At 41.2% G+C, this 576,716-nt stretch overlaps 2 protein-coding genes across 2 annotated transcripts; one reads left to right on the forward strand and one right to left on the reverse strand.

Moving 5' to 3' along the window:
• Positions 1–15,798: 15,798 nt before the first annotated feature.
• Positions 15,799–32,735, forward strand: PPP1R17 (protein phosphatase 1 regulatory subunit 17). Its single transcript, XM_060019936.1, has 5 exons — positions 15,799–15,858; positions 21,066–21,172; positions 24,877–25,029; positions 26,337–26,489; positions 32,665–32,735. Exons 2-5 carry the CDS (start codon positions 21,091–21,093, stop codon positions 32,733–32,735), a joined length of 459 nt encoding a protein of 152 aa, XP_059875919.1. The 5' UTR covers positions 15,799–15,858; positions 21,066–21,090.
• Positions 32,736–64,942: 32,207 nt separating this feature from the next.
• On the reverse strand, positions 64,943–325,242 carry PDE1C (phosphodiesterase 1C). Its single transcript, XM_060019937.1, has 18 exons — positions 324,591–325,242; positions 306,149–306,175; positions 164,811–164,924; positions 162,821–163,003; positions 161,822–161,888; positions 156,786–156,902; positions 154,736–154,876; positions 144,481–144,581; positions 141,838–141,966; positions 134,339–134,440; positions 132,517–132,637; positions 123,465–123,546; positions 119,878–119,998; positions 117,631–117,806; positions 109,383–109,613; positions 102,510–102,587; positions 74,493–74,561; positions 64,943–65,208 (listed from the first exon to the last, which is right to left on the reverse strand). The coding sequence occupies exons 1-18, from the start codon at positions 324,689–324,691 to the stop codon at positions 65,195–65,197; spliced, it is 1,974 nt and encodes a 657-aa protein (XP_059875920.1). The 5' UTR covers positions 324,692–325,242; the 3' UTR covers positions 64,943–65,194.
• Positions 325,243–576,716: the final 251,474 nt, after the last annotated feature.

Consider the following 576,716-nt stretch of genomic DNA (forward strand, 5'->3'; position numbering starts at 1 on the left):
AAAACTATACAACTATTCTCACTTATGAACATCAATACAAAGATCTTAAACTATTAGCAAATAGAATTCAATGGCACAATGAAAAATAATATATACTAAGTGCCCCCCCAGGAATGTAACATTTGTTAAATATTAGAAAGGCTTTAAAATTAATTCAGCATACTAATAAAAATAAGGAGAAAGATTATATTTTTACCTCCATAGATGCAGAAGTGGTATTTGATAAAATTCAGAAGCCATCCTATATAAAAAACTAGATAATAAAAGAATTAATGGATACCTTCTTAATAACTCAACCCAATAGCCAGTATAGTACCCTACATACTGGAAAACTCCTAGACTTTCCCTCTAGTCAGGAGCAAGAATGCCCAGTGTCTCCTCAACTCTTAAGCATTGTTATCATATTGTATCAGCCAACGCTATTAATAAAGAGAAAACAGAGATACATGAAAGGAAAGAGGTAGAACTAGCTCTACTTATAGATGAGATAATTATATATATATATAGGAAATGCAAAGAATCATGAAAAAACTGCTAAAAACCACAAGAGTTTAATAAAATAGCAGATTATAAAATCAGTGTGTCAAAATCATAGCTCTCATCGTATAAACAAAAACTAGCTAGAAAACATAACGAAAGAAAAGGTCTCATTTACAATAGGAAAAATAAGATAATGTCACAAACCTAGGCACAAACTTAACAAGGAATATTCAAAAGCTGAGTGAGAAAAACTATAAGGCAGTCCTGAAGGACAAAAAAAATAAGCAGATTCGAAGGAAAGATAGCCAGAAAATCCCTGAAAAATAAAAACAATGAGAGAAGGGAATAGTCTTACCATATATTATAGCATATTATAAGTCCTCTATTATTAAATCAGTGTGGTATTAGTGCCTGAATAGACAGAACAGACCAATGGAACAGAATAGAAAGTGCAGAAATAGACCCAAAAGCAAATAGAAATTTGGAATATGATAAAAGTGACATCTCAAAATACAGAGTGAAGGGAAGGAGTGGACTTTTAAATAAGTGAAATAACTAGATAGTCATATGGAAAAAGATGAAATTGAATCTGTTTCTTTTAGGATATACCAGTTTCTAAATGAATCGGATGCTTAAATGTCAGAAAATGAAACCATAAAAATAGTAGAAAACATGGTCAAATTCCCCTGAAATGTGGCAGTGGAGGAATCTTTTCTATGATATAAATTCCAGACGCAATAGGGAAAAATGATATATTTGACTATATAACTTTAAAAAAGTTTCTGCATAGCAAAATTTGAAGGAAATTTTAAAATAAATAGCAAGCTTGGGAAAAGTATGTGTAACTTCTATCATAGACATAGAAATAACTCTAACATATAAGAGCTATTGAGAAAAGGATCAGATATATGAATGTTGTTCACAGAAAAGAAACGCAGTTGGCTCTTAACCATATGAAAGAATCTTCAACCTCACTTAAACGAAAGAAATTAGAAATATATTGAGATACCATTTTGGCAATATCTGTTAAGTTTGACAACTATTCTGTTATTGGCTATTAGAAAACAGTCTCTTAACACTACCAGTGTGAATATAAAAGTGCACAATGACATATGTTTTCTCCCTTTAATTTAATTATGCCACTTCTAGGAACCTCTTCCCAAATATGATGTAGGAATATTTATATCACTCCAAGAAAGTTCCCTTGTGCCTATTTTTAGTTAACTATCTAGCACAAGCAACTACTCTTCTGATTTCTTTCACATTAAATTATATTTTTCTGTTCTTGAATTTCATGTAAATATAATCATGCAATAATTATCTGGATTTTTTTTCACTCAACAAAATGTTTTGAGATTCATTTACATTGTTGGTGTTATAGTTGTTTATTCCTTTTCATTGTAGTATATAGCATTCCACTGTGTAAGGATGCCACAATTTTTTTCATCCATTTTCCTGTTGATGGACATTTGGGTTGTTTCTAGTTTGAAATTTTTTCTTCTGCTTGAAAATTCTTGTTTTAGTTTTGCTTTTAAGGTAAATATTTAGAAATGGAATTCTACAGTCAAAGGATAGATGAGTATTTAACTTAATAAGAAACTAACAAATATTCTTCAAGATGGATGTTTTATTTTCTACTCCCACCAATAGTATATGAGCATTCCATTGGCCCCCGCTCATTGCCATCTCTGTCATTCATCTTTTTTTTAATTTTAGCCATTCTAATATGTGTAGTGATATTTCATTGTTGAGTATGTACATTTTTATATACTCATTAGCCATTTGCCTACCTTTTTTGGTAAAGGTTCTACTCAAGTCCTTTGCCCAATTTATTGAGTTATTTGTCATTTTATTGATTTATAGAAGATCTTTTTATTATCTGGATATGAGTCCTTTGTCATAGGTAAATCTTGTGAATATATTTTCCAAGTTAGTGGTCTGCCTGTTCATTTTCTTGATGTTATCTTTTTTATATATAAATTTATTTATTTTGGGCTGCATTGGGTCTTTCTTGCTGTGTGCAGGCTTTCTCTAGTTGCGGCGAGCGGGGGCTACTCTTTGTTGCAGTGTGCAGTCTTCTCACTGAAGTGGCTTCTCTTGTTGCAGAGCATGGGCTCTAGGCATGTGGGCTTCAGTAGTTGTGGCACATGGGCTCAGTAGTTGTGGCTCACAGGCTCCAGAGCACAGGCTCAGTAGTTGTGGCGCATGGGCTTAGTTGCTCTGCAGCATGTGGGATCTTCCCGGACCAGGCATTGAACCTGTGTCCCCTGCATTGGCAGGCTGATTCTTAAGCACTGTGCCACCAGGGAAGTCCCATCTTGATGTTATCTTTTGATGAGCAAAAGATTTTACTTTGGATGAAGTATGGTTTATCAAATACCGATTTTATGGCTAATACTTTTTGGATCTTTTCTAGAAAATATTTCTCTGCCTCAAGTTTATGGAAGGAACTATTTTGCTTTCTTCTAGGATCTTTATTGATTAAGCATTTTTTGTTTAGGTCTATGATACATCATAAATTAATGCTTTTGTGTGGTGTGAGGTAGAGATCAATGTTTGCTTTTTTTCTGTGTAAATAGCCAGTTGTTCCAGCATTATTTGCTGAAAAGACTTCTTTCCCGATTGAATTGCTTTGGCAGCTTTGTCAAAAATCAACCAGTGATATAAGTGTAGGTCTCTCTGGTCTGTTTCATTGATCAGTTTATCTATCTCTACTATCTCTATACCAGTGGTCCTCAACCAAGGTGATTTTGCCCCACCCCTGAGGGGGTGTATTTGGCAATGGTTGGAGACATGTTTTGTTTGTTACAACTCCTAGAGGGGGCTGCTATTGGCATCTAGCGAATAGTTACCAGGGGTACTGCTTAACACTCTACAGTGTACAGGACAACCTTCACAACAAAGAATCATCTAGCTCAAAATATCAGTAGTGTGAAGGTGTGAAACCCCACTTTACGTCAATATAACTCTGCCTTGATTATGGTAGCTTTATAGTAAGTCTTGAAATCAGGTAGTGTAAGTCCTCCAACTTTGTTCTTCTTTTTCAAAATTGCTTTTGCTATTCAAATTTTGAAATTTTGAATGAGACTTGCCTTCAGGTAAATCTTTAAATAAATAGTGAAAATGGACTTCTTAACAATACTGTCATCCAATCCATGAACATGCTAGAACCATCCACTTATTTAGGACTTCCTTAATTTCTCTCAGCAATGTTTTGCAGATTTCAGGGTAGAAGTCTCGCACATATTTTGTTAAATTTACCTCAAATTATTTCACATTATTTGATTCTATGTAAATGGTATTTTTAATTTTATTTCCCAAATGTGCATTCCTATTACAGAAATATAACTCAGTTGTACTGGCCTTGTACCCTGTACCTTCTTTTGAACCATGAATGGATTTTTTTTTTTTTTTTTTTTTGCTGTGCGCGGGCCTCTCACTGTTGTGGCCTTTCCCGTTGCGGAGCACAGACTCCGGACGCGCAGGCTCAGCGGCCATGGCTCACGGGCCCAGCCACTATGCGGCATGTGGGATCCTCCCAGACTCGGGCACGAACCCGTGTCCCCTGCATCGGCAGGCGGACTCTCAACCACTGCGCCACCAGGGAAGCCCTCCTTGATTCTTACTTCTTGATTAACGGAAAATTTTGAAGTATGTCTTAACTATCAACTGCTTGAGGAGTTTCCAAACATTCTATTCTTTTATGTCTAATTTTATTCCACTGAGGCCAGAAAATATACTCTGTATTATTTCAGTCCTTAAAAATTGAGTGTGTGTGTGTGTGTGTGTGTGTGTGTGTGTGTGTGGTCCAGCATATGGTCTATATTGGTAACTTTCCATATGCCCTTGAAAACGTTGTGCTGTTGAGTTGAATGTTCTACAATATCAGTTAATTCAATTTGGTTGATACAGTTATTCAAATCTTCTATATTACTACTGATTGTTTTTCTACATGTACTATCAATTACGGAGAGGAATGTTAAAATCTTTAACTATAATGGTGGACTTCTCTATTTCTTCCTTTAGTTCTGTCAGTTATTGTTTTATTAAACTCTGTTATTATGTACCTATACACTAATGATTTATGCATTCTTGATTAATTGACCCTTTTGTTATTATGAAATGTCCCTCTTTATCTCTGGTAATGTTTCTTATCCTGAAGTCTACTTTGTCTGATATTAATATTGTAACTTGAGCCTTCTTAAACTATTTGCCTGATATATTTTTCCCATTTTCTTGCTTTTATCCTATTTGTGTCTTTATACTTAAAGTGTGTATCTTATAAAGAGTATACAGTTTGGCTTTTCTTTCTTATGCAATTGGACCATCTCTGTCTTTTAATTTTAATATTCATTCCATCACATTTACTGTAATCACAGATATTGTTTGTTTTACTTCCACAATCTTAATATTTTCTATGCCATATGTTCTTTGCTCCATTTTCCCTCAATTCCTGTCTTCTTTTGAATTAATCAAGTATTTCTTAGGATTCCGTCTCATCACCACTCTTGATTTATTAGACATACTAATGTGTTTTCTTTTTTAAGTTGTTGCTCTATGTATGGCTTATGGTATGCAACTTTAACATATTACAGTCTAGCTTCAAGTGATATTATGTCACTTTACATATAACTTAAGAACCTTTCAACAGTTTGCTTCCCTTTACCTCCCTTCCAACTTTTGTTGTCTTATATTGTCTATAATCTCCGCAATAAATTGTTAATATTTTCTTTGTTTTCAGCATCCAATTATCATTTAAAAATTAAGAAATGAGAAAAATAAAAGTATTTTATGTGTATTCACAGTTACCATTTCCACAGATCATATTTTCTTGCTTCTTTGCGTGTCTCAGAATGTTTTATTGTATGCAGACATGGGCAAAAGAATGGTAGAGACTGAGGTGAATAATATTTACCCCCAGAAAAGGGCACTTTGATTCTTCTGCCAGGCACTAGCATGAGAGACTGAATAAGTCTAATCTGAAGTTAAGCTGGGTTGGGGTTTTGTTATAGCTTTCATTAGATTCACTTCACCACTGGCTCCAAATATTTTCAGGGTGGGATAAGGACTTCCCCTTCAGCAGGGCTTGGACTCCATATATTAGGGATTTCAAGATCTCTTTAAGATTCACTCTCCAGCTGCTGTTTTCAGCACCATAGGGTATCTTTCTCTGCTTGACAGCCCTGCTTTCAGTTTTTTGATCATTGAGGTCTTCCCTTTGCTCTTTAGTCCCTCTTCTGTGCATTTCTGGGAGATCTTTCTCCATCCTGTTGCCCAGACGCTAGCCTTTGACCATCTCTAAAGTGTACTTAGTGATGGCCCAGAGTGCCTTGGAGTGATTTCCCTTGGCTTTCTTCTCTAATCCTTGCATTCAATGGGTTCCCACCCTGCATTCAGTGAAGACCTGAAATGCCTCAAGGGGATTCTCCTTTAGTTCTCCTGCCCTGCGCGCAGTTTTCAGTGAAATGCACCACTACGCTTAACTCGGAGAAGGCATTAAGAGTCTCGAGGAGGATATCTCTGCTTTCCTTCAGCCCTCCTGCTTTGCCCCAGCCTCAGCATACTCCCTAACTTCTTGCACTCAACGAAAACCCTTAGGAAAGTAATAGCAAGTAGGTGTAGATTCACTCTGGCCAGGGTTCTTGAGGATTTTAATCCATATTCCAGCTCATACCCAGCCATTAAGATTATTTTTTATCTTTATCTACAGTGAATTCTTTTTCTTCCTTTACCTCACCAGCTATAAAGGCAGCCATAAGCCTATTTTATCCTGGAAAAAATAGTCACTCTCTCTGACTTTTAGCTCATTTAGCTTTCTATGAATCCTCAACTCTCCGATTGGTTTTTTTTTAAAAACTCTGATTTTTGTGGTTTATCTTGCTTGTATAAGATATCTTGCTTATCTTGCTTAAGATCTTGTGAGGATCTTCCAATTTTCTGTATTCTAACTGGTAGCAGAAGTCTCTATATTCTAACTGGTAGCAGAAGTCTCTCCCCAGATTTGATTTTAATGAACATAGTTTTGAATGGTCATGGAGCTATTACCTCTTACTAGTTGTTCTCATACATGATTTTCCAAGTTCTACTGACCCTCCGAATAGAGATTTTGTCTAAGGTGATCCAGGAGGTTCTTATTGGACAAAATTAAATTTGATTTTATCATTTTGGGGGTTGGGAGAATTTAAAAAATGAAGCAAAGGACAATGGAAGAGGATGAGTATTTCTTAGGCGACAGCTCTGAGCCAAGGCACTGCATCAGATACTTTTATGGTATTATCGCTCTTAATACGTATCCGAACTGTATAAGACAAGTATTACTATCACCATTTATAGGTGGGAAAATGAGGTCTCAGAGATTAAATTGTCTGTGATCACCCAGAGTGTAACTAGACATGATACAGATTTAACCCCAGTTCTCTATGATTTCAAACCTTGTGCTTTCTTTTCCAGTATATTATATGCTTGAGACAAGAATGTTGGAGAACAGGGAGGAAATCATTTAGGCAGTCGTGGATGACCAGGTTGGAGAGGTAAGAAAAGATCAAATCAAGTGAGCCTTGATTCCAGGTATAGATGTTTAAAATTGACCTTAAAGGCACTTGGTATCATTTCAACTTCCTGGATTGTGATGGCAATGTAAGAAAAACTCTCTGGAAGCACTGGCAGAGACAAGGGCTGGTAGACTTAGCCTCCCCATAGTGTGTACCACCAATCCAAACACAAATGAATATACAATCTAGTAATAACCATGTGCTTGCTTTGCAAATGCAGCTTTGGGGCAGACCCTCTAACCTCCCCTTCCAACCAGAGTGCACCCCAGGGCTGCTCCTATGTAAGCATTCTAGAGCTGCCACTTCCAGGCCAGGGTGTACTAGACAGGAGGAGAAGCCAAAATTCTGCATGGAGGCCCTGCCAGAAACTGGGGAGCTGACCTTCTCACTGGCAAATGGCAAGAGAGTTTCCCTCTGGGCTTTATGCGTGTAGTAATATGAGGCATGTAATTTCCTTGAAATCAAGTGCAGAAGTTATAGCCGCTCTTTTAAACACATGCTGAGTTTAAAATTTGCTTTCACATATTCCTAAATTGTGTGTCATTTTTCATGCAGTTGAAACCAAAGAGGCAAAGTCCTAAAACTTTATAAGATTTTTTTCCATAGCATAAAAACCTTAGTCAACACTGTTTATGCTCATAGAAAGTTAATGAACTTACTTAATATTTTCGTAGCACGATTCAAATGTGACAACCCCTCATTTAACTACTTCTCTCTGAGCAACAAAAGCTTTAAACTGCATTGCATATACCTTAAAAGTCTGTGTGCCTTTTGGGAAAATATATGTGCTTGCTCCCTCTGTGTTTAGAAGCCCCCATAAACAATGTGTCGTGTCTGCCACTATTACCATCTGGTAGCTCACATCAATTCCCTCGCTGGTTTCCTCCAACAAGGCAGCCTTATATGAACGCTTACAGTAACATTTGATAGGCTTTGGTGACGCAGTGGGGGTTAGGCTCAGTTCCCTTATTGTGTTGCCTCTGGTGGAGATCTCTCAGAATCCAGGCAAGTCTCAGATTTGGAAAATTCTAATAGCTTAGCTAGAAGGCAGCATGCATGGGAAAGGGCAATGAATTCATTCTCCACAGGTGTATTCAAACTCGCATGCTGGAGAGGTAACCAGTGACCAGAGAGCATTTGGGTGTCCTTAATGACTTAGAGCTGCATTAGTCAGCATATTTTCAGCATGTTTCTCATCTTTAGGACACTTACTTAATAGGGCATCAGAGAAGCCATGATAGAATTAATATTGAAGCAAAGCTTTGGATTAGTAACCGAAGAAAAGCCACAAGGCTCCCTTGCTATTCTGCTGAGTGGTGATCACCATTTTATACAGTAGCCAGATGTCCAGCTTTGAGAGCACGTTACTCAAAAAGAATAAAGTCAGCTTGGCTTCCATGAGGGAGCAAAGGATGGGTCGGATCTGTCTGCTTCACTGATGCAAGAGAATAGAAGAGCATGAAGCCTGGGAAGACCACCAATGCAGAGACAACTGGGAAAGTGTCACATGCATCACAGAGCAAGATAAAGGGAAGAACATTGACTCTGGAGAAGATAGATTGTGGGTTCAAACCACTCCCTTGCTCTTTAGCAGCTATTCAACATTGACAAGTGATCTAGGTTTCTGAAAATCAAGTTTTAAACCTGTAACACAAAATAACATATACCTGATGGGTTATGATGAGAATTCACCAGAACATACTTAGACTGAAGTGGGAACTTAACAAAAGGTAGTTAGGTCAGGGTGACTATGGCTGTTTGGGTCAGAATGGTGCTCAAGGTCAGTCAGTGTGATTGGGACTCTCTGGGTCAAAAATGCACTTGAGGCCAGTGGGACTATGGCCCCTTTGGTGAGAATGATGCTCAAAGACCTCATGGCTCTAGATCTCTACTGGATAAGACAAACCATTATAGGCCAGGACCTGGAAACTAGATAGAAATGCATGTAGGTGGGGCAAGCCTTGGAATTGAATCAGCTGTAGGAAATGAGAGAAAATCAAGGTAGAGATGAAGGTGAGATAAAAGGTGAGGTATGTGTGGAAAACAAGGATGTATCACAGATCAAATATCCAGTCAAGAGCCGTAGGAAAGCTGCAATGTCAGGTCCTGACAGGCAAGTGGCGCATCCCCTGAGACATTCAGGCAGGTCAGCTGACATCACAAAGTAGGGACACCCATGCCGTTTAAAGCCAAGTCACCCACATTCCTGGGTAGATGTTATCATTGAGACCAAAATATCAGGAATAATCCAAAGTTTCATTTAAAATTTGACAGTTCTCGAAATGATATAACACTGTCCCTCCAGAAAGATCGTAATGTTTTGTTCTTTTTCAGAAGGGTAGGTAAATAGTTGCTGCAATCTTCCAACTTTCAAAATGTGACTGTCCTTGGCCATCTGCCCGTGGCATATTCCATGCAAAGGACTTTGACACTGTATGTTATTCACTATTGTATCTGCTGTACCTAACACATGTCAAAAGGAAGTCTCAAAGGAGATTTGAAAATACCTAGAATTAAACGAAAATGAAAATATAACACATCAAAATATGTGGAAAGCAGCTAAAGCAGTTCTGAGAGGGGAACGTATGTCATTAATGCTTACCTTAGAAATGAAGAGAGGTCTCAAATGAATAACCGAATTTCCTACCTCAAGAAACTAATAAAAGAAGGACAAAATAAATCCAAAGCAAGCAGAAGAAAGGAAATAATACAGATAAGAGCAGAAATCAAGGAAACTGAAAATAGGAAAACTGTAGAGCAAGATCAATGAAACAAAAAGCTGGTTGTTTGGGAAAAAAATCAGTAAAATTGATAAACCACTAGCAAGACTTACAAAAATAGAGAGAAGATACGAATCACCAATATCAAGAATGAAGTAAGAGATATTACTATGTATCCTGCAGCCACTTAAAAGATAATAAGGAAACAACTTTATGCTCATAACTCAATAACTTAGAAGAAATGGACCAATCCTTGAAAACCAGCAACTACCAAAATTTAACCCACAGGAAATAAGTCATCTGTGTAGACCTAGAACCAGTAAAGAAATTGAATGTGTAATTTGAAAGCTCTCAAAAGAAATGTCTATGCCCAGGTGATTTCAATGGAGAATCTCTATTAAATAAGACTCATGAAATTTAAAAATTTTCTTCTGTAAAACCCATGTGAAGAAGATGAAAAGGTAAGTTACATACTATGAGAATATCTTTTCAAACCACATATCCAACAAAAGACTAATATCTAGGATATATAAATAACTCTCAAAACTTAACAGTAAAAACTGGACAATCTAATTAGACAATGAGCAAAAGACATGGAGAGGCGCTTCACTGAAGAGGATATAAACATAGCAAACTAAGTACATGAAAAGATGTTCAACATCATTAGCCTTCAGCGAAATGCAAACTAAGACTTCAGTGAGATATCACTGCAAACCTGTTAGGACAGCTAAAATAAAAAATAGTGACAACATCAAATGCTGGTGAGGATGCAGAGAAACTAGGTCACTCACACGTTGCTAGCAGGAATGTAAGCTCATATAACCACTCTAGAAACTAGGTTGGTAATTTTTCATAAAATTAAACAACCCACTGCCTCGTTCCCGTGTATGTGTTCTCTTAGTTGTCACCATATTGAAACCTGTTTTGAGAGGTGATTGGAATTAAAGGTGTTGCATATTAAAAAATTAGACATTCAAATGCCATACAGAACAGCAATTGTACCCCTTGGCATTTATCCCAGAGAAATGAAAACTTATGCTCACACAAAAGCCTGTACATAAATGTACATAGCAGCTTTATTTGTAATAAATGACAACTGAAAGTAGCCCAAATATCTTTCAACAGGTGAATGGTTAGGCGAGCTGGGGTATATCTGTACCATAGAAAACTTCTTGGCAAGAAAAAAGAACATACAGGCAACAATCTCCAGAGAATTATGCTGAGTGGAAAAAGCCAATACCAAAGGTTACATGCTGCATGATCCCATTCACATAACATTCTGGAAATGACAAAATTATAGAAATGGAGAATAGATTAGTGACTGCCACACGGCCAGAGGTTATGATGGGGCAAAGAATACAGGAGTGGGAGGTGGGGAGCTGGCTGTGATTAAAAAAGAACAACATGGGGCTTCCCTGGTGATGCAGTGGTTGAGAGTTCCCCTGCTGATGCAGGGCACGCGGGTTCATGCCCCGGTCTGGGATGATCCCACATGCCGCGGAGCGGCTGGGCCCATGAGCCATGGCCACTGAGCCTCCTCGTCTGGAGCCTGTGCTCTGCAACGGGAGAGGCCACAACAGTGAGAGGCCCGCGTACCACAAAAAAAAAAAAAAAAAAAAGAACAACATGGGGGCTTCTCTGGTGGCACAGTGCTTAAGAATCCAACTGCCAATGCAGGGGACACTGGTTCAAGCCCTGGTCCAGGAAGATCTCACATGCCACAGAGCAACTAAGCTCGTGCGCCACAACTACTGAGCCTGCGCTCTAGAGTCCGCGAGCCACAACTACTGAGCCCACATGCCACAACTACTGAAGCCTGCAAGCCTAGAGCCCATGCTCTGCAACAAGAGAAGCCACCGCAATGAGAAGCCCGTGCACCACAACGAAGAGTAACCCCTGCTTGCTGCAACTAGAGAAAACCCGCGCACAGCAACAAAGACCCAACACAGCCATAAATAAATAAATAAATAAATAAACAAACAAATAAATAAGAGAACAACATGAGGGATCCTTCTGGTGGTGGAAATGTTCAGTACCTTGACAGTGATGGTAGATACACTAACCTACACAGGTGATAAAATTGTATGAAACAATACACACACACACACAGCAGGAGAAATCAGAATAAGATAGGTGAATTGTATGGATATCAATAACTGGTTGTGATATTGTGCTATAGTCTTAAAAAATGTCACCACTGGGGGAAATTGAGCACAATACAGAAAAGGTTCTATCTCACTATATTATTTCTTATAATTACATGTGAATCTACAATTATCTGAAGTGAATTAATATTACTTCCTATTTCCATAAGCACTTATTAAGTATTTGACAATTTCTGGAAGGTTAAATGTATTCTATATTTTTATTTCAATTAGATGTGAATAAATGATATCAGAATTTCTTATAGATAAAGTCAAACAGTCCTCTGTTATGAAGAGCTAAAATTGTTTTCAAAGCTTCCCAAAGCAAAACAGAGACACTTATTTACCAGAAGATATTGATCTGAAACCGTAATTCTCCTCTCTGAGTGTTGAAGCAAGTAACCAAAGTGATCCAGCAAGATGTCTGGGATAAGAACCAGCCTACAAATATTCAGTGCTCTCTCTCTCTCTCTCTCTCTCTCTTTCTTAATTGAAAAGCTGGGGCCCCATCACCCATCAACACAGAAACTGCCTTAGATTGATTTTGGAAGACAAATATTTCAAGTGCACATTTTATAGGTTACTGACTGAAATAAATTGTCTGAAAATGTCTATCACTGTGATCATTCTTATTCATAAAGATTGAATATTTGTGATTAAAATGAAAATACGTTCATTTAAAGCTAGTTACCATTAGGCATCCATCAGGAATGAAGCCGGAAGCCAATTCAGCCACTCATCAGAGGGCTCTTGGACCTACAAATCATGTCACATACACAATGGCTCCTTGCTCTTACACTGGGAACACTGTAGGCCAAGGGTCCATGACTTCAACACTGCACATATGTGGCTGTTACTTAGAACTCTCTGAGGTATAGGTTTACATTACCATCTGCCATCACAGTTGCTGTTTACATCTGTCTTAAAAGGGGGGTTGGGCATAATCAATTAAAGTGCGCATAGAAAGCCCTGGAAAAAACACCACCACAACAACCTGAACTTCGGAGAAGTACGTGTCTATCCAAAGGGGAAATAAAGAATTCATACTCTCTTCTGTCTTTGAAAATGTTCCCTTTGAACTTGGGAAATTGTGACGAAGAGTGTTTTAAAATTCCCAACACTGTTCAGCTTCTCTGAAGGGTCCCAGAAATAATCTCAACATTTTATGCTTTAAAGTTAATTTAATGATACATGAGACGATAAAAATTTTAAACTTTTGCTCTACAAAAGACTCTGCTAAAAGTTTGAAAAGACAAGCTATAGACTGGGAGAAAACATTTGCAAAAATGTATTTCTGGTAAAGAAGGATTAGTATCTAGAATATATAAAGAATTTTCAAAACTCGACAGTAAAAACAAAAAGCAAACAATCTAATTAGAAAACACATTTCACCAAAGAAACATACAGGTGGCAAACAAGCACATGGGAAGACGTTCAACACTGTTACTCAACAGGGGAATGCAAGCAAAACCATAATGAGATAATGCTACACACCTATGAGAATGACTTTAAAAAAATTAAACACCGAATGCTGACAAGTATGTGGAGAAACTGAATCACTCATAAATGGCTGGTGGAAATATGAAACGGTGTAGCCACTCTGGAAAACAGTTTGGCTGTTCCTTATAAAATTAAACTTGCAATTGCCATAGGAGCCAGGAATTTCACTCCTGGGCTTTATTCCAGATAAATGAACACTTACGTTCACACAAAAGCCTGTACATCGATTTTCATAACAGATTTATTTGTAATAGCCAAACACCAGGTACAATCCCGATGTCCTACAACAGACGAATGGTTAAACTTTGGTGCATACCGTGGAACGCTACTCAGTGATGAAAAGGAACAAAGTATTGATACATGAAAAAACTTGGATGAATCACCAGGAACAATGCCGAGTTAAAAACAAACAAACAAACAAAAATAAAACTCAAAAAGTTACGTACAGTTCCAGCTACATAACATTTTTGTAATGACAAAATTATAGAAATAGAGAGCAGGCTAGTGGTTGCTGTGGTTAAGGAGTGGGTAAGGGCAGGAAGAGTTGGGTAGGGGGGAGGGCTAACGTGAGGCAGGCTCGCGGTGACGGGACTGCTCTGTATCTTAACTGTATCCATACCAGTACACTGGTTGAGATATTTTACTATAGTTTTGCAAGATGGTAATACTGAAGGAATTACTTAAAGGCTACAGGTGATTTCTCTGTATTATTTTTTATAACTGCATGTGAGTCTACAGTTATACAAAAAAAATAAGGTTTAATTTTAAAAAAGAATTGAGAAGTCTAGGAAGAAAGCATATTCTTTCCACCTAAGTTTGGAGATGAAGATGCTGCTAACCTGTTGGCCAACAAGGCTGCTGGTAAGAGGATAAAGCAGGCAGTTTGGAACTGAGAGCCGCTTTTAGGGACTTTGCCTCAGCATGCAGGCGTTTCCCTTCCTAGCCAGGAGCATTACCATTTGGCAGCCTTCATCTCTGTCCTAGAGCTTCCAATAAGGACCAAGACAAGGTGGATCAAACAGGGAAGCCCACTCTCTACTGATACACTACCACGGCATTTGAAGAAATTCTAACCCTTGGGGTCAACCTCAGGATGAGCTTATTATATGAGTTCTTGCTCTATTACTGAGATGCTGGTAAATGTCAAGGAGGCATCGACCAACTCAATACTGGGAACTAACTGGTAGTTGAGGTCAATGAGGAGCTTCTGAGGACCTGCACAGCCTGCATCTTCAGGGAAGAAAGAAAACAACATGCATGGAAAGCGCTCAGACCTCTTCTGGGAGAACCCATTTCTTGGGCAGTATTGGTGGGTAGCCTCCTGATTACCCTCAGGGATCTCAAGTCCTTCCAGCCTATACTGATCCCTACCTGATCTCCCAGACTGACCTCCCTGCTCTTGATGCCCAAACCAGTGACTACAAACGTCTGTTCCTCCAATCAACACAGGACATTTCCTCCAGTGAGCAAACGGGAAACATGGACCCTTCCTCTCCATCTGACAGCATGTCACCTCCCGCACAACTTGTTTAAATACCCTTTGACACTAAGCCTTTCTTGGAGTGCATGTGGATTCCTAATACTAGAACATCTGGTTTAGTTCCTTTGAAGGAGCAAATTTTTCCTGCCCTCCATACCCCACCTATATGGTGAGGGCTGCATTCTTTGTTATGTTTTATTTCTTTCTAAAATGCTCCCACTGGTGAGCAGGACTGTAAAGTGGTTAAGGGCATGGACTCTAACATTCAATGCCCAGTTCCAACCCTGCCCTCACCATTTACTAGCAGTGAGAACTTGGGCCCCAAATGTCACATCAGTGGGATGGGCATGATGACAGCAGCTTATCCTGCAAAGCTGTTATGAGGGTTGAAGAGTTGATATGTGTAAAGAGGAGTGCCTGGCATGTGGGAAACCTTATGTAAATGTCAGCGATTGCTACTATTATTCGTCTTCTCATCAGCATACTACTCCAAGAGGCAACAGTGGTGAGTACTCTGAATTTAAATTCAAATGGATTTGAGGGTCAGAATTAGCTGTGGCACCTTTGGGGCAAGTCACTTAATCTCTCTGTGCCTAAACTTCCATATTTGCAAAGCCAGGCCAAAAAATTCCTACTGCATAAGGTTGTTATGGGGATTAAAGGACCTAGCTTGTTTGTCTGGACTACTCCAGCCTTGCACACCAGGCCCTCAAAGCACTACTCTGTGCATTGTTTTTGTAATGGACAATTATTACGGTAGGGAGCAGTGGCCGCGAGATGAGTCCTCTTTCCCTCTCCATCCCCCTTGCCCTGGCGCCTGAGAAACAGAGCATCCCCATGGCAACAGCGGCAGCTGGTCCCTTGATAAGAGGAGCTGAAGCCGGGCAGCAGCAGCCACTGCCACTGAGGAGCCGGCCCAGCTTCAGAGAGGAAACACTTCCTCCCCATCACTTGCCTTCTCATCTCAGCACCTGCACTGACTGGTAAGTGCTTCGGATTTTTACTCTGAGAACTTTTATGATGAGAAAAGCAAGCTTCCAATAAGTTACAGCTCTTTTGTGGTTGCTGGGACAAAGAAGGTTGCAGCTGGTGGTACAGGGGGCGTGGGAGACGGCGATGCTTTCTGGAGTGAGTCTAAGCCGGAATTAGATGCGGAGCTGGGAAAGTCACCACTTGCAAGTCATTTTTTTCCAAGGGAGGTGGACTCCTGAGTTCTGTAAGAACCAGAGTCCCCGCAAATTAAATTGCAAAGTTTCATAATGAACACAGGAATGTCTGCGTATTCGCACAGCAGTGTAGGGAGGCTTATCTTCCAAGGCTGAGGGGAGTGTCTTAATCAAAAAAATCCCCTCTCTGTCCTACTTCGAGGAAGAGTCATTCCTCGAGGAATACTGCAAATTTAGGCCTTCTAAATGAACAAACTTGATTTAAAAACGTGGTACTTTTAACCTGAATTCAGTCCTCAGGTTAAAAAAAGATTTGACAAAAGATGTGAATTTTTACATAAGCAGAGGCTACTTTAACCAGACACCACCTTGGGCTGTGGACATAACCTTCTAACTTTTTATTCCATCAAGTAAATCCAGGTCTGACTAATTTGGGGAAATTCTTTAGAATACCACGTGACTCGGCTAAGTGTCAGCTCGCTCCTGAGAATCAGCATTAGCATGTTCCCAAGGCCTGGAAGTGGGTGTCCTGCAGTTGGTTTGTACCTTGGATTGTTCTTCTCTCATCATTAGCTTCAGAAAAGGCCAGAGATGGGACAAGGAAATGGTTCCAGTGGTTCAATTTAGATGTACATGTTGTAATTCCAAGCAGAGGACTAAAAGAGCCAAGAAAACAACTGACATTCTTAAAATGGTAGCATGTGCTGGGATCTGGGCTGGGAGCTTGACACACATGGTACTGTTAATACTCTCAACAACCCTGGAGAAGAGCCACTATCGTGCCCATTTCACAGATGTGGAAACTAAGTTTCCAAGAGGACATATAACTTTCCCAAGTTCACCCAGCTAGAGAGTGGGACAAGCAAGCATTTGTTTCTACCTTATATCACCTCACAGCACCAAATGCTTACAGTCAGTGAGGAATTTTCTATGAATTAAACTACATATGCTAACACCCAACTGAGAAATCTACTCAGTGTTAAGAGAAAGGACCACATGCCCAGAGCAGCTTCTGACCTTAAAGTGAACTGACCAATCTTTTTTAGCTGCAGAAATAGCATTACTATCCTCCTGAAATAGGAACCAGCTCTGAGCTAGTGGAGACAGCCTCCCTCAAAGATGTCCTCGGCTTCAGCAGGCTGCTCTGGCCTTCCTGCCCTGCAACCTAGCCAGCTTCCTTCCCTGGCACCCAGGTCCCTGGACCTTTCCTCTCCTGTTCTCAAAAGAGAAAGAGACCTTTGTCATTAATAACCCCTGTGTGTTGTGACATCAGTTAATGTATCTCCTCTCTCAGTGGTATTTGTGTTTACAAATGTCTCTCTGAGAAAAGGAATGTAAGAATTACCAAGAGGAATTACGAGAGTTTAGCGTCAGGATCCTGAAAACCTCCTCAAACCCCTGATATGCCATCACCTGGTCTCTTGTACGTGCTACAACAAAACACCCACATTCTTTCAAACAACAATGAGAAAAGTAATACAGACCCACAGCTCTTTCTTCTCTAATGGAAAAATCTGAAAACCAAAAGTTTTTGTTGTTGTTAGGTTCAACATAAATGCATTTGGTAGCTAAACCTGACATGAAAGGTATGAATCATTTTGTAGGCTTTATTTATGTGGTTTAGTGTGAATATTCATATTTTTGCTACAGAAGTAATGCCTGTGATTGTGGAGCTTCCTGAGACTCTTCTGGAGGTGTTACATAATAAAAATATCCTGATTGCCACCATACATGTGGCCCCAGGCTTTTCAGGAGAGGTTGGGAGGGCCAATACTGACAGTCACAGTGGTGGTCCCAGCCGTCACTGTGTGAGTATTCAAATTCAGAGACCACACTGAACCAATAAACAGCAAGAGAATGCTAAAGGATCACAAATCTTTGACTAGAAAATAGTTTATAAAATACCCCCAAAGCATCTCTTCAGTCCCTAGCCCTTTGGTTGGAATCTGAAGACCCAGGGTACCAGGTGTTTAGGTACGAAAGCAAGAGCTGATTCTTCAGAAATTTCCCATATTACAGCGAGCTGCTGAGGGAGATGATGAAACACTCCCTGGGCAGCATGACAAAAGCAACATCCATATGCTGTGCTTGGGGTGGAGACTGAATTAAAGAGAGAAACGCATGGGCAGAGTCAGGAATACGAAGTAGAAATACTCCATTTCCTAGTTCAAGAATTAGACTAGCTCCTAACTTACAGTGGCTCAATTATCCTGAGCACCTCTTCTCACTGAGGGTAGAAATGCAGAGGGGGCAGGGAGACGGGGTCGTCTTATACTAAGATTCAACAGGCAGATAAAATGACGATCATTAATAAGGTGATGCTAAACTCCAAATACCTCTCTCCTCCGTGTACTCGTTCCTTTCTTTGTGTGAAGGTTTTTTTTTTTTTTTACAGCCAAGAATACTGTAGTGACATCATCCATAGTAAATGTAGCTTCTAATCCCATGGGCAAAATGCATCCCTGCCCAGCATGGAGTATTTTTGTAAAGTAAAATCCCAAATGTGAAAACCATCTCTCAGCCTCCTAGTAAACAGAGGCTTACCATCATTTTTTCCCTCACACTGATTTAAAATAGTGATGTGTCCCCCATAGACACTAGGTGCTACCTTGGGGAGGAGGCACGTGTCAGTTTTGTGACTGATCACCAGGTACCCTTACCTTGTCCGTGGACTTCTGACACTTGCACAGCTCGTCTCTCAAGGGCAGCCTCCTTTCTCTCAAGTCCAGTACTGTGAAAGCCAATTTGCTCGGATGGTGGCTTGTCTGTCCCATGGGTCAGCATCTAGATGAAAATGAAAGAGTCAATGTTTTTAGAATTGTTCAGTTCGTTAGCTGGTCTTCATTAGCCAGCTATCTAGTAAGGTATAGACAATGTCACATGACTGACATTTACTCAATACCTACAATGTGCAGAGCACATAGCTACTATTTAATCGTCATAGTAACTCTGGGATAGTTATTATTAAGTCTATTTTACAGACAAGAAAACTGAGGCTAAGAATGGGGGCAGGGAGGACAATATGTCCCCGGGTACCAGTCGGTGGGTGCACCAGGAAGATGCTCGCCTGGGCAAATTCTACCACAGCAGCAATAGACTGTAGGCAGAAAGAGCAAAAACGATTATATTGCACTTGGGCTCCATCTATCCTCACTACCTCATGACGATGTAGCCACTTCATCAAAGTCTTACTGCTTTTAGGTAAAGGGCTGAAATTTAACCTAGATCTATTTGACTTGAAAGCTCAGATTCAAATTAAATAAACCAGCTATTGAGCACATAGGAGCAGCCATATAATCCAAGTACAAAAAACAGCTTACATTAGGCTGGAGAGAAGGAGAGGGTACTCCTGCCAGAGAGGACCTAGAGCAGAAGGTAAGAGGCCTGAGTTCAAACGATGACTGACTCTAAATATGTAACTAATTGTAGGTCATGTTAAGCTCTTTGAGTCTCAGTCTCTTCTTCTAGAGAAGGAATATTTTAACTAGTTCCTGCATGGGGTGGTGTTCAGCACAAAGTCAATGACAGGGCCCATGACCTTCTGCCCAAAGAGATGAAAGACTGAGTAGGTACACAGCCATATCTGAATGACTCTGCCTCCAGACCCCAACACTGAGCCCACTCATCCTGAATGATGGTCCCATAGCTTTCCTCTTCACGCAAGCAGGTAGCGGCCGGCCACCCAAGTTAACAGCATACTTCCTATGGTTCCAGGGAGTTGGCAGTCTCTATACAAACACTAAAAGCAATGGTCTGAATTGATTTCTGCTGAAGTCACTCAGTGAAGTCAGTCTGCTCAGAATGACACTAAAAGCTGGCTCAAGTAATCCGTTAATGTCTCCATCTGCTACACAATGATCTCAGCTTGGAGGAGGAGAGGCCCTCTAGCCTTCCCAGAGAACATTGGCTTATTCCTCAGAAGACAACTGAGTTGAACTAATTCTGTGAGCTTGAAATGTTAACACAATTGGTCTGTGTGTTCCTCTGCATGCCAGTGTCCAAGAATCTCAAGAAAACACGACCAGTTGGGTCATTTTAATCTTACTGCTCTCCAACCATTCTTGCTACGGTAGGACACGAGTAATAAATTATCTAAAAGAAACAGAATATAGGCAGACTCTAATGAAGATTTCCTATAAATCTCAACTAATGCATTTCTCATTCAGACCTGACACATGTCCATTCTGAATTTCTACTCCTTCTGGACCATGGCTACAACTAATAGCTCTGAAAAATTCAATGGATTTGCGGTTTAGGAAAAATGGGCTATGAGGGGAGGAGGAAGAGGAAACAGATTTGCTATAACGTCAGAAATCTCTAGGGAGAAAATAATAAAGATCCATTTCAAGACCTAGATTTTTTCCTACCACGTCTCTACGACTGTTGTAATGTGGATAGGGAAGAAGTCTCCTTACTTCATAGTTATAAGCATGTAATGGTAGAAAACCAGAAGCCTGTTTCAATTTCGATTCAAAGGAGCCACTGTTTTAAGAGTCTTGGGTCTCTAGTGGGAGTCTTCAGAAATGGAGATGGATCCAAGCTTGGCTATTTAATAGATGTGTGACTAAATAACTTAATTAGATGTTCTGATCCTCAGTTTCCTCACCTGTGAAACAGGCATAATCTTACTTTGCAGAACTCAACAGAAAAAAATACAGGCAAGGTTTAATCAAGATTTTCTGTAACTCCCAGCTAACTCTTTTCTAATTCAGACTTTACAAGTGTTCATTCTTGAAACTCCCACAGTGCTTCTGAAAGACAGCAAATATTGAACATTTGATACGTGACAATTACTGATAATCTCTGTGTGTGTGTGTGTGTGTGTGTGTGTGATTCATTTATTTTGGCTTAAATCTTAAGTTTGGAGCTTCTAGTAGCTAAGTAGAAGAAGCAGACTTTAAAAATAGGATTGAATTGAGAACATAGTAGTAAGTGCTCAGTAGATATACTTAATTAACAAGTGAGTGAATAAACAAAAGAGGTACTAATGGACTTGTTTCTATACTTCGGTGGTGCTGGAGAAGGAATCCACACACGGGCCCTCCTTTGATGATGTCCACTGAGCAAATGCAGCCGCTGGAGCTCTCAGAAGACAGACTGGACAAGCTTGACCCTCGTTGCGGCCACTTAGGTAAATGCTCCAGTGCGAATGTCAAGGGTGAAAGTCAGAAAGGGGGCATCCCTGCCATTCAGTTTGCAAGCAAGTCAGAGGGAGGCCCCCTGAAACCTGATAGTTTGTGACTTTTGATGACAGCCAACACCAGATGGATGGGCAAATAGCCGTGGGTCTGTGGGGTCTGCCACGTAAATATTAGCTGAAGCACTGTAGAGAAGTTCATTAGAATTAAAAAAAGAGGGGAAAGGCATTGTCTTCTTTTTTGGGTCTGACAGAGTCCCAGGCAGAGCATTTTTGAGGCAATAAGTGGAATGTGACACTATAGCTTGTTTCCAGTCCTTCCCGGCACACTTACACCCCACGTGCAGCGCCAATAAAATATTTCAAATATCTCTCTTTGCCTATCAAGACAGAATTTTAAATAGCCTTTTTCTGCTTTATTGTCAATCTGTTTCCTTTCCAGAACTGACTTTTTGCATAACATTTGTAATGAAAATACCAGAAACATTTCTGCCTCTACCCATTTCTAAAAATGAGACACTCAGACTTTTGATGGGTGGGCCTTTTGCATATTCATAGCCTTTGTTTATGCCTCGCTTGGTTATGACTCCCCTTGCCTCTCCCCTCTCCCCATTTACCATCAAGATATTTTATAGTCAGGATTTCTCCAAACATGGGAGAAAAGGCAATTGAAGTAAAAGTCAAAATTGAAGGAAATGTCTTGCTCTTTGTACGGTGCCCTGAATCGCTTCTTGGGGTTGAACGGTGACGCATGGCTGGTCTATAGCCAGCCTGTACTTCCAGAGACCCCACAGCTGGGCAGCACTCGTTCTGAGCCACTTTAATTCATTCAACAAATGTCTATGGTATGGATAATATGGGGGGAAATGAACTGTGCTCTGTGGTAATATATTTTTAAAATTACATTTTCCGCCCGGCATTAAGATACATAGACTCAAGAGCCTGGGTTTAATCCTGATGCCATAACCTGACAGCAGTGGAATCTTCAGCCTTTTAAACCTCAGTCCCCTCATCTGCAAGTTAGGGATAACTGTACCTTTCCTCGTGGGGGTGGTGTGAGAACTAAATGAGATAATATATTCAAGATGGTGTGAATATTTAATGTCTGGTAGAACACAGGCACTGACGAATCAGAAAAGGTGTTGGTCCATCCCACACACTAAAATGAGGTGAAATCACCTAGCACATAAGTAGTACTCAATAAAGTCCCCTTCTCATCTCCTTTTTTTGCATGCATGTAAACATAAAATCATATAGTCCAATGCCTTACACATAGTACAATTTCAATCAATGCTTATTAAATTGAAATGATTGGATGAAATTATTAAAATCTCCCAGATAAAAGGAAATATTTATCACTATTAAATATGGCTGAAGAATGATGCTGTTTGATTTTTTGGTTATGTATTATGATCTTCTGATGAGGCAGGCATAATGATAGTTACTAAATAGTTCTGATAGTTGGTTCCTCACATGTATTGGGTTTTCTAAAACAAAGGATCATCCAGATATAATGTCCAATAGACCATAAGTAACTTGGAAGCAAGGTCCATTTCTTACTTTTCTTTTTAGTCCTAGCTCAATGCTGGCATATACAGTAGAGGTTTAATCAATGTTTGTTGAATAAATAAATGAATGAATGACACAGGTTATGTCTAGACCCACAAAAGTGAAGTGAAAAGGTCTGGCACATTTAATCCACAATATTTTTAAAAAAGTGACCTGAATATTTTCATAAACAAAAGAAAGAGAAAGAGAGGAAAAACAAAAGGGAGGAAGGAAAAAAGGAAGGAAGGAAGGAATGGAGGGAGGGAGGGATTAAAAAAATCCAATTACTCTCTGAATTTCCCCAACATCATTCATAGTTGTAAATCTAGCTGGACAGTATCCAGGCCATAGTGAGTTTCCAGAGAGACAAATAGCTTCCCTGCCTTGCACCTTCTTTGAATCCTAACGGGATAGCTCCTTATCCATAATCTGTTTGAGTTCATTCATTCAAGCATACATTCAACAAATATTTATTCATTGTCGCTAAGGAGATAAAATACAAGACACCTGTCATAAAAGAGGGCCAAGAAGATATGCATAAGTAATCATTAGATCACCCTTTAAAGGTGTTAACATGAGTAAAAATGCTGTGGATACTTAGAAACTGAGAAAGGACACCCAGGACTCGGGTTAATAAGAAAAGACAATGATGGGGTGGGAGTGGGAGGGTTTGACTTTCCTCTGAGCCTTGGGGAAAGTATTGGGGGTAAGCAATGGCTAGAGTGAACATTTTTTGAGGGTATGAAATATATCAAATGTATCAAATGCTTTACCATCCTTAACAAATTTAGTTCTCTCTCTCTCCCTTTCTCTCTCTTCTCTCTCTCTCTCTCTCTCACACACACACACATTTAATATTATCCTCACCTTAACATTTGAGAGAATATTAAAGTTCCTAGAAATTAAGCCCTCCCCCCCCAAAAAAGGGAAAAAAAAGAAATTATGGCCCAAGTTCTCAGAACTAACAAGAAACTGAGTCAGGATTTGAACTTAGATCAGTCTAACTCTACTTATTTATCCATTCAGCAAGCATTTATTGGTGGGAGAGGCAATTAAGAATAAAATTATCAAAAGGATATATAATCTTTAATCTCCAAGAAGACTCTATCTAGAGCAGGAGATAAATCATTATGGAATGAACAAATGCTAGAACAGTGACAGAGGAGCTCAAAGGACAGCAACGTAAACCAAAGCACAGAGGAGTAAAATGGAACAGAGAGAATACTTTAATGGGCAAGGGGTGATCGGATCGAATTAATTACATACAATGACATCTGATGGACATGATGTAGAATCGAGGCTTCAGAAGCTCTGGTGAGGTAATGCAGGGGACTGAGGAAAATAAAGAGATGAATAAGAAGACGCGAGGACCTGGGGTTAGGATGGGCAAATAGGAGAACTGCAAAGCCAGGGGGCAGGGTAAAGACCAATGCTGATATACACACTACTATATATAAAATAGATAATCAACAAGGACCTACTGTATAGCACAGGGAACTCTACTCACTACTCTGTAATAACCTATATGGGGAAAGAATCTGAAAAAGAATAGATATATGTATATGTATAACTGAATCACTTTGCTGGACACCTGAAACTAACACAACATTGTAAATCAACTATACTCCAATATAAAATAAAAATTTTTTAAAAAGACCAGTGCTGAAGTGTAAGTGTGAATCACTGGTGTGACTTGGCCAGTCATAGAAATGAAGGCAGTGAGGAACAGACTGAGAACCCAACTACAAGACCAAGGAGGGCATAAGGCGCCGTACCGGCCCTTGGGCTCTCCAAAGAGAATAAGGCTTGAGCAAAGGAAATTGGGAAGGAGCATTTGACACCTGTTCTCCCATCAGAAATGTAACTTAAACCCACTCTGTGCCTTGCTTAACTATATTTTAAAATTCCTCTTTGCCTTGATTATCCATCCCATTTAAGCTCTCTCCATTTGGAATTTTACAGAATTCTAGTTTTATTACATGATTTATGCATGTAAAGTCCGCTGTAGAAGAGGCCACAATAAATAAATACTTTTCTTTTTCAGACCAAACGACTTCTACTCCTATCATCAGGTATAATTGGAATCCAACCAGTCCATGACTGGACACTTATGTAATATTCTTTTTTTCTTTGCGTCTTGTCAAAATCAGATGACCTTTCAGACCAGTTTATTAAGGACTGTGAGCTCAAAAAGAAGCCAAGAAAAGGGAAAAACGTACAAGTCACCCTGAATGTTGAGTCAGACCAGAAAAAACCAAGGAGAAAAGATACACCGGCCCTGCACATCCCACCATTCATACCAGGTAACGGACGGTGAGGTCAGTTTGCACATCTGTAAAAGGGAACTGCTCGCCTCTAGATCACATTGGTCTTACAATTTTTTCCTTAAATATTTGGATGTTTTTAAATCATTGTTGCAATCTCTACATTTGTCTTAGTTACGATAAGGCCAGCCATTATAACATATATATATATATATATATACCATATATATATATGGTCCAAAATATTAGTGGATAACACAATACAGGTTTACTTTTCCCTCATCAGTGGAAGTTGGGGACGGGGGAGGCAGGCTGTGCTTCAAACAGTCCCGCAGGGACTTGAGTCAATGGACATCAACACTACACGGCTTCTAAAGTCACTGTAGGCATCCAGCAGGCCCAGGGCAGACAGAGTGGAGGACTGGCAAGCCTGCAAGTGGCACACACACTTCCTTCCGTCACAACCCTCACCCGACTGCAAGGGAGGCAGAGAAATGCAGCCCAGCTGTGTGCCCAGAAGAGCGAAACAGTCTGGTGAACAGCTAACGCGTCTCTATAACAACCCTGCATGTGGCATGTGACACTCTCTTGTTTCCAAACGTTTTGTTTTGTCTTATTTCCTTTACCCCTTCCCTCCAGGCCATTTATTTAATGTCCTCTCTATTCACAACCCACTCAGGGGAATACAAAACAAATAGAACACAGAGCATTCTGAAAAGGAACTTTCTTTCAGTTTTATAAGAAATAAGAGAAACACATAAACAGCTGAAATATACAGCAAGAAGTAACATCATAACGGAGGTCCTCAGATAAGGACCCTGGGAGCTCAGTGTGGGCAGTGAATTGTGGACAGTTTTATAGAGGAGGCTGTTTTTAGAGAGTTTTCTCCATTCTACAGATGGAGAAAACTTTCACGCATAGAAGAGAGGAGAGTAGGCAGGTAGGTGGAAGTAGAGGACTAATTAAGCCAATGAAGAGTGTAGCCCGTGGCTTACGGAACAGCAAAGGCCCCATCGCTCTAATGCGGGTGGACTTTGACAGCAGACAGACCTGGGCTCCATTCCTCAGGCACATGTCTTTGCCTCACTTTCCTCAGCGAGTGGACGGTGGTAGTAATATTAAATTGCTCAGGGTTTTGTGAGGCTAAAATGAAAGCAGACATGTAAAATCCTTTGCACAAATGATGTTCTCTAGTGTAGCCTCAATAAATACTAATTCTTATTTTAAAGAAACTGCTTTTATTAAGATGTTTGAAAAGATCTGCTGACTACCATCACCAGGTGTATGTGCAAATATAGATGCATGTATTTGACCCTGTTTCTCCCTCTGTTCCCCTAATTATGCAGGTGTGCTTTCAGAACATTTAATTAAAAGATACGATGTCCAAGAGAGACATCCAAAAGGCAAAATGAGTCCAGCTCTTCATAACACTGACCTGGAACAGAAAAAGCCACGGAGAAAAGACACACCTGCCCTGCACGTGTCCCCCTTTGCAGCAGGTAAAAGAGCTGGTGCACGACATTTTCAGGGGGTGATGGAAACAGGTCAACAGGCTTAACATCTGGACGTGCCAGAGGCACGGCCTTTGTCCTGGCCCAGCAATCTGTGTCTCAAAGAAGGGCCCAGGGGAGGAACAGCATTTACTGCTGCCTTTCAGGCTTACCTTCATTGGCCGCTCCCCTGGGGCTGACTTGGAGCTGGGTGATGATCAGAGCATAACTCATGCTTCAGCAGAACTGGTCGAATTCACTGAGCCAATGAACTAGAAATGTCAGTGGGTCCTTGAAAAGAGTTTAAATACCCTCCTCCCCAGTCTTCCAGGAATCTTGCATTCTATGGCTGACAGCTGAGTCTCCCAAGACACCTGGATATATTTACCAAATCCTCAAAAGAAGAGAAAGAGAGAGCGAAAGGGAGAGAAAGAGAGCTGCAGAAATAATGATAGCTCTCTTAATATGTGTCAAATCAAACCAAAAAATCTTGCTGAACTATGTGCACAACCCCACGTTACAGGGCAGGGCAGTCAGCGTGTGAGGTATAGCCTTGTCCCTGAGAATTTTATGTACAAGTTGGGGAGAAAGACATACACAATCACGGTTAGAGTATAAGACGGAGTGCGTGTTTGTTTTATATAGTAGTTGGGGGTGGGAGAATGGCAGAAGAGAAAATATGCTAATGTTTATTGAAACCCTACTTAACGTTAGCTCCTGAGTTTACATGTCTTGTGGATTTTCAAAAATCAACTGAATAACACAGTAACTATTATCTCCCTTTACAGATAAAGAAATTGAGAGAGAATTTAAGTAACTTAGCTACTCTAAAGTCTTCTGTTGATGAAACTGATGGATGGATGGCTGATTGGCTAATTGATGGTGGGATGATTAGAACGATTGATGAATGGGTCAAATTATGCTCACGTTCAAACACTGTTACATGACAGAGCTGGGGCTGCTGTCCAGGTCTGTCTCATCTGTGAGCAGTTTTTCATTGCACCATGCTATGGTTTGGACTGGTAGCATTTTAGCAATCCAGAAGGGACACTTGGGAGGAGATGAGATTTAGTCATTATTATAAAACTGTATTTTCCCATTATTGCATCTAATAACAAAATTGAAAGACGGCTCAGAACACATCATGGAAAGACAGTCAGGGAAGCAGACAGGGTTACTGACCTCTGAGAAGAGCCAGGCAAGGAGGAATGGAGCATGAGGAAGCACTTGTCTGGAGAAATGGACCAAGGACCAGTTGGGAGGGTCTGAACCTGCCTCGGCCATGTTTCTCATAGGTTACATGCATCCCTACCTATACTGATCCTTCAACCCATCACACATTTCCTCCAAGCTCTGCCTCTGTCCAAATTCTAGTCACCTTTTAAGACTCAGCCAGTTTAAAGTCTCTGCCAACAGACCCCTCCAAGGCCAAAATACATATTTTTTTATTCTGAATTAACTCTGTATTAGAGCTGGGCATGCAAGTACCAAGACTTTGCCCTCTCTTTTAGTATTATCCGTATTGTTTTTGTTGCTGTTGTTATAGTTGTTATTTAAATTGACTTACATCAAAGACTTTTTCAATGAAGTCATGAGAATTGGCCTGGGATTGCCCTGTGTTGCTGGTATTCACCTTGATATCTGGTCCAGTCCCTCCTCTATAGCCGTGCTCAATAAGTATCTGTTCATTAGATATTCCATTCGGCAATCATGATTTAGCAGTTTCAAGTTCTCCATTAGGAGACTGATTATTTTATGCTCATTCTTGTATTTGTTTTTACTGAAGTCCTTCTAGGGGAAGACTTAGTAGAGGAACAAAAATACTGACGGTCAGAGAGTTATCTTAGTACACAGCACTGAACATGGGCTTTGGAATCAGACAGGTGTAGGTTTGATCTCTGGTTCTGCTCCATTCTAGCTTTGTGACCTTGGGAAACAGACCATAAGAGCCTCCTTCATTTCATCCATCTCTGAAAGGAGAACCATAAAATCTGTCTCTCAAGGTTGTTAACACAATTAAATAAAGTATATAAAGCACCTGGCACAGTTCCTGGCTTGTTGAAAGTCCTCAATAAATGTTAGCTCACCTCTATCTCTTTTCAAACTTATATGCTTTTCTTTTTTTTAACATCTTTATTGGAGTATAATTGCTTTACAGTAGTGTATTAGTTTCTGCTTTATAACAAAGTGAATCAGCTATACATATACATATATCCCCATATCTCCTCCCTCTTGCATCTCGCTCCCACCCTCCCTATCCCACCCCTCTAGGTGGTCACAAAGCACCGAGCTGATCTCCCTGTGCTATGCGGCTGCTTCCCACTAGCTATCTATTTTACGCTTGGTAGTGTATATATGTCCATGCCACTCTCTCACTTTGTCCCAGCTTACCCTTCCCCCTCCCCGTGTCCTCAAGAACCTTATATTCTTTGAGATAAGTTAAATCATTTCTAAAGGTGAGAATTTTTCTAGTCACAAAGTTACCTCTCCATAGAACCCTGCTGATTCAAGGAACTTCCTAAACTGTTAAGCTCTATTTCTCTGGGAATGGAGGCTGCTTACGTCCCAATATCGACATCCTAAGAGTGCTGCTTCCCGGACAAATAAAAAATGTTTATCAAACAGTGCAAAGTACACAAGAGTTGGAGCAGTGGCCTGTATACATTATGGGATTCATTGAATCAGCAAATCTTTGGGTTGCAAGTATTTGCAATTATAGATAGTGTTCTATGATTCTAGCTTTCATTAGCATATTAGCTGAAGTACTTTATTTTTGAAGAGCCTTTTAGTATCTAAAGATTTGGCAGTAATCGAAATGCTAGTTAGGCTGATAAGAATGGAGCCTTCAGCAGAGGTTCAGAGAGACACACTGATTCTAATAAGGGTCTTGAGAGGAACTCACGGGAAAATGCTCTCTGGAGACAGCTCCTCTCATTAGCCCTTGGCAAGTGAAGGCTGGACAGGGATTCACTCTCTTCTTTAAATCTCTAGCTAGCTACCTTCATTCCCTGAGGTTAATGAGCTTCTCTGACAGCTACCAACCATCGGACAACTCCTCTGAGCAGTGAGGAGTCATCTCGGGCTTCCTTGCCAGCCCAAGCTTTGCTCTCAACGTGACCCACAGTTGCCAGGGCCAAGGAACTGCAGGGCAGGGAGAACTGGTTTGGGATTGGTCAGATCTGCGTAGCCAAGACCTGCTTAAGAGGAAGCGAAGTCTTCAGTTGAGGTCTGTGGCAAAAGGAACTGGAGAAAGTAATGAATAATGAGGCTGCAAGCATTGAAGAGAAACTTCCTGAAAAATTGGCCTATGAGCTGTGAACACTTGGAGATCAAAGCTCTATGTGGTACTTGTAGAAAGGAGCCTGATGTGTCCTTTGAAAGTGACACCTCTTCTGTCCTGCCAGGAATAGAGCACTCTCTCTGGTGTGGTTTACCAGGAGGGGTGGTGTCTTAGCTCTGGCTGCCTTAGATCTGCACACATCTGTAATGCAGGTGACTGGCTTTAGATGGTGCTCTGGTGGGGATCATGGCCTAAAACAGCTTGCTGCAAGGCTAATTGACCCTTTAGAGACCTTGGACTAACAGCTTTGGCCTTAAAAACACATCAAGCTCTAAGAAGCAACCAAGTGCCCTAAACTCTTCTACATAGAGAGGGAAAGGGAAAGAAGTGACATTTTTCTAAATCCCTACTACATTCCAAGTCCCGTGCTAGACGTTAGGATATCCTTTGAGAATCTCATATTTTGGTAAGGAGACGATGTCTTGTCCAATGATTCCTACAACGTGTCAAGTACTTTAACAGAGGTTCATGTAAGGTGTGATTGAAGCATAAAAGAATGTTGGGCTAAATCTATCTTGGCGGGATCACCCCCCGTGGGAGATACAAATTATGTTTCCTCCCGTTTTACAGACGAATAAACTGAGGCTCAGACAGGTTAAGTGACCTGCTCCAAGTTCAGTGGCCAATGAAGGGAAAGCTTTCTGGCTCTAGAGCACATTTCTCCAATAATACACCTCTGCTTATACAGGAAAATGTGAGGATCAAGACTGGGTTAAATCAGATAGACTAGCGTTTGTTAAATCTCATTCATCTTCGAATGACCAAAGGCAATGATATGAAGCGTCAAGGATAAGCACACGGTGACGACATAGAGATGCTGCTGATTTAAGCCTCATCCTAAGCAATGATATCCATGAAATCAGGATTTTGATAAACTACCATATATTTTTAAATTATAAGACATTAAAATGAATGCTTGATTATACTAATGCTTAATTATACTAATATAATAGTATACTATTATTATATATTATATATATATTATTATATATATTATATTATATACTATTATATAATAGTATAATAGTATACTAATATACTAGTTCACCTCCACTTGAAAGTATCTCCTGTGTCGCTGTGGAAACCTAGCCCACTTTGGGAAGGGCTGACCTTGATGATTTAACAGCCTCCTCCCTTCCCTGAAATCCCAGGATTTTTTTTTTTTTCTTGGCCCAGATACTTGTACAACTAGGTGTCAAGGATACTTAAAATAACCAGAAAGTTGACTAGGATCTGGGAATTTAAAGGCTCCTGTCCACATTGAATCCACCCAAATTTGGTGTAATGTGAAGAAATATCAAGGAAGGAAGGATGGTATGCTTGGGGGCTCAGCATAGCTAACTCTGTGTTCTTCGATCAAGATAGCCTTAATTCTAAATTAAAATCCAAACCTCTGTGCAACTGGTATAAGAGAAAATATCTCCCACTCTGCTTCATAAGTGATTTATGCAAAAGCCTTATTTTCAGCCAGACTCTTGAAATTGTTTTTCTCCTCCAATAAATATCAGCTAATTGGTAAAGAACCCATATGAACCAACGAGGGACTGAATCAAAGGAATGGTCATTAAGCTCAACACATAGTATTCGTCAATTTGCTACTGTTGAATGGACTCCCGCGTTGTAGAAAGGCCTCTTGGGGTGCACAGCTTTCCTCCCTCAAGTTTAGATCTTTATGAAATGCTTCATGAACAGAAAGGTCTCTGATTCTGAGAAGGGTGGGGAGTGATTCAAGGCAGAGGTGGGTAAACAAGGCTGACTGACTGGAGTGGGATGACAGAAACCATGGAGGACTGGCCCTGAATCACAGCTCCCTTTCCTTTTATTAAAACAACCGATTTCACAATTCACAGGATAAGCAGAACCGTCCAGACCTCCTTGGATAGTTTTTTCTGGGCTGATCAGTCCAGAAAATGGTGCTCAGGCTTCTGAATTCCACCAACTAGTAAACTTTTAAAAACAAGATATTGTGAGCCTAACATAGGGATAGCAACTTCGAATTTTTCCTAGTAAGGATACTGACAAAACAACCATCTAACACCCCTAAAATTTCATAGAAGAAAGGATATTTTAATCCCCAAGATAAGAAAAAGAATCATCTCAAAATAAAGGACAGAATTGTAGCCATATAGCTGTATGAAAAAAATTCACTGCATTTTCCTTATTTTCTCGTTTTGTTCTAAACCACATAAAATTTATCATCTACCAGCACTGACATTCAGCGTGTTCAGAGTCGCAGCTCAATATTTTCCCAGATGTTAGTAAAATATGTTTAGTTTGACTTCATGAGGCTTACCAGTTCTTTTCAAAGGGAAAATAAACTAGCAAATTGTGAAAGGAAAGGAAGAACTAAGTTGCTCACGGCTGTAGCACTGTGCTCAGAATTATTACATACTTCTCATTTAGTTGTCACAATAACCCTTTATATAAATATTAATGCCCTCATTTTACATACAAGAAAACTTAGGTCTGAAGGTGCTATCTGGCCCAACAGAGATTAAGTGAGTGGCAGACTGGGTCCAAAGCAGTTAGACTCCAAAATCCATATGCTTCCATCCTACTGCTGTAAGCTTAAATGTAGAATGTAGAGAAGGGGGTGAGAGTTGCCTCTGACACCTAGGTTGAGCATCTCTTATAACCATAACGGTGTTCTCACTGAGCCACAGCTCCTCTGGGAAGGCCAAATAAGGCCCCTCAGTTCCCTCTCTCTCTGTTGGCACCTTCATTAGCTTTGCAGACATTAAAACGTTTCTGCGTTGCCATGCTCCTGTGTACTGTCTATGCTGTAAGGTCGTCTAATATTTTAATTAGAGGCACTTAATTGCAGATCTGTGCTTTGTTTTGCAGGTGTGACACTGCTCAGGGACGAGAGACCCAAAGTGATCATGGAAGATGATGAAAAAGATGGTGACAAATAGCTATTTAAAGATATTTCCCCTAAGACCACCTGTAAATAGGTTAGATTGGTTCCCTATGGCAACCTAGAAAAAATAGACTTGTTTCTGCTCTCATTTTGTCATAGTCCGCCTTTAAGATCCAGACACATTTTCCCCAGGAGGCATACTATATCAGATTGCCAGTCACCTCTCCGTCTTCCTCTTCTTTTTTGAATCTGGTTTCTATTCCCACTTCTTGAATTTTCATTTTCTGATGCAGTGGAAAGGAAGCAGATCATCCTAACTTGGGAGATAACAGGGAAAGCTTTAGTGCTCAGCTTCTGGATCAATTCGTGGAGCAAAGAGCATGGATAACGTGGGGCTCCCTGTTGCCAGTTAGGGAAATGAGAATGTTTGGGTTCTAACTCACTGATTGCTTTGGACAACATGGTCTTTTATCTCTTTTATCCTTTCTTAAGAGTCCAAGTGTCTCTTGTGACATACCTAAGTAAGACCCTTGTAACTGATACCCTAAAAGCGAATATGTGAGCTGGGGGAGTCAACCCAACCAACCATGCCTGGACTGAAAACACCACAGGTAGAGGGTGCTGGTCTATCTGGGAAGCTTAGCAATATACCCTATTTATTTTTTAAAATGTTTCTTAACTATGTTGTCCTGAAATTTTGTGAGTTGTGTCACAAATGACCATTACTAATGATAGGTATAATACCGATGTTTGTGACGAATTTACTTTTTAAAAACTTAATTAAGATCAATGGAAGGCCATTCCTCTACTTTTAGCAATCTCGCTTATTTAGACCCCCATATGCTTTCATGGATGTGAGGGAAAGATGTGACATTAGCTAGTGAGCAGGAGTCTGTGTACGACCCTTGCCCCAGCCTGCCGTCTGTGAGTGCCATGAGAAGGTTTTGCACGAGGGCCTCATCTATCAGGTGATGGACATGGGGAAAAACGAAAGCTGTTGTTCAAAGGTATAAAGGTGGATATTCAAACAGATCCTGCCTAAGTGATAATTTGGAAGCTCTGTATACACCCTGACTCCAATAGTTTGTTAATCCCTTCTGTCTTTCTGTCCTTCTCACTAATGTGGAAAAGATACAGGACCCTGCTAGTAATAAAGATGCTTCTGGTAATAAGACGCATCGCTATGTCTGGGTTCATTTCTCCTAAAAATACCCTATTTTACACTTATAAATACCCTATATTACACTTATAAAGAGAAGAGGTTGCAAAAGAGACTCAAGGACTGTTTTGTTTGTTTTTGACCCACAGAGGTTTAAAAATGTTTGAATCAACATTAATATTTAATAATCTAGTCAGGAGAATTTACATAAAATCCTAGATTTCCAGATTCTCTTGAGAAACCATCTCAAGGTCTGGCAACCTGAGCCTGATTTAGAAGCGTGGCGACCATCAACGGGCACTGAGTACCAGATGCCCTTTTAGGAGAAATATGCATTCTCCAGCGCTCCATCTGCCCCCCCTGGCGTATTTCACCCACTGACTTCACCCTCCAGCCTTCACGTTGGAGTTTGGAACCTCTGTTGAAGACCCATACTTTGCGTCCCTAATGATCTCTCCCTCTTTGATCCCACTCCACTTTTCCTAGTGGTGGCCCCAATCACAGCTTTGGGAAGAGGGGAGAAGGATTGTGGCCAGGCTGCTGGTTGAAGCCTAAGTGGTGAAATTGGCCACCATAAAGTCTTTAAGAAGCCAAATGCAATTACACGTATGTGGAAAATAGGATTACCTCACCACCAAGGGATTCTTAGTAAGAAAACACAGATGAACTCTCATTCTATCAGCTTTGCCGTACAAGCATGGTGTACCTGCAGCCATGCCCACTGGTTGTTCTCAATAAACTCGCAGGTGCTCAGAAAAGCTCTCCTCATTTCTGATTCCTGGGGTGGGGTGGAGAGTAGACGGGCTGTTGAAGAGACAAAGGTCTCAGGTTCTTGCCCCAACTGTGCAACACTGAGCAAGTCCCTGGATTTCTCTGAGTCTGTTTCTTTATCTTGAAAATGAGGTTAGTAATCCCCACCTTGCCTTCACAGTCTGAGAATTAAATGAGATAATATAAAGCAAAGGGTGTAGTAAGCTTAAAAGCCTTGTTCGTCTGTAACAGGATTATTTTAAGACATTTTCAGAGTGAGGACTGTCCCTTTTCTATTGCCAAATCCCCATTGCCTGGGTATTAAATCAGTAGCAATTATGTGGAATTGAATCAGAGCCTCTGAAGAAATACTTCAAGTAGGGAGTCACTTGCATAGCCTTAACTGAAAGACCAGCCCTCCTCTTTCCAGGAAGATGGTCTTTGTAATTCTCCCAGCCTCAAAGAAGCACTCACAGAAATGGTGAGGGACAAAGCCAGTCAGAATATCTAACCAACGCTGGATGTCACTGGGCGATTTGGATTGAAGCCAAACCTCCCTCACCTCCCTTGATGCATGTAGCCCTTTTCTAGGCAGGTAAATTAGACATTTAATGATTAGGATTACATTCGGATTAAAGTAGTTTTCAATACATTGTGAATAACTTCCCTCCAACTAAATAATCATCATATTAAGAAACTAAAGAGCATTACATGGTAGTCCATTCAGAAAGAAGGCCCCAACTAAAGGCATCCCAACAGAACTGGCAAATCGGTTGGCCATCTGTTCATTCTGATGGCATCTACCCCAAGCCCAGGCTGCCTGAGAAGAGGAGGCGCTAGACATGAGACTCTTAGCTGCACGTAGCACTGGTGGCTTCATTTAAATCCAGATCCTCCTTAAAAGCTGCTGCCTGAGATCACACCGCCAGCTTCTAATGCTTAATTATCACCTGGAGAGGCCGGAGCCGGCGCTGGGAAAGGACTCAAGCAGCGTTTCCTTTTAAATGCAATTAAATGAATTGCAGGCCTCCCAAGCCTGTGTTGTCCACATTGTTTTCTTAAAACAAGGATAGACTTAGATGACATGTGGTTGTGAAAATAGGTTGATCGAGCACTTCCTTTTCCTAGTTACATGATGGATTGTGTAGACTCTCTGTCATCTTGTGTAAATGAGACTCCCTTGTCACTTGTAATTTCTAAGTGTGGAAGACTTACTCAGAAAACTCCCCAAGGCAGTGAATGAATGCAGAGAAAATAGATGGACTGAAAATCTCCTCCTCCTGGTCTCCTGGACACGGGATTGCCTTTGAACTGGCCTTAAGGTATCATCTTCACAGAAGTTCAGAACACAATAATGACCGTAATTCCTGACTCCCAAAAATCAGGGCAGGAGACTCTCCCCAGATAAGTGTATTTACAGGGAAAACAATGCAGTATTTGAAATGTGGTCTGCCCTGGAAAAATCCAAGATATCAGTTTATTTTTCTCAAGAAGAAAGGATAGGTATTTCCTAACCTACAGTAGCAGGTCCTTCCAACAACGTGGGACTCCTCGTCTTCAGGAGACTTGCTGAGAAGAAGCAGCAGAAAATGGAAGATAACTGAGCTCCTCTGAACCAACGTCACTCTTCCCATCTGGCGCCAGATGGGAATTTTGAGAGTTGCATAAAAACAGCGAACCACAGATCCTCACATCCTTACGATTATGTGTTAGTGCTCCAGAAAAACAATATTTATCCATCAAATCATGTATAATCTATATTTAAAATGTATTGTTTAATCACTACTTAAATTATGCCCTTCATGAAAAGAACAGCGTGCTCTCAGCCCTTGCATTTGTTCAATCCTTTTCCTCTATCGCCTCGTTTGATCCTCGAAAGCAATTGTAAGAAAACTAAATAGCCAAGGAAACTGACTTGGAGGAGAAGCCAGGATGGAAACTCAGGCCTCCGAACTCATGAGTGCTGTGATCCTGGCAGCTGGGTGTGGAGGAATGACCGCTGTGTACAACCTTCTGCAGCTCCTAGCTGCTGGGCACCCAGGGTAGTTCCTACCGGCTTGTCACGGGTCCTGGGATTGCCTTAGGGGGAAAGTGTCTGAAACATCCTCTGGTAGAGTCAAAGTTGTGCCCCTCCTGGGGTTATATAACTAGAGCCTTTATACCAAACTGACTCTCAGTTACCAGCACGGGGCCGCCAAACAGCAGCAGCGATACAGACAAAGTCAGGTTAAGAGACAGGAGTTTGAAAGGTGTGTGAAACCTGGAGACGGGGTGGGGAGGATGTGGGATTGGGGAGAGGTTGAGCCCAGTGGTAGATCCAGGTTCTGGAATCTTGAATATCTGGATGCTTTTCTTCTGCAATTTCTTTAGCAACTTACCAGAAATATTTTCTGACGGCTCCCTGAACACTCTGTGGTTCCCAGCTACTCCCAGAACTCAGGAGGGCACATGCTAGTGAGGGGCCCTGGAGTTTAAGCTTTATTAACTCCTTGATAAATCTGTCCCTAGCAGGCAAGAGACAGCTGTCTGCCCGTACTATGAGTCTCAGCAAGTCTGGCCACCTGTTTCCTTCACCCTTTTTTGCAGTGTTTCTCAAACAGTATATATTCACCACACGATTTCATTAACCAGATTTTTTAGCAGGATGATTGCTGGAATGAAAAGGTGAATATTAATAACATAAGAGTACCCGTTTCAGGAAATTCAAAAAAGAAGACTTCCCAGAGTTCTTGTAGGGTTGACGAGGTTGTCCTTCAATGCTGACTGACCGATACAGCTCTTTACTGCCCTGGTCAATGCTATTATAATTTATTGGTATTGAGTTCTCACTTGTCCCGGGAAACATAGCTCTTTCCTTGATCCTTCCATCCTTTCCCCAGCCGCACGTTACCTTCCCTCCCCATCCCACTGCATGACCACATGGCTCTGTGTTCCATCTGAAAGGCAGTAGCTGGAACAAGAATGAATCCCACACATTCATTGAAATGAGCCATCACACATAGGAAAGTTTGAGGCATACCAGCCAATACCCATTGCTCTAAGCCTTCTACCCAGAAAGAAAACAAGTACCATGGCCAATCCCGCTCCTCCCTAAGCCCCTTAATCCCATAGGAAAGCTTCTTGCTTCCATTACCCAGTGTTTGGGGGATCCTTTTGTTGAAGGGAAATCATACTGAAAAGGCTAGTATGTAGAACACATCGAATCTGAAGAACTGAGTGGGAGTACAGTAGGAAGCCCCATGGTCACCCCTTCCTTCCCTCTTCCTCCCATCACCTCCTTTGGCGGCCTTTAAGGAAACACTAGGACTTTGCCAGGCAGGGTCAGAAGCCCCATAACTAGATAATTAAGGAGACCAAGCATTCCTTCAGCTGCCTCCAGCATGAGAGGCCTCCGTTCACACTCAGCCCCAAGCTTCCCGTGTCCAGTGGGATGAGGGTTTTCATTGTGTGGGTAATGTATTAATTTTAATATGCACGTTTGCAAGCTCCGTCTTTGATATACCCTGTGCATTTCTGAATAGGACCAACATCCCTGGCGATTCCTCAGTCTGAGCAGAAGCCAAATCTGCAGTCGCTCTCCTACAGAGCAAAGCAAAAAGCCAGCAATAAGAAAACTAAATAGCAAATCAACAGGGTGTAGTTCTTGAACAAATGCACATTCATAATTTGTAATTGTGTAGTTATAAATCCCCTCCTAGGGCTTTGCTCTAATGACCCAAAACAGAAAGGAAGCCTTTATTTTTTTCTGCATTTGGGTATTTGGTGACAGAGCAATGTACATTTGCCAACAGTACAAATATTTATATATTTTTTAGTACTTATAAGCATTATTTCAGGTGTAGTGGAATTCCAGAGAATCAATACCTGATTTGACCAAACCCTGCCTCTGAAAAAAATTCCTATCCGTCTATGAGATATTAATCTTAGCGAGAAAAGAGTATTCTTGGTTTCTCCCAAGAGGTTTAAAGACACAGGCTCCATCACCAAATCCCCAGTAGAATACTTGTATGTGTATACGAGTGTACACATATAAGTCTCAACCCCAAATGTTCTTTCCAACCAAAGCCAAGCACACGATGGCTTGTCAAGAGGCAGAACATTCTGGGGTCCATTTCATTTCAATCTCAACCCTGATTGAGAGGAGTAGAGGAAGAAGTCAACAGAAAGAGAATTCTAGGGCAAAGATTATGTTTGTCATTCAGAGATGATAGGATCCCAACTACAGGGCTCATTTATTATGGTGCTGAAATTAGGAAACAACACCAAATTATTTGGAACGGCGCTGACCATAGAACTCCCTGTAATGATGGAAATGTTCTAGGTCTGTGCTGTCCAATATGGTGGGCACCTTGTGCCAACTGAGTACTTGAAATGTGGCTAATGAACTAGGGCACTCAATGTTTAATTTTACTTAATTTTGAAGAATTTAAACAGTCACATGTGGGTAGTGGCTACTGTATTGGGCAATGCAGGTTTGGAATGTTAACCTCTCTACTTCAGGAGGCTGTGGTTGGCAATAGAATCAACCATCCAAGCAGTCTGATGGAGGACATGGGGCCCAGGGCAGCCTGGAGCTGCCACCTGTCCTCCAGGAAAGAAAATAAGCCAGCACTTCTCTCTGGGGTAAAGACAATCAGATCTCCCAAGGCACAACCCACCAGCCCACAGGCCACCAGCCTGTTTCTCCCATTTGCTAATAAGGGTCATTCTAGGCCAACAAAATCCCCAAAGTATGAGAGATGCAGCATTTGTTTTATCCGGTTCTGTTTTTGACTGTCTTGTTTTGGAAGTTATTTCACAGTCCTTGTAGTCAATTTTCTGTTCTGAAGTTCTGGAATTTATGTTAATTCATTCATGTATGTGTTCTCTCATTCCTCAAGTGTTTATGGATCATCCACTGTCTTCTGAGCACTGAGGTTCAGAGATAAAATCAGACACAGTCCCAGGCTTCCCTGAGCTCACACCATCCTGGAGGGAGCCAGCAAATATCGATGACCCACTATGTTCAGTGCTGAACAAATGTCAGTCCAGGAGCCCGGAAGAGCTGTGGGGCAGGGGATGCTCAGTGCTGTCAGGCAGGTCTTAGGAGAATTCACAGAGGAGGTGAAATTTGGGCTTGCTTTGAAAAAGAATGGAAAGGAGGGAGTATTTCAGACCTAAGAACACCTGAATGAAAGCAAAGCAGGGTGGAAGCAAAAGAATCTATTCCACCTCCTGTGGGGGTAAATCTTTCTGCCTAGAACCTGAGTTTTGTACCTTGTGATCAGGTGGACTTGGTTTGCTTTCAGGCTTCACACCACTGACTTGGGACTTGACCTTAGACTTGCATCTTTACCTCCTTAGAGTCTTGCTTTCTCACTGGCAAAAACAAATGATACATGTAGATTTTGTTAGGTTTTTGTGAGGATTAAATGTAAAAACACTTGTGAAATGTTCTAGTCCTCATCCTGGCAAGAAGGAGGGACAACAGTTAATTTTCTGTCTTCATTCCACTGGACAGCTCATCTTCCATGTGGGCCTTTCTTGGAAACAGCTGCCCCGGCCCAGAGAACCACTTGACAGGCCTTGTCTGGGGTTACCTTGGGTTGAATGAATTCCATTTGTTTCTTCTCGAAGGATTTGCTCTGGCAGGAATGACAAATTTCATAAAAACTCAACTCCTGATACACTGCAAGTCTTCACAGGGTAGACACTTGGTGAGGAACCAGTGGGAGAAAAGAGTGTGATATGTTTTGCATTTTTGAAGATTTTCTCTGTTGCATGATACTTTTAAAATTGAACAATAGCAGTAAATTTAATCTCTGCAATACCTGTGGATTTTGAATCTAAAGCACCCAGTAGGTGACGCACCTGTTTCCACTGGGGAAGAATGGCTCACACCAAGGGTATTAGAGAAAGGGAGGGCGACCACCCAGATAATTCCCACCCAGATTGTTGACGAGAGGCCAGGTCCAAATCTTAAGTTCAGTCCAGTAAGGAAAACAGGATCTGGCAAGTGAAGGATGCCTGGGCTCAAAAAAGGATCTCGAAAGCTCTTCTCCCTATAATCCGGGATCCATATAGCTACGTAAGACACATTTTTCTGATTGAGCCACCTTTGGGATGCAAAAAATTTTAAACTGTCCTCAGGACAATTCTGTATAGAGAGCATGCAAACATAATTTGAGAACACAAATACACACTGAGAAGCATATGTGGTTCGACGAGGAGCTTTGGAGCCAGACCAGTGGGGTACCACTAACAGCTCAGGCGTTTGCTAGCTATGCCTCTGTGGCAAGTTACTGAACCTCTCTTAGCTTCGATGTCTTCGTCTGTAAAAACCGTTTGGTTATACCGCCTTTCCAGGTTGATGTGACAAGTAATTGAGATCATGCATTGAAAGCCTCTGGTTCCCTAGACATTAATTCAATCTTAGTTCACCTCTCTTTCCCATCACTTTCCTCTTGGTGTCTGAGACCTTGTTTACATCATTTAGGTGGTTCACCAACAGATACTGTGCTGCACAAAGTGCACCTTCAACACATACATGCACGCACACACACACACTGATGTCATCCTTTCAGCTCAATCAAAACAATTCAGGATCACTGATCTCCAATCTCAGTTCTGCTCCCTTCACTCTACTTCCTCCTCAGCCCCTTCACCGGGCAAAAAAGAATATGAAGGATGGACAAGAAAAGAAAATGACACTGCAGAGGGAAGAAGGAAGCAACAAGTAAAGGAGACCCAAAATCTCCTGGTAGGTCAGAAAATCTAATGACTAGATCAGAAAATGCAAGTAGATTAGGGAAAATAAGATGAGAAAATTACAGGGAGGCAGACCACGGAGGGCCTTGCAGGACATGCACAGGACGTGGACCTTCATCGTCCCATCAGCAGTCAGCCATGGAGTGGGCATTACAGGAATGGGTGACACTGTGGATTGTGTTTCGCTGCATGGGGGTTGGGGGTGGGTGTGGATTGGGAGTTTGTCCCTGAGGGAGGCAGGTAAGGGAATCAGGAACCATAGCTCAGCAAGCTGAGATCACGGAAACCTGCAGGACCCTAAGTATGGAAAGGGAGCCTGAGGATCAATGGGTGAGTGAGTTTAGCTCTTTTCGGAAGCTCCAGCCAATCACTGGCTAGAAATCACCTCCCAATACAACTAAACACAACATCATTTGGGGGGTGGGAGGGAGGGAATTATACTTTTTAATAAGTAGACAAAATATTGCTAGGAATACCTTTTTCACAATACTCCAGGCATGGGCCAACCTTCCAACACGTTAACCTCTTGCCACCAGGCTGATCTGACTCACGTTCTGGCCGAGGGAGAGGGAAGAGATGGGTAGGAGGACATTACTTTCCCTGAGTGACGATTTTGCATTGTTTATTTTCCCAGAGCTCCACCCCTCCTCTGGATCTGATAAAGCAGAGTTACTCAGAAAGGACTCGCCCCAGTGGAGGAGAAATTATTGATGAAAAGGGTACATCAACCCAAAGATTGATTGCCTTGCAGTGAACACACCTGTGCAGGTGTTTCCACACCCACCCAGATGTTCCCTTTCACTGTGTAGAGCCAGGAAGCCCAGACACGGGCTGTTGGAGGAGGGACTTTGGTGTTTCATTTTCCTAAGACATTTACCTGGGAAAGTTTCTCCATCCTGAGTCTCTACTCCCGCGTGGTTTTATTCACCTTATGGTGGTACCAGTTGAATTACAATAAGCAGCCGATTTTAGGCTGCTTTGGATGGACTCAGTCATTTTTTAGACACCAACTCTGAGGCTTGATTTTATGTGTCAACTCGGGTAGGCTAGCATAGTCAGTGGTTTTGTCAGGCACCAGTCTAGATATTGCTGTGAGGTAATTTTTAGATGTGATTAATTGAAATCAGTAGACTTTTGAGTAAAGCATTGGGCCTCATCTAGTAGTTGATGGCCTTGAGAACGAAGACAGAGATTTCCCAAAGAGCAAGAAATTTGGGCTCGAGACTGCAAAACAGAAACCCTGTCTGCGTTTCCAGGCTTCCAGCCTGCCCTACAGGTTTCAGACTTGCCAAACCCCACAACTGCATGAGCTAACTCCTCAAAACCTCTCTCTCTCTCTCTCTCTCTCTCTCTCTCTCTTGCTCTCTCTTTCTCATTGTGTGTGTGTGTGTTATTGGTCCTGTTTCTCTGAATAACTCTGATGAATATACCCACACACATAGAGTTCTTCATTCCCACAAAATGTGTTTGGTCTATTTTAGGTTTAATAGCTAATACGGCTAAAATCAATAATGATGAACTGTAAACCCAAGGGACACCTTTTGGATTAATTGGTGGGTGTTCTTGGATCTGATTCTCAAAAGAGAGGGTTAGTAGAACCCTGAGGTCTCAACAATTAGGGGACAGGAGGACGGCTTAGGTGGGTGGAAAAAGTGATTCATCTTGATACTGAGGTGAGATTGGAAGATGGTTCTATCGTTTTAGGGAGAAGTATCGGGTTCTGAGCTTGGAATTTCCATTTTTAAGGGAAAGCCATTCCATAGCTTGATTTGTCCCAAGGAAAGAATAAGAATGATTGGCATTCTGCTGGTGTCCATTTTCTTTTATTCCTTAGATGAAGATGAAAGGGTCTGTCTCAAAGGACACATAAATATTTATGAAATAAATTGACTTACGATGCCTCATTTGTCACCTCTCACAAGGATAGAGATTGAGTGCCTCTTTGTCTTCTCCTTTCGGCTCTTCTCTGATTACCTGGATCACATCTGAGCCCCATAATTCAAGTAGTGATGCTGGGCAGGGATCTCTACTCCTGGTTATGGTTTTTGGAAGTTGCTGTCGTTTGCTGGACATAGTGGACCGTTGTAGTCACCCCTCTGTGGCAGGGATGGTGAGAGGGGTGGGATCCCACTGTGGTGGGATGACAAGGATGCCTAACTCACCAAGCACACTCACTCGAGGCACCTTTTAAAATAGTCTTAATTACCCTATAGGCAGAGATGTTATGATTCAGATTAAACAGATAAAGAGACTGAGGTACAGGGAATCAAGTCACTTGCCTAAATCCTCACAGGTAGTAAGCAGGTGTTCTAGAACTGGAGTCCAGGCTTTTGCATTGAGGTCTCCTCAATTGCTATTTCTGTTCCTGCCCTTCTGGAATTCCATGGTACAAATGTCTCCCCTATGCATGTATCCTTTTAAAATTACTGCTAAAACACTGGCCACTAAAATGCTTCTATCGTACATAAAAATGTTTTGGATATTAAAGAATTGATAAAATCTCCCTCCACCCCACGCCACCCCGTAGCCCTGGAAACTGATGAAGATGTTTTCGAAAGGCATTTATCGCACAAGTCTTTTTTTTTTTTTAATAGAATATGCAACTTTTTTTTTTTGAAGATGTTGGGGATAGGAGTTTATTAATTAATTTATTTATTTTTGCTGTGTTGGGTCTTAGTTTCTGTGCGCGGGCTTTCTCTAGCTGTGGCAAGCGGGGGCCACTCTTCATCGCGGTGCTCAGGCCTCTCACTATCGCGGCCTCTCTTGTTGCGGAGCACGGGCTCCAGACGCGCAGGCTCAGTAGTTGTGGCTCACGGGCCTAGTTGCTCCGCGGCATGTGGGATCTTCCCAGACCAGGGCTCGAACCTGTGTCCCCTGCATTAGCAGGCAGATTCTCAACCACTGCGCCACCAGGGAAGCCCCCTATCGCACAAGTCTTTACTGAACAGCTACTATGAGGAAGGTGCTGTGGGATTTGATGCTGAATGAGACTCAGCCCCCACCCTCTAAGAGCTTAATCTTATGGGGGAGTTGAGACATGTGTACAGATCATTAGAATCACAGATATTATACCTGAATGTTAAAGGTCAGTTCACATGGTCCCCTCTCGAGTCAGAAAAGGGCCTCGAGACCTTGGCAACCTGCTGAAGTCCCAGAGTAATTTAGTGGAAGGGTCTCTTGGCTCCTAGTCTGCGTCTCCACACAGCTGTTCTCTAACACAAGCCAGAGTGCTTTAAAGCCACGGTTCCCAAACTGTGCACCGAGGAGCTCTGGGTGCCTCGGGATGTTTTAAGTTTCAGAGGGAAATCCAGCAGTACTTGATATCTGTGAGCCTCTGTGTGAAAGGTGAGTTCCAGGTAGTTCACAGTTTCAGTACGCACTGAATTTCTTTTGAGGATGTCATAGCTTTTGGAAGCTGGATTTTTGACAATTGCTGTCCTAAGTGGCAAGTATCATAAAAGATCCATATGGAACAGGAGAGGAGGGTGGTGGCGTCCAAGCTGATTCCAAGGTTTGAGAAACTGTGCAGGGGCGGGGTATGCATATATCCTACTGATCTCGGGTGGCCTCAGCCGGCAGAGGCTTGAAGCAGGATTTTGGTTCCCCAGCCAGAAATTGAAGTCAGGCTGTGGCCGTGAGAGCGCTGAATCCTAGCCCCCAGACCACCAGGGACCAGTGGCCAGTGACGAGGACCTAGCCCATCAACTGTGTAGAAATGAATTTCCACATAGAGACGGAAAGTAGTGAAACAAGGAAAGTGTTTATTAGGGGGAGAAAGTGTACAATGTGGATAGATGCACAGGCGGGCTCAGAGAGTCGCACCCTCGTGGTAGTTTGAATCACTTTTATGGCGCATTTCCTTAGGGTTTCCTTTGGCAAATCATCTTGCTTTGCCTGGTTCTGAGTCCATATTTGGTATATCTCAGGGTCCTCCCATGTGTACGTGTGTATCTCTTAGCCAAGATGGATTCTAGCAAAGAAGCCTATGGGTAGGTTGACATCTTCTACTATGCGGTGGTGCCTCCTCTCTTTTTGACCTTCAAGGAACCTTTCTGCATGTGTGTAGCTGGGAAGGTCTCCTGGACTTTGAGAATGAGGAATACGTGGTCTTCTATCTCTTATCTAGGCAGGGCACGGCTTCTCCCCCCTCCTGCTATTTTGTAGTTTCCGTCCACAGAGGACAAACTCCAGCTGCTCAGCCTGGGGCCCATCTAGCTCCAGCCTCACTACTAGCAAGTAATTGTGCTTATTCAAGAATAAAATCAAAACATTACAGTTTTCTTCAATTTACATATACATAATTGTTTAATGGCTACTAAGCTGTTAGAACATAATACTTAGTAAGTTGTTTGGAACTAACAACTTAAAAAACAGAATAGGAATTTCTTTTGAACCAAAGTCCTGAGCAAAAGCTGCTGAGACAATGAGAAAGTTTGGGAACGTCTGCAAATTAAAGTCTTGCTACTCAACGTGATACCAGCGCCTTTGGTAACCCCTAAGAGCTCATTAGAAGTGCAGAATCCCCTGCTGAAGCCAAAGCACAATTTCATTTTTTACAAGGGACACTGGTGATCCCTAATACTTGATTCACATTTGGAAAGCACTGCATTTTAGCATCATAAGGGCAGTAGAAGCAAACGGCCCACACCTGTCATCTCCTCATCAGACCACACAGAGAGCCTCCATTTGAGCAGTCAGAACTCAGATCCCGCCCCCCTGACGCTCACTAGCTATGGAGCTTGGGTAACATTGTGAACTTTGAGCCACAATTTCCTTACTTGCCAAGGGAGAATGATGGCTGATCCTGTCTCTTTGAGGTGATTAAATAAAGGTTAAGCGAGATAATGCTTACAAAGTAGAATGCCTGGCCCAGAGTAGAACAATAACTATGGTTTCTTTTTGCTTCCTGGGTCTGCAACTCTAGGACAGGTGACCGTCTTCTTTTTCTACACCTTTGAAAGGTCACAACTGCGGGAGGGAGACATCAAATTTCATATTCAGTCGTTGGATTGATGACCACACCTACTATGATAGCCAAGCAAACGTAAACACACCCTCTCTTTCCAGGTCTTGAACCAAGGAGTGCAGCCTGGAAATGTGTGTAGGTTTGCCTTAGGGATTTCCCTGTGTCCCTACAATATGGGGAAACACTGCAGACAGGCTAACAGGCAGAGAAGAATTTGCTTCGGGGATGGTGGTGCGTATGTGGTAAAGTACACATAACATAGCATCTACCATCTTAACCATGTTTAAGTGTACAGTTCAATGGCGCTAAATATATTCATATTGTATAACCATCTATCCCCGGAACCCTTTTCATCTTGTAAAACTGAAACTCTGTAACTAAACACTAAGTCCCCTCCCTCCAGCCCCTGGCAACCACCATTCTGCTTTCTGTCTCTATGGATTCAACTACTCCAAGTACTTCATAAAAGTGGAATCACACAGTATTTGTCTTTTGTGAATGGCTTATTTCACTCAGCATAATGCCCTCAAGCTTCATCCATGTTGTAGCATGTATCAGAATTCTCCTCCTTTTTAAGGCTGAATAATAAGTAGTCCATTGTATAATATACCACATTTTGTTTATCCATTCATCCATCTATAGACACTTCGGCTGTTTCCACATTTTAGCTATTGTGATTAGTGGTACTATGAACACGGTGTACAGATATCTCTTCCAGACCCTGCTTTTGATTATTTTAGGTATATACCCAGAAGTGGAATTGCTGGATAATATGGTAATTCTGTTTATAATTCTTTGAGGAACCGCCTTACTGTTTTTCACCACTTCACATTCCTACCAACAATGCACAAGGTGTGGGGTTTGTTTTTAAGTTCTTTTCCGAGCAGCATGAATGAATGACCTTGCCTGACAGACACATTCTCCCCTAAGACTGTGAGCTCCCAAAGCTGAGGGACACTGCCTCACTCCTACTGGACTCACTGCACACCTAGGGCAGTGCCTGGAAACTAGAAATATTCAATTAGTGTTGGCTGACGGTTGTCCCCAGCCAGCCTCCATTCTCCTCTAGCCTGAGGGTAGCTTTTCTTCCTGCACAGCATCGCCACCTGCTGGAAAAATTATCACATTGCAGTTTCCTGTCTATTGTTAGTGCCTTTAATACTCAGCAAACGTTGATTTGCAATATTCAGATTTTTGTGATCCTTTAGACAAGACTGAGGTTTATTTTTTGCTCTGTGAAGTTTTTTTTATCAGAGATAAAAATGTAATAGAGTTGGGCTTTCCTGGTGGCGCAGTGGTTGAGAGTCCGCCTGCCGATGCAGGGAACACGGGTTCGTGCCCTGGTCCGGGAAGATCCCACATGGCACGGAGAGGCTGGGCCCGTGAGCCATGGCCGCTGAGCCTGCGCGTCCGGAGCCTGTGCTCCGCAACGGGAGAGGCCATAACAGTGAGAGGCCCGCGTACTGCAAATAAAAAAAAAGAAAGAAAAAAGAAATGCATTTCCATCATAATTGTACATTAAAAGGTCAATAATTTGTTTACTAATATAATCATGTTGTTTTGCTCTATTTGTTCTAGTCCCAGTTTTATAAAATCCTTGTAATTAAGGTCAGTCTCTACTAGATTCTGTGATTAAATATCTTTTAGTCTCGGATTGTGTGGTGCTGTGACTTTTTATCTTTTGTTTTTTTTAGAAATTTTATTTATTTTATTTATTTATTTTTGGCTGCGTTGGGTCTTCGCTGCTACGTGCGGGCTTTCTCTAGTTGCAGTGAGTGGGAGCTGCTCTTCGTTGCAGTGCGCTGACTCCTCTTTGCGGTGGCTTCTCTTGTTGCGGAGCACAGGCTCTAGGTGTGCGGGTTTCAGTAGTTGTGGCTCGCGGGCTCTAGAGCACAGGCTCAGTAGTTGTGGCGCACGGGCTTAGTTGCTCCGTGGCATGTGGGATCTTCCTGGACCAGGGATCGAACCCGTGTCCCCTGCAATGGCAGGCGGATTCTTAACCACTGCACCACCAGGGAAGTCCCTATCTCTTGTTTTTATATTTCTTTATGTTTTATCTTTCCTGGGCATTAATTATGAGAAATTCGGAGAGTTTACATGAGGTGATAGTAACTAGATTAACTGGTTTTATCTTAATTTTACATCTCTTTTAAGTTTATAATATATATCTTACCTTATAAGTTATTTAGTTTTAGTTATTTTCAATATTGAAATTAACTTTAGTTATTTTCAATATTAGTTATTGAAACTTTAGTTATTTTCAATATTATTAGCTTCTTTATTCCTTTATTAATAAGGTCTCTCGAGTTCTTATTTTTCTCTAAATTGTATTCTACTCTGTTTTTAACTACTTCATATCTTATTCTTAATTAGTAGCTTCAAGTGTATCTTCAGTTATTTTCACCCATTTTCATCTTCTTTAAGATTCTTCTCACCAGGTGGCTGGTTTTATACCAGTTTACATTCTACCTGACTGTAACCAGAATTGTTTATCTTCCTTCTCGGAGGTCATGCATATATTCGCCTGGCATGTGGCTCATCATAGGGCCAAGGAGGAATGAGCTGAGCTAGGGATGACAGGAAACTTGTTAGGACCGGAATGGAAGGGATCTGGGGTGGGAAATGGCTGCAGGCGATATTGGAGAGATAGAGGGGCCAGATCATATACGCTCTGATTCTCTGCCTAAAGCATCCCCAGATTTAATAACACTTTCTGCCTTTTCTCTTTCTACTTACAGCTCAGGCACAGCCCTCATCATGTTGTTTGTTCATAAAGTTACCTCCCCACTGGATGAGAGCTCCTGGAGACCAAAGGTTGCATCTTAATCACTGTTGCATGTTCCCAGCACACAGCACAGTGAAGTGATTCAACCACCAGTGGTCAATAGAACAGTGAATGAATGGTACTCAAAGCCAGGAACGAGGCATAAGCAAAGAAAATGAAAATGGCGTAGCATGTATGTACCTTCATGGACAATAACACACGTCCTACACGTTCAACTAAGAAAACAAAGAACAGTCTTGTCACAGGACTTCTGTTTGCTCAAAAAATCCTGAGGCCCTGTTCTCTCCTGCTATTAATCGGTTCTGAACATAAACTAATAAGACAACACCTTCCTAAGGTCTTATTGGATGAGAGTACTCTAGACTCTACAGTTTCTGTTCTTTCAATAACTACAAGTTTCCTATGCATTGGGGCTTTAGGGTTACTACTGAATTGGATTCAAGACTCACTCCCCAGTCTCCTTTCACTGAAACACGGCATTGGTCCCCTCTGAGATCTTGGCTTTCCAGATTCTCAAAGCTTCATTTCACTGAATCCACCCAGACCACCAAAAGTAATGCAAAGTGCAGTTGGGGATAAGGGCAAGTAGCCTCTGAACATGTGGAAATTATGGGGTGTGGTCCTCTTGAAATGTCTAACTCAAATTGGAACCTTCTTCTGAGTTCCTGACCAGCAAATCAAAGGGCTAATTGTGTGTCTTACAAACTCTACACGTGTGGAGCAGAATAATTGGTTTCCATTCTGTCCCCAGTACCCTCCCTCTCCACCTGCTCCATCCTGCACCGCCCCCTGCCCCTGTGCTCTCCATGTCTGGACCCGCTGCCTTAATCTACCCTCACTCATGCACACACTCCTCCCTCAGCCCCCTCCAAGTTCTGCTGATTGTACTTTCCAAGTTCTTATCAACTCGACATCCCTCACTATTTCTAGTGCCACTCCTAATCAGCCTCGACTCCTCCCAACCTCTGTGGTCTCCTTGTTGGCTTCTTAGTTTTCTCTGTTTACCCCTTCTAATCCATTCTCCTTTGGGCAGCCATGATGATTTTTGTAAAAACACAAATTTTATCCCACTGGAAACTTGCTATATTTTTCTGGAACCTTCCCCTTACACTTAAAATCAAGTCCAGGATCCTCAATATACCTCTACAAGCGTTCCAGGATTTAGCCCTTGCTTGTCCAGAGAGGTTCACCTCACGCCAGCCTCCCAATTGGTCACAATGCTCCTATAATATGGGCCTTTTTTCAGATTGTGTATGCTTTTTGTTCATGGTCTTTCTCCTTGTTAGAATGTTCTTCTACCCACTTTTTAGTTTCTTAATTTCTACCCGTCCTTCAGATGCCTGAGAACTGCCCCCCTACAGCAATTAAGATAAAGGGAAGCAAACAGGAGCGTAAGAAAAAACAGTAGCTTGTAGTTTCAATGGTGTCAACAAACGGAAATCATAAGATCACATCAGCGCTGGATAATTGCCCAGAGAACGCAGTGTGCGCACACGCACGCACACACACACACACACACAAATTCTGTTTTTTTTTAAAAAAAACTAAAATGTAAGCATATTAATGGAATTTTAGGGAAGCAAGGTCTTTTACTTAGGAATAGGCTTCAGAGGTAGCAAGAGAAATAATAACAGTTACTCAAAGAAATATAAGTTTATTTTTCTCACACGACACTAAGTCTCAAGGAGTCAGTCTAGGAATGGTATAGCAGTTCGGTGATATAAGCAGAGTCATGGGCTCTTTCTAGCTTTCTGCTCCATTTACATTCAGTATGTTGGACTTTATTTCCATGCTCATCAACACCTCACAGACCCAAGATGGCTGCTGCACATCCAGGCGAAAGTCTCTATTCCAGGCAAGAAGGAGAACTGGAAAAGGCAGCTTATAGCTCATTAGCTGAAACTGTGTCACATGGCTGCCCCTACATGTAAGAAAACTGGGCAATTGAATGTTAAGTTTTACAGCTTCTCCAGGAGAGACAGGTGAAAAGGAAAGGGTTTAGAAATGGAGATTGTGTGAGCATATGAGCATGCTAGGGCTAGTAAAGTAATGGTACTGTAATTAAATGGTAATTAATTAATTAAATGGTGTTGATTAAATAGTTTATTTCCATATTTTAAATGTCACAGGTATTGTCTCTTACTTAGCATTCTGTCACTATTACATTTACCAGGACTTCTGCAATTTGTCTCCCAATATGTCCCCCGATTTTATTTTATTTTCTCCATAGATTAAGATTTCTTAGTGTGTTCATGTGTGTATTATTATTTTTTTTAAACAATAGGACTCTTCAAGGACCTGTGTTTGCTAGCAGAGTAAACCTGTTCAGAAATGGAGCAACACTGTTATGAGAATGAGAATGGTTTTCTCCACAGCCACCTGCCCTTTTACATTCCAAGATTCATCCAGCTAAAAACTATCATCATTAACAATAAAACTTCCTTTTATAAAAGGGAAAAAAAAAAAAAAAAGATCCCGGGGAACTCAGCAAACATTTCATGCCTCTAAGAGACACCAGGTGGCAGTGCAGCGTAAGAAGTGAGTGGATCTAGTTGTATCCATACCTTGATTCCATCAAATTGAATAAATAAATATAATTTTTAAGTGTGTGCCTTATCCAGATCCTTGTGCCACCAGTTCATCATGGTTTCAACCTCCTTTCCAGAAATGAGCTATGCATGATGCCCTTTGCGTGACACACATTTCATTTGGCTTATTAACATAAAAATTCTCTTCAGATGGGAGATTGTTTACTGGAAACACAACTGCGTTGTCTAATGCAACATCACCCAAGGCATTTTAGGAAATGATGAGTTCACACCTTGATATTTGTGTCCACAACTCTGGGTCATATGGGCCCTCCATGGGTAAATGTTTGTGGGGCAGAATGGCTTAGGCAAACTACCTACTTTTAAGGGTGAGGCTCTAAGGGCTAAAGCTATATTCTTTTCTCCTCTAGGAATTTTGAATCCAAAGATAAAACAGAGACACATATGAAGAGCAAAGTCGCTTTTTCTTTTTTTAAAGAAAAGTATAGTGGCACTTTCATCTTCAAACATATATTCCTTTTTCTGAATCCACTGAGATTTCAGACTAAGCTATACACCTTTGTCTGAAATGATATAAACTGAGTTGCTAACACGGATGTTTACCTATGGACTAGCTGCTATTATTACTCAACAAATTAACTTACTGGGTTTGTGGTGTAGGGAGGAGGAGGTTTTTTTTTAAAAAAAAAAAATCTTTCGCCTATACAATCAGGAAGCAAGCTGAAAAGGGTAAGTTAGCCTATTCATCTTGACAAGATATTCAGGATGGAACAGTGCCAAGCATAAGGGAACTCTAACTCTTTTCCTATGAATCCCAGAATTCTGCAGAAGATAAAGATGACTCACATACCAGAAAGTTCTTTAAAAGCATCACTTTATTTGCTATAAGAATATAATCTGGCCCGTCCATACAACCCATCATGCAAAAAATCATGGTAGGCATTTTACAAGCAATGCAGAATTTCAATACTTGTACATTTGCTCAATTAAAAGATTAGCAAAGGCTGAAGAGTAACAGCTTGGGATAAAAGAATACAGAAGGAGTCAACTTTCTTCCTCAGGATCATGGCTTCCAATACCAAGGAGCACAGTCAAGAAAGCACAGCTGGGCTTCCCTGGTGGCGCAGTGGTTGAGAGTCCGCCTGCCGATGCAGGGGACACAGGTTCGTGCCCCGGTCCGGGAAGATCCCACATGCCGCGGAGCGGCTGGGCCCGTGAGCCATGGCCACTGAGCCTGCGCGTCCGGAGCCTGCGCGTCCGGAGCCTGTGCTCCGCAATGGGAGAGGCCACAATAGTGAGAGGCCCGCGTAACGCAAAAAAATAAAAATAAAAATAAAGCACAGCTACAATCTCAATACCTAAGACTGAAGATACTGAGGGACAGGTGAGGACCATCATTTGTGGGTTGATCCACTGGAGGCCACCACCCCATGGACAGTCTCACTGTGTGGCCAAATGACTGTGCAGCAAGCACTAAGGCATCTGTATACAAACAGGTAGAAATTACCTGTCGAGTTAACCTAATTCAGGTGGATTAGACTCTACCAGCCTGCAGAAGGGTCCTCTTGCTCAGGCACTAAGCAGGGAGGTAAGAATTAATTGCTTCCTTAATGAAAAGTCAAGTGATTTTCCTTTCTGTATAGCAATTAAATTTCCCTGAACTACCGTTGTAAAGCACATTATAAATAAATTGCTCAATAGCCTGATGGGCACTGAACTCTGGTGCAGACTCAACTTGCAAAACTGTGGTTTATTGGAAATGAATGTGGAGAATAAGAAGAGAAAATGCTACGCGCTTTACAATCAGACCCCAAAGGCTGTGGCTCAGGGTACAGTCCCCTCTTTGAGGGGCATCCCAGAGAGTTTTCCCAGCAGTGGGGTGCTCACGGCTACCTCTGCTGTGTACCTATGGCTCTCCAGGCTCAGCCATAGCAAACAAAACCTATGTTATCCCTAATCTTCATCGCAAAAGGCAAGAGTGGGGATTATGAAGGCCATTTTCTAGTCAAGCAAACTGAGCCTTTTAAAGGTTATGCCATTTAGACTGAGGACCTGCAACTAGTTATAGACAGAACAGGCCCGGAGATCAGACCTGACAGACAACAAACCTGAAGTCTTCCATCGCACCAGACCATTTCTGAAGGGATCAAAAGCTATTTCTGACCTTGAGATTTTTCTTACCATTTCTGTGAATTTAGTCCCAAAGTAAAAACTTTAGGGAGAGATACAGAAAGGCTAAAAAATGCCACCATGAAGAGAGGTAAGTCATAGACCTCTATCCCGCCAACAGCTGTGAGAGCAATTGGGCTCCCAAAGGGACTCAGATATGTGGTCTGTTGGGAAGATGACCTGAAATTTAACTTACAGTCACCTCCAAACTTACGGAGAAAAATCTGCCAATACGGAATTCAAATTAGCTTCAGCATTTTATACTCTCTTGAACCAGGACCATAAGACTAAATGGACATTTCCTGGGTGAATCTCAAACCAGGAGTCCCTGAGGTACAGGCATCCCATTGACTTCTGGCATTGTCTACCGTGAGTGAAGAGGAAAGATGGGAGAAAAGCAGATCCAAAATCCATCTCCTGCAAACTCTCATGTTCTTAAAGGTACAGCAAGGCTATCAGGCATGAGGCATACAATGAGAACCGCAGACAACGGTCTTTATTTTTAACTTGGATCTGCTTTATGAAGCCTAAGTTCAAAAGTACATATGAATACAATTCATCAGTTCTCCTTTCCCTCTAAGATAGTTCCATTCAGAAGTACAACTTCTGGACTTCCGTGGTGGTGCACTGGTTGAGAGTCCGCCTGCTGATGCAGGGGATACGGGTTCGTGCCCCGGTCCGGGAAGATCCCACATGTTGTGAAGCAGCCGGGCCCGTGGGCCTTGGCCGCTAAGCCTGCGTGTCCGGAGCCTGTGCTCCGCAACGGGAGAGGCCACAACAGTGAGAGGCCCGCGTACCACAAAAAAAAAAAAGAAGTACAACTTTTGTTGGGAATGCAATGACTTTGAAAGTTCCATGTTTACTTGAATTGTAAATATTTGTATTAAAAATTGGAAAAGATGTTTTTAGAAGTGCATTTCTTAAATATAATGATTATTATTAAACCGATATTCTCATTGGGGCAAGTCAATTTCCAGGGATGAAAAAAGTGTCAATGGGAAGAATTTCATTTTTTTCTGAACGGGTAGCATCATTTTAACTTGGGTCCAGTTTAGACTTTGAAAGATCTATACCAATAAAAGCCGCATGAGACAACCCTCTTACGGGTTTGCTGCTAGAGGCTGCATGGACTTCCAAATCCTGTGACTGATGGCTCTATAACAGAACAGCAAAGGGGAAACTCACGTATAGGCTTCACCGTGCCTTGGTGGAGTCAACAATGATAGCACCAGCCCTGAAGGCTTCATTCTGGAGACATATCCCACTGTGGCTGGTTAGTGCCCAGAGGCAGATGGGTGGGCCTCTCCCTCACTCCCTCTTCCCCTTGATTTATTTTCTGTTCCAGTTATGTGAGATGTTCTGAATCTTTTTCATTTTGATCCTCTGATCCAGCATCTTGTACCTTGCAGGATCTCATCAGTTTTCTTTGGGACCGAAGGTGCGTAGGCGCTAGATGCATAAGCAGGGTGTTTAAAATGACGCAGAGGAGGCTTGGTGACTGCAGGCCATGCAGAGGAAGACAGACAACGGTTAGCCTCACCAACTACACAGTGCTCCTAAATCCTGGGGGTGACTTCCTGGCCTCCAGACCTGTTTGTTTTCTTTAAAACCAGGAAACAAACAGGGTTGAACTCTCACTAAAAATCTTATTGCAAATAGATGAATAAGCACATCATCACTTTGGTCATTCACTTAAAATAAATAAAGATAGGGCTTCCCTGGTGGCGCAGTGGTTGAGAGTCTGCCTGCCGATACAGGGGACGCGGGTTTGTGCCCTGGTCCGGGAAGATCCCACATGCTGTGGAGCGGCTGGGCCCGTGAGCCATGGCCGCTGAGCCTGTGCATCTGGAGCCTGTGCTCTGCAGCGGGAGAGGCCACAACAGTGAGAAGCCCGTGTACCGCAAAAAAAACCAAACAAAAATAAATAAAGACAAATGCCTAGGAAAAAAAAATTCCTACAGATAGACAATGATGACCCCAGAATACAAAGTTTCTTTGACAATGAATGGATGGGGTTAAGGAAGTGAGAGGGAGCAGTGACGTCACTTTGGGAAAAAAAAATAACAAAGCAAACACAGGTGAGCACAGCCATCTCATTAATCAGCACTTAGCACTGTATGTAAGCTTTTAGGGTTGCAAAGTGGCACACAATCCCGGAGTGCTAATAAGAAGCACATCATTGAGAAAATATTTGCAAAGCACATGTATAAAGGTCTTGTACCCAAAATATGGAAAAAACTCTTAAAATCCAACAAAAGGAAACAAACAACCCAATTTAAATATATGCAAAGATCTGAACAGACTCCTTGCCAAAGAAGATATACATATGGCCAAAAAGCATAGGCAAAGATGCTCAACAATTTTTGTCACTCGGGAACTGAAAATTAAAACAACAGTGATATATACTACACACCTATTAGGATGTAGTACTGCTGAATGAAAAAAAGCATATATACATCTAATCTTAATATTATAAAAACATATAACTGTGTGCATAGGAAAATCTGGGAGAACATACATTTAAACCATAGCCGTGATTATCTCTGAGTAGTATAAACATGGCAATTTAATTTCTTTTTAATTGTTTACACTTTCTATTTTTTCTATGATGATCAAGTTTTAGTGATGTAACTTTTTAAAAAGAAACATACTAGTAAAAATTTCTTCCATAGAATCAAGTATCGAAGCTATTCTACAAAACTATACATAATGGAAAGTCAGGAAAACTGAGTTTACTCTGCACTTTAGCCCGACACCTTTCAGAGCACTCACAGCTGAGTATACTTTTCGCAGCCTAGAGATCAATATTCATTCACCGACTTGTTAAAGCACTTAACTGTGTGTCCTACTGATACAACAATGAACAAAACAGGCAGAAACCTCTACCCTCATGGGGCTTCCATTCCAGTAACCCCCTCTGAAACTTGTGACTTGCTTACAGAAGAAAAAGTGTTCAATCATAATAAGTAATGCTATTACTACAAGCTCTACACTATCCACACCTACTTTGCCTTTGGAGTTAGGCTAACATGTAAGTTCAGATTTTCAGCAAATGGTCCTATAGTGCCAGAATAATGTATATGCAGATTTAAAAGAATATCTCAGAATGTTTAATTCTGTTTCTTGGGGTAAACAAGGGATTGCAGCACAAAACACTCTAGGAACAAATATAAAAACAGTCCCGTTACCCTGGAGAATGGAGTAGAAACAGGCGAGGGCTTCGAATTAAAAGCTGATGGTCCCCACACTTCTGGGCTAGCTGATTTACTGCTCTTTAAGTCACAGTCCCTCTCCATATTCATTCTATTTTCACTACTCAGCATGAACCCAGCCAAAGTATTATTGAATTTCCCACTTCTCAGCATGAAGAAACATTTACCGTTTGCTAGAATTCTGATCGTCAGAACGGAAGCTCTCCTTGCCACTGGAGTCGCTGCAAATAGAGTTGAATCCGCTGATAGAGATCGGCTCCCCACCGAGATTGTGGAAATACTTATATGCCTGCTGTCACCCTCACTCAAAATGTGGGAAAAAATAAAAATTCACGCAGTGCTGTTTGTACGCATTGACTGCCTTTCCCCTCTACAGGGGAACATGAAATGATGACAGGGCAAAACAGCGGCACCTGGGATGAGGGCACGGTTTTGAATTTAATGAGGACCTTTCTTCCGGGGTGGTGCTGTGGCCACTTAAGGACCCTTTCCTTTGTCTTTTGGCGATTCCTGAGATATTTCTGGAAGGAGATCTGGCACTTTCCCTTTCGATGACTGGGTACCTCCCACAGCTGAACCCAGGCAGTAGTGTTACAATCCTCTTCTGCTCCCTCAACCCAAGCCCCTCCCCGCCCCAAGCAGAGAAGAACCAAATTGGGAACAGAATCCCCTCCCCTTCATATGCTTATCAACAAGTTGGACCCTTTTCCTCTTGGAGACACGTTCACAAAGTCTGCTCTTGTCTCCTAGAGCAATTTACTTGGAGAAAACGATCTCATTGGCTAATGAAGATTTGACAAAGACACGTTTCTCTGCACAAAGCCTGAACTTGGGAAAGTCATTCTCTATATTACTTTCAAATGTGCTTAGGAAAAGACAAGTTCAAGACAAAAACTGACACATCATCATCCTTTATTATACAATTACAATGTTTGTTTTTCATAGACGTTAGCGCTCTTTTAGGAGTTTTAATCCTCATTTGTTTCAATCTTATCTTTTTCATAAACGCAATTTCTCCCAAAGGTGTCTCTGACTTTCGCCCTTTCGTCTGCCATCACCAACTTTTTATTCTCTCTCTCTGAGGCCACTTTGCTTGGTGGCGACTTTTTTTTCCCATAGGAAAATAATGCATAGACTTATTCTTCTTCAGAAAATAGGCTGCGATTTATTCATATATCAAATGTAACTGTGTTAAAGTTAAACTAGTATGTCCATGGCAGGACTTCTCAGAGACCTAAAGGATGGCGACATGTATCATGAAGCCCTAAGAACAGCCAACAGCATGTGTTTTTCTCATTTTGATTAGGCCAAGGCGCCCCCTTTATCAGGAGCATGTCACACTTTCGGAAGGACTGGTTTAATTCATTATCACTGTCGTTCTCATGTCATAACATGTTGTATCTTATTAATTCGGTGTGCCCTGTTGTTTGCACTGACAGCAGGCAGAAGGAATGGTCACTAGTGCTCGTCTAATCTACGTGCACCCTAATTCCCGTGCAGTAAACCATGATCTGCATTAGAACCCAAATCTGTGTCTTCAATCCCCCACGGCTTCAGTGTGATCTTGCAGGGCCACTGCACAGCAGCAGCAACTGGGAAATTTTCTGAATCTCTGCTGTAGAGGACTGCCTCCAAAGGCAGAAACTTGATTTACTCTTAGCTTCTGAATAAATTCTAATATTGGCATCTTTAAAAAAAAAAACAAAAGTGTTCTGCATGTGTTTTCTTCTTTTTCAAAGATAATGCCATAACATGACCTTTGGAAAAAACATTTCCACATGTAGATATTTTCTAACTGCATTTACACACGCACAACACATACACTAACAAGATAAAAAACAATCATTTATTGCCTCATAAATGTTGTTTTACATGAAGAACAAAATCCCACTGCCATACATTCCATTTCTAAAATAGTGTCTATTGATATCTGTCTGAAATTTGATGCAAAGTCCTTATAAAAATGCTCAAAAATCATCCATGAGCTTTGAATTGCAAGGGATTGATGTGTCAACATCCGTTCCACGAGGATAAAATGATACAAGAACTGAGCCTGTGATTTTCATTTCAGGATCCGTGATGGTAAAATAATGATAATATCTGACATACATCGTGTACTAGGCACAATGCTAAGAATTTAATGTGAACCAGCCTTTAATCTTCACTACAATTCAACAGGCAAGCACTGTTATCACCCCCGCTTTTTTTTTTTTTTTTTTTTTTGCGGTACGCGGGCCTCTCACTGTTGTGGCCTCTCCCGTTGCGGAGCACAGGCTGCGGACGCGCAGGCTCAGCGGCCATGGCTCACGGGCCCAGCCGCTCCACGGCCTGCGGGATCTTCCCGGACCGGGGCACGAACCCGTGTCCGCTGCATCGGCAGGCGGACTCTCAACCACTGTGCCACCAGGGAAGCCCCGATCACCCCCTTTCTGAGTGAGGAAACTGAGGCTTTTAAGTAACTTGCCAAAGTTTGAGTGAGGAAACTGAGCTTAAGTAACTTGCCAAAGTCTACACAGCCAGCATTGCAGGAAGTCTGGATTCTGGGTTCACATCCAAGTGGTCTAGCCTCAGACCTCACATATTTAAAATAACCCGGGACCAAAGTTCAGAGTACGTTTTAATAACTACCATAATAAGTTAAAATAGTAATTCATTTATACTATCAATAATTTGAGTATATATCTGTGATATATGGGATTCTTGAATACCATTGTTAGTAGCCATAATCATACTTCCCCCAAAGCAAAAGCAAATCATTCCTTCTTAATACAATTTGTGTGGTAATGGCTCAGGAAGGAATTGCATAAACATCGTGGCTAACAGGTCTCTTAAATAGCTGCTTTTGTCTCTTCCCTCACCTACGTGGGTTTGGGATGGAACAGGTGTTCCAGAGGTCTAAGCACCAGAGACAAGCAAACAAGTCAGGGGAGCCCCAGGGTCTTGGGTGAAATTTTTAACTTGGTGGTTCTCACCCCTCACTGCATATGAGAACCACGTGGGGAGCTTTTAAAACTCCTGGGTACCCCAGACCCATGAAAGCAGAATCTGTGTGGGGTTGGGCTGAGGCCTCAGGAGTTTCTAAAGCCCTTCAGATAATTCCACTGTGCAGGTGTTTGCAAACTACCGTTTCAGCCTCGCCAATCTTCCCCCTCCTTATCTTCACAAAGGGAACGACAGTGATAATATTTTGCACACACTGCAAGTGTTCTATAAATTGTAAAGAGCTAGCCAGGGCTCTTGCTGTAGTTTGATCACAACGAACTGCCTGGCTGGTGAGGAGTCCTTTATGCATCAATTAAAGTTACCTGTGGTCTTCAAAATTAGGCTTTTTTTTTTTTTTCTCTCCTACCCACATAGTTTATTCTTCCTGTTTGGTCTAACATGAAGACAAAAGCTCTGAGAAATGAAGAAACAAATGTTCTTTCTGTTGGAAAAAACAACTTTGATGCTATCACCTGAGGATTGTGAGGAAATCTGCAACACTCAGAGTCAGCGATCCTTCCTCAATATACTGAGCGCTTGGAAAAGCAACGAGTAAGACCAAAGAGGATGTTCCTGGTGTCTGACTAAGGCGTGAGAGCAAGAGTGGGTGCTTTGAAGTCGGAGAGACCTGGTTTTAAAGCCTCCTTCACCTCCCCCAGCTGTTTAGTCTTAGGCAAACACGCCCCCTCTCAAGTGTCACTTTTCCCCTCTGAATAACAATGTTACACACTTAACAGGGCTTCTTGGGAGGACTCAGCGAGATGGGGCATGTGAACCATGTGAACCACAGTGACTGGCATAAAGAAGGCCTTCAGTTAAGGGCAACTTTTATTATTATTGTAGTGACAGTGACCATGTCCGGGGGAACTGCTGGTGGGTAAGGGGAGCTCTGGAAAGACTCTGGGACAGGCACCACCATCCCTGGCAGCGCCGATCTTGGGCTGGTGGAAAGGGTGTTGCTCACTCCTTCTGCCCTTTTCAGAGAATCGGCCTGACATCAGTTTCGCCCTCTGGATTTGTCTTCTCTCTGGACTCTTTCTAGCTTCTTCCTGGGACAACTTCTCAGAGCATCTGGAATTCCAAACCCGACTTATACCTGTTTCTGACTGAGGCAGCCACACTAGCACATTTGGTATGAATTAACTGTGTTCTGAAGATAAGCTCGTGGGAAGACACGCAATCAGCCAAAAGACTCCTCTCACTAACATCAGCTCCACAGAGAGTGGAATCAAGACGGGTTCATCCCAGTCCCAAAGGAAGAAACACACCCTTTAAAATTAGCAGTTTGGCTGAATTGGTTTTCATAGCTGGTCTTTTCCTTAAAGGGCAAGTGGAAGATGTTAATTTGTCTCACCAGAACAGGAGACTTGGTCCTTGTTCAATATCTAGGCTTCCCAGCAAACAGTTTCAAAAATGAAAGTGAAGTGTAACAACTTTTTGTGAACCCGGGGCTTTGCTGTTTAAGGAGCCCAGTAGCATGGCCTGTCTTCTGTGCAGTTCAGTGTCTTTATATCCATTATCTCATTTGTAGTCGCCCCTCACCCATCCTTGGAAGGAAGTCAGATTCAGTTCTTTCTCTGTCCCCATATGACTGGGACACATAATTTCAGTTTCCCATAAAAAGAAAAAAACAGATAGTAACACTCACTGCAGAGGCCTGAGAATGACAAGAAAGCAACGTATTAGAAACAGCCAGCACAGCGCTGACACGTAGTAGGCGTTCACCCAGTATCAGTTTCCATCCCTCTCCTCAGAGGCAGATCCTACATTTCAGGAATTATCTGGAAGATTTGCAATTGCCAGGAAAACTCAGCAGCAGAATACTTTCCCAGCTAGGGAATTGCTTTGTCTCCTCAAGACATGAAAGCGTTACATGAAGGCCATGCTGATAGGTCTTCCTTCCTTTTGCAGAAATACAATCTAGCGACATGAACCCAGCCAGAAAATTACTCTTAAACCATGCACATTAGATGTAGTGCTGTCTAAGGTGAGGGTCTATTCTTAAACTCTTCAAGGTGTAGTTTATATTAAAACTAGAATACTTAAACCCAGCATCTACATTGGAAAAGACTCTGGTTCTCCAAGGACTCTTCCTCAAGAAAATGGGAATACTAACTAATCTACTGGTGCCGTATCTGAAGCTTACAGAGCAAAGAGCACAGGAGACAGGAAGCTTGCTGTCTGAGAAGCTATCCAGAAAAAGGCCAATTGACACTGCCTGAACCAAACCACTCCCTAGTGTGGAAAGATCACCTGACCAGCATTTCCACGTCCCCAGAGGAATACATGGCCACAGGGAAAAAAATAAACCACATAGTTTTATTGCCCTTCATCCAACCTGAAGCTGTTTGCTTCCACCTGCATTTCTCAACCCTGGATGCCCATCAGATCACCTGGAAAGCTTCAGATTTACTGCATTCCTAAGCCCCACCTCCAAGAGTCTTGAAAGTAATCTGTTATTTTAAGGTGAAGCCCAAGCAAGTATGTTTGTAACGCCCAGTGGTTCTAACTCGTAGCCAGGTTGAGAACCACTGGCTTAGGTGCCGAGTTTGTTTTGAGAATATGTCCCCTTAAGTTTCGAGGGATGCTTGGGGCAGCTGACAGGGTCTGGTCATTGCACACAGGAGTGGCCAACCCTTGGCCACATGCTAAGATCTGTGACAAGAATCAAATCCACGAAGGTCTACTTTTGGGAGAGGTGGTGTGGTATTGTGAGAGAAGCGTGGGTTTGGGGTGTCACAGAACTGGATTAAACTATTACCAGCTGTGAGATCCTAAGGAGATAATCTGTTTTGGGATTCAGGGTTTTGGGTTTGTTTTTGTTTTTTTCTGTAAAATGGGGAAAATGGTAACTTCTTTGCATGGTTGTTGTGAGGATTTTAAAGGGGCTATAACTGAGATAATGTAGGTATGGTACCTTGCAACCTCGCGGAGTGCCAGTATGTCGTAGGTGCTTGGTATGTGGCTACCATCATTACACAGCACAGGAGATGAAAGGTCATCACAAGGAGCCTTTTAATGGTGGCCTCCCTGGTGGATTTCTTATTATAGTATAGAAAAGTCATGTCATTCCCCGTACAAATGGATTTTACCACATGAAAGACCTCAGCACACAACGAAGAGATGAACTTAATGAATTTATTTGTGACTATTTGGCAGAGAACACACCACTGTGATTCACAAAAGGCTAATTATCCAAAATGGGCATTTGTGGGGAAAAATTACATATATATATATATATATATGTTTGTTTTTCCATTCAGCTACCTAAGGGAAACACTTTGCTGAAACCCAGTGCCATTTTAAGCAAAGCAGAATCATCTATCCCACATTCTAAACTATTTATACCATGTACAAATACTGAGCCTCATTCAATCACTTTGGGCTATTCCTTACCATGAGCTGGAACCCCCAGATGGGAAGGGTGGCTTAGATACCCAACCAGGATGGAAGGAGTTTCAGTCCCTGAACTCCAATCTTGACGTAATTAGGAAAATGACAAACAAATGACTTTTGATTCTTAAGACTCTTTGCATTTACTATGCTGAGCCATAATAATTCTTTGAGTCACCTTCATTGGAAGCCATTCTCGAACCACTGATTCCCTGGTCTTTGAGATACCTCTTCCTTATGCTTCACCCTACAGATCACTGATCCTGGCTATAAACTTCATTAGGACGGGACAGGGTGTTATACACATTTGCATCCCCAGAATTTAATCCCAGTACTGATAACAGTTGGTGCTGAAAAATATTTAATGAATGAGTAAACTACTCGGCATCATACTCAGTAACCTTCATAAATCTCTCATTTACTAAAGAAGAGGGGAATCACTTAGAATACACACCAGTTGACTAGAATCTACAAAACCTAATACTTCTCCTTTGCATCCACAATGCCTTGATACCTAGATTTGTTGCCTGTGTTTGCTCAAAGAAGAATGTCGGCAAGCTCCTTTCCTCTGAAGTTTCAAATTTGAGGCCTGAGCACTTTTGTTTTACACCAAAGCTATAACCTCAACTCAGGTCTTACTATCGTCTGGAGAGGCTGAGGCACAGTTCTCAAGTCTCTCTGACAAACAGCTGAAAGAGCAGGAGCAATTAGGTAAGGCTGGAAAATAAGCTCTTTTCTTATTCAAACAACTGCTAGCTATTAAATGCCCTGCGACCTTATGATTTAATGATTAATCGTTTAATTTAATAAAAATATTATTTTAATTAATAAAAAAGAATAAGAAAGCCCTCCCTCAAGGAGATGATCATCTTCAATCGAGTTCTTTGTTTTCATTTTGTTTCTCCTGGCAAGCACAAAGAACATGAGGCATGCTCTTTCAAAGGAGAAAAATATTTGGGAGATTACGCAAGCTAAGTCTTTTGTTCGATTTTTTTTCATCCGTGTGTGCCTTTGTCCACGTGTGCATCTGAAGATGGGGAGTGTAAGGCCAAATCAATAGCTCTGTCCTGTGCTCACACCAACTATGACCTCTGCCAGAAGAAGCCTGTAAAGTTAAATTTCTTTAGGGTTCTAGAGCTCTGAAGTGCTAAATCACGTATAACAAATGTGTTTTGCTCTGGTCCATAGTAAGGATGACAACTGGCATCCCTTAAACTGAACTCAAGATAGAAGGCAATTGCAGAGACCACTCGTGGGAATCTTTACTTAAAATTAAGACAATGCAGGATCCCTCCACACCCCACAGTTGTGCCTGAAATCGGTACCTGCATAATTGTACTCTACCCCAGGCAGAGTACAACTGTGAAAGAAAGGCTGTTCCAGTGTGGACTGTTTGACATCAGTCTTTACGCCTGACAATGAAACTCGAGCAAAGAGTACAGGATTGCCACCTGCTAACTTTGGGCAAGCTATTTATCTGAGTATGCCTCAGTTTCCTAATTTGTGAAATGGAGATAACAGTACCTTCCTTAGAGGGTTGTTGTGAAGATTAAATGAGATAATACGTGTGAAGAACCTAGCATTGTCCCTGATATTAGATAGATGTGCAATACATACCAAAGTATTTACTGTTAAAAACCTGTATTAGGAAGATCAGAAGTTACCATTTTTGAAGTTAATCACTCAGTAACTTACAATACACATAATATTTTGTTTTTGTAAAAGAAACATAAGCTTCCTAAAATGTCTTCAGACCTCAGGGCTGGTCAGTTCTCTTCTGAGGAATCCTCTGAATGGATGTTTTATCCGTAGTCCCCTAGAACAGGACACACAAAAAATGTCATTGCAAGCCAGCTGGCATCTCAACGCACCAACTCTTTCTACATCAGGCAACGGAGATTAGAAGCAGAGCTGCATCTATTGCCAACACTACCGTGCAAGCCAGAAGCTGCTCACACAGGAGCAATGAGCTATCTGCATCAGCGAATGACTACGGTACTGTACCTTTCCATCTAACGATCACTTCGGAAAAGTGATGTGACCGAGGCGCTGGGGGCATCTGCTCAGAAGCCACTGACTAGTCTCCAGCGTTAGCAATCATGATTGGAAGTGAAGCTCTGGGCCACTCCTCCAGCGAGAGCCAACATTGGCTCAGCTCTCCATCATTTACGGCCCGCCCATGAGCTTGACTGCGTTCACAAACCTCATGGGGCACACTTGAAGTTGGCACTAGAAAAAAATTGTCTGCAGGTGCTATTACTTTACCATCTAAGAGTCACTTTGCTATGGGCATGCAAGGAATCAAGGTGATGTCCTCAGAGCAGTTTCCTGGTGCTGGCGTGTCAGGAGACAGCTTTGATAATTTTGGAAACCACACAAGCAGTTCTTTAATGAAGTGGTCTCTGGTGGCTTCAGGACTGACACATGTGACAAACAAAACTGTCTCGGAAGACAGTCACAGATTTTTCACTAGGAAATTCTTTAATATATAATATTTGAGCAAACAGAAACTATAATTAATAATATAACAAATACCCAGGTACTCTCTCAATACAGTTTAAGCAGATCTTAACATTTTGCGTATTTGTTCAAAAATTTGTTTAAAGAGATTAAATACCAAGGTAGAATTTAAGTACCTAATATACCCTTCCCTTCCCCCCACAAAAAAACATCCAGAATTTGATGTTTATTATTCCTGTGCATATAGTCGTTCAATTATTGCATCTCTATGCAACCATAAAATATCTACTTTTATTTTTGCTTGTTTTTTAAAGATAATACAAATTGCGTTAGATGGTATAAATCTTATTGAAACTTGCTTTTCTTGCCCAACATTATGTTGAGCATTGTTTGCAACAGCAAAAAAAATGGAAAACCACCATCAACAGAAAAATGATTAAACATCCTGTAGCACATTTATATAATAGGATATTGTACAGATGTTAAAATGGATGATGCTTTTCAAAGAACTAGCTTTATATTTTGCATGGAATTTCTTCTGCCATACATTAGCAGACTTTCTGGGAGTTTTTCTTAAAAGTGTTTCTTTTAAAAGAAGGACAGGGCTGGATTTTGGTTTTTTTATCCAAATTTCTGTATTTTAAGAGCAGAGTTCGAACCATTTGCAATTATTCTTATTACTGATAGTTTTGGACTTGATTCTACTCTCTAATTTTATAATCATTCTTTATTCCTTGCTTCTTTTTTTTTCCTTTCTGCCTTATATCAAGTAGATACATTTTCTGTATTCCCTTTCTTTGTTGTTGTTCATTTGCTGACTTAGATGCTATAGGTTATATTTCTATTATTTTACTGATGATCCTTTGTGTTGCAAAAAAAGTTACAAAATTACAAAGCTCTGCCCGAAGACAGAATAGACCTTAGCATTCCTTAACTCCCTCTTAAATATCCCCTCTTCCATCTATAGCTTCTGTTTCCTATTTTAACGCAAAAAATATGGACATTATTTTTATGGTGACTAATTACTCACATTTACCAACATGCTTTATTTACTTGTGTGCTCACCATTAATTCCTGTCTCTCACACTTTGCTTTTGGGTTCACCTTTCTTCCTCTTGAGGTATGTCCCTTATACTTCTTTTAGTGAAGTCTGGAGTGCTAAATTATGTCATGGTAAACCTAAAATGTTTTTACTTTGCCTTCATTCATAACTAATAATTTAGCTATTTTAGCTATTATATAATGCTTTATTTTCCCTCAGCCTATGAAAGATATATCTTCATTGTCTTTTGGCATCTGCTGTTGCTAACGCAAATTTTGCTGTCAGTTGGTTGTCATTTTATTACAGGCAACCTGCTCGCAGCTCCCTTGAACATAACCAGCTTCTTATAGCATTTAATATTTTCTCACCCTTGACATAATTTGGAACAATCTCACACAATGCATTTCGGTATGTGTTTGGTATTACTTAGGTATGGCAAGTGAGGTGCATTTACTGTCTAGGAATTTGAGCCTTTAGAGCTGTTTATCTATCTTCCATGCTCTTTCATTTTTAAAATTGAGATATAATTCACATACCATATAATTCACCATTTGAAGTGTACAGTTCAGTGCTTTTTATTTTATTCACAAGGTTGTGCAATCATCACCAATTTTTTTTTTTTTTTTTTTTTGCGGTACGCGGGCCTCTCACTGTTGTGGCCTCTCGCGTTGTGGAGCACAGGCTCCGGACGCGCAGGCTCAGCGGCCATGGCTCACGGGCCTAGCTGCTCCGCGGCATGTGGGATCTTCCCGGACCGGGGCCGAACCCGTGTCCCCTGCATCGGCAGGCGGACTCTCAACCACTGCACCACCAGGGAAGCCCCATCACCAGTATTTAATTACAAAACATTTTCTTTTTTTTTTCTCACATCTTTATCGGAGTATAATTGCTTCACAATGTTGTGTCAGTTTCTGCTGTACAACAAAGTGAATCAGCTATATGTATACATATATCCCATATCCCCTCCCTCTTGAGCCTCCCTCCCCCCCCCCCCATACCATCCCTCTAGGTGGTCACAGAGCACTGATCTGATCTCCCTGTGCTATGCAGCAACTTCCCACTAGCCATCCATTTTACATTAGGTACTGTATATATGTCCATGCTACTCTCTCACTTCATCCCAGCTTTCCCTTCCACCCCTGTGTCCTCAAGTCCATCTCTATGTCTGTGTCTTTATTCCTGCCCTGCCACTAGGTTCATCAGTACAGCTTTTTTAGTTTCCATATATATGAGTTAGCATACAGTATTTGTTTTTCTCTTTCTGACTTACTTCACTCTGTATGACAGACTCTAGGTCCATCCACTTCACTACAAATAACTCAGTTTCGTTTCTTTTTATGGTTGAGTAATAGTCTATTTTATATATGTGCCACATCTTCTTTATCCATTCATCTGTTGATAGACACTTAGGTTGCTTCCATGTCCTGGCTGTTGTATATAGTGCTGCAATGAACAGTGTGGTACATGTATCTTTTTTTTTTTAAGTTGACCATTTTTTGATATAAATTTATTTTTTTTTATTTTTGGCTGTGTTGGGTCTTCGTTGCTGTGCACAGGCTTTCTCTAGTTGTGGTGAGTGGGCTACTCTTTGTTGCGGTGCACAGGCTTCTCATTGCGGTGGCTTCTCTTGTTGCAGAGCACAAGCTCTAGGCATGCGGGCTTCAGTGGTTGTGATGCGTGGACTCAGCAGTTGTGGCTCACAGGTTTAGTTGCTCCGCGGCATGTGGGATCTTCCTGGACTAGGGCTCGAACCCGTGTCCCCTGCATTGGCAGGTGGATTCTTAACCACTGCACCACCAGGGAAGTCCACATGTATCTTTTTGAATTATAGTTTTCTCAGGGTATATGCCCAGTAGTGGGATTGCTAGGTCATATGGTAGTTCTATTTTTAGTTTTTTAAGGAACCTCCATACTGTTCTCCATAGTGGGGTATCAAGTTACATTCCCACCAACAGTGCAAGAGGGTTCCCTTTTCTCCACGCCCTCTCCAGCATTTATTGTTTCTAGATTTTTTGATGATGGCCATTCTGACTGGTGTGAGGTGATACCTCATTGTGGTTTTGATTTGCATTTCTCTAATGATTAGTGATGTTGAACATCTTTTCATGTGTTTGTTGGCCATCTGTATGTCTACCTGGGAGAAATGTCTATTTAGGTCTTCTGCCCATTTTTGGACTGGGTTGTTTGTTTTTTTGATATTGTGCTGCATGAGCTGCTTGTATATTTTGGAGATTAATCCTTTGTTAGTTGCTTTGTTTGTAAATATTTTCTCCCATTCTGAGGGTTGTCTTTTTGTCTTATTTATGGTTTCCTTTGCTGTGGGAAAGCTTTTGAGTTTCCTTAGGTCCCATTTGTTTATTTTTGTTGTTATTTCCATTTCTCTACAAGGTGGGTCAAAAAGGATCTTGCTGTGATTTATGTCATAGAGTGTTCTGCCTATGTTTTCCTCTAAGAGTTTTATAGTGTCTGGCCTTACGTTTAGGTCTTTAATCCATTTTGAATTTATTTTTGTGTATGGTGTTAGGGAGTGTTCTAATTTCATTCTTTTACATGTAGCTGTCCAGTTTTCCCAGCACCACTTATTGAAGAGGCTGTCTTTTCTCCATTGGATATTCTTGCCTCCTTTGTCAAAGATAAGGTGACCATAGGTGTCACCTATATTTTGGGCCAGTACCATACTGTCTTGACTACTGTAGCTTTGTAGTATAGTCTGAAGTCAGGGAGCCTGATTCCTCCATCTCTGTTTTTCTTTCTCAAGATTGCTTTGGCTATTCAGGGTCTTTTGTGTTTCCATACAAATTATAAAAATTTTTGTTCTATTTCTGTGAAAAATGCCCTTGGTAATTTGATAGGGATTGCATTGAACCTGTAGATTGCTCTGGGTAGTATAGTCATTTTCACAATGTTGATTCTTCTAATCCAAGAACATGGTATATCTCTCCATCTGTATATGTCATCTTTGATTTCTTTCATCAATGTTTTATAGTTTTCTGCATACAGGTCTTTTGTCTCCTTAGGTAGGTTTATTCCTAGGTATTTTATTCTTTTTGTTGCAATGGTAAATGGGATTGTTTCCTTAATTTCTCTTTCTGATCTTCGTTGTTAGTGTATAGGAATGCAAGAGATTTCTGTGCATTAATTTTGTATCCTGCAACTTTACCAAATTCATTGATTAGTTCTAGTAGTTTTCTGGTGGCATCTTTAGGATTTTCTGTGTATAGTATCATGTCATCGGCAAACAGTGACAGTTTACAAAACATTTTCTTCACCAATAAAAAAAAATCCCATACCCATGAGAATTCACTCTCCATTCTTCTCCCTCCCCAGGCTCTAGTAACCACTAGTCTATGTTCTGTCTCTATATATTTGTTTATTCTGCATATTTCACATAAATGGAATCATACAATATGTGGCCATTTGTGTCTGGCTCCTTTCACTTGGCAAAATGTTTTCAAGGTTCTTTCATGTTGTAGACTGTATCAGTACTTTCTTCCTTTAGTACGGTCAAATAATAAGCTATTGTATGGATATACCACATTTTGTTTATATATTCATCAGTTGATGGGCATTTAGGTTGTCTCCAGTTTTTGGCTATTATGAGTAATCTTGCTATGAATATTTGTGGACAAGGTTTTGTGTGAACCTATGTTTTCAGTTCTCTTGAGAACATACCTAGGAGCAGAACTGCTGGGTGTTATGGTCACTCTATGATTAACATTTTAAGGAACTGCCAAACTGTTTTCCAAAGTAGTTGCACCATTTACATTCCCATCAGCAATGTATGGTGGTACTAATGTTTCCATATCATTGTCAACACTTGTTATTATCCATCTTTTTTATTCTTGCCTTTCTAGTGCATGTGAAGTGGTATCTCACTGTGGTTTTGATTTGCATTTCCCTAATGACTAATGATGTTGAGCATCTTTTCACGTTCCATTTGCCTATCTTCTTTGGAGAAATGTTTCTTCAAATCTTTTGCCCACTTTTTAATTGTCTTGTTTGTCTTTTTATTGTTGAGTTATAAGAATTCTTTACATATTCTGGATACTAAATCCTTATCAGATTTATGGTTTGCAAATATTTTCTTTCATTCCATGAATTTTCTTTTAGTTTTCTTGATAATGGAAATTTTTAATTTTGATGAAGTTGTATTATTAATTTTTCTTTGGCAGCTTGGGCTTTCAGTATTATATCTAAGAAACCATTGTCTAATTCAAGGTCATAAGGATGTTTTCTTCTAAGAGTTTTATGGTTCAAGCTCTTGCTTTTCTTTTTTTATATGGTTCCATCTGTACAATATGTTTGGTATAAAGTCCTAAGGACTATCTTCCAACATTAATTCTCTTTTCAGCTGTGTTCTACCTTGAGTTTATACGACCAACTTGTTTTTCTTTGTTTTTAAAAAATCCCAATGACTATATGTTTGTTTGCTTTTTTAAAATTATTATTAATTAATTTATTATTTATTTTTGGCTGCATTGGGTCTTTGTTGTGGTGCATGGGCTTCTCATTGCGGTGGCTTCTCTTGCTGTGGAGCACAGGCTCTAGGCGCACGGGCTTCAGTAGTTGTGGCTTGCATGCTTAGTTGCTCTGCAGCATGTGGGATCTTCCCGGACCAGGGCTCGAACCCATGTCCCCTGCATTGGCAGGCGAGTCCTTAACCACTGTGCCACCAGGGAAGCCCTGTTTGTTTGCTTTTTAACATTTCAGATTTTGGATTGCTTCTTTTGCATATCTCTGTTCTTGTTTGGCTTCAGCATAATTTTCCTTTATTGGTTTTAAAGGATTTTTATTCCTCCGTTTGGCTCTTTGAGTATCCTAAGACATATTTTAAGTTGCTTGACAGCCTGCACCAAGAGCCTGTGGTAGAGGCATGTGCACTGTGGGAGGTAACATGTGGCGTTCGTGAGGTCACAAGGAGAAACAGCGGGCTGGCTGTCATTATGAATGACGTGGAGGGCGTCTGCTAAACAAAGCATGGTTTATTATGTCAAGTGTTTTGAGAACGACCCACTCCACCTCCACAGGCTTTCAAGTGGTTGGAACTCAGATCCTGACACCCAATTTGGGACCACTTTAGACTGCAAAACTAAGGCCAAAGACAGGGTGGCTGAGACTCTGACTCAGAGGTCTTAGAATCCCAGCAGGCCAGCAATAGGTCCCTGGCATAGCAGGCGGGAACATGTTCGTGCAGATGTCCAGTATGTCAGAGGTCCCACCTGACCCAGGAATGTTATGACTTTACAAAGAAGAGCAAACACCATCACTACACACTGAAGTTGTTGGGTTTAGAAATGTTTTCCTCATGATGACTATAATCCTAAGAGCACAATAACCACAAACAGGGACAAGATGAAATGGGCTTCCAGAGACTACAGAGCAAGGTCTACTCAGTACTAAAAAAGTCAGTATAGTTGTATAGTTATAGTTGTATAGCTGTAAGTTAGTATAGTTGATACAAATCCAATTTCCAAGATGAGCCTTCTTCTGAGGACGGCTGCTTTCTACCTAGTCATAAATTAAATTGGATAATGCTCACTCACACACCAGGGCACCCGGCCTCATAAACATTTATGAGCACAAAATATGTGCTTGTCACCTCAGCAGGCACTGGGACAAAAAAGAATAAGACAGTCCCTACCCTTGAAAAAGCCACCGATCAATGGTTAAAGGACTTATAAGCAAATAATTATACGTCAGCATTAATTCTACCTAGATAGTTTGGAGAGACTGCAAAGAGAAATTAACCAGGGGAGAAAAGGGTAAAGACTGTTCTAGGCAGAGTGAGAGGCAAGTAAGTTCAGGGGCTACTCAGTGGACACTGAGTCCAGCTGTTGGACTGGGGTAGGGACACTGCATTAAGTTGAGGCCGAAAAGGCAGATGGACATAGATTATATTTCAGCTAATCTAAGATGCCACTGATTATAAAGTGAACTATTATTTCATGTACAACCAAGAAAAAAATGCTGTTAATTCAATTATAACACCCCATTGCTTGCAAAACATTCCTATTTCAGAGTAGCTACAACGCAAGTCACTGTCTCTCTTTGAATGGATGAAACATGGAAATTCCCCAAAGAAACAATGTAAAAGATAAATTAACATTAGAAAACATAGTCTTTTAAAGATAAACTAAATGCAAACAAAATATGAATATAATTTTTCTTATCAAATTAGTGAAGTATCAATGTTAGCAGTAGCAAGAGCAAAGAGAAAAGGCAAACTCATTGCTAAAAGTATAAAATAATACTACTTTTCTGGAAATCACTTTGACAATAATGGGTCAAGAACCTAAGTATGTACATACTCTTTGAGTCAGTAATTGTACCTACAGGAATCTGTCCTAAACCCATACTTACGGACTCAGAAGAAGACTTATGTACAAGAACGTAAAGTTATTAATGATAAAAAGGCAAGCTATATAAATGCCAGATTATTGATGAATACAGTCGGCCCCTTGTGTCTACAGATGTGGAACCTGCAGTGATGGAGGGTTAACTGTGGGTGACTGGAGTATCCATGGATTCTGGTATTTCTGGGTAGTCCTGAAACCAATTCCATGGATGCTGTATATAAATAAATTGTGGCATAATCATATGAAATGTTAGTCAATCGCTGAAATATTTTTAAAATATTTAATAATATGGGGGGAAGCTCATCATGTAATAGTAAATTTTAAAAGGGAGGAAACAAAACTCCATGTAGAGTATAATCTCAATCTAGGAAGAAAAAGGTATTTAAGAAACACTGGAAGGAGAGGTAATCTTGATTAGCTCTGAGTGGTAGCATTTTGGCAACATCTTTCCTTCTTTTAATTTGTATTATTTTTCGATTTTTCTACAATGTCCATATTTACCTGTTATAATCTCTCCTTCCCTCCAAATAAATGTGTTTTTCCAAGTTTTACTTGGAACCTAATTTGCATAGAGAATGTAAGCCTATGCATGGAGACAGTGACCAATAGGTACCTCTCATATTAAATAGTGATTACACAGGATTGTCATGAATGCTTAAAATTTTCTAGTAAAGGTTAGATAGGATCCAGTACAGATCGTCCGTGACCTCCTTATTTCTCAATAGTAGATACTCGCTATGAGCACCCTCTATGAGTCAGTACTATGTTAAATTGATGAGTATTGTTTCTGATTCTTATTATCATGCAGACAGATGAGAAAACAGAAGCTCCAAGAAGCTGAATAAGTGTAGTGAGCCTGCACAGTGTGAACATGGCAAAGCTGAGATTTGAACCCAAGTCTCTCTCTCTCACCAAAAATTCATTCTTCCCCCTGTGCCACCTGCCTCTCAAAGAAATACTTGCACAGCATGTCCCGATGAACCTTAAGGAAGATCAAGATTCTACTCTTTCCATCAGTGAGCAGGAGAGATTGTGAACCAACTATGAATATGTTATGTCCATTCTTGGGAGAACCTTACAAATGTGGATATCAGAGACAAAGCCCTCTGATAACATGGGGTCAACAGGATACACAAGGGGCCAGATTCCCCACTTATCAACTGCTAAACTCAACTCCTGAGAAACGGGTCCTCTCTGCTGTCTGTGATCAACTAAGATTATGAAGCAACGATATTTACCCACCTGGCAAGGTAAGGCGACTAGTGGAGCTAGTGCTTGGGGCTGGTGAGCCATGAGAATGCTTCTTTGTGCCTGTAAAGAGGAAAGAGAGGATGAGAAAGAATAGGATTGTGGACAGACTTTTCAGACCGGTAAATGCTCACGTGCAATGTTATCAAATGATCCAAAAGTTTGGGTCTGAAGACAACATTGAGAAGAAGGTTGGGTGAGGGTGTGGAAGCAAAGCAGGGCATAGTCCATGGTCCAGAAAAGCCAGGAGCACAGGCTTTACCTCTGTGCGTGTGATGGTTCTCGGTCTCCAGACTGGTCTGAGCAGGCAGGCGTGCACTTTAGGATCACCAGGGAAGCGTTCTAAATATGCGGTTACCTGAGCGCCACACCCAGAGATTCTGTGTTCATTGTACGGGGCTGGAGCTCTGGCATTTGGATTTTCAAAGCCCACCCCGGGTGATGCTAATGTGCAGCCAGAGTGGAGAACTGCTGCTGTGAAAGGGAAAGTTCTGGATTTAGAAGTGAGAAGTCAGGGGTTTGTCTCTGCTTTGTCCCTATAGCCTTTACTCCCTATTGGACCTCAAGCAACAAACTTGATTTCTCTGGAACCTCTGAAGAGCTGTGAAGATGAAGTCTTCATCTGCAAAACGAGGGAAATGACAACAACTACATCCAAGTGTTCTGGCGAGAAATAAAGGAAGCGAGGTGAATTGTTCTGCAAAAGAACATTTACACATATGTGTGTGTGTGTGTATGTTTGTATATATATAATATATGCCTATACACACATACACGTATATATTATTTTATACATCAATATATGTATACACATAAAATGCACATACACATATATACATATATATTTTATCTATAAATGCAAATATTATTTGTTTATTCATTCGTTTCTTTGTTTATTTGGCCATACAGAGTGGGGCAAAAGAGGCCTGAAGGCCAGAATCCAGCAACATGACAAACGCCTGGACTCTGAGCTGGCAGAAAAGCAGACAGAATTCTCAGGCAGAGGGTAGGCATGATTTAACGTCAAGTTATTTGTCACAAGTCCCCTGAACCTACGCAAACTTTTTGTAAAGTCTACTTTCCATGCAGAGGCCTGGCGTGAGTGGAGGTTGTGCTAGTCTGAGTGAACACAGTCATGGGTAAAGATAACAAGAGGACACACTGACTGATCTCGGCATCAGATGAAGCAGGAACTTGGGGTCCAGGTGAGGGATAAGCTTTCCCAACCCCGGAATACCTGGTGAGATGTGAAGATATACACTAGGGATGGTGTTTGAGACTGTTCCATTTTAGTCTTAAAGAACAGGGTACTACCCCTGACATTCTGTGTTACTGTTAATTATTATTATCATTATTATTAGCAGTGGAAGTACCGTTAATAGTGTTAGTCATAGTAGTAATAATAGTAAAAATAGAGAACACGAAATTAATCCAAACACCTCAGACCCACAAAAACTGTTAATTTGCACGAGGTGAGAGAAGTGATATCTGGCAGAACTTTTAGGTCTTCATTTTCCAGATCTTGTAGATGCCCTGAATGTAAGAGTTGGGTGATTTTTATAAATATGGCTTCCAGGGTCATTTGCTGACCCACTGAAGGGGAACCTCCAGGGAATGGAGCCACAAGTTTGCAGGTCAACACGTACCCCAGACGGGGTGCTCAGACACTAGAGGTAAAGAGATTTACCCAGGGCTTCCCTGGTGGCGCAGTGGCTGAGAGTCCGCCTGCCGATGCAGGGGACGCGGGTTCGTGCCCCGGTCCGGGAAGATCCCACATGCCGCGGAGCGGCTGGGCCCATGAGCCACGGCCGCTGAGCCTCCGTGTCCGGAGCCTGTGCTCCGCAACGGGAGAGGCCACAACGGTGAGCGGCCCACAAACCGCAAAAAAAAAAAAAAAAAGATTTACCCAAAGTGATAAGTGGGGTCCGGGCCAGGGCTGCCTCACTGCACAGCTCCAGGGGGTGCCACTCACACTGTATCCTACAGGAAGGATGGTGGACCTGAGTATGTACCAAGCCAGCCCCGATCAAGGGCACTACCAGGGTGCAGATCCATAGCCATTCCTGACCCACCAGAAAAAACCTGTGTCCCACTGGGTCCACCTCCACGGTGGGGAAGCCAATGATTCAAAGTGTTTATCCCTCCACTCACGGGACGTTTCACTTGTCTCACTGTCCCTTTCGGATAGGGTTTCTCTCGACAGATGCACACTGATACTTTGTCACATCGTTCTTTGCTGTCCTGTGCATGGTAGGATGTTTAGCAGCATCCCCGGCCTCTACCGCTAGGTGTCAGCAGCAAACCCCCTCCTCACCCCCCAACCAAGCCCCCCACCGTCGTGATAATCAAAAATGTCCTCCAGACACTGACAAATGTCCCCTAGGAACAAAATTGCCCTCCGTTAAGAACCACTGCTTTAGGAAGGAGGCAGAGTTTAGGGTTTTTTATTCAGAGGTGTGACTCACAATTTGGCCACTTGGTCATTAGCATCAGTCACTGTCACATGTCAGGCAGCTACCATGTTCTAGGCACCATATTAGTAACGGACAATTAAATGTACGTTAGTTATCTTTTCTGATACTAACTCTCTGATGATAGAATGATTCCTAATTTATGGAATTTGGAGACAAAGTGTAAGTAATTTTCACAAAGTTACTGAATGTTGGGGGGCAAAATTTAAGCCAAGATCCTTCAGAGTTTAAACCTAGAGAAACTTTTCCCAATGACTCTTGCTATTTCTTGACCAATCCGTTATCCAGGTTTCCTTCAGGTGCCATCTTCCTAGATTTGCCTACACATAAGAACTACCTGGGATTATTAACAAAAAGGAAAAAAACCCCAGATTCCCCAGCCCAGCCAAGCACCAGTGAGCCAGCATTTCTGGAGGGGCATGGACCTTTCACAAGTGTCCCAGGTGATTCTGATCTTCAGGGAGGCTTGGAAAACCTGATGTGATAGAAATTTCCTTCTTTAACTGCTGGAAAATAGGGCACTCTGCTTTCCACAGATACCCTCATGAAGCTGAGAGATCAAATGTAATGTGACCTAAATGAGCACTTAAAAAACTGCAAAGCACTGAATGACGACAAGCTTTTAATGGTGTTACCTGCAGAAATATTCACTATTGCCAGGTTATTTCATAGAAATGCTTGGCGCAATTAAAGTCACCTATCAAGGGACTTCCCTTGTAGCGCACTGCTTAAGAATCCACCTTCCAATGCAAGGGACACGGGTTCGATCTCTGGGCCGGGAAGATCCCATATGCCGTGCAGCAACTAAGCCCGTGCGCCACCACTACTGAGCCTGCGCTCTAGAGCCTGTGCTCTGCAACAAGAGAAGCCACCGCAATGAGAAGCCCGTGCACAGCAACGAAGAGTAGCCCCACTCACCGCAACTAAAGAAAAGCCCGCATGCAGCAATGAAGACCTAACGCAGCCAAAAATAAATAAAAATAAAATAAATAATTTTTTTTTTAATGACCTATCATGAGCTTCCCAAAGCCTGAAGCTTGATGGATTTTTCTTGGGGCAGCTTTTCATTCCCTTGGTGTCTCCTTTGCAGATAGTGAATGAGACAGAAAACTCTGGGGGCCGTGGGTCAGTGGAAAAGCAGAGCTGCAAGCCCTCTACCAATGTGGTTATTTTCTCTGTATGCTTGACGAAATGCCCAATATATCAGGAAAAGGGAGAAACCACGTGCGCCTCTCCTAATCGTGAGTCACAAACAGGTAGCAGGCAGAGACGCATAAAATAAACCTGTTGGCAATTTCTCCAGACCATCAGGTGGCTCCATGGACCACTGGGGGTGGTTAGGCTCTGAGTCAGCCTCCCATGGGCTCCCTGTTAAGTCAGATTGTGTCCCTGAAATCATCTTCCACTCCATAGCCACCAAATAACGTATCACTTTACTCAAAGTTCCGTTCGTGGGAATAATACTCAGCTTATCTAAGTTTCATTTTCTAAAACCCTTCACCCTCCCTTGCTCCCATTCCCAGGGAACACATCAGAAATTGAGCTGGAAGATCCATGTTCAGATCAGCTTTCAAACTGACCCCTACTGTTCCAGGCTGGTGGACACATAAACCTCACTCTGGGATTTATTATAGAAATCTACCTGGGATGCTGCTCTGTGAGTGACTCAGAATTCACTCTGTAAGTGCTTTTCAATCCTGGCTCCACATTCGGACAGTCTGGGGAGTTCTAAAGAAAATATGCTGATACCTGGGCCTCCCCCTAGACATGCCGTTTCACTGATCTGGGATGGGGCCCAGGTAAGCCTGTCTGCAGCCAGGAGTGAGAAGCAATGTACCCAGTGAATACCTGTGGAAGACATTTCTTTCAGCTGTAAGGGAAGTGTTCTTTCTTCTGAGGAACTGGCGTGCTTTATCCTCATGAATGATGTGAATCTTGTAAATGGTTTCTTTTCATTTTTATTTAGGTTTCCCGGAAACTCAGACCCAATTTATGATCTAATGCTGGGAACTGGGGAGGCCTATTCAGCCTGCATGACCGTACACTAAAGTTTGCCTTGTTTGACTCAATCTACACTAGCTTGACTTCCTGCCTCTGGTTTTATTCTGCAGCCTTCATTTTTTAAAAGCAAATTGGTCATATTTATGTGATTTTAGACTTCTGAAATATTTTGTAAATGAGGTAAGGAAAATAAAAACATGAATAAACAACTGCATCAGTGCTGACATTGTGCTAAGTTCCATTTTCCTCATCTATAAAAATTTAAAAACATCAATTTCAGGATGTCATTGTGAGGACAAAGTGAGAGAACTTAGCAAACTGAAGTGCGACAGAGTGTGTGTTATCAGTTTATATTCAAAAGAAAGGGGTGTGTGTGTGTGTGTGTGTGTGTGTGTGTGTGTGTACAGTAGCTAATATGTCATCTTTGGGAGAGAAGCACTTTAAGGTCACGCATTACATTGTCCTTGACCCAGAGCATGTGAATGTTCAAGGAGTAAACAACCCAATCAGTCAGCTCAGGGCAGAGATGTCAACACAGCAGCTTGTGTGACTGGAAGTATCTTTTGACAAACGAATAGCTTTCAGATATTTCAAATTAATGTCCTTGGTTGGTTCAGCTAAAGGGCAACAAATCCAATTCATCAGGAGTCTGGAGAAGAGGATGAAAGTGACAACCAAGGCTGCCTGCCTTGGGGCAAATACACACACCTAAGACTCAGGACGTGAGGGTAGCACTAAACCCAATGATCGGCAACTTGACCTCAATTAATTTCCCTCTGCAACGTAAGATTAGCACGGCCAGGCCCAAGCCTGCCGGAAAAGGTGATTTAAAAGCCCTTGAGACCTAGCGTCATCCTTAGTAACGGTCCAACAATAGCAATGTTGTTACAACACAAGCAGGTCCCAAGGCAGAAGTGGGTGCTGAAGGACTAAAGTAGGAAAAGTGTCTGTCAGTCTACTGTGCATTTTCACTCTTTCTTTTAGCCTATTGCAGTGTCTGCCTTTAGACACCCACAACATTTGATAACCGTTGCTGAGCACATCCACCAACATTTTCTCTGTGTTCCGTTTAGGGGGTGGCAGAGATCAACGAGCTAAATGAATCGTTATCTTTGCCCCTTTGCAGCCTTGACAAAAGGGCATCAAGAGAAGTCCACGTTCTGCTTAGGACTGTGGAATCTCTGAAAGTTTGGAGGGCTTCAAGCCCACCTCCTGTACTTTCCTAAGAGTTGTTTTCCAACAGTGTATAAGCTAGAGCAGCATAGGCAGAGTGTTTGATAACATTTCTCCTCCACAATACATGAATACCATGCTTTCTTTTGTGTGACCTGATCTCTATTCATCACAAAGAACAATGATCAAAAACATAAGAGCTATTCAGACATGCAACGTTATATGCTATTTAAATATGGCCGTTTAAATATCTGGATATGCCTCGGGATTGGGTATATGAATGAGGAGTCTGAAAAAAGATCCACGACCTTTGACCCAGTATTCTAAGAATTCTTCCAATGGAGATATTCAGAAATGCGACAAACCCTTATGTACAAAGAGTCCCGCTGCTGTTATTTACAACTTCAGAAAATAAAAGCATATAACTTAATTGTCCAACAGCAGACAGGCAGTTAAGTAAACTTCACTAGAGCCACAAAATGAAAAATTATGTTGCAATTGAAATTATATTAGTAAAGAGTTTTTTTTAAATGGGTAATGCTTACAATCCAATGTTATGAGAACAAACCATAATACAAAATTAAATATATTGTACTATATGGCCTCAACTGTGTAAAAACACATAGCAAAAGACCATTGGGAAGTAAAGAACTGACACTGAATGGGGTATTACAAGTGATTTTAATTTTATTATACTTCTCTATATTTTTCAACATAAGTTCTGTTTTTGGCTCTCAGGAAAAAAAAAAAGGAATTGAAAAAAAAGTGTTTCAATGCATGGCCGCTTGGGAGGAACATCCCAGGCTCTTTAGTCAGTAATAACCCAGTGGAGTTACTGCAGAGGAACAACATACAGAGGTGGTCCAGATAAGGGGGTGGTACTTGTGTAATATGCACCATCACCACTAGGGGTGCCTCTTAGTGGCTGGTTTGAAGGCTGGACGCCATTCACTATATTAAACCATGCATGTATGCTCACAAATAGGGGTAATGACTAGTCCCTCGTCAGACTCCCTATGTTTGTAGCTGGAGAGAAAGAAAATATTGCCAGGTAGCCCTTTCTACCTGAGGGAGAAGGAAAAGGAAAAAAATGTTTGGAATTCAAAAACTAGCATCGTACGGTACCCAGAAGAAAACTGAACATATGGAAGCCAGCCTAATTCCTGGAACACTGACATTTCTTATGCCTCCAAGGAGCTTCTGATAGCCCATCCACTCATCCCTCAAAAAAGATTATATGAGACGCGATACACTGTGTATATCTTCAGTGTGCAGGCAAAAGCACTTGGTACCTGGATATTGCTTGGCATTTGGAAGAGTACAAAAGAGACAGATGGCTGAGTGAGTCTGGACAGCCTCCTATCTGGGACAGAACATTGACAACAATGAAAAACATTAAAGTGAAGAAAAACAGCCTTTTCATTTTTCAAATTTCAACAGAGAGGTTAACTCATTGTTTTTATTTGGTAATCAGAAGAACATACAAGTACTTATTCATTACTAGATGCTGGCGGAAAATTATACATTGAGGGACTGTCTGCCTCATCTGTGCAAAAAAGATTTACAATAAACACATAATTTATTGAGAGCAGTTTAGCATATTCTGTTTTACATGAATCCCTATGATTTATTTTTGCATTTAGAGATGTGAGGCTATGGCATTTGAATAGTTTCTTTTAGTACAGACCAGCATCACAGGGAACAAAACACTTTTCTTAAAATGGATGGTCATTCTCTTGCAAATTGCAACCTGCATTTTATCTGCTAAAAACATATTTCACATCATGGAAGTACATTCTATCACTGCCATAAAATACAAAGTCCCTTTTATCATCTTCCCTTTTGGAAGAGCTTTCTCAGAACATATCTAGAAATACCTTCCTTATTCCTGAAAAGAACTATTTATTCGGCATGATTTGGATTGAGGTTTGGGGTTTTAATTCTGCTTGCCTCCCTCTTTTGAGTCCTGTTAAACATTCTTGATTTTAATCCAGACATCTCCCCGAAATCCAGCTGAACAGCAGCAAGATCTCAGGCTGAGGAGATGAGCTGAGTTGGTGGCCAGTGCCCTAGTAAGGAAAGGTCTAGAGGCCCACGGTGAGGGCTTAACATCCTAAGGAGAAAAACCCTGTACAAAAATTGTGCCGTAGACTGAGGAGAGATAATAAGAGCATTATGTTAGGCTCAAAGTGAGTCACCTTACTTTGGGTAATGGATATCCCATGAGGATTTCCTTTTTCCTGCTTCCTTTCCCCAAACTATTCCCTCCTCCCCATCTATTCATACCCCATCCCTGGCCCACAACCTTTCCTCATGCGGATCACACTGGAACAAGATAATTTTGTTCTTTCCATTATTTTGTGTTTCCATGTGCTAAAAAGATGCTGCAAGCAGAATGGCTTGCCTGGACAGAGGCAAAAGAAGGAATTTGCAAAAGGTATAAAAATGAGCGAAGAAAATAAGGAGAGAGAAAAAGTATGAAAAAGCGAGAGAATGCTGAGATTAGGTGGAGGGAGAAATCTGGCTGTACAGCGGGCACCAGAGTTGATAAAAACCTAACCGAGCTCTACAAATGAAAATAGCAAATATTTTAAAAAATTTTTTACAGCATATAAAATTTTATAAAAATATCATCAAAGCAAGAAAAAAGGAAAATTTATACAGTTCTATCTCTAGAATCAGTTACTGGACAATACTTATGGCTGTAGATTTTTACTATAAATCTATGCTTGTTGGTGTGCGACTATATTCTGTACCATCACACATATAGCCACTCAAAGACAAGGACACTAGTACACAAATACCTACCCCAAGACAGATCACCACAGAGAAGCAAAAACTGTACAAGGGTATGCCTCCAGGGCAATCTATTGAAAAGCCATTCCACAGCCATTGGGTTTTAATGGGCTTTATTTTAAATGAGTTCTCCTGCACTGTAACCTGACAGAGAAATGCTTCTGTTGTCCAAAAGCCAGTTTCCATGAAGATACATGGGTGAGGTTCAGCAAACATGACTGAAGCTGACAGCTTCCAAGATGGCAATGACTGGCCTACTACAGCAAGCATTAAGCCCCAGAAATGGTGAGATCTCCCCAATGGAGGCTAAGTGTGCCCTGAGTGAGGTGAAGGGCCCACACACCACCCCTTGGTTCAGTGGATGGCTATCTAGGCTGGGTTCAAGTTCATTTAGTGAAGCCAGCCATTGTCAGTGTCAATCCATTTCTGCTTGAGAACAGAAGCCAGAATAAATGTCAATTCATTTCAAATATGTCTGCCAATATTTTAAAGAAAAAAATGGATGAGGTGGAGGGGCATTAGTTAAAATAATCAGGACTTAATAATGTTGAAATTGATTTTCATGAACCTTTCAGTCCAGGCCTCCCACTGCACCCCACTCTTGTTCAATGTAAAAACAAGATATTCTTTTGATGAAACAATCGTTGTTTATTGCAGCTTTCCTGGAGGAGCATCCAGGCTTTTGCAAATGTCCAATGAAAACATCCAGAGGACTTCTTCCCATTTTCTAAACTTCCCTGGACCCAAATTCACTTATCAGATGAACCCTGCCTAATGTCCTACAGGCTGTTACCATTCTAATTCTGCCATCATCTCTGTGCCCACCAGTGTGTTTGATGAGAGGAAACCTTAACAACGGACATCTGGTCTTGGCAGATAATGTGTCTCTTGGTTCTCAGAGGGATATTTTATACAAATATTGTGCTGTTCATTACAATTTTTTCAAGTTCATTTTCTAAATGATAACGAGGCCTTTAATCATGGATCACTATCAATGAATTACAAATATTACTTTCCACTTATTCACAAAGAAGAGCCAATATAACATCATTATTGCAACGTTATTTCTTTAACATCCAACTCTGCTGTGGTTCAGTACTATACCGACCATAATGTTGGCAGAGCACTGATTCCCCAGGCTGCACATATAGATGCTTTTACTCGCTTCAAGAAAGTCTATTTTGGATTTTAAATGTTACAACTTGGATTATAAATCAATCCACTGGTAATCGTGTCATCATTCCTTTTGGAAGTGAATTTTCATATAAATCCTGTTTTGGTTTGTTTCTGTTTTTGTTTTTTCGTTTGTTTTTCTTAAACCCAAAAACCATAGAGAAGTTTTATTTTCATAAACTTGGCACTGCTAATTTCCCCCATACTACTTGCAATTTCCTGTCCCTTATAATAAGCTATCTGTGTCACTAGGGTATGTCTGCACATACTTAGAAGATAAGCCTTTAGCAATACACTTGACATACAGAAGACGTTGAGTGCGTTTTCAGGTAAACTTGAACTTTGCACTCACAGGTGGCTAGTGGAATTCAGCTGGACGGTTCTGCATGTGTTTCCTGAACGCTGACTGTATGCCAGGCCCTGTGGTGGGCCAGTGGTGCAAATCCTGTTGGGATGTGTGGGAATCTTGCAATAAGAATGAAGTTTATTTCCTAAAATCCCCTTTATGGGGGACATAATGCTACATACATAGGTTTTAATCTCAGAATCTTCTCTATCTCATTATGAGAAAAAGATTTTGTGCCTTTTTTCTTTTGTTTTCCTCCTTATTCCATGGGGAATGTTATGAAGTCATTTCTACCATGTAAGTCTCTGCTGAAAGGTTAAGAATAGAAGAAAACATATTACATATTCTTCCTATCTATCTAAAGACAATTGATCCATGACAGAAGTGACATTAGAAGACCAGCAACCTTACTCCTAAAATATGGATTACAATATTGGTCTCCATCTTTTTATTTGCTGTCTCACATCTTGTGATAATAATGCTCTTTACTTTCTATTTTTCATATTTACTAGAGGCATCACTTCAGGTGGAAAATATAATATAATGGCTTTAATTCTGCAAATGAAATGAACAGATGCACTAGATTGTTCTTTGGCTCTCAGATGTCTAGATATCATTTTATTGTTTAAGTATATCAGGTCCTAAATGGGATACTGTCAGATGTCTTCAATGCTTTTTAAAAGCTCCAGGAATGAAATGGACATAGGAAGAAAATCCATTTGAATTTAATGGGTTAGAAATGAGTCTCTTGCCTGCTGCCATAAACAACGAGGGCTCATAACCTAAGAAAGGTGGGCGTGAATAAAAGCTGGAACAAAGACCCGCCTATGGTTCGGTCATTATGGCAGCAAAACATACTGCATCAACAAAACTTGGCTGTAGAGCTAGTTGGTGACATGGGGGCCCAAACTCAAGGGCTAACTCCATTTGTCACTTTCTACTCAGGGACATGTAGAACTGGTGGTTTGTCAATGGTGGGAATATCCCTAGTACTTTCCCCACATAGCAGTTAATTCTTAACTCAGGTGTGTAAGCCTTTGCTTTTTAAGTGACATGGAACACAGAGTAAGGTGTCACAATCCGTGCAATGGAAGAATGTGTCTTCCACTTCACTGCTCAACTTGGAGGAAGCTGTTTCAAGAGAATGGAAAGACCACAGCAAGTGAGCTAGAGCTCTGGAAATACTGTTCTTCCAGTCAATACTGTTGTCTCACCAGCTCCAGTATCAATTTATAGCACAGTAATACATTGTTTTTTATTTAAAAAAATAGATAATTTTGCTTTTTTACTCAATGTCCCTTCAAAACACTTTCTAAGGATTTAAAAATAAGAGTTACATGATGCTTTTGTTTTTCCACGCTGAGAGTTCCAAGCAGAGTGCTATCCTGAATAAAATTCTCTGCCCACCTTTTTCCAGCTAAATTAATGACTTAAAGCAAATGTAAAACATTTCCATCTTTATTGGTGCTAGAAAAAACGGCTATATTCCTATTTCTTTTTCAAATATTGTTTAGTCTTGATTGAGTATAAAAGGGAAGCTGCACCTTTCTAGTTTGATTGGTTGCAAAGCTCTACATAGAAAAATACAGAATTGAAGTGAGGTCAAAAGTTCAGGTTCCAAGGTCAAGAACTGACATGCACTGGTTGTATTTCACTTCTATTTAAAACCACCTCAAAGAGCATAGTTTGCAAATCGATGGCCCATGCATTGAATGCAGTTAGTTCATAGGGATGTCTTCTTTGGCCAGCACTGTGTTTGTAAGTTTCTGAATTAGTCGCCAATATTAAAAAATTTGGAGGGGGTTTACATAAAATCTTAGGTATCTAGGACCCTCATTCCCACATAGCACTGATCCCGTAGCTGCCAGCCACTGCCCCCTTGGGGCAGTGCATGCCCTCCCCACTTCCCCCCTACTGCTCCTCACTGGCTCTCTGATACCCAGGCCCACAATGAATTACCATTTATCGCAATCATTCTGATATTACAGCTTGCTGTACTCATTTACTTGACCTGCTGAGCTCCTGTTTTGAATTTGTGACCACATGACTTACTGTGGTCACTGTTAGGAAAACAGGAGAAGCAACAGAAAAATCTGCTATTACCAAGCAAAATGGAAATCTGATCTAAGAACCCTGCTCAAATATCAGTACACGACTGTGCATTCCACACCACAGAGTTCTCCAGATCTTTCTGTTGGGGAATATTTCAGTGACACAAAAGGCCTGGTAGACGACATACCCAGTCTCCTTTCTGTCTGAAGAAATACCAACATGTTGCCTTAGTACTGAGAGGAGTTTTTAAATGTTTGCTTTTGTGTTTTCCACGTGGAAATTAAATCTGCAACGAGGAATACAGTTAAGCCTACCGTCCGGCTCTCTCTCTCTTCCTATTTGTATTCCTCTTCCATCACCAGCCTATTCATGTGATTTACCCTTAGGAAGGACTCAAAGATTCCTCTGTGAACCACAATTCCATTTTAAGAATCAGTTTCATTCAAATCACACCACTCAGATCCACAAAATTCCTTGACTTGCACTCCACTGGATCCCATTCTTGACTTGGTTTCAGGGGGTTGTACTTTTTGTCTCTTTCCCTGTGACATCCACTATTCTTATTTTTGATTCGTGCTATTAATCATCTCCTATCTGGCATTTCTAAAGGCTCATTAAAATGAAAAAAAAATTATTGGACATATCTTCCTGATACTAATTCCCTTAGCACTTCCCTGAATAGAAAGAAGAACAATTAGGTCAAACCATAAATATTCAAAAGAAGAGGACCAGCCAGTGGTAAAAAATTCAGTAACCGTTTAGTCATGGATGCTACTCAGTGAAAACACTGGGTTTCCCACCTGAACGATATGGTCACAAGCTGAAACATTCAGGTTTGTATTAATGAATGCACAGGTAAATTAAGCATCAAATAAAGAAGAGGAAAATCTCCTTTCTTATAAAACAGAAAGTATTTCATATTATATAAATGGGAAGAAAAGCATGGGAACAATTTCTAAGTCTGGAAGAAAACTGGAGAGAAAGAACGTTCCTGACTCAGGAAAGGAACAACCAGAGACTGAAATCATCATCTTAGCTGCGATGAAGGCCAGCTTGGCTGCATCCACCATCAGCAACCAGTGCAAAAATAACAACACATAAAGAAATACAGTGGCAAGTCCTGTGTGTGTGTGGCTTTCTCAGGCCTCTCTCGGCGTTTCCAGGATGTCCGTTCCCATCAGGCCAGACAGGTGCCTTGAAAGCCAGGGCATCAGCAAAGGATTCTGAGGAAGTCCCTTCATGTGTTGTTTCTGTTTGTGCAAAAATCGGAAGTTGTGTTGTTTGCTTGGGCTGGGGGGATTCCCCCAGAGTTCTAAGACCTCAAACCAGCTCCAAGAAAGTCATCTCCTGGGAGGAGATGGCATGAGAGAAGGCCAAGTGCAGGGGTGGGGCTTGTTTCTGAAAGTTGTACACCTTCCCCAGATACAGGTCTTTGTGGAAGGAGAAGAGAATGAAGAAGCTCAGCTAAAATGATGCAAGACATTGGCAGCCTCTCTTATTGTCTATGAGGTGTGTTTTACTCTTCTGAATCTGAAAAAAAGAAAAAGAAAAAGAAAAGTGTCAATGCTGCCTTTCCCCCCCCTTCTCAACCCTCCAGGTCTGAGAAGAAAATCTGAGGGACAAAAAAAAGAGGGATCAATTACACATTTCAATGCTAGTCACTGCTGTCTCCTTTGTAACACAATCCTTCTATTCATAAAGGGGAAATCTCAGTGGAGAATTTTAAACACTGGTTACATTGGAAGCCTTAATAGTTGCTTTAAACTAAAGCATCAAATATTTGGTTCATGCAGTATGGGTTTTACGACGTCTTATTTTGCAATCAGGATGACAGTGACTGCCAGATCTGATCTGGTCAATTTGCCTCTGGGGTCAGTGGGATTGGATTCATCTAATCCCAATCATTTCCATACCAAAGCAACGTTCCTCTATCAGGATTCATAGCTATCTGCAGGAAGATGTTCTGCCCCAGACTATAGACTCCTTGAAGGCAGGGAAAATATCTTATCTTTATAACTCTTTTTGCATGTAGTGCAATGCCTGACACACAGCATATGCTTAACAAATGCTTCCCCAAAAGATTCAAGGCAAGATGCGCCCCAGCTGAAATCACTGTGCGAATGGATAAGTCACCTGAAGTCTCTACGGGGCCTGGAGTGAGGTGGTGGAGGACCAAGATTGAAACAGGACTCATGAATGGAAATAAACCACCTTGGATTTTCTTTTCACCTGGCTTATTCGATAACATGTAACCTCAACAGACTTGGACAGGATTTTTAAAAAGCAAACAAACATAAATTATTATGATTACGGTTGCTTCCCCTAAGTGCTGTGTGCTCTCCAAGTCAGCATGCCTCAGAGTGAGAGAGGATTCCCTCCTACGCAAGGTTCCAGAGGGACAGGAGACTTTAAAAAGAATAACATCATCATCTCCAGAAATGTTAGGAGTCATTAGAGGACAAGGAAATTTTCCATTCAACTTTAAAGACTAACACTCTCCTAAATAAGACTTGGTCGAAATTAGGTACAAACCAGTTGGGAGACAGGAGAGCCCTTTCCGATCTATTGTAATTACGGTCAATTCTCAAATTTTCAGGGGCCACTGACCCAGACCTCCTGCGGTTCCTCTTTCTTCATTCTGGTCTTGTGAGTGTTTACTCTCCATTAGCACCTTCACCCATTTGGGAGAAATAACAGAAAAAAGAAAAACTTCTGGCCAATCACTTTACTCTGATTCTAGTAGGATCGGTGAGGGAAGTTGCCAGTTGCCTCATTGGAACTTGCCAGGGAGGGAGAGAGGTGAAACAAAAGCTGAAATCATGGATTAGAAATTTTCCATTGTTTCTGATTGTCTCTGTGTAGTTTGGGCCACAAGCGAATTGCAAGACAGGGCCTCTTAGTGCTCTGGCCCTGTCATTATCAATTTGGGGTCATAGGTAATGAGACTCCTTTTAGATGGTCATTATAGTATTAATCACCTTAAGAGATGTCCCCAGGCCCTCACATATAAAACCCAATATATTGTTATGATGATATAAGGTTAATCTTTCACTAAATGATAGATTGGTCGGAAGGAAGTGAGGACGGATAGCTGGAGATGGCTGACAAGGACCACTGTTACACCCAATGAGCTCCAATGTGCCAAGAAGGAAAGTGACGCACCTCCTGTGTCATACAGCCTGGGTTAGCAGAGGCCCGCTGTCCAGACTGTTGTGTCCCAGAGATGGAAGAGGTACATCCAGGGTGTGTGAATGGAACCCAAAGGCCCCTGAGAGGAGATCTTCCTCCCTTGCTAGTCATTGCTTATGGGTGACATGGTGGAGTGGCCGGCTATGGGTCTCCACCCGCCCCTCCTCGGCCTTCCGGTCAAGGGACAGAGGAAAGGAGTTGGTCAAGGAGTGGCAAAAAGGGGTAAATAAAGGCAGCCTGTATGTTTAAGCTGTGCCTGGGTTCACTGTCATTAAATACGACCAACATAAAAGAACAAGAGGCAGATACTCTGCAGCTGGGTCTGTGACCTGAGTGACTGTTCCCAGCCTTCCCAAACACATGCTTTCTCTAAAAAACTTCCTCTTAGGGCACTCACCCCTATGGTGGCTAGTAGCATATCTATCTGCAGGAAGATATTCTACCTCAGACCGTAGACTCCTTGAGGGCAGGGAAAATATCTTATTTATCTTGATAACTCCTCTTGAATGTAGTACAATACCTGACACACAGCACGTGCTCAACAAATCATTAGTTTTTCATTGAAAGGAAGTGAATTGAATAAGCATGAAGTGGATGGGACAGATAAAGGTGTAATGATGAATAGGAAGTCTCTCTCCAACCTTTTTCTAATCCTGACTTTCATAGTGTGACGTAAAAAGGAAATCATAATTACATTGATTTTACAATTTATTCAAAAGCAAATTATGATATGTCAAAAATGTATACTCCTTATGAAGAAAGAGCCCCACTGTGCATGGCTCTTTGTGGGACTAAGCTCCCAGAGAAAAGAGCACCTGCCACCCAGGTGGCTTTGACATGGTTTGTAAACCTCCTCACTCCACACTTCCTCTCCTCAACTTCAAATGGCATAGACTTGCTCTGCTGTGTTTTGGTTTTGTGTATATGTTTTCAATGTAAACTAAAATTGCATAAGCATTTAAAACAAAAATTGGGTAAGACTACGAAGTATATAAAAATGAGGATCTAAAAGCAAAATGTGAGAAGTCACTCTGTATTGATCCGATTTACGCGACTATTTTTGTTACAGCGGCTTTGAATTCCACTGATTGTAAGTCTATGTTGGCTTGGCCACAAAAAGTGGTTAAACTCCCTCATCTTTTTAAGAGTGACTGATGAACTGAAATGGAAACTATCTTCACCCAACTTGAGAAAATTCAAGAAAATATCTAAATAAGCGCCACCTCCTCACCCGCCCCTGGAAGAAAGACTTCTCACATCTCATAGAGGGGTAGCCATGGGGGCTCTGAAGCCTGAAGTGTGTGGTGTATGAATTCACAGAAATGTATTTACTCTAAGGGAATGAATAGCCAAGAATGTTCCAGCAACTTAATTTAGAAAATAGGAGATGGAGACTTACAACAATGTGGCCTTACTCCTCCCTTCTCAGGCTACTCCTGAAGGTAAGTGGAGATGCTACAGAAAACCATTCGGTTTAAAGATAGTTGTTTTAAAAAGAGGCTTAAAGTTCGAGTTTGATTTGACTCTAAAAATGTGTTTAGCAATCATAATGTTTATTACTAGATCACAAGCTGACCATCTGTGAGGCAGGCCTCATAGAATCTGGCACTGGGTTTTAAAAACATCTGTAAACACTTTTAATTTTTCATTGTCTTGGGTTTGATATTTTTACAGTCTGATTCAACTATCACCCAAGCTCAAAAGTAAGCTGACTTGGCTGAGCACAGAGCTGGGATTTAAATCAGATTTTCAAGTCCCAGAAACCCTTCCAGAGCTGCCTCTCTATGGAGTCAACTTTCGACGAAAACAACAAAGTGATACTGTAAGCAACAGAAAGAGTTGTAAAAGGCTAAAGAGGAAAAAAACAAAACAAAAAAAACCCAGGGAAGAATAAATGTGGTAAAACCAAACCCAATTTTAAATGTTGAGTAGTAGGATTTCTGTGGGGCTTATAAGCAGGTCTTGGTTTGGTTTTGTTTCTTAATAATGAGGAAATACTAAAAACAAAAAAACAAACATTGTCTGAGAGATAGCTGTTAAGATTTACCCAGGCATTGTTTTCACTCTTCTAGGTCATAAGTGCAAGACAGGTATTTTAAATGGTTACCACCAAATAGCCCAACATATGCATCCATGTTTTCTCCTTGCCCCAAATGACAGAGGATATGATTATATTAGGATTATTCTCTATTAATTTTACTGCATATAATACCGACGCTATAGCCCTGCTAAGATGGGTGGACTGTTGGATGGATGAATGGATGGATGATGGATGGATAGAATAAATAGATGATAGATAAATTTGCAGGAATATAACTTCCTGAAACCTTGCCTATGCCATCATTTCCTAAAATTTGCCCATTGGATCCAAATATAAAGAATAAGTACTGTACAAAGGGTAGTAGTTCTTAGGTTCAACCTTTGTGATTTTTCTTCATCTTTTCTTTTGATCCTTGGAATCTGTGCTATCACTGAGAATAATGATCCTCTTAACTTTTATTCTTTAACTTTGCTGGCTCCTCTCTTCCTTTATGTAGCATGGCTTTTCTTTCCAAACTTAAAATATGTGAATGTTTCCATTCTTCTGTCCTACATTGTCCAAAGGTATTTTACTGCCATTCCTCTCTGTATTAAGAACCTAGTACTTTTTTTTTTTTTTTTTTGCGGTACTTGGGCCTCTCACTGTTGTGGCCTCTCCCGTTGTGGAGCACAGGCTCCGGACGCGCAGGCTCAGCAGCCATGGCTCACGGGCCCAGCCGCTCCGCAGCATGTGGGATCTTCCCAGACCGGGGCACGAACCCGTGTCCCCTGCATCGGCAGGCAGACTCGCAACCACTGCGCCACCAGGGAAGCCCTGAATCTGCTATTTTTGAAGCTAACAAGAAACCAGAGATTAAGGAAGTCCTTCTGAGAAAGTTAAGTGAGGCTGGGATTTTAGGTCTGAAACATTCTGACTGCTCTTCGTGTTCTTCTCTATTTTATTAGTTCAGGAAAAACAATAAAAGATTCAAAATGAATGAAAGAAAAAACCAAACATTTATTCTCATGTTTCACTGCAGCTCCAGGGTATAGAATAAAAATGGCATATATTGTAGAGGGCTAATACTTATGAAATACAGATATCATCACGTGGAGATCAGGCTGTCCTTTGGTGGAAAAGGCTAAGAATAAACACAAAGAAGAAGCTTCAATACTTGCTTGACATTGCATTTTTAACAGCTCTCCTAGCTTGTGGGCGACTGAAAAAAAATGGCTTTAACAATGGAGACATCTCTAGCTCCTGGTTTTGGCACATATTTCAAAGGCGGCTGTTATTTTAAAGAATTTTTTTATAGTGTTAATAGAGTTTCTTCTGACAAGTGTATCGTTACTTGTGTTTCTCCAATCACTTGCAAAGAATCTGACAAAATACAATTTTTCTAGGGGGAGAACAGATAAATATTTCATGAATACTAAAAAGTTAATTTTAATCCTGAACATCAGTATTAAGAAAAAAAAGACAAATCACATTTCCCCAGTAGTTCAAAAATTGTAATCCTCTCTGTCAAACCAGGTTCCTTTAAAAATACAATGGGGGGCTTCCCTGGTGGCGCAGTGGATGAGAGTCCGCCTGCCGATTCAGGGGACACGGGTTCTTTCCCCGGTCCGGGAGGATTCCACGTGCCGCGGAGTGGCTGGGCCCGTGAGCCATGGCCACTGAGCCTGCGCGTCCGGAGCCTGTGCTCCACAACGGGAGAGGCCACAACAGTGAGAGGCCCGTATACCGCAAAAAAAAAAAAAAAAAAAAAATACAATGGTACATTAAGAGTGTAACGAAATGTCTAGAAGATAGAGTGAAACAATGAAAGCTTATACACCAATAATTGCAAGGGAAAAGCTGTTTAAAAATATTAATTTCGTCATTAACAAAGAGTACACAATATAGTTTTATGTGACATTTCTACTATGTAGTTATTTGGTAAGAGACTGGAATCTAAACAGCTATGTGAAAAGCATGAATTGACTTTAGAAGTTTTCTTTAGTAGAACACAATTTAATTATTTTAAACCCACCAATCTTACATTGTATTATATACATGTATATATACATAGATACACACACAATACATATATATATGTATATATATACACAATATACATACATACATATATATGTATATACACACACACAATTTCAGTTGCTGTTTGATACTACAAACATGAATTTCAATAACACAAAACCTACAGGAAGATAATAATTGTTGCATGTCACCTTGTTCCTTTATAATCCACCATGAGGCTATGTATTATATACCCTCCTTAAAAAGCGCAAGGATATTCACTGAACCTAAAACTATACTAAAAACACATTGGTTTGAAATGGATGAGCGTAACCAAAAGAGCTAACTGTTCTGATTCACTGTGACTCATCAATGCTAGAACCATGTGGATGTCAATGGCTTCTGTACCTCCGTGCTCTCAAGTGTATCATCCGCAGCAAAAAGGAACAAAGAGATTTTCTGAGTTCACCCCATTTGACCACTTCCAACCCACGTATAATGGATTGGTTAATAGTTTTCCCCAAAATCCATCCAAAAAAATTATATTGGGTTTCAGTATTGCTGCACTCACAACAACCCTTGTTGGGTCAACCTACAGCATGGCTTCAAAAATCAATTAGAAAATGGCACTGAAGTATATAAATCAAAAAATTTAAGCAACAAAACCTTTTAGAATCTAATTAGGGGATCTTATCTAGATGCATAAGAATAACAGGCATCTAAAAACAATATTGCAATTCTCTCATACATTTATCAACTTTTTGTTGTTTTCCTTTGACAGGGACATTGCAGTGGAGGGTTAAGACACTTGGGTTATCACACTACTTGAGAAAATAAGGCATAAAATATTTTTAAAAGCAAATATGTCATGCCTCTTTCTTGCTAAACCACAGCATGTACTCACTGTTGATGCTCCATGTGTTGATACATATAAATATGTTAAGTAAATGGGTCACAAGAGTTTCCATGGACAAATGGCTAAGGGAAATGGGATATTAATCAGAACATGTGTTGTTATGATGACTTATCTTAACTGGGACCCAGGGCACTCCAGATGTTTGGTCCCTGTACACTCATGAAAAATAACCCATAAGGATCCTAGATTCTCATGTGGAAGGCAATTCCTTCATTAAAGAAATAGACCTACTTTTGTCAATACATAGAAGGCTACAGTGAGATATCTTCCCAGAACTAAGAAATAATGTTATCCTCTGAGAAGGAAGCGAGTAAAAAATCCAAAGGACGGGATTAACTATTTGTAGAAACTACCTCAAGACAGTAGTGTTGACATCAGTGGCATAATCAATGGTGAAGTGTGTTGCAAATCAATCATTGCTAAAAACAGTTAAGCCCTACAGTCTTACAGGTTTAATTTTTAAAGTAAACTAGAAAGGACTCAAGGTTATTGTTATAGTGTAGCACCGTCTTGGGTATGAGAGAAAAGGGCAGGGTACCAGCTAGTATCCCCAGAACTGTTCACCATCTTTGGCCTATTTTACCCACCAGAGTTCATGATCTGGGCATAATTTTGGGAGGTATGCAAAGCTTATGATAATATGTTAGGAAAAGAAAATAAGAGAGAAAAAGTTTGAGGACTGTTGCCTTAAAAACAAAGAAGTTTCATCAAAATCAAGGTCCAGACATGCCATCAAGGATGACTGAAAATGAACAAGAATGAGAATCTACCCCAAGATATCAACATATCTGATACTGAATGTGAGATCCAAAAGGAGACTAGACGTAAAAGGGGTGCCATGGAGGGCCGCCTCTTGCACTGTCTGTATCTAGTGTACACAAGATGGTCCCTATTCACTCTTCTTGGCAGATCCATCCCAAGGGTAGAGACAGACATTTCAGGATATTCTACCTTGAAGTCACAATTCATCAACTAACTTCCCCTACATTATCAGCTTAGTAGGCAACTTTCTGATGTGATTTGACTTCCCCAGTAGGTTTTCCTTTGGGAGAAAGAAACCGCTGACTGGCCAGTAGATGTGAGCATTCCAGTGTACATGAAGGATATATTTCACAGTAAACTAGCAATCAAAACCACACATTGGTCACAAGTATTCATTTTAGTGTCAACAAGTCCTCTACAGCATAATCCACCCTTCATTTACTGTCAATGTGGAATTCCTTCAACTGACGATGTCAAAAATAAGAAGTCCATATACATGTGGATCTATTTCTAGACCCTCTATTCCACTCCACTGACCCATTTGTCTATCTCAATGCCAATACTATATTGCCTTGATTATTATAGCTTTATAAGTCTTGAAATCAGGCCTACCTGTTTAGTCCTCCAATTTTTTCCTTCTTTTCCCAAGTTGCTTTGTCTATTCTGAGTGATTTGCATTTCCATATACATTTTAAAACCAGCATGTCAGTTTCTACCCAAAAAGCCCGCTAGGATTTTAACTGGGATTGCATGGAATCTATAGATCAATTTAGAAAGAACTTAAATTTCAACTACCTCTGGAAAATTCCCAAATATTTGGAAACTAAGAATATATTTCTAAATAATCCTTAGATCAATGTAGACATTAAAATAAAATTAGAAAATATTTTGAAATGAATGTGAATAAAAATGCAACAAATCAGTTTGTGGCATGTTACTAAAATAGTATTTAGAGGGAAATATACAGCATTAAAGGCCTATATTAGAAAAGGAAAAATATCTCAAATCAATGACATTAACTTCCACTTTAAGAAACTAGAAAAATAAGGCAAACCAAACCCAAAAGCAAGCAGAAGAGAGGAAATAATACAGATCAGATCAGAATCAATGAAATAGAAACAGAAAAACAATGGAAAATATTAATGACAATGATTAATAAAATTTATTAACCTCTAGCCAGACTGGTCAGGAAAAAAAGAGAGAATACACAAATCACCAATATAAAAAATGATAAAGACAACATCACTATAAATTCTATAGCTATTAAAAAGAAAATAAAACAATGTGAACATCCTATGACAGTGTAATTCCATTGTGACCTGTGAACATTCTTTGTATGACTTGAATCATTTTACATTTATTGGGACTTGCTTTACATCCCAAAATGTAATCTATATTTATAAATGTCCTATGTGCACTTGAAAAGAATATGTATTCTCATACTGTGGGTGTTCTGGGAAGGCCAATTAAGTCAAGTTGGTTGATAATGTCATTCAAGTCTTCTTTTCCTCACTGATTTTATATATACTTAGCCTGTCGATGATTGAGAGAGGGATGTTAATGCTTCCAAATAGAATTGTGTATTAAAATTTTTTTACACTTCATTTCATGCATTTTGGTACATAAATGTAAAGGATTATTATATCCTCTTGATAAATAGACTTTATCATGAAATGAACCTCCTTTCTCCGGTGATAGTGTTTGCTATGAAATCTACTTTATCAGGTATTAATATAATCATGCAAGCTTTCTTTTGATTACTGTTAGCTTGGCACACCAATTTCCATCCTTTTATTTTTGAGTTTTTGTGTCTTTTAATATAAAGGCAGAATATACTTGGGTCTTACAATCTGAAAATTTCTGCCTCTTATTTGGGCTGTTTAGGCTATTTACATTTAATGTGATAACTGATATGCTTAGTGTTAAGTCTATATTCTTGCTATTTGTTTCCTATTTGTCTCATCTATTCTTTGTTCTCTTCTTATTCTTTTTCTACCTTTTTTGGATTAATTATTCTTATGATTCCATTTTATCTCTTTTGGCTTATTAGCTATATGTCATTATCTTGTTATTTTAGTAATTGCTTTAGAGTTTACAGTATATGCTCTTAATTTATCTCTATCTATTGGGTTGGCCAAAAACCTGAATGAACTTTTTGGCCAATCCAATACCTTCAATTGATATTATATCACTTCATGTACGATAGTAGAACTTTACAATAGCATATTTACATTTCTCCCCTTCTCACTTTTATGCTATTGCTGTCATACATTTTAGTTTTATATATGCTATAAACTCAGTAATATATTATTATTCTGTTCAAATAGTCAATTATTTAAATAGTCAAGATATTTAAATGATAAGAAAAAATATTGTATATTTATCCATCTAGTTACCATTTTTAGTGCTCCTCATTTCTTTGTGTGGATCCATATTTCCATCTGGCATATCCATCCTTCTGCTGTTCTTTAACATTTTTTGTAGTGTAGGTCTACCAGTAATGAATTCTTTCAGTTTTTAATATCTGAAAGATATTGCTGCTGGGTATAAAATTCTTGGTTGAATTTTTCCCCTTAGCACTTTAAAGATGTTGCTCCACTGTTTTCTCACTTGCATTGTATCTACTGTTATCCTTATCTTTGTTCATCTCTCCATATGTATCTTTTTTTTTTCTCTAGCTGTTTTTTAAATTTTTCTCTTCATTAATGGTTTGGAGTAATTTGATTATAATATGCTTTTGGTGTAATTTTCTTTATATTCCTTGTGCTTGTGTTTTATTGAGCTTCTTAAGTCTATGGACTTATAGTTTTCATCATTTGGCAAAATATTAGCCATCATTTCATCAAATATTCTTTCCTCCTTTCCCTCTTCTTTACTTTAGGGACTCCAATTACACATACATTAGGCTGTCTGAAGGTGTCTTACAACTCATTGATGCTCTTTACAATTTCTATTCTTGTTTTCTGTGCTTCATTTCAGATAGTTTCTATTGCTAATTCTCACTACTCTTTTCTTCCAAAATGTCTAATCATACCCAGTGTGTTTATCATTAATCCCATACAATATTATTTAGTTAATACCATCCAGTATATTTTTCATATCAGACACTGTAGTTTTCATCTCTAGACATTTGATCTTTTTTATATCTTTCATGTCTCTACTTAAACATATGGGCTACAGTTGTAAGAATTGTAAGAACTACTTTAATGCTCTTGTCTGCTAATTCTAACATCTGTTTCAGTTCTGGGTTGATTTCAATTGGTTGTTATTTTCCTCTTATTATTGGTAGTGTTTTCTTCCTTCTTTGCATGTCCAGTAAATTTTGATTGGATGTTAGATACTGTGAATTTTAGCTTGCTGGGAGTGTGTATACACACACACACACACACACACACACACGCATGCTTTATCCTGGGATGCAGTTACTTGGAAACACTTTGATCCTCTTATATCTTGATTTTAAGATTTGTTAGGTGAGCCTAAAGCAACATTTAGCCTACAACTAATTATTCCCCTGTTAAGGCAAGACAATTATGAGTATTCTACCCAATTCCCTTTAAATTCCAATTCCCTTTAAATTATGAGGTATTCTAGTCTGGCTAGTAGGAATAGGCACTTTTATTGCTCTGTGTGAAGTGTGAACATCAGGACTGTTCTTTCTAAACCTCTTGAATGGTTCTTTCCTGGTCTCAGGTGGTTTCCTCATTGAGAGTCAATTAGTACTCTGATGAATACTCTTCAGATTTCTAGAGTTCTATCTCTCTTCAGTTCTATCCTCTCTTGTGTTTTATCCCATTAATTATAGCTGCCTTGGTATCCTTGGATCCTTAGTCAACTCCTCAACACAAGGAATCCAACAGGTCTGCCTGGAAACCCTCTCAATGCAGTAAGCTGAGGCAATCGTTGGGCTTACTTCATTTGTTTCTTAGAGAGCACTGTCTTCATTTCTTGATGCCCAATATTTCTTGATGTCTTCATTTCTTGAAAAACCATTCTTCCACATATGTTGTCTTTTTTAAAAAACTGTTTCAGGTGGAAGGGTAAACCTAATTCTTGGTAGCGCTCTTTGCAGAAGCAGATGTATTTTGTATTGTATTTTGTCCACTCCACTCTCCACAACTGACTTACATTTCATGAACTGACATCTTTAACATCCCAATTCCCAGAACATTCAATAAAGGAAAAATTCCTGCTGAATTCCCTCCCTGGGACTTGGTAAATAACCTTGCAGGGCCTAATTATAGAGAATCATTTGAGAGACACAAACAGTGGCTATCTCTTATATCTCTGTTAATGCAGTCACATAAAGTTAAGGGCAAATTCATATTTCTGGGCAACTATAAAAATTATAGCTATGCTGTTTCAAACATGACTAAAAACACACTGAAAATAATTCATTCATGTGGCACCCCACAAGTCTCCCAATGACAGTGTAAAAACAGCCTCTGAGAGAATCTTGACTCAGAAACCTAGATCTTTTTATGTTAGTACATTTCTCCCTAAGAAACAAGGTATTTTCAAAGAGCATTCATTCTTTGAAGTCAGTTAGAAAATTAGTGCTGCAGGGTACTAAACAGTACTTTAGTAGTCTGACAGAGATAATGTACAACTGCAATGTGTTCATTTTGCCAGGATGTAATTTACCCTTTCAGCACATGTTCCTTCCTTCTGTGTGTGCCTCAGCTCATTGGAGTTTGGGAATAGCCAACTGTAGTCTAGTTTCCATTGAGTTTCTTTCTGAATGCATAGAATATTAAACTTCAAAACACAGTGGGTTTGATCACACTGGGCACCATATTATGCTTGGATACTCCCTTTCAAAAATTAGAGCTGGTTCCCAGGGGTTGGATTAAGGGTAGGAGCATTAAAAATAGTTAAACTGACTCCCTCTGGTCATCAGATGTAATAAGATCCGTTAAAAAGAAATGTTCAAAAAGTATCTGTTTGTTACTAGATAGTTTCTAAAAATCAATATATCTACTGATATGCATATCATTTAAAATTTTTTCTAAAGTAGAGAGTTTTAATGCAAAGGAGAAGGGGTATATGAAGCTGATCAAATTCTTTTCCACTTCATGCCACTAAGAAATAACTTTAGTCCTGATAGGATTTTGGGCTAAGATAACACAAGTAACTAAAGCCCAATGATCTAAGTCCTGATGACACCAAAGCAATGATAATGACTGATGTCGTGTTAGCCCATCAATGAAATTAAAATACAAAGTTTTTCATGCCCAGACTTACAAGTATATGGACACACCAGACTCAGTTTGAAACAGTGGAAGGTTGGAGTTATGGAGGGAAAAAGGATAGACATCAGAAAATGTCCCTTCTTTATTTACTGCATCCTGTTCACTGCCCTATGGGATCAAGAATCCTATTCATTAAATAATCAAGCTTTATGCTTATTTGTTCCATAGAACAAAATATCTATTTCATCACTTCATCCCACCAAAAAAAAAAAAACAACAAAAAACAGTTTAATTATTTAAAATACTGGTGATAATTCAGTTAAAAAAGACACAGGTAAAATAAAAGGGCATAATGAAGGTGATAAAATTTAACCTACAATGCTCACATGAATACATTACAACAGTTATTTATAGCACAATACAAACATACAACAAGATTCAAGACCCCATGTTAAAGATCTGGGAATTGGTTTATTCTGGGCTTTTATGCTGTAGGAATTCAGACGGGTCAGTCACTGGATATAGGATGGGTCAGGTGTCCAGGTGCTGGGTTTATAACTAACAGCATTCTCCTCTACTGTACATATTCTGGCTTGTGTTACCTTAACTTGGGTCTAATGATGTCTGGGACTTGAACAAACCTTACCCATAACAGAGTCTGGCTAAGAGACTGTCATTCTGAATCCTATTTTATCTCCATGTAATTCATGTCTTAGTCACAATTATTCAAGGAGGGTATGTATTAAGCAAGTGGTTTCTATTTGCATAAACAATTTGGTGAAAAAATTGGACATGAGTGTTCCCCAGATATTATGTGATAAGACACCTGGTGTGAGTTATTTGAATGATCTTCAAAGAAAGAACTGATTTCATGCATATGGGTAAAGAGAGCATATCACAATGGCTTAGAGATGAAAACTAAAGGCAATTCTCTCTTTTTAACAGATGTATGAGTTGTATTCAAATTTCTTCTTACTCCTCAACCTGATTACCCTGCATTTGTTCTTCTCTGACTAACCAAACTACTCAAAGAATAGCTTAGCATCTAATACAATGTCTGCAGGGAGGTATCGTTCAAAGAGTCTGAGACCCTAACAAAAACCACTTCCTAAAACTTTCATTTTTAGTTTAATATCACTTATATGTATGGGGGGATAACTAGGAATAAGCCCATGTTATAATTGAAACAGGAGGATTATATAAAAGGTGAGAGTATTTTTCTCAATCTGATGGTCCAAAGTTTGGAGGGCAATATAATTTGAACTTTCAGATTTTATAAAGAATGGAATGCTATTTATGCAAAGTAAAAGCAGTGCTCATGAAGCCCATCACAATGTAGGTTCATTCTAACTGGTCTGGGATTGTCATCCACAGCTTGCCTTTAAGATGTACTCTTGCTGACCAAACTGTATTCTACAGCTATGCACATTCTCCAGTATGTGGGCCTCCCAACATACTGATAACACTGAACAGATTTCTGTTTTTGTTCTTCCCCAAAATAATAACTCATTAAAGGTATAAAAAATTGAAAACTGAAAACATGGAACGTTTCCCATTTACACTGCATAATTCACAAAGGCTTATATTCCATTCCATTATAATCAGCAAGCCCAGAATCACCTTTTCATAAAGTTTAAAATGAAAAATGGCAAGTGGGAAAAGAAAGAGTATAGAACTCATTTGTGATGGAGAAAGTACGGTGGAAGGGAAAAGATACAACAATAATTTGTAAATTATTGAAAAGGGGATAATAGTACTCTTTAAATGCAGTGAATGTTTTTTTTTCAGGGTATAAGACTATATTAACAATTCCACACAATTGCAACTTTATGTGTAAATCTAACAAGCTTGCATTAAATTGCACAATTTATGGAAAAATATAATGGGAATTATGCTCTTACCATCTGTTTTCTTTGAATCATTTCTGACACTGGATTGATCCTTCTTGTCTGTCTTATTTTTATCATCTTTCAAGTCACCTGAAAGTAATAAACATGACAAACAGTACATGTGTAAAGCTAACGGGGAAGTTATAAATATCTTTAAACCTGTCAAGGTGAAAAAAGAAAAAAACCACATAATTTTAGTCGTGAGGGGTTACATGTCTGAGTGTAAATATCAGGAAACTGGATTAGGCCCTGGAAATTGGATTATGATCTGGAAATTAAGACTGAAAGTTCATGTTAAACAGGATTGTACTTAAGTCAATGGCGTTATTTTCCAAGGAAGGCAGTTCAGCTTTACTATTAGGCTGTGGAGTGAGGAAAAACCTGCGTTACTGTAAGTTATATCAATTAATAGCTACTATTTAACTTCTATGTGCTTTTCCTTATCTGCAAAATGGTGATAATAATACCTACTTTATAGGCATAATATAAGGATAAATGCATTTAAGGTACTGAATGTGCTATCTGGCACGTCACTCAATGACAGCTGTTATTCTAAAACTGAGCTGTAAATGGTACTTTAATTAATGAGCTTGTTGAAATGTAATATGTAAAAGTTAAAAAACACTATGCACACCAGTGTAGAGTGAACATGTGTCAAAAATTTATTTAATTCATTTATGAAGGAACCAGGAAGACAGTAAGGATGGTTCCAAGAGCATTTAAGGAAATGGATAGGGGCTTCCCTGGCGGCGCAGTGGTTGAGAGTCCACCTGCCGATGCAGGGGACGCGGGTTCGTGCCCCGGTCCGGGAAGATCCCACGTGCCGCGGAGCGGCTGGGCCCGTGAGCCATGGCCGCTGAGCCTGCACTTCTGGAGCCTGTGCTCCGCAACGGGAGAGGCCACAGCAGTGAGAGGCCCGCGTACCGCAAAAAAAAAAAAAAAAAAAAAAGGAAATGGATATTTCTAAGTATTTTAGAAATATATTAAAATAAGATTGCTAGGTTAGAGATGAAACTGGTTATGTCCTACAGGGCAATAAAACTATAACTGTTGGGGTTATCTCCTCTAGTAGTCAAAAATCTACACGTTAGTACATAACCTCACAGTACCTAGGCTTGAGCAAATAGTAAATGACAAAGTTAAACATAGTCATGTTCTTCTAAAACAAGGGGTCAGCAAATTATTGTCCGTGGGCCAATCTGGCTTGTTATCATTTTTGGAAATAAAGTTTTATTGGAACATAGCCACATCCATTCATTTATATAATGTCTGTAGTTGCTTTCCTGCTGCAACGGTAGAGTTGAATAGTTGCAACAGAGACATGCAAAGCCAGGAATATTTATTATCTGGGCCTACACAGAAAAAGTTTGCTGACCCCTGCCTAAGACAGTTAAATAATCCTTGGGCAGGTCTTTTTTGACAATATGCCAGTGTGACATTGAAAGGACATGGTATTTCTTCTCTCAGATTTCTTCTCAAGTTTCGGATATTTTTCTTACAAATCTTACTGATGGTGGCTTTCTTTTTAGCCTGCATAAAACCAAGAACAGATTACTACTAAATTACTGGCATTAATAAAGCAAAAAGACCCTAATAATTATTGCAGCCAGGAAGCGGGGAGCAGGGCCCAAGGCGGGAAGGGTACATTTATCTTTTCTGCTTTCTTTGTGCCAGGCAGCATGCTAAATGCTTTACATGCGTCATTTCATTAAATTCTCATAGCAACCCCATTATGAAGGTACTATTATTGAAAGTAGACAAATTCGTCAAAGATTCATTCACTAAGTGATCAATTTGCTGAATCACCAAATGATTGAGGATGTTTTCCAAGTTTGAGTTTTTCCTTGACTTCACTGCGGACACTCTGTCACACGCTGGTCGGGCCAGCTGTGTTGAGTGCAGTGGACTGCTCTCCTGAATGTGTTTCACACACTCTCAGGCTGCATCTCGGCCCCAAACTTTGCAAGAGTGTCTGCTGCTATAGCAAAACTGCTCCTGTTGGCTACTTTAGATCTGGTTTAAGCCCTTGATCTGACAAATGACCAACTGATCTTTCTACAAAGTGATTTTGCTTAAATATTAAATAGCCTTAAGCAAAAACCCACAGAATCATCTCTATCTTATGGCTCTGGAACCTAAAGCACAGATAAAGTAATTTACCATAACATACACAGATAGGTCTGATTCTAGAGGCCAAGCTCTCAAGTACTGTATTTTGCAACTTCCCTATGAAGCTTAAGTTCTAGATTTCAGACTTTCATTTACTGTTGCCATTTTTAAATGCCTTTGGCCTATAGATTTATATAGAAATGGTTACCCAAGGATAATTCAAGACCATTTTAGGTTACATTCTACAAAATAAGTAGTTTTAATGGAATTTGACAAACTTTAAGCTTGAGGGAAGGGGAGTCAACTCTGGCCACAGTGCCAGCAGGAGGAGTGTGAGTGAAGCACATGGTCATTGCACATTACCACCACCAATAGCCAAAACAGATGGATTCCTTTGGAAGCCCCATGGAACAGTTCAAGCACTGGCTTTTCCCTATTTTAAGGATGCCAGAAATGAACTCAAGGATGATCCTGAGTCTTGTAGTCAAACTAATTCCCTACAGAAAAATGGTCTTTCTTTCCTCAATGAGACTTCACACCTCTAATGCACAATACTTTAAGGTTTCAGGGTTGCCCTGGACTGGAGCTTTACCCACAGCTGCAGCAGGGCCAGGGTGTCTTCCAGAGGTCAGGAGGAGGCGTCTGATGTGCTGGATGCTAGCCAGCAGCCTGTGGAAGCCTGCCTTCTCCTCAGTCAGGGTTGGGGAGGCTAAAGGGGAAAGTACCTTGATGGAGACCAAAGCTTAGGGGTTCCCATGACTGCTGATAGGGGACCAAATGTCTAGAACCACAATTAGCCAATATCCTTCAGCTCCATCCTGGAAGTTATCTTGAGCGACCACAAAGAAGGGTGCCGGGAAAGTGATACATGTTTGTTTGATGATGTTCCTTGAACAGAATCCATTAGGTAATTTCCCATGGGTTGAATATGGACTAACGGCTGATGTGAGCTGTTATTCAATAAACAGGGGGAAACAAAAGAGCCTTTCTGTGCAGTTATAAATCATTTTAATTAGGCTGCTGCAACCAAGTCCCGAACCACCATTAGCCTTTATTATTATTGCTCAAAATTGATTTCTTTTCCCACCTCTCATTTAATGCTTAATTTTTAAGGGAAATGGTAGACTACTGCTTACTTTGGGAAATGAACGCAGTTGTGAGTCAATCCAGCCTAGCTGGAGGCTCAGGCTCCTGTTTTCTTTCAGGCACTCCCCTAACCATCTTCAAAATAAATTATTGCCACCTCTGCCCTCTCTGGGTATTTGTTTATACCTGTCTCGTAGAATGTATAACCTCCTTTGTGACCAGCATGTTTGTATTCATTGGTTTCTCTCCCTGACCAGACCAGGGGTTGGCAAACTATGGCCCATGAGCCAAACGTGGCCCCAATGCCTGGTCATATAAGTCCCACAACCTGAAAACAGTTTTTAATATTATTAAATGGTTGAGAAAAGAGAAGGATATTTAATGACATGTGAAAATTTAAATTTTCATAAATAAAGTTTTATTGCAACATAGCCATGCTCACTTGTTTACATGTTATCTGTGGCTGTTTTTGTACTAAAACAGGCGTGTTAAGTAGTTGCAACAGAAACTGTAGGGCTGCAAAGCATAAAATTTACTGTCTGGTCCTTTATAGAAAGAGTGTGCCAACCCCTGGAATAAACAGATTATAAGCTTCTTGTGGACAGTAGCTGGGTCTCAATATTCCTCCTACTTCCTACTCTCACCAACAGCACTGAACTGCGCAAATAAGGGCATGCTGGTTAAGGAATACAGAATTTGGACTCACATATTCCTATTTGACCTGAAATCTCTACTTAATGTTTGCTTGGCCTTAAGCAAGTGATTTAATCTTTCTGAGTCTCGGTTTCCTCATCTGCAAAATGGAAATGAGTCTATCTACCTCACACAGTTGCTAGGATTTTTAAATGATTTAGTGTATGTAAAATCCCATGTACGGTGTCCAGCACATATTAAACATTCCATAACTGTTACTGACATAATAATGGCTGTTTTTATTAAGAGGAAGACATTTTAAACCCACTTCCCTAACAGAAAAAAAAGTAGGGAAGAAACACATCTTGCCTTTCTCACCAGTCCTTACATATTCCCCCTCTGGGAAGGAGAGACTCATCTAGAAGGAAGAGTTGAGTATGCACAGCTCAGCTCAGCCACCCGTTTCTCCAGCCCCCAGCCCCCTCTGAGATGCGTTTTCCATGAGACACACACCTTTTCTGTTACTGCAGAAGCAGCCTGCTTAGGTGCAGAGTTGGGGGTGAGGGACGAGGCCTGATCCCACCTGCTCTGCCAGTGTCCCGTGGGCCATGCCCAGTTCAGGGCAGATGTGTGCAGAAGCCCATGTGTCAGCAGATCAAGTCTGTGTTTTCCAGTTCAGCTCCAGTTGCAGTGGAGCTAACATTGTGATCACTTTCTGATTCTGGTATCTCCCTCTCAGTTGGTTCCACCCTCAGTAGGGGAAAACAGGGGTGTTTTGCATTGCTCTCTCAAACTCCAACAGTTGTATTAGAAATTCTTATTGAATTGAACATATTTTCTGACCTATGATGCGCTTGAATACAAAGCAGACTAGTTACGAGCTGTCTCCAGAACCTGGCTGCTGAGAGGCTGGGCAAGTCGGATGATGGCCTTCCCTGCCTCCTGGGGTATTCGTGGGGCTTACCTGAAGGAATTTAGGCAAAGCTCTTGGAACACGACATGAGCTTTTTTTTTTTTTAAACACCTTTTCATTTTATTTATTTATTTATTTAATTTATCTATTTGGCTGCGTCGGGTCTTCGTTGCTGTGCGCGGGCTTTCTCTAGTTGCAGCGAGTGGGGGCTACTCTTCGTTGCAGTGCGCGGGCTTCTCACTGCGGTGGCTTCTCTTGTTGCGGAGCACGAGCTCCAGGCGCGAGGACTTCAGGATTTGTGGCACGTGGGCTCAGTAATTGTGCTTCACGGGCTCTAGAGTGTAGGCTCAGTAGTTGCGGCACACAGGACTAGTTGCTCCGCGGCATGTGGGATCTTCCGGGAGCAGGGATCAAACTCGTGTCCCCTGCATTGGCAGGCAGATTCTTAACCAGTGCGCCACCAGGGAAGTCCTAACATGAGCTCTTATCATTATTACATGTATTAAAACATTGTTTTCTGTTCTACATGTTATATATGTCAATTGCAAAAATAATTGGAGAGTGTCGTGCTAAGCACTTTCTACGTATTTCTCATTTACTTGGGCTGGGTAGCATAATAGCTAGACCATGGTTCAGAGGAGATCACCTGGACCTACCAGGCAGGTGAGAGAGTGAATATGTAAAGAGAGAATTTATTTATTTAGTTATCTATTTATTTATTTATTTTTATTCTTTTTAAAGGATGGTCTTTTATTTTTTATTTATTTTTTGGCTACACCACGTGGCTTGCCGGATCTTAGTTCCCCAACCAGGGATCGAACCCGGGCCCTCTGCAGTGGAAGTGCCAAGTCCTAAACACTGAACCACCAGGAAATTCCCAAGAGAGAATTTTAAACAGCATCTGGTGTATAATCAATAAATGCTAGTTGTTTTATTGTCATTGTTGCTTTTGCTACCATTATTATTATTGGAAGCTCACAAGTGGCCCAAGCTGTGAGCAGTTATTATTATGCACATTTTACAGAGACAATGGAAGGTTAAGTAACCTGGCCAAGGCCAGCAAGAAGTGAGAGGCACAGCTGTCACTTGAATCCAGGTCTGTCTGACTGCCAGATGACCATGCCACAACCTGGCACTTGAAAGCTCCAGTGACTCTGAACTTCCTGCTCTTCCATAACAAGGTAAGCAATTCCATGCCCCTATGCATTAGCTCATCGTATTCTCTCTGGCTGAGAAGTCCCTGTGTCCCCCCAAATTTTAGCATTTGAAACGCAGCTTAGACATCACCTCTTCTTGAAGCTTTCTTTGACATTTACTACATCTTGCAATCCCCAGACCCAACAAAGCTACTCTTTTCTGCACATGGCCCTTGGGTATTTTATCTGCCATACCACTACTGTTACTGGCTCAGAATTAACTCTGAAGGTGTCCATATCCCCTAGGAGATTGTGGACTTCTTGTGGCCTTTTCATTTCTAAATTCTCAGTGCCAAGAGCAGTGCTTGGCATGGAGTTGTTAACCAATAAATATTTGCTGCATTAAATATAAGAAATCATCAACTGTATGCACACGACAGTGACCAGCTCATCCTGGCTTGTCTGGAACTTTTCTGGTTTTACTACTGAAAGTCCTGAATCCCAGGAAACCGCTCATTCCCAGGCTAACTGGGATGACTGGTCATCCAAATGTATATACTTGTTCACCTACAGATATATAGACAATACTATGGAAATAGACCTTAGGCAGATGTGAGTGTCGGCCCTGCCAGGGGGATGGTACCTACAGAAGACTGCCTTTCTATTCATTCATTCTCGCGTTAAGCACTCAGGAATGTGCTGGGATTGCTAATAGGAATTTCCCCTGCTGGTAGGCAGGTGCTGGCCAGAGTCTCCAAAACGACCCAGCTGGAAAGGGCCCAAAAGATATAAACCTCCCCAGAGAGCATGGCCTAAGCAAGCTTCTGGCTGCTTTTGATGGGATCCTAAGAGAATCCACAGCCTAGGGAGGTATGATCAGCAGCAGCTGGATGGCCAGGGCAGCCCTGCTCTGTGACCTGTCCTCACAGGGGCAGTTCTTTGCCAGCGTCCATTCATCACATCATTAGCACCCTGAAAAGAGCCTTTCACCGGCGCAATCCTACTCACCATTCTGTTGCTTTTCTCCTGATGACTTCTCAGCTTTGGAATTTTTCGCACGAGGGCTGTCACTTTGGTTTGTTCCTGTTCCGTTGACTTGATTCTTAGCTTCCCCAGATGCCTTTTTCTCGGCTTTACCAGATGCACCTTCTTCAGTCTGGCTTTTGGCTTCCATTTCCTTTTGCTTCTCCTCTGCGGCCAGGCGAGCCTTTTCTTCTGCTTCCTTCTTGGCCTTCTCCTCTGCATCCAGAACAAACCAGGAAAGGTGGAGAAAATATAAAAAGAGGTCATGCCATTAGGAGAATTGCCTCTTTGAACAAAAGCAAGAGTTTGCATTGGGAATTAATGCATTAAAATGACCTACGGTGTTCACTGTGTGTTTGGGGTATAATTTTGGTTAATTCAAGTCAGATTGGTATGTATATTCAGGAAACCAACAAAATCTGTTCATGGTGATGTCATTTCTGAAAACAATGGGTTAGAAGAAGGGGATGGGGAGAAAGTAATAATAAGGATAATAATAATTAATAAACCGATACTGTAATTGGCATTATTAATATTAATATTACCATCAATAAGTTCTCTTGAGTGTGTCCTCTATGCCAGGTATTATACTAAGTGCTTTCCAAGGATTACCTCCTCTCATTCTCAACCTCGTACGGCAGCTACTAATATTGTAACCCTATTTTACAAACGTGGAATTGAGGCTCAAAGACATTACAAAGCTCTCCCACAGCCCAGTAAAAACTGAAGTTTCATGTAGATTTGCTTAGGAACTGGAGTTTAAACATAAAAACACTGATTACAAAACCAAAATACAGGGAAAATAACCACCACTAGAATAATACTGTTGCAGGCCACTGTCTGTGAATTTAAAAGTAGGAGGAGTGTAATTGGGCCTCACAAAAAACATGGCCTTCAAACTGTCCACAGGGTGAGAGGTGGCCTTTAGTTTGGCCAGGGATGCTGGTATGTGTCTTCCTCTTTAATGAGAGGATGTCAGCCTTATTTCCAATTTGGTTGACTGTGAAAGGGTCTGGCTCTGTGTTTAATCAAAAACACAGTGTAATTGCCTATGGTCAAGGATTCATGAAAAAATGGATACATTCATTCAACTAATATTTATTGAGCAGCTACAGTGTCAAGTACTGTTTTAGGCACTGGGAATACAGCAGCAAGCAAGAAGACTTATAGAGTAGAAAATACCATAATTAAGCAAACAAATCACTAGGATAATTTCAGATGGTGAAAGGAGTTTTACAAAAAAGTAATATGATGGAACGCGATGGGCATAAGGGAAGGAGGTGGCATTAGGTAAGGAGGTGAAGTAGGTGACATTTGACCAAATCTTGAATGACGAATTGCTGACCAGGCAATAATCAAGAAAAAAGAGCATTCCAGGCAGAGGAAATAAAAAGTGTAAGGCCGTAAGACTGGAATGAGCTTGGTATGTTCCAGGGACAATGAGTCAGCCAGTATGGCTAAAGCAAATTTAGTAAGGGGTTAGTGACAGATGATGTGGTCAAGTGACCAAGGACATGCAAGGTTGAGATCATGCAGAGCCTTGGAGGCAATGAAGTGGAGCTGGATTGTAGGAAGTAACCTACGGAGACCAACAGGAGGCACCTAACAGAAACCAATCCTCCCTTAAGGTCTACAGACTCACTGTCTAGCATTCACTTCACTCAAAAGCGCTTCCAACCTCCACTATGAAAAGCATTATTGCACTTTTTTCTCTAGATGTGTTACAAATGCCCCACACCTCATTACCAGGGGTCTTCTTTACTTCCCTTGGTTAGCCTTGGTCCTGAAAACAGATGGCTTTCATAGATGACAGGTGAAATGTTAATCTAATGGGCACCAGAGTGGTTATGCATGTGATCACGTTTCCCTTTGTTTCAGCTGCTAAAGAGCACAAAGCCCAGATTTGGTTCCAGGCTCACACGTTCGCCGGGCTTTATGGCGTTGTATTTTGTGCATGTCTATGACCTCTGGCTTCATTTCACTCTTCCTGCCCTTACGTTTGCCTGGCTCAGATGTCCTCCTTAATATTTTATGAAGTTTTCATTCATCCTTTCATCGATTCATCCAACCACCTATCCAAACCAATACCCTGGCCTCACCCCTGACAAATTAAATCAGACTCTGGAGGGAGAGAGGCAAAAATAGGATATTTTTAATGCTCTCCAGATGAGTCTAACATGCAATAAGGATTGATAAGCACTGATTTAAATTTTAAATGTTTGCCATTCAATATTTCATGATATTCTACTTCTCAACAGGATGTATTTATAATTTACAGTGAAGAGGTAAGGAAAAATTTCTTAACAAAACTGCATAATTATGTGCATATATAGTATAATATGTCTTCTGACTCCTACAGAAAGGTACAACTAAAGAGTAAAAGAATGCCCTTGCAGAAGATAGGGAGATGGCATTCTCAAGTAGGCTGCAGGCCCACAGAAGGCTCCCTAGAATGTTTGTCCAGACTTCCTCTTACCCTTCTGTAATGCCCCGAGGACAAAGGTCAAATGTCATCTCCATCACTGAATTCCCAGTGCTTGGTATAATGCCTGGCACCTAGCAGGTGCTCACGGAGTATTTGTTGACTAAATGAAATGTACACAGAGGGTGTGATTCACCCTATCTGCCAATGAACCTGACTCATATTCCATCATCAGCAATCCAGACCAGTATAAAATACAGGAACTATACACACCCTAAAGTCCTATCCTGAAAAAATAAGCCATTTGACTGTATTTGACTATAGGTAAGTAAAAAGATGACTGTACTTACTACACAGAGAGGGAAAGAGGGCCAAGGGGGAAGAGAATTCATTTATACTCAGATATCAGGTAAAATAATGTATAATCCTCTCACAGAATCCCCACTGAATCTACTGCAAACTTTCAACATTCAAAATATCCCCGTTAAAAGTAATTTTGATGAAAGCTGAAGGTATTAAATTCTGCTTTGCTACAAGAGTGCAACATATTATCTAAGCAAGAAAAAATCATTTGACAACTGAGTCAGACCAATTTTCTATGGAAAATCTAGCAAACCCCCCCCCAAAAACTGGGGGGTACATTTCAGAAACAAGTCTGTTTGGGCTCAACTACAGTTGACAGTAGGCAATTAATGTTTAAATTAGTGAATGGTAGCTCTTATGACATCATAATCAGATCCGACATGATTCCTTTCTCTGCAGCAGGCATGTTCCAATGGATGGCTCTGAAATGTTCTACAACTTCTCTACTCTACTCCTATCTCTTCTTTGTATCTCTGAAATATCTGATATTAGTGTGATCAGCCATCAGCATCCAGTGCTACTACTCAAAATGAGTGACAAAAACAAGCAAACACATAAATAAGAAAAGAGAAAATAAATTGACAGAAGGAACATCTGTTCCATTGTAATACAATCCTCTTATATTTTCAAGATGAAATATTAATATACATAAAATCTTTCCTACTATGAGACAAAGAAGGTGATAGAACAATTAATTTGTATATGGTAACAGTTCCAGAGATGACATATATACAAAGAATGAACTTTTCAGGTTTTAGATTTAACATCCATGGAACTCCTAGGCTCCTAGACTAGTAGAAAGCAAACATTGCAGTTCAATCTCATTTCCTTCTGCTTTCCATTTCACACCATCTGTAGTGATGTGATCATTATGAAAATGGCCAAAAGCAAGGAGCTAATAAAGACTTAAGGTAGAGCACAGCCCTCATGATCTATAAATTACATTCCTCCTGAGAGCTGGTTCTATCCCACACTGAATGTCTGTGCAGTCTTGGAGAAATGCATTGATTTCTTCATTTCATTTGCCTTTCTGAATAATGATACTATAGGCTCTTGGTTAAAAATGATACGGGGCTAAGTATTCCTTAATATAATTCTCTGAAATGCCTACCTAAACCACCTACAAACAGAGAGAGAAAGAAAGAAAAGGAGAGAAACTAACTTAATGAAGACAACCAAGCACTATGTGAATTCTGAGTAGTCAACTTTTGATTATATACAAGAACAACAGAAAGGTACTCCTAGCTAATTCAGGACTCAGAAGATGTTCCCATTGGACCTTTCTAAAAATTTTAGCAAAAGTGCTTCAGCTGGCAGAAAAATTCAATCAACATTAAAAACTCAGAATGAGGGAATTCCCTGGCAGTCCAGTGGTTAGGACTCTGCACTTTCACTGCCGAGGGAGCAGGTTCAATCTCTGGTTGGGGAGCTAAGACTCTGCAAGCCACGCAGCGTGGCCAAAAAAAAAAAAGGAAAAAAAAACTCGGAATGAGGAAAATATGTTATTGATGCACAGTAAAACCAGTACATCATAGTGTTAAATAAAAATAATTGTTAAGCTAGATACAAAACTTGATGCAAATATTTAAAATAATATTAAAGAATAAGTTAATTGTAAAATAGCAATCTACTTACAATCACCTAGGTTGAAAATCTTTTATTGTTTCAATAAAAACTGAGTGACAATGGAGGAAATTTTTAAAAACTCAATAAACTTCTCAGCACTTGCAAAGGAGTATCATTATATACTATTTCATATTTACCTTGATAGAGACATAATTCAATAAAAAATATGAAGATAATCTGTAGTAAAATAAAAATAGGATATATTTTAAAAAACCAAACAAAGTTAAAAGGTATAATATATGACAAACTAACTGGACAGAGGCAGGGCAGAAACTGCAAGACAGTATGTCAACTGAAGAGTTACTATTCTTAATATATAAAAAGTTATTATTAATCAGCAATAAAAATATAAACAGCCCAATGAGAAAAATAAAGGGGGAAAATATAGGGAAATGGCACTCTCACTACACTTCCACTGAAAGAGAACACGGTTTAAAAAAAAAACTTTCCTGAAAGAAATTTGATGATATACATCAAGAGCTTTAGAATTTTTCATCTACTTTGACAGAGGAATTCCATATCTAGAAATTTACCCTAAATAATCAGATGTAGGCTCAAAGACTGCTGAACTTGTATGTTCATAACCATGTTATATACAATAATGAAGAACTAGAAACCAAAATGCTCAGTAACAGAGAAATGGTTCAACTATGGTATTCCAAACAACGTAGCCATTTACATCATATTTTCTAAGAATATTCAGTATCAGAATAAAATCTTCAAAATAGAAATAGAGAAGGAAAATACTATATTACATACACTATAATCTCAACTTAAGGGGAAATTTTGACTTATAAATATGCATTGAAAATCGAATTAAAAAGAATTACATCAGAATTTCAACAGTTGTTATATTTGGCTGGAGAGGTTATGAGTGATTTTTATTTTCTTCTTTATATATTTTGTTTATATTTCAGCATGGTAACCTAAACACCTACTATTCTTACACCAGAAAAAAATGTTTAAAAAGTATTAAATCCTGAATGGAAACTGATGAATATTTATCAGACTTGCAAACTGTTATACCTACACATCTTTGTTTGGGAATAACGATTTTCAGCCCTAAGAGCTATAAAAAAATTACTGATTCAATTTTTCCTAACAACTATGCGTTCTGGCCTAGCTAGCTCTGTAAATCAGTTTGATTAATAAAACTAAAACTTTAGATCCAATTCCATTTCTGATCAATTTAATAACAACATATATTTAAGTGCCCCATGCAGGGCAGCCTTTGCTGAAATCAGGGTTTTCTGGTAAAAAAGAGTCATGAGCAAAACAGCCTGGAATAGTATAGCACAAACCAACCACCAATGGAAAAACAGATGCAAACTGAATTTCTTAATACCAGCCAACCAGCCAACGGCATTATTGGGAAGCTGAAAATGTTATAAAATATTAATTATAGGTGGGCATTTTGACCACCACCTTCTTAACTATGCATTCAAACTTCTAACTTTCTTTTCCAGTTTTTCAAAATAACAGCTACTACTTATCAGGCACTAACCATGTGCAGGCTCTGTTCTCAGTGCTTTACATATGTAATTTCTGTTCTTTTCATCAACTCTGCGATGTCTATTATCATCCCCCAAAGGGAATTTTTCTCAAAGGCTCTGTCTGAATTTGCCAAAGAGCACAGGGCAAGTAGGGATTCAACTCTCTCTTTTCCCAGCTTTTGCTCTGATACCCAAACTATCCTCCCACGAAATACATGTGTGCCTTTGTCTACCCCTTTTTCCTTGTTCTCCCTTTCCAAATTCATGGCTCAACCCCAGGCATCCTTCAAATCCAAGCTACAAGATGCCTTCTCAAGCACCCCGACCAAGGTTAGGGACAAGTTAGCTTAAGACTATCTCTATCAGCACACCTCACATATTTAAAAACTATTAGTGCTTATTTATCTGTTCTTTTTAAAGGGCCAATTTTCTCCTAGAAAAGAAACTGTCTAATGCTCCCCCAGGTGATTAGTTTCAGAGGGTAATTTTAGTAAGCCACACAATTGCAGACAAATTATTTTGAAGTACCACTTTCAACTGAGTGCTGTCAGGAACTGAATTTTCAAGTGTAACGAGTGTAATTGATTATAAGAGAGGGCTTCTTTGGGGCCTTCCCTGGTGGCGCAGTGGTTGGGAGTCCGCCTGCCGATGCAGGGGACACGGGTTCGTGCCCCCGTCCGGGAAGATCCCACGTGCCACGGAGTGGCTGGGCCCGTGAGCCACGGCCGCTGAGCCTTTGCGTCCGGAGCCTGTGCTACGCAACGGGAGAGGCCACAGCAGTGAGAGGCCCGCGTACCGCAAAAAAAACAAAACAAAACAAAAAAGACGAGTGCTTCTTTGAAATGATGCAGTAGCTACCACTGCTGCTTGCAGTGCCTGCCAACAGGGAGGATTTCAATGTTTAAAGCATCTGAATAGACTGTGAGAGGCCACACCTAAAATATGGAAGAGGCGTTGGCTCCCTCCAGAGCTCAGGATGCAACCTCTGTCCCCAAATGATAAGGGCCCAATTATGCCTTAAAAGAGTCATAAAGATAAACCCTTTGCCCCACCTGAACTGAACAGCCACTTGGACAGGACACAGTGCTGGCCTTTGAATAATTCCAGCAGTGAGGTCTTATCTCTTCCACACTAGAAGCAGCCCCCTGCCCCCAATGTTTGAGGACCAAGACTGCCAGAACGTGCTGTGCCTGTCTACTCCTACTCTTCTTCTCACTTGTGCAGACACTGGGTGGATACAAGTGTGGGATGCTGTGACCGGAGATAAAACTTTCCTTGCCTATAATGAGTGTCTGGGGCTCGGGGCCGGTAGGTGCTGGCGATGAGTGCAAAGCTTTAACTGAACTCCCATTCTTACTTTGAAAGAAACTCTGTACAAATGCCTCCCCACCCCACCCAGGAGACCGTGAGCTCTGAGGACAAGGATGTCTGTTATTCACCTCTGTGAATAACACAGAGTACAGAGCCTGGCATACGGTAGGCATTCAATAGATGTTGGCGAAACCTGACTGTTATTGAAGGCTCACCTCCACAAACCCCATTGAGATCAGTCTCCTTGCTGGGCTCTAGAGCCATCCACGCCTGTGCCCTCTCTGGAATCAGGCATCACAGCTTCCTAAGACTTACCTCAGGGATGTGTTCCTACCTAGACTATAGCATGAGCATGCAGTATGTACGAATCATGTAGCACATGCTCAATAAACACAAACATGCATATGAGAAAATGAATTTCAGAAAAACAGATTTCAGGGTTTTTTTGTTTGTTTGTTTCTAGTATCAAGAGTGATGACTTTTCTGTCTTCAAATTTCTGTTAACCTGCACATTACCTTCATCTTAGAAGGTTAGCCTGAGTAATGGCTGAAGGGAAATTGAGAACATGAAAGATAAAAATGCATGTAAGGCGATTAAAGCCCCTTCTATCCCAACATAATGGCCGAAGTGGCTACTGGCTAGGCTTCATTTAGATAAAAGAAGGAATAAAGGCCTCATAAATGTGCCGCATGACATGAAATAAGAATGACAAAATGGCCTAGCAGAAACCAAGAAATAGCAACACCCATTCTCTGTAGAATCTTCATTTCGAGAAGAGTCTGGTCATATAGCACAAAGGTCACGCTGTCGGGAAGCCTGGTGGTCAGCCTCATTCTCTCGTGCACTGAGTGTTCGATATAATGAAGATCAAAAGATGGTCGATCCTAACATTCAGCGATTTGAATTTATATCCTGAGTTTGTGCTTCATTTGCAACACCTATAAATCACGGGCGGCAGTGCCTTGCTTTGTAAGCGGGTCTGAGTGGTCTGGATAATATTCCCCAGCAGCACGTTACCTTTGGGCACCTTGGCCCTCCATCTCTCCCGATTGACGTGCACCACCTCAGTCCAAGTGGCTTTAAAACTCTTACAGTCAACAGGGATGACCGAATTGTTGATTGGGGCACTTCCTTCTGAGCCAGAGCTCTTGACACCTGATCGCTTTGCATCTGCCGAACTGATGTTGTTCAAACTGGAGGACAAAAAAAAACCATACGGAAGAATTGGGAGATTGGGATTGACATACATACACTAATATGTATAAAATAGATAACTAATAAGAACCTGCTGTATAAAAAAGTAAATAAAATAAAAAATTCAAAAAAACCCCACAACATACGGAAGAGGAGGGTTAGTGTTTGGAAAATGTGTGCCGATATAAACAAGCCTAAGAGAAGAGTGGTTAACACTCAGTTGACACTCAATTTCGCTGTGTGAAATTCCTGGGGCCTGAGCTTTGTAATTCCTATTTTCCATATTCAACAGCTGGGAAAGTCTCCATATTCAGCAGGAAAACAAAACCCCAAGATTTCAGCCTCATGACTACTGATGGTCCCCACAGTCCCCATAGTTCAGATGTTCTTTTTCCATATGACTAGGTTCCCCCACACAAGAATTCTCTGCCTTTGACTTTCGGAAATCAATGCATTTAAACTTGACTGCTACTTGGTTCCACAGTTCACCCACCTGCCTCCACACTGACCACTTTTCCAAGTTACCCAGTCACTTGGTCCTCTTTCTTTCCAGCTCTCCCTCCCCCTGAAGTCAAGATCCTCTGATCTCAGGATCCCCAAGGCCCGAGTAAGGTGATTTCCTTATGTTCCTGGGGAAGGTGGAGAGGCACAGACAGCATGGAGATTGTGGGAGATCGGTCATGCAGGAGACCTTTTTAAAGATGGTATCATTTTAAGCTTTGAACATAGGGAATACAGTAATATATATAATATTATAATATAGGAAGGACCATCCTTCTGGGAAACTTTAAAGTATCACACACTCCCAAGGAGCTACAGTAGTGACTGACACAAATGCAAATCCACTGAAAGACAACCAAGACTGACTAGATAAGTAGGGCAGGTCTCAGCCCAGCGCCGGCAGAGCTGTGGAGCTGTGGGACTCTGGCAGGGGGCTTCTGTCCTCCTTGTTAGCAGCCTTGACTGGGTCCCTCCATCTTAAGCATCCCTGGGGTCCCACTGTCCTAATATTCTTCTTGCCTTTCTTCCTCTTATTTACTCCTTCTCTTGCTCTTTTCTTCTTTTTCTTCATTACATTTCTCTCCTTTATGACAAAGCCCAAGGTTTTGCATGGACGAGGAGGAGGGGAGAGTTGTACTACTGGTAATACGACTAGTAAAGACCGAGCGTTAGCTTTATTGTAGCTGACACTTCCCCTGTGCTGGACCCTGTTATAAGGGCTTTACGGAGATTAAATAATTCATTTAATCCTCCCAGTAACCTATGAGTAGAATCCATGCTTTCTCAGATGGGGAAACTGAGGCAACTTGCCTGAGATGTGGCACAGCTAATAAGTAATGGAATCAGGATGTTTAAGCCAGGATTGTGCCTCCAGACGCTGTGCTATTTGACTACTAAACTACCCTCAATATAGTGAAGTTGTGGCAGAAGGTGATTTAAAATTTCAGTTTTTTTCTATTTTCTTCCTGAACCTAGAAATGAGAGTCAGTTTCACTTCTTGTGATAACTCTGATCAGTGGTACTTTCTTTTTGGAGTATGGGGAGCAAGGACCCTCTGGGCACAGCAGGTAAAGTGCAGTGACTGATGCTGTTGAGAGCAAAGCCGCCAAAAGAGAGAATGCGGGGTGGGGGGTTGGTACTGGGAACCTGCTGGTCATCACCTAGACCCTGGTCATCCCCTTACAGGCCAGCCTGGAGAGTACAGAGAGTACAACTTTGAGTCCTCCTTTTATCTTTTTTTTTTTTTTTGGTACGCGGGCCTCTCACTGTTGTGGCCTTTCTCGTTGCAGAGCACAGGCTCCAGACGCGCAGGCCCAGCGGCCATGGCTCACGGGCCAAGCCGCTCCGCGGTACGTGGGATCTTCCCGGACCGGGGCACGAACCCGCGTCCCCTGCATCGGCAGGCGGACTCTCAACCACTGCGCCACCAGAGAAGCCCCTCCTTTTATCTTTTATAAGGAGGAGGTAGGATGAACAAAATTATGAAGTACCACCCCCATCCCTTCCAGAAGAAGTCTATCCCCATGGACAGGCCACCCTGACCCCCAGCTTTCAAGATTCAGCACTGACCTTGAACGCCTCTGTCCTGTCCCACCAGTTTGAGAGGTTTCATCAATTAGTGGACTCAAGATCTTTTCTGTCATGTCCGTGAGCACAGTGAAGGTGGGTTCCACAATGAAATCAATGAAGCCTGAAGAGAAACAGCAAAACTTCAGAGGAACTGCATATTAACTTGGGCCTTTCCATATGTTCCCATGCCAACTGATGGGTTGTATCTTTCTTTTAAAATTCATCTTCATAGGAGTGCCAGATCAGATTAGGAGAGACTAGGTTGGTCTTAATCATTTAATATATTCCTTGCTTTGAATATCAGGAGTCAGTTCCATTTCTCCTACATAACCTTCCTATAACTTTTTAGGAGACAGTTCAATAAAATGCTTAAAAATGCAAGTTCAACATCTACTATGTAAAAAAACGATGTAATAGGTGCTGCATAAAAGACTAAGCTGTGTAACACAACCTGCCTGCCCTAGGAAGGTTATAGGAGGAATTAAATGAGCACAAAAATGGAAAGGGCTAAAGGAGAAGGCCAAATAAAGGCTCCTGAGAAGGTAAGGGAGGGAGGATATTTTCCCTTGCACCGAGAAGGCTGCAAACAGCATCATGGAGGTTGTGATGTTTGAGCTGAGCCCTTAAGGGTATTCATTCTAGATGCAGGGGGTGAAATAAGCAAAGTGACAAGGATAGGGAAAAGTGCAGGAAGTGTCTGGAGAATGACTGGGGCTTAGGGATTCTTTTGAAGTCAGAAAGGGAAAGCCTGGGGAGGCAGGTCATTATCAGCTCAGGAGGGAGGTTCTTACGTATCAGGCTAAAGGTTAGGATTTAGATAGGCACTAGGAGCCCCTTGAGATGTCTGGGCAGCATTGTAATAAGATTTTTTTCTGATGTTACTTGGGAGAGTTAATCTGGCAAGATGGATGGGAAGGGAGAGAGCCATAGGGGCTGAGGCTGGGAAACTCATTTTAGAAGCTGTTGCAATAGCTCAAAGGCAAGGTAAGGAAGGCAGGATCCAGTGCCATTTTAAGGTGAGAGTGTGGTGGAGGCACAGACACATGCACAGTGGGAGGCGGTCCTGCCTCTAGGTGCGATCTGTCAGAGACTTCCAACAGGAAGGCAGAGAGAACAGGGACAACGGGGGAGAATGTGACTGGGGAGGAAGACGGTGGGCTTGGTCTTAGATTTGCTGACTTGAGGTACCAGGCACCTATCCAGATGGAAGAGGGTCAGAAGAATTGGAAGAAACAGGGTTGGAAACTAGGAGAAGGGTCAGATCTGGAACTATACCTTTGAGAGATCGCCATGCTGAGGAGATAATTGATGCTGGGCTAGACTGACTGTCTCAACAGTTCAAAAATACCCCAGTGTTCTGTGACACATCAGGAGAAAATACAGGATCTGGAACTAAGGGTGATAACTCATTACACAGCCACATGAAACTAGAGACCAGTCAAAGGAAATACAGTGTTTGGAAACATACAAATGCTTATTTGGTTTTTACAGTGACCAAGGTGGAAGTGATACTGGCATTCAACGCCCAGCAGTGAAGGATGCTAAAAATCCTGTAACATAATTGGCAAGACAAGAATTGTCCCAAGCAAATACCAATAGTGTCCTGATAAAGAAACACTGATACCCAAATTTGAATTGCAGTTAATTGCAGTATAATTTTAAGCTGAAATTGAAGTGTTTGATGACAGTATTTTCACCTTTTTTTTTTTCTCACAAGTTAAATTCATTCAACATGTCCAAACCCAAACAAACTCATCAGCTTTCCCTCCAGTCCTTGTAAATAGGACATGGCTCAACCACTCAACCTAGATTGCTGCCTTTATCTTAGCCTTGCATCCAGCTGAATCCTTAATGTTTTATATGCTACCTCTCTCCTGTATTGCCTTAGTTCTGATACTCAACATCTCCTCCCTGTAACATTGCAGAAAGCACCAGCTGGAGCCCTTGCCTCTAGTCTTACTCAAAACCCTCCAATTAATCCTCCATACTACTGAGAGAGAAATCTTTCTAAAGCAGGGACTGGCAAACCTTTTCTGTAAAGGGCCAGATAGTAATATTTTAGGTTTTGTGGGCCACATACAAAACCTAAACCAAGGAGTTTGTCATACAACTGCTTAACTCTGCCACTGTAGTGCAAAAGCGGCCATAGACAATATGCAAATGAATGAGCTTAACTGTGTTGTAATAAATCTTTATTCACAAGACCAAGCAGTTGGACAGATTTGGCCCACAGGCTATAGTTTGCTGATTCTTACTCTAAAACATCAATTTATATATAGTTTTAACCTTACTTAAAATTCTTTAGCTGTGCCCTCATTTCCTACAGGAAAGTATAAGCACACGCTATTCCTAACCTGGACCTGATTTTCTCTCTAAACATGTCCCTCACCACATCCTACTCCCTACCTACTGCTCCAGCCAAATGGAACTATTTGTAATTAATTCCCTGACAATACTATACTGTTTTAAATTTCCTTGTTTAGTATATGCTGGTCCTTGTCTGCAATTTCCTTCCACCCACGCCTATCCACCTCTAACACATATCACCATTTGCCTAGACACTGCCTACTTATCTCCTAGGACTCAACTCAAACATTACCTTTAAACAAGTCTTTCTGGGTCTAATGTTCACACACTCTGTTCTGTATCTCATTGTACCATGTACAATCTCTACCTTAGCATTGTAACAATCTAATAGATTTTGTTTTCTCAATCTCTTGCCTACCACCCAATACTGGTTCAATGCCTTTGGGAGCAGACACCATGTATAATTTGTCTTTGTTTTTTTTATAACATCTGTTACAGTGCCTAGCAGTGTCCTACACCTAACAGGAACTCAATATATTAATATGAAAAAAATTAATAAGTCCCCAAAACACAAGTAGAAAAAAATCAATAAATCTTTGTTGAATTTATTTTTTGAATGATTTCAGACTCTTCCAAGGTGGAGATCACTGACGACATTTAATTTATGTTTGGCACTGGTACCCTCCCTCACACCTGAAGAATTCTGTAAAGCCCATATATTATGGTTATTAGCAGTGTAAAAGTTATCTTTACCAAAAAAAAAGTGCTAAATTTTATTTTTAAGGAAGGAAGGAAGGGAGGGAGGAGGGAGGGAGGGAGAGAGGAGGAAGGAAGGGAGGAAAGAGGAAGGGGAAGGAAACATTTTAAAAGAGCCATTCCTGGAAGTAGGGTCATCCAGGAAATGGTGCTGTCCTGGAAACAGGGCTAGAGGAAGCATCACTGAGGAAACTTCTGGTATTGCATGTAGAATGGAGAGACTGAAATAGCATGGCTTCCCACCACTAGTTCTTGTCATTGCCTTAGTGTTAAGGTCCCTTTTTCTCTTGGCAGGGAATGATGGAGACAGCAGAGTGTCACTGTCTAATCTTCCTGGGAACCAGCTACACTCCGGGAGAAGGATGGGGAGAGCTGCTCCATCAGCTCAACCAGCCAAAGCCATGAGCACAGCAAGCAGAATGGAGCCAGGTTCCCAGCTGAAGAACCACTGGGAGCATCTGTGCTTACTTCCAGACACTCCTTTCTGGTTTCTCGTTCCATCCAATGGATTGGCAAACACGTACCTACTTGTGACTGGGCAACCATGGTGGACTTTCGGTCACACAGAGGAGAAAAAGGTAGCCCCAGCTCGGCTTCTCTATCACCCTAGAAAAACAGGAGGTCAAAGTAAATTAACAACAACAGGCTGAGCTGCCCAGATTTTATTTCACAACTCCAGCTGCCACAAAGGCCACTGGTCTTTATTTTAATTATTCCCATTACATTATGTAATATGTCCTTTTGGGACCTGCTCCTCTGCATACAAGACACCCAGAGGCTGAAGCCCTCCGGGATCCAATCATTCCATCCAACTGCAAAGGGGCATGCTGCTGTATAGAAAGCCTCATCAGAAAGCAATAGGTCCCCCAAGGAAAACAAGAAAAGCAACGCGTCCTGTGGCCTAGAGCCAGCACAGCAGTCAGAATTCTTGTGTGCTCTCCAGTTGCCCTGTGCTGACCTGCCCTGTGCTGGCCTTTCTTGAGCCAGCAAGCCCCTCCCAGTTGTGGGGAGTGTCTAAGACACCAATGCTAATTGGACTGATTTGGACTCATTCTCCAAGTGCTACCTAAAGCCATAAACAGCTGGAATAAGTGCTTCTGGGGTCTTCACTGCAGGGCTCAGTGACGATGAAAAGTAGAATGAAAAAGAAGCAAAGTAAATAATTGTTTGTGTTTATCAAGTTAGACAATAATAAAACATGATTCTCTGGCCAATATGTTCTCAGTCTCACCAAAAAGCAAGACTATAATAAGCAAGTGCTATGGAAAGTCTAAATAGTGATGGAGATGATTTTTAAAAACCGTTCTGAACCAGAGCGCAATACTTCAGTCACACGCCCAGAGGAAAGGGAAAATGTGTCACCCTTCTGAGAGCCGCAAAGTTGTGCTGATTCAATTTAACAGAAAAGAATCTGCCCAGGTTAATGGCTACTGACTTGGGCTTGAATCTGGCCTTGCTCTCGCCACCTGTGTGATCATAGGAAGTTTATATTCCCTCTCCACATTTCTATTTTTTTTAAAGAAATTTATTTATTTATTTATTTGGCTGTGTTTGGGTCTTCGTTGCTGCACACAGGCTTTCTCTAGTTGGGGCGAGCGGGGGCTACTTTGATGCGGTGCGGTGCAGTGCGCGGGGTTCTCATTGCAGTGGCTTCTCTTGTTGTGGAGCACGGGCTCTAGGTGCACAGGCTCAGTAGTTGTGGCTCGCAGGCTCTGGAGTGCAGGCTCAGTAGTTGTGGTGCACGGGCTTTGTTGCTCCGCAGTATGTGGGATCTTCCCGGACCAGGGCTCAAACCCGTGTCCCCTGCATTGGCAGGTGGATTCTTAACCACTGCGCCACCAGGGAAGCCCCACACATTCAATTCAAATGTGGGATAATAATCCTTATGTCATCAAGTAACAATGAAGATTAAGTGACAAAATGTATATAAATGAATTAAAAGAACAATTATTGTTTCCCAGTAGATATTTCTACCATCTAAGTGAGGATCTGAGAAATTTTTAGTGAACTTGTTACATTTAATTGTTACACTCTGATTAGAATAAATGTGGCCAATGAACCTATAGTAAATAAAGAGTAATAACCTAATTCGACAATCAAAGTTCAAAAACTGAATGCTTTTTCTTTCTAAGGCATGTTACCAAAGAGAAAGGATGCTAGTTCACATGCACATTTAAGATCTATTGAAAAGAAGGAAAAGGAATGGGCGTCTGAGGAAGCTGAACAGTGGGGGTCACAATGGGCGCTGGGGACATCCAAGGGTCTCAGGAACAGTCCTGAAGTGGCTTAGTTCCTTCTGTACTCTTTCCTGTATGAACAGCCCATGGGACACAATCGTCCCTCTGTTTCTGAGTATGCCTTGCTGAGGGCTGCTCTATCTCTCAAGTGGCATGATGAAAATAACTTACTCCAAAGCTATTTCTACTTGGGCAGTATGACGAGAAGGAAGAGTATTTATAACATAAATTGTTGTTGTGTAGCTGGTTTAGTGGGCTAGCTCAGCTAACACAAATAAAACCCACTCTTATTCCTTATGAAGCAGGGATATAAGTTGTTTTGTTGGTGCATTTTAATGGGTGTGGCTTAGAAGAACACTAACCACTTGACTATTAAGATGTATGCATTAATTTGGATTTTATTACTGAAAAAGTACATGATATTAAGCAACTTCTTATCCCATGGACTTGTCCATACCCACATTCACACATCACTTACATCTTTTGGATTTAATTAACTATTACTACCAACTACTAAAAACCTATTTTAAGATAGTGGTCCCTGAATTCCCTCTGGAGGACAGATACATTTATAAATTGGAAAAAATATGTAGAAAGTAATACAGAAGAATGTACTTCTACAGGTGAATCCAGCTTGACTGATAAAATATTGTACAACTCTTTAACTACTGGCCCTTGTGGAATTATTCATACACCTTCCTCTTTGTCAAAGAGGTCAATATTTTCAAAAAAGGGGGAAAGTCTCAGTCAGCACAAAGGATTTTTTTAAAAGGAACTCATTTTTTTTTCTTCCAGGACAGTGCCAGAAAATAAATAACTATCATTCTTGTGGTAGGGGTTAAGATAACTGACTGATAAGGTCACAGAATCAATCTACAAAAGGAACACAAGGAATGTTAGTTGAACGAATGAAAAGATGAATTTGGTTAGAAACACTCAAGTTCCTTTGGTCACTTGGACATTTATCACAAGCAAGCTGGGAGAGCAATTAGGCAGTTAGTTGTTCACAAACCACCCCCCCCTCCATTTCCTGTCCACATGTAGCTAGACTACGATTCCCAGAATCTGTGCCAGTTCGTGCTAGATAATAAAACAGGAGGAGAGGGGATGTATTTCCACCACAGTTCTGGCCTATAAAATCACCTATGCCTATGTTTCTATGTCCTCCCTTCTTCTGCTTGCTTGATGTAGATAAGCACCATGGAAGCCATGTAGATGGTAGAGTCTGGATCTAAAATCACTGCTTATTGTAAACCATTTGCCAATCAAGAAACACTTGTCGGTACTTTACATGAGTGGGTGATAAAATTCCATTTTATGTGTACTGTTATACATGTGGGTGTTTGTTTGTTACAGCAGCTATCTGTAAGCAGCAAGCCAATTAAGAGAAACAAAGGTTCTTTCTGTATTGGAAGTTCACAGGGCAGACGGCATCTCTCAATGCAAGAGCTTCAAAAGACTGTTAGGTGATATCTCAAGCGAGTGTTTCCAGGTAGACTGAAGAAAAGGTATTTGATTGGGGAGGCAACAAAAGCATCAAGTTGAACAAAATGCAGCAATGTACATTCTTCTTTCCCAGAGGAAGAAGTTACAAATATGAGGTATGAGAAAATTATTATGATTTTGGGTTTAAGATAAGTATAGTAAAGACATCTTTGCCCTTCCCTCTCAGAAATTATCTTCTCAAAACAGGAGAATGACAAACAACAGAAACACAAATGAATATTAGGAGAAATCTGTAATCTCAAATCAAAACTACGTGAGGAACGGCTGCAAAATGCTGTGAATATCTGGGAGGGGTGAGGTAAGATGCCCAGATAAGAGGCCTATGGCTGCAGATCTCAGATAAAGCTTGAAGAATAGAGGTTTCCAAAGTTCACTCAGACAGGAAAAGTACCCCACATCCATTACATGGGAAAACCAGAGAGACAGTAAGCGCTGGTGTGAGGAGCTACTCTGCACCCTATTTAGCTCCAAGGAATAGTAGAGAAGAAAATGTTGACTGAGAAAACACACAAGCATGGCAAGAAAGTGGGTGGATGACAGAGACTGAACTGTGAGCCGTCCTACAACTGTTGCCTACTGTTTGACCAGGAAGAAGTAAAGGCTAACACACACACACACACACACACACACCCCATGTCATAGAAGCCTTATAATAAACCATGGAACTTAGAATATTGCTGTTCCAGTTTCTCCCTGGCACATATCTCTTGCAAATAGTTGGTCAAAAAATAATGCATTTCACTCAAAGATGGTAAATAATAATAAAATGAAGAAGAAGAAGAAGGAAGAAGGGAGGAGAATGAGAAGAGGGGGAGGAGAAAGGTGGGGTAGAAAGAGCAGGGGGAGAAAGAGGGGTAGGAGAAAAAGGGGGGATAGAAAGAGCGGGGGAGAAAGAGGGGGGAGAGAAAGAGGAGGCAGCACTATCACCAGTACCAGGAAAAAAAAACTTATGAAAAGTTACTTCACATGAAAAGAAAAAAAATAAATAAAGGAACAGAAAAATAAAAATAACAGATAGGGAACATTCACCAGAAAAAACAGTGCCACCAAGTGATGACCAAACATACTGCCATGATCCGAAAGAAACTCCTGAAATTATCAAGAACCAGGGCTTAGGGAACCAGGAGCTAGCAGAGCTCAGGGAAGCTATGGAAAAGAAAAACAGAACCATCATATAAATGAAGATTGTGTTGGAAGCCAAACAAAGGAGAGTTATTCTGGATAAAAACACAGTAAGGGACATGGAGTTCAGGACTGAACAAAATACCACTGATCAGAGAGTTAAAGAAGATTTAAAGGAAAATAACAGACATGGAAGAAAAACAAGAGAGGTCACATATGAATAACTGTTCTTCCTAAAGAAGGAAACAAAAACAAATGGAAAAGGAAATCATTAAAAATTTAATGAATGTAACTTGAATCTATACAGAAAAAGAGCACGCCAGGTCCCAAGAAAAGCTATTATAGAACACTCATTATTGAAATATATCCTAGTAATGTCACCGGGCTTCACAGGTAAAGAAATTATCCTTAGGGCACATAAGCAAAAAGACATATCACCTAGACGTGGAAATAATTCTAGCATGGCCTCCAACCTCCCCATAACAACATTCATAGGTGGAAGACATTTGAACAAAATCTAAAAAAGACCTCAGGGAAAGAAGGTTTGATTCAAAAAAATGTCTTACCTGGACAAACTGTGACCCAACTATAACAGCAGTAGAAAAACTTGCAAACACACAAAAATGTGGTTTTTAGCACTTCTAGAAGAAACCACTCAAGGAACAACTTTGACCAATGAATAGGTGAATGGATCAACCATGCCCGAAGTGGCAGCACTGAGTAGAGCCAGGACAAGAACAACTGGAGAATTATGCCTTTGCCAAATTTGTTTATTTTCCACTTTTCTGGGTCACACTGTTTTGGGTGTGTGTTTTGTAAACAGCATATAGTACATGAGACAGAATGCTCACTTAGAAAATATTAAGAATTTAGAAATAATATAGCCAACAAACAGTAACAAGGAATTAGTTATATTACGAAAGGAAAACGGGAAAGGTGTTGGGAATTATGAATAAGTGCTGTCCTTCTTACGCGTTAAAAATGGGGGTGCAAATATACCATTTAAACCTGATATATAAAGGAATAGAGCTCTATTTAAATAACAAAGGAACAGACTACAAGAATTAAGCAAGTTACAATGATGTGTTGGGGAAGCAGCAAGAGGACATATTGCAGGGAGGCAATAGATACTATCTAAATAAATAGAGGATGTAAAGTTTTCATTATCACGTTAGCCACTAGAACATAATATAAAACTTTCAAGTCATCAGAAGAAATAAAAACATAACAAAGCAGAAGGTACCACCAATATAGTGAAAGATTTAAAAAGAAGCCACAAAAACAGAAATCATAATATAAAATATGACAGCACCTAAGAGCAAAGATGCCTGTCATTTCAATAGATGTTAATATGGCTGGTTTCAAATAATAAAAGAATCTTAGATTGACTCATAGAAAAACCTCAATTATATACAGTGTTTAAAAGACACACCCAAATCAAAGCGTCTCTGAAAAGTTTAGTGTAGAAAGTTGTGCAAAGACAAGAGTCTCTTCTTAAAATGAGCCGAATTTGAATTCTAGGTAAAAGCATTAGATAAGACAAAGAAGCGGGCTTTATGATAAAGGTACAGTAAATTATGAAAATCTAACAGTTATGAATATCCAAGAACACAAATAACACAGAATCAACATGCATGAAGCAAAAACTATACCACATAGAAAATGAAAATAATAGAAACACCTGTCAGCCCATGATAGATCAAAATTTTTAAAATAATATATAAAATACCTAAATGACATAATTAATAAGGTGGATGTGCTTGGTGTTCTTTGCATTTTATACCCTGTAAGTAGAAAATAAACCTACTTTTCAAGAGCCATGAACATTCACAAAAATTGATTATAAAGTAGGTGTCAAATGAGTTTCACAGTAAGATCCAAACAATGAAAACAATCCTTTGATCAAATTTCAATAAGCCACAAATTAACTGCAAAAGTAGAAAGCAAAGGAAATTACCACTGGAAAATTACATAAACAAACATCTCCATCTGAAGCAACTTTTGGGCAAAAGAGAAATCAAAACCCAAATTACAGAATATTTAGAAAAGAAGGATTGTGAACACCTGCATATTAGAACCTACGAGATTCATGATAACACAAACTCCTAGCCTTATATTTTCTAATATCAAACAGGCAGAATGAAAATAGTTGAATTGAGCATCCAACTCAGGGAATTAGCAAAAGAACAAAATAAACTCAAGCAGAAGAAATGAATTAATAAAAATGAAAACAGTAACTGACATCATAACATAAAAAAGATTAGCTGAAGATTAGCAAATAATCAAATGATTAGCTAATTTCATACAGAAGAAAGGAAAAAGACACTGATATAGGAAATAAAAGCGGGGAAACAACCACAAACACAGAGGAAATTAAAAGAATTATAGGAGATGTTTGAAAAATATACAGCAATACTAAGGAAATGAATCTCAAAATGTATTCACCAAAGAGGCAAACTTATACTTCCTTAAAGTCAATATTTCATTGTAAAAGACTTGAGGCAGTGGCTTGGATTTTGTAAAAAATGGTTGTAAAACTGAAGATGTAACTTACTCTTTTAGCAAAGCATAGAAGGTCTGGTCTATCAGCACTGAGGCTATATGCCCTTATTCTGAAATATAACCCAATTTCTAAATGTAATTTTTTCAACGATTCTACAGTCCCATTGAGATTTCCCATTTGAACTGTCCAATTTAAAATCTATAGTTAAGAACTCAGGCAACATTTCTCCTACGTGGGTTACTTACCATGGCTTATGGCATCTGGGTTAAAACATTAAGTCAATAAAAATAATTTACTGAATCATAATTGCTAAAAAATAGTTCCAGTCCAGTGAGATAACATTCCATTCCCAATTGGCAAGAAATTCAATATGCTTATTTTCACATTGCCTCTGGTACATTTTCTTTCAATTCAAGCTTATGTTTGTGCAAACAAGCTTTCCTTTAATGGGAAAAAATGTTCACATATTTAAGTAATTTCTCATATTCACTCTCTCACAATTTAAAAAAGGAATCACTTCAATACCTCAAACTTATATGAGTTAGTGATGATTTACCTCTGGCTATAGATTAAATATTCCTAGTTATAGGGAGTATTATTACAAAAGCAATAATCAAAAAAAGCATATGATAAGGGAAGTGGAGATTTGGAGAAAATTCTTTCATTAATATTAGAAAAGTAACCTCTGGAAAAATGGCTCAAAATCAGCCCTCGATTAAGGATGATTTTGCAGTCATTCTTGTATATACAGCATGGCCACACGTGTACAGCTCTAGTTCCTCTCACGCCCTTCGGTTCCCCTTGAGAACTACTCTGTGAGGCCAAGCAATGACCATGTAAGGGAAACAGCCATATGCTGAATAAGGTACCTGCTGGCGTATTCATAGAACAGCTTAAGGGGGCACACGTGTGTGCACGTGTTGATGTGCACCCTTGGACAGAATGAAGGAAATGTAGAACATTTAATGTGGGAAGGACACTAAGGAAAAAATCTGGTTCAACCTTCCTTTAAATCCTCCCACCTTCCAAAAGACAAATCACAGATGAGACCACTGGGAACCAGAGGAGTGATTTCATTAGTTCCAGACCACAAACCCGTTGGAATAAAAATTCCAATAAAGGGCCTTCTGAACTTTGCCTAATATGCTGTTAACTCTAGTCCCACATTGTTACTGGATATTGTGTGCAGCTTCAGAAGGAAAAAAACAAACACAGAAATGCCTTCTATAATTTCTCCATTCAAACTAGAATCATAAGAATAAGAGTAATCGTAAGAGTAATTTGCTTCCAAAAATCTGAGTAACCAGTGAAAGAGTACATGTCTTGTCAGTTTAGAGGACAAAGTTGAGACTGGTGTTAATATGTAGTGTTTTATGGAATCTCAGAGGTCTCTGAATCCATACTGTAACCGCCCTCAGTAAATTAACAAGAATTAATGAATTAACTGTATTAATATGAATTAACTGTAATTCAGGTCCCATAATCTACATGTCATCTTGCCTTCAACCTCAGGACCTCACATCTCAAAGCAGATATTTAATGGCAGCTCTTCTTGAGATGAGCTTAGCACACATGTCTGGGTTTGAGAAGACAGCAGTCTTGGGCTATGCATTTATTTACCTTTTTATTTCTCTACTTCTATGCACCTTTTTTTAAAAAAAATTCAAAGCAATGTATCCTCATTAAAGACTCTCACTATTCTTGTAGAAAACACAACCCTGTGTCTTAGGATGTACTAAGTTTAAATATAATTGGAACAGTAGCTTCTAGTGATTTCTTGACCTCAAATTGCCCCACCCAGCTTTGGAACTTGACAACATGGGTTTGTCTGCTAGAAAGGAACAATCCAGCCAATTATAACAGAGAAGCGAGTTAAAGCGACTGCCATTTGGTCATTCACCACCTCAAAAAGTAAAAGCATTCATCAGCTGACATTTTGACAAAAGACTGCCACAAGGAAATGCTTTTTTTTTTTTTTTTTTTTTTGCATAGGATAGAAATACCATAACAGTCCGAGAATCAGAATTTAGGTGAGATTCAAATATCACATGACCAGAAGACCAAAAAAAAAAAGCTGTGAACCCTTCCTCCACAAAGAAGATGACTGTAATCACAATAGTCTTTATCACAATGTTGCTGAAATATAAAATTCAGGATATGTCCATGGATGACAGCAGTGGGGGCGTGGTTAGCAGAGCAACAAGGTACCTGTCTGAAGAACTCCTCCAGGAGTGACATCGTCCAGCGATGGTGGAGCTCCCAGGCTTTTGCTGGATGGCTAATGTCTGCCGTGTGCAACATCAGGGATAATGCTTTCGGCTTTTCAACTCTGTAAACCCAAGGATCCAAACACATGATGACCAACTTACAGAACCTCAATAAGAGTTTTTAACAAATCACCATTTTTTAAAATCCCTTCCAGAACACTCTTTGACATAAATCATAGCAAGATCTTTTTTGATCCACCTCCTTGAGTTATGGAAATAAAAACAAAAATAAACAAATGGGACCTAATGAAACTTAAAAGCTTTTGCACAGCAAAGGAAACAATAAACAAGACGAAAAGACAACTCTCAGAATGGGAGAAAATATTTGTGAATGAATCAATGGACAAAGGATTAATCTCCAAAATATATAAACAGCTCATGCAGCTCAATATTAAAACAACAAACAACCCAGTCCAAAAATGGGCAGAAGACCTAAATAGACATTTTTCCAAAGAAGACATACAGATGGCCAAGAGGCACATGAAAAGCTGCTCAACATCACTAATTGTTAGAGAAATGCAAATCAAAACTATAATGAGGTATCACCTCACATCAGTTAGAATGGGCATTATCAGAAAATCTACAAACAACAAATGCTGGAGAGGGTGTGGAGAAAAGGGAACCCTCTTGCACTGTTGGTGGGAATGTAAATTGATACAGCCACTATGGAGAACAGTATGGAGGTTCCTTAAAAAACTAAAAATAGAACTACCATACTGGGTATATATATCCCACTACTGGGCATATACCCAGAGAAAACCATAATTCAAAAAGACACATGCACCCCAATGTTCACTGCAGCACTATTTACAATAGCCAGGTCATGGAAGCAACCTCAATGCCCATCGACAGACGAATGGATAAAGAAGATGTGGCACATATATACCATGGAATATTACTCAGCCATAAAAAAGAATGAAATTGGGTCATTTGTAGAGACGTGGATGGATCTAGAGATTGTCATACAGAGTGAAATAAGTCAGAAAGAGAAAAACAAATATCATATATTAACGCATGTATGTGGAACCTAGAAAAATGGTACAGATGAGCCAGTTTGCAGGGCAGAAATAGAGACACAGATGTAGAGAACAAACGTATGGACACCAAAGGGGGGAAAGCCGCAGGTGGTGGTGGTGGTGGTGGGATGAACTGGGCGATTGGGATTGACATGTATACACTGATGTGTGTAAAATCAATGACTAATAAGAGCCTGCTGTATAAAAAGTAAATAAAATAAAATTCAAAATTAAAAAAAAAATAAAATAAAAACATAAAATCCCTTCCATTCTCCCATCTCAAACCCCACTGCAGCTGAACTAGGGGAAAACCATCAATTCATCCTACAACTGGGATTTTCATCAGCAAGGTCTCCATGTTTATTGAACTGGACACCTCAGAAACTGACTCAAAACCGTTTCTGGAATGACTGCCATCATTAAAAAGACAACAAGAATCCAAGAGTCACTCACTGACCTTTATTTGTTGCCTCTGCATTGAGTGGACCTTCCAAAATTTCGTTTCTGACGGAAATATTTTAAATTCTAATTGGGGCAAATTGTTACTGGGGCAAATTGTTATTTCAACCCTAATGAGAATATATCTTTGATAGGTACAATTCTCATGCTTTCTCCTCCAAGCATCATTATTTTATGAGATCACTCAATAAAGTCATATTGAAGGAGATAAAATTTAAAGGTACAGTGACATGGACAAAGACAAGGTCAAACACCTATGAAAACACATGATGTCACAGGCCCACTCACGCTTCTGGCTGCTGCAGAGCAGTCTTCATCGCTTTGATTTGCTGGAAATGACAGGACATATCCGTAGCCATCACCATCTCAATTACCAAGGTCCGAAACTCCCTTTCAGGGACACCCCATGGAGAAAAAAGGATAGAAGTGAAAAATGGAAAGAGAAATTAGTTTATTCTTTGCCATTTCTAACCAAAATTAGTTAATTGGTTGTGACATTTCAAATCTAACTTGAGTCTTTTAGGCGGACTTTTTTATGAGGAATAAAGGAAGCTTAAAGATTAAGGATATCATTTATTAGGAATATAATATGTGGAATGCATATATCATTTGGAAAATTAACTCACAGGAAAAATTCCAAAGAAACTGAAAGTGTAGTAAAGCATTCCTTTCTCTAAGAATTCAAGTTTTATGAAAAAATTAATTTGAAATTAATCCTAGGAGGGGGATTGATAATCCAAAGTACATGTTGGATATAGGTATTTCACTTTTTTTAATAGACTTTTTTAGAGCAGTTTTAGGTTTACAGAAAAACTGAGAAGATAGTATAAGAGAGCTCCCATATACGCTCTCCCCTACTGCAGTTTCCCTCAATATTAACCTCTTACATTAATGCGGTACATGTGTTACAAATGATAACCAATATCGATACCTTACATTCACTCCAGTCCATAGTTTACCTGAGGGTCCACTCTCATGTTGCACAGTTCTATGAGGTTTGGCAAATGCATACTCGCCTGTTCCCACCATTAACAGTATCAGACAGAATAGTTTCAACACCCTAAAATCCCCTGTGCTCCACCTATTCATTCCTCTTGCTCCTGAACCCCTGCCAAACACTGATCTTTTTATTCTCTCTAAGAACTTTATTAAAGTAGAATTCGCATAGAATAACTGCTTCCCTAAAAGTTGCACATTTCAATTCGTTTTAACAGTTGAGTAAAACTTTTGGAAGGACCACCACAGTCGTGGTTCTGAACATTTCCATCGCCCTCAAACCTCTTTGCAGCTCACCTCTTCCTCTACCCACAGGCCCCAGGCAACGTTCGATCTGCTTTATGTCTAGATAGTTTGCTTTATGTCTTTCTGGTTTTATTATATATGTGTGTGCGTATGTACTCATACATATATATAACTAGAAAATGCAAACTAGAGAGGCATAAAGCAGATATATATGTGCATGTGTATATACACATATATGTAGAGTACATAGGCACATGCACATATATATTAAACTAGACAGTAGGTATACACACTTATATGTATCTGCCTACGCACACACACACACACACACACACACATATAAAATACAACATGTACTCTTATTTTTCTAGCCTTCTTTACTCAGCATAATGATTTGCAATTCATCCACATAGTTGTTCATCAACAGTTCATTTGTTTTTACTACTGAATGGTATTCCATCATACGAGGACACCACAATTAATTTATCCATTTACCAGCTGATGGACATTTGGGTTATTCGATTCTAGTTTGGAGCCCTTATGAATAAAACTATGAGTGTTTATGTACTAGTCACTGTGTAGATACGTTTTCATTTCTTTTGAGTAAATACCTAGGAGTAGAATGGCTTGTTTATAAGATAGATGAGTGTTTAACTTTATTTAAAAAACTACCGAAATTTTTCAAAGTGGTTTGTATCACTTTATGTTTTGACAATCAGTGTATGAAAGTTCCAGATTTTCTATATCTCAGCCATTCTAAGGGATATGTAGTGGTATCTCAGTGTGTTTTTCATTTGTATTTCTTTGATGACTAATGATGTCAGGCACCTTTTCATGTACTTATAGGCCATTTGTATATCTTTATTTAGGGAAATGCCTCTTTCAGACCCTTCCCCCCCCTCTTTTTTTTAATTGAGCTATGATTGATTTACAATATTATATTCGTTTTAGGTGTAAAACATAAGGATTCAAAATTTTTATTCCATTTAAAGCTATTATAAAATATTGGCTATATTCCCTATGTTGTATAATATAGTCCTGTAGCTTATTTATTTTATACATAGTAGCTTGTACTTCTTAATCTCCTACCTCTATCATATAAGTGATATCATACAGTATTTGTCTTTCTCTGTCTGACTTATTTCACTACACATAAGACCCTCCAGGTCCATCCATGTTGTCGCAAATGGCAAGATTTCATTCTTTTTCATGTCTGAGTAGTATTATATACATATACCACATCTTCTTTATCCATTTGTCTGTTGATACACACTTACGTTGCTTCCATATTTTGGCTATTATAAATAATGTTGCTATGAACATTGGGAAGAATGTATCTTTTCTAATTAGTGTTTTCATTTTCTCTGGATATATACACAGGAGTGGAATTGCTGGGTCATATGGTAATTCTATTTTTAGTTTTTTGAGGAACCTCCATACAGCGTTCCACAGTGGCAGCGCCGATTCACCTTCCCACAAACAGTGTACAAGATTCCCTTTCTCCACACCCTCCCCAAGATTTGTTATTTGTGATCTTTTTGATGATAGCCATTCTGACAGGTGTGAGGTGATATCTCATTGTGGTTTTGACTTGCATCTCTGATGATTAGCGATGTTGAGCATCTTTCCATATGCTTGCTGGCCATCTGTATGTCTTCTTTGCAAAAATGTCTATTCACGGACCTTACCCTTTTTAAACTTGAGTTGTTTGTGTTCTTCTTATTGAGCGGTAGAAGTACACTATACATTCTGGATACAAATCATATGTAAGATATATGAGTTGTGAATAACTTCTACTTCCTACCTTGCTTTTTTTTTTTTAACAGTGTCTTTCAAAGAGCAAAAGTTTTAAATTTTAATATAATTTTTAAAAATTTCATTGGAGTATATTGATTTACAATGTTGTGTTAGTTTCAGGTGTACAGCAAAGTGATTCAGTTATACTTATTCATATATTCATTCTTTTTCAGATTCTTTACCCATATAGGTTACTGCAGAATATTGAGTAGAGTTCCCTGTGCTATACAGCAGGTCCTTGTTGGTTATCTATTTTATATATAATAGTGTCTGTATGTTAATCTAAATTTTAATACAATTTTTTTAATGCTTCATGCTTTTTGGGGTCCTATCTGAGAAACGTCCGACTACCCCAAGGACTTTGTTTTCCTCTGGAAGTCTTACCATTTTAATCTTTTATATTTGGTCTATGATCAATTTCAAGGTAAATTTTTAGTATGGCGTGAGGTAATACTCAAACTTTTTTTCATATTGATATCCATTTGTTCCAACACCACTTGTTGAAAAGCTTTTCCTTTCCCCATTGAATGCCTTGGATGGGGATATAGATATAGATATATAGATATATATCTATACATACACACACACACACACACACACACACACACACACACACACACACACAGAGACTAGCAGCAAACCATTGGAAAATAAATAAAATAAATATAAAACACTTAGTAGTAACTTTAAAAAGTAAGTGTAACTCCTGTTCACTGAAAACTACAGAACACTGCTGATTAAAGAGGACCTAAATAAATTAAGCGAAATACTGTCATCATGTAGCTCTTTAGCATTTCTTAAAATGCAGCTCTGTTGGTGACAAATTTCTGTAGTTTTCCATCATCTGAAAATAATGTTATGTCATCTTCACTTTTAAAGGATATTTTCATGGGACATAGCATTCTGTGTCAACTTTTTTGTTGTTGTGTCTTTTAACACTTTAAAGACATTATTCCATTGCCTTCTGGCCTCCATGGTTTCTGATGAACAGTCCAAAGTCAATCAAATTTTTCCCTTGAATGTAATGTGTCGTTTTTCTCTAATTTTATCTTTGACTCTTAGCAGTTTGACTATAATATGCATGCAGGTATGTTTTTCTTTGAATTTATCCTGTTTAAGTTTGCTGAGTTTCTTGAATCTATAAATTTATCTCACTCACCATGTTTGTAAAGTTTTCAGCCATTATTTCTTCAAACATTTTTTGTGTCTCATTCTCTCTCTCTCTCTCTCCTGTCTTTCTGAGACTGTAGTTGTCCCTATGTTTGACCACCTGAAAGTGTCCCATAGGTCCCTAAAACTGCTCATTTTTTAAAATCTTTTTTTTCTCCTACTTCTTCAATATGGATAATTTGGATTGATCTTTTCAAGCTCACTGAATTCTTTCTTCTGTCCTCTCCAACTTGCTACTAAGCCAATACAGTGAATTTTCAATATAGATATTTTACTTTTTCAGTTCTAAGATTTCTGTGTGCTCTTGCTTATATTGTCAGTTCACTGGTTAAATTTTACTGTATTTTATTTATTACAAGCATATTTTCCTTTACCTCACTGAGCATAAATATAATAACTGCTTTAAAAGTTCTTGTCTGATAATTCCAACAATAGTTCATCTTGGAGATTGCATCTGTTGATTGTCTTTCCCCTTGCAAACAAGTCACATTTTCCTGCTCTTTGTATTGTCATTGAGACTGTCACAGAATTTAAGTTTTCCCTTATTTGGCAATCTCTTTTATGGAGTTCTAATTCATTTGCTAGCAGCTCTGGTAGTTCTACACTGGTTTCTTTAGCCAGAAACATAGTGGAGGTTTTTGTATAAATATAGTTTTATACATCTAGTGTTGCCTTGACTGAGACTGCCTTCTGAGTAAAGACACAAAACGTCTCACTCACCTCATCCTGTCAGATTCTCCAAATTTTAACACATCTCCAAAATTTGTGTGATTTTGTTTACTCTCTACAGCTCTCATGTCATTGGATGTTGTGCTTATTTGTGTCTTTGTATTTTGTCCATAGTTTATAGCTTTATTTGCAGGAGAATTGCTTTATCAGTAGCTGATTTGGCCTGCCCAAAGTGGAATTCCATATTTTTCCACTTTGAAATGCAGTAATACCTGGTAATACATTCATTTATAAAGGTCCTAAAAGTCTAATGCACTTATGTATCCAAATAGAATCTATCAGATATTAAATTGCTTTCCTAGAAAGACATAGGATACTAAACATATGTTGTCTTTGGGTTGATGGGCTTAACTGAGAGCCCTTAATAATAAGTTAATATTTTATTTGTGAGATAATACCACTGTCTTAGAGCAATGTATCTCAACATTAATAAAATATGATAAAATAATAAAACAATATTTTAAAAACTGTCCTTAAATGAAAATATAATAGAACACTAAATCTATGTAACTTAAGCTACATCAACTACAATCTTTTCTTAACCTACAGAATCCTCAAAAACAGGAGTAGCAAAAAAGCATGGCACTATGGGCTATAATTATAAAGTTTCCACTGAATCAGAATGTTCCTGTACCTGAGATGTTCCGTGATTCTAAATCAATTACATTTCACTCTCTCTTTGAGATAGTAAAGATAGTGCTGAATAAAAAACACAAATATATAAGGCTAGTACATAAACAGAGTTCATTAAGCTATATTTTTCAAGTAACTAGTTTGACTTTTTTTATATTAAATTCACTTAAGTTTTGCTGGATCACTCAGTTTTACAACTTGCTTTGGTCAGAGGTAGTATTCAAATTATTCAAACTAGTACTTCACAAATACCCACCAATAAGAATGCAGAGCTAATGATACATAATTAGGATGGTTGCACTGGTGAATATCAGTGTATTCCAGTGTGAACTGATATACTCTGGTCTGTTGCAATGATTCTGGGTTTAGATATTGCCGAAACCAGCCTCGCTAACACAGTAGCAGACTGAACGAGGCTTATGATCATAGCAGAGTGGAAGCACAAGTCATCTAAGCTAAATTTTGACAAATGTATAGTTAAGCAGAAATAGAAAACCCTTAACAAAAATATAGATAACAGAGGTTGCATATCTATGCTTTCAAAATAGATTAAGAGGCAATTATGCCCATCCAGCCATAAATCCCATGTGCTCACAAATCCCACAGGCCAGCAATATTAGTGCATTACCTGAAAGCAATTTGACAAAGTTCAACAAGAGCCTTAAAACAACAAACATTCTTTGATCCATTAATTCTACACATAAAAATACATTAAAGAGATGTTCATTACAGGATTCTTTATAATAACCAAAACACATGAACACACCCATACTCACACACTCAAAAGTAATTATGGGACTTCCATAGATGGAGTATTATACAGCCATTTAATATCATATTTTAATTACCATGGGACAGTGGCCATGAGAACATACCACACAGACCACCAACTACAGGAATTTAATTGGCTATGGGCCTCAGCTACTATATTCTGAAAACTATTGCCATTTTTGCCCAAGGCCATGCTTCCCATGGGCTGCTCCAAGCCAATGACTGAGGGCATCCCTTCCTGGGAGACGTGGGACTCCTCTGATGGCCGACTTTGTCTCAAGAATTTCCTGACAGCCTTGCTGAACATTTTTTAGGATACACGGAGATCTAGGAAGCTTCTACCCAATTTTACCTCTCTCTCTCCTTCCTCTGGGATCAAAGGGATATATCTGAATATGTGTAAAGCTGTTCTCTGCCATATTCAAATCTTCTATTATACTTTTACAAACATTTAAATTGGATAGAGGGCTCCTTCTTCTACAAGATTTGCATTGATTAACTGAAATGCTCTGCATTTTTTAGATGCTGCTTAAATCTAACATTTTCCAACAAAATTCAAGTCAAATAGTCCTCTCTGTTTTAATGAACTAGAGTTGCATGGAAACTAATAGCCAACTCTTACTGAAAATCAGTTTCAGATTTGTTGTTCAGAATGGCTTATTTCTCTGAATCCTTGCATAATGGTACAGAGAAAATAAACAGCTGATCATTTAATTAAAATATAAGTATTATTTGCATCACAGTAGATTCAGAAGTTTTTAAGCATTTAAGTGATTTTGCCTACAAGCTTTGAAACACCTTCACCTATAGTACGGATCTGCAGGCTACAAGGATCTGTGTCACAAACTGTGCTAAGCATTTTCAATGGATTATATCATGTATTATTACCCTATATATCCTATATTATATCATGTATTATTACCCTAACCAAATTACAAGCTAAATGTTACCTATTTTCTAGAAATTAAATTTTAAAAAGGTGTAAAGGGGTTGAGTAACTTCCTAAATATCATACAGCTAGTAAATGATTGTGTTCCCATTCAAACTCAGGTCTGCCCAAATTCAAAGACACATAGTGCCACTTAGGCGACAGAATTAAGTGCCCATGATTATTTTAAAGCGTCAATTTCCTTAGCAAATTTTGAAAGATTTTTTTAAGAAGTCCAATCCAATATAAGGTGAAAAAAAAGTTAATTGATGAAATTTACGTTTAAGAAGGTAAGATAAAAAGAACACAAGTTTCCTAAGGTAACCAACAGCAATTATTCCCAAGGTGCCTACAATATATTTGAGTATCTGTGTCAAGCAAGAGAAGAGAGATAGAGAAAGAAAGAAACAGCAATAACAATTTCAAACAGAGTATTATTTCTTCAAAAGATGCATGCTCTATCCATCCTCATGGCTCCTTTCCTAGCCTCCTAATCTCTCTCTTAGCTCCTCCTTACCTCCAGTCATCCTTTGAGAGGTTAATCAAAATATTCATTTCCTCATCCTCCTGTAGAAGGCGATAGGCTGCACTTAAATGGTGATTTTCCAAAACAGACCTATCATTGTACAGAATCGCTGGGTCAGACCTGAGAGGAAAGCCAAGCAAAATAATTTAGGATGTTGAACAGCTGAGATTTTTCAGGTAACTCTCCTAAAGGTAGAATACATCATCTCTTTATCCTATTTTAGCAATTAACTTTGCCCCCATGCCATTTATATCGACCAAAAAGCTAACACCAACACTACAAATTATCAATAGATGTACGTAGAGTATTTTAATGTCAATATGTGGATGTTATTTCACATGTGATATCCAACTTGAGAACTCTCTAAAAACTATTCTGTAAGCAGATCTCAACTACCTGCAGTAGTAGCAAAGGTGATTATTTAAAAAATGTGGGTCATGTCAAACGTCCTTATATTTTCTGGAATGACTTTTAATTTTTATTTTATTCAATGAGGGAATGTGTTTATATTTGTTTTAGTTGTAATTCTCTGAACCCATACCACCTGGCAGGTACAGTTTTCAAGTTCTTCCGTTAGTGGCTTGACCTTAAAATTTTGCCATGCAGAAGCCATACATGGGAAATTGAGGAAGGGTTATATGACAATTGTTAGTCGCTTTCTCAAACAGCTGAATGACACCAAACATAGGGCAGTATACTATTTTAATATATTTAATTTAATGAAACCTTAGATTGTTAGAGCTTATTCACTTCTCATCAAGGAGGCTAAATCCCAGAGATATAAAGTGAGAGTTCACAGAGCCCCACAGTGGCTAAGTGGCAGCGTTGGGATGAAGGTAATGTCTTCTGACAGTTGAGCCGTTTCTCCCCAAGATAACTTCCACCTGTCATCGGCCAAACTTTGGGATATATTTAGCATACCTTTAAAGTGTTAGGCTTAACAGTCTGTCCATCAAAGGGCAAAGAACTAGGTCACAGATTTAGTTTCCTAAACAGGGATCTCACAGGCTGAGATGCTTTGGATAAAATTCAGTTTAAAGAAGGCGAATGTTTAAATTTCATTCCAAAGCAAGCTCAACTGAACCCTCTGGCATTTTTCCATTCCAATGGACGTAACACAAAACAAGCAAATCCTGAGGTGAAGGATCTAATCTTATATCCGCTGAGTAAGTAAGGCACCAACTGATGTGTATTTTGTGACATTAAGCTATTTTCCAACTCCTGTAATTAAGCCATTTTCCCCTGAGTTGTGACTACTTTTGACACTGGTCTCCAGCCAAGATCCATGTACAACTCTGTTCCAGCCACCTCTCTTCCTTCAGCAGGTGCTATTCACGGCTGTCTCTTCCTCAGAGCAAAGGTTCCACTGGCAGATATCCATTAAACAGAGATGCTCTGTGGAATCCCTGTATTCAAAGACCTTGCAACAGAACTACAGAAGGCTGCTTCACAGCAGCCAAAACTACTCTGTGAGGAAGGAGGAGGCAGAAGATGAAGCATGTGGCTTGGGTCCTTTCGTCCGCTTCCATTCTGCCGAAATCCCCTTCTGAGCAGAGATCAGACGATGTTGTCGATATCGTCTTCTTTCGTGTACCCCATAATTAAGTGCAGGCTTCCTTAAATAATGTATGGAATGACTTAACGAACACAGATCTATCTGGAGTGCGCACCTGCTTTTTTCAAGTGAAATCAGCAAGTATTTATTTAGCCTCTCAACCCTCCCCATTATATTCTTTCTCTGTGTCTCACCACCTTTTTCCAATTCTAGCTTCTTTTGATTCCTACCTCAAGACCCAATTAATCCTACTGTCAGAGTCTCTCCAGTTCCACATCATTGTCTTACGAGAAGCTAAGTTCTTAGACCCAGAGAAGGCAGATAAGGTTTCATCCTAAATGGAAATGACAGCTGACTGTACTGCTTGCCTGGAATTCTGTGCTGAGAGGAATACTAAGGATAAATCTGCAGTTTGTTAAGAAAAAAAATACCAAAATCAATTAGTGATGCCTGTTACAGTCAAGAGGTTCAGAGGCAGGCAACTGGACCTGTATTTAATACCCCCACAGAGGTTTGTGTCTACCTGTGAAGTTCCTTACGGAGGGTGCAAAGTGGCCTACATGAGACAACCTAGCTCCCCAAGCCCTGTGCGAGGGAGTAACATATGCACTGAACAGAGCAGAGATGAAATCAGGGAGGATGAGAAGAGCATCACCAGAATTCCAGAGGTAAGATGGTAAGATGGCTCTGCCATTGTTAATGTCAACAGACTCACTCCAATCCTTGCCCGTCCTCAGTGATTTAGTCTACACGGTATCTGCACCTTTATGGAAACTGTTCCACCTCCTATTAGAAATGGGTAGAGTATGCATAGTACGTACATACATAAATAGCTAGCATTAAACTAGAGAAGAAAAGGATATCCATATTTAATGTGAATAACATAGGAGAATTAGGAGCAAATGGCTTCTTTAAGTTTTGGTTGAAGCTGACTGGGCTAATCTCTTATTTATAATTTCAGTTTTTCAGAAACTCAAAATAGAGCCACCATGCAAAAGAAAGGTGACTGCACCCCTCTGACTTCAACACTCTATCCCTGCCCCCTCTCGCCTCTTCTCCAAAGGTTTCAACATCCTCACCGGGTCTGAATGTGGAAATTGTTGGTGGTTCCGGTGTGCTCATAGTCATGGATGGCAGCTGAGAAGATTATAGCAAAGATCTCCAGCTCTGTCAGCCAGTTCTGAAAGGGAGATTACAGAGCAATCAGATAATCTGTCTCCTTCTCAAAGTCTTCAGCTTGCTGACAACACACCCACATTGCTGCCTTTCCTCTCTGCAGCTGGCAAGCTATTGCCAAACACACATTTTCTGACAGACAGAAATGGTTTTTTTTCCTTCTGTAGGGAGACCGGAGGATGTGTGATTTGAAAACAGCATGCCCAGCATAGTTGAAAGAGCTAACTAGTAGTTTTTATTTTATTTTTTCAAAGAAGCAAAAAACAATGAACATGAAAACTTTAACAGCCCTCATTGCATCCTCTCCCAAATTCCAAATGAAGTTCCTGAGTAGACAGAGAAAAAAAAAGAATTTGCTTCAACACAATACCAAAAACTAAGAGTAACAGAAAACCTAATGCCTGTCCACTAGAAGGAGGATAGGTAGAGACAGATGGAAAGATAACATCTGGTCTTCTGCCTTGTGCAAGCTGATGTTTGAAGAGACCTGTCCCCATCCACATCACCAAAACTGGCTGTAGCTCAGCGGTCCTCAAATTGTGTTCCCTGGAACCGCAGTGTTAGTTATCACCTGGAAAGTTGCTAGAAATGCAAAACCCCACTCCAGTCCCACTGGATCAGAAACTGTGGGTTGCAGCACACAAATCTGTTTTACCAAGCCATCCAGATGATTCTGATACACGCTGGAGTTAGAGAACCACGGCTGTGTTTGAAGCTCCCTCAACCGACTTCCATTTCAGAGACTATGGATTCATTGATGCCTCCCCTCCCTTCTGTAAACCACACTGCTTGATGCCCACAGGATGGAGCCTCCACACTCTCACCTCACCCTTTGGTATCCCTGCTTACTTTTGTACTAGTTGAGTTAATGATTCCAAGTTTCAGTGTGGTTTATCCCAAACCCAATTTTAACAAATTGCAGTTATTATTATAATTATGTAATAAAATATAACCTAAACCAATAAAATGTGAATACAAAAAGTTATGTCCATAGAAGTTCAATGCTTTGCACAGTCACTAAAAGAACTGGTATCATAATAGGTGTGACAACTGGGAAACAGTAGAAAACAATTATAAAAATTTAGGGAGATTCTGCACTCAGTTTTCTTCATGAGAATCTTTAAGTTCCCATTTCCTTTTAAAGAAATGAAACTAGAAGTCTTAGACGGGAGCAGGGGTAATGCAAGACAAACATGGGTACCTAAATTGGAAGAATTCAGGAAGCAGCCTGGGTACTGAATTAAAGATTAGTGAATAAAATATATTTATTTGATTTAAGTTAACAAAATGATTTAAAAATGAACAGGTCAATTTTTAATAATTCTCACTTTAACTTTTTTCCTATTACTACTAATCTTCATCTTCATCTAAGAAACTTACTGAAATTATTACCTTCTTTGAAGATGGCTAAGGGAAAAATAAATAAACTACATACAACCTATGGAAAAAAGACTTCAGAGTTAAGGAAAGAATGAGCACAGAAATAACTCAGGAAGAAAACTACATTTAAATAAGTGATTTCCATTCTGAGAACGCCTCTGTGCCATTGCCTCAAAGTGGAGTGGCTACTGCAGATGGGAAGCCAGAACCCACTTCTGTCAGTTGATAGCTTGTTTCGGCAGCCAGTTGACTTTGGAGGATTTGTATTTCAAATTCTATAAACAAGTATTTCTGACCGTCTCTCACTAAAGGACAACCCAGACTACCTTGTTTTTCTTCTGGGTAATCAAGTGCTACAGTCAAAACTAAATGTTGGGGGAAGGGACCAATAGTGTCTAAAAGTTGTAGATGTCTTCCCACTCTAGGCAAGGAAGAGAGATAGGTGATTCCTGTCAGAGCTGCTGGGATTGAGAGTATTTGGCACTGTGCTTACTTAAGGGGAGAGAGATTTGTGTAATGCTATTGCCCAAGTCTTGGGATATGGATGGACCCAATGGCTGGATAACTCTGTCTAGCAGCCTGTGTTTTAGTCTTTCCTCACCTCTCACCTAACTGGGTAATCTGAAGCCCCTCCCCTCAATGAACTCTGACCTATAGCCTCTGAGAAAATAGCTCACAGGACTGGGCCCTCCCTAACCATCCATCTTACTTCTTATCTATGTAAATTTCTGTAATGGCTATCTTATGTAAGATACAATAAAAAAATTATTGTACATAGCTTCTATTAAGTGTTAAAATGTTATGAAAATGTAAAACAAAAACAAACAAAAAAGATTTCTAGCAGAATCTAGCATGAAATGTCAGGAAACGTTTTGGAATCCTTGATAATATGTCACAAAATACAAATTGATGTATTACTAGGAGCAGAAAGACACAAGGAGAAAACAGAATAAGATGAAAAAAGTCAACAGAATTAAATTAAAAAGAGATGGGTAAATAAGTGCAGATTGCAAGAAAACTGAAAAACTTTTCTGAAAGCGGCAAAGGGCATCATCCTCATCAGGGTTAACATTTATGGGAGCTCACTTTGTGTCGGCTTATTTATACATAGAAACTCATACAATATATACAACTCCATAAAGGTAGGTACTCTGTCATCCACATTTCATAGATGAGAAAACTGAGGCTGGGAGAGGTTCAGTAACTTACCCAAGGTCTCAGAGCTAGTCCTGAGACAAGCCACACCTTCTGACTCCAGAATTCTTACTTATAATTTTTAAGTCACGTTTCCTTTGGGTCATTGTTCATGTGTTTACTCAATTCTTCACAAAATTACATAGGTATGATTTTATATTACAAGTTTTCTTGATATTTTCCATTCATATGTACTTTTCTCATTTTGGCAATGTTTTGCTTTTCTTCCCCAACACCCTGTCCCCACCCATCTGCCCCAACTCCCTCTACCTACTCCCAAGTACCAATGTATCTCTTTTTCCAAGTTCATGCCAAGTTAATTTAACATGTTAAAATAAGATCATGAATGGGAGACAGTGTACCATCTAAATAAATCTGAATCACAGAGCATCAGCCCAGCCAGCAGAAAGTGTCTAAGTAACTACATAATCACAGTTCTCACAAACAGCACTGTAACTCCTGTCCTTATCCAAATATACTGACAAAATCCTATCTTAAGTGTAACTTACTTCTAACAAACCAAAACCAACAAATGATTAAATGAACATACAACAAACAATAAAACCATAATGAAGATTGGACTGAGCAAGAATGGAATTGGGCATTTTCAGAACGAACAATGAAGCAAGTCCCAGTGGCAAAAGCTGATTCATCACCAGTAAGGAAATGATTCCCTTTAGTGAAGCAGGAATGAGGGTTGATTAGGGCCCTATGATGACAGGCATTAAAAGCCAAAGAACACAAACCAGGTTCATTAGGCAGTGAAGTTTACATGCAAGAGAGTAATATGGTCAGCATGCCACTGAAAGGGAGAAAGAAGAGCAGAGAGCACAAAGGAAAGAAATAAGAGCTGAACTTTTGGACTGGAAAGTCCTTATAGAATGTACAGACGGTATGGAGGTAGAATCCTTACAGCTGAGCAGTTCACTGAATGCAGAGGGGCAGGAAGAGGTTGCAGTCAAAGAAAACAATGCATTCAAGATGACTGTGACATTCCTAGCCTAAGCGGAAAGAAAAAATGGTGGGTGGCATTAGATGGCAGGATTAATAGAAACAGAGAAAGTGGGAGAAGCTATTTTGAGGGAAATGGGATTTAATATTTTAATATAGCTCAGATTTCCTTGCCTTTTCCAAATTCATTATTACTATGAACCCCGAAGGTTTTATGACCATCCATAAAATGTCAGAAATCTAAGTCCTGTGAGAATTTTATTCAAGATTTATCAAACTGTGACAAGTACAAGTCACAGATCCTATCCAGAATTTCCCTACCTACAAAATATGAGTGTCACAACTAATTCAATGACAGGGATACCTTGACAACTGGTAAAGGCAGACTTTGCATTCTGCTGTGTATGACTCAGGAGAGCAAGCTGTGCATGTATGTGGGTTGTGGGGGGACACGTGGTGGGCAGTGAAAACCTGAAGGAAAAGACACGGATAATTCCCCATTGCTAGTGGAGACATTATTAGCAAGTTCTGACTTCGATGGGTAAATGATAGAGTTTCTTTAGTAATCTGTTTCCAACTCTTATTGGTTTTCTCTTGCTCTCTTAACAGATTACCATAAATGTAAGGCACACACTCCCATTTACTGGCACACGGTTCTCTAGGTCAGAAGCCAGCACCATGAGGCTGGATTTTCTGGTGAAGACCTCACAAGGCTGAAACCAAGGTGTTGGCAGGCTGTGTTCCTCCCGGAAGCTCTGTGGAAAATCCGCTTCCAGGTGCATTCAGGGTACTGGCAGAATTCATTTCCTTCTCATGCTTTCCACTTGGGTCCTCCATCTTCAAGCAACAGCTGATTGAGTCCTGCTCACCCTTCTTCTGTCACATCTCTTGACTTTTAAGGACTCATGTGATTATACTGGGCCCACCTGAAGAATCCAGCATAATCTCCCTAGTTTAAGGCCCTCTGATTAGCAAACTTCTGTATCTGCAGAATCCCTTTTGCCATCTAATGTAACCTATTCACAAGTGTGACATCAGAGGGCAAAGGTCATGGGGGCCAAAATTCTACTGACCACAACCTTTATAAAATTACTTAGCACCAAGATGCCATTTAGATAAATGGCCTTAGTGTTTCCCTTGTAAATACAATGATGTCATATATGATCAAAAGAATAAGATACACAGCTTCTCCCTTCTAAAAAAAAATAAGCAAAGGGAAAATTAACAGCACCTTGCCTGATAAAAGCAATGAAAGGGCCAGAGGACAGGTTTGGAGTCTGGAATCTTTTGACCTAACTCAAAAGCAGACTGGAGCTCAGAGTCTGATTCATATCTATTCAATCAACAACTCTTCAATCTAATTCTGTTCAAGGATTTTCTCTTAGACGTGAGCAAAATCATTATGAAAAGATTCAAGCGTCTCCTAGGCATCTTAGCTAAGCAATAATGAGTAATATAAACAGATTACAATGAGTAATACTGTTGATGTTGAAGCCCAGGCATCACTTTATCAATGGGATATTTTCATTCCCTACGTGTCTTACAGTTTATAAAGCTGAAATGATTTCGAGCATTTTCCCCCACTTGGTTTGTAATGAAAGGTTAGCATAACAATATGTTCTCCATTCATCAGAATGCTTCCTACTGTTTTCCTAAGCTTGCAATGAAAGAAGCTTGTTTTGAGCTGCGTTTCCAAGAGAGAGTGGGCGGGAAGTAGTTTCTATATTTAAGAATTATTCTGAATACGGCCTGAATTGATAATGAAAATTCAATGGCAAATGGCAAATGAGCTCATTTAAGAATAGTATGCAGTACATCATGATCATTGGCTGCTATGATATAACATCTATGTAATGATAACTTGCATTAGTATAAAGACTTGAGAGTTTTTCTAGGGGGTAAAAAGGCTGTGTATGATTCACCTTTATATCTCCATAGTACACTGTACACAGTAGGTGTTAACTAAAGATATGTCAAACAGATGATTTCAAAGTACATTTTCACATCCATTTTGATCCTCACCACAGTACTTTGAAGTACCACATGAGGATACTGAGGTGTAAGAATATAAGGGGTTCTTTTTTGCCACCAGCATTGCAGAAGCATGGCTAAATATTTAAATTTTTATATTTTGTATTTAAATATTAGACTGAAACCAAATCCTGGCTCTGCTACTGTATTAGTTTGCTAGAACTGCCATAACAAAATGACACAGACTAGGCAGCTTAAACAACAGAAATTTATTTTCTTAGGGTTCTGGAGGCTAGTAGTCCAAGATCAAGGTTTTAGGAGGGTTGGTTTGTGGTGACAGCTCACTTCTCAGCTTGCAGAGGGCCACCTTTTCTCTGTATCCTCACAAGGTCTTTCCTCAGTACACATGCATGTCTGTGTCCTAATCTCTTCTTCTTAGAAGGACACCAATCATATTGGTTTAGGGCCCACCCATATGACCTTATTTTACCTGAATTATCTCTTTAAAAGCTCTATCTCCAAATACAGTCACATTCTGAGGCACTGGAGACTAGGACTTCACCACATAAATTTGAGGGAGGGGGAACAAAATTCAGCCCATGCCAGAGACTTTACGATAGGAGAATCTTAACTCTGTCAATGTGTTTCCTCCTATTTTTCCACGGAATTTGTGCCATTTTCTTTTTGATTTATTTATATAATCTGGATCTTAATCCTTGCTCTCTATGTATTTTCTTCAAGTACTTACTTCATTATGGTGATTTTTTTAATTCTACAGAAGGTTTTAATTTCCATGTACTCAAAATAATCAATATTTTGTTATATAACTCATGTTTTGAGGCTTATTTAAGGATTTCATTTTTCAAGGCTATACACCTATCCTCATAATTTCTTCTAATATAATCAAATTTTTATGCTCACATCTTTAATTCATTTGTCTGATATTTGGTGAATGATTTCCAGTAGGACAAAACCAGTATGTTTTTTCCAAATGAACTGTCCCCCAAACATTTTTTGAACTGAGTAATTTTCCCTCTAATATTGTTTTCTATAGACGTGTCCTCACCTTCTCACCTGCGATTCTGTCCTTATACTCCAGTCCATGTTCCATCCCCACCAAACCACTGGGACTGGTCATGACAAGGGCACCAATGACTTCCATGTTACCAAAGGCAGTGGTCACTTCTCTGTCCTCATCCCACTAGACCTTTTAGCATGTTCCACGTAAGTCACAGTTGTTTTTGGAGCACTTTCTTTCCTTGGTGTCCACAACCCCACACTCTCTTGGGTTTTGTACAATGTTACTGGCCATACTTTTTTAGTTATTATTGTTGGTTCTAATTCTTTACCCTCATTTTAAACTTTAGAACTGCTCCAAGACTCACTTCAGAGCCCCTCTACTTTTCTATTTATGCCCTCTCTTTATATCACGTCATCTGGTCCCATGTTCTTAAATAATATTGATATGCCCCGAATGCTTAATCTCCATGTCCATCCCTGACCCTTCTCCAGAACTCTAGACTCCTTAGTTTTCTTCCTGCTTGACATCTCCACAATGATATCTAATAAGGATCTTAAACTCAACATGTCTGAATCAAAACTCTTGACTTCCCTTCCCCTAAAGCTTGCTTTGCTACCAGGTTCTCTCATCAACCCTGTTTATCAAACCCAAAATCTAAGATGTCCTCTTGATTCCTCTCCTTAGTGTTCCAAATCCTATTCACCACCCAATTCTTTTAACTCTACCTCAGAAACAGAACTTTTGGTCTCTATATCCCAGCAATGTCCTTCCTAGTCCAAAGTACCATTATCTCACCAGTATCTCTTCTAACAAGCCACCTCAAGATCCATTCTCCACAGTAATCCTTGTCTAGTCTTTATCAGATCATCTCATTCCATTGTCAAAACGCTTTAGTTGCCTCACACTGTACTTAGAATAACACTGGAACTCATTACCCAGGCCTACAAAGCTGACTTGGTCTGACTCCCGTTTTCTCCTCCAACTTTATTACTGCTCCTTGAATGTAGAAAAGCTGTTCTCTCACGAGGGACTTTTTTTTTTTTAAGTTGTGGTATAACTGACGTACAACATTACATTAGTTTCAGGTGTACAACACAGTGATTCAATATTTGTACATATTGCAAGATGATCACCATAGTAAGTCTCCACACCACACATAGTTATAGAATTTTTTTTCTTGTGATGAGAACTTTTAAGATCTACTCTCTACGCAACTTTCAAATCCACAATACAGTATTATTAACTATAGTCACTATACTGTACATTACATCCCCGTGGCTTGTCTATTTTATAAATGAAAGTGTATACATTTTGACTCCCTCTAGTCATGAGGGACGTTGTATTAATCCTGCACTAATTCTGCTGGCATACCTTCTTCAGTTCTTAGCATGGCTCAAGCCTAAAATCACAACTGTCTCAGATTAAACATTACTTCTGGAAAGATGCCTTTCCTGACTATCTAATAAAACTCCCAGTTTTCCCTATGCGGGTGCCCTATTTTAATACTCTGCAGAACACTAGTGATATTTTCTTGTTTACTTTTTCATTTGTCTTCTATCTGTAACCTCTCACTAGAATGCACGTTCTGTAAGAGCACCATTGTATCTTCATCCTGTAAAGAAGTACCTGGCACATAAAAAGTGTTCAATAAATATTTGGGTTCAGTTTTTAAAATTCTAATCTATTCCATTGATATGTCTATTTTTGCACAAATGCCACACTGTTTTTATTACTATAGCTTCAGCAGATATTTTAACATCTAGTAGAGTAAGAACTACCCCACCACACACATTGTCTTTTTCAAAATTGATTTTTCTAAGGTTGTTAAATATCTATTTTACATAAATTTTAGACTCAGCTTATCATGTTTCATGTTAAACCCTACTGGAATTTTTATTGGTATTGCTTTGAATCTATAAACATTAGTTTGAGGAAAATTGACTTCTATTTAATACTGAGGCTTTCCATTAAAAACATGGTGTATTTCTTCACTTATTTAAACATTATTTTTGTACCCTTAATTTAGTTTTACAGTCTCCTTTTCATTAATTTTGAAGTTCTTCATGGGTAATTTACAGGTTTTTTAATAACTGTTGGGAATGTATGTTTTTCTACTATACTTGTTAATTTCCAGTGTATAAGACAGCTATTTTATCCATATCTTATTGAGGCCTTTTATATGATCTAATAATTTATAGTTGGCTTTTTTTGTTGTTTTTTTAAAAGAGATGATCAAATTATTTTCATAGGCTGCTTCTTCAACTTTTGTAGATACCATATTGCACTGACTGAGATCTCCAGAAAAATGCTCACTAGCAATATTAATATCAGCATCCCTGTTTTGCTCCATGCTTTTATTGAACCACCATTAACTATGACGTTTGCTCTAAATTTTGGGCAAAAACTATCATATTAAACAGGTTTCCTATGTAGTGTTTCTAAAATTTAAAAAACAGCTCTTTAAGCAATATTTTTAAGAAATCAGCTTTACAATAAGGAAAAAACGAAAACTGCTGATAGGTTTGGGGGAAATCTTTAATAACAACAGTTCCTAACTGTTGAGCTTCCTTTATGAGACAGAGCACTTCACACTTTTGATACTTTATTCCTAACCATCACAGTACTTTTACAGACAGAATATTTTTCACTATTTTAGAAATGAGGAAATCCTGACTCAGAGATTCAAGCAATTTATCATAGGTCACAAAATCTAATAAGTAATTATGCAAGGATTTATATGCAACTATATCTAGCTCTAGAGCCCACACTCCTCCCACTTTATTCCATATTTAATATGAGATACTAGACCAAGCCTCTCAACACGCCCTAGCAGAAAGAGATAACAAATGTGTACTGGGTTTATGGGTTAATTAATAACCACACCCCCGAAAAATGTCTATCTCCATGTCAATTCAGAAGATTTCAAAGTAAAAAGTCACAGTCTCTATTTACTATAGAGACCCAGCTGTTTGTCACTAACAGTTATACATTTTAAATGAATGGCTTAAATTAAGGTAAAGAGGGCAAAGGCACAGATAACCAAGTTGAGTAGGTCGGTTAATGCAATGAATTACAGAACAGAGATTCAAAAATATCTAAAGAGCTAAAACGTTCAAAACAAGCATGAAAATTCCAAATGGTTAGAGGGAAAGACTAATCCTTAGGTTCAAAAAAATCAAATGCACATAAATGAGAATAAACAGAGTCCTTGTGGAAAAGATCTACTGGTTTAAACCAAAAGCTAACTGTGTACAGCATGGTTCCCAAGTATACTCAGTACGATTTCAATATGCATGGATATCATTGTAACTGACCATAGCAAGAGATTAATAGCACCACTCTCCATATCTGGAAATACATATTTAGTTACAGAAATTACATTTAGTTTGGCCATAGCCTAGTAAGGATACAAGGCACTACCAGATATTTCTTTCATCAAGTCCAAGATGGAGAAAAATTCAAAGTTAATAAGGAACCCCGAGACTTTCCACGATTGGTTAGATAATTATTGGGGAACAAGAAGTCCATGAAACAATGCACTTCTTGTGGGTTCAACCTCATCAGAATAGAAACAGCCTCCAATTCAAAATAAATCATTATCACATCTTTTGTGTAATCCAAGAGTTTCTATCTGTACTTACTGCTACTCCTGTCTTATAGAGGAGGTAATGCACAGTCTGTGTAACGTCGGCAGCGTGCATCAAATTGTGGTAAGGGTTTTTGTGCTTGCTGTATCCTACTTCCAGGGCCTCCACAAATGAGACAAGTGCAGAAATGGGGATCTGAAAGAGAGCGGCAAGGTTAATTAGCTAGTGATTTAGCAGCTTTGAGCCTCTTTCTGAAGGCGTAAGATATCATATGAGGACATTAGAACTTTTCTAAGTTAATAAAAGTCACTGAACAAAGTATTGGATAATTTGAAAATCTAACAGGACTTCCCTGGTCCACCCTGCAAATTGTTCTTTGTTCTCCAGTTCAGAGGCCCAGGGTAATGACACAGGATCATCTCAAGAACATTGAGGGCAAAAAGGTAGGTGCTCATTTATTTCTCAGGCAAAGGCTCAAGTCTTTATTTCCTGAGAAATAAATGAACACATACTATGCAGCATCTCATTTACTTGTGGGAAAACAGAAGTACACAAAGATCTTAAGCTATAAAATGATTGCAAACAAACACAAGCTGCTGCCTTCTGAAAACTGCACACTTTAGAAGGAGTGATGTGTACACTGGACAGGTGAGAAAAAAAACCCATAACACAAGTGATAGTCTGTTCTATAACAGAAACAAGCTGTGTTCTTGTGTTTATTACTTGGCAACTTATTATTGGTGCCTTGCAATTCGGAAAAATACTTCCAGTTATCCTAGCCGCTTTCTGTCTCAAATATGTATAACACACACCTTCGTTTCCTATTTGGCAGAAAGTGAGCAAGTGCAGAATGCCTATACAAAATAAGGAGACTCGGAAAACATTCATTGTATAGTTTCCTGGATCAATTCCTTGGTTTGGGGTAAATTATCAATTACAAGACTGGGGGAAAAGGAGAGAGTGTATGTTCCAGGAGACTAGAAATCACATTCATAAGAAAAAATGAGGAAAATACTACTAGAGTGCTTCATGAGAATCTATACTATGTTCTCCCTTGGGCACACTGTTCCATATTTACTATTTGTGGATTTTTAAAATTTAAATATAGCCTTTTAGATGTGAGAGATTAATTCGTTATCATTTTAAAAAATGAAGATCCAATGAACCTCGGTTCTTTGGGCTGTTCTTTGGAGATCTATGAGCCACTGAAATGCTACGTAAAGGTGTGTGCATGTGCACGGGAACTTTCTTCTGAGGTCTTGAGGACCCATCAGATCTTCAAACAGGTTTCTGATGCAAAAGAAATTAAGGACCATTGCCATAAAATGCTTATGGCTATGTAAGAAAGATATCCTGAAATGTGCAGTCCTTAGGAAAGTGATAAAGAATCATGCTGCCCAGAGAAATCAATATGTTATGCAGAAAAAGACCTGCATTTTATGGAGACTCGTCCACATGATGAGAGAAATGTAATTGGCGTGATATGACAGACGCCAGCAGATGAGGCTCAAGTTCCCTGGAGAGCCGGACGCCACCTCCAGAGTCTGTGGAATTAGAAGGCTGAGGAGGTGGAACACTGGAATCAATTCATGCTCTTTACTTAAAGGTGAAGAATTAATTTGAAGCATGAATGGCTGGGAAATACCAATGATCTGTCACAGATGATAACTGAGAATATCTGTGTGAATTTGAGCCAAGTGGCCGAAAGAGAAGTTTTTGGAGATAACAGACGTGCACTCTGTCTCCATTCCTGTCTCCTTGCTGGTGGTGGTCATTAGCACACGAAGTCTCGCTGAAATGAGATCTGTGGGCAGAGCTGGCAGGGGAGCTCTGCTGGTTCAGGCTTCCAGCCATACTTCTAGGACGACTGGGATCTAAATGGGCAGCTCCAGCCTCTCCCCTGCTGATGAGCCCACCAGACAAGGGAGTAATGAAAAGTTCCCACCACAGAGGAGTTCATGGCAGTGGCTGTCCAGATGATGCTTCCCAAGTCACCCCAGAGAGTTTTCAGTCTACATTAAAAGGGTCCTCTTGGTCTTAGCCCCCAAATCATGCAAGTATGGACAAATGTGTGCAGTTCTTTTTTTTTTAATTAGACACTGACCTTGAAACGGCTGATCAGATCATAGCGTGTGAGTAATTCATAGAAAATGAACTTCAGTGCATGATCCCCGCTCGCTTCATTGAGGGAAAAGACATCGAAGGACCACTTGTCCACATCCTACAGGAGAGGATGGAGAGAAATAATTCATTAGTTGGTAGCCACTTACACAGCTACTAATCTCCCTACTTTGGAGTTAGCCCACAGCACTCACCTGGGTATTCACAGCCTAAGACTCTAATACCCTTTCCACTCTCAAACTGTTTCCAATATGGCAGTCCTAAATAGCATTTACTGATAAAATATTCAATAGTTTTATTAGTAATAACAATAGCTATAAGTTATTGGGTACCTACCATTCTGATCAGTGATAAACATGTAATCTTTCCTGAAGACAACTCTAAGTGGTAGGTATGATCGGTCACATCTTACAGATGAGAAAACTGAGAAGTTACCTAATTTCCCTAAGACACATGGCAAGCAAGTGCTAAGGACAAAACATGAACACATGTTCAACTGATGCCTAAACTCAGGCTCTTTCCATTAACCTTCTACTATCTCTGCCGAATTCCAAAATTTTAATTGATTTCACAATAACCTAGGGTGTTCCCTACTCTAAACTTCTCCCAAGCCCCATGATACTATCTACTGACTTCCTCTTAGTCTACCATTGAGAATGCTAACCCACTTAAAAGTGTTCAGAAACATGCATATAGATCACAAGATAATGTGTCACCTCAACAATCCAAACTGCTGAGCTGAAACCGAGGAGAGAGCCCTCATTTCACGGGATGGAAAAACGCTACCACTTCCGGAGTCACTAATCTGGGAACTGAGCCCTCAAATCTGTAAGTCACTTTACTGAAAAAGTAAAACTAAGAGCTAAGCTGAACACACTCCTCACACACTGCTCCTGAAGTTCAAAGCCTTATTTGTCCATAAATAGCGACTCCAAAACACTGTCTGATGTGTCTTTGACTTATAACTAGCTACTTGTGGGAGTTATGAACAAAGATGTGTTTAAGCAATAGTCATTTGGTTTCTCAGTGTACCAAGAGTCTCCCTTTCAGTGGTTAAGAAAAGTGTGCTGCCGTGAGTGTGACAATAAGGACCCATATGAGACTACGTGTCAGATGGTCCCCTGGAAGAGACCTTGGCTCTCAGGAACTGCTGGATCCAGTGACTCCCACCTCAGCCCTCACTGCATTCCAACATCATCTATCCATCCCAATCCTGTCCCTCTCCAAATATCCCAACCACCAAGATCACCCCAAGACCATGAACAGTCTCTCTCATGGATGCCAGGGTATATAGGTGAAACCAAACATTTCCAAAAGGGTTTCAAATAGATTGTTTCAGTTCACACTTGGTGGTAACCTCACCTCAGCCTTCAATAATTTCTCCTCCATTATAATAACTAAAGAAATAGCTACAAGTATTAAGGACATTTTCTGTGCCAGGCACAGTGGGAAGTGTTGATAAACATTTGCAAACCCTCACAGCTCTAGAAACGGGTATCACTTTCACCAGTTTCACAGATGGCAACCTCAGAGAGATGAAGTGTCTAATGCCAACTGGTAGCAGAACCACGTAATAACCCCACTGACACCCCTTGGTGATACCATTACTGACAAATGACATTGTAAACTCAATGAATACATGCTGTGACCCAAGCCTCATGCCCTAAATACCCCAATAGGGCCTAGGCCATAGACAGTGGGGTCATTTAAGATTAATCCAAGACCTAAAGCTTCATCTTGGCTACTGTAATTGGCATTGTCATGACAGCCACTGTCTAGGCAATAGTCCTAAAGAAAAGTCCACTGACAACTCAGTAGACAGGAAAACCCTTTGTCATATCTGACAATTTTTAATCCTCTTCACTGGAATGAATGAAAAAGAGAAAAGCTCTCTAACACTGGAAATCAAGAGATTATCATAGTAAAAAGTCAAGATTTATCTGAATATTAAGTCTTAGAGAAACAGAAGGATGAGTAACTACAGACAATGAGATAGACATCCACTCCAGCCCCTCATTTTTGAGAAGGCCTAGCTGTGATTCTCAAATTTCAGTGTTCTTTAGGACCACCTGGGGTACTCAGAAAAAAATGCCGATAATCTGGTGGAGGGCTCTGCAGAATCCTGGCTTGTGGCCTGGAATCTGCATTTTAACAAGCACCTTAAACCATTCTTCCTTTCTTAGCAAATTTGGCCCAAGCACCATTCCTGTGGAAACACTGCATGAATTTCCTATTAGTCTAAAGTGAAGAAAGCCTGAACCTCCTCATTTCCTCTTTAAACCTGGAGTCTGTCCAGAGTGTCTCTTCCTGAGTCACACAACAGATGCCCTTCTAAAGAACAGCACAATTCTACATTTCCAATAACCCCACCTTAGAAGGTTAGAGATAAAACACCCCAAATTAGAAGTGAGTATTCATTGCATGGAAACAAATAAAAAAAACAAAACTGCAACATATTTAAAATTTAGGAATTGGTGGTGGTGAAGTATTCTCTTTACTTAAATGTTATTTTATGCCATGTTCTTACATTAATCACAAAGGCTAACATGACAGTAGCATGATGATTATTTTATTGACTTGTATTCTCTCAGGCTTTAGGGAAATTTTCTGTAATAGAAGAAAACGATAGTGATTCCATATAAATTGCTGGCACTGGAGTGAAAATAACCGTTTTCTAACAGGCACTACATAAAAAAAGAATCTACGTCATATCTCCAATTCACCTCCAATCCACTGAAAATAAAACTGGAGTCTAGGGATGCAGAAAAATATTACATTATAAAAAGGTCTTGAACTTCTGCAGTAAACAGAGCATACAACCAAGAGAAACGACAGCTTTAGCCTTCTGTACATATCAGCAATAGTGTGGAGAAGGATAGCAATTCAGAGAGTTAGTATTTACTTTTTGTCTGAATCATCAAGGTAACATTCCCCTCAGAAAGACAACATGTGTGCCTCTGAGAATTACTTTTCCCTAAGCATAAAACAACAATTCATGCACATCACAGGTTGTTCCAATTTCTTCAATTATTCTGCATAGAAAAGATGCTCCAATTTGGAAGAAATATTTTCATAAATTTCTTAGTACTGGTATAACCACCTGTATTTATGTTCATGATAAAGGAAGAAATTAAGGATAAAAGATGCTTTTAGGGCTTCCCTGGTGGCTCAGTGGTTGAGAGTCCACCTGCCGATGCAGGGGACACAGGTTCGTGCCCCGGTCCAGGAAGACCCCACATGCTGCGGAGCAGCTAGGCCCGTGAGCAATGGCCACTGAGCCTGCGCGTCTGGAGCCTGTGCTCCGCAACGGGAGAGGCCACAACAGTGAGAGGCCCGCGTACCGGAAAAAAAAAAAAAAAAAAAGATGCTTTTAATGTTCCCAAGATTTTCGTTGAATGTTTCCGGTTCAATTATGAAAATCAATGCAACTTCATAGTGGGTGTTATGAAACATCAAATCTCATGAAGTGATTTCACAGATTAAATGGGAAACATTGCTGTAAATTACACAATAATTTATTTGGCATTAGAGTGGGGGTTGAAGAAGAGGGAGAGAAAACGTGTCTTCTTGCTGTTTCCTTCCTGAGCATCCTACCTGTCCTAGATCAGGGGTCTCCAACCCCCAGCCTCTGACTGGTACCAGTCTGCGTCTTGTTAGGAACCAGGCCGCACAGCAGGAGTTGAGCAGCAGGAGAGTGAGCGAAGCTTCATCTGCCGCTCCCCGTCGCTCCCCATCGCTCGCATTACCACCCTCCCCACCCTACCGCCCGTCCGTGTAAAAATGTCTTCCATGAAACTGGTCCCTGGTGCCAAAAAGTTTGGGGACTGCTGTGCTAGATGACTTAAGAAGAAACATAAAATGGAGAACTGAGGATCTGAATATATAGGGTCTCCCAAATTCAGCTAGTGAATGTCTCTGAGTCAAGAGAAAGAAACTATGAAATATAAAAGCAAAATGACCCTCAATGGCCCTCTCTTGACATTAAATTGATCAAGAAGCACTCCCACCTCTGATTCTGTGAAAAGGGAATTTAAATTATCTTCTGAAAATTTCATCAGGAATACACTTTTCAGGTTTCAGAGAAAGACTAAAATAGCTTTAAGAAGAGTCGGAATGCTGAGATGCCCCTGAGCAAGTTGACACAACTCCCTGTGTAGGCACCAGGCAATGTCAACCAGTTCTGTGGTCCTGAACCTTAGCACGGCCCCTCCTTCAAATCCAGAAGTCAAATCAGCTTCAGCACAGCTGGGATATCCTTAGACCAATGGGTCTGAATGAACACACTTCTACAGGAATACATCTACTTGGGGGCTCTCAGAGATACTCTATACAATTCCAAGAGCTTGTCTGATTGGCAGTCATCTTGCAGTATTTAGCCCCTTTAAACTCAAGCATCTGTGTGACTTCCCATGGAACTTCTGGGCTCAGTGAGGGGCTTGGGAAAACAGTAGGATATGTGAAGAGGACAAGGGCTCTGGAGGACATACTTTCATACAGTAATATGTTACTGAGAGCTTAGCTTACTATGTGCCTGGAACTCTGGTATCAAACCTCAGTTCTGTCTCTGTGTCTTTTTTTTTTTTTAGTCTCACTGAGTCTTAGTTTCTTCATCTATAAAATGGATATAGAGCAGGTAAGCAGATAATGGTAGAATTATAATCACCAAAGATCCTCTTAATGTTGAATATTTATAACCAGTACAAATTTGATCTCCTACGGCCAAAGTCAGACTGAGTCTCATAACGCCAGATCGCTATACAGATCACTAAACCACTCCAAGAGAGCAGAAAGAAATGAAACCAGAGTTCAATTTTTTAAAAATTTGGCAGTACAAAGGCTGAAAAGATAGTGATACTGTTAGAACGAATAGCAAAAAGATAATGAAGGAAAAAAGTCAGGAATGACTAGGAAAACTGTAAATAGAATTGTAAACGAAAATTTCTTATTTTCTAACAAGAAATTTAACTGTACTTTTTATAAGGTACCTTGAACATTGTAAGACCTTTTCCTTGGTATTACCTTTAATGCTTCAATAACAGCTGGTGGGTAGCTCAGTCCAACCATGTTTGATGTTCGTCTATACATTCTGGCAAAGTCAGAAGGGAAAAATGCAATATTATGTCTTACAAAGAAGAATTAGCAGGCCACAGACTTATACCAGTATTGACAATTAACAAGAAGTCATGTCATCTGATGGACCCACGGAACCTAAAATTTCTTTTATAACCTTTTTCATAGTCATTCAAGTGGCCTATGAAATGAAATGAAAGCAATCCCAAACATGTACAGCATTGGAAATAAAAAAAATTAAGTCTATGTGCCCCAAATTGGAAATTAAATTATTAAAATGGGTCTCCTGTTCTGCTGGAAGTGAATCATAGTATAGCACGGACAGTATGTAGTGTAGTACTTCAACCTGAAAAAGAACTCCTATGGGCAACCTATTTCGAAGAGCTTGTTCTTTAGAACTGTCAAAAACTAGAGAGAACTTCGAGCTGACCATGGCATTTCTAAAATGTGTAATTGTGTGATAAGGGTTGTAGGAAGAATAAATCGATTTCTGGAATCCATTTCTGGGGAAGGGGGGCAATTTAATTTCAGAGAGCAAAGTGACTTACAAAATTGGAAAGTGTCATGGGGAACTCAAACACCTTGAATGAACTCCTCCCTGGCTCAATACCCTCAACAAAGCATCCCTGATCTGTTCCAAATGTAGACATCATCCACATGTGTCAAATGATGACGGACGAGACGTCCTTCTTTAAACATTAGAGACTCAACGCAAACTAAATCTTCTCTAGTTAACATTAACAAAAAGAATTCAAAGCAAAGGCAAAAGCTTGTCCTAACAATGCTGCAGAGATACGTTTTTGCCATCTCTCATTCAAGACTGTCTGTTTCCACCCAGAATTTTCAGCATTTATAAAGATACCAAAACTACATCAAAGCAAAGCCTTTGGTTGTTAGAAACTGGTGTCCCTTTTGCTGCTTTGGTCACTGAATGACAGCCATCTTTACCTCTCCACAAATATCCCAGCTTGCACTGCGTGGACGATGCTCTTGAACCGCGGCTTCTCCTCGCTCCTTCTGAGTATCATCCCCATCTGCCGTGTAAAGGTGGAGGCCAGCCAGTCTCGGACCTCAGAAGGCACCGCATCTGACTGAATGTCACTGAGCTCATCTTCCGTATCCAGGAGTCTCCTGAACCCAAGAAACAGAACCAGGACACAGATTAAATCTGAATTTAGAGCTCTCTGTTCAAAGCAGCTGTTCCTACTCTCCACCCCACCTGCATACACAGGTGCAAAGAAACCAAAATAAATTGGCCACAAAAAAATCCAGCACCTTTTAGACAAGGCTTGTGAAAGCCCACCCTTTGTTTGTTTCAGGCTGGACAAAGGAACAAAGGAATCAGAGAAAGTCAAAGATACTTTATCTCAGGCTTCGTAGGTCTGAGACACATTGCACTCAGGAGCACCCAGTATCTTTATTCTTAGATGGTTTGTGGAATTTGAATGGAATCTAAACCTTCCATTTTAAAATGCATTCACCAGGAGGTTTATTTCATAGATGGCCATGTGGCATTATTTTGTCTTAAAAATAATGGCACTTAAAAACTATAGACAACAATACTGTATTATAAACTTCACACTTGCTAAGAGCCTAGATCTTAATAGTTCCCATCACAAAAAATAATAATTAGGTGTTAGTTAACGCTACAGTAGTAATCATATCGTAATATATAAATATATCAAGTCAACACACTGTACACCTTAAACTTATACAGTGTTACATGTCAATTACATCTCAATAAAAATAAATTTTAAAAAAGAAAAAGAAAGATTTTGCAAAGTATTATCCAAATCACATCAACCCAGTCCTCTGAAGTAATGAACCCAAATAATATCAACTGCTATTCTCTCTAGTTTGTTAGGACATTACAGAAACTTAAATGTCTAAATTTAAGCAAAATTTCCAAAACAATGCAGTTCTTTATTTGAGCACAGTGATTTAAGTCATCTGTCAGGTGTGCTCAGCAGATTTTTCAAATGTGTTCATAGGTCAGGCTAGAACAGAAGTAGTAATAAATTACAATAAAACTTTGAATATTGTATTTTATACTTATACTAAGCACTACTAAAAATAAGCAGTAAAAACAGGTGTCAATGGAAAATTTTGTTTTGTTTTTTTTCTCTTTAGACCCATCAATTGAGAGGTAGGGGAGAAAAATGTAACATCTGGGAAAAAACTACGGTATCAAATTTCCTTAAATTAGGAACCAAGCATATCACCGAAAACCAAGCCACACGATTCTTAGATTACTGGGAAATCCTTTTGGATTGGAATTTGGCATAGCAAAGTAATACAACACAAATACTAACAGAGAAGCTTGTCTGAAGTAGAAAAAAGAAGAAAAGCCTTTCATGTTTACCATTTCCACATTTTTCTAAAGAAAAGCAATTTTGTTACTTTCAAATTCATTTTACAATAGTAACCGGAAGTGCTTTAGTATTTACGGATAATTCAAGTGGAGAGGGTCTGCTAAGTAAATCAATAACAAACCTAAGGATTAAGGGAGGAATACTGGGTGTTTAAGAGAACAAATGCTTCTCCATCCCTTCAGGAGCTTCCATTTACAGATAGATAACGTGAATTAAAACATGAACATAATTTTTAGGCTGAGATGAATAATATTCAATAATTCCAGTTGAACTTTACATTTGATTAAAAATCTGGTAAGGTTTTTTAAAATCACTTTTTTTCCTCTTACATTTTCTTACTTCACTGTCATAATGGGCATGTGAGAGGTAAGTTCTATTAGCTCCTTTTTATAAATGAGCATGTACAGAGGCTACGTGATATCCAGATCTACCCCATGTGTTTGTGAAAACTAAAGCTCCAAGACCAATCATTTGAATGCTACCTCCTACATGCCATGGTGGACATTTCAGAAAAGCCATATAACAGAAAATTTATATTACCACATCAACTTGTCATTTTAGCTTACCTGGTTTCATCAATGTATACGGATTCAAGCACTGTGGCTGCATATTCCAAATTCTTCTTAAGATCTACCACGGAAGCCTCCCCTCTTTCTAATTGTTTGACCAAAGACCGTAACCTGGGGGGAAAAGACATGATTCAATTAGAATAGAGGAAAAACAATTAGAGGAAACCAAAGATAATCCTACAATTAGAGGGACACAGTTTACAGCCATTAAATATTTTTATTTATCCTAATATATCTGAAAGGAAAATATAAATCTAATGATGGAACTGACCAGTATTTCTCAAAGAAGCAAGTTATAAAATAAATACACACATTTTTCCCACTCTAAATCAAGAACAAAAATATTCTCATCTACCAGGCACTGACAGCCCCCAACACTTTCTAACTACCTTTTATCTTGCTAAGAGTTTCCTAAATTATCAGTGATTTTGCTTCCCTTCTGATTTTCGTATTTTTTGGTCCTAACTGTATGTAGTAAAGCATGACCAGCAACAACATCACCAAACACTGCTTGAGATCCTGCTATGTTGCAGGTACTTCGTTCAGCTGTGACCATAGAGAATAGCAGTCCCATGGCCCACACATGTTCCAAGACAGATGAGGAGACTTAGACCACCAAAATAACCACAGAGGGCTCCATAAGGAATACATGAAGGCAAACTTTTACTGGACAGGAAGAATTCCTCTAGGAGCAGATAAATACCCTAGTTTTGTTTTTTGTTTTTTTTAAGGAGGATGGATGACAAACCAAGGTACTGAGGACAAGACCTTTCCCACTGCTAGTCAAGAGTTCCAGACAGTAAAAGAGAAACAATAAAACATGCTCTCCTCTGATGTATATGAACACTATCCCCACAGAGAAGGACTCAGTACATATGAGAGCAATAAAATGCCAACAGATTATCAAAGACCAGCAACTGGGAACACTGTAAATACCACAGAGATATGGAGATTGGACAACTCTTCAGGCTCTTTGACAGCCAGCAAAGAACAGAAACTTTGACGACAACCTTCGGTTTGAATTGTACATCACATAGTATTAGCTCTGCAATCCCAGGCAATAGCTGAATGTCAGCTATAAAATGAAGAAGGAACCACCAAATTTCCTAGGTTGATATAAAGATTCAATCAAATTGATATTGATGTAGTCACATCAACCATGTGACCTACGATTGGTAATTTTTTTCAGCTTTACTGAATATAATTGATATATAACATTGTGTCCTTATACAACATGATGATTTGATACACATATATGTTGCAAAATGACTACCACATAAGGCTAGTTAATACAGCCAAAACCTCATAAATTTAATTTCTTTTCCTGGTGAGAACATTTAGGATTTACTATTCTAGCAACTTTCGTATACAATACTTAAAACCAGTACTTGCTAACTATAACCACCAGGTTGTACATTAGATCCCCAGAATTCATTTATCTTACAACTGTAAGTCTGTACTCTGAACAACTTCCCCCATTTCCCCGTTGTTTTTTTAAAAGGCATTTGTTATCATTATTGTCATTGTTGTTATTCAGTGACCTTGGTCATCAGAGGTAACCAGAGAGAAACATGCTATCAGGATACTTAAGATTATTAGCAAGTCTCCATTTCCCAAGGGTGCTCCCACTTTCCTGACTTCAAAATATCCTCAGACTTGCATTTATAAGAGAGTACAGGTCAACATCTCTGCAAGGCATAAACTATTCCCCTCCAGATCTACATGAAAATGATCAACAATAAGGAAAGAGGAAAAACTCAGGATCACCCTTAAAAAGTAGGCAAGAGGGTCAGCCATACAAAATAAATTCCCAGGAATTTCAGTGATGTAAAATACAGAGGAAATTAGACTGAGGGTAGTGGCTACCTGACTTGTGAATCTCCAACATGCAAAAGAGAAATATGCAAAGGAAATCAGCAGAGGCCTCTGCAGGCTTGGAGGTGAGGGTTAGCCTGTGGATCCCATTAGCAGCACTAGGAAGTGTTCTGGTTTCAAAGGCAGTGCGAGACAGGGAGTTGGCATGGTAGGGTTTATCAAGTCCCTCACACACAGTGACAGCCAGCCTGCCAAACAATGGGGAGACTGCAGAAGCAAGCCCTGAGAGTTGTTCCAAATAAGAAACGGAAGCTCTTTAGCAAAACACATTCCTGGCTAAGTCTGCCTCCAATTCTGACTCTCACCTCCAGAAGCCCAACTACCCCCAGCCTGTTTTGACTCTCCACTGGCAAGGAAAAATGAGGGTAAGTTTAAACTTCCTAAAAATGTTCTCCCTTGATCTGGGGCTTAAAGATTCTACCAGGAATTGACATGAATCCCTAATAGGACCCATCTCAGCTCTCAAAACCTGAGAGGAGAAGACAAAACATAAAAAATGATGACGGAAACTACAAGACTAACAGAAGTAAGAACCAGATGATTCTATCTTCCTACAAAAGGAAAATAAGAAATAAACAAACAGAAGCAGCTTTAATCAAATAAGTTTTCCTAGACTGAAGAAAAACCTTTATAAGCAGATGAAAAGGGATCAAATAAAACCAGAAAAAGAAATCCAACATATGCAGTTGTAATTTTTTATCTCCAAGAATTTTAAAAAAAGGCGAAAACTGTTGAGAAAAAAATATATTACAAAGTAACAAAAATTCAAGCTGGCCATAGACTTCAACCATGCCAAATATCAAAAAGCAATTTAATAACAACACCAATTTTTGAAAATAATATGGTATAATTCAAGATATCTATATCTACCTATGTATACTAGGACTGCCATGTATATGTGAAGCCAACAAATACATTCTCAGTTGTGGACAAGCTCAAAATTTCATCATTAATATGCTTTTCCAGAAAATAAAAACAAAAACAAAAAAACTTTAAGGCCAACTGTGGGACAGTGATCTTTCAAGGAGGATAGATTCATGAATCTCCAATTAAAGTGACTCATGACCGGAGGAGCTTCAAGATGGCAGAAGAGTAAAAGGCGGAGATCACCTTCCTCCCCACAAATACATCAGAAATACATCTACATGTGGAACAGCTCCTACAGAACACCTACTGAACGCTGGCAGAAGACCTCAGACCTCCCAAAAGGCAAGAAACCCCCCACGTACCTGGGTAGGGTAAAAGAAAAAAGAATAAACAGAGACCAAAGAATAGGGACGGGACCTGCACCAGTGGGAGGGAGCCGAGAAGGAGGAAAGGTTTGCACACACTAGGAAGGCCCTTCGTGGGCGGAGACTGCGGGTGGCGGAGGGGGGAAGCTTCGGAGCCGCGCCGCAGAGGAGAGCTCAGCCACAGGGGTGCAGAGGGGAAAGCGGAGAGATTCCCACACAGAGGATCAGGGCCGACCAGCACTCACCAGCCTGAGAGGCTTGTCTACTCACCCGCCGGGGCGGGCGGGGCTGGGAGCTGAGCCTCGGGCTCCGGTCGGCAGGGAGAGGACTGGGGTTGGCTGTGTGAACATAGCCTGAAGGGGCTAGTGCGCCACGGCTGGCCGCTAGGGATTCCGGGGAAAAGTCTGGAGCTGCCAAAGAGGCAAGAGACTTTTTCTTCCCTCTTTGTTTCCTGGTGCGCGAGGAGAGAGGGATTAAGAGCACCACTTAAAGGAACTCCAGAGACGGGCGCAAGCCGCGGCTACCAGCGCGGACCCCAGAGACGGGCATGAGACGCTAAGGCTGCTCCTGCCGCCACCAAGAAGCCTGTGTGCGAGCACAGGTCACTCTCCGCACCTCCCTTCCGGGGAGCCTGTGCAGCCCGCCACTGCCAGGGTTCCGGGATCCAGGGACAACTTCCCCGGGAGACCGCACAGCGCGCCTTAGGCTGGTGCAAAGTCACGCCGGCCTCTGCCGTGCAGGCTCGCCTCGCATCCGTACCCCTCCCTTCCCCTGGCCTGAGTGAGCCAGAGCCCCCGAGTCAGCGGCTCCTTTAACCCCGTCCTGTCTGAGCGAAGAACAGACGCCCTCAGGCGACCTACACGCAGAAATAGGGCCAAATCCAAAGCTGAACCCCGGGAGCTGTGCGAACAAAGGAGAAAGGGAAATCTCTCCCAGCAGCCACAGAAGCAGCGGAATAAATCTCCACAGTCAACTTGATGTACCCTGCATGAGTGGAATACCTGAATAGACAACGAATCATCCCAAATTGAGGAGGTGGACTTTGGGAGCAACAATATATATATATATTTTTCCCTACTTCTCTTTTTGTGAGTGTGTATGTGTATGCTTCTGTGTGTGATTTTGTCTGTATAGCTTTGCTTTTACCATTTGTCCTAGGGTTCTGTCTGTCCATTTTTTCTTTGATTACTTAAAAAAATTTTTTTCTTAATAATTATTTTTTATTTTAATAACTTTATTTTACTTTATTTTATTTTACCTTCTTCTTTCCTTCCTTCCTTCCTTCCTCTTTCTCTCTCTCTCTCTTTCTTTCTTTCCTCTCTCCCTTTTATTCTGAGCCATGTGGAGGACACGTTCTTAGTGCTCCAGCCAGGCATCAGGGCTGTGGCACTGAGGTGGGAGAGCCAAGTTCAGGACACCGGTCCACAAGAGACCTCCCAGCTCCATGTAATATCAAACGGTGAAAATCTCCCAGAGATCTCCACCTCAAGGCCAAGACCCAGCTCCACTCAACGACCAGCAAGCTATAGTGCAGGACACCCTGTGCCAAACAACTAGCAAGACAGGAACACAACCCCATCCATGAGCACAGAGGCTGCATAAAATCATAATAAGGCCACAGACACCGAAAAAACACCACCAGATGTAGACCTGCCCACCAGAAAGACAAGACCCAGCCTCATCCACCAGAACACAGGCACTACTCCCCTCCACCAGGAAGCCTACACAACCCACTGAACCAACCTTAGCCACTGGGGACAGACACCCAAAAAAACAGAAACTACGAACCTGCAGCCTGCGAACATGAGACCCCAAACACAGTAAGTTAAGCAAAATGAGAAGACAGAGAAATACACAGCAGATGACGGAACAAGGCAAAAACCCAGCAGAGCTAACAAATGAAGAGGAAATAGCCTGCATACCTGAAAAAGAATTCAGAATAATGATGGTAAAGATATCCAAAATCTTGGAAATAGTATGGAGAAAATACAAAAAATGTTTAACAAGGACCTAGAAGAACTAAAGAGCAAACAAAAAGAGATGAACAACACAATAAATGAAATTAAAAATTCTCTAGAAGGGATCAATAGCAGAAAAACTGAGGTAGAAGAATGGATAAGTGACCTGGAAGATAAAATAGTGGAAATAACTACTGCAGAGCAGAATAAAGAAAAAAGAATGAAAAGAATTGAGGACAGCCTCAGAGACCTCTGGGACAACATCAAATACACCAACATTCGAATTATAGGGGTCCCAGAAGAAGAACAGAAAAAGAAAGGGACTGAGAAAATATTTGAAGAGATTGTAGTTGAAAACTTCCCTAATATGGGAAAGGAAATAGTTAATCAAGTCCAGGAAGCACAGAGAGTCCCATACAGGATAAAACCAAGGAGAAACACGCCAAGACACATATTAATCAAAATATCAAAAATTAAATACAAAGGAAAGAATTAAAAGCAGCAAAGGAAAAACAACAAATAATATACAAGGGAATCCACATAAGGTTAACAGCTGATCTTTCAGCAGAAACTCTGCAAGCAAGAAGGGAGTGGCAGGACATATTTAAAGTGATGAAAGAGAAAAACCTACAACCAAGAATACTCCACCCAGCAAGGGTCTCATTCACATTCGACAGAGAAATTAAAACCTTTACAGACAAGCAAAAGTTAAGAGAATTCAGCACCACCAAACCAGCTTTACAACAAATGCTAAAGGAACTTCTCTAAGCAGGAAACACGTGAGAAGGAAAAGACCTACAATAATAAACCCAAAACAATTAAGAAAATGGTAATAGGAACATACATATTGATAACCTTAAACATAAATGGATTAAATGCTCCAACCAAAAGACATAGACTGGTTGAATGGATACAAAAACAAGACCCATATATATGCTGTCTACAAGAGACCCACTTCAGACACAGGGACACATAGAGACTGAAACTGAGGGGATGGAATAAGATATTCCACGCAAATGGAAATCAAAAGAAAGCTGGAGTAGCAATTCTCATAACAGATAAAATAGACTTTGAAACAAAGATTATTATAAGAGACAAATAAGGACACTACATAATGATCAAGGGATCAATCCAAAAAGAAGATATAACAACTGTAAATATTTATGCACCCAACATAGGAGCACCTCAATACATAAGGCAAATACTAACAGCCATAAAAGGGGAAATCGACAGTAACACAGTCATAGTAGGGGACTGTAATGCCCCACTTTCACCAATGGACAGATCATCCAAAATGAAAATAAATAAGGAAACACAAGCTTTAAATGATACATTAAACAAGATGGACTTAATTGATATTTATAGGACATTCCATCCAAAAACAACAGAATACACATTCTTCTCAAGTGCTCATGGAACATTCTCCAGGATAGATCATATCTTGGGTCACAAATCAAGCCTTAGTAAATTTAAGAAAATTGAAATCGTATCAAGGATCTTTTCTGACCACAATGCTATGAGACTAGATATCAATTACAGAAAAAAATCTGTAAGAAATACAAACACATGGAGGCTAAACAACACACTACTTAATAACCAAGAGATCACTGAAGAAATCAAAGAGGAAATCAAAAAATACCTACAACAAATGACAATGAAAACACAATGACCCAAAACCTATGGAATGCAGCAAAAGCAGTTCTAAAAGGGAAGATTATAGCTATACAAGCCTACCTTAAGAAACAAGAAACATCTCAAATAAATAACCTAAACTTACACCTAAAGCAATTAGAGAAAGAAGAACAAAAAAACCCCAAAGTTAGCAGAAGGAAAGAAATCATAAAGATCAGATCAGAAATAAATGAAAAAGAAATGAAGAGAACAATAGCAAAGATCAATAAAACTAAAAGCTGGTTCTTTGAGAAGATAAACAAAATTGATAAACCATTAGCCAGACTTATCAAGAAAAAAAGGGAGAAGACTCAAATCAATAGAATTAGAAATGAAAAAGGAGAAGTAACAACTGACAGTGCAGAAATACAAAGGATCATGAGAGATTACTCCAAGGAACTCTACGCCAATAAAATGGACAACCTGGAAGAAATGGACAAATTCTTAGAAATGCACAACCTGGAAGAAATGGACAAATTCTTAGAAATGCACAACCTTCTGACACTGAACCAGGAAAAAATAGAAAATAGGAACAGACCAATCACAAGCACTGAAATTGAAACTGTGATTAAAAATCTTCCAACAAACAAAAGCCCAGGACCAGATGGCTTCACAGGCGAATTCTATCAAACATTTAGAGAAGAGCTAAAACCTATCCTTCTCAAACTCTTCCAAAATATACCAGAGGGAGGAACACTCCCATACTCATTCTACGAGGCCACCATCACCCTGAAACCAAAACCAGACAAAGATGTCACAAAGAAAGAAAACTACAGGCCAATATCACTGATGAACATAGATGCAAAAATCCTCAACAAAATACTAGCAAACAGAATCCAACAGCACATTAAAAGGATCATACACTATGATCAAGTGGGCTTTATCCCAGGAATGCAAGGATTCTTCAATATATGTAAATCAATCAACGTGATACACCATATTAACAAACTGAAGGAGAAAAAACATATGATCATCTCAATAGATGCAGAAAAAGCTTTTGATAAAATTCAACACCCATTTATGATAAAAACCCTCCAGAAAGTAGGCATAGAGTGAACTTTCCTCAACATAATAAAGGCCATTATGACAAACCCATAGCCAACATCGTCCTCAATGGTGAAAAACTGAAACCATTTCCACTAAGATCAGGAAAAAGACAAGGTTGCCCACTCTCACCACTATTATTCAACATAGTTTTGGAAGTTTTAGACACAGCAATCAGAGAAGAAAAGGAAATAAAAGGAATCCAAATCGGAAAAGAAGAAGTAAAGCTGTCACTGTTTGCAGATGACATGATAGTATACATAGAGAATCCTAAAGATGCTACCAGAAAACTACTAGAGCTAATCAATGAATTTGGTAAAGTAGCAGGATACAAAATTTATGCACAGAAATCTCTTGCACTCCTATACACTAATGATGAAAAATCTGAAAGTGAAATTAAGAAAACACTCCCATTTACCACTGCAACCAAAAGAATAAAATATCTAGGAATAAACCTACCTAAGGAGACAAAAGACCTGTATGCAGAAAATTATAAGACACTGATGAAAGACATTAAAGATGATACAAATAGATGGAGAGATATACCATGTTCTTGGATTTGAAGTATCAACATTGTGAAAATGCCTCTACTACCCAAAGCAATCTACAGATTCAATGCAATCCCTATCAAACTACCACTGGCATTTTTCATAGAACTAGAACAAAAAAGTTCACAATTTGTATGGAAAAACAAAAAGACCCCGAATAGCCAAAGCAATCTTGAGAATGAAAAATGGAGCTGGAGGAATCAGACTCCCTGACTTCAGACTATACTACAAGGCTACAGTAATCAACACAATATGGTACTGGCACAAAAACAGAAATATAGATCAATGGAACAGGATAGAAAGATCAGAGATAAACCCACACACCTATGGTCAACTAATCTATGGCAAAGAGGGAAGGATATACAATGGAGAAAAGACAGCCTCTTCAATAAGTGGTGCTGGGAAAACTGGACAGCTACATGTAGAAAAATGAAATTAGAACGCTCCTTAACACCATATACAAAAATAAACTCAAAATGTATTAAAGACCTAAATGTAAGGCCAGACGCTATCAAACTCTTAGAGGAAAACATAGGCAGAACACTCTATGACATAAATCACAGCAAGATCCTTTTTGCCCCACCTCCTAGAGAAATGGAAATAAAAACAAAAATAAACAAATGGGAGCTAATGAAACTTAAATCTTTTGCACAGCAAAGGAAACCATAAACAAGACGAAAAGACAACCATCAAAATGGGAGAAAATATTTGCAAATGAAACAACTGACAAAGGATTAATCGCCAAAATATACAAGCAACTCATGCAGCTCAATATCCAAAAAACAAACAACCCAATCCAAAAGTGGGCAGAAGACCTAAATAGACATTTCTCCAAAGAAGATATACAGATTGCCAACAAACACATGAAAGAATGCTCAACATCATTAATCATTAGAGAAATGCAAATCAAAAGTACAATGAGATATCATCTCACACCAGTCAGAATGGCCATCATCAAAAAATCTACAAACAATAAATACTGGAGAGGGTGTGGAGAAAAGGGAAGCCTCTTGCACTGTTGGTGGGAATGTAAATTGATACAGCCACTATGGAGAACAGTGTGGATTTTCCTTAAAAACTAAAAATAGAACTACCATACGACCCAGCAATCCCACTACTGGGCATATACCCTGAGAAAACCATAATTCAAAAAGAGTCATGTACCACAATGTTCATTGCAGCTCTATTTACAATAGCCAGGACATGGAAGCAACCTAAGTTTCCATCAACAGATGAATGGATAGAGAAGATGTGGCACATATATACAATGGAATGTTACTCAGCCATAAAAAGGAACGAAACTGAGTTATTTGTAGTGAGGTGGATGGACCTAGAGACTGTCAGACCGAGTGAAGTAAGTCAGAAAGAGAAAAACAAATACCGTATGTTAACACATATGTATGGAATCTAAAAAAAAAAAAAAGAAAGAAAAGGAAAAAAAGATCAGAAGAACCTAGGGGCAAGATGGAATAAAGATGCAGAACTACTAGAGAATGGACTTGAGGATACAGGGAGGGGGAAGGGTAATCTGGGACAAAGTGAGAGAGTGGCATGGACATATATACACTACCAAACGTAAAATAGATAGCTAGTGGGAAGCAGCCGCATAGCACAGGGAGATCAGCTCGGTGCTTTGTGACCACCTAGAGGGGTGGGATAGGGAGGGTGGGAGGGAGATGCAAGAGGGAAGAGATATGGGCACATATGTATATATTCACTCTGTTATAAAGCACAAACTAACACACCATTGTAAAGCAATTATACTCCAATAAAGATGTTAAAAATAAAATAAATAAATTGACTCATGATCAAGATTTAACAAAGCCAACCTTAACAACATGGAAAAGTAGCTTAAAAAGATTAAAGATGAGTGGTAGATGAAATATAATGCTAACTATACAAGGACAACTACACATGAAAATGGCTGATACATCTTCTTTTCCTAAGACAAGCTCCTATTCCTAGTGTAAATGCTTCCTATGTCACTTTTATGGACTAAAAACTAATTATAATCATTCAGAAAACAATTGAAATTATTAAGAACATTATATGGAATATCACTTTATAGCCATTACTATGAACAAGTCCCACTCCAGGGAAAGCACAATATTGGGGGAACTGAGTTGTGAAGAGCCTCATATTATTCTGCAATATGTCATCCAGGACCTTAGGCCAGAGCAGGAGTAGTGCACTCGGGGAAAGCATCATTTGGACTCCCACTCAGCAGTTCAGATCAGCAGCTGAAAATCATCTCCCCCGGAAAGTCCCAGACTTTATGCCATAATTAGCAGAAAATCAGCAGTGTGGGGCTTTCCCGAGATGTAGTCACCAGTAGTGCCTGACAGACATTAGGCACGGCCACATTTATTTATCCAGTGCAAAAGTCTGACCTAACAGAAAGCTATAAACAGAAGCAAACCCCTAGCCCAGTGGCTTCGACAAAGCCAGAGATGAAATGACACAGAATAAAGTACTTTCGGGATGCATAAGACATACTAGAAATTCACTTCTACTCCCGTCTCTCTAGTTAATGAGATGAGCAGAAGATCCACTAACACCCTGGCAGACATGAAGGTAGCCTAGGACAACACATCCACAGAGTTTATGGAAAACACCCAGCAACATTCACCTCTCTTTATTCAAGGACAACTGAACAGGAAAAAAATATATCTACAGAAAGATTCAGCAATAAAGAAAGTGGAGAATAGTCTTCAAAATGCAGAGGAAGGACTCACTTTTCAAAAGAAGATTCACTAAAGGAAACACAAGTAAATTTTAGGGAGCATCTGCTTTGTGTTCAATAAAATTCAGGAAAACAGATCTTTGAAACAAAGGTGAAAGCTGAAATCATAATGTAATAAAAGTGAACATATTGAGAGAGAAGAAATGAAAAAGAAACAAAACATGACAATAGAAAGACTATAGGAACGTTTTTTTAAAAAAGTGACCAACTTCTTATATACCCAGCTCCTATTTGGACTGGCACCTATCACAGGTATAAGCTACAGCTGTCCCTGTCCACACAGCTGCCAGCTTTCTGCTCTATGTAGCTGCCACACAAACCCTAGGAAATTCCAGATGTCCCTATTTTCAAACATTGTTGAGTTCTAGGGCATCACTCAGGTGGGTGCTGCTCCAATGGCCCCTCAGTCCCTCCTCTCCTCCAATCCTTTATCCTCCTTAGAACATCCTGCCTTTACCCTCACCCCTCTCTGCCACCTACCATCTACCTCTTGTAAAATTGCTGCTTTGTGGGCAGAAGACTTTCAAATTAGCCTTTCACCACCAACTAGTCTCAAAAACTGAAAAATGTCCTAAAGTTTTGGGAATAAGGAGGCACCCTTCCCTAGTACAGGTTTGCCCTGGATCTCAAGCCATCAGACTGCAGGTTTGCCCTAGATCTCAAACCATCTTAAGAAGGGTTGTATAAAAATAGCCAAGATCCTTCATACCCATACTACAAAGTATTTTTGTTAAATTTGAAGAAGATTAGCTAAGCAGGAAGGCTCAGATGCCTTCCTTTGTTTTCCTAGTAAAGATTGGATGTTTTTCTATGTGAATTCATTTACCTAAAAGGCCAATGTCCCCAAGGACAGGTCCCATAGTAAGTTGCAGTCTGTACATCTAGCTTTTTAATACTATTCAAAAGGATTTTTGGTCTGGGCACCTAAAGGAAGGGAGGGAGGGAGAAGGGAAACATATAATACAACAAAAATAATAATAGAGTTTCTCTTCTGAGTGAACGTTCATAGTTTCCAGCACTCCATCCATTTCTGTCACTGTGGTTGCCAGATAAGAGTTCCAGTATAGAAGCACAACACCATTTTAGGAATAGCTTACACTTTCAAACTCTGGCAGATGTCTTTCTCTGAAGAGAGTGTATAATTTCATTGTGGATGAGCCGTTGCATCTTTACACGAAACTTTCATTTCTCCACATAAACTCTTTGCTTTCTCTAGGCTTCTTTGCTACAAGGCATATGATAAAATGCTACATCACTTCGGTTCCTAGTGCCCTCAGGTCTGGAGCAAGTCCTGGATGGACGCTGAGGTGCTTGGAAACTATGTCATTATTTGGGATGTAGAAAAGTGTTGGAAGAGAGAAACTAAGTGAGGCAAGACCCACACACTGTATTTTGGAACTTGAAAAGTTGTTGGAGTGGAAGAGACAAAGTCTTCTTTTTTTCCCACAAAGATAATTTCTAGGACCAACGGGGTTGACTTTATTAGGAAGCAACCTTTGGACTCAACTTCTTAACTTAGGAAACTGCCCTACAATGGACTCGGCATTATTCCCTACCCAAGTGAGGTCCCAAAAACCCTTCAACACCATGCCTTGAGAGCCCATACATTTGCTGAGCTGGAATGAAATCAGAAAAGAACAAGCAAAAATAAACTGGAATAAAGAGTCATGAAACAAACTTTCTTATATCTGTCCATTCTGCCCAAGGTTATTCCTCCTGAGAATGAATAAGCAGCTCCTAAAATGCCAGTGTGGCCGCCAACAGCTGTTATCTCAGACAGGCTTTGTTAGTTTGAAAGAATGTCAAAGGGAACTGGATCCTTTACAGAACTTCCCGTACATGTCCCAATGAATCATGTGTCCTAAAAACTCATTTGAATAAAAAAAATCACCATCTCAGTTCATCACATCCGTGTATTTGTAAGGCAAAGGTGTCTCTGTGTATTTATACACACCTGTTTCCTCTGTCACTCCCATCCCTGCCACTTACCTAAATGCCATAGAAAGTAAATTGAAACAACTCCTCCAAATGGGATTTCAGGCTTACGTTTTAATGTCACCCAATGATGCCATCTGAATATTTTTCTGGAGATCTGTTTGTTTCTATAATTAACATTGTGGTACTTGAAACATGCCTTCAACATTGACTGAGTGCTCTCTGAATGCAGATACTGTGATAGGCTCCAGGAATACAAAGGGGGACAATGCAGTGCCTTCCCTCAATTATGGTTTTCAGGGTATATGCCCACTACTGGGCATATACCCTGAAAACCATAATTCAAAAAGAGTCATGTACCACAATGTTCACTGCAGCTCTATTTACAATAGCCAGGACATGGAATTAACCTAAGTTTCCATCAACAGATGAATGGATAAAGAAGATGTGGCACATATATACAATGGGATATTACTCAGCCATAATAAAAACGAAATTGAGTTATTTGTAGTGAGGTGGATGGACCTAGAGTTTGTCATACAGAGTGACGTAAGTCAGAAAGAGAAAAACAGATACCGTATGCTAACACAGATATATGGAATCTAAAAAAAAAAAAAAGGTCATGAAGAACCTAGGGGCAATACGGGAATAAAGACGCAGACCTACTAGAGAATGGACTTGAGAACACGGGTAGGGGGGAAGGGTAAGCTGGGACAAAGTGAGACAGTGCCATGGACATATATACACTACCAAATGTAAAATAGCTAGCTAGTGGGAAGCAGCCGCATAGCACAGAGAGATCAGCTAGTGCTTTGTGACCACCTAGCGGGGTGGGATAGGGAGGGTGGGAGGGAGATGCAAGAGGGAGGAGATATGGGGATATATGTATATGTATAGCTGATTCACTTTGTTATAAAGCAGAAACTAACACACCATTGTAAAGCAATTATACTCCAATAAAGATGTTTAAAAAAATGTCTATTGAAAAGGTTATGCCTTTTCTTGCAAAATTATGCTATGCAAGGATCTGTAAAATAACTTCCGTCTACACTTTAGAGCCAGGAAACATTTTGCCACGTCAACGGACAGTTGCAACCATATAACTTAATGTGTACAAATTTTTATCTTCTTTTAAAGCCTTTGTGGTTGATCACAGTGGACATTAAGTAAATTATGTTGGATGAATAATAAATGTGAAACCAAACATTTTACTCTAAGTACATTTTCTCTTGGGTGTAAATTGAATACAAAATGGATCAGTTTCTTTTTAAATCTTCTTATATTTGAAGTCATTATGTAACCATAACCTTCTTTAATGTTTATGTTAAATATTCTCAAGTCATTTCTTCACAAATACCACATTTAACAGCCTTAATCATCTCACTCATTCTTACACAAATCTTCTAGTTTCTTCAGGCTCTTTTCAAAGTGTTAGTATCAAGAGTTTCTAATTAGTTATTATCTCTCAAATGTCAACTTCTTTTAATAATTCCTAAGAGCATGTTAACTTTTTATATTACAGTATATAAGTTTTTACTCGGATGGCAATCAATCTGTGAATGCTGTCTTTGCCTTTGCTTTAAATCTATTAGCTGTACAGTGAAATGCACTTTCTTTTGGTTGGCCCTGATATAGGAAGATGTGTAGATCAGAAATCGCCATGCCCTTGGCCAAGTGTACTGTTGGGTCAACAGTATTTGTTGTTGTCAAGTCCATGGCAGGTGCCATATAGGCTATAGAGAGAAAAGATGCTAGAAGCTTCCAGTTGAGTGTTGGAGACAAGCGTTGACTCATGCACCAGTGAGTGAACAAGAGAAAGGATAGTCCAGCAGTCCAGCATGTGGTGTTCGGAGTATAAAGCCTTCTGATCCAAAGCCTAGCTTTTCCATTTACTAGTTGTATAACCCTGAACAAAGTTTTTCAAATTCCCAATATTTCCATTTCTTCTTTGGTAAAATAGGGATGGCAAGAGTATCTGTGTCATAGGTTAGGTGATAATTACATAAAATAACTTATGTAGAGAGTTTAGCACAGTGCTTTTAAACCCTTGGTAGCTGCTGTGTGTGTATACTTTGTGCTAGGTACTCTGCTAGGTATATAAATAACTATGCTGCAAGGCAGAATTTTAAAAGAATGAGAGAGGGCTAAACTGAAGAGCAAGAATAGATTTTGAGAGTGAGCCAACCACCTCCTAATAGATACGTCACGAATGTCATGAGTGTGTGTGTGTGTGTGTGTGTGTGTGTAGTCAAAAATAACCTCAGAGAGTGAGAAGTTCTGAGCCTACAGGTAAAAGCAAGATAAATATCTTTTTCCAAGGAAGTAAAGAGCAAGAAAAGTGGCATCCTAGTAATATTATATGGGAATCTAGCCTCATCTGCATTCCTGTGCACAATTCTTCCCTTCCCAAACCATACAGGCCTCCATAGATAGGGTTGACTGTGACTCACAACTCCTTCTATATAGAGATTAGCACCGAGAAAAGTTGGCAAGCATAAAAGGTATTTAATAAATTTGAACCTGTAAAACTTTATGGGAAGCAGGTGTTTGAGTCCCATTTTATGGAACACAAGCCTAATGAAAAGGGTTATATGAACTATTGTGAGGGTGTTCAGCCTGTGAATGACGATGGGAATGTAATCACATGTCCCACAAACTAGACTATGTTAAGCCTCCTGTCGTTAGAATAATGCCATTTATACATCTATTTATAATTTTATATTCCTCCCTTTCATTTCATTCTTCATTGAAAATTAATGTATTGCAACTCATTGGCAGGCAATTTATTTTAGGGTAAAAATTAATCTAATAAAAAACAATAAAAACTATGAATGTGAAAAAACATCCCAAAGATATAAGCAGATTTATTATACATAGCTGGAAAATATCTCTTATACAAAGGCATTCATAAAGTGAGTTAACGTCTCTGTGCACAAGTTCTTTGAAAATATACTTGACAGAGTCATTTACTACTTTCAATATCAGAAATCACCGGGGAACAGGTGAAAATTATTCCTACAAGTAAGAAGTATTTATATACAGCCAAATAACTAGAGCAAAATAAAACCTTATGAAAAAAATAGATGAGTGCAAGGGGAAAAGCGGGGTAGGGAAGAGAGAAAGATGTAAAACAATAATTTAAAGATGAAGTTAAAATGAAGCCAGTAACCACACAGTGATTTAATTACAGGACACCTATTGTATAATCTTGATGTCATTTGACAACTCTCAGTAGGTAAATCCCTAAGAAAGTGATATTCAGTTATTTCATAATATTGCTCTATAACCTAGAAATTTCTTTAGGATCTTTAAATTTAGTTCTTGAGGTAATGGACCTGACTTTCCATGCAAAGATTCAATACCGTTTTCTTTAACTGTTGCTTCTTGATGAAACAGTTCCTCTTTTATCATGTCATTAATCTCAATGCCAAGTTTTGAAGGTGATGCTAAGGTTCACTCTCTGTGTGGCAAGTGGAGGGCCAAAACGTCCCTGTGCAGTAAGAGTACGCAGGGATTCTCGTTCCAATGTGTTTCCACCACACTCTGAACATCCACCACTAATGGGCACATCACAGTGTGTTGCAATGGTCAGTTTGTATGACTTTGTCAGTCTCTGTGCCGTGCCAAGACATACAAAGACTGAAAGTCAGTTCCATGACCTGAAGAAGTAACTACTCTGACTTTGCCGGATAACCTCATTTAGTTCTCAAAACAAATCTATGAAGTAGCTAATATTATTATTCCTATTTCACAATGGAAAAAAAAGGTTTAGTTTAACTCTTCCGAGGTCATACCCCTAGAAAGTGATGGCATCTGACTCCAGAGCCTGTGTTTTAAATCATTATTCAACAAATAATATAGATTGGATGATTTAACAAATGACTAAACAAATGAATAAGACATACTAAAATAAACTAAACACCACGATCATATTCTTATTTAGCTTCTCGAGTTTGAGATAGAATATTCTTAAATTTTGATTTGTAAATTTCCCAAGTTAAAATTAGATCCCAAAGACCATGCCCAGTATTATGAACACTGCCATCCAATGAATGAACTGACGTGAAGAAGAGATATATTGGCAGCCAGAGACTATGTCCTCAAAATGCTGACACAACGAGTTATACATTTTAAAACTTAATTTATAAACTGACCAAACTGATGCAAAAAGGCATCTTCTTTTTTCATTTCATTGACTCTATCAATTAACTTACTCAAATAATGTAATAATGTCAAAGTACCATTAGAAAATTAATAGTGGATGGATATACTCTGGCTATTGCTTATTCATTTAAATATACAATTTAAAACAAATTTCTTTCAAACATTACCGTTTAGGTCTCTTTGATGTGTCAACTTGGCTAGGCTAGTCCCTAATTTTTCAATCAAACACTGATCTAGGTAGTTTGTAAATGTGATTAAAGTCTATAATCAGTTGACTTAATAAAGTAAATTACATTAGATAGTTTGAAAACCTTAAAAGCAGAACTGAGGCTTCCCAGAATAAAAATAAATTCTGCCTGTGGACACCAGCTTCAGCTGTGTCTGAGAGTTCCAGGCTGCCCTCCTTGTAGGTTTTGGACTTACCTAGCCAGCCCCCAGAACTGAGTAATCCTGTTCCTTGCAATAACTTTCTTAATATACATCTCCTACTGCCTCCATTTTCCTGTGATACAATTACTCTTTTGCACTCTTACATAGCAGAGTTGGAGTGATTATAGTTAATTTATCAGCTTTTACTCAAGAAGCAAACAGGGTTTGGAAGCAATTTAAAACTTAGCAACAGCAGGAGTTCCTATCACCATTTTAAAGCAAAATAAAATTTAAAAAAGAACAAGATACGGCTATGTGGATTTTTAAATAAAGACCCTGAACTCTTACTCATCTTTATAACTCCAGTGATGAACACATGGTAGGTGCTTAACAAATGTCCTATAAGTGAATAAACAACCAAATGAGTAACTGAGTGAATGAATGAGTTGATTCGGCTGGCAGTTCTCTTGTGCTAAATCTCTCTCAGATTCTTCACTGCAATATTTGGGGTAGAAAGGATGCAAAACTTTAGCACAGTTGCTTGAGAGCTTTTCATTCTTCAGAAGTCCCACGTGAATTTCCTATTTTAAGACAGTATTTTGCACCCACAAATTGTATAACTCTCTCACCCAGAATCCTAATGGAATAACCACTAAAATATAAAAACGTGGTTATCTTCACTGAGAAATAGGAAAACGAGCCAAAGACAGAAAACTTCTTAAAAATGTAACCTAAATTCTCTTAGATGGTTACTCAGATGTCAGTATCCAATTATAACTAGGTAAATAAATGGCTTCGGCCACCATGGCTATTTCTACACATTGGTTATCAGTGACTTAGTCAAATCATTGTCAGAGGAAAACACAGCTCCTTGGATATCTATCCTCTAGTACCATAAACATGCCACCAGACTCTCTAAATAAGGCTCCATGCCCTCTCATCTGAGGAATGACTGCAGCCACCCTTCCTATCACACCTGGGACCATCAACTGCCTGGACTCTCTAAGGCTTCAATATTTGGCTCTTTTATTTTGTTGCACTTGGAGCTGTTAACCAGGATCCAGAATATATGCTCCGTTATAGATAAAGTCCCGGGGCACTGGCTCTCCTAGGTTCATTAACACCAAACAGGGAACTGAGGGGGAAGAAGGAAAAGGAAACCTCCCTTCTTCATTCCCATTGCCCCTAAAACTCATATAGCACCGTGTGCGCCAAGAACTAAGAAAACACATCTATTTAATCTTTCCAAAAACCTATTAAACAGGTCATACCATATGTTATCAATTCTAAGACATTTATTTATTTTCACATTTATTATCTCTGAAGTAGAGAAGCATTGTACAATCCATAGAATATCATGACTTATGTGGCAATTCTTTTTGTGTGTGTGTGTGATTTTAAAACATCTTTATTGGAGTATAATTGCTTTACAACGGTGTGTTAGTTTCTGCTTTATAACAAAGTGAATCAGCTATACATATACATATATCCCCGTATCTCTTCCCTCTTGCATCTCCCTACCCTCCCACTCTCCCTATCCCACCCCTCTCGGTGGTCACAAAGCACCCAGCTGATCTCCCTGTTGGCACTGCTTTGTCTTCCATAAAATGAAGGTGTACCTTTATTTATTTTATATGAAATAGGGTCTTACCATCATCCCATTTTACAGATGAGGAAACTGAGGCACAGAGGCAGACTCTTTTCCCCAGTCACACAAATAGTAAGTGGCAAAGCCAGTACTTGAAACCAGGAAGTCTAGCTCTAGAGTAGGGTTTCTCAAAATTGGCCCCATTAACGTTGTAGGCTAGATAATTCTTTGTTATAGAGGGCTGCCTATACATTATCGGATGTTTAACAGTATCTCTGGCCTCTACCCACTAGATGACAGTAGCACCTGTCTCCAAGTGTCCCCTGAGGGACAAAAACTGCTTCTGATTAAAAATCACTGCTCTAGGGCTTCCCTGGTGGCGCAGCGGTTGAGAATCTGCCTGCTAATGCAGGGGACATGGGTTCGAGCCCTGGTCGGGGAGGATCCCACATGCCGCAGAGCAACTAGGCCCGTGAGCCATAACTACTGAGCCTGCGCGTCTGGAACCTGTGCTCCGCAACAAGAGAGGCCGCGATAGTGAGAGGCCCGCACACCGCGATGAAGAGTGGCCCCCGTTTGCCAGAACTAGAGAAAGCCCTCCCACAGAAACGAAGACCCAACACGGCAAAAATAAATTAATTAATTAATAAAAAACTCCTACCCCCAACATCTTCTTAAAAAAAAAAAATCACTGCTCTAGAGTATGCTTAATCCCTATGCAATATATATTCTTCCCTAAAAATGAAGACATGCCCAGGTTGACTTGCACTGCAGCCAGAAATAAGTTGGGTCCTCTGCAGAAATCAGGAACACCCCTTAGCTTAACATTTCCCCCTTAAGATGGTCCTTTTCCCTGATTTCTTCTTTTATTTTTACCCTTACTGTCCTCCCCCTTTTTAGCTTTGCACAATCCTCCAGGTAGATTTCTTTCCATGTTGCATTTCTGTTCACTTAGTTTCCACTTTCAGTTTGGAAGAGCCACTCTGGAAGCGCTGACAGCACTCGCTCCCCTGTCCCTCTACCTGCCTTTTGTGGGCACGAACCATCTTGGTGGCGCCGCCCCTGCTCCCTTGGTGCTGCCTCGTACCAGCTCTACCCCACACCCCAGAAGATGAGGAAACCAAGCAAAGGCTTTTCAAAAGTTGGTAGGATGATGAAACCCCGGCAAATAAATATGATTTGATCATAATATGATCTGCTGAGAGAACCCATCTTGTCTCAGGAGCCTGTAAGCTGAGAGGCACTACATGGGTGGCTGAGTGCATGGCTTCTAGAGCCTGGGTTTCAATCCCAGCTCCACCACTTAGAAACTGGGTGAGCTTGAGCTAATTGATCTTATTTGCCTCAGTTTACTCCTCTGTCAAAGGGGGAAATACAGCCCTTGTTTCATGCAGTTGTTGTGAAAAATAAGTGAGTAAAACACTTGGAAGAGTAAAGTGCCTGGCCCATGCAAACACCAGAGAATTATCTGTGATTATCAGTGACCCAACAATTGAGGTGCTAAAAACAGTTGAGGTGCACTTTCTGCTTAGCTTGACAGTCTGGTTTCCAATTTGTCAGCCTAATTTTTACTTATTTATTTATGGCTGTGTTGGGTTCATCGCTGCACGCGGTCTTTCTCTAGTTGCAGCGAGTAGGGGCTGCTCTTCGTTGCGGTGCGTGGGCTTCTCATTGTGGTGGCTTCTCTTGTTGCGGAGCACGGGCTCTAGGGTGTGGGCTTCAGAAGTTGTGGCTCGCGGGCTCTAGTGCGCAGGCTCAGTAGTTGTGACGCAGGGGTTTAGTTGCTCCGTGGCACGTGGGATCCTCCCGGGCCAGGGCTCGAACCCTTGTTCCCTGAATTGGCAGGCTGATTCTTAACCGCTGCGCCACCAGGGAAGCCCAATCAGCCTAATTTTTGAATAGAATACTCACATCAAAATGCTAAATCTAAAATCATATATTATGTAAAATATATTAAAAATATGTATTAAAAATACATATAAAATAATACATATAAAAATACATATTTTATTATACATATAAATGTATAATTTATATGTATATATTTTTATATGTATTTTTAATTTACATTTAAATACATATAAATAAATTTTTTAAAAAAATATATTAAAAATATATTAAATATATGTAAAATATATTACATATATTCAGAGAAGGATAACAGACTTTGGCTATCATTTGAGATTTAGTTTATACACATATATATACGAACTCATAAAATGCTAGTAATGGTAAAAATTACCAGTTTTCTATGAACCATCACTTCTGAATATCTGATATAATACACTATGGCATGTGCCTGTTATTATAATAGATATATATAGAGAGATATAAAACAATGAATTTAAATCATAAAGTGCCTTCTGAATCACAAAAATTAAATAATGGTTGGGATGTTTCAATATTAATATCTATATACGTTACAGAAACTTAATCCTTGAAAATAGAGAGTGGCCCCTATGGTATTTATGGTGCTAAAGTCTTCTGCCTGGTGGGTAACCCCAGAAACAGGACAATCTCAAGGCGCCGAGTAACCATATCACCTCTCAGCTGGCCCTCAGAGCCATCCACATTGACTACAGTATTTTATATGAGCTGTCTTAACTAAGGAAGCAAACCTCATCCTGCGAGCTCATCTCCAAAGAAGGTAGCACCTGCCGCTAATCTCCCTAACACCACTCCTGCGTCAGCTTCCCTGACGCACCCTGGAACTTCCTCCCACCCATGAGGTGTGTAGCCAGCTTCCCTCTAAAATAGTAAATAATAAATCCCTTTCACCTCCTACGAGCCAGATGTGCTCATGTCACGGAAAACTTTCACAACCATCTATGCACACTTTTATTATGCTCCTTTTACAGATGGGAAAACTGAAGCTAAGAAAAGAGAAATAACTTTCCCTCAAATCGACTAAGTAATACAAGTGAAAACTCTCGTGCCTGTATCTCAATCCAGCCACTGAGATTCCTTCTTCTTTTAAAGATAAAGGCCTGGGGCTTCCCTGGTGGCGCAGTGGTTGGGAGTCTGCCTGCCGATGCAGGGGACACGGGTTCGTGCCCCAGTCTGGGAGGATCCCACGTGCCGCGGAGCGGCTGGGCCCGTGGGCCATGGCCGCTGAGCCTGCGCGTCCGGAGCCTGCGCGTCCGGAGCCTGTGCTCCGCAACGGGAGAGGCCACGACAGTGAGAGGCCCGCGTACCGCTAAAAAAAAAAAAAAAAAAAAAAGATAAAGCCCTGTTATCTATGCCGCCTGAGGAAGCAAATTGGTTTCACTCCTTTGTTCTCCTCCACCACTCCATGTCCTTCTACCCAAGGTGCCACAGGAGCTTTTATCTTCTCCGCTTTCCCTGTGAAGGCAGGTGGTGTTAAATTCAACGGGTTAGTTTTCTTTGAATCAAATGTTAAATCCATTAATTTCCAGGGAGCAAAGGGTTACTCTACAGAGATAGAAGTAATGTTAACAGACCAAAAGTTATCTATACAAAGTCACCATGATAAAAAGGAGGATAAAAATCAATAAAACCTATTAATTCTCAAACAATAGAAAAGGACAAAGAACTCTACCTCAAATCTAGTTAATCTTATGGTCTTATAGCCACACTGTTATTACCAGAAGTATTCAGTATATTTTGACTTGGCATACAGATATCTTTCTATTTGGGTAAACATGTATTTCCAAAATGAAATTTATTGGGGGAGAGGAAGTACTATTTTCATATCATGGTATATTAAAACATAGATAATAAAAAAATATTTTGGCCTTTGAGACAGGGAGTTAGTTTCCTTTAAAACAGCAGGATGCATCCAATAGGGCTGTTTTTAAGAAGGACAGCAGTTAGTGGGCTAGAAATTATATGCAAAATACATTTTATTTTTTGCACACACAAACATGTTTAACAGGTAATTGCTGAGGATGATTTGTTTCATAGATTAGTACTCCACTGTTTGCTGACATAGTTGGACTTATTTTTATCTTCATGACCCCAAGTAGTTGGCTAGACCAAGTGTTTCATACTTCAACTTGTAATTTTGGTGGTCAAGAGACATTAGGGCCCAGAACCCAGGATGTCTTCCCAGCTCTATTGATTTACCACATAAATTCGAGGACCCAAACATCCTGGACCTCAGATTTCTCCCCTGAAAAGGGGTGGTGGTAAGGGTTCAATATCATCATCGTCATTAAAGGATTCATACACTTGGGGCTATACTTTATCCCACACTCTTTAAAATTCATAAACCTTATTTTCACTTTCACTTTACCTCTCTATGTTGTACACAGTCAATCACATGAATGTTCAATGAAAATCTTTCAGTGAAATTGCAATGCTGCTTAAAAGAAAAGCAATCCCCAGGGTACAAGCCAATGCTGTGCAGCAGCTGTGTCCAGCGCCATTTTATAAGGCAGTGGACTGGGGAAAAAAGCACCCTGAATAATAAGTGGTGGCCATTTGGGGTCATGTAGAAGGAGGGAGGCTAAAGGTAACAATTAACATTGGGCCAGAAAGACAAAGCCAAAGTCTGGAGTCAGAAGGGCAGGAGTGATGCAGCAGGTGTCAGATTAAAGATGCGACTGTGGATGAACAGAGAAATAGCAGACAAAAGACACCAGAATGACTAGGGCAAGCAGGGGGCTGATCTGAGGTTTAAAGACAGCCCAAATGATCAAATCAAGTCTGGGGTTTGTGGTCTGGGGCCAAAACAAGAATAGTCTGGAGTAATTTCAAAAGGGATGCTGGCATCAGCACCCCTTTTGAAGGACCAAGCGCTAACCAGGATTCATCCTTACACGGAGTTCTCCAATCCTAGCCTCATAAGACCAGTTCAGCTGTGGCTATCGAGCAGCATTTGCATGCTGGTTTGCCATCTCTGTTCATGAGCAGAAGAGGAGAGTTTTTCAAAAAGAACCTGCACAGTCCACTTCATTAATCTCCCTTCAGCTTACTACCTTCTGCCTACGTCTCAGGGTTGTATGCCAGTTCAATCTACAACAGCCATATATATATTTTTAACATCTTTATTGGAGTATAATTTTTTGATAATGTGTTAGCTTCTGCTGTATAACAAACTGAATCAGCTATACATATACATATATCCCCATATCTCCTCCCTCTTGTATCTCCCTCCCACCCTCCTTATCCCACCCCTCTAGGTGGTCACAAAGCACCCAGCTGATCTCCTTGTGCTATGTGGCTGCTTCCCACTAGCTATTTTACATTTGGTAGTGTTTATATGTCACTGCCACCCTCTCACTTCGTCCCAGCTTACCCTTCCCCCTCCCTGTGTCCTCAAGTCCATTCTCTACGTCCAACAGCTATATTTTTAAACCAGCAATTATCTTCATTCCTTCTCACTGACACTCCATACAGTGAGTCTGAATTCGGTCCAAGGCCAAGAAAAGCATATACTAGCTAAAATAAATTCACATAAACATAACACAGATTGTCTCAGAATCACTCAGATGATTTTTAAGCAGCTCCAATCTGATTTATAGGTCAGGTTCAAAGTTGGTTCTGTACCAAGTATAAATCAATTACACAAATTCTCCAAAACAGCTATAAAAGAAATCAAAGGCCAAGAACTTAATTAAAATACAGTCTACTTTAGAGAATGTAGAGATTATCACTGGGAAAAACCTATCACACCAAAACAAATGTAATCGTTCTGATTACATGTGTGAGAATAAGCATGGGCTGGAAGGGAAAACTTTATGACAAGGAGTTCAGGGAAGAATTTAGCAATTCTATATCCAACTTGATTCATCTACATTCAAATGTCAATACACGCCTTGCTTTTTCTTTGTGTATTAAATAGGGATGCTTACGCTGGCTTGATAATAAGAGGAATCCAGTGAAAGAAAATAGTAGACCTAACATAATACCTCTCACTTTACCTATAGTCAACCCACTCTAAATACATGTTTTCGGGGCAAGGATACATGGATAAAGCAAACTGATTCCTTTCTTTCCCCCATTACAAGATGTCTTATTCAATCATCACAAAGGTTGAATATTAAGCTATCAAATATATAAAAAAACATTATCTCAATAAGAACTTTGGTAATAGATGTTCATGCTACATAGACAAATATAACTTCATGGTTACTTCAAGTTTTTTCTTCTATTATAAATGCTGCCTTTTAGCATCTATAATAGCAAAGATTCCTGTCCATTTGAAAACAGTTTGGAAGACAAGACTCAAGTTACGAAATACAGTCACTATTCCTCTGAAGCTACGAGAGGGTTTGCTCAAGAATACTCCATTATCACAGAAAAACCACTTACGTGACAACGATGCATCTGTCTGTCTGTCCCTAAATATGTCTAATTCATTTAGTTCTATTTACTTAGCCTCACCAAGACGATGTCCATTCATTCATTCATTCAAATATTCACTCATTCTATTAGCCCTCTAGAACCAATCCATTTGCTAGCCGAGATGGGACTTAAGGTTCCCAAAGAATCCAATCGAAAGTCAGCCGTATTCCTGTGTATACACTGACCTGTAGGTTCTGAGCCTGTGTCCTTCAATAAGACCCCACCTTACCCAATGAGAGTTGTGCTTTCATGTCCCAATCTCTGTCACAATAGCTCAACCCAGATGCTCCCCAGCAGCCCCAGACGCAGGCTTGGCCTTGCTCTCCAGTGTTTCCAATATTCAAGGTTCAGCTGCTGAGTTACAGTCCTTCCATCTAGGTCTTGGATGGATATTGCTATATCTTCCTAAAAATCCCTGCCTGCCTGCTATGCCTGCTGCCTGCAGCTGAGTTACCTCACCATGAAAACCTACCCTACCTCCTGTTTTGTTTGTTTGTTTGTTTGTTTTTGCGGTACGCGGGCCTCTCACTGCTGTGGCCTCTTCTGTTGCGGAGCACAGGCTCTGGACGCGCAGGCTCAGCGGCCATGGCTCACGGGCCCAGCCGCTCCGCGGCACGCGGGATCTTCCCGGACCGGGGCACGAACCCGTGTCCCCTGCATCAGCAGGCGGACTCTCAACCACTGCGCCACCAGGGAAGCCCCTACCTCCAGTTTTGATATTAACAAAGTTGGCCTAGACTGATGCTACTTACGCATTATGGGGGATTAATGGTATCCACTTATCTTTCATATTTCATTGAATCCATGGAATTATTCTCCAGGAATGCTTAGCGTTAAATGTCTATACTAAATTCTCTATGCCTTGGTTTCCTTATCTGTAAAAGAGAAATAATGCTAGTATCCACCACAGAGGAGACCATGAAGATTAAATTTATATATTTTATAAGTATATTAAATGTATATACTTTATAAGTTTTATAAATATATAAAACATAGAAACTTACAGTAGAGCCTGGAAGATAATACATGCTCTATAAGTGTTAGTATTATTACAGTTATGATTGACTTCCTCCAGTGAGCTGTAGGATCTCTGAAGATAGGGACTGTCTTTTTCATTCTTAAAACTCCTCAGACCTAAAGGGTGATTTGCATATCTCAGGCAATAAGTGGTTTCAAGTAAAACTGAATTACTGAGTACTTTACAAAGCTATCTAGAAATACTATATCTATCATATAGCTGTAGAAAGTATGACCATAGAAATCCAAGAACCTACTTAAGGACATAAAGTCACCAAAATAGCCAAGAATGCAAGATACTCGTAAGCCCACACTGCTAGTTCCACACACCATCTTCACACCATGCTGTTCTCGTGATAGGAGACCTAATGCATTTACTCCAACCTTGTCTTATGTAAATTTGCTTCTGCGTAGGCAAGGACATGGCATAGGGTGGTTTAGGCACTGTTCATTCATTCATATATTTATTGTGCAGTCCTGTGTCAGACTCTATATTAGGTATAAGGAGACTACAGTAAACCAAGCAGACAAAAAGCATTGCCTCATGGAGCTAACATTTTGGGGGAGGAGGGAGAGGGAGTTTATACAAACGAAACATTCCTCATATCAAACTGTGATAAGTGTGGAACATGATATTGAGGGACTGTTCCATTGCATCACCTGTAATGATAATATCAGCTTATGTCCCATTTATTCATATCCCTTTCTAGAAGCCACTGGACCAGTTTTCCCCAACACTCAGTCGGTGAAGGGAAATGTATTGATTTGATGCTGAGAGAGGTGCAATATTATCTTGCTGCCAATCCCTGCGCTGAAAGTATATACTTTACAACCTACCTAGAGAAGAATCCCAACTACCAGTTATGAACAGAAATGTTAAGTGGCCCCTAGGAAGGCCCAGCAGCTCCAAGTAAGGCAGTTCTCCTGCATGGGAAAGGCATCACTTCTACTCAGCCACAGGTGGAGAAGTAACTGGCCCCAATCCTGACCCAGGTTCCATCTCAAATACCACAAGATTAACAGAGAATTTATTTTCGTGGGGATAATTCTCTTTTTACAAATAGAAGATATGCTACGTTAGATTATCTGATCTAAGATTCCAGGGACTGTTTTAAAGAAAAAGAAGATTTTTACAGTCATCAATTTCATTTTAAGGTTTTTGAGGCACATTCAAGATTTCATGACCTTTTACCAACACAACAGTCACAGATGGGCATTGCTTTTTAAAGTGAATTAACGTCAACCTAAATATAAGTGAGTCAGACCTATGAGTCTCTGAGCATTTTGGTTCATTACACTGCCAAAACCAAGCCTTTGTAGAATAGTTCTAATTTTTCAGCTCTACGAATAAGCCTGCCGAATAAATATTTTGCTTAATGACATTAATTGCCTTGATACTGGGTTTGGGTAAGTTGCTTTTTCATATAGCAACTGAGGGAAAAAAACAAACCTAACAAGAAACACACGAAAAACCATAAGGGACAAACAATAATATTATTTTTACCTGAATTAGTATACTAAACCTACATTAAGGACCTGGCAAGCTATCGATCTACTCGTCATAACTCTCTGTGTTTCTTCCAAGTAACCATACTCTTCAGTACGACACTAATCTTCAATCATGATGTCTGATAATCAACTTGCCTTGCTAAAAGACCTGTTAAAAATATCTATACCTCTGCACTAGGAAAGCCTCTCCTAGAAATGCTGTACTGAATAGTTTAGACTCAAATCACTACCCTGATTTAGACCCTGTGGAAATAATAATACAATAGTAAATGATATTGAGTGCTACCCACACCCCATATATCAAAGACCGTCAAAGATATTTAGTACTGAAGGCCTTTCCAATACCAACCCCAGGAGATTTACAAGAGGTCAAGGTGATTAGACCTCCTTAATTAGAATGTAAATTCATTTATTGAGTTACCGTATCAAACAGATCCATGAATAGCTACTGATTTTTTTTAATGTGTTCATTTTCGATTTCAATGAGCAGTATTAGTAAAACATGAATCAGACTCCCCCACCTCACCTGTAGTTCCAGTGTCCTGGTCTCAAGTTAAGCACAACAGGGACATTTTGTGTCACAATTTTCTCCCCTTCTGGCTTCAGAGTTTTGAAAATGGAATATCCCATGACAAACAAAATTTGCATCAAATTGCCAACTCTGAGGCAAAGCGTTATTCATTTTTGTATATATACATATCATGCATGTATGCCCAGGCCAGCTCTGTAGACTCATGAAAACCCAAGTGACTTCTCTTCATCCCAGAGTAAAAAGAAGAGAGTTGCTTAGCTGGGCATGTTGCAGAGGGGACTTGGGGGTCCAACTGTCCCTGTGAACCATCATTTGAGCTTCCTCAGCCCCCAGGTCCTGAGTCTTTCTGTTGTTATGCAGCAAAAAGGGACTTGCTTCTTGTCACCTTCTCTTTCTGAAGGCTTTTCTGCTGTGTCCAGTCTGCTAAGACAGTGACCAGTAGCTTTCAAATTTTTCAGGCAATTCCCAGCTTTCAATTTTTTATTGATGTCTCTTTTCTTCTGTCATTTCCTCTCCCCTTCTGTTCTTGTACACTTATGCCTTCTTCATTGCTTTACTGTCACATGGAAGAGTTTTATAAAGGAGCAGAGGTAAACCCAAGTGTTTAATCTGCCATATTTTGCCAGAAGTCTCCACTGTACTATACACAGTATACCACTCCAATCTAGATCTATTTGGCTCAAGATGACCAACTTCTAATGTGGAACGGACTAAGATAAAATAAAGTGAATGGCATTCCTTTTCTTCTTTCCTGATCCTCTGTTTCCATGGATCAGGTTATATGCAAATAATAATCAGCAGCTGCACTGCTATGAATAAATTATATTAGGCTGGGACTTACAGATAAATTCCAAAGTTCAAATTTGAGTATCTGGATAATTATTAGTATCTTATTAAAATATTTAAAATAGGAACGAATGCTCAGGACAACAGAAGTAGCTGAGTCATGGTGTCAGGGGATAACTCGTACAGCCCTAAATACAGTACGGTCATATTGGAAGTAAAAAGAGTGTGAGGTTGATGAAGTAAAGATTACATGATAAGAGAACGCTTCTTTTCTTGCACTTGATCTTGTCCGCTGTTGAACCTCTCAATTCAGTTTTTCAGTTCAAGTATCGTATCCTTCATCTCTTCCATTTCTGCCTGGTATTTTTTAACATTTTCTATGTCTTTGTTGCGTTTCTCACTTTGTTCATGCATTGCTTTCCTGACCTCGGTAAGCAGCTTTATCACCATTATTTTGAACTCTCTATTCTATAAATCACTTAGCTCTGTCTCATTAAGCTAGATTGATGGAGATTTACCTCATTCTTTTGTTTGGAACTCATTCCCATTTCTTCATTTTCCTTGACTCTCTGTGTTGATTTCTGTGCATTAGATAAAACAGCCACCTCTCCCAGTTTTGACAGATGGTGTAGGCTTGTGTAGGAGATAAACCTCATCAACCAGCACAGCCTATTTGCCTCTCAAACCTTTGTGAGTGTCCAAGTGGCTTGCAGTAGTTGAGGGTGTGCTAAGACTCATCAGTACCCCAAAGGGGAGGATTACAGTCAGCACCTAGATGCAGGCTGATCAGGAGGCAGACCCTCAGGCAGCAGCTGGGAAATTATGCAGTCAAACCCCTTCCAGGGAGAATCTGGGAGATGGGCATTTTTGTCTCCTTCCTCTGCACTGAGCCCAGGTGTATAGCCACTGTGCTATATGTCCATTTAACAACTGCTTCTTTGTTTGCTACAGTCCTGTGGGACTCATGAATGCAAGCCCCACTGACTTTCAGAGCTATGTGATTTGAGGCCCTGTCCTTCTGGTAGTAGCCTTAAAAGTTGGGATGCTAGACGTGTGGTCCAAATGCTTTGGGAGTTGGGGATTCCCTCTCAATTTCATGTGCTATGCCATTAGTGGGGTTTATGGCGAGAGCATGTCTCAGGCTTTACTACCCGATTTAATGTGGGTATTCTCTGTTTCCTAATGGGTAGGAATCACAGGACTAGTTTCTGGATTTCTCTTAGAGGGACTTGATCCATGTGTAGCTGTATATTTGGTGAGTCCACGGGAGGAGGGAACTCCAGGAGCCTCCTGTGTCACCATCTTGCTCTCGAGTCTGACTTTTATTTTTTTCTTTGTGAAAATGGAATCAACAGACTCAATACTGCTTCTATTATTAATAATTATAATATTTAACAATTTAAATAACTCCTTTGAACATGTGTTTTGTTTCAGCCATTATGCCAAGTGTTTGATGTACGTTAACTCATTTAATCCTTACAACCATAAGAGATACATATTATTAATTACAAATTGTATAGGTGAGAAAATGGGAATTAAGAAAAGTCAATAAATAATTTGCCAAAGTTGCACAGATAAGTGGTAGAACTACAGTTTGGATCCTGTCAGCCTACAAAGTTCACCTCTTAACTTCATCATTATACTACCTTAGTATGCTGTGAAATTCCATAACATGAAGAATGAAAAGAGAAGCTACACTGATAATATTTGTTTTCTTTAAATACTTTATTGTACAATGTCCTTGGCCCCTCTTATAAATACTTCAGATTATTTTGGGTAGACTTGTTAACAATCTTAGGGAAATGCTCTGGAAACGCCAATGGAATTGAGCTTTTAAAATATAAAATCTCATTGCCCCAAGCAAGAACGCTTTCTGAAATTAGAGCCAGATTTTCTTATAATTTAATAGTCTTTTTTCTCCATCATTTGCATAGTGATACAGATTTTATAGAGTTTCAATTCTGAATTTATATTCTGAAAGTGTCAATCTGGAGGCTGTAATCCTACTAACTTTTCTGTATGCCTATTTTTCTGAATGAGTATAAATGTTTACTTTCTTTAAGCAGCATATTCCAGAGGTAAAATGTATTCCAAAGCCTTTAATCTAAGCACAGGCTGTCGTAAAACTTCCCTGGCATATCTTTCTCTTACAGTTAACCAAATTACATTTGGGTATTTGAAGCAAATGAGGATATAACAAAGTGATTTGGGTGGACAAAATGTATGAACTGCATCCTGTTATGGAACATTTTTACAATTGTATAGTTGACAGCTTTGCTCAGAGAAACAGTTGAAGAAGCAAATACAATTATTCACTCAGTGGTTTATAAGCAAAAGGGGAAAAAGGATATTAATCTTCAGGACAAAAGTGTGGAGTCAAAAATGAGTTTTATTTTTAAAAAATTCATTACAAAAGTCGTTGAAAGGATGTCAAAGACAATGTAATTGGGAAAGTGGGTGCACTATTCCAGAATTGAAAGCCTCTGTCCTTTTTTTTTTCTTCCTATCTCTCTCTACATAAAGACGTTTCTGTCAGCTTGGGTGCATTTTCATCATGTCTGGAGTGTACATTTGGGAAGCTATAACTAAACATAGACCAATGGCATATGCTGAATCGACTTGGGCAGAGAAATGCGGGGGGCAGTACTCAGAGCAGCTGATGCTCAAGCACAGTAGGGAGATCAAAGCCACATGCATTAATAAGATCCTCTAAACAGAGAAAGCTACAGGGATTTTAAATGTGAGCCCCCCAATCAATAATTCCAGCGGCAGATGCTCTAAAATGTCCTGATTTTGGATTGAGCTGCTTCTCGCCTGAGCCACACAGTAGGATTCAGGCACAGTGGCTGCGTGTTAGCATCGCTTGGAGGACTTTTTTTTTTTTTTTTTTTAATTTTGATTGGAGTATGGTTGCTTCACACTGTTGTGTTAGCCTCCACTGCACAAAAGAATGAATCAGCCACACACAGGCAGGTAGGCCCTCCCTTTTGGACTTCCCTCCCATTTAGGTTACCACAGTGCATTAGGTAGAGTAGAGGACTTTTTAAAATCATGAGTGCCCAGGTCCCAGCCACACTAGTTAAATTGGAATCTATTGGGGGATGAGGGGAGGTGGATGAAGCGTCCCAAGGCATCAGCATTTTTAAAAGCTCTCCAGGTGATTCTAAGGAGCAGCCAGAGTTGAGAACCACTGGTTCAGGGTCAGTAGAAGGCAAAATTTATTTGATGATTAATGATTGAGTAAAATGGAAGTAATATGGAAGAGGCCAGCTGGCACTCAATAAAAACTTTTTTAGTTAAAAAAATTTTTTTTATTGACGTATAGTTGATGTACAATATTATATGTTTCAGAGGTACAACATAATGATTCACAATTTTTAGGGTTATACTCCATTTATAGTTATTATAAACTATTGGCTATATTCCCTGTGTTATATAATATATCCTTGTAGCTTATTTATTTTATACATAGTAATTTCTGCCTCTTAATTCCCTACCCCTATCTTTCCCCTCTCCCCACTGGTAACCAATAGTTTGTCCTCTGTATCTGTGAGTCTGTTTCTTTTTTGTTAAATTCACTAATTTGTTGTATTTTTTAGATTCCACATGAGTGATATCACACAGTATTTGGCTTTCTCTGTTTGACTTATTTCACTTAACATTATATACTCCAAGCCCATCCATGTTGTTGCAAATGTCAAAATCTCATTCTTTTTATGGTTGAGTAGTATTCCATTGTGTGTGTGTGTGTGTGTGTGTGTGTGTATACACCACATCTTCTTTATCCATTCATATCTTGATGGGCACTTAGGTTGATTCCATATCTTAGCAATTGTAAATAATGTTGCTATGAACATTGGGGCACATGTGTCTTTTCAAATTAGTGTTTTCAGTTTTTTCAGATATATACCAAGGAGTAGAATTGCTGGATCATATGGTAGTTCTACTTTTAGCTTTTTGAGAAGCCTCCATACCGTTTCCCACAGTGACTGCACCAATTTACATTCCCACCAATAGTGTATTAGGGCTCCCTTTTCTCCACATCTTCGTCAACATTTGTTATTTGTGGTCTTTTTGATGACAGCTATTCTAATAGGTGTGAGGTGATATCTCATTGTGATTTTAATTTTCATTCCTCTGATGATTAAAAATGTTGAGCACCTTTTCATGTGCCTGTTGGCCAACTGTATGTCTTCTTTGGAAAAATGTCTATTCAGGCCTTCTGCCCATTTTTAAATCGGGTTGTTAATTTTCTTGATGCTGAGTTGTATGAACTGTTTATATATGTTGGATATTAACCCCTTATCGCAAATATTTTCTCCCATATATTAGGTTGTGTTTTCATTTTGTCGATGGATTCCTTTGCTACGCAAAAGATTTTACATTTAATTAGGCCTCATTTGTTTATTTTTGCTTTTATTTACTTTGCTTCAAAAGACGGATCCAAAAATATATCGCTACAATTTATGTCAAAGAGTATTCCTCCTATGTTCTCTTCTAGGAGTTTTTATAGTTTCCAGTCTTACATTTAGGTCTTTAATCCATTTGGGGTTTATTTTTGTATATGGTGTTAGAGAATGTTCTAATTTCATTCTTTTACATGTAGCTGTACAGTTTTCCCAGCATCACTTATTCCCCACCCCCAGCTTTATTGAGGTAAAACTGACAAATAAAATTATATACATTTAAAGTGTACAATGTGATGATACATATACATTGTGAAACAGTTACTGCCGTCAGCCTAATTAACATATCCATCACCATTACCTCACGTAGTTATCTATTTTGGGGGGAGTGCAAACACTTAAGATCTACTTTCTTAGCAAATTTCAAGTATACAATACAGTACAATATTATTAACTACAGTCAGCATGCCATATATTAGATTCCCAGAACTTATTCATCTTGTAACTGAAAGATTTTATCCTTTGACCAACATCTCCCCATTTCACCCACTGCCTAACACTTGGTAGCCCCCATTCTACTCTGTTTTTATGAGTTTGACTTTTTTTAGATTCTACATGTAAGTTAGATCATACAGAATTTTTCTTTCTTTGTCTGGCTCATTTCCTTCAGCATAGTGTCCTTTGGGTTCATCCGTATCATTGCACAGGGCATGATTTCCTTCTTTTTATGGCTGAATACTATTCTATTCTGTATATATCTGTATCTATACATCTTCTTTATCCATTCATTCATTGATGGACACTTAGGTTGTGTCCATGTCTTGGCTATTGTGAATAATGCTGCAATGAACGTTCCCAGCACCACTTAATGAAGAGACTGCCTTTTCCCCGTTGTATATTCTTGCCTCCTTTGTCATAGATTAATTGATCAAAAGTGCATGGGTTTATTTCTAGACTCTCTGCTCTGTTCCATTGATCTACGTGTCTGTTTTTGTGCTGGTACCATACCGTTTTAATTACCATAGCATTGTAGTATAGTCTGAAGTCAGGGAGCATGATTCCTCTAGCTCTGTTCTTCTTTCTTGAGATTGTTTTGGCTATTCAGGGTCTTCTGTGTTTGCATACAAATTTTAAAATTATTTGCTCTAGTTCTGTGAAAAATACCCTTGGTATTTTGATAGGGATTGCACTGAATCTGTATATTGCCTTGAGTAGTATGGTCATTTCAACAATATTAATTCTTCCAATCCATGAACACAGTATATCTTTCCATCTGTTTGTGTCATCTTCAATTTCATATTCTATAAAATTTAAATGACACACTGCCTATGAATAAATGAAAATATTCTATGTCAACTATATTTGTCTGTGTCTCACAGTATACTTGCAGAAGCTTAAACACTGAAAAGTTAGAAACTTGCATGAGATTAGAAGTAGGATTCGGTCACAGCAAAGCTAGGGTGAGGTCCACCCAAGTCCAGTGCTTACACCAAGGTTTTCTCCAGTAGCGAGTGTAATAGTCCCAACTTCCTAAGGTGAATTTTTTTTCTATTGCACAGGGTCCCAAGAAACCTGAGTTTTAAAATCCAAGTGTGAGGGTTCCTATAATCTTGGCTAGCACTATTTGTTTTGGGTACTTTCAGTAGAAAAGGGTAATACAGGGTCTCTGCCCAAGTAAGTAAAAGCACCCATTTTAATTTGCAGCAAAGCTGAATAGAAGACTCCTCTGAGCTGACAAGCATTTCCCATTCCTCCCATGGGATCAGCTTTGGAATCCAACCTAAGGAACCTAAAGGACTTGCTTGTGGCCTGCAGGCACATGACTGGCACTGATAAATCCCTGCCTTGCAGCATTTCAGACAGCTTTGATCAACAAATCAATGAGAGCCACAGGCACCTGGTTTATGTAAAGAGCCTTTCATTTCCTCCACTGATCCAGCAGCTGCTCCTTCCTTTTGGGGACCCTGCTTTTATATACAGGCAGAGTTCAGAAGGAGGACACTGCAGCAGTGTTTACTCTGACGCCTTCCCCATTCAAGGAAATGGGCAGCGGTCCATGCTCTGCTCTGCTGCTAGAACTAACTGGAAAGTATAAGCATTGCACTTTCCTCAGGGGGAAAAATGTTGATGCCTATGGAGACAATATGTTCCTGTTATTAAAATAATTTTAGGATCCAAAAGAGTGAAGTTCAAACACAGGACCATCAGCAAAGAATGAGAAGAGTATTAGACTACTGTAACTCTTACATGCCAACAGTACACTTTTTTTTTCTCACGTCTTTATTGGAGTATAATTGCTTTACAATGTTGTGTTAGTTTCTGCTGTATAACAAAGTGAATCAGCTATACATATACATATATCCCCATATCTCCTCCCTCTTGCATCTCCCTCCCACCCTCCCTATCCCACCCCTCTAGGTGGTCACAAAGCACTGAGCTGATCTCCCTGTGCTATGTGGCTGCTTCCCACTAGCTATCTGTTTTACATCTGGTAGTATTTATAAGTCCATGTCACTCTCTCACTTTGTCCCAGCTTACCCTTCCCCCCTCCATGTCCTCAAGTCCATTCTTTTTGAAGTATAATTTATTCAGATTACATCTACCAAGTCAGCTGATGTACATTCTACCTAATGCCAAAATATATTAAAGATGGGAGACAAATGAATGAGTGAAAGGTGATATATCATGGATCTAAGTAAGAACTATACCTTTCTGAGAAGTGAAAAGAAGACAGAACTTCAGTGTTCAATCAAACACAACCTAACTACAGTAATCAAGGAGGTTTTATAGCAGAGCAGAAAGAGCAGTCAACTCAGACATCAATGTAAAATTCCCAAATACATGGCTCAATCGGTCAGATTTATAGAAATTATCTGGTAGAAAATCTATTCCAGGGCTTCCCTGGTGGCACAGTGGTTAAGAATCCACCTGCCAATGCAGGGGACACAGGTTCAAGCCCTGGTCCGGGAAGATCCCACATGCCGCAGAGCAACGAAGCCCGTGCACCACAACTACTGAGCCTGTGCTCTAGAGCCCGCGGGCCACAACTACTGAGCCCACATGCCACAACTACTGAAGCCCGTGCACCTAGAGACTGTGCTCTGCAACAAGAGAAGCCACCGCAATGAGAAGCCCTCGCACCACAATGAAGAGTAGCCCCCGCTTACCGCAACTAGAGAAAGCCCGTGTGCAGCAATGAAGACCAACACAGCCAAGAATAAATAAATAAAATAAATAAATTTATTTTAAAAAATCTATTCCATATACTTGAAGAAGCTCTTTCGGCACGGACATGTCTTTATATGTGTGTGTGAAATTCATTACTACCAAGATCAGAGCTGAAGAATTTCTTTAAGCAGTGGCAACACTGAGTAGACGCCAAGAGATAAAGGTTTGTAATGCTGACTTGAACCTCATTATTAGTTTTTATTTTTCCTTTGAATATGTCTCTTATCAGTCAGATACCCCTCTCCATCAGTGGGAGGGGCAGTGAAATAAATTACTAAAGTTATTAAGTCAACAAATATTTACCAAGTGTATATCATATGTGAGGTACTAGTTAAGACACTGGGTCATCCATACAATAAAATTCCACCGTCTAAAAAGAATGAGGAAAATCTGTACAAGATGCTTGGGGAAGAAGAAGGAGAAAGAGGAGGAGGGGGACAAGAAGGAGGAAGAAGAATGAGGAGGAGGGGGGAGAGGGGGAGGAGGGGGAGGGGAGGGGAGGAGGGGGAGGGAGAGGAGGAGAAGGAAAGAAAGAAAAGATGATCATGTAAACAGTCTTTCATTTACATTTTTAAATTATTTATAATTGTATTTGTATGTGCACTTAATTACATGGTCGACTTTTGGTACAATAGACAAGAAACCACTGACAATCTCTGGGGAATGAGGTGCCTTTGGGTGGAAGGGAAACTCAATTTCCATCACCGTGACTACATTTTTTTTTTTTTACCATGTACAGATGTATTAAATATTTCATAATTAAAAAGTAAATGTTTAAGTCACAGCACCACTTTCTAAAGTAGACATCATTTTCACTGAAAATGAAAAACGCGATTTCAAAGAACCATGTGTTTGCATAATTTTGCCTAGTGTTCAAAAATTTTATACCTAAGGGATGTATATTTTGAAGAAAAAATAGTATTCAATAAATGATTAGAGGTTTGGCAAAGGTGCAAGTTGTGTCTGTCAGCACCATGAACACTGATATCCATGTGTGCATATGTGTACATTCTGTGCCCTATGTCTCAAATCTCTCTCTTCCTGTCCACTCCAGCCCACCCCCATACAAGGCTGCCATTCTTCTCAAACTGGCTATAATGTAAGACACAAGTATTCCTGTTATTACATGTTACAGCTTGTAAACAGAATATTATGTTTTACTGTCATGGTGGATGACCAGAAAACACTGTATCTACCCTACGCACATGCCTATATGTGCATGTACACACACAGGATTATACACACACATATACAGCCTGACGTTCGTGTATTTTTCAACTGTGGGTCCTCAAATGGTTTTTCTTTCTCAGTGAGTCATTCACTGGGCTGTGATATAAAATATTTTCCTGCTGGAAGATTTACAATGCTAATGGTCAAGCCTACATATAGCACTGTCATGAGAGTTAGATAAACTGCAGCATGTGAGAGCCCCTAACTCAGATCCTAGAACCAAGCAGTCACTCAATAAATATTTGTGGAATATGAGTACGCTGGATACATATGTTGAAAGTGAATGCCAACATATGAACATTTTAGAAACTAACCTCTGAAAGAAATAGCCATGTTAGAAAATGGAAACTCTGAGTAGTTCACTAGATGTTTTTCTCCTTCATTGGATAAAACAGTAAATCTATCAATAAAGCATTTTCAATTTATTAAAACAATTAAAACATGGATAGGGATAAATGCCCAAGTATTTATTTCTGAATGTGATGCTACAGTGAATGCTGTCATTGAAGAATAGTTTCTAATTCATTTTCCAGAACTGAGGAGGCTTTTGCCTTCTAACAACAATTATCATATTAGAAGAAACTTACCATCTAAATAACAGGTTTTTATGCCAAGCGCAGCCAATAGAGCCCATTATGTTAAAAAAGCATGCAGCAGTTTGAGGATGACACAAATGAATAGCATTTATTAGAATGAATTTTACTTTTTCAAGGCAATTAAACATGTGCTGTACCATTTTATGGTTTTCCATGGTATGGGAAAAAAGAGTTGTTTCAAGAAGGCTAAGCACTAACTCCCAGGTCTCTACCAGGAGTCTCCATAAGCTTATGTCTTCTGGTTGCCACAACACTAAGACACCATCAAATGTAGGACGCCCCTGATTCAAGAGCAGCTTTTCAGAGCGTGAAAAATGATGCTATATTTGATGCACATCTCTGCTGTAAGAATTATACCAATTTCAAAAATGATTCAATTTTTCACAATGCACCTACTATAATCAAATGTTTTTGGTATAGATCTCTAAGACTCTTAGCCTTAGTTCATTAACAACATTTTTATTGGTAGGTATAATTCAGATAACAACAAAATAATTAATGTCATCTCTGTCATTTATTCCAGTGGCACCTTTTTCTTTGTAACGTGCTTTGCATTGTAACTAGTTTAGGTTCACAGCACAACCTCTTTGAAGTACTGCAGACAATCTGTGATGTAATCATCTCCAGCAAGTTCAATTAGCACAACCAATATAAAAATTCACATTAGCTTATATGAGCTGATGCCAGTTGGTTTCATACAGTAAAACTGTTTGACTCATACTCAAAAGTTATCTAATTTTGTAATACTGATGAGGAAGAGTAATTTTTTCTTATGCCACCATTCTCTTAAGGGCCCATGTGTGACCAGAACTTTTGCTAAAAGTCATTTTTAGCACTTGTTGTTCTTAGGTGACTGATGGACAGGCTTGACTTCCATTCTCTGTAGGATCACTGTGGGTCAGAAGACCATGAAGGTCTGATTCTACAAGAAACAAGGTCCTCAAATACTGAATTCTCTTTCCAATAATACAAACACTTGATTTCAGGGAAAAAAATGGAAGAGAGTGAGTGATTATGTCCAATTTCATTTTCAAAATACAATGATAATACTGTATTTTTAAACTAAAAATCTCATTTCTGGAACACACATGTAAGGATTAAAAGGTCAAGTTAATGGATTTGTCTTATCATATAACCCTCCCTTATGAAAAAGGCAACAAAAACTCAAGTGCCTTCTTTAATAAGAGCCAGCAGATAAAGCTACCCTCAATACATGGATCTATAAATTCTAAAATGTCAAGACATTGAGTAGTGAAGAGAAAGCATCCTTGGTAGATGGAAAGAAAGTTTCATATACTGACACAAACTCCTTCATTTAATTGAAATCAATACTTTTAAAAAAGTTTTGGCTGACAACCCTGGGCCCTGGTTGTTCTCCAATTCCTTAACAAATCAAGTCAGTTATTTCAAAGCTGTCCCATGCCCCAGGCCCACACTTCACTCTATTACAGAACTTCCCTCTCACTGATTTCAGGGCACAAGTTCATTCTCCTCTGGCTCTTGCTTTTCACACTGAAGTTCACATCCCCGAAAGGAAAACCTATAAATCAGCTCTTGGGACAAATAAAAAAACAGTAGTAGTGTCAAGGTCAGAGAAAGATTCCAATGATACAAGGGCACATTCATTTATTCATTTATTTATTCACAAGCATCTACTCTGTGGCAGGCCCAGTACTAGGCCTTGGACACAAATATAATGACAAATACGACTTAGTCTCTTGTCTCAAGGTGTTTAAAATCTGGTCAGGAACAAATAAAATGAATTAAAGTTAAGACACATGTGCTAAGAGCAGTATAAATAAAATGCTATGGTAGTCCCAAGAATAGAGTTCTGGGATCCTTTGCACTAAAGCCTAATTGGCTCTGGGGTATCCTATTTATCAGTGCAAACACCTGCATGGGACAACTAGTAGGGAAGAAAGACAATCCTAGCAGTATCAGCACTTCTGAAATTCTCACTACATTTTCATGAGTTGGGGAGAGGTAGGGCCAATAAGGCCTATTATTCCCACTTCTCACAGTTTGATAGAGGGAGAAGGATTCACCGCATTTCCTATGAGGCAACATAGGAGAGAATACCTCCCATTTGATATAAGCAGCAACCTCTATCCAGGTTTCAATTATTTCCAATTATCTACTTCTACAGTGACCATGTACTGCAGACCAAAAATTGAGACATGGGGTCTGAAAAAGATCCATTTTTTTCAAATTAAAAACTAAGTATATTTGCATAAACAGCTTTAAAGACCTAAAGACTAAATCACATATAGCTATATACTTGACACATAGCTTTTATTAGTTAGAAATGGCCCATAAAAACTCATTGCATGTGTTGGGATAGACACTAACAAGTTTCACCACATCCAAATTATGTTAATGCTCCAAAAAACTAACTAGAAGGATTGCTTCTGCTAATTCCGACAAAAATTTAAGATTTATTTCCTAGAAATTTTGAAGAAAAAGTACTCAGAAAGGAAACTCAACACTATGATCTAACAAACCATACCCATGGTGCTATAATTCCATTCCACACAAGACAGAACCACTTTACACAAAACTAGCTTTACAAGAAATGTTAAAGGGACTACTTTAACTGAAAAAGTAAAGGCTGCAATTAGAAACATGAAAATTATGAAAGGAAAAAGCTCATTGGTAAAGGCAAATATATATATAGGTTAAAAGACAAAAATAGTAAAAATCATCTATATCTGCAATAAGTAGTTAAGACATACACAAAACAAAAAGATGTAAAATATGATGTCAAAATTAGTGAACATTGGGGAGAGAGGATTAAAAATGCAGGGTTGTTAAAATACGTTTGAACTAAGAGATCAGCATCTTAAAATAATCACCTATATATATAGAGAGATTACTATATATAAACCCCATGGTAACCACAAACCAAAAATCTATAATAGACACATACACACAGAAAAAAGAAAGGAATCCAAACATAACACTAAAGATTGTCATCAAATCTTAAGGGAAGAGAACAAAAGAAGAAGAAATGAACAAAAGAGAACTACAAAAACAACCCCAAAACAATTAACAAAATGGCAATAAGTAGATAACTATCAATAATTATTTTAAATGGACTAAATGTTCCAATCAAAAGACAAAGAGCGGCTGCATGCATATAAAAACAAGACCCATATATATACTGTCTCCGAGAGACTTACTTCACATCTAAAGACATACACAGACTGAAAGTGAGGGTATGGGAAAAGGTATTCCATGAAAATGGAAATAAAAAGAAAGCTCAGGTAGCAATACTTATATCAGACAAAACAGACTTTAAAAAAACAAAAAAAGTATCAAGAGACAAAGAAGGACATTATATAATAATCAGGGGATCAATCCAAGATGAAGATACAACAATTATAAATACATATGCACCCAACATAGGAGCACCTAAATATATTAAGCATATATTAACAGACATAAAGGGAGAAACTGACAGTAACGTAATAATAGTAGGGGATTTTAACACCCCATTTACATCAATGGACAGATTATCCAGACAGAAAATCAATAAGGAAACACTGGCCTTAAATGACACATTAGACCAATTGAACTTCTTTTTTTTTAACATCTTTATTGGAGTATAATTGCTTTACAATGGTGTGAACTTTATTGATATATATAGAACATTCCATCTAAAAACAGCAGAATACACATTCTTTTCAAGTGCACGTGGAACATTCTCTAGGAGAGATCACATGCTAGGGCACAAAACAAGTCTGAGTAAATTTAAGAAAACTGATATCATAACAAGCCAATTTTCTAACCACAATGCTATAAGACTAGAAATCAACTATAAGAAAAAAATGCAAAAAACACAAACACGTGGAGGCTAAACAATAGGCTACTAAACAACCAATCAATCACGAAGAAATTTTTAAAAAATACCTGGAGAAAAATGAAAATGAAAACACAACAATCCAAAATCTATGAGATGCAGCAAAAGCAGTTCTAAGAGGGAAGTCTATAGTGATACAAGTCTACCTCAGGAAACAAGAAAAATCTCCAATAAACAACCTAACTTACATCTAAAGGAACCAAAAAAAGAAAAACAAACAAAACCCAACATTAGTAGAAGGAAATTAATCATAAAGATAGGAGTAGAAATAAATAAAACAGAGACTAAAAAATAGAAAAGATCAAACTAAGAGCTGGATCTTTGAAAAGATAAACAAAATTGATAAAACTTTAGCCAGACTCATAGAGAAAAAAAGAGAAGGGGGCTCAAATCAATAAAATCAGAAATGAAAAAGCAGGAATTATAATCAACATCATAGAAATACAAAGGATCATAAGAGGTTACTACAATTACACACCAATAAGATGAACAACCTAGAAGAAACAGACAGATTCCTATAGATGTACAATCTCCCAAGACTGAACCAGGAAGAAATAGAAAATATGAACAGACCAGTTACCAGTAATGAAACTGAATCAATAATAAGACAACATCGCCCCAAAACAAAAGTCCAAGACCAGATGCCTTTACAGGTGAATTCTAACAAACATTTAGAGAATAGTTAACACCTATCCTTCTCAAACTATTCCAAAAAATTGTGGAGGAAAGAATGCTTCTAAACTCATTCTGTGAAGCCAGCATCACCCTGACACCAAAACCAGACAAAGATATCACAAAAAAAGAAAATCACAGGTCAATATCACTAATGAACATAGATGCAAAAATCTTCAACAAAATATCAGCAAACCTAATTCAACAATACATTAAAAAGATCACACACTATGGTCAAGTGGGATGTATCCCATGTAAGCAAAGATTGTTCACTATTCACAAATCAAACAATGTGATACACCACATCAACAAACTGAACAATAAAGATCATATGATTATCTCAATAAATGCAGAAAAAGCTTTTGACAAAATTCAACATCCATTTATGATAAAAATTCTCCATAAAGTGGGATTAGAGGGAATATACATCAACATAATAAAGGCCATATATGATAAGCCCAGAGGTAACATCATACTCAATGGTGAGAAGCTGAAAGCGTTTCCTCTAAGATCAGGAACAAGACAAGGGTGCTCACTCTCACCACTTTTATTCAACATGGTTTTGAAAGTCCTAGTCACAGCAATCAGAGAACAAAAAGAAATTAAAGAATCTAAATTGAAAAGGGAGAATTACAACTGTCACTGTTTGCAAATGACATGGTATATACATAGAAAATCCTCAAGACACTACCAAAAAACTACTAGAGGTCATCAATGAATTTGGTAAAGTTTCAGGAGACAAAATTGATATACAGAAATCTGTTGCATTTCAATACACCAACAATGAACTATCAGAAAGAGAAATTAAGGAAACAATCCCATTTACCATTTTATCAAAAAGAATAAAATATCTAGGAATAAATCTAAGTAGGTAAAAGACTTGTACTCTAAAAACTATAAGACACTTATGAAAGAAACTGAAAACAACACAAACGATGAAAAGATACAGCATGTTCATGAATCAGAAGAATCAATATTGTCAAAATGACCGTAATACGCAAAGCAGTCTACAGATTTGATGCAATCCCTATCAAAATACCAAGGGCATTTTTCACAGAACTAGAACAAAGAATCCTAAAATTTGTATGGAAACACAAAAGACCAAACAATAGCCAAAACAATCTTGAGAAAGAAGAACAAAGCTGGAGGTATCATGCTCCTTGATTTCAAATTATACTACAAAGTTACAGTCATCACAACAGTATGGTACTGGCACAAAAACAAACACACAGACCAATGGAACAGAATAGAGAGCCCAGAAATAAACCAACACTTACATGGGTAATTAATCCATGACAATCTTCAATAAATAGTGTTGGGAAAACTGGACAGCTAAATGCAAAAGAAGCAAACTGGACTACTCTCTCACACCACACACAAAAATAAATACAAAATGAATTAAAAACTTAAATGTAAGACCTAAAACCATAAAATTTTGGAAGAAAATACAGGCAGTACTCTCCTTGACATTGGTCTTAATAAACAAATGAAAGTATATCAAATTTTAGCTTCTGCACAGTGAGGAAAACTACCAACAAAATGAAAAGGCCACCTCCTGAATGGGAGAAGGCCTTTGCAAATGATATATCTGATAAGGGGTTAATACCTAAAATATACAAAGAACTCATACAATTCAACTTAAAAAAAACCCTGAACAACCTGATTTTTTTAAATGGACAGAGAATCTAAACAGACATTTTCCCAAAGAAGACATACAGATGGCCAACAAGCACATGAAAAGATGCTCAACATCACTAATCATCAAGGAAATGCAAATCAAAACCACAATGAGATATCACCTCACACTTGTCAGAATGGCTATTATCAAAAAGACAACAAATAAGAAGTGCTGGCAAGGATATGGAGAAAAGGGAACTAGTGTGAACTGTTGGTGGGAATGTAAATTGATGCAGCCACTGTGGAAAACAGTATGAAACTTATCAAAAAATTAAAAATAGAACTACCATATGATCCAGCAATTCCACTCCTGGCTATTTAACCAAAGAAAACAAAAACACTAGTTAGAAAAGATATATACACCCCTACGTCACTGCACCATTATTTACAGTAGCCAAGGTACAGAAGCAACCCAAGTGTCCATCAATAGATGAAGGGATACAGAAAACGTGGTATATGTAAATATATAATGGAATATTACTCAGCCATAAAAATGAAATCTTGCCATTTGCAACAACATGGATAGACTCAGAGGGTATTACACTAAGTGAAATAAGTCACAAAGAGACAAATACTGTATAATTTTTAAGAAAACAAAACAAATGAACAAACATAACTAATCAGAAATAGTTATAGATATGGAGAACAAACACGTAGTTGCCAGATGGGAAGGGGGTGGGGGAAAAAAGAAGGAGGTGATGGAGATTAAGAGGTACAAACTCCCAGCTGCAAAATAAATGATTCATGGGTATGAAATGTACAGTGTGGGGAATATAGTCAATAACTATGTAATATTTTTGGTGACAAATTGTAACTAGACTTACTGTGGTGATCATTTTGAAATGTATAGAAATACCAAATCACTATGTTATGTAATAGGAACTAACGCAGTGTTGTAGGTCAATTATACTTCAAAAACAAACTCATTGAAAAAGAGATCAGATTTGTGGTTACAAGAGTCAGGAGGTAAGTGGAGGGGGAATTAGATGAAGTGGGTCAAAAGGTACAAACTTCCAGTTATAAGATAAATAAGTACTATGGATATAATGTACAACATGATAAATATAATTTATATTTATAAATATAATTAATGTGTTATATATGTAAGTTGTTAAGAAAGTAAATCCTAAGAGTTCTCATCACAGGAAAAAATTTTCTATTTCTTTTTTTTGTATCTATATGAGATGATGAATGTTCACTAAACTTATTGTGATAATCATTTCATGATGTATGTACACCTTGAACTTATATAGTGCTGTATATCAATTATATCTCAATAAAACTGGAAAAAAAACTGCTTTACTTAGGTGTTTTGTACTCATTTTTAAAAAGCCCCTCATGATGAAGAAAAAGCCCTTTTTTATCCTTAATCATCCAGATTAGAAATCTATATTGATTGAGCCCTCTGGCTAATTACTCCCACACATTTCATATTGTGTAGATACAATCTAATGCCTATTATAGGTTTTGCAAGCGACTTTGAAATTCTTGCAAGAATGCCATTTTGGAAGATGGATCCATTTCTGATTCAATAATGATTATTAATCTAGTGTCCTGAAAAAAATCAATAGGCATCTAACACATTTTAAATTGGTTTGTAGAGGTCTAGAATTTGCAATTTCCAAAACTATTCACAAATTTTGGTAATCCCAAACAGTTTCTTTGTGGCTTTTGTTTTGCAAAATATCTCAAAAAAGAGCAGCCAACTGGATAAAGTGGGGATCAACAGACCAAACAGCTTAAAGCCAGTATCAATTTTAGTGATAAAAAGCCCTTTATACCTAATATAATATTTACTCTTAGAATACCTCCCTTTTAATCATGTGTTCAGTGCTATAATTATCTGCCTCTCCCTCACCAATGCCAAAAACACTGACAAAAGTTTACTGTAAAATTTTATTAAAATCTTCATACATCATGATTAGTTCCTAGCACATATAAGTATTTAATAATTTAAATTTTTGGTAGAATGAAAAATTGAATTAGTGGTTTATCTTACAGGTCCCAGTGACACAAAGGCAAATGGTATATTTCTAATCTTAATTGTGGTTATAGTGCACTGAGGATACAGCATCATTGTGTCGAGCCCTCAGCAACACCACTACCAACACCAAAGTATTTTTAGCTCCTAGTGGCATGTTCTAAGTATCGCACAGAAAAATTCAGACACATTATCCAAGTCCTTTAAGAGAGTCCAAATTAAACAAACCCAAGCACCAGCAAAATATTTAATTTAAAATTATTGCTCTAGCAATATTATTGCTCTAGCATTATGGGGACAAAACTATTTAGGTAGCTGGACTGTTTTTTATTTTTTCAAGACATACACATACAGAGAGTAAAGAAAGGAGCTAAATCATTTACATGGTTATTAACCTATGTGTAACACACTTGGGTGGACAAGACTCACTGAGTTTTCAAGGTTGATATTCATAAAGTTGACAGAGTTTGACAAGAGTTAAAAGGAAAAATTAGGGCTTCCCTGGTGGCTCAGTGGTTAAGAATCTGCCTGCCAATGCAGGGGACACGGGTTCAAGCCCTGGTCCAGGAAGATCCCACATGCCCCAGAGCAACTAAACCTGTGCGCCACAACGACTGAGCCTGTGCTCTAGAGCCTGTGAGCTACAACTACTGAAGCCTGCATGCCTAGAGCCCGCGCTCTGCAACAAGAGAAGCCACCACAATGAGAAGCCCGCGCACCGCAACCAAGAGTAGCCCCCGCTCGCCACAACTAAAGAAAGCCTGCGCGCAGCAACGAAGACCCATTGCAGCCAAAAATAAACAAATAAAAAAAGAGGAAAAATTAGTGCTTTGTTTTTAATATTGAGTTATATGATCTTCTTTAATATTTAATGATATGATTACTATTTTGCCATAATGCCAGAAAACAGAGAAGAGACATTGACAAGCATCTTACATGAGACAAATAAGAAATACATCTGAGAGTTGAGAAAAGCAAGGGATTTTTAAGGGGGAAAGAATTGGTGTTGGGGGAGGGGATGAGGAATGGAAAAAAAAAAAGAGCAGCTTCAGGACATGCAAGAACAGTTCTCACTCTGCTTAACTCATCAGGCCATGCTCAGGAAAGAAAATCATTTTATCTCTTCTATACCGAATGGACTAATAAAATAAGACAGAAACTGATCAAAATAATAGAAAGGAAAGACGAGGGAAGACACAAGACAGTATATGACAAAGGTCAATGCAGAATGAAACAAAGTCATCTAGACAGATAAAAAGTATCAGCAATGCCCAAAGAAGACTCCAATTAGGACCAACTGAAATTCATAAAGAGGAAACATGTTTGGCCGTCCACAGCCTGGAGAAAGGATGAGTCACCCATCATCACAAAGAGATGTGCAAAACAGAAACTGAAACTAGGATATTCCCCCTAAACTGGGGGATGTACATGGGAGAAATGTCAGACCAATGGTATCCAGCTCTGGCTGCACATTAGAATTGCCTGGGGAACTTAAAAAATACCGATGCCCAGACCCACCTGGAGAGACTGATTCATTTGATTCAGGTTAAATCTGTGTACAGAAATTATTTTTAAAATGTCCAGTGATTCTGATACAAAGTCAGGGCTGAGAACCATGATTTTCATTCCTATCGTTTGATAGAAAAGAAACCACAGCCAAAGGGGGTTTGGAATTCATCTCCTCGAACAATTTTTTGACTTTTTTCTCTAAAGCTATCTCTTGGCATCTATTGATATTACATGTCATGAAACAGACAACAAACTGGGGAACCAGAGCCCTCACTCCAAGTCCTGATTCACCTACATCACCTCAGGCATGGCTTTCCATTCTGTAATAATAAAGTGAAGAGCCCGGAAGTTACACAAACTCCTCTGCAGTATAGGGAAGCTATTTTCTTGCTCAGGTAGCTTCCTCCAAAGTAGCTTCTCATCTTCACTGGTCCTATCAAAGTCTTTTGAGTTATCAGCAGATTTACATCACCACCATTTCTATATCACCATCAGCTGATACCCACTCATCTCCCTACACCAAGGTTATTCATGGGACATGAAGGAGGCTCTTCCTTCTTCATTTCAGAAACTCATAATTGAGTATTTATGAGAGGGCTTTCTCTAACATCTATAAATTCTGCATCAGAATATTTTCAGACATGACCCAGACCACAAGCTTTTTTAAGCTCTCCAATAATAATAAGTGTTCTTTGACTTGGAAGATAATTCAAGGCAAAAACAGAATGATTAATGACATTTTAAAAATTATGTTGATATTGAAATTCTATACATGGGATCTACCTGATGGATCAACTTTCTCCTAAAATTCTGGTCTGAGAAATACCTTATATTCTAAATAATACTCTAGACCCCAAATTGAATCAGCAGGAGCTGGCAAACGATGGCTTGAGTCAAATCTAGCCCACAGGACTGTTTTTGAAAATTAAGTCTTATTTGAACACAGCTACACTAACTCATTTGTATACTGTCTATGGCTGCTTTCACACCACAACAGCAGAGTTGAGTAGCTGCAACAAAGACTATATGGCTCATAAAGTTTAAAATATTTGCTATATGGCCCTTTACAGAAAACGTTTGCCGACCTCTGTACTAGAGGGTGAGATTGAGAAACACTGCTGTCAGACATTTATCCTGCTACCTCAGAGGACCCTCTACCACTTCCCACCTCAAATAGAGTTTGCTCTGCTACACTCTGATAAGCCTCTAGCTCTAATGAGATTTCTCACTGATGTTACAACGTGTGATGTAACCAATCAAAGAGAAATTTTTTAAAGTCTGTTTCTCTCATGCATGAGAAAAATGGGAGGGGGAGGTTGATGACCGACTGAGCACATAAATCTTCCCTATCTCCCACCTAAAACCCTGCAAAATAACTAAAAATGTATTTTTAAACGTGTGAAACATCCTTGCAAACAAAGAAAGGGTTCCATGATGAAACAAAGAGTTTAAGGAAAGATCAGAAACAGGCAGGATCAGCTCGACTCAGAAGCAAAACCAGAAAGAAACCACACCCCAAAACCCAGAGAGGCAAAAACTGCTTATAAAGTAGAAATGTTCGGGGAAAGCCACACTCAAGGTCAACTGAGGCAGGAAATAGAAGAAGCCCCTGGGGTATTCATCAGAGTGATCTATTAGGAAACTAGATTTGTACTTTCTTGCCACTTAACCCCTCACTACTGTCTCTCTTGTGCTAAGCAACAGACAGCAGGGACACTGACCACTAGCTAAAGCAGTGGATGTGGAGCTAGGGTCATAGAGGCAGAGTAGTTACTGAAAACTAGGAAACACAGCAATTTGCTGACACCCAAAAGACAAGTTACCAGCAAACATCTCCCAGAGAGTGTCCTAATCCTCTCCACATTAACTGGAAATACAGTATGGTAGGGAAAACAGGGATTTTCAAGTACAAAGACAAAGAGATAAATAAGAATCATCAAATGTTTTAGGAAACTCATGCCAAACTCAACAGAACTAACACCTGAGGAAATAGAGCAAAGAGAAGATAAACTTAGAATAAATATAGTTACTTATTTCAAGAGATGGGAGTTGATATTATAACCATAAATAAATTAACTAGAGATCTTTTAAATTAAAACTTTAATCACTGGAAGAAAACCGAATGAGGGACTAAAAAGTAGATGGTATTCAACTGAATAGAAACTTGGGAAACTGAAAGAACAAGTCAAGGAACTCTCCCAGAATGCAGAACAAAAAAATATAGAGTTCCTAAATATGAAAGAAAAGTTAAAAGACATGGAGGATCAAGCAAGATATTTCAATATATGTACAATAGGTGTTCAGAAGGAGGAAAAACAAAGGAAGAAGTGAAAGAATTTTAAAGGAAAAAAAAATCCCAGAGGTAAAAACTCAAGACTCAACTTGAAAGGGCTCATCAAGTGCCAAGCAGGATGAATTAAACCACACATTGTATACTGTGGTGAAATTTTAGAACATCAAAGTTAGCGAGGAAGAGAATAATACAAGCTTAAAAAGAGAAGAAACAGATTGCCTACAAAGGTACAAACTGACATCAAATTTCTTCTTGCCAACATCGGGTGCTAAGAGAGAAAGGACCACTCTTTTTGAATATAAACAAGATATTATTTTGAATTGGAACCCCATCAAAATAACATTCAAATAGAAAGGCAAAAGAAGATATTTTTCAGACATTCCAGAATTCAGAGAATGTATCTCCACAGACCATCTCTCAAAGAATTAAAGATTAGTAAAAGGAGTGAATCTAGGAAAGAGGAAGATGTGGAATACAACAAGCAGAGTGGGGGAAGAGAAAAAACCCCTGGACAAGGGGCACTAGCTCTTACAGGAAGGGAAGAAGAACAGAGCCCTGATGGTATGACTGTGGTCCTGTAAGTGGGAGGCCCAATTTTTCAAAGCAATGTCTTTACTCTGGGGAAGTGCTCATCCTAGAATGCACCAAGCAGACCCACCAGCCTGGGCAGGATGTAGCTACTCCCAGGGGTATGTTTGTCTGGGACACTGGACATTGGATTCTAGAAAGAGAGTTTAGAAATAAAAGTCTGCAAACCACTGTCCTTCTCCCAGGTGTGTATCTGTGCTCTCTGGTCCTTGAGCTTTTCATCTGTCAAGTAGTGAAAAGTATGCCTACCCTTTCTCAAAGAACTGATCATTAGTCTCTCCAAACGGTGTGCTTTTAGAAACAACACACTCTCTAATGGAAGGACTGTTAAAGATGAACACAGTGGTCCCCCCCACCATTTATTCACCGTTTCACTTTCCACAGTTTCAGTTACCTGCAGTCAAATGTGATCCGAAAATATTAAATGGAAAATTCCAGATAAACAATTCATAAGTTTTAAATTATGCACCATTCTGAGTAGCATGATGAAATCTCACCCTATCCTGCTTCATCCAGCCCAGGACATGAATCATCACTTCATCTAGCATATACCACCTATTAGTCACTTAGTAGCCATCTGGGTTATCAGATCAACAATCATGGTATCAAAGTGCTTGTGTTCAAGTAACCTCTATTTTCCTTGATAACGGCCCCACTCCTTGCTCCCAGAATTGAATCAAAGGGTATATCTGCTCCTGAGATCTTGACAGATCCAGGGAGGAGGTACCAAATAATGTTGGTACTCTAAATTAATATGTAAATATCAAGGATTTTGTTGCCCTCCCAACATCCTCCTTCCGTTAGTCAACCCTAATCGAAATCTTTCAGACATTTTGAGAAAACAGCATTGGACTAAAGTTGTCAGGGAACCTGACAGGGAATCTAATTTTATCTCTACTGCTCTTTAACCCGGTGACCTGGGCACATCCCTTACCTTCTTACATCAAGGACTTTGTCATTTGTAATCTTACGATGATGTGAGCCTCTCAGGGTTCCAATGTTGGCCAAATAAGATGATGTATGAAAGTGCTATTTTGAGTGGTCTTATCTGATAGAAATGATGTTGATACTTAAAATTAAAAATGCAAAGATGCATGAAACAAGGAATATTCTTCCAGCTGAGAATCAGGTATATAGCTGTGAAACAGATATCTACTCATGTGAATACATAGAGGGGAGGTAGAGAACCTTTCTGGGTTTTCTTTTTACATTCACCTCTAAAGACAATAACTAAACATCTTCCTAAGAATAAAGAAAAAAGCCCATTTTTTTCCTTCAAGAGCAGCCTGAGGAAACCACACTAAGAGCCTGGTGTGATACAGACTCAAGTGGAAGAGTCCATGGATACCTCATTTCCAAGCTCAGGAGGGAAATCATAAGCTGTATCAAGCATTGTGTTTTGTGTCAATCTGAATCATGACCCCCTCCAAACTTCTCCAGGAACAGTTATCAGTTTAAGGGTTGCTGGCTCCCAACTTATGCCCTTAAACTAGCCTTTTATCATAACCCAATTCCCTCATGCTGACAGTGTTGCCCCAGAAAAGGGTACATTTTTTCAGTTATGACCCTCAATAATTTATAAACCTGGCAAAATGATGTCAAAGCCATTTGAATTCCCAGAAGAAATACACCCTAGAAATGGCATGGATTGAAACTGATCCAAGGGGTATTAAAATGGATGTGTGCTACCCTTTGTCTCATAGGTAATAAATGATGCTGTACAAGTAAGCAGCAATGCAAAATATTAGAAGGATCTGAGATAGTAACTTGAGATCATTCTTCTTGGAAGCCACTTATTTCTAGAGGCAAGTGATAGTTACTGTCTAGAGGCAGTAATAAGAAAGCATAGGGCTTCCCTGGTGGCGCAGTGGTTGAGAGTCCGCCTGCCAATGCAGGGGACACGGGTTCGTGGCCCGGTCCGGGAAGATCCCACATACCGCGGAGTGGCTGGGCCCGTGAGCCATGGCTGCTGAGCCTGCGCGTCCGGAGCCTGTGCTCCGCAACGGGAGAGGCCACAACAGTGAGAGGCCCGCGTACCGCAAAAAACAAACAAAAAAAACATTCCAATTCCCTTAGAGATGTCACTTTTAGGGACTCATTTGAGAGTGCCTCCCTTATCAATACAGTTATGTGTACTTTGGACCTGACTAATAGGAACTCTCTTACTCGGTAAACATAGATATCTTAGCTGATTGGCAACCAGGAAAAGGAGCTGTAAATGATAAACTCTGCACAAGTATAGTTCAGTTTACCTTTAATACAGCAGTCTAGATACTAGCTGAAAAAATATCATCTCAAGTTTAAAAACCATTATTTAAAGTGATAGTTGAATTTTATTTTATTAATATCATTTGGAAATGATTCATTCCTTTACATTCACTTAGCTCCATGAAGGCTGTGAATCATATTCTTGTGATTTTAAGCATAAAATAAAGTGATGTTCAAAATTACCACTTCTTGACATCTTCTCTAGACTTTTTTCCTTCTCCTAACTTTCTTTCCTTACTTTTCCATGTCCTGGATGTTTTAGTATTACTTATACCTTTGTGGGGAGGGACGTATCTGTTTGGGTTTTTTTTTTTTTTTTAAATTATCATCCTAACACCTAGTACTCTTTCCTGATCATCTAGGTGAGAGATATTTTGTTAAAGCTACAGATCACAGTTTAATAGCAGTCACAAATCTGGCAGCTAAGATCCATGACAAGCCCCAAGCTGGAGCACAGCAAAAAGAGAGCCCCCAAATTTGTGCAGTTTTCTGGAAGGCCCCCAATCTTACAGACAGCCCTAACTGTGTAACAACTGGTTCACCACTCCCAAGCATATTAGAAATGGCAAACCTAAGGGGTGGGCAAAGGCAGTAGGCTGACATGCTGTCTCCAGTGGGAGGTTTTACCGGGCATGAGAAAACCTACAATGAGCAAACAAAATTGCTCAAACAAGGAAGACTGGGGTCTTTCACACTGATGAACTATTTTCAATAGCCCTATCCAGTTTGGTCTTAATTACTATCATTTCCCTCTACGTTTTCACTTTTTAATGTTTCTGAAATTGAAATCAGTCTTGGAACTGATGTGTTCCTTTAACATAGTAGTGTTTCCTTCCTTTAATGAAATTCAGTAATGATATATCTTACAATCTACAATAGAAGAAATGAAGTCATTAATATGCATTAAAAGGGTGAACTGGGTTCACTGTCCTCTGGATTGAGAACTTTCAATACTTTACAGGAATTTTCACCTCAAATAAAGCATTTTTATCTCTTATTTTGACGTAAAGGGGTAACCTAGAAAATTATGTTACATGGAGCACTTTGTTCTCCAAAGATGACTGATCATAAATGAACTATATACTTAGGCATACGGAGCGCCCAAAAAAGCAGCCAACTGTTATCACAAACGGTTTCTAGTTTAGTTTCTTTTTTCCTGATTAAGTGGTATTTGACTTTCCTGTGTCTTCAAAGACCTGCTCTAGTGAGGTCTGAAGGCTTCATAAGCTTGAAAGTATAAGTTTTCAGCTTCCACATTAAAAAAATGTACATGTCTTTCTATTCTCACTTAATAAAGAAAAGTTCTATACTAGAGCAGACAGTTTTCCTTGCCCATTTCTCTTGCTTTATTTTGGTAACAGTTAACTAACCTAGTCCTTAAGCTATCCTTCTGCAAGTTAAAAAATTGAAATTCCCATTTAAATATTTATAAATCTCTCTGGCACTGCAATCAATCAGCACTGCATGCAAAGTTCTCCCAAGGGGTCCGAGAGAGTGTGACATAAAAACAGAGGTCTTTTTAAGGGCTGACCATTAATCAATATAAAACACGTGAAACACATTCTCACAGCCCATCCCAATTTAGATAAAGTGAAACACACTTGTATAGCCCACCCCAATGTCAATACTAAATTGAAGCATACTCTCATAGCTCACCCCAATTTCCCTAACACCCTAAAAATACGCAGAGCAGAATAGAACTAATAAATTGTTATTGCCATAATTGCTAACCACATGTCAGATAAGGGATCTCTTTGGCAGAGACTTTCAGTACACGTGAGTGTGAGTTTAAGCAGGCACACACATATGTTCTTGTATGTTCTAAGTATGTTCCTGTTATCAGTCCACTCCCTTTCTCTCTCACTCATGAAAAGTATATTTGAAGGAAAGTAAGAGTTACAGGAATAGCCTTGAGTCCACTTATTAATTTAAGTGAATCATTCACAAACTTTACTGTTTTCCTATTAGTAACAAATTACTTTGAATAAAGACCTCAACTTGAAATAGAATTAAAGAAGATTAGAAATTTCAGTATCTTCACCAAGGTACAGAGTATTCTGACTGCATGATAACCTCCCAGGAGTTTAGCTATTATTCCTATTAATGCAAGAGCCATCTGACCCAGAAGTTATCCAAGAATAGATTCAAAGAAAAGTAGGTTCCAAACCTATTAAGTGATTTGGAACCTACCAACTACATGTGGTAGTTCAGCCACTAGCTCCTAAACTTTTCAGCTCTCAGTTAAGCTGTCTTTCCCTCCCCAAGTTTGCTCTGTCTCACTGGAGGTTGCTATCAACATTTATTGGTAGCCAGTAAGTCTGAGCAATGAGGCAAAGGAGAAATGGTGAAACTAACAGTTATTTCACTTGCTACTGCACAATTCTCAGTTTTTCTTCCCAACTGTGGGCATCCCTCAGTAGGCTGAGACTTCCCCCTCACAGCTAACCACAAGTTGGCAGGGCCTTTTTTTATCCAGCATACCCTCATGGGTCTTCTCCGTGGAGAACAGTTCTGTTTTACTTGGCCTAATATCTGATCCCAATGGCAGCTAAGCCTAAACCACGTGTGTGAGAGAGCTAGTCTGGCCTCTCTCTCTCTCTCTCTCTCTCTCTCTCTCTCTCTCTCTCTGTGCCTTCCATGGAAAGGTTAGTGCACTAACCTTTCCCACCCTCCCTTTGATCTTCCACAAGGAGACACCAACTTACAGTTCCACTTGCCCTACCACTGTTATGACATCCATACGCTATTTGGAATAGAATGAACTTCGTGATTTCAAGCTATATATACTACTGTATTTTCTCACTTATACGTGGAATCTTTAAAAAAAGCAACCAGCTCACAGGAAAAGAGATCAGATTTGTGGTTATCCAAGGGCAGGGGTGGGAGGGAGGAAATTGGAGGAAGGTGGTCAAAAGGTACAAACTTCCAGTTACAAGATAAATAAGTACTGCAGATGTAATGTACAACAAGACAAATATAATGAACACGGCTGTATGTTATATACGAAAGTTGTTTAGACAGTACATCCTAAGAGTTGTCACCACAAGGAAAAACATTTTTTGCTCTTTTTGCCTTTTCTTTTACTATACCTATATAAGATGATGAATCGACCTAAACTTATTGCAGTAATCATGTCACACTATGTGTAAGTCGACCCATTAGGCTATATACCATATACAGAGATGTATGTCAATTATATCTCAATAAAACTGGAAAATATACTTTAAAATAAAATAAGAAGTACTAGTTAGTGAGTGCTTACTGCTTGCTAGGCACTGTGCTATTTCCCTTATATTGTTTTGCAAATCCTCTCAACAAACCCAAGTATTTACAGAAGTGAGATTCAGAGAGGTTAAGTAACTCCCCCAGGATCACATACCTAGTAAATGGCAAAGTGAATATTCTAATCCCTTTATTTCCAACACTCAAGCTTTATCTACTATCTTTCCCTGCTTACTCAAGCATAAATTTTCTACCAACTTAGGTATAAGAATGTACCTCTATTAGGGAACTATTTATTTTTAGCAAAAGTTTATTATATAGGGAGGTACAAAGGTCTCATAGAAAAGATACTACTTCTGGTTTAGTCCTGGATTTCACACACTCTGGATCCCTGGTGGGGCTCCTGCTATGACTTTCTGTGCTTCAAGTTCCACATCTGGAAAACAGACCAATAATACCTGCTCTTCACATTTACAAACAGCTGAAACAATACAAATGAGATGCTGCATGTGAATGCGTTTTGAGGAAAATAAACAGTCAATCAAAAAGTTAAATAAACTTAAGTCATTTATATTAATCAAAATCCAAGGAAGAATACCATTACCCATGGTATCTCCCTTGACATAACAATCCTAGCCGTCCAAGTTCCCTCCCTCCTCCAAAGTCGTCTAAGAATTCAGTTTGTTTCACTCTCTTGGCCCTAAGACAAATGCCACAGCTGGTATTATTAACATGCATCTATCTAGAAACATGGATGAACCATAAATACCTCAATTTTGGAGATTATGTTTGCTCATTATTCTTTTTTTTTTTGCGGTACGCGGGCCTCTCACTGTTGTGGCCTCTCCCGTTGCGGAGCACAGGCTCCGGACGCGCAGGCTCAGCGGCCATGGCCCATGGGCCCAGCCGCTCTGCGGCATGTGGGATCCTCCCGGACCGGGGCACGAACCCGTGTTCCCTGTATCGGCAGGCGGACTCTCAACCACTGTGCCACCAGGGAAGACCTCATTATTCTTAATATTTCCAATAGTGTGCCCTGCATGCTTTCCATATGATAGATATTCAAAAAATATCATGTGGTTGAATTGATAATAAATATGTATATTTACTGTCACAGCCAGAAAGCTGGTATTGACTGGCAGCCATTTAAAACAGCAGATTAAAAGGTATTTCAAAATTAACTGCATGTTTACTAATTGCATCTTCGACCAACATGCCTAAAGCTGTTCGGGCCTACAAGAACACAGATTTGCAACTGCGCTGATTCAATTAGTAACCGAAGGAGGTTCTACCCATAACTCGGCTTAATGGACTCCACCATTTATATCCCATTTCCATAGCTAAGGGACCCCACACTCCATTCTGAAGGCAGAGGGGTTGAACCTTGTGAGTGAAGAGAAAGGTTCTGACTATTTAGTCTCCAAGTAAATGCAAAATAATTTGCCCCACTGTGTAAGTTTGATATCGACAGATTCTCAGCAAAATTACTGAAAGTATAAGAGCCAAAACTGGAAATTGGTAACAATCAGGGTACCTGACAGCTCTATATAAGAACACCTTCACTAGGAAGAGTCTTTGCTAGATTTCTCAATAAGCTCAGATTTTGCTTTCATTTCAAACCAGTCTCTCCAGAGAAAATATCTATTCATCCTGCCAGCTACTCTGACACAGGAGTTCCATGCTAAGAGAAATGCATTTTGACACATCAGAATAGCTGTAGAAAATGTCACAAATGATGCCATTAAAAACACTCTTGGCAAGCCTCTGAGTTTAGAGAGCTACAACTCAGAAACCATTTCATGATCTCTTGCATGAAAAAAATAGAAAAAAGAAAGGAAAAAAAAAAGGCAGTAAGTCCTGTTCTTTTGAGTTTGTAAAATGTTAAGAAAATAACAACAACAAAACAGAAGTAGAGCTACAGAAATAGGGTATCTTAGGACCTTGTGCACAATATTTTGATGGGAATATTTTAAACTGTGATGACTGGAAACGTCGCCATTTGAAGTTAAGCACCACGCTGCCCCTTTCCCAAATATATTCTCCAATTCAATCCTCTGCTGTGACAAGTAAGTGAAACTCATTTAGGTGAGGTCTAGAAGGCCCATTTGTGTAGCCAAGTGGCTGATGCTCTCCCAAAGACTCATGCTGCCTCTTCCATAGTGTAGAGCTGTTTCTGGGAAGTGGCTGCACAGTCAGGGACTACATTTCCCAGCCCCCCTTGCACCGAGGTGAGGAGGCCACGGGACTAGCTCTTGAGTGATAGTGATGTATGTCACTCTAGGACCAGGAATATTAAGGAGCAACTGCCCTACCTTCACTCTTTTTCCCCACTCTCTGCCGAATGCAGAGGTTTCACAGACTATACAAAGAACAGAAAGAGCCCGCGTGCCCTAATCACTGATTAGATGGGTGGTCACCCACTTGACCAGGAACGTGAGAGCAAGAAGTAAAGTTCAGTAACACTGAGGCACCGACAGTCTGGTGTTTGTTATGCAGCTAGCTTTACCCTAACTGGTCCAATTTGCTATCTTAGTTTTCTATCTATTAAACAACTTTTCATTTTGACGTGTCTTTTAATGAGTCTAGTGCTCTATAACTAACAGTTCGATTCTCTGATCTATTCCTGGCTTTTATGTAGCGTGGATTGCCAAGAATTTGTCCCTCTGGCTTACTGAAATAGTTATATATCTGTTATTTTCTCCATTCATCCGTAGCAGCTTGGCTTACCATACCACACTACTACTACGTGATGGAAGTGATTAAAATAGAGTTGCAGTGTAATGCATAGATGTAAGTTTAACAGCTGATTCTGGGTAACCATGGGCAAATTATTTACTTTTGCCAAGCCTCAGTTTCTTCCTTTGTAAAAGGACAATAACACATTTTATCTCTGTTTTGACATTTCATTCTCTCATCTCAAAATGTGAAGAGATAACTTTTCACTTAGTCCCCAGACGGTCTCATACATATCTTTCTTTAACTCTGAATCATCACCCAACAGACCTGGCAATAGTTCTGGTACTAAGGAATCTTGTTTGACGTAACAGATGAGAAGCACATCTGGAAGCAGCCGCATGTGATCTGACGCAGGTTTATCCTGACAATCCTCCCCACCCCCAATTTGGATTATGTTGTGTACAATTTGATGTGGCTGCTCATTTATTTGTCCAGCTGATATCGACCCATGGGCTGATAGGCCCATTTCATTAAATCCTGCTCGCTGAAACAGGACACATTCATGGATCCCCATTTCAGATGTTTTCCTCCTCCTTATTCTGGCAGTTAAGGAAATAGGGCTAAAGTTTCACCCTCACTGGTAAAACTACTCACCCTCACATCAAAACCACATGCTGAAACCATCAGTTAAGTGTGAGCTAGTGCAACAAAGAAGTCAAAAAGCGTGGCCTTCAGAAGGCAATTTCTAGAGAGTAGGTTCAAAAACAAATTTCCTTGTGCCCAAAATGGAGTGGGGCAGTATGAAGTTTATACTGATTAGCTGTCTTAAAATGGAAAAATCCCCCACTCTCAATAAGTAATTGAAGTATTCCAGACCGGACATTTAACCTATGGAAGTACATACTTGGACACTTAAAGAATATTATCAAGCCCAGATGGCATTCTGTCCAACTGTCTCATTTTAGAAGTAAGGAAACTGAGGCCCCAGGAGATTAAGTGACTTGCCCGTGGTCACTGAAGGAACATACTGATTTAACAGCCAAGCGACTCCCGCTCACCTGGCTGCATGTCACTCTGGTGTCAGAAGCTCACTGTAGATAGAGTTCCTCTTCTGTCTGAACCATCTTCCTTTAGAGGCAATACAGACAATGCTGAGAGCTCTGGGGAAATAATGACCTGATTCAAGCTGAGTAACCGTGACCCAGTCACATCCTTACTGAGGTTCAGTTTCCCCAGCAGTAAAATGGGATTAATAAGCGGACCTAAATTGGGGGATGTGATGGGGACCCATGGAGCATCCTGTCCTGGCACTGAATGTGGCTTCAGCAAGTCTCTGCCTTTTTTTTTTTTTTTGAACGTAGATTGTCTGACTGAACATCCAGTCAGACAATCCATTACAGTAGGGAAAGCCCCTTCTGACTGATCTATTTCTTTGATCATTACTGAGAGGATTCTGGTTAAAAAAAAAAAAAGAAAAAAAAAGAAGGCTGCAACTCATATATATGGAAGTGCCCATACGCAAACAAGCAGAAGGGCTCTGCTCAAGGAGGGAGAAAACCCTTCTTCCTACTTTAGATGTGAATTTGAAGGCTTAAGGAACTGTTCCCACGTGAATTAGTTCAAAAGTCTGTCTTTGCTTATACTTTCCCAAGTTCAAGGTGAAGATGATCAATTTGACTTGGACGGCAAGTCATGAAAGATGAAACATTTTTAAACTTTTAATATTTACACTTTTAATGTTTTAATATTTAAAACACAGAGTTAAATGTATGGTCATAGTGTGATCAATAACAGATTTACAAATAAAATGAACTTCCACATGTGTGCACAAACCTTCTTGTCAGGGAGAATGTGCTGTCTAAATCTCTCAGTAGGCAGAGATAAGTTAAGCTAGGTAAAAATTTCTTAAATGGGGTTTGAATGGAAGTGACTTGTGATTAATAAGTTTCTCTCTTTCTCACCACAGGGTCAATGTGTGAGTCACCTCAAACTTGACCTTTCAGGAATCTTGCCTTGGAATTTGCTTCTATTTAACCTACTGATCCACGTCACCTGCGGCCACTCAGGGACAAAAACATTCAGAATGAGTTAATCAAGAAAAAACGCAAACTAAAATCAAACTCACTTGTTTTCCAAGAATCAAAGACTCAACAACCAAATCAAACTTCCTAACCTTTATCACAACTATAAGAGTTTTTCAAAATATCCACAAACAGAAAATTGAAAATCTATCAGTCAAAATCATGGGCAGATAAACAATGAAACCAATTTATATTTGTACAGGTTTCTGCTACCCTTTTATAAACTGACATGTCCAATTATGCAGAAGAGATTTTTCTTCTGGAGTACAAATATTCTTCCTAAGCCCACCTACTTCTCTACAAAGAGGTCATAATCTAAACGTATGCCAGTGCCAGAGGCAAAATTGGCTGATATGTGCACGATAAGGAATAAAAATTGGAAAACTCAGTAATAATCCTGTTTAAGGAGGCAAAAATAATGCTCTGTATTAAAGCCACAGTGCCATTAACATAGAAGTTTTGTTTCTTTTTTTAAAGCTTCTTTTTTTAAAATTTATTTTTGGCTGCTTTGGGTCTTCGTTGCTGCACGCAGGCTTTCTTTAGTTGTGGTGAGCAGGGGCTGCTCTTCGTTGCGGTGCACGGGCTTCTCACTGCGGTGGCTTCTCTTGTTGTGGAGCACAGGCTCTAGGAGTGCGGGCTCAGTCGTTGTGACACGTGGGCTCTAGAACACAGGCTCAGTAGTTGTGGCGCACGGGACTATTTGCTCCACAGGATGTGGGATCTTCCGGGACTAGGGATTGAACCTGTGTCCCCTGCACTGGCAGGCAGACTCTTAACCACTGCACCATCAGGGAAGTCCCTAAAATAGAAGTTTTAAAATGTATATGATTTTCCCGAGTCTTACATTTCATTTCATTAACAGCCAAGTCAGTTAACTCCTCTGACGCTGACATAAAGAAGTTTTATGCAACCAAATATTTGGCATTTCAAGCATAAGGTGACATGTCAGTTTTTCATTTGTTCTTCTACTGTGGACATTAGCTAGCTAACCTGTGGCTCAGGCACAAATATAAACCTCTTCCTGTAACCCTGGCATCACCCAACTCTGTCATTCAAAAGTGTCTTTCTATGTGGTCCTCGAAAACAGCTACAGACGGTAGAATCTAGGTAGTCCGTTTCCTGTACGGACAGAACAAACCACCTAACCCTCACTGATACACTGGGTTCTAACAGGCAAGGTGCAGAGCAAGAGGACAGTAGGAAATGACTCAGTATCTGGGAGCTGTGCCATCACTGGCACATTTAGATTGGTCCTCTGTAAGATATAACAAAAGAATTCTTCCTTTTGCTATCAGCACTGTCGTTTTCTTAAAGTGGGAAACACTGGCCACATTAGTTTTCATGCAGCATTACCTACACTGGTGTTCCCTTCCTGAGTAGCTTAGCAAACATGCATTTTCTCAGCAGTTCACTTCCCAGGCGTGGCTTTGGTTACCGGTGGCAGTGCCGGAGGCTGAGGACAGGGCAAGTAGAAAACATCATCTCTATCAAGTCACTGCACAGCAACCAGGACATGAAGTGCTTTATATTTTTCAACAAGTTTCCATTCATATGACAAATGACTAAAAATCAACTGGGTTTTATTAAAAGCACAGTTTCTAGCCAAGGCTCTCCAGTTGGCCCCACATGGGATGCTGGATATGCCAATGAGTTGGCTTTCCACTCGCTGAGGAGTTCTAAACCTTGAATATACTGCAGTGATTAAATAAAAAGCCTCTTCTGGTTTACAAACTGTTCTAAAGTTAATGTTGTACAATGTTTTCTTATGCAAACATCTGCAGGGTAAGTTATCTTGTATCCATGCTAAAGCCAAGCCATGTGACACAGACAAGAAGGGCCTTTGATCCATCTTGAGTTCATTTTTGTGTATGGTGTTATGAAGTGTTCTAGTTTCATTCTTTCACATGCAGCTGTCCAGTTTTCCCAGCACCACTCATTGAAGAGGCTGTCTTTTCTCCACTGTATATTCTTGCCTCTTTATCAAAGATAAGATGACCATATGCGTGTGGGTTTATCTCTGGGCTTTCTATCCTGTTCCATTGATCTATATTTCTGTTTTTGTGCCAGTACCATACTGTCTTGATTACTGTAGCTTTGTAGTATAGTCTGAAGTCAGGGAGCCTGATTCCTCCAGCTCCATTTATCTTTCTCAAGATTGCTTTGACTATTTGGGGTCTTTGTGTTTCCAAACGAATAGTGAATTTTTTTGTTCTAGTTCTGTGAAAAATGCCATTGGTAGTTTGATAGGGATTGCACTGAATCTGTAGATTGCTTTGGGGAGTATAGTCATTTTCACAGTGTTGATTCTTCCAATCCAAGAACATGGTATATCTCTCCATCTGTTTGTATTGTCTTTAATTTCTTTCATCAGTGTCTTATAGTTTTCTGCATATAGGTCTTTTATCTCCTAAATGTAAGGCCAGACACTATAAAACTCTTAGAGGAAAACATAGGCAGAACACTCTATGACATAAATCACAGCAAGATCCTTTTTGACCTATCTCCTAGAGAAATGGAAATAAAAACAAAAATAAACAAATGGGACCTAATGAAACTTAAAAGCTTTTGCACAGCAAAGGAAACCATAAACAAGATGAAAAGACAACCCTCAGAATGGGAGAAAATATTTGTAAACAAAGCAACTGACAAAGGATTAATCTCCAAAATTTACAAGCAGCTCAATATCAAAAAAACAAACAAAACAACCCAATCCAAAAACGGGCAGAAGACCTAAATAGACATTTCTCCAAAGAAGATATACAGATTGCCAACAAACACATGAAAGAATGCTCAACATCACTAATCATTAGAGAAATGCAAATCAAAACTACAATGAGGTATCACCTCACACCAGTCAACATCAAAAAACCTACAAACAATAAATGCTGGTGAGGGTGTGGAGAAAAGGGAACCCTCTTGCACTGTTGGTGGGAATGTAAATTAATACAGCCACTATGGAGAACAGTCTGGAGGTTCCTTAAAAAACTAAAACTAGAACTACCATATGACCTAGCAATCCCACTACCGGGCATATACCCTGAGAAAACCATAATTCAAGAAGAGTCATGTACCACAATGTTCACTGCAGCACTATTTACAATAGCCAGGACATGGAAGCAACCTAAGTGTCCATTGACAGACGAATGGATAAAGAAGATGTGGCACATATATACAATGGAATATTACTCAGCCATAAAAAGAAATGAAATTGAGTTATTTGTAGTGAGGTGGATGGACCTAGAGTCTGTCATACAGAGTGAAGTAAATCACAAAGAGAAAAACAAATACCATATGCTAACACATATATATGGAATCTAAAAAAATGGTTATGAAGACCCTAGGGGCAGGACAGGAATAAAGCCACAGACATAGAGAATGCACTTGAGGACATGGTGGGGTGGGGGGCAGGGAAGGGTAAGCTGGGACGAAGTGAGAGAGTGGCATGGACATATATACACTACCAAATGTAAAATAGATAGCTAGTGGGAAGCAGCCGCATAGCACAGGGAGATCAGCTCAGTGCTTTGTGACCACCTAGAGGGGTGGGATAGGGAGGGTGGGAGGGAGACGCAAGAGGGAGGAGATATGGGGATATATGTATATGTATAGCTGATTCACTTTGTGAAAATACACCATTGTAAAGCAATTATATTCCAATAAAGATGTTAAAAAATGTATAACTGCCTATATTTATTGATCAATTGATCAATTACTATATGCCAGACACCCTATTAAGCATACAAATACTATCTTATTTAATCCTCGTGGTAAAACTTGTTTTTAAAAAAGAAAGAAAGAAAAGGAAAGGAAAAAAGTTGTGAAGCCTATTTTACAGATATTTGAGAGCAAATGCCATGCTGCGTCGCAAGGTTATATTGTGCAGCATATATTTGCTGGTTTGTTTGTTTGTTGTTATGCACTTAGACACTTATTGAGTGATGAAATGATTTCTATCTTAAAATTTGAAGTCTTCCCATTCAGAAACATGGAATATTTGCCAATTTATTCAGAGCTTCTCTCAATAAAGAGCTACGGTGTTTTGTTCTTCATATATGTTCTTATTAGCTGTGTGATCTTGAGAGAGTTATTTAATCACACTGAGGCTTAGTTTCTTCATTAATAAAAAGGGGGGAAAACCTTTTTTTGGCTAGTAAACAGCAGAGCTGATATTCAAACCCTAGTTTTATGTTCCCAAGCCTGTGTGTATATGCCTTACTTATGCTATAACTAGTCTGAGCCTCACTATGAGAATTATGTACATAGAGTACTATGAGGGTCTACAGTCACTGAGAATTACGGATACAGAGTACTATGAGGGTCTAGGACCACTTTGACGATTGTGCCCATATTACTAGGATCTGCATGGATTCTTCTGTTTGCTTTCACCTCCACTCTGGATCATCCTCCTGCCTTCTCTGCCCCGTTCTATGACCTGAGACTTCCTCCTAAAGATACATTACCCAGAGCCCCCTTACTGGCAGGCTTCTGGTTGGACAGGACCAATGGGAGCCACTAACTAGAGGTCAGGTCAGGAGGAGGGAAGTTGAGGAATCTCCTCCCACCGTCTTCTTCCAATGAGCTACACTTTCTGGCACTGTCTGTGGCCCTCCGAGACTCCAGCTCCTGTCTCTCACTGGCTTCCTGTAATGCTAATTCTTCTCCTTGTGCCTTCAGAACTAAGGGTAGTAACAGCTTCCCATTACTAGTTACTAGTTACTAGTCTCTGGGAACACAAATTACCCTTACCCTGTGCCCATGCTTGCAAGTAGCCACTTCCTTAAAAATCTGTTGAACCATCTGAGTTGGAGTCTGCTCCCTGCCAAACCCTTTGTAATAGCCAAACTCAAAATTCATATGTTAGTAAGTGAGGGACCCAGCTACCACTAAGATTCATTGCCAATGGTAATTTACAGTACAGAAGAAGTTTATAAATGACCAAATATTATTAAATAACCATTCTTAGAAGGGAGAGGAGCACTGTTAAACTAGCAATTACAGAAAAACCCATTTGGTGATTTGATGATATCGGAAACATTCTCTATCTCATTCCTAAAGCCCTACCACAATTACACAGGTTGGTCCAAACCCAGTCCCACACATGGCACCAACTACAATCCAGCTTTCTTTCTGTGAAATGTCGATATGACTTTACTCTGAGAAAAAGGAAGACCAAAACTCTTGATAGAATCTTGAGAAAGACTCCCCAGCTGTAGCCAACACAGTTTTTCTCAGGTCCTGAAAACTGTTTATCACAAACTTCAAGTTCTGGAAACCATCATTATCGAAATAACCACCAGAGTCATTTTGCAAACCATCATTTTCAACCATGTTCAGTTACCACTTGACAGAAACCACTTCAGCAGGTCTCATTTTTTTCCCCTAGCAATTCCATGTGTAATTGCTAATCAATCCACAGGGCATGAAGAAGCATGTAATTACTCAGTTAAAGAGTCATTATATGGGCATTTATTTGTACACTCCAAGCTCAAGGGATACTGGATGCAATATCCAAAAGAGGCGTAGTGTATGTTTCCAAAGACTCAAATTTGTGTTTGCTTCAGTGTTTCCTTTTTGCTGTTTCTGCAGATCTTTTTATAGCTTTTGTTTTGGTGCAGTTTTGCTGTGTGAAGCTTAGGCACATTAGATGAAACATTCAAAGTAATGTGCCACAGTGTTTCACATGACTGTAATCGGTTTTGATGACTTGAAGCAATTTTGCAAGTGACCTCACATTATTAGTGAATCATTGAAAATTTCCCATTTTGGAATGGAGCTATAAAAGAGTGGTCTTGACAATTGCTGGTCGTCAACAAGCTGGCGAGACAGGCACAGAGTATGAGCTCTGAGAACCTGGCGGCTTGCCACTTTCACTAAGTATATTCTGCCAATCTTAACTCCCAGCTGCAATGTCAGCTGGAGGCATAACTTTTACCAACTCCCTGCCCTGTACACTGCACCACACGGCCACACAGCTGCTGGGTTTTGTCCCAGATGCTAGGGCATTCCATTGTGGATAAAGTTATGCTTATAAAATTCCTTCCTATTAGAGAGATATGCCATCAGAAGATTTTGGAGTCAGATGGGCCCATGAAGAATGAGGCCACCTAAGCCACACTTCCTCGTCATCTGGGCCTCCTTCCATGCACACTCTATTCATCCTTTTTGTCAGGATGCTTCTCTATTTACATTCATCTTTCCAGTTGCCAACCCTATTTAGCTCTTCGGTTATTGCCTAGCACATAGCAGGAAAAAATAAATACTTGATAAATGGGTAAGTGAACAACCGAATGGACGAATGAATGAATGAGTCCACCTGGATATGTCAAAACTTAGCTCACAGGCTTCCCTGGTGGCGCAGTGGTTGAGAGTCCGCCTGCCGATACAGGGGACGTGGGTTCGTGCCCCGGTCCGGGAAGATCCCAACATGCCACGGAGCGGCTGGGCCCGTGAGCCATGGCCGCTGAGCCTGCGCGTCCGGAGCCTGTGCTCCGCAGCGGGAGAGGTCACAGCAGTGAGAGGCCCGCGTACCGCAAAAAAAAAAAAACGTAGCTCACTTTGCCATCTAATTAATGTGTTCCACATCAAAGCATCGCTCATTGTTCCACACCAAACGTCATGGGAATCCTATACCCATCAGACCCTACCTGGTTTGCACACACTCAGAGAACCCAGCATGTGCTTGACACCTCTGCTATCAGAGCTCCACCTCCCGTCTATCTCTGCACTCCCCGTGCCAGACCCACGGCAATCAGCCACTACAGGAGGAACCATGCCTGGCAGAGAGCAATTATTCAACAAATGTTCACTATCGTCAGTATGAACATTTTAACAAATGCTGTACCCTCATCCGAGTGCTATATGAGTGACTTAAGATGCACCTGTCAACTTTTCCCACATCTTTTTCACAGAAGTCATTTACATATTGGAAATAACAGCAGATAAAGTTAAACAAAGGTACCAAGCCAAAACATGAGGAGAAAACAGCAAATTTGGCATGGAGATGTCAACAAAATCATGGCATTGTTTCCATTTGGAAGGAAAGTATAGAGCACGGAGTTCATTCAGCCCCTTCCTTTCTAAAGCTAAAGAAACTCAGGTCCACAAAGGTGATGCTCCCAAGCCAATGTCACAGAGCTAATTAACAGCAGAGTCATACGTTGAGCTTCCAGCTCCCTAAACTGGGAAAGAGGGAAGGGGAGGAAGAACAGATGATGAGCAAGACCAAAGTGAAGTTAGGTTGAATCACTTCATGGCAAGAGCAGGAAATGAGAAAGTAACACTTTTAAAGCTGATGTTCCCCTCCTACCAGTCCTTATGCAGAGCATCTCCTCACTGATGAGGATGTAGTGTACGTAGTCCAGGGTTTGTCAAAGTGTGCATGAGGGCTTCCCTGGTGGCGCAGTGGTTTAGAGTCTGCCTGCCGATGCAGGGGACACGGGTTCGTGCCCCGGTCTGGGAAGATCCCACCTGCCCCGGAGCGGCTGGGCCCATGAGCCATGGCCGCTGAGCCTGCGCTTCCGGAGCCTGTGCTCCGCAACGGGAGAGGCCACAACAGTGAGAGGCCCGCGTACCGCAAAAAAAAAAAAAAAAAAAGTGGCAAAGAAGAGGAGTAGGCGAAAGAGGTATGGTGGATTGAATAGGGTCCGGCAAATTCATGCTGACCTGGAAACCCAGAGCGTGATTGTTAGTTTCCTAGGACCACATAACAAATAACCACAAACTCGGTGGTTTAAAACAGCAGAAATTTATTCTCTCACAATTCTGGTCTCCAGAATGCCAAAATCAAGGTTTTGGCAGGGCCACACTCTCTCTGCAGACTTGAGAAGAATCCTTCCTTTTCCCTTCCTAGCTCCTAGTGGCCCCCAACAATCCTTCATGTTCCTTGGCTTGTGGCTTGTGTGTATTATTCCAATCTCTTCCTCCTCCTTCACATGCCTTCTTCTCTCTGGGTCCTCTGCCCTTCTTATAAAGACACCAGTCATTGGATTTAGGTCCACACTAATCCAGTATGACCTCCTGTTAATTTAACTAATTACATGTGCAAAGACTCTATTTCCAAATAAAGGCACATCCTGAGGTTCCAGGTGGACATGAATTTTGGGGGGACGTTATTCAACCCATTACAGTGATCTTATTTGGAAACAGGTCCTTGCAGATGTAATTAGTTAAGGATTAAGGTGAGAGCATACTGGAATAGGGTTTCCCCTAAATCTGATGACTGCTGTCCCTTTAAGAAGATGACAGAACACAGAGTGAAGATTGAGACAGAGATTGGGGCCATGCAGCCCCCAAACCAAGAGACGTGGAGTCACCAGAAGCTGGAAGAGTCAAGGAAAGATTCTTCCCTAGAGTCTTCAGAGGGAGCATGGCCCACCAACACCTTGATTCTGGACTTCCAGCCAACAGAACTGTGAGGGAATAAACTCCTATCGTTTGAAACCACCAAGTTCGTGGCAATTTATTGCAGCTGCCCTAGGAACTAACTGGGAGGATGAAAGCTTGATGAAGATTAATTATTGCAACACTTACTCGAGCTTCCATCTTCCAAAAGAAAAATGGAAGGAAGGGAGGAAGGAAGGGAGGGAGGGAGGGAGGGAGGGAGGAAGGGAGGAAGGAAGGAAGGAAAGAGAGAAGGGGAAATACATCTGTTTCAAGACAAAAATCCAAACATACAGTTTAATATCAACACTGATTAAATCAGAGGAATATAAGAGAGCCATTTAAATTTCATTGAATCTGTGCCTTAAACAGCTGAGTGGAAAAAAGCATTCTTGGATGGACTAGAATTAAGCTACTATTTTCTTTATTTATTTATTCATTTATGTATTTATTTAGTGGAGTGTTTTTTTAAAAAGGGAACTTTAAACTGTATCCGGAAATCCCTGCTAAAGAAACAACCAGCTCTTAATGCACTAAGGATTCTTGAGGAGACTAAGAAAAGTAAACAAAGAGATGTGCAATTGAAAGCATTTATTCCCAGTGGCGCTGAGGAACCAGGACAGGGTGGGTCCACCCAGCTGAGCTCATCTTGCCTCCATCTCACTCTTTCAGAATGTCTCTAAATTAAATCCTTCCTCAATCCCTTCTCAGGAGCACTGGAAGATACTACAGAGATCTGGAACTTCTTATATTGCCTAAAGAGAAAACCACACCCGGCCTAAAGGGAAAAAAATGAGCTTTGAAACCAAGAAAATGTCTCCAGCTACAGTCTCCTTGCAGGGCTTTGTTCTCTCAGTCTCATCGCTACAAAGTACCAGGATGAAATGAAGGGGCAGGGTCTTGGATAACAAAATATCCCCTTCCCTAATAAAACTAACTTATTGAAGCATAATTACAATTTTCCCCCTGGAGAACCATGTTATAGCTTCATTAGCATACAAAGTAGACTTAAAAGAGGTTATTTCTGGTAGCTTCAGTAATAAAATCTCTTTGAAAGATACCCAATATGGAGATATTTTTGAGTTCTCTGATGCAAACAGTTCTATAATGAACTTTCAGTTTAAAGCTGGAATCTGTAGAAAATACTATGTATCTGTGCTGGTTATCCTCTGCCAGCTCCTATGGGGGAGACTCCCATGGCCTGTGCATCACTCTGGCCCTCCACTCCCTGTTGAGTTTCTGTTGGAGGCGCCAGTAAAAGACCAGAAAGTGGAAAGAGAAGGAAGCTGAAGTACTTATGACATGACCTATCCCGAGATCACTATTGTTCCAACAGTGACAGGTGGAACTGTCACTGTTCACACAGCTCTGAGCTGTCTCCAGCCCTCCCCCTGCCCCATCAGGCCCAGGCAGTGACAGCTTCCTGCTATTGCCAGTCCCTGGGCGCCTTACCATTCCTTTGGTTCTGTTAACTCTGCCCACATGTCTGTAAAGAGTACCTTCATTAAATGGCCCTGAGTTAAACCCTTAGATGTGCCATTGGTTTCCAGCCAGAACCAGGACTGATAAGTAACAATGCCAACATCCGTACATCTATTTTGAATATGTCCATGTAATTCAAATAAACAATCGCAACAACTCCTAAGATGACTGACTTCACCTTACCTGCCTTCTCTCCATTCCACCTCCACCTGTTGATATTCTGCCCATGCTTCAAGAACCATCTTTTAACACATTTTCTAACTGCATACAGTTTCTTCCACATTTGGGCCTCTATGTTTTTTAAAATTGTATTATTTTGGACTCTCCTTATGGTATTTTTCCTCATTCTGCTTTACTTTCATTTGTATTCAGGTCAAATCCCCTTTCTCTGGCTAATAACTCCTTAAGATCAATGATAAAATAGTCCTAATTTTTATATCTCCTCCCACGCCAGTACCTAGTTCAGTGCCAGACACATACTCAATAAATGTGTGCTGTTGCTATAAGCTCTAGCCAGGTGGGTACTGTCAATCATAAATCACCATGAAACCAAGAATATTTCCATAAACATGCATAGCAGGTTTTTATATATTACATACATACATTATATCTTCTATATCCACATACACACTGTACACTGAAATTTTCTTGTTAAATCAACTTTTCCTCTTCTATTTTGACATATATACATGTAGATAGATGATACAGATACAAATATAGATATAGGGATAGAGATAGATATCAAAAAGTTTCCACCTTTGGTCAAGTAGTTTTCCAAACACTTTATACATTCTTATACTTCAGTGTCTCTTCAGTGTCTCTGTCTCTTCAGTGTCGCTTCAGTGTTTCCAAGAGAAAATTTACTTTCTCCCTTTTTGCTTTAACGAGACCCCATCAATGTTGCTCATTACAGCCGTAGTTAGCCCCTGATGGGTGAACTGTCTTTGGTCTCTCTCTGGCTATGATAACTCCAGAGACCAGCTGTGTCTTTGTCTTTAGCCTTCTTCTGGGCAGGCACTTTCTCCATCACTTACTTATACAATCACAGTCAATTATCCTGTCTGAGCTTTGCTTTCCCCAACCAGAAAAAAAATGGGAATCATTTAGTCATTCACTGATTTGATTATTCAGTAACCGCTTATTGAGGGTTAGACACTGTGCGGGGCACAGGGAAGGGGTGGATCTGAAGCAGCTCCTCCAACAAGGAGCCTGCAGTCTGGTGGGGCCCCAGAGGAATAGAAAGACCACTACAGTGCGTGTGGTCTGGGAACAAGACGGGTGTTAGTGCAGGGCCGTGTGGGAGCACACAGGAGGGTGTCTTCCAGTTGGCTGGTGGGCAGGGATGAGAGAGGACTTCCCAGAAGAAGGGGCCACTAAACCGAGTCCCTAATGCTAAGTAGAATTAGACAGATTAAAAAACACCCTCAGGGCTTCCCTGGTGGCGCAGTGGTTGAGAGTCCGCCTGCCGATGCAGGGGACACGGGTTCGTGCCCCAGTCCGGGAAGACCCTACATGCCGTGGAACGGCTGGGCCCGTGAGCCATGGCCGCTGAGCCTGCGCGTCCAGAGCCCGTGCTCCGCAACGGGAGAGGCCACAACAGTGAGAGGCCTGCGTACCGCAAAACAAACAAACAAAAAACGCCCTCAATATCTGGTTGATTTTGAGAATTATGGAAACAGTATCAGTCACGGTGGCAATAGCCAAAAGATGCCTTCCTCAATTGAAATTAATACAACTTCACTTGAATTCTATGTGTGTAAAGAGAAATTTTCTGCTTTTCTGAGGCTGACTACTGAACTTAATTCAGCTTCAAAATTAAATTGTTCCTCTACTGGAGATTCCCTTAGAGCAGCAAGATGATGTAGGGGAAAAATTCATTTAAATGAAAAGTACACTTAAAAGTTCAATACATCACTGTGATCTTACTATTTATTTCATGTTTAAACCACAAGAATTTTCTTCTCATATCAGGGAGTCTCCTACATGACTTTTACCAGCAACTCTCAGCTGTCCCCATCCTGGCTCCTAGAGTCCTCACACATGACCACAAAAGAGGGTGATGGACACTGAAGAAGATAGTTCTCTTTTTTTCTAATAAATTTAACTCAATTAATGCTGTGTATAGCCAACTAACAAATTTTCAAAGTTTATTTATTACATATATATGTTTGAATATCTATTACATATTCAAAGTTTATTTGTAAGTTGTTTAATTGGAATGTGACATGCATTTTCTTATAGAAATGATATTTAATAGTGCTGAGGTTTCCAGGCTAGCCCTCAAAAGTCTATTACGCTAATCTGCAAAAATACTGAAACACTATGCTGTACATCTGAAAATAATATAATAGTGTAAATCAACTATACTTCAATTTTTTTTTAAAAAGTCTGTTATACTATAGCATCTGGTCACCAAATCAAACACCTCCATGGAGAAAATACGGGCAATGGTCAAATTCAGAGGCTTTGAGCCCTGGTTCTGACGAAGTAAATAACGTTAGGGTGTCGGAGGCAAAAATTGGAAATGGGTAGTGGGTACAGAGTTAAATGAGGTCTCCACGGCTCTTGTCTTGATTGTGACCAGGGTCGGAATCTCAGATTTATCAGTTACTAACTTTGTGGCCACTGACAAATTACATTCTCTGTGTCTTTATATCTGTACCGGCAAAATGGGAATAGCTATGAGGACTAAGTAAGGTAACACATGCACTACACCTCCACGAGGCCTGGCGCAGGGCAGCACTCAGTACATACTGGCTCCCTTCCTTTCCTTCCTCTGCTTTCTGAACCTGTCACCTGTCCTAGTTATGCCAGTTGCTCTGGGAACATTTCTTACAAGGGATGGAGGTTCCTTAAAAAACTAAAACTACCATATGATCCAGCATATACCCTGAGAAAACCATAATTCAAAAAGAGCCATGTACCACAATGTTCATTGCAGCACTATTTACAGTAGCCAGGATATGGAAGCAACCTAAGTGTCCATCAACAGATGAATGGATAAAGAAGATGTGGCACATATATACAATGGAATATTACTCAGATATAAAAAGAAATGAAACTGAGTTATTTGTAGTGAGGTGGATGGACCTAGAGTCTGTCATACAGAGTGAAGTAAGTCAGAAAGAGAAATACTGTATGCTAACACATATATATAGAATCTAAAAAAAAAAGAAAATGGTCAGAAGAACCTAGGGGCAAGACGAGAATAAAGATGCAGACCTACTAGAGAATGGACTTGAGGATACGGGGAGAGGGAAGGGTAAGCTGGGACAAAGTAAGAGAGTGGCATGGACATATATACACTACCAAACATAAACTAGATAGCTAGTGGGAAGCAGCCACATAGCACAGGGAGATCAGCTCCGTGCTTTGTGACCACCTAGAGGGGTGGGATAGGGAGGGTGGGAGGGAGGGAGATGCAAGAGGGAAGAGATATAGGGACATATGTATATGTATAACTGATTCACTTTGTTATAAAGCAGAAACTGACACACCATTGTAAAGCAATTATACTCTAATAAAGATGTTAAAAAAACAAAACAAAAAACTACCATATGACCCAGCAATCCCACTACTGGGCATACACTCTGAGAAAACCGTAATTCAAAAAGAGTCATGTACCACAATGTTCATTGCAGCACTATTTACAATAGCCAGGACATGGAAGCAACCTAAGTGTCCATTCACAGATGAATGGATAAAGAAGATGTGGCACATATATACAATGGAATATTACTCAGATATAAAAAGAAATGAAACTGAGTTATTTGTAGTGAGGTAGATGGACCTAGAGTCTGTCGTACAGAGTGAAGTAAGTCAGAAAGAGAAAAACAAATACCGTATGCTAACACATATATATGGAATCTAAAAAAAAATAATTATGCTTTTGGTGTCTTCCAATACTTGCCAATACATACTGGTTAATATTTAAGTGGTTTCACACTGAGATACTATAAAACGATGTTGTGAATATGCCTCAGCTATGTCTGACATATAGAGAAGAGCTGTGACCTTACTCTCTGTCTGAACTAGAACATGATCATTCGTGATCATTCAATATGAATGTTTAACCCAATAAATAATTGCTGTTTTCCAGGCTAATACTTGAGTTGGCTGATATAAGGGTATTCTGGGGTATGCAAAGCATTCTAACATACACAAAGGATCACAGTTTGAGCTAGAAATGAGGGGAGGAGGGCAAATGAAGAGTGCTGGAGGGCCTGGTTGGCAAGCATTCAGAACTGGAACTTGGGAAGAACAAGAAAGAGAAACATAGGGATGCGGGGCATATATTTTCAAATCTTCTAAGTGATCGACTAGAAATCAGGAGGATGAATGGATACCCCTTATAAGTCTATTTTTTTCCTATTACACAACATAATCGTTTAGAGATATAAAAGCTTTGGATATGGGAAATTGAAGGAAGAAATTTTGGAGGGAGAAGTCTCATAATATCTTACAAAACAGTAGGAAATATTATTAAATAACAAATAGTTTGCATGCCAACATATGCACAAGATGTAATAGAGTAAAAAGTGAATAGAACAGAAAATGAGAAGTCTTGGGTCCTGGCGCTAAAGTCTGTAAGCTTAACAAGTCTTTTCACCTCTCTTAGTCTCTTTCCTTATCAGTAAAAAAAAAAATGATGGACAAAAGGGATCTCCTAAAAACAAACAAAACTAAAAAACTCTTTTGTTGCTGGCCAAATGTAACAGTCCTGCATTTTCCCTTTTTGGACAATATTTATGTAAAAAAGCATACAACCCACTTCTCAATCGCCCTATGTAGAAGACAATAAATCATTAACCTCCAAGGCAGAGAAACTAGAAAGTGGAAATTCCATGATGTTGCTGAATCACAGTCCGTGTCAGATACCCAAGTCCCCTTTTCCTGTATTTCTTCAATATCTCAAGTAGCAGCAAGTGCTTCAAGCCAGAGGAAGCAGGACACAAAGGCAAACAACAATCGCAATGTGCGGTAGAAAAGGCCAAATTCTCTGAGGCTCCGCCTCTAATTTCATTTTATGACCTTGAGTAAGCCCCCAAATTTCCTTATGCCTTAGTTTTCTCATCTGGATATGTAATTAATATTATCTAAACTACCTTTGTCATCAAAAGAATAAATATTTTTAAAATATTCAAAATCAAAGCATTAAAGAATAGAAAGCACGACTCGTTTTGAGAGCTAATGTGCTTAATGGAAACAGCACTGAACTTGGAATAAAAAACTGATTTATAGCAGGTTTACTATCAGTGAGCTGGATGACCTCCTGACCTCTCTCTCTCAGTTTTCTCATCTAATAAGGGCAAACTGTAAAATCTTCCCTGTCCACCCCAAGGTTGCCAAATTCAAATGAGATTATGAACTGCACGGCATTCTCTGAACTATAGCAGGCGATAAAAAGTGAGCTCTTGATAGCTTATCACAATCGGAAGGAACCTAGTGACCATTTTCCCACTCTCCTTTAGCCATTCGGTTTCACAGGTCCAACAACTGGGCAACAGGGAACTTCAGGATCCTCAGAAACTGAAAGAACATCTACGAAGGAAGTAAATTCAACCTAAGGTTCATAGCTTTATGCGAATCTAGGAAGAGTAACTGATTCTTGTCAGAATCTGTTTAGCCATCATTCTTTACTGGTTTGTAAAACAACAGCAGTAGAGGGGTTAGCAAATGCTTATTTACCAACGATTACAGCAAAATCCCTGGTCCCACTCAACATGTAGCAAGAGCTAGTCTGTAATGATATGGGTCTTCACCCATGGAACAAAAACCCACGTTGTCAGGACTGACTGACTGGACCATGATAACGCTTTCTAGAAATGTTTTCCATCCTGTATCCTAAACAGGACCATCCCGGAGAGAAGCCCAAATAATCCTAGATGATCTTTGCTCATTTCATGGTTATTCTTGTTTCTAGATACTATTTTGGATATTTTTCCTTATTCAAAAAAGCAGCTTTTTCTTTCCCCTGAGTACCCCCTGTAATGCCTGTAATTACAGATATACTTACTGAGCAAGGTCCTCCTAAAATTAGAGTGAAAAGATAAGGGAAAGGAAGAGAGCCAGCGAGGCCCCTCTTGGTCGGAGGTCTATTTTGTAAAATACTTAACGGACAAGATAGTCCATTCTGCAACTTTTGAGGACCCGAAATACAAACTTACACACCCATCTGAAGTGACTCATTCTCCACCACACCTCCAATGCCCAGAAGCCCTGTTCTATAGTAGAGAATATTTCTTCAGCATTTTTCCATTTTTCCAACTCTGCAACTAAATCTATTTAATAGTAAACCATTTTTAAAATTACAATGTAATTATCATATTGCATGTCTAATTTTGCACCAAAGCGTTTTTTTTTTTTTCCCTAACTCCCTTAGATTTTGGCATTGGAAAAATTGTTTGGCTCACAAGCTTCTTGGGAGCAAGAATTGATTATCTACTCAACTTTTAAATTCCCCAAAGAATCTCATAGAGTTGATATCTATACAGAGGGAGTGCTGCTTAGAGCTGAAAGGCCAACTGGTCTCCTAGCAGAAAGCACTAAATTCAAGGACCAAAACAAACAAATAAAAAGCACCAATTCTAAATTGTCATCAGCATTCAGGCCAAACAAAGGCCTTTGCGCTTGTTCATGTTACTTGAGGTGCAGGTTGCCTATGCAGAGGAAGGATCCTTGACAATGGGTTTAGGTGCCAGAAAACATAGGTTTATTGGGCAGCCGGCATTACCCCAAGAGGGAGAGCTGTTCAGCAGGAAGTTCCCACTTTGTGCCAGCCTTCAGAACCATCTGCCGCTTTATGCTTCGGGACACACACACACACACACACACACACACACACACACACACACACTCCTCTATGCATTGACTGGGTATGAAAGCCAAGCTGGAGAGAGAAGCTGCAACATTAAATGTTGAACAATGAAGAACCACCATGATTACTATACAGGCTTGTCCTTGCCTGGGAGGACAAGGGCCTCACCTGCTCATGCTCCACTCCAGCTGCAGCCGCCAGGCTAGAGTAGTAATTTATAGCCTGAAAGACTTAAAGATCATCCAAGGGAATGTCCAAAACTAAATTTCAAGGTCACAGATCTATGTAAAGTGTTCAAATACTCAGAAATTGCCTCTTTTAAACAGCTTTAATAAGAGGGAGTCAGGGCTTCCCTGGTGGCACAGTGGTTGAAAGTCCGCCTGCTGATGCAGGGGACACGGGTTCGTGCCCCGGTCCGGGAAGATCCCACATGCCGCGGAGCGGCTGGGCCTGTGAGCCATGGCCGCTGAGCCTGCGCGTCCGGAGCCTGTGCTCCTCAACGGGAGAGGCCACAACAGTGAGAGGCCTGCGTACCGCAAAAAATAAATAAATAAATAAATAAAAATAAGAGGGAGTTAGAGGAGTGAGAGGGAGTGTCCTCTGGATGGATGACCTTTAGCTACACTGTGTGGTTGGTCAGATCAGGTGACCAGGGAATAGGGTCAGTGAAACCAATGCCACACAAGACAGATAGATGCAAGCCATGGGCAGGAGACTCAAAGGGCATGTCCCACTAATGGTGTGTGTGCATCCACATGGATATACTCGTGCACACGTTTGTGCGTGAAAGGACAAGATATAAAGCTATTGCTTAAATGGATCCAGTATCTCCCTATTTGTTGAACATTTTTAAGCTGATTTCCAAGATGAGTAAAGCTGTTTAAATGTTTGAAAAATACTATGATGATTTTATAATTTATACTTTAATAAATAATTTGGAAGCTTAAGAGGCAAGTTAAAATAAGAGAAAAAGATCGATAGAAAATTCTAGATAGAAAGGGGGGGATAATAGTACCAGAAATCAGAGATGAGAATTGTTACAACTGAGCACTCAACTTGGCTCTCCAGTCAAGAAAAAAGAAACTATAAGAAGTGAAATAACCCTCATGATCTAATAAAAAGGAGCATCATCAGCTTATAGAAAGATCAGTCTTTCTGGCACAGAATTTAGGACAAATTTACTGCATGAAAATGTAGAGAATGAATTGATAGGTTGACAAGTATTAACAAAACATTAAATAACAACAAACAGTGTTACACGAGGCAAGTCAGCATAGAACTTTCGAGTATGGGTTTTGCAGTAGACAAACCTGAGTTCAAATTAGTAACTAGAACGTTGGTCAAGCTACATAAGCACATGAGACTTCTGATTCCTCATCTCTAAAATGGAGGTGATGGTACCTCCCTCTTAAGGTTGTCATGAGGATTAAATGAGATAACACAGGCAAAGGATCTTACATAGTACCTGAATAGCAGGTACACAAAATATCGGTTCCATCTCCCATCCCTTGCCCCCACTCACAATGGTTAGATTCAGGTCTTTGTATGAATGGAACAAAAGTCAGAGACCTAATGCCCCTGAAGACATTCCACTCAAAGTGTAGATATTACAATGGCTAAATAAATTGTTAGACAGACTCGACAACAGAGAACCTGAAGAAATGGTGGCTGGTCTGTCTCTTAGATTGACAATGGTCTCAACCACAATCAGGGAGTTGTTGCAGGACTCACTGCCAAGTGGTGGGATTAACATCTTTTGGACTGTCTCACCCAGATAGTGGCCCATCCTACCTCCACATAGAGGGCCGACTATAGGCATGATTACAGACAAAGCTAATTCTTTGTCTCAGAGAAAATATATATCATAAACCAGTCAAATGCTTAGACAGTAATGAATTGGGATTCTAGAACTCTGTATCATAGATCTCTGCAGCAATAATTTGAACTTGGAATATCTAAGAATAAATGCGACCTACTTTAAAAAAACAACAAAAAATAAAATGCCCCTATATGGCTGCTAAAAAATATTTTAATAGCACTACCACTAGATGGGAAAATGGATGTATGCATATTAAATAGATGACTAAATACTTAGCGATCCTCTACCATATGTCTCACTCTGTGCTAGGCCTTTGCATGTATATTATTTCAATTAATTCCAGCAACAGGAAAACAAACGTAATACACTGGATTATCATCATTAATCACGCTTGTACACATCTAGGTACAACTATAAGATTATATCAGTGATTCATAAAAGAACTGTAAGGCTACCTGATTGTGTATATGGTCCATAATACAACTGAAGGGACGGAAGCAGAAAATGACCATTAGTAGCAAAATTATGGTAATTTAGTCATCATATACACTGCTTTGAGCATAATTAACAATTTGATTAACACACGGCTAAAAGTTCTTTAGTTAAAGGTGGGATTAACTGAAATTCATTTCCATAGGCAAATTCTGGGCCCTGGCAAATTTTCTAATATATGCACTTTTTCTCAAATGATGAAGACAGGTCAACAGCACTAAAGCCAAAGCAACAGTTTAATTTTAGCAACTCTCTGTCCAAAAGCCAATGCACCAAGAAGGTTCCAGCCAAGGTTGCTGTGCCACCTCCTAATGGCTGTGGTCAGAAACATCACGGATCATTTGCAAGTAAAGAAACATGAAGGAAACGTCAGGGTTCAGGAACAGAGGAACTGATATACTTGCAGCGTTTTCAGAAACTCTTTCCCACCCAGAACCATTCTCACCTCCCTAAAGACACAACCATTAATTCACTCAATATTTATGTTATGGTAGCTCACTGTGTGCCAGGTACTCTGCCAGGAGACAGAGTTACATTAGACACAGGCTTGGCTCTGCTAGAACTTACAGATATTCTCAGACCTAAGCACAAACTTCAGTGGCACAGTCCTAAGGAAGTGAAGGGCCTAGAATCAAAATGCAGGCACATTAATATGCAAATATGCTCTTCATAAGGGCACATCACCTGTTCAACATGCTCAGGCTGCACTTGGGAAACTGACCCAACATAACTGACATACACTCTATGACAACTCCATCCAAACGCCCATCTCAGGGTCTGCACAGCCAGGTGTATGTGGGTTTGGCCAGGCGATCTGTGTAAAACACCCTCAGTAGAGCACAGCAGAACCCGGAAGAAGCACCAGGAATCCCTGTGGTTCCCCAGCTCTTGGACCCTGAAGCCACTTCACAGGACAAGCCCCATGTGACACTGATAAATTATTAAATCTGTTGATTTCATGCAACGTCAGGAATGTGGAAGGAAAGGCACTCCCACATGGATGTAAAAATGCCTTTGGGCAAGAACACAGATGAGGGCTTCCCTGGTGGTGCAGTGGTTAAGAATCCACCTGCCAATGCAGGGGACACGGGTTCGAACCCTGGTCTGGGAGGATCCCACATGCCACGGAGCAACTAAGCCCGTGTACCACAACTACTGAGCCTGCGCTCTAGAGCCCGCGAGCCACAACTACTGAGCCCATCTGCCACGGCTACTGAAGCCTGCGTGCCTAGAGCCTGCTCTCTGCAACAAGAGAAGCCACCTTAATGAGAGGCCTGCGCACCGCAACGAAGAGTGGCCCCCACTCGCTGCAACTAAAAAGAAAGCCTGCATGCAGCAATGAAGACCCAACGCAGCCAAAAATAAATAGATAAATAAATCTATTAAAAAAGAATACAGATGAACTCCATGTGACATGACAACATTAAGCCATCACAGGTTTTGACACTTTTCCATCTATAATTTCAAAATGATTGCAGTGAGACATGCCTTTCAGTTTAGGTAAGGTAAGAACCCTCACACAGCCAACAGAAAGACTGGTCATGAAACAATTACTTACTGAGCGTCAGCTATATGCCAGGAGCAGTGCCAAGCATGGCTGTTGCTGGAGGAGAGAAGACTTCAGTAGCAGTGAGTACGTCAGGCACAAGGGCCTCTAGTACCCTAGGTGTATGTGCAGAGACAGCAAGTTAGAGGGGAAAGGAGATGATAACCAGATGGAAAAAACCCAGTTCTGCCTCTTACTACTGCATGCCTTTGCCAAGTTGCTTTGCTCCCATTTCCTCATCTGTAAAAATGGAGATAACCACACCTACATCAAGGTCATTGTGAGGGCCAAATGGTAGCAATTACGGCTGTTACATCAGACAGTTCATTGGACTGCCATAATTTGAGACTGGGCTTCACCACTGATTAAATGTGTGAACTTTCTGTGTCTCAGCCTTCCTCATCTATAAAAATGAGGATGATAAGAGTCTCTCATAGGGTGGTAGCGAGGATTCAATGAGTAAATTCATGTAAAGAACTTAGTGTCTGGAATGTAGTGAGAACTTGGAACAATTCAGCTCTTACCACTCCTACACTCCCAGTGTTTTTTTTTTTTTTTTTTTTTTTCTTTTGCAGTTCGCGGGCCTCTCTCTGTTGTGGCCTCTCCCATTGCAGAGCACAGGCTCCGGACGCGCAGGCTCAGCGGCCATGGCTCACGGGCCCAGCCACTCCGTGGCATGTGGGATCTTCCCAGACCAGGGCACGAACCCGTGTCCCCTGCATCGACAGGCGGACTCTCAACCACTGCGCCACCAGGGAAGCCCACACTCCCAGTGTTTTAAAAGGGAGCTATGAAGGTGCAGGGGAATGTTTTGAAGGAAGAGTAGGATTTCACCAGGGAAGGTTGGTGAGAGACTGGGTGGGGGGAGGAGTAGAAATGCAGAAAGGGGTCGGGGCGAACAGACCAGGAAAGTGGTCTGGGAGGCCTGGGGCCCAAGATGGCAGCCCTTTCCCTCTCAGGACAGCTGCACTGTCCCACCCAGTTCCCAAGCCAACCCTGACCAGCACAGCACCCTCCCACCAGCCTCAGCCACCAGCCAGAGGGGTGGGAATCAGTGCTTTCCCCACAGAGCAGGTGCCTGAGATGAGCCCTGGACACACACTGCCCAGCAACACTCTCTCCACATCCACCCACTTGCCCACAGAGCCACATTCCACCTCCTTAGGTAAGCCGCCCCAGAACAAGAGTCCTTTCATGATGCCACTTAGCTCGAGCTCCAAGACCCCGGCCAGTTCTTAGGGGTTATGTTTACTCTTTTATATTTTTACAGTTACAGAATACCTTCACATGATATGACTTTTTTAACCTACTGACTCCCCGAGAAAGAGAACTAATCACTATCAAAAGTAATGAGGTGGAGATTGACCTCTCTCTGTGTACATGTGTGTGTGACTGTGTGTGTGTGTGTGTGTGTGTGTGTGTGTGTGTGTGTAGTGAGACAGACAGAGGGAGAGACAGAGGCAGAGACAGAAAGAAAGTGCATGGAGTATAAAAAGAAGATGTGGAATTGTACACAATATGGTCGCATCTGTGTGAAAGAATGGATATGAGTATATTGCCAATACCTGAATGAGAGTTCTTGAAGGATACAAAAAAAGTTTACAATGAGTTTACTTTGGAGAGTAGGACTGAGAAATCTACAGTGAAAGAGACGAACCTTTCATTTAATGCACTTTTGTATCTTAATTTTATACCACGCATGTGTCCTATTTGAAATTTTTAAGTGATTTTAAGAAACAAGCAAGAAATCTCACATCAGAAGTCGATTCTAATGCCTAAATAAAAGTACATTTTCCTGATACATAGTTAACTGCTGTTGGTAAATGGCAGCTGCCTGTTGCACTACCATTATTATTTGTATAGAACTATTGCATAATTAATAAGTAAGGAATAATTATTTGGATGATAAGTATGTGTACAGTAATAACTGTGCTCAAGCTCAGTTATGTGCATCAGATTCCCCCAGTGAGGCTGTGAGCTCCATGGGGACAGCTCCTGTCTGGACTTGCCTGTACTCGCACAGGATACACAGTGTCTCCCACACATGAGATCATCATCACAGACTAGCTGAGTGAACCAACACACAGGCATAAATGTCCTGCCCAAAGCCCCTGGGTGAGGGAGCAAATTCATCCTTATGCCCATTATGCAGATGTGGAAACTGAGGTCCAGTGGAGTCATGTGAATGGCCAAAAGTTTCTGGAGAGGAGCTCCAGAAAAATCTAGGTCCCCAAGACTTCCAGGCAGAACTTTCTATCAGCAGTAGTGGGCACATTCAAACACAATAGATTGGACTCAGTGCTGGAGACTAATACTGAGAACCCAGTGAGAACCACAGCTCGGACTACTAGGAAGTGAGCTTTCTAAAACAGACCAACAATGTCATTTCATTGCACACATATGTAGTTAAGATATTCCCCTGACACGAGCTGTATTAGTCAGGATTCTCCAGAGAAAAAGAACCAGGGGGATGTATACATACACACATACATAAAAGGAGATTTATCACGAGGAATTGGCTCACGCAATTACTGATGATCTGCTCTTCTCAAGCTGGAGACCCTGGAAGGCCGGTGGTGTAATTCAGTCCAAGTGTGAAGGCCTGAGAACCAGGGAAGCTGATGGCATAAATTTCAGTCCAAAGGCAGGAGAAGATAAGGTGAGATGTTCCAGCTCAAGTAGTGGGAAAGAAAAAAGAGGCAAATTCCTCCTTCCTCCACCCTTTGTTCCATTCAGGTCCTCAATGGATTGGATGATGCCCACACACAATGGGGAAGGCGAGCTACTTTACTGAGTTTACCATGTCAAATGCTCATCTCATTTGGAAGCATCCTCACAGACACATCCCGAAACAATGTTTAATCTAGGCACTCCGTAGCCAGTCAGGCTGACGCACAAAATGAACCATCACATTAGTAAAGTCACCTTAGCGGCACACACATATGATGGATTCCACACAGGAAGAGAGTAACCCGTACGTACGGGAAGGAAACAACCCCTTAGGATCCACAGAGAGCACTTCCAGGAGACTCCTGTCAACTAGCATGGAAGCAAGGGGTCCAGTGGTGCTGGGAGGCCACAGGTAACAAGAGTCACCTAGATGAATACAGGCTCTGCCTCATGAACCTGAACAAGTTACTGATCCTCTGTGAACCTCAGTTTCCTCTTTTGCAAAATGAGGAAGATCCGGATACCCTCTCCATAGAAGCTACTACAAGGATTAAATGAGATCATAGGTATAAAGTAATTAGAACAGCGCCTGACATAAAAAGCACTCAATGAATGTTAATTGTGTATTTATTGCTTCCATTATTATTAGAGACAAAAAGCCATAGGCAGGGCATAAATACCACACGAATATATACACACACACCCCACTCCAGGAAGAATTACTTGCCACCTCCTATGGTATTTTGCACGGACTTCTCTCATACTACTTACCATAGATTTTCAAATTAGGTGTGTGCAGATCTGTCTCTCCTTTCTAGACTGAGTGTTTTTCTGAAACCAAAACAGATTCATCTTATTCAAATTTATATCTTCAGTGCTTAGTACTTGGAAAGTGCTCATATATGTTTGTTAAAAATGTCAAAATGGAGTGAAAATTTTTGAAACATTTAGACTCACAGAGTGATGACTATGAGCAATATTCTGAGAACTGAAATTCAGTTTCTTTTCATTTTGTTGATGTCTTTTTAGCTAGTTCACCATAAAAGCAGTATCTATAAATAAAGCTAACTTGTACTCTGAGGTCCACTAATGTGCTACACCATCAGCCCTGTAGCTTCTCTTGACGTCCATTCAACTTCATTTCTGCAAAGTTTAAGCCAACACATTTGACCAAATGAATCCAATCTGTCAAGGAGCCCAGCCTGCCACAAACCTACACAGAGATCCAATCTCTAGGTTCTCTCTAGAATGGGGAAGTGCAGACCCCCTTTACCAAGTGCAGGCACTGGAATCAGTTCTCTTTCTCACGGCTTGCTGGGAGGAAGGAGGCATGTGTGGAGGAATTAACAATGGAAACTCTAACTCACTTCCAGGCACTACGGTAAAATTCTGTGGATAATGACTTAGAAATCTCTGCTAAGTAGATTGTGAGACCGTGAGCTCCAAGACTGCATTAATAACAAACCTTATTCCATTTCTACATAGTCAATCATGCTTGTCCTCAGATGCAATTGTGTCGTTCAAGATTTAAAAAGTCCCAAGTACAACGCTTATTGTCTTGAAGTGTAAGCCCCATCTATCATGGAGGCCAGACTCATTCCTTGCCTAAAGCCAGTAATATGTCTTTTGGATAAAGTACAAACTTTGGGAGTTAATAACTTCACTATATTACACGGCCCATCCATTATAACAACATAGTTATAGCTGGATTCAGCTACTGTATTTACTCCAGCCAACCTCATTTACAGAGGACACTTCGCGCCTAGAGAGGCAGTAGAAGAGTGGTTTGTAGGAGCCATTCATTCATGCCCTAGTGTTTGCTGAGTCCCTACTAGGTGTCATACACTGTTCCACGTGCTATGGCTACTGAAGAAAACAAAATAGAAAAAATGTTTTTGCTCTTATGGAGTTTAACATTAGTGAGAAAAAATAAATAAAATGAAACAAAAGCTATTTTCAGAGAATGACGTATTGTTAAGAATCAGGAAGGCCTTTCTGATGAAGTGAAATATGGATGACAAGAAAGGGCCATCCATGCAAAGAACTGCCCTTTGCTCAGAATTTAACATGGCTATTCTGTTCATACTTCCGTGGAGCTTCCGTGGAGCTACTGCTCGGTTTGCCAGAAAGTCACAGCTAAGATGGATTGTGAACACTTGAACTCAATTCCAAGCACCAAAATCTCTGGATCCCTAGAGAGATCATGTCAGACCCTTAAGTGTAGTTTAGACATTTGGGGAAAGCCTCTGTTCTTTAAATGACCCCCAAGATACCTGAAAACAGATAGGAATCATAAAACAAAATAGACTATTTGAATTGTCACTACCTCGTTAAGGATAATAGCCCTTCTCTAAACTTTACTTGAGCAGGAATGGGTTACAAAGGCCTGAAGAGGACAACCAAGGGGTCCACAGATGGAGTGAACACTGGCTGTATATTGGCCACCTGGTGTCCCCTCTCCCTGTCTTCTGGCAGTAGCTCACTCTTTCATCCCTCATTCTCAGATCACCTGCTTTCAGAGGAACCCACTCCCAGCTCCAGGCAGGCATGCCTCACCCAGACATGCCAGTGGGAGGTATTCCTGAATCCCCTCCCTTCCACAGGAACTGGCAAGCAACAGGCATGTGGCCCAAGCTTCTCCAGGCCACGTAAGTCCTGGGATTTGTGTAAGAGTTCCTACAGACAACGTTTTTTTCTGCTGGACTGAACCTGGAGGTATGTGAGGCCTCGTTGCAACAGGTAAGCCTGGCAGAGAACAGAGCCTCTGTGGAACAGGATGTGGGAAGATAGAGTGAGACACTGGGCCTAGATGCCTTCATCTGAGCACCTGGATGGAGCCACACTTAAATCCAATAGGTTCTCAGACTCTCAAAATCATTGGTTAATTAACTATCTCTTTTTTTTTTTCCTATTCTAGTTGAAGATGGGTTTTTTTTTTAATCGCATGCCACAGAAAGAGTCCAAACACATATCATAGGTAAATTCTCCTTAATACCAAATTATTGAGAACTGAACACACCTCTCAATATATCCAAAGAGCCATTTGTTATAAGAGAAAAATGAGGTCTCTTCTGATTTCTATTAATTCTTTATTTAGCACATATTATGTGTCCCTGTTGGCACCAGCTCCTGCAGAGGCTGAAAACGTATACAATATTGCTTCCCTGGCCTTAAAGTGTATATCCTATAATCTATCACAATCACTAACACTTCACTAATTCATAGAGCTTTCTAGGATATAGAGCACTTCTAAAACACTGAAGTGCAGGTGCAGAGAATCAGACTAGATTCATCCAAATCCTTAGTTTATGAACTCTCACCACTGCCCCACACGTGGGCCTTTTTCTTTTCTTTTTTTAAATTGTATTTATTTTTTTAGTATGTTAATCAACTGTTTAACTTTTATTTATTTTATTTTATTTTATTTTTTTTTTTTGCGACACGCAGGCCTCTCACTGTTGTGGCCTCTCCCGTTGCGGAGCACAGGCTCCGGACGCGCAGGCTCAGCGGCCATGGCTCATGGGCCCAGCCGCTCCGCGGCAGGTGGGATCTTCCCGGACCGGGGCACGAACCCGTGTCCCCTGCATCGGCAGGTGGACTCTCAACCACTGCGCCACGCAGGGAAGCCCCGTGGGCCTTTTTATTGAGTCCCCACCAACGTCTTACTCTCCTCATCACACAGCACCTGCACACTGAGCAAGGAAGTGGAGATTCTGAGAAATCACCCAAACCTCACAACTAGCGAGTTCCAGATCCAAAATTTTAACTGTGTTCTCCCCACGCCCCTCACCGGCCTGTCCATAAATGTATACAAGGAGTTCCTCCAATCACACCAGCAAGGAACTACACCAGACTGGCTGGTATATTTGAAAGGTGTATAGTTCAGAACTGACACTTTACCACTAAGCATGGAGCCAGAGTTTATGGGATTGCTTCTAGCCAATTGCTGATTTGGCATCTTTGAATGTGGTCACTTTAAAGAGATATGCAGACACACTGAAATACTCAAGCCACACTTAAATCAGATTTTTCCAGTGCAACAAGAGGAGATAGCTTAAAGTATTCATGAAGAAAAAATTTTTTTCAAAAGTCACTTCTTTAAAATGTCATTACTGCCTTTCTTTGGTGGCATTTTCTTTTTGCAGATCAATATCACTATTATCACTTTCTTGGTTCCACTGGTTCTGACTGAAACCAATCAGGCAGGAAAAGGTAAGGAGTTTCATTTAATCTATAAATAAAGTCACCTAAAAAAGGCATTTTAAAATTTTTACAGGCAATTGATTTCTAGTTCTTTGCCTGAAATGACTCTTCTCTTCTCCTGGCATGCTAAATTGGCGAAGCAGTTTCATATAGGAAAGATGCTCTCAGAAGAATTAACGTTCTCTGCCTTGGCTGATCAATGTAGAAAAATTGTCTTCTTCACCTTAAAATACAAAATCCTCTCCCACACTATACAAGTCAAGGGGGTGGAGGATATGAGTAAAAGAAAAGAAATGCCTCTACAGTAGCGGATGTTTACAGGGGAAATAAACCATGGCCTGGGTCCCAGATCTTTCAGACACCAGTAGATGGGTGTCCTGGATCAGAAGCCCTGTGCTCCACTGCCAGGCCCATCACTTACAGTTGGTGCTGGCCGTACAGGAGATTGGTGACATTTTCCATAGGAGGATAAGCGCTCAATGTTGGAATGCTTTCATTCTACCCAGAGGCACAGCAGGAAACAAAAACATGGTGAAATTCCATATATGGGTAGGTTGGGTGTGGAAAAGATACATGATTGACACTGGCAATGAGGTGCACTTAGGGCCAATAGACATAAGAAAGAAGATGATGCTGTGGGCCCTGGAGCCACCAAATATAATCAGAAAAAAGGGGCAGCCATGACACAAAGTGCTCGATCCATGGAGTCAGCCAGGGTAGGTCTAAGTCCCAGCTCTGCTACACTCCAGCTTCACTGTCAAATAGCAAGACAAGAATATGAAGCGTCCAATGCCTGGCACATCAACACTTCGGTGGTACTGGTCTCCCTTTCTCTCCGCCCCACTCAGTTTCTTCTTCTTTTTTTTTTAATTGAAGTATAGTTGATTTACAATATTGTGTTAATTTCAGGTATACAGCACAACGATTCTTTTTTTTTTTTTTTTGCAGATTATATTCTATTATAGGTTATCACAAGATATTGGGTATAATTCCCTGTGCTATAGAGTAAATCCTGGTTGCTTAGCTATTTTAAATATAGTAGTTCGTATCTGTCAATCCCACACTCTTAAACTATCCCTCCCAGACCTCCCCTTTGGTAAACATAAGTTTGTTTTCCATGTCTGTGAGTCTGTTTCTGTTGTATATGTTTGTATTATTTTTTAGATTCTACATATAAGTGATATCATACAGTATTTTTCTTTCTCTATTTGACATTTCACTAAGCATAATATTCTCTAGATCCATCCACACTGCTGCAAATGGCAGTAGTTCATTCTTTGTCATGACTGAGTAGTATACCACTGTGTGTGTGCGTGTATGTGTATATATACACACATACATTTATATATCTCACATCTTCTTAAGCCAATCCTCTGTTGATGGGCACTTGGACTGCTACTATGTCTTGGCTACTGTAAACAGTACTGCTATGAACTCTGGGCTGCATATATCTTTTTGAATTTGAGTTTTTGTTTTTTCCAGATATACCCAAGAGTGGAATTGCTGAATCATATGGTAGATCAAAATGACTTTGCAAATGATGCGACCAACAGTAGGTTAGTATCCAAAATATACAAACAGCTCATAAAACTCAATATCAAAAAAACCCCAAACAACCCACTCAAAAAATGGGCAGAAGACCTGAATAGACATTTTTACAAATTAGACATACAGATGGCCCACGGACACGTGAAATGATGCTCAACACTGTTAATTATTAGAGAAATGCAAGTCAGAACCACAATGAGGTGTCACTTCACACTTGTCAGAATGGCCATCATCAAAAAGTCTGCAGGGCTTCCCTGGTGGCGCAGTGGTTGAGAGTCCGCCTGCCGATGCAGGGGACACGGGTTCATGCCCCGGTCCAGGAAGATCCCACATGCCGCGGAGCGGCTAGGCCCGTGAGCCATGCCACTGAGCCTGTGCGTCTGGAGCCTGTGCTCCGCAACAGAAGAGGCCACAACAGTGAGAGGCCCGCATACCGCAAAAAAAAAAAAAAAAAAAAAAAGTCTGCAAATAATAAATGCTGGAGCGGGTATATAGAAAGGGAACCCTCCTACATTGTTGGTGGGAATGTAAACTGGTGTACCCACTATGGAGAACAGTATGAAGATTAATTTAAAAACCCACCCAATTTCTATGATGGTCCTTTGTACAATCAAAGTCCCATGTCTTCTAAGGTTTATCTTATTGTTGATGATATTCAAGCGCAGGTACCACGACTAAAGTAATGAGTACAGAATTTGAAAGCCCATAGCAACATATTTTTCATTAAATGAGCCTAATTAACTCTATCAGGACCCAGAGAGGTTTTAAAACTAGAACTTACCTGTGTCAAAGTTAATTGTATGCCACTGTCTATTCAATACTTCTGTCTGTACCTAAGCCTTGTGGCCTCAGAAACAAGCTTTACCCTCACATATGCCCCATTAATTCTCTTCCCCCAGTCACCTCAGCACACCTACCGTATTGGCCTGCCACACATACTTTTCTGTTTTTTTGTTTTTCTGGGTTTTTCTTGGGCTGCGCCATGCGGTTTACAGGATCTTAGTTCCCCAACCAGGGATTAAACCTGGGCCCTTGGCAGTGAGAGCGCTGAGTCCTAAACACTGGACTGCCAAGGAACTCCACGCCCCCCCCACACTTTTTTCTTTTCCTGACAAAGCCCCCGCCCAGAGGCTTTTAGAATACTGTAAATCAGATCTGCCGTATTCCTAATGCCCTGGGCTAGGATCAGGATTATGAATAAAGGAGGCTACTGAAAAGAACTGAGCTTGAAAGATGATTTTAATTGTTATTTTGAATATATCATGGAGGTTTACCACAAGATAAATAATCAAAATAGCTAATGATATAAATAATGACCCCCCACTTCAGGTCTTTGCCTTACCCCGCCTCACTATTTTTATTTGCACCCCAATACCACTAACACCACAACCATCATCACCAGTCCCAACTAGCCTTATTTTTCTCCATAGTACTGGTGGTCCCACATGTTTTACTTATTTACTTTCTTCATTTCATGTGTCATGCTATTCAAATGGAAGCTTGAAAAAAATCAATTTGGTTATTTTCACCTCTCTACCCTCCATCCCTAAAACACTATCTGGCACAGAGCAGGTGCTCAAAAATATTTGTTGAATGAATGGTCAGATCTAATACTTCTTTGAGATCTTCTCTCTAAAAAGAAGGTCATGAAAAGTAAAAGCTCATATAATATGAAAATTACTAAATAATAGGTTTCAGGGAAACTTCCAAGATAAGTGGTAGAAGAATGTTTTCTACAAACAAAATCTTCTGATAGCAATTCGTGTATGGTTTTTAGACATAAAAAATGGTAAACATGGATATTCCTAGTGCCGTCTGGATCAATGGGCCCAATCCGCTACTCCACTGGACATCAAGGCAACAAAGACTAGGTAAGGAAGAGTGGTATTTAAGACTCAGGAAACAAACAAGGGGAGCTCTATGACTGCCACAGCTTACAGCCTTGAGAAAGTTGACAGGGCTCAGTGCAAGGAGGGGTAACCCAGCGGAAGGCCCAGGGACTCTCTGAGTTAGGAGAGGGACTTGAGATTCCAGAGAGACCAAGGCAGCTAGAACGTGCAGGAAACACTACCTGAGAAAGAAGAACTGCGCAAAGAGAAAACACCGGAGATCTGCAGAGAATCCTACCTGAGTTTGCAGCAAAGTAATGTCAGTGCGTATATGTGAGGAAGATACGGCTGCTTCTGTACTACCATGTCAGAGTTGAGTAGTTACAACGGAGACCATGTGGTCCTCAAAGCCGAAAATGTACTATTTGGCTCTTTACAGGAAAAAAATTGGCGACTCCTGACTAACATCATTCTTAACAGTAAAAGACTGAACACTTTCCGCCTAAGATCAGGAACAAGACAAGGATGTCCCCTCTCACTACCTCCATTCAACATTATTCTGGAGGTTGTACCCAGTGCATTAAGGCAAGAGAAAGAAATAAAAGGCATACAGATTGGAAGGGAAGAAGTAAAACTGTATTTACAGAAAACATGATCTTTTATATTGAAAACCGGATGGACTCTACCAAAAAGCTACTAGAACTAATCAATCAGTTTTCCAGCTTTCAGGATACAAGATCATCATACAACAATCAATTGTATTTATATATACTATAAATGAACAATCAGAAGTTGAAATTTTAAAGTAATACCATTTATATAGATGATCTTACTTGTAAAACAGAAATAGAGACACAGAAGTAGAGAACAAATGTATGGGTACCAAGGGGGAAAGGGGTGGGGTGAGAGGAATTGGGAGATGGGGATTGACACATATACATTACTGATACTATGTATAAAATAGACAACTGATGGGAACATACTGTATAGTACAGGGAACTCTACCTAATGCACTGTGGTAACCTAAATGGAAGTGAAGTCCAAAAGGGAGGGGATATCTGCATGTGTATGGCTGATTCATTTTGTTGTGCAATGAAGGCTAACACAACATTGTAAAGCAACCATACTCCCATAAAAATTAATTTTAAAAAAAGTATTACCATTTATAATAATATCAAAAATATGAAACACTAATAAATCTGATAAAAGGTTGTCAAGACCTGAATACAGAAAATTACAATGTTGCTGAGAAAAATTAAAGAAAACCTAAAATAATGATGAGATGAACCATGCTTATGGGTCAAAAGACTCAATGTTGTTAAGATGTCAAGCCTCCACAAATTTATCTATACATTCAGCACAATTGAAATCAAAATCACAGAGTGACTTTTTGTAGAAATGGATAAACTGATTCTAAAAATCATATGGAAACATAAAGGTCCTAAAATAGCCAAAGCAACTATGAAAAAGAAGAAAGATAGAAGACTAATGCAACCTGTTTTCAAGTCTTATCATAATGTTAGTTTGGTATTAACATAAAGATAGACAAAGCAACAGAACAGAATGTCCTAAAACAGACATACAAATGCATGAAAACTGACTTTAATCAAAGATGTAATAGCAATTCAGTGGAGAAAGGATAGCCTTTTCAACAAATGGGGCTGGAACTACTGGATATTCATGTGCAAAAAATTAAGCTTCAATACTATTTACAATAGCCAGGACATGGAAGCAACCTAAGTGTCCATTGACAGATGAATGGATAAAGAAGATGTGGCACATATATATGATGGAATATTACTCAGCCATAAAAAGAAACGAAATTGAGTTATTTGTAGTGAGGTGAATGGACCTAGAGTCTGTCATACAGAGTGAAGTATGTCAGAAAGAGAAAAACAAATACCATATGCTAACACATATATATGGAATCTTAAAAAAACGGTTCTGAAGAACCTAGGGGCAGGACAGGAATAAAGACACAGACACAGAGGGCTTCCCTGATGGCACAGTGGTTGAGAGTCCACCTGCCGATGCAGGGGACATGGGTTCGAGCCCTTGTCCAGGAAGATCCCACATGCCGCGGAGCAACTAAGCCCGTGCGCCACAACTACTGAGCCTGCGCTCTAGAGCCCACAAGCCACAACTACTGAAGCCCACGTGCCTAGAGCCTGTGCTCCACAACAAGAGAAGCCACTGCAATGAGAAGCCCGCGAAGTCCACGCACCACAACAAAGAGTGGCCCCCACTCGCCGCAACTAGAGAAAGCATGGGCGCAGCAACAAAGACCCAATACAGCCAAATAAATTAATTAATTGAATAAATTTAGTAAAAAAAAAAAAAGACACAGACGTAGAGAATGGACTTGAGGACACGGGGAGGCGGAAGGGTAAGCTGGGACGATGTAAGAGAGTAGCATTGACATATGTACACTACCAAATGTAAAATAAATAGCTAGTGGGAAGCAGCTGCATAGCACAGGGAGATCAGCTCGGTGCTTTGTGACCACCTAGAGGGGTGGGATAAGGAGGGTGGGAGGGAGACACAAGAGGGAGGGGATATGGGGATATACGTATGCATATAGCTGATTCACTTTGTTACGCAGCAGAAACTAACACAACACTGTAATGCAATTATACTCCAATAAAGATGTTAAGAAAAAATTAAGCTTCAATCCATACCTCCCACCACATACAAAAATCAACTCAAAATGTATATATAGACCTCCATATAAGTCCTAAAGCTATAAAATTTCTAAAATAAAATACAGGCGAACATCTTTGTGACACCATATTAGTTTGCTATGGCATAACAAAACTGGGTGACTTAAACAACAGAAATTTACCGTCTCATAGTTTTGGAGGTTAGAAGTCTGAGGTCAAGATGTTGACAGGTTGGTTCCTTCTGGGGGCTGTGAGGAAAAGATCTGTACCAGGCCTCTCTCCTTGGCTTGAAAATGGCCATTTTTACCCTGTGTCTCTTTACATCGTCTTCCCTATGTGTGTATCTGTCTCTGTATCCAAACTTCCCCATTTTATAAGGATACCAGTCAGACTGGATTAGCACCATCCTAATGACTCATCTTAACTTGATTACCTCTGTAAAGACCCTATCTTCAGTAGGTATAAATAAGGTCATATTCTGAGGTACAAAGGCTAGGATTCCAACATATCTTTTTGGGGTGAGATATAATTCTGCCTATAATAAACACCAAAAGCACAATCCATAAAAAGAACAAATTGATAAACTGGCCTTCATCAAAAGTAAGACCATCTACTCTTTAAAAAACAGTGTTAAGAATATGACAAGCAAGCCACAGACTGCAAGAAAATATTTTCAAATCACATATCTGATAAAAAAAATTATGTCTAAAATATACAAAGACTCTCAAAAAGCAATAATAATTAACAATTTTTAAAACAAGCAAAAGAGTGGAACAGGTATTTTACCAAAGAAGATATTCAGGTGGCAAATAAGCACATGAAAAAAGCTTCAACATCATAAGATGTTACAGAAATACAAATTAAAATGACAATGAGATACCACTGCTCATCTATTAGGACAGCTAAAATTGAAAAGACTGGCCAAAAAAAATGGTTATAAAGAACCTAAGAGCAGGACGGGAAATAAAGACGCAGACCTACTAGAGAATGGACTTGAGGACATGGGGAGGGGGAAGGGTAAGCTGGGACAAAGTGAGAGAGTGGCATGGACATATATACACTACCAAATGTAAAATAGCTAGTGGGAAGCAGCCGCATAGCACAGGGAGATCAGCTCAGTGCTTTGTGACCACCTAGAGGGGTGGGATAGGGAGGGTGGGAGGGAGACGCAAGAGGGAGGAGATATGGGGATATATGTATATGTGTAGCTGATTCACTTTGTTATAAAGCAGAAACTAACAACAACAACAACAAAAAGACTGGCCATACCAAGTGCTTCAAGGATATGGATCAGTGGAGCTCTCATACTCTGCTGGTGGGAACGTACACTGGCACAAGTTTGGAAAACACGTTGGCAGTTTCTTAAAACTTTAAACATGTGGCTACGATATGATTTCGCCATTCTACTTTTACGTATTTACTCTAGAGAAATAAAAGTCTATGTCCATACAAAAACTTGCCTATGAATATTCCTAACAACTTCGTAACGGCCCCAAGCTTCAAACAACTCAAATGCCCATCAACGGTGAATGAATAAAATACTGTGGCATGTAATCCATACGATGGAATAATATTTCACAACATAAGGACTGAACCACTGATGCCTGCAACGACATGGATGACTCTCAAAACGGTTATAGTAAGTAAAAGAAGCCAGTTTTTAAAAAGCACACACTGTGTAAATCCATATATGTAAAATTCTAGAAAATGCAAATAATCTACAGAGCTAGAAAGCAGATAATTGGCTGCCTGGAAATGGGCTTATGGGGAGAGAAGGGCAGGGTGGAGCTGGAGGGAGGCATTAGAAAGCGTCCTGAGCAAAGTTCTGGAGGTGATAGATATGTTCTTTCTTGAGCATGGTAGTGGTTTCACGGGTGTATGCATACGTCAAAATTTATATTGTGTGCTTTAAGTACAGTGCATTACATGTGAGTTATGCTCAATAAAGCTGATTTTTAAATGTGTATTTCACATTCAGATGGCCTCCTGTTTCAAGTCCTGGCTCTACCTCTTTCCAGCTTTGTTACCTCAAACAAGTTATCTCTGAACCTCACACTGTCCAAGTGTAAAAATGGTAATTCATAATACTTATTTTCCACAGTTATTGCAGATGTCAGCTGATAACTAACTCAGTGAAACATGAGTTACTCAATAACTTGCAGCTATTATTAATAATAACAATAATAACATTACCCATTCTTACTTAATCTCCTATAAAAGCTAACGTGAAAGATAAGACATACAGCCCGTATTTTTAGAACCTAGAAAGCTGAGTCTTCTCCACTTTCTTCAGTGTTTCAGATAGTGCTAATGTGAATTTTGCTAAATCAAAGGTGCACTGGCAGAAAGTCAAAAGTGTGTTTTTTGGATTGTGAGTTGTGACCTACCCTGGTATAAATGGTTATACAGTCTCAGCAAAATAACACTCTTTCATACATATGTAATCCTTCTTCAATTGCAGTTGGCAAAACCACATTTCAAGTTTTAAACACACACACACAAATACACACACACACACACAGACACATATCAAAATGTTCAACTTTAAAGGTCTTTTTACACATGTGCGGTTTAGACCATCTAGAAAAAAAGCATGCATGATGGCTGTTCTCTCCCACAGACTGGTGGGTAGGCCTGTGGGACTGTGCAAAGAGAAAAAACGGGTCTGATTAATGTCCTCATAATATGTGGATGGAAGACCAAGCCTAGAAAGATGCCCTTAGCACTGCAATAATTCAGTAAAAATGCAAGATACACAAGTACTTTGCTGAGACTTTGGAAAATAAAATAAGGAAAATTTATATGCAAAAGGCATAAAATGTCAAGCCAGTAAGAAGGTAGTTTGAAAACATTTAAAACCTATACAGTCAACAAAACAAACCAAAACAAAAACCTCTGGTGTAATCTGACTGAAAAGATCACACCTTCACAGCCATGGATAATGAAAAAGCAACGACATTTTAATGCCTACAGATCTGGTTTGTTGAGGAACAAACACCTTCAAGAACTTTTATCTACTGAATCTCTAAGAAATATATTAACGTCTTTTTTGTAATTCTGAGATTATAAAGTACTCATTTATTCCTAGCACATATTTTCCAAGCTCATAGAAAAAGACAAGGTCTACAGTCCTGCACAGAAATCTCAATTATATGTATGCTGCTGAAAGCCTAGCTTTCTAGGTGTGTATATTTATAACTTTCAGAGGCAAAACAAACATTAGTGAACAAATGACCAAAAAACGAGGAATCAAATGCTTAGATGACAATATAAATGGTGGCCCTTTTGCACCTTTAACTTGTATCATATTGTACATCAACTATATACTTCAATTTTAAAAAACTGAAAAAAAGTTTATAAATGGTAGCCCTCTAGTCTGTAGGTTTTTACAGATATAATAACACCTATAATAATAATGGGTTTCTATTGTAAAGCAATTATACTCCAATAAAGATGTTAAAAAGATAAAAAAATAAAAAGGGTGCATTAAAAGAAGAATTTAAGATAAAATAATAATAATGGGTTTCTAGTATATACAGGCACTAAAGTTTATCTCCATATGTGTAAGGTTTCAACTATACTTAAAGTCAAAATTGTTATCTAACTCCTTTCCCCTACGTGCTACTGCACAGCCCTACTCTGGAGACCTGGATTTGAATCTGTAGAACTTTTTCCTAGATCTTTGATCTTGGGCAGCTTAACTTGACCTCACTCAGTTTCCTCCTATGCAAAACCGGCATAAAAACAGCATATTTTTATTGTGAGGATTAAATGAGATAAAGCTGATAAAGTGTTCAACAGTGCTTTGCAAAAGAAAGTACTTAGTATTAGCTTCTATTTAAGGCAGGCACATTTCCAGTCCTCTGTCTAAACCCTTTGAAAGAGAATAAATCTGAAATGGAGCTGGGAGAAAATTAGCAGTGTATTTCATCCATGTGCGAAAACCAGACTAAAGTGAAAAAAAATGCATTTTCTAAATCAATTGTGTGAAATCAATCTGCTTGCCATCATCGTCTTAACCACAAATCAGATTAGGAGACCAGAAAATTGTTCCACTGCCTGAAGAATAACCAGTTGACTCAGGCGGAAGATCCCAAATCTCCACGTTATGCTAACTGAGATGGCACATGAGCGAAGCTCACAGTTGGATAGTATGCAATTCTTCTAACCTATGTTGCTAAGAAAGTCCACATTCTCTCATACAAATTAAGTTGTTTGAGTTTTAAGATATCATGTCTAAATGCTAGGAGCAAACTTAAATGAGTACACACCATGGAGCGGGCAGTTAAAATACTGCCGAAAACCATACACCATGCAATGTACAGGAGACCCGAGTTCTCCATCCCAGCCTGTCTCACTGTAACATTTTAATGCCAAATGGTTAAATCGATGGTTTATTTTCTCTATAAGCTAAAGGAATATAGATAACCAATGTTTAAAATAAAACAAGCTGGGGAAATATAAGGGAAAATTTCTCATATCCTGCCCCAGCTCATGGAAGCCAGACACTGAAAACAGTATTTTGACACTTTACTTTTAAATACAAAGATGCCATAAAGGAAAGGCTTAATATATTTTTGCTACCATGTTTTGCTACTAAGAAATTTAATTTTCTATACATCAAAAAAGTCATGAGAAAAATTTTAAAAACAATGATAAACTAGAGGGGAATGCAAAAAAAGGACACAGGGTTAATATTTTTTAATATATAAAGAGCTCTTAGATGAAAATAGGAATAAAATATGAATAGGTAATTCACAAAAGAACAATTACAGTCGTTGATACATGTTCAATCTCACTGATAATAGAAAAGATGTACACTAAAGCAATGTAGGATCAGAGTCACCTATCAAATATAAAATATCAATGGTAAGCATATGGAAACTGCCTGGAGAACAAGTTTTCAATATGTATTAAAAGCCCTACAGATTTCTCATACTCCTTAAATTCCCACTAAAGGAATTTTTCCCCTATCCTAAGAAAAAAAAAGTGGAAAAGTACATAAATGAATACATGCATCAGAACACTTTATGAAGTGAAAAACTGAAAGCAACCTAAACGTCCAACAACAGTGGATTGGTTAAATCAATGATGGTGCAGACATGTGGTAGAATAGTTTGCAGCCATTAAGAATGATGCTTTAGATGCAGATTTATGGACAAGGAAAGTCAGTAATAATATATCAATAAACTGACTAAAACCACCTCAATAATGTATATGTAGTCTAATCCCATTGTTATAACATTTTTTACATTGAACAGAGTTTGGAAGGATGTATATGAAAATGTCAACATTAGTACTCTAGAGATTGAATTTTGCCTGTTTTAAATTTTTATTTTTCCTGAGAACAAGACACAGTCAGACAAAGCGTAATGGTTAAGAACACAGGCTGTAGAGTCAGTCTGCCTGTGTCCAAATCCTGGCTCCAACATTTACCAGTTGTGTGTCCTTTTTCAAGTTATTTAACCTTCCCATGTTTCCTTATCTGTAAAATGGGGATAACAGTGCCTATCTCACAGAGTTATCATGAGGACTAAATGGTAGATCTCCTAGAACAGTGCCTGATACCTAGTAAAAACTTAATAATGCTAATTATTATTACTGCTTTCTGCCATGTATTACTTATATAAATAATAATAATAATAACATTGAGAACAAGTAAGATGAAAATACCTGGACACTGAGAAGAATGCCAAGAGAATTCAATGAGAAAATCAACGTCTTTTCAGCAAGTGATTCTGGAACAACTGAATATCTGCACACAAAAGAATGAAGTTGGACTGCTACCTTTCATTATACACAAACATCAACTCAAAATGAATTATAGATCTAAATGTAAGAGCTAAAACTACAAAACTCTTAGTAAAAAACATAGGAGTAAATCTCAAGTTGGATTAGACATTTTCTGAAATATGACACCAAAAACATAAGTGACAAAACAAAATAACTGAAAAACAGGACTAATTGAAAGCCTTTGTGCTTCAGAGAATACCATCAAGAAAATACAAAGACAACAAACAGAATGGAAGAAAATATTTCCAAATCATATATTTGATAAGGAACTTGTATACAGACTATATAAAGAACACTTAAAACTTAATAATTAAAAAGACAAATAGCCCAATTAAAAATGGGCAAAGGATCTGAATAGATAGTTCTCCAAAGAAAATATACAAATGGCCAATAAGCACACGAAAAACTGCTCAATATAATTATCCATTAAGGAAATGCAAATCAAAACCACGAGATACCACTTCACAACCACTAGGATGGCAACAATCCAAAAAAACAGATAATAGGTGTTGTTGATAATGTGAAGAAATTGAAATCCACATTCCTTGTTGATAGGAATGTAATATTATACAGCTGCTTTGGAAAACTATTTGGAAATTTCTCAAAATGTTAAACGTAGAGTTACCACATGACCCAGCAAATACACACCTACTTATATACTCAGTAGAAATGAAAACATTAAAAACAGTCCACACAAAAACTTACAGAGGAATGTTCACAGCAGCATTATTCATAATAGCCAACATGTGGAAACAACCCAAATGTCTATCAACTGATGAATGGACAAAGTCTTCATTATCAACTGATGAATGGATAATGATATATCCATTAGATGGAATATTATTTGGCAATAACAAGGAATAAAACACTGATACATGCTACAACATGGATGAATCTTGAAGACATTATGCTAACTGAAAGAAGCCAAACACGAAAGACCACAGTGGTGAGCTTGGTCAGCCTGGGCACTTATGGCCTGACCACTGAAGGATTTGCTCTTCCTTCCTTAGCCCACAGACATCCTAGCCCTTTGTGCTCCTTCGATGAGCTTTCATCCCAAGAATATTAAGTGAGGCTATGTGCCAAGGACTGTCCTGGGTGCTGGGATATAAAGAAACCAACAGATCCCCTGCCATAAAAACACCTAGTTGGGCAGGGAGACAAAAAGAATGCAAGTGACATCAGGCCCACGTGGCAAGTGCCTCTAGTGAGGGCCACACCCACAGGAAGAGCACACTTCTACTCAGGAAGTACAGGCAGGTCCCAGCAAAGAGTGCTTCCAGCCTGTGCATTTTAGAGGAAGGGGAGAAATCAAACACACCTAAGTAAAACACACCCAGAAACGTTTAGGGGATGCAAGTATTTCAGAATGGCTGTAGCTCAAAGCACAAGTGAAGAAATCCTTTTATCTCAAGAAGGGGGAAATCACTGAAGGATGTTGAGTCAGATAGTGCTTTGATGAGGTTTGTGTTTTTAAAAAGCAAGCACTAAAAAAGGAAAATCCTAATCCATGAGCCAGACCCAGGTCCCACTCACTAGGGCGCCTTTCAAAAGTGCAATACAAATGTTAGTCTATACTCATTTTGCTATATGTGAATACACTCGTAGAAATTCTAATAACTCAAGGAGCAGCTGTGCTAGCCAAAAGGGGACCAACATCTCCCAGGTAGCTTATCCACCAACGCATTTACAATTTCTGCACCTTTTCATTACACCTAAAACAATAACCAAAAATAAACATACAGAAATTCCCCATATTTTTTCTGTGGACAAAAACCAAAAGAAGGTAATTTAATTTTATAAATTCTGGATTTGTTTTTCTGAAATAGTAAGCACGTACAGTGATACAAGGACTTCCAAAACACCAAAATTTTAATAGCTCCTTTTCTCAAAATTGGACACTTAGGACAAATCCCATAGATCTAAAAGCACAGAAATTTGGAGATATTTTAAAATAAAGACAGAAAAAAAACACAGATTCTTGGTTTTACAGAGTAAAAACATTTAGAGTAAAACTGCAGTTACATTTTCTGAAAAGCACACCAGCGCCTCAAATCCAGGCAATTTGTACAAGGATAGACTGTATTCAAACAAGGCCCAAAAGAGTTCAGTCTGTGTCGTATGAATTTTACACAAATCTAAAATTTGACTCTGGGGAGCAAATCAAAATCTTCCTGACAAAGTACAGATCCTATAGTGTTTGTTTTCCCCGTGACTGCCAGGAACATAAAATTCAAAGTCATGTTTTGCATTGCAGTAATTTCTGTACCCTCGATCTGGTAAAACTCTTATGACCAGCGACGGTTGTGGGGGGGGTGGGCAGCTATATTTCTCTGCTGCCAAATGCTTTGCTCTGGACAGAGGCCAATTACCCACAGAAGAAAAACTCCACAAAACTAACATCGGAGGAGGACATATAAGTGAATTTTAGAAAGAGCTCCTCAATCCATCCCTCTACATTCCTTCCTATCTTGCACTATGATCCAGTTATACTGGTAGCCTCACTGTCCATTTTATCCCATGTGAATGAAGCCAGTCATCAAAGGCTGCCCTGAATCTGCACTTTCTCAGTCCATCTCCTTGAGATTCCCACATTCATCGTGCCATAGGCCTTCCTCAAGCTTCACTGAAAGGAACATTTCCCCGAGACTTTGTTGTTTAGAAATGGACTTATTCAGTCTCTTTACAATTTTTTTCTTGAAATCCAGGGCACTCAACTTCTGACAGCTTTGCAGACATTTCCCTAGAAATCCCTACCTTGCTGACTTCTCTTTAAACAAATTATACTCAGTGAAAGTTCTCAGTTTGGGGTATGTTTTTTCCACAGTAACTTTTTTAGAGAAGAGTTAGAGGATGCCATGAGGAAAACACATCTACCTGTTATAGACACAATTCCTGTTTACCATTTATCAAGCACCTCCATCAGGGGACAAGACACAACATCAGATACCATACAGGTAAGTGATAAGCAAAACAAATGCTTATTCTCTCCTTCCTCTTATCTTTTTTACATTTTCAGAGCTTCCAAAATGCTTGGCTGAAGCATTTTATGCACCAATAAAAGTTATTTTAACACACAATTTGAATTCCAGTAATGTTTTATTTGACATTTTCAATTTTTATCATCAGCTGACACTCTCCTGATGTCTGTCAACAAAACTTAGGAACACAATAATTTTTCTTAAACTCACAGAATCCTGAATCTAGGAGTGAAATTGGTCCTATTTCAGGAAGACTACATTTACATGCCCTTCTCTCAGGAAAAAAACAATTTACCTTTGTGTAAAATTTCTGAAGAGGAATATTCCATACTCTCTCTTTTAATATGTCCCTGATCTCTCAATATACCAATCAGATTTTTTTTATTCCTAATGTGTAACTTAAATATATAATCAAGTTAACCCAGGGACCTAGTATTTGTTTTTATTCTCTCCACCCAAAACCCCTATTATAGTCTCTGGCACATAGCAGGTGGTAAGCAAATACTTAATGAACACCCATAAGAGAGAAAAAAAATGAACAGAGGGAGACATGGAAGAAACGGCAGAAGAAAGAGCAAGAAGGAGGAAGGAAGAAAGGAAAGGGAGAGAAGGAAAGAACAAATAAATACTAAGAAGAATCAAACATGAATTCAGCATTCAAGCAATTAACAGTAGGTAGCAAAGATGTGAAATGTACATAAATAATCATAATACAAAGTAGAAAATATTAAAGGGCTACAGGTAAAATGTTGGGGAAAATCAAAAGAAAGTTATGTAATTTCTAGATAAGAGAGATCAGGAGCAAGTCAATAGAGAAAACATTTGAGGTGCCTTGAAGAACAGGTAGAATTCAGACAAGTGACCATAAGGGGAAAATGTAATCCAAGCAGAAGTCATGAATGTGAGAAATCACAGGATGAGAAATAAAAGTATTTTCAGGGAGTATAGAATACGGAAAGGAGTTCCTTTAGTATCCAGGCTTATAATGATACAGCAGAAGTATTACTAATGATTTGGGAGGCCATTTGAATGAGTAAGGAAATGAATGAGTGAACAAATGAATAAACAAATGAATTAGGTTAGGCCTGGCACTTTAACAATAAACGAGGAATATGAATATGGCTTCTACTATAAATCTGCTGATGTCAATTGCAAATTACACTTCTATCTCTCCGTAAGGGATCTTTTGGGAAAGGCTTCTTCCATCAAATTGGGTCTACTTGAATTTAAAAAAATGAATGCCAAAGCAATCTTGAGAAAAAAGAACAAAGCTGGAGGTATCACACTCCCTGACTTTAGACTATACTACAAAGCTACAATCAAAACAGCACAGTACTGGCAAAAAAACAGACACACAGATCAATGGAACAGAATAGAGTGTCCAGAAATAAACCCACATACTCATGGTCAATTGATCTACAACATAGGAGGCAGGAATATAAAATGGAGAAAAGAAACTCTCTTCAGTAAGTGGTGTTGGGAAAACTGGACAGTTTCACGTAAAAGAATGAAATTTTATCAAAACATTTTCTCACACCATATAAAAAAATAGGGCTTCCCTGGTGGCACAGTGGTTGAGAGTCCACCTGCCGATGCAGGGGACGCAGATTCGTGCCCCGGTCCGGGAAGATCCCACATGCCACAGAGCGGCTGGGCCCATGGGCCATGGCCACTGAGCCTGCGTATCCGGAGCCTGTGCTCCACAACGGGAGAGGCCACAACAGTGAGAGGCTTGCGTACTGCAAAAAAAAATAAAATAAAATAAAAAATAAACTCAAGGGATTTCCCTGTGGTGCACTGGTAAAGAATCTGCCTTACAATGCAGGGGACCCAGGTTCGATCCCTGGTCAGGGAACTAAGATCCCACATACTGCAGGGCAACTAAGCCCACATGCCACAGCTACAGAGCCCACACGCTCTGGAGCCCATGCACCACAACTAGAGAAGAGAAAACCCGCATGGCACAACTAGAGAGAAGCCTGCACGCTGCAACATTGAGCCCGCACTGCAACAAAAGGTCTGGCATGCCTCAAGGAAGATCCTGCCTGCCACAACTAAGACCCAACGCAACCAAAGAAACATAAAATAAATAAATAAACCCAAAATGGATTAAAGACCTAAATGTAAGACCAGAAACCATAAAACTCCTAGGAGAGAACATAGGCAGAACACTCTTTGACATGAATCACAGAAATATTTTTTTGGATCTGTCTCATAAGGCAAAAGAAACAAAAACAAAAATAAACAAATGGTACCTAATTCAACTTAAAAGCTTTTGCACAGCAAAGGAAACCATCAACAAAATGAAAAGACAACCTACTGAATGGGAGAAAATATCTGCAAATGATATGACTGATAAGGGGTTTATATCCAAAATATATAAACAGCTCATACAACTCAATATCAAAAAAACCAAACAACCCAATCAAAAAACAGGTGGAAGACCTAAACAGACATTTCTCCAAAGAAGACATACAGATGGCCAAGAGGCACATGAAAAGATGCTCAATATCACTAGTTATTAGAGAAATGCAAATCAAAACCACAATGAGATATCACTTTGTACCTGTCAAAATGGCTATCATCAAAAAGTCTACAAATAACAAATGTTGGCAAGGATATGGATAAAAGGGAACCCTAGTACACTATTGGTGGGAATGTAAATTGGTGCAGCCACTATGGAAAACAGGATGGAGGTTCCTCAAAAAAGTAAAAACAGAGCTACCATACGATCCTGCAAGTCCACTGCTGGGTATATACCCAAAGAAAATGAAAACACTAATTCAAAAAGATGCACACACCCCAGTGTTCATAGCAGCATTATTTACAATAGCAAAGATATGGAAGCAACCTAAGTGTCCACCAACAGATGAATGGATGAAGAAGATGTGATCTATATATACTATGGAATATTACTCAGCCATAAAACAGAATGAAATTCTGCCATTTGCAACAACATAGATGCACCTAGAAGGTATTATGCTTAGTGAAATGTCAGATAGAGAAAGACAAATATTCTGTGTTATCACTTATATGTGGAATCTTAAAAATAAAACAAATTAATAAAACAAAATAGAAACAGACTCACAGATATAAAGAACAAACTAGTAGTTACCAGTTAGGGGAGGGAAGGAGGGAGGGGCAAGACAGTGGTGTGGAATTAAGAGACACAAACTACTATGTATAAAATAAATAAGCAGCAAGAATATATTGTACAAGACAGGGAAATGTAGTCATTATTTTATAATCACTTTAAATGGAGTATAATCTATAAAAATATTCAATCACTATGTTGTACACCTGAAACTAGCATAACATGTAAATCAACTGTACTACAATAAAAAAGAATGACAATTTTAATTATTTCACATTTGCATGCCATTTTATTTGAATCCCAAGGATATGGGAAATCAATATGAAATAGATCATTACTTACCTGTTACCAATACAGAAATCCAGTGTGAGTTTGCTTTCCGTGCCTTTCTTTTTATTTCTGATATTTTCTAACATTTAAAAGTCAACAAATAAGGCTCTGTTCCTATTCTTCCACTTGCCTGTTTGTTCCCCACCATTTATTACATGTACACGTTAAAGACTGGCCAACCAATGGGTCAACTAAGTACTTCTCCTGTTGGCTTTTATGGCTGAGTTATTTCTATTAAAGAACTAAGAAATAGGACACGCCACTGCACAACTGGTCCTGGCAGAAATATTGACTCTAGAGTAAGATGGATAAAGCAAAATCATATAAAAGCCAGTGAGATTAGTGAAAGCTTTAACATACAGCTTACAATGGGGGAAATCTCTTCTGACAGTGATGTTTGTTAAAGATTATATTTGCTGGGCTTCCCTGGTGGCACAGTGGTTGGGGGTCTGCCTGCTGATGCAGGGGACATGGGTTCGTGCCCTGGTCCGGGAAGATCCCACGTGCCACGGAGCGGCTGGGCCCGTGAGCCATGGCCGCTGAGCCTGCGTGTCCGTTGCCTATGCTCCGCAACGGGAGAGGCCACGACAGTGAGAGGCCCGCATACCGCGCAAAAAAAAAAAAAAAAAAAGATTATATTTGCTGAAAAACAACCTCAGCCACTATCAAGTTCTAACGGAGTTTTCACTCTACGTCAAACTTCCTATACAACATGACGATTTATTTTCATGCGTCAGTTCAAATAAAATTTTAAACATACATCAGAAGAACTTAATCTCTTTTTTATGTACACAAACGTTCATAGCTGATGTATTTGTAATAGTCCCAAACTGGAAGCTACCAAGACATCTTACAATGAGTGAATGATTAAACAAACTGTGGTCCATCCGTACCATGAACTACTACTCAGCAATAAAAAGGAAGTATTCTCATGCACAACAACTTAAATGAACCTCAAGGAAACTGTGCTGAGTGGAGAAAAAACCAGTCATAAAATGATACATGCTGTATGATTCCATTTATGGAACCCTCATTAAATAAAACTATAAAGATGAAGAACAGATTAGTAGTTGCCAGGGATGAGAGACGGAGGAGAGGAGATGAATATAGCTATAAAGGAATAACATGAAGGAGTCTCATAGTAATGGTACAACAGCCTTTTGGTTGTGGGGGTCATTACACAAGGTTATACATGTGACAAAATTGCATAGAGCTACACATACACACACGTGAATGAGCGCACGCATAAAATCTGAATAAGCTCTATGGATTGCACCAATGTTAATTTCTTACTTTTGATATCACGCTGTAGTCATGTAAGATGTTAACTCTGGGGGAGGCTAGAAGATGGATGCACAGGACTTCCCTGTACATTTCTTCATAACCTCCTATGAATCTATTATTATTTAAAAATTAAAAATTTTTAAAATATATGGTCAATTCATATCAGAATGTGTCAGAGGATCACTTCTGCTGAACTCCAACAGTACTAAATCCAGTACTGAGCGCAGATTAAGGTACAAAATACAGCAGCCCTCTGTATCCAGGGGAGGTTGATTGCAGGACACCCCCCCCCCCCCCACCGCACAGATACCAAACTTGCAGATGCTCACGTCCCTTAGGTAACATGATGTAGTACAGTTGGCCCTCTGTATCCTCGGGTTCTGCATCTGTGGGATGAATCCATGGTTGGTTGAACCCATGGATGCAGAACCCACGGATATGCAGGGCTGACTTTAAATGCTTTTTGAAGAAAGGAAGGGAGAGAGGGAAAAGGGAGGAAGATGTACAACATCCCTAGCAGATCTAAAATTGATGAAAACCTGATTTGGAGAACGTTACAAAGTTGTCTTAAGTTTTCAGTATACCTTTATACAATGGGGACACTACCATCAACTTTGTAAGGTAGTTGTGCGAATTAAAGAAACATCCATGGCATTTACTAAGAGCTTGGGAATCAGTAAGTATTCACTCTCTTCCAGTAAGCATAAAAAAAGAAAAAGAAAATTCTCCATCATTTTATTCTTCTTTCCTTATTCTCTTATTGCATGACCTTATTTCTTGATAGAATTATTTCTTCTTCCTTCAACAACCATCAGAGACAGCAAAGATTAAACATAAAATCAGAGCTCATTTCATCCAGGCACATCTGTTATAAGTATGCCTAAGTTTAATCACTGAACTACAGAGTCACAGTTCTATAAGCTCTCAGAAGCACAGAATCCCATACACAATTCAGCCACGGGGCTGAAACGTTATAGCACTTTAACAAGAGCCATGCTTTGAACATTTAACACCTAAGCTCTCTACCTCTGTCTTCTTCCCAAGGTAACCGCAATTCCCCTTCTCTCAGTGAATATAATCTCCCCTCACCTTTTTTTTTCCTTTCAGTGAATTATTATAACCTGCGCAGATGGCAAACAGAACACCAGAAAAGCAATGCCTTCAAGTACCCGCCCAACGAGGGAATCCATCCAGGGGGCTTAAAATGTCACAGTCGAGCAGGTCAAGGACCAGCAAAGCAGGAAATGGTCCCAGGATCAGCTGACGGAGAGGCAAATATCCCAAGGTCACTGGGTCCTTGCTGACCTCAAGGGTCAAAGCAGACACAGCAGAAAATGGGCAGCACACTGACAGTCATCTTCGTATCACGTTGCCATCTTTTCAGAAAACACTTTCCTATCTCTAAATGTGCCTACTTCTTTACATTAATTTTATGTTAGACACCAAAAAGACAGTATAAGAGAGAGGTCAGACACAAGCACAGACTGAAACCCAAGGCCAGGGGCCAGGGGGGTGGAGAGGAGGTGGAGGTGGAGTACAACACTAGGGAGTGGGGAGGGACACTCAGTAGAAACCGAGGAGCATGAAGTCAGGAAGCAGGGGCGTGTATGTATTCATGGCGTGAAGACATCACTGAGACGGCCGCCTGCTACCACTCAGAGCACGAGCAGCTGATGCCAGCAGGGCTGGCTGAGGCTTCCAAGATGGGACAGACAACCAGAGGAGCCTGGCAGAAGTGGGAGGTGCCTGGGAGAGTGGGAACAGCAGCTCCAGGTGAGCCAATTCTAATCGCGTCAGAACTGAGGCAGAGCCATAAGGTAGGTTCGCCATGGGTGAGATTTCACCACAGTGGGGAAAGGATGGTTAAGGTCAATTATTGGCTGACTCAGACTGGCTTGCCTGTAATTACTCATTCAGCACCCATGTTACGGATGCAGTTCCCAATCCACTCTTACAGGCAAAGGTCACACAGTCAGGGTGGAGGCCCCCCTCCACCGATCTGTTCACAGGGGAGCACGTTCTCTTTCAGTCTCTTTTTGATCAGAAGGGGTAGGATCAGAACACCTACATAGCTGTGTCTTTTCAGGCCAACCAAGCCCTGGCAGTGCGTTTCCTTGTAATAACTTCCCGGGAATTTGCTCCACTAATGAGACCCCTCCAACCGACAGCTGGTTACACAAGCTGCTCTCAAAGAACAAAAGCTGCATGTTGAAGTAACCAGTATTCCCCTACATGCACACACATGCGCACACACAACGGTACAATCCAGAAACTGTGGTCAGAATGAACCCAGCACCAAATAGAACAAAGGCTGCCTCCAGCTTAGACTCAGAATTCCCACTTTTTCCTTTGCCAGGTCCACAGCCTGTGCTGTACGTATGTTCACCCACAGAGCAGAGGTGGCCACAACCTGCAATTCTGGGTGAAATGTGGGAGCCCCGTCTTCTGGTCTGCCACCTTCTCTTCTCTCTCAACAGCCACCACAGAAGGGACTCACTGTCCAACTCAGAACATCAAGAACATACCTCATCCCTCTAAGAACAGCATTCTGCTGGGACAACAGAATTCCAACCGAATCACTCACTGATCTGGTCATATTAAAGCAACTGTCACCACTACCCACCTATTAGAATGGCCAAAATCCAGAACGCTGATAACACCAAATGCTGGAGAGGATGTGGAGAAACAGGAACACTCATTCATTGCTAGTGGGAATGCAAAATGGTTTAACAACTTTGGAAGACAGTTTGGTAATTCCTTACCAAACTAAATATACTCATCTTACAATTATCCTCCTTGGTATTTACCCAAATGAATGGAAAACTCGTCCACACAAAAACCTGCAAACAGATGTTTACAGCAGCTTTATTTATAATTGCCCAAACTTGGAAGCAGCAAAATGTCCTTCAGTAGGTGAATGGATAAACTGTGGTACATCCAGACGATGAAACATCATTCATTGCTAAAAAGAAATGAGCTATCAAGTCATGAAAGGACACGGAGGAAACTTAAGTGCATATTAGTAAATGAAAGAATCCAATCCGAAAAGGCTAAATACTGTCTGACTCCAACTATATGACATTACGGAAAAGACAAAATTACGAAGACGGTAAAAAGATCAGTGGCTGCCAGAGGTGGGGGAGGAATGGATGAGTAAACGGAGCACAGAGGATTTGGGGGGCAGTGAAATTACTCTATATGATACCGTAATGACTGGATACATGTCATTATGCATTTGTCCACACCCATAGAAAAAACAACTCCAAGAGTGAACCCCAATGTAAACTGTGGACTTTGGATGATAGCGACGTGTCAGTGTAGGTTCCTTGATTGAGAGTGGGGAGGCTGTGTGTACGTAGGAGTAGGGGTATGTGGGAACTCCCTGTGTGTTCCATTATTCAGTTTTGCTGTGAATCTAAAACTCACTTAAAACAATAAAGCTTATTGATTAAAAAAAAAACACTTCAGAGACTGACAAAGCCAAACCAAAACAAAAATACTGACATACAAAATTAGTGGTGTGTTGTCTGTTTATGTGTGTGTTCGAATAGATACTAAGTTATAGCACTCTAAAGGAATGCTGGTTTTACCAGATGTGGCAAACTATAAGACTTCAAGTAGGTCAGAAATGAATGCAACTGCTTCAGTTTTCTTTGCAAAGGCAAAGGAGCCCATAAAAAAATGGTAAAGAGGCTAAAGGAGGGAGTTTTTATCAATCAAAAACCACAACTCTGATTCTCTATCAAAATGAGCCTCACTGCTATGAGCTGCATTGCAAACTACTGCAGGAAAACTTGGAAAAGGAATTGTTTTTTATCTGTTAGGCTAATGTAGTGATTACCATTTCCTCAAATTCTTCACTTTACATTTTCAGAGCAGCAAAAATATGATATAATAAGTCTTACACTGAAACCACATTAATTAAATCTTCAAAAACTAATCGGAAAGAAAGAATAAGCAAGTCTTCTTGGGATTTTGACTTAATCACCTTTAGGGACTAAAGGTAGGATTAGAATTAAAGTATGTCCTTAACAAAGAGGGTGATGCAAAAGCAGTCCTGGTCAGTTAACAGCTAGAGCAGTGCTGTCCAATAGACAGATACTGCCAGTCACATACGGCATTTTAAACTTCCTAGTACCTACATTTAAAAAAATAAACAAATGAAATTAATACTAATAGTATATTTTATTTAACTCAATGTAGCCAAATGTTTACCATTTTAATATGTGGCAGCAGCAGCCATATTTCAAGGGATCAATAGCCACATGTGGCTAGTGGTTACACATATTTTGACTTTCAGTGGAAACCTAAACGGTCCCAAGCTTCCCCTTCTCAAATATTAATTTATTCATTCAAATACACTTATTGAATCTCTTCATACATGTCATTATTCTTGCTACAAGGACTTCACCAGAGGAAGCAGTAATAGATTTAAGTCACTGCTTCAATCTATGCAAACCTTAAAAAAAGGTTAAGATCTATTTTAGTGTGAAAACCAGTTCAACTTCAATTTTTATTATTATTAATTTTATTTCCAGTTCATATTCTTCCCATGTTGTTTGAAAAAGCAAAGAATTTCTCATCTCAAGTTTATCTTTGTGATTCATAGTGTTGTCGTACATAGTTCTGTCTTAACAATAATCTACAGATTTTCAAGATGCAGAATAAATCAAGAAATATCATGTGCAGGGGGCTTCCCTGGTGGCGCAGTGGTTGAGAGTCCGCCTGCCGATGCAGGGGACACGGGTTCGTGCCCCGGTCCGGGAGGATCCCACATGCCGCGGAGTGGCTGGGCCCGTGAGCCATGGCCGCTGAGCCTGCGCGTCCGGAGCCTTTGCTCTGCAACGGGAGAGGCCACAACAGTGAGAGGCCCGCGTACCATGAAAAAGAAATACCATGTGCAATGCTGTTTGGGGCCTGCATAAAAAGTGGATGTAAGTGCAGTGAGAGGCGAGAGGAAAGGAAAGGAGCAGAGGAGAGAAAGCTGAGGTGGAGGGCAGATATAACATCATTTCATACAAATAAATTCAAGGAATCAAGAGTTTAAGAGCAGGATGTTCATACTGAATGACTTTCACCCAAACAGGTGATGTGACCTGGGTTTTAAAAAACTGTGTAAATGTTATAAAAGGGGTTTTCAGAGCAATGAACCTTAATTACATGCACCAATACATCTGAAAGAACAAGAAAGCAGAGTTTAGCCATTGCATTTGTGCATTTCAAAGACTGTCGCTTAATAAACACATAATGGGCCTTCCTATTTCATTGCAGCATAACTTATCCCAGCAAAGAACCAGAAACAACCTAAATGCCTATCATTAGGAGAACACCCCAATTAATTATGATTACCCATATTATGAATTTTTTTAAAGAGGTAAATTGTTATGAGCTGACATATAGAACTTTCCAAGATATCATTGAGTAGAAAAAGCAAGTTGCAGAAAAATACCTATTATATAAAATATGTATACATCCCATGCTGATGAAAGTTATACTGAGGAGGAATCTGGGAGAAGGATGGTTGAAGGGACAGACAGGGAGTCAAAGGAGATTGGACACTTCAGCCTTCTCAGCAATATTTTAATTTCTTTATAGAGAATGTATTCATATTTTACTTGCAGAGAAAAAAAAGAATTTAAAACAACAAGGCACACCCTCAAATGTGCTTATCCAAGATCAAAATTTAATACATTAGAACCCACCATACTCATGCTTAGCTGTTTGTGCTCACCTAAGAATAAAGCTTCTCCCACTATATCCATGTGTGTATTTGAACATGTGGATGGATTCTGAATACAGAGAAGTAGTTCCTCTGAATTGTTATTTTAAAAAATTCAGATCTCTGCAAGTCTTCTCACGTAAAACTGAACACATCAGTATGCTTCTACAGATCTGTGTATGAATCAGGGTCTTGGTGATACTATGAAATAAAATAAAATGGAGAAATAAACCAGATGAGCTTGATGCAAGATTGCAACTGTGATTCACAGCTCTTCATCATCTTTGATCAACTTTATAATAAACCCGATTTAGAATTTATAATAAATCTGATTAAGAATTTATAAAATAAATGCTAACTGCTGAAGATGCTGTTGTCATTTGCTAATATGGACCTCTTCTCCCTCCACGGGAGGACGACACTCCTCCATCCACTGATGTTGGATTCGGCCATAAGATTTGTTTTATCCAAAGGAATGTGAGTCATGACATACACTGCAAGGAAGCAAAAGCTTTAAAGGTGACCAAGTGGTTTGTCTTTCTCTTGCTTCTGTCCTCACCACAAGAGGCACATCCCACACAGCCTTTGAGCTACTTTACAACTTTGTAAACTGTGGATAACTGATAATAATACAAAATAATCCTTGTCTATAGACATGCAATTACATTCTGTCTGGTGGAGAATCAGTCGACTTCCCTCCTCCATGGTGGGAGAAGTTTTGCCCGGCCATTTGCACATTTCTAATCTATAAATGTGTCTATTCTTTGGATTGTCATCTGAACTGCTTGTAACTTCTTACCAGTTCCCTCATTAATAATGAGTTAATGAGAAAATCTTTAACACACGTTTATTTTACTTATGAATGAGTTATAATTTTACTTTTTTAAAAAATTATCTTAACAGTGTTAATATGCGTTAGATAATTTTACTATGCATTTAATCCTCCTAACAGCCCCATCTTTTACTAATGATGAAATGGAGACCCAGAGATTAAACAACTTGCATAACGCCACACAGTGATAAATAGTAGAGCTGGAAATCTAAACTCGAGTCTAGTTGAGAGAAGCGCCACTATTCTGAGAAAGGAGTGATTAGTGTGGAACTGGAATATCGCGAAATCAGAGAAATATCAAGGTCCAGTTCCTTTGTCATAGGAGGGAACTGGGGCACAAAGGTCTAAAGATTTTGTGCATGCCACACAGCTTATTTTGGGTAGAGACTAGAACTCAGGGCTCCTGACACCCAGCCCAGTGATCTTGGGCTCAAGGAAGAAGTTGAATTTGACCAGGGTCTCGATGGATAAGCAGAATCAACAGAGTTGGCAGGACACAGGAAACAGACGTAAGGGCACAGTGTGGATATGTGGTATGGCAAAAAAAGGGAAACCCCACCACCATCACCACAAGGTCCAAGGGCAGGTACAGAGCAGGGGGTGTGAAAGTGGGAGGAGGTGGGCAAGGAGGCTCTGTATCCAGACGTTGTCAGAGGCACCAAAGAGCAGAAGCCACAGGTGTGTGTTGGAGGAGCAGCTCTGCTTGGTGGAAAAACACCAAGAGGCTGTGAAGTGAGCTCTCTACTTTCCTAGAGTCAGGAGATGAGATGCAAGGCTGTATGACCTTGGGCACAACCCTTCACCATATGAGCTTTTTGCCTCACCTGAGGCTGAACAAGATGACATCTAAGATTCCTTCTAGGACCAAAGCTACAGCAAGGTCAAAAGAACAGATAAGATTTAAGATTCCTCCTAAATTGATGGTGGTGGTGTGTTGCATTATAACTGCATGCGTTACAGAAATCCAGGATGCCATAACTAGTTAGAAAAGCCATGTGCTGTCCTGGAGAAAACAGGCTGCATTGAGGGGTTTTTTGAAGAGGAGTGGAAACCCCAGGGCTTAAAGAGGAAAACAAAGCTACTTGCTGTCACTCCACTGAGTGTTAGGCTCTGTCTCAGATCAGCAGGAACTTCACAACAAGGCTAGGCTGCTTTTTTCTGGGTTAATGTGTCACTATCAAGAATTTCTCACACCCTGAGAGTTTTCCCATCTCTCTGCCACCTGGGCATATCATGCTCCTCACAACTGCAAGGCAAGAATCGGGGTCACAGCGAATCCATTCACTGCCAAAGGTGTGTGGAGACAGCCACTGCCAGGAAACAGGACCTTTATTCCCAAAAGGCACATGTGAAATACAAAATGAATGCATAAAGAGAAGTGATCAGACTGGAGGGTACAGAGCAACTCTACCTAGAAGGAATGATCAGTCCTGATTCTCTTCTCATAGATTAAAAGCTACCACCCCATAGCCACATATATATCGTTATGAAAACGATAAAGACACACACAGACAGCGTCCTCTCAGCCATCTACACACCAACCTGTTGAGTCTCGCTATTCACAGAACGGCCAAGGACCCGGGGCACCAGCATCATCCATTAGAAATTCAGAGTCTCAGGCCCTATCCCAGACCTACTAGATCAAAATTTGCATGGTAGCAACCTTGCCAGATGATCAGATTAAAGTTTGAGAAGTGCTGCTTGCAGAGTGTCTAGGAGTGATGAGGCAGCAAAGCATGGGTATACAAAGTACTAACAAGCAAACAGATGGAGATGGGGAAGACCAGGCCATGGACTGGAAAACAGCAGCTCTGTTACCAGCATAATCCATTCAGAAGGTGACTTCTCCAAACTCATCCTCAACTGAGACCAGCTGACAACTCTAAGACCTTCCCACGGTGAACTGAGGACAGAACCCACAGACAGGGAGAAGCAAGAGGGGAGGGGCTGTATCTCTCCTGATTGCATCCCAGCAGAAGCAAACGTCAGTTCCCAAAGCTGTCTTAGGATGCGGGATGCACTGTGGTGAATTTGCTGTCTCTTTGTGACTCAGCCACAGCTGAATGAGCTTAAAGAAAAGGGAGAAGCGAGCCATGAAATATAGTAAATTACAGCTTAATCGTCCCTACCCTGGAATTCATTCAGTAGTTTTAACGAACTTACAGTCTGGAAGGCAGGGTGAAGAACACATATGGAATATGTTAGCAGCAAGCATGTCATGCCACCCTGTGCATCAGAGAAGCCCAATTCCCTTTGTCATTAAAGGGATAAATGTCCTTCCCCCGTCAGTACTTTGGCAAAGGAAAAAAAACAAAAATTGCTTTCCATTATTGCTGTTATCTACTCTGAAGTCCCAAAGAATGCAGATTGTCAAGGGCTTATTACAGTAAGAAGTGGTTCCCAAGACACAGTCAACTCCCATAACTTATGCCCTCACCTTGCACCATGTAGGCAGGCGAAGGCCAAGGGCCCTGGGCCTTCACTGTGCAACTCCAACTGGTTCGTTCTCTGTGGGTTACTTCCTTTGGCTTGACCCACAGACCTTAGAGAGGTGCTCAAATGACTTGCATCTAATTCAGGTTAGAGGAAAATCTAGAGACTCCAGGAAGGATACTGAGTTAGCCACAGAAAAAAAATATGGCACCTGGGTTTATTAATGCACTCAGGCTGGACATGGACATTCAAATAGATCCACAAAAGGATACAGTTTATGCTCTTATACTCAGTTCCCACCAATCGCTATCAGTAATTCTCAAATTATGGGGTGCCACCCATCAGTGAATAAGAACATCAGTTTGCTGGGTCACAGTCAACATTTTGTATGTTAATAAAACAGAATAGAGGAGATAGGTTCAAGATGCCAGAGTAGAAGGAGGTGCACTCAACTCCCTCTTGAAAGAGCACCAGAATCACAACTAACTGCTGAACGATCATCGACAGGAAGACACTGGAACTCACCAAAAAAGGTACCCCACATCCAAAGACAAAGGAGAAGTGCAATGAGACAGTAGGAAGGGCGCAATCACAATAAAATCAAGTCCCACAACCGCTGGATGGGCGACTCACAAACTGGAGACCAATTATACCACAGAAGTCCACCGACTGGCATGAAGGTTCTGAGCTCCACATCAGGCTTCCCAACCTGGGGGTCTGGCAACGGGAGGAGGTATTCCCAGAGAATCAGACTTTGAAGGCTAGCAGGATTTGACTGCAGGACTTTAACAGGACTGGGGGAAACAGAGACTCCACTCTTGGAGGGCACACACAAAGTAGTGTGCACACCAGAACCCAGGGGGGAAGGAGCAGTGACCCCATAGGAGACTGAACCAGACCTACCTGCTAGTGTTGGAGGGTCTCCTGCAGAGGCAGGGGGTGGCTGTGGCTCACCGCAGGGACAAGGACACTGGCAGCAGAAGTTCTGGGAAGTACCCCTTGGCATAAGCCCTCCCAGAGTCCGCCATTAGCCCCACCAAACAGCCTGTACACTCCAGTGCTGGGTCGTTTCAGCCAAACAACCAACAGGGAGGGAACTCGGCCCCACCCATCATTAGACAAGCAGATTAAAGTTTTACTTAGCACTGCCTACCAGAGCAACACCCAGGTCTGCCCACCACCAGTCCGTCTTATCAGGAAACTTGCACAAGCCTCTTAGATAGCCTCATCCACCAGAGGGCAGACAGCAGAAGGAGGAAGAATTACAATCCTGCAGCCTGTGGAACAAAAACCACATTCACAGAAAGATAGACAAGATGAAAAGGCAGAGGACTATGTACCAGATGAAGCAAAAAGATAAAATCCAGAAAAACAACTACGTGAAGTGGAGATAGGCAACCTTCCAGAAAAAGAATTCAGAATAATGATAGTGAAGATGATCCAGGACCTTGGGAAAAGCACGGAGGCAAAGATCAAGAAGATGCAAGAAATGATTAACAAAGACCTAGAAGAATTAAAGAACAAATAAACACAGATGAACAATACAATAACTGAAATGAAAAATACACTAGAAGGGATCAATAGCAGAATAACTGAGGCAGAAGAATGGATAAGTGACCAGGAAGACAGAATGGTGGAATTCACTGCTGCCATAAAGTACAGACTAAAGAAAAAAGAATGAAAGAAATGAAGAGAGCCTAAGAGACTTCTGGGACAACATTAAACACAAAAACATTCGCATTATAGGGGTCCCAGAAAGAGAAGAGAGAGAGAAAGAACCAGAGAAAATATTTGAAGAGATTATAGTCGAAAACTTCCCTAACATGGGAAAGGAAATAGCCACCCAAGTCCTGCAGAGAGTCCCAGGCAGGATAAACCGAGGGAGAAGCACACCAAGAGACACAGTAATCAAACTGACAAAAATTAAAGACAAAGAAAAATTATTTAAAGCAACAAAGGAGAAACAACAAATAACATACACGGGAACTCCCATAAGGTTAACAGTTGATTTCTCAGCAGACATCCTACAAGCCAGAAGGGAGTAGCACAATATATTTAAAGTGATGAAAGGGAAAAGTCTACAACCAAGATTACTCTACCCAGCAAGGCTCTCATTCAGATTCAACAGAGAAACCAAAAGCTTTACAGACAAGCAAAAGCTAAGAGAATTCAGCACGACCAAACCAGCTCTACAGCAAATGCTAAAGGAATTTCTCTAAGTGGGAAACACAAGAGAAGAAAAGGACCTACAAAAACAAACCCAAAACAATGAAGAAAATGGTAATAGGAACATACAAATCGATAATTACCTTAAATGTGAATGGATTAAATGCTCCAACCAAAAGACACACGTTCACTGAATGGATGCAAAAACAAGACCCGTATATATGCTGTCTACAAAAGACCCACTTCAGACCTAGGGACACATACAGACTGAAAGTGAGGGGATGGAAAAAGATATTCCATGCAGATGGAAATCAAAAGAGAGCTGGAGTAGCAATACTCATAGCAGATAAAATAGACTTTAAAATAAAGAATGTTACAAGAGACAAGGAAGGACACTACATAATGATCAAGGGATCAATCCAAGAAGAAGATATAACAATTATAAATACATACACACCCAACATAGGAGCACCTCAATACATAAGGAAAATACTAACAGCTATAAAAGGGGAAATCGACAGTAACACAATAATAGTGGGGGATTTAAACACCTCACTTACACCAATGGACAGATCATCCAGACAGAAAATTAATAAAGAAAACCAAGCTTTAAATGATACATTAAACAAGTTGGACTTAATTGATATCTATAGGACATTCCATCCTGAAACAACAGAATACACTCTCTTCTCAAGTGCACATAGAACATTCTCCAGGATAGATCACATCTTGGGTCACAAATCAAGTCTCAGTATATTTAAGAAAATTGAAATCATATCAAGCATCTTTTCTGACCACAGCGCTATGAGATTAGAAATCAATTAAAGGGAAAAAAAATGTAAAAAATACAAACACACGGAGGCTAAACAATACATTACTAAATAACCAAGTGATCATTGAAGAAATCAAAGAGGAAATCAAAAAATACCTAGAGACAAATGACAACAAAAACACAACGATCCAAAACCTACAGGATGCAGCAAAAGCAGTTCTAAAAAGGAAGTTTATAGCAATATAAGCCTACTTCAAGAAACAAGAAAAATCTCAAATAAACAATCTAACCTTACACCTAAAGGAACCAGAGAAAGAAGAACAAACAAAACCCAAAGTTAGTAGAAGGAAAGAAATCATAAAGATCAGAGCAGAAATAAATGAAGTAGAAACAAAGAAAACAAGAGCAAAGACCAATAAAACTAAAAGCTGGTCCTTTGAGAAGATAAAATCGATAAACCATTAGCCAGACTCATTAAGAAAAAGAGGGAGAGGACTCAAATCATTAAAATTAGAAATGAAAAAGGAGAAGTTACATCAGACACCACAGAAATACAAAGCATCCTAAGAGACTACTACAAGCAATTCTATGACAATAAAATGGACAACCTGGAAGAAATGGACAAATTCTTAGAAAGGTATAAGCTTCCAAGACTGAACCAGGAAGAAACAGAAAATATGAACAGACCAATCACAAATAATGAAATTGAAACTGTGATTAAAAATCTTCCAACAAACAAAAGTCCAGGACCAAATGGCTTCACAGGTGAATACTATCAAGCATTTAGAGAAGAGCTAACACCCATCCTTCTCAAACTCTTCCAAAACATTTCAGAGGAAGGAACACTCCCAAACTCATTCTATGAGGTCACCATCAGCCTGATACCAAAACCAGACAAAGATACTACAAAAATGTAAGATTACAGACCAATATCACTGATGAATATAGATGCAAAAATACTAGCAAACAGAATCCAACAACACATTAAAAGGATCATACACCATGATCAAGTGGGATTTATCCCAGGGATGCAAGGATTCTTCAATATACACAAATTAATCAATGTGATAGACCATATTAACAAAGTAAAGGATAAAAAACATGTGATCATCTAAATAGATGCAGAAAAAACTTTTGACAAAATTCAACACCGATTTATGGCAAAATCTCTCCAGAAAGTGGGCATAGAGGGAATCTACCTCAACATAATAAAGGCCATATATGACAAACCCATGGCAAATATCATTCTCAATGGTGAAAAACTGAAAGCATTTCCTCTAAGCTCAGGAACAAGACAAGGATGTCCACTCTCACCACTATTATTCAACATAGCTCTGGAAGTCCTAGCCACGGCAATCAGAGAAGAAAAAGAAATAAGTGGAATACAAACTGGAAAGGAAGAAGTAAAACTGTCACTGTTTGCAGATGACATGATACTATACATAGAAAATCCTAAAGATGCCACCAGGAAACTACTAGAGCTAATCAATTAATTTGGAAAAGTTTCAGGATACAAAATTAATGCACAGAAATCTCTTGCATTCCTATACACTAACAATGAAAGATCAGAAAGAGAAATTAAGGAAACAATCCCATTCATCATTGCAACAAAAAGAATAAAATACATAGGAATAAAACTACCTAAGGAGGTAAAAGAACTGTACTCAGAAAACTATAAGACACTGATGAAAGAAATCAAAGATGACACAACAGATGGAGAGATATACCATGTTCTTGGATTGGAAGAATCAATATTGTGAAAATGACTATACTACCCAAAGCCATCTACAGATTCAACACAATCCCTATCAAATTACCAATGACATTTTTTACAGAACTAGAACAAAACATCTTAAAATATGTATGGAGAGGGATTCCCTGCTGGCGCAGTGGTTAAGAGTCCGCCTGCCGATGCAGGGGACACAGGTTCGTGCCCTGGTCTGGGAGGATCCCACGTGCCGCGGAGCGGCTGGGCCCGTGGGCCATGGCCGCTGGGCCTGAGCATCTGGAGCCTGTGCTCCGCAACGGGAGAGGCCACAACAGTGAGAGGCCTGCGTATGGCAGAAAAAAAAAAAAAAAAAAAAAGAAGATGTGGCACATATATACAATGGATACTACTCAGCCATAAAAAGAAACGAAATTGAGTTATTTGTAGTGAGGTGGATGGACCTAGAGCCTGTCATATGGAGTGAAGTAAGTCAGAAAGAGAAAAACAAATACCATATGCTAACACATATATATGGAATCTAAGAAAAAAGGTCATGAAGAATCTAGGGGTAAGACGGGAATAAAGACACAGACCTCCTAGAGAATGGACTTGAGGATATGGGGAGGGGGAAGGGTAAGCTTTGACAAAGTGAGAGAGTGGCATGGACATATATACACTACCAAATGTAAAATAGATATCTAGTGGGAAGCAGCCGCATAGCACAGGGAGATCAGCTTGGTGCTTTGTGACCACCTAGAGGGTGGGATAGGGAGGGTGGGAGGGAGGGAGACGCAAGAGGGAAGAGATATGGGAACATATGTATATGTATAACTGATTCACTTTGTTATAAAGCAGAAACTAACACACCACTGCAAAGCAATTATACTCCAATAAAGATGTTAACAAAAAAAAGAACCTGCTGTATCGCACATGGAACTCTACTTCACTTTGCTGTACAGTGGAAACTAAAACAACTTTCTAAAACAACTATACCTCAACAACATAATTAATTAATTAATTAATTTTTTTAAAAAGAAAATGAATTGAGTTCCATCTCAGTGCCAGGCACTGTACTAAAAGCTGTGAAATGATGGTGTATTATTTTTCACCTTCTACAAAAATAAATAAATAAATAAAAATAAAACAGAATAGAATAGGAAATATCAGATGTAGTCACCGGTAGTAAGATAAAACTTTTATTTCCGTGTGAGTGTGAGAGTGTGTGTGTGTGTGTGTGTGTGTGTGTGTGACAGCATATGTGTGTGTGTATGAGTATGAACACAGACTGAGCCACAGTGTGTGTTCACGTGTTTTTCACTGTGGGTCACAGTAAGCAAGAAAGGTACTTTCTTACAGCACCTGCAGATTGGCCCCTTGCTGAAAAGAGAAGGGAAGAATAATGGAAGAGAACAGGAAAAACCAGTTTCCTCATATAATAAGCTTCTATAAACAGACAGAGGAAGAAATCAAGTCCTCCTGTGGCCAGACAGATGGGACTGGAGCTTCTAGGTACCCCCCTCTTTCCTCCGTCCCCTCCTCCAATTACAGCTCAATCAGAAGCCACATCTCATAAACCTCACTAAAAGGAAGAAAAGCTGATTTGTGCCTCGCACAGAGGTGCCAATCTGGCGTGTGGACTTCCCTTAGCAGTAGAAGGAAAAAGAAAGCCTCAACAACGCGGAGATCCTTTTCTTCAACAGAGTTTTCATTAAGGTCCTCGTTCTGTACAAAGATTATTTTCCTTTTCTGCCCTGGGTATGTTCATGGTAGCCCCCACTCACAAGGGCACAGGAAAACTAAACAGAGGAATTAAGAAGATGTCTGAATCATCTACATCAGAATGATTGTAATCAGCACTTACGATGAATTTTAATGCAAACACCACGTCATAACCCTGCTTTTGTCACCATATCCCAATGTCCCCAAAGTCAAACACAGAGGCAGGATAGCACAGGGCTTAAAGGTTTGGGGTCAAGAGCCAAACCAACATCATTTGGAACCAAGTCCAATTATTTTCTACCTTGAGAAAGTTATATTCTCTAAGACTCTGTTTTCTCACCCATAAAATAGGGACAGTAATAGCCCCTACCTTGGAGGCTATAGCAAAAACTAAATGAGATACACGTGGAAAGCACATAACCCAGTGCCAGGAACATAATAACTATCATGTATTATCATGTATTATTATGGCTATTATTATTATTATTACCATCACAGTCATTAGCATTTCAAATCAAAGTTTGACTTCTCCTCAGCCTAGCTTGTTTGTTTTGAGATCTATACCACTGGTGTAGATTTTGAAGTGTGAGAATAAAAAAGAATATTTTGTTATAATTGTTTATTGTAAATGAATTGCACAATGATGGGTCCCAAAACTCAATCCCCCAGAGAAGTTCCCATTTTCCCCTGGGAAACAAACACCCTAATTCTTCTGCCTTTAAAGGAGTTGCCAAAAGTCAGAAAATCCACGTACTTGAGAGTTTTTATCTCTGAAGAGCCAGGAGCTAGAAATTCCAACAGGATGGCTCCGCATCTGCCCTAGGATGGGAGTACATTAGCAGAGGGCTGTTCGTGCCTCTCACAGCCACAGATACCAGCTGCTGCTGAGGAAATGGGAAAAGCAACCCCACTTTTCAGCTACAATGCACCTGGTCAATTGTGAAATCCGACTTGAATGCAGAGAAATCTCATCTTGACTCCATTTGGCATTGAGCACGAAGGGTAGCCTGGCCTCCAAGGAAATGCCAGAGGCGGGGAAACTCAGAGAAAATTCAACCAACAACCAACTCAGGCAGTGGAACCGTGTTCTCTGAGTGCCAGGCCGGCCTTACTGACACCTATTGTAACAGTTTTTCAAAACAAGGACAGCTCTACTCTCACATAGCTTGCTTCAGAAATGACTTTTCCTCCTATAAGTGGTGTTCCTTTGTCTGACAACCACACATGCAAGAAACAAGAACAAAGGAGGAAGCATCTAAGCCACCAGATCGAACACATTCACACATCCACCTGCTGCAACATACTCATCCTATGAGTTTATTAGGGAGACAAAAATTAGTAGGAGGGTCTTTTCTATGAAGGAATTTATCGGACTGTTATGAAGAGAAACAAGAATTCAGTTGACAATTGTAACACTACAAGTACGGATGAGGTACCAGGGAGGTACAGAGGAGAAACAGAACTCAGAGGGAACTCTATAGCTTAGATGCTTGTATTAGAAAAGGTGAAAGTTTAAAATCAATGCTCTAAGTTTCATCTTCAGAACTTAGAAAATTAAATGCAAAGTAAACAGAAGAAATAATCAAAATAAGAACATAAGGCAATGAAATATAAAACAGATAATCAATAGAAAAAGTTAGGTTTTTAAAAACATTAACAAAAGTAATAAACAAGCCGCGAGACTGATCAAGAAATAATGAGAAAAAAGCACAAATTACCAATACCAGGAATGAAATCCACTGCGGATTTTGCAAACATTAAAAAGATGGTAAGTAACACTATACCAGTGAATATCACGACACAGATGAAATGAACAAATTTCTTGACAAATACAACTCATCAAGAATGACATAGAAGAAATAGAAAATCCAAATAGCCCTATTCCTATTAAGGCAGTGGTTACCCAAGCGTGGTTTCCAGAATGGCACCATCAGGTACACCTGGGAACTTTTTGAAAGGTAAATCCTCAGGCCCCACTCCAGACCTACGGAATCAGAATCTGGGGGTCTCAGCAAGCTGTGTTTTAACAGGCTCTCCTGGTGATCCTGATACCATTTGAGAATTGCTTGAATACCATCTTCCCACAAGAAATGCAGGCCCAGATGGTTTTGGCTAATAAATTTTACCAGACACAGAAAAAAGAAAAATACCAGCCTTACAAAAACTCTTTGAGAAAATAGAGGAGAGAACACTTCTCATCATTACTTTTAAGTTCTACTCCCTTATGGAAGATGTAGGAGATTTTTTAAATCCGCCCTTTGATTCTTGTTTTGAAGTGACTCTTAGTTTCTTTGGGATGAGCCATTCTGAGAGACAATAGGTCCACAGTGCCCAGGTGGCCACACCGCGTGCCTTCAAGTAGAGAAGTCTTTATGAACTGTCTTCTTTCCTTTTCTTGCAGCCCTGAGAGGAGTGATTATCTACTTCTCTGTGCAGCAGCTAAGGCTCGAGGCTCACCCACAAGGATACCCACAGCACCGTGACCCTGCCTTAAGCTGTCATACCAAACCTCATCAAGCCAGAGCAGACACTGGAGCTCAGATAACAAAACTGATTAAAATCGACTATCTGCTCATGTTATTCCCTCTAAATAAATACCCATACGACCTTTCCACATCTGCCTATTTTCGCTTATTCATCCTGGAGTCTCAGCTCAGGCATCACCTCCAGCAAAAGCCTTAACTGAACCCAAACTAAGCAGGGTTTGGGTTCAGTAAAGGGTAGGGTAGAAAGGGTAGAAACCACATCTTACTCTTTTTATTTATTTTTGAATGTCTCACAGTACCTGACCATAACATACCTGACACTCAGTAAACATGAAGTGAAATAAAGAGTCCGCAAGTGGAGTCAGGCCAAAGTCAACAACCATAAATAAAATATGCTTAACTTGATTTTACTCAATACTTGTGGTAGAACTCATTTTTAAAACTAAACACCTCTCATGTACTCTTCATTCAACTTCTCGATAACACTGTCGATGCAAACCACGTGGACTGGCTTTCATTTTGCATACTTGACCTCCCTTTCTAAAAACTCTGGTGGGTGTGTTAGGTGTCTGCCCATTGACCTGTGCATTGCAGGACCTCTTTGAGAATGAATACAGGGACCAAGAGAGCAGCAGTGAACAGAAGACACCTAGAATCCCTGGCTAAAATGGCTGGATTCCTTCTTTTAGGTTCTTTCTACAGACCTGTACTTTATCTTCACGCTTTGTGGATCAGCCGGAAGCAAAAGGCGGCAACTTCTCCCCTCCCTGCCCATAATTTGCTGGCGCCATTCCAACTACTCCTCTGCCACATGCGATCATGAAGAATTAATCTCCTGTGCAAGGAGAATAAGTCCTTGAGGGAGGTCAAGTTTTGCAGAGAACATGCAAGGTCTCATTCTTAATTATGATGAAGAATGGCATTCTGTGGCCGTTAATTTTTATTGGAAGGCAGGGCATTATATTAACAGCTAATGTTTATTAGGCACTTACTATATACCTAGAACTGGGTCACATACGATACATACATTGTCTCATTTAATCCTTATCAACAACCTTATGAGTTAGGTACTATCAGTAGCCCATACCCTGAGAATATTTACGTTTAACCAGCTGAAAAATCACAAAGTTAAGGAGGGGTGCAAATGAGATTTAAATTTAGGCCTCTCAGACCCCCAAATCTATGCTCTGAGTGCCAATGCTGTATTGTCTTGCTTAGAGACTTTTGGTGTAATTATGCCCCTACAAGGTCCCATGCAAACCAATGGCAGAAGTAAGTCACTGATATCAAGGAGGAAGAACCTTCCACCCCACCAATTTAAAGATCAAAAGTACCCTTTAAACGTGATTCATTTTCCACATAAGAGACTAATTTAAGGAAATTTTCTTTCTATTCAAAATAATGGTGCTAAATGAAAAGCAATTTAGCTTTACAATGGCTTCATCAGAACCTCATCTGTCAAATCCCTAAATCATGCTCTCGGAACACATTTCTCAACGCAGAGAAATCAGCAGGGGAAAGGAGCAAATGTAAAGCAAACAGGCAAAAGTATGAAGTTAGTGTGATCTAACGAGCATAAGCTACAGTCTTAATGAATAGCTGTGCTCGTGGGCCACCACCAACACCATCACCACCACCATCGTCATCACCATCACCACCAGCATCACCATCATTGGTATTGTTATTAGAAAGTAACTTCATTCCCAAGGGGGAGCACCATGACCTCTAATGAATGAGGCTTCTGTTTACCCATCAAACAGGCACTGTTTGTATTACCAAAAGGGTTAATTTTCGATCTTTCTTAATAATGGGTCATGAGTGAGCAGTGGTAGCTAGCAAATATATTACTCTTACTAACAACATAGTACACTAGAATTAGTAAAATTATCGCAAAATCATGACAACGTTATTTGGAATTATGGACTTGGCGTACCAGCAGAGGTGATCATACACCTCACGGTCCCCGTTGCACACACCACATTCTTTTCTTAAGCTATTTAATTGTTGTGCTAACTCTAAGAAACTCTTGATTATGATGTAAATGATAAAACGTACCTTAAAGGTTAAGAAGCTGATTATTAAAAAGTCAACCATTTGTATTTATATCAGAGGGCAACAAGACAACAAGGGCAACCCTATCCCCTAGCGGCTAAGCGCTGCAATTCACAAACTCACAGCGGAGAGGAGCTTGCCCTGTGACTCCAGATAGAGCCAAGCTTTCAGAGGTGTTGCACTGGCTCTGGACTTGCATGAATGTCAATTTTTGTTGTCTTGTGTACTAAGTAGGAATCCACCCCAATTTATATTGAGGCTCACTTTGTAGTTACCAGCTTTCACTCAGATTACTATGATAATTAACTTTCTCTAGCCCCGCATGTAAGAGATGGGACTTGATTTCTCAGTAAATTTGTTCCGTTTTATTGCCTATGTAACAATATGCAATAATATCAAATTATTTCTTTTAAGATCTGCGATTTTAGGTCTAACAGACTATAACAGCATGTAGAACTTATGACTTCTGATTTGTTTCAGCACAGAGTATACATAAGCCAAACAATATTATCCCTTCAAGACAACTTCAAAATGTCTTTTAATGCATGATTTAAAGTACTTCAAAATTTTTTCCTTATAAAATTTAAATGCATCTGAACACCTGTAAAGTTGTATATGTCAGCTCCATAAACTATGAAACAGAATTCATAAATCTGCTACATAAACAATGAATCATAGGTCAAAATAGTAATGTTAATAATAATGGCAAAAATACTCTTTACACTTACTAAAAGCCAGCAAGTGCACTTGAATGTGTTTAACCTTTATCTCATTTAACCCTTACAACAACGCTGTGAGGTAAGTACTATTATTATTCCCTCTGTACAGATGAAGAAAGTAAGGCTTAGAGCAAGGTTTCTCAACCTTGGCACTGTTGACATTTTGGACCAGATAATTCTTTGTTATGGTGGGGATGTTCTGTGTATTGTAGGATGTTTAGCGGCATCCTTGGCCTCTATCTACCAGATGCCAGTAGTATGTCCCACTCCCAGATGTGACAACCAAAAATATCTTCCACACTGCCAAATGTCCCCTGGGGGAAAAATCGCCTCCACTTGAGAACCACTGGCTTAGAGAAATTAAGGAATTTACTAAAGGTCATATACTTAAAATAGTAGAGCAGGGATTAGAAGCCAGGCATGCTGAGTCTAGAAGGCATGCCATCAACCAATATAACATAGTGCTATTCACTCTGTGATAGTTTAAAGGACATATATTTTCCCTCAAAAAAGAAAACTAAATATGAAGATGAACTATGAGTGTCTTCCTGTGGAAAGATTTTCCATGACTACACCCAACTGGACCCTTCCAAGTTTTTTTTCCTAATTAAGGCCCATGTCCCAGTGGCTGTTGACCTTGCATAGGACTCCCCTACCCGACCTACTCCAACCTTCTTTCCAAAAGATGGTCACCAATCACTTGGTTAAGGCTGATTCCATTCTTCAGTAAGAAAGACACAATCCCTGCCCCTAAAAAGCAGGGCCATCTGCTTCCTACCAGTTCCCTTACTTTACCGTGCTCTGTCTCATAGTGCAAGCCATTTACACAGTGGCCACTGAATGCTGGTTTCTCTCTGAGGGATCCCCCGAGCCTTCAGTGACTAGGCACTTTCCAAGTACCAAAGCCTTCCTATGTGCTTCACATATACTATATCATTCTGGGCTCCCAAGAACCCTAGGAAGTATCATTATTTTCACCTGACCTACAGGAAACAAAGGTTCTGGTAAGTACTCATATTTCAATCTAGAAATGGGTGACTCCAAACTCCTGCTCTTGACCCAACTTTCTGCCCTTCTTTCATGGATGAGCAAAGACTTCAGACATGCCTCTTCCAAAGCACATTCTCAGCTCAGTCTACTCCCTCCAGCTTGCTTAGGAATTTTCATGCAGGTTCCCTCTCCTCAAAGTTATGGGAATAAACAGTACAGTGCAGAGAGTCATTCTACTTGTGCAGAGACAAAGGGAAAAATTCAAGCAGTGATCTCATGAATTTTGAAAAGGCATTATCATATTAAATCAGAGGGTAGAAAAATACAGGACAAATTTTCCTTTATCTGATTCTATTTTGCTGTTTACTTTTTACGCATAAAGAGTTATGTATTCATGTATGACTGATTACATTGCTCCAAAGCATTTTAAGCAGTTAAGTACTAAAACAAACGATTTTGAAAAACAACCTGGTGGTAGAGGTGAAGGATTTTTCCCCTTTCAATCACATTATTTAAATATCACTGTTGCTTGTTGGGTTTTTTTTTAAGTCTTCATTGAATTTTCCTGAGAACGTCAACTTGTGGGTTGAGGCCAAATATGAAAAATTTCACATGTAAAATGTCTTGATGAGAAAATAAAAATTGGCAGAGTAAGGAAATGAACTCCAAAAGGCATATTTCTCTGACCCTTTGATTTTATTCAGCTTTAAGCTGCTTCATTTGGGGGCGGGGAGGTTCCACAGCTGTAAAAAATTATAAAACCACCAGAATGGAAAAAAAAACAAGACATTTTTAGCATCTCAAATACCTGCCTTTAAACCCTAGCCCAACCATTTCTCTGCTTTGTGACATCAGTCAAGTTACTTATTTTCCCTGGGTTCTTCATCTGTAAAAGGATCACCGTGAAGATTAAGTAAGATAATGCATGTGAAGCCCTGCCACATGGTAAACACACAATAAATTTAATCAATAAAATGCCTTTTAGACATATCTATGTTTTTGCCAAAGTTTATGTTTTGGCATTTGTCCTTTTATTGTCCTTCTCATGATTAGTTCACACTATTTAGGTGAAATTAGAAGTATCTAAATCATGGGTAATCTGGCTGGTGGCCAAAGGACCATCACTATGAGGCCAGACCAGGTTACCTGCCCAATGATCTCCATGCTCATCAGCAATGTTGCTCCTCCCCAGTGATTCAGTTATAAGTCACAGAGTGCTTGTCATCACTGGAAATGTTGTTTGTTGGTCTCCGTTTTCCTGTAGAAAACCTTAGTAATTAGAATCAGAGAGTATCATTCTCGAGCCAAAAGGAACCACAGAAATTCTTGTGTTCAACCTCATCCCTTTATACATGAGGACACTGAGATCAGAGAGGAGTAAACTGAAAAGCTAAACTAGCGACAGAATACAAGTCTGATTCTTAACCTTTCATCTATACCAGTGGTTTTCAACCAGAGATGACTTTGCCCCCCAAGAGACATTTCTGGTTGTCACAACTAGGTATAGGGGATTTGCTATTGGAATCTAGTGAGTAGAGGCCAGGGATGTTACAAAACACCCTACGATGCACAGGACAGTCCCTACAATGAAAACAACAATAGTACCAAGGTTAAGAAACTGATCTACACTAGTGGACCCAGTGTCTCCCGATACTCCAAAAGCTGCCTCTTAAGCTGCTGTTGGGATTGGACTTGGTCCCAATTTGGAAGCTCTCACCAATGATTGAATCAATCAAGTTAATTCTGCCTCTTTAGTATTGAAGGCTACTGGGATTAGGAGGGATTTATAGACTTGCCTATTTGGGCAACTGAAAGTCTGGGCTTAACTTCTGAAGCACAGTGACATGCCCAGCATGAATGCTGCTGAAGTCTTAAAGAAGCACTTAGGTCTTATTAGGCACTCTAAGAAAATGATTCTCAAAACACCACAGAACAGTCAAATGATGCACACCACACAGTTATCAAATATTCAGAATAATGCACCACAAACAAATACATTGACACTGCACTAAACATCTCCAGGACTAATGGTTCGGATGGAGGAAAGGTAGAGACTGAAGTACTGATGTAGAGCAAAAACACTCTGAGTTTCCACCCAAAGCTAGAGACCCATATTGAAAGAACTTAAACAGAAAAGCAGAGTCAATGATCCAAGCAACTGCATATGTTTTGATTCCTGTCCATGCATGCCATCTGGCTTGCTGACCTCATAGGTCCCCACCCTGGCCAGTGTGAGGGCCAAATAGAGCCTGAGTGTGGGAGTATGTGGTGATCTACAAGTATGAATCATTTATCAATCTGAGCTTATTTACCCGCAGTTCCACCTGGTAATTCTGGCTTTACTTCTGACCCATGGTCGAAATACATGAAGGATCCCAATCTGATACACTCATAAATTCAATCCACACTAATAAATACTAATCAGGTCCAAGGCATCATGCTTTGGGGGAGCATAGTCCCTACTCAAAAAAAAATCACAATGATGCCAAGAAGAATGACATGCACCCAACTAATTCTTGTACATAGTTCACAGGCCAACAGCCGCGGCTTCAGAGCCGGGAAAGGGTGGAGAGCATAGCAAGCGGCGGCGCCCCTAGCCCCCGACCCGCGATGCTCCGCGGAGGCGCCGGAACCTCGCCGCACCCTTCCCCAACACAAGCGACCTCTGAGCCCGCCTGTCCCGCGGACCCGGGCACAGCTCCGGCCACCGGGACCCAGGACGGAGGCGCGGGCCGCGGGGCTCGGCCGGCGGCGGGCGCTGGGGCGGGCAGGGATTCCGGCTCCAGCCCTGAGGCCGCGCGGACCCGCCACACCCACCTCCGTCCCCGCCGCCAGGAAAGCCATATGTTTGTTTTTTAGGTCCCTGAGTCTGTTTATGTTTTCTCAATGATTTCAGTGGTGTGTATTTTTTGGTTCCACCTGTAAGTGATAGCATATAATACTTGTCTTTCTGACTGACTGACTTTACTTAGTATGATTACCTATGTTTATGTTTTACCTATGTTTATCTATATTCCTGTAAATGACATGATTTCATTCTTTCACACAGCGGAGTCATATACCACTATGTACATATATCACTTGGTTTTTATCTGTTCATCTGTCCATGGACATTTTGTATCTCTCCACATCTTGGGTATTGTAAATGGTGCTGCCGGGCACACTTGGGTGCATGTGACTTTTCTTTGGAATTCTGGTTTTCTAAACATATACTCTTAGGGGAGGGGATATGGGGTTATATGTATACATACAGCTGATTCACTTTGTTATATAGCAGAAACTAACACAACATTGTAAAGCAATTATACTCCAGTAAAGATGTTGGGAAAAAAAAAAACTACAATGAGGTATCACCTCACACCAGTCAGAACGGCCATCATCAAAAAATCTACAAACAACAAATGCTGGAGAGGGTGTGGAGAAAAGGGAGCCCTCTTGCACTGTTGCTGGGAATGTAAATTGATACAGCCACTATGGAGAACAGTATGGAGGTTCCTTAAAAAACTAAAAATAGAACTACCATATGACCCAGCAATCCCACTCCTGGGCATATACCCTGAGAAAACCATAATTCAAAAAGAGTCATGTACCACAATGTTCACTGCAGCTCTATTTACAATAGCCAGGACATGGAAGCAACCTAAGTGTCCATCAACAGATGAATGGTTAAAGAAGATGTGGCACATATATACAACGGAATATTACACAGCCATAAAAGGAAATGAAACTGAGTTATTTGTAGTGAGGTGGATGGACCTAGAGTCTGTCATACAGAGTGAAGTAAGTCAGAAAGAGAAAAACAAATACCATATGCTAACACATATATATGGAATCTAAGAAAGAAAAAAAAAAAATGGTCATGAAGAACCTAGGGGCAAGATGGGAATAAAGACACAGACCTCCTAGAGAATGGACTTGAGGATATGGGGAGGGGGAAGGGTAAGCTGTGACAAAGTGAGAGAGTGGCATGGACATATATACACTGCCATACGTAAAATAGATAGCTAGTGGGAAGCAGCCACATAGCACAGGGAGATCAGCTTGGTGCTCTGTGACCACCTAGAGGGGTGGGATAGGGAGAGTGGGAGGGAGTGAGATGCAAGAGGGAAGAGATATGGGAACATATGTATATGTATAACTGATTCACCTTGTTATAAAGCAGAAACTAACACACCATTGTAAAGCAATTATACTCCAATAAAGATGTTAAAAAACAACAACAACAAAAAGACACATGCACCCCAATGTTCACTGCAGCACTATTTACAATAGCCAGGACATGGAAGCAACCTAAATGCTCATTGACAGATGAATGGATAAAGAAGATGTGGTACATATATACAGTGGAATATTACTCAGCCATAAAAAGGAACAAAATTGGGTCATTTATAGAGATGTGGATGGACCTAGAGACTGTCATACAGAGTGAAGTAAGTCAGAAAGAGAGAAACAAATATTGTATATTAACACATATATGTGGAATCTAGAAAAATGGTACAGATGAACCAGATTGCAAGGTAGAAATAGAGACACAGATGTAGAGAACAAACATATGGACAGGGCTACCCTGGTGGCGCAGTGGTTGAGAGTCCACCTACCGATGCGGGGGACACGGGTTCGTGCCCCGGTCCGGGAAGATCCCACGTGCCTCGGAGCGGCTGGGCACGTGGGCCGTGGCCGCTGGGCCTGGGCATCTGGAGCCTGTGCTCCGCAACGGGAGGGGCTGCGGCGGTGGGAGGCCCGCGTACCGCACAAAAACAAACAAACAAAAAACGTATGGACACCAAGGGGGGAAAGCGGGGAGTGGGTGGTGGTGGTGGGATGAATTGGGAGATTGGGATTGACATATGTAACTAATATGTATAAAATAGATAACTAATAAGAACCTGCTATATTAAAAATAAAATAAAATTCAAAAAAAAAAAAGAAGACAGGCTCTTCAATAAGTGGTGCTGGGAAAACCCGACAGCTACATGTAAAAGAATGGAATTAGAACACTTCCTAACACCATACACAAAAATAAACTCAAAATGGATTAAAGACCTAAATGTAAGGAAAGATTGTTAATGAAGAAGGGATGATAGAAAACACAAGGCAAATATGACCGTCAGCAAAGAGTTGAGCTTGACTGGAACTCAGGGTGAATGAAAGAGCATAACAGAGACAAACAGGAAAATTGAGATGGAGGTAGATGAAGAAACTCTTAAAATCCCAGACAAGAAGATAGTCTTTACTAGCTGAAAGGAAGCCAGTGGAGGTTTGTTGCTGTTGAGTTACTGTTGCTTTTTTCTAAACAGATGTGACACCATCAGAGACACTGTGGAAAAAGGAATCAGACATGGGTAAGCAGAACGGAGATGAAGAAACCAGAAGACCAAGAGTGGTTAGGAGGCTATTCAAGACCCAAAGAGATGGATAATGAGACTGGACCGAGATGATGAGAATGAAAATAGTGCGGAGGAAAAGCCCACCACCTGTTAGAGACCCACGTATCACAGGTGAAAGGGGAGAAAAAAAAGGAAAAGTTGAAGAAACACACACAATAGAAGCTCATATAAAAGGACTCAAAAGTGTTGATCCTGGGTGAGTGGGAGAATGGTAGTAATCATCAGACCTGAAGATGGAAGAGAAAAGAAGATTGAATTGTGCCTAGACAATCCGCCTGATTCAGAAAATGACAGCTCGATGCCAAGGTCATTCCTGTTACTAGTGTCTAAATATACTACCCAGACTCAGTGCCGGAGCTACTCACTCCACCTCTGAGGGAGAGAGCACCCTCTCGCCATACCTCGTTCCCAACTCCTGCTACACAGACTCTGAGTCTAGATCCCTGCACCTGTGCTGCCCAGACTCCTGCTGATCTATTAAGAAGGCGAATGAGTGAGTGAGGGATGATGAGTGGCAGTCGCCTGATACTTTGAAATCTGACCAAACTATCTATGTGGACCCTCCATCACCCTCCTTTCTCCCCTGGCTGTTTCACCTGAAATCACAGTACTTGTAGGCCATTTCCCATGTTAACTCCCTTGGGCATTAGCCTTTGTGGCTAATTCTCAGCGTCCATCTGTGATTTGTGCCCTAACCAGACCACTTTGCTCCTTTCTCTGGCATTCTGTCTGCCACCATTCATTGTAAAGTCAACCTGACTCAGCTGGCAAACTTGGAATGTAAACTGGACATATTCTCATAGCTGATGCACACATTCCTACTACTTTGAGAATTTTAGTCATCGCAAATACATATAGGAAAATATTTTTTAAAGGACTTTATTTCTTAGAAGATCCTCTTGCCCCTGATTTCACCACTAATACTTGGGCTCTAAATGTCAATACTACTGAGTAAGTAGTAGTGTGTAAGACTGGTTATCCATAAGCATGCACAAATATGTGCGTTGATATACCCTATCACCCCTTCAACTTCCCCCACAAGTTATCTGACTGTCTTTTTTTACCACAAAGGTAGGGGACAACATCCACCGAGTCTATGTCAGTGACGCCAAAAGAGCTTCAGGACTCACCAATGAGTCTTAATACGTCCGGAATGAAACGGGACACAGTTCAGCAAAAGATGCACCTGCTAACACAAGAATACGAGTGCTTGGAAGACAGCTTTGCCAAAGGGTGATATCCACTCACCTTCCTACCCATCCCCGCCCACACAAGACAATCTATTATTAACAGCAAAGGTGGAGGTTCTGCTGATGACTCATTAAGTATGCTGATTCATGAAGGACGACATGGGCAGACCTGACTAAAGAAATCATTTGCTGGATTTAATCAATTATTGGGCTTATCAAATGTGATTACTGAGCCACATAAAAATCCAAGTAAAAGAAGGCATTAGACACTTGAGGGAAAAATATAACTCCTTGTTATGCCTTGCAACAGATAGAGGCCATTCTGTTATCTACATGTGCAAGACGCACTTTGTCAATTACTTCCACACATTTGTATCCTGGTCTGTCTTCCTCCTAATGTCCAGAATATTTTTGAGCCATTTGCCCCTTTGAGAAAAAGCCTAAAGAATCAGCAAAACATACATGTTTAAAATAACTGAAAACATGAAGAAAAGAAATTCTCAACTATCCCATTAGACTTTAATACGCTCATACGTTCAAGCACCATGAATAATAAAAAATACTGTCAGCTCTCTTTTGTGATCTAGTGAAAGAAGAGCATGCGATAATGTAAGAATCCTCCCCAAAGATCTAATTGTTCCCAATGACATTCAGTATTTACACCTATTATAGTACTTACCAAATTTTATTATAATTTTTTCACAGTCACACCTACAAGCCTGTGTACCTCCTCACAGAGGCTATTTTTTATGTATCTTTTTATTTCCGGTATTTATTTCAGTGTATGGCAACAGTAAGTATTCAGTAAACTTTTGTTAAAATTGGAGATTTTTGTAAAGTGCTATGCATGTGACTATCAATCTAATATGATTATCAACAAAAAGAGAGACAACTTTGGCTAAAGTTAACTGTTCACAGAAATGTCTAGATTTATAAAATGAGTAAATCAGATAGAGTCAGAACCAGAACTTCTACTTAAATGATCTTAACAAAGCTAGGGTCAGTAACAAACAAATCAACAAAAACCTTCATGCCACTGAGAGTTTTGCTATCTGGTGGCCTTAAAACTCCAACCCCTGGCCATCCTGACCAAAGTATTTCCACCGCCCACACATATGAAAACAGAACAATTGTCTGTGGAGGTCCCTCAGGTTTGTGGCTATGTCTTTATTGGTACATCTGCCTCTAATTGTGCTGACCATTCACAGATTCCCTAGCACATTGAAACAGGGAGTGAGTGTGTGTGCATGTGTGTGCGTTGGAAGCTCTTCTAATATAGACTCAGCTTATAACATCATCCCTCATAGAAATTCTTTTCTTCAGGGGCAGCCCCGAAATATTAGATTATTTATAGATATTTGTGATTATTTTGTACATGGTCTGGCATGCTTTCTCAAAGATACAAACTTCTCAGAGCCAGACGTGATAACTTGAAGCTGCAGCTGTACTGAAAACAACCTGATGAGAATTTTATGGGGAAGCAGGTTTCCGGTGTAATCCCCTCTAGCTTTCAAATTACCATTTCACCACTTCAGCAAATCTCTTGAAATGATTGGCCTTCGTGGACAAGCCCCATTCAGAAAGCAAAAGGATGGTTCCCCTTAATTGTGTTTATTTAAAGCCCAATCTAATAAAGTTGTGCAGGGAGAAGCTTACCTCCTACCTACAGGTGCCCTTGCTAACCCAGTAAAGAGTACTTATAACATCACTCTTTCTGTTGAAATCCTGGTCTTGAAAGACATGAGTACATTTCCCTTAACACTAAAAGTGAGACTTAGTAGAACCACTATCATCAAAATATTCTTGTGGATGGGAATAAAGACACAGACCTACTAGAGAATGGACTTGAGGACACAGGGAGGGGGAAGGGTAAGCTGGGACAAAGTGAGAGAGTGGCATGGACATATATACACTACCAAATGTAAAACAGATAGCTAGTGGGAAGCAGCTGCATAGCACAGGGAGATCAGCTCCGTGCTCTGTGACCACCTAGAGGGGTGGGATAGGGAGGGTGGGAGGGAGGGAGACGCAAGAGGGAAGAGATACAGGGATATATGTATATGTATAACTGATTCGCTTTGTTATACAGCAGAAACTAACACACCATTGTAAAGCAATTGTACTCTAATAAAGATGTTAAAAAAATATTCTTGTGGGTTACTAAAATCTGCCTAGTACTTTATGAAATATTTAAAGAAATATATCTACCTCAGTTGAGTTGTAGTGGGATAATGATGACTTTGAAAGCTAGTCAATTTTTTTTTCTTTAACATGGCTTTAGAAGGTAAATAAATACATGAGTAAAACGAAATGAAACTTAGCAAGAAAAGTTTAAACAAAGGTAGATTATTTTTGTATCCTGGGCTGTTTTTCCTCTTATGTCCAAAGCAAACCTACAAGACCTAACGCTTTTTAATGTAGCATTTGTGTCATTTAGTTTTCCTACATGAAGCCACCAGCTTTACCTGACTAATTATTGACTGAATCCAAATAACTGCACTTAGAATTCAACTAACCAGTTGAGTCCACACTAGTACACCTGTCCTTAACATGAAAAAGGAACCACAGCTATTCCCAGTCCAAATGAATCATCCAATAGACAAGCATATATTCAAACAGACCAGCATCTGACGGGGTATCAAGATGTATTTAAAAGTGTCTACCATTCATCAAATGAGGTATCCACACACTCCAAATTTACAGATCCCTGGAAAAGGTCTCAAGCAAGATCATTCTGATAAAGGTTGAAGGTTTGATACATGAAAATGGCCTCAAATTCTTTAATACCCTTCCATCAAGAAATGTAATCTATATCTCCTTCTCTTGACTCTGGGTGGATTCTGCAATAGCTTGACCAATAAGATACAGAAGAAGTAACATTAAGCCAGTTTCAGGGAGACTAGCACCTTCCACTCCTTTTCTCTTGGAACACGTGGCCTAGGAAGCCAGCTAAGAGTGCAACACCCCTGAGACCACCATGCAGTAGAAGCCCAAACTCCTGGAGACGTTCTGGAGGATGAAAGCCATGTGGAGAGAGAGAAAGAAAGAAGGAGCACCGAAGCTCCCCACACGCGAGTGAAGAATCGATCTTGGAAGTGGATCCTCCATCCACATCAGCCCCAGCTGACACCAGGTGGGTCAGATCCAAACCACCCAGACAAGTCCTTCCTGAATTCCTGACCTATAAAATCATGAGCAAAGTAAAACCCTTGTTCTAAGCCATAAGTGTGGGGATGGTTTGTTACTCAATGATAAATTAGTAGACATGGAATATTTCACATGAGAATATGCATGTGATTAAAAGCAGAAGAGCTCACACCAAGCCTCTATTAATTTGCACTTTTAAGACTTCAATAAAGCCGATACAAACCAGTTTTTTTTTACATCGACATAAAAATGCAACAGCTTTCACATCAGATATGCAAAAATATGCTTTCCCAAAAAATTGACACAGTAATTTGAAACCTGACAGGTTTGAGCAGTTCTCTTGAGAAACTCCCTCTTACCTGTCTATTTATCTCCCCTTAAAATAAGATTGAGGCAACTTTGAAACATGTCATACCCCAAGTTAACTACACGTGAAAATGATAAATTACCTTTTACTACTAAAGACTACTACTATGCCCTCTAATCTGAGTGATTAATTTACGCCCTGCTCAGTGGTTCACATGCAATTACTACCATGAGCCTGATGAACTTGAACAAGACAGAATTATTCAGCCATCTGTATAAGCTCACTATATTTAGAAAAGTATAGCAACGTCTAGGAAGCTTTTAAAGTTTTAGTTCATTTTCTCTCAATGATTTGTGCACCTCCACACTGCACATCAAATGATGACACCACTACTTTGGATTACTGACTTTATTTGGAAACCATAGGACATAGGAGCCTCTACGATGAGATGAGACCCACTAAGAGAGGTCAGATTAAAGTCGTCACTGAAAGTACCATTGTTGAAACCTACTGGAAGATTTTAATTGCAACAGCAATTTTTGATCTCATATAATCTGTTTAAAGCCATAATACCAAAGTCAATCCATGAAAAGCAGACACTAGGCTTTTAGACTTAGCCGTAGTCTTCTGCTGCTTGGTGAACAGAAGGTCTAAGCAACTCTGTTTCTTTGGAATGTGCTTTCCAAACTCTTCTCAATAAAACAGAGTAATGGAGGGTGAAGACAGATGATATTCTACTTTAAATTACCCATTCCATGGTTAAATCAAAAGACTTCCCTTAAAGGAATTTGTACCTATGTTTTGAGCTCAATAGCATTTTGTCAGCAAATCAGGCAAAGGAGAATCCAAACACCAAACGTGCATTTGCAAACCTTTTCTGCTCCACCTATAATCCTTTACACATGCCCTCAGCCCAGCCCCACTCTGGTCAAAGGTTTTAATAAAATCGCTAGATAACTTAGCAGTAACAAGCTTTTTAAGCCACCGGATCCACTCTCATGTGAAGGTGTACACTTACTGCGCCACGCTAAATGCATGCAATCAATTTTTAATTACAGAAACAGTAGTGACTCGAAGATAAAGCAGGCAACTCGCTGAGAAGGAACTGAGAGACTGTTTATTACAATGAACGTCCACCATGAGCCAGACTTGCGAAGACTTGTGACACAAAGGAGTCAACCAACCAGTTCCCCTTTCTCAGAGGGACGCTCTTACCTCTGGGACGTTTTCTTATATTTCCTCCTGTGGGAAAAGAAGCATAAACACACATCAGAAAAGAGTCTGCGGCAGGTGGTAGGTTAGAAAAAGATAGCTTCAGCGGGGATGGACGCAGAGGTGAACACTTTGTAGAAAGTTCTCTCTGTGAGGCTTGTGGGTCTCAAAACCCACTTAAAAGTTTTGGATTATTGTGTTACATTGCGGTTGGATGCAGAGAATCGTAGTCTTATCAGCTACACATAGCATCCCAAGAGCTCAATGGCTCTGCCCCCGATATTCTGCTCTTTCCCCTCTGAGAGCACTGTAGCATCTTGGTTGAGATCAGACCTTAAAGATAGCAAGATCCAGGTTCAAATATCAGCCCTTCATTCACCAGGTTCATGGAGTTGTTGAGGAGTAAGTGGGCAGAGGCTGTGAAGCGTGTCTTGTATCTGGCACATAGTAAATGGTCCACAACTCTTAGCTATTTGTACTGTCACTACTGTTACTATTATCCCCATCAGCTAGCACTGAAGTCCCTTTAAAGACCTGCCTTTTAAAATGTAAATGTGTCATCATGCAACTAAACCATAAGACCAGACATAAGGTCTTCAGAGAAGGAAGACGTGAGAAAAGGGACAATGAGAAAGTCTAGAAGCAAAATAGTGAGAGCAGAATCAAGAACTTGCTACTGGCTAAGCTGTGGGCTCAGGCCCCTGGAAGAACACGTCCCCAGGAAGCACAAGTAGCTGGAGTTCTACTCCACCTCTGCTATTTAGAGTCCTCACTTAGCCTTGGGCAAATCTACTGGGTGCAGGGCTTCTTAATCTATCAAATGGAGGTCACATTGGCCCTGGTAATCTCACCTGGGTCACAGTGGCCTTCGAGGAGGAAACGGCCATAAAAGTTTATTTCCCAGTGTATCCCAACGTTTTTCACATTTGTGTCAGCTTTTGTAGGCTCTGAAGACCCTCAAAAGAGTTTTAAAAGACTCTTCAATGGAGGGGATTAAAGGAAAGGAAGTGCTGGGAGAGGAAAACGCATCTCCCGGTAGCATCTCCGGGAAGGGCAATGCAGCTGTCCTTGGTTCCACACCGACGTTCCCATTACAGTCACTGCACCAGGAAGCCAAGCTACTGATTTGCTAATATAGCTACATGTCACACATCCTTTACAAAAAGGCACAGATGTTTCAAATTCAGAATCCCTATGACCTGTGACATCTCTGTTTAAATGAAAACATACATGGCAGTGTGACATGTTAAGTGAAGTAAGGAGCATGAGGCACTGAACCCGCAATGTGATCGTGACCTGAGAGGTACTGATACCTGTTTATCTATAAGGAAAAACACCAGAGTGATAATCACGAGCCCAGGGTAGTAGGTTAATGAATCATTACTTTTATTTGTACTTGTATGAATTTTCTATATTTTCTATTTTAAATGAGCCTTATGATTATAATTAGAATAATTATAAAAATTTATAAAATATTCATATACAGTCACATATACAGATATCTACATCTATAGGAAGAATATACAGAGATATTTACATGTTTGAATTATATCATATATGTAGGGAGGAAGGTCAACTAACAGATGGGTTAGGGCTTGGGCTTGAGAGCAAACTACCTGTGTTCCGATTTGGCTGTGGCACTCAGCTCTACGGTGTTGGACCAGAGATTCAAACCCTCTGAGCCTCACTTTCTTTATCTGTAAAGTGGGAATAATCAGAGCACCTCTTTCAAGACCTTGTGGTGAGAAATAAATGAGATAACCCACCTGAATGTCAGCTCCCCAAAGGCAGATTCTTTGTATGCTGCCCCACTGTATCCCACTGCTTAAAACAGTGTTTTGCACGCCCTCCAAAAGCTGTGATGGGTGTGCACTGACCATCCTGGGCCACCCCCCCCACCCCAGCAGTGACAGCTCACACGCTCTAGGCAGTAGCAAAAGCAGAGGTTTCATCCACAGGCACAGACCACAGTGAGCTGTGGGTGTGACCCATGCCCTTGGCCCTCGTTAGAACTGCTGTCTAATGAACCGGGCTCGGGAGTCTCTGGCAAGACTGGAAAATAACCCAGTGAGAGTGTGCAAGGGCCAAAGGTAAGGGGGCAGTTGGGGCAGATGGATGCCCCTGGTTCCCACCCAGAAACTCAACTAGTTCTGTCAACAGAGTGTATCTTCAGAGGCCAGAAGAAGACAACCTTTGCTATTGGCTTCCACAGAATTCTGCCAACACTTGCCAAATCATAAAAAGGCACTGCTGGGGGCTTCCCTGGTGGCGCAGTGGTTGAGAGTCCGCCTGCCGATGTAGGGGACGCGGGTTCGTGCCCCGGTCTGGGAAGATCCCACATGCCGTGGAGCAGCTGGGCCCGTGAGCCATGGCTGCTGAGCCTGCATGTCCGGAGCCTGTGCTCTGCAACGGGAGAGGCCACAACAGTGAAAGGCCCGCGTACCCAAAAAAAAAAAAAAAAAAAAAGGCACTGCTGGGAACGCTGAGTGCATCAAAATGAACAAAAATAAGAATAGCTTCCAATTTCAGCACCTACTAGTAACAAGCACTTAACATACATCACTAATACTCATAATAACTCTACTAAGATCTACTCTCTGAAAGAATCTGAATCCTAAAAAAGGAAATTAATACATGTTACCAAAAGTGTTATAGTATAACAACCAAGACAAGGGGTGGCTCAGGAAGCTTTGTAGCTTTGATTGATGGGCAGGAGTTCAACAAGGAGGAATACGTAAGTACGTGGGCAAGCAGGTAAGAAGGGCGTGCCTAATGACCTCAAACCAGCCCAGCTCAGCCCAGACAGATTCAGAGGCAGAGAGCAGGTTCTAAGGCTAAAAAGTACTGAGCTAATCAAGAAATGTAATAAAATGTATACTTTTTTTTAAAAGATGACACCTGAGAGAAGGGGTCACCTGTTGCATTGCCTTGTGGAAAGACAATAGGGTTCTGGAATGTGATAAACCTGGTTCAAAATCCAACTTCTCCCTCTCTAGCTGTGAGACTCAGACAAGCTCTACACTAAAGCAAGCTTTAGCTTCCACATCTATAAAATGGGAGGAATGATCTCAGAGAACACAATGCACTGAATTTGCCAGGTACCATGCATGCCATGTAAGGGGAATTCTAAAAGGTTTAGGACCCTTTCGCCTTGTTTTGAGTTTCTTGAGCTCAGGGGTCCTGTCATACGGGTCTCTGTATCTATCCCAAGGGCATGCATATCGACGGGCACATGGTTCGTACACAACAAATGTCTGTGGGCAAAGTAAATACATCATTTGTAGCTGCCACCCACACATATCAAAACATGGGTTGTGCATTTGGTAGACCCAAAAAAGAGAGACCAAAAAACCTTATTTTCAGCCCAACTCACCTTCCCAACATTCACTCCCCACCTTCACAGATGCATTCCTGACTTCACAGATTCTGAAGTTCTCCCTTCCCATCTTGTCCCATTTAGACAGACAGCCCCCATGTCCAAAGACACCCAACCCAAAGTGTCAGCTTACACTGGAGCTGGAAGGTCAGCACTTAAAGCACAAGAGAAAATACAGATCCATAGAAATTACTCTACTCAAGATCCTACTCACAGATCATCTTGACTGGGCAAGATGGTGAGGCTTGAGTCCTACTTATCCTTCAGCTTTCAGCTTTCAGCTGAGTCATCACTTTCTCCCGAAAACCTTCTAGGGCCTCCCAAACTGGATCATCCCTTTTGTGTGTTCCATGGTGGCCAGAGCTCATCTGTTATGCTGATGGCAAGATCGATAGCTTGTCCACTATCTGCTAGTATTTCTCCCTTGCCTAACATGGTGCTTGACAAATGACAGCTGTTCAATATACTGCTGTTGCGTGAATGAGTGAATTCATCAAGACACTGATCAAAATGCTTTCTTTCTACCCATTTTTTTTCTGTTTAGTGATGAGTTACTACAAGCGATGAGACCATCTACCACAGTCATGGTTTTCTACACACAGGAGGAATGCAATGAGAGAAGGCTGGCAGGGGGAAGCTGGAGAGGAGGCTCACAATTGTTGAGCATCTCCTCTGTTCCATGTCTGTTACATAAACTAACTCACTTTGACCTCCTACAGACCCTAGGAGGTTTACCTCACTTTATACTTGATGGCAATGAGGCTCAGAGAGGTTAAGTAACTTTTCTAAGGATACAGAACCTTGAACTGGTTGATACAGAAAGCAAACTCTGAAGCCCTCAAAGAAAATTGAGGAAATTAGTCAAAGAAGTCAAAGGATGCCTGGAGGAAATTTAGACACTCGACAAAAACAAACAAAACCAACCACAGAACATACTGGGCTCTTTCCGTCCAAACGCAGGAAATGAGCTAGAAAAGAACTTAGTTTATTCTTGGCCTTTTGTTTTTAAGAACTTCAACAGAATTTGCCCCTGATTCATAACCTTAAAGACAAAGGGAATGTTTTTAAATCTTCTGTTTTGGTTTCTCAAACTTACTTTAAATTTATAATTTTTTGAAACTTATAACAATACATCACAAGTCTCAAGATTCACGTAGCTAGACTGAGCTAATTCAGACCACAGAGAATGACCAGGAGCTGCTGTGCTCTGGTATCTCGGCAGTGTGGGAGATGGAGAGAGCACACCTGCACACTGAGGCAGAAGGCAGGCCATCTTCACAAGGCCAGGCTGAGGAAACCGCATGGATGAAAGCCGAGAGCACTTTGCAAACTCTGTTCCCCAGAATGCCCTCTACCCTTCACTCACAGACACACACACAGACACACACACACACACACATACATGGCATTGTTTGTCTATTCATTTGTTTTTTAAAGAGAGGCATTACAGTATAGTGTTTAGGATCACTTACCTAAGCTAAATCCCTTCTTCAGCTTACTGTGTCCAATAAGCTATGTGACCTTTGGCAACTTACATCACTTTCCCAGCCACCAGTTTCCTTATCTGTAAAATTTGGGTAACAATAATACGCACTTCACAGGTTGATGTGAGAGTTGAATGTAATAATGAATGTAAAGTTTTAGCACAGTGTTGGGCACCCAGTAAACGTTCAAGAACGAGTCAGCTATGTATTTATAACAATAGTACTGCCTAAGTAATAATGGTATTATAATTCCATAGGTTTCCAAATTTTGTTTGAAAAAAAAAAGGCTTTCATTGATTAAAAAAGTTTTAAAAAGAAGTTTAAGATTGTTTTCTAAAGTAGAAAAATTGAATACTCTCAGTTCTCCTCATCTTAGAACACTTGAGCCACAAAGAAAGCAGGTGCTAATCTCAGTCCTACTAAGCAGAGGAGGAACTGAAACTCTGCCCAGCTCTCCTCGCTCCCCACATGCCCCAGGGAGCCTGCAGGCTGTATACACTCTGACACCCACCCAGCAGTGGTCCCTGTTAGCCTAGCAGACCCACATACTTTCCTCTAATGTCAAAGCTGGGTCGTTGCTCAGAAAGCAGGAAAAAAAGAAAGTAAAAATAGATATTTAGGAACTGGACACCATGATAATCCTTAGAAATATCTCAAATTATCTTTAAGAAAAAACCTTTTTATCGATAATTCCCTAAAAACTGAAGCCCAGTGAGTTGCTTACACAGAATCCCTAAGCATCCTCTAGAAGTTATAACTCAGCACAGAGATATCATGCTATAACTAGAATTATTGCTTGACCACATCCACTTACCTGTTAGGCAAATTAAAAGACTCCTGGTCTTCACTGAAAATCCATGTCTGTTTAACTCTGGAATGTGTCTATGAAATCGTGGATTGCCCAAGAAGTATCAAATAGTGTGTACGTGTTATGTGTGCATGCATGTGTACAGAACAGGGGAAGTGATAAGCTGGAAAAATCTCCCCTGGAAGGCTTCAGTCCATTTACGTCCAGCTGATCACATTCTGACAAGTGGCTACTGAGACGGGAGTATCATCAAAGAGCAAGGAGCACTGACCCCCAATATCTAAAAAGGTTCCCCAAAGCTGTCCATGCCTGTGTCATCTACACCTTGAACTTCAAGACCCTGCACTTCATTTTACCTCTCTTGGCCCCAATTTGGGAGAGAAGGGAGGAAACTAAGCAAGCATAAGGAGTGATTCTGGCCACAGTACACCTGGACCTAAGGGCAGAGTAGAGACAGCAAGGAAATAGCAAAAAAGAAACAACAGTGTGGGAGATGCTGGATGCTTTTAAAGAGGTTTGTTTGCTTTTTGATGGCTAGCAGTTTGCAAAGTACTGGGCATACCCACAATCACATGTAAGTTTCACAGACTCCAAAGTCAAACAGATGACTTGGGAATCATTCCTGATAGCCTGGGTGAGTGAGAGTCAATTAAGCATTGAGGTTAAATCATGAAGCACCTGGCAGTCTTTCACTTTTTTAAAGTGAGTATCTTTGAGTAAGAGCCATATGGTTGCTGCAATAATGAGGTTTACAAATAGGCTTAATATTCAAACAAGCTGGCTTAGAAAAACCAAAACTTGTGCTTAGTCTCTAAGTTGACAGCAAGATACCTCTCAGTTGAGCACAAGAAGATTTTCTGGTCTGGGAAGTTGAATATGCAACAGCTCCACACACACAGTGAGAAGTCCAGTTCTGTCTGCAATGTTCTCCAGGGTTTCTGGGCAATAATGACTCACTCTGCTCCAGATCCCATCAGATCCCGTCTCCATCCTTCCTTACTGAGGTCACTATTGCTGCTGAGGCACAGATAGCTTTGGAAATGTTGGTTCTCAGGCTTCAGTTCCCTCAAGGGAGAGGAGATTGGGGGACAGGCTCAGAAAAAAAAAAGTGCACAGCAAAACTCAGGGAGTTAAGTACATGTTCTCACGAGTTCAGGTCACATGCGGCTCACTCGTGGGAAAGTGGACTGAGATAAAATGCCACAAATATCTGTGAAATGATCGAGGATCTGAATGATCCTCTGGTTTTGTTTTTTACTGGCATATGGGGCGCCGACTGAACAAAACTGGATATCGCTAGAAACTTCCACTGAATCTGTCTTAAATCATTTGTATGAACTACTTTAGATGCTGCTGAGAATGGAAGGCCCTTGTACATTTCTTCTCATTTCTCCCAGTGATTTCATTTCCATGATACCCATGTTAAAACCTAGATTTGCAAAGCTATATATGCTGATTGCTTTATGGCCTTTCCCATATTTTTAACAAGTAAATGCCAATGAGAAAATGTATATAAATTGCGGTTTCCTGGCACCTTCCAGCAGACAATTTGGGGAAGGGGTGGGGAGAAGAAAGATATTAGAGAAAATGAGAAACTTCTCTTACTAGCTCAAATATTTCTTAACTGATGAGCTACAGAATGAAAATCCATATGGGCAACAATTCTATTTTCCTGGTTGGCCAAAGATCCAAGGCAGGACAAAAAATACAAAATAATGAAATAATATAAACTCACTTTTACTTGGAATAACCCAATAATTAGGAAGGAGTTGTTTTTGCTTAAATTTTCTAGAGAATTTTTCTGCCAGGTTGTCTATTGGGGAAAATTGTCCTACAGATTCCCACCCTTTCATTTAGGGCTCTTAGAAAAGGAAGATCATGTTTGGGGACAGCAACTTCCAAAGTACAAAATTCCAATATGTTTAACCCAAAGTGATGAGATCAAATTCAAATGAAGGAAGCCTTCGAGAGTGTGGTTTGGGGTTGAGCACTGGTAAATCAGAAAAATGAGAGAATGCTAATCCGAAACACAGCTGTAAATAAGATGATCAATGTTTAACTCACTTCTGGAAGCAAATGTGTTTCTATCTAATGCCGGCTGGGCAGTGGAAACAGGAGAAATCCTTGAGAAGGTTTAGTTCAACCTAAACAACCCCACAGGAAGCCCCACCTGGACCGGCACCAACTCACAGTCAATCCACCCCGCGCCGGGTGCGCCCACATTCCCACAGGGCTGCGTCTTCATTGCTCCCCCTCCCCAGACCCCTCTTCTAGCTGCAGACAGCTGGCCAGTCACAAAAATCCAAATCTCCTGTTCATGCTTGTTTCTCTCCTGGGCCTGGGTTAAAAATTCCAGCACTCAGATTACTGTCTAACAGGCCCCAAAATAGGACCCCTCCCCAAAAAAGCTGAAATCTTCCTCTGAAAAGCATTATTTTTGAGCAAACCAAGGACCATTTCCCTCTAGCTTAAAATCTACTGCTTAAAGCTGGGCAGTGAGCTAATCAGTGGCACCAATGAAAATATACTGGAAAGGTCGTTAAAGAAAACAAAGTAAATGTCATGCTTGTAGAAGTCTAAGTAGTACCTTTTTTGCATAAATGATCTACCCCTCCATTCACATATTTACAACCACTTGCAGTGTTCTAAGTACAATAAAACTGTGTGGATGGGAATGGAAGAGATCTTTGTGACCTACTTCCTGGGAGCCTATCTCCGGTTTCGATAAACATCAATGAGAAAGGCTGAAAACAAAAATATTTCGTAATATCTGTGACAACACTGCCAGAGTGGAGATAAATCCAAAGGACTGAGACAAAACCTCACTCTTCACAGATATATCCCTGTAATTAGGGGAGGGGCAGGTTTTTTAACTGAATTATCCAGAGAGATGCTTGAATTCTCTACTCTGTTTTCCCCATGTAGATTTAGCCAGAACAAAAACTGTATCTTCTGCCAAGTTTAACTTCAGTGACCAGTCTAATGTTTTTAAGGCTTTCCTATCTCCCCAAGTAGTAACTCCTTCCTTCTCTCCTCTACCTTTCCTCCCAACTTGTTATCAAAACCTATTCCCGGCAGAAAGCAGCTATTGGCCATTTACAATTCCAGGTGAATGTAAGTCAATACAACAGCTCCTCGAAAGCAGATGTCCTTCCTATTTCCTCTCAAATCTTCTCTCACAATAGAATCATCTATAGAAGGCTCTTCTCTGGACATAGGCTTTGTAAATTTCCACAATTTAAATATGGCAAAAGTAAGGCCGATCCCCAAAATACAGAAAAAAAGAACAACCCACTCAGCTAGCAGATGCACTCCTAGGGACCATTTTGAGCGCCACTGTCAACTGAATCAGTTGAGCATTTGAACCAGATTCTCCTCAGCTACAGTTATCCTCACTGAAAGTATCCAAGACTCCGACAAATGGGTGCTTTGAACAATTCTTTCATTTGTTTAACCATGACTAATTTCAGTTAGTAGTTTTATAGACAGAATGGCAGTTCTAAACATTTTTGAAGCTTAATTTACAATAATTCATCCTTATCTTTCACAAATGAGCTCTGCAGGACCCTGTTCATGAAAGTGTTTATAGTTTCTCATAGTTAGGAGACAGGGTTCCAAGTAACAACCTAGAGTAGTATACGAAATATAAAATACTTTGGGGGGGTTAATTTAAAGATATGGTAAGACCCCTTAGAGTCATCCTCAGACAAGACTCAGAGACGTAGAGAAAAAAAAAGGGGTGGGATATTAATCTGAATTTGAACTACTCCTAAAAACACACCTGGAAGTAGCTTTCAAAGACTAATCTTTCACTACCAGATTTACTCCGTGTCTCTAGAGTGTAGGAAAAGTCTCGCTTATTTAAGAATTTTGGTTGTTTAGAATCTGGATAAACAGAATTTAATGGTCTTTGGATGTGTAATAGTGACTTTCAGTCAAAATACATCCTCACATTGCTTCTCACTCTTCTACTGGCCTTAAGGGAAAGGAAAGCTATATTTTGGCAGAATATTGAATATTGGGTCCCTGCAATAGGTCTTTGGAAGGGAGTGGAAAAGAAGGGAGGAAGGTCCATTTTTGGAAGGCCTTAAAGAGCTTCCAGGGAAAAGGCCACGAATGAGGCAGAGCCGATGTGGAGGGTGGGCACTATGGCAGAACTGTGGATGCCCCGAGAGACAGAGGCCCGGTGTGTGCACGTAGGACACCTTGGGAGCAGCAGCACGAGGCGGCGCCCACTGGGCGAGCCTAGACAACAGGACAGCCTCCTGCAGGGTCTAGGGAGCCTCCACCCAGCCAAGCTGCACCAGACCCTTCTTCAGGGGGCAGGGCTCCAAGCTCCGAGTCTCACTGCCTGGCTCACGCCTGACAGTCCCCACAAGGTCCGTGATGAGGGCCTCATTCCATTTAGCTTCTTGGGTCATGGTCTCTTTCTGCATCTGGTATACTGGAAATGACCCTGCCTAGCCCTCAGGTTTCTGTCTTTGCTCCAAACCCATGTTGTGGTGGACTTGACACCAAGCAGTCAGTACAAGTGTTCCAAGCAAAGCCATGTAGATTGACTACTAGCTGGTCTTTCCCAAATGTTGAACAAGTAAATGCCAGTGAGAAAGTATATATAAACTCATCGTCTTCTGGCATCTTCTGTCAGACTATTTAGAGAGGTCACACTAAACTATGTTCTCTCTACTTGTAAACTTTATAGGAATATTAATTTAGCATTATTCAGACACACACATGAACACACATGTTCACATATACATATTTATACACATTATATATATATTATTTACAATATGTATTATATCATTATTTTATATATATATAAATATAATTTTTTCTTCTTACTTTGTTGGGCTGTACCTTATATCTCCAACACAGACCTTTCCTTAAATCTCCAGGCCTTCTTATCCAACTGCTCATGTCTCCTCAGGGGCGTCTTATAGGCCTCTCATATTCAGTATGTCCAAAACTGAGCTCATGATTTCTACTCCGCATTCGTTCTGCTGCCACACACAACCAAACTTGCAAACTTGATCCCCCCTCAGTGATCCCGATCTAAGTAAATAGTACCTGTGGATTCAAGCTAAAAACCTGGGAGTTATTCTAAATTCCACAATTCTCCCTCACATGCCAAGTCCAAATCCTGTTGAGTCTATCTCCTAAAAATCTCTCAAGTCCATCCCCACAGACCTACAGTGGTTTCCCATTGCTAAGGCTCCCTGGTCTAAAAGAAAAGGCAAGATCTGCCCCTTTCTCCAGCTGTGCCTTGAGCCTCCTGTCTCCACACTGCTTTTGCTGCTGCCACTTGGCCTTCTTTTGTCTTCTCGGAGGCGTCATGTCCCTTTGGCTCTTTGCACCTGCTATTTTCCCAGGCCTTGGATACCTCAGAACACTCTTCCTCAACTCTTAACTAACACCTACTTATTCTTCGTATCTCAGCTTAAATCTCACTTCTTCAGAGAAGGCTTCCCTGATTCTTAGACCTGGTGTGGGCCCCCTCTAATATGTTTCCACAGCACCCTGTACTTCTTTGCGGCACTCATCACAGTAAATATCTATTTGGGGAATTAGATATTTAACATTTGCCTCTACCTGTAGACTGAATGCTCCCTAAAGGAGGGGACATTTGTCTTGTTTCCCACTGTATCTCTGGTGCCTAGCATAGTGCCTGCCACGTGGTAAGTGCTAAAGAAATGTTTGCTGAGTGAATGAGTGATAGATGAGATTCCTGCATATAGATGAGTGTGTATTCATTCAAATTTATAAATAAAACTCATCACCTATAGTTATGAATGATGTCTTCTTGACTGAATTATTCTCTTAAGATTTTTCATAATTTCACAACCTAGGAACATCTAGATTTTTCTTATACTCGTTTATTTTATTTAATAAGAGCTGTCAAAAGGTCTTTAAATAAAGAGTACATTCCAATAAGCCTGAAGAATATAGCACTTTGCATGGATTCAGTATACGTTCTCCAGAAATAAGAGTATTTTATTTGTTGTAGAATTCATTTGTATTACTCATGGGAAATTGTGATGGTCATTCTCAAAGCTGTTACAGACTACATTATGTGTCTCACATTTAATCATTACTTTTCTTGTCATCTCTCAAAAAGCTATGAGGTGGGTCATGTGAGCACCTTCCCTCCATATGGGGAAACTGGAACCAAGGAAAGTAGTTTTCTATGAACCAAAGAAAATTAAAGACGGAAAATGGAGCTAGAAATGAAGAAATCTCTTTGCTTAGGGCTGCTTACCGACAGAGGCTGTAAAACTTAGCCAAAATAATAAACGGCTGCTAAATACTGAGTTGTAATTAGCTAATAAATTAGCACAACCAAATTCTGATAAGCAAGTGATGATGTACTAATATATGACATTAGTATTCAAGTAAAGAAAATTTCATTCTAAATATAAGAATCTACTTAACCCTTTTTGATATTCACCTCTTTCTCCCCTTCAATATACATTAAGAACATAATTCAGGGAGACTTAACTGGCCTTTATTAGGAAAAGAAAGACTCGAAAACAATCCCTCAAACACAAACGTCTTCCTTCTCTAAATCCTAGGGCATTGTGTCAATGTCATTTACCTAGCAATTAATTATTGCCCATACTTTTATTGTTGTTTTATAACTTTTCACTTCTATAAAGAATTATCTTGTCTCCCTAACTAGACTCTAAGTTTCCTGATAGCAGGGCTTTTCTCCTGATACTTTCATTTCTCTTCTGAAGCTCCTAATATCTGGTATATAATAAGAGCCCAATAAAATTATGCTGAACCATCTGACATTTGCAATTAAACGGGAGAGTGGAAGGCCCAATTAACACCCTAAAATATGTAATCTGGGGGAAATAAACATCAATTTTTAAAAATTATTCTTTTGGAATTGCTTTATTAGTGAGATTCAGGTGAAGCCCCTCTTCCCTGGGTCATCTGTTCACAAGGCTTTAACTCAGAACCATGACTCTCAGACCCGAGGCTCTTAGGCCAAAGGTCTCTCCATAGTTCCAGGCTGCTATCACCACCAGCTACTTGAATCTTCCAGAGGCTGCTCCAGTCCAGCACGTCTAAACCCAAATTTATCATTCTGCTGTATCCAAGCCTGCACTTCTCTCCGTGGTCTCTAACAAGGCAAATGGCCCCAAACTCACTAATACATCCGAGACAAAACAAGCTTGGAAGACAACTTCTCCTTCTCTCTTTCTGTCTGCTTCATTCTAATGTCAACTGTGCCCCTTATTTTTTCCTCCTCAGTGGTACTACCACACTGAAGAATCTTCTCCAACTGATCTCCAGGCCTCAAGTCTCATCTCCAATCTGTCCTCCATACTTCTTCCAGAATAGCCATCCTAAAATTCAAATCTCATTGTGTTACTCTCTAGCTTAAAGTCTTTTAACAATGCCTTAGAACTTAAGGGATAAAGTGTAAACTCCTTAAAATTACATGCATTCAAAAAAAGATTCCCTGAAGGATGAATGGAGAGTGTCTGGAACACATTTGTATGTGTGTGTGTAACGTGGTCGAAGACCTGCCTCCTTAAACTATGAGCATATATAGTTTTGAATAAAACAAAAAGTAAATTTTTTAAAATTCCATGTATCACTACCTGGCCCATGCCTTTTTTCCAACTTTATCTCTCATTCCTCCTTGATGTGTCAATGTCTCCCATACCTCTGTACCTTTGTACACTGTTACCTCCATTCACTAGCTTTATCTATCCCTCAATATTGCACTAGATGAGCTGCAAGAGGATACCTCACAACTACCTTTTAAGGAGAATATCTAAGACCTCTGGGGATGGGTTTGTCAGAGAAGGTAACCCTGTTACCTGTACAGCTGATGGACCAGGGACCAATGTAGGGGCCAACTGCTTCTGAGGTGACCTGGGAGATTTCTGTCCAATAGCTCCATGTTGAATGACAGCAGCTAGACCCAACCACACCCTCTCTTTTGGGATTACCGGTAAGAGGTGAGCATAGGGAAGGGCACTGAGACTCAGGTTATATTCCTAGTTAAGTAGACACAGCTTTTCCAGTTGTCCATAAAAACAGCTCAGAATTCTGAGCTGATGTACTCTGTGCTGACTGGATGACTCCTTGTTTTCCTCACATCTCTGCAGAAGGCTGACATGAATGAAAGAAATCTGTGCAAGTTTCTTCCTTGTGACTCTAAGGACTCTGCTCCGAGTAAGTCTGCAGCTCACTGCTCACACCTTCTCTGGCCCTCCCAGGCAGAGGTAGCTCCCCGTGTGTCCTCTGTAACTACAGTCAACACTCCCGGGTGTTCATCTCTTTAGCTACAGCCTTATATCTTACAGCCTTATGGATTATTTACTTCTGCACAGAGTTTATCAAAGTGCCCGGCACATAACAGACACTCAGCAAATGTTAAATGACTAAACTTCTGTTGCCTGAACACTGATGGCCCTATTAAAAATTTCAGATGAGTAGAAAGAAAGTACAGAGTGAGAAGTCTTTATTAAATAAGAAATACAAAACCAAAGATCCAGGCTTCTTGGCCTCTGGATTTCCCCCCTGCCTTTGATGTATACTTTGGAAAAGTCACTTAAGTTCTCTGTACTTGAGTGGGGGTATTAGTGAAGACTTTCAGAGACACCAGACTCAAAGTAGCCCATGCAGGAACACAGCCTGACGGATTCGCGTAGCTGGGACAGCAGACAGAATCAGAGAAACAACTGCAGGAACTGGGGCTTGTGGGAGCAGACCCAGGGACTTCCACTCCATCTTCTCCCCTCTGCTTCTCTGTAAGTTCTGGCCTGTCTCCTGTCACTGAAAGCTCTGCTCCACGCAGTAAGAAATGGAGCCAGCAGCAGCCACCAGGAAAACCCAGAAGAGAAAGCAGCACTCTCCTCCAGCCAACAGAAAATCTCAGTGGAGGACTCTACTGCTTCTGCTTGGGTTCTGTGCCACACTTGAGACCAACCACTGTTGCCAGAATGGTGAAATTCTGTGATTGGCCAATCCTGGATCTTGAGCCCATGGAGGGCTGGGGGGCAGGGGGGAGGGTCTACTGCCATAATAAGGGGGATGGGAAAGCTTGGTGAATAGACAGAAACAATAATCCCAGTCTGTGACCCTAATAACCATACACCTGGGGATACTCCAGTAACCAAAACAGATCAAAAAAAAACAAAAACAAAAAACTATGTCCTCATGGAACTTATATTTTAGTTGGAGGAAACAGACAATAAACATAATAAACCATATCTCCGTTTATGTTCATAATACTATTTTAGATCATGTAAAAAAAGCATCTTCATAGAGTGTTATAAAAGCATAAAGCTTATTGTACTGATTACCTCATAGCTGGGCAAAACAGATATACAAAAGCTCAACTACAATTGTGACAATAAGTGCCAAGAAGTAAGTGGAACCTGTTCTCTTGCTCTCAATTAAAAAAAAAAAAAGTATAGAAGCACCCTTTTGTCATCATATAACAGGAAAAACTCTTGGTCAGGACCCAGGGTACAAGTTATGACTCAAAACCATACAGCCGTGAGGCTCCCCCTCAACATCAGAGGAAGCAAGTGCAGTCGTCATGTTTTCCCTGCTGGAAGATTCCCTAACAAAACAGGCATTGGGAGGGGCTCTTAACAATTCCACCCACTCCTACAGAGGATAGAGTAAGGACAACAGCACTTGGGGGACAACGGAGGAAATGGAAACACAAAAAAAGAGGCTTCTTCCTCAAGGAACTTCTATTTTAATGGGAGGAAACAGACGATAAGCATAATAAATAAATTAAATATATAGTATTAAGACAGTGAAATGTGCTAGAGAAAAAAGGAAAGCGTGGAAAGGGGGATGTGTGGGGCTTGTAATATAGAGAGGACCATCCCCTATATTCTCCACACTGGAGATTCTTGGCAACGATCCTCTTGCTGCTGGTAAAGACCACTCCAGGCAAGTGCAGAAAAGGGGAGGAAAAGAGAGAACCTGGGTAAACCTAAGAGTGGGATCCTGCCCTGGGTCGTGGCTTTGCCACATCTTGCCCAGTTTCTACCTCAGTTTAGATTCCTGTGCCCAACCTGGGTAATGATGTTAATTAAATCCACCTCCCACCTAGTTCATGGAATACTGTGTTGATAGTACCACGTGGCCTGTAAGCTGACCCAGATACACATTTACCTTCATTTTGAATACTGAAAAGTTCATCTTTGGGTCTTTATGCTTCCTTCATCACCTATTCATTGAGCATCTACTATGTGCCAAACCCTGTTCTAGGCACTGGAGGTACAGCAGTGAGCAAGACACACGAAGTGTCTGTCCTAAGGAACTGACATTCTACTGGAGGAGATGAAAAATTCAAGGATAGATTAAGTAGGCGAGATACTGACAATACCACTAAATAGTCCAGGCATGAGATGACCAAGTCCTGAAACTTAGATGGCTCTCAAACAAGGTGAACCAAATTCCTGACTACCTGTGGTCACCTGTAAAGCCCCTTCTATACAGGTGTCATGGTAGTAAATTGGTATGAAAATTCAATTTTGGCTATTGAGTTTTTCTAAAATGTTGAAGGAACAGCTTCCTTTCTCTTACTGTTAATCCACTGTGGGAGCAAAGAGACACACACCCTTCCATCTCCTAAGGTTTCTATTTTGTTAACTGCAAAAGTGTTACTCCAAGTTGTATAAAAAAGCATGTGCTTTGGTTTCCGGAATCTTTAGCTACTTATTATAGCACTACTGTTTTGTTAAAAAAAAAAAAAAAAAAAAAAAAGTGGTAGTAAGAACCATAACAGTAGTTAAAAAAAAAAAAAGTCATAACAATAGTAACATGTCCTTTTTCAAATCAGAAAGTGAAGCTACAGATCTCCTGGGACTGCTGTTGGGCAGGGTGTTTCAGTAGGAAGGGTAAAAAGAGAAGGATTCAAAAACACCTTTGGAAAAGAATCAACCCACACCTTTTATGTTCAAAGGTACAGGGTGCTAGGTAAACACGAGAGACTTGAAAACAAAAATGCAGACAACAATTTGGGGAGAGAAGCCTAACAGATGAAACAGAGGAAGCTACAAGACAGTGCGTTGTAAGCTCTGAATGCTTTTTCACACAAGTTTCCCACCTCAACCTGGCTGATTTGCCCAAACACTCTTCCCCAGCCTGAGTTGCTCTGTGGAGTTGGTTGGAATTGTAAAGCAGCCTGAGAGAAGCTGTTCCTGAGTGTCTGCACATGAGTCCCTCCAGCCAGGATGTCAAGGAGACCAGCCTGACAACACTTTGACATTGTATATTTTGGACCCAGATTTTGTGGACGCAACAAACTTTCTGTGTGCACCACAATATGATCACATGGAGTGTTCATCACATATAACATGAGCTTATTGTAAACACCTCTCTGAAAGAGGTGCTGCATTGCGTGCATCTCAACTGTTGGAAGAGCCTGCCAGCCAGAAAGACAAGATTTCCAAATAAGTTTACAGCCTCTGCTTGCAGCAGCCAGACAACCCCAAAATCATGTTACTTGGCATGGTTTCCCATTTAGATCAATGGCAATGAAACTCACTTTGATTATTGATGGAAGGGCTTTTATAAATTGCACTTTAAATGGGGATACCTTGAAGAAACACCTACCTTATTGCTTCCCTTTAGAAACTGTGAATATCCTGGTTGGAATGTGGTCTCCCCCAAGATAAAGATAACTTAGATCAGTGCCCTTCTGACTTGTTTTGGGGTGTGTGTGTGTGTGTGTGTGTGTGTGTGTGTGCTTTCAAAAACAATAACTGCAGCAAAACAAACTGCCAAGGAGCTGGTTTTCCCATCACTGCCCTTGGTAGGAACAGAAGGTCTGGAGAATATACTTGGAGATAACCTATTTTTTTTTTTATCTGCACTAGATATTTGATGCCAAATATCTGGGAAATGAGTATCTGGTGGTTATGGAAGGTATCTTTGGGACCTGCCTGGTCAACTGAGGAGCAAGCTGTAACCATACAGCTGTCACTACAGCTTCCTGACTGGGATAACCAGCAGTTCATTGTTTATGAAATCTTTTCACAGAAAATAACACATATTTTCAGGTCACCTCTCCTCAGTACCCAAAAACAGACAGCACCCAATGAAGTGGATGAAATTCAGAGATCTCTGTTCACCAGTCCAACTAGAATTCTGGTCACTGTATTGAAAGCAAATGCCCTATTTCACTGTTCAAATATTACTAGGAAACTCCAATATTGGTTCTGAACCCTACTTTCTCCAAAAATAGTCCTTCCTTTCAGTAACTCTTTTCCTGCTAGAAAGAATCCTAAGAAAATATCAGAAGTTGAAGTAGGCTAGGGAGAGGGAGAGGAAAATCTAACAGGCAGAATGCATGCTGAATTTGAACGGTTGGTAAGTTCTTGGACCACCTGCCAAGGTGTCTGCAAGCATTCTGCAGAGAATAACTCTTCCTTTGATTAAAAGTCTGTGACCTGAGTCCCCAAACTTTTCTCCCCTGACAAACAAACAAACAAACAGAAATATCTCCACGAATACTGAGCTACTATAACTGAAATCTAAGGACATCTCCTCTTCCCCAAAGAAAGCATGACTTGGAAACAGCAGGGCATTCCGAAGCACTCAGAAAGACAAGTCTCGCTATTGAAAGGAAGGTAGCAGTGACTGTAATTAACAGAGAAGCGGTTGTGGAACTTCTAGCGTTGTATTTTGAAGGGTCATGCAGGAATTGGGGTGAGCAGTCGTGACTGTGGCTGTGTAGTAAAATACTGATGAGAGGGAAATAGGGCGAAAGAAGTAAACAGATCTACTTACAGCCCTCGGAGCCGAAGCCAGATTTTCTCGATCTGTTCTGGTTGCAGGTATTTCAGAGAGTTGCTCTCAAATTCTTCAATCTCCTTGGTTGGCGACTCCATAGCTGCAGGTTATCACTGGGAGTGAGGCTGAGAGACTTTGGGCTCTCCTCTCCCGCCTCTTTGCCCAGCCCTGCCCTCGAGCCCCAGTCAGGTGGCGAGCGCGTCTGCCTGTCACTTTCTGCGTGCGCTCCCCCTTCTGCGACCCCCAAATCATGGCTTAAGGCGGGCCCGGAGGGCCGGCGACCCCGGACCCAGGTGCTCCCCGGAGGCAGCTGCGGGAACCAGCCATGCTCCTGGGCTAATGCCAAGGGTAGGAATTGTGCTCCTGATTTAGGAGAAAACACCTCAGACCTGTTCGGGTTCTTTTTTTTTTTTTTTTCTCAAACAAAGCCAAGGAAGCGAACAGTTTGGCAGCTGAAGGACTGCAGCGGGGGAAAGGGAGGACCGAGTGGGGAGGAGAGGCGGCGAGGAGGGAGAAAGTGAAAAGGGGAGACCGAGGAGGGGGTTGAGCCTAGGGGGAGCCGACGCGGGGCTGGGCGGTCCGACCCGGAGGCCGTGCACCCAGGCTCCACCCGCGCCCCTGCCCTGGGGCGCCCCGCGGCTCCCCCTCCCGGTCGCTCTCTCCCCAGCCACGCTGCCGTCCCGCCCCCTCTCTGTTTTCTGTCACTTACCAGCAGCTCTGCTGACAAGCGAGAAAACTGACAACTGAGAAGAGTCGTCTGCGAGCGCGCCGGGACCGGCGTCTTGTCTGACACCCGCGGGCGCGGAGAGAGGGGCGCGCCGGGCACCGCCGGCGGCAGGGCACACGCTTGCCGGGCTCCAGCCCCGCACCCGGAGACCCGCGCGCGCCAGGGCGGCCCGCCGTAGCGCAGGGCCCCCAGCCCCGGCGCGCCGATGGCTCCCGAAGCCCGCACAAAATGAATAGCACGGCACCGCTCGCGGAAATCCCAGGGAACCGAGGTCCGTGTCCTCCCAGGGGGCCGGTGGGGCAAACAGCCACGGCGAGGTTCCGCGGAGTTTGTGCTTGGAGCTTTCATTCACAGCGCTCACTTCCACGCCCGCCAGAGAGGCGGTTCCATTTTGAAATATTAAAGCAATTGACAGGGACTAAAGTAACCACACATCACACTTAGAAAGTCCCGATATGTTCTTGCTAATGGGAGTCACCTCTCTCTCCCTCTCCCTCTCTCTCCCTCTCTCTCTCCCTCTCTCTCTCTCTCTCTCTCTCTCTCTCTGTCCTCTCTCTCTCTCTGTCTGTCTCTCTCCCCCCAAAATGGTGTGAAAAAAGGAAAATATAAACAAAAGTAAGGAAGTTGGAGTTTCCACTGATTCATGACAGACTCCTCACAGGGTCCCTGGGCAGATGTTGACACTGGAGAGGAGTTTCAGCTCCACGAAGCTACAACTCAGTATCTGCGTCCCCCTAGGTCATTCACAATGTCCATAAAGTGTAATGCTCAGGCAGAGTGGGACCAGGTAATGCAGTTAAGAGGGGAGGAGAGAGGTGGGATTAAAAGAAAGACCAAAGACAGAAAAAGAAAAGAAAGAAAAGATCCTGGCTCAAGCTGACTGAGGCCCAGACATCACAGGAACTGGTGGTCAAGCTCCCTTCCAGATGCAGCCAACCACCACTTCCCACTTCCCAGCGGCCATTTCAAACCTGGGACCCAGGGCTCCTGAGATTCAGGACGCAGCTTGCCCTATAATGGTATTGTCCCTCATTGGCAGTTAATGATTCAGTCACACTCCCAGCATTCTTATTCTATCCATCAGATACTTGCCTGCTTCTCAAAATTCAGATAAACTTAAAGGTGAGAACTAGTTTTTCTCCATTGCTCAAGTAAAGTTCCATTCAAGTGGCCTTGATAAAGAAATTTTTAAAGCAGTGTTTAAATCCTAAATGCTCATCCGTTTGGAAGTGGGCATTTACTTTCCAGAAATTAGAGATGAGAGTGATGAGGATGGCATGGCTGGCCCCATTCATTGCAGTGGAGAAGGTACCTGCCTCAAGGTGAGATGACAGACCTTTTTGATTGAAAAGAACTTACACACTCACCTACCACACAAGCTGAAGTCATCTCATTAAAGTCAGTCCTTAAGGATTTTCTGGAAGCACATACAGTTCCAGTGAGTTAAAGCATTACTCTCAAGCAAAGACAGCATTAAGCAGTCAACATCTTACGATAAAATTTGTTTACCTGAGGAAACCAATTTACCAACCCAATGTCACCCAATGCAAAACTGTGACTTCATGGAATTGGACTTTAAGAGATTATTTTATGTTATTTTATTTTTTAACATCTTTATTGGAGTATAATTGCTTTACAATGGTGTGTTAGTTTTTGCTTTATAACAAAGTGAATCAGCTATACATATACATATATCCCCATATCTCCTCCCTCTTGCATCTCCCTCCCACCCTCCCTATCCCACCCCTCTAGGTGGTCACAAAGCACCAAGCTGATCTCCCTGTGCTATGTGGCTACTTCCCACTAGCTATCTATTTGATGTTTGGTAGTGTATATATGTCCATGCCACTCTCTCACTTCGTCCCAGCTTACCCTTCCCCCTCCCTGTGTCGTCAAGTCCATTCTCTATGTCTGCGTCTTTATTCCTGTCCTGCCCCTAGGTTCTTCAGAACCCTTTTTTTTTTTTGATTCCATATATATGTGTTAGCATATGGTATTTGTTTTTCTCTTTCTGACTTACTTCACTCTGTATGACAGACTCTAGGTCCATCCACCACTACAAATAACTCAATTTCTTTTTCTTTTTATGGCTGAGTAATATTCCATTGTATATATGTGCCACATCTTCTTTATCCATTCATCTGTCAATGGACACTTAGGTTGCTTCCACGTCCTGGCAATTGTAAACAGAGCTGCAATGAACATTGTGGTACATCATTCTTTTTGAATTATGGTTTTCTCAGGGTATATGCCCTGCAGTGGGATTGCTGGGTCATATGGTAGTTCTAGTTTTAGTTTTTTAAGGAACCTCCATACTGTTCTCCATAGTGGCTGTATCAATTTACATTCCCACCAACAGTGCAGGGGGGTTCTCTTTTATCCACACTCTTTCCAGCATTTGTTGTCTGTAGATTTTCTGATGATGCCCATTCTAAACCATGTGAGATGATACCTCATTGTAGTTTTGATTTGCATTTCTCTAATGATTAGTGATATTGAGCAGCTTTTCATGTGCCTCTTGGCCATCTGTTTGTCTTCTTTGGAGAAATGTCTATTTAGGGTCTTCTGCCCATTTTTTGATTGGGTTGTTTGTTTTCTTGATATTGAGCTACATGAGCTGCTTGTATATTTTGGAGAGTAATCCTTTGTCCATTGATTTGTTTGCAAATATTTTCTCCCATTCTGAAGGTTGTCTTTTCCTCTTGTTTATGGTTTCCTTTGCTGTGCAAAAGCTTTGAAGTTTCATTAGGTCCCATTTGTTTATTTTTGTTTTTATTTCCATTACTCTAGGAGGTGGGTCAAAAAGGATCTTGCTGTGATTTATGTCATAGAGTGTTCTGCCTATGTTTTCCTCTAAGAGTTTGATAGTTTCTGGCCTTACATTTAGGTCTTTAATCCATTTTGAGCTTATTTTTGTGTGTGGTGTTAGGGAGTGTTCTAATTTCATTCTTTTACATGCAGCTGTCCAGTTTTCCCAGCACCACTTATTGAAGAGGCTGTCTTTTCTTCATTGGATATTCTTGCCTCCTTTAACAAAAATAAGCTGACCATATGACATAATAACATGGTATATCTAAAAGTAGTAATATTTTGTTGGTGGAGAGAAGGCAAACTCTTCCTAATGTAGTTTAGAAAGAACCTTGAATGAGAAGCAAGGAATCCCGTGGTGTTTTGTGGTACTTTGGCCTCAGTGTTCTCATCTGTGAAGTGGGAGCACTGGTCACTCAGAGATGGGATATGGAGAAGGCAGAGGTGGACTCTGATCCTGAGAACTAAGTACTCCACTTCCTCATTCAACCAGAGCATCTCTTTCTTTACTTTTAAAATCTGAGGTAGGCATTAGAATTCCTTATAAGATGTTAATTTGAAGTAAAATATTCTGTTGCTTAAGAAATTCGAAGATGTCTAAATTAGATTATCTTTAAGGTTCCTCCAGCTCCAAAAACTACTATGGCTCTAAAATAAAGAAAAGTTATATCCTTATTAACTTTCTCATACATGTTTACTTTTTAAGTTTTCTAAAATGAAACAAAATCATGTTTTACAAACATTTTTAAAGACTATTTTTGGTTCTCTTTCTCTGATTAGCTTACTTAAAGTGAAAGGCTATTCTTTTCCCTTTTTCTTTCAAAATTTGCTTTTCTCTGACTTGATCAAAATCCCACTAATGGGCTTCCCTGGTGGTGCAGTGGTTGAGAGTCTGCCTGCCGATGCAGGGGACATGGGTTCGTGCCCCGGTCCGGGAAGATCCCACATGCCAAACTCCATTTGGGGATCATACTTCTGTCTTGTATCCCCAAAACAAGTCGTTAAAATAATCTCTTGGATTGGAAGAATCAACATTGTGAAAATGACTATACTACCCAAAGCAATCTACAGATTCAATGCAATCCCTATCAAACTACCAATGGCATTTTTCACAGAACAAAAAATTTCACAATTTGTATGGAAACACAAAAGACCCTGAAAAGCCAAAATCTTGAGAAAGAAGAACAGAGCTAGAGGAATCATGCTCCCTGACTTCACACAGTACTACAAAGCCACAGTAATCAAAACAGTATGGTACTGGCACAAAAATAGACACAGAAATCAATGGAACAGGATAAAGAGCCCAGAAATAAACCCACGAACTAACGGTCAATTAATCTAAACAAAGGAGGCAAGAATATACAATGGAGAAAAGACAGTCTCATCAATAAGTGGTGCTGGGAAAACTGGACAGCTACATGTTAAAAAATGAAATTAGAACATTCTCTAACACTGTATACAAAAATAAACTCAAAATGGATTAAAGACCTAAATTTAAGATTGGATACTATAAAACTCTAGAGGAAAGCACAGGCAGAACACTCGTTGACATAAATCATAGAAATATTTTTTGGATCCGTCTCCTAAAATAAAGGGAAAAAAAGCAAAATAAACAAACAGGACCTAATCAAACTTAAAAGCTTTTGCACAGCAAAGGAAACTATTGACAAAATGAAAAGACAACCTACTGAATGGGAGAAAATATTTGCAAATGATATGACCAATAAGAGATTAATATCCAACATATATAAACAGTTCATATAACTCAACATCAAAAAAACAAACAACCCAATTAAAAAATGGGCAGAAAAACTGAATTGACATTTTTTCAAAGAGGAAATGCAGATGGCCAACAGGCACATGAAAAGATGCTCAACATCACTAGTCATGAAGGAAATTCAAATCAAAACCACAATGAGATATCACCTCACACCTGTCAGAATGGCTATCATCAAAAAGAACACAAATAACAAATGTTGGCGAGGATGTGGAGAAAAGGGAATCTTTGTACACTGTTTGTGGGTATGTAAATTGGTGCAGCCACTGTGGAAAACATTATGGAAATTTCTCGAAAAACTAAAAATAGAACTACCATATGACCCAGCAATTCTACTCCTCGCTATGTATCAGAAAAAAAATAAAAACACTAATTCGAAAAGATACGTGCATGGGGACTTCCCTGGTGGTCCAGTGGTTAGGACTGGGCACTTCCACTGCAGGAGGTATGGGTTTGATCCCTGGTTAGGGAACTCAGACCCCACAAACTGCACAGCACGGCCAAAAAAAAAGAAAGAGAAGATATGGGCACCCAATGTTCATAACAGCATTATTTACAATTACCAAGGTATGAAGCAACCTAAGTGTCCATCAACAGATGAATGTCTAAAGAAGATGTGTATATTCCATATACACAGTGGAATACTACTCAGCCATAAAAAAGAATGAAATTTTGCCATTTGCAGCAATATGGATGGACTTGGAGGGCACTATGCTACGTGAAATAAGTCACACGAGAAAGACAAATACTGTATGATCTCTCTTATATGTGGAACCTAAAAAAATACAAGAAACTAGTGAATAAAACAAAAAAGAAGCAGACTCACAGATATAGAGAAAAAACTAGTGGTTACTAGTAGGGAGAGGTGGGGAGAGGCAATATAGGGATGGGGGAGGGGGAATGCAAACTATTGAGTGTAAGATAGGCTACAGAGATGCATTGTACAACACAGGGAATATAGCCAATATTTTGTAATAACTGTGAAGTGGAGTATAACCTTTAAAATTGTATAAAAACTAAAAACAAAAATAAATAAATAAAACCTTTGGTTCAAGAAAAAAAATAAAGTAAAATAGTGCCCCAAATAGACAAAGAGTAACTTAGCCTAAGTACTATCAAACCTCTGCATAATCAGCATTAAGTATCAGAAGATCAGAAGGAAAGTGAACTCCCTGTGCATGGCAGAGTTCAAGGAGAAGCTGCATGACTGTCAGACAAGGGAGCAGAAATCAGGCTTCACAGGCATGAGAATGACCCCTCAGTTCCCTTTCATCACCACAATGTCACAGTTCAATAATAACTGCAATAAAAACAACCACTACCCTTACTGGCTATTGAGAACTACCATGTGCCAAGCACCATGCTAAAAGCACATCACAGTTTGGTTCATTTTCACCCTCAACAAAACACTTCAGAAGAATTCATTATGTCCATTTACAAGTAAAGACAGAAGAGGCACCCAAAAGTCAGATCAATTTTGCAAAGACGTACTGCTAAAATGGCAAAGCCAGGTTTTAAACCAAGACCATAGTGCAAAGTTCTTTTCCCTTTGTTATTATCTCTTCCCTACAGACACATAAAAAGACAAATTAAAAGGTATATAACAGAGAGGGTGGAGCTGCAGGAGCACATATGAGGGGTCCCGAAAACTGCAGGGGAATTACAGTAGCTACGTAGTGGAGATAATATCTGAACTGGATCTTGAAGGTGGAAGGTGGGTGGAGGCAGGTGATTCTAGAAAGATGGAACTGTATGGGAAGATACACAGAAGCCTGAGAAGGGGTGGAGTGGCCAGTGACCCACAAACAATTTTGTGGCTTGACTATAAGTGCATGACTATGAAGAACAGGAGAAAAATGCTGGCAGTGTCAGCCAGACCTGTGTAGTCATGGAAGAAGTTTGGGCTCTCTTCTGCAGACGATAGGGAGCTATGGGTGGCTCTAGGCAGAGGGAAGCATGGTCACATGTGGAGGGTACCTGCTGCCTGAATATGCATCATATACTGAGGTCAGCTCAGGGAACCTGCCTCAGGACCATGCAACAACCATGGGGCAAATGATAACCAGGGCTCCATAAGAGGAATCCAACTACCAAATGCAAACAAGCTCCTCAGCTTACCAAGGAAGAGCTAGACAAAGAAAACAGACAAAATCAGAAAAAGCACAGCATTATCTCCCATGAACACCCATCTTCTAGCTACAAGATTATGATTGCTTGCTTTGACCTCCATGAAGCAAGCCAGTGTCCTTGATACATTTTTCATGATTTGGCAATGGCGTCATCTAGAGTCTTTTGACGGGAAAATTCTGGAGAAGCATTTAGGACATTGGAAGTAGCACCATCAAGCAGAGCAGCCCCTCCTTCCTGCCCACACCAAGTGTGAGCCAGCCCCCAGGACACACTGTCATCACAGGCTCTTCTCTCCCATAGGCGTTTCTTTCCAGCAAGGGGCCTCTTTGGTAACAGTCACACTGCTTTTCCCTTTGATGTCTTCTCTTTTTGGTTTCATAGTTTGGGGCAGATTCTATACTAGGAACTATCTCCACCAGGAAAAAAAAAAAGATGCAAAAAGAGACAGTGGACTGACGAAGCCCTGAGGACCTATTCTCAGCCCCATGTGTAATGGGGCTCAACTATCCAGAGTGTAGCCCAGCGAGGCAGGGAGAGGAGATGGGAGGAGAGACAGGATGGAGTCCCAGCTCAGGGGTGGTCTGATGTAACCTGCATGTGATCCAGTTTTTGCCCCTACCTCTGGAAGGATCCTTCAGTTACTCTGACAGGAGAAGTTCATGTAACCCTTCCAGTGGAGGTAAATACAGGAAAAGGAAAGGACTAGGAGTAGCAGGAAAAGGAAAGGACTAGGAGTAGCACTGAATCGCCTGTGACCCAGAACAAGATGCTTCTCTTCTCTTCTCTGGCCATGGCCGGGTTGGGCTCAGTGACCTCTGGATCTTTTCCCAGCTCTCACATATGCTGATTCAAAACCTTCAGCCTGATCTGAGCTAACCAAGCTTTTCATTGACCCAAAAAAGCTGTAGGAAAACCTGGAGTCTAGCCCCTGGCTAGATTTGACTATAACAAACATGGCCTAGGTTGGCCAATCAGAGCCATCCACCTCCTATCTCTGAACAAAGTGATTGGTCTGAAGGTGACATGTAACTAAAGCAGATCCAACACCAGTTCCTTATGGGAGATTCGATGTGGTCCCTGGGAAAGAGAGAGGAGGTCTATTTGTCTTTTCTCTGGGATAACAGAGAAAAGCAGACAGAAGAACTAAAAAGACAAAGAAAAAAATGTGAAAGGGTCTTTCGAGCCCCTTGATCCTGCTATTCCTGAAGCCAGCACTACCCATGGACTCTTAAGTTATATGAACAAAATAAATATCTCCTCCACCCCCCCCCCATTTTTTTTTCACTTAAACTAGCGTGAATCAGATTTCTGTCACTGACGACTAAGAGAATCCTAACTAATACAACTCCTCCCTTAGAGGACTACTGTAAGGAATTTTTTGAAAAAACATGTATGACCAGTGCCTTAAACCCTGAAGGCTCTTGTGAGACAGTAGTTCCTCCCCCATCTTACCCGTCCAACAGCACATGAAGGAAGGGAAGATGGAAAATGGTACAGGAACCTTGGCGTGCACAGCACCCAAGATAAATATAGAGACTTTATTATCCTGGTAAAGAGATAAGTCAAAAATTGTGTTTCAGCATTGAAAGGATTACTTTTGAAGATGGCGGAGTAGAAGGACGTGCTCTGACTCCCTCTTGCGAAAACACCAGAATTACAACTAGCTTCTGGACAATCATCGACAGGAAGACACTGGAACTCACGAAAAAAGGTACCCCACATCCAAAGACAAAGGAGAAGCCATGATGAGACGGCAGGAGGGGCGCAATCACAGTAAAATCAAATCCCATAACTGGTGGGTGGGTGACTCACAGACTGGCAAACACTTATACCACAGAAGTCCACCCACTGGAGTGAAGGTTCTAAGCCCCACGTCAGGCTTCCCAACCTGGGGGTCAGGCAACTGGAGGAGAAATTCCTAGAGAATCAGACTTTGAAGCCTAGTGGGAACTGATTGCAGGACTTCGACAGGACTGGGGGGTAACAGAGACTCCACTCTTGGAGGCACACACAAAGTAGTGTGCACATTGGGACCCAGTGGAAGGAGCAGTGACCCCGGGGGAGACTGAACCAGACCTACCTGCTAGTGTTGGAGGGTCTCCTACAGAGGCAGGGAGTGGCTCCGTTTCACCATGGGGACAAGGACACTGGCAGCAGAAGTTCTGAGAAGTACTTCTTGGCGTGAGCCCTACCAGAGTCTGTCATTAGCTCCACCAAAGAGCCCAGGAAGACTCCTGTGTTGGGTCGCCTCAGGTCAAACAACAAACAGGGAGAGAACCCAGCCCCAACCATCAACAGTCAAGTGGATTAAAGTTTTACTGAGCTCTGCCCACCAGAGCAACAGTCAGCTCTACCCACCACCAGTCCCTCCCATCAAGTCTCTTAGATAACCTCATCCACCAGAGGGCAGACAGCAGAAGCAAGAAGAACTACAATCCTGCAGGCTGTGGAACAAAAACCACATTCACAGAAACACAGACAAGATGAAAAGGCAGAGGGCTATATACTAGATGAAGGAACAAGATAAAACCTCAGAAAAACAACTACATGAAGTGGAGACAGGCAACCTTCCAGAAAAAGAATTCAGAATAATGATAGTGAAGATGATCCAGGACCTCGGAAAAACAATGGAGGCAAAGATCGAGAAGATGCAAGAAATGTTTAACAAAGACCTAGAAGAATTAAAGAACAAACAAACAGAGATGAACAGTACAATAACTGAAATGGAAACTACACTAGAAGGAATCAATAGCAGAATAACTGAGGCAGAAGAATGGATAAGTGACCTGGAAGACAGAATGGTGGAATTCACTGCTGTGGAACAGAATCAAGAAAAAAGAATGGAAAGAAATGAAGACAGCCTAAGAGGCCTCTGGGACAACATTAAACGCAACAACATTTGCATTATAGGGGTCCCAGAAGGAGAAGAGAGAGAGAAAGAACCAGAGAAAATATTTGAAGAGATTATAGTCGAAAACTTCCCTAACATGGGAAAGGAAATAGCCACCCAAGTCCAGGAAGCGCAGAGAGTCCCATACAGGAGAAACACGCCGAGACACATAGTAACCAAATTGGCAAAAATTAAAGACAAAGAAAAATTATTGAAAGCAGCAAGGGAAAACTGACAAATAGCACACAAGGGAACTCCCATAAGGTTAACAGCTGATTTCTCAGCAGAAACTCTACAAGCCAGAAGGGAGTGGCATGACATACATAAAGTGATGAAAGGGAAGAACCTACAACCAAGATTACTCGACCCTTCAAGGATCTCATTCAGATTCGGTGGAGAATTCAAAAGCTTTACAGACAAGCAAAAGCTAAGAGAATTCAGCACCACCAAACCAGCTCTACAACAAACGCTAAAGGAACTTCTCTAAGTGGGAAACACAAGAGAAGAAAAGGACCTACAAAAACAAACCCAAAACAATTAAGAAAATGGTCATAGGAACATACATATCGATAATTACCTTAAACGTGAATGGATTAAATGCTCCAACCAAAAGAGACAGGCTTGCTGAATGGATACAAAAACAAGACCCATATATATGCTGTCTACAAGAGACCCACTTCAGACCTAGGGACACATACAGACTGAAAGTGAGGGGATGGAAAAAGATATTCCATGCAAATGGAAATCAAAAGAGAGCTGGAGTAGCAATACTCATATCAGATAAAATAGACTTTAAAATAAAGAATGTTACAAGAAACAAGGAAGGACACTACATAATGATCAAGGGATCAATCCAAGAAGAAGATATAACAATTATAAATATATATGCACCCAACATAGGAGCACCTCAATACATAAGGCAACTGCTAACAGCTATAAAAGAGAAAATCAACAGTAACACAATAATAGTGGGGGATTTAAACACCTCACTTACACCAATGGACAGATCATACAAAATGAAAATACATAAGGAAACAGAAGCTTTAAATGACACAACAGGCCAGATAGATTTAATTGATATTTATAGGACATTCCATCCAAAAGCAGCAGATTGCACTTTCTTCTCAAGTGCGGACGAAACATTCTCCAGAATAGATCACATCCTGGGTCACAAATCAAGCCTCGGTAAATTTAAGAAAATTGAAATCATATCAAGCATCTTTTCTGACCACAACACTATGAGATTAGAAATGAATTACAGGAAAAAAAACGGGAAGACACAAACACATGGAGGCTAAACAATATGTTACTAAATAACCAACAGATCACTGAAGAAATCAAAGAGGAAATCAAAAAATACCTAGAGACAAATGACAATGAAAACACGACAATCCAAAACCTATGGGATGCAGCAAAAGCAGTTCTAAGAGGGAAGTTTATAGCTATACAAGCCTACCTCAAGAAACAAGAAAAATCTCAAATAAACAATCTAACCTTACACCTAAAGGAACTAGAGAAAGAAGAACAAACAAAACCCAAAGTTAGCAGAAGGAAAGAAATCATAAAGATCAGAGCAGAAATAAATGAAATAGGAACAAAGAAAACAATAGCAAAGATCAATAAAACTAAAAGCTGGTCCTTTGAGAAGATAAACAAAATTGATAAACCATTAGCCAGACTCATCAGGAAAAAGAGGGACAGGACTCAAATCAATAAAATTAGAAATGAAAAAGGAGAAGTTACAACAGACACCACAGAAATACAAAGCATCCTAAGAGACTACTACAAGCAATTCTATGACAATAAAATGGACAACCTGGAAGAAATGCACAAATTCTTAGAAAGGTATAAGCTTCCAAGACTGAACCGGGAAGAAACAGAAAATATGAACAGACCAATCACAAGTAATGAAATTGAAACTGTGATTAAAAATCTTCCAACAAACAAAAGTCCAGGACCAGATGGCTTCACAGGTGAATTCTATCAAACATTTAGAGAAGAGCTAACACCCATCCTTCTCAAACTCTTCCAAAAAATTTCAGAGGAAGGAACACTCCCAAACTCATTCTATGAGGCCACCATCACCCTGATACCAAAACAAGACAAAGATACTACAAAAAAAGAAAATTACAGACCAATATCACTGATGAAAATAGATGCAAAAATCCTCAACAAAATACTAGCAAACAGAATCCAACAACACATTAAAAGGATCATACACCACGATCAAGTGGAATTTATCCCAGGGATGCAAGGATTCTTCAATATATGCAAATCAATCAATTAATACACCATATTAACAAATCAAAGAAGAAAAACCATATGATCATCTCAATAGATGCAGAAAAAGCTTTTGACAAAATTCAACACCCATTTATGATAAAAACTCTCCAGAAAGTGGGCATAGAGGGAACCTACCTCAACATAATAAAGGCCATACACGACAAACCCATGGCAAACCTCATTCTCAATGGTGAAAAACTGAAAGCATTTCCACTAAGATCAGGAACGAGACAAGGATATCCACTCTCACCACTATTATTCAACATAGTTTTGGAAGTCCTAGCCACGGCAAACAGAGAAGAAAAAGAAATAAAAGGAATACAAATTGGAAAAGAAGAAGTAAAATTGTCACTGCAGATGACATGATACTATACATAGAGAATCCTAAAAATGCCACCAGAAAACTACTAGAGCTAATCAATGAATTTGGTAAAGTTGCAGGATACAAAATTAATGCACAGAGATCTCTTCCATTAGTATACACTAATGATGAAAAATCTGAAAGAGAAATTATGGAAACACTCTCATTTACCATTGCAACAAAAAGAATAAAATACCTAGGAATAAACCTACCTAGGGAGACAAAATACCTGTATGCAGAAAACTATAAGACACTGATGAAAGAAATTAAAGATGATACAAACAGATGGAGAGATATAACATGTTCTTGGATTGGAAGAATCAGCATTGTGAAAATGACTCTACTACCCAAAGCAATCTACAGATTCAATGCAATCCCTATCAAATTACCAATGGCATTTTTTATGGAACTAGAACAAGTCATCTTAAAATTTGTATGGAAACACAAAAGACCCCAAATAGCCAAAGCAGTCTTGAGGGACAAAAATGGAGCTGGAAGAATCAGACTCCCTGACTTCAGACTATACTACAAAGCTACAGTAATCAAGACAATATGGTACTGGCACAAAAACAGAAACATAGATCAATGGAACAAGATAGAAAGCCCAGAGACAAACCCACGCACCTATGGTCCACTAATCTATGACAAAGGAGGCAAAGATATACAATGGAGGAAAGACAGTCTCTTCAATAAGTGGTGTTGGGAAAACTGGACAGCTACATGTAAAAGAATGAAATTAGAATACTCCCTAACACCATACACAAAAATAAGCTCAAAATGGATTAGAGACCTAAATGTAAGACTGGACACTATAAAATTCTTAGAGGAAAACATAGGAAGAACACTCTTTGACATAAATCACAGCAAAATCTTTTTTGATACACCTCCTAGAGTAATGGAAATAAAAACAAAACTAAACAAATGGGACCTAATGAAACTTCAAAGCTTTTGCACAGCAAAGGAAACCATGAACAAGACGAAAAGACAACCCTCAGAATGGGAGAAAATATTTGCAAATGAATAAACAGACAAAGGATTAATCTCCAAATTATATAAACAGCTCGTGCAGCTCAATATTAAAGAAACAAACAACCCAATCCCAAAATGGGCAGAAGACCTAAACAGACATTTCTCCAAAGAAGAGATACAGATGGCCAAGAAGCACATGAAAAGCTGCTCAACATCACTAATTATTAGAGAAATGCAAATCAAAACTACAGTGAGGTATCACCTCACACCAGTTAGAATGGGCATCATCAGAAAATCTACAAACAACAAATGCTGGAGAGGGTGTGGAGAAAAGGGAACCCTCTTGCACTGTTGGTGGGAATGTAAATTGACACAGCCACTATGGAGAACAGTATGGAGGTTCCTTAAAAAACTAAAAATAGAATTACCATATGATCCAGCAATCACACTACTGGGCATATACCCTGAGAAAGCCATAATTCAAAAAGACACATGCACCTCAATGTTCACTGCAGCACTATTTACAATAGTCAGGACATGGAAGCAACCTAAATGCCCATCAACAGACGAATGGATAAAGTTGTGGTACATATATACAATGGAATATTACTCATCCATAAAAACGGAACGAAACTGAGTCATTTGTTGAGACATGGATGGATCTAGAGACTGTCATACAGAGTGAAGTAAGTCAGAAAGAGAAAAAGAAATATCATATATTAACGCAGGTATGTGGAAACTAGAAAAATGATACAGATGAACTGGTTTGCAGGGCAGAAGTTGAGACACAGATGTAGAGAACAAACGTATGGACACCAAGGGGGGAAAACCATGGTGGGGTGGGGATTGTGGTGTACTGTATTGGGCGATTGGTATTGACATGTATACACTGATGTGTATAAAATTGATGACTAATAAGAACCTGCAGTATAAAAAAACAAACAAAAACAACGAATACTAAACTTTCTTTAGGTTATTTGTATGGAAATATGTTAATATAAATGTTTCAGACATTACATGAAATTTCTAAAAATCTTATATGTTCAGGTATAATGTTATAAGTCATAATTCTAGTTATTACTTTAAAATGTATATCTCAGAAATAACTAAATTTCCTTGTCAATTGCATTATTATGAACTTACATCAAATCTTTAAAAAAAGTTTGTGTTTCAGTAATTCTTTGATAATGGCCTCTCAAAGCGTTGCCATATTACACACATTAGCCCCTCCGAACAACCCTAGAGTGAATGAAACACATATTATTTTATCATATACATTTTATCCCCAGTTTAGAAAGGAAGTGGATGAGATCCAAGAGGACTCTCGGTGCCCTCTGGATGGCTTACACTCCAGCTAGTGGCTGGGAAACACGACAGCACAAGGCTTTCCTGACTCCTGGCCCCAGTGGTCACTCTGCCTCTCAGAAAAATTGACAACCCAGCAAAATTAACTTGGCTGTACTAATGAAATTGAAAATTTTGTTCACATAAAACTGCTGATGCTGCAGTCAGCCAAATTCTGCCCCAAATGCACATAAATCAGCGGGTTGTCACTATAAAGCAAATTTGAATGTGGAAAACCTCAGTGCTGAAGGGAACTCAGCAATCCCTTTACCTAAGCTCCGAATTCTACTGAGAGAAAAGGGCAGCCCCAGCAGGTTAGATAACTGCACATGGCCCAGCGCTTGATGTTGGCAAAGCCAGGACCAGAATCCATGTCCCCATACCCCCAGCCCAAGGCTCCTTTATCTCTGAACTTCCTTCCCGGGTCTCAAGAACAGCTCCTGCTTCCACCTGAGGATTTCATTCAAGGGTTTGTTCACAGATAAGAAGAAGAAATGCCCACTAAAACCACAGGCCACTGGCAAAGGTTTCCTGAAAGAAAAAACTAGAGGACGAGAGACTCCAGGAAAGTGGAAATGTGTGTGGTGGCTCAGGTCATAACCAGGAGTGATGGGTGTAAGGGGGCCAAGAAAGGGACAGTGGAGAAAGGCTGGATCTGCAGACTGAGGTGGGCCTGAACTGCCATAGGAAAGCATAGTCTTTTTATGCTATTGCCAATAGGGAATCAATAAAATCTGCTGAGCAGGTGTGTAGCAGATACAAAGTAGAATTGTGATTTACAAGTATGATTTATAAAGAAAGATAAAAAGAAATTTTTAAAATTGTTTTTGAACCACCCCCAGAAAAGATTTGCAGATGCTTGTCTCTGTATTTGGGGGGTGGGGGGTGGAGGGAGACAATCTCACAAATAAATGCTGGAAACTTTTAAATTCATTCATTCATTCATTCAACAAACCTTTTCTTAGTGCTTACTATGTGCCAGGCACTCTGTGATAGTAGGTATGCAGTGGTCAATAAAAAATCCAGTGCCTGCACCATGGAGCATCAGTCTAATTAGGGTAACAGATGCTACACAGATTATAAAACAATAAATACATCAAGATCAATTGTGAAAAGTGCTGAAAAGAAAATAAACAGAAACTGTTTTCTCCAGTACAGAAAACAATGGGAGTGGGACCTATTTATAAATAAGTTGGGCATTTCAGCCAACTATTGCTATGTAACAAACGACCCTCTAAGATTTAGTGGCTAAAATTTAAAACAACAGCAAAACCATCTTTTATCTCCCATGATTCTGTGGGTTGACCAGGCAAGTTCTTCTGCTGGTCTTGTTTGGTATCTCTCATGCAGTTGCAGTCAGATGTCTGTTGGGGCTAGAATAACCAACATGGTTTCACTCACATGTCTGGGGCCTTGGCAGGGACATCTCACTCTCTATCCCCCCTTCCCCCTCCCCCCCTTCCGCCCTCCCTCCCCTCTCCTCTGTCCACATGGTCTCCGTGTGGTTTGTTGAGACTTATTTTTTTTAACATGTTTACTGGAGTATAATTGCTTTACAATGGCGTGTTAGTTTCTGCTTTATAACAAAGTGAATCAGCTATACATATACATATATCCCCATATCTCCTCCCTCTTGTATCTCCCTCCCACCCTCCCTATCCCACCCCTCTGGATGGTCACAAAGCACCGGGGTGATCTCCCTGTGCTATGCGGCTGCTTCCCACTAGCTATCTATTTTATATTTGGTAGTATTTATAAGTCCATGCCACTCTCTCACTTCGTCCCACCCTACCCTTTCCCCTCCCCGTGTCCTCAAGTCCATTCTCTACGTCTGCGTCTTTATTCCTGTCCTGCCCCTAGGCTCTTCAGAACCTTTTTTTTTCTTAAATTCCATATATATGTGTTAGCATACGGTATTTGTTTTTCTCTTTCTGACTTACTTCACTCTATATGACAGACTCTAGGTCCATCCACCTCACTACAAATAACTCAATTTCATTTCTTTTTATGGCTGAGTAATATTCCATTGTATATATGTGCCATGTCTTCTTTATCCATTCATCTGTCAATGGACACTTAGGTTGCTTCCATGTCCTGGCTATTGTAAATAGAGCTGCAGTGAACACTGTGGTACATGACTCTTCTTGAATTATGGTTTTCTCAGGGTATATGCCCAGTAGTGGGATTGCTGGGTCGTATGGTAGTTCTATTTGTAGGTTTTTAAGGAACCTCCATACTGTTCTCCATAGTGGCTGTACCAATTTACATTCCCACCAACAGTGCAAGAGGGTTCCCTTTTCTCCACACCCTCGCCAGCATTTGTTGTTTGTAGATTTTTTGATGATGGCCACGCTGAGACTTCTTTAGATGGCAAGTTCATTGCCAGAGCAAGCGTTCTAAGTGGGAGGAGGTAGAAGCGGCCATTGTCTTAAAAGTCAGGCCCAGAACTGGCACAGCATCATTTCTGCTGCATTTGGCTGATTAAAGCAACCACATGGCCTAGCTCTGATTCAAGGGCAGGAGAAATAAAGTCCACCTCTCAAGGTAGAGGGGAGGGTGGAAGTGACACAGATTTTACAGCCATCTTTACTCCACCTAGGTGGTCAGGGATGGCCTCTGTGAGCAGGTGACATCTGAGCCAAGACCTGAAGGAGGTAAAGGAGTCATCCAGGTGATAAGCAGAAGAAAAGCATTTCCAACAAAAGGGAACAGCAAATGCAAAGATTCTGGGGCAGGAAGCAGCATTTGATGGGGTCAAGGAACTGGAAGGAGGCAAGTTGTGACTGGAGGGATGCGGCAAAGGGAAGACTGGTCTGGGATTAGGTGGAGGACGCAGGTGGCTAGGGCCACAGCAGAGACTTGAGGGCAGATTTACAGACCAGCTTCCACTTGAAGTGCAATGGGAAATCATTAGGGATTACAAGAGCTGTGTGTTCATAAAGGATCACCCTGGTTGCTATGTGAAGAATGGCCGGAAAGGAGCAAGAATGTCCCCTGGCTTAATCAAAGATGCTGAATGATCTCAAGAAGTGACCTGAACTGAGGACAGACTCTAGACACATGAGCTCCAGCATCCAAAATCCACAATACAGAACTAATTCGTCATTGATGATAAACTAATTTCCCTATTGGTAGGGTTACTACAAAATTCACTAGACTACTCTCCTGGAGGACAGAGATCCCAACTGTCTTGTTCATCACTGTCCCTTGAGTGCATAACAGACCAAATGACAAATGACCAAATGGGCTTCTCCAAGAAGGACTGTAAAATTTATTTCATTATGGTCCAAGATGATTCCTGCCATATAAACTATATTCAAAGAGCAAACCCGAGCCATGGAAACAAATGAACCTTCAACATGACCAGAAGCCAATGTGGGATTATCCAGGGAAAGGCAATAAAGCATTGCCCAGGTTACATTTTGGTGCATAAAATGTTAACTTTCAATAATCTGGCAGCTGTACCTCCAGAGAAGTGAAATGTTACTTTCTGTGTGATTCAGCACGCAAGGGGAATGAGGGATATTAACTACTCTAGACAGTATTTTCAAAATTATCCTTGAGTACATCTAAATGGTCCATTCTAGTCCCTGTGATTCTCAGAAGTGAAAGGATTTTTAAGACCCAGGAGAGTTAAGAACAACAGCTCCATGAATGCCTTCCACCCACACACTTTTGACAGATTCAGGCTAATAAAAAAGACCCTGAAGGCACCTTGATTTGGCCCATAATCCTTCACACTTACAGATTGTCAGACCCATCAGAAGTTGATATATGCTTACATTTCTACTTCTAAGATATAAACAGACTCCTATAAGTAGGGAGTGGGACTTGGTTTATGGAGAGGAATGGAAACTTATGGACACAGTTTAAAAGTAGTTAGCTTGCAAAGCAAATTAGCAAAAGACTCTAAAAGTGCTAGATGCCTCCATAACCACCATGGGACCAGGTGGACCCTCACACATATGGTTATGTGACTTCCCCACAGCCTGGGCTAATGTAAATGAAGACATGAAAATTACTCTCCTCAATGGGATTGAGGAGGCACGTGAGAATTTTAACTAAAGCGTTGAAAGGGAAGAGTGCTGAGTCCTTGAAAATACCTCCAATCAAGTCAATTAAGAGCAATTGTAAGTCAATTAGAAGCCATTCTGCTTTCACTATGGGCAAACCAAACAGAGCCTTCTGAATCAATTAGTCTCTAAATAAGAAAGACTTCATTTAATACTTCCCTTTCCCCACCCAAGCACAGAGAGCGTTCGTGAAAATCAGTCCCCACCTCACTCACCCATACAACATAACAGAAGTGCCCTCTGCATCCTGTGCAGAAATCAGTCTCATCTGCCGTGGAGGTTGGAATTTTAATGATCGGAATTTTAATGTTCGTAATAATTTCCCATATATGTACTCCAATTCTATAGTATATGATTCAATCCACCAGAAACCAACCATTTCTGCCAGATCAGTTCCACGCAATTCCTCAAGATGCTACCATTGCCTGAGACTTGGGACCGCTTTTCCTATTAATTTATTGCAGGATTTATCTGCCTGTGTGTGCCAGACCCAGCTGGTCAGAGAGGAAATTTTAATGCATGACCTTTTCAAAACCCCTCCACCTCCCATAGCAAAGCTAAACTTGGTTAAGGGTTTATTGACAGAGGGCTGGTCATTTACTACTGGTAACCTCGGGAGTTTTATTTGATAACTTTGGCTTTTAGAAACAACGTTCCCATCAAAATGAAACTGTGTTTATGTTAGAATATTGGCAGGGAGACTTACACCATTCAATTCGATTATAAATTTTGATTAGGATTTCAGTGACAGCCTACCTTCCACAGTCACTATCTATCTAGCCCTGGAGGCCACGACTAACAAATGCATCATCATAAACCATTTATAACACAAAAGAAAGGAGAAAAACAAAAAGGAAAGAAGGAACAAAAACCACTCCTAAAAAAGCTACGGAATATTTCAAGGCAAAAGGACTTCTGAAAATGTAGTGACTGGGCTTTCTCTCTTTTTTTAAACCAATTAAGCAGGTGCTTACATTTGAGAGCTTATCTGAGTTTGCTCTGCAAAAGTACACGTGAACGCATTATTCTGGGCATCCTGGCTGTAGCCTGGCTCGCGTCATTTCGTGCCGCTGGCTGAGCCCATCCCGCCTGGCATTTGCAAACACTCGGCCACGCTTTTCTTGTCTTTGGGTCGCAAAGGCGGCCGGAACCCTGCAGCGGCGAGGAGGCCCCATTTGTCCCAGCTGCTGCGAACCCTCGCACCGAATCAATATTCCGTCAGCCTGCGCTTTCACCGCCGCAACTGACAGCGCCCCCGAGGCTCCGTGACGTCGCCCGGTGTTTGCAAAGGGGAGGAAAATCCCTCTTCGCATCGTCGAAGTCGGGCTCTGACCTCACTCCAGCGGAGCGGGGTGCGCTGGCCTGCCTTTAATCACCCGTGAAATGGTGCAGGAGAGAAGCTGCGCGGAGGAGAGGCTGCGCGGAAATCACCCACCGGGACGACCAGATGTGACTCACGCTTTTCACCTTTGGAGGGAAGTAACATTTTGGAGCAGGATTCCACCCTGGCCTGCCTCCAAGGGACACAGGAGAGAGAGAATACCCTTCCTGTTCTTGGCAGACAAGGAGCGTGCAATGCAGCTGGAAGAAAAAGGGCCAACATCAATAATGCATTGGGACCCATGGCTGACATTTTTCAGCTATCTGGGTAATTGAGCAGTGGTCAAAATACAGCTCTCAAGGGCCACGTGTGGACAAAGCCATCACTGTTACTGAAAGGGCAGGTTTAACCCTGGATGATATCTAGAGGACCTATCCAACCCCTCTTCTTTCCCCAGACATAAATATTGCTCCCAACATGCGTAGTAACAGTAACAGTAGTAGTACAGTTAATAATAGTAATAATAATGGCTACTCTCTATTGTATGTATGTGTGTACTTCCCTCTTTGCAAGTATGATATCCCATGAAACCCTCACACTGACACTTAACTTGCCCAAGGTCACACTGTAAGGGGCAGAACTGGATCTTAACTGAAGGCTGTCACTGACCTGCCCCACTATGGGTTCTCTCAGACGTCGGGGTTTTTGTATAAGTTGGGAGGCTAACTCTCTGTGTCTGAACAACTAACAGCCCTCTGACCCAAAGCCTTCTGATGACGGTACCAGAACTTTGCAGTTACCAATCACTTCAAGCCATGTTTAAGCAGCTGTACAAACAAGAATGAGTACAGTAGAGATCGCTAGCCCAAGGCCACACTTGCAGACAGTGGCGGTGCTGGAATAAAAAGAAGCCTGCAGTGAGAACACTTGAGGGCAAATCTCAGGTACACAATACAGTGTTATTAACTACAGTTGTCATGCTGTGCATTAGATCTCCAGAGCTTATTCATCCTGCATAGCTGAAACTTTGTACCCTTTGACCAGCATCTCCCCATTTCCCCTTCCCCCCCACCCCTGGCAACCACTATCCTACTCTCTGCTACTCTCTGTTGGACTGCTAAGAGACTAAATCTCTTTTTTGGCATTTTTTTTCAATTTTTATTAAAATATAGTTGATTTACAATGTTCTGTTAGTTTCAGGTGTACAACAGTGATATATACATATGTGTGTATATATATAGATAGATATTCTTTTTTAGATTCTTTTCCATTATAGGTTATTATAAGATATTGAGTATAGTTGCCTGTGCTATACAGTAGGTCCTTCTTGGTTATCTATTTTACATATAGTAGTGTGTATATTTTAATACCAAACTCCTAATTTATCCCTCCCCCACCCTTTCCCCTTTAATAACCATAAGTTTTTTTCTATGCCTGTGAGTCTATTTCTGTTTTGTAAATAAGTTCATTTGTATAATTTTTTAGATTCTACATATAAGCCATATCATATGATATTTGTCTTTCTCTGTCTGACTTGCTTCACTTATTAATATGATAATCTCTAGGTCCACCCATGTTGCTGCAATTGGCATTATTTCCTTCTTCTTTACGGCTGAGTAATGTTCCATAGTGAATATATCCCACATTTTTTTTTAAACATCTTTATTGGAGTATAATTGCTTTACAATGGTGTGTTAGTTTCTGCTTTATATCAAAGTGAATCAGCTATACATATACATATATCCTCATATCTCCCGGGAAACTCCTCCATCACCCACTCCGGATTTTGCTTTTGCCTGGCAGCATTTTTCCTACCCTCCACGCAGAGAGAAGACCACAGTAAAAATTTTACTTGCTTGCTTCATTAAGGCAAGGCAAAGCAGTTTCTTGGTATCATTTTCTTGCCTTTAAACTCCTCTCATTCCTTTCATCTAATTTTTCTCTTGCAAGAAGCAAGAAATCACACAAAATGTTTTCCTGGAATGATACATGTAAATGAAGACATAATGATGGGAACTGGGATTAAATGCTACAGAGCTGAAAATAATGCATGGGGCTAAGTGAGCCGGCAGCCCTACTGTTAGTAACATAAATAACAGTCATAATAAAGCAATAACGCTTCTGCATTTAACTCTCTTTGGGATGGTCCTTTTCTCAGACTTCCCAAAATCACAGCCCAGAATTACGCTGAGGGCTGGAGGGGTTCTGCCCTCTGTGACCTGTACTCAACCTAGATTAATGAAGCATTCATAACACCTGTGCCTACACTTCTTGCACTGTCATCCCAGTCATCTCAGGGGTGGTTTCATCTGCATGGCAGCAAGCCTCTAAATTCCAGTGGTACCAGGGATTCAAAAGGCAATGACCTTGACATACACAGGCTCTCCTCTCACCACCCATGAAACTTAGCACCAAGACTAGACAAAAGCTATCTTCCACCCTGGAATTAATCATCATTTTGGAGTTTCCATTACAAATCTTTGTTTAGAGAAGCCCAGAAAAGTAGACCAATCATTGGGTGTTGGAAATGTTTTCAACTTTTAAGGATCAAGCGCACCCTTTGAGAATCTGATAAAAGTTACAGACTTTGTTTCTATCTATTTAAATAAAATGTGTATACCATGATTTGCATATATTTTTAGGAGGCTCTTTGACCCTCCCAGAGCTCATCCAGCCCCCTTTCCCAAAAATCCTGCTGTAGGGCTTCCCTGGTGGCGCAGTGGTTGAGAGTCCGCCTGCCGATGCAGGGGACACGGGTTCGTGCCCCGGTCTGGGAAGATCCCACACGCCGCGGAGTGGCTGGGCCCGTGAGCCATGGCCGCTGGGCCTGCGTGTCCGGAGCCTGTGCTCTGAAACGGGAGAGGCCACAACAGTGAAAGGCCCGGGTACCGCAAAAAATAAAAATACAAAAAACTCCTGCTGTAGCTTAATGACAACATGGGGTGTGTGTGTTGTGTGTGTGTGTGTGTGTGTGTGTGTGCGTGTGTGTTTGCTCTTCATAGCACCAAAAGAAAATGGTATGAACTAAAAAGGGAAGAAAATTAAAAGTATATTCAAGGTCTTCAAAAAAACAAAGGAACTGTGCTTAATGAGCAACAAATATATGTTGAGTTCTCTACCAGGCATATGACATGCATTTTTGCATTTAATCCGCTTCACAACTGTATAACAACAAGGACGGTGTCTTTCATATTCACCTCTCTGTCCCCAGTGCCTTTCACAGTGTTGGTGCTTACTGAGTATTTGAGTGAATTATTACTAATTTGTAGATGAGGCAGCGGAGCCTCTGAGAGATTAACTTACACAAATCACACAGGGAATGAGTGGTAGAGGTGGAATTTGAACTCAGATCTGTCTGCCCCCTTCCCCCTGCACTTTGACGAACATTTGATGTGATCTTCTCTGAGACTAAAGCAAAGACATGAACACAAATAAATTATATACAGTGTTGGAGGCCAGTGCTGTGGGAAACAGGAAAAGCCAAGGAGGAGGGACTGAGAGTATGTGGGAGGGGCAGGTTATAGCTCTGACCAGGGTGGTGAGTGTCAGCCTCTCCAGAGGTGAGATTTGAGCAAAACCTTGAAGGAGATGAAGGGGTGAGCTGTGCAGAGGCATAGAGGAACAGCTCGATGCTCGAGCGAAGAGCTCGAGCCAGGCCCCCACGCGGTAGCATGCCTGGTGGCTCAAGGAACAAGGAGCTATAGCGTGGCAGAATCAGGCGAGGGAGCGCGGAGAGGTAACAGGGGGCTGTGAAAGACCATGTGTCAGTCACTGCAAGGACTCTGGCCTTTATTCCGAGTGAAATGGGAACTCACTGCAAGACTCAGAGCAGGGTGGGAGCATAATCTGACTTCCAGCCTACAAAGACGGCTTTGGCTGCTGGCACAAGGCCAGAGCATAGCAGGGGCCAGGGCAAGAGTGGGGAGACCAGGCGGGAGGCCACATCCAGTTATTCAGGCAAAAGATGACGGTGGCTTGGCCAGGTGGTAGCAGTGGAGATGGAGAGAAGCATATCCCTGATATGCAAGAGGGAGTTAAGGATGACTCTAAGGTTTTTGGCCCAAGCAACAAAACTGACATCTGTTTAGGCTCATCCCTATATTCTAAGAAGGCAAGCCTTAAAAGCCTGCTGTCTTATTCTCAAAGCCTCAAAATCAACCTGGGAGAAATAATATGATGTTTAAAGTTTCCAAAGATGTTTCCCTTTTTCTTTTCATAAGAGAGATGTCACTCCATGTAGCCCTGTGACAAGAGGCAGGAAGGAATTCTTTTAAAAGTGTATGTTATTCACTTGATTTAAGTTTTGGAAAGCAAGCTTTGGAAAGTGTTTCCTTTGTCTTACTCCCTCCCTTCATGTCTAAGGCTGCACAATGCTCTCTCCTGTGGAAGGCTGCAAAATCTTCTCTCCTGCTCTGCTAGACCCCAGGTCAGTACCTGGACACACACACCCCTGTTGGCCACAAAACGCTGGTGATTTCAAACAGCTTTCTGAAACTGGGAGCTCTAGACAGACGCTGACTTCCGGGTGACCTGAATCTGACACCAAGAGTGGGAAGTCAGGGCTGTCTCTCCCCCACCAGCATTCCTGGTTAGCCTAGGCTAGGCTGCCAGGCAAACGCTGAGCCACCGGCTCTGGACACAATCAAGAGTGAAACTGGAGCTCGCTTCCAGACCATGCTGCTCAACCAAGGAGATACTCCACAGGAAGTTAGAGCAGAAGGTGCTGAACACTTGGCACAGGGTAAGTGTCCCACTTTTTCCTTTGAGGGTTTGCTTTTCAAAATGCTAAGATAGAAAAGCCAAGATGATAGACAAACTATATTTTTGGAAGGAAAAATTTATTGCACGCCTACTAGGTGCCTGGCACTGTGCTGAGTGTTTTTTAAAAGCACTGTGTTGCTGAATCTACACAACATCTGAGAAGTCAGCATAATTTTCTCCATTTTTCTGAGAAGGAAAGTTTAAGAGAGGTTAAGCAACTTGCCCAAAGTGATCCAGCTAGTCAGTACAGATGTCCGACTTCAAAGCAGAGCTTTCACCACAACTGCCTCTAGGGTGATTGACAGTCTCCATGTGCCTGGGACTGAGCGGGTTCCTGGGATGCTGGACTTTCAGTTTTAAATGCAGGAAAGTGTAGGGCAAACCATGCCCAGAGAGTCACCCTAGCACCCTAGCTGCCTCGTTAACTGAAAATATGCACATGTAAAATGCAGTCATTTCACAAATACCTAGACAATTCAGTAGAATAACTGAAGTCTTTAAAAACATCATTGAGAGAGTTATAAATAACACCTTTAGTCAAGGTAAGTATGGGCTCCTACGGGGTTCACCTTTAAGGAAAGCAGGTTTCTTTCCCACCCAGTTAAAAGCCAGTCTTCTGCAATTATAAGAGTGGAGTCCTTGGTGAGAATTTGCTGCAGAACATTAATCCCCAATTTCCTACACATTTTACTGGGATCGATTCCACCAGCTGACTCCCAAAGCAAGCTTGCCAGTGTGTGTTCCCCAAATCCAGTTCCCTTTTGCATCTGTTTGCTGCAAAATGTCAACTAGATCTCTTGCTCTGGTCATTGTAATTTATATCCTTGACTAATTTACCGGAGGACTCTGGCCCAATATCTTGCTAAGGGGACATCAATGAATTCAGCTGCTTGGGATAAGAGTCAGCTGCTTAGAACCTAGAACTTGGAGAATTCTCCAGAGCCTGGCTCGCACGATTTGCTAGTGCTGCTCACTCAGCATTACGCATCTTTCCACTCATTTATTGTCCTTACTTCTTTAAAAGATAGTCTAGCCCTCTATACTAAATAAACTCTTTGAAGGCAAGGACGAATTTTTCCTCCAGAACATATACGAAAAATTTAATAAATGTTTGCTGAATCATCTTGTTGTTTCTTTAAGAAGAACAGTTTTTGTGCTCAGATTGCCTAAAGACTGAAAATCTCCTTAGGAAAGAAACCAGCCAAGGTATTTCTGATGAGGCTGAAGTCAGACAACAACCAAAGACTGTGTTCCCAGGATGGGCAGATCTGGTGCCCCTCTATGGGTGCACAGGAAATCCCACCTTATCTTCAGTTTCTTCCCTCCAGACAATGGCATCTGAGATGTGTCACTCCCAGCAGACTTCCTCAGCTGGACTGGTCTGCCCTTTGCTGCTGTGTATGCAGCTTGGCCACAATCACACTGGCCTTGACCTGGGTCAGGTATCCCAAGCAGGACATGAGTGTCTATTCTCACAGTTGTACAGCCCACTTTGGCTCTCAAATGTATGTGCAGCTTTGCTACATACTTCTAGTATACCCAATATGCTGCTTCTAGCATGGATGTTCCTCATCAACTCAGTCTGCAGAATTAGAACACTGCTTCTAGGGAAGCTTTTCTTTCTGCTTTTTGAACTTTAGAAACTGGACGCATCAGACTATCCTTATGCAAATGTGGGTATATCCTCCAGGTCTTCACCCCAAATAAGACCTAAACAAACCAGGCCCTAAGTAAAGTGCTTACAGAATAGCACAAGCCAATGTCCCTCACACCTGGCCCCTCCCCAGTATCAACAGGTGCCACTGCAAACACCTACCCCATGCTTAGGTCAATATTTCCCATAATATTATGTTGCAAAGAATTATAAACTGGCATCATAAAAATGGCCTTTGGTCAAATAAGTTATGGAAATGCTGGGTTACAAAATATGAAGAGGGTGTCTTTACCGGAGGACACTTGAGAGCTTTACCACACTAAGGTGTATTATGAACCTCCAAAATGGGGTACTGTATGCAGTGTTTCCCATGGGAACCCCCTCACCACCTCCTTCTCTGGTGCATCATCTTAAGGCATTGCTGCTCTCCCAGCGTAACTTTGGGAATTCAGCTCTAGCCTCATGAACTCATTCAATCACTGAGCAGGTGAGGGAAATCACCCAAAGCCAGAGGACGAAAGCATTAATGGTTTTGGAAGATGTTCTTTAAAGCCCTCATCAGAGGTATACAGGGTGAATTTAGACAATAGAATGTTAAACAGAAAACGTTAAAGGATCTCCAAAACAAAACTTTTTTAATCCTCAGTTTAGACATAGTGAGCATCAAATATTGTCAAGAGAATAAACTGTTCATTTCCCCTGACATCTTATCAATTCTCATCATGGTGGAATGAGCACAGGTTTGGGAATTAGATACATCTATTTTCAAATCTTGACTTGTAGGGCTGTTGTGAGAATTCAGTAAGATAATGAACACCATTTCGTAATAAAAAAAGAATTAGGGGCTTCCCTGGTGGTGCAGTGGTTGAGAGTCTGCCTGCCGAAGCAGGGGACACGGGTTCGTGCCCCCGTCCGGGAAGATCCCACGTGCCGCGGAGCGGCTGGGCCCGTGAGCCATGGCCGCTGAGCCTGTGCGTCTGGAGCCTGTGCTACGCAACAGGAGAGGCCACAACAGTGAGAGGCCCGCGTACCGCAAAAAAAAAATAAAAGAATTAATACATGATTTAAAATTATTATTTTTCTGTGATATGGAAAACATCCCACAATGTCTTAATGCAAATAACATATGCTCTATCTATAAAGAAGTGATGGTTCTATTCCAAGCTCTGGTATATGTCCTGGTACAGGACAAATCTGTGGTAGTAAACGTTCTCCATAGAAACAGAACAAATAGGAGATATGTATATATAGACAGACAGAGATAGAGAGATAGAGATAGAGAGGTTTATTACAAGGCATTGGCTCATGCAAACTGGAAGCTGAGAAGTCCCAAGGTCTGCAGCTGGTAAGCTGGAGACCAGTGGTATAAGTTCTAGTCTGAAAGCCAGCAGCCTTGAGAACCCAAAAAAGCAGATGTTTCAGCCTCAGTCTAAAGGCCGAGAAAGAACAATGTCTCCCATCATGCAGTCAGACAAGAGAAGTTCCCTCTTACTCAGCCTTTTTATTCTATTCAGGTTTTCCATTGATTGGATGAGGCCCACCCACATTGCAGAGGGCAATCTGCTTTACTCCGGCTACCAGTTCAAATGCTAATCTCACCTAGAAACGCTCTCACAGGCACACCTAGAATAATATTTGGCCAAAAGTCTTGACTCCTCGTAGCCCAATCAAGTTGACACATAAAATTAACCATCACAAAATCTAAATACAGCTACAAATTAACCAGGTTGAGTAAATCTTGGATTTGGGGCTGTCAGAAGACCACAGTGCCAAGCAGCAAGTTGGAATGCCAAATGACAACCCAACTCCAGGGCTGAGATGCCTAAATAACTGAAGGAATCCTTTAAAAAAAATAGCTAGAATGAACTATTTAACAATCTTACACGCTGTCCCCTGACTGACCCCAAAGATCGCTGATTGTGGCTCCAACTTCAATGCCAACACTTAGAGAACCATAAACGAAAGAGAAAATGCTCTAAGCCATCAAACAAAGAATCCTGCACTGACAGCAATGAGTCTTTTTTTTTTTTTAAATCATATAGCCCTACCCTGTTGGTGTGTATTAAAAGAAAAAAACAATGAAGCATCCCAGAAAACTTCCGCCATCTCTGAAACAATGAGACTGCCACTGGGAAATGGGGGGGTAAAGAGGAAGAACAGTTGCTGCAAGCACTAAAGCCTCAATTAGTGAGACTCCAACTAAGACCCCATTCTGCTAGGCTCTTTACACTTCACTTTTTCTTTTTTTTTTTTTTAACATCTTTATTAGAGTATAATTGCTTTACAATGGTGTGTTAGTTTCTTCTTTATAACAAAGTGAATCAGCTATACATATACATATATCCCCATATCTCCTCCCTCTTGTAGCTCCCTCCCACCCTCCCTATCCCACCCCTCTAGGTGGTCACAAAGCACAGAGCTGATCTCCCTGTGCTATGCGGCTGCTTCCCACTATTTTATAGTTGGTAGTGTATATATGTCCATGCCACTCTCTCACTTTGTCCCAGCTTACCCTTCCCCTTCCCTGTGTCCTCAAGTCCATTCTCTACATCTGCATCTTTATTCCCATCCTGCCCCAAGGTTCTTCAGAACCATTTTTTTTTTTTAGATTCCATATATATGTGTTAGTATACGGTATTTGTTTTTCTCTTTCTGACTTACTTCACTCTGTATGACAGACTCTAGGTCCATCCACCTGACTACAAATAACTCAATTTCCTTTTTTTTTATGGCTGAGCAATATTCCATTGTATATATGTGCCACATCTTCTTTATCCATTCATCTGTCGATGGACACTTAGGTGGCTTCCATGTCCTGGCTACTGTAAATAGGGCCGCAATGAACATTGTTTACACTTCACTTTTATAGTAGGAACACAAGTCACAAGGTAACATGACATGAAAGGAAACAGGAACTAACAATTGCTGAGCACTGATGTGCCAGGCAATGTGCCAAGCCCTTTAAAGACAATGACCCACATAATTCTCAACACCACCCTGAGGCAGGTAAGCATTTGTTTCCCCCATTTTATAGATGAGAGAACTGGGGTTCACAGAAGTTAGGTGACTTGCCCAAGGTTATACGACCTTGGAGAGCCTTTCTCCTTATGGACAATGAGAATCATATAAATGATTATATTTACCCCTTGGTTAAAGATGCCATGAAACTCAAATTCAAATGATCTTAATATAATCCCTGCTTATGGATTTTATTTAATTTCAATTTTTTTTCTTGTGTTCTTATAAGCCACAATCAAATCCTTTATGAATCAAAGTAGAAGGATGAGTAGAAAAATGAATGTATAGGACATCTGGGACGATAATCCAGATTTATCTGCTTCTAAAGCTTTTCCTCCTTTTACTTAATTAAGTTAGAGAGAATTGCTCAATTAGGTTTTTGTTTTGTTGTTTTGTTCTGCTTTCACATCCTTCAGGCCTTTCTAGGGTGATAGACCTTAATTTCCCCTAAGATCATTCCCTTCTTATCTCTTCTATTGAATGGGCTCAGAGCACTTTTTCTGAACAAGTCAGTCCCCTATTCTTGAAGTGAAAAACATCTATTTACTGCCATAAACAAATGTGGAACTCAAAAGATGTTCATTGCCGCAGCGTTAGGGGAGAGGATACTGATGTCTGCAACTTACTTTGAAATGCATCAACAAATAACGTGTGTGTGGAGCGGGGAGAATAACATGGATTGATGAATGACAGAGAGATGGATAGATGCAGAGATTTGTGGGAAAGCAAATACAGCAATTGTTAATTGTACAGTCGAGGTGGTAGATATATGATGTTCTCTGCACAATTCTATTACCTAAACTATATATTTGAAGATTTTCACTAAAAATATTGGAGATTCATAGAGGACGCCAGAGGTTGGGGGAGAGTTTCAGTTTGAGATGATGAAAAATCAGATCCAGGTGAAAATCTATCTGGAGATGGACAGCAGTGATGGTTGCACAAAAATGCAAATGTACTTAATGCCACTGAACTGTATACTCTTCTTTTTTTTTTTTTTTTGCGGTATGCGGGCCTCTCACTGTTGTGGCCTCTCCTGTTGCGTAGCACAGGCTCCAGACGCACAGGCTCAGCGGCCATGGCTCACGGGCCCAGCCACTCCGCGGCATGTGGGATCTTCCCGGACCGGGGCACGAACCTGTGTCCCCTGCTTCGGCAGGCGGACTCTCAACCACTGCGCCACCAGGGAAGCCCTGAACTGTACACTCTTAAAGAGTTTAAATGGTAAAATGTATATTATGTGTACCTTATCACAGTATAATTAATTAAGTAAATGCTGTGAGGGTGAATTATTCTGAAAAACTGCTGTAGCAACAATAATGGCTCTTAACAATATACAAAAAGGATAGAACGATTAAAGAGAGTCACTAATATTTCTACATAAACATGAAGAAAACGAAGTAAAATACATTAAATAGCACCACCCCCCGGAAAAAACAGGCATAGGTCTTTACAAAAGCAAGTTGTTCACAGATTCCTTGGTTTCAATAGAAGAAAGAACCTAAAGGGAGAAAATGTTATCTTCGGCCTTATAAAGAGCCCTGGACTGAATCAGGAAATCTGATTTTGCTTCTAAAAATTTATACTCAGTATCTGTGTGCTATTCTGCAGAACACTGTGTTCATGTGTGTTTCACCTCCACTGTGTTCTGTTGTCATCTGGAAGAAAAATGGCAGATTGAGCGATACTTCAGGTCCTTCTCAACTCTAACATTTTCATAAGTTGTGGAATACTTTGTGTATTTTGTACAAGTCCTTATACATTACGTGGTTAAATAAATACGAAATTAATTGACTAAAAAAAAAAAAAAAACCCCAAAATGTCTGCTGGATCCTTCTTGTCTGCAAAATCCATCCTGAGCTCCTGGGCATGGCAAGTAAGGCCCTGCAAGCCTGCTGTTCCAGCTTCTCCTCTCCCATGACTCTTACACTTTATAGGATACAGTCATGGCCTCTTCTCAAGTGTACCACCCACCTGCCGTCGAGTATGCTCTTTTCCACTGGTTAGAAGTCCACGTTCTGCCTCCTCTCCCCTCACAACTTGGGTGCACTTCCCCCAGTTTACCCTGACTCTTCCTTTAACCCAACTCAACTGTCACCTCTTCGGTGACGTCTTCTGGGACCTTCACCTTCTCAGGCCCCACCCTTCATCATTCTCACCGCCAACATAAAAGCAGTTTGTTCTGCATCTCTACTTTATTTTTTTTTTGTTTGGGTTTTTGTTGTTTGTTTTGTTTTTTTAATTGAGATATAATTGATATACAACACTGCATTCGTTTTAGGTATAAAAAATAATGATTTGATATATGTATATATTGTGAGATGATAACTACAGTAAGTTTAGTAAACACCACGCATCCCCATTTTCTACATCCCACTATCAGTCGTACTCATGATGCACTTTTTTTAAAATATGCCTGTGCCCAGGCACCGCCCCTGAGACCCCACTCCACTCCCAGGTGCGTAGCACAGCAGGTGGCATGTGGCCACCTCTGAGTTTTTGTGGACAGAATAAAAAGAAGAAAGGGAAGGAGAGAGGGAGGGAGGCAGGCAACATTTCTGGATGTCCCATCAAACTTCAGGCTGTTTCACTATGACATTCCTAAAGAAGAATTTCTTATTTGAGGAAATAAGTGGTATAAATTCTGCTATGTTTGATAGGAAAATAAGTACATAGTTCTGGTTGTTCCCATTAGTCATCCAACGCCATAAACTCCTGCCTGGTGGCACATTAATTTACTTTCTCTTAAATTACACACTCATGCCATATGCTTTGAGCTGCCAATCTCTACTAAATTAAGGAGAAGCAAAGATGACGTTTTACTTGAATTTTTCAGAAAGCCACGTAAATACTGCAGTTTTGGTTAAAGCAATATACAATGCCTTTTCTAGTTAGACATTGACCTTCCCCTTTAATCTAGACTGACCCACTCATGACCCACCTACTTGCCTGAATAAGAAAGGTGAGCCCCAAACTCCAAACAGTATGTGAAGCAATGCCTGAGATGACCACACACACATGCACAAGCATGTACAAATACACACACACATGCACGTGCACGCACACACACACACACACACACACACACACTTGTTTTCCTGCTTCTGATTTTCTCTTTGCTGAGCAACTTAGTCCCAACGTCCCCACCTGGGAATAGACCTGGTGTTCCTATGTTCTCCCCAGCACTTGAACAAATATGCTGGAGAAAAAGAAAGAATTGGACAAACATGCCCTTAAGAACTGACTGACTTGCTTCACCATCACCCTGTTCTAACTAATGGAATTTCCACATGGCACAAGAGACAGGATCAACTGAATGTTTTGGTCACACTTGATGTCACTTCTCACACTGGGATCCCTGGCTAAACATAGGACCATAGTGCTGGAAATTAAGAAACATGACCCAAATCCAAATCCTCTTGCCCCCCAAATATGTTTTTTTCCTTGTTACTTGTTTAAATGTTCTTGCAAAAACTATCACAAAAAGGAGATCAACCTGCTTCTCAAACATAGGGATGGGACATCAACCAACAAAGTTATTCTTATAATGAATTCTCCACAGAGGGAATTACTTGAAAGTAATGATAAAAATTTGATTTGAGTATTCTCAGATATCCAATATACATTTCTTTGGTCAAGGACAATTGAAAGCTGGTTGGGCACTTAAACTTCTGGATTCTTCTAAACAATAATGTATCATTTCAGGTATTCTTAAAGCTCTAAAAGTAATTAGAAAAAGAAAGCCCTCCCATCACATTTGTTCACTTGGACCACATTTACTTAGCACCTCCTGGGTACACACCTAACAGAATATGGTTCCTCTGAGGTCTCCTAGGAAGGGAGGCCCCCTTTGTTACCATCATCCACAGTGATCTATGGAGGGTCTACTAGTTTTGAGCTTGACAAACTGGGGTTCAAATCCCGATTCTGCCACTTAACGACCATGCCCTTGGGCAAGCTATTTAGCTTCCCTGAATCTCAGCTTCCTCCTCTATAACATGAGGGTAGCAATCCTATTCTCAAAGGATTGTTACAAAAATGAGGTAAGCAAGCCTATATAAAGCACCTGGCATGGTGCCAACCTCAGTCAATGTCAATTCCTTTCCCTCCTTCCTTTCCTATCTGGCAGGAGGCAACTGTCCAGGAAAATCTGCACTCATTCCTGAAGGGTCTAGAGTGACAACTGCTTGCACAGCATGGCACGCTGCCAAAAGGAAGACCGGGGGGCAAAGGATGACTTTTGAGGTGACTGCTATTGAGCCACTGTGTTTCTGGTGTGGCCTCCTGGAGACCACTGCCAGAGACACTGGCCACTCACCTGCTGCCAAGGGCAGGCCATGGAGGAGAGGGTTCATCACAGGCGTCTTGCGCTCTGCAATGTATACCTGGAGACCTCTCAGTCTTCCCTGGGCCTCAGTGGGACTGCTTCTCATAGAGAAGTCAGGACTGAGGGGTTTCTCCAGGTGACTGAGGAGCATGTGACAAGCCACTTAAAACCACATCCTATTCCACAAAGAAAGAGGTTTCTGCCTAGGCCAGCTGAAACTCAGCGGTCACTTACAAGTAACAGAGAGTTGCGTGGGCTAAAAGCACAGGTCCAGGGAACGCTGGTTAAATATAATCAATTAAGTTCAGGGTTTTATCATCTCACCTCTCCCCCTCCATACCCCACAAGAGTAAAAATGGGCAAAAAGGGGTTTCCCTGGTGGCACAGTGGTTGAGAGTCCGCCTGCCGATGCAGGGGACACAGGTTCGTGCCCTGGTCCGGGAAGATCCCACATGCCGCGGAGTGGCTGGGCCCGTGAGCCATGGCCGCTGGAGCCTGTGCGTCCGGAGCCTGTGCTCTGCAACGGGAGAGGCCACAACAGTGAGAGGCCCACGTACCGCACACACACAAAAAAAGGGCAAAAAGAATATGGAGGAGGTACCAGAGGGTGAAAGATTCCAACAAATCATTGGAGGGCTAAAGATAAAGTTTGGCTATGCTACCAGAGCAGAGAACACTACAGTCTTAAAGAGGAGTGAGTTGATTCATCCTGCAGAACACTGGGAAAATCTGAGAAGTCGAGTTCAGTAGAAGGTAGGGATGAGGATGGGGCTGAGGACACAAGTCTTAGCCCACTTCTTATCCCCAGGATGCTGGCAGCCAGACAGATATCTCCCACCCACTCCTGCCCAGCTGGGAGACTGGAAAATTCTTTCTTGAGAATTGGAAGAGCATCAGAGAAAATACCACTAGGTAGTAAGATGCGATTCCCCAAAAAGAGATGATGAGCCAGAAACCTGCGCAGTTACCCTACAGTAAAGCCCAACAGTTGACAAGCCTAAGCATGTAGACAGGGCTTGCCGTCAGCTTTTAGTGCTCTTAAATATGAACGGAGAGACAAGGACTGTCATATATTCAAGAAAATCCTTCAACATGATAAGAATTAAAAACAAAAAGAAACTTGAGGGGGTGTAATCAATACAACGAGGGAAAGAGAAGAAACTTCTGAAGGTAAACAATAACTAATATCGGCAGAGATATAAGGAAACATAGCAGGCAAGACACAAGAATAGGATGCTACTCAAATAAAAAGAAAGACAACAAGAAAGCTATAAAATATTTAAAGTATGTTAGAAAAAATAAAAAGATTCAACACAAAGGATAGAAGATAAGGTTGGAAAAATCTAATATAAAGTTAAGCAAAAGACATGGAAAATCCTAGAAAAGATCTTTTAAAATGAGAGGACAATGCAGAATATCCAACACCTCACAGAGGAGAGTTCTGGATAAAGAGAAAACGGAAGGGAAAAATTATCAGAGGAATGATACCACACATTTCCCCGAACTGGGCACAATTAAAATGCAATCAAAGCTCATAATATATGTTGAGGAATCCTTCCACAGAATAGAGCAAAAAAGAAAAAATGCATAAGCAGAAATAGAAAATCTGAGAAAATTAGAGGATCAATTCAGAAGAAAGTGAAAGCTCAAAGGATGTGCCTAGGCCATGATGCCAGAAGAAAATTATAGAGATGCAAGACACACAACCCCAATCCTTCCCTAAGTGTTTACTGAGCACTTACTATGTTCCCAGTACCATGACAAAGATCAACATTTGGCTCCAAACCCGTATCAATTTGCTCCCTCCTTGTTCTAATAAGCATATACGATGCACAGCATAAATGATCATGATTTAGAAAATCTGGCCATGTCTTTTTCCTGTACTCCACATTGTCAAATATCAACCGAGGTCCTCCCTGGCCTGATCTAGGCCCACAGAACCAGGCCTATGGGTTGTGCCAGAGCTTGGAGATTTGAAATGGAATCTGAGTCACTCAGTGCAGAACTCCAGCTACCACATGCTACTGTTCCAATGATCGTGCCTTCTCTTCAGTTCAACCTTACCCCTGGCACACACATACTCTGATTCATCTGGTCCTCGCTCCAGGACTTTACATAAAATAAGAACCCTGGGCCAAAGGAACACGCAGGGAATTGGACACAAATACTGTAGAAGCAGAGGACTGAGAGAGATGGAAGTTCAGCCTTGGGATACATTTATCAAGTTCCCACCCTTCTCTGGGCACAGTGTGAGTCACTGGGGTACAAAATTTAACAAAATGCATAAATATCTATGTTCAAGAATTCTCCTCATACTGTTGTTTATGATCAGAAAAATCAAAAACAAAAAGCTGGAAATAACCCAAATAGCTGAAAATTTAGAAGTGGTTATTTAAGTCACAGTACATCCATACGAAGGAAAGGATAACACAGACTCTAATAATAACAGAGAGATGGGTTTATATACAAGGATAGATGTTTATCACTATGTGAGGGAAAAGATTACAAAATAATATATACCTTTGATTCCATTTCTGTTTTTTAATAAAAGTACAGAGAGCACATCTAATAGGTCTAAATGAGGGTTTCTCAGCTTCACAACTATTGATGTTTTGTACCAGACAATTTGTTGTGGGGCTGTCCTGTGCGTTGCAGGAGTTTTAGCAGCATCCCTGGACTCCACCCACTAGGTGCCAATAGCTACTCCCAAGCTGTGACAACCCAAAATGGTTCCAGACATTGCCAAATGTACCTCAGTAGCAAAACTGTCCCCAGTTGAGAATCGCTGCCCTAAATGAAGAAGTCTAGAGGGCACACAGTGTAGATTTTGGTATTTACTAGTCAGCAAGTCTTCACCATGGCCGTCTCTGCTTGGTGAGATAACAGGTGATTCGTCTTTTCTTCATTTTAGAGTGAGGTTGTCCTCTGAGGTATCTTCAGATTTTTATAGCTTAAACATGTATTTCTTAAGGAGTTATTAACATTTTTAAAATACTGCATATTCAAGTTGAAACAAAGAACTCGCCTTGGTCAGTGGAGTTTGTTGATAAACCCAAAATGAAATGTACTATTTCTGTGCTTGGACCTTGAATGTCCATGCTTAGATATTCCTGAAATAGAGATGATTTTTCATTCAGTGAATAGCAGAATTTCAGAGGTGCAAGGGATCTCTAGTGACCCTCTAGTCCCCCCACGTCCCCCTCACGTCTTCCACCTCCACGCTCCCCACTCTGCTCCAGCCCACACACGCCATCTTCCTCACTGTTCCTCAACCAACTCCCTCCTCCAGGCCTTTGCACTGGTCCTTTCTCTGGCATGACGTTCTCTCTCACAGGTCTACCTGACTCACTCCCTCACCTCTCTCAGGTCTCTGCTCAAATTCACCTTCTCAGGGAGGCCGGAATTGACACTGTAACCCCTCTCCCCACTCCAGCACTCTCCACCCACTCCTTTCCCTGTTTGGTTTTGTTTTTGACTTTTTGCCCATAGCCCTTATCCAGGTGACACACTCTGTGTTTTAGTTATTTACTACTAGCTATAGAATGTGAGCTAAAAATGACCAGGGACTTGTGTCTGTTGTGTTCACTGTGGTACGCCCAGTGCCTAGAACAGTGCCTGGCACGTGCCAACATTCTAAGTAAATACCTGAGTATCAAGCATGCAAATCCACCAGCAGGGGCACACATGTTCCTCCCAATACCCTCATATGTGCGCATCAATTAGCCCTCTTGAGGCCACAGAGAGTGGGTTCTGGCTGGGCAAGTGTGTAGGCATTCTCACCCACTACCTTCATGAATCCCTGAGAGAGCTGTCACGGCACTTTCATGACCTATTTAGCTCTGGCTGGCCCCAGCCTGGCCCAGCAGGGAGAGAGCAGCAGAGAGCTGACCACTGCCCTCTGCAGGGCTTCACTTTCAAGACAGACACGTGAATGTGCACAGGACAGAGGGATGGACGGCCAAACAAAATCACTAGACCATCACATGGATGGGGAGTAACAGATCTAGGTGATGCACAAAGGGAGGGAAGGATATTTCACAGCAGCAAGATGAGGACATGTTTGGGGCTGAGATGAGGTGTACCACACCCAGGTCAAGAAGAATCAATGAAGGATCCTGAAACAAAACTGCCATGGAGGGCCTGCCACCAGCCAGTGTTACAGCACCTTCTCTTACTACCCTTCAGAGTAAGGCTATAGATAAGGAAACCGAGGCTTAGAAAAGTCACTCTCCCAGAATTACAACACACAAGTGATAGATCCAGGTGTGTCTGTCTTCAAAGCCCGTGAACATTCTCCAAAATGATATCTATCATTGAGAGCTTAGAGCAGTGCCCATCACATAATTGAGCATCACTTTCATTACAAAGTCCTGATGCCTCCCCTGAAGAAACCATGGCAACTAAGGAAGAATGGGTCTTTCCCTTGACTGACCAAAAGAAGGCGGTAGCTACACAGTGGTCTCACCAAGTCCCACTTCCCTGGTCCTTTTCTGTCATCATCCCTTTCCCTCCCCGCCCTTTCCCTCTCTCTCTGCCTAATTTAAAGTGAAAGACTGACCTCACTCCATACACACTGTAATGATGATGCCCATGAGTCATCATCCCTCAAGATGGTACCGCGGCCACCAACCCAGCAGCCTTTCAGAGCCTGCCATCTGATTAAACCCCAGAGATGGGTGGTATTTTCCAAACAACTGCATTTAAAATCTCGGAACCAGGTGGGGACGTAACAACTCCGCTTATGAGAAGACAACTTTAACTGCCTGAGAAGAAACTAGAAATCTCCTTCAACTCCCCAGAGAAATCTCAAAACCTCCAGAGCGCCTCCAAGCATTGCTACACATTTGCTAGAAATAAGACATCTTACGTCGAACATACTCTCATTAAGTGAACAAAGCTGGAAGCTGCTGTTGGCAGAGGCAAGGGAGGGAGTGAACTGACACGAATTAAACTCGTGTTGTGAGGCCTTTCACACACACGGCAGCAAGAAAAGGGGGTTGTAGCCAGATGGCAAAACAAGGCTGCTGTCCCATCTTCTCTGTCCCGCAGCCAACTCAAGAGTCCTCTCAAAGTCAGGCTCAAAAGGATGAAACCTCTTAAAAGTTCGAAAAAATGTAAGCAAATGTAATCAGAAGCTTCAAAAACTACATATGACCAGTTCCAAGTCTCTAGATTTTCAAGCTTGGAGCAGAGAAGGCAGGTGTGAAGTGACAATAAGGATGTTTCTGCGACACCAAAGATGGTACATTTGATTATAGACCCTGAAATCTTCTAACGATTACCACACTCATAGCATTTTAAAGACACAAAAGTGTATGGGTGTGGGGTGTTGGTCATATTTAACTTGCTGGAACGCCTCTCTCGTCATGGGGAGTGGTGCAGGGACTAGAGGTGGAGTGAGGTAGCAGGCAAGGATGGCTTTGTCACAACCAATTAGCCTGAGACTGTAGAACCAGAGTTGGGGGGTGGGTTCTTCTGCCACAGAAGTGGTAGGAGCCATGAGCCCCCCCAAATCAAAGTCTGTTTGGGAGACTGAGGTTCAGGCCAGGAGACCTTCGGGCCACAATCAGGCAGCAATCAGAACTGCAGGGGAACAAGTCAGAGCTAAGGAGACAGGATGAGAACAAGACCGGCCTGGGAATGAGGGAGGTGTACCACCACTCTTTAAAGGCTGGGACCTCACCTTTACGGGTCAGGACATGAATGGCATAGGGGCAGAAGGGTAGACAGAACAAGATTCAGTAATAAACCCCTATAAGTTACTTGCCTGCCTACTTTACAAGAAAATATCAATGGAAAATAAATAAAGCTGATTTTCCTTGATGTGCTCCCAACCTCACCTTGGTATCTTCTACCAGCACTGCTTGAACTCCCTCATGGCTGTAATATTACCCTTCAATCATGAAACCAGATTCTCTGTTCCCAAAAGATGAGTCATCAGAAACCTAAACTTTCTAAACACCCTGGGAATCATAAGGGAATCTCTGTTTTAAAAGAGAATGTGCCTCCCTCAAGGTGGCTATGAGGCCTCTCATGGATCTTCCCACAATTTCAGGTCTTTACCCCAGGCTGCTGAAGAGCCCCCCATTCAGTCTTCCTCACCTCAGAACCGATGTTTTCTACGCTTTCTCCCACTTCCTTAGGTTATTTTCCTCGTCTTCCTCTTCTTCCTCCTCCTCCTCATGCTTCTTCATCCTCTCCCTCCTCTTCCTCTTCTTCTTTTTATATTTTTTTCTTTCTAAAACTTATTGTATGAATGACAAGTGCTCCAACTTCATTCTTAACAAATGTTTTGCCAGTAATCCCAATATATTTTATTGACCTTGCTATCCTTCACCCACCAATTAAAAAACCTTCTTTATTACACACAAAACTCATATATACTTGGGTCCATTTCTGGACTTTTTACTCTGTTTTCATCATCTCTGTTTGTCTACACTTGAATCTGTACACAGCACTTTAATCATTATAGCTTTATAATACATATTTCTAACAGTGAAAATCTTCCTCCATTACTATTTTTTGTGTTCTAAAAAAAAAAAACTATCCTTCTATTCTACTTTTGTAAGAGATAACTTAGAAATGGATACTGCCAACATTACACTTAAAAATCTGTTAAGAGGGTAGATCTCTTGTTAAGTGTTCTTACCACAATTTTTTAAAATAACGGAAAAAAAGAAAAGAAACGGATATTGCCTTTTAAAGTCAATTTATCAGGCTTCCCTGGTGGCGCAGTGGTTAAGAATCTGCCTGCCATTGCAGGGGACACAGGTTCGAGCCCTGGTCCGGGAAGATCCCACATGCCACGGAGCAACTAAGCCCATGCGCCACAACTACTGAGCCTGTGCTCTAGAGCCGGTGAGCCACAACTACTGAGCCCATATGCCACAACTACTGAAGCCCATGAGCCTAGAGCCTGTACTCCACAACAAGAGAAGCCACCGCAATGAGAAGCCTGCACACCACAACAAAGAGTAGTCCCCGCTCACCACAACTAGAGAAAGCCCGCAAGCAGCAACGAAGACTCAACACAGCCAAAAATAAATTTTAAAAAATAAAGTCAATTTATCTTGTAATATAATGCATTTCTAGTACTGAACTATCCTTGCATTTCTGGTCGACACTTCACTTGGTCATTATACTACTAGACTTAATTTGATAATGTTCTTAGAATTTTTCACGTCTGTATTCAGAAATGAGATTGGCCAGTAGTTGCCTCTGAGGTACAATTTCTAAGAAAAATTATAACCAAGATCTGCAAAGTGGAGCTCACTGTAAATCTCCCAGTTTCTAAATTCTGGGAGGCTAAAGAGTCCTAATGAGGAAAAATAAGCCAAAAAAGCCAATGAGTCTAGGCAATCTGCCAAATAGTTGGTCAACAAGTGTGATAACTTAATCTTTATAAGATGCAATTATAAATGTGGGGTATTTTACCATATTTCCTCAATTTCTTTGCTCTCTTACCTTCCCCGTTGCCCCCAGATCTCTGAGGACAGAAAGGATGACAGCTGCACAGGCAGATTCTGAAGAGAACAGCCATCAGAGGGAAGAACTACACCTCCCGAATGCTCTGCACAGTGGAAAGATGCGACTTCTCAGAAGTCCATCATGCAAAGGGACCAAGCTGGTGCGGACAAAATGGCATGGATGAAAGAGGTCTGCTCAAGGAAAAGTGTAAGGAAATCCCAGGAGATCGGGGTTATAAAAAGAGAGAATGAAATGGTGAATAATCTATAAAAATATTGAATCACTCTATTGTATACCTGAAACTAATATAATATGGTAAATCAAATATACTTCAATAAAAAATAAAGAAAGAATGAGGGGTTTTTAATTGAGTTTCCTTAGACCAAGCCTTTAAAATCCCTGAAACATTACAAAAATGTAAGTCAAGAAAGTTTTGTCCTTAAATGTGACATTTCCCTGGGATGGAACTATAGGGTGCTTTGAAACTTGAGGGGGTGTTTTAGAAGCATCATCTTAGTCAATCCATCCCCCTTTTTATTCCTGCATCTACGTCTGCTATGGGGTGCTCATATGCTACTCAGTTTGTAGGAGATTTGGCATACTTCTCTTCTTCCTAGCACAGAGCTGTATCTACCTCATTGCCAAAGGACACTCCTAATAGGCTCAGCAAACCCCAGAAGATAATACACCTGCTATTCTCAGGGGATGCGAGGATCGTGTCCTTGCTGCTCCTGATTAAAGCTGATGCATCCTAATAACGAAGAAGCAGGCGGGGTTTGTCAGGTTTATTCCACGTAAACACCTTGACGATCTCCCCAAATGGCAGGGGGGCTGCTCATAATAGGCACATACGTAGGTAAAACGCAAAAGAGAAGGTGCCAGAATTTTTCTGCCACCTGTACTTTCTTCTCCTGATTCCACCACCTAGGGTGAGAAGGATGACGAGCTATTGGAAACATAGAAGGTGCAGTAACCTTGGAAAGCTGGGAGCTGAGGGAGCCGGAGAGGGAGAGGAAGCCAGAACAAGAGAGGTGGATCTGACCTTTCAGTCCACATTCCCTGTTAGGTGATTTGGGTCCTCTTTTGCTATTGTTTTGGACCATAAAACTACAGAATTATAAAACTTGTGCCCCTTACAGCTACATAGTTATTTCCATCCACAGCTTCAGTCACATCTCTGGACAAGTTCATCAACAGCACCCTATAGCCCATTTCATGGCAATAAACTAAACATTAAAATGGAGTCCTAGCACTCCTCATCTCACTTGACTTCCTGGACCATATGGGAAAGAGCATTCCTATTTGCAAGTTATTACTCAGCAATGCAAGTGAAAATCTCTGCTTCTCTGCTCTTGGGAGTAGGCAGATGCAAAATGCAGAAATCGAAACTGTTACTTGGTATGCATCTGCAAGCCCATCAGAGGGAAAACAGCCTTGAAATTTCTCATCCCCTTGACATGATCAACTTTTCTTTCTATTCAACCCCTCAAAGAGATTGTGTTTTAAAGGTCAAGAGAAAACTATTCATCTCAAGCTGTTTGTCTGGCTCGGCTTTCCAAACTATTTGACCAAGAGTTATTTGACCAAACTCTGCTAATAATAATAACAACTATAAGAAAACTATCTCATGTGTAAATGGAACTTTACAGTTTGTACGGTGATTTCCTGTATGTGATTCCTTTTGGGTCTCAGAGTCTGTGAGTACAGGTTTATTACACTCTTTTATAGATAATAAAACAGAGACCCATAGCAGTTGAGAGACTTGCTAAAAATTATTATCAGAGACATAACAGGAACATAAGACATCTAACTCCAGCATAGTAAGTACTCTTTCACCTCTTTGTGTCTTAAGTCTTTCAAGTTTATTATAACATTTAGTTCACCACATAACTGGGCACACACGTGGCACTAATACATGTATGTGTACCAGGATCTATAGTGATGTCCCATCCTTCATTCCTGATACTGGCCACTTGTCTTCTCTCTTATTTTCTTGATCAGCCTGGATAGGTCTATTTGTTACCATAGGTGGTGGCCAGGAATGTTCAAAATGCACTGCTCACCTTTTCTCCCCTAAATGTCTAAAAAAATTCTGGAATTGGGTAAGTTATTGAAAAATTAAATTGGTACCACGCTTTTAATTTGCGGGGGGGCAGGGCCAGGATGTTGTTGTGAATTCATTAGCTGCAAGAACAAAAGCTATTCTTGCATTCTCCACTCAAGAGGGAGCTCGGGTCTGTGTCCTTAAAGGCTGGTTTCTGTTGCCCTCAGGGAAAAGTTAACAAGACAATACTTTAGGAAAGACTGTCCAAAGGAGAACAGGATAGACACTGGTGCAACAAGAGGAAGACAGACTTGTCCTTTCCCTAAGGGTTGGATTCCCAGAGCCTGGGAAGTCATATGAGTATGTTTTAGGAAGTGAGGGGTAGGGAGAAGGAAGTGAGGGGGTTGTACAGCATCCCATGGTCAAGTAGGAAGGGATCCTGTGAGCATCCTCACATGCAAGTCTAGAAGCAGAGCCTGACAGAATGAAGGACCAGGTGTCAAGTGGAGCACGTAGGAGCAGATGGAAGGATACTGATAATGCTGACCACTGTGGACGTCAGGCCATTTCCTTCCTCCATTTCACGAGGCACATATAACTTCTGAGGTCCCTGCATGATTCAGTAGACAAGAAAGAGAGCCCCAATAAAAAGGAACATTAGATTCTTCCCCCACCAAAGCTAGCAGCGCTTAAAGCCAGGTTTGATTTTATTTTAAAAATAAAACATGACAGTACTTGTACCTCGAGGTCATAAAGCATTTTGCAGTCGCTCTGTGTTCTTTGTGATACTATGATGATATGGCTGACTTCTGACCTGACCCAGAATTTCTTCTATAATGACTCCTCCAGGAAGGCGGGAGTAGCACCAATGCCAAGCCAAATAATGTGTGAGAGGGTAACCAAGGCATGGGGACTGAGGGGCCGAAAAATACCAGCCTCAATGGCAGACTGAAGGTCAGTTTTTATTTTCTCTTTCTCCCTCCCTCACTGAATCCCTGCCTTTCACAATGACCATGGATATATTTGGACATCCTTTGTTTACACTAAAATTCTAAGTCTACAAAAAGCTCAAGAAGGTTCTCAGGAAACTGGAAGAAATGAAGGGAGACTGCAAACACTCAGGCTAGTAAGCCAAAACCGTCAACTGGAAACATACAGGATGACACTGAAAAGCCCCAGCTGAAGCCAAAGTCTTAAATGCAAGTCTAACCTTGCCTCACTTAAGGCTCCTACTGAGAGCTGACAGAGGAGTCTCAGAAAAGCAACAGCTTAACAGGAAAGGTTCCAGTTTTCGTAACAGCCTGAAACTGACCCTCTGGTGAGTAAGAGGGAATAGCCCCTGCCTGACTTTCTTCAGCGAGGACATTGGTTCTTTTCTGCCTTCGGACTCAAATTACCCTTCCTGGGTCTCAAGCCTGTCAGCATTTGTACTAGAACCATAACATTGACTCTCCAGGGTCACTGGCATGGCAAATGCAGGTCCTGGGCCTAAAATCAAGGTACTGCTAGTGCAGGAAAGGCTCTTTGATAGCGTTAATTCTATGCCTAGAAATTTATTGTAAGGAAATAATCAGATGGGGGTGGGGAGGAGTGTTTATCACAATATTACACATAATGTTTCAAAATTAGAAACAACCTAAATGGCCAACAATTGGGAATTTGTTTTTAAAACATTATAATTTATACAATCATTAAAAGTGATGTTACAGATAGGTATTTGTCACGTGGAGCTTTTTCGACATAAACTGACCATTTTTCCTCCCCCCTCTCCAACCCATCTCCTCACCCCTTAAAAAAAGAGTTCCACGTAAAATAGATAGCTAGTGGGAAGCAGCCGCATAGCACAGGGAGATCAGCTCAGTGCTTTGTGACCACCTAGAGGGTGGGATAAGGGAGGGTGGGAGGGAGGGAGACGCAAGAGGGAAGAGATATGGGAACATATGCATATGTATAACTGATTCACCTTGTTATAAAGCAGAAACTAACACACCGTTGTAAAGCAATTATACTCCAATAAAGATGTTAAAAAAAAAAAGAGTTGACAGAATACCGCTATCGATACTGTGTTTAATTCCTCAGTTATGCCGGAGTAAAACAAAATGGTTGAGACCACTGTATTGAAGATGCACATCTACTGATATGGAAAGATGCCCCTGATATAGTGTTCATGCAAAGAACACATTATAATTTGCTTTATAATTATAATTTATAATAAAATCTAATTATAAATTTAAATTATAAAGTTGGTCTTGAGAAACACATATGAAAACAGTAAAAGACAGTGCAATGGTTATATCTGGGTATTGGAATTACATTTTAAATTTTTTCTTATTATTTTTATACTAATTTCAATATACTAATGTATACTCTTTTTTTTTAACATCTTTATTGGAGTATAATTGCTTTACAATGTTGTGTTAGTTTCTGCTGTATACCAAAGTGAATCAGCTACACATATACATATATCCCCATATCCCCTCCCTCTTGCGTCTCCCTCCCACCCTCCCTATCCCACCCCTCAAGGTGTCACAAAGCACCAAGCTGATCTCCCTGTGCTATGCAGCTGCTTCCCACTAGCAATCTATTTTACATTTGGTAGTGTATATATGTCAATGCCACTCTCTCACTTCGTCCCAGCTTACCCTTCCCCCTCCCCATGTCCTCAAGTCCATTCTCTATGTCTGAGTCTTTATTCCTGTCCCACCCCTAGGTTCTTCAGAACCATTTCTTTTTTTTTAGATTCCATATATATGTGTTAGCATACAGTATTTATTTTTCTCTTTCTGACTTACTTCACTCTGTATGACAGACTCTAGGTCCATCTACCTCACTACATATAACTCAATTTCGTTTCTTTTTATGGCTGAGTAATATTCCATTGTATATACGTGCCACATCTTCTTTATCCATCCATCTGTCGATGGACACTTAGGTTGCTTCCATGTCCTGGCTATTGTAAATAGTGCTGCAGTGAACATTGTGGTACATGACTCTTTTTGAATTATGGTTTTCTCAGGGTATATGCCCAGTAGTGTGATTGCTGGGTCGTCTAATGTATACTTACTTGCTTACCAAATTCAGTATATTAGTGAACATGTGACATAATACTTTAGTAACAGGTAAACAAATTATTTTTAATTTGTTAAAATATAATAGTCGCTCTCAAGTTTCTTTTTATCAAGGCATTACATTAGTAGCGATTTATCAAAAGAAAAAAACAATGCTAATAAACTCACTCTTGCTTTTTCAATTGCCTTGCTGTTAAATGGTTTTCCTCAGATTCAAAGCTTTTTGCATTTAATCTCTTCAAGTCACTCCACATTAACTTGAAATCACACAAAAACAGTCTCGTAATAGTATAACTTCTTTACTGCTTTCATTCAAAGACCCTAAGTTGTTTTAATGGGCTTATATTTTTTTTCTTCGTCTCCAAAGTTAAGACAGAAATAATCTTCCCAAGGACTCTGTTATCTCAGTTCAGGATTAAAATAAGCACACATTGTTCCAATATAATTAAACCTAAAGTTCTCTTATATGGTACTTTACAAAGTTAGAGAATTATAAAATTGTGATTCTGAGCTTCCAAGCTTTTTCTTCCCTGTTACCTGGAAACGACATACCTCATACAATAATAATGAAAGAATATTTCCAATACACAAGTCCAAAAACGAAGCTGACCACTTACTTAGATTAAATAGTTTTAATATAGATTTCTCTTTCTGGTTGTTGTTTGTTCTTATTTTCAGAAAATAGTGCTAGTATGTGCAAATAGGAAAGGCAGAGCCTACAGGAACAGTTTTTCACTCACATTCAAAACAACTCTTTCTCTCTCTCATTACAGAAGCTACGTATCTATCTATCTTCCAAAGGAAAAATACCACAGTTTTTTCCTGAAATAAATACGAACTAACAATTCTCTATTACAAAGTACAGAAGATAAGTAACTAAGACCAGGAAAGTACATTGCAAACTTGGTCAAAATATGAATATTAATTAAGGATTTCTTCCTCTCCTCCCTTTTTCTCCTCTCCTCTCTTCCTTTCTTTCTCTCTTCCTCCCTTCCCTGTGGTATTCTGAGGAAAAGTACCTGAGTAGGAGTTAGAATACCTGGGTATTACTGTCCTAGTATGGCCATTGTTCATATCTGTAATCTCAGCATAATGGATTTCCCTCATTAGACCCCCCTGTTCCTGAGCTGCAAAATGATCACAGTCCTTTACTTCCCCAACTACTTATGATCAAACTCCTCTGGCCCTGCAGCATTCACCAGCAACCTAACCAGTAGAAAGCAGATTCCCTTGTGTCTCTCTCTCCTCCTTGATCAACTCTGGTGCAAGAGATAATGAAGTACTTAGATGGCATCGCCATGAATATTATTGATATATTGAGGAAAAGGAGAGAAGTAAGACCCTGAAAAATGACAGCCTCTCTGCCCTTACTACCTCCCAACTGGGCAAGTGATGACAAGAAGTACAGGAGAACCTCCTGAGCTCTTCTCTGCCCAGCCCCCATTGTACTAATAATGCTAATAAGTGCCATGATTACTGCAAACTGTTTTGGGGCATTTTGGATCCTAATCCCTGCTTCATGTTCTTAGTTTCTTCAAGTTGAGGGGGTCAGGATAAAGCTATGTGAATCAAGACTGCCACATTCCACCAGAGGGCGCTGGAATTTTCCCACTGGTTATGGACCTCTTCATGGTTTCTCTGCATGGATCTGCACACAAGCTTTTCCCTTGGTGTCTGAGGAGTTTTACTTGTCCTTCAAACGGCACAACTCAAGCACCTCCTTTCAAAATGCTCCCTGAACCCTTCATACTCATTCTCAAAGTGACAGGCCCTGGCACATACCCTGTATAGAGCGTTTTATCATGCTGGATGACACTGACTGTTTTGAACTTCCGACTCTACTAGTCTTATAAGGTACATACATAATCACCCCTGTATACACAGGATCTGGCCCAGGATTCAACTCTCAGTAAGGGTAATAATTTGTTGGTTAGATGATTGGTTCCTTGGATGGATGAACTGAAAATTTTAAATCCTTAAATGTTTAGAAAGAAGCAAATGCTCTGTCATTTGTACATCAGAGCCAAGCCTTGGGCCCCCACGAATGAATTAGTGACCCTTAGGAGCCCTAATGAAGCCACCTCATTAGAGTCAATGAGATCTATTTAAACCTAATTCACTCAATCTCTGCCTTAGGATAATTTGCTTGAATTGAATTTCAAACTGATCTGATAATATTACTGATGATAAGATACCTCTCTGGGTCTATCTTCTCTTCCTCCTGATTGCCAGTGTCCTAGTTCAGCTTCTCCTTGTATCACTCTAGACCACAGACATTACCTTCTTTCCTTGCCAGACAGTGTTCTAGATAGTGAAGACACAGCAGTGACCAAGATAGACAAGGACCCTAACTTCATTAAGTTTATAGTAGGGGCAGACAGACAAAGAAGATTCGGTGAATTTGAAGATAGATGTCATAGAAATCACCTAATCTGAAGAACAAGGAAAAAAATTGAAAAAAATTAAAAGAGCCTAGGGACTTGTGGGAAATTTCAAAAGGTCCACCATAAAGGTAGTTGGAATCCCAGGAGAAGAGAAAGAAATTGGGCTAGAAAAAATATAATATAAAAAATGGCCCAAACTTCCCAAATTTAGTAAAAAAACAAAAATGTACAGACTCAAGAGCACATTCAAGAAAACCGCACCTAGGCACATAATAGTCTAAGTGTTGAAACAAAAGATAAAGACTTGGGACAGATAAAATCAGCAAAGGTAAGCCTAGAGAAACTGAAGAGGAAGCCCTCAGATCATCTGAGATGGAGAGGTCAAATAGAGGATGAAGAGCTCGTAAAGAAGACTGAGGAAAAAAATGGCCAATGAGGTATTTTTTAAAAACCAGGAGAATAGGGTGGTCACGTTAGCCAAGAGCAAAAGTGTTTTAAGAAGAAGGAATTGGTTGATTCCTTTGGCATGGACCAAATGAGATGAAGGCAAACAAGCTGCAATCAGATTTGGCAACGTGGGAATCAGTAGGAACCTAGACAAGAGCAGTCCCAACGAAGGGATAGAGAGAAAAGTGCAACAGAAAGAGGTTGAAGAAAGAAAGGAAGGCAAAGAAGAGAGGCAAGGACTTCCATCCTTCACTCTGATGATAGAGAACTTCTAAATGCAAAACTCATTATGCCTTGCTCCTAAGCAAAACCATTCAGTGAACTGCATACGGAGATCTAAAGTCGTCCCCAAAAAGAGTTCACAGCAGATTAAGAGTCTTAGGTGTTGCTTCCCAACATGCCAATCTAGAAGGAAGACTAAAGCATCATGGGAAATGTGACACGATAGAGAAAATTACATTGCCAGAACTCCTCTCATAGCGAATCCTGTAGGTTGTTGGAAATACTTTGAAAAAGACCTTTTGGGGCAGTGATGGTGAGAAGGGAGACCTCTCAAAGTAAATTTTGAAGGAAGCACAGATAGCCCTCTATGGTCAACTCTGCTAACTTAACCTTAATTCATTCATCCGTTTTTGCTTCCTCTGTGCCCAGAAGTGTCTAACACATAGTAAACGCCCAATAAATATTTGTTGAAAGAATGAATTGATTCAGAGTGCTCAATGTTACTTCTCTCTTGGTTTTATCTCTCATCAAAGGACTCTTTCTGATAAAAATGATTATTTAGTTACAAAGAGAGAGGGGCCAAAATAAGCGTGTATCAATAACAGCAGGCCAAAGTTGCTGAGATGATGATCCATGTTGAGGAGGCTTTAGCTCAGTTCTTTGTTCCCGGGATAAATCTATACTGCATCATTCACAATATATACAGATATCAAAGCATTATGCTGTACACCTGAAACACGCATAAAATTATATGTCAATTATATTTCAGTTTAAATAATCTCTACTGCATCATAATTAAACAGAGGAAGTGTCTGAGCCTCAGAGAATCTAAAATGTCTGCCTCCTTTTCCAAAAAGTTGCCTAGTTGCCTTCATGTGAAAAGGCATGCAGAGTTCACTTGTTTAATTGGAAGTAGTTTGGGGTTGTTTATTTAGCAGTCCTTAGTAGAAAAAGAAGGAAGCAATTACACCCAAGAGGCTTTTTTAAACTCAGTAGTTATAAAGCATTGCAATTTCTTTATGTAGTTCACCCCTACTCACAGAGTCATGTATTCATTCATCCATTCATCCATTTTATTCCTGTTTATAGCAATCTATGATGCGGCATGAGAATATCACAGTGTTTTTACAGAGTAAGGGTCTGGTTCAATAAAGACCCTGCAAGATACAAAACACAATATGTATTATGAAGAGAAGTTTGCTTCCAGAAATCAGCTTTCCTGCTGCAAGCAAAGACGCACAGCAAGTAATCCACAGCAATCTAAAAGTAAACCAAGATCCACCTCCAGCCCCAGCACTTCCCATCTTCACTCCCCATTAGGAAAAATGTCAGCATCACCTGGTTCTTCAAGGGCTGTACCACTGCAGCATCCTTAGAGCCCATGCTCCATTTCCTGGACAACACAATTAAATTAATCCCTGTCACATGCTTTGCTTGGGTGCCACCATTATTAAAAAGCAATGTGGAGACTGCCTGGGAAAAAAGCTGATTAGCAACCACAGTTAAATAAAAGTCCTAAAATTGAATAATCAACCAGGTGAGGGATGGATTCATTGCCAGCTGTTGTATCTCCTCTGTCCACTGGATAAGAAACAGAAGGGGAGGTGACAAAGGATGTTCATCATCAGATTAAATAATGAAAAGATCCAATAACCATTTTCCACTTCAATATTTGTTATCCAGTTCACTCGACCTATTATTCAAGTTTTGTCTACATCAGTTGAAACAGTGTTTCCTCTCTGGAGACAATATTAACAGAGAACACATGAGAGAAGAAAGACATGTCAGTCCATTCAATTCACCATCTCCTACTCCTACCCTCCATTCTCTTTGACATTATCCCAGCATGTACATAGAAATGGCTACTTATGGTGAATAAGAGGCTTGCAACAACCCATAAGTGTTTACATCTCTGACTGAAGAAGGAAATTCTATTATAATCTATGTACCTCTATATAATTATAATTCAGCATACCTTTCATGTCAAGATCCCCAAGTTCTTTCATGATTATTTATGAAGTGAGTCCCTTTATTTTGTATTTCACAACTTCCTATGAGAGTTTAGCATGGCCATGTGTCAATTATCTCTGGCAAAGGGGAAAGGTACAAAGTATAGAAAAGAACAAAGAAAGCAGCCACAGATATGAATAGCACCAAATTTTGAATCAGAAGTTCTGTGTTCAAATTCTAGTTTTATAACCTTTTGAAACACATGCTGTGTGTGTGTGTGTGTGTGTGTATTCAGTGTGTGTTTTATTAAGCCAAATTCAAATAAAATTAAATAAAATTAAAAAACATTAACCCCTACTAATATACCACATTACACAATAGTAATTTAGTCTCTTTTCTTGTATGAAGATGAGGATAATACAATAACTTACAGGAAGATTAAATGAAATAAAAAATGTGAAAGGGAGATGCCTATATAAGGTACTATTAGTAATAATACCAGTATATAGTTAATTCAACAGATGGTCCAAACTCCTTATTTGAACCAGTGTTCTCTCACCAAACCTCCACCCAAGACACTGACAAGCTGTAATTTTTCACTATTTGAATTCAATACACTCTCCTTTCCCCATCTTCTGGTTGATGAAGATGTTAACAGCTGGGAAATGCAGAGTACTGGGCAGACCAAGACAAGAGAGAAAATAATAAGGTCAGAAATTATCACTCCCAGAATATGCAAGAATTGAGGTTTGTAGGAATAAATGAGTAAGCACAAAAGAAATTAAATACTAATTAATTAAAACTCATATTGCAGATTTAGGCACACTGAGAATCATTAATTCTACTTCACATGGATCAGTTGACAAATAATTTATGGTAAGAATTTCTAAACGTTGACCCATAAATTTTTTTTTTTTCCAACCGATCAATACACCCATCAAATTATTAAATCTGTACATAGACATTGGTAATCCTGAGTCTGTTCTTCAGAATTTTAAAACTGGAACGGGGGCTTCCCTGGTGGCGCAGTGGTTGAGAGTCCGCCTGCCGATGCAAGGGACACGGGTTCGTGCCCTGGTCCAGGAAGATCCCACATGCCGCGGAGCGGCTGGGCCCGTGAGCCATGGCCGCTGAGCCTGCGCGTCCGGAGCGGGTGCTCCGCAACGGGAGAGGCCACAACAGTGAGAGGCCCACGTACCGAAAAAACAAACAAACAAACAAAACAAAACAAAAACAAAAAACTGGAAGGGTCTGGAGGAGAACCTATAGCAGTGGTGTCCAGAAGAACTTTCTGCAATGATGGAAATGTTATACAATTGGCATTGTTTAATACAGTACCTACTGGCCACATGTGGCTAGTGAGCGCTTGAAATGTGCCTAGCACAACTGAGGAACTGAACTTGTAACTTTATTTAACTTCAATTAATTCTGATGTAAATAATCACCTCAAGATATAACCCCAGGGTTGGTTCACCAGAAGCCATTCATCCGTGCTTCAGGGACAGACTCCTGTATACTGGTGGGAGTTCAAGAAAAGGAAGTAATCATTCTTTAGACATGTTTTAAAGAGATTCCTTCAAACTCTGACATTCTACCATATTAAAGAGTGAACCAATTTAAAGGGCAGGAAGAGATATCTACATTTTAATCAATCAGGTCAATGTCCATCCTCATGAATTACCGCAATAACCTTGTTTGCTGAACCTGCAAAAGTTTTGACATATTCAGATGCTCCTCCTTCTTAACAGTATTCATATTTTTCTTCACGTATCAGGGAGGCTGGACCAGCGTTTGCCTCAGGATGGATCCTGATTGGTCTAACCAATTACAGTGTCTTACAGTGTCCCAGGAGTGGATCCTGATTGGTCTAGACCAATTATGGTGACCCATGATTCAGACACAAATCTGTGGTGTAGTTCTCATCAATGAGATGTGAAGAGCAGTCAACTAGGAAAGGAAGAATGGGGATGGGTTGCTTTTGAAAATGGTTTCCTCACCCTTAAGAAAGACACTGGGAGAGATACCTCATCTTCCTCTGGGGTGTCATCTATGAACGGGATGCCTGGAAGTCAGCAGCCATATTATGACTGTGAGGAGAGCTACTCTCAAGACGAACCCATCCTGCTGAGGACAACAGAGCAGAAAAATGGAAAGAACCTGGACTTTGTTAACAATGTTGAGCCTCTGAAACAACCAATCTTGGAGTAATCCTACTACTATTCTTCTATTTATGTGAAATAACGTAAATATTCTTTTGCCCATTTTCAGTTGGATTTTCTGTTATTTGCACCAAAAGCATTCTGATGCAGCTGCCATCTATTAAATACCAGGTAGGTACATAACAGGTATTTCCTCATTTGATCCTTGCAACAACTATCCTAAGAAAATTTCAGTAACTCCACTTGGCAGCTGAGAAATCTGAGGCTTAAGAGAGATAAAGTTGCAAAGGTGACTTGACTAATATAAATGGCAGTGTCGAGATTGAAACTCAGTTGCCATACAATCCTGCAATCCCACTCCTGGGCATATATCCCAAGGAAACTCTCATTCGAAAAGATACATGCACCCCAATGTTCATTGCAGCATTATTTACAATAGCCAGGACCTGGAAGCAACCTAAATGTCCAATGACAGATGAATGGATAAAGACGGTGTGGTACATATGTATACAACGGAATACTACTCAGCCACAACAAAGAATGAAATAATGCTCCCTGCAGCAACATGGATGGACCTAGAGATTATCATACTAAGTGGAGTCAGAAAGAGAAAGACAAATACCATATGATATCACTTGTACGTGGAATCTAAAATATGACACAAATGAACTTATCTACTAAATAGAAACAGATGCACAGACATAGAGAACAGACTTGTGGTTGTCAAGGGGGAGGAGGGGGAGGGAGAGATGGATTGGGAGCTTGGGATTAGCAGATGCAAACTATTATATACAGGATGGATAAACAACAAGGTCCTACTGTATAGCACAGGGAACTATATTCAACATCCTGTGATAAACTATAATGGAAAAGAATATGAGAAAGAATGTATATATATGTATAACTGAATCACTTTGCTGTACAGCAGAAATTAACACAACATTGTAAATCAACTATACTTCAGTAAAATAAATTTTTTAAAAAAGATTGAAACTCGGGTGTGCCTGATGCCAAAACCCACATTCTTCTTTCTCTTCCAGCTCCTGCCTCTCAGAACTGTATGTCCCAGTGAACAAGTGAATTAGCAGGTACGTCTTAAGGTGGCCTGGTTCCTGCACTCAGCTGCATTACTTTTCACATCTGTAGATTCTTACATGTAGAATAAAGTGATCCATCCAGATGATCTCACCCAACTATGATTATAAATGGAAAACAATTAGAGCGGTGATTCATTTCAATTTTTATTTCAAAAGCATTCTCTTCACACTTTTCCTGACAGCTGAGAAAGGGGGCTTTGAAGCGAGAAACCCCACCTCCCATCAAACATTCTAAGGTTCCTCTCTGACATCCCTGATGCTCTTAGCTAGCTAGGGAGGGCATGATTGTGGCTGTTACAGCAGCAAAATGCACCCTCTTGCCCACTTCCCTTGCCCACGAACAGAACACCTCAGCACCTTAGCCTGCCACAAAGAACGGGAGCCGTTTTGGAAAGCTTAGGCACCTCACCACTTCACCCAAGAGTGAGCGTGTGCATTCATGAGTAATGGAGGCGGTGATGAGTCAAGCAGCGTTTTGCAGTCATTAGCTGACTCCAAGGCGTGCTACTTCACAGAAGGGTTAGATGCTAATAGGTTCATTTGCTCGCTTTGTTTTGATTCCTCAGGATGGACTCTTCCTCTTATCTATGGGATAAGAATTTGCAAGGCTCTTCATTTAGTTGTCAGAGAGATAGTTTTTGAGGCCGTGATTTATGTCTGCCATTGAGGCACAAATCTATTTATAGGGGCTTTGAAAGCATTTAAGTGGGGAAGCATAAAGAATTGGATGCTCCAAATAATATTAAGTAGATATTCTCCCTTTCAGGAAGCAGAGCTTAATTCCATTCCCCCTTGAGCCGGACTTAGTGAGTAGTAGCCAGTGAATAAATGTATGGAAAGAAGAAACCAGTAACATTACAGTAGAGAAATTTAGCAAACACTACCTTAAACAAGTGATCAAGTTTATTATAATGAGTGATATCATGTGGATATCATTTATCCCTGGATATGATGTGATGGGGACAGAACTTCACCTCTGTGGTCTTCCTCTCAAGAACCCAGACTAATCATATGAAAAATATCAAATAAACCCACATGGAGGGACATTCTACACAATATCTGACCAGTTCGCCTCAAAAGTGTCAAAGTCATACAAAACAAAGAAAGACTGAGAAACTATTACTGACTGGATGAGACTTAAGGAGACATGAAAACCAAATGCAATGTGGTACCCGGAATGGGATCCTGCAACAGGAAAAGGACATGGGTAGAAAAACTGGCACAACCCAAATAAAGTTTGGAATTCAGTTAATAGCACTGTACTAATGTTAGTTTCTTAGTTTTGACAAAAGGACCCCATAAATATAAGATGTTAACGTTAGGGGAAACAGGGTGAGGGGTATATGGAGATGCTCTGTCATCTTCGGAACTTTTCTGAAAATCTAAAACTATTCCCAAATAAAAGGTTTATTTAACACCTCCCCCCCCCCCCCGCAAAAAAAAGAATAGAAGGAATTGGAGTGGTTAGCATCTTTTCTACCTGCCCAAGAACACAAACATATCCATTCCTGACTCTGTGTACACTTACGCCTTTTGCAATTGGCTTTTGGGTGATAATTAAAGTAGGTTAAGAGAAGGCAAAGAGAATAGGAAAAAATTAGATAATAAGGAGGAAAATGTAGACAGAAGAAGGAGGAGGAGAAGGGGGAGGAGAAGGGGGGAGAAGGTATAAAGTGAAGGCACTAAAGGTTTTATCCCTGCTCAGGAGCAAGAAAGCAAAATAAAGTAGCAAAAGATAATGTGTGCAGTGCTGCCCGTACACAGGTCCTCATGGGTCTCAATTTCACTGTCACCTTATATGTTTAGGGCCCTTTGTTCAGAAATGCCAAAGGGTGCAGAAATGATGAGACAAATTTCTCCAGTAGGAAGCTGGCAGTGACTCACCGATTCCATTTCCTCTTCCAGGGTTCACACGGAAACTGCATTCCCCAGCCACACTTGCTTTTAGACTGGTACCATAAGACTCAGTTCTGGCCAGCGGCATGTAGATGGAAATAACATGTGCCACTTCCCAGTCTGGCCTCTAAAACATCTCACACCATCCACCACCCTCTCTCTCTTTCTCTCCTGCTCTCTAGACAGACCGTTGGAAGCTAAGGTCTCTGAGATGGTAAAGCCACATTATGGAAGATGCCCAGATTCCTGAGTTTCTGAGTTGGAGGTGGCCAGAGAGAAGAGATGTTCAAGCTGCATAGGATGGTGGCCAAGTGAGAAATACAGTTTTATTGTGTTAAGCCTCTGAGATTTGAGGCTTGTCTTGTTTATTACAGTGGCAAGCCTATCCTAATACAGAATGTATATACAAATGACCCTAATGACTAAAACATTCTAGGGTAGTTCCAAATGCAGAAAAGGGAGGGGGTGGCATTCATCTGTGGCATCAAAGGATGACAGCTATTGGTCTTGCAGAGTTGGGAATTGAATATTCCAGGTGGAGAGGTCTCCCTAAGAGAACTACCAAAACAGAAAACAGCAGGGCATGGTCAACAGTCAGGACCGGCATATGGTTCACTTTAGCTGGAACACTACAGGGAGGAATGGGAGTCCTGGAAAATGAGCCTGTAAAAGAAAGTTCAGGCCCCACCATAGCAAGTCCTAAGTGATGCTTTAAAGAGATATCTTAGGGACTTAAAGCTTGCAAGCAGCCATGTGACAGGGGCAGATTTACAGGATCATTCTGACCCCACATACAGGATGAACTATGTGTGAAAGAAGGTGGGCAAGGAGCCCAGTGAGAAGACTTCTGCAGTAGTCCAGTGTTCAGGGACGGCCTGAACTAGGGAATATGAAAAGGAAAGAGTCCTGAGAGACATTCCAGAGTTGACATCCCATCAGCTGGTAGGAGTTATTCAGCTACGCAGGACACAGTATCACTGACGGTGACTTTATGTAACTTAGAATCACCTGTTCAGCCTCTCTTTTTACCATCCCCGTATGCTAGGCTAAATTCCTCCCATCTTCGGGCTACCAAATATTTTGCAGCTGTCAAGTACAAACAGTTTTCACAAAAAGAGATTAAATAGGTTTAACTTGTTATTCAACAAGTTGTTCCCATCTTCCTTTATCCAAAGTCCAAGACCAAGACTCACATTTTAAAGGGCAAAATGCACTTTTTCTTTCTTTTTCTTTCTTTCTTTCTTACTTTTATTATTTCTCTTTTTCTACTAAATTCAGATCAACAAATATTTATTGTTTATTCACAGAAGCTATGCAAAGTGTTCGGGACATACATTTAAATAAGAAAGTGTCTGAAATTAATAAGTATCTCATAAGTAAGGGGTCAGAAATTCCAATGCACGTGTAGCAACTGTAAGACAAAATGTAACGACTTGTGTGACCCCAGGCTATAGGAACTCACAGAGAAGACTCATTCTGCCCAGGCAGGATGCGAAGGCAGTGGGGATACCTGACCTGGGCGGAGAAAGGGGGAGGAGCATTCCAGGCCATGAGCAAAAACATGTCATGGTAATGAGCTTGTCAAGATTGCAGATGGTAAGGAGTCTAGTACATTGGTCAGGACTCAGTTTGAGATGACAGAAACTAAACTCAAACAGACTTAAGCAAGACAGACAGACAGACAGACACTAAATCAGCTCATAAAACCAAGCTTTATCTAGCTTCAAGTGGATCCAGGAGCTCAAGGGATGCCGCCAAGAGTCTGTGTCCACTTCTCTCTCAGTGTTCCTATCTTCTGTGTCAGCTTCATACCCAGACAGCCTTTTCCCCAGGCAGCAACATAGCCCCTGGAAGGACCTGACACATCCTACCAGCTTTGCACCACACTCCCAATACTTCCTACAAAACCACGGCTTGGTTCTGATTGGCCCAGCTAGAGGCACCTGCCCATCTCCAGCCAATCCCCATGGTTGGGGGAATCCTGTACTTCTGCCAGTCAGGCTTGAGATACAGGGCCAATCCAGGAGGCTGAAGGTGGGGTCAGCCCCACCCAAGCCATGCTGGTGGAAGGTAGAGGAACAGAGCTTCCCTAAATGGAATGAGGCTGCTGTTCCCACAGAAGAAAGAACACATGCTGGCTAGGAAACAAAGGTCACCGCAACCGGTATGGCTGGGGAATAACACAGCCGGTAAGGAGGTGGGGGAATGGCGGAGGATCAAGACGAAATAAGGACTTACCATGGATCGTTTTCATGATACGCAAAGGAACACGGATTTTATTCTTCAGGCTACCATTTCTCAACTATTTTCTCCCATAACATAATGATGGATGGCAGCATCTTGCAGGCATATCTGGGGTTTATTCGCGATTTTTTCATGCATTGGCTCCAATTCCACCCTTATTCTCTCACGTTAGACAGAATGATACAGTGAACCCTGCTCTAGTGGGTTTTTAAAGAGTAAAACAAAAAGAGAATAAATTATTCACAGACTTTTGATTCAACAATGTTTCCCAATGCCTCAGATGAGCACAGATGCTGTAGGCAATGGGGAGCCACTGAAGGCTTTTAAATGTAGGATGGGTCAGATGAGGAGATGCTCAAGGCAAAGAGGCCAGTTGGGAGGCTATTAGAGTAGAAAGGTGAGGCGTGCCAAGGACTTGAGCCAAACTAATAGCTGGAGAGAATGGAAAAGGGGAAACGAATTACAGAGCTATTGCACAGGATGTAACTACTTACTAAATGGAGAGCAGCAACAGAGGATGCTTCAGGTTTAGCTGACAGCTTCCAAACCATCCATTCTCATCCCTCCTCCCCTTCACTCTTCACTTGCCTCCCAACTATAACATTCACATGGGAAAAAAAAGCAAATGATGGGAAGCAGATATGGAGATTCCTATCTAAACAAAGTTCTTCCTCTCAGGTTCAAAAGAGTGCTTCTTCATAACTGCTTATTAATTGTACTTTAAAATATAGTCAAATTATAATCTGTGACAATAATTGTTGGTGATTTTATGTGATTATTAACGATTGTGTGGGCATTGCTAATAATACCTATAATTGTAATTGCCAATTATCACAGAATTATTATTACTGACAACTCAAAACAGTGCCTTATGTTTTATAGCACTTTACCAACTTTACACTTTTATTTATCTCCATTTATTTCATTTTCACAATAATTCTGAAACAAGTATTATTGATCCCATTACACAAACTTTATCAGAATGAGTGACTTGCCCAAAATCATACAACAGATAAGTGGCAGAGGCAGGGTTGAAACTCCAGATTTCTGATTCCTAGGACCATGATTTTTCCACTCGGTTTTGGTCCTCATTATTTGCAGTAAAAATTAATAAATAAAAACTGTATTCGCAGTCTGAGAACTGGATCAACATTTAGCTTTTAGATTTTTAGCTACTCACATTTGCCCAAAAAGAACATTTAAATCAGGAGGAATGAGGTATAGGTAGTTTGGGGAAAGTAGAAGCTGATACTCAGCCCTAAGGGCAGATGGCAGGTGGCTGCCAAGTGGTTTGGTCTTAAAGATCCCACAAGAATCCTGTCTCCAAGTCACTCTGGCACTAGAGCACCACAAGACTGTCCCCAAGTCACTATGGCCCCAGAAACTACCTGTCTGTATTTCTGTTACAGACCTATGTCCAGAATGCCCCAGCTAATGTGCTTTTGGGAAGAGTATATATTTTCTATCACCCCCTGGGGGATCAGGATGACATTGCAGGATACCTGGGCAGAGCTCAGCATAAGAGAACTTTAAAACCCTGAGGCTTCCAAATAAGGCAGAGTAGAAGCGGATAACATTAAAAAAAAAAAAAAAAATCCATTATACTTCCTAATAACAGGCCCCAAACCCTCTGACCACTATACTTTTGTGAAAGCTGCTTCCTCTTACTGGAATTTGCTCTTCCTTAATAAAACCTAACCTTAAAAATAGTCATATAGGGCTTCCCTGGTGGTGCAGTGGTTGAGAGTCCGCCTGCCGATGCAGGGGACACGGGTTAATGCCCCGGTCTGGGAGGATCCCACATGCCGCGGAGCGGCTGGGCCCGTGAGCCATGGCCCCTGGGCCTGCGCGTCCAGAGCCTGTGCTCCACAACGGGAGAGGCCACAACAGTGAGAGGCCCGCGTACCGCAAAAAAAAAAAAGTCATATAGTTTGCCTTCAAGGCTCAGTCAAATGACATTGTTCCAAGAAGCTTTGCTGAAGCCCCCCGCAGGTGAAATGCTTCTCTTCTCCACCTCCAAAATTCCCAGAGCATTTTGCACCTCAGTGCAGCCTGCACTAGAGCTCACACTGTGGCTCACTCGTCTCTACTTACATTGGTGCTGCCAGTAGAAACATAATGCAACCTGCATGCCTAATTTTCCAGTAGCCACATTTAAGAAAGTAAAAAGGAGTAGGTGAATTAATAATATATTTTATTTAACCTAATACATCCAAAATATTATTTGAACATATAAACAATATTGAAATTATTAATTAAATATTTCACTTTTTTGTATATGTTAAGTCTTAGAAATCAGTGTAGATTTTACTCTTACAGCATATCTCAATGAGGAGGCTAAATTTTCACTGGAAATCCTTGATTGTATTTAGATTTTATACAATGTACAGCTTAAAATGTAGATTCACATACTCAAGTTGTTCCAGACATAATTCTCAATGGAAAACATTAGTTTTCCAGTAACGGTTACTGAATGATCTCTTTTTTCAAGCTTATATTTAAATAGCTTAAAATTAAATAAAATTAAAAATTAAGTTCCTCACTGGCACTAGCCCCATGTAGGAAATGGCCATCATACTGGACAGCTATCTATACTACGAGATTATAAACTCCTCAATGGTTCACAGGGCCTTGTTCACCACTGTATGCCCAGCATTCAGGTCATTGCACTGCACACAGTAGTTACTCAATAAATGTTTGTTGAATAAATGAATGCATGAATGGTTCCTCTTAGTATCGCCCACAGTATTGAGCAGAACACTTTCCATGTATGACAATAATTGTGCCTCTTACTTATATAACACTACACAGTTTACTAAGGTCATCATCTTTTCATCTTCATGAATACCCACTGAGAGAGATATTATTTCCACATCTTAGGCAGAAAACAAAACTAGAACAAGCTTAGTCTCTGTGTGTAAGGTCACTTAATAAAGGGCAGAGCCAAATTTTGAACCTACATTTTCTGACTCCCAATTAACACTCCTTCAAATTCACTGGCAGCTGCTCTTTAGTGATCAACAAACGTAGGTAGAATTGAATTAAACACTTCAGAGTGCACAAAGAATGCTCAGTACAGCTGCGAAAGGATTCTCTCCAATGTCCTGTATCAATAGATAATATGAATATCAAAATTACATAGATCTTGTGCATCCATTAGCGGAAGATATGGTTGCTTGACAAAAAGTCAAGAGATTACAGTTAATACCTGTTTGATAAGAAAATGCCAAGTGAAGGAGAGTTAGAACAGTATCTAAAGAAGAACATCAAAGGCATTGACAGCTGGAGCACCTCTTATCTCTGACCACACTGTGCTTCTGGGGAGTTCCACAAATCTGCCTGAGGTATGAGAATCTAACCCAGGTAAATGATCCTAAATCTACAACAATCTATTTACACAAAGATGTCCCTCACAGCATTGTTTATATTACATTTGCAAAACACTGGAAGATTTTCAAATATCAGAAAATGGTTTACTAAACTATAGTACATCCACTAAGTGACTAAATTTAAGAGTTTTTGATGCTCATAAAAGTTTAAACATGGAGAAATGTTGGGTGGGTCATAATGTTAAGTTTTAGAACATGATACTGTGAGATTAAAGAGGAGTTAAACATATTCATAGAGGAAATCAAATTTTAGCAATCCGCAAAGAAAGAATAATGGGTAACATTTTCCCTTTTCCTTTTTCTATGAGCACTATCACATTTATAATAGAAACATATTTTTTTAAAAAAAGCTTTAAACAAACAGGTAAATACGTCTCAATACCCCCTTGTCCATCCCTCACCATGGATAATGAAGCTCAAGTAAAGGAAAAGTTTCTTCTACTTTTTGTTTAGAAAATGGGCTTCCACTTGTAATCAAGGAGTTAATCCTTTTCTCTGAATTGTTGGTCTAAGCTACTGAGTCAAGAACTATCATCACCCTTTGGAAGGATGTGACAACTGCAGGGCCACAGTCTAACTTGATGCCCAAGGTCACACAGCTCTGCAGAAAGGAGTCCAGCCCACAGACGCACTCAACTTTCACAGCAGAGCTGCTCATATTCCCGAAGTACTCTGGCTGGCTTCCAGCAGATCCACTTCCCACTGGGCCACAACAGTGTGGGGCTGCTCTTCACTGTGGTGCGCGGGCCTCTCATTGCGGTGGCTTCTCTTGTTGCGGAGCACGGGCTTTAGGCGCGTGGGCTTCAGTAGTTGTGGCACACAGGCTCAGTAGTTGCGGCTCCCGGGCTCTAGAGTGCAGGCTCAGTAGTTGTGGCGCACGGGCTTAGTTGCTCCGCGGCGTGTGGGATCTTCCCGGACCAGGGCTCGAACCCGTGTCCTCTGCATTGGCAGGCAGATTCTTAACCACTGCACAACCAGGGAAGTCCCAATTATTGATTTACTTATATTTCTTCCACTAAACTCTAGGTTCGTTGTGGGCAAGAACCTTTCTGAAGTCTATCCTAGGCAGATATTTTCTCCTCTCCTTTGCCTCCAACTCCTCCCCCCAGGAACAATTTATGACTGTGCCCTGTTTCCAGATTGGGGGGTGGGGTGGAGTGGAGTGGAAAACACACAGGCTTTGGGGCCAAAATGGTGCAGGTTTAACTCCTGGTTCTGCTCTTTCTCAGTTGTGTGCCCTTGGCAAGTCACTTAATTCTTCTGAACCTTACTTTGCTCATACATAAAAGAGGGATGATATTGACATCTACCAGTAGCAGGTCAAAAAGTGACTATACTATTCCCGTGAGCAGTATGTCAGCAAAATACACAAAAAGCATCAGCACTGGCACTACACAGCTTTAAGAAAGGACAAGCTATCTTGAAAAAAAATACTAATAACAGTCAATTCAAAGTTGTGAGGTATGAGCACCATCCCACTCAACCTAAGGGGTTCAGCACTGATTGGAACTGCTGGAAGAAGCCCCACTGAAAAGAGCACCCAGGGCTCCTCTTCTGGTACAGTTTATTAAGGGTCAAGATGCCCTTTGAGCCAGTGTTTCCACTTCTAGCTACCTACTCTTAGGGATACAGCTTAAAATATGGGAATATCTAGATGCATGAGGATTTTTATCACAGTATTCCTGTAAAGAATGAAAAACTGGAGACAACCTAAATGTCCAACATATATTCTCACACACACACACACACACACACACACACACACACACGCACATTATGTGGCAACTTGGAAAAATGCTTAAGATAAAACATTCAGGGCTTCCCTGGTGGCACAGTGGTTGAGAATCTGCCTGCCAATGCAGGGGACACGGGTTCAAGCCCTGGTCTGGGAAGATCCCACATGCCGCGGAGCAACTAGGCCCGTGAGCTACAACTACTGAGCCTGCGCGTCTGGAGCCTGTGCTCCGCGACAAGAGAGGCCACGACGGTGAGAGGCCCGCACACTGCAATGAAGAGTGGCCCCCGCTTGCCACAACTAAAGAAAGCCCTCGCACAGAAACGAAGACCCAACACAGCCAAAAATAAAAAATTAATTAATTAATTAATTTTTTAAAAAAGATAAAACATTCAGTAAAAAAAATTAGAATACAAAACGGTATCCACACTGTAATTATGACTGTAAGAATAAGTCATAGATATAAAGACTTCAGGAAGGATGCCAAAATGACAGCAGGGATTATATTCAGGACTTTTTTCTTTTACCCTTTATCAAATGTTCTACAAGATAAGTATATTATTTTTATGACAAAATCTCATTTTGTAAAAGATGAATAAAGGAGGACTGGTGACTAAGAAACTGAGGAAATGTCGCAAAGTGAGTTTATCCAGAAGGTGGTGAAAATACGTCAGCCACTGAAACTGTAAGCAAAAGTAGTCAGTGCCTTCTGAAAACTTCCACCTATCACATTCTCAAAAGAAAACATGTACGTCGCCTGAATTCTGCTGAATTGGCTTTTGAAGAAAGACAACATAAGGGACATTTGGTGACACTTCAGTTATCTAAAATGGCATGGACATATGGCATCTCGAGGGGTGCGAGAGCTCATTCTGTGATGATTCCAAAACTCCAGACATCCGCTCCAGATAAATGCTGTAAAGAAAAGGGAGCAACGTCTGTATCCGGGAACCACGGTCAGGAAAGGCCTTGATGGTCATTAGAAGAATGGTGCCCTGTGGAAGCAGCACACACCAAGGCAATGTGGATGTGGGAGAAGGAGGGAAGGGAGAAAGGGCCGAAGGGGAGCCTACAATGCAGTTAGAACCGTGGTTCTCAGGCCTGCTGCACTCCACAAACCAAAGAAGCTTTCAAATCATACAGCTCTCCGGGCGCTACCCCAGGGATGCTGTTTTAATCACTCGTGAGTATACTGTGAAGCCCGGATTAAGAACCACTGAAATATAAGGTAAATAATAAATCTGAAGAGAATAGAGATTACTAAGTAAAAGACAAGGTTTTCAACTGGGAGAAGATGAAACTACAGCACGGAGGGAATTTGCCTGTGGTTGCTGCTGATGCCACTGGTATTATCCATTACAAAAGGGAAACAATTTTAGAAATTGTTTGGTCTACTTTATCTTAGGTCTCTCTCTCTCTCTCTCTCTCTCTCTCTCTCTCACACACACACACACACACACACACACACACACACACACAAATACACACACCTCAAAAAGTTGAACTTGAGCCAAGTAACTGAATTCTTGGTGATATTTTATAATTTAAAAAACTACAATTAATTGAGATTTGGGACTATACTAAAGGTTTTTTAAATCTTTTTTTGAAATGATTGTAGACACACAGTAAGTTACAAAACTAGTACAGAGAGCTTCGACATACCCATTACCCAGTTTCTGCCAATGATAACGTCTTACACAACTACAGTATGTTATCAAAGCCAGGAAGGTGACATTGACACAGTATAAGTACCTAGCCTATGACCTTACTCAGATTTCAGGAGTTTTTATGCTAAGTGTTTTGACATACACTTTCTCATCTTATCCTCCCATCATTACTACTTCCATTTTGCAGAAAAGAAAACTGAGGCCAGGAGAAGCTGAGTAACTTTCCCAAGGTGGTAAGTGACAGACAGGATTAGGATAGAAACTCAGCTTTGCCTGATTCCAAGCTCCAGTTCTAAACCACCTTCCTCTACCAGGTCCCTGTATTGCACACACACCCCTCCATGGTTCATGGCTGTTGGGGACAAAGGGCTCTAGCAAGACTGCAGGGTGATGCTGGTGACAAGCTCGTAGGAGAGGCCTGTGGGTAGCAAGTGTGTGAGGTCACAGCCAGGAGAGCAGTAAGTCTTAAGAAGGGCCTTCTAGTTCTCCTGCCCAGCAGCTAAAGTGGCATTTGTAGGCTGAGCTATGTTCTGCAGGAGGAAGGGGCAGGCAGGGGACGAAGCCCAAGAGAGCAGGCCAGCAGGCGATGAAGTAAGAGTCCATCCTGGGCACGAGGAAATGGCAGGAAATGAAGAGAGTAGGCTGCTGCGGGTACTTCACTGGGAAGCAGGCAGGAAGCAGGAGCCTAGCTAGAAAGCAAATGCACATCAACAACCAAACCAGAAGACACAGACCCCCTCGTCCATGCTAGGCCAGGGAGGAAGTGTGTTCTAGTGGTTATATGTGGGTTCTGGAGCCAGAGTGTGTGGCTCTAGATCCCACCCACACCTACCAACTGGTGGTCTGACTTTTGGTAAGTTAACTTCACACCTCAGTTTCTCCATCTGTAAATTTAAAGTAATAAAAAATTTAAAATCTTATTATTACACACAACGTCACTGGACAAGGATTAAGAGGAAAACGCTAGAAACTAAAGAGAGGGAGAGGGTGCCTCAAAGGTCCCTGGTGTCAGAGTGGCTTTTCAGTACTAAGGGACACACCTGAGGGACAGCCAGATAAAGTGAATTCCTTCACACAACACCGGGCCTACAGCTAACTGTACATCTACCAGCAGCACTCAGCAGGATGCTGACGCGGGATCGCATTACCTACGACTACAAGGCACTTGCTGGTACCAGACACTGTGCTCACTGTTCCACACGCAGAGCCCCCTTGACTCCTCACAGGTATCCCTCGAGGAAAAGAAGATTTCATCCCATTAAACGGTTGAGGAAACTGAGGCTCAGGTTCAACTGCCTGCTCAAGGTCACACAGCAGGCGAGGAGTGGAGCTGGGATTAAAACCAGAGCTCAGGCATTCTCGCTATACCCGTCAGTGATAAGATGTAGGCAAGTCTTCAGACCATGGGGTTGGGCACAGACATCAGACACTGGCCGGCAGGAGTGGGAGCAGGGAGCAGTGCTACATGTCAGAAAGAGGAGAGGAGAAAAGACTTGGAGACCCAGTTAAAAGTCCAGACAGGGCTTCCCTGGTGGCGCAGTCGTTGAGAGTCCGCCTGCCAATGCAGGGGATGCGGGTTCGTGCCCCGGTCTGGGAAGATCCCACATGCCGCGGAGCGGCTGGGCCCGTGAGCCATGGCCACTGAGCCTGCGCGTCCGGAGCCTGTGCTCCGCAACGGGAGAGGCCACAACAGTGAGAGGCCCGCGTACTGCAAAAAAAAAAAAAGTCCAGACAATACATTCACACTCCTTTTTCTGGCTAAGTAATGCCTCCCCCAACCCACTCCATGTCACTCTTGCCACTCTGCAATTTCCCATCATTACAGTGGCACCACCAGGTTCAGGTCAAGATACTGCCTTCCACCAGATTACGGCAGCCCACGGAGCCCCTACCTGCAGGACAGGGGATTATTTAGAGCCTGGATTTGCTGACACACTTCTTCATATTCCAAGTCAAACTTATTTCTGCCCATTAGGGTTGATGCATTTTAGACTAAAGGACTGCCCATACCACCCTTCTTTGTGTCCTTTCTCTCACAAACACCCTCCCTGGGCTCCAGGTAGGATGAAGATATAACGGCTTATAAAACAATGGATGAAAGAAAAATCCAGAGTGCATGCTGACACTACAATCTAGAAAGGGAGCAAGAGAGGAAGGAAAGGGAAAGCTCTTATTTACCATCAAATGTCATTTAATAAATGGAGAAAGAATAATAGAGTTAGAAATTGCCATTGATTCAGGCAAGAATCATCAAGTGATGCTAAAACCATTGCATAAAAGTCTGTTAAGAAAGAGATTATCAGCAGCTGCATAGCACAGGGAGATCAGCTGGGTGCTTTGTGACCACCTAGAGGGGTGGGATAGGGAGGGTGGGAGGGAGACGCAAGAGGGAGGAGATATGGGGATATATGTATAGCTGATTCACTTTGTTATACAGCAGAAACTAACACACCATTGTAAAGCAATTATACTCCAATAAAGATGTTAAAAAAATAAAGAAAGAAAGAAGAGATTATCTTCATCGTCTCAAAGTTATCTCCCCGCAGATAACTTATTACCTACAAAGGGCAGAACGGCACCTTTACAGGGGACACATTAGGGGAAACAACCTTAATGAAATAATCAAAGCTAACATCACCAGTAATGGGACAATCGACAGCCCTCTTCCAGTGCTGCATGGAGGACGCAACATCTACATCACTTAAATAGTATTCCTGTCAACATGAATAACCTGAATCAAATCGCAAGGCAACGATCAGACAATCCCAAACTGAGGAACATTCTGCAGCACAAAACATGTGACCCGTTTGCTTCAAAATGTTAATGCCATGCAAGACAAAGAAAGACTAAAAAGCTGCTTCAAATTAAAGGAGACTGACAAGTAAATGTAATGTGTGCTTCAGGAACGGGTTCTGGATCAGATACAAAGATTGTCATAAAAGACATTATTGGAACATTTGGTGAAATCTGAATGTGGGCTGTATATTAGATAATAGTTTTATATAAAAGTTAAGCTTCCTGAATTTGGTAATTATACTGTGTGTGTAAGAAAGTGGTCTCACTCTTAAGTGATACAAGCTGAAGCTGAAAGGTCATGATGTCTACAACTTAAGGTCAAAAGATTTGGAAAAAAAAAGATAAATAGATGATAGATTTGAGAGCAAGCAAGCAAAAGTGACTCTAGGTGGAAGATAGACAGTTGTTCATTTTACTAGTCTTACAACTTCTCTGAAGGTTTAAAAATTGTCAAAATAGTTTTTTGAAAAACAATGTAGGTACCTACCAGTTGGCTTAGAGCTAGACACAAAAGCCTGATTCAGTGCTACCCATGGAAACCTAATGACCAACGAAACTCAGCCCCGACAGGGCCAGACAGGGTCGAAGATAGAATAATTATCAAAACAACAGAGAAACACAAAATTTAATAAATATAATTCAGCCCCCTGCATACATCCCCTTTCTCATTCTCAATCCGGACCATTTTCAAACAATGAAACTGATGTACAGATCAAGATTTGGATCCCGGAATCCAAGTTTGCTATTTGATTCACATCCTCCTGTTTCTGGCTTTGCAGAGTGTGCACAAGTTATACTCTCGGGCAGTTTGCAATGTGTCTGCCTCCGAGTACTTGACCCCATCACCTGAGCCAGAATCATCATCCCTTCCAAAGGAGGACAAGCATGTCTAGCATGTCTACAGCTCTTGTTCAAATAACCATCCTTCCCCAACCGAGCTGGCCTCTGGGGTCTAGAGGTAATTCATCTTAGCAAATTCAACTCTTGCTGCACTTACCAGTAATCAATAAATGGGGAGCAGCCAGACTACAGTCATGGGGCTGTCTGTTCAATAACCATTAGCTGCTACTACATCTAGAAGTAATAGAAAAAACAATGGTCCCTGTTCCAATCCATGTGGGAAGACACATTCTCACAAGTGTCTTCCCCTGATTGTCCATGCTCTTCCTCCATAGATTTTTAAATTCCATGCTGTTCTCCACCTCCATTATTCCATCTCTGCTGCCGGGCAAAAAACCTTAGTCTTGATGTTCTGTGTATAGAGGGCAGAGGTATGAAAATATAAATCCTAATTCTGTAATTTAATTAGAAAAAAATATGCAGTCTTCTTTCTGCTTCCCCAAAGATTTCCCAACGCTCCAAAGATCTCTGCCTATGGAATAAAAGTGAACCTTCTTCTCGTGGCAAACAACGCCCTGCCATATTTGGTCTCAACTTTACTTTTCCAAGACTGCCCCACTTTCACATGCCTTAGACACTAATCCAACAGTTCCTTCAACATATGCCGTGTCTTCCTGCCTCCTGACCCTGGCTAACGCCATTCCTTTTGCTTCCCTTTTATGTCCACCATGATCCAGTCTGGCCTGTTTCAATGGTTACACCAAGTGTCATTCAACATATTCACTGATCCGTGTGAGGTCCAGGGGCAAGGGTATGTGCTGGTCCAGTTCACCTCAAGTGGCTCCAGAGCCGGGCATGGGATGTGACTGCAGAACAAGGACCGAGCACTTGAATGGGAAGAGAGCACCTGTTATTAGAAAGATTCAATAAGAAGGAAATCTCTCCTTTCCTGCTAGCAAGGGCAGAAACCCTGCCTTAAGGCTGCAAGTGGGGACAAAAATTTCTACAGAGTAAAACACAAGGTAACGTTATCGTGAGGTTCATAACATAACCCGGGATCCCCCACTGCTGAGGACAGGGACCAATCACCAATCAAGGGATATCCAGACTTGCATGACCGTAGGGCACAGTTTCAAAGGGTTTTGCTCTATTTTTATTTAGGGAATCTGAATTTTACTGCAGAAAAACCGATGAGGTAAAGTCATTTATCACTGAAAGTTTCTAAGGCATAACATATATGGTGCTTCTGAGGTATTTCCCAGTGTAGGGTCCCATAACAGTTAGGCCAATCTGTCTCTTTACCTCATCCACCATTAAGACTTAGCCCAAGGCCTGGTCCTGGGGAAGAGGAGGATATAATGTAGGAGAAGCAGGAAGCCAGAGACCCAGCTTTTCGGACTTGGGGGATTATAGGGAGACGAGGCAGACGGGGCAGGAGTGAGACTTCCTCTTCTCTTTCTAGAGGGACATCTACCCATAAACCAGAAGGTCCACATCTGAGTAAACTCTGTGGCCAGTAGAGTCAGGTAGAAGGAGGCTGGGTTTTAGCTTCCCCGAGTTATCTCTTGGGTTCTATGTGGTTTGGACAGGCCCCAGAGATTCCCACAAGCTCCTGAGGTTGAACCTCAGAAGTTACCAGGGATTGTGCTTGGGGAGTTGGCCCATGAGGTTGACATGGGGACAAAGTACCCAAGGGCTAAAGGCCAGACCATCTGATCCAGAAGCATATGAGAATCATGACCAGACCTCGATAGGATGCAAAGCACTGCCATAGAGAGATGGGAGGCCTGCCTTCATTTAGAGAGAACTTCAGAGACTCCTAGCACACTTCAGGTCTCTGTGTGACCAAGGACAGAAGTTCCTGTTGCTCATCAGGAAGCACGGGAGGTTGACCCATGCTGCACACTGGCAGAGAGATGGAGATGAAGCCTCCAGGAGTATCCGAGCCTCTCCCCCACCTGACAGTACTGAAGCTCCCCACTCCTCCCTGTGGGATTCTCCTAGGATGACTCACTCACACTTTGTAAAATGTGCTGCTAGGAGTTATTCTGATTTAGACATATACCAAGTTGTTGAGGACACCTCAGATGAGTGCCATTCCTATGGGTAGAACCCTGGCTTCCCCAATAGCCTGATGAGAATGTGTCTGGTTTGACAAAGGATACGCTCTTAAGGGGAAATTAGCCTTGGAGACAGGTCCACTGGCTGGCAACCAAAGTGCTCAAACCAGCTGTACAATGTCCAACATTCTTTAGCATTTCCCTTGTACAAAAGAAACAATTATATTTGGGGTACGATTTTAAATGCTCCCTTCTCATGTTGTAGTTTCTTTAGTTAATCTCAATGTTTCAGCAAAGTCTCCAGTGGGCAACAAAAGTACAAAAGACTAAAAAAAATTGTGGCCTGCCCCATGTTCACCCCACCACTAGAGCCCACGGGGAAGATGCAGCATGAAATATAAAATCAAGCACAGAAAACTGGCCCAGGATTTCTAGGCCAGTAGCCTTGAAGCTGAAGCCGTACCCACAGCACAGAGCTGGCAGTGGTGGGCCAGCAGAGGATCGCAGCATGGTGTGAGACTGAGTTAGCCGGGGCCTTCTGAGAAGCAGGTGCCAAGGACGGATTAGACATGCAAGAAATGTATCGGGGGAACATCTGAAAGAGAAAATGGGGAAGGAGCCAGAGGAGGCAGGGAGAGGCGAGATGCAGGTCTGACTTCCAGTGAAGGAGAGAAGGACGGCAGGTTGGGTGGGAGCGTCTTAGATCACAGTGCAGTTCTAAAGAAAGTTCACCAAGGAACTTGGAGTCCTCGAGCTGAAGTCACCATCAGAGGAGTCCTGTGTCTCCCAGGAATGGCCACCCTTAGGATCCCTAGCACTCTTAGTCATTGGCTGAAAGTACCCTTGAGAAACACAGCCAGAGCCATCCCAGGGACAAATATCCTCGCACAGAAGCTGGGGCCATGGGTCAAGTATATTCCGTGTGGTCAGAGATGTGAGAGGTGCATTCACATGGCCACCACAGAGACAAACTCCCTCTTTCCCAAAATACTAGTGGAAGGACCAGGAAGAATGCAAACGGAACAGTGTCTGCATGATATATGCTTTGTCAATTTCCAACATTGGAAAATCTGTCTATAAAAACTTGCTTTGCAAAGAGAAGCCTAAGTATTTCCCTTGTGGGAAGCCAAAGTTGCAACAGAAACTCTTCTGAGTTTTTAAAAAAATCAGAATTCATTCTTTCATTTTTCCCCTTCACAGACCTGAGCAAAACTCTACTGCTTTGGGTTAGCAAAGACTAGAAAGGAAAAATGTCAACTCCAGGGAGACAGCACTAAGTCACAGAAGTAGGGGCCCCCCGAAGTTCCCGGTGGGTGACCAACATATGGTGATAGAGAAAGACATGTGACCAGACTTCCCATGAGCTAATTGGGAATTTTAACCCATGACTCATTCCAGGGTGGGGTCTGAAGCTGCAGGGGACGCTACCCCACACCAAGCCCTATCATCAGCCAGATTGCACATTTCCTGAAAGTAATCAAGTCAGAAACTGGCTTCTTGGCTATAGCTGTTGGTCGAAAAATGAATGCCAAAAGCCAAAATGAGGATGAGTTCAACAATTTAATTCTGCATGGAAAATGCAATCCATTAAGTGGGATCTGACAAGGACTTAATCTCATCTGCAGCCGAAGGTGTTGGCTCAATGCAGTTCTGCTCTCTGGAACATAGTCTTAGTAAGTTATGTATAGAATCAGGAACGCTTTTGCCAAAGCCCAAATAAGTCCATTCTGTGTGGGAAGAGAAGTCCATCAATCCCCCAGTGACTCTCCAGGGAGGGAGCATACTCTTCTTCCAAATGCAAAATTATCAAAACCTATGCTGAGTCACACAATTCAAGGTAAGTAACTGAGATGGCCAACGTGCTGGATGGCTTCAGAATTTCCACTACTGCCCAAGGAGGTCAGGCCAGAGGCCAGCCTTGCTCACAAAGTACCTACTGGGCTCGTATTCCCAGCCTGGGGCACATGGCACAGCCCAGTCACAGAAGAAGGGGTCAAGGTGCAGAGGATCAATCCACTCCTAAACAGGATTTTGAAAAACTGGGAGAGAAGGAATTAGGGGCTGCCATATTCATCGCCCACTGAATCCTAGCAACAGGGCCCAAGGCCACTGCTGTTATTTCACTGTTTCCATTTGTTAAATGAGGCAACTGAGAATCAAAACCATGACTCAAGATCACACAGTTAAGAAGAGCATTTGCAAATTCATGCCTGTGGTATTCCAAAGCCCACGCCTCACTCCTCAGAGGGTGGTCCTTGGACCATCACATCACTTGGGAGCTTGTTAGAAACACAGATTCACAGGCTGCTACCCAGACCTACTGAATGTGGGTCTGCATTTAACAGGATCCCTCAACGAATTTATTGGACATAAAGTTTACCTTAATGGGCTCCTACCAGAAAGGGGTAGGTGGATCCAAAACCTAAGTTTAGACTAGAAGAAAGATTTAGTGCAATAGAACAGGGTCAGTCTCATAGGATAAGCCTCAAACTATATATCCAAATTGCACATCCAGATTAGTAGAATCAATCACGCTACCTTATTTCACCAACAGCAAACCCAGAAGCAGGAAAGCCAAGGTGATGTGGTGGTAGAACATGGTGGACAGGTAAGGCTTTGGAGCCAGGTGGACTGGGTTGAAATTTCCAGCTCTGCCACTTGCTGGGTGGCTCTGGGTAAGTTACTTGATCTCTCTGAGACTCAGTTTCCTGACCTGCACAACTGGGATAGCAATATACACCTTGCCAGGGTTTGGGGAGATTGAGTAAATGAATGTACAGTCCTAGACATAGCAGATGCTCAGTAAACATTGGTTTCCTTGACTTTCAGTACAATCTGGGCTGGGTCTCACCTTTGCAAATGTGCACACTAGAAGCTGGGGAGATAAAGGGTTCTCAGCAGCCAGCTCTTTCCTGTTCTCTTGGGTCACTAATCAGACTGGCTGGACTGGTCTATCTTCCTTAAGCTTCAGGCTCAGCATATTCTCTCATCTCTTTTAAGAAAAACCTGAGCAGAACAAGGTTCAAAGGGACAGGTCGTGAGGAACAAAGAAAACAGGCACCTGGATACAGTTCCCAGAAGTGTCTACTTTCGAGACACTCGAGCCTTTTTATTTAGCTATGGTCCCCACTTTCCTCTTTTCAAAAGTCTTGGGATTTGAAAGCAGACTTTTTCATGTCAGAGGCTTCGTGAGCATTCAGAGCCCACAGTGTCTGCACCTGGACCCACAAAACCCAAGTCTGATCTTATTCACTCTGTGTGTATCTGCTCAAAGGCGTGGAGGAGTGGGAGGTGGCTGCCAAGCGCTACCTGCACGTGCGTCCCCAGCTGCTGCCCGGAAGGACATCCCCACCTACCACGCCCACTTCTGCATCAGTTACAGAAGCTGATACAATAGGTGTCCTTGGGACAGAGTATCTCCCACAGATGGAAGTAGCTGAGGGCAAGGGTCCCAATGAGGGTCCCATGGTCTGACTGCCTCAGGAACAGCTCCAGCACCAATAAAGAGGCATTTCCTTGCCCAATCAAAAAAAAAAAATGATGACCATATTTTGTGGCCCCAAATTCCAAATGCCCTCCAAGTGTGAACAAGGAGAAAGAGAAGGGAGTAGGCAAAGCTATCACTTCTACTCTGTTGCTCGGTGGTAACGATCCTGCAGAGGAGCTATGAGGACAGAGGATGCCAATTCACGAGAACCATGTGTTGCTCCGCAGCAAACAAGACTCTGCAGAACCGCAAAGGGCAGGATGTTCACAGTCACATGCCTGGATCCCTTAATTGTGTGTGGGGTTGTGTATAAGTGTGTCCACACACACACACACACACACACATGGCACGGTGGCTGAGAGACTGAATTTCAGAGTCAGAAAAAAGAACCCAACACCTCAATCTCAGCAAAGGGATGACTGTACTGCTTGGTTAAAGAAGTCATAGTAGGGATTGAGAGCGCTGATCATGGAGGCACCCCTGGAGTTTGAAACTGTAGGAGCATAATGCACGGGTCGTCCTAGATTTTCCAGAGTCACTAATATTGGAGTCAGCAATTACCAGGTTTTTTCACTCCTGGAGTAAAAAGGGAGGTAGGGGAGAACACATTGTGATATATTCCTATCACATTATTTAATATCCAGCTATAACTCATTCCTTCTCTGCAATCCAAAAGGCATCTAGAAAACAAGTGGTATTACAAGGGCAACCTTTTTTTTCATTCTGAATTTTATTTTATTTATTTTTTATACAGCAGGTTCTTATTAGTTATCTATTTTATACATATTAGTGTATACATGTCAATCCCAATTTCCCTATTCATCCCACCACCCCCACCCCTGCTTTCCCCCCTTGGTATCCATACGTTCGTTCTCTACATCTGTGTCTCTATTTCTGCCTTGCAAACCGGTTCATCTGCACCATTTTTCTAGATTCCACATATATGCGTTAATATACGATGTTTTTCTCTTTCTGACTTACTTCACTCTGTATGACAGTCTCTACAAATGACGCAATTTCGTTCCTTTTTATGGCCGAGTAATATTTCATTGTATATATGTACCACATCGTCTTATCCATTTGTCTGTCGATGGACATTTAGGTTGCTTCCATGACCTGGCTATTATAAACAGTGCTGCAATGAACATTGGGGTGCATGTGACTTTTTGAATTATGGCTTTCTCTGGGTATATGCCCAGGAGTGGGATTGCTGGGTCATATGGTAGTTCTATTTTTAGTTTTTTAAGGAACCTCCATACTGTTCTCCATAGTGGCTATATCAATTTACATTCCCAGCAACAGTGCAAGAGGGTCCCCTTTTCTCCACACCCTCTCCAGCATTTGTTGTTTGTAGATTATCTGATGATGCCCATTCTAACTGGTGTGAGGTGATACCTCATTGTAGTTTTGATTTGCATTTCTCTAATGATTAGTGATGTTGAGCAGCTTTTCATGTACTTCTTGGCCATCTGTATGTCTTCTTTGAAGAAATGTCTATTTAGGTCTTCTGCTACAAGAGCAACCTTGATTCTGCTCTAAATTATTTCTTGATAAGTAAGCTATTCCCACATTTTGCTTATAATAATTTATCTGCAACAAATCTCACAACTGATGTTACTACCACAATTAAGGACAACTGCATTAGAGAATATTTACCCTCTAACATTGCTATTGAAATCAACTATCTTCTTTGGAAGAAAGGATGGTTCCAGGATAGCACAGAATTGTATTAAGGAGACCAGTAAATGAACAACAAAGGCCAATACATTTCTGGGTTCCACTGCTATAGGACTGGCATATTTACACCTACCGTGTTTCTCCCACTACACACCAAGTGCTACAAGGAATCAGAAATAAATCCTGACCTTAACAAACTTATAAATTAATCTCTTTCTGGAACCAAGACATTGGCACATAATACAACTAGCAGAGCAAAAGAAGTTCATGGCCATCAGTACCTTATCTCTATTAAAGAGCACAGAGGGAATGCAAAGAGAAGGGATGATGGTAATGGAGTTGGGCTAGCAAATACAATGTTCTTTTCATGGGAGCAGCTCTTTAGCTATTCACTGAAGAAGATGATGAACCTGGTTTGAGGTGGAAGGTGTAATTACCAGAAGACAGTATATGAAGGGGTTGACTCCACCAGAGACACTTGCAGATGAGAACACACAGACCACGAGACCCATTCACCCTCCCGTCTTCCCCCCACAGTCACTTGCAGAGAATCACAGGTTCATAGCATGTACTTCTCTCTACTTGAGTGGTTTTTATTTTACTTAAACCTCACAATGCAGTAAACCCTTACTAGGAATAAGAAAAGCATTTGCCTTGCAATTCTGGTCCCGCCACTGCGTCAGTCACATTATATAAAGAAATCCAAACCCCTATTCATCACTCCTTTTCAGAACTCATCTATAATTCAGTCCACACTAAGAACCTTCACACAATGAAATGGCTTTTACTGGGCGATTACACATATCACCTGGATGCAGAAGAGAACACATTTTTCAAGTATATTTCCTGGACTCCAAATCCTGTCTGATTTGTTTATGAGGGAAGAAAAGGGAAGCTTACATGTACTACTGGCCATGTGGAGAGTATGAAAGCCTTATATAATGGAAAGAAAAATGAAAGAAGTAAAATTAGAATAACAGGGGGAAAGGAGGGGAGGAAGGCAGGCTGGCAAAATCATTAAACCTTAATTTCTGATACCAGTACGACTGCGTATTTCAAAAGTGAGTTTGAAAGACCCATTCAGAAAAAAGAATCACTTTTCTATACCGCATCCATACCCAGACTGATTTTTATTTAATACAGGTGAGAAGGTAAGGAGACGCCTCATGATGAAAGTGGAGTGCAATACAAAAAGAAAACACCAGAGAACTTTGCGGGAAAACGCAGGACTAAACGATGAACAAGAACAGAGTCAACAGCCACCTGGGAAACCACAGAAGAAGATCCACACTTCATTTCAGGAGGCAGCAGCTCTCACTTCTCTTACAACTAGAAAACTTCCCCCAGCAAGGAACTCTAAAGGCACAGGGCTGAGTTAATTCCCACCACGTGCTTTTTCCCTGTGCACTTATCTCCCTGCGTCATCCTCCTTTGAAGCAAAAGACTCATTAATCCAATTCAAATTGCCAATGTCAGTAAATCCTTTGCCTCAGCGTTTAAATGCCAATACCAATTAAATACCAACAGCAACTTAACTACTGATATGGTCTTCACTACATTCAGGAAATCCAGCCAGAAGTTTAGCGGCATTACTTCCGACACTACTTCATCAATTCTAATTTACTTCATGCAGAGAAATGAGGTAATTTGCTGGCCACGCTGACGTGGCATCCAACTGGACTGAAATAACTCCACAAGCAAAAAGAAGGAACAAACTGAGTTGCAATCCACCAAACCTGAAGGACGTTTTCACCAAGGCTTCCGGGCTATCAAGCTGAGGCAATTCATCAGCTAGGATTTCCTCCGGTGGCCGGGGGTCATGGACAATCGTCGGCCGTGGCTTCTCCTGGACATTCCCTGTGAGATCGTCGATGAGGGAGTTCCACAGACAGTTCTGCGACTTAGACCCTGAGGCATGAGGGGGGAAAAAGGGGTGCAGGTGAGTTACCAACCAGCTCCATGGCCTGCCTTGCCCAACTCGGGATTTTCAAAAGCAGAGCAGGAACACTGACATATCTTTCATGATCTCCACCAACATGAGAGGGCTCCAGAAGGTTTTGGTCAGGCAACTCATGGAGTAACCAGGATTTTTAAAATTTATATACAAAAATAGGTTAGTACTCTGAGCATTTTAACTCACAGCTAAGTACTGTGAATATATATCCTGTCTCATTTCAGGGATAATCAACTCCAACTCCTGACAGAGTTGTCGGTACTTACTGAAGTATTCATTCAGCAACTGGAAGTATACAAAGGACGACCATTTTAGAGAACAGCAGGATATTCAGACACAAGTCTCCCCTGTGAACTCATCTTGCCTAAGGCCCAAGTTTCAAGACTGTATTCTGTGGAGACACCCACCCCAAAGAGGGCCCCCCGCCTAAGAACTAGACCCCACTACAGGCGGGTTCATTCTTCTGGAAGATCAAGATTCAAGGAAAACTACACTGGGTGTTTACCAAGACCCTACCCTGCAAACACTTCAAACATATGAGATGAACATTAAAGGCAGACGTGAAGTAGATATGGTACCACAAAATAGGGCCTGATCAGCAAGGTATTCAAGGTCAGTATCAACAGTGATAAGTTACATCCTTGATATGATGTGATGAAAATGGCACTTTACCTCCACGGTCTTTCTCCCCAAAATCTATAACCCCAGAGTACTAAGCATGTTTCCATCTTCTGTAAACTTAATACTTTAACATCTGCCCTACGTGCGTATCCCAGACATGCCCTGTTTGGACAACCAGAAAATACCCCTGAGTCATCTTGCCTTGGCCTCCTGCCTCCGTCACCTCCCCCTTCCTCCCTCCCCTCCATTCCTCAGGAAGAGTCCCCCCTCCAAGAGGCATGCTTTTCAGATACCAGCCAACCAAACCAGCAACCACACCCCAACACCTCCCTCACCAAGCTTTCACATCCTGAGCCACTCTCCACCTGCCCCGATGACCCCAGACAGGTACCAGACATCTAGGGACAGCCCCTATGCCCCAGAGCGCACTAAAATTATTCAAACTAGCCAATCCTAAGCCTGCTTACCTGGCAGAACCCATTCCTTCCTGCAGAAACCACAGTAAAGACTCTTGCCCACAGTTCCTCCCTCCCTCCGCCTAACAACCCCAATGCTTCTCAGCATGGCCTCCGTGGTATGACGTGTACCCCCTCTTTTGGGATCTGTGAATACTAACAAACTATCTTTTCAATGGCAGTCATCCCCTGATCTGTTGGCCTTACCACACCTAAAAATAATAAAACCCATTAAAACACTCAGTCTAGTCATAGGGAAAAGACAAATCCCAACTGACAGACACTCTGCAAAACATCTGACCAGTACTCCTCAAAACCATCAAGGCAATCAAAAAACAAGGAAAGTCTGAAAACCTGTCACAGCCTAGAGGAGCCTAAGAAGACATGATAACTAAATGTGGTATCCTGATGTGGTCCTGAAACTAAGAAAGGACATTACGAAAAACTAAGGAAATTTCAATAATGTACATTAGTTAATAATAATGTATATCGATATTGGTTCAGTAATTGTGACAAATGTACCATAATAATATAAAAGCTTAATAATTGGGGAAACTGGGAATGGGGTATTTGGGAGCTCTTTGAACTATCTTTGCAAATTTTCTGTAAATCTAAAAATGTTCTAAAATTAAGAGTTATTATAAAAATACAAATAAGTATTAAAAATAAGTAATAAAAAGTTATTATTTTAAATGTCTATGAGCAAGTTATATTTTTAAGGTAGAGACTGAGGGTATGACCACTATCATTACCCAGTTACCATTGGCCGGTGCTGGTTATCCTCTTCCCAGAGGAAAGAAAGCCTTTATCTTTGCTCAGATATACTGTCAGGTCTCTTGAGTCATGCACCCATGGAGCTCTGCCCATCCAGAGGGGGTTGGCTTTTTCTATCCCATCTGTGCAGAAGGAGGACCTTTTTCTAATTCACACAAAGACTCTTTATGGGGCATGAGGAGGTGGGCATGGAGGGGTAAGGAGCAGTGCCAGCTAATGCACATGCATGGGATCGGTGGGTAGAGAACATATTCGTATGCTCGTGGGGATGCCTCCCTGATCAACCATCCACAGCCCACAACAGAAGAAATCACTGTAGTTTGTTGTGCCTGAAGGTTGTCTCTGCAGCTAAGATCAAAAGAACTTCACACACAAAAGGGAGCACCTCATGAGGACCCCTGAACCTTCACCAAGGACACCCATGGCTCCGAAAACAACTCTTTTAATGACCACAGTCACGAATGATCCTTGGGAGTGTACCACATCCAAACTGCTTTTGTGTCAATCCAGAGAAAATTAAGGCACATTAAGAGCAGAAAACAGAGCCCTCCAACTCCTGAAATGCAAGACAGCTTTTTCAAAGTCCTAAACACATATCTTAATAAGATCTGGTCCTATTAATGAAAGTCTGGTTTTGTGTTAACGAAGGTCTGGTTCTAGGAGGAAGACAAAAGCAGCAGCCTGTTTTCTTAGATTTGATCTAAGCGAAGACCTTACAATAAACGCCCTGCCTATTTCCCTTCATTCTTTCATTTACTCATTCAATATACAAATTTTGAATTCCCTCAATATGCCAGATTCCATTCTGGGCTCTCGAAACAGACAGATGAATGAGACTGGTTCCCTTGGGATGAGTCAGCCTATAAACAATCACAATAAATGGGCAATGCACCATAACTAAGGGACAAAGAAGCGCTAGAAGGGGCAGAGGAGAGCTCCCCCACTCTGCCTCAGAGCCCTGGGGAAAGCCACACAGCAACCGTAACGTCTGATATGGGTCTAAGGCAGGAACAGATCTTCAGCAGATGGGGAAGAGAGAGAAGAGCATTCAGTGCAAATAGCATGTGCAAAGCCTCCGCAGCAGAACAAAGCAGCTCGAGAGAGAGGACAGTGACCAGAGATAAGGCCAAAGATTGGTTGTAGAGGGCCTTGAATAAAATGCTAATTATTTTAGAATTTCTTCTGTAGGCAAAAAAGAATTAAAGATTTTTAACCAAGGTTATGGTGACATGACCATTTCCGTGTTTCTGAAAGGAAATGAGGGTGCTGTAGAGTAGTGAAAGTGAACCCGTGGGGACTAGCAAGGCTATATGAAGAGGTCTGTGAATCCATTGTATCTGTAGATGGAATAACGAAGTCTATATATACGACTAATTTTTAAGTATATATAGATATGATTAATAAACAAGAAATTTATGTAAAAGCACTGATGAATGCATAATAGGTTTTTCATTTTCTCAGTCAGTGAATCAGAAGGGTCATGTGATCCAAGCTATCTGTCCATCAGGGGTCCCAGATGGACATGCAATAACACCTTCAGAAGTTGTACCAGCAGCTACAAAGATACACTGGCAAGTTTAAAAGAAGACAGCCACTATGGAGAACAGTATGGAGGTTCCTTAGAAAACTAAAAATAGAACTACCATATGACCCAGCAATCCCCCTACTGGGCATATACCCTGAGAAAACCATAATTCAAAAAGAGTCATGTACCACAATGTTCATTGCAGCACTATTTACAATAGCCAGGACATGGAAGCAACCTAAGTGTCCATTGACAGATGAATGGATAAAGAAGATGTGGCACATATATACAATGGAATATTACTCAGCCATAAAAAGAAACAAAATTGAGTTATTTGTAGTGAGGTGGATGGACCTAGAGTCTGTCATACAGAGTGAAGTAAGTCAGAAAGAGAAAAACAAATACCGTACGCTAACACATATATATGGAATCTAAAAAACAAAATGGTTCTGAAGAACCTAGGGACAGGATAGGAATAAAGATGCAGACGTAGAGAATGGACTTGAGGACATGGGGAGGGGGAAGGGTAAGCTGGGACAAACGAGAGAGTGGCATTTACATATATACACTACCAAATGTAAAACAGATAGCTAGTGGGCAGCAGCTGCATAGCACAGGGAGATCAGCTCGATGCTTTGTGACCACCTGGAGGGGTAGGATAGGGAGGCTGGGAGAAAGACACAAGAGGGAGGGGATATGGGGATATATGTATATGTATAGCTGATTCACTCTGTTATACAGCAGAATCTAACACAACAATGTAAAGCAATTATACTCCAATAAAGATGTTTTAAAAAAATAAATTTTTAAGGTTAATTTTAAGTTACGTAAATTTCACCTCAATAAAAAAATATATAAAAAGGAAGAAGAAAAAAAAGAAGACGACTGTGGCAGAAGCTATAAATAGGATTCACTCAACATTCATTCCCAACTCCCTTTTTACTTGCCTTCCTCTTCCGAAGAGGCTAGAAAACAATATACTCAATTTCCCAGCCTCCCTTACTGCTATGGCTAACCATATGTTATAATTCTGGCCAATGAAATGTAGGTGGAAATCCCTGGGGCTGGTGTCTCTGTCCCAATGAAAAAGTAAAGTCTCAACAGGAGAAAAACATTTTTGTCCCTTTAAACTTTGCCTTTCCTTATTTTCCCCTTTGCTTTTCTTTCTTCTTACTGGAAGGTGAGCGTGTGTTAGAGCTACAGCAGCCATCTCATGACCATGAGGTGACAAGCATTATGACAAAAGCTTACACCTTGCATATGGAAAAACGTAAAGGTGGAAAGAACCTGAATCCCCGACAACACAGTTGAACAGCTTCCCTGGTCTCCCTCATCTCCAGATTTCTAGATGTGAGACATATGAATACTGACTTATTACATTCTTAGGTATTTGGTTGTTTGTAGCCAAATGCTTTCCTAAATGTTATATGTGTGCTCAGCATATTAACATAAAGGTGTTCCCCATATCCAAATGATACACCCTCTATAAAGTACTAAGAACTGACATTTTAATAAATCCTCCAATTATCTTGTGAAAGGCATAACTACACTGCACAGTTTTCTCATGTTAAAATTATTAATTTGTTAAATGCAAACAGTTATAACACATTACAATTTTTATAGCTTATTTTGGCATTTCCTCACATTTTTTAATATTCTGGGAAACTCAAAAAATGGAAATGGCCTGGTTCTCTTGACCTTTGAGAACCCAGAGAACCATCAGTCTCATGGGATAGTCTTTGATTTGGTTTTTGTTTTGTTTTGTTTTTTAACTTAACGGGGGGGCGGGGCAGGGCGGGGTCTTTGCTCAAAAAATTGTTGGGAACCAGCAATACAGAGGATGTTCCAGTTGGGAGGTGTGCATGAGCCTAGAACCGGGTGATCAACCAAAAGGCAAATTGGCCGTGAGAAAATGAGGGGTCTGGAAAAGCACAGTGATGATAAAGACAGAGAGAAACAGGTGGATTTAGGAGATATGCAAGTAGAATCAGTAGGATTTGGTAACTGATTGGGTGTAGACAATGAAGAGAGAAGTGGCAAGATGGATTGAGGTTTCTGGTTAAGCAGCCAGGTAGACTGTGATGCCGTTAGAAAATGCTGGAGGTGGAGCAGCTCGTGGGCCTGCAGTTGAACCATGCTCTGAAAAGCTGTATTTCAAGATAGAAAATATAAGCAAAGATCCCCTCCATATTCATGAAGTGGAAGCACACAGATGATGAATACATGATTCAAATGAGAATATTCTATTTCAGCAAACACTTCTATCGTGACTGAGATAAGAAAATTTTTCACAGCAGGATAAAATGGGGAATAAATTACCCTTCTCACTGAACCCAAACAATAGTTTTTAAAAAACTATAATAATAATAAATGTTTTAAAGAAGGGCAATATCAAAGCCCCAGCCCTGTCCTGGAGTGTTCCAGCCATTATCTGACTTGATAAAAGCTGTAATTTAAGTAGAACTTGGGCTCCATCCACAAGGATCTAATTATAACAGCTCATTAGTACTGTATCACCTATAACCTGGCCTAAGGCACAAACCCGAGAGAGATCCAGGAAGCTGGCATAACACGAAGTATTATAAGGAGAATTTTGCTATTTCTGTTTTAATCTCTTTCAGAAGGTAAATTATTGACAACAGTCTGCTGTACGTGAACAACACAGCACAAAATGGGAAGACAAGAATAGTGGATATGACTGGGGCATAAGTCCACTGATACATGCCAACCATCAACAGAAGGGGATTTACGATTGTGGCCCCAATACTCTAGCACAGTGCAGAGCACTTTAGAGCTCTGTGCTGAATCCTTCAAGACATACAGAAGCTTTTATTATCCCTGCCCTCAAGAAACTTTGGAGAGGCAGAAAAATGCAAGGTAACTACTGAGTGGTTCAGACTAGAGCCAGTCTTTGGAAAAATAAATCTGTTTTCCCCTACCCCTCATCCCCATCCCCTCCATAAACATTGTTAAGAAAAATGGTTAAAGACTTGAAATGGACAAAAAAGTTTAGTGAATATCCTAACTCACCCATCTCAGTTATCTCCATTTTCTATTATCTTGTAGCTATTTCACAGTTCTGAAAATTGGAGAAAACGAATAGTAATGCAAATGATTTTTGGTTTTAGAAATGTAAAGTTGTCCCATGGAATGCAATTAATTATTGCCTTGTAGATATGATGCATTTTGTCAGTTTTACATCTAATAAGCAAATTCATCTCAGCCTTCCTGACGGATTTGTATATTTGCTCTTTGGATTCTCCTTCAAACCAGTTGTAACATCTTACTGGTTTCTTCATCAATTAATGAGTTAAATAAGATCTTTAACATACATTCACTTTGGATTCTTATGATTTTTTTAAATTATCCTTTAGCAATACCAAAGACCTCATGCTGTCCATAACCAATATTTGCTGCACCCCTTGAGAAATTCCTATAATTAACCTAACCATACTAGTCAATTGAATTAACTATGCTACATATATATAATGAGCTACTAATATCCCAAAGTCTATAAACTGATGAGGAGTGATTTCCAATATGTATGCTAAGTGGGGAAAAAGCAACATGCGTGAGTTGTATATTATGCTATCTAGTATTTGATAGTGTATTATGCTATCTCTGGAGTAAAAGATAGGGGAAATGTCTTTGCATATTTTTGCAAAAAGACAAACAAGAATAACAGACTAGAAACCATGAAAATGGTTATCTACAGGGGGATGGGTTGAGAGTAGGCAGAATACACTAAAGATGACAGAAACACTTCACATTTACAGATAGTTTTTACTTTTGAACTATGCAAATGTTTTAATATTCAAAAAGAAAATCAAATCAGCAAGGAATAAAGAAATCCTAAAACTGAATACAAACAGAAACTATCAAATCTAACTGTATATCAAATTGGTAACATAACCATAATGGAAAACAAGAATTAATTTAAATATCTTTTGAATACCGTACTCCAACTATACATCCTCAGAGACCAATTCTAAGGGCACACATATAAACATATACACTGCAAAGAAACCTTGAACTTCCATTAGCAGGTTTCTAGTCAGTAGTAATCATAAGGTAGTAATCTAAACTATGTCATACATATCGTAGGAAAGAGCAAATGAGCAACTGTCATGAGGGTGCAGGGATCCAGAGTTCTCACTTCAGGAGAAGGAAAATACAAGTAGGCAACAGGAGAATGTGAAGAAGAATCTTGTCGTTTAGGATCTGAATTAGAACTATTAGTATGAACTTATGATTGTTCTCAACAGGCCTTGAAGAGATGTTTGCTAAGTAAATTAATTAGTAATGACGGACTATTTTTTAAAAAATAAACTTTTGGGCTTCCCTGGTGGCGCAGTGGTTGAGAGTCCACCTGCCGATGCAGGCGACACGGGTTCGTGCCCCGGTCCAGGAAGATCCCACATGCCGCGGAGCAGCTAGGCCCGTGAGCCATGGCTGCTGAGCCTGCGTGTCCGGAGCCTGTGCTCCGCAACGGGAGAGGCCACAACAGTGAGAGGCCCGCGTACCGCAAAAAAAATAAAATAAAATAAAATAAACCTTTAAGGCAAAAGGTGAACAGACTGGTTTCAACAATTTTAAGTAAAACATATACCACAGGAAACATATTAAGAGTGAAACAAAGAATACCACCATATCCAGAGAAAGGGGCCTTTCTTAGCCCATCCTGAATTGCTTCCAAGGTAGGGTCATGGCCTAGTTTCCTTCTAGAAAGTAGATCCTGAGACAAGGGCTCGTGGCAAGTAGGTTATCTGGAAGTGATTTCAGGAAGCAGGAGTGAGTGGAGGACAGAGAGAGTGAATCAGGGCACAACAAGGGAAAGCCAGCACACAGGTGCAATATTGAGCTATCACCATGGTTGGTTATTAACCACGTTTTAATCAGTACATTGAAACCATTGGTCAAATTAGACCACTGACATTTAAATGATTATTTATATAATCGGATTAATAGCTACCATATTTATTAGTGTTTTCTCTTTGTTGCCTTTGTTTTCTGTTCTTATTTTTGTCTTCCACTGTTTTTCTGCCTTTTATGGTTTTAAATGAGCATCTTACATGATTCCTCTTTCTTAGCATATTGCTTATTGTTATTTTTTTAACTTTTTTTAGCTGTTGCCCTAGAGTTCACAATATACATTTACAGCTAATCCAAGTTCACTCTCAAATAATACCATCCCCCTTCACAGGTAGTTTGAGTGCCTTATAATAACAAAATAATCCTAACTCCTCCCTCCCACCTCTTATATTATTGCTGTCAGAGATCTTCAGAGGAGCTGTAGGTGACGCTCAGAATGATCCTCGCGAGGAATGGAAGAGACAGCATTGATCCACAGGCTCTCATCCCATGGATAAGGGTGACACCATAGGGTATTAATTCCCTAGCTCTCTGGGTCTACTGTGCGTGACTGTGGCGCCACCTCCACATCATCAGAGACTGCCTGGGACAGAAATAAAGAGAACGCAGTAGAGCTAGAGCTTTAAAAGGGGGCCAACAGGAGTGACACTGAGTTCAAAAGGTACCCAATTCTTAGAGTTTCCACACAGTCTTTGGATCCTAGAGAATACAACCAGAATTTCATCTGCTACTCATTCCTGCCTTAGGAGGATCACAGCCCCCTGACACGGCTCATCCCAACTCAATTTGATGTGAGCCTTTTGGGCACTCTCCTCTTTGAAATCCGAGAGAATGGGAAAGAACTCTTCCTCCGATTCTCCACAAACGTGGGCAGAGCAATATCCAGGGACACTGGAATGGTCTGTTCTGACAAAAAAAAAAAAAAAAATTCCCCTGCTCTAATTTATTTTAAGTTGACTTTAAAAGCATGAAATGTTTCTGACTAAGTAGAAGCAAAAATATGGAAACAGTCACACAGGTCTCTCTTAATAATATCAAAAACCCCACGAGGGAAATCATAGATAAACTAAGCCTTCAGGGTACCAAAAATAATGAGGCTCAGGTGCAGGAGATGAGCAACTCCATTCAGCCCACTCCATCTCATCTGCTTCTGCCCATTCCCCTCCCCTCCCCATCCCAGCTTTCCTCTCTCCTTTGACTTGCTCCTGACTCTCACTAAATGCCCATTACATTTACCTTTGCTGTTATCACCCCCTCTGTCCCTGCCATAAATCTTCTCTCTTCTCTTCACGAAGACAACTTTTTGTATACTCTATGAACACTCCAGATTGATTATAAATTTTCCAGAGTCACAAACTCTGGTAGCAGCATCCTTATCACTGAGCTTATCAGGAGACCAAGTGCTCATATTCAGATGAACCAACATTTGTTCAGTATTTGCTATGTGCTGGGCATTGTCATGTTGCCTTCGTCTGCATTACGTCATTTAATCATCACATCAACCCTCCAAAGTAAGTATTATTGAAACACTATTGAACACTAGGACATTAAGCCTCCAAGAGATCAAACCACCTAGATCATAGAGTTAGAAAACACAAAATTGCTTTGACCCCAAATTCTCATTCTCCTAATCCAGGACTCAGGGTGATACATCACACTGTTTGTATTTTATTTATGAGTAAATAAACACACACATAGTGTAGATCAAGCAAAATATTCTGCATTTTTTACTATGAAAAAGACATCCTTTTACATAAGGAGTAAGGATACCCCATCTGCAACTAGAGAGAACCTTGATGTGTAGTCTCTTGCATGTTTGCAGCTTCCTTTAAAGAAGGAGGTTCAGGCTGCAGGAAGAAATGAGTAATGCAAGATGAGTTTAATGGGTTAAGAAAAGACAAGAAGGCAAGAAAATGAGATGAGAAGAATCTAAATCTGAAGTAACTACAGATTCATTTTGAAGCGTGTCTAATGGTGGCAGCCTGATAAACAGCTGGCATGAGGAGCCCAAGGTGATGTGGTAATCCTATTGAAATCTGACAAGTGACTTATCAACTGGGCTCCTGATTAAAAAAAAAAAATACAGAAGCATTATGCTGGCAGAAGGCTGAGAAGTTAGAGTTCTACAAAGGAAAGAAGAGACTTAATTCTCCAGAAAGGTAAAAAAAAAGAAAAAAGAAAAAACCTTGGAAACCTTCAATGATTCTCAAAATATCTATGACGTGGCATTCATAGGCATTCTTTCTTTTCGTGAGGATAAGGCTCCTAAAATTCCCAGGGGGTAGGAAAACTGGGGCTTGGGTACAGAGGTCCAGAATGAACCTAATAAAGCCCAGATGAAGAGTTTTATGCTGACTAAAATAGAACAATAATCATGGTACAGAACATAAAGTGTCAAGAATGTTTTGAATATCTTTAAAAGAGTCACACAGGTACTGCTCTGTTATTTTCAATATACTAAGTCTTGGTTTTAGAAACTTTTCAGAAATTCTGCTACCTGCAATTTCAAAGAGATTTGAAAATCTAATTCCATTTCAGATATCATACAAACTGAGGGGGGCGGCTAGCAAAATATAAGAATACAACTTGATTTGTGATGACATATTCTAAATTCTCAAATATGTTAGGGTTTATTTCTGAGTTATCATGTTAAATTAACCTTTTAAACAGCTGAATCATATTATTTACTTATTATAACTTTATAATATATGATAGTGCAACACCTCCCCCTTTCTTTCAGCTTTTCTTACTTGTTTAAGTCTCTAAGAAAACCTTAGTTAAAATCACTTCTTTTAATTTCTAAAGAGAAATCTCCCTTCTGAATTTATATTGAGATGGTATTTAACAAAAGTATAATTAATTGTTTCATTAATTTATTTCTCATAAGCATTATCATCTTCACAATATATCATGTCCATATCCAGGTAGATGAAAATGTCCTTTCAGTATGGAATATCTATCATATTTGTTTACCCAAGCACCATTTCCTCCCTACTTATAACAGCCCCTCTCACTTTATTTTGGGAATGTCTCCTCCCCCATTACTCATCCCTTGTGAGTCTGGTGGGCTTTCTAGCTATATTATTCCATGGCCCTAGCCTTAGTAATGAGTCAAGGAGTGGGTATACAACCCAATCTCAGATAATCACAGTTCTTCCCTGTGGTATTTTTCATACTGAAACCAAAGAGGAAAGTCACTTCCTTCTCTTTACATTGCTAGTGCCAGCAACCATGTCCCAATCAATGCATGGAGGAGCCTGAGAAAATGAAGCCAGTCGCCTAAGGAAAGGAAGAAAAAAGAATGAGAGTGGCATGTGCTGGTTCTAATGCCTTATATTCCCAGATCTATGAGTTTTCTACAGCTCTTCTACAGGTCTGTGAACTACTATGGTATCCTTCCAGCAAATCCCCTTTTGAACTTAAGAGAGTTTGTGTTGAGTTTCTGTCACCTACCAACCAAAAGCCTTCCCATGTACTTCAGACTTTAATTTCCTTCAGTAAAGTTTCAACGTTCTTAGTTCTTTCAAAATTCTTTGTTCTTTCAAATGTTCTTTCAAAATTCTTAGTAAGTTTCTTTCCTGGGCATTTTATATGCTTGTCACTCATTAATAGAGTACATTTTTAGATTATATATTTTAAATTGTTATTGCTGGAATATAAAATAGCTATTCATTTGGTGTATTTACTTAATAGTCTGGATCCTTACTAAACTCTTACTCTTTCTAAGAATTTTTCCTTGTTTCTTTGTTTCAGTTTGGTAAGCATATATATCATCGATAATAATTTTTCATTCTCTGTTCCAATAGTTATGCCTCTTATTTCTGTTTCATGTCTTACTGCATTTGCTAAAACTTCCAGAAGAATTTTAAACCATATTGCCAATAGCAAGCAACCTTATCATTTTGCTGGCTTCACTTCATTTTCTATTTGTGAAATGTAGTTGAAATTTTCTGTTGTAGCATTATTATAAATTCCCTTTGATAAGCTAGTTGTTTGGGTTATTGTTGCAAGAAATAAAATATTTAATGGTAATGGCTTTACCATCTACTGAGATGATCATGTGTTGTTTCTTCTCTCTCTCTCTCTCTCTCTCTCATCTTTCTATCTCTCTCTCTTTCTTTCACTCTCTCACTCTTACCTATTGATGTGTTAAACTAGTAGCAAAATGGAAAAAAACTTATTTTCCAGATGGAATCAAGTTTCCTCTAGGGAACTTTGTGGGGAAAATATCTTGTTATGACAGAGAGTGATTAAGGGAAAGAGAAACAACAAGGAAAGAGTTAAACTATTCTTCATACAAAATGCACAAAATGTAGAGAAGGGCAAGAACAAAGGAGAGGGGAAAAGAAGGAGAGGAGAGAAAGAAGGCAGAGCAATATAGCTACTGGACCCATACTTGGCAAAAATAAGTGAAGAACTTTCAAAGAACATATAAGTCTGACATCCATGTTTAAACTGAATGCTGTGTGGAACTGCAATGTAACCACCTCTCTAGAACAGTAAAGATCTCACACACAGGTTGCTTTGTGAAAGTGACATTGGGGAGAGGATTCAGAAAATATGAAGAATGGCCTGTGTCCCATACTTGTTTGTTGTCTGAAAAGAGTAAATCAACATCTGTGAGATGCAAAGTGTTGGGGGAAATTCAACAGATTCAGGAAAAGAGAGCCAGAGATAATGAGAAGAAACCTAGAGAAACTCCTGAAAAATCCGCTGATTGAATTTTAGAGATTGAAACTGATGTGGGATGGGGATTTGAGACAACCATGCATAGGTCTTAAAAGTCATGTCTATACGACATCTGAATTATACTATAAAATGCTTCTTAATAGTGAAGCCACCTTGCATTACTCAAATAAGTTCTATTTGGTCATGTTGTATTGTTATTGTAGTATACTTAGAGATTTGCATTGCTAGAATTCTATTTAAGACTTTTTGCAATGTTATATTCATAAAGAAAATAAGCCATTAGTTTCATCTCTTAAGTAGTCATCATCATGGGAATAACCTATTCCCTGGTATTTGAATAAAGTTGCCTATAAAACTCTTAGGATCCAAAGTATCTTTAGCAAAGTAATCATTTCACAAATTTTTCAATGTCTTCTTTTGTTATTGCTGCATTCAGAGTATCTATTTCTTTTGGAGTCAATATTTTCCTTTAGAAATTACCAGTTTGTAGAGATATTCAATTTTGTTGGCACAGATTTCTATGGCATTTTGTATTTTAATCTTCACCTACATATTAATAGTTTTGAGTATTTCTTTACTTATTTATTTTCTTCTCTGTTTACTTTCTAGAGCTGTTTTGTCCAATATGGTAGCCATTAATCATATTGGTGACTTAAATTTAGATCAATTAAAACTGGATAAAATTGTATTCAATATCTTGTAATAACCAATAATGGAAAAGAATCTGAAAAAGAATACATATATATACATTAAGTATAGTTGATTTACAATGTTGTGTTAGTTTCAAGTGTACAGCAAGTTATTCAGATATGTATGAATCACTGAAACTAACACAACATTGTAAATCAACTATACTTCAATTAAAAATTAAAATAAACTAAAATAAAAATAGAATAAAATTAAAAATTTACTTCCTCAGTTGCACCAGTCACACTTCAAGTGTTTAACAGACACATGTGACTAGTAGCTACTGTATTGGACAGTGCCAATATAGAACATTCTATTATCATAGAATGTTTTCTGGACAGTGCCATTCCATAAGTTGTTTTTATTGCCTTACAGAGCTAGCTCTTGAATCTATACATTCTACTGCTTTTCTCATTTCTAATTCACTTATTTGGGCTTTTAGATTGATATTTTCATTCTCCTACTTTGAATAAGTTTATATTCCTCTTTTTTCCATAATTTATTTTTTTAAATCAGAGCATTTGTGTCTATGGCTTTGGATATATGTCATCAGTTTTGATATGCCAACTTCTCATTGAATATCCTTTCTAAGAAAACTGCAATGGAAATTTTCATGTCCTTTTTGACCCAGAAGTTGACTACTTCTGAAAAAATATTTCAAGTGGTTAAAGTATTTTTGGTTGTTGTAACTTAAGTTTTTCTTTCTTTCTTTCTTTCTTTCTTCCATTCTCCTTTTTTCTTTCTTCCTTCCTTTTTTCCTTCCTTCTTTAACTCTTTATTTTTTCTTTTTACTTTCTAGATCTTATAATAATATAGTCAGAGATTATGTTCTATGTGATCTAATATTGATTTGGGGAATCTATTGATGTCATCTGTCATCCAACACATGGTAATTTTTATAACTATTTCATGGGCACTGAATTTAAAGAAAAGATTCACTCTATGTGTAGAAAACAAGGTATAGAGCTATCACATCTGCATTGTGGACTATATCCTTTATCAGTTGAAAATGACTCAGCTCTTTATTTCTTGAGTTCTGTATTTTATCAAGTTTAATACTGCCACAGCTATCTCCTTTTCCTTTGTACTCACCTGAAACATTCTTGCTTATCATTTTTTTGTTTTAATTTTGCCTTTTGAAATAATATATAGTTGTAATAATTGGAACACTATGATAGTTACTTTTAAATTTAACAATATACATTCTTCTATTCTTTCTCATATTATCTTACTGCCAACATCAATAACAACAGAGTTTCCATTGACTCTTGCCTATATGAGATGATTAAATTAGTCTTCCTAGACTTCCTATTCCTCTATTCACTTTCACTGATGTTATGTGAATTTTTGAATTCTATTTCTAAATTGTTATTTTAATATTAAGAAGTTCCATTGTTAAGAATTGTGTTTCACATTACATTTTGTTTTCTAACTTTATGTCCAATAGCTATTTGAACTTAAGGATAAATTTACCTGGTTTTGATGCTCAACAGTTCTTCAACATAATAATTTATCTTCAAGAGCAGCACTGTCCAACAGAACAGATATAAGCCACACGTGTAATTTTAAATTTTCTGGTAGCTACATTTATTAAAGACAAGCAAATGAAATTAATTTTAATAAATTATGTTCTTTAAGTCAATAAATCCAAAATATTACATTTAAATAAGTAATCAACATAAAAATTATTAATGAGATTTTTATATTTTTCTTTTTTTTTCAAAACCCAATGTGTATTTAAACTTACAGATCTTAGTTAGGACTAGCCACATTTCAAGTGCCCAATAGCCACATTTAATGGGACAGAACAGCTCTACAGAATTTATTTTGACTCATGTTTCAGTTGGCTTAAGTATATCCTCGAATAATTCTTTCCAAGAATGATATGTTGGTTAATGAGATACACGTGAACAACAATGCAGGGACAGATTTATTGAATTTACATTAAACTCTGAACAATTTCTCAATTATCTTCTGCTATTTATATGCTGTAGAAGAGAATTAGGAAACAAGTCTGATAGTGTTTTTTCCCTTTGAAAAAACATTTTTCTTTATCTTTGTATTTCAAAAATTTTGCTGGCGTATATGTAATTGTGGGTTACTTTTACTGATTTTCAATTTTTTTCTGGAATACAACAAGCCCTTTCAATATGCAAACTCAGACCTTTTTTCTGTTCTGGCAAGCTGCCTTCAACTTTATCTTTGATTACTGCTTCTGTTCCAACTGTGTGGCTTTAGTCTCAGAACATCTATGATTAATTTATTTGTGTTGGTTCTTTCTTCTCTGACCTCCTACTATCTTTTCTCAGCGTTTTCAATTCTTCATCACTTTCCTCTATAGTCTAACACACTGTTTCTCAAGTTTGTCTTCCAATCATTGATTAAAATCTTTACAGTGTCATTTCTATATTTCAGTGAGGATTTTAATTCCTATGTTTCATATTTACTTTCTGTGCATTGTTCCTTTTTGCATCTCAACTCAAAATCAACCTGCTTTTCTTCTTAACAGCTTTCTGCTCCTATCTCACAGGGTCTATGTCTTTTTGCTTCTTACAGAGAATGCAAAGTAGCATTTACATTTTTTCTTTTGGCTCCTATATTAGGTCATTTTTCAGAAGTCTACCTATTCCCTAAGTCTTCAGGACAGTGTTTCATTTCCCTAGTTCTTCATATTTTGTTTGGAGTTTTATTTTGGATTTAACCCTAGTTTAATCATTCTGGGATGCAAAAAGATTGATACAGAGCCTGTTGTTTTCTGAAAGGCAAGGTATGTAAGTCACTCTAGGTTTCACTCACTGTCTACCTCGGCTGCCAGATAAATTCAGCAGAAAGAATCAAGAGTAAGACTGACATTCCTATTCAAACAGCTAGTTTTCACAATAAGTAATGCATAACCCAAGCCTAAAGAGAACAGTAAGAACAGTGCCCAATCTGCTTTGAAGCAAAGCCTTGCATCTGTCTTTACCCAACTGATGGGCACAGCTCCCACATAATTTTCAAAGTCTATTTAGAAATTCATCTGGTGCAGTGGATCACTATATAGTGAGACCATCAATTCCAAGAGGAAATGTCTCGATTACTCTTCGTCACACATCAAAAGAATGAGTCTGTTCAGCAGAGTAATGATGTAGACAAGATTAAAGGGAGACTGTTTTCAAGAAATTTGACAGCATTCATTTAGTATACTAATTAAAAGAGAAGCTTTACCTACTAAGAGTGAAATCTACTTGACAAACACCGTTAATGGTTACCGTAAGTTGGGTACTTGAGAGTTAGAAGATAGTATTTTTTAAGTTTTCTATAACTTAGACTATCGCTAATTCAGATACCACCTCCCCCATAATTGTGAAAATTTTTCAATGCATAACTACCTTGAAGTATGTTAATGTCTGCAAAGCATGCAAAAACCCAAGTCTTACCATCTGCTGGATGATTCATTTGTAAATCTGCCTAGTATTCCTTTGGGAAGTTCCAGGATTGATTTTTAACCTTATTATAAAAACTTGGTGGGAATGAATTCGGTAATATAGTCTATATGAAAGTGCTCTGAGCACTTGGAAGAATGTGCCACATTCATCCTAGACATGTTTAAATGGTATGTATACTGTGATCAAAAATATAAGTGTTTGAAAGTAATCGCTTGGAGATTTGGAGATTTGCATCAAGAGTTCCAGAAAAACAGAGGCTTTGGGGACAATATAGTAGTCACAGAGAAGAACTCTAATTCTGGCCCAAACTAGCCATTGCCGGTAATAAGAACAATGGATCATCTGTTGGCAGTAAACTCCTTTGGGGAAAGGACTGTGATTTACTCATTTTCATACTCCTGCACCCAAAATGTCCTTCAAGGTTAACTTTTTTTTATCTGCTTCTAAGATATCTGCTTCTGAGGCTGTAACCCAATATTAAAAACATGAATGAATCTCTTGTCAGTCTTTTCTTCTACGTGTTTTAATTGTATCATGCATGAGTTTTCTTCAGTTTCTCACCCAACTGGCTTCACATCTTGACCTCCCTTCCTATCTTGCCCTATATTAGGAAACCTAGCTTCCCTAAAGCTAAAATCCACAGACTTGGAACCGAGGCAATTCTTTCACAAGTTTCAAGAACTGCACCTGCAAACATGAGAATTTCAGCAGAGCCTCCAGGACTGTACAGTTGCAGAGGAAGTTGTTCATAGCTTAGTTTGTAGGATGATGTCCTTGGAGTCACATATTTCACAGCCTACAGGACTATAGGTGTCCACCCTGTGCTTCAATCCAAGACTTAGCCAGGGCCTAATGCACATGATGGCAGGAACCACTGCACCACCTTGGCCTACCTGCCTGTCCAAGGAGGGGAGTACACACAGTACTTGGCACACAACAGGTGCTCCATAAATAGTTGTTGAAAAGAAGGCATCACAGGATGTTGTGACTGGTAAATCATGGGAGTCCTGTAAGTTAAAATGCATCTGACTTCTTTCTAGTTAGGTAACTGAGTATGGATCCCTAAGAGCTGTCCAGTCAATGAGTGGGATTCCTCCCCTTGTCTGGAATTGTTACAGATCTGGAACATTCCCATTCACTCTGCTTTCAGTCCAACTAAACAAACATTTATTGAACATTTATATATACTGACTGGCAAGGCATAGTTTCTGCCTTCAAATAACTCAAAATCTAGTAGGGAAACAGTCAATAAAGAGCTACTTATAATACAGTATGAAGCAAGTAGTAATATAACTGTGTAGAAATATATAGATGTCAAACAAATGAGGGAGTGATAATTTTGTCCTGGGGGTCAGACCAGGCTTTATAGAAAAGGTGCCCTCTGACCAGAGCTTTGAGAGATGAATGGGTTGGCTTGGTGATCAGCAGAGGGAAACACACGTGCAAAGGCACGGAGGAGTGAAGCAGCATGGACAGGCAAGTACTTTCACGTTTCTGGGGCTTAAATGATGAATTAGCGTGACAGAAGAGGTCATCTGGGGCCAGATTTTGAAGGGCATTTCATCATATGCCAAGAACTTTGTAACAGGTAATACAAAGATCCCTTGTACCCTTACCCAGTTTCCCCTGATGGTAACATTTTGTAACACTATAGTACAACATCACAACTAGGGTGTTGACACAGATGCAGAACACTGCCATCACCACCAGGATCCCTCACGTTGCCCAGTTACAGCCACACCCACATCCCTCCCACCTCACTCCCTCTTTAACCCCCGGCAACCACTAATCTGTTCTCCGTTTCTATATTTTTGTCATTTCAAGAATGCTATATACATGGAATTTATAACCTTTTGGGGTTGGCTTTTTCACTCAGCATCATTCTCTGGAGATTCATCCAGGTTGTTGCACGTACCAGTAGTTTGTTCTTTTAATTGCTGAGTAGCATTCCATGGTAGAAACGTACCACAGTCTGTTTAACCATTCACTGGATAAATACATCTGAGTTGTTTCCAATTTGAGGTTATTATGAATAAAGCTTTTATAAATATTCATGTATAGGGTTTTTTAAATTGTAGTTAAAATACACATAACATAAAATTTACCATCTTAACCATTTTTAAGTATTCAGTTTAGTGGCATGAAGTACATCCACACGGTTGTACAACCATCACCACCAACCATCTCCAGAACTCTTTTCATCTTGCAGAATTGAAGCTGTGTACCCATTAAACAATATTCTCCCCTCCTCTAAGTCCCCTGCATCCGTGATCCTACTTTCTGTCTCTATGTATCTGACTACTCTAGATACCTCATACAACTAGAATCATATAGCGTTTGTCTTTTTGTGACCGGCTAGTTTCATTTAACATAAAGTCCTCAAGGTTCATTCATGTTGCAACATGTCAGAATTTCCTTTGCTTTCATGAATGAATAAATAATATTCCATTGTATGTACTTACCATATTTTGTTTATTCATTCATCCATCAACGGACAATTGGGTTGCTTCTACCTCTTGGCTGCTGTGAATAATGCTGCTATGAAGAAGAGAGTACAAATATCTTTTCAAGTCCTTGTTTTCAATTCTTTGGGGTATATATCCAGAAGTGAAATTGCAGGATCGTATGGTAATTCTATTTTTAATTTTTTGAGGTGCCATCAAACTGTTTTCCACTGGCTACACCATCCTACATCCCCACCAACAGTGAACAGAGGTTCTAACTTCTCCACATCCTCACCAACCCCTGTATCTAATAGGTGTGAGATCTCACATACAGATTTTTGTGTGAATGTAAGACTTCATTTCTCTGGGATAAATTCCAAGGAGTGCAATTGCTGGGTCATATGGTAGTTGCATGTCAGTGTTTTAAGTAACAGCCAAACTTTTTCAGAGTGGCTGTACCACCAGCAATGTACGAATGATGTGGTTTCTCTGTATCCTCACCAGGATTTGATGTGATCATTATTTTTTTATTTTAGCCATTCTTTTTTCTTTCTCTTAAGACTTTTTAAATAGCTTTACTGAAATATAACTGACATGTAATAAATTGCATATGTTTAGTGTATTTGTTTTTTCTAATTTTTATTTTATATTGCAGTATAGTTGATTAATAATGATGTATTAGTCACAGATGTACAGCAAAGTGATTCAGTTATATCTATACAGGTATCCATTCTTTTTCAAATTCTTTTCCCATTTAGGTTATTACAGAATATTGAGCCAAGTTCCCTGTGCTGTACAGTAGGTCCTTGCTGGTTATCTGTTTTAAATATAGTCGTGTGTACATATCAATCCCAAACTCCTAATCTGTCCCCCCCAACCCTTTCCCCCAGTAACCATAAATTCGTTCCCTAAGTCTGTGAGTGTTTCTGTTTTGTAAATAAGTTAATTTGTATCATTTTTTTTAGATTCCGCATATAAGTGATATCATATGACATTTGTCCTTCTCTGTCTGACTTACTTCACTCAGTGTGATAATCTCCAGGTCCACCCCTGTTGCTGCAAATGGCATTATTTCATTTTTTAATGGCTGAGTAATATTCCATAGCATATATATGTACCACATTTCCTTTATCCATTCATCTGTCGATGGAAATTCAGGTTTGCTTCCATGTCTTGGCTATTGTAAACAGCGCTGCAATGAACATCAGGGTGCATGTATCCTTTCCAACCATGGTTTTCTCCGTACTTTAGTCATTCTGATAGGTATATAGAGGTATCTCACTGTGGTTTTATGCATTTCCCTAACGGCTACTGATGTTGAAAACCTTTTCAAGTGCTTATTTGCCACCTGTACACCTTCTTTGGTAAAATGTCTCTTCATATCTTTTGGCCATACTCTAAATGGATTGTTTACTTTTTTACTTTTGAGTTTTGAGAATTATAGACACCAGAACTTTCTTGGATAGCAGCATTACTTGCACATATTTTCTCCCTGACTGTAGCTTGTCTTTTCAACCTCTTAACAGAGTATTTTGTAGAAGAAAGGTTTTATGTTGATGAAGTCCAACTTACCCATTTTTTTCCTGTTATAGATCATGTTTTCAATAACGTCTTTCTTTCCTAGCCCTATATTCCAAAGATTTTCTCCTGTTTTGTTTTTCTAAGTTTCATCGTATCAGTATTACATTTTACATTGAAGTCCATTTTTGTGTAAGTTTTGAAACATAGGTTGAGGTTTGAATTTTTGCCTATGAATGATCAAATACTCCAACAACATTTAACTATATTATCTCCATTGAATTACTTTTACACTTTTGTCAAAAATCAGTTGGGCATATTTGTATGGATCTATTTCTGGCTTCTCTATTGTGTTCCATTGATCTATGGATCTATCCTTCCACCAGTACCACCTAGTCCTTATTTATACATTGTTTTAAAATCAAATACACTGATTCTTTGCAACTTATTCTTCTTTTTCAAAATTATTTTAACTATTCTAGTTTCTTTGACACCTAAGGAGGGGAGGCAAATTTGTTACTGCTGGAAAAGGGTGAGCATTTCAGCTCCCCAAGTGACCTCTAGTGACATCTGATGAGTCTGGCCTCTGTACCATTCGGCAGTTATGGAGTCCTGATTCTCCACTAGTCCTCCTGTGACATCACCTCAACAGGGAAGAAGAAGGATGCCTCATTACCAATTGGAAGTGGAACTCCATGTTCCCCACATGTTCTCCACTGATACCATGGTGGGAAAGAGACCTCATTACCGGCCAGCTCCCTACTTGGCCTTCTCCAAGGCCACCACAGTGGGGGTCTTAGGGCACCTCATAGTCATGTGAGGCTAGACATTCAGTTTCCCTACCCAGCCATTGTTGGCATGGGTGAGGATGGGACCCCAGTTTTTCTGTGGTATTTGGTTGGAGTAGAGTGTCTAGTTATTGTCTAAACATTTTCTGTCTTGCTAGACTGTCCCTTCCCTGGTCCTTTGGATACAGAGAGCACGGTTTTGCTGGGCCTTTTGTTGTCTGATCTGTTGGCATTTCCAGGATTCTGGCTTCTCCATCTCCAAGAATGGGATGTATAAGGCAAAAAGAAAATCCAGAGAATTCACCACTGTTTCATTCCCCAGGTCCCAATTATCTCTAGCTGGTCTGGCTTCTTCTCTTCATCTTTCAGAGTCTTTTGTTTGTTTGTTTTTGTTTTTTGCTTGTCTTATATAAAATGACCAGAGTTTTCAGTTGTACTTAACAAGAGTGATAGGGGAAAGTGTGTCTACTCCATCTTCCCAGAAGCAGACATCTGAAGGCTTGTAAGGAGAGGAATGACACGGTCAGCTTTATCTTTAGGAAGACTGTTCTGGCAGGGAAGAGAACAGACTTCACAGAGGAAAATGGAGGCTCAGTGAAATCTATTAGGTAGGAGATGACAAGGGGCTAAAATAAAGCTGTGGCAGTGAGAATAGAGTGAAAGGATCTGAAGGAAACAGAATTCAGGAGATGGATCCAGTATAATCTGGTGACTGGTGAGGGAGAAGAGGGATGCACATATGATTTCTAGGTTTGCGGTTGGTGTTGCCTAGTGAATAAAATGGCACCAATTCAGTTAGGAAACACCGGAGTAGGAACTCGTATAGAGATGATGAGTACAGTGTGGGAACAGATGCTTTTGAGGTCTCTGTTTTCTTCCACTTTTTATTCATAAATAATTGGCAGCTTCCTTGTGATGACCGTTTTTCATCTTATTGTACTTCCTTCAACTAGAAAATCAGAGAATGGAATGCTGCCTTTTGTCTTAAAAACTAACTAGCTCTCCAAAGAAGATATACAAATGGCCAAAGAGCATATGGAAAGATGCTTAATGTTATTAGTAATTAGGTAAATGGAAATCAAAGCCACAATATGATACAACTTCACACCTACTAGGTTTAAAATTTTAAAGAATAACCATACCAAGTGTAAGGGAGGATTTAGAGAAACTAGAACCCTCATATATTGCTGATAGGAATATAAAATTGTCTAGCCGTTTTGAAAAAGATCTGGGCAGTTTCTCAAAATGTTGAACTTAGTGTTACCTTATGATCTAATAATTCCACTCCTAGGTATACATCCAGGCTGAATGAAAACATACATCCACACAAAAACTTGAACACAAATATTCATAGCAACATTATTCACAGTGGAATCAACTCAAATGAAAAGAATAAAATGTGGAGCATCCATACTATGGAACATCATTCAGCAATTTAAAGGAATGATATTCTGATACATGCTACGACATGGATGAACCTTGAACACACTATGCTAAGTCAAAAAAGCCAATCGCAAAAGACCATATATTATATGACTCCTTTTATAATATATACAATGGCCAGAATAGACAAATATATAGAAACACAGAGCAGATTTGTGATATACTAGGACTAGGAGTATGAGTCTCAATGAAAAGTGACTGCTATTGGGTGCAAGATTTCTTTTAGGAATGACAAAAGTTTTCTAAAATTAGATTATGGTGATGGTTGCACAACTCCACAAATACATTAAAAGCTATTGAATTGTACACTTTTAACAGGGAAACCTTATGGTATATGAATTATATCTCAATAAAGCTGTTTTTTAAAAAACTAAAAACATCCCAATATTCTTTTTAACTAATTGTTAAACATAATTTATTCTTATTTCTGGGTTCAGTTGTCTTCTTCCTGAGATATAGCATTTAGTAATTCTCTGTGCAAGGGTATACATATAATAAATTCTCTTGGAATTTCTTTGCCTGAAAAATGTCTTTATTTTGGCCTCACTCCTGAATGATATTTCTCTCAGTATAGTATTCCAGGTTGGCAGTTCTTTTCCCTCATCATTTCACAAATATTCAATTTGTCTTCTGACTTCTAAACATGCTATTAAGAAGTATGCAGCCAGTCTAATTATTAATCTTGGTAGATGCATTATTTAGGATTCTACATGTCTTTGTAACAGAGACTCAAAATTCCAAAATATCAAACAAGATAGAAGTTTATGTTAAGCTCTCTAAAATCTAGAGGTAAGCATTTCATGGCTGGTATAGCAGCTCTGTTCCACAAAGTCTTCATATTACCACACTACCAACCCTTGGTGTGACCATTATCCCTGTGGTCCAAGGTGGCAGCTAGAGCTTTCAGTATCACATTTGTGTTCCAGGCAGCAGGGTGGAGAAAGGATAAATAAGAAAAGGAAAAAAGGGAGCACAAGACCCTCAAGAAAGTTTCCAGAAATCTGCCCCAACAGTTCTGCTTACATTTCATTGACCAGAACTTAGTTACATCATCATACCTAGCTTCGAGAGAACCTGAGAAATGCACTCTATTTGGAGGGATGGGGACATAGGCCCCACTAAAAAGTCAAGGTTCTTTTAATATAGAAGAACTAAACTTACAGTTTCAGACACAGTAGGTAATCTTTCTTCCCTCCAATTGTTTTTAGTTTTTTCTCATTGCTTATGTTCTACAGTTTCATTATTATGTGTCTAGCAATGGGTTAATTTTTATTTCCGGGCTTGAAACTAGGTATGATTCTTCAATCTGACGATTAATATCACTAGTCAACTCTGCAGGACTCTCAGCTACTAGATTTTCAGTTACTAGTTTTCCCACATTCCCCTTGGTCTTTCATTCTAGAATCCCTATTTGATGTATGTTGGACCTTCTCTTTCTATCTTCCATATTGCTTAACCATTCTTTCATGTTTGCCTGTGCTGCATTCTGGATAATTTCCTCAGATATATCTTCCAATTCATTATTTCCCTTTTTAGTCCTACCCAACACAGGTGGATAAACTGTGTTTGGGTTTATTTGTCTGTTTGTTTGTTTTATTGTTAATGTTAACTTTCACATTTCTGGAAGTTCTATAGGTTCTCTTAAAAATCTTCCTTTTTGTTCCCTTCTTAGAGTTTCAATTCTTTTTATATCTTTATTTTTAAATATATGTAGTTCATGTTTTCTTTCAGTTTGTCAATATATTACCACGAGGTCTTAGGGTTCTAATTCTCTATTCATTGTGCTCACTGACTCTTGTTCATCCTGGTGGATTGCTGCCCCTGTGGATTTTTTTAAAATTTTGATTGTGAGACAATATTTAGTGCTCCTTGTTTTCTTTATGAAAATACATTATGACTTGGGTTGCATTTCAGAATATTTTTACAATTGATTTTACTGCATTTTTCCATTTGATTCTGCCATTACTAGCCCACAGAACCAATTTTTACTAATTTCTTAGTTTGAAAGGGTACCTGGACCAGGCAGGTAGTTCCCATCGCCCAGGGGAGACTTTTCCTCAAGAGCAAGAGGAGGCAAACAAGTTTCCTTGTTATCTCCCTATGCTAATGGATGTATTTTGTTTTTCAGGTCCCTCTTTCACTGAGGAGGTAGCCCTTTGTTCCAGTTATCTATTGCTGCATAACATATCACCCCAAACTTAGTGGCTTCAAACCACAACAATAACCATTTATTTTGCTCACAAACCTGTACTTTGGGATGGGTGGTGCAGCAGTGGGCTCACCATATGGCCTCTCTGTTTCCTCACAGCATGATGACAGTGTTCCAAGAACAAGCATCCCAAAAGGCCCCAGGTGGAAGCTGCATCACTTATGATGATGTAACTTTGCAAGTCACGTAGCAACATTCTGCCACAGTTACAGACCACCAAAATTCAAGGGGAGGGAACATAGGCTTCACATCTCAGTGGGAGGCTTGTCAACATCACTCTGCAAGAAGAGCATGTGGGATGGGAGATAGAGCTGCAAATATTTTTGGAAAACACGATCTGCCATATGTTTTAAGAGTCAAGTTCAGGCAGAAGTCTCATATCCAACTCCCCAGGCTGCACAGGCCAAGGCCTTAACTTCTTTCCCCAGGTGGATGTTAAAACATGTGTTACTAGATCCCATGGAACTAGCAGCACCACCCCCATGCAGCATAGCTGCAGAATCAGCAGGCATGTTTACAGCTTGCTGTACTGATATTAAATTCCTCTTTCATTTCTACCACCTGCAGAGTTCCCTTTCTATATTGCAAGTTTAACTATGCATTTAAGGGCATTTAAAAAAATATTTTACTCAGCATTCCTACAGGCTTATAAAAATTGGAGGATTTTCAGGTTTTCTTAGTCCACCTCTTACTGGAATCAGAAACTTTATCCTAACTTTATTGAAAGGAGTATACATTGAGAGGGGAGGGGAGGAGGTGCTTGGCATACAACAGCCAATCCATGTCTTCCCTGGCCTCCCTGGGGTCACATTACACACACACACACAAAAAATATTCTAACCAGATTTTTTAATGGTGTAAGCTTATACACTTGTGGCAAGGAGTTAAATATCTGTTAGTATCTCAACAAGTTGGACCACAATTCCCATTAAGGAAGAAACTGGCCTTCATGGAGGAAAAGAAATAAGTTGAAAATAAAGGAGAGATGGTGAAGGCAAGGGTGTCAGCAAATACCAAAGCAACTAACATGATGGTCATACAGCTCTGCACGAGAGACTGGGAGGAGTGTATTTTTATTCTTAAGAGAGAAGTGGAAATAAAGGGTAAAGGATGGAGGACGGTGGATAGAGGAGGATCAAGGGGTGGTAGGCCAGGAGCTACATGGGCAGCGTGGTCTTTAAAACAATTACTGGCTGTGGGATGGGTGAAAGAACTGTTGAGAAGAGAACTATGACTTTAAATTGTCTGCACACAATTGCATATTGTGATCTCCCTTTCCCTAATCTTCAGTCAGGTCTTGCTTTGACCAATAGCCTCTGGTTACACGGGAAGAAGAGAAGAGGAAGGGGCTTTGGCCTGCATCTGAGTCTATGTCAGAGCAGATATGAAAAGAGCCAGAAGCATACAGAGGAACACAATCAAGAGAGGTAGGAGATCAGGGCCAGAAGAACACTAAGTCAATCCCAGATATTCACAGAAACACTGAGGTCTGCTCTGAACCTCCAAAGGGCACACAACAGTGATTTGAGCCTATTTAACTAGATGTCAATGGACTAAGAGCCTCCAGCTAACATCTGGGTTACATATTGTCCACAAGCTTCTAGAAGCTACTTATAGTATCATCAGCCATCCACTGGTGGACCAATGACTAACATATTGGGGACCAAGTGATATAGTGGACGTATTCAAAGACTTGATCAAACACATTCAAAAAAAGAAAAGCAGAGTGAGTTTCAGTTCCCCAAACACATAACATTCCAGTCCATCACTATGACCGTTACCATCAACCCTCACTAAGACAAGGTGAGTTTTCCATCACTGGATGGGTTCCTTCAGAGAGCTCATGACCCCCTAACAGGGATGTCACAAAGAGGATGAGTTTTACAGGAAGTAGTGAGGTTTGGACTAGATCATTTGCAAGTTCTGGTCTAACTTGAAATTTTTCAAATCTAAGATAATGGGTTGATATATCTGTTTACTGAACCAAGCAGATTTGCATGGCTGATAACGACTATATTTGATGAAAGGGATGGAGAAAGGGGGTAAGAACAAGCAGTGGGACCCTTGTGGTCAGGCAGATAAATCTTGGATGAACACAAGTTAGGGAGTAACTCCCTGTGTTCTGAAACACAAATATGTCATGACAGAAACTAGAGCGTGACGGTACAGGTTACTGTGTGGAGGGTGATCTGAAGCTACAAGCAAGAAGCTAGGGGCCAACCAAGCAGTTCTTACAATGACCTTGTTGTGGAGTAGGAAAGGTCAGGGCCAGGTAGGAGATGATCTTAGAAAAAAGAGGATTAGATTCAAGAGATGATGCAGAGCAGTGCCAGTCACAAGGGAGGATTAGAGGGACCTTTAGATCATTTTCCCATAACCTCCATCAGCCCCCACAAACTCCTCCAATAAAAATAAGATAAAATAATAATAATATACTATTCTTTGACAAGGACAATTAACATTTGCTCTGTCTTATGTCTGTATGCAATTACATATTACAAGCAGTTATCGAAAACTGCTAGTTGTACTATTCTGTAATGTATAAACTAAATAAAACCATTGTACTGCTCTGCATGCTGCCTTTTACCTCTACCTCTATCTCTGCCACCACCATAACATAGTCCTTCCAACTACAGCAGTGGTTCTCAAATACTGGCATGCATCAGAATCACCACTAGAGTCTGTTAAAATACATATTGCTGAGACCCACCCTCAGGAGTTTCTGATTCAGCAGATCTGGCAAAGGGCTCAAATACTCATATCTCTAACAAGTTCCCAGGGTCCCCACTTTGAAGACCACTGAGCTGCATTGCTACCCCTAAGCCCCTAGAGCTGCCACTGCTGAAGGTAACTTTCTGCGGGAGCAAGTAGGAAATGAAGATGCTCGGTCTGTGAATACTACTGAGGTGGGACCTGGAGCTCTACAGAGGATCTGAACATTTTGGAAATAGTTACAGTTGTTAAAGACAAACCAGGAAATCTCCATATGTGCTTCCTACCCTGTCCTGGGCCCTTTATATGGCTCTAGCTCATAGTACACACCCCTGAGAACGTTGAACACCCAGCCAACAGCCACAGCCCATCACTGCTCATGGCATTTCTCAGCCTTTACTCCCACCCATTTTATCCTATCCTTGTTCTCATCATCCTGGTTCTGTAACCCATCCACCCCCAACTTGATGCTTGTGAGAAACCCTCCTTGCTGTGACAGTCAGTTTAGAAAAAATCTCTGGCTGGACTTGAGTGCTCCGTCAGACGTGATTTGAATTTGCCTTGGGGCTCCACAATGGCCATTACCGTGTAATAGGTACTAGGCTCACCCAGCACCTACCCTAGCTGTACATCCCCGCCTGCCCCTGCCCACCTCTGCCCAGGAAAGGGGATCATTCACCCAATCATACACCCAACATAAAAATACTAGGCGACCTCCCTTTGCTTTATCATCCATCCACCAAAACTACTCCAGCTCTTTTATAGGATAATCTATTTTCAACACTACCTGGATTATTACCTCCCAAAGCAAAAGAGGCCAAATTTGCAGGCATTACTAATTAGGCTCCATTTTCTTACTGCTTTTGACACCATTCTTTTCTTTTCAATCATTACTTATCTCAGGGGAGAAATTGTTCTTCCTCAATTAGGGAAGCAATCAAAACTCCAGGATGGAGCTGCCCAGCTACACAAGCTCTGGGGCCAACCCCTCCCTCAGGACAGTCTCTTCCAATTCCGTGCACTCCCTTCTCAAAAGGTGCTCTGTCCATTGCACTGCATGCAGCCTCTTTTAAGCCTTCTGGAGTAGAGATGTACACCCAAATCTGAGCTTTTCCTGCCACACTGTGGCCACGTCTGAACACTACACATGGCCTTTATTCCTTGAAGAGTGGTGTCGCTTCTTTTTTTTTTTCCCCCTACCTTTTCTACCTGTTAACCCACACACACTCCCCAAGCCTCAGCTAATCCTTTTCTCCTCCAGGAAGACTCCCTTGAACCCACCCCCAACGCAGGCCAGGTGAGGCCTCCCCATATAGCTCCCGTACCAATCTCTCGCATCTCCCTCCACAGACTGCACTGGGGCCACTTACTTGTCCAACTCTCCAACTCCCTGATTAGACTGTGAGCTCTTGGAAGACAAACTTACTCATCTGTGTGCCCCCAGGGCCTAGCAGAGAAAAATCTTCAATAAACACATGTAAAAGGAAGGGAGGGAGGAATGGAGGGAGGAAAGGAGGAGGGGAGGGAGGGAGAGAGGCAGGCAGGGAGAGGAAAATGACTCAGGGTAATAATATACGTAATGACAATCACCCACACTTACTGAGCTCTTACAGTGTGCAAACACTACGCTTTCTATTATTTACCTCAAGTAATCAGGGCCAATATCCACCTCAGCTGCCCCCGCCCCACCCAGTGACTGGCCTATCAGGGCCTCCTGCACCCTCCTTCACATCAGCCAGGGCCAACATCTGTCCTGATTGGTCGGTGACCACGTCACATGTTTTTAAGCATTTTAGCACTCATTCCTGCTTAGAGTAATTAAGTTACCTGCCCAAGTTCACACAGAATTCAGAATTCCTGGACTCAGAACCCAAACCCAGGCCTGACACCAGAGCCCATGTCCCTCGTGGCTTCTGAGGACCCTCACGTTAGTACATGGGAGCCCCCTGAGGGAGGCCTGGATCCAGAGGGATCCGGGAGTGTGTGTGCTGGCAGTGGGAGAGCCTGCCCTGTCCACGAAGTTAGGATAAGGAGGAGTGGGGGCAGCTGCAGGCCAGGTAGCAGTTCACTCAGTCTTCATTCAACAGGCAGCTGTTCCTGCACCAGGCACAGTCAATACATGCTCAACCAGGGGTCCGTTGGCCTCCAGGAGCCTACTGTCTAATGGGAGACAGATATACACATAAAACAGACCTCTCTAGAGAGGAGGGCTCTCTGGGGCTGGCGCTGGAGGGCAGCCTCCCAGCATCCCAGACATCTGGACGAGCAGGAGTCCCGGCCCCAGGGCCAACAGTCCCAATGTCAGGAGCCCAGTGTCAGGGGGCTCCAGGAGCTCGTCCCCTGACTGGGGTCTGGAGCTGGGCTGGGAGGTCCAGTTCTTCACCACACAGCTCTGGTCCCCTGAGGCCACCTCCAGCTCCAGGAGGAGGGGGAGATGCTGGCCAAGTAGGACACCCTTCAAAGGCTTCCCCAGAATCAGCGTCCACTCCATGGGCTAGCACAAAGACCCCTCTTAGCCTGACCCCGGGCTGCCTCTCCAGCCAGTTTCCCTAATGTGCGAGGCTCCTCTGTGCCCATGTGTTCTCTCTGCCTGGGACATGCTTCCCACACCTTCCTCAACAGCACCTTCAACACTCAAGGGTGTTGAACTCGCAGCACCCTTCAACACTCAAGGCAAGCATGATGAGCCTCTAAACGGCAGAAACTCCCATGGGGGTGCAGCCTGCACAGCGTGGTCGGATTACCACCCCAGCTTATTAATTTGCCTGACTACTGCTCAGGAGACGAAGAAATAAAGAGACTGAAAGCATATTCATCATCCTCACTGAGCTGTGGGATGAAATACTTATTTTGGAAATAATGATTCCAGGTAGGAGGGCAGTGAAAAGGGGGGCCTGTGAGAAGCAAGTGTTTTATTACACAGTTTCTAAAATGTGAGCACTTAATGCTCTTTCATTATCACATATTATTACGGTTCTATAAAAATCGTTTTTAGGAATCAATCCCGAAGTTCTAAAGCCCCCTCCCCAAAAAGAGCTAGAAGGCAGAATTTGGAAGAAGCCCTATAAACAGAGAAACGATACTTCAGACTCTACGTGTTAAGACTTATGTTGGCAGAATCCACACACAAGACTTTGTCCGCCCTATGTGAATGCAGTGACTCTCACGCCATCACTTCAAAAGATGGTAAGCTTTTTATAAAAGAGAGAAGATGGGTATGAGTTTCCTATTTTTGAGATGGGAAAACTGAGGCTCGGAAAGCATAAGTGAAATTCCTTTAAGTGAAAGTAGTGACGGCGCTGGAAAGAAAAATCCATCTATTTTGATTTACAGTTCCACTATTTCTCCACTGGATGCTCAGCCCATTTGGGGAGCATCTCCACCCAACCCTACTCAATCTCCCTTGGTATTTCCACTCCCTTCATTGGGATCTGGGTTTTCATCCCAGGGGATGCATTAACTTGAAAATGTATTACTGGCTGATCACTCTGGCACAGAAAACATCAAGAGGCTTTTGACCCTTGCTCACCCATTGGGATGAAGACCTGGAGACAAAGGAGTCAAGTGAAATTGATGGGGAGCTCCTAGGCCCTTACAAACATCCCCGTGCCAAAGGAGAACCAGTTACAGATTCCATCTGAGCTTCAAAATATCACCAAACTGAGGAAAAGCCAGTGGAGCCAGCCCTTAAGTCCACATGGGGAGGTGACGATGCTTCCACACATGTAACGGACCTTGACAACTACAAGCATTTCATAGACTCTTCTGCACTCATTCTTCAGAAAAAGCCCACCCCACGGCAAGGTACTCTGAGGGGATTCTCCAGTGCAGTGTTTCTCAAACTCAACTGTGCACAGGAATCTGGGGATTTGTTGAAATCCAGACCCTGATTCAGTAGGTCTGGGGTGAGCCTGGGGCTCTGCATTTCTAAAAAGCCACCAGGCAATGTCGATTCTGCTGCTCCCAGGTCCACACTTCGAATAGCAAAGCCCCAGGACACGGTTTGATAAACCACAATTCTAAGGACTGAAAAGGCAACAGCAATGAATAACTCACTGGCGGTGGGGCTCAAATGGAGTAATAACCCACTGAAGACATTTCCTATATTACTCTTCTACTAGCAGTGTTTTACTGACACCTGGCAGGGTGAACCACACAGGTAAAAAGGCTCTGAAGGAGCCCAGGAAAGGAGTGAAACAAGATTTACTCACGGGAGAAGCAGGCAAGTGGTCTGGCAGTCTTATCTCCGGCTTCATTTGCAACTGGAAAAAAAAACAGAAGATACAATTAAGAGCAAGGCACATGTGTCCGTAGAATATGCCCAACCTACAGCTAATCCTCTGGATGATTCACTATTACACTGTTTTTGAGAGTCTTTGTAAGAGGATAAAAGCAACTTCACTCCCTCTCTTTCTATATTTCCAGTGCTGCTCTCAATGTCTAAACGAGGTCAAGAGCCTTAATCATTCTGATTAGAAAAGTGAATTAAGCTGGAGACGACCTAAACAATACCTAGTTTACTAGGCTTACAGGAGTTAACTGGCTTGCATGCACTGAGTAAGAGGCGTGCACACCAGGCTTCAAAGCCAGCGCACATCCTTCTGCTTTAAGCTTCCTCTCACCGGGATGTCCTTCAGCACACAAATGCACCCCAAGCACCTGACATCAGTCTGATTTTCTTGGTCCATGGTGCAAAGCAAGGCAGGGATTTCAGAAGATAGTAAGGTTGGTTATTGTTAAGAAGGATATTTAAATTTAGAGTCTAACAAATAGGAGGATCGAGAAAATTGTCCGGAGAGCTGCCCTAGAAAACCGTACCCCTAACGCTTCTCAGCAGGGTCGTTCACCCTCCTCTGAAAAGCCTCTGTATAATTTATCATCTTGATAGGGTCATAATTACCATCCCCTATATTTACGAACACCATCTTCATGGATAAAAAAGATATCAATTGTTAAATTGAAACACAAGTTTCATCCCCTTTAAATATCACTTTTAATGCCCATAATGACTATAACCTTGGGTGTTTTGTAGATATTCGTGATCAACTTGAATGAACATTCAGAGCAATCAACTGGAAAAACCTGTTCATTTTAGTTTAGGAAAGAACATCCAATACATATGCAGAATAAAGGAGATTGCCAATGTAATCATTAAAATCATTCTCATCTATGAGAATTTGCAGTACAGGACAAAAGAAATAACTACTTCAGAAATGTATTACATCATGTTGCAAAGAATGGAAGGAGTCAAAAAATTCCTTTCACCCTTTCAAAGGAGTGAAAAATTTTTAATTTACCATAATTTTTTTAATTAATGAATTTAATCTCAGTCTACTTTGTGCTTCGGTCATTTGCATTGCCCCACTGTCTGCACTCTGTATGTATTACAAACAAGACATTCTACAAAACAACCAGCAGGGGGAGGTAACATTGCATCCTGCTCCCATTCTCTCTCACACCCCAGCATTTTGGAAAGAAAGAGAGACAGAAATGGAGAGTGGAAGACAGAGAGGGAGGGCGGGAGAACGGAGCAAGACCTAGTTCGCTATTGACGTGAGTTTCCTGGCCTTGAGTTCAAATCGTTTCCTCTTTGGACACTACAGATCTCTAAAGAAAGAAATAGAGCAAGGTTATGTTTGCTGCAGAAACTGACGGGCTGCTTTTAAAGTAGGAATATGAAGACCATCGCCATTGCTGAGAACACCAGCAAGCACTAAAATGTTCAGCTTGGAGAGCGCGTGTTTTCCCTGAGGGAAGAAGGAGGGGTGGTCGCGACACCGTCACAGTTTCACATGCCGCCATGGCTGCTTCCTCACCCACAGGCTTTTTCCTCCCCTCCCGCCACCCTATCCAAGGGTGGGAATTGCTGACCCAGATCCAAGTCACGCCAGGAGAGGCAGGAATCAAGATCTAGGCCAGTGAGAGTTGTCTCTACCCAGAAGGAATTTGAACCCTGCTAGCAGCATTATTTTCCTAAATGCAGACCCAGTGCCCCAAGGTCTCCCATGATGTCCCAACATCTACAAGATGCAATCCAGCTAACCTGACCTAGTACTGAAAACCTGGCACCACCTAGTCTTCTCAGCTCACTGTACTTCCCAGCGCTTCCTTCAGGGCCCAGCCACACACTCTAAATGGACAAACACGCCCTACATACTCTCTGTCCTCTTTGCTACTGCTCCTTTGCCCCCTCCCCTCTACACACCCCTCCCCACTGCTTCACTCCTGCTCATCCTTTAAGATTGAGAAGGAGCCGTTCGTTTCTGAAAAGCTCCCCTGGCTTCCAGCATGGCTTCTGCAGTCCACAGACCTCTGCCCGTGCTCCGCACTCCCCGCGCACACCAGTGCTTCTCAAGCTTCAGTGGTGAGACCGGCAATGCCCCGCGCAGGCACCAGAGTTACCAGGAAGGTTGTTAAAATAAACTGCAGGGTTTTTTAAAATGCAAGTTCTGATTCAGTGGGTCTGGGATGGGGCCCGAGAGTTTGCATGTCTAACAAGTTTCCAGGTGATACTGAGAATGCACGTCTGGGGAAACCATATTTTGAGAACAGCTGCTCTAAACTATAAATTACCCCACCTGAGACAAGGATCATAACTTTTCATCTTTTTGTTTCCAATCTTTCAAACAGTGACTGGCACGCAGAATAATGCATTCCTCAATATTTTTAGAACTGAATGAAGTAGACTGAAATTCATACCAGTGCCACAGATGGCTCCGTAGAGAGAGCCCTCAGATTGGCTTCCAGAGGACTCTAAAAAGCCCCAGGTGTGTTCTGCTTGGCCCCTACAATGTCTTTCATTTTTAAACAATTAGTTGTCTGCATTTAAAAATCAAGGGGTTTCAAATATAAATGCAGATTGTCAGCTTCTCTCAATAACTGAGTAACTATCCAGACCCATGGGCCAGCAATGGGTCACCACTGAGACGCCCCGTATGGGTGAGTCCAGCTCCTGGACGTTCGGGAGGCAGCTCTTTGCTGACTGGCGTGGGCTTTCTATACCCTTGGCGTGGGTTCAGAAGGCAGGTGAAGACAGGACCTCTTAAAGGTCTTAAAGAAGGAAACTAAGACTCAACAGAGACCAGCACTACAAGGAGTGGTTGTGGCCAAGCTTGCTAAGCCCCTCTGTTCCCAGCCCACAAACTGCCCCGACATGTTCGATGGTCCACCAGCACAATGCTGGCCGGCTCAGGACACACGGGGGCTTCTTGACCAGCAGAGGGGCTTTCCTACACTGCTGTTTGCCTTTTATTTTAAAAAAATATCTAGCAAGCTTCGACAATGAAGTAGATGTTCCATTTATCAAGTGCAATTAGAGCTTGAATTTGGCAAGATCTCATAAAAATGCTTCTGTAGATTTAAGGAAAGTTAACCATTTAAGGAAAGTTATTATGCAGATTTACCAAAAGATGTGCTGGGTATAACACGTAGACCGGTATGTATTACTAATTCCATTGGTGCTGAACTGTATATCTTGGCTGCGTGTGTGTTTCGCCAGAAAGAAATGAGCGGAAGGATGCGCACCAGATATAGTAACAGTTATTTCTTCCATGTGCTGGCATTTGGGGAGATTATCAGCCTTTTTTATACTTTTCTACATAAACCCAACAGTTGGATAAGCACATGCCATCCTTATAATCAGAAACAAATTTTTTATTAAAGGGGTAGAAAACAATTAACTGTTATATATAGTTTGGGTCATTATATATGTATGTATATTTATTTATATGAAACATATTTCAGATTCAGATTTCAGAGCAGTCTTGAATCACAGAATCCAGGGGACCTTCTATCTTTAGTCCAAGGGGACTCCCTATAAGTCTCAAGAAATGAATCACCCACTCCCCTCTCCAGGGGGTTTCACACTTCCTAGGTCAGTGGTTTGCAGCCCTGGCCACATGTAAGAACCACTAGAGAAGTTTTAAAAAATCCTGATGCCCAGACCAATTAAACAGGGCCTCAGCGGGCGGGACCCAAGCATCCACACTTTCCAAGTTCCCAGATAATTCCAATGAGCAGCTACGGCTGTGAAGCACTAACAAATGGTGTAACTTCAGACACCTTTATCAAAGCAACATTCAGGGAGGAAGATGCCTTCAGAAATAATTACCCCTATTCAGTTCTTCTTTTCAGGAGGCTATCGTTTTGTCATTAAAATCCTGAACAGAGACGTGCCTCTGCTTTATGAAAAATTCAACAGTTAAGACTGCAAACATAACTATGGAGATCAATTAGTGGGCAACTCTTCACATTGTGAAGGGTTCTTTATAAAAGGATTCACCTCACATTGCCTCTAACCTTCAATACATGTGTACTGAGAGCCACCTGGGAGCTCAACACAGGACTAACCTCTGGGAGGATTGCAACAGTAGGTTTCATTCAGCTTTGACATACAAGCAAGTTAGGGAGGTAAACTATGTCTCTCAATCTGGGTTTATCCAAGTGTGTTCAGCTAGGGAACTGACTTTAAGATAATGATGATATGACACAGATTCCTTGGTCCCATTCCAGACCCACTGAAATGGAATCCTGCAAGGGAAGACAAGATTCTAGAATTTAAACAACTGCTACTTAATGTCTGAGAAGCAGCATTCTAAATGAAGTGTGCCCCTGGTATGTTTGCTTTATGTTCCCCCCCACCGCCGCCCCGGCAGAAAATTGGCCAGAAACAAATCTTAAAGATTCTCCAAAGGAGACCAGTGGGGAGAGGCAGGTGAGACAGGATGGTGAGAAAGGAAGTTAACTCAAGAGCAATGAGCATCTCAACCCCAACTGAGTCACAAACATTCCAGGCCATCAGAAAAAGATGGGGAGGGTGGTCCAAACAGTCGTAGTGGTGGCATGGGCAGGTACACACTGCTTTGTAACCAAAACTAGCACCAAAAACACTGCCACCCTTGTTTTGAAAACCCTGGCACCTGGGGGAGCATAAATGCAGCTGGGGTGCTGGGTGCCAGGGCAAACACACAACGAGAAAGCTGTTCACAGGAGAGCCTTGCTTCCTGCAAGGAAATCTACCTGGCATGCTGGCTGGCTGCTGTTCTGCCACTAGCTCTGGGGCTTGCCAGGGACCCCCTCCAGGTGAGGTCCTTTGGGAAGCCTGCTGGCTGGAAAACCACACACAAGGGACTTCAGAGAAGAGGGTGTTGGAATGAGGTTCCAGGCACCCTCCTAGTTTCTGTAGAAGGTGAAGCTCGGCATTGCTCACAGATGCTTGGCCTCACCTCACCTTGCCTTCCACTTGCAAAGACCCAAGCAAGGAAAACCGAATGGAATACTGGGGAGAAAGAGACTCCGTCCAAGATCGAGTGACAGCTTACCTAGCTGTCACCTTCTAATTAAGGTGTTCCATGACCACCTTATTAAGATCGCAGCTCCCGACTCCCCTTCTCCCTCTGCCTCATCCCCCTTCCCTGCACAATTCCTCCTGGAAGCACTTATCACCTTCTCATATGCTCTGTTCTTCATTCACTGGGTTTACTGCGTTTTGCTTCCACTACAGTCTAATCCCCACACAAGCACAGATTCTCTGCCAATGAAAAAACTACTATATTCCTAATGCCTAAATGCCTGGCACAGTATTGAATCAATGACCAACGTCCTACCATGCAGAGTGCGATGGGGGCCAAGAACTGGAAGCAGAATAAGAAGATGGTACAAGGACATTAACACCCACTGAGCATTTAAATGTTCTATAAGTATTCGTTCTGGGGACTCGCTGGTGGTCCAGTGGCTAAGAGTCTGCGCTCCCAACGCAGGGGGCCCGGGTTCGATCTCTGGTCAGGGAACTAGATCTGGCATGCTGCAACCAAAGATCCCACAAGCCACAATGAAGATCCCGCACATAGCAACGAAGGTCCCACATGCCACAACTAAGACCCGGCACATCCAAATAAATAAATAAATAAATAAATTTTTTAGAAATTTGTTTTTATTTTTGGCTGTGTTGGATCTTCGTTGCTGCGCACTGGCATTCTCTAGTTGCGGCGAGCGGGGGCTACTCTTCATTGAGGTGCATGGGCTTCTCACTGCAGTGGCTTCTCTTGTTGGGGAGCATGGGCTCTAGGTGCACGGGCTTCAGTAGTCATGACTCGCGGGCTCTAGAGCGCAGGCTCAGTAGTTGTGGCGCACGGGCTTAGTTGCTCCATGGCATGTGTGATCTTCCCAGGCCAGGGATCAAACTCGTGTCCCCTGCATTGGCAGGTGGATTCTTAACCACTGTGCCACCAGGGAAGCCCGATAAATATGTTTTTTTTTTAAGTATCCATTCTGTCCTTCAGGAATACTTATAAAACATTGACTAAATTGCAGATAAAGCCCTGAACAATCGGTCATGGTCCCTGCCTTCACACTGAGTAAGACTGTCATTCCCATTTGATAGACAGGGCATTGGAACTCAGAAAAGTCAGGTAACTTTTCCAAGACCACAAAGTTGTGTGTCAGAATTCCCAATCAAGGTATGCCTGGCTCCAAAGCCCAGGTTCTTTCCATTTAGCCTCTTTGCCTTCCAAGAAAGGTAGGCAGATAAGAGCTGTGCTCCAGAGAGAGCTACCCCTAGAGAAAAGTCACACTAAGTCCTGACCCTCTACTCCATGGCTCTAGCCCCAGTGAGAGCCATGTACCAGCCTACAGAGACTGGGGGAGGTCACCTGCCTGGGGATTTCATACCTGGCACAAGACCAGGAGGTGGTCAGCAGAGAGGGGCCCTTTTGTGAGATGGTCACAGGGGCCAGGACGCACAATAACAGGATCCAGAAGAGGAAGAATCTAGTTACAAAGAGAGGAGCTTCATTGCCACATTCATGCAAGAACCCCAGCTACCAGGTGTCTCCCTAACCCTATTAAATCTTCCACAGTTAGAAAACAGTAACAAGGGAATAGGAACTAGAATCAAATCTTTGCGTGAAAACAGTACAACTCATAACACCAGCCCCCAGGAGGCAAGACCTATTCTCTTAACAGGGGAAGAAACTGACATTCCAAGAGATCAAGTGGCTTGTCCAAGATGAGACCAAGGCCAAGCATCAGGGTTGGAAATATCATTTCTTCCAGATCCAAGTCCAGCATTCTCAGAGAAGGGAATGTACGCCATCTCTTTAACGCCCTTGTAGTGGTCTGTCAAGGGTAAAAGTAAAGGGCTTGGTTTCCTTTGCCCCCATTGGGTTTGATAAATATTGATGCTTGACAGCCCCAGGATATGTTTTAAACATAAACATATACAACTCTGATTGGCAATGGCTGAGCAGAGTACTGTGTTAGGGAGCCTTCTGACACTGAGTCTGAGTTTAGCAAGATGTGTCTGTGATACACTACCAAAGCCTGTCATGGGCGGGATGGGGAGAGGCTGGAGGGAGAAGGTAGGATGGGTATGTGGGAAAATCTCTGCCAGGCTGCATAGACCATAAAATAATAGGGTCAAAAAAATGGACAATTCACAGAGATAACTGAATTAATTAAATACTTATATAAAAATATATTACTTGACTTGCTTAAAATGAGAGCTGCTATATAACTAAGGACCAAACTAAGCACTGCTCCTTCATTACCTAATTTTATCTTCACAGCAACTCTCTGAGGTTATCACTATTATTTCCCTATTTTCCAGATATGGAAACTGAGTCTTTGAGAACTTAAGTAAATTCCCTGTGATGAAACAACTAGCGAATGGCAGATGTGGAAACTGAATCCAATAGCACCTTATTCCAGAGCCAGTGCTCTTAACCTGCATGCTACCCATCACACTTTTAGCATGTGAGTATCAGTACTGTTTGACAAGCCTTACTTTCGAGAAACCCAGCCCTGGCAGGAGAACCCCTTGCCTCCCCTCCACTGAGCCTCAGGTCAGAAGCACCACACAGGGAGGCACTCTGTTCTCCTGCTCCATCAACAGAACAGAGCTCTGAAGTCCAACTGGACTGTGTGCCCCAGAGACATAAAAGGCCTCGCCACCCCTCAGCCTGTTCCTTTCTCCACTTCATTATTCAGAAATGCTTAGTGTTGCCTCATTATACCTTTTGGGCCCATTTGCCTGTCAAATCGACTCCAAATCAGGCTCTTGCACAAAAGAAAATAAAACCTATTTGTAGTGATGACTCATTAGTGCTGATAATTTGAGAGTGGAAGGGATGGTGCACCTTCCGGGCCCTTCTCTCCTGGAGTAATAGGCAAATCCTTGCAGAGGGCAAGGTTTGCCTGCCAGAGGGCAGAGTGGCTCGCCAGCTCATTCAACCCAGGGTGCGATGAAATACAGACAGAAAGGAAAATCAAATAAGTCTTTGCCAACCTGAGAAGACAGCTTGGGAAACAGATTGCCCTTTGTGTTTTTTTTTTAAATTAATTTGAAGGAATTGGGGTCATATGAAAAAGCTCATGTAATATATTTCTATCTTCCCTGGTCCTAATTGTATACATTTGTTTATTTATCTATATCCAACCTCATTCCACAAATTATACTTTATTTCTATTTTGCTCTGTACACCAATCCTTTATGTAACAAAGTGGGATATTAATAAAAGTGAATTTTACGTTTTTCAATCACTTCCTGGCTCCCTTTCCCTGGCCTCTCTTTCCAAGCTGCCAGGTTTCAGACTGACTTTCCATGGCTTCCAGTTACTCAGATCAAACAATCTATTAACCTCTACTGAGCACTCATTCCCTGAGCCCCTTCCTCCCCATGTCTTGCTGGACTCAAGGATGGATACAACTGGTCCTTGGGTGGGCAGGAGTCCACTGAGACCAGAGGCCTGGCACTGAGCTTCCTGACACAGATTACTGGAGTTATTGCAATACAAATTTATTACGGTACCTGGTATTTCTGCAGAAACCACCTGGCCAAGCTACCAGGTCCTGACCTCAGGAAGCCCGAGGCCAAGTTGGGGAAACATAAAATTAATACATGAAATGATCTAAACTCTGCTGAATGCCAAATGAAGGGTCCTTGTTCACAGAAGGTAGAGACTGTGGTGGTCTGGAGTGAGGAGAACAGAAGGCTTCTAGGAGACCCAGGGCAGGTGAGAGCCAGGGAGGTGGAGAGGATGATAGGATCTGTTCCAGGGAGAGGGGAGAAGTGTGGTACATTCAAGGCCTGGGAGCAGACTGAGATGGACCAACCATACCCTAAATCTCTCCCTTTCTCAGGCAAGAAAAGCTTTTAATTGAGGGAGGGGGTAGTAAAAAGCAGAGACAAGAGCTCTCTCCTCTCTTGATACATTATAAAATGCCTCTCACTGCAACTCTGCCTTCTTTCCTATTCCCATCTACAAAAGTGTCGCATCTGCGGATGGACACGTGAATTTATCCAAGAGCAGATATGTCTAAACATGCTCTAAATTCAGGTGCTGGTACACCAGTCCAGAGTCAGCAGTCACTCCAAAGCACCACCACCCGACATGCACCCGGCTGCTTCCCAATGGTAACAGCCTGTGGGGCTCTGTCCAGCCCTCCTGGCTGATGCCCTGGTGACAACCACAGACCCCGGGCTGTACGACTGCTGGCCCACAACAAGGGTGACACCTGAGTGACCAAAGCAGTGCCCATACAGGGCCACCTTACTACTCTGGCCTCATTAAAACACCCCAGTTGAGCAAACCAGGACGGCTAACACTTAACAAGAATCAGAAATGAACAAGATTAAAATACAATATCAAGCCAGCTGTTCAAACTGTTAACTAATTAAGTCCAACCCAAATAAGGCAAAGGAAATAAGTACAGAGAAAAGGAAGGGAAACCCCTGTAATGTATTAAGCCTTACTTCATGCCAGGCACTGGCAAGAACTTTACACTCATAATTAATTTTTATTTAATTTTCACACCGTCCCATGAGGTGAGTATTATTATTCCCATTTTCAGATAAGGAAACTGAGGCTTAGAAAAGTTAAATAACTTGCCCAAATCAGGTCTAGTAAATGGGAAAGCTGGAAGTGAACCCAGTTCTGTGAGCCCTTTTCTTTTCTCGACAGTTCACAGGACTGGAACTGGTTCAGCTCCACATGTCCTGCTTAGACCCCCTGCAACGTCCCAAACAAGGGCAGGTCCAGCTCATGTCTGGACTGCCCCTACAGATGGCAGCTCAGCCCCTGTGGAGCTAGGGGCCCCTTCACCTCTAATTAGTTCTGCAACCTTAGCAAGGTCATCTTCATGATTATGGAATCCTTCTGAAGGTCTTCCTTCTGCCCTCACTGAACAAGCCTGATTCCCATTCCTCCTCAGGGTCCTCCCAACATTTGATGACAACGATCACGGCCTCAGCCCTTTGAGCCCCCTCTTCTCCAGACTGACAAGCCCCATCCACTCCTCATTTGACAAAAATATCCCAAGCCCTTTACCCACCAAAGTAAAATCACTTAAATCATTGCGAAAAGAAAAGAGAGATGTTTTTATTTTAAATAAGCCTCAGCAACCCACTGGTTAACACTCACTTCCACAATGATCTCCAGGCGAAGCCAAACCTCCACCGCCTCGGCCAAGCCTCTTTTTTGCTTGATTCTCAGGAGACACACAGGGCGCCTGGGAACCTTCTTCTGTGTTGTACATTCAGGAGCCATCCAAAGGGACTGAATTTTCCAGAAGGCTGCCTTCCAAAACACTGAATCTCAGACTTCCCCAGGCATGAAAACCACTTGGGGATCTTGTTAAAACTGCAGATTCTGTCTCAGTCGGTTTCGGGTGGGGCCTGTGATTCTGCATCTCAAACGAGCTCCCAGGTGGCGCTGATGGTACTGCTCCAGAAGCAAGGTGTTGAAGGACGTAACCCACCTTGAAAAGGCACAGCCAGGCACACTTTCTAAGAGCTCCCTGACAAGCCCCTGGTGGTTTTGAAAATGCACACTATTGAATTCAACGTCCAATTCCCTTGGTTTCTTTCAGCCATGCTGTGAGAAAGAACAGTTCCCAGCACGACTTTGAAACCTACTTGAGGATAGATGCTGAGAGGGTGTGCACGTGAGAAGGAGGGTCCAAGCAGAGAGGGCAAGGGAAACTCACCCCCCTCCACAGGCATTAAATAGAACAGCTGACCTAGAAGATCACTGCCCACCCTGGCCAAGCCACCAGCAGGGCACAAAGCCCGAAACAAACAAGGAGGTCCTCAGATCCGGGGTATGGGTCAACCACACAGCCACGACTAACCAGAGCTGCTCCATTTCTCTCCAAGCACCTCGCAGTAAGTTGAGCTCATGAGAGCCAATGTGCCGGACACGAGTGCAAGCACACCACACACACACACACACACACACACACGCACACACACCCTAAACATTGCTCAGACATGCACTGCCAGCACTGTTACATCCAGCACCATAAATCACCGCATCATTACCAGCTGCCTACAGGCTGAACAGATCAAATGCATCCAATAAATAAAACTAGCACACAAATATCTACTGTATAGCACAGAAAGACCCTGTAAATAAATGAATGTGGCTGAACACCAGAACACTTAATTCTGTTGGGGAAATGTGATATTGGCCTCTAAGACGGCTCCCAGTGAGCCTCACCTCCTAATGCTCACACCCTTGTGTGCTCCCTTCCCACACTGAGTCAGTAGTAACCCAGGGACCAACAAAATACTGGGGTAGGGATGGTGTATGACTTCCAAATCCTGGTCACAGAAACATTGGTACTCACACCTTGCTCTCCCTTGGATCCCTTCTCTGGGGAAACCAGGCAGCCATGCTGTGAAGACACTCAAGCAGCCCTGTGGAGAGGTCCACATGGTGAAGAGCTGAGGCCTCCCACCAAAAGCCAACGTCAACTTGCCAGTCATGTGAGTGGCCATATGGAAGCAGGTCCTCCAGGCCTAGTCAAGGCTTCAGATGAATGCAGCCCCAGCTGACATCTTGAATGTGACTTCATGAGAGACCCTGAGCCAAAACCCACCTAGCTAATCTGATTCTAGATTCTTGAGCCACAGAACTGTGTGAAATGATATGTGTTCATTGTTGCTTTCAGCTACTAAGCTACAGGGTAATTTGTTACTCAGCAATAGATAACTGATATGGGAAAGGACTGGAGAACTTTCAGAGAACAGGGCTTTGAAGAACAAGGAGGATTTCACCAGGCCCAGAAGAGACAAACACTGTATTTCCTGCAGAGGGGAAAAAATAAGGAAAGGCATGGAGAGTGCATGGGGATTGTGTTTGGGAAATGGGAGAGCATCTCAGATGGCCAGAGTGCAAGGTACCAGGAAAGATACTGAAAAGGTAGGTTGGGGCTGGGTCCTGACGGTCCTTGAATATTATACTAAAGGGTCTGAACTCTCTAGAGGTGGGAATAATAATTATTTACATCTTATAAGTGAAGCAATTGAAGCTCAGAAAGGTTAAGGAATTTGTCCAAGGGCACCTGCCTTCTTTTTGTATCCTTGCGTGGATGAGAGACAGGGGTGGGTAAAGGAGGGCTAGCTCTCTTCCTCTTCATATAACGACACTAATTCCATCACGGGGGCTACAGTCTCATGACCTAATTACCTCTCAAAGGCCCTACCTCCGAATACCATCACATTCATTGATTCATATCAATTGGGAGGGGGGCGGGGACAAAAGTAGCAGTCCTGAAACTGCTAAACAGCTAAACAGCATGATGGCCTTAAAAACCTCTAGAACCATGGAGACTCCCCCTGGACACCGAAGCTTAGGGAGCCAGCATGACCTGCTCGAAATCACTGAGCTGGTCCTTCCTGGCTCAACAGCGTTCACGAGATGACATTTTAGACATCACTGAACACAGTCACGGCCATCTTCCATGAAGCTGGCCCATCCATTCTCTGCTTGAGTCACTGACACTGACCCAGCATACAGCTAGTTAGGAACCAGGCAGGAAGAAGATCCAGGACTCCAGGCTCCCAGGTTCCACACCTTGCACACAGCCCAGGAGGGAAGAGACTAGTGAGTTACCTGCAAACTGATGCTGGAAGAAGCTTTTATGTAACTCCTAGAAGAAGGGTCTAGTGACCACTAACAGTTCTCTCTGTATAGCTGTCTTCTAGTTTAGCACTCTTCCATTACACTTAGAGTCCAGTTTTTATAAAGTAGGAAGACCAGCTTATCTTTTCACAGGGCAAAGTAAATCTTAAAGTCGGCATGTGGGGATAATTATTTAAAAGAGAAACACATTGAAAGAGTATGGGAAAGTTTAATATTTTCATGTTACTAACATAAACATGCACATAGGTGAAATAATAGTAAAAAACACCAGAGCCAACACCAGTTAGCAAACTGAAAGCAAAACTGTTTTCTATAATACAGCTTAAACAAATTCTGCTTATCACAGAGGTGTAAGAATAATATTAGAGAATCTATTAATGTTATAATTTAGCATACTAAGAAACTACAGAAGAAAACAAAATAATCATGTCCATAGATGTAGGAAGAGTCTTTGAAAAAAATCAAAGAATACTTATTCATGAATAAAAGAACAGAATAAACAACAAGGTCCTACTGTATAGCACAGGAAACTATATTCAATATCCTGAGATAAACCATAATGGAAAAAAGAATATAAAAAAGAATGTGTGTGTGTGTGTGTATATATATATATATAACTGAGTCACTTTGCTGTACAGGAGAAATCAACACAACATTGTAAATCAACTATACTTCAATTTTTTTAATGAATAAAAGAACACAAACAAAAACAAAACAAAAATGATGATCCAGCAATTCCACTCCTAGGTATATACCCAAAAGGACTGAAAGCCAGGATTCAAAGTGATACTTGTATACCAATGTTCATAGTAGCATTATTTACAATAGCCAAAAAATGTAAACAACCCAAATGTCCATCAACAGATGAATAAACAAAATGTAGTACACCCATATTGTGAAACATTTTTCATTCATAAAAAGGAATGGGATTCTGATATTGATACATGCTACAACATGTATATACCTTGAAAGCATTATGCTAAGTAATATAAGCCAGACACAAAAGGACAAATGTTGTATGATTCTACTTATATGAGGCACCCAGAATGGGCAAATTCATAGAGATAAAGAGCAGAATAGAGGTTACCAGGGAGTGGGGGGAGCAGGGAATGGGGAGTTATTATATAATGGGTACAATTTCTGTTTGGGCTGATGAAAGAGTTCTGGAAATAGATGGTGGTGATGGTTGTACAACACTGGGAATGTACTTAATGCCACTAAGTTATAAACTTAAAATGGTTAAAATGGTAAATTTTATGTTATGTAAATTTTACCATAATTTTTAAAAACCCAATAGTAGGAAAAGAAACAACACAATTAAAAACTGGGCAAAAACATAGCCACTTCACCAAAAAATATATACAGTAGGCTTAAAAAGCACATAAAAAGATGATCAACATGATTAGCCATTAGAGAAGTACAAATTAAAACCACTATGAGATATCACTACACACTTCTTAGGACAAATAAGATGGCTAAAATAAAAAACTTTGACAATATGAAGTGCTAGTGAAAGTGCAGAGCAACTGAAACTCTCAAACATGGTGAGAATGCAAACTGGTAGAGCCACTCTGGAAAATAACTTGGCACTTCCTTACAAAGTTACACATATACTTAAGTATTTATCTAAAGAAATGAAAATTTAGGCCACACAAAAACCTGTATACAAATGTTTATGACAGCTCTACTCATAATCATCAAAACCCAGAAACAACCCATATGCCCTTCAGCGAGTAAACAGACAGACTGTGGTACCTCCACGCAATGGGTTACTGCTCAGCCACACAACAAACTTCTGATATTTGCAACTTGGATGAATCTCACAGGCATTAGGCCAAATGAAAAAAGTCTCAAAGGTTATATACTGTAAGATTCCAATCATGTGTCATTCTTGAAAAGAATAAAATTATAGTGACAGAGAAGAGATTAGTGGTTGCCAAACCTTAGAGCTGGAGAGAGGGTTTAAAGAATAGCATGAGGGAGGTATTTGGGACGATAGAACTGTTCTATAAACTCACTGGCAGTGCTTATACAAATCTAAGCATAAGTTAAAATATTTAGAACCATACACCAGAAAAAATTCTATGTTAAAAAATAAAATTCAAAACAAAACAAAAATCTCTCAGCAAACTAAAATTATAAGGATACTTCCTTCATCTGATAAAAAGAACCTACCAGACAACTACAGAAAACTTCTCCTTAGTGGTGAGAAATGAGAAAGATTCTCTTTAAAGTCAGGAATGAAGTGAAGATGACCGTTATCACCACTTCTGCTCAACCAGAAGTCCTAACCAGCAGAGGTTATAATTTTCACCTAGGAAATCCAAGAGAATTCACAGGCAAATAATTAGAATTAACAAGAGAGTTAAGCAAAGTTGCTGGATTTAAGGTTAACAATAACAATCTATTTGCACTGGCTTCCTTTACACCAGCAATGTACAATTAGGAAGTGTAATTTTTCAAATGATATCCTCTACAACAGCAATAAAAATTTACAAAGTGCCAAGGAATAAATCTAGCTGAACAATCAAGATCATTATGGAGAAAATTATAAAATGTTATTAAAAGATATTAAAGAAGGCCAGATCTTTGCCATGTTCATGAATGGGAAGACTCAACAGCATAAAGATGTCAATTCTCTCCAAATAAAAGTATACGTTTTAACTGAGTAAGTATTCGTAAAGCATTTAGAACAGTGCCTGGCACATAATAAGTGATATATAACTGTTGTTAAACAAATAAATCAAAATTCCAACAAGGCTTTCCATGGAACTTGACAAGCTTGTTGTAAAAATTTTTAAGGCAGAACAATGGTCCAAAAATAGCCAAAGCAATCTTGAAGAACAGAGGTGGGAAGAAGGATAATTCTCATTCTATTAGACATTAGCACTTAATTATGAAGCCATTAAGAATGTTTTAATTAGCCCCGGAGCAGACACACAGCATAATGGAACAGAATAAAGAGTCCTGGAATATTTGTTATATGAAAACTTGATATATAAGAGAAAAAGCATTATAAATTAGTGGATGCTGTAACTGTTCATTACCCTTAGTAGAGAAGAAATAAAGTCCTAATTCACACCATATACAACTTTCAACTCAAGGTAGAATAAAGACCTATATTTGAAAAGCAAAACTTCCAAAAGAAAGTATTATTTCCTCAGGGTAGGAAAAGATTTCTTAAGCAAGATGCAAAAATCACAAACCATAAAACAAAAGATTAAAAAGTAAACAATAAAGTGTTTTAAAACTTCTGTGTTTCAAAAGATTCCATAAATAAAGGGTACTATAAACCATGGAGTAGAATATATTTATAACAAATAACCAACAGAGTGCTAGTATCCAAAATACATAAAGAACTCTAATAAATCAATATAAAAGCAACAAATAATATAATTTTTAAAATTATATGTTTATATAAACAGGCAACTCACAAAAGAGAAAACCAAAATAGTTAATAAATATAAAATGATGCTCAACTTCAATAATAATCAGGGAAATAAAAATTAACACAATGAGATATCACCAAATTAAGCATAGTGATAGTCTCTAGAGACAGGGAAAAATGAGGCCAGGAAGGGGTTCACAGAGGGCTATAACTATATGTGTAAATGTGACAGTTATTAGACCTATTCATAAATGTTTGAGTTCCCTCCTCCGAGTACACAGTAGGATTGCACTTCCCCACCCTGTTAAGCTAGGCAAGTATGTGTGATTTGCTTCTGCCAAGCAAGTGTATGCAGAGGTGTCACTCGTAGGTAGAAACCTTTGAGTCAGTATGCAATCTGTCATCTCTCTTTCCCTTTGCATGACTGACAACAATGCTCTCAGCCTGCACCCTGGACTGGGCCTCTGCCAGCCCATGAATGGACTTGCAAGATGACTGTTTATCTATTTGTTTGTCTTAAGCCACTTAAATGTGACAGCTGCTATGCTTTGTGACCACCTAGAGGAGTGGGTTGGGGAGGGTGGGAGGGAGATGCAAGAGGGAGGGGATATGGGGATATATGTATACGTATAGCTGACTCACTTTGTTATACAGCAGAAACTAACACACCATTGTAAAGCAATTATACTCCAATAAAGATGTTAAATAAATAAATAAATAAATAAAAATAAATGTGAGAACTGCTTGTTACAGCAGCATAAACTAGCTCCCTGATTTCATGCTCCCTGATTTCAAACTGTACTACAAAGTTATAGTAATCAAAACAGTATGGTAATATGGGGAGGGGAAGGGTAAGCTGTGACAAAGTGAGAGAGTGGCATGGACATATATACACTACCAAACGTAAAATAGATAGCTAGTGGGAAGCAGCCGCATACCACAGGGAGATCAGCTCGGTGCTTTGTGACCACCTAGAGGGGTGGGATAGGGAGGGTGGGAGGGAGGGAGACGCAAGAGGGAAGAGATATGGGAACATAGGTATATGTATAACTGATTCACCTTGTTATAAAGCAGAAATTAACACACCATTGTAAAGCAATTATACTCCAATAAAGATGTAAAAAAAAAAAAAAACAGTATGGTACTGGCACAAAAACAGACACAGATCAATGGAACAGAATAGACAGCCCAGAAAAAAACTCTTGCTTATAGGGTCAATTAATCTATAAAAAGGAGAACTGGGAGACTGGGATTGACATATATACTCTACTATGTATAAAATAAATAACTAATGAGAACCTTCTGTATAGCACAGGGAACTCTACTCAGTGCTCTGTGGTGACCTAAATGGGAAGGAAATCTAAAAAAGAGGGGACATATGTATACATATAACTGACTCACTTTGCTGTAGGGCAGAAAGTAACACAACATTGTAAAGCAACTATACTCCAATAAAAATTAATTTTTTTTTGTCTCCAAAAAGAGGTAAGAGTATATGATGGGGAAAAGACAGCCTCTTCAATAAATGGTGTTTCCTCTTCAATAAAAGTTGAGGAAACTCAACTTTTGCAACATGCAAAAGAATGAAACTGGAGTACTTTATCACATCATATACAAAAATAAACTCAAAATGGATTAAAGACTTTAATGTATTTGCAAATGATATATCCAATAAGGAGTTAATCCAAAATATACAAAGAATTCATACCACCCAACATCAAAAAAATAAACTTGATTAAAAAATGAGTAGAGGCCTTCCCTGGTGGCGCAGTGGTTGAGATGAGAAGAAAAGGGAACCCTTGTGCATTGTTGGTGAGAATGTAACTTGGTGCAGGCACTATGGAAAACAATAAGGAGGTTCCTCAAAAAATTATAAATAGGGCTGCCCTGGTGGCACAGTGGTTAAGAATCCGCCTGCCAATGCAGGCGACATGGGTTTGAGCCCTGGTCCAGGAAGATCCCACATGCCACAGAGCAACAAAGCCCATGTGCCACAACTATTGAGCCTGCGCTCTACAGCCCACGAGCCACAACTACTGAGGCTGCGAGCAACAACTACTGAAGCCCACGCATCTAGAGCCCATGCTCCACAACAAGAGAAGCCACCGCAATGAGATGCCCGCGCACCGCAACAGAGTAGCCCCCACTCACTGCAACTAGAGAAAGCCCGCGCGCAGCAACGAAGACCCAACACAGCCAAAAATAAAAATCAATAAAAGAAAAGAAAAAGAAAATTTGACTTAAAAAAAATTATAAATAGAACTACCATATGACCTAGCAATTTCACTTCTAGGTATTTACCCAAAGAAAACAAAAAACACTAATTTGAAAAGATATATGCACCCCAATGTTCACTGCAGCACTATTTACAATAGCCAAGATATGGGAGCAACTTCAGTGTCCATCAACAGATGAATGGATAAAGAAGATGTGGTATAGATATACAACAGAATATTATTCAGCCAACAAAAAAATGAAATCTTGCCATTTGTGACAACATGGATGGATCCAGAGTGTATTTTGCTAAGTGAAATAAGACAGAGAAAAACAAATACCATATGATTTCACTATTTGTGGAATCTAAAAAACAAAACAAACAAACAAAATGAAAATAGTCTCATAAATGCAGAGAACAAACATGAGGTTGCCAGAAGGGAGGGAGGTCAGGAATGGGTAGAAATTAGGTGAAGGGGATTAAGAGGTATAAACCTCCAGCTATAAAATAAATAAGCCATGGGGATGCAATATACAGCGTGAGAAATATGGTCAATAATATTGTAATAACTTTGTATGGGGACAGATGGTTACCAGACGTACCATGGTTATCACTTCATAATGAATGCAAATGTCAAATCACTATGTAGTACACCTGAAGCAAACATAATACTACATGTCAACTATATTTCAATTGAAAAAAAGAGAAAACTGAGTCAGCATGTATAAAAATTATGCTGAGAAATTTTTCTACCAAGGAGATCCAAGAAATGGGGCAATCACTGGAGGAGAATGTTATGTTCACACAGGATTTCTTTCTTTCTTTTTAAGACAGAAGCTTTTAGACCATGTTTGCATGCTGGTGAGAATGACCCCATGGAAAAAGAAAAATTGATGAAGAAATGGAGGAGAATTATTGTGAGCAAAGTTCCTGAGAAGGTGAGAGGATATGGGGTCCACTGCACAAGTGGAGATGTTGGCCTTAGACACAGTCCATGTGTTGTACCAGGAGAGAGTACGTGGGGAGAAACAGCAGGTGTAGGATATAAATGCAGAGTCTATGAGTACAGATGCAGGAGGGTGGAAGACGTGGCAATGGGAGTGTGTGGAAGTTCTCTTCTGATTGCTTCTATTTTCTCAGGGAAATAAGAAGCAAGGTCATCAGTAGAGAATGAGGAGGAGATAGAGTGAAAATTTTGAGGAGAGAAGAGAGTATATAAAACAGTTGTCTCTCAAGTGGGAGAAGGTATTAAGATTTGCCAGGAAGTACAAGCGTTCAATATGAGATTCATTCATGGTCATGAATTTTTCTTACTGAGGTATAGTTATTGTATAATATTATATGTTTCAGGTATACAGCAGAGTGATTCACAATTTTGAAAGGTTATATTCCATTTATAGTGATTAGAAAATAGTGGCTACATTCCCTGTGTTGTACTATATATCCTTGTAGCTTATCTATTTCATACATAGTAGTTTGTACTTCTTAACCTCCTACTCCTATCGCCTGCCCCTTCCCTCTCCTCACTGGTAAACCACTAGTTTGTTTTCTGTATCTGTGAGTCTATTTCATTTTTGTTATGCGCACTAGTTTGTCTTATTTTTTAGATTCCATATATAAGTGATAACATACAGTATTTGTCTTTCTCTGTCTGACTTACTTCACTTAGTATAATACCCTCCAAGTCCATCTCGTGGTCATGAATTTTTAAATAAGACAGTCAGCCTGGTTATATGTTCTTCTCAGCCACATTCAGCTGCCAGAGAGCAGGAGGAGGGTTGCTGGCTTACCTGGCTATGGGGCTGTGCTAGGCAAGTAAAACAGAAGGTAAGTAGAAACGGTAGGCAAAGGAGTGATTATAATGGTGGCCCGTGGAAACGAGATGGGTAAGAAGGAAACTGATGATCTGACAGGGGCAATCGCCAATGAAAAGAAAGTAGGTTCAATAGTTTGGAGTTGCTGGGGGTTGAATAATTGTTGGAGGTGGGCTTCTAGAAGGAATGATCTGGAAGGAAGGAAAGGATCAGTCAATGAGTGGGATATTGCTAATGGAATTATGGGTTGGGGGTGGAGAGTACAAGGGTTGGTAGCGACAAAGTCTGGGGTATACCCAAGGGAATGAGTGGCTGAGAAAGGACGAGATCATTCAAGGTGAGGAAATAAATTAATAGAAATCAAGGATCACCTACTTGGTATCTTCAAACCACCCAAAACTGTGACAAGAGTAATGAATCAGGTACAGCAGTCTGCAAGGAATGACTAGAGAGGGTTTATAGATGACTATAATGAGGAAGAGTGGTAGACAGTACCAACTGAGGCAGGAGCTTCAAAAGACCTGGGGGCTTCTCAGGAGGAGGCAAGAACAACGGCCTGAAGTGGCCATGAGGAGTGAGAAGTTCACGTACACGCCCCTGAGCCTGGTGGGCATGGGAGAATAAAACCGCCAGTGGAAGCAATGTCCTCAGAAGACAGCCCAGTTTAAACTGGAGCAAAAAAGGTAAAGTGGCCATTCAAAGAAAAGATTTAGGACACAGGGGATTTTACTGATAAGATACTGCGGGTTCCACAGGGCCCTGTGGAAGGTTTAAGGGAACAGGGAGAAGAGAGAGATTTAGTCCGATTAAAAGATACAAAAGCCATATGGAGATGAGTGTCCAGGAGATGGTGATGGATGACCCAGAGTCTTGACTTCCTGGGGTGCCTGATACAAATGAGTTACTCCCAATGGACAACTAGGGAGAGATGGTCTATTGGGCAGATTGGGGTGGGAAGCGGGGGGGGGGGCAGTTAGGAGGAGGGAGAGTGGGGCTTGCCTGGATCACACGGGCACTACACACTCTTGCACAGTGAACACATGCATGATGTATTTTTTTAGGGAAATGGCTCCAAGACAAATAGCTTTTTACATATGAATGCTGTAAGAGGCGACTCCACGCACAGGCAGTGCCTGTCTTCCTGGGTTGACGTGCACAGACTACTTACAAGGCAGAGAGAACAAGGGACACTCAGATTAGCCCTTTGAGTCCTTAAAGATCAGCAGCTTGGGGTGATGTTTTTGAGTGGGAGGAAGCTGATGACACTAGTTTAAAATGGAATGCGGAAATCATCTGTGGTTTTCAATGAGTCACACTTTCCTTGACCCACCTGTCATGGGAACTGGCTCTGGGTGGACTTAAAATCGTTCAAACTGCACGTCAGAAATAACAAAACACTGTATGTCAATTATACCTCAATAAAACTGGAAGGAAAAAAACAAAAACAAAACAACAAACAAAAAAATAACAAAACAGTCCTCCTCCATCACACAGATCAGCAGGAGAGTCGGGTCTTCGAGAACATTGTGGTTGCGGGGAGAGTTGGTGATAGTGGGGCCTGGAAAAGTCCTTCTAATAATCAACAGCTGAAGGTAAGAGTCAGCAGGCTTGGGTTCAAATCCTGCCTCTTTCCTGGGGGATGTCATTTCTCCAAGTTTTAGTTCCTCTCCATGTAAATATAGGGGATAATGATATTTACATTTGGGCGTAGCTGTGAAGAGAAAGTCTACTGAGCTCTCAGGACTAAATCAGTGCTAGCTTTCCTTATCACCTTCTTTCCCAGAAAGAAACACTGAAATCTGGGACATACAGACCTGAGTAAGAGGACAAGAAAATATCGGTGTTGCTGATCAGGAAGCACACTTAGCCACAAGAGTTTCTGAACAGGCTGTAGAATGAAGCACGTCTCAAAAGCCTTCAAGATGAGCATTTATGTGTCAGTGGGTTTCCAAGGAGATAAATTTTACAAAAGCCACTATGAGGCTCACTTCCTCTACAAAAACAAGATAACATCATGCTCCTGCTCTCCGAGAGCTCTTTCTACATTCTGATCATCGATGGAAATGTAGGAGGAAAAGGCCTAGAAGCAGGATGTGAAGGCAACACCTCCACGCCCAATTTGTGGAATGAATGGATGAACGAATGAATGCTGTGTTTTTCCTTCACGCAGAGATGGGGGAAGAGAAAGGAGAAGGACATGTAAAAGTAGCCACGTGGGGCCCCAGGCAGGAGCACAGAGGCAGTAGGCACAAGTAGTAGTGCTAGATAACAAGAAACAAGACAAGAGCCCAGACTGGTTCTTAGAGTTTCCAGTGCACTTGAAGGCCATGCAGCCATGCAGCCAAAAATCACACGTGGAAGCTGGCCTCCAGAGCACACTCAATATTCCAGAACCCACTGCCCTGACTTGAGCCAGTCCTGCACTGAAGCAGCATTCTGACAGCAGGTGTCTGTGAGCCCTGACATTGAACATGGAAAATGGAATCCACTTTAGTTCTTTTTCCTTTGTGGGTGTTCACTATTTCTACCTGATCACTGGCTCCCTCAACCTGGGGCACTGTTTTCCAATGAGCATTCCATGGAATACCAACACTGCAAGACAGTCAGTCCATGCAGGAAGGGTGTCTTCCCACCAAACAGACCTAAGCTAAAGATTTGGACTCTGCAAAAGCGAGGAGACTCTGAAGTCCTTCATCCCACAAATAAACACGAAGAATGCAAAGATTCTTTAAAAGATGTTGGCATCATGAAAGAGGAACAGACAAGATGTTATAGGACTTCAGAAGAGGGGAAGGTCGATTTCACTGAACCGAGAATACTCTTAGAAGGAAGGCATCGTGAAGACCATCTCAGTTTTAAGGTTTCTCTTTGATTGTCACATGAGTATCTAGGGCCATTAACCAACCTCATTGTGAGGATAGGTACTTTATACCTGTTCCTCAAAACTACCATTTTTCCCATAAATCCATGGATTGAAAAATATCACACGAATTAAAAGACTGTGAGTAAAAATGTTAATGGGAGTAGGGCAAATATTTCTCAGTGTGTCATCACCCTACCTCCTGTGTTGGAATCACAAAAGAAGCTTGATAAAATGCACATTCCCAAGTCCACTCAGACCTTCTGGATCAGAATTAGGGGGGAGTGTGTCCTAGGAATCTGCATTTTAAGCAGGCTTCCCCCACATGATTTTGATCCATGCTTGTGTCTGAAAACCACTGAACCCGGGATTTCCAAAACTATTGAGCTCACAACACAACACTGTAAATCAACTATACTTCAATTAAAAAAAAAAATCATAAAAAAATGGAGTTCACAAAGAGTTTTGGGGAAAGGCATGACTTTAAGAAACCAAGAGCAGAAATTGATGGCATCAAATTCACCTTGACTAACAACAAAGGAAGCCCAAGAAAAGGAAGGTGTCAGTTACACGCCAGAACACTAACAATTTTCGGGAAACTGCTTTGACAACAGCCAAGGATTTTTACGGTCCCACCAGCAGGGACACTCCCAGGTGGAAGCACGCTGCCTCAGCTGGTCACAACTTGACAAGAGGAGCCATTAAAAGCATATATCTTTCAATGGGAACTCTAATATCAGCAGGCACACTTCCAAGGGTCACGTGGCTTTTCACATAAACTGTCAAACTGAAGAGCTAACCTCTTTGAGCACAGCCTCCTGTTGGAGCAGTGCTGGGTGCTCTGCACGTGTTAGCTCATGGGGACCCTGGGAAAGGCCCTCTCTCCTCGTGCTGTCGGACTGGGCCAAGCTTGCACAACCAGTGTGTGGCAGGGCAGGATCCAGCCAAGGCTAGAGGGAACCCAAAGGCCACACTCTTTCCTTTGCCATGTGTGCCCCGCAGGAGAAAATGCACTGGCCTCAACACGGTAGTGCTAGTGCCCTTGGAAGTTAAATTTCTCCCTGTAAATAAATAAATTGGTGGGAGCCGTGGTAACCCTATCCTGGCGCTGCCACCCAGTCTTGCTCAAGCAGACAGACAGACAGCTCCTCTCTTGGCTTAGCTTTAGCTGAAACAACAACACCTCTAAGACCCCTTCCAATCCTGAAATACCTTGCATTTATAAAATAATTATGCAGTATAATAAGCTCCTTGGTTGCACAAAGCTAACCCTAAGTCCCTTTATGAAGAAAGCAGAATTCATTTCTGTGAGCTCTGCTGCCTAATGCCATTTTCTGGCTCTAGTCCAGCCCAGCCCCTTCCACTCACCCCTCTCGCCCCCACCCCCTGCCATCCCACCTCTGCTCTCTGCTCACCAGTGAATGACAGCCCACGGAGCATTCTGTGCTCCTGTGTTCTCTTCCAAGTGCATCAGGCATGGACTCAAACTCATGATGAAAGAAGGGCTTTGCCCCCTTAGAGGCAGGTCAGAGGCAGGAGCAGGGGATGGGGTGTATACTCTCCCTGCCCCAAAGCCAACTAGATAATGCCAAGAAAACCTGGATGTGCAGAGCTCCTGCAGGGAACACAGCCCTAATTCGCTATTGGCCATACTATTCCATGTTTATGTATTTGGAATCTCCTTAGAACCCAGAGAAGCAGCACTTGGCAAAAGTGAGCCAGTGGTATAGAAACGTGGAAAGTTATAACTTCTGGAAAGTCCTGTCATTGACGCGTTCAAGAAATTTCTATTGCAAGAGGCAGGGAGGCACATTGGTGAAGAACAGGGGCTCTGGAGTCCAAGAGATGAGCGGTCAACTCTGGCTCTCCTGGTGTAAATGGGTTTCATAATAATGTCTCCCTCAGAAGACCGCTATGAAAACAAAATGAGATAACTCGTGTTAATAACTTCTTGTCACAATGCACAGCACTTAAGAGGTCAATAAACAATGGCTATAATTTTTATTAAATGAACTGGGTGACTTCTCTGTGCCAAGCACAATACGGTGCTGAGGATGAGGAGATAAATAAAACACACTGCCTGCCTTCAAGAAGCACTCAGTGGGGACTTCCCTGGTGGTCCAGTGGTTAAGAATCCACCTTCCAATGCAGGGGACGTGAGTTCAATCCCTGGTCAGGGAACTAAGATCCCACATGCCGTGGGCCAACTAAGCCCACATGCCACAACTACTGAGCCCACGAGCTCTGGAGCCTGCGCTTCACAACTAGAGAGAAGCCTGCATGCCATAATGAAGATCCTGCATGCCGCAACTAAGACCCGATGCAGCCAAATTAATTAATTAATTCTTTAAAATGCTCGTTAAGAAGCACTCAGTGGAAAAGACAGGCATGTAAACAAGTACTCATAATCATAACCTGACAGGTTCAATAATAGAAGTACAAAAGTTAGTGCTGTGGAGATCCGGAAGGAGTGGCTAACCTCCTTGGGAAAGTTAAGGAAGGCTCCACAGAAGAGATGACACTGGAACCTATAAAGGAGAAGTAGGAGTTAATAGATGAAAAAAAGAGTTCAGCATGTGCAAAGGGCAAGAAGCATTTATGAGTATGGTGTGTTTGGGAATGACCAGCAGAGATGCTGTATAAGATGGAGCAGGGAACAAGGACTAGGGCTTGAGAGCCAAGGGCCTTGTTGGCCAAGCTCAGGATTTTTGATTTATTGCCTGTCTCTCCAAACAAGGTCAGCTCTATGGAAGTAGGGAGGGCCTCCAGGGAGGCATGACTGCCAGGATGGAGAGGAGAGAATGGATTTCACAGACATTTCCAAAGTTGGATTACCTCAACTCAATAAATAACTGAATATACTATACGGGTATGGTCAAGGGCTGGCTGTTGAAGTAAGATATGTTGCCATGCAGAACAGGCTTGGGTGGCCCAGGTGAGGGTTTAAAAGATACTTAGTTAATATGGTATATGTTGCACTTGAGGTCCCTGGGAGATGTATAAATAGAGAGATTCAGGTGACGATGGGACGCATGGGTCTGCGGTTTGATATAGACAACGAGGGAATCCATACAGAAACCACTGCAACAGGTGAGGTTCCAAAGGAAAAGAATTTAGTATTAAAGGGAAGACCAATTCCTCTTCAAATCAATATCATAGTCACTGAACACCAAGAATGTGAAAATCAATGGACTACAAATACTCATATGTACAAGCCAGAATCCTGACCTTAAATGAGCTTATAATCTAGCAGGGGAGTCAAGAGAGAGACATATGGAGAATGAAAACAGCATGTAAAATTGAAACAACAGCTTGATTCAGCCCCAGAAGGGATTTCCCAGGACCTGGAAGAATGCCTACACAGTGAATTACATTGATACAAAGCCAGATGACATGACAGAATGACAGGAGACCTCCAGAGGAGGTAAGCTCAGCAGAGACCTAGAAGGACAGGTAAGTTCACTACAGAAAAATACAACCTCTACAAATAACCACTACTGCCTCTCATCAAATAGACATGCCAGGACCCACTGCTGCAGCAAATACTCTCTGACCCAGATGTTGCATCATTATTAACTTCTAACCATACCGTTGGGCAAAATGGCATCAACACTTGGAAAACAAAACACTTGGAGAGAAAGACGTTGTGAAAAGCTTCCTTTTGTTTCTGCGCATTGCACATATGTAAAGAACAGGCAGGAGACACGCTGGGTGGGAGCAGCAGTAAAGTTGTTCATGCTCAAGAAGAGAAGTATCTACAGTTTTCAAATGTATGAAAGGCTGTCATGCAGAAGAGGGACTGGCCATAGGTTCTAAGGTACCAATGGATGGAAGCTCTTGGGAGTTAAATGTTTCATGAAACACTATAAAAAAAGAAAATATCCAATAGTCAAAGATATTCAGAAGAAAGTGGGCCACCTTGGGTGAAAATAGGACAAGTGATTCCCTGTCATCACTGGAATTGTCCAAGCAGGGTCTGGACAGCCTCTTATCAGGGACGCTATGGAGCACATTCCAGTATGTCACAGAAAATCCCTTCCAAGATCCCAAGGTTTTATAGTTCTTAAGCAAAGAATCTAGATCATTTCACTGAAGGTGGTGCTTCTAAATACTTCAAAATATGGCTTGGAGAACCAGCGGTGGGTCTCTCCTTTCCTTACAGTGGGTAAATGCAGGCCCACAGAAGTGGGCATTTAACTGCACATTAGAGGATCTGGTCAACAATAACATCCACACCTTACTTAGACCGTGGGAAATGGCACTAGTGCTGTAAACAAGGGTGTCCCCTCAGTTCCTCCATGGGATGCTGGGGGAAAGGAGAAAGACCCCTTGAACACCAGCCTAATAAAAATGCTATTCACAGCTGTGAGAAGGGGACAAAAGATGCCCCAGATCAGTTTCTGGGAGTTGATCATAATGGGCCATCCCACCACACTGGTGACTATTTTTGTCAATTCTACTTTGGACTAATTTAAAACTTTTTCTTTTTAAGAAATAAGTACCTTTCACAACCGCGATCTCATGTATCCACCCAACATCCCGTGAGATGATTTCAATTTTGCAGATTAAAAGAAAAAAATCAAGGCACAAAAATAAGTTAATCATTGTGTCTTAAGTATAGCGGAGTCACACCTTCCGTGGGGGTGAGGTTCTAAAGTTAGCTCAGAAGACAAAACTCACATGTGCTCAAGGATTGCCTTTGAAAATCCCTTAAATCAATTGTAAAGTAGAGTCTCTCTGGTCTTACGTATACAATCCTAAACAGTGCCCAAGATCAATGCATGCAGTTAGGCAGAGTGTTTATAAAGAATATACATGCAGGGCTTCCCTGGTGGCGCAGTGGTTGAGAGCCCGCCTGTCCATGCAGGGGACACGGGTTTGTGCCCTGGTCCGGGAAGATCCCATATGCCACGGAGTGGCTGGGCCAGTGAGCCATGGCCGCTGAGCCTGCGCATCCGGAGCCTGTGCTCCGCAACGGGAGAGGCCACAACAGTGAGAGGCCCGCATACTGCTAAAAAAAAAAAAAAAAAAAAAAAAAAAAAGAATATACGTGCAAACTATAAATTTGGAGAATTTTAAATTACATAAAAGAGAGGAAAATGAGCATGTACAGTTAAGTTTTTGTAAATCAAGCATGCGTATGCTACCACTCCACCATATGCAGAGCCTATTAAACTCTATAGCTTTGTATTAAGACAGAGGAGCTGCCCTATGTCGGCTAGCCTGGCAGGAGCTGAATGGTTTCCATTTACTGGGCACCTACTGCCTGCTAAGCTCTGCACTGAGCATTTTATTGAATCCTCTCTACCACGCATCTATGGGGTAGACACTGCTCCTATCCTCATTTTACAGATGACACATTTGAGGCTGAGAGGAAGCAGTGACCCTGGGTCACACACACAGCCAATAAGTAGCAGAGCTGGAGCCAAAGGTCTGTATGATTCAAAAACATGGGCTTACAGGTGTGATTCTCAAATCAGGTGATTCTGCATCAGAATCACCTAGGGAGCAAAATGTTAAAAATGGAGTTTCCTAGGTCCACCTCAGACCAATGGACTCAGAATCCTGGCTCCCTTCCCCAGTGGATTCTGTCTGGTGTGGACAAACCACCGACCACACTTCGAGAAATCCTGCTGTAAGCTCTAACTCCCTGCTTTATACACTTTCCACTAAACCACATGTTTGTGCTGTTGCCTGGTGCTGTCAGGGCTATTAATAAAATGCTTGGTGATGATGACTGATAATACTATAGCCACATCTTCTTACCACTCATCTCGGAGGCAATGTGCCCCGAGTCCTTCCAAAAGTACATCCGGCTGCCCGGGGTCTACTTTAATGATTCAGGGCAGAGTAAAGCCCCTGAAACTGTGAGAACTTTTCCTGCATGAAGTCTGTTTTATTGTTAATCCAAACAAGCTTTTTACTTAAAAGATACCCCAAAGGCTGATTACAAGTTCGAGTTTGGCCATAACACACCATGAAGGCATTCAGTCATAGACTTACATTTCTGAATGGAATCATTCCACTCTTTTTGATTGAAAAGGCACACGATCTAGTGCCAGATGGTGACATTTGTACAAGTCAAGCTAGATTGAGTCAAGAGCTTTAGTGAAGCATGATGCAGATAAAGAAAATGATGGATTACACACACACACACACACACACACACACACACGCACACATGGCTAATGCGAAATTCTTTGAGCTGTGGCAGCAGATTCCCCATCAGCCTAGTTCTGCTCCGGGCCTCTGCAGTCCCCAGCCCCTCACAGCTGGATCTTCTTCTGCATCCATTCACCTGCAGCTGGCACGTCCACAGGCAAGTACACGTAGGCCTAAGGCTAACAACCCAGGCTAAGCCCCTCAGGTCCTTTTCCAACCCACCCCTGCCTGCACATTTGAACCTGGGTTGGCCCAATCTAAGCACAGCACAAGCAGCCTGAAGCTGCAGCTCAGGGAAAGGCACCACCATCCACCCAGCTTTCCAGACCAGGCACCTAGTCATCCACCATCCTTCGCTCCTTTTCCCTCACCTTCCACATCGAATCCATCACCAACTCCTGTCAATTCTACCTAGTCTGTCTGCCTCTTTCCATCCCACCACTACCAGGATGATCCTAGCTTCCTGTTCCAGCCGCTATGCTCCCTCACAGGATTACTGTAACCGTCTACTAACTGCTCTCCTGCCTCAAGATTCTTCCCTGTCTTGTGGATTGCTCTCTCCCCAGCACCTGCACAGAGGAGGTACCTGGCTCAGAGGAGGGTAATATGCACATTAAACCATCGATCCATGAATAACAAAGACCTAATTAAAATATTTATAGCCTCTTGCCCTTCCCCCATTCTCCATTCTCTACTCCAAACCCCTTAAACGTTCACAGCTCCCTCGTGCTATTAAAATAAAGCCCAAACTCCTTGTGATTGCTTACAAAGGTTGGTCATAGTCATCGCTCCAGGTATGCTGTTTGCCACTTCCCTCATCCCACTCTACACTCCAGCCAAAGTGAAATTCTTTTAGCTGAGATCTCATCTGATTGACTGTATCAATCAGATTTCAGCCTGGGGTTGTAAAGAAACCCAACTGATGGCTAATGTGTCCAGGGAGGATTCCATTTTGTATTTCTCTATTATACTCAGGGATTATGAGTATTTTAGGCAAATTCTAATTATTCCAGGGCTGATGATCTAATCGTGTGATGTACAGATCACCTGCATCCCCTCCTCTCTCACCTGCCTACTCTTAGGCAACTGCTCTCTTGTTTTAAAATTATAGCCAATATAAACAGATAAACAATGTGTACCAAGAACATTTGCCAATTGATTCTGCACTCACTCACTCAGTAACTTTATTGAGCATATACTAGGTGCCTGGCACTGTGCACTATCCCAAGATTACAGGGCAGTCTGCAAAGCAGGAACAGCCCCTTTCCTCATGGAACAATATCCTAGTCAGAAAATAGGCTTTAAACAAGTTATACAATTAATTATTTGATGATGAACCAGGTGCAAGGAGAGCATATAACTAGCCAGTCTAGAGGGAAAAAGAAAAAGAGAAGAATTCTTTGGGAAACTGATGAGTGGGCTGAGACCTGAAGAGTAAGCGGGAATTAAATCTGTGGGGAAGACAGGCAGGGAAGAAGCATTCCAAGCAGAGGGAACAGAGTCTGTAAATCTCCACGTGGAAGGAGAATGAACGTGAGGAGGCCAGTGTGGCTGCAACACAAAGGAGGATGTGAGAGGACCTCCAGGGAGGCAGGCAGGGCCAGAACTTTCGGGCCTTGCAGGCCAGTGCTGCTCAAACGACTCATTGCCAATGTGTCCCGGACTGACACTTCTATAAAATAGCATAAAAATTAAAAGACATAGAAAATACAAGCCCAATTTTTTTCACTATTAGATTTAACAAACATAAAATGATTCTGCCAGTTACTATAAGAGCTTCTAAATGCTTGCTCTCAATGTGTGTCCTTTCTCAGGGCTTACTGGTAACAAGCAGGCACGTGTCCCCAGATCACATTTTGAGAAGCACGGTGGATGGGAAGCCATCAAAGGCTTTAAGCCTGGGTAAGGTAAATTCAGAATTGGGTTTCAGAGATCACTCTGGCTGGTGTGTGGGTAATGCCTTTGGGGCCAGAGGGGCAACTGGGGCTCTTGCAGGTGTCTTGGTGAGAGATGATATTCCTTAGCGGGAATGATATTTAACACTTGCAATAACCTACAAAGGAGTCATCAACATTCGTTATTAAGTGAGATTTAAGGTCATCTCCAGAAGTAGCATTCACATTTCCCAAAACCTGGTAAATCCAGGCTCTCTGAAGCCTTATTTAAATACAGTTCTTAGGGCCACCGTATTGGTGACCTTATAACAAGATCTTTATTGCTGCTTCTGTAAATAGCCTTTCTATGCCATCTACAGCCGACTGGCCTTTACTGAAACCCCACAGTGATCCATCAGCATTACCCAGCCTTCCAGAGAACACAGCTGCCATTCTTCATGCAAATGCCTTGCAATGAATGAAACCCCAGAGGTAGAAAGAGAATCTGCTTATAATGGGCTGTGCTTTTCACCATTTTCTCATCTCTCTTAAGCTGATGGATTTCCAAAAGGTCCTGATGACTTTTAAAAGGAGACAATTGAGTTTATGCAGCTGGGGAAGGGAAGGGTTCAGGGGGGCCAAGAAGCAGCCCAGCTCAGGAACAAGAGCGGAGGACTCTGCATTTACAGATGGGAGGCACCTGAGACCCGCCTCTATCATGCATCTGCTGCAAGACCCAATGCCCGTCACTCAGCCTCTCTGAGACTTGGTTTCCTCATCTACAAAATGGAGCCAATGATCTCTGCTCTGGCTCACCCACAGGGCTCATGTAAAGATGGATCCAGTTTCATTCAAACAAACATTGCTGTGACACGAGCAATGTGCCAGGCATTGAGCTGGACCCTGAGCTTACGGACACAGGGCAACAATGTGTAAATAATAAAAGGCAATGCTGCAAGGTGAATGCCCTACACAGACACACACACCTGGAAGAGGGAGTGTCCACTCTGAGGGCAGGGGACAGTGGGTCAGGGAAGCCTTCCTGGACGAGGGGGTGGCTGATCTTTAAAGCAGGGAAAGGAATCTCCCAAGCAGACACTCCTAAGAACACCATCCTGGGCAGCGAGATCAGCATGATGCATTTGGAAACCACAGGAAGCTCACTACCGGGAAAATGTATGGGAATAAGGGAAAAGGAATAAGGCAGGACGAGGACAGGGGTATCACAAAGGGCCTTGTGCACCAATGAAACAATGAGATGAGGCAATACAGAGCGCGTCTGAGGATCTGGGCTGGACCAGACTCCACATCTGAGCGTGGGTCATTTTTGGCGTTATTTGTTATAGCTGAAAGAGCACCAAAAAGTGGTTGTGTACTCATGACACCCCTTCGTGGATACCTCCAGAAACAACGGTGAGACTCTGAGGGGGCTGGAAGTCCTATGATATGCAGGTTGGGGCAAAATCCAGTGACATCTGACTTGCTAATGTGACCTCACGGGTACTGACAGATCCAGGAAACTCAGGTTCTCTGCACATTCATAAGAAGGTACAAAACTCTGGGTGGTGCCCGGTGGGAAAGAACAACTTTTCTCTACTCAGCCCCCTGAGAGAGCAAGGAAAAAACGCTCACCCTTCCTCCCAACTTTAAAATGTAGCCAGAAAGCGCAACAGCTTCCTTCAGTGATATCACCAGGTTCCCAAAGCAATCAATAAATGCTATTTTTTTAGGCAGATGGGGAAGAAAGAAAGATCCTGATTTTTTCTCTCTACTATTCATCAGAAATAGCATCTACTTAGGGAAATCCATCCACAGTGGGTGAATGTGTGTGTGGCCGGGGGACAGACATGTGCATGTCTCTGTACACTGGCATGTGTGTAATATGTGTGCACATGTGAACGTGTGTGCATGTCTGAGTGCCTGTACATGCACGTGTGTGCACACGTGTGTAGGTGAGCAAGGAGAGGGCAGAGAACATTCAGAGACCCCCGCTAGGAGGAGTTGTCCACTTCTAGGAAGGACTGCCATAGAAAGTGGTCTAGGACCCTACAATCAACTCTATGCTTCCAACACAGCCTTTCCTGCTGATGTAATTCTCTCAGGAAATAAAGGCTCCCCCAGAAAGTCAAATGCACATTCTTAAATCTGACTTGGAGAAACACCTTTCCTTTCTCTTAGAAGTCTGTCAAAAGCAGCCATTCTAGAGTAACTGAAACAACTCAACCTTTTCCTGTTGCCAAACTGTTCCCAGAAGAGCTATGAAACCCAAGACTCTCTGTTTTCGAAATCACCCACATTGATAACAAGAGGTCCCAGAGGTGGGTGAGAGCCCAGAGCATGAACCCAGGGTGGCTGACATCGCCTTGCAGAGCTGTTAAGAGCATTAATGAGTTAACGGGGGTCAAGGCCACTCAGATGGGAGACACCAACATAAACTGCCCAGATTTATTTCTACGCCAGAGGGGTCCTTTCCCACATCCTTCCCTTTTTTCGCTGAGAGAGCAGACACAGGGAGGAAAGGAGAAGGCTTCGGAGATGCGTATACTTCAGTTTAAATACGGCCAGCATACTTAAAATTCTTAAACTTGAGTGTCCATCAGAGCTACCTGGAGAGTTTGTTAAAACACAGATCCCTGAGCCTCACCCCTAGAGTTTCTGATTCAGTGAGGCTGGTGAAGGCCTGAGAATTTGCATTTTGCCCGAGCTCCCAGGTGAGGCCAGGGCAGCCCAGCCTGTGGACCACATTTTGAGCAGCCCTGGGCTACCACTTACTACCTCTGTGACCTGTGCCAAGTTACCTAACTTCCCTAGGCCTCAGTTTCCTCATCTTTTGTTTTCCTTTCTTAATTGGAGTATAACTGCTTTACAAAGTTGTTAGTTTCTGCTGTATAATGAAGTGAATCAGCTATATGTATACATATATCCCCTCCCTCTTGGACCTCCCTCCCACGCCCCCCTGTCCCACCCACCTAGGTCGTCACAGGGCACCAAGCTGAGCTCCCTGTGCTATACAGCAGGTTCCCACTAGCTACCTATTTTACACATGGCAGTGTATTTATGTCAAACCTAATCTCGCAGTTCATCCCACCCTCCCCTTCCCACACTGTGTCAACACGTCCATTCTCTATGTCTGTGTCTCTATTCCTGCCCTGAAAATAGGTTCACCTGCACTTTCTTTCTAGCTTCCACATATATGTGTTAATATATGATATTTGTTTTCCTCTTTCTGGCTTACTTCACTCTGTATGACAGACTCTAGGTCCATCCACATCTCTACAAATGGCCCAATTTCGTTCTCTTTTATGGCTGACTAATATTCCATTGTATATATGTACCACATCTTCTTTATCCATTCATCTATCATTGGACATTTAGGTTGTTTGCAAGTCCTAGCTATTGTAAATAGGGCTGCAATGAACATTGGGGTACATGTCTCCTTTTGAATTATGGTTTTCTCAGGGTATATGCCCAGTAGTGGGATTGCTGGGTCATATGGTAGTTCTAGTTTTAGTTCTTTAAGGAACCTCCATACTGTTCTCCATAGTGGCTGTACCAATTTACATTCCCACCGACAGTGTAGGAGGGTTCCCTTTCCTCCACACCCTCTCCAGCATGTATTGTTTGTAGATTTTTTGATGATGGCCATTCTGACCAGTGTGAGGTGACACCTCACTGTAGTTCTGATTTGCATTTCTCTAGTAATTAGTGATGCTGAGCAGCTTTTCATGTGCCCCTTGGCCATCTGTATGTCTTCTTTGGAGAAATGTCTATTTAGGTCTTTAATTGGGTTGTTTATTTTTTTGATACTGAGCTCCATGAGCTGTTTGTATATTTTGGAAATTTCAGTTTCCTTATCTTCTGAATGAGCATAACAGTACCTGTCACCTACAGTCACCATGGGCATCGCATGGGAGAACCTGTCTTTCAGTGACTAGCACGTAAGAAGCATTCCATAAATGGAATCTAGACTTTTAAATGGAATCTAGAATTTTGCACCGAGAGAGCCACAAGCTCCTAAGGTACTAATACAAGTGGAATCCTGGGGCCCTGAAGCCCGAATCTCAGAAATAAAGTATTGCGCGTGTGTGTGCGCGCGCACACACACACACGCCCCTTCATCTACTAAAATATTATCAAATCTCTGGGTTCCTTAAGGTTTACCTCTTCTTGAGAAGAAAGAACGCAGCTACAGAGGACAGCCCTACTGGACTCTGGCTTCACCATCACCTAGTCATGAAACATTCATCAGAAGAAGCCACAGTTTGTGCTGGGCACTGGGGACTGAGCCAAACAGGCCCCCTCTCCTGTCCCTGAGAATATCATGGAGCCAGGCACAAGCAGATGACTAAAATGCATTGTTTTAAGTACAACATTGGAAATATCATGAAATGCTATGGAAACCAAAGAAGAGAGTATATTTGTCCTGCCAGCAAGGAAGCAAAGAATTTGAAAAGCTTCACCGAGGCAGGTGCATTGCAACAAGGCTTGAAGGATCCACAGGAAGAGGAGAAAGGACACCCCAGGCGGAAACAAGAGCACAGGCGCGACAAGAGATGGCAAGCCTGGGAGTGAACTGGCTCATACTGTTGTGCGTCCAGACACACATAAGTATGCATGGACAGGAGGGGCAGAGGCTAGTTCAGACACAGGAAGGGCCTGGTAGACTATGGTGAGAAATACCTCAGGATTTCAGGGGAATAAAGACACATTGAACGTTGAAGCAAAGAAGTGACACAATCATACCTGTGTTTTGGACTGCGCGCTGTGGCCACTGTGGAGGTGGGCTGGAGGACCAAGATTAGAAGTAGGAAAACCTTTCAGGAGGCAAGATGGCAAAAGTCTGACCCAGAGTCATTACATGGGGAAGGAGATGCAGGAAAGAAACCAAAAGACATTTCACAAGACTTGCACTCACTGCTTCCTATGTGTTTTATTAGTTCATGTAAGGCAAGGTTCACATAAGGAATTAATCCTCAGAGACCTAAGCATCTGAACTTTAACAAACGGAATCTCCCAGGTTTCACTCAAGTGGGTACAAGGTATAAGCAGCTTGTTTAGTGAAGCTTTCTGAAAGCTTAGTGTAGACCTCCTATTTGGAGTTAGAGATAAGGAGCTCCCACTGTGAGCCTGGCAGTATGACTGTCCTGCCAGGTGCACAGAGTGGAAGGCCCAAGAAAGGGAGTGCCAAGGCAGCTGTCCAGTGGCAAAGCCCTAGGCATCCACATCCTAGCTCCCCTTCCTCCACAGCATGAGCTGAACGGCAGCCAACTCACCAGGGGGACTGTATGTCTGTCCCAAGCAGCCAGTTCCCTCTGCCGACACTTTTACCAGCCTAGCCAAGGGACTCCTGCTGCCCACTCAGCCTCACCTGGCCACAGGGGTGCTCAGTGGCTCACCTGGCACCCCTGCCCTACTCCGGGTCTGGCCAGTCCCACGGAGCAGTAGGAAAACCACTGGATACACAGTAGTGTGACCTTGGGCAAGTCATTTCTCCTGCCCTCAGTTTCCTCATCTGTAAAATGGAAACAGTAGCATCTGCTCTACCCCTAAAGTGGGCTATTGTGAGGATTAAATATAACAATGTATATAAAAATGTTTTCTGATCTGCAAATCAGTAAATGGTCCATTCTTTCTACTTCCAACCCAGCCTCCTAGTTTCAGCTTCTTGTTTGTCACTTTTAGCCAATTCATCAGTCCACCCGTCCATCCCTCCACCACCCTGTTCTATAAACACGTACCGAGAATAGTTTACGCATCAAGCTTTGTGCAGCTGCTGAGATGACTAGGCACATAGTTCCTGACCTCCAGGAGCCACAGAGAAGCCTCTCAGCCAGAGTTTGATGACCAGGGAGGCTCGATGAAGATTTATTTATACTTAAATGATGCGTCAGAAACCAACTCCCTAAATTCAAATCCCAGTTCCATCATTTACTGGGTGATCATGGGCAAATCACGTGACTTGTCTGTGCCTCGGCATCTTCTTCTATAAAACAGATAGATAATGGTTGCACCTACTTTAAAGTGTGTTTGTGAAGACTAAAATGAGTAAATATTTATAAAATGCTCAGAACAGTGCTTGGCAACATAATCATTCTATGAGTGTTTTTATTATTGTTGTTGTCATCATTATTATTACTATTATTATTATCAATTCTTAAGCAATCATGAAATGGAAGAGGTGGCAGCTGTCTCTTGGGCAGCAGGACAGACGGTGCCCTCAAGTTCACACTCATCTCAATTGCCCGAGCCCAGCATAGGTTCCTGGCGAGACTAGAGCCCCGGTGGTGGGGGGGGGGAGGGCTGCCCCCAGCCCACCAGACACCAGAAGAGCCCTGCCTGGCACTTTGCTTGGCCACATTCTGTCTCTGGGAGCAGAACCAGATACGCTCACTGCAACCTGACAATGCATCTGCAAGAAACAGACAGAGACCAGCCCTAACCAGGGCTGCCCTGCAGCCAAGGAGACAGGTTCAGCAGGCTACGTGCTATCCATCCCATCTACATGCTCAGCAAGTTGGCTGATCTCCAAGGAGCCAGACAGACAGACTCAAAGACACCACACCGCTCTACAGAGTTTCCAGGGGCAGCAGAGGAAGGAACAAGTGCCCCAAAGGTACAGGATAAAAAAGCCTATGAATTCGAATTTGCTCTCAGCCTCCCACCAGCTGGGGACCTTGGGCAAGTTCCCTAACCTCTTAGAATCCATGCGTCTTCATCTATATAATGAGGATAAAAAAAACTTCTCAAAATTAAATCATGTCATAGCACAAGGTCCAGCACATCAGAGAACATTCCAAAATGTAAGAGGAAATGGAATCTGTACTGAATCTGGTATGAATATCAGCCCTTGTCTGTTAACCTGCCAATTCAAAACACAGAAGCCTGACAACGACTCTCTCAGCAACACATCTTCCATGCGCTTCCCTTCTCCCGCGTGAGAGCTGGGTCCCTGCACGTGGCATGACAGGGATGACTGGTGTGCAGAGGGACAAGGGCAAGGGCATCCCCTTGGCGAATTCTCAGCTAACAAGCTTGGCGTGCCGAGCACACCCTGTGCCAGCCAAGGGAATTCAAGACTTTGGGGTCCCTGAGGAATCGTCATGTTTAAAAAAAAAAAAATAGCCAGGCCAGTGAGTGCAAGTGACTCAACTGAGGGACTTGCTCACACACAGAAGCTCCAGGAAACCCCGCAGGCAAGGCAGTCAACTTCCTGAAACCTTATTCTGGCCAAGCTTGCAGGCTTCTGTGATTTTTTTTACTGAAGCCAAAGAATATCCTTCGTCATAACCTCAAAGAATTCTTCAAAAGGATGAGCTCCTTCCTGGGGCAGCTCTTGCTCTCAAAAGGCCTGCTAGACCCAAGTCAGTGACCTTCCCGGAGCCTCAGTCTTCTCACCTGTGAATTGGAAACAACTGGATCTACCTCTCAGAACAACTATGGGATTGAAGGAGCTGACATATTCGCCATGCCCAGCAGGGAGGTCCTCAGCAGGTCCCCTATCTCACTCCACGGTTTGGACCTCGATGGATCATCGCACATGGTAGGCAATCAGCAAAAGTTTATGAAAAAGAAAAGACATTTTTACAGTCCTGATTTTTAAACATTTCATATGGTGTGTGTTTCCCAACTCCCCAGACTCAGAGAGGTCGCCAGCATTTTTATCCTGCCAAAAAGAAGTTTGGATAAACTGCTGTCCCATACTCTAAACAAGGAGGATGACAGGGCCAAGGCTGGTGAGGGGCAGTAGCGAGACCCCAGCTGGAGAATTTCCCTCTCCTGCCTTTTTCTTCCTTCTCCTCTCTGCCTTCATCAGCGCATCCTTAAATTCCCCCCGTGCACTGGCACAGGTAGGCATGACTGGACAAGTGCCCCAAAAGTACAGCACAAATGCCTCATGTTCGTGGGCCCGGGACAAGTCTCTGCTCCAGACAGGATACTGCCTTGGAATCAGGACAAGTGCATCCAATTTGGGCTCCGCCTCTCAGCAGCAGGGGGACCTTGGGCAAGTTCTCAAACCTCTACGTGTCCTCGTAGGGAGGATGAGGTATTCCTGGGACTTGAATCTTGATCTGACTTAAAATCTCACAGTTTCCTCACTACACTGGGCTTAAGTTTTAAAAAGCAAAATAAACAAACAAACAAGCAGAAACACTGCTCTTCAGGAAGGATTTTACTTATTCTCTCATCCACTCCCAGAGAAACGCCTTGAGCAAATATCATCACATTTCCACCCTGTGATATCGCGCTACGGTAGCCAAAGTGGACCCAATTAATCTAAAGATAGAGAACACTGTCAACAGAGGCCACCTGTCACCCCAACTCGCTCCTCCAGCCTTCAAACAGAGGATGAGTCGATGTATTCTGCAGGCTGACTTCTCAACACTTCCGCTCCACACATCTGTCAGAGTCACTGCATAAACAAACCCTTAGCGTGTCCTTTCTTTCACCCAGTCATGGACGGGCGCCCAGAAATTCTCTGTCCCACCTAAACATTGGGCTGTTCCCCAAGAACTGTGGTCAAACCCCAAGGACTGGGCCTGAGCAGTCTCCTGAGAGATGCTACGTGGATCTTCCTGTGTCCAGGCTCACTGACGAGGGTCACCTCTCCAGAGGAGACTTCAGTGATTAGGACTTTGGCTTCAAGTTTCTGACCCCAAGCAGGAAGTCTGTGAATATTAGAGTCAAGGTTGGGGAGGGAGGCAATGACGGGAAGGGCCGTAACTGAATTTAACACTGTCCAACCGAAAGTAAGTGAACTAACCAGTCAGCAGTGGAGAGGTAGGCAAGCCTGGCTCCACCCCTCATTAGCTACATGACCTTGGAAAAGCCATGCGATTTTCTGGGCCTCAGTGTTCCCATGTGCAAAATGGGGATGCGTAATTACCTCTACTTTTCAGGACTGCTGTAAGCATTATGGGTCGACGTATCAGTAAAATACGTGGCACAGAGAAGGTTCCGATGAAACAGGAGTCACTTTTCTCTCAAATTCCACCCACCCCAATTCTTTGTTTCATGGGCAGAGTGGTCAGCTCGTGGAGGGAAACCCTCCATGGGTTCTCTCTGGGGAGAGATCTCATCTTCCTCACCCCCGGGGGAGTGAGAGGACCCAGAAAGTTCCCATCTCTGCGTGGTGAGTTCACTTCTCGCCTCTAGGATCAGAAGCCAGAATTTAGCTCTATTTACAATAGCCCGGAGATGGAAACAACCTAAGTGCCCATCATCGGATGAATGGATAAAGAAGATGTGGCACATATATACAATGGAATATTACTCAGCCATAAAAAGAAACGAAATTGAGCTATTTGTAATGAGGTGGATAGACCTAGAGTCTGTCATACACAGTGAAGTAAGTCAGAAAGAAAAAGACAAATACAGTATGCTAACACATATATATGGAATTTAAGAAAAAAAAAAATGTCATGAAGAACCTAGGGGTAAGGCAGGAATAAAGACGCAGACCTCCTAGAGAACGGACTGAGGTTATGGGGAGGGGGAAGGGTGAGCTGTGACGGGGCGAGAGAGAGTCATGGACATATACACACTAACAAACGTAGTAAGGTAGATAGCTAGTGGGAAGCAGCCGCATGGCACGGGGATATTGGCTCGGTGCTCTGTGACAGCCTGGAGGGGTGGGATAGGGAGGGTGGGAGGGAGGGAGACGCAAGAGGGAAGAGATATGGGAACATATGTATATGTATAACTGATTCACTTTGTTATAAAGCAGAAACTAACACACCATTGTAAAGTAATTATACCCCAATAAAGATGTTAAAAAAAAAAAAAAAAAAAAAAAAAAAGAAGCCAGAATTTAAGTCAACTGTGATTTTTATACTGAACCTACCAGGAAGTGTCTAGTCATGTGACAGGAAAACAATGGGAATCAAAAGAGCTACACAGACATTTTGGTGGGTGTAAGTCATTCAGGACTTTGAAACCATTCATTCCCTCCACATCAGTTCAATATCACTACTTTGTAGAGTTTCCTTTTAACATGCCACCAGTCTTAAAGTATTGTCCTTAGTGGAAAAAAAAATCCCTGATGGACTAAAATTATCCTGAGACTTCCTTTCTGAACACCAAAATATTTATAAACTTGTGTGCTGACCCCAAAACAGAAGGTTCACCCCTGGGGCTGCTCTGAGATTTTCAGATGTGACACCTAGTGGCTGGTGAGAAAACAGCTTCTAAAGACCAGGCAGAACTGCCCCTGATTTGCCCGTATTGATGGGAATATTTTTAAAATTTGAAATTGGAGTACGTATACATAGGAAATAAAAAGTTACGTGTCAAGATATTTTTTGACATTCATTTGTTTTTTTCTGTGGTTCCCACCTCCAGCTCACACCCAATTCCAAGCAAGTAACTAGGTGGCTAAGTCTGTGGTCCCATCTTGTCTTTTGTAAAATCCTGAACTCACTGATAACATTATGCTGATGGGTGAGTAGCTAGTCTGGGAGGATGGCACAGAGGGTGCTGTTTAACTTTGAAGGTTCTGAAGAAGGAAAGGCAGACAATCCAGACTGGGGATGGGGTCCCATGGGGAGCAGGGGCCCACACCCTGCCATGTGGCAGTGCACCAGGGTGGTAGTGGAAGGACCTCACAGGGGTGACCGCAAGAGGCCCCCAGCATGGCAGCACCCCTGGCACACAGGTGCCCAGACTGGCCAAAGACTCCCTGTGTATTGAACATGGTGGAGAATCAGCCAGCCAAGCCACCACCCAGGGTGGGACCTGCAGGGAACCAGGCAACTCCACGGGCCCCAGTGTGGAACTCCATGGTCCCCAGTGAGGACCAGTGACACTCTCATTCCTAGGACCTAGGAAGGTGAGTCCCCGTAATGACTCTTTGAACTTCCTGCCAACCAACTGGGATAGGAGATTGGAATAAAGCTTTAAATGATTTTTAGAAAGATAGTATGTCTTGCACACCTAGGTGTGCAGGTGAAAATGTCTACCCAAAGGCTCTCCTTGCCCCTTACGGCCTCGATTCCCTCTTTCTGTCCTGGATCCTCTAGTCCTCAGTCACAAACACCATTTCATTCAAGACTCTGCAAAATTATGATTGTTGATTTTACCACCTCTGAGTCGTGATTAAAGAACTAAGATGTCAAGTGGGATTCCTCCCGCAGAGTCCAGCTCCCACCTTTCAATCAGGCATGGTTGGGAGGATATCAGAATCACCTTGACAGTTTTCCTTATGCACACCTGTTCATCTCCACCACGCCAACATCCTTTGTGCTCCAGGTCTCTGGGGGCAGGGAAGGTGAGAAAAGCATGATGAATTATTTTTAACTGTTGAGAAATTTTGCAAAAAGTTGCCCAAAAAATGGTACAAGGAACACCCATAAACACTTCACCCAGATTCACCTATTATTAACATTTTACCTCACTTGCTTTCCTTTCTCTCTCTCTCCGTCTCTCTCTCTCTCTCTCAGCCGCCCCTTCTCCTCTCTCCCCTCTCCATACGTATATGTTCATTCATATGTAATGTGTATATATGGGTGTGGGTGTAGCTGTGGATATATATATAAATTTATTTTTCTGAACCATTTTGGAGTCAGTTACATACATTATGGCCTTTTACTCCTAAAGGCTTATGGGTATATTTCCTAACAATAGGAATAACCACAATACAGTTTTCACCTTCATAAATTTACACTGACAGTGCTTTTATCTAAGTGACCATCCATATTCCAATTTTTTCAGCTGACCTGATAACATCCTTTATGGCCTTTCCCATACACAAAAGGATCCAGTTTAGGGTCAGGCATTGCATTTAACTGTCATGCCTCCTTAGCCTTCTCCAATCTGGAACATTTCCAATAGCCTTTGCTTATCTTTTTATGACATTGACATTTTTGAAGACTACAGCTCCACCCATACCACTTGGCTATTTTGTTTTTTTTTTTAATTTAATTTGATTTGATTTTTGTAGTACAGCAGGTTCTTATTAGTAATCTATTTTATACATATTAATGCATACACATCAATCCCAATCTCCCAATTCATCCCAAAACCACCCACCACCCCGTTTTCCCCTTTGTTATCCAGATGTTTGTTCTCTACATCTGCCTCTATTTCTGCCTTGCAAACCGGTTCATCTGTATCATTTTTCTAGATTCCACATATATGCATTAATATACGATATTTGTCTTTCTCTTTCTGACTTACTTCACTCTGTATGACAGTCTCTAGGTCCATCCACTTCTCTACAAATGACCCAATTTCGTTCTTTTTTATGGCAGAGTAATATTCCATTGTATATATGTGCCACATCTTCTTTATCCATTCGTCTGTCAGTAGGCATTTAGGTTGCTTCCATGACCTGGCTATTGTAAACAGAGCTGCAATGAACATTGGGCTGCATGTGTCTTTTTGAATTATGGTTTTCTCTGGGTATATGTCCAGTAGTGGGATTGCTGAGTCATACGGTAATTCTATTTTTAGTTTTCTAAGGAACTTCCATACAGTTCTCCATAGTGACTGTATCAATTTATATTCCCACAAACAGTGCAAGAGGGTTCCCTTTTCTCCACACCCTCTCCAGCATTTGTTGTGTGTAGATTTTCTGATGATGCCCATTCTAACTGGTGTGAGGTGATACCTCACTGTAGTTTTGATTTGCATTTCTCTAATAATTAGTGATGTTGAGCAGCTTTTCATGTGCCCCTTGGCCATCTGTATGTCTTCTTTGGAGAAATATCTATTTAGGTCTTCTGCCCATTTTTTGATTAGGTTGTTTGTTTTCTTGATATTGAGCTGCATGAGCTGTTTATATATTTTGGAGATTAATCCTTTGTCCATTGATTTGTTTGCAAATATTTTCTCCCATTCTGAGGGCTGTCTTTTTGTCTTGTTTATAATTTCCTTTACTGTGCAAAACCCTTTACGTTTCATTAGGTCCCATTTATTTATTTTTGTTTTTATTTCCATTACTCTAGGATGTGGGTCAAAAAAGACCTTGCTGTGACTTATGTCAAAGAGTGTTCTTCCTATGCTTTCCTCTAAGAGTTTTATAGCGTCTGGCCCTACATTTAGGTCTTTAATCCATTTTGAGTTTATTTTTGTGTATAGTGTTAGGGATTCTTTTACATGTAGCTGACCAGTTTTCCCAGCACCACTTATTGAAGAGACTGTCTTTTCTCCATTGTATATTCTTGCCTCCTTTGTCAAAGATAGGTGACCATATGTGTGTGGGTTTATCTCTGGGCTTTCTATCCTGTTCCATTGATCTATATTTCTGTTTTTGTGCCAGTACCATATTTTCTTGATTACTGTAGCTTTGTAGTATAGTCTGAAGTCAGGGAGTCTGATTCCTTCAGCTCCGTTTTTTTCCCTCAAGATTGCTTTGGCTATTCAGGGTCTTTCGTGTCTCCATACAAATTTTAAGATTTTTTGTTCTAGTTCTGTAAAAAAATGCCATTGGTAATTTGATAGGGATTGCATTGAATCTGTAGATTGCTTTGAGTAGTATAGTCATTTTCACAATATTGATTCTTCCAAGAACAGGGTATATCTCTCCATCTGTTTGTGTCATCTTTGATTTCTTTAATCAGTGTCTTATAGTTTTCTGAGTACAGGTTTTTTACCTCCTCAGGTAGGTTTATTCCTAGGTATTTTATTCTTTTTGTTGCAGTGGTGAATGGGATTGTTTCCTTAAATTCTCTTTCTGATCTTTCATTGTTAGTGTATAGAAATGCAAGAGATTTCTGTGCATTAATTTTGTATCCTGCAACTTTACCAAATTCATTGATTAGCTCTAGTAGTTTTCTGGTGGCATCTTTAGGATTCTCTATGTATAGTATCATGTCATCTGCAAACATGACAGTTTTACTCTTCTTTTCTAATTTGGATTCCTTTTATTTTTTTTTCTTCTCTGATTGCCGTGGCTAGGAATTCCAAAAGTATGTTGAATAATAGTGGCGAGAGTGGACATCCTTGTCTTGTTCCTGATGTTAGAGGAAATGCTTTCAGTTTCTCACCATTGAGAATGAGGTTTGCTGTGGGTTTGCCGTATATGGCCTTTATTATGTTGAGGTAGGTTCCCTCTATGCCCACTTTCTGGAGAGTTTTTATCATAAATGGGTGTTGAATTTTGTCAAAAGCTTTTTCTGCATCTATTGAGATGATCATATAGTTTTTAGTCTTCAATTTGTTAATATGGTGTATCACACTGATTTGCATACATTGAAGAATGCTTGCATCCCTAGGATAAATCCCACTTGATCATGGTGTATGATCCTTTTAATGTGTTGTTGAGTTCTGTTTGCTAGTATTTTGTTGAGGATTTCTGCATCTATATTCATCAGTGATACTGGTCTGTAAATTTCTTTTTTTGTAGTATGTTTGTCTGGTTTTGGTATCAGGGTGATGGTGGCCTCATAGAATGAGTTTGGGAGTGTTCCTTCTCTGCAATTTTTTGGAAGAGTTTGAGACAGATGGGTGTTAGCTCTTCTCTAAATGCTTGACAGAATTCACCTGTAAAGCCATCTGGTCCTGGACTTCTGTTTGTTGGAAGATTTTTCAATTTCATTACTTGTAATTGGTCTGTTCATATTTTCTATTTCTTCCTGGTTCAGTCTTGGAAGGTTATACCTTTCTAAGAATTTGTACATTTCTTCCAGGTTGTCCATTTTATTGGCATAGAGTTGCTTGTAGTACTCTCTTAGGATGCTTTGTATTTCTGCAGTGTCCATTGTAACTTCTCCTTTTTCATTTCTAATTTTGTTGATTTGAGTCCTCTCCCTCTTTTTCTTGATGAGTCTGGATAAAGGTTTATCCATTTTGTTTATCTTCTCAAAGAACCAGCTTTTAGTTTTATTGATCTTTGCTATTGTTTTCTTTGTTCCTATTTCATTTATTTCTGCTCTGATCTTTACGATTTCTTTCCTTCCACTAACTCTGGGTTTTGTCTGTTCTTCTTTTTCTAGTTCCTTTAGGTGTAATGTTAGCTTGTTTATTTGAGATTTTTCTTGTTTCTTCAGGTAGGCTTGTATTGCTAAAAGCTTCCCTCTTAGAACTGCTTTTGCTGCATCCCATAGGTTTTGGATTGTCATGTTTTCATTGTCATTTGTCTCTAGGCATTTTTTTTTATTTTCTCATTGATTTCTTCAGTGATCTCTTGGTTATTTAGTAACGTATTGTTTAGCCTCCATGTGTTTGTGTGTTTTATGCTTTTTTCCCTGTTATTGATGTCTAATCTCATAGCGTTGTTGTCAGAAAAGATGCCTGATATGATTTCAATTTTCTTAAATTTACTGAGGCTTGATTTGTGACCCCAGATGTGATCTATCCCAGAGAATGTTCTGTGTGCACTTGAGAAGAAAGTGTAATCTGCTGTTTTCAGATGAAATGTCCTACAAATATCAATTAAATCTATCTGGTCTATTGTGTCATTTAGAGCTTGTGTTTCCTTATTAATTTTCTGTCTGACTGATCTGTCCACTGGTGTAAGTGAGGTGTTAAAGTCCCCCACTATTATTGTGTTACTGTAGATTTCCTCTTTTATAGCTGTTAGTAGTTGCCTTATGTATTGAGGTGCTCCTAGGTTGGGTGCATATATATTTATAATTGTTATATCTTCTTCTTGGATTGATCCCTTAATCATTAGGTAGTGTTCTTCCTTGTCTCTTGTAACATTCTTTATTTTAAAGTCTATTTTATCTGATATGAGTATTGCTACTCCAGCTTTCTTTTGATTTCCATTTGCATGGAATACCTTTTTCCATCCCCTCACTTTCAGTCTGTATATATCCCTAGGTCTGAAGTGGGTCTCCTGTAGACAGCATATATATTGGTCTTGTTTTTGTATCCATTCAGTGAACCTGTGTCTTTTGGTTGGAGCATTTAATCCATTCACATTTAAGGTAATTATCAATATGTATGTTCTTATTAACATTTTCTTAATTGTTTTGGGTTTGTTTTTGTAGGTCCTTTTCTTCTCTTGTGTTTCCCACTTAGAGAAGTTCCTATAGCATTTGTTGTAGAGCTGGTTTGGTGCTGCTGAATTCTCTTAGCTTTTGCTTGTCTGTAAAGCTTCTGATTTCTCTGTCGAATCTGAATGAGATCCTTGCCTGGTAGAGTAATCTTGGTTGTAGGTTCTTCCCTTTCAACACTTTAAATATGTAGTGCCACTCCCTTCTGGCTTGTAGAGTTTCTGCTGAGAAATCAACTGTTAACCTTATGCAAATTCCCTTGTATGCTATTTGTCATTTTTCCCTTGCTGCTTTTAAGAATTTTTCTTTGTCTTTAATTTTTGTCAACTTGATTACTATATGTCTCGGTGTATTTTTCCCTGTGTCTATCCTGCCTGGGACTCTTTGCGCTTCCTGGACTTTGGTGGCTATTTCCTTTCCCATGTTAGGAAAGTTTTCGACTATAATTTCTTCAAATATTTTCTCGGGTCCTTTCTCTCTCTCTTCTCCTTCTGGGACCCCTATAATGCAAACGTTGGTATGCTTAATGTTGTCCCAGACGTCTCTTAGGCTGTCTTCATTTCTTTGCATTCTTCTTTCTTTATTCTGTTCTTTACGGGGGCAGTGAATTCCATCATTCTGTCTTCCGGGTCACTTATCCATTCTTCTGCCTCAGTTATTCTGCTATTGATTCCTTCTAGTGTATTTTTCATTTCAGTTATTATATTGTTCATCTCTGTTTATTTGTTCTTTATTCTTCTAGGCGTTTGTTCTTTAATTCTTCTAGGTCTTTGTTAAACATTTCTTGCATCTTCTCGATCTTTGCCTCCATTCTTTTTCTGAGGTCCAGGATCATCTTCACTATCATTATTCTGAATTCTTTTTCTGGAAAGTTGCCTATCTCCACTTCATTTAGTTGTTTTTCTGGGGTTTTGTCTTGTTCCTTCATCTGGTACCTAGTCCTCTGCCTTTTCATCTTGTCTATCTTTCTGTGAATGTGGTTTTCATTCCACAGGCTGCAGGATTGTAGTTCTTGCTTCTGCTGTCTGCCCTCTGGTGGATTAGGCTATCTAAGAGGCTTGTGCAAGCTTTCTGATGGGAGGGACTGGTGGTGGTAGAGCTCGGTGTTGCTCTGGTAGGCAGAGCTCAGTAAAACTTTAATCCGCTTGTCTGCTGATGGGTGGGGCTGAGTTCCCTCCCTGTTGTTTGTTTGGCCTGAGGCAACCCAGCATTGGAGGCTACAGGCTCTTTGGTGGGACTAATGGTGGACTCCAGGAGGGCTCATGCCAAGGAGTACTTCCCAGAACTTCTGCTGCCAGTGTCCTTGTCCCCGCGGTGAGCCACAGCCACCCCCCCGCCTCTGCAGGAGACCCTCCAACACTAGCAGGTAAGTCTGGTTCAGTCTCCTATCAGGTCACTGCTCCTTCCCCATGGGTCCTGATGCACACACTACTTTGTGTGTGCCCTCAAAGAGTGGGGTCTCTGTTTCCCCCAGTCCTGTCAAAGTCCTGCAATCATATCCCACTAGCCTTCAAAGTCTGATTCTCTAGGAATTCCTCCTCCCATTGCCAGACACCCAGGTTTGGAAGCCTGATGTGGGGCTCAGAACCTTCACTCCAGTGGGTGGACTTCTGTAGTATAATTGTTCTCCAATTTGTGAGTCACCCACCCAGCGGTTATGGGATTTGATTTTATTGTGATTGTGCCTCTCCTACTGTCTCATTGCAGCTTCTCCTTTGTCTTTGGATGTGGGGTATCTTTTTTGGTGAGTTCCAGTGTCTTCCTGTTGATGACTGTTCAGCAGTTAGTTGTGATTCCGGTGCTCTCAGAAGAGGGAGTGAACGCATGTCCTTCTAGTCCACCATCTTGAACCAACCTCCTTGTTCTTTATTATAAGAGAATGTTCCTGATTTTGAGTGTCTGAAGTTTCCTTGTGATTAGATTGAGGTTTGCATTCTCAGCCAGAACACTGCACAGACATTTCCCTCTATGGGTCTCACAGTCAGAGGCACGTCATGTCCATCTATCCTTCATAAGTCATTTTAATTTTGAACACTTGATCAAGGGGGACGTCAGATTTTTTTCTCAATATCCCTACTGTTTTATTTCTTCCCCTGCAAGATGCTTTAGGACCATGCAACTATCCTTCATCAAAACCCCACCCAATCCCCTAGATTTAGTATATATCCATTGATGATTCTTGCCTGATCTAATCTTTACTATGATGTTTGCAAAATTATAATTAAATGTTCCCACTTCCCACAGAGAGGTCTCTAGGGTACCACTATACTCCAAACAATTGAGAACCACTAGGTAGAGAACTCCAAAAACACTGGCAGGTGTTGAAGATTTAATGTGCAAACTACAGGGGTCATAAAACATAACGTTTGAAGGAACGGAAGCCAATATTTATCAAGCACCTACTATTTTCAAGCCCTTTATATACATTATCTCAATGACCCTATGAGGTAGGTGTTTTTATTTTTTTCACTAATTCACACTCAGGCTCAGAGGGATTAGCTAACATGCCCAGAGTCAAGCAACAACCAAGTGACTGCAGTGAGATTTTAATGTAGGTCCACCTGACTCAAAAGCCTGTGCCTGGGCTTCCCTGGTGGTGCAGTGGTTGAGAGTCCGCCTGCCGACGCAGGGGACACGGGTTCATGCCCCGGTCCGGGAAGATCCCGCATGCCGCGGAGTGGCTGGGCCCGTGGGCCATGGCCGCTGAGCCTGCGCGTCCGGAGCCTGTGCTCCACAACGGGAGAGGCCACAACAGTGAGAGGCCCGCGTACGGCAAAAAAAAAAAAAAAAAAAGCCTGTGCCTTTGACACACTACTACTTTCACGGCTAGTTTCTGATTCCCTCCAAAATGGATCCAAGCTGTTAGGTCTCATCACACTGTGTCCACTGGGGTTGGAGACCTCAGGCAGGAACACCCCATGCCACCCAGGACTCTGGCTGGGTGCATCCCACGTACAATGCTCAAGGAATGGCCAATAAAGTCCACCAGGAAGGGACTTCCCTGGTGGCGCAGTGGTTGAGAATCTGTCTGCCAATGCAGGGGACACGAGTTCGATCCCTAGGCCAGGAAGATCCCACATGCCAGAAAGCAATTAAGCCCATGTGCCACAACTACTGAGCCTGCACTCTACAGCCCACGAGCCACAACTCAGCCACAACTACAGCTACTGAAGCCCGTGCGCCTAGAGCCTGTGCTTTACAACAAGAGAAGCCACCGCGGTAAGAAGCCCGTGCACCACAACGAAGAGTAGCCCCCACTTGCCGCAACTAGCGAAAGCCCATGTGCAGCAACAAAGACCCAACGCAGCCAAAGGTAAATAAATAAAATAAAATAAATTTTTTTTTTTAAAAAGTCCACCAGGAATTATTCAAATGGATCCACTGGATTCAGTGCTCACATTGATCCTATCCTTTTTCCTGTCTGTCCGAACGTTGATGAAACAGAGTGTTCCACACCCCACATTCTCTGGGCCTATCATGGAGCTAGAAAACAACCAACCATCCAGCACTGACAAAGGCCCTGCCGAGAAGCCTTCTGAACTTCTCCCTCCCTTTTCAAGCAGGCTTTCCAAAATGCCCAAACAGATGCTTTTTTGTTCCTCCAGTTCATACTATAATGCCCCCTATTGTTCTTTAATCCAAATTACATTTCCCTTTGGAATCCAGGCTGACTTTGCCAAGAAACGGGCAATAGTCCAGTTTGTGATAAAACTCATTCAGATATATAAAATTAAGAATAGTCATAAACATTGGACACCTGAACTAATATAATGCTGTCAATTATACCTCAATAAAAAAATCTTTTAATAAAAAATGTTTTTAAAAAAAGAGTATTAATGGGTTTAAGCAGTTAACAAAAAAGAATAGCTGGACCACTCAGAGAAGGTAAGATTAGCAAGAAAGAAGAGAGAAGGAAATTCATTTCACCAGCGCTGAGCTGTCTCACTACCCTTTAGCCCGATAATTACACTGCTACTAACAGCTAATGAGCAAATCTAGGCAGGGCACACACTCAAGCCCTCTCACTTGATGAGGTTTGATGAAGCTCCTCAGCTCTAGAGGTGGTCACCTGATTTAAGCCTAGCCAATCAGGGCATCCTCATGAGAAACACAGATAAGAAAGAGGCTGTAGAGATGGAGAGAAGGGTGGATTTGAGAATATGTAAGAGAGAAAATCTCCAGGAGAGGAATCAAGGATGAACACCAACTTTCTGATTAAGGTAGAGGTAGGGTGAGCAAGTGGCCCCATTAGCAGAAGCAGAAGAGAGACTTGGAAAAGAACAAATTAACAATTCAAGAAACCATTTTGGAGAACCTGCCATGTGCAGGCAGTGCTCCTTACACTGGAACCCAGGTGAGAACAAGACAGACAAAATCCCTATCCTTTTAGAGCTTACATTCCAATAGATGGGTGAGGGAGAGGAGTAGCAACAAAAGCAAGTTTGGCAAATAAAAAGAATTCGGAAGGCTGTGAAGGAATTAAAATCCATGATGTGACAGATAAGGTCGGGCGGCCAGGGGTGAGGGGTGGCCTTCTTTCTTCTTTAGAATAGAAAGGTCAGAGCAGGCCTTTCTGAGGAGACGGCATTTGAGCAGAGACCTGAATGAGGAGATGAGCTGGCCCTGAGGATGAATACTCAAGGCAGAGGGAACCACGAGCACAAAGGCCCTGGGGTGTGAATGAGTGTGTTAGCTCAATCCTCAGTGCAAAAGGGGATTAAACAGGAAAGAATATCATGAGATGAGATGCCTGTGAGTAAAGAGAGGGAAGGAGCTGGAGAGGCTGGAAGAGCCCACTGAATGTGCAATGCAAGAGCTTGACCCCAGGGGAGGAGGGTGGAAGAGAAGGCTGGGTGGAGGTATCCTAGACCACCAAGCAGTCTAAAGGAGGCCTGGCAGGGCAGTACCGGAGCCAGAGTCAGCAGTCAGAGGAGTCCCTGGCTCAGCTCAGGGAACCTGTCTGCCTCGGTCTCCCTGCAGCTCAGTCACTGGCTGGGAGAGGCCCTGGGAGGCACATCCTCAGCACCAATGCCACTAAACACTGCAGAGAGACCCTCGGTCAGTTACTCTCCTTAGTTACAGATCCAGTGAGGAGGAAATCCCCTGTGAGCAAGGTCTAGTGTGGAGATGGGGTCAGAAAGCGATGCACAGGCCAGACCACAGGCTGGGGTTAGGGGACTTCATCTAAGGGTAGAGGGAGAATGGGAGTGTGTTCAGTTTGGGGCAAGTTGAGCGGGATGCGTCTAGGGGACACGAGGGTGGAGATGTCCAGTGGGTGGGGGGAGCAGGGGTCAGGAGTTTGAGAGAGATCTCGGGGCTGGGGAAGGAGCTCTGGGAATCTCTGGCACAACCTTGAAGTGGATGGGAACCCTCAGAGTGTGTATTGCGAAAAGAGGCTGGGCTGAGACCCAAACCCAGGGCAGCTCCATGTAAGGAACAGGTCGAGAAACAGGAGCCAGGTGGAAGGGGGGCATCCATCAAGCCCTGGAGGCAGGGAAGCTTCTGGGAGGAGAGGGAGCCAAAGGGCCTTTTCCCCTCAGACTGCAGAAAAATCCCTCTCTCTCTCTCTGTCTCTCTGTCACTGTCTCTCTCCCACTAACATCCCAGCAAATGACACCCTCAACCACCCGAAGTGGAGTCTCTTCTCACACCCTTGGCAGGGAAGGGATATGATGTCACAGTGGAGGAAATCCCCTCCAAAATCACTTCTTTTTTTCCTGGTCACCGTCTCCTTTCTCTACCCAGCAGGGGCCACCCACAAACAGCAATTACAATACCTCCTCTACCGGAGCACTCGGCACTTTACATTCATTATTATTTTTAATCGTCACAGCACTCCTAGGAATTAGGGATTATTCTCCCCACTTTACAGAAGTGGAAACAGGCTCAGAGAGGCTTAGTGAGGACAACTGTCCTAAGAGTGATACCATGTGCCCGTCAGTAAAGAAAGAGGCTGGCAGTGCTCCGGGGACGCGGCAAGCGCACCAGATATGGTCACAGGGAGGTGGGGAAGCAGCAGGCTCCTGCAGGGCTGCCAACCCAGCCACACGGGCTGAGCCAGACGCGGAGCCCCAGCTGTGGTTGTTCTTTCCTAGACCTCGGCTTGAGGTGCTGAGGGTAAGACCTGATGTCAGGAATTTAAATTCAGTTCGGTCTCGACGTTTCTGAAGGATTCATCCCTACATTTTCCCAAAAGGCTTAGGAGGCTGCCTTGCTGAGCACAGATTGGGTCAGAGGCGGTGGGGGGGGGGGGGGCGTTGTTGGGGTGGGCGGGAAGTGGAGACAGACCTGGGTTTCAACTCTAGCCCCACCGAATACTGACCCCATGGCTATGGGCCAATCACCAACGGCTCCAGCCCCCCCCCCCCCCCCCCCCCGTTCCTTTACTAGAAAAATGAGACTAATGATACCTCTCCTTTTGGAATGATGGAAGGATTGAATAACAATATATAACGCATAGCACTTGGAGGAGACAGGAAATGCTACAGTTAAAAAAAAAAAAAGTAGAGGCTCTATATTTATTTCTACCTTGCCTTGTTCTAAAGACAGTTAAGGCAGCTGGCACATGATAAATATTTGACTGAGTAAATGTGAAAGAGAGACTAATGAGCCTGCTCTCCCACAGAGAGACTCAAGGAGAAAATGAGGAAAAATTGCCTACAGTGAAATTCGTTAGGTTGTTTTTAATATCTATGATTTGAATTCCAGCCTTTCACTGGGAAGGGGAGAGATAGTCTAGTGTTTAAATGCACTTAGGATAATAGGTAACATTTCAAATAACATGCAGCTTTTCACTAATTAATAGCATTTAACTAAACCTCTCGTCCCCCATCCTCAAACTCATGCACATGAAAGGATTCCTGGATGCTGGTCAGGGAGGGGGCAAGAGAGGAAACAGAACCAGCTAGGACCCCTGATGATGAATTATTACTTATCTTGACTTGGCGAGAACCTCTCAAATCTTGTGAATTCTTTCCCCATGAGGCCTCGAAGAGTCAGTGAGTTATAAAACACAAGTTGCCAGAAAGTGCCGAACTCACGTTGTCATGACAGCTGTGACAATGCAGTATATAGAGACCTCCTGAAAAACGCCTGCTAAAGATGTGTTCATCACAGTGTTGTTTATAGTTAAAAGACTGGAATGTTCCACAAGGAAGACTGCATTCAACCAATGCTCCTCATGCATTAACGTGACACGAATCACCTGGGAGTCGTTTCCAGGCCAGCAGGCCTGGCTGTAGCAAGATTCCGCATTTCTAACAAGCTTCCTGATGAGACAACACTGCTGACCCACAAACCACACTTTGAGTAGCAAGGCCTTGCTTACACAACAACCAATGTATACAGAAATAATGTGCCCCTGTCAAAAATGATGATGTGGATATACACATATTCATACAGACAGGCGTTTAGGATATATTTTTAGGCGATAATAGGAGGTCATCCGATTAAAAAGGTTTAAAAGCAAAGCATAAACAGTATATACATAACAATTCTATTTTATATGCAAATTTTGCATGTAAAAAATCTAAAATAATACACTACAAAATCTAACAGTATTTATCTCCAGGTGGTGGACTTTAGAGTGATTTTAATTAATTCTTTCTTCTGTTTGTGCAGCTGTATTTTCTAACGTTTTTGCTTTTTACAATAATCAAGTAGCATTTGAGTTGAAAGAGAGAGAGAGAGGAAGAGAGGGAGGAAAGGAGGAAGAAAAGAGTGGGGGAGAGAGAGGAAGAAAGAAATCTGCAAAAGGTTCTGAGGCCAAGGAGAAGGCTTTCTCACTGGATTAATAGGCAAGAATATATCTACAAGCAGAGTCAAGAAAGGAAAGAGATGAAAGACTTCTCGGGAAGTCAGGCTGATTTCAAATGTGCCCACGCTGCCCATCAAGGTCCCCCAAAAGGCCTTTAGAAAACGAAATTGGTCTCCAGGGGCCTGACCTGAGGAAAGAGCTTTATAGGTGAAAACTCAAAACTCCACAAATAAGGAGCTGGTTAGGAACAGCGGCCAAGGTGCCACCTGGCCTCGAGAATTGAGGCACCCCTAGCCTGGATGCCGTGACCCTCAAGATCCTAGTCAACAGTCTTCTGGCACACGGGCTGCACGGTGCAGGGGCATGGGCTTTGGAGTGGCTGGGACCCAGATTCAGATCCAGCTTTGCCATTTGGCAGAAGTCCTTTAACTGCTCTCTACATCTCCATTTCCTCACATGCAAAATAGAGGTACAAACAGGGCTCGGATGAATTGTGCAATGAGATGACCTTTGAGAAGTCCCCTCTGCAATGCCGGCCCTCTGGACAACCTAATCAACTTCAGTCAGTGCCCATGGAAGGAATTTTTTTTTTAACTTTTTATTTTATATTGGAGTATAAGTGATGTTGTGATAGTTTCAGATGCACAGCAAAGCAACAACCATATATATACACGTATCCATTCTCCCCTAGACTCCCCTCCCATCCAGGCTGCCACATAACATTGAGCAGAGCTCCCTGTGCTATACAGTAGGTCCTTGTTGGTTATCCTTTTTAAATATAGCAGTGTGTACATGTCAATCCCAAACTCCATAACTATCCCTTCCCTCCACCCTTCCCCCTACCCCCGCCCCGGTAACCATAAGTTCATTCTCTAAGTCTTTGAGTCCATTTCTGTTTGGTAAATACGTTCATTTGTATCATTTCTTTTTAGATTCCGCATGTAAGCAATATCATACAATATTTCTCTTTCTCTGTTTGACTTACTTCACTCAGTATGACAATCTCTGCGTCCATCCATGTTGCTGCAAATGGCATTATTTCATTCTTTTTTATGGCTGAGTATTATTCCATTGTATATATATACCACATCTTCTTTATCCCCTCCCCTGTCGATGGACATTTAGGTTGCTTCCATGTCTTGGCTACTGTAAACAGTGCTGCAATGAACACTGGGGTGCATGTATCCTTTTGGATTTTTTTAACCTAAGTACATATTGTTGTGCTAAACCGGGTAAACATCCCTTCCTTTGAATGAGTGTGTAGGAGGATAGAATGCTATGATATTCTAGAATAAACAATAAGAGGTACCATTTTTTAAAGAAATATTTGTAAGATAAAAAGTTTAAAAATAAGAATTTTTTCTACAAACAATAAATGCTGGAGAGGGTGTGGAGAAAAGGGAGCCCTCTTGCACTGTTGGTGGGAATGTAAATTGATACAGCCACTATGGAGAACAGTATGGAGGTTCCTTAAAAAACTAAAAATAGAACTACCATATGACCCAGCAATCCCACTACTGGGCATATACCCAGAGAAAACCATAATTCAAAAAGAGTCATGTACCACAATGTTCATTGCAGCTCTATTTACAATAGCCAGGATATGGAAGCAAACCTATGTGTCCATCAACAGATGAATGGATAAAGAAGATGTGGCACATATATACAATGGAATATTACTTAGCCATAAAAAGAAATGAAATTGAGTTATTTGTAGTGAGGTGGATGAACCTAGAGTCTGTCATACCGAGTGAAGTAAGTCAGAAAGAGAAAAACAAATACCGTATGCTAACACATATATATGGAATCTTAAAAAAAAAAATTGTCATGAAGAACCTAGGGGAAAGACAGGAATAAAGACGCAGACCTACTAGAGAATGGACTTGAGGACACGGGGAGGGGGAAGGGTAAGCTGGGACAAGGTGAGAGAGTGGCATGGACATATATACACTACCAAATGTAAAATAGATAGCTAGTGAGAAGCAGTCGCATAGCACAGCGAGATCAGCTTGGTGCTTTGTGACCAGCTAGAAAGGTGGGATACGGAGGGTGGGAGGGAGGGAGACGCAAGAGGGAAGAGATATGGGGATATATGTATATGCATAACTGATTCACTTTGTTATAAAGCAGAAACTAACACACCATCATAAAGCAATTATACTCCAATAAAAATGTTTAAATAAAATAATAAAAATAAGAATTTTTTTATCCAGGAACACAATCACTTCTCCAATAGGAATGATGCTATAAAATGGGTAATTTTCATCAGAATGAAATCCATTACATTAGAGGAAGTTATGGTATCAGATTAGTTAGTTGAACTTAAATAAATTACTTGCGAAAATATGGAAAATTAATAGTCCCAAAAGACCTTATGGACAAATAGGCAAAACAGGAAGAAGCTGGCACACCTGTCTCAGGTTTTGCACCAACCTTTCCTGACTAGACAACAGGGCCTCTAGCTTAGGATAATGACAAATGGGAAAATGCTTGCAAATGAAATGAATGCCAGGCAGAGGTGCAGCCTCCTGTGGTCTATCTAGCTCCACCTCGGAGAACATCTGGGGAGGTAACTGGGAGGGCTTTTTGTTGCAAATAAAGGATGAAGCAATGAAGGGAAGAATTTGAGGACATAAACTGGGCCTTCTTGCTGGAGAACTTCTGGGATACTGCAGACCTGCTGTTTCTTCCACTGATTTAGTTGCAACAAGTACCTATAAATCACCTCCACTTTGTCTCACCTGTTCACCCCAGTAGCATCATTTATTACATAGCCTGGGAGGGACCCTGCCTGAGAAGTAAAGATGCTCATTAGCTTGGGTGAGTAGATTGGAGAGTGTAGCAATGTAGCGTCCTGAAACTTAGCCAGATCTCCCTGCCCCTTGTGATCAGTCAAGAGGATGGAGACTAGACAGATGGGTTCGAAAGAGCAGCAGGGCCAGGAGTGAATGATGAGGCACGTGGAGCCGGGTGAGATCCAGACTTAGTGGGAGCCCTCATAACCCAGCTTGACTGACCTGTGCTGGGGGATGCAGCCAGAATAAGAAGTGACTAAATTCTCACACATCCAGCACAAACATTCCAAACATCCCATCAGACCAGATCAGACATACATACACCCACCTGTTTCACAAGGAAATTTCAGAAAATAAGTTACATCACACTGAACCAACAAAGATGTAATTCTCCCATTTTTAAGTAAATTCTAAAAATTCTAAACACTTATTTGCACAAATCAATAGAGTCTCAAGGCCAAAGTTCATTGCCTGCAGTGAGATTTATTACATAGCAAAAACTTTGACTTTTCAACCAGAAAAATATTCAGAGTTAGGTTGCCTGTTGTCTAACCAAAAGCCATTCTCCCTTCAAAGACTAGCAAACAGAATCCTGATTATGTTTGGGTGCAATGGACCCAGTCCATGGAATGACTCATGACTGGTCTAAGTGAACAATGACAACTAAGCCAGTGATTGGCCTAGGAATGTGCATGTGACCCAGTTCTAGCCAATGAGATTTAAGGGGATAACTGCTGAGGCAGCCATATGGCCACTATTAAGTGATGAGCTGGAGAACAAGGGCTGAGAATTGAAAAGTTTTCTAATTGGACATACATGTCAAATGTAACAATGTAAAAGAATACATTTGGTAAAAGGCCCATGCTATAATTTTAACAAGTGTTTATTAAGCATCTACCATATGCTTAGTTAACCCTATGATATTAGATATACAATAATTAACCTGTAATTAATTAATTAATCAGTAACCTCTGTAGCATCAGCCTCAAAATGGAGATGGGGGGGCAGGTTATTAAACAGGAAATGCCCTAACACCTGGCAATGGAGAAATCTACTTCAGCTTGGAGCTTACCCAGGGAGTGACTCTTGCAGCACAGCACTCAAACAATATTAGTTGCAAAAGAGAACAATAGTTGCAGTAGCAGCAGAGACAGACATAAGGTAAAAGGTGCCCAGTCAGAGGCTGATAATGTAGAGCCTGCCATACTTCCTACCAGCGAAGTAGGCAGCCAATATTCTGCATAACATATCAGAGGAAAGCAAAACCACCCATAAAAAATTAATTGATAACGTTTTGGTCCTGTGCTTTGAGTCAATGTATAAACATAAACCAAGAACTTCCTGTAATTACAGTGCTTCTGAAAGTATTTTGGGGCTACAGCAAAGGATAGATGTCATCCCACAACTATTTCCTTAGCCACAGCAGACACAGAATTATCACAGTGAGAATTGGAACTCAGTTTCAAAACCCACTGGGTCTTTGCATTTGCTTGATAGTAAGACAGAGTTCACTTTAGGGCTCAGTCGACTGGACAGCTGAGCGTAATGATGATCAGAGGAGGACACCCTTGAGAACCAGAGGATGAAGTTTGAATTTTGCCTTCAAGGGCTAGTACAAGCCATTTGTGGAAGCACCGCGGCCGTAGTTGTGTCTGCAGTCAGTGTGAAGCCACCTGATTTGTTAACAAAATCAACTGTGTAGACACCATAATTGTGGTGACACAAAAATCAAATATGAAAGTGCCCCAAATCTAAAAACACTGATTCCTAGTAGCACCACCTCATTGGGTTCCTAAGGAGAATAATGCACTTAGAATATCAACTCCTGCTGCTGGCTCTTTTCTAGAGATCTCAAAACATGATGTGAGCACTATTCTCACCATACAAGAGGGAAACGGAGGATTGTGTAGTGACAAACATATACCAAAGAACAACAGGAAGGCTTAACATTAAATCTTAAGAGGGTTTTAGAATAGAAGGACACTTAGAACTCTCCAGTATGTCTCAAATATTTTTAACAGTAAAACTTTTATTCAAATCAAATTTTACACAGAACCCCAATATGGATATAATGGTATTTACTTATCATCATTTTATTTAAAAGTGAAAACTTTTATATTTACTGTAAAGTAGGCAAATGAGATCAACTAGATGCTATTTTGTTGGATGTGAAATTTTCAAACTGGGGGTTAAGGATGATGGTTATGTGTTATACCCGCTTCAGCATCCAGTGTATTTCTCTGTCATGTACTGGCTACACAGGATCCAAAAAAAAAAAAAAAACTGATTGGTACTTATCAGTAGGAACAAACTGGAGGAGCTCTGCTACTCACCCTGCAATCTCAAACAAACTGAAATAATAGAAAAAGCTTTATTTCAAGTTCCACTAGAAAAACAACTAATCTTGCAACATAAATTAACATGTTTACAATTGCTGATGTGTCCAAGAAAACTGGTATATTTGGGTGAAAACATCCAGCAAATTCACTGACATAATGACATGATACATGATTCATGCTCACTTAGTAAGACCCTATAATTGCTGGTGAACAATCATCAAGTTGGCAGACCTTAATTATGAGCTGCAAGGTATCCAGTTTATGAAAATGCAAACATATTTTCACTTACTTGGGGCATAAATGGCTATAATGAAAGTAGAAAACTGTATTACAAAAATACTACTAATATTATCAATAATAGCTAGATTTATTGATCATTTACCATGTACCAAGCAGTTATAAGCACTCTACATTTATTACCTCTTTAATTTTCACTGTAACCCTAAGAAATAGATACTACTACTAGCCCCATTTTACAGCAAAGAAAACTGAGCCAAAGACAAGAAATGAAATATTAGAACTGACAAAAACAAGTATAAACTGAACTTAAATGAACATGTACCTTTTCCTATGTAGATATTAATTGGTATCTACTCATGACTCAAAAAACATGGTAGAGAAAAAGCTTAAACATCCCAAACATCATCTTCAGCTCTTCTGTTAACACAAGTGAGAGACATTTTAATGCAAGAACAGTAAGTCATTAAATGATACAGTTAGGGGTTAAATGGAACCTCAGGATCTAGGAGGAGGGCTGAGTAACTACAGGAAAGGCAGCTATTTTGAGAGACTGTGCTATGTGATGGTAAGGAGTTGGGGCCCCAGAGCCAGACAGCCTGGATTCCAACCCTGGCTCTGCCACTTATAAGCTCTGGGATCTTAAGCAAATCGTTTGACCTTTCTGTGGGAATAATACAAATAATAACAACTAACTCACAGGGTTATTGTGTGGATTAGATGAGCTACTACATGTGAAGCCTTAACATGGTACCTGGTCCACAAGAACCACTCAACCAACACCAGTTACCACTACTACCACCACTGGAGAAAGAACGAACTAGAAAATGTGGCTTTGGTTAGCATAGAAAGAACAAAATCCTGGCTTCTATAAAGCAACTGTTCACTATTCTGTTCCTAGATACACTCTTAAAGAAAAACAAAAAAATCCCTACACCCCACGTAACTTAAAAACTGCATCCAGGGCTTCCCTGGTGGCGCAGTGGTTAAGAGTCCCCCTGCCGATGCAGGGGACACAGGTTCGTGCCCCGGTCCGGGAGGATCCCACTTGCCACAGAGTGGCTGGGCCCGTGAGCCATGGCCGCTGAGCCTGCGCGTCCGGAGCCTGTGCTCTGCAATGTGAGAGGCCACAGCAGTGAGAGGCCCACGTACCGCAAAAAAAAAAAAAAAAAAAAAAAACTGCATCCATGCCAAGTTTTCCCACAATAAGCAACATATGACACTACACAGATATAGTTATCTCTTTTAATCTTCTATAAACCTCACTTTTACAAAGTCTTCACAAATTGCCAAGAGGCATTTTAAAAGTTTTACAATAGTCTTAGAATATCAAATACGATGCTTCTGGCCCAAACCGGTAGAAAAGGCACAAGTCCTCAATGCAGATGCTCCTTTGTTCTCATTAACAGCAAAGAAGGCATAGAAAAAAGTCATAACAAAACTAAAATTGATCACAGCCCAATACCAGAACCTGGGAGCAACTGATGAGGATTATAGAATAGATGACACTGGATTAAAACAACAGCTGCTGAGACTTCAGCTCTTGACACAGCGGCTTTGATGAATGAAACAGAGACCAAAAGATGAGAGAGAGAGAGAGAGAGAGAGAGAGAGAAGCTTCAAACTTCCCCTTTCATCTTATCCTCACCTGCCTTATCCTCATCCCCAACTGCACCCCCTACTTCTTCCAAATCTAAGCAGAAACCACAAATCCTAGAAAGTACAACATTGATGTGGGTAAGAAGAGACTTAATGACAGCACAGTACACACCTCTTAGATAAAGGCATTGTACCATCAGGATGAGCCCTGATAGCAATGCATGCTGGTAACTGTGGCTTGTTCATGCTCAGAGTGCCAGAGAATCAGGCAATGAGAGGAGATAAAAGATGCCACTTCACAGAGCAGGACTCACAGGTAATGGCCTAATGGAAACAGGAAACTGTACTGGGAGTGATGCACACCAGCATGCCCCAAACATGGTAAGAGGATCAGACTATATGGCAAAAAAAAAAAAAAAAAAGTAGAAACATGAACAGATGGAAATTAAAATGCAATTAAAATTGCAAAGAAAACAAATGCAGAAGAGAAAGAAGAATTCCAAGAAAAAAAATCAATAGCAGAAGTAATGTACACACTGGAAACAGTTAAAGAAACGAATTGATGCTGTAGGAAATCCATTCAGTGGTAAAATCAAAGAGGAATTAGAGGGGAAGAGCATGCAACCTAAAGTGATTCTAGTTGTGGAAAACAGAGAATGCAAAGTCAATATAGGGATGATGGATGTTCCTGAAGAAGAATTTAGAACAAATGGAAAAGAATAATCAAAGATATAATAGAAGAAATCATTCCTAACCTGAAGAGAAACTGCATTAGCAGATCAAAAGGGCCTTTGGATTCCTTTAAAAGTCAATTAGAAACCAGGGACTCGTGCACAGAGGGACGACCACATGATGAGTACAAGCTAAGAAGGCCTCAGGAGAAATCAACACTGCTGGCATCTTGATCTTGGACTTTCAGCCTCCAGAATTCATTCCTGATAGATGGTCACCCAGAATTTCTGCTTGAATATCTCCGTGCCTGTGTGTCACCACCCGAGGATTCATATCCCTTATTATTATTTTAACCTAGTCCTCCAATGCCAGTGTTTAAAGTGGAAAGTCAAAAAACAACTTTTATGTGTACCCTGAGACCTAAACTCTCACTCTGATTTTCAAAAATCTAGAAGAAAAAGGAACAACTCCTCACTGATAGAAACAATGGAATTTGTCCAACTTTCTCTGGAGGATAGTTTCATAGAATGATTTCCTGCTCATCAATTTATTCTGTCTTTCCCTGGTGCATAGTGAGTTGATCGATAAACACTTGTTGGCTGGTAATTTCTGGGGAGGAGCTTCAAAATGGTGGAAGAGTAAGACGTGGAGATCACCTTCCTCCCCACAAATACATCAGAAATACATCTACATGTGGAACAGCTCCTAAAGAACACCTACTGAACGCTGGCAGAAGACCTCAGACCTCCCAAAAGGCAAGAAACGCCCCACGTACCTGGGCAGGGCAAAAGAAAAAAGAAAAAACATAGACAAAAGAATAGGGACGGGACCTGCACCAGTGGGAGGCACCTGTGAAGGAGGAAAGGTTTCCACACACTAGGAAGCCCCTTCGCGGGCGGAGACTGCAGGTGGTGGAGGGGGGAAGCTTTGGAGCCGCGGAGGAGAGCACAGCAACAGGGGTGCAGAGGGCAAAGCGGAGAGATTCCCGCACAGAGGATCAGTGCTGACCAGCACTCACCAGCCCAAGAGGCTTGTCGCTCACCCACCCGGGTGGGCGGGGCTGGGAGGTGGGGCTCGGGCTTCGGAGGTCAGATCCCAGGGAGAGGACTGGGGTTGGCGGCATGGACACAGCCTGAAGGGGGCTAGTGCGCCAGGGCTAGCCGGGAGGGAGTCCGGGAAAAAGTCTGGAGCTGCCGAAGAGGCAAGAGACTTTTTCTTGCCTCTGTTTCCTGGTGCGTGAGGAGATGGAATTCAGAGTGCCACTTAATGGAGCTCCAGAGACGGGTGCAAATCACAGCTATCAGCGCAGACCCCAGACACGGGCATGAGACACTAAGGCTGCTGCTGCAGCCACCAAGAGCCTCTGTGCAAGCCCAGGTCACTCTCCACACCTCCCCTCCCAGGAGCCTGTGCAGCCCACCACGGCCAGGATCCCGTGATCCGGGAACAACTTCCCGGGAGAACACACGGTGCACCTCAGGCTTCTGCAAGATTACATCGGCCGCCGCAGGCACGCCCCGCACTCCGTACCCCTCCCCCTCCCCCCGGCCTGAATGAGCCAGAGGCCACGAATTAGCTGCTCCTTTACCCCATCCTGTCTGAGGGAAGAACAGACGCCTTCAGGCGACCGACATGCAGAGGCGGGGCCAAATCCAAAGCTGTATCCTGGGAGCTGTGCAAACAAAGAAGAGAAAGGGAAATCTCTCCCAGCAGCCTCAGGAGCAGCGGATTAAATCTCCACAATCAACTTGATGTACCTGCATCTGTGGAACACCTGAATAGGCAACGAATCATCCCAAATTGAGGAGGTGGACTTTGGGAGCAATGATATATATTTTCCCCTTTTTCTCTTTTTGTGAGTGTGTATGTGTATGCTTCTGTGTGTGATTTTGTCTGTATAGCTTTGCTCTTACCATTTGTCCTAGGGTTCTGTCAGTCTGGGTTTTTTTTGTTTTTTCTGTTTTTTTTAGTATAGTTGTTAGCGCTTGTTATCACTGGTGGATTTGTTTTTCGGTTTGGTTGCTCTCTTCTTTCTTTCTTTTTTTTTATTACTTTTTAAAAAACTTTTAATACTTATTTTTTATTTTAATAACTTTTATTTTATTTTATCTTCTTCTTTCTATCTTCTTTTCTTTTCTCCCTTTTATTCTGAGCCGTGTGAATGACAGGCTGTTGGTGCTCCAGCCAGGTGTCGGGGCTGTGCCTCTGAGGTGGGAGAGCCAAGTTCAGGACATTGGTCCACAAGAGACCTCCCAGCTCCATGTAATATCAAACGGCAAAAATCTCCCAGAGATCTCCATCTCAACGCCAAGACCCAGCTCCAATCAACGACCAGCAAGCAACACTGCTGGACACCCTATGCCAAACAACTAGCAAGACAGGAACACAATGCCACCCATTAGCAGAGAGGCTGCCTAAAATCATAACAAGGCCACCAACACCCCAGAACACACCACCAGATGTGGACCTGCCTGCCAGAAAGACAAGATACAGCCTCATCTACCAGAACACAGGTACCAGTCCCCTCCACCAGGAAGCTTACACAACCCACTGAACCAACCTTAGCCACTGAGGACAGACACCAAAAACAATGGGAAGTACGAACCTGCAGCCTGCGAAAAGGAGACCCCAAACACAGTAAGTTAAGCAAAATGAGAAGACAGAGAAACACACAGCAGATGAAGGAGCAAGATAAAAACCCACCAGATCTAAGAAATGAAGAGGAAACAGGCAGTCTACATGAAAAAGAATTCTGAGCAATGACAGTAAAGATGATCCAAAATCTGAGAAATAGAATGGAGAAAATACAAGAAACATTTAACAAGGACCTAGAAGAACTAAAGAGCAAACAAACAGTGATGACCAACACAATAAATGAAATTAAAAATTCTCTAGAAAAGATCAATAGCAGAATAACTGAGGCAGAAGAACGGATAAGTGACCTGGAAGATAAAATACTGGAAATAACTACTGCAGTGCAGAATAAAGAAAAGAGAATGAGAAGAATTGAGAACAGTCTCAGAGACCTCTGGGACAACATTAAATGCACCAACTTTCGAATTATAGGGGTCCCAGAAGAAGAAGAGAAAAAGAAAGGGACTGAGAAAATATTTGAAGAGATTATAGTTGAAAACTTCCCTAATATGGGAAAGGAAATAGTTAATCAAGTCCAGGAATCACAGAGAGTCCCATACAGGATAAATCCAAGAAGAAACACACCAAGACACATATTATTCAAACTATCAAAAATTAAATACAAAGAAAAAATATTAAAAGCAGCAAGGGAAAAACATAAGGCTAACAGCTCATCTTTCAGCAGAAACTCTGCAAGCCAGAAGGGAGTGGCAGGACATATTTAAAGTGATGAAGGGGGAAAACGTATAACCAAGATTACTCTATAAGCAAGGATCTCATTCAGATTTGACAGAGAAATTAAAACCTTTACAGACAAGCAAAACTAAGAGAATTCAGCACCACCAAACCAGCTTTAAAACAAATGCTAAAGGAACTTCTCTAGGCAGGAAACACAAGAGAAGGATAAGACCTACAATAACAAACCCAAAAGAATTAAGAAAATGGTAATAGGAACATACACATCAATAATTACCTTAAATGCAAATGGATTAAAGGCTCCAACCAAAAGACATAGACTGGCTGAATGGATACAAAAACAAGACCCGTATATATGCTGTCACAAGAGACCCACTTCAGACCTAGGGACACGCACAGACTGAAAGTGAGGGGATGGAAGAAGATATTCCATGCAAATGGAAATCAAAAGAAAGCTGGAGGAGCAACTCTCATATCACACAAAATATACTTTAAAACAAAGACTATTACAAGAGACAAAGAAGAACACTACATAATGATCAAGGGATCAATCCAAGAAGAAGATATAACAATTGTAAATACTTATGCACCCAACATAGGAGCACCTCAATACATAAGGCAAATACCAACAGCCATAAAAGGGGAAATCGACAGTAACACAAGCAAACTAAGGGACTTTAACACCCCACTATCACCAATGGACAGATCATCCAAAATGAAAAAAAATAAGGAAACACAAGCTTTAAATGATACATTAAACAAGATGGACTTAACTAATATTTATAGGACATTCCATCCAAAAACAACAGAATACACTTTCTTCTCAAGTGCTCATGGAACATTCTCCAGGATAGATCATATCTTGGGTCACAAATCAAGCCTTGGTAAATTTAGGAAAAATCTCAAATAAACAACCTAACCTTACACCTAAAGCAATTAGAGAAAGAAGAACAAAGAAACCCCAAAATAAGCAGAAGGAAAGAAATCATAAAGATCAGATCAGAAATAAATGAAAAAGAAATGAAGGAAATGATACCAAAGATCAATAAAACTAAAAGCTGGTTCTTTGAGAAGATAAACAAAATAGATAAACCACTAGCCAGACTCATCAAGAAAAAAAGGGAGAAGACTCAAATCAACAGAATTAGAAATGAAAAAGGAGAAGTAACAACTGACACTGCAGAAATACAAAGGATCTTGAGAGATTACTACAAGCAACTATATTCCAATAAAACGGACAACCTGGAAGAAATGCACAAATTCTTAGAAAAGCACAACTTTCTGAGACTGAACCAGGAAGAAAGAGAAAATATGAACAGACCAATCACAAGTAATGAAATTGAAACTGTGATTAAAAATCTTCCAACAAACAAAAGCCCAGGACCAGATGGCTTCACAGGCAAATTCCACCAAACATTTAGAGAAGAGCTAACACCTATCCTTCTCAAACTCTTCCAAAATATAGCAGAGGGAGGATCACTCCCAAACTCATTCTATGAGGCCACCATCACCCTGATACCAAAACCAGACAAAGATGTCACAAAGAAAGAAAACTACAGGCCAATATCACTGATGAACAAAGATGCAAAAATCCTCAACAAAATACTAGCAAACAGAATCCAACAGCACATCAAAAGGATCATACACCATGATCAAGTGGGGTTTATTCCAAGAATGCAAGGATCCTTCAATATATGCAAATCAATCAATGTGATACACCATATTAACAAACTGAAGGAGAAAAACCATATGACCATCTCAATAGACGCAGAGAAAGCTTTCGACAAAATTCAACACCGATTTATGATAAAATCCCTCCAGAAAGTAGGCATAAAGGGAACTTTCCCCAACATAATAAAGGCCATATATGACAAACCCACAGCCAACATCATCCTCAATGGTGAAAAACTGAAACCATTTCCACTAAGATCAGGAAGAAGACAAGGTTGCCCACTCTCACCACTATTATTCAACATAGTTTTGGAAGTTTTAGACACAGCAATCAGAGAAGAAACAGAAATAAAAGGAATCCAAATCGGAAAAGAAGAAGTAAAGCTGTCACTGTTTGCAGATGACATGATACTATACATAGAGAATCCTAAAGATGATACCAGAAAACTACTAGAGCTAATCAATGAATTTGGTAAAGGAGCAGGATACAAAATTTATGCACAGAAATCTCTTGCACTGCTATACACTAATGATGAAAAATCTGAAAGTGAAATTAAGAAAACACTCCCATTTACCAATGCAACAAAAAGAATAAAATATCTAGGAATAAACCTACCTAAGGAGACAAAAGACCTGTATGCAGAAAATTATAAGACATTGATGAAAGAAATTAAAGATGATACAAATAGATGGAGAGATATACCATGTTCTTGGATTTGAAGTATCAACATTGTGAAAATGACTATACACCCCAAAGCAATCTACAGATTCAATGCAATCCCTATCAAACTACCAATGGCATTTTTCACAGAACTAGAACAAAAAATTTCACAATTTGTATGGAAACACAAAAGACCCTGAATAGCCAAAGCAATCTTGAGACAGAAAAACGGAGCTGGAGGAATCAGGCTCCCTGACTTCAGACTATACTACAAAGCTACAGTAATCAAGACAGTATGGTACTGGCACAAAAACAGAAATGTAGATCAGTGGAACAGGATAGAAAGCCCAGAGATAAACCCATGCACATATGTTCACCTTATTTTTGATTAAGGAGGCAAGAATATACAGTGGAGAAAAGACAGCCTCTTCAATAAGTGGTGCTGGGAAAACTGGACACCTACATGTAAAAGAATGAAATTAGAACACTCCCTAACACCATATACACAACTAAACTCAAAATGAATTAAAGACCTAAATGCAAGGTCAGACACTATCAAACTCTTAGAGGAAAACATAAGCAGAATATTCTATGACATAAATCACAGCAAGATCCTTTTTGACCCACCTCCTAGAGAAATGGAAATAACAACAAAAATAAACAAATGGGACCTAAGGAAACTTAAAAGCTTTTGCACAGCAAAGGAAACCAAACAAGATGAAAAGACAACCCTCAGAATGGGAGAAAATATTTGCAAGTGAAGCAACTGAAAAAGGATTAATCTCCAAATTTTACAAGCAGCTCATGCAGCTCAATATCTAAAAAACAAACAACCCAATACAAAAATGGGCAGAAGACCTAAATAGACATTTCTCCAAAGAAGATATACAGATTGCCAACAAACACATGGAAGAATGCTCAAAATCGTTATCATTAGAGAAATGCAAATCAAAACTACAATGAGATATCATCTCACACCGGTCAGAATGGCCATCATCAAAAAATCTACAAACCATAAATGCTGGATAGGGTGTGGAGAAAAGGGAACTCTCTTGCACTATTGGTGGGAATGTAAATTGATAGAGCCACTATGGAGAACAGTATGGAGGTTCCTTAAAAAACTAAAAATAGAACTACGATACGAGCCAGCAATCCCACTACTGGGCATATACCCTGAAAACCATAATTCAAGAAGAGTCATATACCACAATGTTCATTAAAGCTCTATTTACAATAGCCAGGACATGGAAGCAACCTAAGTGTCCATCAACAGATGAATGGATAAAGAAGATGTGGCACATACATACAATGGAATATTACTCAGCCATAAAAAGAAACGAAATTGAGTTATTTGTAGTGAGGTGGATGGATCTAGAGTCTATCATACCGAGTGAAGTAAGTCAGAAAGAGAAAAACAAATACTGTATGCTAACACATATATATGGAATCTAAAAAAAAAATGGTCATGAGGAACCTAGGGGCAAGACGGGAATAAAAATGCAGACCTACTGGAGAATGGACTTGAGGACACGGGGAGGGGGAAGGGTAAGCTGGGACAAAGTGAGAGAGTGGCATGGACATATATACACTACCAAATGTAAAACAGATAGCTAGTGGGAAGCAGCTGCATAGCACAGGGAGATCAGCTCGGTGCTTTGTGACCACCTAGAGGGGCGGGATAGGGAGGGTGGGAGGGAGGGAGACCCAAGAGGGAAGAGATATGGGGATATATGTATATGTATAACTGATTCACTTTGTTATAAAGCAGAAACTAACACACCATTGTAAAGCAACTATACTCCAATAAAGATGTTTAAAAAAAATCCATTAAAAGAAACCCAGAACTACCCACATGCTTGTACAACTATTTAATTACAAGGATAAATTTTTTTATTAAAAAAATACATAAGTACTCAGGCAGATAAACCAGCTTGCCTAGGAAATATGAAAAATAAGTCAGGCTGCAGATTTCCCCAATGCTAGGCTAAATTCAAGGAGATACTGAATCAATGCTTACAGAATTTTAAAGAAGAAAAGTTACCATGCAGCAATTTTATGCCACCAATTTATTTGTTATGTTAGGAAGGGATTTTCAGGTATGTGAGCTCTTAAGCTCACACAGGAGCTTCTAGAAAATCTCTTGAATTTGTAATCCAACAATCTGAATATTAAGACAAGAGTTCCAAAATGGCACAAAAGTGACTGGCAAAAAGTAAAACTAGTTAAAGAGATAATCAATTGGCAGAAAGCTGGCTATGAAACCAGATTCAAGTACTACAAATGGGTATAAGAGCTCTCTGGGGGGTAATGGAAATGTTCTAAAATAGGATGGTAGTGATGGTGACACAGTTCTGTAAGTTTACTAAAAATCATTTAGTTGTATTCTTTTTTTTTCCTTATAAATTTATTTATTTATTTTTGGCTGCGTTGGGTCTTCGTTACTGCGCACAGGCTTTCTCTAGTTGCAGCAAGCGGGGGCTACTCTTCGTTGCGGTGCATGGGCTTCTCATTGCGGTGGTTTCTCTTGTTGCGGAGCATGGGCTCTAGGCCCCCGGGCTTCAGTAGTTGTGGCATGCAGGTTTCAGTAGTTGTGGCTCTTGGGCTCTAGAGCACAGGCTCAGTAGTTGTTGCGCACGGGCTTAGTTGCTCCGCAGCATGTGGGATCTTCCTGGACCAAGGCTCGATCCTGTGTCCCCTGCATTGGCAGGCAGATTCTTAACCTCTGCGCCACCAGGGAAGCCCATTTAGTTGTATTCTTAAAGTTGGTTAAGTTTATGGTAAATTACACCTCGATAAAGCTGTTTGTATTAATCTGAATTCTCCAAAGAAACAGAACCAATAGGATACATATGGAGATATATAGGAGGAGATTTATTATAGAAATTGGCTCACACAATCATGGAGGCAAGAAGTCCCATGATCTGCCACAAATTGGATGATGCCCACCGGCACTAGTAAGGGTGGTCTATACTCAGTCTACCAATTCAAAAGCTAATCTTTACCATAAACACCCTCACAGACACACCCAGAAATTATGTTTTTCCAGCTCTCTGGGCATCCCTTAGCCCAATCAAGTTGACACATAAAATTAACCATCACATTGCTTTCAAAAATCAAATCTAAAAATGTATCCAAAGAGAAAATTTTATAATGCTAAAAATAATAATATAAAAATCATCTGGATTTTCAAAGCCAAGGTTATATCAACATAGCCTAAGAAGTGGGCAAGACAAGTAAAAGTGTGCCAAATACCTTATCACCAAAGGTACCATTTCACACTTGACTCTGACAATCTGAAAAAGTTAATTAAAGAAACTTTTGAAAAATGAAAGTTAACTATTAATATAATGCCTTCCAAACACTAGAAAAGATAAAAGAAAATGCAGTCCATATACCAAAAAAATAAATAGGAAAGAGAACGCAGGATTTTTTTTCAGTAGAAAATATTGTTCACGTTACAGGAATAAGAGCAACTATAAATACTGTAATGATATTTATATTAGTCTCCCCAATTTAAAATTAAAACTATCAGATTGGAGCAAAAAAAAAAATTTGTACACAAAGCACAGTAAAACAAACAAGAAAAGGACAAAAAATGAGAAGCCTAATTGCTTGATCTGATGAAAAATAGACATTTCTTACCAAATTAAGAAGAACTTAATTTGTAATGGTTTTTTAAATGTTCATTGCAACAGAAAGATGACTACGACAAATTTTAAGTGGAAAAAAAAGTGCAGATTTCATACCAGCATATACAGAACGACCCCATGGCAAATTGTGAATGTCTGTGTTCATGTGCACACAGACGCAACAGAATAATAAAGGGTGTTCACCAAGATGTCAGAAGTAGGTTTAGGGAAAGTTTAGTGCTTTTGGAAGTGGCGGGGGGAGGGTTGTTTAACTTGCATTTTTAATACTGAAATATATTCACAGACACACACACACACACACACACACGAAAGGATACTGTAAACTGAAAAAAGAAAATGGTAAACACCACTTAAGTGGTATGTATCCAGAGAATCATTTACACTGAAAAAGAACAAATTGACAATGAATATATAATTCTCATAAATCCTACAAAACAAGTTACAGTGTACCAAAATATACATGAAGGCTAAAACTGAAAATATAAAGAGAAATTTATAAAAAACAAGTAGTCTTCTTCAGGTCAAGCAGCCAAAAAAATAGAAGGACCTGAATAATAGTATTAATATAATTACTAATCTAGATAATTAGTCTGGATTATATAATTACAATATAATTAAATTAATTTAATAAATATATTGAATGATACACATGAAAACAGAAAATAATCTCCATTTTTCAGCACCCATGGCATATTTTTAAAAGTTTATTTAGAATTAGGCCACCTGGGAAGTTGCTAATTCATGCTTGTAACTACAACCTTATCAAAAATCCTAAGGACTTTAAAATGCAAACTAGCAAATTTAAAGTCCATCAAGAAGAGAAATAAGCAAGAGTAGCCAATAACTTTTTGAAAAAGCTGAACAAGTATAGCCTTGCCATACTGGATATTAAAATGTATCACAAAGCTACAATAACTAAAGAGCATCACACCAGCATAGGAAAAGACTGACTGATAGAAGAATGGAATAGAAATTCCAAAGGGACACCCAAATGTGTGTATGTATGTAAGTGTAACATTATATTATAAAGTTAATATTTTAAATCAGTGCAGAGAAAAATGGATAAATTTAGAGGGGAAACAAAATTAAATCTCTACCTCAACATTAAATGAATTTTAGATGAATTCAAAGATTTCAATCAAAAATTTTATAAAAATAAAACTATAAAGTACTAGAAGAAAAACAGTGATACATATTTTCATAATCTCTTCAATTTAGAAGGTTTTTATAAATATGAACCAAAAATGGGGAAAAAAACCTGATTGGTTTATTTTTAAATTTAAAGTCTGAACATAAAAAAGGGTTAAAAGGCATATTTACAAATGGTGAAAATTATTTGCAGCAAATATCACCAAAGTTTAAATAGCCTTAATATATAAAAAGTTTATAGAAATCAGAGAACTCCCCAATAGAAAAACGAGTATGCTATTTATAAAAGAAATACAGGTGCTATTTATAAAAAGAAATAACAGATAAGAAATAAAGGTTCAAATTCACAAATAATCAAACAAATTAACAGAAGGGTTATATGCCACTTTTTACCTACCAAATTATAGCTTTTTTTTAAAGGTTGAGATCCAATATAAGGGTCAACAGGCAAAGTCATACTTGTGTGTGGAATTGTAAACTGGTTCAATACTGCGGGGGTAGAATATATATTTCAAATGCTTCAAAAATATTCAACTCTTTCTACTCAACAACTTTACTTCTAAGAATTTATCCTAAGGCAAAAAGGATTTATAGGGCTTCCCTGGTGGCACAGTGGTTAAGAATCCGTCTGCCAAAGCAGGGGACAAGGGTTCGAGCCCTGGTGCAGGAAGATCCCACATGCCGTGGAGCAACTAAGCCCATGCGCCACAACTACTGAGCCTATGCTCTAGAGCCCATGAGCCACAACTACTGAGCCCGCGTGCTACAACTACTGAAGCCTGTGTGCCTAGAGCCCGTGCTCCGCAACAAGAGAAGCCACCGCAATGAGAAGCCCACGCACCACAACGAAGAGTAGCCCCTGTCCGCCGCAACTAGAGAAAGCCCGTGCACAGCAACGAAGACCCAACGCAGCCAAAAATTTTTAAATTTTTTTTAAAAAAGAATTTATAAAGATGTAAAAACGATGGTAGTCACTGAGCAGTATTTGTGACAGCAAGAAAGCAGAAAGGACTTAAACGTCCAACAATAGAGACCAGTTAAATAAACCATGTTACCTTAAAAACTCTGTTGAGGAAGACTACTGGAATGAAATGATATTAATTACACACTGTTAGGTAGGAGGAAAAAAGTAAACAACAATACAATAATGGTCTCATATTTGAAAAAAATAATAATGAATGTTCATATGTGTTAAAACTCAAGCAGAAAACACATTTCTCAAAATGTTAACAGTAATTCTCTGTATGTGTTGATATTATAAGTAGGATTTTGTGTTTTCTTTGCCAATCTTTATTTTATAAATTTTTCCACAATCAACATGTACAACTTGCATAATAATTGTTAAAATAATAACAACAATAGAAGTAATATGTTGAAAATCGTTAAGCTTTATTCTCCTTTCAAAGAGCATTAATATGCTAGTTCTTTTTCTCCTCATCATGGAAGAAAGCACCATGAATTCCCATTAATGAAAAAAGACGTGGCTTCCCGTCACCCTGAGGGACACTTTCAGTGGGATGATTACGCTGCTATGACAACAAGGGGAGGATGTGATGTCACATAATGATCCAGTGACTGCAATGTCCCTGTCCCAATGCAGAGCTCTCACTGCCAGCTGGAAATCCAGCAGAGACCTCATTAAGAGCATCTGTTCGGTAATTACTAGAAGTTTCCCCTCACCATGCATCCAACTCTGAAAACAGCCCTACCGCAGAACTCCCAACTCCTGATTCACAGAGGGCTTCATCTCCCTCTTCTGTAGAGCGCAGACTGACAGCCACCAGAGATCCCGGTCAAGTGTTGGCACAGTCAGTAAATGCAACCTGGATCAACAGGGACCAGGAAAGAAGCAGCAGCCAAAGGACTTTCACTTAAGCAGACATAAAGTCTCAAGGTGTTTAGAATGTTTAAATATTGTCATTTCCATTAGAGAAAATCTAATACACCTCTAACCCACAGAAAGGAAGAGCAAATAGCAGTGATCACATAGCAAGCTGGAGAATCAAGTGTAATATGAAAATGCATAATGAATTCTTCTATAATGAATATGAAATCCCAGGACCCTGTTCACACAGCGATCTGCACAGTGTTGGGGCAAATTGCTATAATGGAAAGAGCTAGACAAACCCGATTTCAAGTCCCAACCCTACTACTTAATCTCTGAAGCCTCAGTTTCCTTACCTGTAAACTGAGAATAATAAGGTTTATAAAGGATTGCTGAAAATTAAATATAAAGCTCTGAGCCTAGTGCCTGGTACTCAAAAAAGGTTAGTTCCCCTAAAAAATTTTCACAGAAAACTAAATGGATAGGTCAATGAATTAATTGGTCTTGACTGGACCAAGGCAAAAATCTCCTAACTGGCCTCTCTCTCTGGCCACTCCTACTGCTAACCATTCATTACAAGCACATATGATGCTGTTCTTACACATGCCATTTTCTCTGCCTAGAATTTTCCCAGAATCTCTCCCCTTCCCATCCCCTCCTGAACCTCATCCAGTTCAATGATTCCCAAACAAAACCACACATCAGAGTTACTTAGACGGCTTCCTAAAAATGCACATGCCCAGGTCCCACTCCATAACTACAGAAGCAGAATCTCCAAAGCATGGGGCCCAGAAATCTTTAACAACCTCCCATTTGGTTCATATGCAGCCAGCCCTGCCCTTGCAGTATCTGAAAACCACTGATATAGCTAATTCCTACTTCTTTAAAACTTGGTTTAAAACTGGGACTCTCGGGCTTCCCTGGTGGTGCAGTGGTTGAGAGCCCGCCTGCTGATGCAGGGGACGTGGGTTCGTGCCCCAGTCCGGGAGGATCCCACATGCCGCGGAGCGGCTGGGCCCGTGAGCCATGGCCGCTGAGCCTGCGCGTCCGGAGCCTGTGCTCTGCAACGGGAGAGGCCACAACAGTGAGAGGCCCGCATACCGCAAAAAAAAAAAAAAACAGAAAATAACTGGGACTCTCATACAAGCTGGTAGAATTGTAAAATGGTACAACCACTTTGGAAAACAGTTTGGCAGTTCATCAGAAGTTAAACATTAATTTATCACACAACCCAGCAATTCCACTCCTAGGAATCTACCCAAGAAAATGACAATACGTGTGCACACAAAGACTTGTATGTGAACGTTTATAGCAGCATTATTCATAGTAGCCAAAATATGGAAACAGTTAAGTAATTATACATGGTAATGACTGCACAACTCTGTAAATTTACTAAAAATCATTAAGTGTACTTTTTAAATGGGTGAATTTTATGGTATGTAAATTGAATAAAAACTGAATAAAGTTGAATGAATGGAAGGGAAGGGGGAGGGAAAAGGTAGACAAGACAAGACAGGAAAAAACTGGGTCCAAACTCCTGCAGGCAGTGAGCTCCTCCTGCGCTTGTGTTACCCTCGTTCTTCATAAATCCCTCAAACAACACTTGGCCCATGGATGTTATTTTTTTATCAGTCTCCTCACAAGCCCACACACTTTTCAAGAATGAGAAAATTGTCTCATGTCTCCTTAGATTTGCAGGGCAGTCAAAGGGCACCTAGCAAATGTTTGTAAGAGAAGGAATGAGTGGCTGACCGAGCTTTCTGTTGAAATAAACTCTAAGAAACATTCTGGTCCTAAGACCTTCATACCCAGTTGCCTCCCCCATTCAAGGTCATAAACCCTCTCACTGGGAGGTTGAGAGAAGATGCTGGATGTCCCAAAAGTGCTTCGAATTTTTACCAAAGGCATGTGCCACAGGTTTAAGAAGGCCCTTCCTCTGACATCTCCCATGCATGGCCAGGCTCACACACAACCATGTTAGCTTCAGATGCCCCGGATTCAAGCCCTGGGCTCTTCACTTCCCAGGGCAAGTGTCCGTTTCCTCATCAGAAAATGGGGAATTAAATGAGCTAGTGCTTTCAAAGCCCTTAGAATACTGCCTGGCGAACAGCAAATGCTCAATCACAGAGAGAGAGAAGATAAGTGTATGTGGTGTGTGTGTGTTTGTACATAAAATGTGTGTGTGTATAATTGGTGTGACAGCACTGCCCAAACAGGCCACATTGTGAGATGCTCAGATAAGTTTCACCTGGCTCGCGAGGTATCCAGGTTGAAGAAGCCAAGAACAGCGCAAAAGAGGGCCAAGGGGGCTTCCCTGGTGGTGCAGTGGTTGGGAGTCCGCCTGCCGATGCAGGGGACACGGGTTTGTGCCCCGGTCCGGGAAGATCCCACGCGCCGCAGAGCGGCTGGGCCTGTGAGCCATGGCCGCTGAGCCTGCGCATCTGGAGCCTGTGCTCCGCAATGGGAGAGGCCACAGCAGTGAGAGGCCCCCGTACAGCAAAAAAAAAAAAAGAGAGAGCCAAGGCACTAAGAGAGAGAGGGAGCTGAGTAATTTTAAATGTCCATGCATACAATTAAGTTTTAAAATGCAGATAACAGAACAACATGGATGATCCCATTTAAATATAAAACTGCTATAGAATATTATGTGAATTTAAGATAAAAAAATATGGAAGCAGATTCACCTAAATATTAACAGAGGTCATCTCTGGATAATGAGTTTTTCTTTCCTGAGTTCCCAAAATGAATACGGATCATTTTTATAGGCAAATGAAATTAATAATCCCATCTTCATTGTGTTTAAAAAATGAATTAAGTGATTAGGAAAGTGAAGAAAGCCTCCTGCCCCCACGGACCACCTGCCTCTCTGGCAGCCTGAAAGTTTTTCTGGTTTGCTCCGAAGAGAGAATGAATTCTCAGAAGGGTATAGGAGGGCCCAGATACAGAGGAGGAACACCATGTGCACGGTAGTTGCCCGTTATGACCCAACAGCAGGACCAGTCAACAAATACGCACACAGTGATTCGCCCCAGTGCAGCCAGCCCCTGCATTTGTGAACACAAATCTGATCAAGTCACTTCTGCTTAAAACTCTTAGTTGCCTTCCACTGCTCTTGGGAAAAAGACCAAACCCTTCAGCTGGTCCACAAGAACCTCTGCCCACCTTTCCGGACTCTTCTTAACCCATATTCCTCCTCTACCCACCCTCCAGGCGCAGGGCCTGGGCTGTCCGCTCCATCTGGATGCTTCCCACCTCCTTCTCCCATCCCCTTCATCAGGGGAGCCCACCCCAACGCCCCCCGGACTAGGTTCCATGCCATTTCCGGGCACTGGAACAGCACCCCAGCCATTCCATCAGAGCACAGTTACACTACTGTGGGCTCCACTGGACTGGTCAGTTTGACTCACATTGTATCCCTACTGCCTAACACAATAGCTGGCATGTGGTGGGCACCCCATAAAGAAAGGCCAAGTGAATGATTACCATCCAGAGACACTGCAAAGTGTGAGCCTAGAGAAAAGACCAGATCACAGAAGGCCTGCAAGCCTTACTTGGGAATGTGGGCTTGATTCTGCATGCGACGGGAAGCTACTGGACAGTTTTGTTTTGTTTTGTTTTTTTGCGGTACGCGGGCCTCTCACTGTTGTGGCCTCTCCCGTTGCGGAGCACAGGCTCCGGACACGCAGGCTCAGTGGCCATGGCTCACGGGCCCAGCCGCTCCGTGGCATGTGGATCTTCCCAGACCGGGGCACGAACCCATCTGCATCGGCAGACGGACTCTCAACCACTGTGCCACCAGGGAAGCCCTACTGGACAGTTTTAAACTGCAGGGCAGCAGGATCAGCTGTGTGTTCCAGAAGAACATTCTAGCTGTGGTGCTGAGAGGCGTTTGGAGGGGAGGCAAGTTGGGGAGGTGGGGAGACCACTTGGAAATATTGCAGTAGACTCGGGGAGAGGAAAGGGGGTCTAAACTAAGGCAGGGGAGGTGGAGGGCAAAGTATGAAGAGGAAAGAGCTCAGAGAAGAAAATCCACAGGACCTGATGACTGACTAGATGTAGGGACACAGAAGAAGGAATCTATTAAGATGGTTCCCAGATTTCTGCTTCAGATGCATGAGCTTTCCAAAATGCAGAAACTGGATTTAGGTCACTGCTCTTGAAATAAGTCACTTTGACTTTTGAAGCCCCCTTGAAATGCAGCTGCACATAGCTCTCTTGCAGGGTTATTGGTAGAATCAAATGAGTTGCTGTTTGGGAAAGTGCTTCACAAATGGTAAAACCTTATTATTATCATCATCAACATGGGGGTAACAGCTTAAAAAACAACTGCATAATCACCTCCAGAAAACAGCTTCCTTGGGGGACTTCCCCAGTGGCACAGCGGTTGAGAATCCGCCTGCCAATGCAGGGGACATGGGTTCGAGCCTGGGTCTGGGAAGATTCCACATGCCACAGAGCAACTAAGCCCATGCGCCACAACTACTGAGCCTGCACTCTAGAGCCCGCAAGCCACAACTACTGAAGCCCACATGCCACAGCTACTGAAGCCTGCGTGCCTAGAGCCTGTGCTCCGCAACAAGAGAAGCCACCGCAGTGAGAAGCCCACGCACCACAATGAAGAGTAGCCCCCGCTCGCCAGAACGAGAGAAAGCCGGCGCGCAAAAACGAAGACCCCAACACAGCCAAAAATAATTAATTAATTAATTTTTTAAAAAGAACAGAACAAATACCTAGGAATAAATCTGAAAAAAGTTGTGCGAGACCACTATTCAAAAAAAAAAAAAAAAAACAGCCTCCTTGGAATAGTCACCAAGACCAGGCTTATAGTCTTACACAACTGGCCAAATTTCTGCATCTTTTAAACTTTTAAACTTTTAAACAGTTAGCCTAATGAATGACCCAGGTAAGAAAAGAAGAAAAGGCATTTGCTGGAAAGTTGGGTTTCTCTGGGGCCCAGCACATGGCTGGGATCTGGTCTGGTTCAGAGTGCTGTCGGTTCTCTCTTTAAGAGATGCTGGATTCCCCTTCAGTACTTACTGACTTGACAAATTTTGAAAATCTAAACTTCCAACTGTTAAAGAAAGACGAGTCACTAGACACAATAAGTCTTTCTTGGACATTGTAAACTAATGACTTTAAAATAGAAATCCATCCACTTTCCCACTCGCTGCCTAAATCCCATGTGTTCATTTGGGATCCCCAGGAGTCAGGAGTAAATCAATGCCTGCTTTTTCCGGGGGCCTCTCAGAGAGATGAAGTTTCCAAAGGGCTGGAGGGTTCCCGTACTTTGTATCACAGGTGAACATCTAACCCAGCCAAAATGCCTTCAGGTTTGGCATGAGCTAAGGAAGGAGAATAGAGAAGGGAAAGGAATTAAGATTTATAAGTACCTGGGATGGTCTCATTACTAGGCCAAGCACTTTATAAATGGCATAATCGAATATAGATATTATTATTCCTACTTTACAGGATTCAGAAAGGTGAAGACTGTAGTCAGATATCTCATCAATGGTGAACATCAGAGCTCAGCAATTCAACTTCTGGTTTGTGCAAAAAAAAAAAAAACAGTCAATCCCTAGTCCCCGACCAGGGATCGAACCCGTGCCCCCTGCAGTGGAAGCTCGGAGTCTTAACCTCTGAACTGCCAGGGAAGTCCCTAGAGGTCCCTTTTTAAAGGTTAAACAAACGCTGGTAGTTAGTAGTGACGCAAGTCCAGCATAGCTGATCCTTCTCCTACTTTCTTCTCCAAGCCCAGGGAATCACACCTGAGCCACTCTATGCCGTTATCAAGAAGAGAGGAAGCACAGCTGTCTGGAGAGGCAAAGCAAAAAGGCAGGAATCAGCAAATCAATTAACTTGATTTCCTCTCCAAGAAACAAACCTCGGCAGCACTGTTAGTGGACTAATACTCATAGATGGAGTCTTGAGTGGTTTGGACCTTTGTCTGGCAGATACTGGCCTCCAACAGGTAAAAACCAACTTCCAGCAGCTCGGCTTCCAAGACCCCCGCAGGCCCCTTGGGGAAGGCCTGGTTCTCAGGCCAGAGTGTCTCTGCTGCCACACTCCAGAGCCTGCCTGCCAAACAGCACAGGCAGCGCCAGGCAGCTCTCCCCAGAGTAGCTGGCACCAATTACCCAGAGCCAGCTGGAAACGCTCATCTGGGCTCCAGATCCCTGGCCTGGTGGGAAATCCTACACTAAAACAAAGACAGCCTTGCAGCCACGCCAGCACCCAACATAAGTGGCTGGTTGGGGGCTATGAGAGGCAGCCAGGGGGCAGGCCGGGGAGCACCAGCCAAGGAAGCAGCTGTGGGTCCGGGAGACTTGCCCGCTCCCTGATTTCAGAGCCTCTCCGCAGTCACAACCAACAGCTACCAATTACTGGGCATCTAGAGTATGCTGGGTTCCATCGTTGCCCATCCTACTGGATTCCCCCAGCAACACAACAAAGAAGGAAGTGTTATCCTCATTTACAAATGAGGGACCCAAGGCTCAGAAAGATTGATGCTCTTTCCCACAGTCACAGAGACAGGAAGCCCCAGGGCTGGATCTAGAGCCCGGGTCTTCTGCCTCTCCTTCCTTTCCACATAACATCCTGACCTAGGAGAGCTAACCACCAAAAAGGGCCTGGCAGTTAGGGACTCACTCTGCAAAGCCATCACAAGTGACAGTGTCACTAAGTCCTAAAAGATGATTAACTGGTTAAGAAGATGGGAACATTTGTAGGTCCACCATGGATTCATCAAGAACAACTGTACAGCACTGGGACGCCAACGTCCAAGAACACACAGAAGTGAATGCCTTTTGGCAGGAAATGCCAGTTTTGAACAACAGAAAGCAGAAGACCAAGGTCATCCTTACAGCTTTTCAAGGAACAGCATAAATGGGTGTTTGATCAAGCAGGACTCAGAGATGGTTATTATTATCTTCATGTTAATAATATTGTTATGGAAATTTATTATTATTATTACTACATACAGTATGAATATTATAATAATAATATGGAAAAATATCATAACATTTTATAGAGAACTTACTATGTACCAGGTGCTGTTCAGAGTGCTTGATGTACATTAACTCAATTAATCCTCCAACACCCTAGGAGACAGGTAATATAATTATCTCTATTTAACAGATGAGCACATTGAGATACAGAATGGGTAAGTAACCTGTCCAAGGTCACAGTGATCACACAGCTAATAAACTGTGAAGCCAAAATTCAAACCAAGGTAGTCAAGCTCCAGAATCCACACTCTTAACCTCTACACCTACTGCCTCTCAAATACAGCAAACATTTATTAAGCAGGATCCAGGCTAGGTGCTTCCACGACTATTATCTATTATCACATTTACCGTTCATTACAAACAAATCTAGCAACACGAACGGAAGCCATGAAGGCTTCATAACACATCAGAATGGAGCTAACCCTGCAGGCAAGCAGAAACACTTGGAAATCTCCACCCAGCCCCCCATTTCTCATTGGGATTTGATACCACAAAGGTGAAACAGCTGGAAGGCCCAGGCAGCTACACATTGACTTGTCTTTGGTTAGAGCTCAGCGGTTATCAAACTTCACTGGGAGTACAGTGAATTACCATACAAAGTTGTGTACACAAAATCTAGTCTACTTACTTCAAGAATAATTTCAGCTCTTTGCTAGCCCTACATTCAATTTGCCTCTGCGTTGTTCTGAACTCTGCAAATTTCTTTCACCAGAAATCCTGTGAGTGTCAAACTTAGCCATTCCCCTGCACCTTCTGGCTCTGGGACAGCTACGGTGGCCTTCAGGACTCAAAGCTCACTGCCTTCCCTTCCTGGAGTGGCAGGAACCACAGAGATTTTTGTACCCAACCAGCTCATTTACAGGTGGAGAAATTGTCGCCCATGTTAAGCGACTTGCCCAGGATTACAGAGCAAGTTAGGAAGAAACTAACCCTAACTTTCAATTCTGAGTCTGATACATGTTTTCCACTACACTGTGCAATTTTTTTCCCCTGTGGTTCCCCTGGCTCTTCTACAGTGCTATATTCAGCAAATGTTTATTAACCCCCAATAATAATAGTGCTATAGACTGATTTTGTGTCCCTTCAAAATTAATATGTTGTAACCTAATCCCCACTGTGATGGTACTAGGTGGTGGGGCCTTTGGAAGGTAATTAGGTCATGAGGGTGGAGCCTCATAAATGGGATTAGCGCCCTTATAAAAGAAACCCCAGGGCTTCCCTCGTGGCGCAGTGGTTGAGCGTCCACCTGCCAATGCAGGGGACACAGGTTCATGCCCCGGTCCGGGAAGATCCCACATGCCGCGGAGCGGCTGGGCCCGTGAGCCATGGCCGCTGAGCCTGCGCGTCCGGAGCCTGTGCTCCGCAACGGGAGAGGCCACGACAGTGAGAGGCCCGCATACCACACAAAAAAAAAAAGAGAGACCCCAGAGAGCTCCTTCACCCCTTCTGCCATGTGAGGACAGCCCACAGTGAGAAGACAGCCCTCTATGAACCAGAAGCAGGCCCTCACCAGACACCAAATCTTACCAGCCTCCACAGCTGTGAGAAATACATTTCTGTTAAGCCACCCAATCTATGGTATTCTGTTATGATAGCCTGAATGGACTAAGGTAATGCCTAGGAGCTCGGCTTGCATTATCTCATTTAATTGCCCAACCCAGCAAGGTAGATACTATATTTATTATGTCCATTTTACAGCTTAAGACACTAAACTTTAGCCATTTGATGCCACTTCTCCAAGATCATGGCAAAAGATGAGGTTCAGAATCTGAACCCCAAGTGTCTTAACTCCAGAGCTTGTTATATTCTGGACTCTGTGAGGTCCAATTTCACCATCCCGGTCCCCTTTTCTTTCTGTGTCCTACAGCCAATCCCCAAGTCAAGTTTAGAAGCTCTTTCCTGCAATGCTGTTCTCCCCACTACCCACAACGTCCCCATGGCCCCAGGTGGACTGTGCCCATTGCTCTGCTAGGTCCATGAGTCTTCGTAGACATGCCAGGGACACCGTGTGGCCCCAGAAGGTGCATCGGTCCATGAGAGGGCAGGAGAGTGTCCAGTGCCCACTCTGCTCTTGTTCCCAACTGGCGTCAGGGGCCAGGATACAGTACAGGGTTTCCTGGTGGCCACTCCCGCACCAGCACAGACCAGTAGTGACCCACGTCTAAGCCTGCCCCAGAACACACCCGCAAACCCTCAGGATCACACCACCGACCCCCTCACCTGCTCGCAGCCAGAGCCAGCTCTAGTCAGTATAATTTCAGGGGAAGGGAAGGGTTGCTGAGCAAACACGCAGTGTGACAGCAGGCACTGTGCATAGAACTTCACTCCCCAGGCCGCGTTCACGCACGAGGAAGGTGTCACTAGCCCCGTTTATTCTAAGAAGGAAACCAAGGCTCAGAGAAGCTAACTGACCTGCCTGACCAGCACAGTAAGTCTTTGTGTGACTCCAAAGCCCAGGGTTTCCCACTACAAATGCCCTCTCTCAGCTGACAGACATCCCTAAAACTATGCACTCCAATTGCTGGCTGACAATCAGAACCCCGTCATGAGAGCCTCATTCCTCAAGCTTCCCTTTGTTGAAGTGCAAATGCTATGCAGAGGGGTGCACAAGTTGTAACCAGTATTTAAGTCTCCCCTAATAACAAGAAGCATTTTAATGGCATTTCAGGGTTAACCAACAAATTTTTCATGCAAATCTTCACTTGATCCTCACCACATCCCGTAACTAAGGATCACACTCCGCATCTGACATGTGAGGAACTGAGGCTCAGATGCAGGAGTGGGGATCGAGGGGGGCAGCTGAGAGCCAGAGTACAGACTGCAGTCCCAGTCTCCGTGAGCCCTCAGTCCACACACCACCTCACCTCACTCTGCTCCAGTCTTCCCAGGGATGTGAGAAGGAGGGAATTAGGGCAACGGGCACTGGGAGGTGGCGGTAGGACAGTGTGCCTTGGATCCTTATTCAGTTCCTTGCGACCCACCATCACCCGCAACCAGGCGTACAATGCCCAAAGGTCTCGCCTCCACCCAGACAAACTAGCAGGCAGACGTGACAGTCAGCCAAGAGAGCACTGAGACCGGTCTGGGCTGAGAAAGTCCCCAGCCATACACACCAAGGGAGGCCAGGGGCCGCTATGCCTGGGCTGGAGAGGGGCCACACCCCCGGTGCATGCAGCCCCATCACCCCCGACACCCACGGAGCCCTGCCCACACAGAACCCCTGTGAAAGGAGCATCCTCCAGCAGACCTCCCCACTTAGCGGGGCTTCCCAGCACCCGGCAGTCCCAGGGTGGGACAGGGAACCCTCACTCCTAGCCCCTTGGGCCTCTGATTGCTGTCTAGGGGCCCCTTGTTTTTCCTCCTCTGGGACAACCCTGCAGAGAGAAACTCAAGGGAGCCAGTGGCAGCTGCTACAGGAAACACATCCCTCTGTTAGCAACACGTCTTCAGTACAGGCCTAGAATTTTCCACAACACCACCAGGTTCATTTCTGAAGGAGGCAGCTTCTTTTCCATACGTCCCACCAACTTCACATCCTCCCAGCCCATGGCTTCACCCACTTCCTTCTGACACCCTGGAGGTCACTCATCGCCGAGGGGAGAAGGGGAATGAGGATACCCCTAGCCCAATTTTCTCAGCTATAAAAGGAGTGGTGAGTAGCACCAAGGGAGATCGAAGGAGGCCCCCTCAGGCGGCTGAAAAAAAAAAAAAAAAAGTGCTTTTGTTTTCTGCGGACATACTTCACTTTGGGGGGAAAGTGTATGCTTGTATTTCAGGCAGCCTTATGAAGAAAGTAAGAAACTGCAAAACCACTGAATACAAACCCAAACATATAACCAAGCCCCCGAAGACGAGGAAAGTTCTTCTGGAAACCAGCGATACTGCAACTCCCGCAACAACCATTCATTTCATATTCAAATGGGAGTTCACAGTCAAGCTACACTTGAACTTCTACATATGGGCTTCAATTAATGTTAACAGCTACAATCGTTGGCTACAATCATAACTTCAGTGGTTTCCTAGGGATGGGACCCTCAAATCACGGAGGCTGACGACAGTAGTGCTTTCTGGATGTAGCATGTGTTCAAGCTCATGGTCTCGTTTCCCAGACCTCTTGATCGCATACCTGATTTCATGACCTGAGAACATCATACAGAGAGGACACAAGACCATTTCCCAGGTACGTGAGGGGAGCGCTGACGGCCCTGGTGGGAGGTGGATTAACAAGCCTATTTCTTCAACCTGATCTTCCTCTCAGGAGCAGCCCTCCCCTCCCTGTGACAATGGTCCATCTTTTTCTGGTTTTGCCCCAGCCTGTGCTCGCTCATCAGACCTTGGCAAACTCCCTGACCTGTCCTTATCAGGATGATGGGCTGGTCCCAAGGCTCAGGCACAAATAAAGTCTACCATGGGAGGGAGCACGGTTGGGACAAACCCTGGGCTGAGGAGTCAGGGCAGATGTCGTCTGAACCCAACCCTGCCACTTCCTAGCTTGTGACTTCCGGCAGATTACTTTCTCTCGGAGTCTCAGGAGCTTCTTCTCCTGAAATGGGGGTCATGACACGTACCTTTCAGAGTCGTTGTGAAAGGTGGTCAAATGAGCAGAGTAGAGCACCTAGTTCAGTGCCTGGCCCACACCCCATAGCTATGCATGGCAAATGGCAGGGCCTGTTCTTCGTGCAGCCTTGACCGTCAGTGTCCCAGAGTCCCTGCAGCCAGGGCATAGGCCAGCTCAGGAGCCCCAGGCTCTCATGTCAGAGGGAACCCTCACAGGGTTTCTCCCTGGGGGTGTCACTGGCGTTTAGGGCAATTCCTCACTGTGCAGGACTGCCCTCACACTACAGAACACTGAACCCCTCTGATCTCTGCTCACTGTCTGTAGAGCCTGTCCCCAGCCCCCTATAACTCAACTACTAATAGTGTACCATATGTGTCCAAACACCCCTTGGGGAGTATCATTCCTGGCAGAGAACCACAGCTGAAGCCTTCTCCCTGCCAATCTGAACCACAAGTCTCTGAGCCAGATGCCTCCTCTTATCCCAGAGACATCCATTTAACAGAGAGAAGTTCTGTCAGGAGCCCTCCAAGGAAACGTGATTCTTGACCTTGCCACAGGGGTGGGTCACACCTCCCCTTCTGAAGAACCCTCAAGACCCCCATTGTCCTCAAAAGCCTCTCCTGGTAAGAATCTCTTGACTCGCCAGGACCATAACATAAATTCCTTTAGTAAAGTTCTTTGACCTGGAAATTTTACATAATTAACAGACTGGAAGAGAAGGTGATTCTTGATGACAGAATGTCAGACACTTGAGAAAAGGGAGTGATCTGGGCACCAGGATCTCTTCAGGATTCTTCTCTCACGTGGTAAGAGGGGGACTGTCCACCTATTCCACCCTGCTGAAACCATGGGACAAGCTGGCAACCATGGGCACAGGCTACAAGATATCTGTATGTCCTGAAATCAAGTCCTACCTGCCACACACTGACGTTGCAGTAATATGAAGTCCCCTGCTCAGAAAAAAATGTCACATAACGTATATGACAGACAGCACTTGCAAATCATACACACACGCGTACATGTTTGTATATAATGCGTATTACTATACATATTAATTATATAATTATTATGTGATTAGTATATTGTATACTTAATATATAGTGATTATAATTATATAGTATGTATAATTAATATATTGATTATATGTATAACTAACATGTATTTTGTACATTAAGAGTATAGTTTGACTCTTGAACAACTCAGGGGTTACGGTTAGTTGAAAATCTGCATTATAACTAACCGTCAGCCTTTCCTATATGTGATTCCTCCATATCCCCAATTCCACATCCGCAGATTCAGCCAACTGCGGATCGTATAGTACTGTAATATTTACTATAGAAAAAAATTCTCGTGTAAGTGGACCTGCGCGATTCAAACCCAGTTGTTCAAGGGTCAACTGTACTTGCAAATTAAAAATAAATGATGAAATTCCCCCAGAGGAAAAACATACAGGAAAAGAACATAAAATGGCAATTTCACAAAAGAAGTGAAATAACATGTGGAAGTAAGATACTACCTTCCACCTCTCAAACCAACAGCTTTTGAAAAATTATAGTGTCCAGTCTCATGAGAGTGTGTGAGCACCTGATGATGGGAGTGTAAGCTGGTATTTCCAGAGGGTAGTTGAGCAATATGTTTTAAAATCCCTAAAAATATACATAGTCTTGGACCAAGCAATCATACTTCTAGAAATTTATTCTCAGAAGTATTAATGGATGTACTCAAAGATTGAGCCTGTTTTCATTGTCTATTATGGTAAAAAATTAAAAGCAACCTAAAGAGCCAACAATAGAAGATTTTTTAAATAAAAACTTTGTATATAGCTTGAAACAAAGTTATTATGATATTTAATAACATTACCAAACATTATGACTGCATTTGTTAAAAAAACTGTGTATATACAATAAAAAGTACTGGAAGTCTATACAAGAAATATTAATAATGTTTAGCATCGGGTGATAAAATTACAAGTGATTTTCTTTCTTTCTTTTTGAATATCTGTGTTTGCTAAAATGTCTATATTGGCCTAAACCTTCTAAAATGTCTCTTATGGCGTTTAGTAGCTTCTACTTTGTAAAATGTTATGTACGAACACATCGCATCACCCCAAGAGTACAAATTCCTTGAACACTAGGTTCTAAGTCTGATTCATCATCATAAACTCCCCATGATATTAGCTTAGGGCCTTGAATAATTACAACAATTACCATTTATTGAATGTTTGCCATGTGGCAGGCATTGTATTAAATTGTATCTTTTAATACAGTAAAATTCAATAAGCAGTTTTTGAAGAAGGGAGGAAAGGAGGAGGGCAGATGGAAAGGAGTGAATGAATAAATGCCCAAAGGTCTGAAACAAGCTGGCAGCTCTCTCACCAGGAAGTGACCTGCTCACTTTTGAGGTCCCTTCTGACTAGCAGACCACACCAATGTGCCAGACCATTTCCTCTAGTGAGGATGGGAGCAAAAAGAGGGGCGGGGAGGGCTACACTGTAAACCTGGGTTTTAGAAGCCACACTTTTTGGAAGATAAGATTTCACAGGGAACTCAGTGCTTTGTGACGGCCTGGAGGGGTGGGATAGGGAGGGTGGGAAGGAGGGAGACGCAGGAGGGAGGAGATATGGGAACGTGTGTATATGTATGGCTGATTCACTTTGTTGTGGAGCAGAAACTAACACACCATTGTAAAAAAAAAAAAAAAGATTTCACAGGGAACTGCCAGGTAAAATTTCAAAATCATTTTTGGGAGCTTCCTTATCAGATTCAAAAAAACTAATATTAAAACGGCAAAGGCCTTTTAATGAATCACTTTTGACCTTGGCAACCTTTAATTCATTCCTACAAAAACTCCCAAGCACCCACCATCACCATTATGAAAGATAAATAAGACACAGTCTCATCCTTAAGGAATCCATAATGCAAGAGGACGACGAATAGTTGCTGAAATAAGTGATTCAAGGCCGGGTGTGAGCTCTCACAGAGGACTAAGAGGCTGAGATGAGTGCAGAGGGAGAAATTCTTTCTGATGGGGAAGGAGAGCAGAGGAGGTGGCAAGTGAGAGCCAGGATAGACAAGATTTCTCAATGCAGAGTTGGGGGAAATGGCATTCCTGGCTGAGGGCACAGCCTGAGCAGAGGCTCTGAGGGGTGGGATGTGGGCAAACAATCATGAGTGTGTGGAAGAAACAGGTTTGAAGTGACAGCTGGGGCAGGAAAAGCAAGTTCAAGCCAGAATGGAGAGGCTTGGGAAGCAGGCAAAGGAGTTTAGACTTAATTCTGGTAATACTTGTTCAGCCCATGCCCCCCAAATCTTGGGCCACTTCATTAGAAGGAGCAAAAGTGGTCCAGAGATGAGCTCCTGTCCATCAGCCTCTTCTTGCCCCTGGCAAATTCCTGCTACACTTCCAAAAAGCACATTAATACACCCCTCACTTTCAAAGGCTCTGGGGTGAAGTTCAGATTTAAAGCCATAGTGACCTGAGCACACACAGAAGTAGAAATGCTGAAGCAGCTCCTTGACACCTGGCTCTGCCCTGCCATTCTCCAAACTCTGACATTCCAGAGAGGAAGTTGCCCTGGCTTAGCCCATCTCCTGGGAAGATGAGGAGGCAATCCCTGGACCAGCTGGTGTGCAGCATAGAATGGGCAGTAAAAGCACCAAGAACTGATCTCTTCAAATTCAGCTTCCAGAGGGTCAGCCCTGTGGTCCCGCTCCCTCTAACAGCCATGAAGACACCCCCAGCCCCCTCTGGTACCCCTCTTGGTAAAGGGTTTGGGAAAGGAGCCACTAGGAGTCCAGAGGACAGCAGACAGGTTTTTCTCAAATATTTCAGTAGCATGATACATCCTTCCCTCCCTGCCTTCTCTCTCTCTCTCTCTAAATGTGCCTCTTTTTCTGCTTTATCTTCACTCTCTCCCTCCCTCCCTCCCTCCTTCCTGTCTTTCTCTCTCTCTCCTTGTGTCCCTTTCTCTTCTTGCTTCAATTTTTGTAGAACCTATCCTTCAATCTCTTTCTCTGAATCTCTCTATCTCTATGTGTCTGTCTCTCAAAGCCTCTGACTCTCTGTTTCTATAACTGTCTCCACGTCTTTGACATTCTATCAGTCATTCTCTGTCTTGGCATCTCCGACTTTGTATTTCTGACATGCTGTCTACATGTTTCTACTAATGTCTCTGTCTAGATATCTCTGTCATTCTGTCTCTCTATGTGTCTCTGTGTCTCTGTCTTAGTGCCTGTCATGCCCACGTCTTTCTGTCACTCTCTCTCTCTCCCAGTATTTCCATCTCTCTGCCTCCATCTCTGTCTCTATCCCTCCTGTCCCGGCTTGTGTTACTAAAATCGCTGAGAGGAAATCGAGCAGTTCCAAAAGCTGTGACCCTAAAAACCAGCTTCAGCGGGATGCCGGGTTAGAGCGGCGGGAGGGGCACCGCGGGGACAGCCCCGGTGAGGCGGCCGGGCCACACACGCGACTTCCCGGCCCCGTTGCCCCTCCCCGGGTCTCCCGCCTGGCGAGCGCCTCGCCTCGCCTCGCCTCGCCTCGCGGCCCAGCCCGACCCCGAGGACCCTCGGCGCCACCTGAGAGGAGGTTTGCCCCAGCCGGGAGTAGAACAACAGAGGGCGGAAAGTTCTCACCGATGGTGAAGCTGTAGCCATCGATGCTGAAAGTGGCACTCCGGCATTTTTTGAAGCCCTCTTTCCTGTTGCTGGCGTCCGTCATGGCTCGGCCTGCGGCGTCCCGGGGTCCCCCGCGGCGGAGCGCGCAGCCCCGCGCCGGCGCCCCGCGCTCGGCCGCGTCCTCTCCTCCGGCGCGCCGCGCGCTGTCCCCGCTGGTCCGTCGCTCGCTGCGAGCGGAGCGCGCCGGCTGCAGGCGCCGCGACCGCGAGGTCGACTAACGAACGCACAAGGCACACGGCGCAGCCAGCGAGCGTCGCAACTGTTCCATCTCCAGTGCCAGGTTCCAGACACCACGAGAGGAGTGCTAAGAAAGGCAGGCGACGCGGACCGGTGCGCGTGGATGCAGGCCGGTGGGTGGGTGGGTGCCGAAATCCCTGTCTTTGCCACCCTACTCCCTGGGAGCCGCTGAAGCCGGCACGCTTCAGGCACGCCTGTTTTCTCTCAGCTTCGCCTTCCCCTCTCTGGAGGCTGGTGGGGTTTGGGGACTCTAGGGAGTGGCAAAGATTGGCGTCGGGCTTCTTCTAGATGTTTTCTCTGGCGGACAAGAGAGCTCCCAAAAAGCACATCAACAGATGGAAAAGCAAACATCTAAGCCGGTCAGATACTGCCAAAGTTTGCTCCAAACAAGGAAGTCGGGAAAATCGCCACGCCCACTTCCTCCCAGCAGCTGTCTCCCTAACTGGCCTGGAACCCCGGTAAGATTACTTCTCGGCAGTCCCTGGCCAGAAGGTAATTATCAAAGTAACCCATATTTGTGGCTAAGCGCTTACACACAGAGGCTCTAAGATGTGCAAGTTCTAGTCGATTCCAAACGAATTGTCCAAGCTCTTTCCAATTTGGTTTTGACAAATAGAGACTCCTGGAATGTGTTGCCAAGCAAAGATTCCTGGAATTTGTGGAGGTGGCAGAAATTTAACCAATCCTACAGCTAACCCCTCTTGTTACAGAAGAGGAAACAGGTCCACAGGGCCTTGACTAAGGTCCTACAGGTAAAAAGTGGCAGCGTTTGGACAGAGGAGTTTCACTTTATGACATCAAATCAATCATTGGTGTTTCCAGTACCTGAAATGACTTGAGTTAGGCAAGGTTTTTACAGAGGAAATCATTCCCTCCAACCAGCAAGCAATTGCTAAGGATTTACAGCTGCAGTGTTCTGTGTCAGGGGCTGGGGAGCTCATGTAATGAGACCAGAGCTGAGTCCCTTGGTGGAGTCCACACAGTGTAGCACATGGAATGACAGTGCTACACTCAGGTTATTAAGGGACTACAGTTAATTTAACCTCATTTGTCATGATGGAATTTGACACAATTACCAAACACTTGTCAATACTAACAGAGTCAATCAGGTCTATCCCTCGTTGTTTCTGAGAGAACAGTGGGTCCACACGTCTTCAGAATCTAACTAAAATTATAAGTCTTCTCCAAAAGAAAAAAGGCACATATACACACATGTGCAGTATTCCACATGCAATTTCAGGGGGCCCATAAAACCCTCAAGCCCACTGGCAACCAGGTTAGTGAATATCTCAGGAATTGAATCTTCTTCAATTTACCATATATTTTTAGAGAAATGGGTATTTTTTTAATGTCAGATGTAGTTGGAACGTCAATTATAAATTCTCTCTGGTAAGACCTAGAACCACATTAATAGTTTTCTCAGGTCAGTGGCAAGATTAATTGATCCAAAAGGCAATGGATGTCACAGACCCTGTGTCACACAGAATGGCATGTCCCAGCTTGGAAGTAAGAGAGTGCTTCAAACCCTGAGGCACTCCTTGAGACTGGAACTCGTTACAACACAAAAGCATGAAAAAGGCTCTAGAAACAAAGAGACCTGGGTCTGAAATGTGGCTCCACCACTTACCAGCTATATGACCTTGAGCAAGAAGCTAGACCTCCCTGAGTCTGCTTTCTTCATCTTACAATGTGAATTAAGAAGAGGAAATGGGTGAAACCTAGGCATGCAGTGGGCCTTCAGTTATTGCAATCACCAGGTGACTCCCAAGTTTCATTATGTAGACAGTGCAGAAAATTCTTCACAGCAATAATATATTTTCATTACTGTTATCATTAATTTTTTTTTTTTTTTTGGCTGCATTGGGTCTTCGTTGCTGTGTACTGGCTTTCTCTAGTTGCAGGGAGTGGGGGCTACTCTTCATTGCGGTGCGCGGGCTTCTCATTGTGGTGGCTTCTTTTGTTGCAGAGCACAGGCTCTAGGCATGCGGGCTTCAGTAGTTGTGGCTCACGGGCTCAGTAGTTGTGAGTTGTGGGCTCTGGAGCGCAGGCTGTAGTTGTGGCACATGGGCTTAGTTGCTCCGCAGCATGTGGGATCTTCCCGGACCCGGGCTCGAACCCGTGTCCCCTGCATTGGCAGGTGGATTCTTAACCACTGAGCCACCAGGGAAGTCCCTGTTATCATTAATTTTATAAGAAAATTTTATACATAAGATGTTTATATGTATTATATAGAATGTATTTTAAATATAGTACCCCCAAAAGTTTCTTATCGTTCTCATTTCCCTGTATTTCTCCCACTTTCCCAAACCTTCAGCAGAATCACATGCCTTCTTTTCTGGCACTGTAAGTTCTGGAATGAGGATCCTGAAAGCCCTGAGTTATAGTCTCCTATGGTTAAGTTATCAAGAAAAAAAATCCTAATGTGATGGAAAATTTTCCCTGAGTGAGTGAAATTAAAACTTGGTATTTAATCACTCTTAGCAGAAAAGCTTTTTGAAATATAATCTATAAAAATAATAACAATGTGATCATTTATCTGTCCCCTAAAGGCTGGTAAAAATAACTTGCCTGAACAATTAGAACTGTTTTTAAATTGCTTCTCCCCAGAACCGTTCTCTCTCTCCCTGGTTTTAGAGATTGCACACCTACAGAACCACTGAATGCACTGCTTCAAGTGCAAAGTCTGAAAGCAGCCTTCTCGGTGTGGGGCTCTTACACGAAACCAAGTGAAGTCGAGTGCTGACATTATATAAGCCGAGAAAGAATGAGTTCAAGACTAAGATCAACAGAAGCATTACTTTTGCTTGTTCTTTCAGAAATGCTCCTTTAAGAATGCCTGTGAAGTAAGGAAACTAAACCAAGATATCCACGCAGATGAGTGAATCCTATGCTCTTATTGTTAGAGCAGGGGTCAGCAAACAGACCTGCAGGTCAGATCCAGCCTGTCAAGCTAAGAAGTCTTTTTTTGTAGTCTTCAAGCTAAGAAGTGATGAAGTGATTGAAAAAAAAATTCAAAAGAAAAACATGTGACACATTAAAACTGCATGAAATTCAAATTTCAGTGTCCACAAATAAAGTTTTATTGGAACATAACTACGCTCATTTATTTACATATTGTGTATGGCTGCTTTGAAACCAACAGGCAGAGTTGAGTAGTTGTGCCCAAGGCTGCATGGCCTACAAAGCCAAAAAAGGCTGTCTGTCCCTTTACAGAAAATGTTTGCTGACTCCTAGATTATGGTAAATATCTTACACCTGACCAGGCTTAGATAACTTCTAGTTTTATTATATTTACTTTAAAATAAGTTTGGAAAATCATTGATCTGCTTTTAATTACTGGAATGGATTCTAACAAGGAAGGCACAGCAACAAATGCTTGATGAATGAAAGAAGGAAGGAAAGAAACAATCTACATAATAATAGTTTGATCCAGTTATTAGCCAAGATTAATTAGGTTAGAATTAATTTCTCCCAAGATAATGCATGACCCTGGTTTCATCCCAAGAAATCAGAATAGGAACTGAATTCAGTACCTAAATTAGTTCATAGCTTATGGATCAAATAATGTCCTTCAAACTATAACAACTATAAAGGAAAAACTTTCATCTGGCAGGATACTCCTCTGACTCAGGTGCTAATATCATGTCCTTTGATACTCCTTATGAAGGGGCTGATAACTGTTTCTATATAAGAGAAAGTGTCAGTGGAAAGTACTTATTGTTCATTGGTTTTAAACCTCTAGATAAAGATGAGCATATATATATGTGTAGCATGTGTTATCCAAAAAGTCCATTTTCTAAGAAAATAACTTTTTATTTGTCATACCAAAGAGAAGACAGCTACTCAGCACTTCATTAATGCATTTCAACCGTTCTCAGATAGGAAGCCATCTACCATTTGGAATTCTCCCAACAGCCAAAGGCCCAAGAATTGTAAACCCAAGTTGCCCCAATAAGAGTATTGTTTATACCCCTCATGGACATCCTCAGCTCTCTGACAACTACTCCAGTTTTTGGAGAGGACCCCCTTGCGTTCACATCATCACAGAAACGGCTACAGGCAATGAAGTTTCTGAATTGCAACCCTATTCTTCTGGCTGTAACTGGTACAGTCCAGATAAGGCTAATGAGTATCTTTGCTGCGAGTAGGAATTGTGAGAGGTGAAGAGGAAGTTCCAGGAAATTCCAGTCCCAGTTCCAGCCTGCATCTAAAAATCAGCTCCTCCCAAATTCTATGAGATGCCCTAGTACCTTATACTACATTCCCTTTTTGTGAGTGACCCAGCATAAGGGAGTTTCTGCTGCTTGCAAACATGAGTCCTAACTAATCCATCAAACACGCTCCCTTTCAGGGAGAGAAGGAAAAAATAAACAGAGAAAGAAAGGGTGGAATTAAATCAACATTACTGAGTGCCAACTATGTGTTAGGCATTGTGCTAACCAAGAAACAGTCCCTGCCTTTGAGGACTTTACAAGAAGAGAAAGTCCCAGAACAGTCTCTGGAACCAGGGGTCCGAACAAGAGAGCAGTCTCAGAAAATCTGTATCTATGGAAGCGACTCCCTTCAGCTGTCACTAACACCCTTCTCTGTTTCATTTTGCTTCTACCTTATTGCTTCCCTAGAGCCTATTCTTTGTTTCTCTAGGCCCAGGGATGGCAGCGACTATCTAAATAAACAGAGAGAGTAAAAAGCAAAGTGCCTACACACTTGAGGGTCAGAGAAAGTTCCCAGAAAGATGACTCGAAAGCCCTGATGGAAATTACAGAATTCTATTTGCACAATGAGGCAACTTTTCTTTGTGACAGGAATGGCCACTGTCTAGTTTTCAACTTTTTTTCTAAGTTTACATATCATTAGTGCATCCGTGAAAAATGACTATTTTTCTATACCTGCCTTCAGTGTCTCAAAAAATCCTTCCATGTCTCAAAAAATATTAGCTGAGCGATGCTTCCCCCAAAACATCAGGAGCAAATTAGAGTAAATTAATTCTTTTTTGCTCTAAGAATTTAGGGAGAATTTTCTGGTAGCCTTTGCAGTTAGGAGATATTTAGAACTGGAGACACTCTGCAGTGGAGGTGGAGAGACCAAAATGATGGCCTTGAATTTCTATTTCATAATCCTGAATATCAAGCCTGGACTATTCTTCCCCCCTCAGCCCACCTGGTTTGCCTAGAGACCTCCTCCTCTTCCTTCAAGTCTCCGCTGATGTCCCAGGTCCTCCAGAAAGCATTTCCTGCCTGCCTTTTCTGGAGGGAGGTGGCCACTCCACTTTAAGCCTCCCCTGGACCCCATTCCGCGTCTCCATACTAGAACCATCACACTGCACTCACACTGCTTGTTTGCACGCTGGTCACCCCACAAGGATATAAGCTGCTGGTAGCAGGGATGGGTCTTCCATCTCAGCCCCAGCAGTGCCTGGCACAGAGTAGGCCCTCGCTAAGACATTTGATCAATTAAGGAGTGAACACAGATGTAACATGCAATGCTGCACAGCCAGCCAGTGACGTGACTGGGGCAGAAGAGTCATTCTCAGTCATTCCCTCTCTCCATTCACCCTCTATTTTCCTCTGTGATGAGCTTTGGAGCCAGCTCATAATAAACAGGTTAACAACATTAAAAACTAATAAATACAGGGAGATCAGCTTGGTGCTTTGTGACCACCTAGAGGGGCGGGTTAGGGAGGGTGGGAGGGAGACGCAAGAGGGAGGGGATATGGGGATATATGTATAGGTATAGCTGATTCACTTTGTGATACAGCAGAAACTAACACACCATTGTAAAGCAATTATACTCCAATAAAGATGTTTTAAAAAAAAACTAATAAATAAAACAAAAAGCTCCTCTGTTTGCTAGCTGTGTGACCTTGGGCAAGTTGCTTAGCCTCTCTGAGTCTCGATTTTTTCTTCTGTAAAACGGAGATGTAATAACTACCTTATAGGGAATATGTGAGTTATACCGAGATAAGTTAAAGATGTTCCCTGAACCTGACCCATAGTAAACTTTCAATATATAGTGTATTGTGTTTTTTTTTTTTAATTTGGCCACACCGCGCGGCTTGCCGGATCTTAGTTCCCCTACCAGGGATTGAACCCGTGCCCTCGGCAGTGAAAGCGTGGAGTCCTAACCACTGGACCGCCAGGGAATTCCCATCAATATATGTTATTTTTTAACATCATCATCATCACTAGGACACTAGGTCCCTTTTGTGCTTGTTTCCTGCATAGAGTGCTTGAGATAATGCATACTCAAGAGGCAAGAGGAACAGGCTCAGAGCTCACTCACCCTGGGCCCAAGGCCCCAGAGTATCAATCACCCCATGAGCAATGGAGCCAGAGGTTCTAAGCCTCCATCACTCAACTGAGCTGCAGACACCCACGGGCTTCCTGAGAGCTGGAGTCTGGAGCATGGACAGGGCCTGGCTCAGAAAGCACCCTCAGGAAATGCTCAGGTACTCTCCCACCCACCAGCCTCCGTCCCCCTCCCTGTTCCACGACACTGCTGTCACCTAGGCATCACTGCATTTAGTGGACATGTTGTGGCCTTCATCTTCTCGGCCTCTTGGCAGCGTTTAACTCTGTGGACCACAGCTGCATCATTTAGGATTTCTTTTGTTCCCCGGGCATCCAGGGCACAACCTGCTCCTGGTTTTCCCTCTAGCTTTCTTAGCCACTTCCTTTACTGTTGTTAACCAGAGAAGCTCTTATCCAGGAACCTCTCCTCACTCTATTCCCTCTCCGCTGAGCAATCCTCTTCACTTTGATAGCTCTGTTAATGACTCTCAAGTATCTATTTCCAGCTCAGATCACTTCCCCAAGCAACAGGGTATCTCCTTTTTCTTCAGAAGGTCTTATAGGCACCTAACCTCGACTCATCCAAATCTGAACTCTTCATCTTCCTAATCCACCTCCAGAGTTCCCTTGGGGTGTTGGAGAAGGGGGATAATGCTTCTACTCCCCTTCCCAGGCCAGGCCCACCTTTATCACCCTCCTTCGAATTTCTTCTCTGGCTGATTAGGGTTCCAAGGCATTCCTCGGTCCAAACTCACTAGAACAAGGATCTCTGCTAGGAAGAGCCACCCGGCACCTCTGTGAGAGTTAGAAAAGGGTCCCCTTCCCCTGGGGGAAGCAGCCCAGGCAAGGACAAACACAGAGCTTGGTGCATGGACATGGGCTGAGTGTTGCTCCCATACTGTTCTCGTAGTCCTCAGGCATTTTGGGGTTCCTCGCCATAATACCTCCAGAATATCATCAAAGCCTCGCTCTTAACCTCCAATTACCCCATCTCTGTAAATGGTCCTCCCATGCACTCTACCATCGGATCAGAACCTATGAGTCATGACTGTCCCCTCTGTCTCCTCACCTAAACAGCCACTAAGTCCTGACAGAACTACCACCTAAATGTCTGGCATCCACCCACCCTTCTCCATGCTCCCCCTCCCCAGTCCATGCTACACTGTCTCTCACGTGAACTGTCACAACAGCCTCCTAACCCTGCAAGCTGCTGACATTCTTGCTCCAAGCCTTTGTCTAACCAGCAGCCAAGATGACCTTTTTAAACAAAAATTTAGTCCTGTCCTTTCTCTGCCTAAAACACTTTAGAGACTCCCCATCACTCTAGAGAAACTCTCAGAACAAAGTAAAACCTCTTAGAATAAACTAACAGAATAAACACTTAAAAGTTAGTTAAGGGCTTCCCTGGTGGCAGTGGTTGAGAGTCCGCCAGCCGATGCAGGGGACGCAGGTTCATGCCCCAGTCCGGGAAGATCCCACTTGCCACGGAGCGGCTGGGCCCATGAGCCGTGGCCACTGAGCCTGCGCGTCCGGAGCCTGTGCTCCACAACGGGAGAGGCCACAACAGTGAGAGGCCCGCGTACCGCAAAAAAAAAAAAAAAAAAAAAAAGTTAGTTAAAACAAACAACAAAAAAAAAAAAACCCACCTCCTTACCTTGGCTCATAAGGCCCTACAGAATCTTGGGGGGAACTGGGAGTGGTCCAGCGGAGAGTGTGGCAAATTCAAGTTCTGCTTTTCAGGAACTTTCTGGAATTTTTTTTCAAATATTTTCGATATGCTGTTAGCTGAATCCACAGATGCAGAACCGTGGAAACAGAAGACGAACTGTATTCCTGGCCCGCTGAAATGGCAGCAGAGCAAAATCTGGTGGACAGATGAAGGTTTCAAGCAAAGAAATGCCAGTTCAGCAATTGGGAGTGGTAAGAGCATGGGACAGAGAGAGACCAGGCCGTGACAGAATCTGCTACATTGCGCTCATCTGATTTGCTTTGTATAAAGAAGATTCGAACTACAGTTTCAGGGAACAAGCCAGAGAATGGGCATTCGGATGTTTCATTTTTCATGCACACTTTGGCAGGTAGAGAGTGCATGTGAGGGGCAAGAGGATTGTGATGGCTAATTTTATGTCAACTGGGCCAGGCCATGGTACCCAGCTCTGTAGTCAAACATTCTGGATGTTTTGTGAACATCTGAGGTGGGGGGTGGGGCGATGAGATTAACATGTAAATCAGTGGACTCTGAGGAAAGCTGATTACACTCCATAATGTAGGTGAGCCTTATCCAATCAGTTGAAGATCTTACTACAAAAAAGCCTGACCTCCCCCCAGCAAGAAGGAATTCTACCAACAGACAGCCTTTGCACTCAAACTGCGACTCTTCCCTGGGTCTCCAGCCTGTCAATCTACCCTGCAAATTTTGGACTTGCCAAGCCTCTACAATCACATGAGCCAACTCCTTAAAGTAAACCAACCTCTCTCTGGAGAGATAGATAGACAGACAGACAGGTTGATAGACAGACGGATGGGTGCATCCTGTTAGTTCTGTTTCTCTGACTAATACAAAGGTAATAAGAAGGAATCTGGAGAAGATGGGAAATGGATACTAGTGGCCATCAAGCAGCTTGAGAGGACCCAGGAATCAGAGAACCTGCAGGGATTATATTCTGCACCTCAAGGAAGGTCTGAATGCCAAGGAAAAGTCACAGATGTCCCGGTGTGTTTGAGCGGTAATTTCTTCTGGCTGCAACTATCTCTGACCTTTATTTAGCATGCCATAATATTACTCAGTACCTTTGGGTCATCCAAGTATGCCTCACACTAGTATCCACTGCTCAGTAAAGATGAGGCACCGATGCTTCAATACTGTTCACGGCAGCGGTTCTCAACAACAACAGCATGCTGAAATCACCTGTGGAGTGAGTCGATCATATAGACATCAGGGCTCACCGAAACAGATTCTGATTCACTGGTCTGAACGGGGATGGGAGGCTAAGCATTGGTATTCTTTAAGCTCACCAGATGATTCTAGGGAGAAGCCAAGGATCAGAACCACTGCCAGTTTGCAACATTCATCCCAAATACTCCTGGTCTACTTCCATCCTGATGTTCCTATCTGGCTCCTGGCCCGAAGCCCTGCTTTCCTCGCAAACCCCACCGTATGCCATTGGCGATGTATTTGGCTTTCCTGCTTGACTGCTGACATTCTCTCAAGGGCTTTGCTTAGACGTATCAACTCTTCTCAGTTCAGATTTCCTTGAGAGGAGTCTGACATTCTGTGCTTCCTGAGGACCAAAAGAAAAACACACTCATATTTACTGAACTAATATTCATGTGCCAAATCCTGTATTAGTTTGTGTAGCTAATTTCTATAACAACTCTCCAAAGTCTCAGTGGCCTGACACCACTTAAAGGTTTATTTCTTGCTCATTACAAAGCCCTATGTGCAGAGGGCAGGGAGAGATTGAAGAAAGAGGCAGACCACTCCAGACTGGTGGGTGGCAGGTTTAATAAACAAGGGAACTTTCTTACCAGGCCTGTCTTGGGCGGCCGCGAATGAGTAAGTTTCCGCACACACCCACCGAATCTTAAGTTTATATAGAGGACTCAGCTGGGTTCAGTCACATATACCATCCAGAGAGTCTCAACACCACATTTCTATCTTAGGGCTGTATCCTTAGAGAAGCTTCTGAAAATGCCGAAGGCAAGGGGCCAAGGACAGGGGAGGTGGTGGGGAGCCTCCAGTTGCCTGGGTCCAGCTCACAGGTCAACCAGTGGTCACATCTCCTCGATGACCTCCCCCAAAAGCCTGGAAGAAAACACATATCCCTTCTTCCTACATTCCATTAGCCAGAAATTAGTCACATGGCCCCATCAAACTGCAAGAGGGGCTCCAGGAAATGAAATTAGGAAAGAAAAGAGGGTTTGGTAAACGTGTGGATCCATTTGAAACCCCACCCTCTTCACCGTTTTGACCAAATTTCCAATTCACCAGGTGCAGACATAGTACACCTGTCTGCCAAGGGCTGAGGGAAAAATCTGCCCCCAAACCACAGCTGTAACCTTTCGGTCTGAAGTTGAAAAATGTACCTAAGCCTACCGCCATGATATATAAATTAAAGCTTTGCCCCAGAAAGAACACCTCTTTTTCATGTGGCCTGATGTTGGTATTATCACTTCCAGAAGGTTTAAGGGTATAGACAATTTCAATAGTACACTATAGCTCTGGCTTTAGTAAGCAAGCCAAAAGAATAATTCATTAGTAGTAGTTGAAAATTACATCATCTTATGACATACGATTTTTTCCTTTCTGTAAACAGAAAACATAAATATAGAGAAATACAAAAATGTCCATATGTTATGAGGCAAGGGGCAAAACAGAGAGAAACTCGGTGAAGAATCTTCTGTAGGCCAGCAAAATCTGCCACATCCAAGATGTCTGACGGGGCTCTGGGGAATAGGGATTAGAAAAAATACAGAGCAGCCAGGGTTACAACTTGCACAGCAACAGGTCCCAGATGGGTAACTGTTAAAGGTAGAGTCAGCACGCACCTGCACTTAAATATGGGGAAGGGAGCATGGTTTCTTAGGGGTCTAACATAGTGGCCTTAGGGATCTAACAGCCACCATGTGCCAGGCTCTGTGCTAAGTATTTTACACATGCATCTCATTTCAAGCCCTCCAATAACAAAGAATGGAGTTATGGTGTTAGATTTAGTTCGAAAATCTTTCTTACTGTGGTTCTGAAATCCCTGGAGAAGGTAACTCCTCTCAGTGGCAACCTTGCAACAGAATCATCAAGAGCACCAAGAACACTGGAACCAAAGAGAACAGACAGGCAGCTCAGAAGGGAATTTCTGACACCAGAGTGGATCCAGCTATTTGTTGGAATGACTTGTAATAGAGAGTTTCTCCCCCATCTGTTGTTCACTAGCAGCTAAATTCATCCAGGACTTTGTTCCAGCTTAGTGATTCACTTCAAACAGAATTAACAAACATGTCCCTTATCACCAGCAAACACACACCCACACAGATATACACAGCTAGCTACACACACACACACACACACACACACACCACCCACACTTTGTGTCCTGGATGTGGTCTCTGCTGCTGATGATAATGATAAGGATGCTGGAGTTTTGGAGAAAATGTCACAGAAAAACATAGTTGGTGAGAGTAAAAAACTATATTTAAGAAAAAGAGCAAAGTAGGATACAATATGGTCACAACTATGTAAAAACTGCACTTCAGAAAGACGGGGAGAAAACACCCCAAAATGGTGATAGTGATTACAGTCTAGTGCTGGAGTTACAGGTAACCTGGTTACCCAGAGGCAACAAGTTCAGGCTTATCCTCCCGCCCAGGAAACTTGGTAGAATTTAGTTTCTTCTTTTATGTGTCCTCCAAATTTTTTACTCTGCCCATTATTAGAAAAAAAGAAAAACATTTAAAAAGTCAGTTGTTGGGAATTCCCTGGAGGTCCAGTGGTTAGGACTCGGCACTTTCACTGCATTGGCCCGGGTTCGATCCCTGGTCGGGGAACTAAGATCCCGCAAGCCTCAAGGAGCAGTCAAAAAAATAAAATAATAATAAAATAAATAAAAAGTCAGTTGTCAATGCAAACATGGGTCTCTGAATTATTTCCTGTATTTGTCCTGTTTTAAAAATTTTATGATTTAAAAAATATATTAAAGTAAATTATCCTGAGCCAGATCAATGACCCGTGCCTAGACTGTAAGCTTCGTGAGGGCTGTGTGTGTTTTGTTCACTGATGTAGTCCAAATACCTAGAACAATCTTGGCACTGAGTAGGCAGTCAATAAATACTTGTTGAATGAATATTCTGGTTCTGACAGTAGCTTTAAGAAGAAATATGGAAATTAACATGCCAGCCTTCTCAGTCAAGGATGTGCTCTAACCAGCCTCCATGAATCAGGATAAATGGTCCACCTTTACCACCAACTGCGTAAAGGAGAATTCGTATTCATTGTCTAAAAGCTCTTGGGCTCCTCTTCTCAGGAGAGATTTCATACTTCCATCATACCAGGACTTAATGGGAAAGTCCTGCTACCGCATTATCAGTGACACCTTATTTACTGGTACTTTACAAAATATTAGGCATGTTCACCATACAAGGCAACCTGGTACAAAAAGAAAGAGATTGTAGTCTTGTGTAGTGGAAATTCTAAATTACGATCTTAAATTATAAAAACCTTCATGGGTGGGGAAAGCACAAAGTCTCTACATTGACAAGATGACTGAAATCTCAGAATCACAAGCACATTTTTCCAGATGTTGATCATGCTGCCGCCCAAAAACTCTACCAGAGAATCAGACAGTCTGTATTATCATGACAAAAGAAAGCAGTTATGTTGGCAGCAGGTGGGAGTATTAACGATTTAATGCTGAGCTGCTTTTGTCAGGTATTTAAGTTACCAAAAGGCATTTTTTCTAATTGTGATAAATTCTTACACACACATTTGGCAACTGAATTTCTAACAAAATGCCTCTCAGGCCAACAAAGGGCATTTGAGAGAATGGAAGCAATTTGGTTTCCTCTTTTCACGAGTTGCCTCTTGACTTAATTAATCTCCCTGTGATTTTGAAGATATCCTCCAAACCACGAAGCACTGTCACTGACACATGGCCTGCATTCAGCGAATGGTTACGGGATTGACTCAAAATGTGTGACAACTGAAGCAAATCACAAGAAAATTGAATTGTTGAAGTATGCTGGAAATCAAGACCACTTGTTGGAGATAAGAAGTGAAAAAGGGTAAAAATGAGGTGTTAACTCAGTGATTAAATTGAAAGAAGAGTCAGTGGGTCCTCATTTTCAACTCCTGTTTGTCGAGGTCCTCACTGTGGTCCAACCACTGTGACAGACCCTTTCATCTCCAGAAAGAATCTTAGCCCTCACAACAATTCCCATGTTGCACATTAAGAAACTGAGGCCAGGTGCAGCAAGGTGGATGTGACATCTAAATGGGGACCAATCTGACTTCTCCCCAGACCTCCATCCACCATGCTAGGCTGCCTGTCTTCATCTTCTCAGAGGGTGCGAAGTTCCAGACACTCCCATCTGTGGGCCCTTCCACCCATTCTTACTTTTTCAACCTCTCCCTTGTTTAATCAAGTCCAAAGAAATACATAAGCAGAGAGGAGACAGGTGCCAGTTAGAGGCCACAGAGTAGGCCCTATTCCTTTCCCATCTCCCACCTGGAATACAGAACTGCGCCCCTGAGCTGTCCTTGAGGTTTCTGTCCCTGGGAGAGGAGCCCTTAGCCACCTCCAAGCCTCCCCCCCAGCCCATCCTCCAAGTACCTTATGTGGGCCTGTTTCCCATCCACAATACTGGCCAGGCCCCGGCCGCACTGACCACCTTCAGCTTCCTGCCACACAAGGGGAAGTGAGAAAACCCAAGCGTCATGAAGATGACTCACCTAAAGTCAGCAGTCCCTTAGGACTTAGCAGGACTGCAGACCTGCCTCCCTGATTGATACCCAGATGGACCCTGGAAACCACTTAACAGGGACTCTCCTGGGAAGATGGGAGGGAGATCTAGTTGCCTCAAAGGAGTGGCAAGGAGAGAGGAAGGGGAGAAAATACCAACAGTACCCAGGGGCCCAGTGTCCAAGCTCCACAATCTATCTGCCAGGCTCATCGTCCCTGCCTTCAGGCAGCTCACTGTCTAGGGGGACAAAGTGAACAAATGATAACTGAACATGAAGCATAGACAGAGGGACGTCCAGGAGGTGGGGGGAGCCCAGCATGGGGCCATTAGTCCAGCCCACAATTTCCTGGAGGAGATAACGTCCACACCAGTCTCTTTTTTTTGAGATAAGAGTGATAAAAAGACATGAGCAAAAATGATAAGGTTTCGGTTTGTCTTTTTTTTTTTATAACAATATTGGTGTCATTTTCACCCTAACCATACTCATTTTCATCCTCCCTCACTCATGTTAATGCAGTAAAACATCAACGATGAACAGCACAAGTTCCGAAGCTGACCTGCCAAGGTCAAATCCTGGTGCTGCTCTTACTGGCTGTATGCCCTTGGGCTTTGCCTCAGTTTCCTTATATGACGGCTGTGAGGACTAAATGACTTAACACGTGAAAGGTGCTTAGAGCGGTATCTAGCACAAAGTAACCACTCAACAAACATCAGCTGCTGCTATCATGTCATTGTTACTTTGTTTTCACACCTTATGCATTTCGGTGCACTTCTGCACAGTAGTAACCTGTGAAGGGTAGGAAGTCATAGGTAAAGTAACAGGGTCAGAGAGGGAAACAGGTTGTCCTAACAACTAGTTAGCGCAGTTCCGGAACCAGAACTTCTGAGAGCCCATGTTATTTCTAACGCTTCACAACACTTTATAAAGTTGTTTTAAAACCCTGAACTCTTAACACAACATTGTAAATCAACTATACTTCAATAAAAATGTTTTTAAAAACCCTGAGCTCTTAGATGAAAGTTCCTTTAAAAGCCTTAATTTTCACATAAACAGGAGGGAAATGGCACTAGGAGACAATGTGACTGTCAACATTCAACAGATTGGAGGACCCCACACCTAGGGTTAATTTGGGAATACTTAGAATCCAAACCAAATGTCCTTCTGAGTGTGATAAAAATCCCTGCAAAGTCTCACGGGGTTCCTCTGTCCAACATCCCCCAAACTGCCACAGCCCACAGCACCAGGAACCTCACTTTGGAAAACACAGGCTCTCCTCTCCCTCCCCTGCCCAGGTCCTTATGGCGCCGTCCACACAGCTGCACTTACCGCCAGCACCGCTGGGGGGCGCCTGTGTGCTGGCAGGACTCCGAGCACAATTTCGGGCTGTCCCTGGTCTCTTCTCACCGGGACGAAGGGACCCCCCTCCCCGCGACTTAACTGGCAGAAGTGATCAGGGGGAAGGGCGGTGAGCACAGGAGCAGGAGTAAAGGCGAGAAATCATGAAGTGATTAGCCATGAGGATGCTAAGATGGACCACATTTGCTTGGATATTTTTCCATGGGGAGAGACAGCGTGGAGTCCTGCCTTTTGCGTGGCCAAGAGACCTGCAGGAAGCGCTACATTGCTGCTTTGGTAAACGCTTAGGAAACTCCCGAAAGACGCGGCCGGTTCAGTGAGAAGGGCTGATGACTAAGGTTCAGAAGAAGTGGATTCAAACCTAGCTTCTCCATGGCTGGAAAAAAAGCATTAGCACTCTGAGTTCCGATTTTTCCATCATTTCATTGAAACTGATAAGTACTGGCCACTTCTGTGTTCCCTTAAGCTGTTGTAAGAGCTGAGGAAAGAAGAGTGTTTGGAGGATTCTGAACCAAGTCAGTTGCGCACAGGGGGGCTGACCTTGCTCTCCTGCATCTTCGAGTTTCTCCTTGGTTTCCCCCGGGCTGTTCCACTCTTCTTCCACGGTTGTCCTCCTGGCTCCTGACTCTATCCGCAAAGAAAAGAAACATGCCCTGTCAGCCACCTGAAGGTAACCAGAGGAGCCCATCCTCGCTGACCTCTCTGGGGTGTCTGCTGCAGTTGACTAGCTCTTCTGCCATCACTTTTGACTTTGGGTCTTCCTGCACTCCCATGCCCAGCTCCCTCCTGGCTGGCCTTTGACCCTCCTCTGCACCCTAAACACTGGTGTTCTGTTCCAGACCCTTTTTCTCTTCTCACTCTCCAAGTGACGGCATCCACCCCCTCGGGTGCTATTGACTCCTAATCTCTTCAGCCAGCACAGGAAGGGACTGAGCCATCTGGGCAATGGGCAAACCAACCCTGGAAAGGGACCAGCTGGAAAAGTGAGAGAAGCTTCCTCCAGACACTTGGGACGATCCCCACAAACCATTCTGGAGCAGGCAAATATATTCCTGCATCTTGACAGCACTGGTCCAGAGGAGACGGGAATAGGAACACAGGACAAACTTCAGTATAGAATATCACTTGCTGCAACTCTGTGAGTAGTTATAATGACTCCCATCTTTCAAGTGGAAAAATAAACTCAGAGAGGTTGAGTAATATGCTCAAGGTCACGGAGCTCATAGAGGCAAGTCAGGGTTTGAACATGGGTCTTCAACAGGTCTAGCGCACTTTCTTCCTCTCCGCAGCCACCCCTCTGAATACGAAGCCTGGAAAGTTAAGTCCAGTCTAAAGTGAAAATACTCCTACAGAAATTTTTCTTAAGATGGTGTTTAACTGCACATATTTTACGATGACAAAGCATTTTCACTGTTTTCTATAGTTTTTATGCCTCCTGAGCATAGATAAATAAAACATAATTATACATTTTATTATCCCAAAATCCTAATGAACAGGGTGGGTAAAAGACCATACAGAATGCCATGGCCCTGGACACAGAGCAAAGCTTCCCTGCCCACAACCCAGCCAACTTGTGATTTTAAGTCAATTCTATAATAATTTTAGCATTTTAATAATTTTAGCATTTTAAAAATGATAATTTCCCAAACAGTTAATCTTCAACCTGCTAATTGGCAGATTACTGACAGGCTCTTGTCTGTAGTGACATGCCGTAAAATTCACAAATTTGGGGTGTCACTGAGACTACACAATGTATAATATATTTTGAGAATGACAATTGCTCGTGTGCTGTGAATTTCAAGTATCATGCTTGTCACAAATAGCACAGATTCTGTAAGAATGGAATGGGGTTTTCTTGTCCGATGCCTCTTCAGACCCGTCTGCTACTTTTTTCTGTTCCTCTTTGTTAATGGATTTGCTTTCTTGATGGAAGAGAAGAAAAAGGTGGAGTTGAAGGTAGTATGCAAGTAATTGTTCTAGAAATATTGTCACTCTTGTACGTGCCTGCCCTCCAAGAGCAAACACACACAAACATGTACACCCATAGTCCTGTACACATTCACACAATAGATGTTTCATCTGGATGTTCATTTTCACATATCTTTGTCAATTTAAATATGTTTAAGGAAAATCCTACCATTCATAAGACACTTTCTGGGAGAAAAAAAACTTTGCAATGTGAGGAAAGAAGCATTTCTTGAGCACCTACTAAGCCACTGGGGCTCTGCCTCATACTGTCACTGCAGAGCTCCATCTCACTGAAACCCACACCTCCAGCCAGGTAGGTGTCATAATCTCTGTTTACAGAAGACAAAAGTGAAGCTCAAAATAAAAGGTGCATCACAGGTCCTAGATCACTCACTGCAAAGTGACAGAGTCCTCATTCAAACCAGATCTGTCTTGCCTCAGAGGCTATGAATTTTGGAGTGGGGGAAAGACGAAGGGTAAATTTCACAACAGTCCTGATTCTTCGTCTACAGCAGTCCTCATCCCTTTGCTCTGATCTACTCCTAGCAGCTGAAGAACAATTACTCAATGACAAAGGAATAAAAACCTCAAAGAGAATTATGTCAACCTCAATCACTGTGCAGGTCCTAAAAAAGGCAAATTAATACCCCTCCCTTCTGTGGGGAAGCAGCCTTTCTTTTAACACAATCACGGGGCAGAGCCATGCATTATTAGTTAGCTTGGCTTTGATTTGCCAAGAGACAGCACAGGTGAGTTCTGAAAGGAAAAATAATTCACAAACGGCAAAGTGACAATGCATGTGAGAATGGAAAGGGTCAAGGGGTCACAATCTCTCAGTCATTGTAAAATTACTTTTGGATGCTGTGGAAAAGTCACCATCTTATGTTAATTTCTCCAGAATGCATAAAACTGATGCTCCAGAGTTACAGGACATTCCTGACTTCCTGCTTTCCCTTCAAGTGCATTGTTCAATAATTAAAATCTATTATATTCCTAAAGCAAAACACTTGGTAACACCTCAGCAGACACTGGGGAGGAGAGAAGTGAAATTTTGATAGCAGTTCTGCTACTAACTTGAGATGAAATCAGCTTAATGTTAATTATTTTTCACATTCAGTTTCTATATTTACCAAATGGCCTAACTTTTGGAGTGCCAACTGAATTAACCATTAACTTTCCCCAGCTATCCACACTCAACCAACCCTTCAAGCCCTATTTCAAACCCCATCAGTTGTTCAAATCCCCTTACTACAGCCCACAAGGATCACTCCCTTCTCTACCTCTATTTGTACTTTTGCTCATATAATTAGTGTTTAATATACATATTAAATGTATTAAGTGTGTACCATACAACATGTGCCAGACAATAGATGGGAATTGAAAACAGAATGATTACTAATAATAGCTGAATTCACTGAATGCTTACTAAGGGCAGATATTGTTCTAGGTGCTTTTGTGTACATGAAATTATTTAGCCCTTGCAAATCTGACCAATTATACAGATGAAGTAAACTGAGTTACTTAATAACGTGCTCAGGGTTACTCGGATCATAAGTGATAGAACCAGAATTTGCACCCAGACAGCCTGGCTCTATAGTCCTGGCAATTAATCACTACTCTACGGCTGCCTATTCCAGGCCCACATTCCAGGAGATCACAGTTGAATGAAAGACACACATAGAATCAGAAGATGACACAAAAGTGTGATATGATTGAACACACCAAGGAAGAGGGGCAACACAAACTGGGAGAGTCTAGTAGGAATGTGTCAGGAAGGTACAGGAGGGCGGTACCTTCCAGGCATTTTTAACAGTTTAGTAATTGACACTACACCTAGATCCAAATTTCTCCCAGGCTGAGTAGGGTTGTATAATATCCTAAAAACTAATCTTGCCTGGGCTTATAAAGAGTGGCCGGTAAAACAGTTCTCCTGGGCAGAAATGGCCACAGCCGAGGGGATGGGGTGGGGGGTAGTGCTGATTTGTATTTGCAGGTTTTCTTTGCCAATTACTACGGGGTAAATACTTCCACCGCAGCAGATTTCAAGCTACCAACCAAACGTCACTGAACTCATTTGGGATGAGATGTGTACATTTGGGTCTCGTGAGCCGATCTGCACTGGCACCAGCACACCACTGTGTGAAGTTCCTGTAGTGAGTGTCAGAAACTGAGGGAGTGGAGAACTAGGTGGGTGGGGAAATACCACCCCCGAGGGAGACAGGCCGAGGGCACTCGGGAGGGAGGGAACACGTGCTCAATCTCTAGAAGGCTGCAGCAGCCAGGAGGGTACTCGAAAGTTAAAGCCCCCAAAGTAAACTGGGGGCAAATGAGGATAAAAAACCACAGAAACAAGTCAAGGAGGCAAAAGGAAAATAGTACCACCAGAAAAGAGACACTAGGTGAACACTAATGCCCAGTCAGAAGAAGAAACACTGAGTTCAGGCAGGCATACCCTTCAGGCAACATCCAACCGGGCCTTGAAGACAAAGCAGAGAATCCAGAGTGCCTTCGCTGTTAGCTCCCCTCCTAACCCATCCAACCCCCTCCCAGTGCCTCCTCTGGGCTCTCAGAGCATCCTGTGCTGACCTCCGCTACAACCTTTTCCACAACACACTGTAATTACCCAGGTAGATGTCTCCCACTAGGCTGGGAGCTCCTGAAGGCATATAGCACATGATGTTGGCAAGCCAGTGCGCCAAATGGGGCCCACCACTTGCTTTTAAAGGGTATGCAGGGACTTCCCTGGTGGCACAGTGGTTAAGAATCCACCTGTAAATGCAGGGGACATGGGTTCGAGCCCTGGTCCGGGAAGATCCCACATGTCGTGGAGCAACTAAGCTCGGGCACCACAACTACTGAGCCTGCATGCCACAACTAATGAAGCCCATGCGCCTAGAGCCCGTGCTCCGCAACAAGAGAAGCCACCGCAATGAGAAGGCTGTGCACCACAACGAAGAGTAGCCCCCGCTCGCCACAACTAGAGAAAACCCGCGCACAGCAACGAAGACCCAACTCAGCCAAAAATAAATAAATAAATAAGGTTTTAAAAATAAATAAATAAATGAAGGGTATGCAAGCCAAGAATGGTTTTTACAACTTTAAATGGTTGGGAAAAGAAAAATAATATTTTATGATACGTGTAAATTATGTTAAATTCAAATTTCAGTATCCATAAACAAAGTTTTATTGAAACACAGCCATGCTCCTTCATTAATGTATTATCTATAGCTGCTTACATACTACCATATGGCCCACAAAACCTAAAATGCTTACTCTCTGGTCCTTTACAGAAAAAGTTTGCCAACTCTCAGCACGTAGATGCCACAAGAAAGGAAACATTGAACAAATGTTTGATTAATAATTATTTGACCCTAGATGCATTCCCAGCCATTCTTTTCTTTTTTTTTTTTTTTTTTTGCTGTACGCGGGCCTCTCACCACTGCAGCCTCTCCCGCCGCAGAGCACAGGCTCCGGACGCGCAGGCCCAGCGGCCACGGCTCACGGGCCCAGCCGCTCCGCGGCATGTGGGATCTTCCCGGAGCAGGGCACAAATCCGCGTCCCCCGCATCAGCAGGCGGACTCCCAACCACTGCGCCACCAGGGAAGCCCCCCAGCCATTCTTAATGTCATAACTATCTAGACTTTCCTGGTTGGAGGACCCCACTCACCCTAGCAACTAGCTTTGTTTTCCAGCTCCTGCAAGCACTTTGCTCCTAGTGAGAACCCAATCAAATCTTCCCAGATTGGTTGGGTCCAGTCTGTCTATGTAAGTATTTCCAAGTTTGTAGTTCTATGGAATTTAACTAGAAGTTCCATTTAAAAAAAAAAGGATTCCACAACTAAATAAGCTTAATAAATGTTGAGTTAAACATGCTTCTTTAGTGCAGAATCCCACAAAGCCTTTACGATGCTGACGTTCCCTGTGAAACTCCAAGGAACACTTACCAAACTCTTTGCCCATGAAATCGTTTTGCTGAGAACTGTTGCTCAGAATCCACTTTGGGAATCTGATTCTAAAGGAAGTAGGGATCTGACAAATATATTGCCATCAAGGCTACATGGAGAGCTCATTGTTCTGACCTAACTTATTTGGCTTAACCATGACCACCACTCCCACTTCTTGGCTGTGGGTAGCATAATCTCCATGGCAGCTTCAGCCTGCATCACTCTGGAGGGAGCAGCCATTGCTCCACTCCCAGCATGGCCACTGCCTGAAGACCTCATTACCACTGTCACTTGCAGTGCTAACTTCCCCCACTCCTACAAGGCTTTGCTGAGATATCACCTTCTCAGCAAGGCCACCTTATTTAAAACCACACTCTCGGACTTCCCTGGTGGCGCAGTGGTTAAGAATCCACCTGCCAATGCAGGGGACACAGGTTTGAGCCCTGGTCCGGGAAGATTCCACATGCCGTGGAGCGACTAAGGCCGTGTGCCACAACTACTGAGCCTGCGCTCTAGAGCCCGCGAGCCACAACTACTGAGCCTGCGTGCCTAGAGCCCATGCTCCGCAACAAGAGAAGCCACCGCAATGAGAAGCCCCCGCAATGAGAAGCCCGCACACCGCAACAAAGAATGGCCCCCACTCACTGCAACTAGAGAAAGCCTGTGTGCAGCAAGGAAGACCCAACGCAGCCAAAAAATAATTAATTAATTAATTTAATTTAATTAAAAAAAAACAAAAGACCACACCCCGACCCAAGACTCTGGATTTTTCCTTACCCTAACTTGTTTTTCCCCCAACACTTATTTCCTTCTAACAAATTATGTAATTTAGTTATTTACTATGTAAGTTCCATGAGGCAGAGACTTCTTATCTGATTTGTCACCAGCATGTCCCAAGCACCTAGAGGAGTGCCTGGCACATGGCAGGCTCTCAATAACTATTTGTTGAAGTAATGACTGAATGAATAAATGGTTATAGCCACTGATTTCCCCCTCCGTGTTTTACCCACTGGCTTTTTTTTTTTTGAGGTGTCCACATATCTAATATTTTCTTTAATTTTTATTGGAGTAGAGTTGATTTACAATGTTGTGTTAGTTTCAGGTGTACAGCAAAGTGAATCTGTTATACATATACATATATCCACTTTTTTTTAGATTCTTTTCCCATATAGGCCATGACAGAGTATTGAGTAGAATTCCCTGTGATATACAGTAGGTCCTTATTACTTATCTATTTTATATATAGTAATGTGTATATGACAATCCCAATCTCCCAATTTATCCCTCCCTGCCCCACTTTCCCCTGGTAACCATAAGTTTGTTTTCTACATCTGTGCCTCTATTTGTTTTATAAATAAGTCCATTTGTACCATTTTTTTTAGATTCCACATATAAGCTATATCATATATTTGTCTTTCTCTGTCTGACTCACTTCACTCAGTATGACAATCTCTAGGTCCATCCATGTTGCTGAAAATGGCATTATTTAGTTCTTTGTTTATGGCTGAGTAATATTCCATAGTATATATGTACCACATCTTCTTTATCCATTCCTCTGTTGATGGACATTTAGGTTTCTTCCATGTCCTGGCTATTGTAAACAGTGCTGCAATGAACATTGGGGTGCATGTATCTTTTCGAATGAGAGTTTTCTCCAGATATATGCCCAGGAGTGGGATTGCTGGATCATATGGTAGCTCTATTTTTAGTTTTTTGGGGGTTTTTTGGTTTGTTTGTTTGTTTTTTGCGGTACGTGGGCCTCTCACTGTCGTGGCCTCTCCTGTTGTGGAGCACAGGCTCCGGACGCGCAGGCTCAGCGGCCATGGCTCACGGGCCCAGCCGCTCCGCGGCATGTGGGATCATCCTGGACCAGGGCACGAACCCATGTCCCCTGCATCAGCAGGCGGACTCTCAACCACTGTGCCACCAGGGAAGCCCTATTTTTAGTTTTTTTAAGGAACCTCATACTGTTCTCCATAGTGGCTGTACCAATTTACATTCCCACCAACAGTGTAGGAGAGTTCCCTCTTCTCCACACTCTCTCCAGCATGTATTGTTTGTAGATTTTTTGATGATGGCCATTCTGAACGGTGTGTACCCACTGGCTTTGTACCCAGGATCTAAGAGGTAAAGGGAGGGGCCAGATTGTACAATGGTAAGAAAGTTTGCTTTCACTCTGAGATGGGGAAACATTGGAAAGTTTTGACCACAAGAGGGAGATATTAATGTGACAGCATTCTTAGCCAAGCTGCTGGGAAGTGATTGCAATAATTCAGACTAGAGAGATGGTGGCTTGGATCGGGGTGGAGGAGTGGAGGTGGGGAGGAGTGGTGAGATTCTATTATAACTTAAAGGAGGAGGCAGCTGGATTTGCTGGCAGGGCAGGTGTGGTCTGAGAGGGAAAAAAGGAGTCAAGGATGATGCCAAACTTTCTCACCTGAGCAACTGGAAAGGTGGAATTGCCAAAAACTGAAATGGAAAAACTGCAGGTGAAGTAGGTTTGGGGGAAGAAGGGCGGGCAGGCTCCCACTGCATTCAGAATAAACCCAAACACATAACCACAGCCTCCAAGTGCCTGCATGATCTGGCTTCTATCCACCTGTCCGCTTCACCTCACGCCAACCACACTCCCCGTCTTTCGCCGTGCCCCGTCTCCTTCGCTGCCTGGAACACGCAAAGCTCTGTCCCAGTTGAGGGGCTCTGCGTACGTTGTCCTCTCTGCCTGGAACACAGCCCCACTCTCCATCCCCCACCCCACCTTCTTGCTTTAATCCTTCAGGTCTCAACTTACAAGTCGCCTCCTTAGATGGGAACTCTTACCTGACTTCCCTATCAAGAGTTTATTTCCTCTGCAGCACCTACACATCTACACATCTTATTTCTTTATTTATTTGACCACATTCTGTCTTCTCCACCAGCTTATGAGGTCCAAGGCAGCAAGGACGTGACTCTCTTGTTCACTACTGCATACCCAATACCTGGCACATAATAAGAACTCAATAAATTTTTATCAGCTGGTTGGTTTAAAAATAGTATCCCTGTCTGGGGGGAATCTAAGCTAAGCAGGCATTTCTCACTGAGGCAAATAGAGAGAGCAAAATGTTCTGAGATCATTGGAAGAGAAGCATCATTCATTCATCACCTTAGCCACTGTTTACTACGCACCTACTACGAATGGAATAAGCCTCTTGTACTCTGCAACAGAAACCACACTCATGTTCCCTCTTAATGCTGATGAGCTTTCAATCCAGTATGCATGGCCTTGAGGTGCCCTGGGCCTGCTGCTCCCTGCTTTGACCACTTTACATAGGTTCACCCTTGCTTCAGAAGTGCAGCAGCATTTAAATTAACTTGCCCGGTGTTTTAACTCAGAAAGTTTGGGGGGAAGGGGATTCTGATAATAATGCTAATAAATTATCTCTTACAAAATGTGGGACGCAGATGAGAAAAATAATAACCATCCATACTTCTACTACCCAGGAAAAATCAGCAGGTCTCTTCCAAGTCTTCGCTTTTTCTTTTTTCCTTTACTGTCAGCGTTACTCAAAAGGCTCACAAGAGCACATGTCCGGAACTGCTGAATAAAGTAGGGCATTTGGGAGGTTCTAATTATTCAGGCCTGTGCTAGGAGTGGAGGGAATTAAAGTCCTCTACGCCCATAACTGGTGGGAATTAATTGGGAATGAACTGAAGATAGATTATTAAAAGCGTCAGGGTTTGGGCCTGTTTCCAGCTCATTTGCTCAAATCAGCTTCTACACCTTGCCTTTGTCTCCCCATCAAGGATGCCAAGGAGGCTGGCAGTACCTTGCAGTATAGCAATTCGGCAAATACTGTCCTAGAATCAGGAGTAAATGCAGTTATCTCCCAGAACAACCAAATAGATTCAGTAAGCCATATCAGACCATCTTTCCCAGGAGATGGGAGACTCTGTTTGGAAAAAGAATCATCTCATACAGGACACCTAGTCATACTAGCTACAGTGCTGGACACCTTCCACAACTTACTTAATCTTCACAATGGCCCTGGAGATAAGAATTAGCTCCACTTTACAGATGAGGACATTGAGACTCAGCAAGGTAAGTGAATGTCTGGGGTCCCACTTGACAAGTGGCTTGATCAAGCTAGAACGCAGCTCTCTCTGGCTCCAAGGCCTTGTTGAGCTACACTGATAGACTTAGCCTTGCTGTGAACTGTGGGAATACAAGGAGAACCTTTCCTGTGTTGGATTTAAAATTGCTCATGAATCCACAGTGCTGAGTACAGACTATCTAAAGGGAACTGGGGAAAATGTCAAATTAATTGAGATCATCACGGGGTGAGATTCCTACTTAATAGACTAACTACACACTGGGGACACGGCCTCAATACAGCCAGAATTTCAAACTGCAGCCTTGTCTCTTTCAGGGGATGCATTTGGGTATCTAGCTCCCTGCCACCACCTTTGATGAAAGTGAGTTCAGTAATCCACATTCGGGTAAGGAGCTGAGCCACTGAGAGATGGGTGAGGCCCATTTTGGAGCCCCAGGTCATGATGTGTTCCACTCTGGACCTCAGTTCCAGAGGAAGAGGTCAGAGGCATAGCATGGGAACAAGATCGACACCACCCCCCAAGCTTGTTTTGCCCCCAAAACAGAAGTGCACTGTGTTCCCTAGAAACACTGTGGGTGGGAAGGGAGTTAGGGCCAAAGAGCCAGGAACTGCATCTGATGACTAAGGGGAGTTTTCCAACTAAAACAATTAAGCAAGGACATTGGTGCCTTGGGAATATTTTCCTATTTCTGGTCTTACTGGGACCTCAGCCTTCCTTCAGCTTGCGCACTTTGCCTCCTCTTTGAACACTGAAGTTAGGTATGTTGCTTTTCTTTCAAATACAGGACAGGTGGCCTCAGGGGTAGTGAGAACTGCATCCCTTGAAGTATCCAGAAGAGGCTGGATAACCACCTGAAAGGGGCACTGGGGACTTGATTCAGATTTGACATGAGGTGTTCATTCAATCTCTCATGTTCAAATGCAACAGCTATTGAGCTGCACTGGTGTACAAAGTAGGTCTGATCCCTTCATGGAATTGACAGGTCAGTGGAGAAGACAGACATGAAAACAAAGGCAGAAAGAAACATGTAATTACCTATTGTGATAGAGGGAAAGAAGAGGGGCTATGAGGAATAATAACAGGGAGAATAAAGAACTTAAAGGAAGGTTCACTTTGTGTTTTAAAACAGTTCACTGCGGCAGTTGGAGGCCCATTTGGAAGCCATCTCATTGGCCTCCGGGAAGAACGACATGCCTTGAACCAGGTGCTGGTGGTAGAAGCGGGGCACAGTGATCGAACTGGATGCATATTTTGGACATAGAATCGCCAGGACTTGGTGGGACTGGAGAGGTGAGGGCTTGGAGGAGAGGTGAGGAAACAGAGACGACACCCAAGTTTGGGACTGGACAAGAGCATCTGAAATTGTGAGTTTAGAATAATGCATAGATTCCCAGACAATGGGGCTTCAAAATCCAGATCAGTAGGCAAGAGGTGGGGCCAGCCTACCCCTTGGTAAAGCACAGAGCCACCAGGGACTAAAGGCATCGCTGCCTAAAATACCTTTCCCATGTCAGGGCTGAAAGGAGAAGCAAATGGGCTTTTATCCAGGGGCCCCAACCTCCTTTCTGTTCTTCTCCCCTCGGTACCACACCTTCCAGGATCCCAGGACTTTTCATGCTGCCTCTAGCTGCTACATTATCTGGGAGATATATATATATATATATATATATATATAATATATATATACAGAGAATACCTGCAATCAATAAAAAAAACATAATCAACCCAATAGAAAATGGGCAAGAGATCTGAACAAGCATTTCACAAAAAAAGGATATCCAAGTTGCCAATAAACATATGAAAAGGTGCTCGACTTCATTAGTTATTAGAGAAACACAGACTAAAACCATAATGAGCCTACCCACTAAATAGCTAAGATGAAAAATACTAACAGTATCGATTTTTGGCAAAGATCCAGAGCAGCAAAATCTCTCATATATTATGAATGCGAATTTCAATTGGTACAACTACTTTGGAAGAAAGTGCTTGGCAGCATCTACTAAAGCTGAATATGTATGTAGTCCATAACCCAGCAATCCACTCCTAGGCATTTATCCAATGAAATATATATGTAATTGTATCAGAAGATATGTATGAGAATGTTTTTAGGGGCACTATTCATAATAGCAAAAAAGCGGGGAAAACTCAAGTGTCCATCCATAAGAGAATGGATAAAATAAATTGTGACTTATTCTGACAAAGTAAAGCTGTGTAGAAATGAAAGCGGATAAACAAATACTTCATGTAAGAGCATGGATGAATCTCACAAAATAACATTGAAAAATGAAACCAAATGCAAACTGTTCTATAATTCAACTTACAGGAAGTTCAAAAACGGGCAAAACTGGTGATAAAAGTCAGGAGAGTGGAAGCCTTTGGGGAGGGGGTGATGGTGATTAAGACTGGGTATGGGGGGGTTTCTCTGATGCTGGTAATGTTCTTTTTCTTAATCTGGGTGTCAGCTACATGGATGAGTCCATTTCATGAAAATCCATCAACCTGTACCTTGTGATCTGTCTACACTGAAACATATTTATGTTATACATCAAAAAAAATGTACTCTAAAAACATCTCGGAAGAGTGTTTGCCTATGTCTACCAGGGGCAATACAGCTGCAATAAATAACCAAAAGCATAGTCAAGGTAAACCAAGGTCATAGCCAATCAGTGCCAAGCACCAAGTTAAAAGAATGAGGATGAAAAAATAGTTAATAAATAGTAAAGCCTCTTTATTTTCAAATATTAATTTTCTGAGCCTTGATGTACTGTTATTACAGCATTTGGCTGCCAACTTGTGTTCTGACTATAGGATTTGGCTGGGTTTTGGAGGTTTACAAAGGCATCATTCTATCCTTTTCAAGGTAGGCTTTTGCACCTGTATATATGTACACACCCACTACCCACAAGGATATATACTGTACATAATGTAAGTTTGTGACTATAAAACAATGAGAATGATTCCCATAACCACCCACAAAATGAGTCTGATTATTTTATCATCACACCTGGTCTATGTGTGCATGCTCCTTGCCACTGAATGCCCATTAAAGAAGTCCAAAAACGATCTGAGGAGCTGTCCTGGTCACCAAAAAACTGTGCTGTGTAATGAAAAAGAACACATGCTTTGGAGCCCACCACTTATCTATGTGCCTCTGGACAAGCGATTCAACCTCTTTGACTCAGTTTCTGCTCATATAAAATGGAGGAAATTCTACATAAATTGTGAGACTGGAGTGAGAATTAAATGAAATAATTTACAGGAAAGTGCCTGCCGTGTATTAAGCCCTTGACAAATGCTAGAGAGTTGCAGTAACATAGCAGATAGTTGAGCTTGCAATTCTACTCATTTTAAAGCAAACATATTAACATTCTCTATTTTCTCCACAACTTAATGAGGACAAAAGTTCAGGTCTTTTGAACTTGCTTCATAGACATTTTCAGAAAATGTTTAAGAACGTGCCAGGCCCTGTCATTTCAGAAAGAAAAGCAGACAAATACAAGGAGGAAAAGCACTGGAACCTTAAACTGGAATTCATGGAACAGACACCATTTCAGGTACACACACTTACACTAAAAATAAAATGAACCGGGTTTCCCTGGTGGCGCAGTGGTTGAGAGTCCGCCTGCCGATGCAGGGGACGTGTGTTCGTGCCCCGGTCTGGGAGGATCCCACGTGCCATGGAGCGGCTGGGCCCGTGAGCCGTGGCCGCTGGGCCTGCGCGTCCAGAGACTGTGCTCCGCAACAGGGGAGGCCACAGCGGTGAGAGGCCCGCGTACAGCAAAAATAAAATAAAATAAAATAAAATGAACCACCAATTAATGATTCAATGAAAAGAAGGTTCAAAATAAAAGTAAATTTACTCAAATTTCTTTCAGTAAAACTAAACTACCTACAGTGACAATACATAATTACTGAGAAAGAATAACTTCAATTGCAATGGTCTAAATAAAAGTCCTTAATTTGGGGGTAACTAAATATATAATATGTCCTTTAAAAATTTTTTCCTGACCTATATTTTTTCAACATAATTCCACTAACATTTTGACCACGTCTGTGATTAGAAAATGAACTTAGTGAAGAGGAGAAGGGAGCCACAGTGAGTTTCCAGTGGCCACACACTAGCCAAGCCTTGTCAGTGAAAAGGTCCTGGGGCTGAAGAGCCAGCTGCATTGTTCCAAGATGACTATTTCAGTGGCAGAATTTTGCCCAAGCATTGCCGGTTTCGGTTCCTCAACAAGCCTCATTCAACAGGGTCACCTTTGAATCTGTCAGCTACCTAATACTCTTCCAATAAATGTATTTTATGCTTCAAAAATAAATAAATAAATAAAATGGTAAAAAAGAAGAAAATGAACTTACTTTACCTGAATACTAGGATATTAATTAAATAAAGAGTGGCATATTTGTATAATGGACATTAAAAATGTAACCATAAGAGTTGCGTTTTCAAAGACTATTTGATGATTTGGGAGAATGTCCATAAAATATTTCCAAACAGGGACTTCCCTGGTGGCGCAGTGGTTAAGAATCCGCCTGCCAATGCAGGGGACATGGGTTCGAGCCCTGGTCCGGGAAGATCCCACATGCCACGGAGCAACTAAGCCCGTGCACCACTACTGAGCCTGTGCTCTAGAGCCCACGAGCCACAACTACTGAAGCCTGCGCACCTAGAGCCCATGCTCCGCAACAAGAGAAGCCACTGCAATGAGAAGCCCGCGCACCACCACGAAGAGTAGCCCCGGCTCGCAGCAACTGGAGAAAGCCCGCGCGCAGCAACGAAGACCCAACGCAGCCAAAAATAAATAAATAAATAAAATTAAGTAAATAAATAAATATATATATTTCCAAACGGATAAAATAGATGCAATAAAATTGTATGTGTACACTGTAATTTCATTTTTGTGATACATACGTATGTTTGCATAGGCATAGAATAAAATTTTGGAAAGACGGCTATTTAATTGTTCCTGAGTTTTCTTTGAATGATCAGATTGTGAGGGATACATGTTTCTTTCTTTAAACTTTTGCCTTTTGCAAATGTTACACCATAAATATTTGTTGCTTTTATAATAACATAAGAAAATATTCTTCTTTTTAAAAATGACCTGTAATTGATTTTTACTTTTTCGGTGTTTTTTACATCTTGGCAGAGATCTAAGTGTAGGTTTGTAATAATCTCCCCTCCCCCATCATTGCTCTCTCCCTTACTACTTCTTTCATTTTGGCCATTCGTGTGAAACATTTAAGAACGTTATCATGAAATCTAAAGAAGGATAGCATCTGTTTGCCAGTGATTACATGGACGTATTCAAAATGGTATGCCTTAACCAGCATTTTATCAAATAGACTAAAAATTGACAGGTCCAAATCTCTTAAGGGGGCTATGTGGTGAACAGTAAACTCAAGTCTACAATCTGGCCTCCTCCTGGGTGTGTGCCTCTGGACAAGTCGTCCTACCACTCATAACCTCTGTTCCTTGCTTGGGCCCTAAGGGAATGCTTCTCCACCTCTAAGGCCCAGAGGACCCTGCAAGGCTGAGAGGGTGTCCAAGGGGTCTCAGCAAGGCTGGTGGCGTTTGGCCAAGGAGTTCTGTGTTAGTGTACTGGGGCAGCCATAACCAAGTACCACAGACTGGGAGGCTTAAACAACAGAAATTAATGTTCAAACAGTTCGGCAGGCTACAAGTCCTAGATCAAGATGTTGGCAGAACTGGTTTCTTCTGAGGCCTCTCTCTTTGGCTTGCAGATGGCCATCTCCTCCCTGGTTCTTCACATGGTCTTCCCTCTGTGTGTGTATGTCCTAATCGCCTCTTCTTAAAAGTCATATTGGATTGGGGTCCATCCATATAACCTCCTTTTACCTTAATTACTTCTTTAAATGCCTTATCTCCAAATACAGTCACATTCTAAGGTACCAGGGGCTAGGATTTCAACATTTGAATTCAGCTGGGGGGAGGGGGTGGAGGACAATTCAGCCCATAACACGCTCCTGTCAAAGAAACGAACATGGTGAGTAGAAAGACTAGTTCTGATAGAAGCAGGAGAGTCCAATTAAAGGTATTATACAGAACTACCTGCAAATTTCCTGAAATATAAGTAGAGTTCCATTTTCTTCACAACCTTTTTACAGCAGGGCACTTCTTAACAAAGGTGTCCTCAGCATGGGGGATCTTTTGTATATTACCTAACAAGCAAACCGTTCAAACTGTCATGCCAGCCAACAGCTCATAGTTCAATTTTAGCAGCACCCCACTTCTATCCATTAGAGATTGTTTACACACTTATTTGAATATTTTACCGCATTTTGCCCTTATTATTGTCAAATAAAGGTGTAGACAATGGGAAAATGACATACTGGAACTATAGTGATTAGACACATTAAGTCTCATAACCTTACTACAGTTGACACAAAAATGGGAATTGTCATTTGAGCTTGAATCAGGGACTCTCTCAACTGGGAGTTCACTGAACTTAAGCTGATGTGTGTATATCTGTGACAGAAAAAGAAAAAAAGCTAAAGAACACAGATTAGGTTCTAAAACCAGATGATCCAAGATTGCACCTAGAAGACAAGATGTAACTTGGGAAGTGTGTCTTAGCTCTCGGAGAACAGAGTTTCCCTTGTAACATCCAAATACCTTATGCAGCCTTCATACATTTAACATTTGTACAGTTTTTCAGGAACTGCCTATAGAAAAGAACTTTCCATAGCAAAGGAAATTTTCTACACAGAAGAAGAGAATTCTCTACAGGAAAGTAGGAAACTACCTAATATAGTTCTTTGCTAACAGTATTTCAGTAAATTATATTAAACAACTCTGGTGAGCATGATTTATCAAGTACCAAGCCGCATCACTGAAGCATACTTTCTGCACAAGTTCTGAGTCACCCCTCCCTCCTCATCCCCAGACATTCATATTCCATGGATTCAGCTTTCATGATTCTTAACTATATCTCTTCCTTTCCACCCCAACTTTCCTAGCTCAGATATTTATCACCTCTTACTTAGAGAGATTCCTAAATGGGTTCCCTAACTCCAGTCTCCTCACCTCTAAACCTCTCATACTCCACCGCCAGATCATTCATTCGCTCAATCAACAGGTATTTATTGAGCCCCTACTATGTCCCAGACAATACGCTGAGGGCTGGGGATTCTATCTTGAGCAAAGCAGGCACACTCCTGGAGGTGATAGTCTAGTGTAGGAGACAGCCAATTGCTAGGAACAAATAATTACGATAAACTAGAGTCATGAGTCCTTTGGTAGGTAAGAACACATGCTATGAGAGCAGGTAATTGGGAGACCCAAACCAGTGCAGTAAAATGAAAAAAAAAAGTTGCTGTTAAAAAATGATTATTCTTTTTTGGAGAAGATCAGCAAAGTGGGAGATGGTGGGAACAAGGAAGGAGCAGACTTTGATGGGGTAATCAATACTGTGAGGTTAAGATGTTTCTTAGACATCTGAATGAAGATATCAAAAAGATAAGTGGATGTGTGAGCCCGGAATACAGGATCTGGGATGGAGATAGAGAATTGGGGGTTGTCATGATTTAAAGACATGGAATTGAATGAGATCACCTAGGGAAGGGAGGGAAGGGAGGGGAAAGAGACAGGTACTGAGCTTATAGAGATCCAGTATTTGGAGGTCAGAAAGAAGAGGAACCAGCATAATAGATGGAGAAGGAACAGTCATTGAGGTAAGAGGCAAGGCAGGAACATGCAGAGTCACAGAGCACTAGAAAAGCAAGTGTTTCAGAAGAGAAGTGGAGTCTTTTCAACAAATGGCGCTGGGAAAATGAAATATCCACATGCAAAAAATAATAATAATAATAATTTGGATCCTTATGCTACATATCAAAATTAACTCAAAATGGATCAAAAATGTAGACATAAGGCCTAAAACTATAAAGCTCTCAGAAGAAGACATAGGGGGAAAGCTTCATGACATGGAATTGGCAATGATTTCTTGGATATGACACCAAAAGCACAGGCAACAAAAGAAAAAAATAGATAAATTGGACTATATCAAAATTTAAAACTTCTGTGTGTCAAAGGACACAATTAGTAGAATGAGGAGACAACCTAAAGAATGGGAGAAAATATTTGCAAATCATATATCTGATAAGGAGTTAATACCTAGAATATATAAAGAACTCTCATTCAACTCAACAACAACAACAAACCCAACAATCCAATTTAAAAATGGATGAGGGACTTGAATAGACATTTCTCCAAGGAAGGTATGGAAATGGCCAACAAGCACATGAAAAGATACTCAACATCACTAATTGTTAGAAAAATTAATATCAAAACCACAGTGAGATACCACCTCACACTCATTAGGACAGCTACTATCAAAAAAAAAAAACAGAACATAACAAGTGTTGACAAGGATGTGGAGAAATTGGAACTCTTGTACACTGCTGATTGGAATGTAAAATGATGCAGCCACTAAGGAAAAGAGTTTTGGAGGTTCATAAAAAAATTACATATAGAATTACCATATGATCCAGCAATTCCACTTCTGGGTATATACTCCAAAGAACTGAAAGCAGGGACTTGAACAGATATTTGTACACCCATGTTCACAGCAGCTTTACTGACAACAGCCAAAGGGTGGAGGCAAATCTACATGTCCATCAACGGGTGGGAGATAAGGAAAATATGCTATATACATACAATGGACGATTTTACAGCCTTAAAAAAGAAGGAAATCCTGCCACATGCTACCACATGCATGAACCTTGAGGACGTTACGTTAAGTGAAATAAGTCAGTCACGAAAGGACAAATACTGTATGATTCCACCTATATGCAGTACTTAAAGTAGTCAAAATCACAGGGACAGAAAGTAGAATGCTGGTTGCCAGGGCTGGAGGGAGAGAGGAATGGGGAGTTTTGTTTAATGGGTACAGAGAAAAGACTGCTGGAGACTGGCTGCCCAACAACGTGAATGTGCCTAACACTGCTGAACTGTGCACTTAAACATGGTTAATATGGTAAATTGTGTATCACATGTATTTTACCACAATTTTAATTTTTTTGAAGGATAAAAAAATGAATAAGTAGTCCATTTTACTAACAGGTTGAACAAGATGAGGACAGAACTGTCTGTGGCAAGATGTGGCGCTGGAGGCTTTGATAAAGCCCTTTCAGTACAGTGAGTTATGGAGTCTTGTGGAAACGCAGGGAGGAGAGAGACCAAGAGGTGAGGAAATCAAGCAAGTGAGGACACATGACTTCTCAAACTTCTCAGCTTTGAACAGAAACACAGAGATGCGGCCATAGCTGGAGGAGGAGGCAGGGTCAAGGCTGGCAGGGTGAAGATGAGCAAGATTAAAGGCTGTTCATGGAGAACCGTGGTGCCGCCGTTTGGGTTCTCTGGTCTTATGTATTGAAACAAGTGCTTATGGCCTTTTCTCCAGCAGAGCACAGCTGTGCAGGGGCAGGGGCAGAGTTAGTGGCTTTAACCTGGCTTTAACCAGGTTATGGTTTTTTACAGGCAGGGACAACAGAGGAGAGAGAGAGGCAAGAGGTTTATAAGACTTTGCAAGGGAAGGCTTAAATGCCAGGCCATAGAATCTATGCTGCACAGAGAGGGAAGTGAGGGTATGAGGAGGGGGATGGGTACAGAAATAGAGGCTTCACTGTGGTCTGGGACTTGCCTGGGTGGGAGTCCTGTTTAAACAAGTGAGCTGGAGACATAGGAGGGAAGGATCAGGGAGCAGGATGCCAGAAATCCAGATTTAAGAGGTGGGGCAGTTATTGTCCATGACTTTGCAAATAGGCGGCTTAATCAGGTCAAATAAGAGGTCTTTGGAGCCGGAGGTCAAGGAACTGAGAGTCCAGAATATTGAATGGACCACCTACATTGATACTAAAGTCACCATGAAGAATGACAAGATAGGAGGAGAACAAAGAGCTAGAGTAGGGGGAGGATGTGAGGCAAGGGGGAAACAGCATGTGCAAAGGCCCTGGGGTAAGTGAGAATATGTCACTTTGAGGAACAGAAAGAAGTTCGTTAAGGATGGAGAACTGAGTACCATGGGGAAGGTAATGGATAGAATGCAAGGCTATTTTTGTGAAGACTTCGGAACACATGTAAATGAGTTTATTTTTTATCCACAGGGAAGCTATTAAAGGATTTTAAGTAGAGAGAACTACAATCAGATTTGTGTTTTTGAAAGATCACTCTGATAAATAAACTGATACATCAGACCATGGAGTATTATTCAGTGCTAAAAAGAAATGAGCAATCAAGCCGTGAAAAGACATGGAGGAAACTTAAAGGCATATTTCTAAGTGAAAGAAGCCAATCTGAAAAGGCTACATCCTGTATGAATCCAACTATGTGACATTCTGGAAAAGGCAAAACTATGGAGACAGGAAAAAGAAAAGATCAGCAGTTACCATGAGTTCGGGGAGAAAAAGGAATGAAATAGGCAGAGCACAGGGGTTTTTTAAGGCAGTGAAACTACTCTGTATGCTGCTATAATGGTGGATACATGTCATTATAGATTTGTCCAAACCCACAGAACGCACAGCTCCAAGAGTGAACCCTAAGGTAAACTATGGACTTGGGCAATAACGTGTCAACATAGGTTCATCAATTGTAACAAACGTACTCCTGGCAGAAGCCAGTGCAGGAGGCCAGCTGTGTGGAGGGGGCATATGAGAACTCTGTACTTTATGTTCAATTTTACTGTGAACCTAAAACTGCTAGAAAAAAATGGTCTATTTTTTTTTAATCACTCTGGAGTGCTGTGTGGAGCATGGATGGGACAGGGGTAACCCTGGAGAAAGGAAGCCCTGACAAGAGACTGTTGCTGCCACCTGCTGAGACAGGGAGCAGAGAAGCGGAGTGAGTTTAGGGACTGGGGGAAGGGCATGGTGAGTTAAGTTGTGGGGTGGGGGGAGGCGTGTGAAATCTGAGTTTTCCGGAGCTGAAAGGAGTCCATGCCTAATACTTTTTCCATCATAAGCACTAAGCACAGAAAAAGCCACGCAGGGTGCACCCCTGCAGCTCTGTAAACACACTCATCATAGCCAAGGCCAACTCAGGCCTGTTTGCATGAGGCCATGTAGCATGGTGGTTGAGCTCATGGACGCCAGAGCCCTTACCAGCTTGGAAAACTTATTTAACCTCTGTGCCTCAGTTTCTTTACCTATAGAATGTTGAGTAATAGCAGTACCTACCTCATAAGGTTGCTGTAGATTGAATTAGTGCATATAAAGTAGCAAGGAAAGTGATGAATCATCAACAGCATATGAGCCTTTGCTATCAATACTATGAATACTCACTACTTTGAATAAAGTTTAGCTCATATATTTACTCCATTATTCATTCATTCAATAAGTATTGATAGATTCCCCACTACTGGCACTCAAAGATAAATCATATCCTAATTCTACTCTCAAGAAACTTAGAAACAGAGATTAAGACATGCAAACTTTACATTTTAAACCCCAATCTGAAGAACAACATGAATTAATAAATGACAGGAAGTGTTACCAGAATATATGCATCACCACAAAGAAAAACATTCAAATACATTTGAAGTTAAAGCGATGTATTTATCTTCCTTCATATATATAATCTTCCTTTTTATATAGCTGTCTTTAAATGATATATTTAACTTAATATATATTTTAACTGTGTGTACATACAAATACATACAAGTATTTCACCTTGCTTTGCTTTTAAAAAGCAAAGTACCCAGAGAAAACCATAATTCAAAAAGACACATGTACCCCAATGTTCACTGCAGCACTATTTACAAGAGCCAGGACACAGAAACAACCTAAAAGTCCATCAACAGAGGAACGGATAAAGAAGATGTGGTACATATATACAATGGTATATTACTCAGCCATAAAAAGGAATGAAATTGGGTTATTTGTAGAGATGTGGATGGACCTAGAGACTGTCATACAGAGTGAAGTAAGTCAGAAAGAGAAAAGCAAATATCGTATATTAATGCATATAAGTGGAATCTAGAAAAATGTTATAGAAGATCTTATTTGAAAAGCAGAAATAGAGACACAGACATAGAGAACAGCAAATGTATGGATACCAAGGGGGAAAGGCAGGGCGGGGGGATGGGTGGGATGAATCGGGACATTGGGATTGACATATATACACTACCGATACTATGTATAAAATTGATAACTAATGAGAACCTTCTGTATAGCACAGGGAACTCTACTGAATGTTCTGTGGTGGCCTAAATGGGAAGGAACTCCAAAAAAGAGGGGATATATGTATACGTATAGTTGATTCACTTTGCTGTACAGCAGAAAATAACACAACACTGTAAAGCAACTATACTCCAAAAAAAACTAATAAAAATAAATAAATAAATAAAAACAAAAAGCAAAGTATTTGAAGAATGACAGTCAATGCTAGAGAACCAGTTACTGACAAAACCAACTGTGTACCCAGCCAAATAAGCGACGGTATAGTGTAGTGATTAAGAGCACAGAATCTGGAAGAAGATTTCGAGTTCAAATCCCAGCTCTCCCACTTACTACCTGTGTGACCTTGTGCAAATGAGACCTCTTTGTACCTCAGTTTCCCCTTCTGTAAAATGGGAATATAAAAGCACCTCATGCCTCTTCAATAAGTGGTGCTGGGAAAACTGGACACCTACATGTAAAAGAATAAAATTAGAACACTCCCTAACACCATACTCAAAAATAAACTCAAAATGGACTAAAGACCTAAATGTAAGGCCAGAAACTATCAAACTCTTAGAGGAAAACATAGGCAGAACACTCTATGACATAAATCACAGCAAGATCCTTTTTGACCCACCTCCTAGAGAAATGGAAATAACAACAAAAATGAACAAATGGGACCTAATGAAACTTAAAAGCTTTTGCACAGCAAAGGAAACCATAAACAAGATGAAAAGACAACCCTCAGAATAGGAGAAAGTATGTGCAAATGAAGCAACTGACAAAGGATTAATCTCCAAAATTTACAAGCAGCTCATGCAGCTCAATTATCAAAAAAACAAACAACCCAATCCAAAAATGGGCAGAAGACCTAAACAGACATTTCTCCAAAGAAGATATACAGATTGCCAACAAACACATGAAAGAATGCTCAACATCATTAATCATTAGAGAAATGCAAATCAAAACTACAATGAGATATCATCTCACACCAGTCAAAATGGCCATCATCGAAAAATCTACAAACAATAAATGCTGGAGAGGGTGTGGAGAAAAGGGAACCCTTTTGCACTATTGGTGGGAATGTGAATTGATACAGCTACTATGGAAAAAAAAACTAAAAATAGAACTACCATACGACCCAGCAATCCCACTACTGGGCATATACCCTGAGAAAACCATAATTCAAAAAGAGTCATGTACCACAATGTTCACTGCAGCTCTATTTACAATAGCCAGGACATGGAAGCAACCTAAGTGTCCATCAACAGATGAATGGATAAAGAAGATGTGGCACATATATACAATGGAATATTATTCAGCCATAAAAAGAAACGAAATTGAGTTGTTTGTAGTGAGGTGGATGGACCTAGAGTCTGTCATACAGAGTGAGGTAAGTCAGAAAGAGAAAAAACAAATACCTTATGCTAACACATATATATGGAATCTAAAAAAAAAAAAAAAAAGGTCATGAAGAACCTAGGGGCAGGACAGGAATAAAGACACAGACCTAGTAGAGAATGGACTTGAGGACATGGGGAGGGGGAAGGGTAAGCTGGGACGAAGTGAGAGAGTGGCATGGACATATATACACTACCAAATGTAAAACAGATAGCTAGTGGGAAGCAGCCGCATAGCACAGGGAGATCAGCTCGGTGCTTTGTGACCACCTAGAGGGGTAGGATAGGGAGGGTGGGAGGGAAGGAGACGCAAGACGGAAGAGATATGGGGATATATATATATATATATATATATATATATATATATATGTATAGCTGATTCACTTTGTTATAAAGCAGAAACTAACACACCACTGTTAAGCAATTATACTCCAATAAAGATGTTTAAAATAATAATAACACCTCATACAATTGTTGTATGACTTAAATGAGTTAATAAACGTGAAGCACTCAGAATAGTAAGAACCCCAAAAGTACTAGCTATTATCATGCAGAAATATTCCACGTGCTTATTTATTTGTAAGCCCAAATCAGCGTTCAAGTAATTTTATTAAATCTGGAATATGCACCACTAACAAAGGGAAATGCTAGATTTTACAAGCAGTGAGTTGGTACAGTCATTTCTCATGAAGTAAGGGCTGTTAGGCCATGTTAACTGCAAGGTGTTGCCAGTCACTAGGCCTCATCTTGAATCTGCCACCAGAGGGCGCCAACAATAGGTTTCTGACAAAGCTGTGCAAAAATGAACACCAGGAAAGGCAGAATCAGGTCAATTTACACCAGACTGACTTCTGGGTCTACTCCAGTCTCTCTGGGGCAGGATATTTTATTTACATTTAAAAGTCCAGTTTCGGTTTGGAGAACTTTCTGGTCTAAATGATTGATATTCGTTTGAGTTTTAAGCCACATAGCCCACACCTTTTTCTAAGAGTCACGTTGTCACCCGACTTGTAGATTTGGTTGCAAGACGCATACTTTCTCGTAGATGGTGAGCTGGGTTCACAAACCACCAACGGTGGGCCCAGCCCACTCGCTAAGGAGTTAGTGGGTTCATGCTGTACCTTTCTTCCCCCAGTGCACAAGGAGATACTCTGATTGAATCACTGTCCATATTATTCCATATTACTCAAGTATAAGTAAAAATATCTTTAAGCGTGCATCTTACTTGTACCTAAAAATGGCATATTCTGGTGAGTCACTTTTTAAATCTACGATTTCATTGTAACATTGTACTTTGCCATTTATAGCCTGCTTTGTAATAAATTCTTTTGTAATTTCCCAGTCTCCATTTTTAATAACCCATTTAAAACCTATTTCAAAGAAAATAGATGCATTTTTATATTTAAATTTTATTCATTTGTACATAGGCCAGTATTTTCATCTTTTTGGCAGCTCCATAATAACATTTTAGATCCACTTGTTATCTTTTATTATCCACACAGCATCATTTGCCATTTTTAAAAGTTAACTATTATTCAGTCACACACTGAATTCCTTGTATTCTTCGGGAAATCATTTGAGGAAAATGTAACTGTTAAACACCTGAATGGAAAAGAAACTTGGATATTACAGTTGCACAAAATGTGTTCTAGTTCACTCTCTGTAAGAGCTCAGATCTTAATGGGTTTTGAGGCCGACATTATCCGGCCCCATTTCCTCTCTGGTGTGTCTCCTGCTTCACTCTTCCCTGCCCTTTCTACCCGGACCTCCACACGAGTCCATGAACATGCTGGGCAAACCATCGCCTTGGAGCTTCTGCACTGTCTGGGGCCTCTTCCTTTTTTGCTCTTTCCCCAGATAACACTTCCTTACCTCAAATAGCACCCCTTCAGTGAGTTCTCTCCTGACCACCCTATATGATATGAAACATCTTCAGCATCCCTCACCCCCCATCCCCTGCTATTTTTTCCCATAACATCTGTCACTTCTATTATACTGTGTCATTTTCCTTACTTTTTTTTTTTTTGCGGTATGCGGGCCTCTCACTGTTGTGGCCTCTCCTGTTGCGGAGCACAGGCTCCGGATGCGCAGGCTCAGCGGCCATGGCTAAAGGGCCCAGCCGCTCCGCGGCATGTGGGATCTTCCCGGACCGGGGCACGAACCCGTGTCCCCTGCATCGGCAGGCAGACTCTCAACCACTGCGCCACCAGGGAAGCCCATTTTTCTTACTTTTTATGTATTGTCTGTCTCCCCCTCCTGGAATATAAGTTCCACAAGAGCAAGGATTTTTGTTTGCTTTGTCCTTTTTAGGACAAAGCGGGCCTAGAACAGTGCCTGCACATAATGGGTGTTCAGTAAATACTTTTTAAGCTAACTGAAAGATATTAATGATACAAAAATATCCTGAGTCATAAAATGTCTCTTTACCATTTATGAGTATTGCATCTATCATCCTATTTGCAGTTTTAGCTAAAACTGAGGTTTCTGCTAATCATTCACTTTGAATGGTGTTTAGATTTTGAAAAAAAGAAAAACTAGAGCTTCAGCTTCAAACCATTCCACTTCCAGCATAATCACAAGGTCAGATCTTCTGGAAAAATCCCTCATGCAGAGTCGGAGAATCCCACGATGCCTTAAATTTCCATGTGATGTTTTCCCCTTTCATGTGGAGAGTGGAACTGTCAGGCTATGACTCTTCTCCATCATCTCTAAGTCTCCCCACAAGACTCTCCCCAGACACATTGTACTGCACGTCTGCAATGGGGAGGAAGGCAAGGGGAGGCTGCAAAAGTCCTGTTCATCTAAAAATCACGTTCATTTTCTCTGTGTGTTTCTATAAAACAATCAAGATAAATCAGTCCCTCAATGCCCCCAAACAAATAAGAAAGCAGTGACTGTCTTTCACCATGGCCCCCAATTTCTCCCCTGAAGAGAGTAATAAAAAGAATCAGATGTCACCAAAAGTATGGACCATAAAAGAAAAAATTTTTTGATTAATTGGACTTCATTAAAATTAAAAACTTCTGCTGTTCAAAAGACAGCATTAAGAAAATGAAAAGATAAGTCATGGCCCAGGAGAAAATATTTACAAATCATATAACTAGAACAACTTGTATCCAGAACATTTTTTTAAGTCTCACAATTCAATAATAAGACAAACAACCCGATGGGCAAAACAATGAGCAATGCCCAATGCCCAATGTTAAAACAAATGGGCAAAAGATTTAAATAGATACTTCACCAAAGAAAATATATGGATAGCAAATAAATACATGAAAAGATATTCAGTATTACTGGTCATTGTGAAAATGCAAATCAAAACCATAATGAAAAACCATCACAACTCCTCCAGCAAAAAGGCTATAATCAAAAAGACAGATAATAAGTGTTGGTGAGGATACGAAGAAACCCTCAGACATTGCTAGGGGAAATGTAAAATGGTACAGCCACTTTGGAAAACAATTTGACGATTTCTCAAAAAGTTAAACCCACACTTTCCATATGACCCAGCAATTACACTCTTAGGCATCCACTCAAGAGGAAGGAAAACATGTCTACACGAAGACTCTCATAAATGAACGTTCATAATGACTAAAAACTAGAATAACTTAAATGTCCATCATTTTGTGAATGGATAAACAAAATGATATATCAAACAGTGGAATCCGGGCCACCTTGATGGGCAAGCAGCCAGGGTAGATGCACACGAACCACGCTCAGAAGGACCCCACACATAGGGTTTCATGCTCTGTGGTCACCATCTTGAACTTCTTAGTAAGTTTATCTTTGAATTTGTGTTTGGTAAGTGAAGTCCAATGGGACACGGGACAGATCTAGGTTCCCAACACATCCCAGCATAAAGCTTGCACTACCCTTGGGGGTTACCTGTCCCCATGGGTTGGGGCAATAGACCCATGTGGAAGAGAGATGCCTGGCTCAACTTCTACACCCCCAGCCAAGCCACAGCACATTAGTCCAGTGGCTGGTGGGAAAGGCAACCCAGCAGCTGGAGGACCATGGGCACACAGTAAGCCATGGTAAGTATCCACGTGCTAAACACAACACCAAATAGCAAATAAAAAGCACCATGGCAGGGTTTCCCTGGTGGCGCAGTGGTTGAGAGTCCGCTTGCCGATGCAGGGGACGCGGGTTCGTGCCCCGGTCCGGGAAGATCCCACATGCCGCAGAGCGGCTGGGCCTGTGAGCCATGGCTGCTGAGCCTGCGTGTCTGGAGCCTGTGCTCCGCAACGGGAGAGGCCACAACAGTGAGAGGCCCGGGTACCACAATAAAAAAAAAAAAAAAAAAAAAAAAAGCACCATGGCAGACTAAGAAAGAGACCGCAGAAGAAAAGGAAAAGCTTTATATTTTAATAATGTTAGTGGCACTTTTTCCTGCTTTTTGAACAAGGGGACTGGCATTTGCATTTTGCACTGGGCCTACAAGTTATGTAGCCAGACCTGAAAGAAATAGTATGCAGTAGTAAAGAAGAATGGAGTAATGATACATACAACAACATAAGTGAACCTCACAACCATTCTGCTTGATTAAACAAGCTGACACCAAGGACCACATATTACATGATTCTATTTATATAATATTTCTAGGGGAAAAAAGGCAAAACTATAGAGTCAGACAGCAGATCAGTGGTTATCTGGGGCTGGGGGATGGGAGCAGAGATTGAGTACAAAAGGCTCAAGGGAACTTTCAGGATAATGGAGTTATCCTAAAACTGGATTGTGATGCTGGTTTAAATGTATAAACAAACTAAAACTCATTGAACTGTACACTTAAGATGGGTAAATTTTATGGTATTCAAATTATATCTCAATAAAGTTGCTTAAAAAAGAATCTGACGTCCTCGCTCCTATTTCCCACAACTGACCCACACATCTCGTAAGGTAGCCTGCTCAGGCCAGCAGACGCAGCTGCACAGGACAGGGATACCTCAGTCCAAAGCCAAGGAAACACTATCAGCCCTGAGGCTGAGAACACCTGGGCAACTGAAAATCCCCCCACCTTCTGCCAAGAGTGGGAACAGTATAGCTGATAGCCGGGTAGTACATGGTGCTGAATTTTTTAAAGGAATCAAGGAAGAGTGGAACCCTATTGGCTAGTCTGTCTTTATGGAACCTGCATTTTCTGTGATACTGGAATACAAAAGAATCAAGAACAATCTTACTGTGGTAGACAGAATTTTAAGATGGCCCCCCATGGATCCCTGCCCCCTCGTGGTTATTCCCTATATAATCTCTTTCCTTCAGTGTGGGTGGGATCTGTGACTTACTTCCAGCCAATAGAATATGGCAAAGGTGAAGACACTGCAGATGTAATTAAGGTTCCAAATCAGCTGATTTAGTGTTCATCGAAAGGGAGATTATCAAGGGTGGGCCTGGTTTAATCAGGTGAGAGCTCTTCCCGAGGTCAGGGATTCTCCTTGCTGGCTTAATGAAGTAAGCCAGCATGTCGAGGAAACCCACAGGCAGGGAGTTGCGGGTGAGCTCTAGTATCTGAAGGCAGCCTTCAGCTGAAAGCCAGCAAAAAGCTGGAGCCCTCAGTTACAGGGCTGAAGGAAATGAATTCTGCCAACAACCTGGAGGAGCTTAGAGGCAGATACTTCTCCAGACGAGAATGAAGTCCAGCCAACGCCTTAACTGCAGCCTCATGAGCTCGCCAGCAGAGGACCCAGCTAAGCTATACTAACCTCCAGACCCACTGAAACTGGGAGATAATAAATGTATGTTGCTTTCAACAGCTATGTTTATGGTAATTCATTACCGTACACAAGAAAGAAAGAAAAATATTCATTGCCCATACAAAAGAGGCATCCTTAACTCTGTCCTACCCTAAGACAGATTGTTACATCTTATCAAGGCACTTGAGCTGCTGTGCTCATGGGAGTACACTCTAAGTGCGGCAACCGTGTTCACTGAACTGAATATTAGCATCCGTAGTCTGAGAACTACAAGTGACTTTACAGGGGAAATGGGACTGGGTCTGAAATCAATTTTATCCCATGAACATCAGAATGGGTGGTTGCCATAGCTTAAAATGGGAAGGTATGTGAAGGGCCTACAGAAATATCTGGCACACAACAGGTACTCAGTTAAGTGTTACTTCACTCTTTACTCATGTGAAGACTTCTCCTCTCTGTCTAACCCAAAATGTCAGTGTGCATTTTAACAGTGACCTTCTAGAGGCAATAGATCCAGCTTCGTTTTCTTATCTAGGGTAGGAGGACTCCCTAGGAGGCCAGCAAAAGATGTACCTTAAGCCAGTGACTCCCTGAAGCTCTTATTACAGAGCTGTACATGGCCACCCCATTTGCACCATCCAATGGCCTGGCATATGCAGGTGGACTTACCTATACTGGCCACTCCTACATTAAAGAGCAATAAATGACAAGAGCTGCCAGTTGCACCTTGGATTTATGACAAAGGATTCTAAATTCTCTTCTGCCACACAGCCCAAGCAGTGAATGACAGCTCCTTGAAGAAGCTATTCTAACAGAGAACCACCAGGGGGAGTCACACCATCAAAGAAAAAAATGAACCGCCTCAAACAGGGATCACTTCAAACTCATTCTCAAGGGCCAACGACTGGGCTTCCCTGGTGGCGCAGTGGTTGAGAGTCGGCTTGCCGATGCAAGGGACGCGGGTTCGTGCCCCAGTCCGGGAAGATCCCATATGCCGCGAAACGGCTGGCCCCGTGAGCCATGGCTGCTGAGCCTACACGCCCGGAGCCTGGGCACTGAAAATGTCAAGGACCCCTTCCAAGCCCCTCCACAGAGGCAGCTCTCAGGGTGACCTGTGGCCTCCTGGGAGTTCTCTAGACATGGCAGAAAGTTCAGAGACTAGACCAAACGTTATTCAATTCAGTTCAGTTCATCTCTATTGAACCCCATGGTGCTCCAGGCCCTGGGCTGTGGCTGGGGACACAGAGTAGGATTGAGGCACATCCTTGCTCTTAAGGAACTCGGGACAGTAGGGCAGACCATGGCACAGGGCAAATATGCTTGAGCTATAAAGACACAGATGAGTGAGGAGGGGTGAGGGAAAGGGCAGGACTGCCTGTTCCAGAGAGGAGATCCAAATTAAATTCACTCAGAAATGTATGGGCTAAAGTTAACTTTTGTACTCTCTAGAGAACTGTCTTCTAAAAACACTGAGAGCAAAGGATTTTCAAAACTGGCCTTTATAACATCTATTAAGGAATGTGTTTGTCAATTAGAGCTGTCTCCTCTACTCATTAAAGTGGATCCAAAAAAGCTCTGTTTAGAGTATTCTGTGAGACCTACTGTATAGCACAGGAAACTACACTCAATATCCTATAATAACCTTTAATGGAAAAGAATCTGAAAAAGAATATATATATATATATATATATCTGAATCACTGTGCTGTACACTTGAAACACATTATAAATTAACTATGCTTCCATTTTTAAAAATAGTTCCTTTTTAACAAAAAAAATTAATTTAAAAAAATCTTTAAAAAAGTAATATTCTGTGAGCAATAAGTTTCTTTACTCTATGAACAACAGTGTGTTCCTTACTTTGTATTCATATCCCTGATACGTTACAATTACGTGATACATAACCGTGTCCTGCCTTGTGGCATTCCTCTGTATTGTCTTTTTTGGACATACCCAAAAGTAGACAAAACAATACGATGAACCCCCATGTACCCACTGACCAGCCCCAACTACCAGCAATCTACCACCAATTTTGTCCTCTGTACACCTCCATCCAGCTCTCCCCCTCCGGTATCATTTTGAAGCAAACCCCAGACGTCATACCATTTCATCTTACATGCTACAATACGTATCTCTAAAACATAAAGGTCGCTCTCTTTTAATATAACCACAATACCATCACCATACCTAAACCAAGTGAAGAACAATTCCTTAATATCATCAAATATTCAGTGTTCTAATACCCAAATTGTCCCCTAGAAGTCAAATGGTTGCGGTGTTCCTTTTTAGTTTGTTAGAATCAGGGTCCAACTAAAGTCTGTCCATGGCACTTGATTGATACTTCCTGAAATCTCTTTTAGTCTATAGGTATCACCTCCATTCTTTATTTTCCATGCAATTAATTTGTTGAGTACTATTTGTTGCCTTTTAGATTGCTTAAATTTCTTATGTTACAGGATCTGAAGCTTGGAGGAATCTATGAAATGATCTTAGAGAAGAAGATATTTTTTTCTTTCTCATATTAGTCTTATTTTAGAAATGTCCATTTTGGAGCTGAGATAGGGACATTCGTATCCTCACTCCCGGTGTGCCCAACTGAGTATCATGACATCAGTACAATCTCTTCTGATCCTACAAGTCAGATGTTGTCTCCTTTCAAAGTCAATCCCGGATCTCTAAGGACCAAAACTACTGAAAGAGTGCCCCAGTGCAGGGAACAATGCACAACAACGGCAGGACTCTTGGGCATATTCATTCCTTTGACATTCACCTGTCCTCTTTCCTTCAAAAGACTGTAAATCCTCCCTGATTAGTATGACATCTAAATATCTTAGAAAAGACCTAACTACCAAATGATTTCAGGAGAATAAAATACGCCAGACCCCAGGCCACCCCCTTGAGCTCTGATAAAATGTAAATATCTGGCCAGTGAAGATGAACGTGGAGAATCCTCTTTTTCTCTTCATTCATGACATTTGCCAGGATGCTGTTATCTAGTTGACTCCCAGAGATCTCTGAATTTTTCTGACTTTTATGAGGTTGTAAAAATCCTCCCGTGGAAAGAGCCTATGCCCCATGGGTTCAGAACGGCCACACCATGTGTCCCAAAGTCCCGCCCAGGAATCACGAGATCTGGATTCCATCATTGCCACTCACCTCACATGAGACCCTTTCCCATTTGTCCAGAACATCCTCAAGCCAGCCTTTCAAACAACCACCACCATGCAATGAGAGACAGTACAAAAGAGGAAACACACTTGCTGTCCCAGGGCTAGAAGATTTCTACAAGGTCTAAGAATCCTCACCACTCTTTCGGACTTTCTTTTTAATTCTAAAACCTTCTTTACAAAGTCTTTCTCAGGCCCTCCCAACCCGCTGAGGCTCTTGCAGCGCTCAAAGGGTCGCAGGCAACTCACCGCAGCTCCTTCACCCACAAAGAAGTTCAGAAAGCCAGAGATGGCTCTGTCGGGTAAAGGGAGGCCTAAGTGTGAAAGCCAGTCACCACCATTTAAACTGTACTTGCAGTTAAAAAGGGAGCTTTGAATTTTTTATTTATTTATTTTTTTTTTTTTTTGCCATATGCAGACCTCTCACTGTTGTGGCCTCTCCCGTTGCGGAGCACAGGCTCTGGATGCACAGGCTCAGCAGCCATGGCTCACGGACCCAGCCGCTCCGCGGCATGTGGGATCCTCCCGGACCGGGGCACGAACCTGTGTCCCCTGCATCGGCAGGCGGACTCTCAACCACTGCGCCACCAGGGAAGCCCTGAATTTTTGATTAACTAAAGAATCTAGGTAAGGCAAGATTGCTGGGATCAGCCCAGTCCTGAAGCAAGCCAAGCCTCCCTTATTCCTCACCACAGACTTACCATAAAAAGAAAACACACAACCCCCACCCAGGAGAGGCAGTCAGACTTCAAGCATGCACTGCAGCACCTCACTAGGTGAAAGGATTTCTACTGAAACAAAGAAAAGGCATCATGGCACTCACTCCTTAGAGTGCCACAATACTGTTCTCTTTCCTACTATGTGTATCCACCTCACCAGTTCTCTTCCACTGCTTCTGCTTCCCCACCAAATCCAGTCAACTCCTCCCCATGTTTCAAGATCTAGTAAGTTCCATCATAAATAGCATTACCTGTCTTAGCTCTCCTTGCCTCTCCACACCTGGAGTGAACGCTCCAGGTGTGGAGCTCCCTCATCTGAGTTCCCTTAGCAGTTTGTTCCTATTTCTAAGTTATCTCCCAATGTGCTGTACTATAGTTATTTGTTTATTCATCTGCATCCTAGGCAGACCATGAACTCCCCAGGGACAGGGACCTTATTTACCTCTGCAGCCTCCTGGTTTATCCCAGGGTCTGGCAAAAGGGAGGTACTCAACAAATGTCAGCTGAATTAAAATGGAATTGAATTGCAGTCATTCTTATCACTTCAACTTTACGAAATAGATATTTCCTAAAGGAGCTTCAAGGTTTTATAAATATTAGAGATAGCTTTTCTCAAAGGCCTCATCTAAGCTAAGATATAAATTTATTCTCAAGTTCCCCCATGATACTCTTTTTTTTTCTTTTTTACTTATTTATTTGGTTGTGCTGGGTCTTAATTGTGGCAGGCGGGCTCCTTAGTTGTGGCACATGGGCTCCTTAGTTGCAGCAGGCAAACTTTTAGTCGTGGCATGCATGTGGGATCTAGTTCCCTGACCGGGGATAGAACCCGGGCCCCCTGCATTGGGAGCATGGAGTCTCAACCACTGCGCCACCAGCAAAGTACCCCCACCCCCGCCACGATGCTCTTGAGTGTAAAGTATAACTCACTTGGCCACCATTTTTCATTTCACTGGGATGTGTTCCTCATTGAGAAGAAGAAATCCATTGATAATATCTTGAAAGATGATTGTACAACAGGATCTGACCCATGCACAAAGTGGACATTAGGGGAACTAAGAAACAACTTCAGATGGAAAAAATTCTCCGTTCCATCAGAGAATGAATGGATGGTCTGTCAGAGGACGGGGATGGAATGTTGGAGCAGATGATCACCTAGGCTCTAGCTAACCCTCAGACTTTAGAACTACAGGAAATCCAAGACACTGGTCAACTGGCAAAGACACCATAATGTCTGCTTGGTAAACTTAGTGTTTCCCATGCACTGGGACAACAAAGAAAGAAAAAACTTCTGCCCTTTGTTAATTACAATGACCTTGCCTTGATGGTATTAGGAGATAAATGCCTGCTTAG

This window comes from Delphinus delphis, chromosome 9 (genome assembly GCF_949987515.2).
Source record: "Delphinus delphis chromosome 9, mDelDel1.2, whole genome shotgun sequence".
In the NCBI taxonomy this organism is placed as follows: domain Eukaryota; kingdom Metazoa; phylum Chordata; class Mammalia; order Artiodactyla; family Delphinidae; genus Delphinus; species Delphinus delphis.

Coding starts and splice junctions, on each gene's coding strand:
- PPP1R17 (XM_060019936.1), top strand. CDS start 21,091: ATGATGTCCACTGAGCAAATGCAGCCGCTGGAGCTCTCAGAAGACAGA. Junction 21,173..24,876: donor CCCTCGTTGCGGCCACTTAG/GTAAATGCTCCA, acceptor TGTCAAAATCAG/ATGACCTTTCAGACCAGTTT. Junction 25,030..26,336: donor CATCCCACCATTCATACCAG/GTAACGGACGGT, acceptor CTAATTATGCAG/GTGTGCTTTCAGAACATTTA.
- PDE1C (XM_060019937.1), bottom strand. CDS start 324,691: ATGGAGTCGCCAACCAAGGAGATTGAAGAATTTGAGAGCAACTCTCTG. Junction 134,441..141,837: donor CTCTCAAAGGATGACTGGAG/GTAAGGAGGAGC, acceptor TGTCCCTGAAAG/GGAGTTTCGGACCTTGGTAA. Junction 109,614..117,630: donor GAGGGCCAAGGTGCCCAAAG/GTAACGTGCTGC, acceptor TTCTGGATGCAG/AGGAGAAGGCCAAGAAGGAA.